This window comes from Cavia porcellus, unplaced genomic scaffold (genome assembly GCF_034190915.1).
Source record: "Cavia porcellus strain 051 isolate PalLab524CR breed Dunkin Hartley unplaced genomic scaffold, mCavPor4.1 scaffold_17, whole genome shotgun sequence".
Lineage (NCBI taxonomy): Eukaryota > Metazoa > Chordata > Mammalia > Rodentia > Caviidae > Cavia > Cavia porcellus.
In genome coordinates, this window is record NW_026947500.1 from 24,514,827 (window position 1) to 25,070,845 (window position 556,019).

General features: G+C 47.0%; 30 protein-coding genes, 4 long non-coding RNA genes, 4 other non-coding genes and 3 pseudogenes across 70 annotated transcripts; 20 read left to right on the top strand and 21 right to left on the bottom strand.

Annotated features, from left to right (window-relative positions):
* Positions 1 to 16,487: 16,487 nt before the first annotated feature.
* On the bottom strand, positions 16,488 to 27,015 carry LOC101787369 (glutamic acid-rich protein). Of its 6 annotated transcripts, XM_063227540.1 has the most exons (4): positions 24,641 to 27,015; positions 20,383 to 20,480; positions 20,199 to 20,300; positions 16,488 to 16,950 (listed from the first exon to the last, which is right to left on the bottom strand). In XM_063227540.1, exon 1 carries the CDS (start codon positions 26,998 to 27,000, stop codon positions 25,120 to 25,122), a length of 1,881 nt encoding a protein of 626 aa, XP_063083610.1. In that variant the 5' UTR covers positions 27,001 to 27,015; the 3' UTR covers positions 16,488 to 16,950; positions 20,199 to 20,300; positions 20,383 to 20,480; positions 24,641 to 25,119. The 6 variants fall into 6 exon arrangements, with proteins under 6 accessions (XP_063083610.1, XP_063083608.1, XP_063083611.1 ...); XM_063227538.1 differs by having other exon boundaries at positions 20,199 to 20,480; XM_063227541.1 differs by lacking the exon at positions 16,488 to 16,950 and having other exon boundaries at positions 19,985 to 20,300; positions 24,653 to 27,015.
* Positions 27,016 to 39,319: 12,304 nt separating this feature from the next.
* Cfl1 (cofilin 1) lies at positions 39,320 to 42,729 on the bottom strand. Its single transcript, XM_003468243.4, has 4 exons — positions 42,586 to 42,729; positions 40,447 to 40,754; positions 40,156 to 40,232; positions 39,320 to 39,966 (listed from the first exon to the last, which is right to left on the bottom strand). The coding sequence occupies exons 1-4, from the start codon at positions 42,586 to 42,588 to the stop codon at positions 39,854 to 39,856; spliced, it is 501 nt and encodes a 166-aa protein (XP_003468291.1). The 5' UTR covers positions 42,589 to 42,729; the 3' UTR covers positions 39,320 to 39,853.
* LOC106027340 (uncharacterized) lies at positions 42,682 to 45,909 on the bottom strand. The gene is made up of 3 exons (XM_013150967.2): positions 45,813 to 45,909; positions 44,800 to 45,435; positions 42,682 to 42,866 (listed from the first exon to the last, which is right to left on the bottom strand). Exons 1-3 carry the CDS (start codon positions 45,907 to 45,909, stop codon positions 42,694 to 42,696), a joined length of 906 nt encoding a protein of 301 aa, XP_013006421.1. The 3' UTR covers positions 42,682 to 42,693.
* Mus81 (MUS81 structure-specific endonuclease subunit) lies at positions 45,030 to 50,325 on the top strand. 5 transcript variants are annotated; one of them, XM_063227542.1, is made up of 16 exons: positions 45,035 to 45,427; positions 45,530 to 45,659; positions 45,902 to 46,017; positions 46,459 to 46,557; positions 46,706 to 46,774; positions 46,928 to 47,013; positions 47,527 to 47,667; positions 47,753 to 47,848; positions 47,932 to 48,053; positions 48,145 to 48,242; positions 48,785 to 48,901; positions 48,991 to 49,086; positions 49,263 to 49,391; positions 49,472 to 49,575; positions 49,930 to 50,063; positions 50,150 to 50,325. In XM_063227542.1, exons 1-15 carry the CDS (start codon positions 45,293 to 45,295, stop codon positions 50,033 to 50,035), a joined length of 1,644 nt encoding a protein of 547 aa, XP_063083612.1. In that variant the 5' UTR covers positions 45,035 to 45,292; the 3' UTR covers positions 50,036 to 50,063; positions 50,150 to 50,325. The 5 variants fall into 5 exon arrangements, 4 of the variants coding, with proteins under 4 accessions (XP_063083612.1, XP_005003046.1, XP_005003048.1 ...); XM_005002989.4 differs by having other exon boundaries at positions 45,044 to 45,427; positions 49,980 to 50,063; XR_010040087.1 differs by lacking the exon at positions 50,150 to 50,325 and having other exon boundaries at positions 45,030 to 45,427; positions 49,247 to 49,391; positions 49,980 to 50,061.
* An 842-nt stretch (positions 50,326 to 51,167) lies between these two features.
* Efemp2 (EGF containing fibulin extracellular matrix protein 2) lies at positions 51,168 to 59,772 on the bottom strand. Of its 3 annotated transcripts, XM_023564403.2 has the most exons (12): positions 59,335 to 59,772; positions 58,896 to 58,938; positions 58,496 to 58,613; positions 58,219 to 58,267; positions 57,417 to 57,623; positions 56,765 to 56,887; positions 55,553 to 55,669; positions 55,297 to 55,416; positions 53,614 to 53,733; positions 53,399 to 53,525; positions 52,995 to 53,190; positions 51,168 to 51,900 (listed from the first exon to the last, which is right to left on the bottom strand). In XM_023564403.2, the coding sequence occupies exons 3-12, from the start codon at positions 58,604 to 58,606 to the stop codon at positions 51,739 to 51,741; spliced, it is 1,332 nt and encodes a 443-aa protein (XP_023420171.1). In that variant the 5' UTR covers positions 58,607 to 58,613; positions 58,896 to 58,938; positions 59,335 to 59,772; the 3' UTR covers positions 51,168 to 51,738. The 3 variants fall into 3 exon arrangements, with proteins under 3 accessions (XP_023420171.1, XP_013006233.1, XP_005003051.1); XM_013150779.3 differs by lacking the exon at positions 58,896 to 58,938; XM_005002994.4 differs by lacking the exon at positions 59,335 to 59,772 and having other exon boundaries at positions 58,896 to 59,051.
* A 9,704-nt stretch (positions 59,773 to 69,476) lies between these two features.
* LOC111756331 (small nucleolar RNA SNORA2/SNORA34 family) lies at positions 69,477 to 69,613 on the top strand. The gene has a single exon (XR_002790822.1). It is a non-coding gene; the product is annotated as a small nucleolar RNA SNORA2/SNORA34 family (small nucleolar RNA).
* An 8,261-nt stretch (positions 69,614 to 77,874) lies between these two features.
* Positions 77,875 to 80,845, top strand: Ctsw (cathepsin W). The gene is made up of 10 exons (XM_003468247.5): positions 77,875 to 78,064; positions 78,305 to 78,389; positions 78,879 to 78,992; positions 79,332 to 79,483; positions 79,587 to 79,683; positions 79,766 to 79,846; positions 79,922 to 80,047; positions 80,186 to 80,250; positions 80,331 to 80,540; positions 80,623 to 80,845. The coding sequence occupies exons 1-10, from the start codon at positions 77,978 to 77,980 to the stop codon at positions 80,731 to 80,733; spliced, it is 1,128 nt and encodes a 375-aa protein (XP_003468295.1). The 5' UTR covers positions 77,875 to 77,977; the 3' UTR covers positions 80,734 to 80,845.
* Positions 80,846 to 80,994: 149 nt separating this feature from the next.
* Fibp (FGF1 intracellular binding protein) lies at positions 80,995 to 85,752 on the bottom strand. 3 transcript variants are annotated; one of them, XM_003468248.5, is made up of 10 exons: positions 85,570 to 85,752; positions 85,173 to 85,371; positions 84,863 to 84,989; positions 83,805 to 83,905; positions 82,888 to 83,021; positions 82,310 to 82,418; positions 82,172 to 82,235; positions 81,814 to 81,900; positions 81,630 to 81,727; positions 80,995 to 81,112 (listed from the first exon to the last, which is right to left on the bottom strand). In XM_003468248.5, the coding sequence occupies exons 1-10, from the start codon at positions 85,652 to 85,654 to the stop codon at positions 81,043 to 81,045; spliced, it is 1,074 nt and encodes a 357-aa protein (XP_003468296.1). In that variant the 5' UTR covers positions 85,655 to 85,752; the 3' UTR covers positions 80,995 to 81,042. The 3 variants fall into 3 exon arrangements, with proteins under 3 accessions (XP_003468296.1, XP_003468297.1, XP_013006236.1); XM_003468249.5 differs by having other exon boundaries at positions 82,867 to 83,021; XM_013150782.2 differs by having other exon boundaries at positions 82,867 to 83,021; positions 85,173 to 85,385; positions 85,570 to 85,719.
* A 2,058-nt stretch (positions 85,753 to 87,810) lies between these two features.
* Ccdc85b (coiled-coil domain containing 85B) lies at positions 87,811 to 88,841 on the top strand. The gene has a single exon (XM_005008610.4). It carries the CDS (start codon positions 87,990 to 87,992, stop codon positions 88,596 to 88,598), a length of 609 nt encoding a protein of 202 aa, XP_005008667.2. The 5' UTR covers positions 87,811 to 87,989; the 3' UTR covers positions 88,599 to 88,841.
* Positions 88,842 to 89,365: 524 nt separating this feature from the next.
* Fosl1 (FOS like 1, AP-1 transcription factor subunit) lies at positions 89,366 to 95,715 on the bottom strand. Its single transcript, XM_013150783.3, has 4 exons — positions 95,216 to 95,715; positions 92,988 to 93,191; positions 90,774 to 90,881; positions 89,366 to 90,425 (listed from the first exon to the last, which is right to left on the bottom strand). The coding sequence occupies exons 1-4, from the start codon at positions 95,309 to 95,311 to the stop codon at positions 90,006 to 90,008; spliced, it is 828 nt and encodes a 275-aa protein (XP_013006237.1). The 5' UTR covers positions 95,312 to 95,715; the 3' UTR covers positions 89,366 to 90,005.
* Positions 95,716 to 110,735: 15,020 nt separating this feature from the next.
* On the bottom strand, positions 110,736 to 112,962 carry CUNH11orf68 (chromosome unknown C11orf68 homolog). Its single transcript, XM_003468251.5, has 2 exons — positions 112,676 to 112,962; positions 110,736 to 112,082 (listed from the first exon to the last, which is right to left on the bottom strand). Exons 1-2 carry the CDS (start codon positions 112,789 to 112,791, stop codon positions 111,326 to 111,328), a joined length of 873 nt encoding a protein of 290 aa, XP_003468299.1. The 5' UTR covers positions 112,792 to 112,962; the 3' UTR covers positions 110,736 to 111,325.
* Positions 112,963 to 113,114: 152 nt separating this feature from the next.
* Drap1 (DR1 associated protein 1) lies at positions 113,115 to 115,281 on the top strand. 2 transcript variants are annotated; one of them, XM_005002995.4, is made up of 7 exons: positions 113,115 to 113,275; positions 113,516 to 113,588; positions 113,676 to 113,769; positions 114,061 to 114,180; positions 114,274 to 114,388; positions 114,621 to 114,709; positions 115,066 to 115,281. In XM_005002995.4, the coding sequence occupies exons 1-7, from the start codon at positions 113,234 to 113,236 to the stop codon at positions 115,169 to 115,171; spliced, it is 639 nt and encodes a 212-aa protein (XP_005003052.1). In that variant the 5' UTR covers positions 113,115 to 113,233; the 3' UTR covers positions 115,172 to 115,281. The 2 variants fall into 2 exon arrangements, with proteins under 2 accessions (XP_005003052.1, XP_003468300.1); XM_003468252.5 differs by having other exon boundaries at positions 114,295 to 114,388.
* Positions 115,282 to 133,030: 17,749 nt separating this feature from the next.
* Tsga10ip (testis specific 10 interacting protein) lies at positions 133,031 to 143,296 on the top strand. Of its 2 annotated transcripts, none has more exons than XM_063227547.1 (8): positions 133,031 to 133,191; positions 134,619 to 134,746; positions 134,826 to 135,481; positions 135,619 to 135,769; positions 138,289 to 138,459; positions 142,405 to 142,504; positions 142,597 to 142,721; positions 142,945 to 143,142. In XM_063227547.1, the coding sequence occupies exons 1-8, from the start codon at positions 133,063 to 133,065 to the stop codon at positions 143,069 to 143,071; spliced, it is 1,587 nt and encodes a 528-aa protein (XP_063083617.1). In that variant the 5' UTR covers positions 133,031 to 133,062; the 3' UTR covers positions 143,072 to 143,142. The 2 variants fall into 2 exon arrangements, with proteins under 2 accessions (XP_063083617.1, XP_063083616.1); XM_063227546.1 differs by lacking the exon at positions 142,945 to 143,142 and adding an exon at positions 143,149 to 143,296 and having other exon boundaries at positions 133,038 to 133,191.
* A 1,371-nt stretch (positions 143,297 to 144,667) lies between these two features.
* Positions 144,668 to 155,050, top strand: Sart1 (spliceosome associated factor 1, recruiter of U4/U6.U5 tri-snRNP). The gene is made up of 19 exons (XM_063227545.1): positions 144,668 to 145,050; positions 147,751 to 147,808; positions 148,191 to 148,246; positions 148,746 to 148,872; positions 148,985 to 149,090; positions 149,292 to 149,369; positions 149,484 to 149,726; positions 149,826 to 150,032; positions 150,665 to 150,789; positions 150,872 to 151,005; positions 151,086 to 151,228; positions 152,714 to 152,887; positions 153,001 to 153,111; positions 153,310 to 153,397; positions 153,791 to 153,881; positions 153,971 to 154,106; positions 154,581 to 154,670; positions 154,771 to 154,892; positions 154,971 to 155,050. The coding sequence occupies exons 1-19, from the start codon at positions 144,738 to 144,740 to the stop codon at positions 154,987 to 154,989; spliced, it is 2,421 nt and encodes an 806-aa protein (XP_063083615.1). The 5' UTR covers positions 144,668 to 144,737; the 3' UTR covers positions 154,990 to 155,050.
* Positions 155,051 to 172,339: 17,289 nt separating this feature from the next.
* Eif1ad (eukaryotic translation initiation factor 1A domain containing) lies at positions 172,340 to 175,737 on the bottom strand. The gene is made up of 6 exons (XM_003468253.4): positions 175,418 to 175,737; positions 174,455 to 174,629; positions 174,204 to 174,312; positions 174,008 to 174,116; positions 173,792 to 173,839; positions 172,340 to 173,206 (listed from the first exon to the last, which is right to left on the bottom strand). Exons 2-6 carry the CDS (start codon positions 174,539 to 174,541, stop codon positions 173,062 to 173,064), a joined length of 498 nt encoding a protein of 165 aa, XP_003468301.1. The 5' UTR covers positions 174,542 to 174,629; positions 175,418 to 175,737; the 3' UTR covers positions 172,340 to 173,061.
* Positions 175,738 to 175,892: 155 nt separating this feature from the next.
* Banf1 (BAF nuclear assembly factor 1) lies at positions 175,893 to 177,938 on the top strand. Of its 2 annotated transcripts, none has more exons than XM_003468256.5 (3): positions 175,893 to 176,082; positions 176,959 to 177,097; positions 177,415 to 177,938. In XM_003468256.5, exons 2-3 carry the CDS (start codon positions 176,975 to 176,977, stop codon positions 177,559 to 177,561), a joined length of 270 nt encoding a protein of 89 aa, XP_003468304.1. In that variant the 5' UTR covers positions 175,893 to 176,082; positions 176,959 to 176,974; the 3' UTR covers positions 177,562 to 177,938. The 2 variants fall into 2 exon arrangements, with proteins under 2 accessions (XP_003468304.1, XP_005003053.1); XM_005002996.4 differs by having other exon boundaries at positions 176,043 to 176,232.
* A 13,452-nt stretch (positions 177,939 to 191,390) lies between these two features.
* Positions 191,391 to 193,091, top strand: Cst6 (cystatin E/M). The gene is made up of 3 exons (XM_003468257.5): positions 191,391 to 191,695; positions 192,389 to 192,514; positions 192,868 to 193,091. Exons 1-3 carry the CDS (start codon positions 191,456 to 191,458, stop codon positions 192,949 to 192,951), a joined length of 450 nt encoding a protein of 149 aa, XP_003468305.1. The 5' UTR covers positions 191,391 to 191,455; the 3' UTR covers positions 192,952 to 193,091.
* Positions 193,092 to 197,117: 4,026 nt separating this feature from the next.
* Catsper1 (cation channel sperm associated 1) lies at positions 197,118 to 206,097 on the bottom strand. Of its 4 annotated transcripts, XM_063227557.1 has the most exons (11): positions 204,393 to 204,490; positions 204,056 to 204,169; positions 203,784 to 203,934; positions 203,384 to 203,475; positions 203,156 to 203,296; positions 202,986 to 203,049; positions 202,793 to 202,865; positions 202,638 to 202,698; positions 200,443 to 200,509; positions 197,403 to 197,526; positions 197,118 to 197,275 (listed from the first exon to the last, which is right to left on the bottom strand). In XM_063227557.1, exons 2-11 carry the CDS (start codon positions 204,156 to 204,158, stop codon positions 197,249 to 197,251), a joined length of 903 nt encoding a protein of 300 aa, XP_063083627.1. In that variant the 5' UTR covers positions 204,159 to 204,169; positions 204,393 to 204,490; the 3' UTR covers positions 197,118 to 197,248. The 4 variants fall into 4 exon arrangements, with proteins under 4 accessions (XP_063083627.1, XP_063083626.1, XP_063083625.1 ...); XM_063227556.1 differs by lacking the exons at positions 204,056 to 204,169; positions 204,393 to 204,490 and adding an exon at positions 204,797 to 205,556; XM_063227555.1 differs by having other exon boundaries at positions 203,156 to 203,475.
* Positions 206,098 to 240,150: 34,053 nt separating this feature from the next.
* On the bottom strand, positions 240,151 to 240,260 carry LOC111756335 (small nucleolar RNA SNORA2/SNORA34 family; annotated as a pseudogene).
* A 3,420-nt stretch (positions 240,261 to 243,680) lies between these two features.
* Gal3st3 (galactose-3-O-sulfotransferase 3) lies at positions 243,681 to 254,327 on the bottom strand. Of its 2 annotated transcripts, none has more exons than XM_063227553.1 (3): positions 251,264 to 254,327; positions 247,596 to 247,902; positions 243,681 to 245,424 (listed from the first exon to the last, which is right to left on the bottom strand). In XM_063227553.1, exons 2-3 carry the CDS (start codon positions 247,718 to 247,720, stop codon positions 244,248 to 244,250), a joined length of 1,302 nt encoding a protein of 433 aa, XP_063083623.1. In that variant the 5' UTR covers positions 247,721 to 247,902; positions 251,264 to 254,327; the 3' UTR covers positions 243,681 to 244,247. The 2 variants fall into 2 exon arrangements, with proteins under 2 accessions (XP_063083623.1, XP_003468306.2); XM_003468258.5 differs by having other exon boundaries at positions 247,596 to 247,832; positions 251,264 to 252,203.
* On the top strand, positions 244,707 to 245,906 carry LOC106027308 (uncharacterized). Its single transcript, XR_001200899.2, has 2 exons — positions 244,707 to 244,880; positions 245,494 to 245,906. It is a non-coding gene; the product is annotated as an uncharacterized LOC106027308 (long non-coding RNA).
* A 110-nt stretch (positions 254,328 to 254,437) lies between the features above and the next one.
* On the top strand, positions 254,438 to 272,970 carry Sf3b2 (splicing factor 3b subunit 2). 3 transcript variants are annotated; one of them, XM_063227550.1, is made up of 22 exons: positions 254,438 to 254,639; positions 254,793 to 254,839; positions 255,134 to 255,211; positions 255,932 to 256,171; positions 256,388 to 256,438; positions 257,451 to 257,568; positions 258,443 to 258,552; positions 258,886 to 258,982; positions 259,191 to 259,282; positions 259,804 to 260,019; positions 260,162 to 260,299; positions 260,478 to 260,558; positions 260,768 to 260,995; positions 262,354 to 262,503; positions 263,319 to 263,408; positions 263,521 to 263,628; positions 264,449 to 264,556; positions 264,825 to 264,967; positions 265,050 to 265,151; positions 271,948 to 272,047; positions 272,153 to 272,338; positions 272,715 to 272,970. In XM_063227550.1, the coding sequence occupies exons 1-22, from the start codon at positions 254,507 to 254,509 to the stop codon at positions 272,784 to 272,786; spliced, it is 2,688 nt and encodes an 895-aa protein (XP_063083620.1). In that variant the 5' UTR covers positions 254,438 to 254,506; the 3' UTR covers positions 272,787 to 272,970. The 3 variants fall into 3 exon arrangements, with proteins under 3 accessions (XP_063083620.1, XP_063083621.1, XP_063083622.1); XM_063227551.1 differs by having other exon boundaries at positions 256,391 to 256,438; XM_063227552.1 differs by lacking the exon at positions 256,388 to 256,438.
* Positions 272,971 to 274,277: 1,307 nt separating this feature from the next.
* Positions 274,278 to 435,689, top strand: Pacs1 (phosphofurin acidic cluster sorting protein 1). Of its 2 annotated transcripts, XM_063227548.1 has the most exons (24): positions 274,279 to 274,838; positions 397,908 to 397,995; positions 407,468 to 407,557; positions 408,219 to 408,344; positions 410,311 to 410,455; positions 410,697 to 410,788; positions 411,056 to 411,136; positions 413,789 to 413,848; positions 414,694 to 414,854; positions 415,206 to 415,299; positions 420,888 to 420,968; positions 423,261 to 423,376; positions 423,495 to 423,630; positions 424,487 to 424,591; positions 425,475 to 425,581; positions 426,371 to 426,525; positions 426,728 to 426,838; positions 427,246 to 427,348; positions 427,858 to 427,900; positions 431,001 to 431,043; positions 431,263 to 431,398; positions 432,883 to 433,109; positions 434,174 to 434,293; positions 434,399 to 435,689. In XM_063227548.1, the coding sequence occupies exons 1-24, from the start codon at positions 274,489 to 274,491 to the stop codon at positions 434,512 to 434,514; spliced, it is 2,886 nt and encodes a 961-aa protein (XP_063083618.1). In that variant the 5' UTR covers positions 274,279 to 274,488; the 3' UTR covers positions 434,515 to 435,689. The 2 variants fall into 2 exon arrangements, with proteins under 2 accessions (XP_063083619.1, XP_063083618.1); XM_063227549.1 differs by lacking the exon at positions 420,888 to 420,968 and having other exon boundaries at positions 274,278 to 274,838.
* Positions 274,847 to 348,789, top strand: LOC134470888 (uncharacterized). Its single transcript, XR_010040093.1, has 2 exons — positions 274,847 to 288,087; positions 337,913 to 348,789. It is a non-coding gene; the product is annotated as an uncharacterized LOC134470888 (long non-coding RNA).
* LOC111756333 (small nucleolar RNA SNORA2/SNORA34 family) lies at positions 324,966 to 325,105 on the bottom strand. Its single transcript, XR_002790823.1, has one exon. It is a non-coding gene; the product is annotated as a small nucleolar RNA SNORA2/SNORA34 family (small nucleolar RNA).
* On the bottom strand, positions 374,085 to 375,847 carry LOC100727383 (glutathione reductase, mitochondrial-like; annotated as a pseudogene).
* Positions 403,354 to 403,490, bottom strand: LOC111756329 (small nucleolar RNA SNORA2/SNORA34 family). Its single transcript, XR_002790820.1, has one exon. It is a non-coding gene; the product is annotated as a small nucleolar RNA SNORA2/SNORA34 family (small nucleolar RNA).
* Positions 435,690 to 443,073: 7,384 nt separating the features above from the next.
* LOC134470887 (uncharacterized) lies at positions 443,074 to 445,436 on the bottom strand. The gene is made up of 2 exons (XR_010040092.1): positions 445,311 to 445,436; positions 443,074 to 445,193 (listed from the first exon to the last, which is right to left on the bottom strand). It is a non-coding gene; the product is annotated as an uncharacterized LOC134470887 (long non-coding RNA).
* On the top strand, positions 445,319 to 454,532 carry Klc2 (kinesin light chain 2). Of its 5 annotated transcripts, none has more exons than XR_010040088.1 (17): positions 445,319 to 445,491; positions 446,150 to 446,424; positions 448,585 to 448,815; positions 448,938 to 449,007; positions 449,636 to 449,858; positions 450,423 to 450,510; positions 450,628 to 450,729; positions 450,817 to 450,990; positions 451,097 to 451,196; positions 451,782 to 451,831; positions 451,913 to 451,980; positions 452,379 to 452,487; positions 452,578 to 452,736; positions 452,815 to 452,939; positions 453,116 to 453,173; positions 453,261 to 453,425; positions 453,554 to 454,532. XR_010040088.1 is itself a non-coding variant. In XM_003468259.5 (16 exons), exons 2-16 carry the CDS (start codon positions 446,197 to 446,199, stop codon positions 453,635 to 453,637), a joined length of 1,869 nt encoding a protein of 622 aa, XP_003468307.1. In that variant the 5' UTR covers positions 445,320 to 445,491; positions 446,150 to 446,196; the 3' UTR covers positions 453,638 to 454,532. The 5 variants fall into 5 exon arrangements, 1 of the variants encoding a protein (XP_003468307.1); XR_010040089.1 differs by having other exon boundaries at positions 445,329 to 445,491; positions 446,186 to 446,424; XR_010040090.1 differs by lacking the exon at positions 445,319 to 445,491 and adding an exon at positions 445,713 to 445,860.
* Positions 454,533 to 455,321: 789 nt separating this feature from the next.
* Rab1b (RAB1B, member RAS oncogene family) lies at positions 455,322 to 462,293 on the top strand. Its single transcript, XM_003468262.5, has 6 exons — positions 455,322 to 455,470; positions 457,038 to 457,110; positions 457,384 to 457,479; positions 457,574 to 457,669; positions 460,719 to 460,850; positions 460,935 to 462,293. Exons 1-6 carry the CDS (start codon positions 455,457 to 455,459, stop codon positions 461,127 to 461,129), a joined length of 606 nt encoding a protein of 201 aa, XP_003468310.1. The 5' UTR covers positions 455,322 to 455,456; the 3' UTR covers positions 461,130 to 462,293.
* A 640-nt stretch (positions 462,294 to 462,933) lies between these two features.
* Positions 462,934 to 468,787, top strand: Cnih2 (cornichon family AMPA receptor auxiliary protein 2). 3 transcript variants are annotated; one of them, XM_063227561.1, is made up of 7 exons: positions 463,242 to 463,351; positions 464,641 to 464,777; positions 466,886 to 466,980; positions 467,364 to 467,411; positions 467,635 to 467,747; positions 467,851 to 467,994; positions 468,154 to 468,787. In XM_063227561.1, the coding sequence occupies exons 3-7, from the start codon at positions 466,966 to 466,968 to the stop codon at positions 468,179 to 468,181; spliced, it is 348 nt and encodes a 115-aa protein (XP_063083631.1). In that variant the 5' UTR covers positions 463,242 to 463,351; positions 464,641 to 464,777; positions 466,886 to 466,965; the 3' UTR covers positions 468,182 to 468,787. The 3 variants fall into 3 exon arrangements, with proteins under 3 accessions (XP_063083630.1, XP_003468309.1, XP_063083631.1); XM_063227560.1 differs by lacking the exon at positions 464,641 to 464,777 and having other exon boundaries at positions 462,934 to 463,347; positions 466,886 to 466,954; XM_003468261.5 differs by lacking the exon at positions 464,641 to 464,777 and having other exon boundaries at positions 463,158 to 463,351; positions 466,886 to 466,954.
* A 329-nt stretch (positions 468,788 to 469,116) lies between these two features.
* On the bottom strand, positions 469,117 to 473,169 carry Yif1a (Yip1 interacting factor homolog A, membrane trafficking protein). The gene is made up of 8 exons (XM_063227559.1): positions 472,961 to 473,169; positions 472,086 to 472,297; positions 471,818 to 471,922; positions 471,617 to 471,695; positions 470,181 to 470,238; positions 469,914 to 470,069; positions 469,413 to 469,506; positions 469,117 to 469,319 (listed from the first exon to the last, which is right to left on the bottom strand). The coding sequence occupies exons 1-8, from the start codon at positions 472,989 to 472,991 to the stop codon at positions 469,173 to 469,175; spliced, it is 882 nt and encodes a 293-aa protein (XP_063083629.1). The 5' UTR covers positions 472,992 to 473,169; the 3' UTR covers positions 469,117 to 469,172.
* Positions 473,170 to 475,586: 2,417 nt separating this feature from the next.
* Tmem151a (transmembrane protein 151A) lies at positions 475,587 to 480,241 on the top strand. Its single transcript, XM_003468263.5, has 2 exons — positions 475,587 to 475,787; positions 477,772 to 480,241. The coding sequence occupies exons 1-2, from the start codon at positions 475,722 to 475,724 to the stop codon at positions 479,101 to 479,103; spliced, it is 1,398 nt and encodes a 465-aa protein (XP_003468311.2). The 5' UTR covers positions 475,587 to 475,721; the 3' UTR covers positions 479,104 to 480,241.
* An 11,777-nt stretch (positions 480,242 to 492,018) lies between these two features.
* Cd248 (CD248 molecule) lies at positions 492,019 to 494,716 on the bottom strand. The gene has a single exon (XM_063227562.1). It carries the CDS (start codon positions 494,682 to 494,684, stop codon positions 492,195 to 492,197), a length of 2,490 nt encoding a protein of 829 aa, XP_063083632.1. The 5' UTR covers positions 494,685 to 494,716; the 3' UTR covers positions 492,019 to 492,194.
* A 9,717-nt stretch (positions 494,717 to 504,433) lies between these two features.
* Positions 504,434 to 510,790, bottom strand: Rin1 (Ras and Rab interactor 1). 2 transcript variants are annotated; one of them, XM_003468088.4, is made up of 11 exons: positions 510,677 to 510,790; positions 510,213 to 510,402; positions 509,877 to 510,057; positions 509,662 to 509,776; positions 509,503 to 509,575; positions 509,299 to 509,390; positions 508,412 to 509,167; positions 507,849 to 508,154; positions 507,456 to 507,587; positions 507,174 to 507,325; positions 504,434 to 506,471 (listed from the first exon to the last, which is right to left on the bottom strand). In XM_003468088.4, exons 2-11 carry the CDS (start codon positions 510,293 to 510,295, stop codon positions 505,998 to 506,000), a joined length of 2,364 nt encoding a protein of 787 aa, XP_003468136.1. In that variant the 5' UTR covers positions 510,296 to 510,402; positions 510,677 to 510,790; the 3' UTR covers positions 504,434 to 505,997. The 2 variants fall into 2 exon arrangements, with proteins under 2 accessions (XP_003468136.1, XP_063083633.1); XM_063227563.1 differs by lacking the exon at positions 510,677 to 510,790 and having other exon boundaries at positions 510,213 to 510,663.
* Positions 510,791 to 511,263: 473 nt separating this feature from the next.
* Positions 511,264 to 518,927, bottom strand: Brms1 (BRMS1 transcriptional repressor and anoikis regulator). Of its 2 annotated transcripts, none has more exons than XM_003468089.5 (10): positions 518,766 to 518,927; positions 515,014 to 515,159; positions 514,856 to 514,946; positions 514,563 to 514,690; positions 514,323 to 514,402; positions 514,140 to 514,236; positions 513,552 to 513,644; positions 512,525 to 512,589; positions 512,080 to 512,119; positions 511,264 to 511,752 (listed from the first exon to the last, which is right to left on the bottom strand). In XM_003468089.5, exons 2-10 carry the CDS (start codon positions 515,150 to 515,152, stop codon positions 511,745 to 511,747), a joined length of 741 nt encoding a protein of 246 aa, XP_003468137.2. In that variant the 5' UTR covers positions 515,153 to 515,159; positions 518,766 to 518,927; the 3' UTR covers positions 511,264 to 511,744. The 2 variants fall into 2 exon arrangements, with proteins under 2 accessions (XP_003468137.2, XP_063083635.1); XM_063227565.1 differs by lacking the exon at positions 518,766 to 518,927 and adding an exon at positions 517,686 to 518,125.
* A 225-nt stretch (positions 518,928 to 519,152) lies between these two features.
* On the bottom strand, positions 519,153 to 521,437 carry B4gat1 (beta-1,4-glucuronyltransferase 1). Its single transcript, XM_003468265.5, has 2 exons — positions 520,223 to 521,437; positions 519,153 to 519,991 (listed from the first exon to the last, which is right to left on the bottom strand). Exons 1-2 carry the CDS (start codon positions 521,276 to 521,278, stop codon positions 519,800 to 519,802), a joined length of 1,248 nt encoding a protein of 415 aa, XP_003468313.1. The 5' UTR covers positions 521,279 to 521,437; the 3' UTR covers positions 519,153 to 519,799.
* A 94-nt stretch (positions 521,438 to 521,531) lies between these two features.
* On the top strand, positions 521,532 to 543,297 carry LOC134470890 (uncharacterized). Its single transcript, XR_010040094.1, has 4 exons — positions 521,532 to 521,831; positions 532,328 to 537,625; positions 539,508 to 539,641; positions 540,911 to 543,297. It is a non-coding gene; the product is annotated as an uncharacterized LOC134470890 (long non-coding RNA).
* Positions 521,904 to 521,985, top strand: Trnas-gcu (transfer RNA serine (anticodon GCU)). Its single transcript has one exon. It is a non-coding gene; the product is annotated as a tRNA-Ser (tRNA).
* Positions 534,138 to 544,136, bottom strand: Slc29a2 (solute carrier family 29 member 2). Of its 2 annotated transcripts, none has more exons than XM_003468266.5 (12): positions 543,960 to 544,136; positions 543,642 to 543,723; positions 541,229 to 541,389; positions 540,946 to 541,085; positions 540,458 to 540,592; positions 539,824 to 539,921; positions 539,522 to 539,606; positions 537,851 to 537,987; positions 537,491 to 537,596; positions 537,304 to 537,389; positions 535,918 to 536,117; positions 534,138 to 535,212 (listed from the first exon to the last, which is right to left on the bottom strand). In XM_003468266.5, exons 1-12 carry the CDS (start codon positions 543,986 to 543,988, stop codon positions 535,101 to 535,103), a joined length of 1,371 nt encoding a protein of 456 aa, XP_003468314.1. In that variant the 5' UTR covers positions 543,989 to 544,136; the 3' UTR covers positions 534,138 to 535,100. The 2 variants fall into 2 exon arrangements, with proteins under 2 accessions (XP_003468314.1, XP_063083634.1); XM_063227564.1 differs by having other exon boundaries at positions 535,918 to 536,183.
* LOC134470889 (intraflagellar transport protein 25 homolog) lies at positions 544,136 to 550,440 on the top strand (annotated as a pseudogene).
* Positions 550,441 to 556,019: the final 5,579 nt, after the last annotated feature.

The window sequence follows — 556,019 nt, forward strand, 5'->3', positions numbered from 1 at the left end:
ACCTCAGGCTACTGAAACTGTGGAAAGTGAAACCAGGGCTAAGGGATCTGATATAAAGTTGGTGAATATTTGGGTCCTATGCCATTCAAGCTTTCATTTTATGATTTATCTATTTGTGGTACTGGAGATCAAGCACCGGGGCGTCACACTAAGATATATGCCCCCTAAGCCTTTTAAAATTCTTTTTGAGACAAGGTCTCACCAAGTTGCCAGGTTTCCCAGGCTGAGTTCAAACTTGCAATCCTCCTGTATCAGCTACCCAGGGAGCTGGGTATTACAGCCTGGGATTACAGCCACTGGCTACCATGCCTGGCTATAACTGAAGTCTTTTTGGGGTGTGGGGGAGGGGAACGGGATCTTGCTATGCAGTTCCGGCTGGCGTTGAACTTACTATGTAGCCCAGATGGCCTACTCATGACGAGTCTCCCACCTCTGAGTACTGGGATTATAGGCTTGCACTGCCATGCCCAGCTCAGGAATTTTTTTAAATGCTCAGAGATGTGAGAGATGGAAAGCCTGGTTACAATGCAACCTGCCTCATTCTCAAAGACTGCAGGCTTCCTTATATTGAGACTTTGCGCCCCACAGCAGATCTGAGGGGCAGCTGAGGGCTCCCTCTGATCTTCACTGTTCCCACCACCACTGCCCTTGGCAGAGGGCAGGAGAGAGCACTTCCTGGCTCCTGGCTGCTAGGCACACTGTTCACTAGTGTTAGAGCAGCACAGCCCCCTCCACAGGCTGGAGGAAACTGAAAAAGGCTCCTGGACACTGAGAGGCCACATGTCACTTACTATGACCTCAATAGCTCTTTGAGTGCTGTTTTTCTTTAGCACATGTGTAAACAGCCCTGTAACCACAGCTAATCACCACTTGCATTTATTGAGCTCCTACTATACACTGAACAGCACTGTGCTGGGCTTCTCTCTGACATCATCTCTAATCCCAAAACAACCCAAGGAGGTATCTATTACTGTGGCTATTTTTAGACAAAGCAATTGAACCTCAGGATGTTGAACCACTTGTTCAAGGTCACATAGCCAAACCGGATGTGGTGGCACATGCCTGTAATCCCAGCCTTCAGGAGGTTGAGGCAGGAGGATGCTGTGTGTTTGAGGCCAGCCTGGGCTACAATAGTGAGTTCATGGGCAGTCTGAACTATGGAGTGACACCTTGTCTCAAAAATAAAAAATAGGGGCTGGGGATTTAGCTCAGCGGCATAAGCATCTGCCTTGCAAGAGGCAGTCGTGAGTTTGACCCCTGGTACCAATAAAAATGAAAAAGACAATAAATAAGGTCACATGGCCAATGAACAATCTGAGGTCTATGGGACACCAGAGTGTGGGCTTCTAAAGCCCTCAAGATTGTGAAGTGGCAGATCCTTTCTATTCCATGCTGCATTTGCCTTCCAGGTATAGAGTACCTACTGTGTGCCAGGGTGGAGGATGCAAGGCTTAGACCATCTCTCTAAAAATTCACTTTGGGGGACGGAAGCAAATAGGGCCCAGCCTGTATCTTGGAAGAGATGTGTGCACAGCAGAGGCAGCAGGGACCAACGCCCAAACTAGGGACTATTACAGAATCTAGCCTTGAGTAGACATCTTTCAGGTTCCCAAACGTTACCCCATGCCAACAAAAAGGGAAAGGAGGAGGAAAGAGCTCCATGGAGCTCCCACCTACTGCTCATGCCATGTGTTCACCTGGAATCCCACCGGACTGTCCAGCAAACCTGAGTCACTGGCACTGCTACTGTCATTTTATAGACAGGGACATTCAGACTGAAAGAAGCTCACACGCTTCCAGGGTGGGAGTGTGGAAATTCGATGAGGACAGCTCTAATTCCAGCTGCAGGGAAAGGCCATGGTACTCTCTGGGAGAACAAGACTGCTGAGGCTGGCTTTTGCCAGCAGACACATGTGTGTCTGTTCCTCTAGGTCACAGCCATGGCTGTCTTTTCAATGTTCCAAACCTAGAGAAAGGTCAGGAGGGAGAGCACAGGGAACCGCTCTGAGTTCTGCCCTGCGAGAACTCTGGGAGAGTTCTGCCCTGAACTCCCAGGACCCACCCCAGCATACCCTGACCTCCTTCCTACAGTCTCAGTTTTCCAAACACTCATCCTGTCCTCACCTCCTCTGTTGGGCCTGTCCAGCCAGCTCCTGCCCATCTCCGCCCCTGGGGACTCCAGGTAACAGGCCCAGGCACCTTTCCCTCTCCAGCAGCGGACTATCTGCCAGCTGCTGAAGGAGACCAGGAGAACTGGAAGGACGTGCGTCCCTTCTGCCAACGGTGCAGACGACCTGCCAGAGGTAATAACAGGGCAAAGGAGCGGACCCGCCTGGACTCAGGGGAGGAGGCCAGGCTGGCAGCTGGCAGCTTGTGCCAGTGACCCTGATTCTCGGGGCACTGCACAGAAGCAGGAGGGCTGCTGTGGACAGAGTTTCTGCTCTTAACCAGGCAACACTACCGCCCACCATCAACGAGAGGATGTCCCCTCAGATACCTCTCCTTTTATCCTCTTCTGCCTCCCAGGAATTTTAAAAGTGTCACGTTCACATCAAGGTTTCCTGAAGCATTATGCAGGGGCCTCTGGGCCTGCACCTGAAGTCCCCAGGCAGCAGCTGGTACGTGTGTGTGCGTGTATGCACACATGGTGAGTTTCTGGAAGTCAGGGGAGAAGGAGCTGCATTCCTGAGGTGTCTCTCACAGAGATTAGTGCCCAGGTGGGGAGACATAGCTTCCTGAAGGAGGACGGTTGTTTCTAGGGTGATCCCTAGAGGAGGACCCCTTCTCCACAGTTTGCTTTGTTTAGGGTTTGGAATTTCAACTAAGATATATGGATCAAGAGGCATTTGTCAGACAAAAAAGGAGTAGAGAAAAAGCCTGGCATCCATAGTCTGGTAGCCCAGAGGGGAGTCAACACGTGGACAATGCAAAGTGGGTCACTAAAATGTGCTGTCAACATGTGATTTGGGCACAAACTTCACCTAAATATAAAGAGTTCTTAGGTGGAGCAAGATGGCAGCTGAGTAAGATCCTCTAGCAGTGAGAGAGGAAGGTTCTTCCATATGCATAAGAGAAAGAAAATATACACTATAGAAATACATAAATTAAACAAACCGAGTGTGGTGGCACACTCCTGTAATCTCAGCACTAAAAAGGAGGATCGTTGCAAGTTGGAGAAAAGCCTGGGCTACAAAGTGAACCCAAGTCCAGCCTGAACTGCACAGTGAGACCCTGTCTCAAAAATACAAAAAGAAAAAGAAAGAAAGAGGGGGCTGGAGATTTAGCTCAGTGGCATAAGCGCCTGCCTTGCAAGCAGGAGGTCGTGAGTTCGATCCCTGGTACCGATAAAAAAAAAAAAGAAAGAAAACAGGCAAATTAGTATGGATGAGCTATACACAAATAACCACAATCACATTTAAAAAATCTTCTTTCAGAATCAAAGAACAACTAAAATACATTTGACCTATCAACAAAATCCTACAATAAAACTGGTTACTCTTGGAAAAGGAGGAGTAGAAAAAAGTACCTTGAAAATCATGATGATTCCTTGCTTAACAATTTATGTTCATGGGCTGGGTATTTAGTTCAGTGGCATAAGTGCCTGCCTCGTAAGCGCATGGTAGTGAGTTCCATACCCGGTACCAAAAGAAAATCTTGAGACCAATTTACGTTCCTGCAATGAGGTCATTAAATGAATGGGTCCCTGCGTGAGAAGCTGTATATCCTATGTACATGACAATATTCAGAACAAAGAAGTGGTCAAAGGAAACTCCAACTTGAGGACTTTGTTTTTATTTGCATAACTCTTGCACATAGTACTATAATGTATAACAGAACATAAAACTATAGTACTACACTAGAGTACTATGAGCAGACATTACAGTACAATAGAATTAAGGTGCACTGTACAAAAAAAGACATTGAGGCTCTATAAACAAAATGCGCAGAACTGTACAAAAAAAAGAAAGTAAGAGAGATGGGTTTTATGTCCAACCAGGAGGCTGCAAATTCAAGGGGTTGCGAAACAGGTCTTTCAACGAGGGCTATCTATATCTGTAGCTGAGCTACAGAGTGAACTCCAGGCTGATGTGGGGTACACAGGGAAGCCCTGTCTCCAAAGGACCCCTCTCAAGATATATGTATTCACTAATGCATGTTATAAAGATATTTCAGGAAAATACTTACAGTACATTAAGTTAAAAAGCATATTCCCAGACAGGATCATGGAACGGGCACACTTGTCACTTTATGAACTTAGCTAACCCCATAGGTATATCATATGAGTTATGGAAGACTGTTGAGTTTGCAAGATTTAAATTATTGCTCAATTATGATTTTTATTTTCTTCTTGTTTTTCCAGATTTTGGACTTTTTCTATAATAATCTCATTATTGCTTTTGTCATGAAAAGAAACACTGGAGATGTTGAAAGGGCCCTTCGCAGAGGAAATGTTAGAGGCCTTTGCTTTAGGTAAAAGTTCTCCTCTAAGAAGGGAGAGTCTTTTTTTTCCACCTGATGGACTAGAAATGCTGCAGGATATGAATGGGCCGTGAGAAAAGGGAACAAGGGGAGTGGATACAGCTCAGCTACGTAAGCGCAGCCATGAATTTGATCCCCTGCACAAAAGAAAAAAAGAAAGAGGGAACAAAATAAAGAAAAATCACCAGGATTCTGACTTTGACATTACTCCGAAATCTAAAGAGGTCCCTAACACTGTAGAGGCAGCACCAAGGATTTGAGTCAGAGGATAACCTGCATTTTGCTTGGTTTTGCTTTGTTTGTAGTACTAGGGATGAAACCCAGGGCTTTTATACCAAGCTACACCCCCAGCTCTCTTTTATTCTTTTATTTTGAGACAGGATTTCATAAATCATTAAATTGTCTAGGCTGGACTCGAACTTGTGATCCTCTTGCTTCACCTTCCCAGAGCACTGGGATTATGGCCACCATGCCTGGTTCAGAGGTGGGGGCTGTTTGAACCCAAGGGGTTTAAACCTTTCTGAGACTCAGTGCCTATAACACAGAATAACAGCAGTGTAAGACTATTATGAAGGTTAAATAAACCGAGTTGCTTAGAAAGTCTAAACCTCTAAACAAATGTTGGAGGCAGCAGTTAATGACATTCACTTCTGGTTTAATTTTGGCAAGAAAGGTGACCAGCTATGGTCAACTTTGCACCGACTGTTGAAAACCTGGACACACTAGAGAGGCAAGGCGATTTTCCCAGATGTTTCAGGCAACCACAAGTTTCCCAGTTCATAATAATACAATACAAAAATAAACTTTGATGGTGGTAGACGCCTGTAATTCCAGCACTTGGGAGGCTGAGGCAGGAAGATCATTGTGCGTTCAAGACCAGCTTGGGGGACTGGGGATTTAGCTCAGCGGCATAAGTGCCTGCCTTGCAAGCAGGCAGTCGTGAGTTCGATCCCTGGTACCGGTAAAAACAAAAAAGACACACACACAAAAAAAAAAAAAAAAAAAAAATTAAAAAAAAAAAGACCAGCTTGCGCTGCAGAGTAAGCTCAAGGCCAGCCTGAACTGCATAAAGAGACTCTGTCTCAAAAAGACAAAATTTGTTTTAAAAAATTAAAAATAAACTTTGAGGGGCTGGGGACTTAGCTCAGAGGCATAAGCGCCTGCCTTGCAAGCAGGCAGTCGTGAGTTCGATCCCCAGTACCAATAAAAAGGAAAAAGACAAAAAAAAAGAAAGAAAGAAAAAAAATAAACTTTGAGCTCAGAGGAATGCACCTGGCAGCCTCTGAAGAAAAAACATAAAGCCCCTGCTGAGAAACTCCTGGCTAGTCTCACGTGGAGCACTAAGAGAAAATGACCCCAAACGGAGAGATCTGTGACCTTCCTCACCTACACTTGTTTACCACCGTTCTGGCAAAATGCTTGAGGGTGAGTTGGGTGGACCAAGGATGTCACAGTTTGTCATCCAAGGAGGCTGGGAGAGGCTGGGTGGTGATTCCAGTTAGATGGGTCCCCACCCTGCACAAGGCAGGTAGGCACACGCGTGAGTCACAAGCCCCTCTTGTTCACAGCCGGCCAGCTAGTTCTTACAGCCCCACTCTTGGTTTTTACGCTGTATGGTCCCGACTTCAAAGAGTGCCGCCTTCATCGAGCCACCTGGATGAAACGGTTTACTCATCATGACAAGCTCTCTAGGCCCTGGACTCATTCCTGACTCTGCCACGCTAAGTCCTTCAAATGAGACATAATCCTCCCTGTTGTCTTCTTTGCCTCTTTGCTCCTTTCAGGATGCTGCTTCTCCTGCCTTTCCTTCTATCTCAGCACCTTTTTTCTTTCTTTCTCTCTCTCTCTCCTTTGGGATCCTTTTTCTCACTCTTCCTCCCCTTCTTCCTCGATTTCCTCCTCCTTCTCTTTCTTCTTCTTCTTTTTTTTTTGAGACAGGGTCTCACTATACCGTTCTGGTTGGCCTTGAACTCACTTTGTAGCCTAGGCTGGTCTAGAACTTGCAAGGATCCTCCTGCCTCAGCCTCCCAGATGCAGAGTTTACAGGTGGCTTCCTTTCTTTCTCAAGTCTGCCTCTGTCTCTAACTGCAGATCCATCCAGCATCTTCCTCTATGTTCTTCACATCCTGGGCACCTGCCACCTCGGAGCCACACAATGCCTAGTGTCCTGAGCCCAAGCTCAGGGAGGATCATGTGATGAGGGAGCACAGATAGCAGAGGCAGGAGCTGCTCCTTCCTACCAGGGCACAAAGGCTGTGGGCTTACAGCCTCGTTCACTAACCCCTTCTCTGCCTCGCCCAACATAATAAGGTATTCCTCCTACCAGTCCTCCTACCAGCCACCACCACTCCTCCCTGCGCTCTCCACTGTGCCTTCTACCCCCAGCTGGTGCCGACATGCCCCAGGTGGAAAGTGCTGTGGCAGGTGTGGTTGCAGCTGGTGAGTGGACAGGCACGGGGCTCCCCGTCAGGGGTGGGGACAGGTGGTCAGGAAACAGCACTCAGAGCTCTGTGTGTCCCCAGAGTGTCAGTGTCAGTGTCGGTGGAGAGATTGTCCTGTCTCCTTCATTCTTTTGAACCCCACCCACCATTCCTTCTAATCCAAATCTCATTTCGAAATCTCCTGCCCAAGGGGTTTCCCAACCCTCCCCAGTTTTGCACCAACCTGCTGATTACAGCACTGGTGGATGAGGAATAGAGACTTTAGGTGGGACCTGGCCTGGCACTGGGCCCTGGAGACACTCCTGTGCCACAACACTCATCCGACTGGTGGCATCTGGACAAACAAACCTGCTCCCTGTCCTGTCTCCTGTGGAGGAAAAAGTCCAGCTGAGAAGAAAGGCCCGCTGAGTGGCAGATAACACGACTGTGTTCTGCCCCATCTGCACGGGGCATCCCGTCCCACACGGCATCTTCCTGGGAGCCGGGCCAGTCTTTGCTAGGGAGCTATTCCACGGGACTGTCTTTCAATTCCCTACCTCTGGCTTAACCAAGTGGAGTCTGGCCACAGGAACTCTGCCCCAGGAGCAGTCTCAAAAGCAAACACAGCAACCGTGGCAAACTAGGTCAGTTTTTCACGTGGTCCACCCCAAGAGGCATAGTTGTCCTCCAGAGGACACTGCGGGCAGGTACAGGGTCAGAAGGCTGAGCAAGGTCCTGATGTCATAGTCTAGCCAATAAAACCTTTTGCCTTGATTTTTACTTTAAAAATCCATTCGAAGTCCCAAGTGTGCATCTAATTTCCAGAGAGCCAATGTCCTCATGCAAAGATGTGGAGCAGAACATGGACTTGGAAGTCAGAAGCTCCAGAAGGGCTGAGGACGAAACCAAGCTTTTCTCTCCGCCTCCCACACACTGAGCTCAAAGAACACCTAATACCACAGCAAGCTCTTGTTCTTGGCACCAGATAGCAGTCTTGCTTCCCTTTGACTCAGCCCAGAGTCCAACTGACTGGCTGATGGCAATCACCACAGAGGACCAGAACTCTCCCCTGCCCACCACCTTGGACAGGTGTGCACATGGCCACGTGCGCACATACACACACTCCCCAAGGCAAGAGCCCAGCTATGGGGGAAAAGAGGGGGGAGGCAAAAGACTGACAGCTGTCTGTGGCCCCAGAGTACTAAAGTGGATGGCAGGGAGGAGGGACCACAGGAAATGGGGAGAGAGGATCCTCACTTTTCTGGGCCAGCCCTGCTGTGGAACCAAGCCTCCCACAATTGTTGGTTGTTGACTTTGCCAGCAGGGTCTTAAGATTTCAAGTGGCTCAAAGGACAGCACCAACACATCGTGAATCAAGAGTCCTGACAAGAGCAAATTCTGGTGGGAGAAACACATTGAGGATAGCCTTTGCTCAGGAAGCTTGCTGTCTTTTCCCCTCCTGAGGCACCACCTACCCCACCTTTGTTGCCCCCCCACCCCATGTGGCAGCTCATTTCAGGTTTTTTTTCCTAAGATCAACTTTTTAAATTTTATTTATTTATTTATTTATAATACTGTACATTGAACTCATGACCTTATGGTTACCAGGCAGGGGCTCTGCCACTGAGCTATATCCTCAGCCCTCTAAGAACAACTTTTGGCAATCAAATTCTCCCTTTCTGTTGGTTTAATTAAATAGCATAATTAAGTTTCTCTTCCCAGCTTCCAGGAACACTGGCTTTTTTTTTTTTTTTTTTTTTTTTTTTTTTTTTGTCTTTTTTGAGACGGGGTCTCGCTAATGCAGTTCAGGTTGGCCTTGTGCTCACTGTGTAGCCCAGGCTGATCATCCCATCTCAGCCTCCCGAGTGCTGGGATTACAGGTGTGAGCCACCAGGCCTGGTGCAGAACACTAGCTTTTGCTGCCACCCTGTCCTTGCTCCAAACAGCCAGGTTCCCCCCACACACACAGATTTCATGAGGCCCCTGACCTCCAACATCTGGGCAGACTCTAGAGTCTCCTGCTGTGTGTCTCTCTTTTTATTTTTTTATTTTTGTCTTTGTCCTTTTTATCGGTACCGGGGATCGAACTCATGACTGCCTGCTTGCAAGGCAGGCGCTTATGCTGCTGAGCTAAATCCCCAGCCCTCTGTATGTCTCTCTTTCCTGACACCTTCCCTAGGAAGACTCTTTGTCCTTGAGGCTCTGCAGTCCCTTCATGGGGATGGTGCTTCCTCTCCAGGGCATGCAGCTAGAATTTTTCTCATACAAATTCAACTCTTTATTACCCACAGCAATAGGTGTTTCAGGGTGAAGGAGACAGCTGATACCCCTAAGCATCCATCACAGGCTTACTGAAGCACATTGTCCAAGCAGAGCTGCTGTGGAAAGGGCTGCTGCCAACAGCTGCCCTTTGGCCACACTTCTGCCTGCAGCTATCAGGCATCATCGCCTGAAAAGCACAGTGACATCTAGGTTACAAGGTTTGAGGCTGCCTTGATGTTCCTGGATCCTCTAACAGCTGGGCTTTCTTGAGCAAGAGCTCCCTGGGAGGGTGGGGCTTCCCTGCTCCCCCTCCCCCCAAGCCTCACTGTACTGGCAGCAGCTTAACCATTTCCCTACCGTCGCCTCTTTGAAAACATCTCATAAAAGTGCATCAGAGGAAACAAGTCTTTTCATTCCACCTATTATTAGATCCCAGAGCAGAGAGGTTGGAGATGCCCAGGAGATGTAAGTGTCTGGACTGGCGCTGAGCCTGTTGCTGGAGGTTAAGATGGCTGATGTCAAGGTCAGGAATGACCAACTCCAACCAACAGGGTTGTGTGTGACTGCATCAAGAACGTTCCTTCTTTGGTCTTGGACACCACCCCAGGCCAGCAGACAAGAACTTGAGACAGCAGGGATTTATGAGCAAGTCCAATAATGAACTGGGTTTACCCTCTTCTTGAGGTAGCTCAAAGGACTTTATGATCACTGTGTCATCCATATGACCAACATGCAAAGAAGGAAGGTGAAGCTTTTTCATTTTGTCAAATTAAAAATGAAAGAGCAGGCTGGTACATACCTGTAATCTCACCTGCTTGGGAGGCTGAGGCAGGAGGATCATAAGTTCAAAGCCAGTCTGGCAAATCAGGGAGAACAGGTCTCAAAAAAAAAAAATAAAAAGAGCTCAGGCTGTGGTTCAATCCCCAAGATCACATGGGGAGTGGGGAGAGAAGCTTTTTTTTTTTTAAATCGGTACCAGGGATGGAACTCAAGTCCACCTACTTGCAAGACAGATGCTTATGCCGCTGAGCTAAATCCCCAGCCCCAGGGGAGAGAAGCTTTTATGCCACTATTCACCTATAAGTTCAGTAAAGAAGCACAAGAAGCTCCCAGCCAGAGCAAATCTGGGAAACCAAGTGCATGTATTTTCCAGGAGGACGGTCCGATCCTCTAGTGGTCTCTGGTAGCCTGGCAGGTTGGACTGATTTCAAAAGATGGGCTGAACTTGACCTCTATGGCCTGCCAGGGATATTGAACCACAGATCCCTTCTGTCCTGCCTTCCCCAAACTGTGTAAATAACAGACGCTCACTCCAGTAATTACATGAGAAACTGACAGCTAAGTGGCTGGAGAGGGCCTAGGTGTGGCTGGAAGCAGTCTGTGTATTTTGTTTAAAGCTCTACATGTAGACAGTCAAAAGTACTTGTTTAATGAGCTAATAAATTTGGAGTGACTCTTCAAATCTCTCAGCAAGGTCTGGAAATCAAAGAGGCTGCTGTGTGGGGCTCACCCCGACCACTTCCTCCAGAGTCACCGGCAGGTTTGTTCCTCACAGTTTATTTTTCTGCCCAGTTAACCAATTCAGACAATTCAAACTCCAGTGCTTTGTGGAGAGGAAATTTACTCTGGGTGTTGGAAGATGTTCTAGATCTTTCCTTCCCTCATAAGTCAGCCCCAAGCTACTGGAAATACCTCTTTCCACAGTGCTGGGATCCTTTACAAACGTATATCATCTCCTAGGAGAGGGGTACTTGTCCTGGTTAATCCTACAAATTCACCAAGATTCCGATGCTCCAGTTTTAAAGCACTCTAATCTCAGTAATCAGGCTTTGTCACAGAGCTTTTCTAGCTTTTTCCTGTCTGTATTTCTAAGCATTCATTTAATTGAACTTAGATTTGCATAATGGACCACAATTTGGCAAACAAAATGCTGTGCAGTGTCTGCCTGACAGGGTGACAAGCGCAGGAAACACCCTGTCAGCAGCCCTGTCCCACATGTGACTGAGTTGGTCACTGCCTCCAGGGCTCCCTGAGAGGCACCTCGGGGTGAGGCAACTCATCCATGGCCTCCTTAGGCCACAGCTGGATCACAAGGCGCTCATTTGTTCTTCCATATCCTTTTGTTTCTCAAAACTAGTATTTGGGCTGCTGCTTCCATTTCCTCCTCCATGCCATCCTGGAGACTAGGACAGAACAAGACTGTCGCTGAACACTTGGTCACCACTTTTTCCAGAGCTCCAGGACAGCGTGGTTTAATAAAACAGGGCTGTGTGTGACCCTGCTGCCCCACACCACAGAAGGATCTGTTAATTAAACACACAGACAGACAACCTTATAATTAGGTCAACTACTTCTATCCTGACTTAAAACCTTTGCTCCACTCATTGCTCTTGGGGATTTAGAGTATTTAGAGGGAATTTTTCAATGACCAGTAGGCAATGTTTCCTTCACACTCTACAGCCAGCTCCAAATATCCCGTGACTTCTGACACCCGTCCCCATAACCCAAGTCTCCTACCTGAGTTTCTGGTTTTCTGACTATTATGCTCCCTGAATTTTCCTGTGCTTTCGAGCATAAAGAGAAGCTCCAGTCCTATGTGTGCCAGGTGAGTGGATCTAGGAAAACCATCGTGACATGCTAAGAACTCATAGTGCACTGGGCATGGTAGTACACCCCTGTAACCTCAGCACTCTGGGAGGCTGAGGCAAGAGGATCACAAATGTAAACCCAGCCTAGACAACTTAGCAAGACCTTGTCTCAAAATAAAAAAATTTAAACAACAAAAGTCTGGGATACAGCCCAATGCAAAGACCCTGAGTTCAAGCCACAGTCCAAGGGTGGGAGTACGGTTGGCGGGCGGCTCATGGTGCAACAGTTCCCAATCCCACAAGCTTGGTGGCTCACTTCTCTAATTCTAGCACTTGGGAGGCTGAGGCAGGAGGACAGCCATGAATTCAAGGCCAACATGGGCTACACGGTGAGCTCAAGGCCAGCCTGAAATGCATAGTGAGACCCTAATTCAAAAAAAAAAAAAAGAAAAAAAAAAACTCCCAATCCCAGTCTGCCATCACCAAACCAGCTGACATACAGATGAGTCCTTCCTTCGGCAGGGTGACTTACATCCACTAGATAGGCATCTACTATCTGTGCTATCTCCCTCCCAGCTGAATGAATGCCCAGCTGTCACCTCCCATTGTTTCCTACTAAGAGCCTAGGGTGACAGCTTCCTTTTGGGAGCCTAGCATCACCCCAAGGGTGCCACCCTGAACCCTGCCCGTGGCAGGTACGTAAGTAGGACCAAGAGAGTAGGGTGTCCTGCAGCACAGCCGCCTGGGTCCAGATGGAGAGACCGCCCCAGGGTGGGGTCAGGAAGAAGCCCCGAGGCAGAAGCTGCCCGAGGCACAGGCACAGGTCTGAGCTGGTAGGCTGAGCTAGAAACCAAGTGACGAAACAGAAACACACTCTTAGTAGGGATCCAACTCCTCAATGAACTTGGCATTCTTCCTTTTTTAAAAAAAATTCATCGCTCCAGTGCTTATTTTCCCTTGGATGTGTGTGAAACTTTTACTTTCTTCTCCTTCAGATCTTTTCCAGAGGTAATAAGTGAGGCGCAGGCTGATTCTGTGCATAGGTCATGAGCGACCAGATCATTCTCCTTAGACACACACACACACACACACCCCTCGTGTGGCAATAAGACACAGATAAGGAGCCACAGGAGTCACATGTTGTGACAGACACAGGACCCGTCTCTCAGAGCTTTGGTGGCACTATGAGGCCCATGTGCATATACCTGCCTTTTTTCCACCTGCCCATTTAAGAATCTACAGATTTGGGGCTGGGGATTTAGCTCGGCATAAGCACCTGCCTTGCAAGCATGTGGTGGAGAGTTTGATCCCTGGTACCGGTAAAAAAAAAAAAAAAGTGTAAAAAAAAAGAATCTACAGATTTTATTTTATTGTTTATTTGAGACAGGGTGTTGCTATGTAGCCATGCTGGCTGCAAACTCCCAGTCCTCCCGGCTCAGTCTCCAGGGTGCTGCGGTTACAGGTGTGCGCCTCACAAGCCTGCAGATTTTATTTAATGGGAGGCTCATCTCCACCTCCTCGTCCTCCTGACCCCTTTCCCCAACTCTTCCATCATGTTTTAACTACCCTAGGGACTAGTCCTCGCTAAACACATGATCTGTCACTGAGCTATACCTTCAGGCCCAAAGGCTGATCTCTTACTGGGAAATCAGATACCTGATTTTCATTTAAGTTTGATTTTCCACTAGTAACTGATGGTTATTCCTTGATTTTTCTATCCTCCCTTCTCCTCAATGCTCCAGAAGAGCATAGAGTATTTATTTAAGTAACCCTAAGCATGAATCTATGGTAAAGACTAGCAGGGCGTGCTGGCACACGCCTATAATCCCACCAATCAGGAGGCTGAGGCCAGAGGATCATTACAAATTCAAGACCAGCCTGGGATAGAAGTGAGCTCAAGGCCAGCCTGAACTGCACAGTGAGACCCTGTCTCTCTCTCTCTCTCTCTCTCTCTCTCTCTCTCTCTCTCTCTCTCTCACACACACACACACACACACACACACACACACACAAAAGCCTCTTTCTTTTTTTACTTTTGGTACCAGGTATCAAACTCACAACCTTATGCTTGCCAGGCAGGAGCTTATGCTGCTGAGCTAAATCCCTGGCCCTCTTTCCTTCTTTTCAACAGGCTCTTTATATGTATTTTGAAATGGCCCTCAACTCACTATGTACCCCAGGCTGGCCTTGACCTTGTGGTGATCCTCCTGCCTCAGCCTCCTGAGTGCTAGAATTATAGTATGCCAGGCAAGTGAAGACTACTTCTATAAAATGAGTAAGTCTTTCCAAAATTGCTTGCCTCAGAGAGGATTGGGATACATATTTTTTCTATAAATGGTCCTCACCACACATCCTATTTTCCTCTCATCTTTAATTTTTTTCATTGTCAAATAAGTTTTGCCACCTACACTACAATAAGGGAGACAATTTCTGCCCTGACAAACCAAAACTTATTTAAGGTTTTACAAATACAAGTATTACCAAAGAATTTGCATTATAAGGGAAGATGGGGATTCACAACAACTGACCAGAGTAGGGGACTCTGAGGACCCCACTCTGCCTGACTGCCTGGGTCAGGTTGCTCCTGAGAAGACAGCTGCTGGCAGCTCAGATGACCATGTTTTCAGAAACAAGAATTGGTGGCAGTAGGACATTTGACAAAGAGCCAGCAATGTCACCTGCAAAATCTCCCAAGAAATGGCCACAGAGTTGCTTGGGGCAGCCACTCCTGCCTTTTCCTCTCCACGACACCCATGGGACACATTAAATTGATTAAAGCAAATGTCCAAACAGCCCCTCAAACGGGTCCCTTCATAAACCCCTATCACCCTCACCTTTTAAAAAGAGACGTGTTAGCAGTAAATGAGCACCGCCCACTGACCACGAGCCAGTTATGGCCCTGTATCAAACTGGTCCTTTCCGGATTAAAAAGCAATTATTCCAAAAGAAGGCTTTATGGTTAAAATTAAACCACAGTCAAAAGCTATTAGGACCCGGACTTTGGACAGATGCCAAAGAGGGCATCTTCCCAAGGGAGCAGAAAGGGGACTTGGTTACAGAAATTTTCAACAAGCCAGCACATAAAAAATGAAGGAAAATGCTGAAACCTGTTCTACCATCCTCCTTCAGTTAGAAGGTACTTTTAACATTAGGAAAGCGAAACCAGCAGAGGGTGGGGTGCAAGCGCTGCCAGGTCACCCTGCCTCTGGAAAGTCACGGTGGCGCCGCCGACCTGCGGACGTGGAGCAGCCTGGCCGCGGGGACCCGCGGGGCGCTAGGACGTGGCGATGGGGCCCGGCACCCATGTGACCTTGGTCACCGGTTCCGCTCTCGAGATGACTTGGTGGCGTGGTCTGATTTGCGATTCCAAAGCTTGATCACGGGACAAGCGAGCAGCAAGGTCAACACTAGCACGCACCAGCGTCTGCGACAAAGCCCCCAGGCCGCTGAGCACAGGCTGCGTGGGGAAGCCCGGGAACGCCGCCCCCGGCCTGGCGGGGCCACCCGAGGCCAGCTCACCGCGCCCTCTGCTGGAGGCTGAGTGCACGCGGGGCCCGTCCGAGCGCGCCTGCAGGTCGTCTCCTCCCAGCCGAGCGTGCGACTGTCCTCTGCTGGACAAAAGGCTTTCCAGCTTGGCTAGCCTAGTGGTTAAACGACATAGGAAATTTCAATAAATTTGGAGGAGGCGCGCTGGTGGCGGCCGCGGTTTCCATATCTATAAAATGGGAGTGATGGGAGCCACGACAACACGACCAGCCGTGGCTTTCCTCGCGGGGTTACTCTCAGGAGCAAATGGCCGGAACCCTACAGCTTTACCTGTGCCTGCCTATCCTCGCCCCAGCCTACTTTAATTCACTTCCTTGAGGCAGGCTTTCTTCCGAGTGTCTTGAATTAGGAGCATAATGATAAAAAGTCATGAAAACAAAATAGCCTGCCATTCTAAGAGTGGCAGCACTTTTCTTGTAGCTTTAGTAACCTCCTTTTTTTTTTTTGGATGGTTTCTTATTTGAGGCTGACCTTAAATTCATTATGTAACTCAGGTTGGCATGGAACTCAGAATGATCCTCCTGCCTCAGCCTCCCAAGTCCTGAAATCATAGGTGTGTGTGCCTCCATGATGCCCGGCCCTCACGAATTTTTTTTCCAGCAATGTTTTAATTTTTTTTTTTGTCTTTTTTTTTTCGTTTTTATCGGTACCAGGGATCGAACTCACGACTGCCTGCTTGCAAGGCAGGCACTTATGCCGCTGAGCTAAATCCCCAGCCCCTCCACCCATTTTTTTAACACAATTTTCAAAACATTTTTTTGTTAAAACCACGTACCATAATCTGTTCAGTGTCTATATTCTCCAGTAGATTATAAGTCCCCTAAATGCAAGGACTCACCTGTTATTGTCACTCTTGTGTCCCCAGGACACCTAGCATGGTGCTTACTGTACAGTAAGTGGTCAATAAATAGCCACTGAATAAACACGGGGATGAATCATAAGAACTGCCACCGCGGTCCACCAGGAACAGAAAGAACAAGGCTGGACATGGAGGAAAACCCTATTCTAGGAACAATACTGCAAAGTAATATGGAAAATGAAAGGGCAGAACTGATGAAAAAGTTTTAAAACTAGAGGTGGTGCTTGCACGACACTGCGAATGCACAGAATGCCACCAAAATATGACCTTAGGGTGGTGAATCATATGCTACGTGAATTTCGCCTCAATAATAAAGAAAAGGAAAGGGCATAATTGCAATATAACAATTATAATCCTTGATGATTGAGACACTCTACAAATATTTGAGGAAATCAACATAAAGACAGTAACTTGTATGCAGTGCGTGATAGTTTACACAAATGCTTTTCACATCAATGCTTTTGTTGGTTCCTCGCCCCAAGCCCTGGGCCATGCACACAGGGAAAGTGGTTTCCCAGCCCCACTGGCCAGGGCCAGGGCAGTCCCCACTCCAGGCTGGGCTCTTGCTCCTCCTCCCTGCCTGCAAACCTCTGCTCCTCAGCAGAAAGGCCATCCCTCCAGGCGCTCACCTTCCTGCTTCCCTCTTTCACCCTTACCCTGCTTGATTTTTCTTCCAAATTCTCAGAATATTTTACACATTGACTCTCTGTGTGAGTTTCTTTCCATGATAATGTAAGCTCCAAGATAACAGGGTCCATTTTGTTCTCTGGTAGGATCCTGGCATCTGGAATGGTTCCTGAGAAAGGATAGGTACTTAATAAATATTTGTTAAGTGAATGAATAAATAGTAGAACTTTGCCATGAATTTGGCCACATCTTCTGGGGGAGGGGGAGCCTATGTTTTATAGGAAACATCCCAAAAAGGAAAGAGTGCCGGGAAAGGAGCAGGCGCTGCCTGGCTTGGCATTGTCCCCACACAGGTTTTCTTGTCCCCAGCTCAGTAGCCTCTCAACAGCCTATGTTAAGCACCTGTACACAACAGCATGAAATTATGCTAGGGGAAGAGAGGAACTGGCACTTCACATGTCCAGGTCTCATCCTAAGTGTGCTTCTAGGGCACAAGGCGTCGCTAAGGTGAGCAAAGGGAAGGTGACAGGCAGGGGTCAGAATCCAGGGAGCGGCTGAGTGTGACCTTGCAAGATCCACATCACCTGGGCAGAAATGGCTCCCAGGACCAAAGTGATCTACAAAGCGATCTGCAGAGTGATTACTTCTCATTCCCAGGAGAAAGCTTTCAAGGCTGGCCTCTCACAAGTGGGGGCGGTGTGCTATGGTCTGACAGGAGGGACAATGAGTGTCTGTGACCCAGTGACCACCCTAGAATTGTGCCCAGTAGACTTTGACAATTTTGTGGCCAGGAGCAGCAGCTCATCTGCCCCCACTTCCTGAATCAGCAGCCAAGCCTGATGGGAAGTTGTTGGTGTGAGACAAAGGACACAGACCTTTGACTTCGAGAGGCAAACGGTCATAGCGCTGGGGTGAGCTGGGTTTCCTGCACCTGTCATCTGAGGGCAGTCTACAGACTGCGAGTAAACTCTCAAAAGCAAAAGGTGGTCATTTGTCCAATCTGATGGTGGCCATGGGGCATCATTGTTGCCTTTTAAAGTATTTTATTATTTTTTGTCTTTTAAAATATTTAATAACAAAAATTTCAAATTTTGAGAAATACCCGTTTACTAGCCTGGGACTTACATTTTAACTTAATGGTACAGAAACGTCGTTTTCTTTTTCTTTTTCTTTTTTTTTTTTTTTTTACCCCTTCCTCCTCTGGTTTTTTGACACAGGGTCTCACCATGCAGTCCAGGCTGGCCTTGATCTCACTAGCCCTGGCTGGCCTGAACTCAGTGACCCACCTGTCCCAGCATCCTAAGTGCTGGGATTACAGGCGTGTGCCACTACGCCCAGCTAAATCATAAAACTAAAATTTTTCTAGAACTAAATATCTGTAGAAAATTGCAAGCTATAGAAGATGTGGTTCATGGGGCTGGGAGTATAGCTCAGCGGTGTAAGCGCCTGCCTGCAAGTGCGAGGTTGTGAGCTCGATCCCCATACAAAAAAAAAAAAAAGATGTGGTTCAGCCCTGCACACAGGTTTTCCCCTGACCCTTCCTTATAACTCATTCAAAACACACAGCTCAAAATCCAAGCAAATGATCCATTACAATAGAAAGTAAAAGGAAAAAATAACCCTCCAGTATAATTTGCATACAAGTGATAGGCCATTACTTCTGCCAGTTGCCACAGTGCTGTTTATATTGTGTTTTAATCTCTGCAGGTTTCAGGAACTAGTATCCTTTACCTTTGTCCTGCAGTAATGGTACATAACCCTTCTCCCCATGGGCACTCAGGCATGGGTGGGTATTGAGTTTTTCTCAATTCCCACACCATGCAGTATTAAAACAAACAAACCAAGACCATGGTTGTTTCTCTCTTATATTCCCTAAGACTTAAAAAAATGGTATTTAGCCATCCATGGAGGCCAAGGCTTGACATGCATTCCAGTACAACCTGGAGTGTAACCAAGCTGAGTGGCACTTTTTCTGTACCATTAAATTAAAACTGAATCCCAGGCTGGCAAACAAGTATTTACAGAACAGCACAATAAAAACCCTGCAGAGGTCAGCAGGGTTCCCAGGCAGGCTGGCTGTGCCCTCCCCAGGGAGCACAGCCCTGCTACAGGAAACTCAGCAGCCCTGCATCTGGTAATAATCTGATAATCCTGTCTCTTGCTGCCCTGAACACCCACCCACAGGAAATCAGCTGCCCCCAGGTGATCCCATTTTTTAGCTTAGTAACTCATCTGCGTGAAACGCAGATCTGATGGTGTCATTCTCCCTGTCACCTACAGAACAAAATCTAACTTCTTCCAGATTTGGGTATTAAGTGCCAGATCTTTTTTTGTTCCCTTTTTGTTTCTGTGTTCTATTTTGTTTTGTTTTGGTTTTTTCTTGAGATGGTCTTGCTGTGCAGTTCAGGTTGGCTTTGAACTCACCATGTAACCTAGGCTGGCCTCTAACTTGCAGTGATCCTCCTGCCTCAGCCTCCCTAGTGTTGGAATTATAGGCGTGCACCACCACACTCAGCTTAATCTATCTTGTTTAATCAAGGCCCTCCTCAGGCTCACATCCTGCCAGTCTCTAACACATCTCTGCAATGTTCTTTGCTCTCCTTGTCTTTTCCTAACAAGCAGTGCAGTTTCCTGTCACTGCACTTTGGCAACACGGTTCTTTCTGCTTTGCACCGTTGTCCTCCACATTCACCTCCCTTTTCTCTTGTCCTTTTGCCGAGGAGGGAACCCAGGGCCCTGTACATGCTCTACCTCCCACCTACATCCCCAGCTCCACATTCACCTGCTGAACTCTTCAATACCTCCCGACTTCGTGCGCAGGATACTTCTCTGCAGTCCTTCCCGTGCAGCCCAGGCTGGCCTCAAAGCCCTGATCCTCCGAGCCTGGCTGCCTGAGTGCTACAGTTATAGGCAGGCTGTGTTACGCCCCACTCCTGTCCTCACCATTTTAAAGTCAGTCTAAACATGCTCATCTCCACCACGAAGCCTTCTCTGGTGTCCCCCTACCCGCCCCCAGGGACTGGCACTGACTTCTGCAGTTTCCACCACGTTTAGTGCGCTGTGCTCTTCTGTCCTGTCTCACAGCGTCTTGGGAGTCCCCTTGCTGAAGTGCCCATCTCACAGGAGAAAGGGGCCAGCCATTTTTTTTGTATTCTCAGCTGACATGCAATAAGCGCTCAGTGTTGAAGGAATGAATAAGGGCATTATAACAAAAAATAATGTCACTTTTAACATATCCCATTCCAAGAAACAGGGGATCTCTGGGAATATACAAAGAAAAGAACAGGATAAAATACATAAAATCACTCAGATTTTCACCTCCCAAATGTGCGCATTTTTGTTAATTTTAGCAGAAGAGGATATGGTTCGTACACATAAACTCCAGCTGCCTACACAGTCTCTAACACCTGCACTTACAAAGTGGCTGGCCTTTGTCATGGTGTCTCTGTCTTCATTTGTCCATCTGTGGCCTGGGTGGAATGTGTCTTGATATCCCAGGTGAAAATGTCATCCAGAAATCTGGTTATTGGGATCATAATTAGTACACTGTACAGTGCAACCCAGGGGACTTTCACATAACGGAAATTCCCCAAGCATTAACCTTGTGCCACGCAGGCCTCTCATATAAGAGCTGATAATTCCGTAGCTTGCAGAGTCACTAGAAGAGGCTGGGTGTGATGGTCTCAGGAAGGCACAGATCTGCAAAAGAACAATCATTGGTTCTTTCTTTTTTTTTTTTTTTTTTTTTTGCATTTAGATTCCTAAAAACTTGCCACAGAAGTGCTTTTTCTGCAGCATACACTGAATGAATGGAAGGGTTGTTCCTCAGCTTCATCCCCACCCCCAGGCAGCACTGAGAGCTTGCTCTGGCAGCCAGGAGACTGAGTTTAGGGAGATCTACAAGAAATAGAAGAGCAGAGTGGCTTTCGGTGGTGTTTGGGGTCAGGCTTTCTGGGCTGGCGCCTGGCACTGGCTGTTTCTAGTTTGGTAGACTTGATAGAGAAGTTGCTCTGGAAAAGCGTTGCAGGAAAGATTACACACGGCAGGGCAGTGCACAGCACTGAGCGTGGTGCCAATTGCATCACCCTCATTGTAACAAGAACTCAGGAAATGTTAGCTCTCGTAATCACTTGTCAAAGCGAGCCTGCTCTCAGTTTGGAGCTTATGTTTACAGCTCTGCCTGTTCCCAAAAGCTCTACCTTGATCTCCCTGGGATCAGAGTCCCCTGGAAATGCAAAAAAAGAGCAAGCTATCAGCTTCTGATCAAAGAAGCAGCAGAAATAGCAAAGACAGGGAAAAGAAAACAGGCCATGTCCACAGAACGCCCGGCTGTGCAAGCAGCTACAGCATAAAAATAGATCTGCCAGTTTAAGGGAGGGAGAAAGGAGGGAAAAGGGATACTGAAAGAACTAAGCTATGCTGTGTTCAGGCACCAGCTCTGCATGATGCAATTGTGGGTTTTTTTTTTTTTTTTTTTTTTTGTCTTTTTCGTTTTTATCGGTACCAGGGATCGAACTCATGGCTGCCTGCTTGCAAGGCAGGCGCTTATGCTGCTGAGCTAAATCCCCAGCCCCTTGCATGATGTAATTGTTATGTGTGGTAAACATATACTAAGGAAAATTAAAAATAGTTTTCCTTTTTTTTTTTGGTACTCACGACTCATGCTTGCCAGGCAAGCACTGAGTTATATCCCCAGCCCTAAAATTTTTAAAAAAGAAAGCCAAGCACACCTTCAAATTGCTAGGGCAAAATATGTGCTGAGACAGACCTCAAGTTTATAAGGGTTTTCTGTTGTTTGTTTGTTTTGGTACCAGGGATCAAACTCACAAACTCATGCTTGCCAGGCAGGTGCTGTGCTGCTGAGCTAAATCCTCCACCCCCAGACCTCAAGTTTAAATACAAGGTACAGATATTCTCAGACTTTTGGGTCTTCAAAAAAAATGTGAGCTATTTGCAGAAACCAGACAAATGATTATAGTGATTTCTCAGTAGATATTAAATGGTCCTGAGGCTGAGAACGCCACTGAAGGTGATAGGTAGATTCGTTTTGTGAACACACACTGAAGGCTCACTCTGTTCTGCATATTCACAGGCCGGCGCAGGTCTCTGCACAAACACAAGGCTCTCTCAGAGCTGACATTCTCTCGGAGACAGACATAACCAACAGCCACCAGAGGACATTCTAAGTCACAGTGTGAAGATACAATAGAGAGAGAAACCAGGGTCTAGGTCCCAAACTCATTTTAAAAACGATAGGAAATTAAGGCAAAAGTGGTGGGGCACACCTGACATCCCAGCACTGGGGAGACTGAGGCAAGGAGGATCATTGGGAGTTTGAGACCAGCCTGGGCTACAAAATGAGCTCAAGGCCAGCCTGAACAGCATAGGGAGCCCCTGTCTCAAACAGATAAAAATAAAAAAATTAAAACTATAGGAATGACAGCGCATAGAAGACAGAATCACATGACCCCCTCAGGATATATCAGATAAATCCAGAAGCTCAGGCATCTATAAGAAACCTAGGCTGAATTCCTAAAAATGTCAAAGTTGTTAAAAACAAAACAAGGAAACTCATAAAGTAAGAAGAATTAACAAAGGCTGGGCGTATAGCTTAGGGATAGATCATGTGCTTAGCATGTGCAAGACCTTGAGTTTCCACCTCCAGCATCAAAAAACCAAAAAAACAAAAACAGTTAACAATCAAGAGCTGGGGGTGAGGCCCTAGAGGGTCTAGACCAAAAACAAAAATTAGTAATTGTATTCAGCAAATAAGCACTGATTAGATCCTAGGCTAGGGGAGAAAGAAATGATAAAAGGTATTTTGAGGATGAGGAAGGATAAATATAAATTGACGCATGCCTGTAAGCCCAGCACTCAGGAACCTGAGGCAGGAGGAACTTGGTGAGTTTGAGGCCAGCCTGAGGTACCTAAGCAAGTTCAAGGCCAGTGTATACTACATAGCAAGACTCTGTCTCAAAAAAAATAATACATATGTGTATATATATGGAATATTTGATATTAGGGGATTATTTTTAATTTTTAAACTTGTTAAATTAAAAACTTTTTTTTTTTTTTTTTTTTTTTACGGTACCAGGGATTTAACTCATGACCACACGCTTGCAAGGCAGGCGCTTATGCTACTGAGCTAAATCTCCAGCCCCTAAACTTTAAGCTTTCGTAGCAAGCCCCTACTACATATCCTACTTCTGGATATGTAGGAAATTTTATTCCTAGGCAATCTGTGCTTAAATGTATAAAAATAAAGGAAATACTGCACACTGTTATCAACTATTGAATCTAGGAAAAGAATATTCGGTTGCTCATGTGCTCTAATGTTTCCCGTTTTCTGTGTAAATTAAAACATTTAAGACAGGCATGCTTACACACACCTGTAATTCTAACACTCTGGAAAGCTGAGGCAGGAGGATCATAAATTTGAGACCTGTCTGTACAATTCAGCAATTTAGTGAGAGTCAGTCTCAAAAATAATATTTTAAAAGGACTGGGGATGTAGCTCAATGCAAAGAAAAGGCCCTGGGTTCGATTTCTAGTACCTCAAAATTAATTAATTAAAAAGAAATTAATTAGGGCTGGGGATTTACCTCAGCAGCATAAACTCCTGCTTGGCAAGTGCAAGGCTGAGTTTGATCCCCAGTACAAAAAATAATAATAATAAAAATTAAAATAAAAAATAAATATAAAAAATTAATTAATTTAAAAACAAAGGATGAGTACAGTGGTGAATACTCGTAATCCCAAAAATCAGGAGGCTAACACAGGAGGATCAAGAGTTCCAGGCCAGCTGGGCATGGTGGCACATGCCTGTAATCCTAGTGCTAGCAGGAGGATTGCCACAAATTTGAGACCAGCCTGGGCTATAAAGTGAGTTTAAGGCCAGTCTGAACTGCATAGTAAGACCCTATCTCAAAAAGCAAAACAAAACAAAACAAAAAGCCAAAGAGTTCTGGGTCAGTTTGAGCTACACATTGAGACCTTATCTCAAAAAAAGAAAAACACCACCAAAAAACGTACACCAAAGAGAAAAAGTGGTAACATATTCCTTTAGTCCTAGTGACTGCTTTAGCCACCCCTGATGACTCTTGTCAAGATACACTTAAGTCTTTCTTTGGCAGGGTTGGGGTGGCATGGGGATTGAACCCAGGGTCTCAAGAATGTTATTCCTGCACTTTACCACTGAGTTATAGCTTGTGCAATACTGAAGTCGTGACAATAGAAACTCAAGGGTCTTCTGTCTTCTTTAGGATGAGGATAACAGGTGGATGACATACAAAGACATACAAGAGACCCCTACGGAGACAGAGAAGCTGTGGAACAGTCCATGTGCTTATTAGGTGAATAATTAAAAGGTCAAAGAGGAAAACAGTATAGGTACTAATAACCAAGGCCGACTGAATCAAGGATGGGCAATATGGAGCCCACTAATTATTCTGGACACAGTTGGCTTGCTGAGAGATCAGAGACATGGGCATGGCCCATATGAAACCCTGCAGGAAGCTGCATGGGAGGGGAGCGTACAGAACTAGTGGGGAGGACGGTGGGTGGGGGCCTTTAAAAATCAGCCAACTAGCCAGATGTGATCAACACCTGTAGTCCCAGCACTCTGGGAGGCTGAAGCAAGAGGATCACAAATTCAAGCCCAGTCTGGACAACACAGTGACTTAGCAAGGTCTCTAGAGTTTAAAAAAATTTTAAAAGGGCTGTGAACATAACTCAGGATGAGGGGTTTAGATTCAATCCCCAGTACCACAAGAACAAAACAAAACATACAAACCAAAAACTAAAACCGAACAAACAAAAAACCCCAGCAAACATAATCATCTTTATGGAATGTGACTTACTTTTCTTCCCACCTCTTAATGTGCTTGGTTCCTCTCCTCGTCACTCTGAAGCCCCTCATTTTTCAGGAGCTGCTTTCAGAAGTATCACTCACTTCCGCCGGCTTCATCTTCTCCGCCCAGTATCTCTCCTTTGCCCTGCTCTCTTCCTGCTGGGTACTCCTGCTGGACATCCTTCTCCACCAGGTACACCCAGTCATGTTCTTCTAGCCCATCTCAAGTTCATTTCTCAGTTTTTCAAGAACTTAGTATCCGATTTTTCTTTACCCATTATCACCCACTCTTGTCTTTTCAAAATGCTCCCATTTCTCTCTCCACCACTCTTCTTGGCCCAGTAACTCTGTCTCGATTCCCACTCTTCTCTCCTAGGACTCTGCTCTCCTCTCTCATTTCTACTCCTCCAGCATCCATAATGTGGTGATTGACTGTAACTCTTCCTCTTTTACTTTCAATACTCTCTCAGCTTCAGTCCTCCAACTGCCTCATTCACTGACCTCTTCTAGTTCCTCTATTTCCTCTATCATACCTTTCTTGCCCACAAAAGCTGATTCACCAGCATCATCTTCTTCTTCCTCTTCAGGCAAGATGTCCTCATCGGATTCCGCCTTTTCTTCAATCTCTTTCAGCTTCTCATTTATCTCTTCCACACTTTCAAAAGGAATTTCCATCTCCTCATTGGTAACTTCAATCACTCTTTCGTCACTAGTAGCCTCTTGTATTTTTTCAATGTTCTCTTCACTTACGCTTTCCATTTTTGAACCTTCCTTCAAATTCTCCCCGCTGGATTCCTGCTCCTCCATAGCTAATGTCATTTGATCACCAGTTCTCAAATTTTCTTTATTGAGCCTTAGTTTCTCTCGCATCTTTGACTTCTCTGCACTGGATTTCCGCCTGTCTCCCCTTAATACCGGCTTATCAAAAGTGGACCCCCGCCTCTCTGTCCTGAATAACGGCGGCTTATCAAAAGTAGATCCTCGCCTCTCTGTCCTGAATATCGGCGGCTTATCAAAAGTGGACCCCCGCCTCTCTGCCCTGAATACTGGCTTCTCTGCAACTGACCCCTGCTTCTCAAAAGTGGACCCCCGCCTCTCTGCCCTGAATATGGGCTTCTCAAAAGTGGACCCCCGTCTCTCAGCCCTGAATATGGGCTTCTCAAGAGTGGACCCTCGCCTCTCTGCCCTGAACATAGGCTTCTCTATGATGGACCTACGCCTCTCTCTAATGGGCCGCTTCTCTCCAGCGGGCTTCCGCTTCTCTCTTCTGGACTCCAGACTTTCTCCACTCGACCTCAGCTCCTCATCCTGATCCCCTCTGGATCTTACATCCTCTCCACTGGCCTCCAACTTGTCTTCTGGAGACCCCAACCTTTCTTCAGATGTGGACTCCCTCCTGGACTCTGCTGTCATCTCCAACCTCTCTTCAGACAAAGACTCCCTCCTAGACTCTGCTGCCACCTCTGACCTCTCTTCAGATGAAGATCCCCTCCTGGACTCTGCTGTCACCTCCAACCTCTCTTCAGATGCGGACCCCCTCCTGGATTCTACTGTCAGGTCCGACTTCTCTTCAGACACAGATTCCCTCTTAGATTCTTCTATCACCTCCCCACCAGCTTCAGCCCCGGTTTCCTCTCTCTCTTCTTGCTTTTCCCCAGTCTCTCTCAGTTGGTCTTTCCCCGTGTCTGCAGAAGTCTGTGATGCACTTGCTATGCTGGGCAGGCCCTTCTCATCCATCTCTTCCTGCCTAAGTTCTGACCTCTCTTCAGACGCAGATCCCCTCCTCACCTCCACTGTCATCCCTGGCCTTTCTTGGGACACGGATTCTCTCCTAGACTCTGCTATCATCTCCGCACTAGGTTCAGCCCCTGTTTTCCCTTCGGCCTCCTCTCCTGGAGCACCTTTCCTGAGGTGTGCCAAAGTCCGTGACAGGCTTGCCAAGCTCTGCGGATCTTTCATGTCCATCTCCTCCAGACTCACTTCTGGTTTCTCTTTGGACACCATCTTTCCCACGTCCTCTGATCTCCAGTACTCAGCCTCAAACCTCGGGTCTCCCATTCTAGGCCTTGGCGTGTTTCTTCCCAGGAGCTCTATCCTCTTCCCAATTACAATGAGCCCATTCCAGGGCATCCATAGTTTCTCCTTCTCTCGCTGAACCTGCGCCCCCTGGCAAGGCGGCTCTGGCGGGCAACGCTTGTGGGGGGCGGTGGCGCGGCCCGGGGAGCCCTGGCCGCGGGCCTTGCTGCGCCCCTTCGGCCCCTTAAACGGCTTACCCCGGAGCTCCCGCGCAGCCCAGACTGGAAACTTCAACGGCACCCCTGCCGCCAAATAAAGTGCCGTCTGCCCTCGCCCCCAACCCGACAAACCCATTCCCGCTCCCCATTCCCCCAACCCCGCCACCCCCCTCCCTCCCACCCTCGACCACCCCCTGCTGGTTGCCACCCCGCCCACCGCTTGGAGGGTGGGAGGCGGTCTTAGTGCGCAAGCGCGCCCGACCGCGCGTGGCCGTTCAGAGGCGGAGTCCTGAGCATCTGCGTCAGTGTACCCACCAGCAGGGAGAGGTCCGGCGAAGCACGACACATGATCTGATGATCCTAAAACCGGGACCACAGACCCCACATCTTCCCGTATCCCTGGTTAGTTTTTGTTGCGCTCTCCTTTATAACCTGGACCTGGACACAGGAACAAACAGGCGTTTCAGCCAATAGTATTACGCAGGGTAGACCTAGTAGCCAATCAGAAGGCGCAGCTGCAGAGGCCTGGGTGGGAACTACCCCAACTCTTGGTGGCTCCCTAGTAGGGAGGGGGAGAGTTGATAAAGATTGTGTGGGTAGTGGCCACTAGCGCGCGACCTTCTGTGCTGTATCACAGAAGCGTGATGGAGGAGCACCAGGAGACTGGGAAGGAGAGTAAGGTAATGCAAGGAAAGGGATGCAAAACCCCTTCCAACCCCCATCTCACTTCAGAATAGTCACTGATTGGGTATAGGTAGCCACTTTGAAGGCAATAAGATTTTACTATGATGCCCATTATGGTTTGACTATTATCTTCTTTTGAAGTCCTGTAAAGTCTCCAGTGTAGGTTTTATTGGTCTTGTTCTGTACTGTTTTTGATCAATTCTATTATACCTGATGATATAGGCAACTCTTTTTAAAAATAGCAAGAGGCACAATAGTAAACCATTTTTGATCACCTGATATTCTGTTTTTGCATCATGTACTATGACCATCCTTCTGTTCTAACCGACTCTGTTTTGTTTAGTCATGTTAGGTTTTAGTCTCTTCAAAAAAAGTAATAAGAACTGTGGGAGTAAAAAAACCCAAAAAGTGTAATTGTTATTGTAAAAAAGAGAGGAAAGGAAGGTGGTCTAAGGGATATAACTGCATGTATGTTTGACTGTATAGGATGGAAAACCATATTACTGAGCTTTTGTTGGATCATTGAATGGAACTGTCTGCAATCTCCCTGTATGAATGTCCACTTTATATGCTTTAATTTTATAATTTGGACAACTGTTTCTAAGATGACAATATGTAAGCTATTAACTAGTGATTTCTTACTGTATATTTTTTTCTTGAAATTCTGTTTTATTTGTACCCTTTTACTGCTTTGTTTTTTATTTCCTTTCTTTTTTCCCTTTAAATAAATAAATAAAAAAAAAGAATAGTCACTGATTGTCTGGTTGGGAAAGAGAGGAAGAGACAGAAAGGGAAGCATGAGACTGGTGAGGATGCCAAGTGAGACAGATGAAAAGGGACTCGTCACCATCACACCTCTCCCCAGCAGGGATTCACTAATTTAATGTGGAGGAAGAGGAAAGCAGGATGTTAGGACTAAGAAGGAGCTGGCCTCCTCTCTTTGCCCACAGTTGGGGAATCCTGTTCAGCGCTTAGAGCTTCACTGAACTTTTAGTTACTTTTCTCATTGCTGGGACAAAATATCTGAACCTCAAAGTTAGAGTGAAAAAGGTTTATTTAGCTCACAGTTTGTGGAGACTTCAATCCATTATTGCCTGGCTGTAAGGCCGGGCAGCATCACAGAGGCACTGTAGAGGAGAAACAATTTATAGCAGGCAGAAAGCAGCAAAGCCAAGCAAGGGACAACCACAACTCTTTCTGTCCCTTACATTTTATCAAGGCTACTTAGGGCAGGCAGCATTCACATTCTTTTTTTTTTTTTTTTAGCATTCACATTTTTAATCCTAGTGCCCTTGATCCTAGCATTGCATCATAAATCAATCCAAGTGTCACACACTTTAGATTCAGCCACCTCTGAAAAAGTCTCAGCTATGACCACATGAGGCTTTGGGAATATCTAGACACAAGCCTCAACAACCAATGTATCTATGTTCATATAATCATAAAATCATTCATTTGTCTTCTTCATTTTTTTCTTTCAACTTCATTCAGCAAATAGTGATTGAACAACTATGTTGTGCCAGGGAGAGGTACACACTTTGGAGGACAGAGGATGAGGTGGAGCAAGTGAGGTTTATCCCAGAGATCCTGGCCCCCACAGGCAGCTTGGGAGCAGTGTAGGTCAGAGCCAGATACCGAGACATCAGGAAGAAGCTGGGATTTTGTTGCAGCAGTGAGGCAGACTGCATGTGTTGTAGGGTGGTGAGAGGTTCTAGAGAACCTGCTCTGGAAGTCTCTGTGAAACCAAAAATGGTGGTGGTACACAGAGAACTTTGGAGGAACTTAAGGGGATGGGAGACACAGAGCACAGAACACCAAGTGATCTACTTTAGTTTGTTGTGGTGGTGGTGGTTGTTTTGTTTTTGAAACAGGATCTTGCTATGAAGCTCAGGCTGGCTTTGAACTCACTTTGTAGTCCAGGTTGGCCTCAAACTCATGGTGATCTTTCTGCTTCAGCCTCCCAAATGCTGGGATTACAGACATGTGCCATCACTGTCAGCTGCTTCAATTTTATCTATGTTTATTCATACTCCTGGTTAAAGTAGATAATACAATCAGCTCGATGTGATGGCCGACACTCATGATTCCAGCTGAGGCAGGAGGATCACTGCAAGTTCCAAGCCAACCTGGACTACCTAGTGAGTTGAAGGCCAGCCTGGACTATACAGAAAACCCTATCTCAAAAGCAAATAATCAAACAAAAAATAGATAATGCATATAAATGACTAGAGCAAATAGGTAGTGTGATCCAAAACTACAATGAATGTTTGAAGTGGCATAAGCACCTGCTTGGCAAACACATGGTCATGAGCTCAGTCCCTGGTACCAGAAAAAAAAATGTATTACAGTAGTCAGGAGTGTTGGTGCCCACTTGCAAGCCCAGCACTCAGGAGACAGAGGCAGGAGGATTGCCAGGAGTTCAAAGCCAATTTGAACTATATAGTAAGACCCTACCCTGTCTAAAAATTATTACAATAAAAGACATATTGCCATTAATCCACCTCTAGATACTCTCCCTCACCTTTAGCATACTATAATGTCTTTTGCAAATGGGACATGGGGTATCTGGTCTGTTATTTTATAAAGAGAAAAATTGTTGAGCTCAAAATAAAAGGAACAGCTGTTCACAGAGTGCACAAACAGACAAACATTGTGAAGGGAGTTCCCTGTTGGTCCGGGGCTGGGAAAGCACCTGCACCTGCCATCTGGTTTCCCGATGATTGACCTTGTTTATTAATAATGTTTTTGTTTTTGTTTTTTGAGACAAGATTTCACCAGATAGTCCAGACTGGCTTGAACTCAAAGTGGTCCTCTTGCCTCAGCCTCCCAAAGTCATACTGTTTTATTTGCCTTAAAGAGACTGAGGATATAGGTTGCTATTAGTGTTCTTGGCTTCAGTCCCTAATATAAAAATGTATTTTTGATCAGTAAGGATTTACAAGATTTGAAGGACATGACTAATCAACTTGATCTAATTGACTTATCTATACTCTATACCTAACATCTACAAAAAACTGCATTTTTTTTGTCTTTTTTATTTTTATCGGTACCAGGGATTGAACTCATGACCACCTGCTTGCAAGGCAGGTGCTTATGCCGCTGAGCTAAATCTCCAGCCCCAAAACTGCATTTTTTCAAGTGCACACAATACATTTACAATTTTTTTTGTCTTTTTCTTTTTTTATCGGTACTGGGGATCGAACTCATGACCACACACTTGCAAGGCAGGTGCTTATGCTGCTAAGCTAAATCCCCAGCCCCCACAAAATTTTGTTATATGTTGGGTTATAAAGAAGGTATTAACAACCAGGTGTGATGGTGTGGGCCAGTAATGTCAGCACTTTGGAAGGTTAAGGGAAGAGAATTGCAAGTTCAAATCTCAACTGGGCAATTTAGCAAGACTCTGTTTCAAAATAAATAAAAAGAGATGAGGATTTAATTCAGTATAGAGTGCTCCTGGGTTTAACCAACATATTTGAAGTCATTGTGTCCTGGGTTCAACTACCAATACCACAAAGAAAAAAAACCAACAAATTTAAAAGTTGGATGTGGTATCATAACCTGCAATCCCAGCACTTGGGAGGCTGAGGCAAGAGGATTCCCTTGAGTTTGAGGCCAGCTTGACTATATACAATAATCAGTTCAAGGCCAGCTTGAGCTACACAGTAAGACCCTGCCTCAAAAACAAACAAACAAGGCCAGCTATGGTACACCCCTATAATCCCAGGAGGCTGAGGCAAGAGGATAGACATGAGTTTGAGGCCAGTCTGAACTATATAGTGAGTTCAAGGCCAGCCTGAGTAGATAGGGAAACCCTGTATAAAAACAAACAAACAACATTTTCTCTGAGATCAGGAAGCGAGCAAGGATTTCCCTTATCACTCTGTCATCAGGTCTGCATTGTACTGGATATCGTAGTAAGGATACTAGGGCAATTAAAGGAAATAAAGGTATGAAGGCTAGAAAATAATTAAACTCATTATATTATATTATAAAATTATATATGTAGGAAAACCACTAGAATCTATAAACTATTGAATTAATAAGTTGCAAATTGGTAAATTTACAAGGTATTTTAATAATTTATGAAACTTATAAGGATGGACTAGGAGCTGCTGTAGGGTAAAGCACTTGCTTGGTATGTGTGAGGCTCTGGGTTCAATCTCCAGCACCAAAAAAAAAAAAAAAAAATACCCACAAGAACTATAAGGTGAAACTTTTTATTTATTTATTTAATTTATTGATTCTGGGACTCAAACTCAGGGCTTTGTACTATGCCGCTGAGCTATGTCCCTGGCTTGACAATGAAACTTTTAAAATACACATTTTATTTATTTATTTATTGGTGCTAGGGATTGAACTCATAACCTCTTGCTTGCCAGGCAGGTGCTTGCACATCTGAGCTAAACCTCCAGCCCCTAAAATACACATTTTAAAAAGATTTTTTTTAGAGCTGGGAGTCGTGGCACACACATGTAAACCCAGCACTCAGGTGGCTGAGGCAGGAGAGTTGCTGCATTCTGAGCTTACATAGTAAGTTCAAGATCAGCCTGAATTACATAGTAAAACTGAATTTCACAGACTAAAAAACCAAAAAAAACACTAAAACAACCAGTAAGAACCAGATATGTTGATATACACCTGTAATCTCAACACTTTGGAAGGCTGAGAAAGAAGGATGCAAGTTTTTTTTTTTTTTTTTGTCTTTTTCGTTTTTATCGGTACCAGGGATCGAACTCACGACTGCCTGCTTGCAAGGCAGGAGCTTATGCCGCTGAGCTAAATCCCCAGCCCCGAAGGATGCAAGTTTGAGCTCAGCCTGGAGAATTTAGCAATTTTGGGGGGGATTCTACCTCAAAATTTAAAAAAATAAATAAAGGAAAGAAAGAAAAACTGAAGAAAAAAAAAAAGAGTTAGGCATGTATTTCAATGTAAAAGCCCTGGGTTCAGCCTCCCAGCACCAGAGATCCTTTGCACTAAGCTATGTCTCTAGTCATTTATTTATTTATTTAGAGACAGGGTCCTGCTGAATTGCCTAGGTTGGGTTTGAACTTTTAATCTTTCTGCCTGAGACTCTCACAGTGCTAGGATTATAGATGTGCACCATATCTGTGTGGGGTAGAAATTAATAAATTGAACTTATGTGGAAATGCAAAGCATTTAAAATAATCAAAATGATTTTGAAAAAAAGACTCAATTCAGAGGCCTTACACTGTCTGATTTCTTGTTTTTTTTTTTTTTCTCATCCAAACCTGTGCCAACACTGTCTGATTTCAAGGCTTGCATACTGGAGTAATCAAGACTGTGAGAGACAATGTCATAAGAACAGACATGAAATTGGGTGTGTTGGTGCACGCCTGTCATCCCAGCACTAGAAGGCTGAAGTAGGAGAACTGCCAACGGTGAGGCCAGCCTGGGCTATAAAATGAGTTCAAGGCCAGCCTGAATTACAGAGTGAGACCCTGTCTCAAAAAAACAAAACCAAACAAAAAAATGCAGATGGATAAAACAGGAAGAGTCCAGGTCTGATCATACTTATGGGATCAATTGATTTTTCTACCACAGTATAAGTAAAGCAGTTTGATAATAAAAAGAAAGTTTTTAAAAATAAATAGTATGGGGCTGGGGATTTAGCTCAGCTGCATAAGTGACTCCCTTGCAAGCAAGCAGTCGTGAGTTCAATCCCTGGTACCGATAAAAACGAAAAAGACAAAAAAAAAAACAAAAAACAAAAAAACCAATAACAACAAAAACCCAAATAGTACTAAAATACCCTGGCTGTTTATGTGGCAAAATAAGTTGCATATAGAATGAATTAAAGATGGATTATAGACCTAAACATGAGAGCTAAAACTTTTATAAAGTTACTGCATGAAAAGCAAATAGAAGAATATATTCATGGCCTTGCCCCAGACAAAGATTTCTTCAACAAGTTGCTGGGCTGGGGGCACAGCTCTTCTACAGAATGGATGCTTAGTAGGTTCCAGGTCCTCGGTTCAATTTGCAGCAGCACAAAAATGAAAGGGTAAGAAGAAAATAGGAGTCAAAAAGTCTTAATTAGCAAAGACAGGTACAATGAACTTGTGATAGTTTGAATCATTAAGAGAATAAACGGGGCCAGGGACATAACTCAGCAGCACAGCGCCTGTCTGGCAAGCTCAAGGTTGAGTTCAATCCCCAGTAACAAAAACAAAAACAAAACATGAGGCAGACACAGAGTAAAAAGGCATAATTGCATAGAGAAGCAGGAGATATTAACAATATATGAAGGGTTTGTCACCAGGGTTTTTACAGTCAATAAGAAAAACAAAAGCAAAAACAACCTAATTTTAAGGAGAGGCAAGCAGAAGAGGACCAAAAGCCTAGCATAGGCACTTTACAGAAGACATCCTGATGACTGATAAGAACAGAAAATGCTACCCAACATCATTCCTCTCCACGTAACACAAGTTAAACCTCCAGTGCGCTTTTACCATGCATACCTCTACACCCTGATGCAAGTAAGAAAAGGACTCACAGGTCTCAGCCATAGCAAGGATGTGGTGTAACTGGACCGTTCGTACAGTGCTGGTGGGAGTGTAAATTGGTTCGATCATCCTGGAAAGTTGACAGTATTGTACTGAGCCATTTTAAACATGCCTGCCTTGTGCCTAGGAAACAGTTCTCACACTCACAGAGAGGACCCGGGGCCCTCAAAAGAAATACACTAGAATGTTACTGGCAGTTTTATTCATACTACCCCAAAATTTGAAGGAATGCAAATGGCCATCCACAGTAGAATGGGTACATACCTGACCATGTAATCACATAATGGAATATGACCCGGCAATAAAAAGGACTTCGGCACTCAGCAGCGTAGGTGGATCTCACTCCACAAGGCCACAGATGGGTGTGGCATGCTGGGAGACAGAGGCAGGAGGGCTGCAAGTTCGAGCCCAGCAATTTTAGTGATTTAGCAAGGCTCTATCTCAATATAAAAAATAAAAAATCCTGGAGATATAGCTCAGTGCAAAGGCCCTGGGTTCAATCCCAGTACTGTCAAAAAAGTAAATAGGTAAAAAGAGAACAGATGAAACTAATCTATGGTGATGGAATTCAGAATCGTGATTAGCTCAGGGTTAGGAGTAACTATCGAGGGTAAGGACAAGAGGGGACCCTGATTGTATATCTTGATTTGAGTAGTGGTGATATAAATATATGGTACCTTACACTTAGGATTTGTTTGTTTTAGTGCAATCTTAAATCAGCCTGGGCCACATAGCAAAACTGTGTCTTAGAAAGGGGAGAAATAAAAGGGCTCAGTGCTCTCTTGGTTCAATCTCTAGTATGTGGGGGAGGGAGCATCAAAGAAACTGGGTTCAAATCTGGCCCTATTGCCTTGCACCTGTTGACCTAGACAAGTTACTTCACCTCTCTGGTGGTCTCACTTTTGCTGTATCATGGGCAACAGGGAAAATGATTCAGTAACTGTAAGGCTCTCAGTGGTGGCTTCTCAGGGGCCCTTGCCAGTGAGTCTGGGGCATTGCAACAGCAGTGCTGCTGAGGCAGGCTGTGCAGGACCACCGGAGGGCTGCACTGAGTGTAGGCAAAGGGCCCTCACTCAGCCATGCCGGAGCCACCTCCAGGCCCACAGCATTCCTCCGTACTCACTGTGGAACTGCAGGGGTTGAGGAGCTCTGATGCAGTGACATGAGGTGACCTGAGGGTAAGATGAGTTCCAGGGAGCTCCCTGGGGCCCAGGGATATGGCTTAGAGTAAGTGGGAGGTGCTGAGTTCGATTCCCAATACCAAAACAAAACAGAAGACAGCTCCTTGCAAGAGGCTTCTCCCAGGGTTGGGAGGAAGATGTCAGCATTGTTTTTGGGTGCTGTTCTTCACCTGGCTGGTACCCTCAGACCCTCCTAGAATGTGAACATCTGTCTGTGTTCCAGTTGCCTTCTCCTGAGACCTCAAGACCTTGCCATCCCTGTCCACCATTCTGAGTGAAATTATGGGCCTGCCCCTGCCTGGGGGTGGGAAGGCTCAAAAGTAGATGTCCAAGAAGCTTGCTGAGGGCAGGCTGGGAAAGAGAAGCTCAAATCCAATTCCCAGCTGCTTCCATAGCTGCCTCCCCCACTTCACCCAGGCCAAGTTTTCAGTGGTGCAGCAGCATGGGGAGTTTATCTGGATACTTGACACCCATTTGTCACCCCTTTGTGAGGAGGGTCAGGCTGGGGTGGGCCAGACACATGGGCAAGGACACACGTCTTCAGTAGCCTCCTTGGCAACTTGTTTCTGAGCAGATCCCCCAACCACATTCAAGCCAGATATTAAGGCTTCGCAGGAAAAGCTGCAGAAATCAGGTGAGGGGGAACAGCTCTTGTCACCTGGGAAGTTTGCCAAAAGGAAGTGTGAGCGCCACCTCCTTTCCTAGCTGGTGGCCACAGCTTGGCCCCACCCCTTCCCAGAGCTCCAGGATTTCTTCCCCAACTTCTTTTGTTTTTTGGAATATGGCCAGGGTGTGCTGTGGGCCAGAGCACTGAGGTTTCTGCTGGCTGGGGGTCTGGGACCAGGGTGAGGACACTGGGCTGGCCATGGGCTCCCAGTGGGCTCAAGTCCCCGTCTCATCAGTCCTGCAGTGTGACTAGAGAGGAGAGGTGCAGGTGCCCAGCCCAGCAGCTCACCCTTTCGGTGAAAACAGGAAGGAGGTCCTCGAAGGGCTTCTGAAGGACAATGTAAAGTCTGGATGAAACCCCTGTCCCCAGCATGTCAGGGCTCTTGATGACCCCAGGGTCCTCTCTGGATTCACACAAGGCCTCAAGTACATAGGAAAGCTGAGGCCCCAACTGGCTGTGGCAGGAAAGCGCCTAGTGGGGCCTGGCCCTGGATGCCTATGCTTCCAGACTCCTAGTTACCCAGATAAAAAGTCCTGCCCTGTCCTTTAGGAAGCAGATGGCTTCTTTGAGGACCTTCCAGCTGGAATACCACACCTGCATCTGAGATGCCTGCCAGCTGGCAGTGTCATATGCTTCCCTAGTGTACTTAGGGTGCAGGGTACAGGGTCAAGGGCCCTGGGCTCCCAGCCCCACTCTCAGTGGTTCTGCTCTCTGGAGGCGAGATAAGAAGGAATGTCTTGGCTGCCCTTTGTGTCCACAGCACCAGGGTGGGGCTTGAGGTGGGGACTGAGGAGCTCTGATGGGAGATTGTTCCCCCAGAGGCCTGGCCATACCAAGCATTCTGGGGCCACGGGTGAATCAACTAAAAAATGGGGAGTATTCCTCCTCACCCCCTTGTCTGGCCTCTCTGCCTGTACAGTGTGGGCTACCAGGGCCCACTCTGTACAAGTCCAGTGTCAGCTCTAGGTGGGAGGTGCAGAAACACCTGCTGAGGGTTAGGAGAGAATGGAGAGGGAGAATCCCAGAGAGGAGCTGAGGACAGGGAAGCTTTGACCTGTCTCCAGCCCCTGCCTTACCTTCTTCCCCCTACCTCTGCGAGCTTCCTCAGATTGATAGGGCTCTTTGACTGAGGGTGAGTACTGGCTTTTTTGCTCAAAGGTTTCCACAGTGAGCCTTCGTGGGGAGGGGCAAGTCCTGGGAGAGGACACAGCCGTGGATCATTTTGGAACGTTTTGTGATAGATGGGCTGGTGGCATTGTGAACACCCGTTCCAAACTAGCTTAATTCAGCCTCAAGTATGTGTTGAGATGCCCCAGTGTACTGAAGGTTATGACATATCACCAAGCTTGCGAAGCATTTGCTTCTATCTGGCTAACTCCTGCTCAAGCCCCAAGGTCCAGGTCAGTGGCTGCTTCCTGGTCTACTCTCCTGGGTCTGACCTTTGGTGATTTCCAAGCAATTTTCTGCTGCCTATTTGGAGAAACAGGGGCTTCCCCTTAGCTCCCCCTTTGGTAAGCTTCCTTCCTAGTTACCCACTTCCTGAAAACAGAAGCTGGAGGGGGCCCACGGTAGCTGTTGGATATGCTGATACTATATTCAAGACTTGCAGGCAGCAAAGATGAGGGGTGGCCCTGGGAAGGCCTGGAGGTGGGTGGGGAGGATAGACAGGCCACGGCCAACTCTGAACCTGAAGGCCTAGAACCTGCTGTATCTGTGGCACTAGACAAGGAGACTCCAGACTCCAAGCAGGGTAAGCCTGCAGCTCACAGTCCTCTTGCTAGGCTGCCCACAGGGCTGTTCCCGTTCTCCTGTCCTCCCCAGAACTCATGGGCCTCAGGTCTTGCTGGGTCTTTTTCCAGGACTGAAGCTCAACATGCCAAGAGGAGCACTGCTGCTTCAGAGGGACCCCACCCCCGCCCCAGGCCAAACCCTGGTACAGACTTTCCCTTCTCTTTGTTACTGAGACGTGGAAAGAGTAGCTCCTGGCCTAGGGAAGAGGAGACTGTGAAGTACCTCTTTTTGAAGACCATTATTACCCTAGTCTTCCAGAATGTTTCTCTAAATTTAGACAACCCATAGAGCAACCAGACTTTGTCTGGGACTTCCAGTGACAAGGGTCCCCCAAACCCTTTCTTACCATAGCAGCTACCAGTAATAGCCTTTGAGGTCCTACAAGGATAGGGTAGCACAGGCAACCCCTTGGGCCACAGGATAAACCGAGTCCTAAGGGACGTGACCTATCCCCAGTAGGTTGAATACCAGTCTCCACCCTACCATTCTTGGAGCTCACTGGACCCCCACCCATGCCTGTCCTTCACAAATAAAGGGCCTGGTTTTAAAGCAAGGAGGCCTTTTTTTTTTCTTTTCATTGTAAGGAACTACTGATCCTCTTGCCTCAGCCTCCTAAATGCTAGTATTATAGTTGTGTACCACACAATCTGACCTATGAGGATCACTTGAGTTCAAGGCCAGCCTGGGCTACATAGCTAGACCCTTTATCAAAAACCAAAACAGGCCTGGAGGAAGTAGCACAGTGCCCTCGGCTCCTTATGCAAAAAACAAAAAAAAAAAAAAACAAAAAACAAAAAAAAAACACAAACCCATGAAGAAAAATTGTGAATTCTCTATTTTCTGACAAGGAAAATAGAATTATTTTCCTCTGCTCAGTGCTCAGGGAGCTAAGAAACCAGATGTAACTTCAAGTGGCCTTTTGCCATAGGGAGGGATGAGGTTTAAACCCCCCATTTCACTTGTCCAACCCATGGGGCAAGACTTCTTGGTTGTCTGTGCCTGTTGGGTAGAGCCCAAAGTGCAGGCTGAAGACAGCCCACAGCAATGCTGGCCAAGTGCTCAGGAACTGGCAACGCCCTCTGGCTACACACTGGGAGGCAGGGTCCAGACACCTGGGTCTGAAGTCCTGGGCTCCACCTGGCAGGCCCCACCTTGAATGGACTGCAGCCACAGCTATAGGAGGTCAAAGGCTCAGTTTGGTCTCTGACTCACAGAACCTGTCCCTCATAAATTTGAGTCATCCACCCATGGAAAGAGACAGAGGAGAGGGCCCAAAGAACCTTAAAAGGGAGAAAGCTCAAGAGGTCTCCTGTGGCCTGCAATACTGCCCTCAGACTTGGGCAGAACACAGCAGGGACTAGGAGTGGATGGGTACAGGTATGAGATCACTTTTGTGAGAGGCCCCAGCAGCTGGGAGCAGACTTGCCCTGGGCTCTGCTACCCCTTCAACAGCTGGTCTGGTGCCAACTGCAGCACCATGGATGTAAGCATGGAGTCTGTCAGAAAGGAGTCTCAGTCACTCACTGGAGCTGGCTGGGGCACAGCAGATACCATTCCTCCCCTCCAAAGCACCAAGTACCAATACTAAAACAAACACTCCATTAATGAGTTTTTTAAATTGTCTTTTCTTTTCTTTTTTTTTTTTAATCGAAGGTCCCTTGCTGGTCCCGCTTCAATGAGTGGCCAAAACCAGGGGACAGGGGGAACCAGCCGTCACAGGGAGGGGTCATCTCCACAACATTCCATTTATACACAGAACTAAATAGACAAGCACAGAGTCACTATTTCGGTTAGAAGTTGGCAGCATGGGAGGAGGGAGGAATGGGTGGGGAGTAGGGATGTCGTTAAAAAAAATACAGGCCCCCCCCAAAGCTGGCTGCCTGAGGGGAACTTGGTCTGCTTCAACCCAATAGGAATCAGAAGATCAAAAGCAGTTTGGGCAGGCCAGAACCATCAGGGATGGAGGCAGGAGGAAGGTCCAGGGGGTAGGGGGGGCTGTTTGGCAACTGGGGTGAAAGGATTGCCCTCCCCCTGCTGGGATCCCCCCAGCCCCTCCGGTCTGGCAGGGAGGGGGCAGCCTGCAACCCCCTGAGGGCAGGTCCAGGGCTGCCAGATGCTCCAGGCAGGGACTGGAGGGGCTCACAAAGGCTTGCCCTCCAGGGAGATGACGGCACTGCCGCCTAACTTCTCTGCCAGTGTGCAGCGGTCCTTGACCTCCTCGTAGCAATTTGCCTGTAATTCGTGCTTGATCCCTGTGGGAAAAAGTAGGGGGGTGAGTAGGAGTCTCAGGTAAGGAATTTCCATGGCTGAGAAAGAGCCATCAGAGCAGATGGAAGGGTACAATATACTGCCCAGTGGGCAGGAAAGACTTGGGGTTGGGGGCTGTCCCAAGTTGTTCACTCTCAGCCAGGGTGGGTGCAGAGGGGCATGATAGCCCTTACCTGTCAGCTTCTTTTTGATGGCATCCTTGGAACTGGCATAGATCATTTTGCTCTTAAGGGGTGCACACTCAGGGGCCCTGGAGACAAAAATTAGGGAACTTGTAGCAATTGCTCTCAGGCACCAACTTCAAGAAACTTTTCTGTCTGATGGGTTTTTGTCAACTTCCCCATTGACATGTATTTTGTTACAACTGCCTCACTTTCAAAACCCCACCTGTAGCTAACCAGGACTTCTGTAAGGCTTCCCTCCTAAGAGGGAAGGTGACAAAAGTGCCTGGATGAGTAGCTCACCAAAAGATAAACACCAGATCCTCCTTCTTGCTCTCCTTGGTCTCGTAGGTTGCATCATAGAGGGCATAGCGACAGTCCTTGTCTGGTAGCATCTTGACAAAGGTGGCGTAGGGGTCGTCCACCGTCTGGCCCACGTCCCCCACCAGGATCTCTTTGCCCTCCTCCAGGATGATGTTCTTCTTGTCCTCACTCAGGCAGAAGAGCACTGCCTTCTTGCGCTTCTTCACTTCCTCTGGTGTTGAGGACTTGCGCACCTTCATGTCATTGAATACCTTGATGACGCCATCAGAGACAGCCACACCAGAGGCCTGAAGGACAAGCCAGACACACCTTGTAAAGAAAGGGATTTGAGAAACTACCTCCTGTAGTCAGTCCCTCTCCATTCTCAGATCTCAATCCACATGTCAAGAACACAACCTCTGTCCCCAAATATCACGAATTCCCTTTCCAAAGCAAATCACCACTTTCCCACCCAAACTGTCAAAGGACCAGGTAGGGTACCACCTCTTGCAGAGCAGCTACAAAAGAAACTTATTATGAATTATGTAGTTCAACATCCCTAGTTTTACAGGCTAGACACAAAGAATTACAAAAATGAAAGCACTGGCCTAACTATGAACGCAGAATTAAAAAGAATTCGAGGACTAGTGATTTGGTTCCGCCTCACAATACTCAACCTCAGCCTTAGGACCAAAAGTACCGATTTAGAATTTCACAGACAGCAAAGGACCAACACCCTTACGGTAGTCTCTCTTCAGGGAAGAGGGAACCAGGACCCACAATCCCAGGTGCAAAACCAAACGGTGCCAATAGGTTCACCAAGTCGGTCAGAACCGCTCAATGTAGATGTTACACAAACAACTCTCTTTCCCTGCTGGGATCTTTGCCAAACAACAGAATAGGACCCTGGACAATTCTCTATCCTCTAAGAGCAGCAGCGTCCCAAAGATCGCTGATAGAAATAATCAGTTCAAACTAATGGCCGAAATCCTTGCGCCCTATTTAAACTTCTACTTGGATCGTACTTGGGGAAGCCCTAGGCAGAAAGACTGTTCAAGGCAAAACCCGCACCCCCAACTGCAGAGGAAGCAGGACACGTGACCCGGCCGCTTCCGGAGTGGGCGGGGAAAGGAGATGTGTTAGGCTCGGCCCCCTCCCCAAGAGAAAAACCCGTATCCTAGGAGGTACCGCATCTCCAGGGCACCCCCAATGCCCAGACGGGCAAATCGTGTCAGCTGCAAGCGATAGCCTAAGCAACTAACACAAGCATCAATTCTCCTAGCCTCTGGGCTCAACACAGCGGGGCGGAGTGGCTTCCAGTGCCTGCCTGGGTCACTTCCCTAAACTCGGCTCCACCCGCAGGCCCTATCCGGCAAAGCCGGAGGCCCAGCTGGTCCCGAGCTATGGCCTTGGTAGCCAAGTTTAAACGTTTGCACGCGGCGCTGGTCGAGATGCGGCTCAGCTGGCCCGGGGTACAGGTAAGAGCCCAGCTCGCTAGCTCCCGAGGGCAGCTACGGCTTCGGAAGGATCTACTCCGTGCCTTGCGGTGCAAATTCCTAACCGCAGGCACTAATGTCCCAAATTGGACCCGGTCGCCGCAGCATCCCTGAAGCCGCATCGCCCCCGCCCCCACCGGGCGCCCGCATCCCTTGCCACCTGCTCTCTAGACAGGCGCGTCCGCCGGGGGAGGGTGACGCGTAGAAATGAACAGCCTCTGGGTGGGGCGCGCGTGCCGAGACCTCTCGCGCGCTTTTCCCTGGCCGCTGCCGGGTCGAGTTTGGAAGCCGCGTGCTCCAGTCAAGCGCGCGCCCTCGTAAAACGTCGCGCGACGCCAGTCGTTTCGCGAGGGGCGCGCGCCCGCATGCCCTGGACCCCTCCCCCACGGTCGGTGTCCGCGCGGGCGCACCAGAGGGGTGGGGGAGGGGAGCCCAGGGGGCGCGCGAGCGACGTCCAGAGCCTGCCCTTCCCCAGGCCCACGGGCGCGCACGCGCGGCCCAGCACCGCCCGCCGTCCGGTACGAGACCCTCATTCCGCCCGGGGCGCTGGGGGAGGGGATGCCGACGTCGCTCCCCCCATGCCCCATAGGTGCAAGCGACAGATCCGCAGCTGACCCCTCTCGTGCCTTAGCAAGCCGCTCACCATGTTTCCGGAAGCGAAAGAGAGTCTGCAAAAAAGATGGAGAAGACAAGAGCCGCCGCAGCTGCTGCCGGGACCCGACTGAACGCGGCCTCTCCCGGCCCCTTCCGTTTAGTAGGAGCCGCACAATGAGGGGCGGGGCGGGTTTCCGCCACTCCCCACAGGGCCGATGGGAAATGGAGTCCGAGGGTCCTGCGCCGTCGTCTGACTAGCAGGGTAACTGTCCGATGTGTCGTCAGCTTCCCGGCTTCGCATTGCATGTTGGGAAATGTAGGCGAGGGCAGCTGTGGGGCGGGACCATAGAGCGCAGAGTAAGCTCATTGGAGGAATTTCTCAGGGATGGTTTTGAGCTGAGCAATCGGCCCTGAGCTCCGTAAAAATAACCCGAAATGGATCTCTGACTAAGAGGTTCTTTATTCTAGGAGAGAAACGATTGTCAGAGGACCTGTGTGGCACTTTCTGGATCCCTTGGTTTGGAATATCTTAGCGGAACTAAGATTTTGCTTCGAAGAAAGTATTCATTAGCCTAGAATCCGATCTTAAAGCAGGGAATTGCAAGTATAAGAGTCTTAAACATTTTACAGTATCTTCCATGTGTGCAAACCATCTTTGATCGCGAGAAAAGATCATAAGCTACAGACAAAATAAGGAGAAAAAAACAGGAGGGAAGGCTCCAAGGGGGTACTTGTAAGAAGAATTTTACTAGGCAGTAAAGGGGGAAGGGTGGGATTTGTACATTCAGAACTTCTTTAATATGCCTTTTACCAGGCAGTGAAAAGAGGAAATAGAGACTAAGCTGAACTTGAATTTAGTTGATAGATTTATGGTTTTTTTTGTTTGTCGAGACAAGTTCTCATGTATTTCAGACTGGCCTGGATTCACTATGTAGTCCAGACAGGCCCCAAATTCACGGTGATCCTCCTGGCTCAGTCTCCTGAGTTCGGGGATGACAGGCCTGAGCCACCACACCCAGCTGGTTTATGGTTATTTAATACAAGTTTTGTGAGAACATAAGCCTAAAAAAATTGGAGTGGGAGGCTCCGGCAGGATTTTGTTGGCCAAGAACAATGACCATGGCCTCACATCGTGCAGGAAGAGAAGGTAAGGTCGCCAACAAGTCAGAAGCAAACGGAACCAGAAGCCTTGATGCCATAAGCAAAATAAAAGATGTAAAATGCAGAGACGCCCTGGAGTGGGGTACCTCACAGAGCATGCCGGGGATTGTAGTCATGGACATCCGCCGCACCGCCCACCAGCAGAACTCTGGGGCCTCCAAGTGAAGGTTGCAGTTTGACCCCCACTTTCCCCGAGCGCCCCTGGCTGAAGAGGCTAGCTCCACCTTTTTCGAGTTTCGCAGTTCCCGGAGCAACAACGGCGGCGGAGGGGGGGAGCTTACAGTTACCGTGGTGACGCGCTCCGCCCGCCCCCGGCCGCATGATGCCCTAGATGTCCTTATTAGGACATGAGACTAGAAGGGGCGGGGCCAGCCCGAACACTGGCTTCAGGCTCCTTATAAGGCCGCGTCGGGAGGGAGGCGGGAACACAGAGCCGGCTGAGGAGGCAATGCTATGCCCTACGTTTAGTGTGAAGGGGCGGGCCTGGCGCTCAGGCACCGGCTCTGTCCTTCAAGACCTAAGATCTGCACCTCTCCAGTATTAACAAAGACCGGCGGAGAGTAGGGTGGGGGATGCTCTAACCCCTGTACCCGTCAACTGTAGGAACCGCCTGCAAAGTTTTCAGTCTCTCAGGGCACTCCTCCACTTACAATTTGCTACAAAAGCAGTGTTTACTTCTACCTCTACCAGCCCGCTGCCTGGGATCATGTCCCGAGCCTATCAGGCTCCCCACCTGGCAGGCTGCCCTGCACCTCTTTCTTCCAAGTTTTTCCTACATAAGCGCTTGCCTCCACACCCATCTAGCTCGGCCCTTCTGTGCGCAGCCCCACTTTGCGCCCCCAGCCTGACCCTCTTCTTTTTTCTCCCTCTCGTGTCCCGCGGGTGAAGATCAGCACGTCCTCGGAGATAATTCAGTTCCAGTCTTACCTTTGTGTCCTCATCCCCTGTAGCCCTTCTTGTATGTCTTTCTCACAAATATACTTGCATTAAGGGGGCTGGGGATTTAGCTCAGCGGCATAAGCACCTGCCTTACAAGCAGGTGGTCGTGAGTTCGATCCCCGGTACCGATTAAAAAAAAAAAAAGGAAGACAAATATACTTGCATTTACTTGTCGTCCTTTCCCTATACCTCAGGCCATCTCTCTCCAGCCTTCTTTGTAAGAATGAGGCTGAAACCGAGTCGTCCATCACCAATTTCAGGTTTTCCGTTAAGTGCCGCCCCAGCCAGGCCTCCCAGGCGCTGGGGGCGCTGTCCGCTTTCCTATAGCCTACCACAGAAATGGATGCATCCGCTTTCGAGTCTGGTATGGGAGAAAAGGGCAGGTCAAGGCTCCAACCCAGATCTAAGAAGCTGATACGGGCCGAGGGGGAACATAGGCCCAGGGGTGTAGAGACCGCGCTTCGGTATCTGTCAGCAGTGAAGAGGACACTAGTCAGGGCCCCTCCGGAAGCACGTGATTGAAAAGGTCCATCCCTCATCTCCCCCCCTGCCCCAGCAAATTGTTGCATTCCTGATCCAGAACTGACGGTGTCCGGGTCACTGACGGTGTCCGGGTCTCGCAGGCGTGAAGTGTCAGCGGATCTGCCCTGGGGTTTATGGCGGCGCCGGTCCGCTTGGGCCGGAAACGCCCGCTGCCGGCTTGCCCCAACCCGCTCTTTGTACGCTGGCTGACCGAGTGGAGGGACGCGGCAGCCAGCAGAGGGCGCCGCACGCGCTTCGTGTTTCAGAAGGTGGGTCCCTTGGGGTCGGATGGGGTCAAGTGTTGGCTAAAGCAGACGATCCGTCCCTTCTCTGCCCTGCCCTGCTCTAACCGAGCTCCCTACCCTTGCCAGGCACTGTGCTCCCTTCGGCGGTATCCGCTGCCCCTGCACAGCGGGAAGGAAGCTAAGATCCTCCAGCACTTTGGAGACGGGCTCTGCCGAATGCTGGACGAGCGATTACAGCAGCACCGAGCATCAGATGGTGAGCGCTTGACGGGTGGGAGTGATCCCCTGCCTCCTCCAGGGACAGCCTCTGTGCTCACCTTAGATACCTCGCCTGTAAACTCCCCACTCCGGTGCTAGCTATTTGATCTGGGGCTGATGGTTGGCACTCTCAGCCTCATCGTTCACATACAGTACGAGCAGACCGCATCCCCGATCCTCGCACCAGCCAGCATCTGCCAGATTCCGTGGAGGTACCGGGCTGACGTTCTGCTCACACAGGTGACCATGCTTCTGGCTCACCATCTGGAGAGAAGAGCCCGACCCTGGAAAAGTCACCTGCCAAAGATCAAGACTCTTCTATGCCAGTGAGGAGAGGAAAGGGGAGTGAAAGCAAAGTGAGAATGCTGAGAATAGCATTTCTTGGTTTGGGGGATTTAGTGGGCTTGGGTCCAGATTTCCATAGTGATTCCTGGCCTAAAACAAATGACTTCTTTTGAGACAGGGTTTTAATTCTGTAAATGGGTACATGGATAACACTTGTAGAGGAAGTTCCATAATTAAGCTACTTAAAAGTCCCAGCCCAGTTAGTGATGGATTGCTGCTATTGCTGATGTTCTGTCCTGCAATGTTAGACAGAGAAGCCCAGCCTGTCTGTGTCCTGCAGGTGTCCACTGTCTCATTCTGGATTTGCATGGACATCCCATCATCTGACTCCTTTTACAGATAAGGAAAGTGGGAAGCAACAAAGCATCCTTCTGAAACTCAGTCATCCCTCCAGGAACTGAGTTGACAATGACTGGCAGCATTTGTATTCAGAACCTTTCTGTCCCTTTCAGGTTCCTGTCCAGTCCCAAACAGGAAGTTCTAGTGGCTACTGGCCAGCTCGAAACTCAGGAGCCCGAGTGGTCCTGCTGCAGCTCTACTGGGAGCACCTGGTCAGTGGCTGGCCATGCCAGGAATGTTGGGAGAGGCAGTGGGGTGATAGTGCCTGGCCCAGGCAAGGTGGACAGAAATCATCCCAGCCACTTGGGTAGCTCCTGCTCTAGCACTGAACCACCTCTGTCATTTGTACCATGGTTTCAGAATCCTGATGGTAACAGCTTTTTAACCAAGGCAGAGCTGCTACAGAGGTGTGCCCAGAAGGACCCCAGGGTGAGCACTGAGGTGGGGGCAAATAGGTGGAGCCCACCAGAATGGTTTTGTGGCAGTGAAAAAAGTGGCATTGGGTCTGGTCTAATCCCATGCCAGAGGTACAGAGAGCCTGGACTTCTAGCACTCTCTGAGAGTTTCCTCTCCTGCCCACAGATAGCCCCTCAGAGTTCTCAGTCCTGGCCAGCCCTTCGTTCTCTCCTGCAGAGGAACCTGGTCCTCAGAACACATCAGCCGGCCAGGTGGGGCCAATTGCAGGGGACACAGTAGCCAGGAATGGGCCATCATGCATGACATCTTAGTGAGCCCCTACAGTCAGATCTGACGCTGTTAAGATAGAAGAAATCTGCTCACCTCTGCAACAGCTTAATGCATTGGAGTACCAGGAGGATGTGAGAAATTGAGGTGGCAGGGGTATGATGGAGGAGTGCCACCTTTAGTAGAAGCAATAAGCCTTTGCCAAGGAGACAACATTTTGCATGACTTAAAATTTGGCTGGTAGAGGTATAAGAAGAGTATTCCAGGGAGGACGGAACCCGCATGAGTAAAGACAGAAGGAAGTCTGAGACATACACATTGCAGACCTTAGACGACACTGGGCTGGTTCTGAGGAAACTGATGTGAGAGGCAGGAAGATGGTGGAGGAGGGAACTTGTTTGTGCGGTGTTGCAGCCTGCCTGGCCGGGGGACAGCAGGAGAGCCTGCCAGGTATGAGTGAAAAAGGGAGAGCTATGTTCATATCCTCTACCTCTCAGGTACTCACTGACCCCAGAGGGCCTGGAGCTGGCCCAGAAGCTGGTTGAGTCTGAAGGCCTGGGCTTGCTGAATGTGGGCACTGGGCCCAAGGAGCTCCCTGGGGAGAAGCCAGCACTGCCAGAAGCAGCCTTGGCTGAGCCGTGAGGAGAAAGGGGAGAGCTGGAGGAGAGGGGACGCCCAGCACTGGGGGGTTCTGGCCTCACACACAGCAATCTCCACCCACAGTGGCGCCAGTGAAGTGGGTGTCCAGCAGCCCCTGCTGGAGCTGGGGCCTGCAGAGTACAGGGTACTGTTGTGTGTGGACATTGGAGAGACCAGGGGGTAAGTGAGGGAGAGGAGCTGAGGATCCCGAAGGGTGAGGGGTATGACCCGCCTTGACCTTGGCCTCATCTGTGCAATTTCAGCGTGGGACACAGGCCAGAGGTACTCCGAGAGCTGCAGCGGCTCCACGTGAACCACATAGTGCGGAAGCTACATGTTGGCGACTTTGTGTGGGTGGCACAGGAGACCAGGCCCAAAGACCCAGGTAAAAGGATGTGGATGAGCAGGCATCAGAGGCCAAGCCTAGCAGGTGAGGACACACACGTCATCACAACCTTTTCTTGACTTCTTGGCAGCAAGACCTGCAGAGTTAGTGCTGGACTACATCGTAGAACGCAAGCGTCTGGATGACCTATGTAGCAGCATCATTGATGGCCGTTTCCGGGAACAGAAGGTCCCTCACTGGCCCACGGCCTGCTCTTTGCCTGCTCTAGGGCTGCCTCTCCAGCCCCAGGAAGCCAAGGCTCTGTGGGGTGGTCTCCTCTGGCAGCGCACCCAACATCTCCAGCCACCCCTCCCTTAGAGCTGCTGCGGGCAGCCCCAGTTCACATCCCCGTAGGCCATCCTAAACACAGTAGGAACACAGGGCAGCTGAGCTGTGCAGAGGAGCTTCCTGAAGACCCCTGCTGTACCCAGCCTCTGGGGGCTTGGATAAATGAGGCCCAAACATGTTGCAGAGGTTTTGCCTCGGTCCCAGCTGCGGGGCTGATTCCAGTCGGTGGGCTATGAGCAGGCCAAGGGAGGCCTGCAGGACAGGCTTCATTCAGAGATGGTGAAGGGCTTTCCTACAGGAGTCACAGCTTAAGGACAGGGATGGGGTCGCCTGAGACAGGTGGATAGGCCAGCAAGGGTGAGGAGGCTAAGTGGTGGGGCCAGGGTCTGATTTGAGAGGGGTGCGTGGGCATTCGGGCCTGACCCTGCCGTCTGCTTCCCCAGTTTCGACTGAAGCGCTGTGGCCTGGGGCACCGGGTATACCTGGTAGAAGAACATGGCTCAGTCCACAACCTCAGCCTCCCGGAGAGCACACTGCTGCAGGCTGTCACCAATACCCAGGTGAGATTGGAAGGCAGGGCCAGATAAGCAGAGTCCAGGAGCTGTGCCCCAGCCAGGAGCCAGCTCCTGCCTTTGGTCCTCCTTCCCAGGTCATTGATGGGTTCTTTGTGAAGCGCACAGCAGACATTAAGGAGTCAGCAGCCTACCTGGCTCTTCTGACCCGGGGCCTGGAGAGACTTTACCAGGTGAGCAATTCTACCTGTTTGGCATTGCCCCTTCCCTGGGTCCTTGCTATCCCAAGGGAGGTAAGGTCGGTGAGACCCCCTATTGTTTAGTCTGGCCAGTGAACCTAGGGCTGAGCTAGAACCCTGGGGGTTGACCCTTAAAGCTTCATCCTGTCCTTAGTCCCCTCTTCCCTCAGGGCCACACCCTTCGCAGCCGTCCCTGGGGAATCCCAGGGGACCCCGAATCAGGAACCAAGCCCTCCCCAAACCCTCTCTGCTCACTTCTCACCTTCGGTGACTTCAACTCTGGAGCCATCAAGAATAAGGTACTGCCTCTGCCCAGACCCCTTAGGTATCCCAGCCCCAACCACCCCTGACGTATGCTTCCCCCAACCCCCAACCCCAGGCCCAGTCTGTGCGAGAGGTGTTTGCCCGGCAGCTGATGCAGGTGGGTGGAGTGAGTGGAGAGAAGGCGGCAGCCCTGGTGGACCGATATAGCACCCCTGCCAGGTAAGCCCCAGGAGGGCCCCTTGGGGTCCTCAGCCCACTTGTCTCTGTCGTTCAGCTTAACCAGAGCTAAACAGAGGGAAAGGTGGGCAGATCCGGCTGAACCCTGAGGAGATTGGTGGGAGGAAGACAGACAGCCAGGCCTGGGGTGGGAGGACAATACTGCACAGAGTGCAGCAGAGAAGATTTCCTGGGGAGGGCTCTGAGCAACGCTGACCAAGGGAGCTTTTGGAGCCGTTAGTGGTCTGCCCCAGAGTTGGCCAGAAGGGAGGGCAGACAGGATGAGACAAGACCTTGAAAGCCAGGCTCGGGAAATGCCTGACTCCTCTGTCCCAAGCTGACCCCCTCCTGCCTCAGCTCCCACGGTGCTGGCCCAGATGGTCAGCTGTTCTATTCCCCACTCCCAGCCTCTTGGCTGCTTATGATGCCTGTGCCACCCCCAAGGAGCAGGAGATGCTGCTGAGTACCATCAAGTGTGGGCATCTGCAGAGGTGAGAAGATGCAGAATCTGAAGGCGGTGGTGGGGGCTGGGCTGCCCTAGGCCCTGGGCCAACCCTCACCTGCCTCTTTCTTGTAGGAATCTGGGGCCAGCTCTAAGTAGGACCCTGTCCCAGCTGTACTGCAGCTATAGCCCCCTGACCTGAGCTATGCTACGAAACAGATCCCAGCCCCCTAAACCTCTCTACCCAGGTTAGCCAGCCTTTTAAACGGAACTTTTTTTTTTGGACTACAATAAAAATGGAAATGTTTTCAGCCTTCTGTGTTGTAGAAGGGATGCCAGGCTTCAAGGGCCTTAAGAAATACGTCTGGGGCTGGGGATTTAGCTCAGCGGCATAAGTGCCTGCCTTGCAAGTAGGGAGTCAAGAGTTTGATCCCTGGTACCGAAAAAAAAGAAAAAGACAAAAAAAAAAAAAAAAAAAAATTAAGAAAGAAAGAAAGAAATATGTCTGTACAGGGAGAAAAGACATGCTCTATAGTATTTTTGTTTGCTTGCAGTGCTCCCAGGGTCTCATGTGTGCTAGACAGATAACTTTTACTGCTAAACTGTACCCCCAGGCTATCCAAGCAGTGTGATGGTACACTCTTGTAATCCCAGCTCTGGAGGCTGAGGCATGTGGCTCTCCACCAGTTCAAGGTGGCCACCCTGGACTATAATGTAAATTCAAGGCCAGCCTGTGAGTGAGACCGTATCTCAAACAAATAAACAAGTACTTTAGGAACTGGGTTCCCTGGTCAGGGAAATAGAGTCAGTGGGGCCTTGGAACCCTGGGTCTGTCTGTTTTTCCCCCAGTAGTACTAGGGGTGAAACCCAAAGCCTTCACTGAGCTGTATCTTCAGCTCATTATTTCACTTATTTATGTTTTTTTGAGGTTTATTTTGTGACAGGGTCTTACTATGTAGTCCAGGCTGGCCTCAAACTTGCCACAATCTTCCTGGCTCAGCCTTCTAAGCGCTGGGATTACAGGTGTACACCACCAGGTCTGGCCCACTTTTTTAAAATTTTAAGATCAGATCTCCCTAAGTTACCCAAGCTTTGTGATCCTCCTGACTCAGCCTTCCAGAGTACTGGAATTACAGGCATGGGCCACCATATCTAGCTTTGAATGTACTTTATTCATATAATCAGATGGTCCCTGATCAAATATGATTTTTATTCTTAAGAGGTTTTATACGGAAAGGAAAACCTGGAGAAACACTCACAGTCCACTTGTCTCATTCTGTATTGGAAATCAGGCTCACAGCTAACTAGGGCTTCTCCAAGTGTCTAGTTTGAGGCAGAGTTAGGACTGGAAGCCTGCGGCTCCTGGCACCATCCCTAGCCGGGTTACTCGGGCCCTCTGCCAACTAGTCACACCCAAAACTCTGCACACCTCGTCACTTCCTGTCTAAAGTCTGTGGTACACAGCTCCCAGCTCCCTTCAGAAGGGCCCTCTAGTCCTGAACACCTCCCCCACCCACCTGTTCAGCAGGACTTAGCCTGCTTCCCACAAGCCCAGCCCTTGCCCAAGCTGAGGACCCATCCACCTCAGCCACCAGGACTCCTTCTTTCTCCCTTTATTGCCTTTCTCTTTCTGCCCTTCACAACATCTTCCCTTTTATCGGAATACACTCATCCCTGGCCTCCAGGCTTCTTCGCTACAGGGACTGTGAGGAGGGGTTCCCCCCTCAGAAAGCGTAGGCCCCCACGAAGATGGTGAGTCTCAGTACAGAGCTGGCCCGGTAGCTCATGAGGGAGTTCAAGGTGACCATCTCCAGGTCCAACACATACTCCCGGGGGCCCGTCACTGGCCGGGCAAGGACCAGCATGGCGCTGACATTGTTGATTTGCTGCAGAATACAGTGGGTAGAAGGACATAGAGATTGTGTTAGCCTACATGCCACAACCCTGCCCCTCCTCCCTACCCTGTGTGTGCCCCAGACCATGATCTGGCTTCTGTTTTTTGTCGGGGTTTTTTTTTTTTTTTTTGGTGTTTTGAGACAGCCTCTCGCTTGGTAGCTCAAGCTGGCCTTGCACTCACTGTGTAGCCCAAGGAAGCATTTTCCCAAGGCACCACTTTACCCAGCTTTTTTTTTTTTTTTTTTGCACTTAGAATTGAACTCATAACCTTGCATTTGCCAAGAAGGCACTTATGCTGCTGTGCTAAATCTGCGGCCACTGCTTCTTATCTAGCTCTTTGGTGATATTCTGGAGATGGTCTCCTCCTATACCTTGAAGATCTCTCACTGGTGTTCTCCCTATTTCCAGCTAGTTTGTGAAATTTTGTCTAACCAGAGCTAACTGATTTTTTTTTTTTTTTTTTTTTTTTTTTTTTTGTCTTTTTCCTTCTTATTGGTACCGGGGATCAAACTCACGACTGCCTGCTTGCAAGGCAGGCACTTATTCTGCTGAGCTAAATCCCCAGTCCTAGAGCTAGCTGATTTAAGGTCAAGTGTGACTTGGGAGTGGTGGAGCTTTTGGTGATACCCTAGCAGGCAGACTCCCCTTCAGAGCAGCTGCTGGACACAGTCCTCCTGCTGAACACAGCAGGGGGACCACACCCTTGAGACTCTGCATGCCTTGCTGTAAGCCACACCAGGTCCCTCCACCAACAGCTTGTCAGCAGAGCTAGCTTCCCTCACAGGGCTCCTGCACTCTACAGCATTCCTTGTTTTATGGATGAAGAAACTGGGGTAAGGCAGAGAAAACCAGTACCAGGCCTCAAATCACAATGATCCAGGGCTTGTTATTTAACATCGTTTATACCCTGGGAACCTGGAGTACTACCTCTCCACCCCACTTCCTGTGGAAACCCCGCCTCTGGGGGCGGGCTTTTGGAATAGAGGCGGGGCCGACTGGCAAGGCCCAGTCTCTCTTAGGGTTCCTGGAATTCCATTTTAGATCTTGCATGTCAGTTGTGGAGGGAAGCAGGTCAGGGTCTTACCCTAATGTAGAAGTCCCCCTGTGAATTTCCGGCACGTATCTGAAAGGCATTGTAGGCGCCAGGGTAGACAGAGGTGGCTTGGATCTGGAACACATCTGCGGGCACACTCCGTTCGGAGGTGATGCTCATATAGCGGTGCACAATGGATGAGGGCTGCTCCCGGCACAGAGGATTGGAGGCTGGGCAGAGGCAGCGGCTAGAGACCCCCAAATGGGAAACAGGAATGAGCACCTGACCCGACCCCCAAAAAGGAGGAATCCCAAGAGCATCCGCTCACTCCTGGTGCAAGAGTACAACTTCTATCATCCCGCAGGGCACATGCCAGCCCATTTAGACACCAGTCTGTCCACATAGCCCTCTGGGAGTTGTAGTTTCATAGAGAAGCATGGTTTGCATCGACTCACTTGTCAGACACCTGAACGTAGGGCTCCACACAGCGGTTGGTATCCATGCAGCGGTAGCCTCCGTGGAAGTTGACACAAGTTTGGGCCTCAGAGCACTGGTGTGCACCCGACTCACATTCATCAATGTCTGTGCCAGGGGAGAGGGGCTGGAATCTGGGGTGTCAGGCCAACAGCCCCTGATATTACCCGGCCTGTCCCATCCAGGCAACTAGTACCTTGGCAGAGACGTGTGGCCAGCAGCTGATAGCCCTGAGGGCACTGGCACGAGAAGCGGCCTGGCTCGTTGACACAGCGATACTGGCAGAGATAACTGGAGTAGCTGCACTCATCGATATCTGAGGGAGGGTGGGGATGAGGAACCTGGGCCATCCTTACAATTGGATCCCACAAACGTTTACTGAGAGCCCAGCCCCATGTAAGGCTGAATATAGGAAGAGAGAAAGGGATGAGACTAGCCCTGAAAAGCTCAGGATGCTCTAAGAAAGGGGTTCTAAGAAAGGTCTAAGGGGTAGGGATGTGGCTCAGTGGCAGAGCATCCCCTGAGCATGCACAAGGCCTTGGGTTCAGTCCCCAGCATCACCCAATAGCTAGACAAAGGTAGGCCTGTCCTAACCTCCCTGCTCATAGATGTCTGTTTTTGTCCCATGACTGTAAGGATAAAAAATTAATTCAATAAATAAAAAGCTGGGTGTTGGGGTACATGCCTGTAATCCCAGCACTTAGGAGGCCAAGGCAGGAGGGCATTGTGAGTTTGAGTCCAGTCAGCTACATAAGTTCAAGGCCAGCTTGAGCTATGTAGCAAGACCTTGTCTCAAAAAACATATTAACTAGAAATATAAACTTGGGAGTGAGTCCTACTGACAGATTTTGGGGAACCTCAATTTCCCTGCCAGTAAAATACGCCAGTTAGATTACATAAGTCCCAAGTTTCAGTGACTTGAGCAGTTTCTGCACCCCACAATCAGCCCCTAGACACCCCTTGCTAACTGTGACTACAGGGAAAGGTATTATTTTTCTATTTTATCCCCCTTATGCTGCCAGTCACCAACAAGGCTATAGTCTACAGCATAGCATCATCACATGAATGGAGTCGTCAGCTGACATGGGGTAAAGTGTAGATTGAGGACTCCAGCCCACTTAGGCAAGTCACTTAACCTCTTGATGGAAGGATGAAAGGCACCATTTACCTAGAGCTTTATGCTTATTTTTTATAATCTTTCTAACAAACCGGGAGATGCCAATGTCTTCATATAACAGAGGAGGGAAAAATGTTATACCTCCCCTCCTAGGATTGTTGCCAGAATTAGCAAGTCCAAGTATATAAGGGAAGTATCCTGCATGGGGTAGGTTCTCAATGAATTTTTCACTTCAGCTACTTCAGACTTGCCAAAGCTTTTCAGTGTCCTGCTTCAGCCTCTAGACAACCCATTTTACAAAACAAACAGCCTCAGAGAAGAACAACTTTGCTAGAGTAGGATTTGAATGCAGGTCAGCCCAACTCCCATAAGAGCATCTTTTTCTGTCTCCCCAATGAGCTTCAGTAGGGGCCCAACTGTGCCTTCCTGCCAGGCTGGGAGTGCTCAGGAATGAGCCCAGAATGGAGTATATAACATGTTCATGAGCTGGGTGTGGTGGCACACGCCTGTAATCCGAGCACTTGTGAGGCTGAGGCAAGAGGATTGTTGCAAGTTTGAGACCAGCCTGGGCTACAAAGTGAAATCAGGGCCAGCCTGAACTGCATAGTGAGACCCTGTCTCAAAAGACTCCCCCCCCCCAAAAAAGTAAGAGGTATACGGGTGTGGAAAGATGTGGGATATGAAGGAAATGAAAGACTGTGTGGCCTGAGGCAGGACTTAAAGAATCAATATAACAGCCCAAGGCAGCAGAGGGGATCTCACCGCTGCAGGAGAAGCCATCCCGGTGCAGCTCATAGCCCTGGTTACAGCGACACAGGAAGGTCCCATAGGAATTGAAGCAGCGCTGCTCACATGGGGCCCCCATGTCACACTCATTCACATCTGGGGGTACCAGGAAAAATGGGAAAGTGGAGGAACACTCCAGAGACCCCACTGCACCTGAAAGGGAGCCGCCTGCCCCCTCCACCACCACCATCTCCCTGCCCAGAACCAGGATCCTGGCCTGGCCCAGCCTCACCCACACAGGACCGGTTGTTGGGCCCCAGCTGGAAGCCTGGCTCGCACTGACAGCGAAAGGAGCCGGGTAGGTTTACACATCGGTGCTGGCAGTAGCGGTAGCGGCACTCGTCTATGTCTGGAAAGAATCGAGGGAAAGAGGACAGAACAGAGGTCAGGTGAGGCTTGAACTGGCTGGAACTCAAGGCACTCCTTGAATGCAGAATAATTACCTCTGCATTAGTGAAACTGGGCCCTGTCTCCATGTATTGATACAGAGATGGCTGAGCTATTTCCTTCTCCCTTCAGTTGGCTCTAAGCAATGTAAATAGGGCTGGCTGAGGTGATGATGTGTGATCTTTAAAGCCAGCTGACAGTTTCCTGTTTCCTCCCATCCTGTCTCCCTATAAACAGTTGAGCACAGCGGGATAACAGAGCCACATAGCTCCAGGAATGTCAATTGAGTTTGAATCTCAAGATGAGAGGCTATGACTTCCCAGGGCACAAAAGTTTACACATCAGAAACTGAAGCAACAGCCTCCTAAACATTTAAATCTACCCCAATTGAGTTATGCACATTGGTGTTTCTGCATACCCTTCTCTCTGCATATGCCTATTCTCCTATGCAGAATGCCTATTCTCCTAGCTAAGCCTAGCTCACAGGCTCATGTAATTCCCACCACTCTCACCTCACTCATCCTGGAGCCACTCTATTCTTCATGAGTTAATAAATTCTGAGTGAGGCCCTGGATCAAGGCCTTTGTTCTGTGAATCCTCACCTGGACCAGACTCAGGACCTCTTGGCTGCCCATAGCTCTGAATATGTCTCAGTGTCTTTATTCTTGCCATGGGTTACACTGGAGGTGGTAGATTGTAATTAACTTGCCAGGATTCCAATAACATTACAATAGGATTACAAATACAAATGTTCCAGACTTTGAGGAGGATGGGAAATGAGATTACAATATTTGGGTTTTTTGGGGGGGGGATTATAATACTTGGATTACAATAAAGGCCTTGGTACTCATGACCCTGTCTTTGACTACGAAGTAGGACAGGGCCAGGACCATGTCCTTCCCCATTGGTCTTCTGAGTCTGATGGTGACAGGAGGGCATAGATAGCAGGGGACTGGGGTGAAGCCCAGAGGTAGGGTGGAACAGAGGTCAGATACTAGGTCAAAAGCCAGGCCAGAGGCACACAGCAAGGCCTGGAGTGGTCACTCCTTGGACTCACCCACACACTCAGGCCCAATCTTGCGGTAGCCATCAGGGCAGGTGCACTGGTAGGAGCCAGGCAGGTTATGGCAGTCCTGGCTGGGGCGACAGTCATGCAAGGCCTGGGCACACTCGTCCACATCTGTGGGAGACATCACTCAGCCCCTGCCTGTAATCCCACACCAGCAAACAGGACAGACACCTCAATTTGAGAGGACAACACAGGCCAGATACCATTCATATAGATGCATAGGTGACTGGCACCCCAAAACAAACATGTAAATTAGATTCCCCCCAATGATACAAATGACGGTCCACCAGCCTGGAAAACAACTGGAAACTACCCCAAACCTACAGCAGCTCATGTCAGGGGAGCAGAGGAAACAAGGTCCTGTCTATGCATCCTACCCCAGCAACACGGACCCGGAACCGTCCCTCCTGGGCAAGGGGCAGGAGCTTGGATGTTTCTGGAAGAAGTGAGGCCAGAGTCCCAGAGGCTGGCTGGGGCGTTGGGACCCACCCCAGGCCTGTAGGAAGTAGGGATCTGAATGAGGGTTGAGGATGTCTCCCTGAGGAGCTACAGGTTTGAGCAAAGAAGGAATATGAGGTCTAAGATTTTAAGATTCTTAGTAAGAGGACAAATTCTGGGTGCCCAAGCAGCTCCCACTCACCCACACAGCTCTCCTGTTGGTCAAGCTCATAGCCTGGTGGGCAGGTGTTGGGGTGTTGAGCGGGAGGTACTGGTGGCGGGGGTCCCTCGCCATGCAGGTCGTTGATGACGGCCGCTGAGCGTGGCAGACACAGGTAGCCGCCATAGTGGTTGATGCATTTCATTTCTCCCTTGCAGGCCTCAGGGATGGTGAGGCACTCGTTGACATCTGCAGAGAGGGGGCTGCTGGGCACAGCCAGTCTCCTGGCCTGGCCCTAGAGGGAGAGGGAGGCAGCAGTCCTGTTTGGCCCTCTTGAAACTGTGGGATTGGCCAAGGTCTAGCTTCTCCACAAGCTAAGGCTGCCCTCTCTGGACCCCTCCTCAGGCTCTGCCAGGGCTGGAGATGGGACAGCTGCTCCCACAGATGCCCGGTTTTCCTGCCTCTGAGTGGGTCTCTCTATCCCTTCCAATGCTCCCAGGCTCTAAAGGAGCCCAGGCAGGACTGGCAGGGCTGCTGACCCAGCCCTGTGGACACTGGCCTCCCACGCTGCCATGGGACAAAGAGCTGAACAGGAGAATGGCTCACATAAAATACAATGTACACAACCCAGCTCATCTGGGCAGTGCTCAGTTGCTTTCTGGCCTAATTCGGGGTAGAGGTGGATTTCCTGGGTTTCTTGGAGGGAGGAGCCACCCCTCAGGGAGCCAGCCCAGGAGAATCAAAGTTGGCCTGGGCCCAGCAGATCTGCAGCTCATAGAGTTGGGGGCATCTTTGGGAAGTAAGAAAACTTCCTGGTTCCTGGGAGTTCCCAAGGCACACTCACCCCGGCAGTGCTGGCTTTCTGGGTCCCACTCATAGCCATCTGTGCATTCCTGGGAGGGAACCAGAGGTGGCCAGTGATCGCCCCAGGTTTCCTCCCACTAGCCAGGCTAAGGCCAGGGCCTGAGCCTGGTCACCCTCTCTCCTGGCCTGCACCCAACAATGGCCCCCAGCTGTTCCACCCACCAGGGGAGGGGAGAACCTTCCCCAGCAGCAGCTCCAGAATCTTGGTCTCCTTCTCTGTTGATCTAGTCCCAGGCCAGTGGCCCCATGGTCCCTACCGTGTAGCTGTCCGGCTCCTCAGAATCCTGGGGATATGCTGCCCCCAAGAGCAACAGCAGCAGCGTCCAGAGCAGTAGAGACCCGGGGAGGCAGGAGGCGAAGGGGAGCATCCTGGGGCTGAGAGATGGTGCGGAGGGCTCAGAGGTCTCTGCCATGGGAACCCCTACTCCCTGTACCAGCCCCAGCGGTCTTCGCTCAGGACTGTATTGGAGCCCGGGAGCCTCCGAAGCTGGGGGCCCAGTCCTCTCGAGGACCAGGGTCCCAGGCCCACTGGCTGGGGCCGCCCCGCCCCCGCCCGGTCCCGCAGCACCGCGGCCGAGGAGCTCAGGCCTCCCGGCTCTGCGCTGTGCGTCCCGGCCCCGACTCGGCCCGCGCCCTTCCCCACGCACGGCCACTCACTTGGGCCGGCGGAGCCCGGCGGCTCGGCTGACTCCGGTAGTGCCTGCGGGCAGACGGACAGGCGGACAGCGCAACTCCCTGGACGCGCGGCCCCAGGAAGCGCCCCCCGCCCGCCCGCCCGCCCGGCGCGGCCCACCCCGGCGCCTCCGCCCGCCCTTCGGCGGATTCCTGAGCCCGCGCCAGGGGGAGGGACCCCGACCCCCGCTTCTCCGCCCCCGGCCGACCGGCCGCAGGCCCCCACCCGGTCCCCCGCGGCGCCTCCAGGAGCCGCCTTCCGGAGCCGGGCCAGGGGCCCCCCGGGCCGGGCCCCGGGGTCATCGACCTGCAGCCAGCAGGCCCCACGGCCACCTAGGGGCCCCAGACTCCGGCGACCACTGGTACCCGGCGCACCTAGACGCCACCTAGTCCGCGCCCGGAATCCCACCCTGCTCACCCACACCTTAATCCGTGAAGCACCCTGGATTGGCGCCTCCCCGAGTATCCTGGGCACCTAGCGCCCCTCTTAAACCTGGGGCTCCAAATCTCCGCTGTGCTCCCTTCAGGATCCGATTCCGTGCTCCCAGATTGTCACCCAGGATGGTCCCAGAACTTCACCCCGGGTCTCCAGACCCTCGCCCCGGCACGAGACGCCGCCGGACACTGAAACATGCAACTGTCTTCCCTCTCCCCTCCACCCCAGGGCCGCCTTCAGCCTGTCGGGCCCCCCGCTTCCGCGCGGCTCCCCCCAAGCCCTTCATCCGCAAGGCTACAGCGGTCTGGGGGCGTGGGCAGCAGTTCCCTTTTGGCCCCAAATGAATGGAAGCCCCTGAGAAAGTGGTCAGGCGTGAATTCGGGAGCACAGGGCCCTTCCCAGCGCTCCTCTCAGCCAGGACTCCTACCCGGTTTCTGACCGCCCCCCCCCCGTTTCTGCCCCCCCTTTCCCCCAAGACCATCCTTGGGGGCGGAGTCTGGGCGGTTCTGGCTCCCAGGAAGGGGCGGGGCTTCCCTTTGCCCACGTCTCAGGGCGGGACCAGACGGGAAAAGGCCGAGTGTCCAGGGATCCCCAGCATGAGGCCAGACTGCTAGCGGGAATAGCCTGGCCCTCTTTTCTCTCTCCCATCTCTTCTTTTCCCAACAGCCGCCCCCGCTGTGGGAGTGTACAGAGAAGGGGAGGGAGTGTACAGAAAAGGGGATGTGCAGGTATGTCCCAAGGTGAGGCCTTGGGGTTCATGGAGATCTGCTCAGCTGGGCCTCTCCTCTTTCCTGTCCCTCAACCTAGTCCTTCACAGACACTGGACAAGTATGTTAAAAATCATAGTCTTTAGCTGGTCATCATGGTGCACATCTGTCATCCTGGCATTTAGGAGGCTGAGTCAGGAGGATAGCCTTGAGATCAAGGCCGGCCTGAATTACATACATAACACGCTGTTTAAAATGCAAAACAAGGGGGCTGGGGATTTAGCTCAGCGGCATAAGTGCCTGCCTTGCAAGCCGGCAGTTGTGAGTTCGATCCCCGGTACCGATAAAAAAGAAAAAGAAAAAAGCAAACAAAATAAACAAACCCTGCTAAATATATGCTAGATAGCCTCATGCAAGAATAGATTAACAGTCAGTGGTTGTGCTTCTCGGCATTGATCTCAAATGATTTGGATTTGTTAGTCTCTTGCCATTACAAATTTCATGTTTTAAAACAACAGAAATTTAATCGCTTACAATCCTGGAAGCCGGAAGTCCCAAATCAGTATCATTGGACTAAAGCCAAGGTGTCAACAGAACCATGCTCCCTCTGGAGGCTCTAGGGGGGAACTATTCCTCTCTCTTCCTGCCTTTAGTGGCTGTCACATGCTTTAGCTTGTGGCCACATCACTCCACTCTTCAAAGGAGGGCATCTTCAGCTCTGTGTGTTCCACCACCTACTCTGTGTGAGTCAAATTTCCTTCTGCCATCTCTTAGAAGAATGTATATGATTACATTTAGGACCCACCAGATAATTCAGGATGATCTCCCCATCAATAGTCACATCTTCAGAAACTTCCCATCGAAGTTTGAAAACTTAGGGGATTCGGATGTGACTGGTTTGGTCCCCTATGTTTGGGGACCAGTCTTAAACCTCCAACATGGAGTGTACCCTCAGCATTTCTAAGTGCCCACCCCTCATCAGCCATTATGTATCTTTCATTTCTGTATTTTTCTTGAACATGTTTCAATTTTTCAACTTGTGCTACTTCTCTGGGTAAATAGGTATGTTTTATATTTTATCTATTTAATCAAGACAGGCAACTACCAAGCATACACTGTAATTCAACAAGTGATAAAAAGTGTTACATGACTGGTAAGTTCACTCTGAGGTGGATATCCAATAGAATTGAAAACACAAACACACACACACACACACACACACACACACACACACACACACACAGAGCTGTAGGAAGAGTTCATAGTAGAACTATATAGGAGCCAAAATAGAAACATCCTAACACCCATCAACTGATAAATTGCCAAACAGGGTATATCCGTATAGTGGAATATCATTCAGTCATGAAAAGGAATGCAATACTGATACATGCTACAGCATGGCTGAATCTTGAAAATAATGTCCCCACAAGCCAGACACAAAGGTCCACAAATTTCACTTATATGCAATATTCAGAACAGGCAAACTACACAAACAGAAACTACATCAATTGTTACCAGGGGAAGGGGGCAACAGGGTGACTGCTAATGGGTATGCCATTTCTTTTGAACTACAAAAATGCCTAAAGTAATAGTGGTGGTTGCACAATTATGTAAATAAACCCTCAATTGCACACTTTTATTCTGGAAGGGATTTGAATCCAGTGTCTTGTACATGTTAAGCAAGTGCTCTAACCCTGAGCAATGCCAACCCTAAATTCCACACTTTAGAGAGCTACATTTTATAGTATGTGGGGGCCCTTTTCAATAATGAAGTTGTTATTTAAACAGTATTTCCTTGGCTGTCATAAAAAATATCAAGTAACCAGGCATGGTGGCACAGGCTTGTAATCCGAGAACTAAGGAGGCTGAGATAGGAAGATTGCCATGAGTTCAAGGCCAGCCTTGTCTACATAGTGAATTCAAGGTCAGCCTGAACTGCATAGTGAAACCCTGTCTCCAAAAGACAAAAAGAGTAACTCTTCTACATTGCTGGTGGGAATGTAAACTAGTACAACCATTATGGAAATCAGTTGGAGATTTCTCAAAAACTAAAACTAGAGATTCCATTTGATCCAGCTATTTCCCTTCTAGACATCGTCCCAAAAGAGTTAAAATCTTCATATTACAGTGATTCATGCATACTCATGTTTATAGCAGCACAGTGTATGCTAGCTAGTCCACATCCACCAACAGATGAATGGATAAGGAAGATGTATTTACTCACAGTGCAGTGCTACTGTGCCATAAAGAAAAAAGGATAAACTGAGGTATTCATAGGCAAATGGATGCAACTTGCTAAGAGAACATGTTAAGTGAGATAAATCATTAAATCAGACCTACAAGCTTAAATGTCACATGGTTGCTTTTATATGAGAATCTCTCGCCATATGTATGGGGGCGTCTGCCTGTGTGTATATGCTAGGTGACTACAATCACAATCCTAAATATACGTATTCTCTGTCTCTCTGTATATATCAGGGACTCCTGCAGTGAGCTGCAATCTCCTGCGAGGTGTTATGGCCACAGGGGGAAAAAAAGAAAAAAAAGAAAGAAAGGTAGAAAGAGTGTTTGTTTTCTTTCTTCTTTTATTATTTTTTTTCTCTTTGCGATAAAATGAATTTGAAAAAAAAGGGGTGTAGGGGGAAAGTAGCTTAGCAGTGGAGTGTCCCAGAGTTCTATTGAAAAAAAAGAAGAAAGAAAAGAAAAATAAAAAAGGAAGAACAACACACAAAGGGGCAGTACAGCAGGGGTCCGAGAGGAACAGTTGTTCATGAGGAACAAAAGGCCACGAGGCAGAGGCAGCCAGAACCTCAGCATTTACTGACTGAGGAGAGGATTATCAGATGACTCTGAGGGCCATCGTGATCTTAAAATAATGAAGAGCTTGCCCTGGCACATCTTTAGTTTTAGCAGTCTTAGTGGGCTTGGGCTTGGGCTTGGTCTTAGGCTTAGTTTTAGTCTTTAATAGGTGGGAGAGGATGACCCACCTCTAACAAGATAATGTGAAATCTCAAAAGGGTGATACCAATAATCCCAAGCCTCTGTTCATTCCTTAGGGAAGTATGTAAAACCAGTCATTGGTAATTTGTGGTCCCCAATATATATATATGCATGCCTGGTACCAATCACTATGGAAATCAGCATAGAGATTCCTCAAAAAGCTACATATTATATGTAGTTTAAAACATACTAAACTGGTGCTGGGGATTTAGCTCAGTGGCATAAGCGCCTGCCTTGCAAGCAGGCAGTCATGAGTTTGATCCCCGGTACCAATAAAAAGGAAAAAGACAAAAAACAAAACAAAACATACTAAACTATATATAAATACTACATATATATGGATAGGTAAATAGGAAATAGAGAAAAATTCAAATAATCCCCAAATTATCTATTCCATTGTTTGAAATGTATTTTAAGATATATGCTAACTTGTTTCATTTATACTGCTAGTTTCTTTTCATTCAGTGAGAAGAAAATTTTGTTCTTTGTTTCTTTTTTGTAAAGGAGAGTCTTTTTTTTTAGACTTGTACTCTGAGTAACATTTTGTCCAGTCTTTTAAGGTCACGATTCATAGTATATGAACTATGGCTATCCTCTAATAATTTTGTTATGAAATTTAAATTTTTCATGGAGAGTATTTTTAATATTTTCTTTATTACAATCCACTTGTATCGCATTAAAATAAACAATAGCGCTTAGCTATTCTGGTCTCACACTTCCAGGCAGTGGCCCCTACCTGGTGCGGTCTTTTTGCCATGCCAGGGAGAGGGCGCCATTGTCCCTGCACTGTACAGATGATGGCATCCGACAGATTTGTCCCCAGCACAGCCAGGCCAGTTGAACAGGGTCAGAACTCAAGTCCTGCTGACTCCCCGGGCTCTGCACCCAGGGCCCACCATGTGCCCCTACATCATTCCACTCCAGGCCCATTCCGACATCCGTGCCTGGGGGTCAGGCAGCGAGGCCAGAGGGGAATGATTACAAACGCATCTGTTTTGGACTGGGACCTCCCAGCTTCATGCTGTGTGCCCATGGGAGCCTGCCACTTGGAGTTGGCCCTCAGAATGCTCCTTTCCATCTCTGCACTGGGTCCCTCCTCGGGCCTTGTCTTGGCTGGTGTCTATCAAGTGGGAAGCTCCTGCTCCCAGGCAGTGAGGTCCTAGGTGCCATCAGGAGCTGCAGGATGGACAACTGGATGAATGAATGATCAAGAGGAGGAAGTTCATTCATTCCTTCATTCACTCAGCAAATGTTTATGGAGTGACCACTGTGGACCAGCCATGTGCTGGGCATCAGGGACACAGAACCAATCAAAACAGGCTAAGACCTTCTGGCCTCCTTGAGCTCACATTCAAGGGAGAAAAGAAAGGAGTCAAAGGGAAAAGCCCCCGGCTCCTGTTCCTTTTGGTCTCCCAAATGCCCCTCACACACCACAAAAGACAGGCTCATGATACCCAATTTGGTGCCTGCGCTGGGGCCAACAGCACACACAAGACTGACCGACGTGTAATGGGGCTCTGGGACCGCAGGAGTCACTGCTCTGTGGATGAATGGTCTGTTTACGACAGATTTGTGACGATAGCTGGTCCAGGTGTGGCAGTGCGTGCCCATAATCCCAGCCCTAAGGACACTGAGGAAGGAAGATCACTGCAAGTTCAAGGTGAACCTGAACTATACAGCAAGACCATGTCTTAAAACAGTGCCACAAGGGGCTGGGGATTTAGCTCAGTGGCATAAGTACCTGCCTTGCGAGCAGGCGTTCATGAGTTCGATCCCCAGTACTGATAAAAAAAAAAAAAAAACATGTAAAACAGTGCCACAAACCAGAACCAAAACCAAAGACAGCTCAGAGCCAGGTGTGGTGGCAAACACCTGTAATCCCTGCACACCAAAAAGGCTGAGGCAGGAGGATTGGAAATTTGAGCTCAGCCTAAGGAATGTAGCAAAACTGGCATCCAAAAGAAATTATCTATCTATCTATCTATCTATCTATCTATCCATCTACCTTCAATACCTTCAAATAGGGTTCTCTTGGCTTACTGCCTGTTGGAGGGGAATAAAATGAACAAAAATGGAAGCCTTATGACTCAGAAGACTCTTAGTGAAGAAATGAGAGAGTAAGCATGTGCACAGATGAATCCTCCCCCCTCTCCCCTTCTCCCCACCTGTATGGAGTCTGAAAGCCAGCTTGGCACTTTTGCACTCTCTCAGGCATTGTTCTCTGCCTGGGAACCCACGGGGAGGTCCCAGCCCAAGGACGCACTTAAAACGGGCAGCAGTAACAGGTGTGCCCAGGCCCTGACCTCACACTTTGGCCTTGCTCTGTGATGCCACCTGTTTGTTTTTTAATTTTTTCTCAGTGTGTGTTTGGAGTGTACAATGATTACATCCATCGTTTGAAACTGGTACGTGCACAGAGCAAATCTTCATTCTATTTATTTCCCCTCTACCCCCTTCCTCCATCTCTTGGTCCTTTTCCTTTTGCAAAATATCTACCTCTCTTTTTTCTATCATGTACCTTTTATTTTGCTCTTTATTTATATTTTGAGTTTTTCACATTAAAGAAACTATGTAGTATTCAAGCCTGACTGTCTGACTTACTTCGTTTAACATTATGGTCTCAAGGTGTATCCATTTTCTACAAATGATACAACTTTATCCTTCTTCGTGGCAGAGTGAGTCCTCTGTTGTGTATAAATCCCATACTTTATTTGTTCATCTGTTAACGGACATGTGGGCAGCTTCCAAGACTTAGCTGCTGCTGTAAACACGGGTATGCACGTATCACTGAGATATGGTGTCTCTGTCTCTTGTGGGAACACAGAAGCGAATATCTAAGTCAAATGGAATTTCTGTTTTTCTCACGAATCTCCACACTGATTTCTATGATGTTTGTACTACATTACATTCCCACCAGTCACATAGAAGGGCTCTTTCCCTCCACAGCCTCGCCACCATTTTTATTATTTGATTTCTTGATGATAGCCATTCTTTCTCAAGTAAGATTTCCATCTCAGTATTGCTTCAATTTCTGTTTTTCTAATGACCAGAAATGTTAAACATATTTTCATGTATTTATTGGTCATTTGAACTTTCTCTTCTGACAAGCATCTATTCATTTCTGTTGCCCATTTTTTTATTAGGTCTTTTATTGGGGGGTCTAATTTTCTTGAGTTCTTTATGTATTCTAGATATTAGCCCTTGGTCTGAAGAATAGCTGGCAAAATTTTTTCCCATTCTTCAGGTTGTCTCTTCGCTCTAGTGGTTGTTTCCTTTGATGTGCAGAAGTTTTCTTAATTTGATATGAACCCATTTGTTGATTCTTGATGTTATTTGTGCAATTGGGGTTCTGTTCAGAAAGTCCTTATCTATGCCAGGTCTTCAAGAGTTTTACCTATTTTATCTTCCAGGTGATTAGGTGCTTTTGTCTTACTATTTAGATGTTCAGTCCATTTTTATTTTAGTGTAGTACATGGTGAAAAATACAGGTCTAGATTCAATCTTCTGCATGTGTGTAGCCAGTTTTACCAGCACTATTTGTCTACAGAGACTATATTTTTTGGCCTTTTTGTTTAAGATCAAATAGCTGAATATGCCTAGAGTTGTTTCACATTATCTGTTCTGGAAACTTTTTTTTGTTTTTGTTTTTCTTTTTCTATTGGTACCAGGGATTGAACTCATGACCGCCTGCTTGCAAGGCAGGTGCTTATGCTGCTGAGCTAAATACCCAGCCCTGAAACTTTTTTTTTTAAAACAGAGTCTTGCTGTGTAGTTCGCTATGTATGAACTCTCAGCAATCCTCCTGCCTCAGCCTCTTGAATGCTGGGATTACAGGTGTGTACTACCACATCCGGCTACCCAGGATTGCTTTCAATAGTCTGAGTCTTCTCTGGTTCCATATGAATATTAGGATTTTTTCTCATGGATTTTTTAAATAACTTTTAGGAAGTTATATATCAGTTATGGAAGTATGACCATTTTGATAATATTGGCTCTGCCTATCTAGGAAGAGAGGATATCTTTCCATCTTCCAGTGTCCTCTTCAAATTGCTTTTGCAGAGTACTACAGCTTCATAATAAAGATCTTTTGTTTCCCCCCTTAATTACTAAGTATTTAATTTTTCTTGATGGTGTTGCAAATGGTATTGTTTTCCTAATTTCGTTCTGAGTTCATCATTGGTGTAGGAGAACAGTATTGATTCTTTGTGTTGATTTTGTATCTTTTTTTAATGGTTGATACCTTGTGTCATCTTGAGAAGTTTAGAAGTTTAACTAAGGGACTCTGCACAGAGCATGGAGAACAGAGCCACAGTCCTCATTTTGTAAACATCCTTAGCCTGTGCAAGACAATGGCACAGAGGTGGTGTGGGTGCTACATCTGCCCTGGGGAGGGTAACTTGTTTACAATATAAGGGAGGAGAAGAGGCTTGTTCTTCCCACTTTTAGCTCTTGCAGCTTTTGCTGTCTTCCACTGCCTTAAATTATTGCCCCTGTGCCAGGCCACCCTGCCTTAGTACCTGCTGATTACAGAACAAACCTCCACAAACTGTGACCTTAATAAACATTTCCTTCCTTAATTTTGGGTGTTGGGTATTTTGTCTCAGCAAAGAGAGAAACAGAATTTGGTACCAGCGGAGTAGAAATCATTGATGTAACTGTACCTGACCATGTGGTTCAAGAGTCTTTGAGAATGGCTTGTTAGAAGAGTTTGGAAAGATTCAAAAATGTCACTTGAAGCCAGACGTGACACATGCTTGTAATCCCAGCACCTGGGAGGCTGAGGCAGGAGGATCATTGTGCATTCAAAACCTGCCTGGGCCACAAAGTGAGCTCAAAGCCAGCCTGAACTGCATAGTGTTGACCCTATCCCAAAAAGACAAAAAAAAAAAAAAAAAAAAAAAAAGTCACCTGAAAGAGAAAAGTTGGGATGCCTTGGGCTGTTCTGTAAGGGAGATTCTGGTCAGAGCTCAGAAAACTAGAAGGCTGATAGAAATCCTGCTGGTATAGTCCAGACTCAGGAGGCTTCTGTGGGAAGACTACAATGGGTGCTGGACTCCAGTTGATGTGTGTTATGGATTAGCAGAAAGTTTCTCTGTGTTTTCTTGTGCCAGGAAACTTTGCCTGAGACTAAGATTAAAGGTGGCAGAGTAATTAATGTGGCAGAAGGAATTTCAAACTGGTCGGAGCCAGGCATAGTGGCTCATGCCTGTAATCCCAACACTCGGGAGGCTGAGGCAGGAGGATCATTGTGAGTTCGAGACCAGCCTGGGCTACAAAGTAAGCTCAAGGCCAGCCTGAACTGCATAGCAAGATTCCGTCTCAAAAAAGGCAAACAAAACAAAACAAAACAAAAAAATTCAAGGTAGTCTAATGTTGAGGCAGTGGCATGGCTACTGTTGGGGGCTTTTAGCTAGATCTATGTTGAAAATCAAGAGCAAAGAGCCCAGCAGGGTGATTTAAAATGTGAGTTTGGCTAGAAAAGAAGCTCCAGTAAAACTGTGGACTGCAAAGATAGAGCTGAAATCTTGATTGCTGAGAGGGAACAGAGAAGATGGCCTGAGGGTTATCACAAGCAGCAGCAAGACTCTACCTTAGCCTCAAAACTGCAGAAGTGAAAGACTGCTTTGAGGGGAAAGCTGCAGAGCATCATGCTCCAGACTGGGGGCAGCATAGAGAATTTGTTTCTCAGAATTGGATTCAGAGTGCCGAGCCATCCAGGCACTCAACCCCTATAGCCAAGAGAGGAAAGGCTGGCTGCTGCTCCAGCTGGCAGCAGACCTTGGCATCATCTTTGTGGTACTGGTTTTAGATACATGCAGAATGCAAGAGTTATGGGGTTAAGGCAACTTCTACCCCGAGTTCAGAAGCCGGGGAGACCAGGCAGTCTGCCTGCCGGAGAGGACAGAGTGTGAAGCCAAAGGTGCAGTGGAGTCCCCAGAAGTTTGGAAAATCCAGGAATATGGGTCCTCTAAGGAAAACTTCAAGGAGGAAGCAAAGCTGGCCTAAGAGAGAAGCTGTGGGAGCTGTAAGCATCAGAAGTGCCATAGGGGTGGAACCACACAGGCTTGGAGCTCACGATTTGCCAGAGACTGCTTCAGAAGCTGGACATGAACTATAGGATTCAATGTTTGCCCTGCTGGATCTTGGACTTGCTTTGGTCCCAATCCTTTGTATCTCCATTTGTAACTTTTGGAATGAAAATGATCATCTTGTGCCATTGAATGTTGGAAATGTTTGTACAGGGGCTTGCAGCTAAATGTTTGCCTTACACTCTGGAGAAGACTTGGATTTGGAATTTTTAGCAATATTGAAATTCTTATAACTGTAGCAAACTTACAGATGGACTAATTTGATTTATTTTCCTATACATATCCCTTTTATTTCTTTCTCTTGTCCAATTGCTCTGTCTAAAGTTTTGAGCACTTGGCCCTGAATCAAGGCCGGCAGCTTCCTGATGCTGTTGGTTTCAAGCAGGAGCCTAAAGAGATGTCTTTCTATGGTCTGTTGGCCATTTCAGAACTTGGACAGTGAAATGGTCAATTCATTAGAAACAGCTTGAAGCAACTCGCAACCCACACCCACCCACCCAGCGGTTGTGAGCGTGGCAGGCTGGAGCGCTGGGAAACCAAGCAACCCCTCCTCCCCTGCCTATTTTGTTTTGTTGAACTTCAATACACGTGAAAGTATGGACAGCTATTTTGAAGAGAACGAGAGACTCTATGACAGCCATTGGTGACTTCCCTATTGCCTGTGTTTGAAGACCTAAATTGCCTTCCTCATTCTATTTGGATCAGTTTTATACTATGTTGTTTTGTATGAATTCTCTGTATGTGAAGATATGGACAACTATTTGGAAGAAAACAAGAGACAATATGATAGACAGTGAAGATCTCAGGTCGTCTAGCTTTGAAATTTATATCTCTTACATTGCTTTTTTTTTTTTTTTAACATTGCTTTCTTATGTCCTATTTTGTTCTGTTTAATTTTACCCCCTTTAAAATAAAAATTTTTTAAAATTAAAAAAATGAAGTTTTGAGTACTAAAAAATAATAAGTAAATGTCTTGAGTACTGTATTGAACAAGAGTGGTGATAGTAGACACTCCTGTATTGTTACTGACTTTTCTTCATTTAATATGTTGGCAGTAAATACGCCATAAATGGGTTTTTGAGATAAAGTCTTCTATATCTACTTTCTTCAGCTTTTCTAAAAAATCAAAACTGGATGTTGGATTTTCTGAGATTACTTTTGTCTCTTGAGATGATCATGTGATTTTTTGTCCTCATTTATGTTTCTGTGATGCATTACACTTACTGATTTGAACACAGTGAACCATCCTTACATTCTTGGGATAAAGCCTACTTGGTCAAGATTGATGAACCTTTTAGTGATTTGTTACATTTTTTTTTGCCAGTGGTTTTGGCTATTATTTGTTTTGTTTTGTTTTTTAGACGCATTCTCACTATGTTGTTCAGGTTGGCCTTGGAACTCACTATGCAGCCTAGGTTGGCCTCAAGCTCATGGACATCTTCCTGCCTCAGCTTCCTGAGTGTTGGGATTACAGGCTTGTGCCACCACACTCGGCTGCCAGTGTCTTGACGAGGATCTTTTTCATCTACATTCATTAAAGAGATTGATCTATATTTTTCCTTTTTTTAGTTTTGCCACTGTCTGGTTTTGGAATTGAGACTGTAAGAATGAGTTTGAAAGTAATCTTTCCTTTTGAATTCCATTAAAGAGTCTTAAGAGAATTAGCAGTAGATCTTCGCTATAGTTATTGTAGAATTCAATGGTGAATATGGTGAGTCCTGGGATTTTCTTAGTTGGTACATTGTTTATTATTACTTTAGTTTCATTGCCTATTACTGGATTATTCAGGATTTTTATATTTTCTTGATGTTTTAGTAATTAACTTTTTGCGGGGAGGTCTTTTTGAGATAGGGTTTCACTATGCAATTCAGGCTGGCCTTGAACTCAGTTTTGTAGCCCGGGCTGGTTTCAAACTCATGGCAATCCTCCTGCCTTAGCCTCAGGAGTATGGGATTACAGGCACGTATTGCCATACCTAGCATCATCTAGGAATCTACCCGTTTTTTTCTAGACTCTCTAATTTACTGGCGTATAGGTTTTCAAAGCAATTAGTAATCTTCTGGATTTTGGTAGTGTCTGTGATTTTTGCCTTTTTCCTTTCTAATTGTATTGATTTGGGTCTTTTCTTTCCATTTGGGGGGGGTAAAACTGCCCAACAATTTGTCTATTTTATTCTTTTGAAGAACCAGCTCTTGTTGGGGATTTAGCTCAGCGGTATAAGTGCCTGCATGGCAAGCACGAGGTTGTGAGTTCAATACCCGGTAAAAAAAATTACCAGCTCTCTCACTCACTGACTCTGTACTTTCATCTCAGTTTCTTTGTGTTCTGATCTTTATAATTTCCTTGCTTGTGCCAGCTTTGGACTTGGATTGTCCTTGTTTTTCTAGGACCTTGAGGTGCATCATTAGATTATTTGGGCTTGCTCTGCGTTTCTGATGTGAGCAGGTACAGCTGTAGACTTCTAAGCCTGCACATCTTCACTGTGTCCCATGGCTGTTAGCATGTTGTACTGGCTTACTACATGATTCTAGAAACTAATTGCTTCCTTGATTTATTCCACGTGCCATTAATTATTCTAATGACTTGCTTAACCTGTGTATTGCTTAATCGCCATGTGTTCCTATAGTCTGTGATTTTTTTTTACCATTTATTTCTAGTTCCATTGTACTATGATCTGGTAATATGTGTGGCATAATTTTGATTTATTTATTTATTCCTGTCTCATGGATCTTATGTGCTGCTCAGAAGAATGTATATTCTGCTGTTGCTAGGTGGAACACTATAGATATCTATTAAATCCATTTGTTGAAGGCGTGGTTGAACTCTGCTATTTGATTTCTTCTCTAGCTGATCTGTTTGTGATACCGAGTTCCCCCCTATAATTGTGTTGATTTTTTTTTTTTTTTGAGACAGGGTCTCACTGTGTAGGCAGGCTGACCTTGAACTATATAGCCCAGACTGGCTCCAAACTCACAGTGATCCTCCTGCCCTAGACTCTCCAGTGTTAGAATTACAGTGAACCACCATGCCCTTTTATCTGATCTTTTATATCTAGTTGTGCTTATGAATCTGAGCCCCTATTCAGTGCGTACGTTTGTAACTGTTATCTTGTTGAACTGAACTGTTCCCTTAACCAATGTAGAGTAACCTTCCACTCTTCAGTTTTGGCTTGAAGTCCTCATTGAAAATGGAATAGCTACTTCCATTTGTTCTCAGGCTCTTGTTGCATGAAACATTGTCCTCCAGCCTCTGATTGTTTGTGAATTTATTTTTTATTAAATGTGTCTTTTATATACAGTACACCATTAACTTTTGTTTTTGGACCCAGTCTGCTATTCTGTCTTTTGATTGGGGAAGAGATCATTCATGGTGAGTTATTACTGAAAGTTACTGACTTATTCCTGTCATTGCATTATTTTTCTGTTGCTCATTTGATTTTTTCACTTTTGTGTTAAGTCCTTGCCCTATCTCATATTTACTCTGCTACAGTTCTTGGCATTGTCACCTTTTTTGTAGGTTATCCTTGAGAATTTTTTTTGGAGTGATTTGGCATCATAAATTTCTTTTTTTTTTTCATGGATTTCTTTTTTCTTTTCAAGGTAGGGTCTCACTGTACAGTTCAGGATGACCTTGAACTCAGTATGTAGTGCATAGTAGCCTTGAACTTGCAGTGATCCTCTGATCTAAGCCTCCACCACCACACCCGACATGAATTTCTTTAGGTGCTCTATCAACTATGAAAGGTAGTTTTGCAGGATACTAGGCTCCGTTTGAAGTTATTTTCTTCTAGGAGTTGAAACACTTCAGTCCAAGCTCTCCTGACCTTTAGGGTTTGTGCTGAGAAGTCTGATGTAACCCTAATAGGTTTACCTTTCTAAGTGTTCACTGCTTTTCTCTAACTGCTTTTAAGATCCTTTCCTTACGGAAAATGATTTAAATGATATCATTCTAAGGTGTTTCTGAGTACGCTTTCACCCTGTCTTCTGGTGCTGACACACTATCCTCATAATGGCCACTTGTTTTCTTTTTTCTTTTTCTTTCTTTTTTTTTTTTTTTTTTTTTTTTTTTTTTTTTTTGAGACAGGGTCTCAGTATGCAGTTTAGGCTGGCCTTGAGCTCACTTTGTAGCACAGGCTGCTCTCAAATTTGCAAGGATCCTCCAGCCCCCCAAGTGCTGGGATTACAGGAGTGCACCACCATGCCCTGCTCACACTGGTCACTTTTTTTTTTTTTTTTTTGTCTTTTTCATTTTTATCGGTACCGGGGATCGAACTCACGACCGCCTGCTTGCAAGGCAGGTGCTTGTGCCGCTGAGCTCCTACACTGGTCACTTCTGATGCCCATACCTTCAACAGAGCTTTTTTTTAAATTTTAAAGTGGATAAAACCAAGGAAAATAAATCAGAATAAAACCAATCAAAATAAAGCAGTATAATGCTGGGGATTTAGGTCAGAGGCATAAACGCCTGCCTGGCAAGTGTGAGGTTTTGAGTTTGATCCCCAGTACCAAACAAAACAAAACATAACAAAACAAACCAGTATAGGTGATACAGGACTTAAAAACCTTACAAAATCAACAATGGTTACCATAATGCCTTTTGCTGTCTTCAAAATAGCCACAGATACCTTTGGACATAGTAAAAATCAAACAGGACAGAATAGAATACAAATAACAGCAAAGCAATGAATGCAACAAAGGACTTCAAAAGAAGCCAATAGTAAATCCAAAATGGATGTCTTGCTATCTTTTAATTAGCTGCTCATGCCATCAGATTTAACATAATCAAACAAAAGAGAATAAAACCCAGCCCAACAAAACAATGAAAGTGATATGGTTTCCAGGCGGGCATTGCTTCCTGGTGAGGCCTTGTTCTCTCCCTCCAGTTCAGGAATGGCACTGTCTCATGAAGAGAGGCTTGGGTCTGGCTGTCCCCACTCTGGCAGTGACCTATGCATAGTGCTAGTTTCCAGGCATGGATCACCTCCTGATGAGGTCTGCTTCTCTACCCCACAGTTAGTGAATCCTTTAACAGAATTTTTTTATTTCCAGGATTTGCTAAGAAGCTTTTCATGCACTTTCTTTGCTAGACTGGTCATTCATATTTTGTATCAGTTTGTTTAGCTCCACTGGTTTTGCATTAGTATCTTCTGTAAACTCAATGAACATTTTAAATCCGTCCTATATGTCACCTTTGAGCTCACTGAGCACCTTTTAGATATTTTTGTTTCTTCTTTTATGACTATGTAATTCAACTGTGTCTTTTTTTTTTTTTTTGTCTTTTTCGGTTTTTACCGGTACCAGGGATCGAACTCACGACTGCCTACTTGCAAGGCAGGCGCTTATGCCGCTGAGCTAAATCCCCAGCCCCCTCAACTGTGGCTTTTGACTTTATCTACATTAATGCCCCTGAATGAACTTTGGGGGTGTTATGGCTTGTATCTAAATGTCCTACCAAAGCCTCATACATTCATAATTGGGGCTTTTTGGAGTTGGTTGGACCTGGGGAGTGTGATACTGGGATTCAGGGTGCACAGCACTAAATTAGTGCACTGATTGGAATTAGCATAGCTCTGGGTAGCACTGCCCAAAAGGCTGGTAGCTTGGATAGGATAAACGAGAAGCGGGTTAACTGCTACTACTTGCTGCCTTTTGCCGGCCCTGCCATGGACTGTTTTCCCCTCTGCCAAGGCACCTGGCCTTGGAGCCAGGTGTCTAAGGACTGGAACCCTAGGAACCCGAACTGAAATACGTCTTTTGTCCTTTAACTTTCAGGTTAACTGTCAGGTATTTTGTCTCAACATTGAGAAAAGTTACTAACTCAGGGGAGTTCAGTTTTGGGAGACATTTTGTTGCCTTTTTTCCATGTGGTGTATGCACAGCTGAGGACTGTGAGTGTATTATAGTGGAAAGAATTGTTGCTAATATGGATAGGTCTCTAGTTAGGTCTATAGTTGGCATGGCCAACTATAAGCCTCTGCCTCTGTCTCAAGATCCGCCACCTTTGATAATCTGGGGAGGGATGCATGCAGTGTAATTGCCCAGCTCCCAGTTTTCCAGACATAAACTGCAGTATTGTTGATGACATAAAGACAAACCAGATATCCTGATTATCAGGATACAGTAAAAAAATTAATAGTGTGGCAAGTGCAAGGTCATGAGTCTAGGAGCTTCAGCTTCAAGAGTTCCATCTCCAGCACAAAAAACAAAAAGCAACAACCAAAAAATCCCCACCAGTTAATACAAACAATTATGCCACCTTGGCCATAGCAACAATAGTTAAGGGCAAACTGGATACTGACATAACATAAAAACCAATAAAATCTACAACTGTATCACCGTTAACAGAAGAAAGGATCTCCAATAGCCAGGAGTGGTGGTGCAGACCTGTAATCCTAGCACATGGGAGGCTGAAGCAGGATGATCTCTGTAAATTCAAGGCCAGCCTAGACTACATAGTGAGCTCAAGGCCAGTCTGAACCACATAGTGAGACCATTTTTAAAAAAAGAAATAGAAGGTCTACAATAATACAAACAAAATATTGATGGCCAGTAAGTATGTACTACATAGAACCATACTCCTATTAACAGAAAAGAATTCAACGATGATAGCATAGTCAACTAAATATCTAGACTAAAAAGCTTAAACAGCAATGCCAATAAAATGGAAAGCATGGGAAGGGGAAAATGAAAGTAAAATTTGAAAAATGAAGAAAAGGAAGGTAAGACAAAAAAAGTGAGAAAGGACCCTATTAGGAAATAACAGAAAATTAATAATTCTATAAATTCTAGATCTAATTCTAGATAAAAGTAAAAAAAATAAGAAAAAATTAAAAGGAAAAAGGAGGGGCTGGGGATTTAGCTCAGCGGCATAAGCACCTGCCTTGCAATCAGGAGTGCGATCCCCAGTACCAATTAAAAAAAAAAAAAAAAAAAAAGGGGAAAAAGGAAATTAAAAAGCTCCAGGAACCCAACGAGATAAAGAAATTCTTGTTTTTGAATGAGTGCTTTCCTTCTGGCACCCATGGGCTACGGGAATCCATGGGCTTTGGCAGAGGGACAGCGAGTTGGGACCAAGTCCTATTTTGTTTCTATGCCCACATTTGTGTGTGCAGATGCTGAGTTCTGCTCTGCCATCCCTACCCAGCAGGGCCACCACCCTGTCTGCCCTAGGACTGCACCTCCTCCCGACACTCCCATTCCTGTGTCCCCGTGTACGTCACAGCTCTTCACCCAGTCTATGTTAGTGGGTTTGCCAGGCGCCCTGCGGCTCTGCAGGGCCTTTGTCTATACACCCCAGGTTGTGGCACCCACCCCGGCCAGGGTGCTTCCCTGATCGCACTGGCAGATGGAAAAAGCGAGGAGGTCTTGAGTTCTGTGCTGGACGTGGGCTGTAGGCTGCCAGCAGTGGGTAGGGATAGGCGGGTTAAGTATTCTGCTGGACTTAGTGTCAGCACCTTCTGACCCAGTTAGCTCTGAAGACCATACATGACCAGCCTGGCTTCTCACCACAGCGGGCAGGAGCCCCATACCCTTCCTGCCTTGAGCTTCCCCTTCTCTGCAGGCCTGTGTCTAGCCCATGCCCTCTCTGTAACTGTCCCGTGTCTGCCTCCCACACAGTCACTGCGGTATGGTGACTCCAGAACCCCTAAGTGTCACCCAGTCTTAAAGCAATTAACCCCTTGCTAAAACTGCTCCCGATAAAACAGCATCAAATACAATCTGCTGTGCACTGCAATTCTTCCACCACCAGCTTGCCACATGGGAGTTATTTTCAGAGTAAAACAGGTGTTGAAGTTGCAGTTTATAATAACCACGGGCTTTCCCGGTGGCCAGTGCTGCTGGCTGGCTCCCTTGTTTCTCCCTGGAGCTACAGACCCCCTCCAGTCTTTTGCTATATTGCTGAAGACGGGTCCCACTCCCTCGGAGCTGGAATTAGTGATGCATCAGACTGCTTTATTCTTTTTTTTTATTGGTACCGGGGATCGAACTCACGACCGCCTGCCTATAAGGCAGGTGCTTATGCCGCTGAGCTAAATCCCCTTGACTGCTTTATTCTTTAAACTGCTTTGTGTTCAGTTTCTATTTTTCCTCATGGCATTTTCTTGCTTCCCAAAGATGCACTTTGTTTTTTTCCTTCACTAAATTGTTGTTTTTCAACTGCCTCAGATCCCAGACATTGTATTTTTTTGCCTGCTTTACTCCACCACTTTTGTCCTCCACCCTACCTGTTCTTTCTTTCCCCTTAGCTTTAGTGAGAGAGCTTACTGCCATCCCCAGAATGTGGCAGGAAAGAGGAACAGGAGGTAAAAGCTGACAATTGTTCGGTCAGTAAATAAACACTTAGCGTGCCCATGAACACCTCTTGTGTCATTGGAAGGCACATCCAAGCAAGCACAGGTACTTTAGGGGCTCACAGGACCATAGACGGTTACACCAGAGACGGTGGGGGGGGGGACACTTTTCAAAGGAAGTAGCGCTTGAGCTAAGCAGGCTTCACAGGAGCAGTAAGAGTGCCCGCTTACAATTTGTCTCCCCATCTCTTTAAGGGCAGATCCATTTCTGAGTACTTACAACTGCCCAGAACAGAGTGGCCTAGAATCAGTGTTGAATAACTAAAAAAGAAGTAGGTTGGTAGAGGGACAAAAAAAAAAAAAAAAAAAAAAAAAAAAAAAGGCAGGCAGGTAGCGCCAAAAGCCTGAAAGCCCAAGGGATCTTGTCTGCTGAGGGTCCACTGAGAACCTGGCTTTCCTTTGTGGTTTCTTCACCTCCGCCCCTCTAGCTTGGTTTACAGGGCTTCCTGCCCCAGCACTTGGCAAGCGGCACTGAGCTCTGAACCATGGCGCTGAATGCCCATCTGCACAGCCTCCTGGTCTTGTTGGTGGCAGGCCTAGCCTCAGGCATGAGGGACTCCTTGGAGGCCCAGGTAAGTGCTCCCAACCTGCTGTTCTCTCCTGCCAGTCCCATGCCTGGGTTCACAGCTTCAGAAACAGCTAGCTTGGGTATCCCATTCCTCAGAGGGAGGAGAGCTGGAGAGCTGGCTGCTGCCCCCAAGCTCACGCTAGGAGCCATAGGCTAACTGGGGGACCCCAGCCAGTCTTCATGAGGCTGGAGTTTAGGTGGGAGTCTGGTGACTTCTCTTCTTTTCTCTCCTCTCCCTTGCCAGGACCCAGGTCCCCGGCCGCTAGAGCTAAAAGAAGTCTTCAAGTTGTTCCAGATCCAGTTCAACAGGAGTTACTCAAACCAAGCAGGTACCACGGGCCACATCCATCCCCAGTCTGCCTTTCTGTCTTCACTTAGTAGATGAAAAATTTGACACTCTGGGTGGAATAGGCTTGGCCAGGGCTACTAACAGGATGGCAGTGTTTGGGGTACTCACTGGGTCTCATCTCCAATACAGAGTTTGGCTGTGGGCACCCATCCCCCAACCCCATTCCGTTCTCCTTCCAGCCCTGCAGTTAGAAGTGTGCGGAAGGCGGTAGAGGTGGGTGAGCAGGAAGCCAATCTCCAACCACTCCACTTGCCCTTCTGAGTCACTGCTTCCCCTCATGGGGGGCAGAGGCTCCCTTGCTGATTCTGGGGGCAACTGTAACCCTAGGTGGGCTGGGTAATTACTTCCTTGGGTCAGCATCTGCAGTGCGTCCTTGGGGACTACAGAGAAGGATCTGCACTCACCTGGGAAGGAGGCTTTGTGCCCCCGGGATTGGACACCAGCTTGAGACAACTCCTTTTTGGTCCAGAGTATGCTCGCCGCCTGGACATCTTTGTCCACAATCTGGCCACAGCTCAGAGGTTACAAGAAGAGGAGTTGGGGACAGCTGAGTTTGGGGTGACTCCATTCAGTGACCTTACAGGTACTGGGACCCTCTTGGTCCATAGATGGAGGGTGGGAAAGCATACCTTCCGCTTGCTTTCGGGACCAGCCTGGCAATCTGCCCCAGATCCCAGAGCACAGGTCAGGAACCGCGCCAGCCTGTGTCCCAGGACCTTTGGGGGGCCAGAGGCAGCAGCCACAGGGCAGTGCATTGGCTGGGAGTTTAGCCTCTTACCAGGCCTCGGCTTTCTTGCCTTGCTGCCTCCAGAGTACTACAGGAAACTGAAAAGGCCAAGGATGTAGAGGCCTGGAGCAGAAGAGGCAGAACATGGAGAGGGATGTCAAAGCTGTAACTTCTCTGGCCCTGTCTGTTCCCCAGAGGAAGAGTTTGGCCAGCTGTATGGGAACAGGAGGGTAGCCAGGAAGGACCTCAGGGTGGCCAGAAAGGTAAGCTTTGACAAGCAGGAGGAGCTGATGTCCCAAAGCTGTGACTGGAGGAAGGCCCATATCATCTCACCAGTCAAGAACCAGGTATCTACCCCGACCTGGCTGACCTCAGTCCAGCCCAAAACGTGGGAAATGAAATGGGCACCCCACCAGATGCCCCACTATGCCCTATTCTGTAACACACCAGGGAAACTGCAGGTGCTGCTGGGCTATCGCAGCAGCAGGCAACATCGAAGCCATGTGGAACATCAGATACAAAGTGTCTGTGACACTCTCTGTGCAAGGTATGACTGGGGGGATAGAAATTGGGATGTGACAAGGGAGGACTAGGGGCATGGTCACCCATGCTGTCCCTTTTTGCCCCAGAGCTGCTCGACTGTGCCCGCTGTGAGGATGGCTGCGCGGGTGGCTACATCTGGGACGCGTTCATTACTGTCCTCAACTACAGTGAGTACTTGGCCTTGCTGGACAACTACAGAGGTGGGGGACATCCAGGAAGTAAGGCTCCTGCCTTGTCTCCAGGTGGCCTGGCCAGTGAAAAGGACTACCCATTCCGGGGGCATGCCAACATCCATAAGTGCCTGGCATCGAACTACAGGAAGGTGGCCTGGATCTACGACTATATCATGCTGCCTCGAGATGAACAGGGTATGGCCAGTGTGGGAGACATGGGTGGAGTTGGGGAGGAGACAATAGGCATGGGACGGGGGGGGGCAGGGGCAGGGAGGAGAGAGGGACTCCTAGATGCCAAGCGCAGTAGCGCCTGATAGCACACTCTGTCTCCAGGGATTGCCAGGTATGTGGCCACGCAGGGCCCCATCACTGTGATCATCAATTCAAAGATATTGCAGGTACGTCGGGTAGGGGATGGGGGAGAGGGGAATGTGGGGGAGGTGCCCCCAACTCATCCCCTTTTCTCCCACCTCTGCAGCATTACAAGAAGGGTATAATCAAGGGCACATCCTCTAAATGTGACCCCTGGTTTGTGGACCATTACGTCCTGCTGGTGGGTTATGGCAGAAGCAAAGCAGAGGAGGAGAAATGGACGGAGACAGACTTGTCCCATTCCAACCGTCCTCCTCGCCATTCCATCCCCTACTGGATCCTGAAGAACTCCTGGGGGGCCAACTGGGGTGAGGAGGTGAGCAGGTTCATTGGCAGAAAGGACAGGGCAGAACAGGCTCTTCCCCCACTTCTGACCCTGATGTCCTCCAATTCCCTAGGGCTACTTCCGATTGCACCGAGGGAGCAACACTTGTGGCATCACCAAGTACCCAATCACAGCCCGTGTAGACAATTCAGCTAAGCAGCAGCCGGTCTCCTGCCCGCCCTGAGCCTCTCCCACACGCCAGCTGCCTCCCCACTGCCCCATCCCCTTCGTTGTTCTCCCAAGATTCTCTAAACCATGTGAATAAATCAAGGCAAGGCTTCTGCTGCCCAAGTGGAGTCAGCTGAAACTTAGAGATGGCAGATGGAGATAGCAGACGGTTTCTCTGACCCACCCTAATTCCCGATGGGCTGCAGTATGCTGTACCTTTGTACACGAACACTGTGGCACTCGGGGACACACATGTGCTCTTCCCCTAGAGCAAGGCTCAATGTCCAATGGCATCTTTATTGTCATGATGAGCGGGATGGGGCTCTTAGTCATGATAGAGGCGGAGGAGGCAGCCACGGAGGGTGCCCATGTAGCGGTCCCAGAGGGCCTGGTGCCTGGAATGGAAATAGCCACAGTGCCGTGCTCTACAGGCCAGACACTGCTGAGTGCTTTCTATAAACTAGCTCAGTCAGTCCTCCTCAGGTCTTTTCCCTGTCGGGTGGTGCTGGGTGCTGAAGTCAGGGCCTTGCACAAGCCAGACAGGTGTTGCACATCCCTAGCCCAATCAGCCCTCATAAATTCTTTTTTTTTTTTTTTTTTGTTTTTTTTTTTTTTGGTCTTTTTCCTTTTTATCGGTACCGGGGATTGAACTCACGACTGCCTGCTTGCAAGGCAGGCACTTATGCCGCTAAGCTAAATCCCCAGCCCAGCCCTCATAAATTCTCACGATTATTCTAATTATTACACCCAGTTTACCAATGAGGAAACAGGCATGGAGAGATCAAGTAACTTGACCAAGGTCACACAGATTCTAAGTGGTTGAAGTTAAAACTTCAACCCCCAGGGGCACACTGGGGAACCTGAGACAAATGGCCAGCTAGGGTCAAGGTCAGGAGAACTGGGGTCTCTTACCGGAAGCCATCCAGGGAATGGACAGATGCTGAATACTGATTCAGGAAGAGCCGCACATCAGCCAGTGGCCAGTGGTCGGAGCGGCAGGGTTCCACAAACTGTGGGCACAAAGGACCATCTAGTGCTACCCGTACACCCGGGGAGGGCCAAGCAAGGATGGGAGGATGGGGGGTGGGCAGCTCACCTTCTCCACAAGGTCCACAAACAGGTCTCTGACGTCCTTATTGTGGGTCAGCTTGGCAGCCACGTTCACCAGCCCCCGTGAGAGGTTCTGTGGGGCAGGGATCCTAGGAGTTCTTCTTTCTGCCCCAGATGCTGGGGGCTGAGCACAGAGGCTGGGGGAGGGGCAGGCCCCTCACCACATCTATCCACCTCCCGCAATTGACCAGATCCCCTGTTTATGGCCTGGTTTTCCCTCACAGGCAGGCAGAGGAGTGCAGTGCTGCCTGCCCATCAATCTCCAGCCAGTGCTGAGCTGCCAGGCAGGAGTGGTACAGGGAGGCTGAAGATGCCCAAGAGAAAGGCTGGATGGGGCCACAGACCTTGAAGTTAGCTTCCATCTCAGAGAAGACAGTGAGTTTTCCCCGGAGGGTGGTGCACACCAGGCTGCAGGAAGAGAGTGTCATGCTTTGAGCTACCGAGCCCTATTCCAGACCCTGCCCCATGGACCCCTAAGTCACCTCTTGTGCAAGTCCAGAAGGTCCTTGTCAGCTACCAGCACCTTGAGCTCCTTCAAGTCCTGGAGAAACTCCTTGTCTAAGTCAACATCCATATCATCCACCTGGGAGTCTGCAGAAGGTCCATGAAGGGAGTTGGGGTGGGTGATAAACATCCTCCATGAGATCCTGAACCCACCTCACCCACCACTCACTGAACCCCATGGGACACATGGAAACTGGGGTCCCAGAGGGGGAGTGACACGCTTCAGGGGACAGAGAAGCAGTGAGCCGTTGGCTTACAGACAAGGTATGCATGGGGAATGTGGGCTATGAGCAGAAGGGACTCAAGGCTGGGGAGAGGCAAGAAGAGGAAAGGAGATAAGCTGGGCATCGTGCATCCCTATACTCCCAGCACTCTGGAGGCTGAGGCAGGATGAAGGGAAGTTCAAGGTCAGCCTGGACATATATTGAGGCCTGGTTTCAGAAAGATGAGAAGAAAGAATGCTGGGAATGGGGACCTGCAGGAGGAACTGCTGGTGGGGAACCAGGCTCTGAGAGGGTGAGGAGCATCCAGGCACCTGGATCAGTGGGGGCCTCACCGACGGCTCCAAGGGTCCAGTTCTGGATCATGAGCTCAGCACAGAAGGCAAAGTCACCAAAGCTCAGATACTGCAATTTCTTCTTCCCTGTCTCAAAGCGGTTATTGGCAAAGAAGACGATAGCTGCATAGTCCCTGCGGGTAGAGGACAATGGGTCCTCTCAAGGCTTCAAAGTCCTTCTCATTGAGCCTATTGTAGTATGCTGAATATTAAGCTTACTCAATAAATATCGTTGAGAAAAAAAAAAAAAACACAACTTCTAGTTGGGTATGGCAATGTATCCCTATAATCCCAGCTCTTGAGAAGAGGATTACAAGAGTTACTGACTTAGTGAGACTTTATCAAGATTTTTAAAATTCTAGAAGGGGTAATGATGTACCTAAGTGTGGAAGCACTGGAATAAATCCCCAGTACTGCAAAAAAAGTTTCTGCCTGTTTTTGTGGCTACTTGGGAGACTGAGGTGGGTAGAAGGCAAGTTTGCAGACAGCCTAGGCAGTCAAATCGTGGCCTCTTTTCTGCCCTGACCCACTGTGTTATGTGTCTCAAGTCACGTCTCTACGGGCCTCCTCAGTTCTGCAGAGATTTCTGCCTAGGCTTCTGAAGGGACACAGCTTGGCAGCCACGTTCAGTGGTGATATCCTTGTGGCTTGGGAGACTACAAGGATATTAGCCACAAGGATATCACCACTGAACACTTCCTAAGAGCTTTACATGTGCCATTCACAACAGCCCAGCTAGAAAATGATCCTGCTGGGATTCAAATCCAGGCCAGTCTGATCTAAAGTACAGACTAAAAGTGGGATAACCACCCTCCCCAGAGCAGCCAGGAGGAGGAGTGAATGTGACTGAGGTGGGGAAAGTGACTACTTTACAGCTGGGAGGATGTGTGCAGGTGCACAGATGGCTGGCCCCTCACCTGGATAAGCGGTCGGAGAGGAGGAAGTGTTGCTGGATGTTATCCACAAGGGAGCCCCGCATTTCCTCCACTACCTTGAAGACTCGCTTAAAGTTGTCAAACTGTAGAGCAGTTCAGGGAGGAAGAGAACTGATTAGAAAGCACTCACCTAATGAAAGCTTACTGAGCCAGGCGTGGTGGTACGCCTGAAATCCCAGCACTGAGAAGGCTGAGACAGGAGATCGTTGTAAGTTTGAGACCAGGGCTACATAGTGAGCTCAAGGCCAGCCTGAACGCATAAAACAATTCTGTTTCAAAAAGACACAAAAGGAAAAAAAACAAAACAATGAAAGCTTACTGAATAACCTTCTCTCTCCTTAACACTTGTTATTCCTTCAACAAACTATCAGTTATTAGTAGTTGTTAAGTCAACACATATTTATCGGCTTCTGTCATGTTGCCTAGGACAAATGTCTACTCAACTCCTAGTTCCAGGCTCAACTCCATTTTAGTGTCATACTTTCCAATTCTTCAGAAGTCTGAGCTAGAACAGACTCTTCTGGTCAAATTCTAGGAGCCTGAAATGGAGTGAATGCTAAGGTATGTATAGGAGCTCACAGGAGACACAGGAAAAAAAGGCATGAAAGGCCCAGAAAGGTTACTTCTCCTTAGCACTTCCAAAAAGTCTTGTGGTCCCCTGCCTTTGTCTTCAAGGAATAGATATAGCCAAGAGCAGTACCCTCCAAGTAGGAGCAAGATGAGCAAAATGTAAGAGAAACATAAACCTGGAGAGGTGTGCAGGAGAGTCTAAAGGTCAAGGACAAGGACTGCAGTTGCCACCCAGGAACTAATGGGAGCCAATCAAAATTGGAGCAGGGGAAAGTCATGGTCAGATCTGGGTCTGAAAAGCCACTCTGGCCGTAATAGAGGGGATGGCTCAACAGAGACAAAAAGGGGGAGAAGAAACACGTAGGAAATTGCTGCCACACTCAGAGAACAGAGCAGGGGCAATGGCCAAGGGATGATGTGAGGAGGTGGATGGTAGGTGGCATGTGCTACATATGTGGTGCAGTGCCCACCTGTCTCCGGCAGCTTTTAAGGGTGATGCCTGTTTTGGTGCTGATGTCATCCAGGTCTTTCTTGGTACCCTTGGACAGCTTCTTGCCCAGGACCTCCCGAACAAAGGCCTCATCAAAAGCATAGTACCTGGTGGAGGCAGGACATCACTGACCCTTCTTCGTAAAGGAGAAGAGTCTGGCGGGACCCCTTCTGCTGTCAGCTTTCTGAGATCCTGAGTAAGTCCCGTCCCTCCCTGGACCTCAGGTTCAGTCTGCAAAGTGGGTATATGGTTATACTGGTTAGCGTCCCCACCATCCACCAAGTGAGCACCTCTCAATGAGCAGCGCCTGCCGGGAGGGCGGGATCTGGAAGATGAGCTGGTGCAGCAGTTTGGGGGGTGCGTGCAGCAGGCGCTCGAGCATGTGGAAGGTACGATAGTGGTCCATGGTGTCGCTCTGCAGCACGGCTGCCGTGGCCCCTGTCTGCTCCAGGATTCCGGAGCGCACTCGCAGAGCTACCGCATCGCTCACTGGAGAGTGGGCACTAATATCAACGCCACTGTGTCAACCCTAGAGACCCCCAAGGATTTCGGCCCCCAACTTCTCTACATCCGTTATTCCCAGGCGCTTGCAGACTTCTCTAAAGAACGCGCAAATCCTGGTTCCGCCCCTGTCCCATACAAAACAATGCTCGGTCCTATGGATTCCCCGGACGGCCGTACACAGACCTGAGTAGCCATCTAGCCAGAGGCGATACACGTCCTCGTCGATAAGAGTCGTATTCCCCACAAAGATGTCTAGCTCACTGGTCATGGCTATGCCCGGGCCCGCAGAGTCCCGAGCAGAAGCTAGCACGGCCCGGGCTGGGCGCGCAGCCGCCAGGCCACTTCCGGGAGCGCACAGATTCTGCTCCGGCTGCCCGGAGCCAGTGAAGGACCATTTCCGGTGGGGGCAGGAGCCACAAGAATAAAAGGCGGAGGCCTGGGCTGCAGAGTAGCAGATCCTTAATTTGGGAGAAAAATTCTAGGTTCCTCTCCCCTCTCTACTCTGACCTTCCCAGCTGTTTTTGAGGAGGGCGTCCAGAGCGCTGCCGCCTAGTGGGGCATGGTGGCACACTCCTATAATCCCAGCACTTGAGAGGGAGGCTAAGGCAGGAGGATCTTTGCAAATTCCAGCCCAGCCTAGGTTACACAGGAAATTCAAGATCATCAGACTGAACTACATAGCGAGGTCTCAAAAAAACTATCCTCATCCTCTTCCCCTCCCCCTCAAACTCTCTTCACTTCCTCCTGGCTTTTTCTCCCACCTTTGCCCTCTGAATCTTCCAACTTTGACCTGTATCCTAAATTTAGAGGTTTCACAGGGCTCTATCCTAAATGTCTTCTCTGCAAAACGAGTGTGGGGCCCTACTTCCCTAGGGATCTTGCTAGGGGCACCTGTGTCCCTCCTGTAGCAGAGCCCCTGTCTTGGGCAATGGGTACCAGCTCCCATACGGTTTTAACCACACACCCCTCCCTACACAAGCTAATGATGTCTCTTATTTTGTCCCTCTGAGTCCTCCTGGAAGCCCCCCACCTGCCTGACTGCCTATGGACCAAGTCTGTCCACATCCACCTGGTTTTCCCATAAACCTTTTGAACTTTCAACACCTTCTAGACAGACCTCTAGTCTCCCTAATTTGCATCCGTATTGCAGTTGCAGCCTCAACATCCACCCAGTTCTCACAGTAGAAACCTGGGCTGTCTCCCAGATTTCTTTTCTCCTGGCTTTTAGTTCTGCTGATTTGCTGCATAAATATCTGTTGTATTTGGTTCATTTTCTCCACTCCCACGATCACAGTCCCAACCTAGTCTTTCTGCATAGCTCTTCTTGCACATTGGACACAGTGTTACTAATCTCACAGTTTACATCCTTTCCTTCCAGGGCCCATCCCACACAGAGCAGCTGAACAATCTTCTTTAAATGCATATTTTAAAATGTTACTCCCATGTTTAAAATCCTTACTGGCCTTTGGAAACACTCCAATCTAGTATTGAAAAACTCTTAAAATTTTTTTCCACCCTCCCTGAAGGCTCCCTCTGTTTTGCCACTTTCTGCACCCATCTGCCTTTGGATAGGGATCAAGCTACTCTCATTGTTTCTAAAGCAGTTAGGCTTTTTCTGGCATCAGTGTTTTTTTCCACCATACTATTCCCTCTCCCTCGCATAGATCTCTCTTCACGTAACAAAGTCCTATGCATCTTTCAGAATCCCTTTGGTGTCACCTCTTTTGGCAAGTATTTTTGAGATCCCTGAGACTGTAATCCTGCTCTCTTCCATTCGTTTTTTCTTTTTAGTGCTGAAAGTCCAGAAGGGCCTTGTTTGTGCTGGGCAAATTCTCTATCACTGATCCACATCCCCTACCCTCCTCCCACATGTGCCTGTTTTCTCTGCCAGATTGTGACTTTATAGGTTAAGCTCAGTATTCTGGTCGAGTGTATTTCTGCATGGGTCTTACACAAAGTTAAAGTTTATTGAACAAATGAGTCCCTTGGATCCCCACTCCTTCCGCGCAGGAAACACTCCCGGGAGTGGGTGGGGGGAGAGAGGAGACTAATAAATGAGCCAGGACTTTTGGATTCCGGATTCTGAGGAGTTAGTTGGGAACGATGGTTAGTGAGCTGAGACTCCAGCTTGATTTAGGCATGACTTGGATAGCAACATGTGGGTTCATTCTTACGGTTGGTTATCAGGAGACAGAGAGGACGCCCGAAACTTTTGAAGTAGTCTAGACTCAAGCTTGAGGAGATTTGGAACTTGTCTCCAAGTCGGATTATAAGACTAGCACAGAGGCGGAGGAAGCCTAAATCCTGCCCAGTGAGCCGCTACCTCACGGTCAGGAGTGGGCGGGGAACTGGCTAGCGGCGCCCAGGCTCCGCCCCTTTCCCAAAAGCTTCCCCGATTGGCTGTCCTTCCTAAACGTCATTCAGCTCCGCCCCGGCGCGCGCCCCGCCGCGTGCCCATCCCCGGGTGGTTGCTGCACCCTACGCTACCTCCGCCACTGTCCGCCGCCCGCTGAGCGGGCCCTTGAGTCCAAGCTGCCCCGGACCGGACGTGGGCTTCTGGACCGCCGCGGCGACCGGGTGATGCTCCAGCGGCCCGAGCAGCCATGGAGGCCGAGGCAGGCGGCCTGGAGGAGCTGACGGACGACGAGATGGCGGCGCTGGGCAAGGAGGAGCTGGTGCGGCGCCTGAGGCGAGAGGAGGCGGCGCGCCTGGCTGCACTGGTGCAGCGAGGCCGCCTCATGCAGGAGGTGAATCGGCAGCTGCAGGGTCACCTAGGCGAGATCCGAGAGCTCAAGCAGCTCAACCGGCGCTTGCAGGCCGAGAACCGAGAGCTGCGCGACCTCTGCTGTTTTCTGGACTCGGAGCGTCAGCGCGGGCGGCGCGCGGCGCGCCAGTGGCAGCTTTTCGGGACCCAAGCATCCAGAGCGGTGCGTGAGGACCTGGGCGGCTGTTGGCAGAAGCTAGCGGAGCTGGAGGGCCGCCAGGAGGAGCTGCTGCGGGAGAACCTGGCGCTTAAGGAGCTCTGCCTGGCGTTGGGCGAGGAGTGGGGTCCTCGCGGCGGCCCCGCAGGCGCGGGAAGCTCTGGCACCGCGCCCACACCCGAGCTTGCCCTGCCCCCCTGCGGACCCCGAGACCTAGGCGACGGGAGCTCCAGCACCGGTAGCGTGGGCAGCCCCGACCAGTTACCACTGGCCTGCTCCCCAGAAGACTGAAGGCTCTGCTTCTACGCCGACGTCCGCCCAGATCGCTCCCTGAGCGCTAGAACTGAGCGCGTGAACCGCGGGACCTGGGCGCTGCCCACGCTGCGCACTAGTGGCCGCTGGCATGGACGGAAAAGCCCTGGTACTAAGGAAGACCCCTTGATCTCGCTGGCGGGGCAGCAGGGGGACTGGAGGCTGGAGTGGAGGGACTTGGTGGGGGTTGGGTGGAGACTAATAAACCAGGACGGAAGCGGAGCCCGAACCTTGGAAGCGTCTATTTGGGATGAGGGCAGAAACGCTGAGACGAGGTAGCACTCATCCAAAGGGACTGCCGAACTAAGGTGGCTGACTCTCCCATTATCTCCAGTCTGGGGTGGGAAGCGGGATGGCGGTAAACCATGGACTTCCCCCGTTCGGTGCCGGGGCATCCCTGAAGTAGCTCCAGCTCCCTCCCTGCCTCCTTCCTGTCCAAGACAATGGGGCAGGAAGCAGGTGTCGGGGGCCCTAGAACCCACTGGCCCTTCTCGGAAGGTGGAAAGGGACATACTGGCGCCCCCCTACGGCACAAGCAAGAGCACTGAGGGACCCCCAGGATGATCTTTGCTTGCACCCCACAGTACTTTTAATCCTATAGATGTGGCAGAGCAGATGTACCCCCCCATTTGTCAGATAAGACAGTTGAAGTCCAAAAAATATTAAAGAATTTGTCCAAGGTCACGCAGTCAAGAACTGAGGGTGGAACCTAGAGCTTTAGGCTACAAATTGCCTCCAAACAGACATCCAGGCCAGAGCATCAAGACTTTTATTCCATTTTGGCAGTACTGTATAAAAATACTCTCTCTAGGAAAATAAATAGCAGCTGCCCTCTCTGTGGGGGCTTGGATTTCCTGGAGCTAGAGGCTTCTCAGAGCTGGGGGCTGCAGGTTAGCGCATCACAGAAGCCTCTGGCACCTCCTGAGCAGTGCCATCAGGAGGGGCTTGCAGAACACCCTAGTCCAATCACCTGGTGCTGCTGACAGTGCGGCTGGGTAAGTTAGTGTTCTAGGCTGATAAAAAGGCACCTTCTGTCAGGGTGAGTGTGGGTGGATCAAAACAACAAGAGGGTGATGGAGTTTGGAGTGGTCTAGAATGGAATAGGCTTAGTCTTTTGGTTTGCCAGCATTGCTTTGGTACATATGGGAAATACTTGTCTCTGATTTAGTGCAAAAATTAGGTGGAGAGGCCAGCTCTAGAGACAGTGATCAGTGTTGGTAGCCCCAAGCTGACTTGACTGAAAAGCAAAATATGCCCAAGTGTCATCAGAAGGGATGCAGGAGAACTACCATCATTGAGTATGGAATGTGATCCAGGCCGGCTGGACCAATGGAGGAAAGGGAAATGTTGGTGAGGGTAGCATCTGCAGGGGTGGAGCTGGGTGTCTCACAAAGCAAGGAGTGTTGGGGAGCCCAGGGGGTCTGAAGATGGGTCCCCACTGCTGCTGCTACTCTTTCGATGAGCTGAGGCACAGGGCTCAGGAGTGCTGGGATAGGTGAAGACCAGACTGGGAGTAAAAGGAGTCAGAGAGGGTGTGGTCATGAGTGTTGGCGTGTGCAATGCCTCAGGTTCAAGCACAGGCCCTGGGGAAAGGGAGATACAAGGTACAGGGCAGCAGGGCGCTGATGGGCTGCTGGTGCCACTGGTACTGCTGGCACCACCTGGATCCCTGTCCTTGTCTGCTTCTGGGATTTTGCAGATGGGGCGGTGGGCTTCTAGCACCAGCTCCAGGCGCTCCTTCTGCTTCTGCAACTCCTCTATCTCTCGCTGCAGCCCGGATTTCTCATCCTCCAGTTTGTCAGTCTCCTACAGAGGACCAGAGGAAAAGGTTGGGAAGATGAAGGCTGAAGACCCAGATGCCTGAGGGGCGGGTTCCTCAGCAGGTCTGGACTGCAACTCCCATGAGTCCATGGGAGAAAATAGGCATGACTCCCATTAGGCCGTGGGCAGATTGGAAGGAGACTGCCAGAAGGCCTTGGCTATGCTCTGCTATTAGTGCATTACAACAAATTTTTAATTCTATTTTCCTCCTTTGCCCAGAAGGACTCCCCTTCAGACACAGAGCTAGGGTGGGTTGTGGGGTACTAATAGGGACTGGGGCCCCAAGGGAGATGAAGCCCCTCCCAGGCCCACTGGGCCAGAACCAGCACTCACTGCCTGCAGGAAGTCAGTCAGTTCCTTCCTCCGGTTCCTGCACTTGGCTGCTGCCAGTTTGTTCCGCTCACGCCTCACTCGGCGGCGCTCCTCTTCCTCCGGGCTGATCTAAGGGTTGTAGATTGGGCCAAGTGAGGCAGACCCCAGGCCACTGGCTCCCAGAGCTTACCAGCCTTGGTGATCCAGGGGTAAGACTGTAGCAGAAGCTTGGCAGCATGGGGTAGAGGTGGGGTCAGCCTGTAATTTAGGGACCATCGCACCCCAACTACTTTTTTGGGGGAAGGGGCTTGGGGGGTACCAGAAATCAAACTCAGGACCTTGCACTTGCCAGGCAAGCACTGCGCTGCTGAGCTGTATCCCTGGCCCCCTCAGGTACTCCTTTGCTTGGTTAAATTTTTCACAGTCTTGGCTTTAGCACCTATTTCTCTCCCATAATGCCCCCGCCCCAAACCCAACTTAGGGTTCAGGTAAGATGCCCCCACCCGCTGGAAGTCTTCTCATTCTCTAACCAGGAGTAGTCTTCCCTCCTCTGAGAACCTGGGCCTGGGTTATCCCTTTTACAGGACTCATCCTTCTATCTCTCTGGAAGACCAAATCTCTTATCCCAGGAACCACAAACTTGAAGAAGGGCTCATGAATGCTGCCAAGTAAGTTGCAACTATTGTGTGCCTACTATGTGCCAGTGAGGCTCTTCACATACATGACTATTTCTATACCTTTTTTCCTGCTGCGCTGACCAATGCTAGGCAAGCACTCTAGTAGTGAACCACATCCCCAGCCCTTACACAGATTCTTGGTCAATTTCCCATGTAAGGAAATGAAGCCCCTGGAGGATGAATACCTCATTCATGGTTCCAGAGTAGGAGTTAATATCGAAGCACTCTTTTTCCACTGAGGGAGAGGCACTTGATGGAGGCCACCTCTCCCAGCAGGACCCCACTGACAGCTCAGTTCCAACCTGGTAATACCCAGGATCAAAGGGTCCTACTCAGAACAAGGCTGAAGGAAGACGTACGGCGTGGAAGGTTTACTCCTGCTCTGCTCCTCACATCCCAGTCCCTTTCTTCAGCTACTCACAAAAGCTAGTCATTCTGTTTCTGGGACATTATCCCTGATAGATCTCGCATCTCTCCCAGTCTCCCCAACTAACTCCCCCATCCTCTGCTCACCCCTAAAAACAAGCTTTTTGTCTTTTTTTTTTTTAAAATAAGGTCTCATGTCTCAAAGTGGCTTCTAATTTGCTAGATAGCTATATGGCTCAGGATGGCCTTGAACTTTTTTTTTTTTTTTATCAGTACCAGGAACTGAACTCACGACTTCAAAGGCAGGTGCTTATGCCGCTAAGCAAAATCCCCAGCCCCAGGCCTTAAACTCTTCAACCTCCTGCCTCAGCCTTCCAAGTGCAAGGATTACAAACTGTACCACCATGTCCAGAACAGGCCAAGCTTTCAATCTGGAGACCTCATCCCACCCTAGTCTCATACCGAACCCCACCCAAGGAGAGGAAAGAGGAACCACAGACTTTCCATCTCTTACTAGTTTACTTGGAGGAGACACGAGTTCCCAGCTCCTTCTGCCAGGAGCCTTTGGTTAGCTCCTGCATACTCAGGATCTGACTTTAGAGATGGGTGAATCCGGAGCCAAGGCCTGTCTTGTGTGATTCTAGGCAAGTGACTATCTCTCTGTGCCTTGGTTTTCTCAGCTGGAAGACGGAAAAGGCCAAAGTATATCCCCTAGAGGGTTTTGTGAGAGCTAAATGAGAAAGGGAAGGAAGGTCTCTGAGACCCAGAGAATAGCTAAATGGAACCCTGGCATTCCTGTTCTTTCTCCAGCTACTGACAGTGAAAGTCCACACCCACCACACACATCAGCAGGGGAGACCCTCTCACTGCTCCACGTGCATACTTTACATTCTCTCCCTTCTACCTTGGTGCTTGCTCCTGCCATTCCTCTCCCTGGAAAGGCCTTTCCTGCAGCTCTGCCTATGCAAATTCCACCTACCTTCTAAGTTACATGCCACCTTCACCAGGAGGCTTCTTGTGATCCAGAAGTGACCTCTCTGCCCTCTGGACCTTCCTTATGACTTTCTGCCTTGTGCAGTGCTCATAATGGTCCCACTTTCCCCCTTGTAACTCTGTATTGTTCAGCAAGAGCTTGGTCAGCACACAGCACCCTGTGGGCAGACAGCACCAGTGCAACACCTCTGTTGCTTACCTGTTCACAAGGCCGTCGCCGCACACCTGGAGGGGGCCCCAGGACCCGAATGACGCCTGGCCGGGGTTGTGGCTGTGGGGAACTGTATTGGGGGTACACCAGAGGTCTGGGGTAGCTGCTCGGTCCCAGGAAATGAGGCTGAACCATCCACTGCAATTCCTGGCTGCCACTCACAGCATTGATGCTTGGCACAAGGTGGAACTTCTAAGGGATACGAAATGAAGAGTGAGGGATGTATACTGAGAGGCTTCCAAATTCTGTCCAATTTCCATGCAGACACAAGCTCAGGGAAACCAGAAAGAAAACTGACTTGGTGGCAGATTATGAGCTATGTAACTTTGGGCAGGTTACATCACCTCTCTGTGTCTGTTTCCCCATCGCAGCTAATTCTTATCAAGGGTAAACTGTCTGGCACTGTTCTAATCACCTTCCAAACAGTGACTCACCTAGCTGGCACAACAGTACCTTCATTTCCAGACAAGAATACTGTCGTCCACAGACAGGGACAGTAAGTAGGAAATGGAATTTGAGCCTGAGTGGCTGTGCTCTCATCCATTTCTTCGACAGCCACCGAAGAGAATAACTACCAATAGCGCCTACCAATAGCTTCCAGTGTGGCTGTGAGAATCGAGTGAGAGAATGCCCGTCTGTCTGGAAAATGACATGCCCAAGGTAAGGGGGCTATGACAGGCAGGAGCTGCTGCTCTGGACTCAGCCTGTCCCACTTGGAATTTCAGCTCAGCCACTGCCTCACCAAGCAAGTTGTTTAACCTCAATGTGTCCCAAATTCCTTATTTTTTAATATTATCATAATTGAAGTTTATAGCATTTTATTGGTCCTAACAAGTAGGGTTTTGTTTTGTTTTTTTGAACTGGGGATGGAACCTATGACCTTGTACTTGTCAGGCAGACACTTAACGCCACTGAGCTAAATCCCCAGCCCTAAGTAGAGCTTTAATAGCTCTGAAATCGTAATTTCATTGGCAACTTAAAAAGAAAACAGTGGTTTAAAAATAATAGTGAGCTTTTAAATGTATAGGATCTTTGATCCTTGAAATATGGCAAGGAAAGAGCCTAGTGGTTTGCCTGGCACTCAGCACCGCCATCATTACCAGGGATCATTTTCTTTCAGCTAGAAATTTGAGCAATGGGTCGGGATGTGGGTTCAGTGTTCTGGGAAGAGATCTGGGTTCAAGCCCTGCGGCTAGGCTCCGGGTGTGTGGCCCAGCTGTCCAGGAAATACCCACCAAGCCCAGGCAAGCCCTAGCTCAATACTGTGATCCCCGCGACGACACAGTGACCCCAGTTCCGGGCCCGAGGCACTGCCGCCAGCCTCTCCCGCGCCCGAAGTTGCCCGGGACTGGGCACTTTGGGCCAGGAAGGGAGGGGCGCCAGGGGTGACTCAGCCGCCGTGACTCGGCCACCGTGACTCTGCGGAACGGACGCCGCTCCTTCCCTCCCCTGCGACACGTGCTCGCAGCCCCTCGACAGGAAATGGGCACCTGCAACAGCAGCCTGGCGGGTCCCCCCAGCCGGCAGTGGGCGCCGTTCGGTGTGGAGAGGCGGGAGCGCAGGGGTGGCGAGGGCTGCGTGACCCCGTGCACCACCTGGCACCTTGAGGTCTCTATTTGTTTTGTCCCTCACTAGGGTCAGGAATCAGTCTCCTGGAACCCATTAAGGTCCACTGCGCGGAGAACGCAATGCCCCGGCGACGGGGCAGAGACGGATGGACGAATAGACAGACACACGGACAGTCACGGACTGCCAAGGATTCCCACTCTGCCCAGGCGGTTCCCGCACAAATCCTTTCTCCCTTCTGTGTCGGGACGTCTCTGCCACAGACCAGGTCCTGGGAATTCAGCCCAGGATGGAGAGCGGGCCGGAGGCAGGTGAGACACAGATCTTGGCGGCGGACAGAAGGAAAAGACAAGACGGTAACGGAGACACAGGGACGGACAGACCGCAGACAGCGAGGGAGAAGGGGACCGAAGGAAGAGGGTGGTCAGTAGACCTTCGGTGCGCTGGCCCGCGCATTTCCCTGGGTGCTGGCGCGGGTGACACGGGTCCCTGGACAATGGAGAATCCGCAGGCCCCCGCCCCCGGCCCCGGCCCCGGCCCCGGCCCCGGTCTCCGCTCCGGGTCCAGGCCCTCGTCCCGAAGCGCACCGCAGCCGACCCGGCGACCCAAGCCCTGTGCACTCCGGGACCCGAGGATCCCGCCCGTCTCACCTGCTGGGCGGCCGCCTGCGCCGCGGAGGAGGGGGGCCCGCCGTACACGCTGCCGGCCCCGGAGCTCGGTCCGGGCTCCCCGAAGTCTCGGTACATGCCCTGGGCTGGCTGCTCGGTGGGGTCCGCGTCGGCGGCTCGCGGCTGGCGGGGTCTGACTCACTCGCGCGTTGCAGGCTTTTCTTTTTATGAATGAAAAATTTACGGGCTGAACCACTGCGACCGCGGGGGGGGGTGGGAGCGTTTCCGAGCCGCGCGGTCCCCTCAGGGCCCCACCTCTCCAGACGCGCCGCCTTTCGCCGGTCCGCACCGAGCTCTTCGATCCCTCCTCCTGCGGGCAGCTGCCTTTTCTTGGGGAGAATGGGCAGGCTCGGCGTCCCCGGCTGCCGTGACGGGCCTGCCCCCTCTGACGTAGCTGCCCATACATGGTGCAATTTCCTTGGCGCGCCCAGGTGGGGCCGAGGATTCCCCTGCGGATCTGCGCACCTGCCCCGAGCCGGCGCCCAGCCCCGGGCGCCGCCCTCTCCCGGGCGGGTCTGGCTTTGGTTCCTGTACTGCAAAAGAGTACAACACAACCCCACAACTACCTTGCCGGCGCGTCAGGGGGCGGGACGAAACATGCAAAAGCTGTCTGAAAGCTACGCAGTGAATTGTAAATGTGATTTTTATTACTATTATATTATTATTATTTACTCTGGTGGTTATTTCCAACTCCAGGAATCATCCCAGCTGCCATTCAGGACTTCGCGGTGAGACCTGAAGCCCCTCCGCGGGCATTGCTTTAAGACTTCGGTTGTACTAGAAAGTGAATAAATGACAAACCAAGGACACAGAAAATTGTAATTTTTAAACTTTTTATTAATACATAGTGTTTATATTCCTTATGTGTGGTTGGTGTCAGTACCTAACACATCTTTTTGTTTTTTTCCTTTTTTGGGTTCCATGAATCGAACTCATGACTTCATGCTTGCCAGGCAATCAGTGTGGCTCTGTCTTTATCCCTGGCCCCATACCTAAAACATCTTAATCCCTTTTTTCGTCCTCTCCCTTAATCTTCCCTCTCTTCCCTCTTCTCTCCCCCTCCATCTCTCGATCTCCCCTTCGCATTTAAGATGACGTCTCTATTTTTTTTTTTTTTTTGAGACAAGGTCTCCCTGTGTAGTTCATGCTGGCCTCCAGCTCACAGTGATCCTCCTGCCTCGGTTTCCCAAGTACTGAGATTAGAGTTGTGTACTATGGCACCTGGCTCTTTACTTCTTATTATGTATCTTATTTTTTCTTTACTTATAATTTGTGTTTCTCATATAAGAGAAACCGCAGAATATTTAAGTTTGTGTGTCTGCATCCATTTTCCTACAAATGACTCATTTATCCTCTTTTGGGACACAGTAGTACTCCATTGTGTGTAAATATTACTTTTTATTTTTGGTACCAGGGATCAAACTCAATACCACATTTTCCTTTATTCACTCCTCTGTTGATGGACATGTAGGCTTCTTCCAAGATTAAGCTTTTTGAATTGTGCTGCTATAAACATGGGCGTGCATCGTGCATGTATCATTATAATACAATGTCTTCAACTCATTCAGAAAGGTACCTAGGAGGGGACTAGCTGGATCAACTGGAATTTATAGTTTTAGTTTTTTGAGGGATCTCCATGCTGATCTCCATTGTGGTTGTACTAGTTTACATTCCCACCAAGAAATGTTAGTATTTTCAAATGCTTACAATAAATGAGGTGAATAAAGCAATAAATAAATAAATGCTTTAAACTGGGCACTGGATTCCAATTCAGTAGTGCTACTCAAGATAATCTGTATTTTCATTCAGAGCCTACAGACAGTGACGGTCTACAGAGACACAGAAGTCCCAAAGTCTGATAAACATCACCTTTCTTGACTTCCAGGACTACGTGACTGTGTGTCACCATCCTTATTTGGAGAGTGTGTCAAAAGTCTGTATGAAAAAAAAGTCTGGGGCTGGGGATTTAGCTCAGCGGCATAAGCACCTGCCTTGCAAGCAGGCGGTCGTGAGTTCAATCCCCGGTACCAATAAAAAAAGAAAAAGACAAAAAAAAAAAAAAGTCTGTACGAATGAAATATGTTAAGAGAGGTGGATACCATTATCCTCCCCATTTTACAGATGGAGAAACTGAGGCTGGGAGCTGCTGAAATGCATTATTCAAGGTCACTAAGTGAATGGCTAAAGTAGTTGAGTCACGCCCCAGAAGTTCCAAACCCTGGCTCAGCCAAGATTTTCCAAATTCCTCATAGCTTCACAGACGGCTCTGCATGTCAGTGTGGAGAGAACTTCCCATACTCTTCTGCTTCCTCCCACTTTATAGAGGAGAAAACTGAAGCCCAGAGAAGGAGTTGCTATGGTCACCTAGCAGGAGGGCTGGACTCTACTGCTCTTCCACCAGCACCTTCAGCTGGTCAGCTCTAGTTCTGCCTTAAAGTGGTGGAGGGGGAAGGTCCTGGGCTGCTTTTTGTAGAAACAGAGGCCGGGGGTCTGTGGGTCCTTTCAGGACTCAGCTCCAGGGCCACAGGGCTCTAATCCCAGAGCTAGCATTTTCCATCTGTGTGGGTCGGGGCTACTCATCTTGCCAGAGCCCCAGCCCCAACTGAGCCTCCTGCTGACGTCTGAAGGCTGCTGGAAGACCAAATGAGATCACAAATGTGAAAGAGCTTTGTAAAGCGTGAAGTTCCATGCATGCAGGAGGTGATTACCAGCCAGTGCCCCTCCCTCACTCTGGTTCTATTCAGTGCTTCCTTTAAAAAGAAAAGAAACTACTGCAGCTTATGAATGAGAAATATAAAGGGTGTGTATGTGTTGAGAAAAAAGGAGAAAGGGAGGAGGAGAGAGGAAACAGAAGGGAGGAGGGAGAGAAAATGAATGTGAGAAGTTTTAAATAAGTCTGGTTCTAGGTTTGAAAAGGGTCCTCTTTTTTTTTTTTGTACTGGGGTTTGAACTCATGACCTGGTGCTTGCCAGGAGAGTGCCTAAATCACTGAGCTATAGGGGGCTGGGGATTTAGCTCAGCGGCATAAGCACCTGCCTTGCAAGCAGGCAGTTGTAAGTTCGACCCCCAATACCGATAAAAAGGAAAAAGGAAAAAGGAAAAAGGCAAAAAAAAAAAAAAAAAAAAAAACCACTGAGCTACATCCGTGGCCCTCTGGTTCTGGGTTTGAATTCTGCTTAAACTACTCACTTCTGAAGCTGTTTGCTCATCAGTAAAATGGAGACACAATGACAAGCATAGAAATAAAATAATATCACATGCTTAGCAGAGTCTGTAGTCAGAATTTGATAGTGACCCAGGCATGATGGCGCATACCTGTAATCCCAGCACTCAGGAAGTTAAGGCAGGAGGATTTCCATGAGTTTGAGGCCAGTCTGCAACAAAGCATGACTACTCTGTCTCATTGTCTAATTTTTTTTGTGTCAGGAATTGAACTCAGGACTTCATGCTTGCCAGCCAGGTGCTGTATCACTGAGCCCCAAGACCCTGTCTTAAAAAAAAAAAAGATTTTGACTGTGAAAATAAAGTGACCATTGAATCAGTTCTGTGTGTGCATGTGCGTGTGTGTGAGTCTGTAACTCTGAAAGTCCCTTCCTGCTCTAACCGTTGGTGGAGCCACAAGAGGCCCTTTCAGAGGCAGCACATTCCAAGCTCCTCAGTCACTAACCCCTGCCCTGCTTAGGCCCACAGACGTTCCTGGTGCCTGACCTCACCAGCTCCTACCCAGGGACCATGGAGCCTGCTGGGATCTGGGGGGCCTGAGGGATCCTGCCACAGTCCCTTAGAAGCTCTGTGAGCCACCTCCCCGGTGTGAGTCCCAGCCATTCCCTACGTATCAGGGCTATGGTGAAACCCAAGAAGATGTCTAGTAGGTTCTCAGGGCCAAACAGGACCTTGGAGGTGATGTTGGTGCTTTTCAGTTTCCCTTCTGTTTCTAAATTGAAGTTTATATTTTAATTCAGGTGAAATTGACAGAACATACAATTAACCACATTTAAGCATACACGGGTGGCATTTAGTGTGTTCACAATGTTGTGCAACCACCACCTCTCTGGTTTTCAAAACTTTCATCACTCCAGATAAATACCACATGACCCAGTAAGTAATCACTCTCAATTTCCCCCTCCTCTAAACCTTGGTAACTAATCTATTTTCTGTCTCTGGGGCTTTGCCTGTTCTGGGCATTTCATGTAAATGGAATCATACAATATGTGAACTTTTGTGTTTGGTCTTTTTAGTTTAGCATGTTTCCAAGGTCCATTCTTGTACTATATGTCAATGTTTTGTTCCTTTTTACAGCTGAATAATATTCCGTGGTGCATATATACTGCAGTTTATCTATGAATAAATCAGTGGCTGTTGTGTTGCTTTGTTTTTCTGTCTAGTAAGAATCATGTTGCAGTGAATATTAGTATACAGTTTCTTTGTGTGTGTGAACACACATTTCATTTCTCTTGGAACTGTGAGTCATTAGAGTGGATGAGTTATGTGATAACCCGCCAGACTGATTTGCAAAGTAATTATTCCATTTTACATTTCCTTCAGCAGTGTGTCAGCTTGATTTCTCCAAATCTTTGCCAGGCCTTGTTAGTTTCTGGTTTTTCTTGTGTGCCTGTGTGTGTGCGTGTGTGCAGGTGTGTTTGCAGCACTGGAGAGTGAGTCCAGCGCTCTAGCACTGACCTATATTATAGCACCATCCCATTTTATTTTTCAGACAGGGCTTCAGTTTCTCAGGCTTTGCTTGAATAGGCAAACTTCCTGCCTCAGTCTCTTGGAGTGCTGGGATTATAGGAATGTGTCACCAGACCCAGCTAGTTCCATTCTTAAAATTAAAAACATCCTAGAGGGTAGGAAGTGATCACTCATGTATTTTGATTTGCATTTCCCTAGTGATCACGAAACATCTCTATGTGCTTCTAAGTCTCCTTATACAGATAGTGTATTTCTGGACAGATGTCTGTTCAAGTCCGTTGCCCACAAATGTTTGTATTTTTGAAGTTGAGTTGCACTTATTCTTTGTATATTCTAGATACTAATCCTTATTGGATATTTGACTTGCAAACATTTTCCTATGTTCTGTAGGTTGTCTCTGTATCCTTGGTGCTGTTCTTTAATGTGTAAATATTTAAATTTTTAAAATAAAACCCAGTTTGTCTTTTTCTTTTGCTATTCACATTTGCATGGTCAAATCTAAAAATCCATTGCCAGACCCAAAGCCATGGAGATTTACATCACTATTTTTATCTCTAAATTTTATATCCAGGCAGGGTGGCAGATGCCTGTAACTCTAGAATTCAGGAGGCTGAGGCAGGAGGATTGCTATGAGTTCAAGGTCAGCATATAATAAGACCCTATCTCATTATATAATGAGACCCTATCTCAAAAAAATTATGGTTTCAGCTATTAAATCCATCATTGATTAAATTAACTTTTTTTTTTTTGTCTTTTTGAGATAGGGTCTCACTATGCAATTCAGGCTGGCCTTGAGCTCACTTTGTAGCCCAGGCTAGTCTCCAACTCACAATGATCCTCCTGCTGGAATTACAGGCATGAGCCACCACGCCTGGCTAAAAATCTTATTTTGGGGGGAACGTGGGATGGAACTCATGACCCTGCACTTGCCAGGCAGGCATTTTTGCTGCTGAGCTAAATCCTCGGCCCCCTAAATTAACATTTAATATATGTACAGAAAGTACACATGCATACAGTAAATGTGCTCAATTAAATGACTGTTTACATATGTGTAAACTCTGTATCCACAAAAGGGTGGGTAGCTGCGTCCCCCAATTCACTACTCCCAGCTCATCACCACAAAGACTTTGTTTGAGACAGAATCTCCCTAGGAATACAGGCTGCCCTTAAACTCACTTATGTAGCCCAGGCTGGCCTCTAACTCACCCGGATCCTCCCACCTCAGACCCCCATGTGCTGGGATTATAGGTATGTGCCACCACGCCCAGCGTCAGTTAATCTATCATTATAGACTTACCTGCTCTTGAACTTCCTGTAAGCGAAGCCATACGGTGTGTGCTGTGGGTCAAGATGTCTGTGACACTGTGCCCCTTGGTGAGCAACCTAGTTGCTTGGTCTTTCCCAGTGTGTGTGTGTGTGTTTTGGTTTTGGTTTTTTTTTTTTTTTTTTTTTTGTCTTTTTCCTTTTTTTATCGGTACCGGGGATTGAACTCACGACTGCCTGCTTGCAAGGCAGGCGCTTATGCCGCTGAGCTTAATCCCCAGCCCCTCCAGTGTGGTCTTTCCACTGCACAAATGCTCCCACAGTCCTCCTCTCCCTTCTCCTGCTGATGACTTGGGGGCCCACTGAGGCTGTTATAAATAAAGCTGCTGAAGCATTCCTGAGAATGCTCCGGGGGGCTCCTAGCTCCCTTTTGTCTTAGAGACCTGGCCAAGGAGGGAATTAGTGGCTGTAGAACAGGTGCGTGTTTGCCTTTCTTTAAATCTCTCCAACAGTTCTCCAGAGTAACTGTACCATTTAACCATTTAACGTCCCACCAACTGTGGTTAGGAGTTCCAGCTGCTCCACCGGAGGTGACCTTTTTTCTTTTGATGCACTGGACACTGAAACCAGGGAGTGCTGAGTTACAGCTTATTCATTATTTGTTCATTCACTTAATTTGAGCAAATCTCATTTCGTTGTCCAGTTTGTCTCAAATTTGCCTCAATCTCCCAAGCACTGGGATTATGCGCATGTACCTCTACACCTGCTGGAGTTGACACTGGAAATTCACATCAACAAACATTTATTTTCCTTGGCCCTTGTCCCAATTCTCTTTCTTCAGAGCGCTCACTGCAGCTTCTAGCTCAGCACTATCCTCTCCAGGAGGGATTTTTTTTTCTTTTTTTGGTCTTAATTTTTAAAGGATTTTTTTAAAATCAAGAAATGGTTCACAAAATAATTTTAAAATTCTGATCATTTCACTCTCAAACCTGGATGTTTCTGAGCTGTGACACCTTTAGAAGGTCTGGGACCGGGAAAGGGGTGAGGTAAGGGATCCCATACTCTTTTAGGGTGCATGCTGACTGGGGCACCTCCTCACTGAGCTCGGATGGACCAGGAACCACTCAAATTAATTTATATAATCTTCACAATACTTATGTGAGGTGGTGATCTGATAATAATGTGCCCACTGCCAGGCATGGTGGCGCATGCCTGTAATCCCCGCACTCAGAAAGCTGAGACAGGAGGATTGCTGCATGTTCAAGGCCAGCCTGAACTACATAGTGAGACCCTGTCTTAAAAAGACAAAAGCAAAATATTGTATCTGCTTTATACTTTTAAAAATAAGCGATTAAGCAGCTTTTTCAGTGAGGCAGTCTGTGATCCTCAGCCTAAGTTAAAACCTGTATGCAAATGCTGTTCCCTGGTACTGCAAGGCATATTCCATTTTTCAGTCTACTTCAACTTTTAACAGTTTTGCATTTTGGAGAGGTATACATCTATACCTGTCAATATTTACCTGTCCTTATCTCCCAATTGGTGATCATAAAAAAGGATAACATAGAAGATACTATTTTAAACCATGGTTTTATTTTTTGTGTTGCTTCATACTTAACTTCCTTAGTTGCACTTCTTTTTGACTAGGTAACACACTGACATACACTAACGTCCAAATGCTTCAAAAGGGTATACAATGAGAAATCTCCCCTTCGTTATAATCTCTTCCTTCCTCCTTCTCCCTCTCTCACTCCCTCTCTGTTTGTGCTGGGGATTGAACTCAGGGACCACTGAACACTGATGGACATTCCAGTCCTTTTTATGTTCTTTTTTTGAGACAGGGTCTCACTAAGTTGTCCAGGCTGGTCTTGAACTTTTGATCCTCTTTCTCAGCCTCTCAAGTATCTGGAATTACAGGTATGCACCATTGTACCCAGGTTGTAACCCGTCTCCTGTGTACTGTTTTACACAAAGGATAGCCTGCTCTATGCCCTGTTTTATTCCTTGGGTTGTGTTTTCTTATGTCTTGGAAAGCCTTCCACTGAGTCTATAGAGGTCTGTCTCATTGAGAAAAAAAAAATAACAGTGACACAAATCTGTAGTTCCAGCTACTTGGGAGGCTGAGGCAGGATAGCTTGAGTCTGAGAGCTGAAGAACAACCTGGGCAACAGTTAAGTAAGACTTCATCTTAAAACAACTTGGTTGAGGTGCATGTTACATTCGCTGAAAATCCTACTTTTTTAGTGTACTGATCACATGATTGGAGTAAACGTCCAAGGAATGACATTCCAATCAAAATAGAAAGCATCTTCATCCCTCAGAAAGGTCTACCCGCCCCCTCTGCAGTTTCCCTTTCATTTCCCCAGGAAATTGCTTGACTCATTCCCATTGACAGATTGACTATTTGTCTCTTCCAGAATTCCACATCCATGGAGTCACAAAACATGTGGTTTTTGTCTGGGTTCTGGCCCTCATCATGCCTGTGAAGCTCCTCTATGTTGTGTATGGCCAACGCTGACTCCTTTTTACGGCTGAATAGTATCCCACTGCCTGGATGTACTGTGCTGTTTTTCTCCATCACCTTGAAATAAATGAGTTAAAAGTTGAACACAGTCAGATATGGAGGAGGAAGGGATGATAAAGACTCAGTCCTGACACCAAAGCACAGACAGCCCAGAGAAGTGGTCCGACACTAAGGAACTCAGGCCTGGGACTAGGCAGATGGTACTAGGGCAAGGAACAGAGAGTGCCTCAGACATTCCCCGGACCCCCAGGAAGGCAAGGCCTCCAGGCAGGAAAGGTCCTTTCCAACTGGGGTGGGAGCAAGTGGGAGAAGCCTTCTTGGTAGAAGAGGACTTGAGGTAAAGACATTCCTAGAGCTGGTGACAGTGGGCACAAAGCCTGTGAGTGGGCAGTGGAGGGAGGTCGGGGTGGCTGATGTCCAGGGCATGCACAGAATGTGTGCAGGGCAATGAGCCGGAGGTGGGCAGGCTGGTGAGGCCTAAGCCCAGGCCCCTGAGTAGCAGGCTGAGGAGCCTGCATTGGTCTAGAAGATGAGGGAGTTGGGGGGTGCTTTAAACAGCAATAATACTGCAGTCTGGGGAGGAAGGGGTAGAGTCTTTTGCTGAACTTAAGTCTTTCTGGCCAAGTCATCCAGGTTCTCAGTGGCCTTCTACTGAAATGCCACCTGACCCATGAGTACCTGACCCTTTGTTGTCCCTTGAGCTTCATGCCACCGTCCTGTGAGGGACCTCAAGTCTCCAAAAGGGAAAGGGACTGAATTAAGTGCTACATTCCTCCTTTGGGGCAGCACCATCCACTCTCCAGCCCAGGGCAGAGGAGGCAGGCATCAGAGAGGAGCCCCAGTCCTGGCCGGGTCTCCAGTAGTTGTACATCTTCCTGCTGCTCTCTTCTTTGGGAGCCTCTGCTTTTTTCTTTTTTTCACATTAGGGTCTCACATACTGTGATCCCTCAAACCAGAGGTTTCCACGGAGAGCAACAGGGTCCGAGTGACTACTGGGCCCTCTATACTGCTCCAGGCAACACAGCTCCACAGGCAGGAGGGGTTAACAGCATGACATATCCTGGCAGGGTTTCAGGGCTTTGGGGGTGACTTCCCAGGGGCTACACCTGGGTGAGGGGTGGGCAGGGAGCATCTCAAAGTGTCCTTTCTCTCCCATTTTATGGAAGACCGAGATTCAGATAAAAGGAGTACACGTGTACAGAGACCTGCTATGAGTCAGGCAGTTTCTAAGCAGTTACATGCATTAAGTCAGTTCATTTCTCACAGCCCTCTTTTTATTAATGAGGAAACTTCTTTCCCTTAGCTTCTCCATGCCTCGGTTTCCTCACTGGTAAGGCTATGATAATACTTGTATGTGCTTCTCCAGGTGGCTGGGGGAGTAAACAAGGGAAGGTGCTAGAACTCAGCAGGGACCTAGCGGTGAGGGAGCAACAAATGTCTTCAGGAATTGTCCTGCTGCTGTTTGCGCTGCATACACACTTCTGGGAGACCTCTGCCATCAGTGTCCAGGGTGACTGTGTCACTCAGCCTGCTCCCTAAGGTTTCTTGGAGTGGGTCCCTGTTCCTGGCTGACCTAGGCCCAGGCCAGTTGGAGCCTGTCACTCAATTTTCCCTGGAGAGCAACCCAAAGACCTGAAACTGCCTTGCCCCACTTCCTGTCCCAGGCTCCCAGGGGTCCAGCCTGCTGTTCTGGAGGTGATAGCTCCTGCTCTGGGACAGGAGTGAGCTGAAATGCACATCCTGGGATGAAAGGCTGGCGGCTCTGGGCTGAGCCAATAAACGGCCCCACCCATGCTGGGAGGACCCCTGGGCACCGGTGTAAACTGAGTCATGGTGGGGGGGCAAGGGGTTGAGTCATGTGGCCTGTGAGCAGGAGCTAAATGGGGCAGAGCTTGCCTGTGTGGGGTTCCTGTCCACACCTCGTCAAGCCCAACCTTCAGGCCCCTTAGGCATCCAGCAGGGCCCTGACTCAGGGCTGAGGGGAGCAGGGCCAGCCCAGCTCCCTGGGAGGCAGGAGCCTGAAGGCTCCCAGAAGTGCACCCGTGTGTGTGGTGTGCATGTGGGCACGCTCACACTGTGAAGGGGGAAGTGGGTGGCAAACAGGAAAGGGAGGCTCTGTCTGGAGAAGAGACTGGGGTTTGGAAAGATGTCAAAGCCCCTGAGGGATTCTGGAAGAACTCTCCACTGCCCTCTCCCGGCTTCTGAGGAGTTGGCTGGCTTTCCTGCAGGAGCCGGCTCTCCTGTAACAGGGTAGAGAGAGGATGAGCCAGGGCTAGTGCTAGATGTGGCCGGCTCTAGGGACTGTAGGAGGCAGAGTTGGGACCAAGGCTTAAAGTCCCCAGAGGCCAATTCTGACTTTGCCTTAGGGTAGCCTCTGCCCCATGGGCCCAGAGCTGCTCAGGGTTGAGAGACAGAGCCCCCCTTTACCTAGGTGTGTAAAACATTCTTGGGAGTTGTGGAGGCTGCCAGACCATCCTTAGTCTTGACTTTGACCAAGTTACTTAACATCTTTTGGCCTCAGTTTCCCCATCAGTAAAAGGAGGACTGTGAGGAATGAAATGAGTTAATGCATATGGATTCTTAGAGAATGCCCAGGACTGAGAAGTTCTGTGTAAAAGCGCATTCTTATATGTGCCTCAGTTTTCTCATCTGTAAAGTGGGTGAGAAGGTGAGAAGGAACATGTAAAAGGTTCCTGTTTCCAGCCCCCATTCTGCTCTTCTTCTCCAATGAACAGAATGGGAAGCCCTGTCACTTTGTGTGGCTGTCCTGTAAGCCTTGGGTTTATTACGTGCTGCCAGATGGCAAGTAACCAAGGATAGATGGGGTTGGTGGGTTTCTTGGCCTTGCATGCTCAGGTTTGTTAGTGCCTGGGGGATGCGTCAGAGCAGTAGGGAGTTTTCCTCCTGGGATGAATCAGCTGTGTGACCCAATCCTGGTCCCTGCCAGGGCCCCTCCCACCTGGCAGGAGTGGGGCACAGCTGCCCTGCAGGAAAAACTCCCCAAATCCTACCAAACCTCTGGCTGAAGTGTCTCCCTTTTCAGTGACCATTTCCTGTCCTAAATCCTCATCCTCTTTCCCCAGCCCCCCCAGGCAAGAGTTGGGGATCAGACAGAGTTCCCCCTCCCTGGTCAACTGCTCTGGCGTTCCCTCACTGGTCTGGTGTGGATAGTGTGCATAGCACAAGGGGAGGCTCTTCTGATTTTCTGGCCTTAGTCATCCTCCCTTTCATTTTACAAAAGGAGCAGAGGAGGGCTGAGGCGACAGCTCAGTGGCACAGCAAGTATGAGGTTGAGTTTGATTCCTGGCACCCAAAATAAAAAACCAAAAACCAACCAAACAAAAAACAAAAGGACAAAGGCTTTTCCAAGTTTAGCCAATCTACCCCAGGTCCAGGGTAAGTCTCGATGTCAGATAACCAGGAGTCAGGCAGACAGAGCAGAGCCCTCTGCCAGCCAGAGGGTGGGCTTTGGGGGCCCTTGGCCCTGCATGGTGGGCTCCCTGCACTGCATGCTCTTCTTCCTCAGCAGGCCTACTGGCTGCATAGTCCCAGTGGGTCTCTATTTGTTCTCAGCATCAAAGGGGAACTGTTTTGGCCCAACCTGGCATCCTGGCCTGCATGCTTTGCAATTTAATTCTAATTCCTCACTGGGTCTCATTTTTTCCAGTAGTGTCCACCCTGCAGATACTGGGGCTTAATCACATGCTACGCATGGACTTGGATGACCCAGGTTCAAGTCTTGGTTCTGCCACCTACTAGCTCTGTAACCTTGAGCCACTACTGACCTTCTCTGGGCCTCTGTTTCCTCTTCTGCAAAATGGCAATAATAGATCCAAATGAAGCCTAGGTGAGACATTGCAGGTAAAACTTTTAATATAGGGTGTGGCTCTTATTGACAAAATGAAGAAACTGAGGCCAAGAGACAGAGAGGGTCCTGAATTCAATTACCCATTTGTTGAAGAATGTTTATTCAGCAACTGCACTGGCCTAGCCTCTGTGCTAGATGCTGAGGTTACCCTGGGAGATACACCACAGCTGCCGCCCTTGGGAGCCCCAGGCATACTGATGAGAGCCATAGGTGGGGAGGAGCGGTGTGGACACATGGGAGATGTGTAGTTGGGTCAAAGGTGGATGGGCAGGGTCCAGGAGGCAGACTCTGTGCCAGTGCATCTGAGATATGCAGACGCCCAGGAAAGTGGGTAGGGGCAGCCAGCATGCATGGTGGTGCATGCCTATAATCCCAGCACTCCGGGAGGCTGAGGCAAGAGGATCATAAATTTGAGCCCAACCTGCACTGGTCAACAATTTAACAAAACCATGTCTCAAAAAACAAACAAAACGCCCCAAATTTAAAAATGGCTGGGGATGTAGCTCAGTGTGAAAGCCCCATGTTCAAACTTCAGTACTGAAAAAAAGAAAGAAAGAAAAAAAGCTAGAAAGAAAGCCAGGCACACACCTGTAATCCCTGCACTGGGAAAGCTGAGGCAGATCGCTATGAGTTTGAAGCCAGTGTGGGCTACATACATAGTGAGACCCTGTCTCAAAACCAAAATAAACCAAACCAAACCAGACCAAAACCCAGGAAAGAAAGGTAGAGGTTGGACCTGTCAAGCAGAGGCTACAACATGAGCAAAGGCCAGAGAAAGGCCACACACGGCTCATGATCCTGGAACCAGGATGAGCAGGCAGCAGAGACGAAGTGGGAAGGGAGAACAGGGGCTGGGTCTGCACTAATTACTTCCTCCATACGTTTAATAATTTATAGAGGGGGCTAGGGATTTAGCTCAGCAGCATAAACACCTGCCTTGCAAGCAGGCGGTCGTGAGTTCAATCCCCAGTAGCGGAAAAAAGAAAAAAAAAAAATTTATAGAGGACTTGCTCTGGGGTCAGGGCTGAAATTCGGACACTGTTCCTGCCTGTGTGGATATACCTGGGTGTGAGGCTCAAAGACCAGTGGGGAGATATTGAAGAGGTGTTTTCCAGGCAGGGGGGATGGTAGTGCACAGCAGGGTGCAAGGGAAGTGCTAGCTGGCTTCAGTGGGTGAGCAGAAAGACAGTTCCTCAGGGAAGCTGGGTGGGCAGTGGGGGCCAGGCGAGTGTGGACCCTTGAGAGTGGACTGTCCTGCAGGTTGTGGGGACCCAAGAGGGATTTTGATCAGAGGAGGGGCATGGGCAGCTCTGTAGGGAGATCTGCGGCTCAACTGTGGGGGAAGAGAGAGGGGATGGGGGATGGAGAAGACAAATGAGGGGCTATTGCCATGGTTTAGGTGGACAGGGAGGGGTGGGCCAAGGCAGGGCCATTAAAAAAGAGAGGAGGGATGAGTGTGACTTGCTTAGCTATAGAACCCAAGAGGGCTTTCCTGAGACCCTTCACCCCAAAGCCTTGGCTTCCTCTGCTTAAGTGCAAGGGCAGGCAGAACACTAGGTTCCAACTCACAGCCCACTACCTCTGGGGACTTCCCAAGGATGGGCTGAAGGGGACATGCTCCCGAGCCCAATTCAGGGTGGGGAGGAAGCTGGAGAAGGCAGCCAAGCCAACATCTTATGACTCAGCCACTTCCACCCAGTTAGCCCAGTGGCATCTCCACTCCCCTGCTCCAAATTCCAGCTTGATGAGGCTGCTAGAGGCTGAGTCAGCCCTGGCAAGGCAGTTTGAGCAGCATCACAGGGGCTCCCTGCCAGTCTCCCCTGGCCCACCACCAAGGCAGGAGCGAGGCTCCCATAGACAGCAAACTCTGAGGGGCTGTAGCTGCCTAACAGGAGGAGGGCGCCCTTGAGCAGATGTGCACAGTGGGCTGTGCCTGTGCAAACAGCTAACTGCAGGTGCAGGTGACACTTTCCTAAGGTTAGGGGCAGTCAGGGGCCACACTCTGCCCGAGGCAGGGACTGGGATAAAAGTCCCAGGTCTGCCCAACTCCCTGAATTACCCTGAGGAAACCTTTCCTCTCCTGACCTCAATTTCTTTGATTATAGGGCAGGACCAGAATCTTCTTAAAAAAGTCACAAGAGTTCAGTGATACAAGTGGAACTGCTTTGCAAACTGTCTGGTAGCCCCAGCTATAGCCTGTCAGAAGTGAGCACAAATGACAGAGTTTTAGAGATACCCCTTAATGGTTATGCAGCTCCCCTGAAGTGTGAGGATGTCCTGTCAGGATGCTGAAACCCAGTCCATCCTCTGTTTAACCTGTGTCCCCGCTGAGGGACTACTAGGACCAAGAGAGCAACTTTCTCCAATATGTATGAACAAACACACCTTGAGCCTTCTAGGTCAACCTCTAGATCTATAGGGAACCATGGAGAAAGTGACTCATTTTTTGGATGCAGGCTGGCTTTGCAGAGGTTCTCCTGAGTGGGAGAACATCTTTAGCCTGAACAGTAATTTCCTACTGGGGGAGGGGAGGGAGGAATCTCTCCTGGCCCTACCTCTCTCCTCAGCAACCACCAAGACAGTATCTTATTTTATACTAAGGATACAACCAAAGGCCTTCTTTTTGAGCTACATCCCCAGACCTTTTGCCTGCTTGTTTTTTTTGAACCAGGATCTTGCTATGTAGTACAGGCTGGACTTGAACTCATCATGCAGCCCACATATTGAACTTGCATCGATCCTCTTGCCTTAGCTTCCTGAGTGCTGAGATTATAAATGTACACCACTATACCTGGCTAGGGTTTCACTAATGTAGGATCTCAAATTCTTGGTGATCCTCCTGCCTTAGCCTCCTAAGTGCCACCATGCCTGACAAACTTTTTCTAAATTTCGAGACAGGAACTTGCTAAGTTGCTAAACTGTTGGGTCAAATTCTATATTTCTGCCTCTGCACCTAGCTCAAGGCAGCATTACAAAAAAGCACTCAAACCAGGTGTGGCAATCCTAGTACTTGGGAGGCTGCGACAGAAAAATCAACCACAGGTAGAGGCCAGCTTGAGTTGCAAGTTCAAGGTCAGACTGAACTACCTAGTGAGATCCTGTCTCAAAAAGTCAAAGCCAAAACCAAATGAACAAAAAAATCCCAAAACAATACAAAATAGTGAAGACATAGACCCAAACTGGGTTTTATTGAAATGCCAAGAACAGGCACATGTCAAGGCAGCCAGGGAAGGGAAAAAGGTGATGCAGAACTGAGTTGGAAGGGAGGTCCCACTTCTACAACTCTGCATCCTCTCTCTACTAGGGAAGCAGTAAGCACAACTACCCCCAGAAAATGGCATGCTCAGTCCTGCAGGGTCCCTGCCCCCTGGGTTATGATGCCTTCAAGGAGAGGGATGGAAGCACTAAGTTTTCCCCTTTACGAGGGAAGAAAGCAGGAGAGGTATAGTTGGAGGTGAGGGTGACCAAGGAAGGCTCTCTTCTTGAATATCTGCACCCAACCTATGGTCCTGGGCAGTGGAAGGGAGCAGCACTGAAGAGGCTGAGGTCCTAATCAGGGCACCCAGGCTCTGGGAGCTGGAGTCAGTCCTGAAAAGAAGGCAAAGCTCAAGGGACTGAAGACAGCACTGCCTGAGTGATCTCATCCTTACTGCTGGGGGGCTTGGCCTTCTTGGGACAAGGAGAAGGAAGACAGTTGGAACCATCCCCAGCAACAGGAGCAGAGAATGGTCTTTCCCACCTGGCCCCCCTAAGTCAGTTCCACATTGTTGGCACGGTCCAGCACTCGAGAGCCACGGGCATTGCCTCCAAGCTGGAAACGGCTCTCATAGAGAGTAGGGCAGAGGTGCCAGCGGTTAGCACGGTAGATGCCCAGGTAGGTGTAGACATCAGGCTTGTAGGTGAGCAGGCACTTAATACCTGCTGCACGGATGGCTGAATCTGCCTCCAGTACACCCAAGCGGTCCGTGAAATCATCGGTGTAAACACAGATGACCTGGCGCCCACCCTCCTTGGCCCGAGGGCTCACCTTAGCTACCTGAAGCCGGCCCTCAACCACGGCTCGGGCAATGCCAGCCCAAGCATGGTCCAGCTTGAAGCCAGGTGCCAAGTGAATCAGCCACTTGCCTGAGAGCACGTGGTGGGTGATGGCCAGCTGGCGCAGGGTACCTGGTGTAATGGGCCGCCCACTGGTCTGCAGAGCCTCCCAGGCTGCCTGCAGGCCCTGCACATCACCTGAGTTGGGGTTGTAGCCTTGCCCATAAGCTGCAATCCAGCCTACAGGTTCAGAATTGGGTGAGCCAGGGTCCCCATAGCGGGTAACTTGTGATGGTGGGTACTTGGCCAGCCAGGCGTCCAGCTCAGCAGCAGGTGTGGTGCGAGCATCGAACACCAGCCAAGGGTCCATGTCGGCGGCCATGGCCTCCGCGGCCAGGTGTTCTGCGGTGAAGCCATCCTCACGACCGCCTGGAGAGTCGTCTTCTTCCAGCTCCTCACCTGGCTCCATTCTGCAAGAAAGGAACTAAGTCAGGGCACTTTCTTGGCAATAACTACCGTCTGCTTGGCACTCTTCAGCTGTCAGGTCCCCAAGGTACACTGTGTGGCTTTGGGCAAGACTTAAGGTTGCTATCTCTCAGTTGCTCCTCTACAGTGAGGTCACAAGATCTGTTGTGAATCTCAGATGCGCAAGGTGGCGTGAGGGCTGCTTAAGCACTGTGCCACCATCATGACTGTCCCCGCTGCAAGCAAGTTAAGCGGCGCTCAGAGAAATGATCATGCCCATGGTCGCATCAGGAGTGCTCAGCACACACGGAGTGGGAATGCAAGGGTGGCGCAGCCAGCCGCAGCCACACCTCCTGGCCCGAGGCCGGCAGGTGTCTGGGAGCAGCGATCTTGTGGTCAGAGGGTTCCAGGGACGTGGAGGCGATGAGAGGGCAGTGCCAGGCCTGAGGCCAGTGAGCGGTGCCCGGACTCGAACTCGAACGAGTCGGAGCCTGCGCGAGGGCCAAGCTCCAGGTCTGCCGCGCCCGCCGCCATTAGCGCCCACGGCCTGCGCGCTGCTCCCGCCCTGGCCCTGCCCCTCCTGCCGCCCCTCAGTCACCTCCGGCCTTCGTTGCGTTCGGCGACAGCCCAACTCCGTGCCCGGCTCCGCTCCTGCTGGGGCTCCGCACCATCGCCGCGCCCCGCCCCCGCCACGGCCGCTGCTGCCGCCGCCATCTTAACGCCGCGCCGCCTCAACAACAACTTTATAGACAAGCGCAGCCGCGGGGCGGGGCGCCGGGCTGGACCAGCGGGCCGCGGGGCGGGGTCCGTAGGGGAAAGGGGAGAAGCGGGGGCGGGGCTGGCCCGGGGGCGGTACCATTGCTGGGACCCCAGCGAGAGGCGGGCTCACAGAAGGCCGGGCTAACGTTCGCTCTTCTGGCTGGCGGGCGGGCGGGAGTGACGGCCCGCAGCTGTACTGACGCGCCACGCCCGGCAGGCTCTAGGGGAGCGGCGTCCTGACGGGCGGCGCTAGGACCCCGACGGCCGCGGCGGGGGCGGAGCGGGCGGCACCAGGACCCGGGGGAACGGCGACGGGTGGGCGGGCGGCGAGCAGGCCCCGGGGCCGGGAGGCTTCGGGCGGCGGCGCTGGGCCCGGCGCGGCGAGAGAGGCCCTGAGATGCCGAGCAAAAAGAAGAAGTACAATGCCCGATTCCCGCCGGTGAGCACGTGGCCGGGCCGGGCTGGGGCGGGCCGGGCTCCCGAGACTTCGGGGTCCGGGCCCCGCCGGGGGGCGGGCGCATCTCGGTGTCGGGGGCCCACATGCCCCGCCCCTTCCGTGCCCTCCCGGCGCCCGCGCCCCCCGCACCTCCCTCCCGGGGGACCCCTTGGTTGCCCCCCCAGTACCCTTTCGGGGTCGGGGCCGTAGGAGATAGCGTCCGAACTCGGCCCCTTTCCGCAGGCTCGGATCAAGAAGATTATGCAGACGGACGAGGAGATCGGGAAGGTGGCGGCGGCCGTACCTGTCATCATCTGTATCCCGTCGGGGGCAGGCCGGGCTGGGGGCACAGGGAGGGCAGGGCACCCCTCCCCCTTCCTGTGTTCTCCTTGACGCCCCACAGCCCGGGCGCTCGAGCTCTTTCTGGAGTCGCTGTTGAAGAAGGCCTGCCAAGTGACCCAGTCCCGCAACGCCAAAACCATGACCACGTCCCACCTGTGAGTGGCCGCAGAGCTGGGAGGGGCCACGGGGAGGCGGAGTCCTGACCACGGGGAGGCGGGGAGGAGGTTGCGGGGGTCGACGACGCCTCAGGCATCCATTCTGAGGGGTTTAGGAGCCCCAGGCAAGGGTGCAACCTGAGCTGAGCCCGTGAAAGGGCAGGGGTGGGAATGGGAAGGGAGTTTTCCAGCTTCATTCTGCTGACTTCCAGGGTTGGTCGCCCTATGTCTTTCGCGGAGGGCCTCAGTGGCCTGACTGCACGTGAGTGCCTCCCTCCCCACCTCTTTCAGGAAGCAATGCATTGAACTGGAGCAGCAGTTTGACTTTTTGAAGGACTTGGTGGCGTCGGTGCCTGATATGCAGGGGGATGGGGAAGACAACCACATGGATGGGGACAAGGGACCTCGCAGGTAGGGGTTCTGGGTATACAGGTGGGGAAGGCCAAGGCCACAGGGGTTGGGGGTGGTGGGGGGTAGTCAAGGAATGGGGAGACCCTTGGGCAGATGGACTGTACCTTCCCGAAGGGGACGGAAGCCAGGCAGCAGTGGCCGGAAGAATGGTGGGATGGGAAGCAAAGGCAAGGACAAGAAGCTGTCCGGGACAGACTCTGAGCAGGAGGTGAGTGAGGTCCTCTGCACTCTTGTCCTGCCTTGGGGGAGAAAGGGCAGCTATGCAGCAGGTTGAGCTGGCAGGAGGCTAATCACGTCTCTGTCTATGACCACTTGTGCTTTGGGCTGTGCATCTAAGTTGGGAGCCCTAAGAGTTGGCGATTCCTGGCCCTGCCACTCCCAGGGTCTGTGCTTCCAGTGGTGGGTTTGTGTCATTTGTCAACTCAAACCCTGCCTCACAGGATGAGTCTGAGGACACAGATACTGATGGGGAAGAAGAGGTACCCCAGCCGCCAGCCCCAGCCAGCCACCCTCCTGCTCCCTTTCAGAGGTAAGCAGCCCCAGCACCTCTTGATGGCCACTTGGTTTGCTGGTTGGTTTCCCTGTCATCTGACTGACCACCTAGATTTTTGATTGTAGCAGACTTGGGTGATGGGAAGGGTGTAACTGGAGGAGGCAAGGAGCAGGAGACTTGCTGAGGTTTTGTCCCCACTTGGGTTGGGGCAGTGGGTGGAGTGAATGGGGGCTATGTGATCCACTTTGGATTCTTCCTTTATTTGAGGCTTGGCTGCCCTGTTGCAGATGGTGGTGGGCTTGACGCCTGCCTCTATAGAGGGCAGGCTAGGGCCCCAGGCAGGGATGGGCGGCAAACATGGCCTGAGTTTCCTCCTGCTTTCTGCTCTGCAGCCCTTCAGCCCCCTTCATGCCCTTTGCCTCTACTCTGCCTTTGCCCCCGGCACCCCCGGCTCCCTCAGCACCTGATGCAGAGGATGAAGAGGACTATGACTCCTAGCGCCCTCTGCCCCCCAGGCCACACCCCCTTTTAGTTGGTTTTAGTTGCTCTGGGGGGAGGAGAGAATATGGAAGTGTTCTTAAGTTTATTAATAAAATAATAAAAAAGAATCTTAGTGTCTTCCCAGTTAGTCTACGTTCAGACGTTTGTGGCTACTTTCCCGATCACCTCCTGTGAGGAGCTGGGGCCAGTGACAGTGGTGGCCTGGCCATGGCTGAGTGAAGGGGAAGTGAGCTGGGAAACTGGATGCCATGGGTGTTGATGGGAAGAAGGGACCTGGGGCCTGAGCCAGCAGGTGTTGGATGGGCTCAGAGACAGTGGCTCATTGTGCTGTGTGACCTGGACAGCACTCTCCCTTCCTCTGGGTTGTGGAGGGAGTGACAGGTGGTGGGATTGGACCTTGCAGATGTCGGGCTCTGGTCCAGAGAGGGGCGGTGGGAAGGAGCAGCTCAGATGTGTGAGACGATAGAGGCAGTTTTGGAACCCAGCAGTGCCGCTTGTCCCCCAAGAAGGTGGCCTGTGGGAGCAGTGGCTTGGTGAGGCCAGGGAGAAAGCTGGCAATAAACACGGTAATCTTGATGTTGAGGGGGATCATGAGAACATCTGATTTTGACAAGATTACCAGCCTCCTCCTGATGGACAGAAACATCTAGGGCTCTGGTGGCTCCTTGGGTAGCCGGATGAGGACGACATTTGAAGCAGGAAGAAGCATGGGGCACAGAGGGTGGCAATGAGTCTGTTTTGATCTTAGACATAAGAGGAGGTGAGGGAGGAAACCCTTAACAACTATACCCTAGTTTCTCTCTGTAGCATCTTTGGCAGGGGCAGAGGCCCCTCTCCAACTGGGGGATACAGGAGGAAGAACAGGATTTGGCTGTGATCACAAGTTTGGTTGTGATGGATTGGGGTGCCCATGAAGGCACACAGGGGAGTTGGTGAGTGAGCATTTAGGTGGAGAGGCCTAGAGAACCCATCCTGGGGCGATCACCAAAGGAGAAAGGAACAGCTAGACCCCAGGCCACCCAGATGCCTGGGAGAGCAGGGTCAGTTGGCAAATGCTGGGGACAAGCAGATGGTGCGCTAGAGGTACCTGGCATTGGGGGAATCATTGCTAGAGCTGTTTCAGTGTCCTGCTGGTTGTTGATGAGGGAGGGGCCACTGAGGTGGGAAACAGGCTGTGAGGAGGCTGAAGAAGTGGGGCATGGTTTTATTTTGTGTTTTTGTAGCATGGCAGAATATGTGGCTAGCATGCAGAGGCCCTGGGCACCATTCCTAGCACACTTCATCCTCAGCACTGCAAGAAAAAAGTGATGGCAGAGCCCAAGTTCAGGTCAGGGGGACTGAAGACGTGGGAGAGGGAAACGTAGAATTCACAGACTGAGGTGGAGGGGCTTGAGACAGACCCCAACCTGAGGGTTTTTTTTGTTTTTGTTTTTGTTTTTTTTTTGAGATAGAGTCTCACTATGTAGTTCAGGTTGGCCTTGAGCTCACTGTGTAGCCCAGAGTGGACTCAAACTCACAGCAATCATCCTGCCTTGGCATCCCAAGTGCTGGAGCTGCAGGAGTGCCACTACAAGTGGGATAGGTTTAAAGGGAGTGTTGAGGTGCTGACAGGTTTTACCCAGTGCTGAATCCTCTGTGAACCAGAAGGCAGGGTCACCTACCCTGCATGAGGGGAGGTGGCTGAAACGGTGTCCAGGAGAGTGGCAGGGGTGGCGACTTGCACAGAATGAGGTGGCTGGGTAGACATGTAGAGAGCTGAAGATCGGATCTGTGTTGGCCCTGTCTGCTCCCCATCTGCTCCTGCCTTAGTCACAGAGCTGCTGTTTCCTGTTGAAGAACTCTGCCCCAGCTGGAGTACACACAGCTGAGGGGTGGGTATGGGGCAGCAGCTTGGCTCGTCACATCACTTGTGCTCCTGACACCAGGACTTCAGGCTTACAATAAGGTCAGTGGTGGAGCCACCCTGGCATGGCCAGGAGCTGTGGAAGCCACTGGCCACGCTGTGGGGCTGTCCCTGCTGAGAGAGAAAGGGCAAAGGTGACATCTCAGGGAATCTGAACACCTCTCCAGTCTCTGTAGATGCCCAGATTTCTTACCCGAGCCAATAAATATTTCTCTTGCTACACCATTGGGTTTCTGTTTGTTATAACCAAAAGGGCTTTGCTTGACACAAGCAGCAGGTTGTATGGGGCAGAGCCAGGGAATAGAGATGCTCAGGGTCATCAGGATGGAAGCCATGCCAAGCAGGGCAGAGGAGTGGAGGTGGAAAAGGAGAGCCTGTTGCTGGGGTACATCCAAAATGTGGATTCTCAGCTGAGAGGGCCACAGGATGGCAAGAAGGTAGGCGTGGAGGCTGGAGTGCAGGGGGCAGCCTCCCTTTATGTAGACAAAAGGACTTGGAGGCCCAAGTGGGTGTGAGGATGCCCCTTGAGCAGGTGGCCTGGCCCTCTGTGTTTTTTTCTTTTTTTGAGGGGGGTGGGTTTGAACTCAGAATCTCATGTTTACCAAGCAGATGCTTGTGACGGTGAGCTACACCCACGGCCTGCTTTTCCTTCTTTAGATTTTGTTTTTTATTAGTATGCATTCATAGTACATAATGATCACATTCCTCATGGGCAGTTGATTCACACACGCAACATGGCCTAATTCTTGTTCCTTGTTGCTGTCTCCTCCCTTCTTCCTCTGTGTTCTTGGGCTGTTGGTTTAGCTTTGAGGCAGCTCTGGAGCCAGGCCCTGGGTTGAAATTCTGTTTCTTTACTAACTAACCTCAGAAAAGCTCTGCAGTTTCTCAGGGTCTCAGCTTTCTTCCCTGAAGGTGGAATTAGTTACTTGCTGTGTTACTTTGCTATTCTCTGCCATACATGGTTAGTTATCCCTGTATTGGAGCAGGCTTGCTGATGTAACAAACCCAAACACACAGGCTCAAATGCAGTGGAGGTTTGTGTATAACACAAGGTTCCTAATGGGATTTATCTGATCACAGGGAGCTCTTCTCCAAGGACTTTAGGGCCTAGACTGTTGTGACTCCTCCACCGTCAGCCTTGAATTTCAAGTCACTAGGGAAGAGGAAAGCTCAGAGCTCATGGAGGGTTTTGTGGGTTAGGGCTGGGTGTGGCTCAGTACCTCTGCTCTCTTCCCACTGGCTGACAGTGGTCATAAGGTCCCACCTGAGCCAACCTGGGTGACCAACCAACCATATGGTCCTTCCAGGCCAGTGAAAAGGCCTAGCCAAGCCTTCACCAGGTGTTGGAAGTGCAGTCTTTTGACTCAGAGGACAGGGACCAAAAGAGATGCGCTAATGAGCCGGCCCCCTGGGTGCCTTCTGGGAGTGGCTCTGGCCCTGCTGTTGCCACTAAAACATCAAGGAGAGACAGTCTGTCAACCCTGCCTGTGGAGCTCTGCTGAGAGCTCTGCTCTCCAGCCATCAGGAGCTTGGGAGCAAGTCCCGCCTTAACCATTTCCACCTGGTTTTGTCTGTGCTCTGAGGTATGGGTGTGAAATGGGGAGCAGCTTCAAAGGCCAGTGTGGCAGCGGGATTATGATCCTCCCTGCCAAGTAGTAGGTCCCTAATCCAGTGCAAGATCCACTCAGGAGGGTTATTGAGCACCTACCATCACTACCAGGGAGATGCTAGTCACCTTCTGGGAGCCAAAAATGAGAAAGTCTGATCTCGCCAAGTGCTGGAGAGGAAGCAGTGATGCAATTAATATTGGGTCGAGGAGGGCAGCCACTTCTGAAGAGACTTCCTTATTAAGTCCATTGGCACACACATTTTCCCTATGCCCAGCAATTCTAGTCATAGGTCTCAACCAAGAGAAACAAGGGCACATGCCACCAGAAGGTATGTGGGAGTGCTCGTAGCCCCTGCTAGTACAGCCCCAGTGCCTCCAGCCAGGGCATGGGCATGAGGAATATATGGGAGCATGTGTGTACCTGAGCAGTGGTAAAAAGGAAGAGTGGACAGATGACAGTTTGACACAGCTCGCCCAGGTCTTGTAGATGTTCTGTTGAACAAAGAAAGCCAAGCGAAAAAACATACTTGATGTTGTCATTTATTTAAAAGAAATTCAGGGAGCTGGGCTTGGTGGTACATGCCTGTAATCCCAGCACTTGAGAGGCTGAGGTAGGAGAACGGTTGTGAGTTTGAAACCTGCCTGGTTACAAACTAAGCTCAAGTCCAGCCTGCACTGCATTAAAAGTCTTAAAAAGACACAAACGAACAAAACAAAAAAGAAGTACAGGGGCAGGCAAAACTAATCACTGCTGAGGAAGTAAGTGTAACTGTTTGGAGGTACAGGGCATCTTCTGGACATATTCTATAGCTGGAACTGGGCAGTGGTTGTAAAGAAATCTATATTCAAGAAAAAAAAAAAAAAGCCAGGGACAATAGTGCATACCTGTAATCCCAGCCTTTGGGAGCTGAAACAGAAGGATTGTCATGAGTTTGAAGCCATCCTGGGGTATATAGTGAGTTCAAGGCCAACCCAACCTACATAATGTGATGCTGTTCGAAAAACAAAAACAAATACAAGAGTGTTTCTTTTTTTGTACCAGGGATCAAACTCATGACCTTGTGCTTGCTAGGTGAGCACTTATCCACTGAGCTAAATCCCTGGTTCAAATTATGTACTTTTTTTTTTTTTTTTTGGTCTTTTTTCGTTTTTATCGGTACTGGAGATCGAACTCACGACTGCCTACTTGCAAGACAGGCGCTTATGCCGCTGAGCTAAATCCTCAGCCCCTAAATTATGTACTTTTACGAAGCATTTATAAAACGTTCATGTGTCTTTATGTATGTACCTGTGGAGACTCTGTCGCACCCCAAGAAGGGGTTTAGGTAGTGTGATTATAAGAATGAAATGTTCTTGGAGTTAATTTCCGCAGGGTAGAAACAGTCCATAGTGACCATAAACAGCATGTCAGCTAGTGCTGAGTGCTGTGAGGAAAGTGACACCTCCTAAGGGAGGAGTGGGGACTGAGGGGAGGCAGGACAGCCCCGCATTCTGTGCCAGGTACAGGGGAGACTCAGGTCAGGTAGGATTTGAGGAGAAAATGCCAGGATACAGGAGTGAGCCTGCCTCTTCACCGTCTGTGGTGACAGGGCTCCAGGCAGAAGGACCAAGGGCGCAGGCCAGGATGGGGTAGTCACTGTCAAGTTCCCTGGGGTCTCAACTGTTTCTCAGCTACCACCCGGACCTGACTCAGATCCTCCTTGGCTGAGGGGTGTCCTTGTGGCCCTGACTGCCCCCCAAGCTCCAATGCTCCATGGAGTTGGGGGAGAGTGTGGCGAGGTGGGGCTCCCACTCAGTGCCTGTCTGGGGTGCTGCCTGACCTGGATGCCAGAGGCAGAAAGGGGACAGCAGGAAGAGAGTTTAGGGCCTGGGCACCTGGCCACCCTCCTCCCCAGCCTCTCTCCTGGCCTAGAATCTACCACCTTGCTTCAGCTCTCCGAGCTTTACCTTCTAGAATGTAAATGAGGCCATCGGCATCTCTGCCCGTGGAATCCATTGCTAGGTTTCTCTCCTCCAGGGGAGGCATCTTCACAGCGCACTGGACAGCTGCAGAACTAAGGTGGTTCACTTGCCCACTGGCAGAGACACGGACTGGGGCCTTAACCAGCATGTGGGCAGGCGCTGGTGACAACTTCTTCCCCACCCTCAACCAAGTGCCGCTCCTCTACGCTGTGTGTGCTATGGCAGGGAGCAGCAACATGATCCAGGTGCTGCATGCGGGGTGCAAGACCTTTACTCACAGGGCAGCTGGACTCTCTCAGGGGGCTCCTGTAGCTGTGGGGCTTCTGGCTCCCATTGCCAGAGTGAGCTGTCTTTACTCTGCAATCATGGCCTTCCTGGTGTGTGTGCATGCGTGCATGTGTGTGTGTGTGTGTGTGTGTGTGTGTGTGTGTGTGCTCAAATGTCATTTGTTTTAAATGGAAAAAGGACTAAGACTTCTGCACCTTTGTTAGTAATTGAGAGCTGCAAAGGAAATAAGATCCCACATCTGATGCCACCCATCAGACTGGCAAGAACAGAAAGAGAAACCAGCTGCAGGTGAGGATGTGGGTTACAGGAAGTCTGCCGCCACTGTGGGAGTGTAAACTCGTGGAATGTTTCAAAGGCAGTTTGGCAGTGAAATGCTCACTGGTGCATCCCCTCCTGGTAAAGCCTCTCTCAAGTAGATATAAGTTAGGCATGGTGGTGTACACCTATGATTCCAGGACTAGGAGGCTGAGGCCAGAGGATCACCACAAATTAGAGGCCAGCATGGGCTATGTAGTGTGTTAAAGTTCAGCCTGAATTATGTAGAGACTCTGCCTCCGAAACAGAAGAAAACAACAAAACAAAACATTTCCTAGGCATGGACAGAGATGCTGCTTGAGTAGTCAACTCTGTAGAATTGTACAAGCAGAGAACAATAGGGAGAAGGCTTGGATACTGGTGTTGTTTTTTTTTTTTTAAAGTCAAATATGGATCACAGTCTGCTGCACAGTACTGTTTTTGGAAACAAAATCCATAGCAACACAGAATACAGCCATCCTGTATATTTTTAGTGCTTACTTTATGACACTGGTTCACCAATTTAACTTTTGTTACCTCAGTTTCCTCACCTGTAAAATGGGGACAGTTTTATAGTTCAGTGTCTTTCTGGGACACGTGGCAATTAAGATGAGATATGATACCTAAAGATGCCTAGCACAGTGCCTGGCAACTGCTAAGCACCCAAGAAATGGTGCCCCTGTGCCTTAGTTACTTTTCCTGTTGCTGAGACAAAATATCCAACATCCAGAGGTAAAGGAAGAAATGTTTACTGCAGCTCACAGTTTGCAGAGGTTTCAGTCCAGAGTTGGTTGGTTCCAAAGCATGGCAGGATGGCAGAGGAGCATTGCAGAGGAGAAACCGTCCAGGATGTGGCAGACAGGGAGGCAGTAAACAACCAGAGAGCGAGCAGCCGCAGCAGCCTGCCTTCCTCCGCTCTCCATTCTGTTCTATCCAGGCTACAAGCCTCTGTGTGTGTGTTCAAATGTTTTTTTTAATGGGATAAGGACTAGGACTTCTGTACCTATGCCAGTAACCAAAAGCTACAAAGGAAATAAGATTGATGCCACGCACACCCAGAGTACAGCTCCCGTTATCCACACCCTTAACTCCAGTGTCACCTCTTAATCCACCTTCACACACCCTAATCCAGCCACCTTTGAAACTTGCAAACTATGCTGCATGAGGCTTCGGGGGTACAGCTAGATACCAGCTATAGCACCCTCTTTCCCACAAGTATGGAAATCAGTGCCTGGAAGGCAGGTTGGGAGAAAGAGAAACAGAGGAAAAGGGCAAGGGAGAGGGAGAGACATTGCCTGTTGTCTTCCAGAGTGAACTAAACTGATTTATTCTCTGGACAATGTCCCACAAGGGTAGGGTAAATGGCAAAGCCCTGCAGGGTTCATAGATGTCAAATGTGTTTTCTTCATTAAGTCATTCAGCAAATATTTGTAGGGCACCTGTCTAGGCTCTGGAGAAAGCAGGCACTGGGACAGACGCGGCCATGACCAGCTAGCTAGCTGGTGCAGGAGTTGAGAGGAAGACACTAAGCCAATCACAACAGGCAATGCCAAGGATGTAAGTGTCAAGCAGGGAAATGAGAGAGAGGGACCCAGGCTGCCTACCAGTTTGCTCTCAGAATCTGAGAGGCCACTGTGGTGGCCAGTGACACACAAGGCCAGTCCTTGGGACTCTGTTTCCAGCCTCAGAGTTGCTCCTCCCCTGTGTTTCAATCCTGTCTGTTGGTTTTGTGTCACCTCCTCTGGTTTGTTTTGCTTTGAGACAAGGTCTCACTGTGTAGTTCAGGCTGGCCTTGAACTTGCAGCAATCCTCCTGCCTCAGCCTCCCAAGTGCTGGGATTACAATCATGTGTCAAATATGCACCACCACACTGGGTTTCCTGTGTTTTGGCTTTTTTTTTTTTTTAGAGGTTTTTCTTCTGCCTTCTGGGTTCCCACCTCTCCTCCCTAGTCTGCTGTCACATCTGGCCTTGCAGGGCAGCTGACCAATATCAGAATCTCCCTTCTGACTGCCTCCCCACAGCCTACTGCGAGTTTGCCCTCTGGTAATGCTCCTTGTATTGTAATCCGAGCTCTACTCTTATTAGTGCCAGTCTCTGAGTAGATACCTTAGATGCCCTTGAGTAGTTTCCTTAGCATAAAATGGGATTCATAATTTTCCCCACCTCCTAGTATTGTCAAAAAGAGTAAATGACATTTATAAAGCTCTGTTGGCCAAATACTGCATGGGAGGCTTTATTCTGGGTACCGTCCCTGAACTCTGAACAAACCCAGTCCCTGTAGTGTTTACACCATTTACATTTTTTCTTTCTCTTTGCAGTACTGGGGATTGAACCCAGGCCCCACACATGTCAGGCAAGTACCCTAGCACTGAGCTATGTTCCCAAACCTTAAAATATAATACTTTGGAGCTGGGGATTTAGCTCAGCGGCATAAGCGCCTGCCTTGTAAGTGCACGGTCATGAGTTTGATCCCCAGTACCGATAAAAAAATAAAAAAATAAATAAAATAAAATATTTTGAAGGGCAGAGGATTTAGCTCAGCGGCATAAGGGCTGCCCGGCAAGCGTGAGGTCTTGAGTTAGATTTTCTGTACAAAAAAAAAAAAAAAAACTACACAAAATAAAGTAGTTTGAGAGATGATCTTGCTAAATTGCCCAGGGTGGCTTGAAATTTGCAACTGTTCTGCCTCAGCCACCAGTAGCAGGGATTATGGGCATGTACCGCTATACCAGGATTTATCTTTCTTTTTATTTATCAGTTTATTTCTTTTTTGGCTGCTGAGGATGGAACACAGGGCCTTGTGCATATTAGGCAAGTGCTTTACCCCTCAGCTACACCTTCAGCCACTTGTTTGCCATTTATATCAATTTTTAAAATTGTTTAAAAAGAGTTTCCCTGGGAAGTATAGGCTGACCTTAAACTACATTCTCCTGCCTCAGCCTCCTGAATGCTGGGATTATAAGCATGTTCCATCACACCTTGGCCATTTTAATCATTTTTAAGTATGCCATTCACTGGCATTGAAGTACATTTACTTTGTTGTGCAACCATTGCCACTAACCATCTCTAAAATTTTTTTATTATCCTAAACTGAAATTCTACATCCATTCAACAATGATTTCCTGTTTTATTTTTCTCTTGTTGCTGAGCCAAAATACTTAACCCCCAAAATTAAGGAAGGAAAGGTTTATTTAGCTCACAGTTTGTAGAGATTTCAGTCCATAATCAGCTGGCTCCAAAATAGGGTGGTACATGGTAGAGGGCCAGAGTCGATGGCTTTGGAAGACAATGAAAGCAACAAGGGCAAAAGTGGGGAGAGCAAGCCTCTTTTCCTCCCTTATATTGTATACAGGCTACCTGCCCTAGGGCATCTGTAGTATTCACACCATCTGTGTGCCCTCCTCCTGCCCAGGCTCAGTATGTTTACAAAGTAAGGACCCTGGCCCCCTCTGAGTCACTTAGTTAAAATTCTAAACTTCTAAAATTGACACAATTAATCAACTATCATAACACCCTGGAGCATAAACAGCCTGTCCACTAGGGCATGTCCTCTACACCTTAAGATGCAGAACTGCTGAGTTGCTTAGTTAAGCTTGTAAACTTCTGGAGCTGACACAATGTATCAACTGTTACATTCCATTCCTTCCTCTCCATAGCTCCTGTAACCCTAATCTTCACTTACTTACTTACTTTTTTTTTTCTTTGTCTGCCACAGCATCTCACTATGTAGCCCAGGCTGGCCTTAACCTTGCAGCAGTCCTCCTGCCTCAACCTCCTGAGTGCAGGGATTACAGGTGTATGCTGACTGTGTGTCTTTTACCCAATTGCATTGTGACCATCTCCAGGCCAGGGGAACTGTTTCGTGTCTGTGCCTGTACGGTGTGGCATCAGGCTGCCACATGGAAGGCCTATGATGCATAGGGTGTTGTGGTTTGGTCTGCGCTGCTTCTCTTCTAGGCCAGCCCCAATTACATTTCTGTGTTGCTACTGTGGTGGCCATGGCTGTAATCCTAGCACTTGGGAGGCTGAGGTGGGAGGATCAAGTGTTCAAGGCCAGCCTGGGCTACAACATAGGGAAACTTTATCTCAAAAAAAAAAAAAAAAAAAGTTATCCCTATGCTTAGAGCACTGTGGTCTGGAGGTGGCCTTGAGACTCAGGGAAATGGATGTCAGAGTCTATCCAGGTTTTTTTCTTCCTGGGCATGTGAGAGAGTCCCCCCTCCATTTTGATGGCAAAGGTTACACTTGTACCCTGGAGCTGCCTGCAGCCTGCATTTACACTGGAGAGAATTAAGTCAACAGAGATACATAAATGGAAACAAAATCACACCCACGTACATGCACACACACAAGTTCTTTGACTCACATGAAATTAAGGTCAGAATCACCCTTGCCCTTTTTATGATTTGGTAAAATAAACTAACAATTTAAAAAACCTTTTTGGGCTTAATTTATTTCTGTCAGTTGTGTACCAAAAGGACTTGATTACTACAAAGTCTGGGCCATTTGTCTGTGTATTTGCTAAATTAATGCAGTAAGTTGGCATATCTGCCTCATTCCCAGTACATCTGAAGTAGTGTCTGATAAGAATAAAGAAGATAACATTAAAAAATAGAAATACAGAATCAAGAATGTGACAATAGGGCCAGGGGTATAGCTTAGTGCATAGCTCCTCCCTGCCAAGCACGAGGTCATGAGTGCAATTCTCAGTACCAAAAAAGAAAGAAAGAAAGAAAGAAAGAAAGAAAGAAAGAAAGAAAGAAAGAGAATGTGAAAATATAATTAGAAACAGAAAAGTGGGCCAGATGTGGCGGTGCATGCCTGTAATCCCAGCACTTGGGAGGCTGAGGCAGGAAGATTACTGTGAATTCAAGGCCAGCCTGAACTACATAATGAGACCTTGTCTCAAACAAAACAAAACAAAACGAAATGCAAAGCTCAGGCATAAGAACATAAATATGCATAAGTATGCAAGGTACTTTCATGACATGTATCAAATTTGTCTCTGAGCCTCCTGGCAGCCAAAATAAAAAGAGACATGGAGTAACTGCTTTTTGTTCCAGACCAGATTGAACAAACACAGTCCTCCGTGGAAAGAAACTATTTTCTAGGCTTGGGTCCCAAAGGGAGACTTTTCCATGAGGCTAAGTGAGCCGGTGCCAAGTGACATGCAGAGAACGCCAGTCCCTTCTAGCAGCCAAAGTCTGTAACAAGCCTCCTTTCTACGGTGAGTCCTTGGAGAATGGACCTACAGAACCAGTCAGTTTGTACGATATAGTTGCTCATTGTCAGCTGGCCCTGCCTTGACCTCCCAGTGGCTCCTGTCACAGTTGGTCATGGCCCTCCTGTTTGAAATGCTGTCTTGACTGGGAACCCTCACATTCTCACACGTCTTCTTTCTCACTGGCCACTCTGCTGTGGTCTCCACAGCCACAGCTCCCTAACCTCTTTACCCTCTTCCCCTGCCCTGGCTTCCCTCAACAACTCTCTCTTAAAATACCTGGCGTTAGTCCGGCATGCCTATAATCCCAGTACTCTGAAGGCTGAGGCAGGAAGACTGCCAAAAGTTTGAGACCACCATGAGCTACATTGTACATTCAAGATCAGCCTGGACTACATGGAGACACCCTGTCTCAAACAAACAAATAAGAAACAAACCAAACCAAAAGCACACCGAAAAAAACCCCAAAAGTCCAGTTTTATGGAGCGGTCATATCTCTAAACTTCACTTGGGCTATCACAGTCTCCACTTTCCTGGCCATTCCTGCCTATGGATGAGGAAGGAAACTGGGTTGGGGCCTTTTCTCCTCCTCCCCACTCCCAGAACACGTGCTGCTTTAACCACAGCTGCTGGGCACAGGGTGGAAGGAAGGAAAGAAAGAGGAAGTGTTTCTTTGATTGGTGTCAACGCAATGTGGCACCCCTTCTTCTGGAGGGCAGTGTTGTAAGCTGACTCTTGCTTGTGGATATTTTTAGAGGGGAAGCAGGGCAGACTCCTGTTCCAGCTGGTGTGGTTCTCTCCTGCCAGGCACACACAGTCTCACCCACTGTATTAGGCACCCTGTGCTGGAAAACACAGTCCCGGAAAGGACAGGTTTCCCATTACCAGCAGTACCACAGCTGGTTCCTACTGTGGTAGGCCAGCTGCACTGCTGACCTGTGGGGCTGTGACCACTGCAGCGAGCTGCTCTCTGGCTGGTGGGGGACCTCCTTGAAGCGCACTAGATCCAAGCTTAGAAGGCAGCTCCCTAGCTCCAGCCCTGGGTGTTAGCAGGACAGCGGCCCTATCCAAATCAAAGTTACTACCTACTTCCTCCCTCAAAGCCACCTTTGGTGGATCTGGGTTTCAAAGTGGATGAGGCCCAGCACTTGGGAGGCTGAGACAGGAGGATTGCCAAGAGTTGAAGGCCAGCCTGTGCTCCACGGTGAGTTCAAGGTCAGTCTGAAACTGCATAGTGAGACCCTGTCTCAAAAAGACAAACCAAACAAACAAAAAAGAATATAGAGTGGAGAGGGTTTCAAAAGTGGCAAACTGGGTCCTGTGATGCTTAATTTCGGCTGCCAGCGTCACTGGATTGAGGAACACACACAGCGAGGGTGTTTCTAAGGAGATGAGTGTATGAGGCCGGTTTCTTTGGGGAGTGGGAGGAAGCTCTGCCCTCCGAGTGGGTGGATACCAGCTGGCTGGAATCCTAGAGAACAAATACACAAGGCCGGCTGACCTTGCTCAGAGCCCAGGCAGAGACTGCTGCTGCTGCCTTGGGCCTCAGAGCTCCAGCTGCGCATCTACCCCAGTGGCCCTGGGCTTTCAGGATTCAGCCCTGGCCAGAGTCACAACATTGGCCTCTGCAAGTTGGTCTGAGCCACCTACTAGCATCTCAGGTCCAGACTGCACACCTGTGACTGGTAAGGGACTTCTCAGCCACCACCGTAATTGCGTGAGCCAGTTTGCCTCTTATACACCTAGATACATATCCAATTGGTTCTGTCTCTCTGGAGAATACCAATAGAGGTGTTTTCTTTCTGTCTGTCTGTCTTTCTTTCTTTCCTTCCTTTTTTTTTTTTAATTTTGAGACAGGGTCTCATTATGTAGTTCAGGCTGGCCTCGAACTCATAGCAATTCTGCCTCAGTTTCCCAAATGCTGGGATTACAGGCGTGCATACAGTATTATGACCACAGCAACTCCACATTCATTCTATCCTGCAGCCTCGCAGGCAACTTCCAATCCCTTGTTACTCTTTCCCACATTTTAAGATAAATTCAGAAGGCTGAGGATATGGTCGGGGGTAGAGCTTTTCTCTGCATGCACAAGGCCCTAGGTTCAATCCCCAGTACCACAAGAAGAAGAAAAAAAAGGCCAGAATCCTTCCTATGGCCACCAGATCCCACAGGACCTGATCACAGTGAAGCAGAAGTTTAAAGCAACAAAATGCCAAAGAATATTTGTATGGGAGATAACATAAACGTTTTAAGCAAAGTGAACTGTGCAGGGCACACTGCCACATGCCTGTAACCCAGCTGCTTGGACGACTGAGGCAGGAAGATCTCAAGGTCTAGCCTACCCCTGGAAAGATAGTAAGACCCTGTCTCAAAATAAAATAATAGGGCTGGCTTTAGCCCAGTGGTTCCTTCGAGTCTAGCTTCCCAACTACCTGGGCCGATTGGTCCAGTGGTTTGAGACCTGCGGGCGCTCTCCAGTCCTTTTAAAATAAATAAATAAATAAATAAATAAATAAATAAAATAAGGTGGGCATGGTAGCACACACCTGTAATCCCAGCATTCAGGAGGCTAAGACAAAAAGATTGTCACAAGTTTGAGGCCAGCCTGGGCTACACAGTGAGTTGAAGTCCAGCCTGTGCTACCAAGTGAGACAGTGTCTCAGAAATAAAAACAAAAAGAGATCAGATACTTCATAAGGACCCATTCATTTTTCAGTAGCATAGGAGTGAGGAGCAAAGAAAAAGAAGAAAAAAACTTAAACCAAAACAAGAGGGTGGCTTTATCCAGTGATGCTGCTTGTATGATGTGAGATAAGAAATACAATAAACTCAGCTCTGTGCTCCTGAGGACCAATAAAGAATGTGCAGAGGACACGAACAGGCAACTTACAAGGAAACACAATGGTCCATCAAGAAGGAGGTTTAGGCAGGAAAATCTTGTGTTTAAGACCAGCCTGGGGGCCAGGGATTTAGCTCAGTGGCACAAGCACCTGCCTGGCAAGCACAAGGTCATAAGTTCAATCCCTGGTACAAATAAAAAAGACCAGCCTGGGCTACACAGTAAGACCCTCTCTCAAACATGCCAAAAAGGAAAAAAGAAAATGCAAACTGGGTGTGGTGGTGCCTCATGCCTGTAATTCCAGCTACTCTGGAGCCTGCTGCAGGAGGATCACGAGTTCCAGGCCAGCCTGGGAAATTTAGCAAGATTGTCTCAAAATCAAAAATAAAAAACTGAGGATATAGCTTGCTTAATATGCTAAAGCCCTCTCCAGTACTGTGAAAAGAAAGAGAGGAGACAGAGAAACAGAGACAGAGACAGAGTGAGACAGAGAGACAGAGACAAAAAGAGAGAGAGAAAGGAAAAACACAAATCTCACAAGTAGCACCAGGGAAGTCAACTTTTAGTAGCAATGAGAATATTTGTCACGTTGTGTCAGACTAGCAAAGATTTCATTTATTTAGGTTTTTTTGAGACAACTCTATGTAGTTTAGGTTGGCCTTGAACTCACAGTGATCCTTTTGCTTCAGCCTACCGAGCGGTGGGATTACAGGCATGTGCTGCTTTGCCTGACTAGCAAAGATTTTTGAAAATTATACTACACTTTTGCTGGTGAAGGGGTAAATACTGGATGGGAATGTACCTTGATGGAGCATTCAGGGGAAGTAATTGGGCACTACTAAAATGTAAATTGCTTACATCCAGCAAGCCTGCTTAAAAGTACCTACCATGCAGAAAGGCCCATTTATAGTGATGTCCAGGGCTGGAATGTCTCTAAAAAGGAACAAGGGGCAGGGGACACTGTGACCTTCTGACAGAATGAAAAGGTCAAGTTATGCCATTATACCAGTAAGGATGGTAAAGACTGAGGTGGCTCTGTACATACTGACATGGAAAGAAGAACACACTATACCAGGGAGGGAAAAGAAATTATCCCATTTTTACGGAAAAAAAATGGGAGTTTATACACATAGCTATGCATAAAACCACGAGATGGCTGGGCATGGCAGTCCACACCTGTAACCCTTGCACTTTAGGGAGCTGGAGTAGGACATTGCAAGTTCGAATACAGCCCAGGCAGCAGAGGGAGCCCATCTCAAAAGCAAAGCAAAACAAGCAAACATAAAACCTGCGGGGATATAGCTCAGTGGTAGAGCACCCCAAGGTCACAACCCCCCCAAATACACATACATCTAAGGTTTTTTTTTTTTTTTTTGTCTTTTTACTTTTTATCGGTACCAGGGATCGAACTCACGACTCCCTGCTTGCAAGGCAGGCGCTTATGCTGCTGAGCTAAATCCCCAGCCCCTCATCTAAGTTATTAATTAGCTCAATGCTCACAAGTCAGATACAGTTGTAACCAACCCCTTAGTGCCTCTGGGGAAACAGAGGCACAAGAGGGACAGACGTGTAGGACCTGGGATTCAAACTTAAGTGCTTCTCTCACACTTCAAGCATGATCCTCTGTGGCCTCTAAATCAATCAGTTATTAGCAATCATCTAACAAATATTTATCTATTACATCGCTTTTGCTATTTCATTTACTCCATGAAATAAATGTACCTCACTCCAGAATAAAGTGGCTATTATCAAGAAATCAACCAATAACAAATGCAAGCAGGATTGTGGGTAAAATGGGGCTTTTCTCTACTGTAGGTGGGAGTATAGTGGAAGTGCAACCACTGTGGAAATCAGTGTGGAGATTCCTCAGAAAACTAGGACTAAATCAGGTATGGTGACACACACCTGTAATCCCAGCAGGAGGCTGAGGCAGGAGGATCACTGAGAGTTTGAGATCAGCCTGACCTACAACATGAGTTTAAGGCCCGCCTCAACTATGTAATGAAACCCTGTCTCAACAAACAAACAAACAAACAAACAAACAAAAAACTAGGATTGGAGGTACTGTTTGACCCAGCTGTTCCTCTTCTTGGTATCTTCCTGAAAGAATTAAAAGCATCATAACACAGCAGTATACTTACCCATATGTATAGTAGCACAGTATGCTAAATCTTGGAAACAACCCAGATGTCTATCAACCGGTAAATGGATAAAGAAGTTTTTTTTTTTTTTTTTTAATGTAATGGGATACTACTTTGCCTTAAGAAAGAAGGTTGAGACATTTCTAGGTTAACAGATACATCATAAGATCATACTCCTCAATGAAATAAATTGGACACATTGTGTAAATTCTGCATTGTTTCTCTGTGTGAGAAGCTGTAAATAATCACCAATATGTATACTAAGTATTGTAAAATAGGAAGAAAACGTTCAAATGAAGAGGCTGACAAGAGAGCAGGGAGGAAAGAAAGGAAAAGTTTAAAAAATGTGAAGGAAAACAGAAACAAAGCTTTTGTAAATGAGGAGGAGGGAAAGTCAAGGGAGGGGAGGGGAATGGGAAAAAAAAGAAACAAGTTATATCACCTACGGATACAAATTCCCTATAATGAATGCGTTCATTATGTGTATCTAAAAGGTACCAACAAAATCTGATTTAAAAAAACAATTACACCCTGAACCTAGGACCTGAAAAGAAACCACAGAGCTGGTAAGCAGCCAGCGTGCACTGTCTATCCTAGTGGACAGCTCCGGTGACCTTCAGGGTTAGCACCCAAGTCTCTTGGCAAGGCTGAGAAGCGTGGATGATATGAACATGCTGTGTTCCCTCCAGAGCTCCTGCTGTGCTTTTCGTCTCTCCTGCACAAGTGCTCATCTTCTTAGGCTTTCCTATGCCATCAGGGGCTGGCGGACAGGGGAACTGAAGATCTCAAGAGAGCTCTGTTTCCTTTCCATAGGGCCTCAGGTGGGGCTGGGGAAGGTACAAGGGACAGGGCCTCCAGCAGGCTCCAGCCGAGCACCTTTGTAAGATCTGAGGACCCTTCAAGAGGGCTGAATCCCACTGTCTCTTTCAAAAGAGAGATGGGGAAGCCAGGCGTGGTGGCATACTCCTGTAATCCCAGCACTCAGGAGGCTGAGGCAGGAGGATCGTTGCAAGTTCGACACCAGCCTGGGATTCAAAGTGAACCCAAGGCCAGCCTTAACTATATAGTGAGACCCTGTCTTAAAAAGATAGATAGAGAGATAGATAGATAGATAGATAGATAGATAGATAGATGAAACACAGGCCAAGTGGAGGTGGGCCTGTATCAAGTCATACAGGGTTCAGCAGCACAGCCAGGGCTGTAAATGTAATGGGGTACTACTTTGCCTTAAGAAAGAAGGTTGAGACATTTCTAGGTTAACAGATACATCTTGAGATCATACTCCTAATGAAATAAATTGGACACATTGTGTAAATTCTGCATTGTTTCTCTGTGTGAGAAGCTGTAAATAATCACCAATATGTATACTAAGTATTGTAAAATAGGAAGAAAACGTTCAAATGAAGAGGCTGGCCTGGATCTCTAGACTGCCAGGCCTGACTTGATTCTCGAATCACTCTGAACTCTCATCTCCAAAAAGAAGTTAACCTTCCTTACCTAGCTGACCCTCACCTGTGCTGCTTTCTGCCAAATGTCTTGGGACTGGCTGGGTACCAGTTGCCATAGCAATGGCCCACAGGACAGTTCTGTGGCTGGCAGGTGGGGGTAGGGGGTGGGGCAGGACGCCGATATGCTGAACGCCCAGCAGCAGTTGGTCAGGATCACATCAAGAAGAACCAAGCCGGACCTAAGGCCTCAGGCTCCAGGGACATCAGTGGAGCTGCTCAAGCTTCTGTCAAGGATCCCTCGGGCAGAGCAAGTATGGGTGGGGGCCAAGGAGGTCCAACTGCCCATAGGCAAGAGGGCCCGGGGAAGCAGGGGTGAGAAGCTACAAGGTTGGCTCAGATGACAGTCAGGGAGGCTGTGTGGGACAGAGATGGTAGGGAAGCCTAAAAGATGGAGTGTCTGAAAGATGAGGACTGATAGAGTGATTTAGGAAACACATCAGGGCGGGAAGGGTTTCCAGAGGAAAATTAGGACCTTCCACCTTGGTTGTAGCAAGTCCAGAGCCTGTAGGACATTTGGAAGGACCGTCTAATTTTTTTTTAGCATAAATTTTTTTTCTTGGCTGATTTTCTTTTTCTTTTTTTTCCTTGACTGTGGTTTTCATTTTAAAAACTTATCTAGACAGGCATGGTGGTGCTTACCTGTAATTCCGGCACTTGGAAGGCCAAGGGAGGAGGATTTCTGTGAATTCAAGGCCAGCATGAGCACATATTAAGATCAGCCCAGACTAGACAGAGAGGCTGTGTCTTCAAAACAAAACAAAACAAAACAAAAACACTTTAAATAAATAAGTAAAAAGAAGTAAAATAAAATTAAGTACCTTTTTAAAAATCAGTACCAGGGATTGAACTCATGACCGCCTGCTTACAAGGCAGGTGCTTATGCTGCTGAGCTAAATCCTCAGCCCTAAGATTAACTACTTTTGACATAGGGTCTTACTAAATTGCCCTGGTTGGTTCCTGACTCAGCCTCCCAGAGTGCTGGGATTACAAACCTGGCCCATCATAACCAACTACATTTTAAAATTTTAAATTGACACAATAATTGTACATATTATGGCACACAGTATAATAATTTGATACATATATTTAGTGCAATGATAGAAGATCAGGTTACTTAGCATATCTGTCTTTTTATACATTTAACATCTCTGTGTTCACAACCTTCAAACTTCTTGGTGGCAGCCTAGGGTGATGGTGTGAATCTAAGCTGTGAAGACCAGCACCAACATGTACAGGTTGCTACCAACTGTGTGACCTCAGGTCTTAGATTTTTTGTTGTTGGTGGTGGTGTTTTTGTTTTTGGAGACAGGGTCTAGTTACTAGTTCAGGCTGACCTTGAACTCACTGTGTAGCCCAAACTGGCCTTGAACCCAAGGTGAACCTCCTGGCTCAGCTTATAGCCAAGCACTACCACACTTGGCTTCTTGGACCTCTCTGAGCCTCAGCTTTCAGATGTGTATGATGGGAGTGATAGTGACAGTCTCCTTCTCTGTTGGGCTGGTCTTTGGGAAGATTTGAGGTGTTAGCTCCTGAAAGTCTGGAGCACAGGAGAGTGGTCAGTTGGGGCAGCTTTGCTATGAGGAGTAGAGGCAGTAACTGATGATAAGTCTTGGTGATAAGAGGGTTCTGGGGAGGGGCAGAGCAGTCCAGGAGGCCACTCACACCTGTCCTTCCCTAGGGTGCCCTGGCTAGCGGTGATGTTGGACCAAGTCAGGCCCAGCCAAGGCGGTCTCAGAGCACAGGGCAGAGGTCAAAGAAGGACTGCAAGCCCCGAGGGCGGACCAAGAAAGGAAGCTCCGCAGAAAAGTGGGCGGCCGGGAAGGGGCGGGAGGGAAGCTGGGGCCAGGAGGCCCCTGCCCCTGAGCCCCTGCCTCTTCCTCTTCAGGCCCTTTCCCGGCGCTCCTCGGGAACCCTCCTTCCCGTTCCAGTGGGCCTGGGAGAGCCTCATCACGGAGGGCCGGGCTCTGCTTCAGCCCAGCTCGCTCGCGGCCCCGGGCCCTGAGGCCCAGGCCCCGAGCCCTGCCGTCCCGCAGCTCAAGTCCAGGAGCAAGTGCGCAGCCAGCCTCCCAGGGCCGCTAGGGACCTGCGGCGGCGGCGCCCCGCTCTTTCCCAGCAAAGGGGAGAACCAAGGGCCGGAGCCGTCGGGCCAGTACAGCCCCCAGCTGCCAGGCAGGGGCTCGGGCTCGGGCTCGGAGACCAGCGAGGCTCCCGAGCCGGACGGCGGCAGCGCTGAAGAGACGGGGCGGGCTGTGAGCCCCGGGGAGCGGCCTCCGCGGGCCCCCGGCCGCCGGCTCCTGCAGGAGGAGCGCGCCTCCGAGGCCTCTGCGGGAGCCGAGGAGCGGGAGCACAGCGCCCCTCTCAGGAGGAAGAGCGGTGCTCGGAGGAAGGGGCCGATTTCGGGCGAGGAGGCCTTGGGAGAGGAGGAGCTGCAGGGCTCCCACAGCGCCAGAGCGCCGCAGAGGGCCAGGTCCAGGACCCGGGAGCTGGAGGAGCCGTGGGCCCAGGAGAAGCTGCACCGGCAGTTACGGCCAGAGAGCTGTGGTGAGCGCGCCGCGGGCCGGCTCCCCCGGCAGGGCGCTCGCTCTGGGCTGGGCTGAGCTGGGCTCCGCGGTGCTGGGGGGAGACTCTCCAGCGGCCCGGGTGGGAGGGTTTCCTTGACTTGTTCTCTCTGTGGACAGACCCGCAAAAGCAAACCTGGAAGACATTGCGGCAGGGTGCCGTCCAGACCTCCAACAGGAGAGGGAAGGCCCGTGCCAGGGGAGATGATGAAACCTCCATGTCTGCCAACTTTCCTAACCGCACATTCCACAAACGACAGGAGGCTACTAGGTAAGAGGGGAAAACGGGAGAGCAGGAGCCAAGGATGAGGAGTAGAGATTGTGCCAGTTCACCAAAAGATAGTCATGTGTATATTCATTCACTCCTTTCTTGATCTGTGCATCAACTTTTCCACCCACCCATCCAACCATTACACACCTCCCCATCCATCTCCACACCATCCATTCATCCACCCATTCACCCATCTCTCTTTTGATAGCTTCCATTCAACAAACCATCTGTCTCTGCCTACTTGACCAACTATCTATGAACACAAACTACTTCCCATTTATTTCCTATCTTTTTTCTGTTTATCCATTCATCTATTCTCATTGTATTCTTGACAAAAATCACTTAACCAAACCGGACAGGGTGGCACACGCCTGTAATCCCAACACTCAGGAGGCTGAGGCAGGAGGATTGTTGTTAGTTCGAGGCCAGCATGGCTACAAAGTGAGTTCAAGGCCAGTTTGACACGTATGAGACCTGTGAGAGACCCTGTCTCAAAAAAGACAAAAAAACACAAAGTCACTTAGCCATAAATGCATTAAATTATTTCTGTATTCTGTTCCACTGCTCCATATGTCTATTTTTATCCCAGTGCCATTTTGTTTTAATTATTATAGCTTTGTAGTATATTTTAAAATCAGATAGTGTGATACTCGCAGAGTACCTTGCCCCCTTAAGATTGGTTTGGTTCAGTTGGGCAAGGTGCCCAATTGTAATCCCAGTTTTCTTGGAGGTTGAGGCAGGAAGATCATAAATTCAACTGTTGACCTTAGTAAGACCCCGTGTCAAATTAAAAAATTTTAGGGGTGGACTGGACATGTGGCTCAGTGCAAAGTCCTTGAGAACAATCCACCATGCCTAGTGCAGAGAGAGAGAAAAGAGAAAGGAGACAGAAAGCATGCTAATCTTTGGTCTCTTTCATGGTTCCATATAAATGTCAGAATTATCTTTCTATAAAAATGTTATTGGAATTTTGATAAATTACACAAAATCTGATTGGAAGCAGCATGGACCACTTTACTCCCTGTAGTAGTAGGAATTGAACCCAGGGCCTTTGCACTAATCTACATCCCTAGTTCTTTTTATCTTGCAATAGAATTTCTTAAATTGCTAAATTGCCCATCCTGGGCTTGAACTTGAAATTGTCCTGCCTCAACCTACTGGAAGTACAGTCACTTGCCATCATACCTGACTTGTGGGCTATCTTTTATTTGTTGTTTTAATATCTTTTTTTTTTTTTTTTTTTTTTTGAGCTAGGGTCTCACTAAGTCACTAATTCGTCCAAGTTGGGCTTGAATTTAGCAGTATGCCTGCCTCAGCCTCCAAGAGTGCCGGAATTATACTGTATGCCACCATATTCACCTGGACTTTTTTTTTTTTTTTTTTTTTTTGGTACTAGGAATCATTAAACTCAGGGCCTTGCACTTCACATAGCACTCTGAACTTCTTACCCTGTCACCTTTTACAGGAAGTCCTCTCGTATTTCTTAGTGCTCCATAAATGTACACACAACAGTGATTGTGTTTGTTCCCTCCACCTTTCCTGAAGTGCTGGGGGCTGAGCTTAAACCTTCACTCATGCTAAGCAAGCTCTTACGCTGAGCTACCTCCCTAGGCCTTTAAACGTTATTTTTTATTTTAAAGGAGGGTTCCAAGTTGCCCAGACTGGCCTTGAATTTGTAATCCTCCTGCTTTAGCCTCCTGAATACCCAGGATTACAGACATGCACCACCACACCTGGCTTTTCTTTCTTTGTATATTTGGCCATCTTTCTGTTGGGTTGTGATTCAATTATAAATTCATCAAATATTGAGTTTATGTGTATTAAAGGTACAGTTTTAGGTGCTGGAGATTCCATGGTCATGCACAGGGTAAGGGACCCTCGTTTCATGAGGATTACATTCTACTTGGGAAGAAGGTTAATTAATAAAGAAATGATGCTTGGTGTGATGGTACATGCCTATGATCCCATCACTAGGGAGGCTGAGGCAAGAGTATTGCTGTGAGTCCTAGGCCAGCTTAATCTGTATAGTGAGACTTTGTCTCCAAAAAGAAAAGAACAATATGTGTAAATGTGTGGCTAGAGGTGGGAGATAGCTAGGAGGTAGCTGGGGTGGTCAGGGAAAGTCTGTCTAGAAGAGAGATATTTAATACACACTTGATTGATAAGCAACTGGCTTTGAGATCTAGAGAAGAGCTTTCCAGGTCAGCCTAGTTGTTCTAGCTGCTCAGCCATCCTTGCCTTTCATCCATCTATCCTTCCATTCATTGATCTCTTTAGTACTGTCTTGTTACCATCCATTCCATCAATTTGACTATCAGTTTGTCCATCCAGTTGTGCCTCAAACTGTTAGGCCTTAACCCCGCTCCTACCAGATAAGAGGCTCAAAGAGAAGAGGAAAATCTGCCCCCATCCTCAGGGAGAGTTGCTTCTTAAGGGAATTTCCCCAAGAGCCCTCTGGGCTCCTGCTCCCCTGCCTGATAGCTTGCCCTCCTCTGGGCTCCTGTTCTTCTCCCCACCAGGAGCCTGCTTCAGGCCTGGGAGCGGCAGCAGCAGGAGGACCTGCAGCAGGCTGAGCTGCGCAGGGCCCGGGAGCAGCGCATTCAGCAGCAGGTGGCCCGCTGCCTGGCTGCCTACATGCCCCGCAGGAGCCAGGGGTCCTGGGCCATGCAACGCAAGCTGGAGGAACTGAGGTAGGAACGCTGGGCTGTAGAGGGCATAGTGGGCAGAGTCAGAGAAGCTGGGCTGGGCATCGGGCCGCAGGACCCTAAGGCAAGCCAGCCAGGCCACTCAGTCCCATTTACAAACGAAGATGCCCAGGGAGAAGGGCTGAGCGGAGGTCCGCCTGTGAATAACAACAACCCCTTCTGCTGATGAAGTGCAAGGTCAAAACATTCTGCAAACACTGTCACTCTTTCAGATCTTGCTTTTCTGATTTCCAATGCCAGCCATATTTATTATAGAATTTGAATATTACAGAAATAGATAATATAAATTGGGGATGGTAGTACATGCCTGTCATTACAGTACTCTGGGAGGCTGAAGCGCGGGGAGCACAAGTTCAAGCCCAGCCTGGCAGCTTAGTGACTTAGAGACACTTTGTCTCAAAATGGAAAAAAAAAGCTGGACCTGTAGTTCTGTGTGAAGGCCCTGGATTCAACCTCCAACACCACCAAACCAAAACCCAAACAACAAAAATAGAATACTTAATGTAGAACATGAACAGCCACGATGGCCCTTTTTCTAGAGATAAATGTTGTGCACAGTCAGGTGGCCTGGTCTATTTCATTGTCTTATATCTTGACAACTTTTCTAGAAAGTAAATGTGTAAGGTATTTATTTACTTATGTATCTGTTAGTACTGGGATTGAACCTAAGAGTGCTGAGCTACATCCCCAGCCACCACCATCCTTTTTGGCTTGAGACACAGTTGCATGTAGTTCAGGTTTAGGCTGGCCTTGAACTCATGGTGATCCTCCTGTCTCAGGCTCCCAAATCCTGGAATTATGGGCATGCACTGCCATGTTCAGCTCCCCAGGGCTTTTGAAAATTTTATTTTGAGACAATTTTTTGCTAAATTGCCCAGTTGGCTTCAAACTTGGAATCTTTTTTCCTTAGCTGCTCAACTACCTGGAATTATAGCATAAGCCACCATTTCTGGCACAGGGAAATTTTTTAGAAGTTTCCATTCCTAACAGGTATCCAGACATGGTGGAGCATACTTGTAATCCTAGCAACAAGGAAGGTGAGGCAGGAGGATCACTGTGAGTTCCAGGTTAGCTTGGGCTACCCTGAAATACATAGCAAAAGTCTATCTTAAAAAGCAGAAAAATAAAAGAAATCTTTTCCTTCCAGTCCCTTGAAGTAGGTAGAATCATTGCCCCTCTTGTCTAATGGATGTGGAAACAAGAGGCCCAGAGAATGTAAATGATGGGCAAACCGCAGAGCTGGGGTTCCAGCCTCCCAGCCTCAGTACATGTTCAGCCATCTTGCCATGCCATCCATGTATTTGAGCACCCAATCCTTAGGGAAATGGCTTCAGATGGTCTCCCAAGAGCCCAGCCTTATGAAACAGCATGAATACATGTGATCACCCATGTCGTCGGCCTGAGCACCTACTGGGTGCAGCATGGCCCTTTCCACACCCTCTCTCCTTTCACCCATGGAGAGTAGATGGCTCAGAGGGAGAAGAAGTTTTCTACACTGCAGTGGGGCACCTGCTCTTTGAGTCTCAGTTGTTGTACCCCAACTTTATTTTTTTATTTTTGTTTGATTTTTTGAGACAGGGTCTCACTGTGTAGTCAGGCTGGTCTTGAACTCGTTAGGTGTCCAGGCTGGCCTCAAACTTGTAGCAGTCCTCCTGCTTCAGCCTCCTGAGTGCTCGAATATAGGCATGTGCCACCACAACCAGCCAGGCTCCCCAACTTTAGAGATGAAATATTTTAGTATATGTGCTGCAGAAGTGAGCACCCAATGAGGAAATACAAGCTCTGTGGTCAAGTGTGTTTTAGGGGGCTCCTTGGCCGAAGACTGGGGAGATAACTTCCCTTGCCAGGACTCAAGTTACTCAATCCGTTTTGGGTAAAGATGCAACACCAGGGGTCAACACTTCTATTGGAGGTGCAGGAGGAGCATTTTGAGATTGCCCCTTTCTTTCTTGAGATTTTATAGCATAAGCACATTTTTGCAGCATGGTGTCCCAGTCCTTATAGCCCTTGAACTTTATTGTCTGAACCAAATGGGAGGCTTCACCCTCCCAGAGGAACAGGCTCAAGGAGAGGTGACCCTGTAGCAGGGAGATATGTTTTCCTGTCATTTTGAGATAACAAAAGGACTGATTATCAACTGGGACTCTAAGATAGGGGTTTCCTTTCATTCCTAACAGAAATAGCATAAAGTATCCAGCAAGAAGCTGCATCCCTGTAGTTCATACCCGTTGTCCCAGCTACTTGGGAGGCTGAGACAGGAGAATGGCTGAGAGACGTAGAGAGAATATGTCTCAAAAATGAAACAACAAAACCAAAACTCAACCTGTATTTTAATTATTGTGTTTTTGTTTTTGAGGCAGGTTCTCGCTGTGTAGTTCAGGATGACTTGAAGTCACTATGTAGCTTAAGTGGGCCTCAAACTTGCAGGAATAATCTTACCTTAGTTTCCTGAATGCTGGAATTATAGGAATTTGCCACTATGCCCAGCAATTTTTTTTTTCACTAGGAATTGAACTCATGACCTTGTACTTGCCAGGCAGGGACTATGCCACTGAGTTATTTGCCTGGACCTGTATGTGTATTTTAAAAATGTGTACAGAAAAAAAAAAAAGCACATCCCAAGTGTGATAGCATATGCCTGTAACCTCAGGACTGGGGAGGCTGAGGCAGGAGGATTGCTGGAAGTGAGAGGCCAGACTGGGTTACCCTGTAAGTTCAAGACTGTCTCAAAATCTCAAACAACAACAAAAGCACACCCCAAAAAAGAAAGAAATATGCATGTGACATCATAGGGATGTATTAATAGCTGCTTGTGACACCACCCCCACCTCCACTATGACATGTATAACACCTGTGAGTACACTCAGGTGGTGAAGACCTTTTTTAAAGGAACTGTGTTCCTGCAATGGGTTCTCACATCCCCACCTTTTTCCCCATGGGAGAAAGTTACTACCCAGCACCTGGCCACAGGGCCCAACATAAATAATCCAGGTCTCACTGACTGCCCCTCTGCCTGTTGGGGGCACCACACCATAGCCTGTGGCCTGTCTTTTACACTTTACTGAAGGACCTCTGGTGTGGTATAGGGTGTGGCCAAACCAGTCCTTTGATCTCTTTATTAAAGCAGTCACTCAGCTAATTGGACAGTTCTGTTTCTTTCCCTTTCTCCTCCTTCTAAGACAAGGTCTTGCTATGTCATCCAGGCTGGACTTGAATTCACTCTGTATCCCAGGTTGGCCTGAAATTCTCAACAATCCTCTTGCCTCAGCCTCCTGAGTGCTGGCATTGCAGGTGTGCAGAATGTCCCCTGTTCAGCGGTCACATTTCTGATAAGCCCACAAACTGGACTTTTGGAAATGGAAATTGTGCTTTCCCAGTGCAGCCCAGGCCCTCCCAGGTTGTGTTCTTTATCTGCAACACATTTATTTGGTTACTCTGTCCCATTTCCTAAGCTCCATGCTTGTAAGAAGCCAAGAGACTGGCAAGCTTGTGTGGTCCATGCCAGAGCACAGCAAAGAAAACAGCTGAGAGCCCAGAAAGAGGCCTTCTCAAAGTCACAGCCAGCATCCATCCACAGTGTCCTCCTCAGCTGCAGCATGAAGGGGAGCAGGGGCTGACTGCGGGCTGTGGGGGGGCAGGCTGTATAAGCAGTGCCGGAATCGTCCTCTGGGGGTGGTTACACAGCCTAGGCTGCGCCTCTGCTTCCCAGCCACACAACCTTGGACAAATCCCTCTGCATCCCTGAGCCCCCAGTAAAACAGGCCAAATTACTCCAACCCTGGCAGACCTTGAAAAGAATCCATGGCAGGGATGGCTTTGTAAAGGTCAGAGCCAGGGCTTTCATAAACTGCCTAGTGAGGACAGGCCTGATCTGGATGTGGGACGGGTTGTGTCCAAGCTCAGCTGCCCAGAGGCCCATCTTGCCTGCAGGCGCCAGGAGCGACAGCGCTTAGCTGAGTACCAGGCAGAGTTGCAGGGCATCCAGCACCGGGTGCAGGCCCGGCCTTTCCTGTTTCAGCAGGCCATGCAGGTGAGGCTGCAGCACTCCCTGAGACCCTTTCTGAAATCACAGCCTTTGATGGCCCCAGTGCACAGCAGGAAGCCACTCATCTGTCTCCTCAGGCCAATGCCCGGCTCAGTGTGACCCGGCGCTTTGCCCAGGTGCTGTCAGCACTGGGAGTGGATGAAGAGAAGCTTCTGGCTGAGGCAGGAAAAGGAGACACAGAGGGCACCGTGAGGAAACACAGGTGAGATTGGTTGACTGGCTAAGGACTGGCCCTGTTGAACTGCCACGGAAAGGGGCATAAACACCAGTCTCACTTCCCAACAGGGAAACTGAAGACCTGAGGGCAGGGCTTTTTTTTAGAGTAAATAAGCAGCTGAGCCAGGCTAGGGGTCTGTTGCCATATGAGTGGCTGTACACTGAACCATTAGTACCATGCTGGTCACCTCACACACACTGTCCCTTAGACTGCAGAATAACCTGGTACAGAGCAGGAATAACGAAGCCTACTTTGCAAGAAGGAAAATGAAGCTCAAGGAAGGGACATCACTTGCCCAGGGCCACACAGTGAGCCAGCATGGGAGCTGGATTTGAAACTGAAGAGTCCGTGGTTCCCTTAGTCACTGGGTGGGGAGCTGTGGAGCCCACTGGTCTCTGTCTATGTCTTTAAGGAGCCACAGATCAATGGGGGTGAAAAAGGAGCCCTCTTCTCAGAGCCCTCCAAGGACTGAACCCATCAGCAGCCAGCCTGACAGGCGCTCCTCCCCCAGCCTGGACCCAGAGAAAAATCAAGATAAAAATTAAAGGCTTTGTGGCAAATACCGTGTGAGCTCTCTGAGGTGTGGAGGAAAGGTTGTGGGTTGGGAATAGGTGTCAAGTGAGTGGCAGCGGCTTGGCTCTGTCCCCAGCTCCCAAGAGCTCTGGCTCTCCAGCTGCCCCTCACCTAGCAACATGGCTTGGTCTCTGCTCCTTAGGAGCAGTGCATTTCTTTTTTTTCTTTTTGTTTTCTTTCTTTCTTTTTTTTGAAACAAGGTCTGGCTAGGTAGCCCAGGCTGGCCTTGAATCTGAGGTAATCCCATTCCTCCAGAATGGTGGAGTTACCACCACACCCAGCAAGTTTTTTTTTTTTTTTTTTTTTTTAAAGCCAGTCAAATTTAGCAGTGTGTGTGGGGGGGTGGTATACCACCTTTAGTGACACTAATGTTAGTAAGTTCTGATAACCCACTGCCATCGGACCAGCCACCCAGCAAGTTTTTTGAAAAGCAACAACTCAGACAACTCTGTCCTGTCTCCAATATATATGATGGAATCTAGACACTCAAGAGTGACCATGACGGACTGATCTCCGTCTTTGAGGACTTCCAGTCTGGTGGGGGACGAGGACTTTAAAGGGTGCACACAATACATCCTAACATGCTGAGATTGTCTCACAGGGAGCCCACAGATGGAGCAGATGTTGGGTGGGGATGTCAGATTTTGAGCCGGGTTTGTTAATTTTAAGTTAAAACTCTTAAAAATTAAAGCCCTTCTCTGAGTGAATGAGTGACGCGAGAGAGAGGGCGGGCAGGAGGGAATGCAGCCCAAGGGAGCAAAGAAAACACACTCGGGTGTGTCGAATTTTGCATTCCACTTAATGGTTTCACAGACTACTGAAGCTCATCTGGACCTCCTTAGCAGCTTCCAGGTTAAATAAACCCAATTCAGGGAACGTGGGAGGTCAACATTCTAGCCATGGCAGGGCTTCGAAACTGGGCAGGGCAGCTATGGGGGTGGAGGGTTCTCGAGATAGAGGAAAACACCCCACCATATTCGACACCTGGGAAGAGCTACGACCCCAGGAGTCCTACTTGAGGGGCACCCTTTGGAAAATGGGGAGCCAGCCTTGGGAAAAAAAACAGGAGGCACTGAACACCCCGCGGTGTGTCGGGGAGGGTGCTCTCAACTTATAGGACGATGACTTAAAAGTCCTCTAGGTCCTGGGACCTTCAAAATTCACGATTGCCATCTACCGCACGTGCGAAAAGACCAACTGCGTGCAGCACAGCGATCTCAAAGACCGACGCTTGACTAGACGGCTACGCTTGCGCAGTCGGGCTCCAATTCTGGCTTTCCCATAAGTCCTTGGGGCACGGAACTAACCACGGACGTAGCCGCTCTTGACTTCCGGCAACAGGGTTGCGGCTGCCGTGTGACCCGGAAGTGGTTCCATTTTGCGTCGTCGGCGCTCCGCGGCGGCCCGGCTCAAGGCGGAGGTACTACAATGGGGTCGTCAAAAAAGCATCGCGGAGAAAAAGAGGCGGCCGGAACTACTGCTACGGCCGGCACTGGGAGCTCCGTTGAGCAGGCGCCGCGGCATCGGGAGCACAAAAAACACAAGCACCGGAGTGGCGGCGGCGGGAGCGGCGGCGGTGAACGACGGAAGCGGAGTCGGGAGCGTGGGAGCGAGCGCGGGAGTGGGCGGCGCGGGGCAGAAGCTGAAGCCCGTAGCGGCGCGCACGGGCGGGAGCGCGGCCAGACAGAGCCCTCCGAGCGGCGAGTGAAGCGGGAGAAACGCGATGATGGCTACGAGGCCGGTAGGGCCCGTGTCTGTGCGGGGGGGGGGGGGGGCGGGGCGGGAGTTTGGGGCGCTTGGCCCCTGGTGTGCGGACAGGTCCCTGGGACTCTCCAGGCTCAGGCTCCTCCAGCGCTTAACGGGTCGTGCCCTAATTGTTTTGGTTAGAGGTTGACAGCAATTGTCTGGCATCTTACAGCCCCTTAGCAAATGTTGGGTGAGGGCTAGGGAATATAACTCAGCGGCATATGCGCCTGCCTGACAAGCGCAAGGTCCTGAGTTCAATTCCTGGTGCAAAAACCAAAAACAAAGCAGTAAGTGTTGGGTGAGTGAAGAAGTGTCAGTATATGCAGAGGCGAGAGAACACCTGACGTGATGGTACAGGGCAGTAATTCCAGCCCTTCGGGAGACCGAAGCAAGAAGATTGCATATTTGGTCAGCCTGGGCAATTTAGTAACATAGTGAGAACGTGTCTCAAAAGAAAAAAAAAAAAAAAAGATTAAAGGTTTTAGCCAAGGATTTAGCTCAGCTGCATAAATGCAAGGTTGAGTTAGATCCCCGGTGCCAAAGAAAAAAGGGCTGAAGATACAGGTGTGTGAAGGCTTTGTGTTCAAACTGCAGTACCAAAAAATAAGTTGTGTACCACGTCTTATTTGAGGTGGTAAGATAGGCTGGAGCCTGAATTCGAAGGACCCTGTGCTGTATTGTAGGCCCTGTTAAATTTGGGCTTTAAGGGTGGTAGAGAGTTACGGGTTTTTTGGTTTTTTTTTTTTTTTTTTTTTTTTGTTTTTTTTTTTTTGAGACAGGGTTTCATCATACAGTTCAGACTGGTCTTGAGCTCACTTTGTAGCCCAGGTTGCTCTCAAACTCACGACGACCCTCCTTCCCCAGCCTCCAAGTGCTGGGATTACAGTTATGTGCCACCACAACCAGCTGGAGTTACATATTTGAGTTGGGGAGTGAGTTGATTAGATTGAAGTTTTGTGAGAAGTCACTGCGTATAAATATGTGATCAAAAGTAGGACTGCTGGGGATTTAGCTCAGCGGCATAAGCGCCTTCCTTGCAAGTGTGCGGTCGTGAGTTCGATCCCTGCTACCGATAAAAATGAAAAAGAAAAAAAAAAAAAGTAGGACCGGAGACCCAGAAGTCAGGAGAGCTGTAAAGCCACCAGGTCAGGGTTGATGGTGACCTGCACCAAGGCAGCAGTAGTGGGTTGGAGAAGGAAGACGTGTTTTGGAGGAGTGTTTTAGTGTAATGTAGTGTAGTGTTTGGATCAGAGTGGAAAGAAGAAAAGAGTCTAATACCTTGTATTTGGGGGTGAGCATTTAGATGAATGATGGTGATATCTGTTGAAACTGAGGACTTTGGAAGAGAAGATTTGACGCAAGAGAAAGGAAGTCAGGTTTGGAGAGTACTGAGGTGGTTGTGCACGGAGCAATTCAGGATTGGGGCGGGATAGAGTGATTTTTGGGCTTGTGAATGTTTAGGTGGCCAATGAAGCCTTCTGAGAGTGTAGAGTGAAAAGACAGGGTAAGTGATACAACCTGAGAGATGCTAGTAGTGTAACAGTGGCAGATGAAGATGCTACAAAGAAGGAGAGTAGTCAGAAAGGAAAAGCAGAAGCTCACTGGTGATGGGGGTCTGTGGGTATTACTAGGAGGGCATGATCAATAGTGTCCACCATCAGAGATTGACAGACCAGAACTGAAAGGAATCTGTTGGATTTGGAACTAAAGAGGCAGGTGACCTTGTAGAGGGCCTAGGTGGAGCCAGGGACCCTGGGGATTAAACAGAAGTGGGCTGAGGTTACAGGAAAGGAAGTGCTCATCAGTAGGTGCTGGCGGAGGGAGCCTCCCTGATGGTGTCAGACCTCCTCTGTGGTGCTCTGTGAAGTTGCTCACTGTGTGTGAGACGGCTGGAGCAGGTCCCAATGCTTGTCTGTGCCTCCTAACATCCAGCACAGCACAGTTTCTTTACTTCACAATGCACAGAGAACACAGAATTGCTGCTGATACAGTCCCAGAGCAGGGGAGGAAAAGACCTGGGATGACCGCTGCTGGGAAATTCAGGGCAGATACTTCTGGTTAGTAGTTGAACAGGACTTCCTCAAGGTCCTGATAGGGTTTTATCGATCAGAGGGGGGACCAGAGAGGACAACTGAGGTTGAAAACAATACCATGTACAAAAGTGGGTAGAAGCTGAGCCTGGTGGCATATGCCTGTAATCCTAGCATTCTGGAGGCTGAAGCAGGAGGATTGTTATAAGTCGACACCAGCTTGGGCTACAAAGGGAGCTCAAGGCTAGCCTGAACTGCATGAGACCCTGTCTCAAAAACAAAACAAAAAAGGAGATGGAGCTGATCATGGTGGCACATATCTGGAATCCCAGCACTTGGAGAGGCCAAGGCAAGAGGATCACTGTGACTATCAAGGCCAGCCCCAATTGTGTAGTGAAAACCTGTCTTAGAATGAAAACAAAACAAAACCAAGAACAAAGGGGCTGGGGATTTAGCTCAGCGGCATAAGCTCCTGCCTTGCAAGCAGGCAGTCGTGAGTTTGATCCCCAGTACCAATAAAAAGGAAAAAGACAAAAAAAATAAAAAGCCAAGAACAAAAAAAAAAAAGAACAGTGGGTCATCTTTGACCCTATAGGTAGAGCCAAAGGTGCTGGGCTTAGGGGGTGTTGTGTTTAGCTCCTGAGCTGTGCTTTTTGTTTTTGCAGCTGCCAGCTCCAAAGCTGGCTCAGGAGATGCCTCATCACTCAGCATCGAGGAGACCAAGTAAGTACCATTTCCCTGTCTTTGGCTTTTTTCTTCTGTAGCAGGCAGTTTGTGGGGCAGCCTCCTGGGGAGGCTTTGTCCATTATGGTGCCAGCTGGATTTGGGAAGGATCTTATATGTTATCCTAGCTGCTTTTGAGTCACAGGGAAAGAAACTAAGAGCCAAGCAGGAGGTCTTTGGCTAGTTATTGGCAGGCCAGGCCAAGCACCTGCGCTCCCCGGCCTGAGGGGTGCGCCTTTCCCAGTGTCCTGGGCTGCCCAGGTCAGGGCTGTACTTTGGACCCTTAAGACCACTTATTCCACAATTTTTGCTTCCTGTCCAGAAATGTACTCAACACCCTATTTCTTTGATAGTTCCTAATGCTTGTGTTTCTTGTTCTCAGTAAACTCCGGGCAAAGTTGGGGCTGAAACCCTTAGAAGTCAGTGCTGTCAAGAAAGGTGAGCAACAGGGCTGAGGATGTGATCTTGGGTTGGCATTTGGGGTGGGTCAGAGAAGCCATCTGCAGAGGTCTTTGAAGAAAGTGGCCAGAGTGTGCAGGGGCAGTACAGGTCCTTCACCTACCTGGCCCTATTTGCCCATTGTATATGCATTTGCCATTGACACAGTGGGGATCTGGGGTGTGCTGGTATTCCCCCGACCTGGAGGTGCAGGGGTGTGGGCTGGGAGGTGTGTACAGATGCTGTTCACTGTCTGGGCTGTGCAGAAATTGGTTTGCTTTATTAAAAAACAACTGGAGGAACTCTGGAGCGTTTGAAGGCCTGTCGTACAGGGGTGACACAGGAGTGTGGGGGTGATGTGGGGCCAGGTGGGTGAAGGACTTTTTCCCTCTCCTGGCCCCTTCTGACGCCCTGAGCTAGAAGGGGGCAGGGTGAGTGGCTCCCTCCTCTCCCCCCAGCCATGGGCAGACATAGCCTCACGTCTGGGCCCCCCTTCCAGAGGCGGGCACCAAGGAGGAGCCGGTGACCGCCGATGTCATCAACCCCATGGCCTTGAGACAGCGAGAGGAGCTCCGGGAGAAACTGGCAGCTGCCAAGGAAAAGCGGCTATTGAACCAGAAGCTGGGGTGAGCAAGTCCTGTCCACGGCGGCTGATGGGAAACTGCTGTCCTCTGCCTTTGTGGGTTGGGATGGGGGTGCAGGCACTGAGTTCTTCTGAGCATTCTCTCCCTTCTTTAGGAAGATAAAGACCTTGGGGGAGGATGACCCCTGGCTTGACGACACTGCAGCCTGGATCGAGAGGAGCCGGCAGCTGCAGAAGGAGAAGGACTTGGCAGAGAAGAGGGTGAGCATCGGAGCTGGCGAGGCCAGTGCCTGACCTTCCGAGGCGGACGGCTTGGATGGGAGCCCATACTCTGTTCTTTGCTCCAGGCTCTGCACTTGCCTGCAGGCCCTATCCTCTCACACCCACCCCTGGTAGAACAGTGATATTTTCTGGTAATGCAAAATATCTTGAGGTCACAGGTTGTCCTTTTATGTCCCACAGGCCAAGCTGCTGGAAGAGATGGACCAAGAGTTTGGTGTCAGCACTCTGGTGGAGGAGGAGTTTGGGCAGAGGCGGCAGGTGAGGCAGTAGCACCTGGGGACAGGGGGCAGGAGTAGGACTTTGGCCTCAGTGATGCCATCCCAGTGTTGGGGCACACGTGGCCCCTGACTTGACTGGTCCTTTCCCCCTTAGGACTTGTACAGTGCCCGGGACCTACAGGGCCTCACTGTGGAACATGCCATCGAGTCCTTCCGAGAGGGGGAGACGGTGATCCTCACCCTGAAGGACAAAGGCGTGCTACAGGAGGAGGAGGATGTGCTTGTGAACGTGAACCTGGTGGATAAGGAACGGGCAGAGAAGAACGTGGAGCTGCGGAAGAAGAAGCCCGACTACCTGCCCTATGCAGAGGATGAGAGTGTGGACGACCTGGCACAGGCATGTGGGCAGGATATGTGGCTGGGGTGGAGTGTATGGGCACGTGCTGCCTGAGGTTTTGGCCAACCTAGGTCCCAGCCCTTGCCTTTTACCTTGCAGCAAAAGCCTCGCTCTATCCTGGCCAAGTATGATGAGGAGCTGGAGGGCGAGCGGCCACAGTCCTTCCGCCTGGAGCAGGGTGGCACAGCCGATGGCCTGCGGGAACGAGAGCTGGAGGAGATCCGGACCAAGCTGCGGTTGCAGGCACAATCTCTGAGCTCGGTGGGACCCCGGCTGGCCTCTGAGTACCTGACGCCTGAGGAGATGGTGAGCTGAGCTGTGGGTGAGGTGGCCATCGTCCTGCCCCTTGGGAGTTTCCAGCGGGCCCTGGAGGGAGGTTGAGTGTTGGGACTGTGCTTGGCTCTTGGGTGAGTGGTAAACAGCAGACTGGGGAGGTACCAGGTATTGACAGGCACAGACTGCTGAGCCAGGGGAGCCCAGGTGTGTGTTCCCTCTGCCACGTATCTAGCACGAGTCTCGGGTGAGTCACTGAACAGTCTGCAGCAGCTCTGGGAGCTGGTGTGGTGTAAGGAGCTCCAGTTTCGTAGCTGCACATGGGCCTGGCATGTGAAGAAACTGGAAATGGGGAATCAGCTCTGCCCTTGGCATCATGGCTGCATAAGAAAGGGTCCTGGAGCCAGAGTGCTGAGGGTTGTGAGCGGTCCTGCACGGGATCCTACACGGGAGCAGGGCACCCTCAGGAAGGCTACCTAACCCCTCTGGACCTCAGTTCCCGTCTTGCGGTAGAGTGATAGGCTCCCATTTCCCATGTTGCACATGTTGGAAGTGCTGGGGACGGTGACAGGCGGAGTGCCACCAAAAGAACTCTTGTTACTGGCTTCTGATGGCCTGAGGTCATGGGTTCTTTCCTCCTCACAGCTCTCCTTTTTCCCCCTCAGGTAACATTTAAAAAGACCAAGCGGAGGGTGAAGAAAATCCGTAAGAAGGAAAAGGAGGTGGTCATGCGGGCAGATGATTTGCTGCCCCTTGGGGACCAGACTCAAGATGGGGACTTTGGTTCAAGGTGGGATTAAACACAATGGTAGGTGAGGGGCTGTGCTGGCCTTGGCCAGGGGCTGACACTCAGTACGACCTCTTCCTCCTAGGCTGCGGGGCCGAGGTCGACGCCGTGTGCCAGAGACAGAGGAGGTCATCCTGGAGGAAGCTGAGAAGGAGCCTGTGCCCGAGCCCCTGCCATCGGATGACACCCGTGTGGAGAACATGGACATTAGTGACGAGGGTGAGGAGCTGGCTGGCAGGGCTGGGAACAGGGCCCTGGGAGCCCAGGAGCCAGTGTGAGCGGTATCCTTGTTCTGGCAGAGGATGGGGGAGCTGTGCCGTCAGGGTCCCCAGAGGCGCTGGAGGAGGACGAGGCAGAACTAGAACTGCAAAAGCAGCTGGAGAAGGGGCGGCGGCTGCGGCAGCTGCAGCAGTTACAGCAGCTGCGGGACAGCGGCGAGAAGGTGAGGCTGGCTGCAGTGACCAGAGCATGTGTGGCTTCTGTCCCCAGCAGCGTGAGCACCTTCCCCTGGAAGGCCCTTTTTGTGAAGTGTCATGTGACAACAGATCTCCAGATCTAGTGGGCAGCTCCTGGCCTTTTTGTGGGGGTACATGTATGTTGGATGCCTGCTGTGAGGGAGGCCCCATTCTCAGGGCTGTCACTGAGGAGCATGAAACGGCTGACTCTAGTATGGGTGAGGGGCAGCAGGGACCTCTTGAACACAGGGCCAGCAGTGGTTTCTGATAGTGGCAGTCACTGGGTCAAGAGTAAAACAAGGTGATGTGAGAGCAGCAGCGTGGAGAGGGCTTTGGGTGACCTTTGAGCCGACTGAGATGTGGGGTAGAAGAAGCAGTGGTGGATTGTCTCCAGGTGACCCCTGTAGCACTCAGGGACCAAGAATCTGGAGCAGGGAGTCAGTGGTGCCATAGGCATCCCAGACCTTTCCAGGGTACCTGCATGAGCTATTCACAAGAGGACATATTGACTGGAGCTGCTCTGGGAACTTGGCTGTCTGGAGGTGACAGGATTGGTGGGGTTGTTTTGTCTTTTTGAGACAGTCTCACTATGTAGTTCAGGCTGGCCTTGAACCTGTGTCCATCCTTCTGCCTCTGTCTCCAGGTGCTGGGATCACAGGTGTGTGTCACCACACCTGACTGGGGGAGGGCTTCTTAAGAGAGGAGTTACTGAGTGTCTGTGTGTACAAGGCTGGGAGTCTGCACAGCAGGGGCTGGGAAGGCAAGAGGTGCGAGGGTTGCTGCCCTCAGTGCTGGGAGCACAGGGAAGCTCTTCTCAAGACGCCCCCTTGCTCGCTGAGAAGGCTGGGAAATGCCAGCTGGAAGTCAGGAGTGTGGGCTGTCTGCCGGCATGTGTGTTGGGAGAGGCACAGCTGAGGTTGGAAATGCACCATGTACAAAAGTGGGTGGAAGCCAGGCGTGGTGGCACATGCCTGTGATCCCAGCACTCGGGAGGGTGAGGCAGGAGGATTGTTGCAAGTTGGAGGCCAGTCTGGGTTACAAAGTGAGCTCAAGGCCAGCCTGAACTGTATAGTGAGACCCTGTCTCAAAAAAAAAAAAAAAAAATCCCCAAGCCACAAGTCGTGGAAAGGGGAGTTTCTGGATGGAGAGCAGTGGGGAGGGGAGGCCCTGGCCTCTGAGGCACAGCAATGGCCATAGGCTTGGTCAGGAGAGGCTATGTAGGATTTTAGCTGTTATTCCAAAGACCGGCAGAGCCATTGATGGGTTGGAGCAGAGAAGTGGCCCACTGAGGCAGAGAGGGATTGGGAACTGGACAGAGGAAGGTCAGAGAGAAAAGGAAGCCAGTCAGACTGGTCTGTGTGCGCTGTTGGATGGCTTGTGTACCTGACCCAGGGAGGATCCTTGGGTTCCCGGGTCTTAGTGGCATCACCCCAGAAACTTCTGGGTCTGCCCACAGCTGCTCCCTCCCCCAGGTGGTGGAGATTGTGAAGAAGTTGGAGTCTCGACAGCGGGGCTGGGAGGAGGAGGAGGATCCTGAGCGGAAGGGGGCCATCGTGTTCAATGCCACCTCGGAGTTCTGCCGCACTTTGGGCGAGATCCCCACCTACGGCCTGGCCGGCAACCGTGAGGAGCAGGAGGAGCTCATGGTGTGTCCCGCAGCCCTCTGCTCTCCAGCCTGCTCTGCTCTTGGTGGGGGGAGCGGGTTCCTTGGAGGCAGCAGGCTAGTGTGACCCGGGGTGACCTTGGCTTCCCACCCCAGGACTTTGAGCAGGATGAGGAGCGCTCAGCCAATGGTGGCTCTGAGTCGGACGGGGAGGAGAACATTGGCTGGAGCACTGTCAACCTGGATGAGGAGAAGCAGCAGCAGGATGTGAGCATGCGCAGGGATCGTGGGCTGGACTGGGGTCCCAGGTTTCCACTCAGCCCAGTCCCGGTCTCCATGAGGGACCTGGGCCCTCATCTCCTTACCTGTAGAATGGTCTCCCAAGCCCCGGGACTGGTGGGTGAGGAGGTGAGAAGACCCCACTTCCATGCCCCCCCCCCCCACCATGTACTGTACTATCCACAGTTCTCTGCCTCCTCTACCACCATCCTGGATGAGGAGCCCATCGTGAATAGAGGCCTGGCTGCTGCCCTGCTCCTGTGTCAGAACAAAGGTGCGGGCAAGTGTGTGATGAGTGGTGTGGGTCTGGGTGGCCCCTTTGGTCCTCTCTGCTTCAGTCCTTATGCTGTGAGCAACCCTCTGGGGTGCCTGTGCCACTCTTTCCCCTTGTGGCTGACCGGGTGATCACAGTGGCAGCTGTCCCTCTGCCGTGCATTCAAGGCTCTGAGTCAGCTCCAGGCGGGTGTGGGGTGAGTATGAACAAAGACTTTGATGTTAGGGTCCTAGTTCTCCCTGTCCTTGGTGAGGGGCCGATTTCTGTTTCCGTTGTACAACAGCCTAGTAGCCTTGCTCCCTGGCAGGGCTGGGAGGGTTTCCTATTGCTCACATATAGCTGCCCTGTCTGTGGGGGTGGGCAGCCTGGACCTCACAGCCCCTGTATCCCCAGGTTTGCTGGAGACCACAGTGCAAAAGGTCGCCCGGGTGAAGGCCCCCAACAAGTCGCTGCCCTCAGCTGTGTACTGCATTGAGGACAAGATGTGAGTGTGGCAGTGGGGCTGGTGACAGTACAGAGCTACCAGGGATGCTGTAGGCGGCTGGTGTGTGACAGACCTCTGTTTTGGTCCAGGGCCATCGACGACAAGTATAGCAGGAGAGAAGAGTACCGTGGCTTCACCCAGGACTTCAAGGAGAAGGATGGCTACAAGCCTGACGTCAAGATCGAGTATGTGGATGAGACAGGCCGGAAGCTCACACCCAAGGAGGTGAGTGAGCCTTGACAGATGGGGCTGGGCCCAGGGAGGCCTGCAGGACCCTTTCTGGCCTGATACAGTGGCAGAACTTCCGAGCCTCAGCTTCCATCTCCAGTGTAGCAGGCTCCTTGAAGGTAGGCACCCTTTTACTTCTGCCCACCCACTCTAGCAGAGGCCTCCTGCCTTCTGTGCCATCCTTGGCAGTGGGATGCAGGACCAACATTCACGCCCCGTCCAGCCCCAGCTGCCACGTGGCAGGTCTCACTCCAGACCCCCAGTGCCCCGGGCATGGAACATCTGTTCAAGTGTCTTGCCACCTCTGCTGGGGTCCCCATGTCCTTCTCCTATCCCCTTCCCTCCCACCTGGTCCCCTGTATTCAGTTGGGTATGTTAGCTCCCTCTACCCTGGTGGGGTGCTGCTTAGGCACAGGTGGCCTGGCCTCACCCAGGGTCCCCCCAGGTCCCATTCCCGCCCTGTGTTTGCAGGCCTTCCGACAGCTGTCTCACCGCTTCCATGGCAAGGGCTCGGGCAAGATGAAGACGGAGCGGCGGATGAAGAAGCTGGACGAGGAGGCGGTGGGTACTCAGGGCCCAAGGCGCCCCTGTGTTGGTGGGGGCCGAGGTGGTGAGTGCCGGGCCTGCCCCTGCCCCTGTGCTGACTGGCCCCGACCCACAGCTCCTGAAGAAGATGAGCTCTAGCGACACACCCCTGGGCACGGTGGCGCTGCTCCAGGAGAAGCAGAAGGCTCAGAAGACTCCATACATCGTGCTCAGCGGCAGTGGCAAGAGCATGAATGCGTGAGTAGGAGATGCTTGGGACCAGGGGGCTGGGGGTCTGCGCCCTGCCCCGGCCTCACACCTCTCCTCTCCCCACAGGAACACCATCACCAAGTGATCGTCAGCCTTTAATCCCCTCCCCACCTTAATGTGAAATAAACCTCCCTCCTTATTTTTTCCTTCCTGGTAGTGGTGCAGACTCCAGGGCGGACCTGGGAGGAGGAGGCCGCCCTGCCTTCTGGCAGCTGTGTTGCCTCGGGCCGTTTCTGGGCATCTGCTCTGCCTTTTGTGCAGTCCCCGCACCCCAGCCTGGTAGGGTGGGGTTGAGGATTCAGTGAGTGCCCCTTGTTCAGTCATTCACCTAGAATTCAGAGCCGGGCAAGATGGGACAGGTCCCAAAACACGTGCTGCTTAGAGTGGCCTCTGCCAGGAGATCCCTGGCCATCAGTCAGGTGGCAGAGATGAAGAAAGAGTGCTCGAGATGCGGGTTTCTGCCACTTCCACCCAGGGCCATAGCATAGGGCCATCTTCCTGATGTGAAGAGCAGGGCGTCGTGGGAGACTTGGTCCCCAGGTATCCAAGCCACATGGGACACTGCCCCACAGTGTCTCCAGTTAGACATCCCAGTTCACGAGACTGGGACGACCAGCCTGGCGTGATGGGGACTGGGTACTGTCTTGCCTCTCAAGCCCTGCCTGGGCCTGTGGCGGTGCCAGCGTGCTCATCTGCTTTCTACCCCGACTGGGCTGGGCATCCTCACTTGAGTCTCCTCGGAGGACAGAGTCTGCCAACCTGGCCACATAGCCCTCACGCAGCTGCCACAGCCAGGAAGGAATCCGTCCTTGGAGCTCAGAGAAATCCGGCCGTCACGGGGCCCACAGAAAGCTGACGGGCAGCTTCCTGGGGGAGTCGGAAGATAGGAGCCTGCCCCTGCGAGTGTGCCCCCAGGTATGTTCTAGATGGGCCACAAACTTTAAGATAAAAAAATGGGTCCAAGAAATATGTTGAAAAAAATTTTTTTGATAGTATTGGCAGTTGAACCTTTACACTGAGCTTCATCTCGGCTGTCTTTATTATTTTATTTATTAAAAAAACCTTCTAAGCTGAGGATTTAGCCTGCCTGGCAAGCATGAGGTCATGAGTTCAGTGCTTGGTACCAAAAAAATAAAAGTTTTAGTAGTACATGTTTGCAGTACAGAATGGTTACATTCATTGTGGCAAAAAATACAAGTACATAACTGGTCTCAGTTCTTCTTTTCTCCCCAGCCCTCTCCGTCCCCCTCAATTTCTTTTTTTGGGGGTGGGGTCTTGCCAAGTGGTCTAGGCTGGGCTCTAGTGTGCAGTCCTTTTGCCTCAGCCTCCCAGAGTGCTGGGGTTATAGGTATGTGCTATCATACCTGACTGAAAACGGTACATTTTAAAAAATAAACACGGAGTGAGACAAATGTAAGCAAATGACAAAACCCATTGCCTTAGAATAAACGGTTGATATTGGACGGTGTGATTTCTGTGTGGCTAAAATTCTGAAGTGGTCAGCTTACTGATTTATTTCTCTTTGGCTCCCCTACTTTCAAATGTGATTTCAGTTCACTTTTTCGCTTTGGTGGTTCTATCAGGAAGGGAAGGTGGGGTGCATGTGGTGAGCCAAGAAACGGGGAACCAGTTGTTTCTGTCAGAAGCCTGTGAGGTGCTCCCAGTGTTGAGCACGGACAGTCTGGCGTCAGTGTTGGAGCTCACGCCTCACTCACAGGAAACTTCCTGTTAGGTTGTTACAGCCACTGTGGTGACCAAGATCCACAGAGGTCTTGAGCCGAGGTGGCCGCCAGGTAGGATTGATGGATTTGGTCCAGGTGACTTCCTAACTTTTGGGCCCTGGTCACTGGGTAGATTAAATGGAATTAAAGAGCTCCTAGAGACAACTGAAGGGCCTTGGGCAGCACCCTTGTGATTGATGCTGTCTGGTGTCTTTGCATCCTGTAGCACTGGGCACTGGCCTGGGACCTGCCCCTCTGAGATACTCTAGCCTGCTTCCTGTGCGTGTACTGCCCAGTGGTTGAGAGGCTATGGGCCATCAAGTCCCCTGGAGGCTGAGTCTAGAACAAACAGGAGCCAAGGGGGACAGGTCCCAGCCATTGGGCAAGGCCATAGGACTTCCCTGACCCTCAGGTTCCTGAGCACAGTGATGCTCAGGGGTCAGAGAAGGCATGGGCTCTTACCACACAGCCTCCGGTGCCTCCCATCTCAGCCCTTGGGTTGGCCTTCTGGGAATAGTGCTGTGCAGCGCTGGTGTGGCAGTGCACTGAACTAGCTCAGGCCTGGCTCTTGGCTCTGGCCTCATGCTCTCTAGTCTATGTGTGCATCTTGCCCTGGTCCCTAGATCTTTCTTGAAGCCCAGCTTGGGGCTCTGCCTCTTGTAGACCCTTTGTGTTCTGTTTTGCTGTTAAGAAACACTGTAAACCAGCATTGGTGGCATATGCCTATAATTCCAGTGCTACAGGAGGACAAGGCAAGAGGATTGCAAATTCAAGCCTAACCTGGACAATTTAGTGACTGTCTCAAAATAAGGGTTGAGAGAGAGAGAGAGAGAGAGAGAGAGAGAGAGAGAGAGAGAGAGTGAGTGTGTGTGTGTTGTGTGTGTGTGTGTGTGTGATGTAGTTTAGTGTGAAGGTGCCGAGTTCGGTTCCCAGTACTGGAGGAAAAAAGCCTTCAGACCGACTGTTCTCTTGGGGCCATCTTGTCATGTAGAAGTTCCATCTGTCAGTGATAGGCTTCGTCTGCCCTTGGTCTAGATGGGGCAGGTGTCCTGGCCCAAGGGCTGTGGTGAGAACCAAAGCTCCTTCCCCACAGGCTTGCGGGAGAGTGCTTCATGGGGTCTCAGCTCCAGCCAGGCTCAGCCCCGCTTCGGCCCTGATCCCCTGGCCCTGGTGTGCTGTCCTGTGAAGCAGGCTCCTGCTGGCGTGAACAGGTTTTCCCACTGCCCCCACTGCGCCAGTGCCCAGCAGCCATGCTGCCTGACACAGAGATCCCTTCCTGTCTTCTTCAAGCCCAGGAAGTTTAAATCTGTAATTCCATGGAAGCGTTACTGGAATTCTAGCAAGTTACTCCGAGTCTACCACTTCCAGTGCAGTCCACGGGGAAAACAAAGACACCAACACACAGTTATAATTATGGGGAGCCAGTGAATCCAGAAGAAACTACAATGGGATAAAGGCTTCAACCCAAGGCCTGACCTGGATTTTATTAATTTGTGCCAAAGGGAGTGACCTGAGGATGAGTGAGAGAGAATGGCAGGAGATCCGTGAGTCCTGAGCTGGGCTGGGTAGGAGACCTGAGAGCACTCTCAGTGTGCACAGGGAAGGGTGTGCAGAAAGAGCAGTCTGCATGACACAGCTGAGCTGGCATTTAATGTTTAGGGGGCAGCACTTCAGTTAGGATGTGCAAACTTTTCTGCTCTGGGCAGTTGGCCTGTTACAGAGAGAGCGCCAGGTTTAGTCAAAATGGAGATAATTGCTCTTTATTCAAGGAGAGTCCTCCTGGTGGTCCTCCACACCCTTAGGTGGGCTTTCTGTCTGCTGGGGGACAAGCATAACCTTTTGGTACCAATATGTGCTCCACCCTGAAGGAGAAGACAGAGCTCCAAAATGGGCTTTTGTCATCTCTGGTCACAAAAGGGGAACCAAGAAAGGTGGACCAGGTCAGTTTCTCTGACAGCCTTCCCTGCAAGACACGTGTGGGCAGAGAGATGGTAAATTGTCATATGCCAGTCCAGGCAGGCATAGGTGACTGGGGACCCATATGAGAGAGAAATACTCCTCGAAGTGCCAAAGGAGAGAAAAGGAAAGGCAGAGGAGTCTGGAAGATTGCCAGTCACCAGAAGGAGGACCGTTTAAACTGATGAGCCCAGAAGAAGGAAGACCCTTTCAAGGGTGTCAGTTCTAGCCAGGGGTGGTCATGCATGCCTGTAATCCCAACATTGGGAGGCTGAAGCAGGGGGATTGAAAATCTAAGCTCAGTCTAGTCAGTGTAGCAAAACAAAAGGCTGAGCAAGCCCATGCACACAGCACAGAGATGGTAGTTCGTAGGTGTCACTCTTGTCCGTGGCCCCCTGAATGCTCAGGATGACTTGCTGTTGTCTGTCTGGTGCAGTTTCCATAGGGAACACAGAGCTGCAGGTGCCATGAGTCACCCGCACACCAAATTCAAGATCAGGTCTCCCTTGCCCTCCACATGCCCCCAGCCCATGCCCTCCAGTTTGTAAATGCTCAAGGGTCTGGAGAGAAGATCCTGCATTTGCCATAACGCCTCAGGAAGTGAGTTCCTTTCTGGGTCATAGAACTTGATTCCTTACTGGTTGTACAACACAGTTGTCCCCAGTTTTCTGTGTCCCAACCACGGATTGCTGTGCCTTCCTTGTCTGCATCACTTTCCCCAGCAGGCATAAGCCTCGGCTGGGTCACCAGACACTGATAAAAGTGTCCAGTTTGCTCAAAATGAAGGGAAACTGGCCCTGCCCTAAAGCCAAATCCCCTAAGCCCTTCCACACACTGTCCCCTGTGACATACCTGGCAGGACACTCCTTCGCCTTTCCTGAACGCTGAGGACATGGCTGTGCTGTGTGCACGTTCCCCTAATCAGTGCTGGGAGTGCTACCCCGTCAACAGGGCTGGTCTTGGAAACCCATCTGGCCAATCTGGAAGGCTTGGGGACTTACTGGTGGGAGCTTCCCTGCCACAATTTTTGGGGCAAATTAACTGAGCATTTAGTGGAGTGAATTGCCATTGCTGTGGTCTACCAGAGGCCCAGCTGCCTTGGGGGCGTTTGGACTCTGATTAGCTGGTGGTTGACCTTACTGTGTAATCTGTTTGGATGTGACCAGGTGGATGGGTGTGCTTATTGTGCCCCCTGCTGGTAGCCTGTGTATATAGCAAAGCTTATACCTCCTTCCTGGGGTCTAATTCATACAGCCGCATCTTTATGCAGCCAGGAGGAATGAGGAGCGCTGGTCTCACAGCGGAGCTGCTAGGACAGAGAAATGCAGTGCTGACCACCAGGACTGGTTAGTTATTAAGGTACTTGTCCACTCATGGTGAACTAGCTCAGGTTAAATAACGAGAAGAGTCAGCATCAGAACTTTTTTTTTCTTCCATACTGGGAATCAAACTCAGGACCTGGCACTTGGCAGGCAAATGATGTGCTGCTGAGCTGTATCCCTAACAGAACCTACCATTGCTCAGACTTGTTTCCTGATTAGAAATGAGAGTGTTAAAAAACTGTTGTAAAAATAAATGAAGAACTGGAACCAGGGGGGAGGGATGTGGCTCAGTGGTAGAACTCTTACCTCGCATGTATAATGCCTTGAGTTCAATTCCCTGTAACACACACACACACACGCCTCATGCCAGGAGTGGACAATAAAAAGAAAACAACTGGTACCAGAGTCAGAATCATGAAATTTTTACAATCAAACAAAGATTTAAGAGAGTTTATGGTTTGGATCTTGAATGTCCCCAGCTGATGGGAGGTAGGGTCCAGTGCAAGGAATTAGGTCACTGTGGGGTGCCCTTGAAGAGGTTGCTGGTCTCTTCCTCTGTTTCCTGGCTACCAAGAATTGAGCCGCTTCCTTCACCTTGGTGATCCTGCTATGATGTGCTGTGCTGCTTCAGGCCCAAGTGATCATGGACTTCAGAAACTGTAGGCCTAAATAAATCTTTCCTTTTTAGGCTCTCATCGATGTTTGTCATGTGTCAGAAAGCTAACCATCACACAGGATTTAAGGGAAATTAAGCTGTATGTGGCGGCTCACAGCTGTATCCCAGAACTAGGGAAAGCTGAGGCAGATCACAAATTCAAGTCCCACCTGAGGGACTTAGTGAGAATTTATCTCAAAAAATAAAAAAGGCCTGGGGATGTGGTTCAGTGACAAAGCATCCCTGGGTTTGATCCCCAGTATCACACTAAAGGGAAATTAAAAATAGGTGGCAATAGGTTGGGGATTTAGCTCAGCGGCATGAGCGCCTGCCTGGCAAGCATGAGGTCATGAGTTTGATCCCCGGTACCACCAAAAAAAGAAAAAAAAAATAGGTGGTGAGGAAAGCAAATGGGAAGGAGGGGGACAGAAGGAGAAAATTGTTGCCATTAGTGGCATGTGGTACCAGCTTTGGACACCACTTCTGCTTTGATCCCTAGTGTTTCCAGGCAGACATGCAAATTGCCTTTAGAGCTTCCATATGGACATTTGAACTCCTTTGCAGTATGCCACCAATGGATCAAATGACATGGCACAAGCCATGGTGCCACCCTGACTTGTCACCACTCTCCTGATCTGTGACAGTGCTTCCCCCTGAGGAGACTCTTGATGTGGCTTTGCACACTCCTTGGATATAGGTTAGGATAGCCAGGCATGGGGATGCACACCTGTAATCCCAGCACTTGGGAGGTTGAGGAGGATTGTTATGAGTTCAAAACCAGTCTGCACTGCATAATGAGTGCAGGGCCAGTCTACACAGTAAGACCCTATCTCAAGAAAAAAAAAAAAAAAAACAAAAACAAAACAAAACAAAAAAAAAACAAAACCGGTTAAATACAGACAGCTTGGGCTCACGACAAATCCAGGATCTTGTAAGCTAAGTAATTGTCCTGGGGGACACCTCAGCAAACTCAAAGGGTACAGTGCTGAATATATGCCTGCAACTATAAAGAAAGGCACTGCTGATACCCATTCTGTTTCTCCAGTACTCACTGGCCTGGAGCTTTGGAACCTAAGGACTTCCTCTGCAGCCAAGAAGTATACACACACTTTGTGGATGAATCCCACGCGTTTCCCCTGCCTTCTAAAAGACACACCGCCATGGATACTCTTTATAACACATTCCTTGCTGTGAACACTGTTTTTTGCCACCTTCTGAAGGCGTTCTGGATGTCTTCTTTTGTGAGAGCTGCACTGTCATGGCTGCTTCAATGTCCTGGTTTTGAAATGAATTCAAAACCAGGTGATTCTGCTTTCTTGTTACTGAGAGAAAATATCAGGCACCCTAGGTTAAAGGTAAAAAGGTCTCTTGAGCTCACAGTTTGTAGAGGTTCCAGCTCATAGTTGTCTATCTTCAAGGCAGGGTGGCATGGCACAGGAAAAACAATTTATGGTAGGCAGGAGACAGCAAAGCAGTAAGGCAGAAGCCCCTTTCTATCCCTTCTAGGTTATCCGTCTTTCAGATGGCACCACCCACACCCAGGGAAGGCCTTCCTATTACACTCAGAACTGTGTTTGACCAGTCAGTGGATGAGTTTAATAATCACAGGTTTTTTGTTCTTTGTTCTTTTTTTGGGGGGGGGGTAATCGGGGATTGAACTCACGACCACGTGCTTGCAAGGTGGGTGCTTATACCGCTGAGCTAAATCCTAAAATAATCACACTCTCAATCCCAGTATCACATGCGCTACACCCAGCCACCTCTGAAAAACCCTACATGTGAGCACATGACACTTTGGGGGCACATCTAGATACAAGTTATAATAGTTGTGTTTTTTGTTTTTTGTTTTTTTTTTTTTTTTTTTACTTTTTGAGACAGGGTCTCACTATGCAGTTCAGGCTGGCCTTGAGTTCCCTTTTGTAGCCCAGGCTGGTCTCAAATTCACAATAATCCCCCTGCCTCAGCCTCCCAAGTGCTGGCATTTCTGGCATGTGCCACCATACTAATTTTTTCCTTCTCCTGCTTTTGCTTCTCCTTTTTCTCCTTTTCTTTTTCTTCATCTTCATCTTTCTCTTCTTTTTTCTAGACAGGGTCTTTCTTTGTAGCTCAGGCTGGCCTTGAACTCACTGTGTGGCCCATGCTGGCCTCAAATGCAAACCGGCATCAGTTGTTGTGTCCTGTCCTCCTAAATGCTGAGGTTACCACATGCATGACCACACCTGGAAAAACATGTACTTTTCATGGTCATTCTGACTTTGGGGAGGATCCAGAAGTCAGTCGATGCCAGATGCTGTGAATACAGTGAAGACACACCATAACATTTTGGTGACTGTGCCTCTGTTGAATGGCACTCATCGGCAGTGGTCACCATACGTTTTATCATACAACTTAGACAAAACAGGTCTTCCAGAACTGCTTCAGAAAGAGATGAGAACAATGGGATAGCATTTGAAATGAGAGATCGTGTTTTGGGGAGGGGGATTAATGACAGTATGTCTCTTCCTGTAATTCTTAAAATTTTAAACATTCACCATATTTTGATCATACTTCATATACACCTATAATTAAAACCCCAAATCAAACAAAAATGAAAGACAGAAAATAACAAATGTGGAATAATTAAAACCTGTGCATTGCTGGTTGGAATGTAAATGGTGCAGCAGATATTATGAGATTCCAAAAGTATTTAAAACGGGGAAGCAGGGCCCTGGGCTATAGCTTTAGTGGCAAAGTGCCTTCCCAGCAAGTGCAAGATTGTGAGTTGATCCCTGATACAAAAAAAAAAAAAAAAAAAGGAAGTGACTCTGGCCAAAGAACACAGAGTCCACTGGACCTTCCAGGCACTTACTGCTCTCTTCAGCTCAGTCACCCGTAATGGCTTCAAGAGCTCACTGACTGAGGACAGTCACTTGTACATGTGTGCAGGGACCTCTGGGTGCACCTGAAGTGTGTCAGGGCAGCATCATCTTATCCCAAATGTGGCGCAAATTCTCCATGGCACCGTCTACAGCTTGTACTGCCTTGGATGAGCCTCCCTCCGGGAAGTCAAACCAAGAAGGACCTGGGAGACTTGGGCAGACTTAAAATGTAAAGTGGCATTACTGTGTTACCCAGCAACCTCACTTCTGGGTGTGAATACAGAGGAATTGAAAGCAGCATCTCAGAGCTGCCTGTGTACACGTTCCCTGGAGCATTGACAGTAGTTCCAGGGGAAGCTGCCCAAGTCCCCAACAGTGGTGAATAGGGGAACAAAAGATGGTCACACACCACAGTGGAATATTACTCAGCCTTAGACATTGTGCACGTGGCACAGCATGGGTGAACCTTAAGGGCATGATGTTAAGTGAAATAAGCTAGTCAGAAAAAGGCATGCTCTGTGATGCTACCTATAGGCACCATCTGGTATAGTTGAATTCAGAAACAGGCAGAATGGTGGAGATTAGGGCAGTGGTGGTGAACATGTGGCATGTGTGCCACAGTTGGGCTGTTTGTTGTCACAGAGCTCTAACGGTTCACCATCACTGGAGCAGAGATGCTGAGGAGGAGCAAATGAGCAGCTATTGTTAGTGGATCTAAGGAAATTCCGGAGTTTGGCTACCCCACAATGCAAAGATGAGCCTGGGTGTGGTGGTGCATGCTTTTAATCCCAGCACTTGGGAGATAGAATTACCGAAAGTTCAAGGCCAGTTTGGGCTATATAGTGAGCTGAAGACCAGCCTGAACTTCATAGTGAGATCCTGACTCAAAACCAAAAATAAGCACAGGCGCCTGCCTGGCAAGTGTGAGGTCAGGGGTTCAATTCCCAGAACCACCCCCACCCCAAAGTGTCACTTTCTTGTAATCTCAGCACCCAAGAGGCTGAGACAGGAGCATCACTGCAAGTCTGAGCCCAGCCTAGAATACATAGCAATCCCTGGTCTCAAAAACAAAATATAACAAACAGTGCAAAGATTCTCAGCAAACAACAAAGATGGTACATATTGTTATGTGTATATTGCCACAAAACACCAGAAACACACACAAATGGAACAAGAAAATGTACCATTATGAACTAACAACTGCACTGAGGAAATTTTTAGCTTAAAATGGCAAGAGACCTGGATTACTTAGTAAATAGAGGGAAAACCGCTTTATAGGTGTGGCAGTTAACCAGGACTGCCATCCTCACTGGCTTGTGACCCCTTAGGGAGTTTGCAAAGCATACTTCCTGTCATGTCTGGGTGATCATGGGGTGTGACCTCATCTGGTCCCCAGCCCCTCCCTTTCCAAATGCTCTCTCCAACCTGCTCTGGCTCCCAGTCACCGTGGAATGAGCTGCTTTGCTCCACTGTGGCCTTTCACCAAGATACTCTAACCTTGGAACCAGGCACCTATTGATCAACCTCTCTGAAACTATTAACTGAATAAATCTCTCCTCCTTTATGTTGTAGATACCAGGTATTTTGTTTCAGTAATGGGAAAACCAGTGAACACAATAGTCTTGCCTTCCTATTACTGAAGAAGTCACCCCGTTACTGGGGTGATCACCACTAGCATCCTGAACCAGTGGACATGCTAGCATCACCGATTTCCTGATGTGCAGTGAGAACTCAGTACCTTGATGCCTGGAGATGCAAGAACATATCACCTGCATGCTGCTTGGCTAAAATCTTTTACCCAGGAACCATCATACAAATCCAAAGTGAGACACTTTGATAATGTAACTGACCTGAACCCTCCAAGAAAAATAAATTGGAGAAAAAAATAAGCTAAGAGGCCTGCCTTAAATTGAAAGCTACTAAAGAGTTGTAACAATTAAATGTATGCATTGCATGTTTGTAAAAATAGAATGTGGCCAGATGGTATGTGGTAAGTTGCTGTTAGGCAATTTGCTGTTTCTGTGACAAAATACTTAAAAGAGGAAAAGTGAAAAGGCAGTGTCCATTCTGGCTCACAGTATCAGTGATGCAGTCCATGGTCAGCTGACTGCACTGCTTTTAGATCTGTGGTGAGGGAGATTGCCACATTTTGTGGCAATATAGGGAAGGAAGGGTGCAGTGGAGGAAGGGAGCTCAGCTCCTGGCTGCCAGGAAACAGCCAGAGGAAAGGAGCAGGGGAGGCAGGAGGTGGGGGAGTGCAGTGCTAGAAGGCAGGTGCCATGACCCACTCCCCTCACCTAAGCCCTGCCTCCGGTTTCTACACCTCCCAATGTCATCCAATATGAATTCATCCCAGACTTAATCAAATACGATGAAGATGGAGCTCTGAAGAGCCAGTCACCTTTGAAAATCCCTAATTCTGAACACATGAGCCTCCTTGAGGACATTTTAGATTTAAACCGTAACAGTGGCCCTGATGAAAGGTACACAGATACTTTTTTTAAAATTGTATTATTTGATACAAAAGGGACACAATTTTTAACCAGATGCTGCAGTGCATGCATGTAATTGCAGCAATTGGGAGGGTAAGGCAGGAGGATCATCAGGAGTTTGACGCTGGCCTGGGGTATATAGTGAGCTCAAGGCTAGTCTGAACTATGTGGTGAGATCTTGTCTCTAAAAAAATTTTTTTGCTGATGCAGTTGATTGCAAACAAAGCAGTTCTGTAAATAACTGTGCCAGATATTTGAAGCCACAGTTAAAATGAGAGAGTATGAAAGCAGTTTTTCTTGAAAATATGACTCTCGGGCTGGAGAACTAGCTCAACGGCATAAGCGCCTGCCTGGCAAGTGTGAGGTTGTGAGCTCGATCCCCAGTACCACACACACACACAAGAAAATATGACTCTAGGGTTTGGGGATTTAGCTCAGTGGAAGTTCAATCCCTGGTACTAAAAAAAAAAGAAATATGACTAGAACAGGAAACCTGAGTAATTTTAATTTATCACCATAAAACATTGAATTCAAAACATACTTGGTCCCTAAAACAATTCCAGTCATAGCTGGTTTTATAGTAAAATTTTCCAAAAATTTTAAACCTTTTGGAGTTTTTTCCTACCAACACTGCTATACACTACTCCTGTTTTTTTTTTTTTTTTTTTTTTTTTGGTACAAGGGATCAAACTCATGACCTTGAGCTTGGCAGGGAGGCACTTAATCCCCGCTGAGCTAAATCCCTGGCCCTTTCCAAAAATTTTAGAAATGAAGACTTTCAATCTTAGTAAACTCTTGAAATGATAATAAAGAGCATAATCTCAGTTGATTTTATGAGGTTCATGTAACCTTAATACAAAAACAAGACAAGAAAGTACAAAAGAGGAAAGGAATAAACCGTCTTGCTTATGAACCTGGGCACTAAAATCCCCCCAAATATCAGAACACCAAATCCAGCGATGGAATAAAAAATACATCATAACTCTCTTTATTCCAGGAATGCAGATTATTTTCTTCTGTTTTTTTTTTTTTCTTTTTTTGGTCCCAGGGAAAGGGTGCTGTGGTGGAAGAAAATGTCAACAATATTTTACCACCTTCATAGGTTAAACAAGAGACCACATGGGGCGCTTCACCTGCAGTTCCTGCTCAGTGGTGCATGTATGCTGGGGCGGTGATGAGGCAAGAATGCAGGTTGGCTGTAAATGTTGCTCCAAAAATGACTGAGATGCAGACTAGAGGGCCCCAAAGACTCAAGGGTAACGGGAGGAGGGACCAATACTATTAGGCCTGGCCATGTCACAGGGATAAAGGACTGGGAAGATTCAGCTTATTTTGGGAGATCTGTCACCTCCATGAAGCTGGAACAGGGGAACACAGCAGGCAGCATGCAAGGCACCCACTCTGCCAGAACCCTTAGCTGTGGTCCCTGCTAATAAGATTCAGAGAAGTAGACATGAAAAGGTTTTGTTTTGGATGGGGTGCTGTGTTTATATCTCTGTAGTAAAGGCTGCCTACAAGGCCTGGGGCTGGTTTCCAGCAGTGGGAGGAGGGGGTGGTCTCCAGGGCTGAGGAAGAGGCTACGGGTAGATGACAGACTCATTCAGTGACCTGGAGAAACACATTAGGTCAGAGTTGTCAGGGACAAGAATCTGTAATAAAGGTGGCTCAGAGGCCTGAGACTGAAGCATGTTTTGCCCTGTGGGTTGGAAGGTATGCGGAAGCTCGGCTTGACCAGTCATGGTCATGGTCACGGTGGGAAGACTCACTGAACTGTGATGCTCATAGAGCAAGATAACACCTGTTAAGGGCTGTGCTGTGACTCTGAAACAATGCAGCAGATACAAAAGCAGTTTCTCTATTAACCTGCTCCTTATTCTTTGAGTATGCTTTGTTTCTCTGTTACTAATTTGCTTTGACCACTGCTGCTGTATACACACACACACACACACACACACACACACACACACACACACACACAGAGGCCTAAAACCTAACTAAAAATGGGCTAAGAGGAGAGGTCTTTGTCTTTGCTCAACTGAGGCACTGACCTCCTGTTCCCCCTGAACCTGCAGAATTCTTTGTCTTTTTTTGTTCCTTGCTGTACTCCTGAGCAGGCAGCTGAGGATCTGGTCAGCCTCCAGTACAGGGTCACACATCCAAGGCCAAACACACACACATCAAGTGGAGGACAGTTAAAGCATTACTTATGCAATGTTTTTATATTAACAAATTGAGATTGACTACACATGTAACTCGAAATGCTAAAAACCAGCAGACAAATGCAAGAAAAAAAGAATGGAAAATTCAACAGAGAAGACAGACTTCTTGCAAAGCTAGGAAAAGCGAAGAAAATACACACAATTAAAGACACAATTTGTTGGTCATGTCTGCCCCCAGGCTACCAAGCCCTGCCTGGATTACATGAGATCCTGTTTTTAAAAAAAGCTAAACAACATAGGAAATTTCCGTAAACAGTATGTCACAAGGGTAACTAAAAAGCAAGTATTTCTCTAAAAAAGGCCCAAACACAGACCACTCCAGTACTATGGTTTGAACGTAGGGTCTTTGCCTAAGTACCCTGTCCCTTTATGTATGTATGTATGTATTTATTTATTGAGACAAGGTCTCACTGTATAGTTCAGGCTGACTCTGAACTCACTGTGTAGCCCAGGTTGGCCTGGAACTCATGGTGACCTCCTGCTAAGCCTCTCAAGTGCTGGGATTATAAGTGTATCCTACTGCACTTGGCTTCCGGTCTAAATTTTAAAATAAAATTTGACAGCGACTAAATTCCTACATTGCCTAGGCTGGGCTTGAATTTGGGCTCTTCCTGCCTCAGCCTCCCAGAGTCCTTAAATGACAGGCCTGTGCCACCACACTTAGCTGCAGATGTTTTTATGAATAAGGCAAACTGAAGAAACAAACTCCTGTTAAATAAGCTATTTAAACCTGAAGACTAAACATCACCAAACTCTGTTGTTCCTGTGACTGGGATTGGTTCCATATAAAGTAGGATTTTCTTGGTACTGGAAATTGAATCCAAGGCTTTCATACTGAGCTACATCCCTATCCTTTTTATTTTTCATTTTGAATTAGGACCTTGCTAAGTTAATAAGTTGCCCAGGCTGGCCTCAAAACTTGTGATTTTCAACATTAGACTAGAAGTCCTGAGCTCTGTGATTCAGGAGAAAAACAAGTGAATGTAAAGGATGGAACAGGATAAGATAAAGAACGCCAGTAGTGGGGTATGATTTGATTACATAGAAACCCAAGAAAATCAACTGAAGAATTTAGAGCATCAGAGTTTAAGCAGATTGATGGTATCAGCAACATATGTGTTCTATGCCAGTGATAGAAGCATCATGTCAGCAGACTGCATTCATAGCACAGTAATGAGGACTCTGTAGTAAGGAACAAAGTATTTTATAGAATTCCTAAAACTAAATCAAATTACACCTGTGAAAATCCTATATGAAGACAGCTACCCCCCAACCACTTCTGTCCTGGATAGGAAGATCCAAAACTGTGCAGACATCACTTCCCAAATCAAGTGGTCTGCCAAGGAAAGTCCCAGCTGGACTTTTTAAGTGAAAACAGGTAAGCTTGGGCAGAGGTTGTAGCTCAGCAGCACAGCACCTGCCTGGTAAGCACAAGGTCTTGAGTTAAATCCCTGGTACCAAAAAACAAAACAAAACAAACCAGACCCCAAAAGACAGAACAACAATGAAATAACAGTGGGTAAGCTCATCCCAAAATTGTTCCAAGAGAAAATATGAAATGGCCAGGGGATGCAGGGATGAGGATGGGATGATCATCTACCAGGTATCCAGCGTAGTCCTGTGGGCAGATTAAAATTCCAAAAGAGCTAGGAATGGTGACACGTGCCTGTAATCCCAGCACTCAGGTTGACATGAAAACTGCCCTGAGCTGAAGGACACCCTAGGCTACACAAGTGAGTTCAAGGCCAGCCTACACTCCATAGTGACAACCTATTTTGAAATAAATTTTTTTAAAGTGAAATTTCAAAAAGAGGACCACATATATGCATTTTAATTTTTAATTTTTTTTGTCTTTTTTAGACAGTTTCACTATGCTTTGAGGCTGGCCTCGAACTACCAGTTGCCTCTCCCTCCCCCAAGTGCTGGGATTAGAGGCATGTACCACCACATCCATCGGTTTTAGATTCTGTTCTGTTCTTTGCTCTACTCTACTGTACCTATTCTGTTGTGTTCTATTCTATTTGTTTTCTTCTCCATCCCTGAGTTACAGGCCATCTTAAGTTATGTAAGAAATTCAAGGCCAGCTTGAATTCCTGTCAGGTTTGGAGGATGAGGATAAAGAGCCAGACCCTGTCTTACAAATACAAAAAACAAACACACTTTGGATGACTTGTACATTCACACAGAAATGTATCTTTAACTCATCTGCTTTATTTTCTGCATACACACTGTTATGGATTAAAATTAGTGGTCAACTTAACACCAGCTGAACTAAATCAGCATGGTGCTGAGTGTAGATGGCCCACCTGAGGAAAGCTGCCAGCATAAGAGACATGGAGGCTAGGGATTTAGCTCAGTGGTGTAAGTGCCTGCCTGGCAAGTGTGCGATTGTGAGTTCAATCTGGTACAAAAACAAAACAAACAAAAAGAGACATGGAAAGGAAAACAAGGCATTGTGGGTTTTCCTAAGTGTTGCTGTTTCAAGTTTTGGTTCTCTTGAAGGAGCTTATCATGCTGGCTTCCTCAATGTGAATTCAGCTATTATCATCCGAGGAGCTCGGGACCTTGTTGCTGAGAATGGCTCGGTTCACATTTGGGCAGCTTTTCTCCTTACATTGAGCATCACTTTTGGCTCCAGAGGGGAAGATGTGTGCTGTTTAATATCCAGAAGCTTGTCACACTGGCTTCCTGGCATGCATTAGACTGTTGTCATCATTGGAGGAGCTCAGGACTTCATTGTCACTGAGGATGGCTGTGGTATTTCTGGGAAGCCCTGGTTCTTCAGTGTGACTACATGGCTCCAGTGTAGAACCCTCAACCTATTGGCATAGCTCCTTCACCCCAGTGGCATAGACTTTCTAGTTCTACTTTTGGGCATTCCCAGTGCAGACCCATAAAACAGACTGGCATGAGTCCTTGCTGTAGGCTCTAGACCTCCAGTTGGACTCATGGGAGGCACTGTCATGGGCTCTAGGTCTTCAGCTGAATCCTGCAGCACACTACTGTGGGACCCAGGCCCTTGGCTTAATATTCTGGGTCTTTATTGTTGTGGTCAGATTTTTGGCACTTTTAACTCCAGGAGACCTGCCAAAGAGACCCGCTGGGGGTGGTGTCCACCTGAGGGTTAGAGTAAAGAATTAACGTACAAATGCTGGCTGCTGTCTCTCCTCCTGATCATGCTGTGGCGCTGGATGAACACAATGCAAGGAGACAGGGTGACACAGCACAGGATGGAAGTGAGGACAGAAGGCTAATGGTGAAAATGTCAAGGTTTGGAGGATGAGGATAAATAATTGTTAAGGCAGGTATATATGGTGGTGCATGCAGTAATCCCTGCTACTCGAGGTTGAGGCCAGCCTGGGTACCTTACCACAACCTTGTCTCAAAAAACAGATTTTTTTGCACAGAGGGTAAATAAGAAAGCCAGGTGGTGGTAAATGTACAGGTACCCAAATTCAAAAGGTACCACAATTCTAGTAATGTCAGGGAACCAGGGAGTAAGTAGGGGTGTGGGCAACAGGCTGGACAAGAAGGGATGTGAACATCCTGGGGATCTCGAGGGACCAGGGGCCAGTGTTGTCAGCTCCACTGTGGGTTGTAGAAAACCCAGTAGAGAAGAACGTGGAGCCATGCGGTAAACTCACCAATCACAGGTCAGTGACTAGGTCAATGCTAGTGATGGCAAGGACAGTGCAGATCTAGGGAAAAACTTTCAGGAAGTGGGATGACATGATTTTCAGGAGGGTCCGAGGGAGTACTTGTGAGGCTGAGGCACGGACAGCTTGAGTTCAGACATCTGAAGCCAAAAGCCAACTACAGAGGGCAGTGGACAGTGATGAGCAGACAGCTACAAGGAGGCCACCTGTCCTACTACTCTGTGCTCAGATACAAAGGGTGAGGGTGAAACAGCAGCTTCCATTTACTTTTTTTCGTTTCCAAAACAGGGTTTTGTTATGTAGTTCAGGCTAGCCTCAAACTCTTGGCAATCCTCCTGCCTTAGCCTCTTCAGCACTGGGAATACAGCTGTGTGCTACCATAACCAGCAGCAGCCTCAATTTAAAAGGTTATGGGGGGCTGGGGATTTAGCTCAGCAGTATAAGTGCCTGCCTTGCAAATGTGTGGTTATGAGTTCAATCCCCAGCACTGATTAAAAAAAAAAAAAAGGTTATAGGATGTCAGTGTTCTCACGAAATAATCCAGTTCCAAATAAAATCAGGTATAGGTATCGGTTTATAGACCACAAAGCACACAATCCGAAGGTGACAGATGGTAAAGGGTAAGAGAGACATAGGGTCTAGTCAGTGGACATAAGGCAGCAAGTGCTGGGCATGTGTGGTACGGAAGACTAGAGGCCAGGGAAGTGGCTCAGGAGGCACCAAGAGATTTGTCCTGAGCAGCTTACTGGCAGCTCCTAGTCTACATCCCTGAATGCTTGAATCGGAATTAAGTTCGAACAGGCAACAAAGTGGGTGGCTCCCCGCTGCTACACACATTGCAAGAATAGCACGAAGCCTGCACTGAGCACCCAATGAGAGCATGTGTGGGCCAACCACTTGCCCATCCCCATTTCCTTCCCATTCTGCCCACTGGACCCTAAGCGCCCAAGGATGAGGTTTTTTTTTTTTTTTTTTTGTGCCAGGGATCGAACTCACAACCTTGCGCTTGCCAGGCAGGCGCTTAGGCCACTGAGCTAAATCCCCAGCCAAGGAGCAGGTTTTTACATCACAAGCCTCCCTCTCCCCGAGAGTTACTCAGACACCAACCAAGTCACCACCCACCAGGGGTTTAATTCACCAAAGTCAGAAAGACAGTTCACAGAGGGACCCTGCCTTGTCCCCATCCAGGGGCAAAGATCTGCAGGGCTCCCTGGGAATGTCCAAGCCTGGGGAGCCTGGGACCAGTCCCTGAGCAAGTGGAGAAGAGCAACCCAGGTCTCAAGCAGCCTCTTCCTCTTCACTTTCCTCCTCACTCTCAAAATACTGCCTGCGGTTGGTGTTAACGAAGAGGTCAGAGTCATCTTCAGAGCCAGACTCCTCTCCCGATGACTGCGGCTCCGCAGGGAGTTCTGGCTGAGCTTGTCTGCAAGGGGAGGGGAAAAGAGTTAGCCCAACACCTCCTGAGATGGGAAAACGAGATATGCTACCCAGAAGACTAAGAAAAGCACGGTCATGTTTCCAGGCCGCCAGGGAGCCATGGGCGTTCAGAGAAACTGCAGCCCTTTAAGGTGAAAGAGAGAGAGACACCAAGCAAACACTGAGAAAACCTGGCCTTAGAAAATAAGCCAGACTGCCTCCCACCCAACATTTGTTCCAGCCTTTGGCTTCACCTAGGAATTGTAACAATTCTCTACCACTAACCAACATGATGGGTCAATATTCTACAGGCAGTGTTCTAAACATTAGTTTCTTTATTCCTCACAGGGTTCCCATTTTACAGATGAGGAAAGAAAGCCTTAAGCTATTGAGTAACTTGCTTAAAGTCACTCAGCTGAAAGTGGCAAAGCCAGGACTTTAACTAGGGACATCTTCATCTTATTCTACCATGGACTTAGCAGCTGTCATGAGGTATCCTACAAAGGGACAGAGGAAGGTTCAATTTTCCCCTCAAAACACCAGGACATGGACCCCTATTTTCTGTCTTTGCTGACTGGGTTTTGTCCCTCACCTGTTCCTGTTGTTGTCCTTCTCAGCCACTTCAGAGAAGGCCTCAGGCCTGTGTGACAACAAGAGCCAGGTCAGAGTGAACAGAGAACCTCTCAGCAAAACAACTGTTTCCAGCTATTCCTGCCTTGAGATGCCATGATTTTCCCTCCCGTAGTTCCCTAGCTAAGAAGTCAGACCTCCCAGAAGCCAGAGTCAAAAATAAAGGGAACCACTCTACCAGAACCCCTCCTTCTGCAGAGCGCGCACGTGGTCCTTGCAAAGCACAAAGGAGATCTCAGCCTTCACCTTCTCTCCTTCTTCAATGGGGTCAACAATCAGAAAGTCCCCTGTAGGTGACAAAAGGCAAAGCCAGTGATGGGGAAAGCCATGGCAACAGGAAATGGTTATGGTCCCTACAGGGCTGTTGCTCTCACCTCTCTTGATCCAGATGTTTTTGCGGTATTTGGAAGGCATGCTCACCAGGAAGCGCTGCCCTTGGGCCGTCTCCACCTCATGCAGATTGTTCCCTGGGGTCCTGAGCACCTAGTCCAGGACAGACCAAGATTCAGTCAGCCTCATCAGTCAGACCCTTCACCCCTGAGCTGCGCTGCACCCTGCTCCCACCCTAAGGATCCAACAGCAGTGCAGGGCTGGTGGGGAGCAGTTTGTGCCCAACGCCACTCACCCTCACTATCTGCTGTCGGTCAGAGGGTACTATGTGCTCCCCTAGCACCTCTTTCACCACATGCTTCCTCTTGGTGGCCTGTGACATGTTGGCTCCAGCCACAGGGTGATTAGGAACACAGAAATGGTCAGCTCCTCCTCCTGAGTTTCTCGGATGGCAGTCTCAGAAGCCAGGACTATTTTGAAGACAGGGGATGGTCTAAGAAATAATACAGCACCCTACCTAGTTTAAAATCACAGACTCTTAAGATCTCTCTGTCTGGATTAAAAACCTGCCTCAATTATTACCTTTTTGTAGTTCGGAAAATTGCTCCCAAGGCCTTTGAACTGAGGATCCTTCCCCAGTCCTTTTATTTTAATTAGTTAATTTTGACCTTTTAAAATTTTGAGACAGGGTATTGGTAAGATCCCAGGCTGGGCCTGGGCTTGTGATCTTCAGCCTTCCACAGTGCTGGGATGTCAGGCGTGGGCTACCAAACCCAGATCATTTCCTAACTCTTTAACTTCTCTGGACCCCAGAAAAGACAATGCCTAACTCAGCACAGCCATAAAATGAGAAAAAATTGCCTCATGTGTCATATGAGGCTAAATCCTGTGTTTGATGGTGACCATCAAACTATACACATGTCCCACAGAACTCATTCTGGCTGACTCTCTGGAGTTTGAAAACTACCGTCTCAACATACCTGTACACCCCACATCTAGCAAAGTTACACAACCTTCAATCTTCAATTACGCCACAACACGACGGTCCAAACTAGAAATGACTTAAGGATCGAGGTAGGCGATCTCAATCTGCAGCACATGCCATTATACGGGTCCCTCGAAGACAAGAGCCGGTACCACACTAATACGGAATGTTTCCAAACCATTCGCCGATATATCATCTCTAACTGTTATTGTTCCCCGTCTCCGTCTCCCTCTACTCCAGAGGAAAGAGCTTCAGAGAAAGACCCCCACTTACTCTCTCTGGCTGTCGGGTCCACAGGCACTGCCTGAACAACCACCTCGTTTTCCAAGCTGGACGCAGAGAGCGACTCGTCCACGGCTCACTTCAAGGCAAGCCAACGAAAGCACAGAAATGGAACCCGCTGGTGGCTACAATGGCAGCGTTAGTTTGGCCTCGGGTATCTGGCGTTTTGGGTTTTCGCCTGCCGGATAGCGAGGACTCTAGCCCCAGTTGGACTTTGCCGACACCTGTACTTCCGGCGCACTCTCGGAAGTCTTCCGCGGCACTTCCCCTCTGGTCTCCGTCCCTCTAACTCTTCCCACTGCCAGATCTGTCAGGCCTATTTCCTTGAGTTCCGGGCGCCGGAACAGAGAAAGCAAGTATTCTTGGAGGTTTCTTTTCCTCAGACTGTAAGTGCTGCCAAAGATGAGAGAATACACAAGACAGCCTCGCTTTCCGAGGAGGACTGAAAAGGAACCGCTAATAAGAATACCACGTAGCCCATGAGCCTCGTCTCTATGGCTTTCAGTGGCTAGAAGTACCCAATTTGGAGGTTTTTAAGGCGGGGCTTGAGGCGACCCGGAAGCGGAAATTGAAGAAAGTTCTAGTGACTTGAGGCCTCAGCGGGAGCTGTCGGGTAGCGGGAGGAACCGTTAGCGGGGCTAAAGCTGCCGGCGAGCGTGAGTCGGGGAGCCGGGTCCTGGGTAGAAGCGGGAGGAGGAGCGGGGACAAGGCGAAGAAGGACGCCTTGTCGCTGCTGCGAACCAGAGGAAGCGCCTTTGCCGAGGGCTCCGCTGTGCCGAGAGGAGGAACTGCGCGTAGGAGCCGAGGCGCGTGGAGGAGGCGGGGCGCAGTGTGTCGGGGGCGGGGCGCCGTGTGCTGGGACAAGGGCTGGACTCCCGGGGCTGCCGCGGCGGGACGGCGGTGGCGGGTGTGTTGCTGGCAGTCTGCGCGGGTGAATAGTCTCCGGGGACCAGTCCGGTCCAGGCCTTTGGTTGATTTATCGCACCCCGTGGCTGTTATGGGCCGTGTCATTTTTTTCTTTCTCCAGCCAGTGTCATCGAGGGATTGACAGCCGTGGGGCGGGTTCTGGCTGCTGACCTTGGAAGTCTTCCCACTGCCTTGCTTGCGCCACCTGTTAGAGCAAGATAGTATTTCCCTGGGGAGTATAAGAAACCTAGTCACCGGGTCATGGAAGAGATTTTTCTTTCCAGTAGTGGGGAAGACTCTCCCAGGCTGTTTTCTTATCTGTGAAACGAGGAAAATGAACAGCCATAGCGGCGACGTATCTTTCTTCTTCTTCTTCTTCTTTTTTTTTTTTTTTTTTTTTTTTTTTTTTTTGAGACAGGGTCTCACTATACAGTTCAGGGTGGCCTTGAACACACTTTGTAGCCTAGGCTGGTCTCTAATTTGCAACAACCCTGCCTCAGCCTCCCAAGTTCTGGGATTATAGGCGTGCACCACCACACCCTGCTCCGTATCTTCCTCTTAATATGAGATTGTTTTTAGGAGTTTCTGGTTCTCAGTCCTAACCTGCTTTGTCTTGGGATTCCCAGGTTAATCCTGATCAAGATGACTACGTCCCAAAAGCACCGAGACTTCGTGGCAGAGCCCATGGGGGAAAAGCCAGTGGGGAGCCTGGCTGGGATTGGTGAAGTCCTGGGCAAGAAGTTGGAGGAAAGAGGCTTTGACAAGGTGTGGGGTGGCTGTGGGTTCCTGGGGAGACTGCATTATTTCAGGACAGATTGAGAATGAGGAAGGCAAGTATATATGAGGGGTGGGGTTGACAGTAGTAGATAATCTGAGGTGGCTGTGCCCACTCGATGGTGATGGGGTGGGGCAAAATCTGCCCTTGACAGAAAGTTCTGTGTTTAGAATGCCACGGAAATACTTGCTCTTCCATCCTAGTACTAATCTGGCGAGAACCTTAGAAGGTCTGGCACAGTCAGGGTAGCATGGCTGAAGACCACATTGTATTTAGCAGCAGTACCTTTCCTTTACCTGTTTTCCAGGCCTATGTGGTTCTTGGCCAATTTCTGGTGCTAAAGAAAGATGAAGACCTCTTCCGGGAATGGCTGAAGGACACGTGTGGTGCCAACGCCAAGCAGTCCCGGGACTGCTTTGGGTGCCTCCGGGAGTGGTGTGATGCCTTCTTGTGATGCTGTCTGGGGAGCCGTCAATCCCCAGCCGCAGAGTCCGAGTCTCTAGAGTTCGCAGCTGAGTGGGGGCACCTCACTCTCTTCTACAATGGAAAAGATTGCTGTTGTCGTACTCACCTCTGATGTATTCAAGAGTCTTTTGGGAGTTTTCTCCCCGACACTATTTCAACTTTTTTGGAAATTTCACTCTTGCATGCATTTTCCCTTCCTCATTCTTCCCTTGCCAGTTCTTTGGCGACAGTTCCCAGCTTTCTTGAGTGGATTCCCAGCCCCTTTCCCTCACTTCCACCTCTTCTCTGGTCTGTATGATGCCATTTGGCTCCCTTTTTTTGGCAGAACAGTCACTGTTTTTAGATCAATAAAGTCAGCGGCCTTCATGTGTAGGTGGTGTGTTTTGAAAAATAAGTGGAATGGTAGTCATTCTTCCTCAGGGAGCGACCATGTCTGCTGTACTTCTTATCAGTGCAGACTGAAACTGGCAGCTTCCCACTCCCAGAGGGTAGCCGCCCTAGGCTTGTGGGCCTTGGGCAGGTGCCTCGGAGTGACCCAGTCCCTAAATAATGTGAGAGAACGTGGGTTGATCTCTTCCGGGGAACCAGGTAGGCTGTAATGTTCCAGATGTCATTTGAATCAACAGCTAGGCTAGGCAGCACCTGATGGAAAAATCAGTGGGAGTCAGAGATACCAGGAAAAGGGTGGATTGGATGTGGGTAAGAGTTCACCTGTCATTCATCATGTTGACTGCTTTCCTGCCCTCTGAAAGTTGTCATAGGGATCAGGAGTCACAGGTATTACAGGTAGGAGGGCTTGAGAGAGTTACACTTGAATTTAGCACATTTTAGTCCTGTTTTGTTTTGTTTTTGTCTTTTTCGTTTTTATCGGTACCAGGGATCGAACTCACGACTGCCTGCTTGCAAGGCAGGCACTTATGCCGCTGAGCTAAATCCCCAGCCCCTTGTTTTGTTTTTTGAGACAAGGTTTCACTATATAGTTCAGGCTGGCCTTGAACTCATGGCAGTCCTCCTGAGTGCTGGGATTATAGGTATGTACCACCATGCTGGGCCAAGCCCTTGTGGGTTTTTTGTGTGCCCCCTCCTGGAAATTTAGGATTTACAGAGGCTAATTTTTCCGTGGACTTGCTGGGAAATAGCCAGACTAGAATCTGTAAACCCTTGTATCTAGAAGACTATATTCCTTGATCATGTGTATCAGCCTCTCTGAACCTCAGTTTACCCTCTTGGAAATTGAAGTTGCTATGTGGAAAGCATACTAGTTGTATACTTCCTACCTGTACTTGATCCCAAATTCATCCCAAATTTAACAGCATCATTGAGCAGTGATTTGCTTATAGTATAAATAAAACAATTTTCAACATAATGATTACTGTCTGGGGAGGCAACAGTGATATTAAAACACAAGTACAAAAATTGGGGAAGTATGAGAAATATTTAGTGATCTCAAGGTAGGAAAAATTAAGAGAAAATTGGCAGATTTAACTCTTAGAAATTTTGTGTAAACCACAGAAGACTGGAAAAGGGTATTTACACAGTATTAGTATCTGAAGCATGGGAAGACCTGCAACCAAGAAAAAAGTAGACAACACAATGGGAAAATTGATAAAAATACTTGAAAGAGGCATTTGAGCCAGGCATGGTGGTGCACACCAGTAATCCCAGCACTCAGGAGGCTGAGGCAGGTAAATTTTTTTTTTTTTTTGTCTTTTTCGTTTTTATCAGTACCAGGGATCGAACTCACGACTGCCTGCTTCCAAGGCAGGTGCTTATGCTGCTGAGCTAAACCTCCAGCCCCTGTGGCAGGTAAATTGTTGCAAGTTCCAAGACCATCCTGAACTGGATAGGAAGCCTCTGTCCAAAAAAAAAAAAAAAAAAAAAAAAGTATGTGAAAAGGCTCAGGAAAACAAATGCCATCAATACCTGCCCAGTTGGCAAAAATGTTATGAGTTGGACAACAGCAAGTGTTGAGCAAATGCAGCAACAGGAACTGATACCCAGGTGGTGAGGGTGTAAATTGCTTTGAGCACTCTGGAAAAACAGTTGGGTGTTATTTTGCAAAACTGACACACCTTGTGAGCCAGTAGTTCCATTCTCTGCCTCTGAGAAACTCCTGAACACCTGTGGCAGGACCTACACAAAACGTGCACAGTTGTGTCGTTTTAAGAGCCTAGGCTGGGCACAGCTCTCATGGTTCTGAGTACTACAATAGACAAAGTACGTAGAACTGGTGGACATGGTGGTACACACTTGTAATCCTAGCACTCAGGAGGCTGAGGCAGGAGGGTTGCTGTAGGTTGGAGACCAGTCAGGGGTACGTAGTCCAAGGCCAGCCTGAACATAGCAAGACCCTTCTTCAATAAAAGCAAAGCAAAACAAAACAGTCAAAGTCAAATGATGTATCTCAATACTGAGCAAATGAAGCAAAACCCAAAGGTTATGTTAAATAAATTCACACACAGAAATATGTGCACAGACGGTAAAACTAGAAAGAAAAGGAAGTACGTACTTAAAGGTTTGTAAAAAGTCAACATGCATAGTGGTGCACACCTAGAACCCTAGTACTTAGGAGGCTGACACAGGAGGATCCACCATGCATGTGAAGCCAGCCTGGGTTACAAAGCAAGCCCTATCAAAAAATCAAAATGTTAGCAGTAGGTGCTAGGGCTGTAGCTAAGTGGCAGTGCACTGGTTATCAGGTGAAAGCACTGGACTTAGCCAGGACCAAAAGCTACCGTAAGGAAAAAAGTGTCAGTAGTGATTTTCTTGGGGGAAGGGAAGAGTCTGATAATGGAAGGGCTTGGACTGACTTCCCATTTTTGTTTTTCTCATATCTTTGAGTACTGGGGATCAAACTCAGAACCCCAAGCTCCCCAGGCAGGTGCTGTGTCATCAACCTAAATCTCTAGCTCTTGCTTTCCCATTTTTTCCCTTTTCCAGTCCTAAGGTTTGAACCCAGGGCATGCTTCCACTGAGCTACATAGCCAGCTCTTTAGTTTTATTTTAAGGCAGGGTCTTGCTAAATCATCTAGGCTGATCTCAAGCTCATAATCCTGCCTCACACTGTAGTTGGGGGTTAGAGGAGTGTGCCACCATGCCTAGCTGTGTTTCCTTTTCCTGGCCTGTGGAATGGTAATGTAGGCATTGATTTTTTTCTTTTTTTTTTTGTACAGAGGATGGAACTCATGACCTGGTGCTTACCAGGCGATCGCTTGAGCCACTGAACTAAATCCTTAGCCCTGGCACTGATTTATTTTTATTAAATTGAATCAAACAGGGCCGGACATGAGACTCAGTTTGAGCACTTGCCTAGCACGTGTGACATACTGGACCCAACCCCTAGCACTAAAAGAGAAAAAAAAAAAAAAAAATTAACGTTTATATTCTGAGTCCTTTCCTGTGTGTTAGCTAGATTTCCAAATTAATAGGTGGTGTGGCTTGGCATAACTGACACCATCTTGAGTCCTTCATTTAACTAGTGCCTTGTATTTGACCCAGAAGAGTGAAAAATTACTCAGGGTGCAAGTCCCATGAGAAAAGCAAAATGAGCTGCACCCACAAGAGAAAAATTAACCTGCTCAACAAAGAAGCAAGATATAGGTGTCAACCAAAAATCAATGTAAGATTCTAGCTAAATTGTTTCTTTTTTTTTTTTTTAAGCTAAATTGTTTCTAACAGGATGTCTTTTGGTGGTTTTCTGTTTTAAAAAGCTCTGTAACTTTCCAGTTCAGGGCCACTCGTTTTAACTCTGAAACAGGTCTACAGGTGGTTGCTGAGCTCAGCTAATAAAATTCCAAATTTATCAATTAGGCTGTTTGGATTCTTATATGGTTCATGAACCCACTTCAGTAGGGTAAAAGGAAAACTGAAAGGACTTGAGGGTAGAACGGTGATACAAATGGGGCACTGTCTTGTCATCAGTAGGGATGGGAATTTAGTCAAGGGTGGGTCTGCATAGTGTCTGTGGCCCACCAGGAGCAGGTGCTAAATGAACACAGCAGGCGGCCTCTGCAAGCCCACTCCAGAGGCAAAAGCAGCTTCTGCTCCACCCTCAAAAGCAGGAGGTCCACCCTCAAGATGTAAAAAGGACTGGCAGGCCAGGCCAGAGAGAGGCTGCCTAAGTGCCTGGTGACTGCCAAAGACTCAGCAGTACTTTTATACAGGAATTTTTATTTTTCGTCTTTTTAAGACAGTCTCACTACATAGCCAAGGCCGGCCTCAAATTTGCAGTGATCCTCTTGCCTCAGTCTCCCAAGTGTTGGAATTATACTCTGGTTTCTCTTCAGATCACATAAATCTTTTACCTTTTACTAAGTGCTGGGATTACAGACCTGTGCCACTATGCCTGCCTCATAGAGGAATTTAAAAAATCTGATGAAGACCAAACTCCAGGGGCCAGGGATTTAGCTCAGTGGTATAAGTACCTGCCTGGCAAGTGTGAGGTGGTAAGTTCAATCCCTGGTACAAAATAAAAATTTACTGTGAACTTGTCACAAAAGTGACTATTGAAGAGACACGACCCAACCACAAAATAACTTGATTTTTTTTGTACCAGGGACTGAACTCACAATCTTGCCCTTGGCAGGCAGGTGCTTAGGCCACTGAGCTAAATCCCCAGCCTCCAAAATAACTAATTTTTTTAAAAAAGTGATCTTACCTAGTGTCTCAGAACTAATTCACTTGCTTCCCCTTGATCCTGGCCATGTGGGATAGCGGGGAGACAGAGGGGACCTCCCTTGTGACTGCCCTGGCCTCATGCTGGGAAATGAACTCATGCATAGACGGTAAGGGCTCTAAGCTACACTCCCAGCTGCCCAGACTTCAGTGTGCAGACCCCAGTAGGAACCAGGCCTCTGACTCACATCCCTGGGTGCCTGGTCAGGACCCTGCACGAGCCCCAGGGCAGTGGGAGAGGCTCCAGGGAGGAGAGGGTTCCCCAACCCTCAATTCGCTGCCATTGTCCCCAGCTGGTGGCTGGCATCAAGTACTGCCTGACCATGGACTTGGAGAGCACAGCATGCAGGAAGACAGAGGTCTCTGGAGACCACGTGGACCTCACCACCTGTTCCCTGGCCATACAGGTGGAGCAGAAGGAACAGTGATGCCCCCTATCTGGGCCCCATGCAGAGCCTGAGGCCCTCAGCTTGGCCACCCTGAGCTGGTCTGGCCACTGTGGACCTGCAGGTGCAGATGTGCCAGGCTAAACCTGCCCAGCCTTGGTGACTCAACATCCAGGCCAGTGTGGCATGCAGGAAGGGGAGGCTGGGCTTCTCCAGACTGAGGAGTTGGTTGGAAAGCCCTGGGAGCTGGATCTAGCCTCAGCCATCTGCCTCCAGATCTGTATTCCTCAGGCCAAGGAGTACCCATCTCTGCCCCAGAGTGTGGTGGTGGCAGAGGGCTGGGTGCCAGCAAGAGGCTGAGCCTGGCTCAGCCCTCCTGGTCCCCTGTGCTGTCTCCACAGAAGTTGCGCTGTGACTTTGAGATCCTTGAGGTGCCCTGGAAGAATTCCACCGAGCTCCTCAAGCACAATTGCATGCAGCAGTAGCTGACCATGGGGCCAGCACCGCGGGAGTGGACACAGGGTGGGGCCTACAGGCCACATCTGCTGCAATAAATGACCAGCGCTGCTGCTTGCATTGATGTCTCCTGTGTGCTTCGTTGCTTTCTCTCATGGCCCCCGCTCCTGCTCCTAGTGGCTCCCAGGACCCCTGTTACCCCCAGAGCAGCTTCTGCTGTCTCTTCCCAGAAAACCAAACAGCCCAGTGTCACATACAGAGACACATATACCTCCAGGACCCCAAATAGGATGGGAGACTAAGTGACAGAAGGATGGTGTCCTGACCTTGGCTAAGCTAGTGCCTGTGAGCCCTCTGAGGGGAGCCTGTGCTCTGCTGCTCTCAGCGCCCCGGAGCAGCTCTGGGGTGCACTGTGGGGTTCAGCTCATCCTACCCAACCCCAAGGACTATGAGCTCCCAGCCCCCGAACATTCCCGCATGTGCATGTGGCCTGCAGCTGACCGCCTGTTCTGTGGGGCCCTGTAGCCTGGGGACCAGGGCAGTTCTTCTTGTGTCCTCTCTGTGGCCCATGCCCCAGAGGGCCTCTCCCAGGTCTTGTGTTGGGCACAGCCCTGGCAGGTGCTTTCCCAAGTGAGCAAGCTCAGATCTGCTGCCCACAGGAGAGAGGATTCTCACAGCAGGGATAGGTTTGCTTTAGCATCATTTAAGGAAAACACAGTTGCAACATTCTTTGCCACTGGCATTTGTGACTGCAACCATACTCTCACATGTGCACACAGTCACAGGTAGATCCCAGACACCATAGAAGTGCTCCCCACACACTGCTTCCCACCAGCTCGCGACCCAGAAGCCGGGGCACCCAGAGCAGAGTCCACCCCAGAGACAGGAGCTGGGGGCACGCAGCAGCCCCCAAGCACAAGCCAGCGCCCCACGCTGAGAGGCCTTCCTCAGAGGCACTGGTGTGCACCCATGCCCAGGACAGGGCACAGTGGCTGGGTGACTTGGAGGCCCTCGGTGTTAACAGATTTGAGCAGCACAGTGTGAAATGCAGAACACCTTGGGAGCCATGTACAACCAGTGAATCTCAATGTTGTTCAAATTAAGCAAAACATAAAATGATGTGTTTCCACTTTCGTAATGTTAAGAAGGAATTCTCGTGCTGGGGCTATAGCTCTGGGCAGAGCTGTGGCAGTCAGTGCCTGCATAGCAAACACTGAGGCCCTGGCTTCGGTCCCCTTCTGGGAAACAAGTTCTTGCTTTGCTATCCCTACACAGATGATAAACTACAGAGATCATGAAAACGCTTGTTGCAAAAATCAGTAGTAAAGAAAATAGCAGTCGTGGCCATCTTTGGGCAGGGGACAAGGGTACAGTTACACAAGGGCTTGGAAGTGGAAGTGACATTTCTCTTTCTTGACCTGTGGGGTAGAAATGTAGGCACTGATTCTGAAATCACCTGATAAACAGAACATGTGTTTTCTGTCCCATTTTCTGTGTATCAGCACAGGGACAATAGGAGGATAAGCAAAGGGCCAGGATGGGACAAAGGTGGGTTAAAGATTCTGGGCAATATATGTCCCCCCTTGCCCCCAGAGATTTCCTGGTGGCCACAGCAGGCCCACTTGTGGCTCCTGTCTCTTCCCAGGAAGCTGCCCCTGGGTTTGCAGCCTGGCCTGAGAGGGAGGGTTTCCCTGGGGTTCCAGTCCATACTCTGTCTGATGCTTTCCTGATGGGTCCAGGCATACTCACCCTGGCTCCTGATACTGTGATGGCATCACACAGGTCTGGTGTGCTTAGGTGGGGGCTAGGTTGTGCCCCAGGGTCCCCACACCTCAGTCTTCGCACTGCTGGATTGTTGCCTGTTCTCTGCAGGGTAAGGAAGACTCCCTCTTCCTCTTTGAAGCTGTGGCTCCAGCGCCCACTGGTTCCTGGGCTTGTCTCCTGCTTCTGGCATGGGTCCCTAGTGGGCCTGATTTCCCATCTGCTGTATGTCTTTCCCTGTCTCACCCATGGCCTTTGTTTCTAAAGAGACTGAAGTCTCCTTTCTCCCCTCTCCTTTGGAACCTGGGCAGTGCCTGTGAGGGACTACAGACCACAAACTCTGATCTGGCTTCCCAGCCGCATCCTATACATGTTCCTGGAAAGTCCCAGGACAGCAGGAGACAGAGTCTTCAAGAATGTATCTTATGATAGAGTGGCCTCTCAGAGGCCCAGACCTGGCCTAATCTGCAGACCAGAGGAACCAAGGCCTGGCATGCTGGAGCAGAAAGCAAACTTGGTGTGGCAGGGTAGGAACCAGGGCATCAATGGGCCTGGTCACCCATTGCCTAGGGACATGGATGGGCCTAAAAGTCAGCAGGAATTCACACAGTGCAACCCAGCCCATCCAGCGTGAGCTTGACTCCTCAGCCACTCTGGTCAGGCATGCTCAGATCCAGCCTAGAACTTGGGGTGAATCCAATTCACTTACCTGGAGTCCTCAGGCTTTCTTCCTGCCTCCCTGGAGAGGAAGTAGATGACAGACACCACCAAGATACTTTCCTGCCTGGTAACCGCCCAGATGCTATGGAAGGCACACAAAGGGTACCTTTGGCTGATGGCCTCCTCCAGGTTACCCCTTCCCTTTGGGGACCAGGACTGTCTTTGCCATCTCCCTGGGCCCTGACCAATGGCAGCCTTGGAGGGTTGGCATGGCCTCACAAAGCAATCTGTATAGAGCGAGTTTCTTCCCTGCTCCAAGCTTCTGTCTCAAGTCACCCACTATGAGGCTGTGAAGCTTCAACCAGCTGCCAAACAAAAAGTCTCTGGCACTTAGGAGGGCTGGGGATTTAGCTCAGCGGCATAAGCACCTGCCTTGTAAGCAGGCAGTCGTGAGTTCGATCCCTGGTACCGATAAAAACGAAAAAGACAAAAAAAAAAAAAAAAGTCTTTGGCACTTAGGAGAGTGTCCTTGCAGGGAGGAGGTGTCCTCTGGCTAGAGGCTCAAGAGGGTTCTGGGCAGCAAGAAGGGCCTGTAGGGCTTGAGCCCTGCAGGGGGAAGGGATGTTGAGGGCCCATCCAGGTCGTGACGACTCATTTTTTTTTCTTTTTTTTAAAATTTATTTAAGGAGAAAAGAAAAAAAAAAACAGTGAAAGGGTACAAGTTATACAGATTTACAGAAGAAAAAAATGAACAGTAGGAAATCACTAGTTAATGGATTACATATTGCCATCTTAGAAATAATTGTTCAAGTCACAAAATTAAAGCTTGTAGAGTGGACATTCCAACAATGATACTGCAAACAGTTCTGTTCAATGATCCAATAAAACTCTGTGATATCATTTTCTATCTTATACACTTAAATATACATGCAGTTATATAGTTTAGAGCACTTTCTTTTCCTCTCTTTTGTACAATGACTATTACACATTTTGGGTTTCATTGCTCCCACGGTTCTTATTGCTTTTTTGGAAGAGAGTAAAACCAAATGAGACATAACAGAACAGAATCGGTCAAGTCAAAAGGGTGGACATAATAGATAATATAAAAACATAATACAAGGTGATCAACAATGGTTACCATAATGCCTCCCGCTATCTCTAATAGAATTGCCTATATCATTAGTTTTAATACAATTGAACAAAACAGTAAAGAACAAAACCGACAAAACCAAAGCATTGGAGACATTGTAGGTCTTCAAAAGTAGATAAAAGTCAACGAGAATGGGCGTTATAATGAATCTCATTATCTTCTCAGCTGATGCCTAAACTTTCGAACCTGATACTATCCAGCAAAACAGAATAGGGGAACATCAGTCAAAAACAAGATGGTGAGAGTAATACAGGGCTTCAAATCGAGATAATAGAAAGTCAAAGTGGGTTACTATATTATATCCTGCTATTTTTTTTCCTTTAATTAAACGGATAAAAATAAAAAAGTAAATAATGGAGTGGAGATTGAGAAAAAAGAGGGCATAACAGCGAAACAGCGCAGATCAAAACATAACCATTTAAGCAGAATAGTGTTTCACCACCAGATAATCCTGACCTAAAAGTAGTTACCATATTGACTCTTTCCTTGAAGTCCTTGAGTACAACTTCGTATACTGTAGCATTAAGTATATCAAAACAATGTAAAACCATTTAAGAGAATGACAGCAATACAGAGTATTTAGAATCGACTAACAGAAAATGAACAATGGTTTCTGTATAATCTCCTTGTCTTTAAAAGGTTTTTGCTTATACTATCATACATAATAAAATCCAATAAGATACAACCTGTTTAAACCATTGGAGACAGAAGAACAAAAGCTAGATGAGACTTCAAAACAAGATGATACTAAATCAGTATTACCTATTAAGATGTCATTTTCTCCAAAATAGCTGTTCCTATCATCCAATCTTCTCTGTCTCATTTCTGTTGAGCTCTTTTTCTGTCAGTAGCTGTCAGTTTGTCTTCTTCATTTTGTTCTCTGCTCCATTCATTGTGGCCTCCCCGCCACTATTTCTGGGTTCTTTGTATTTTTCTTTTTTTAGAATATCCTGTAATACTTTCTGTAGGGTTGAATTGGTGGTTGCAAATTCCCCCAGTTCCTCTTTATCCTGGAAGCACCTTGTTTTTCCATCAATTTCCAGGGACAGTTGTGCAGGATATCTCAATCTTGGCTGGAGATTATTATCTTTCAAAGCTTGAATTATTTCCCCCCATGCTCTTCGTGATTTGATGGTTTGTGAAGAGAAATCTGCTGTAATTCTGATGGGTGTTCCCTTGTAAGTGGTCTGTTTCTTGTCTCTTACAGCTTTTAATATTCTGTTCTTGTATTGAATTTCTGGAATTTTTATTATTATATGCCTAATATTATAATTTTTATCATTATATGCCTGTTAGGGTTGTAGGTAGCTGGGGTCCTGTATGCCTCATACATCTGAGTATCTTTACCTTTTGCTAAATTAGGAAAATTCTCCTGGATTATTTCTGTGAGTAGCTTTTGTAGTTCACTTGTTTGTGTCCCTACTTCTTCTTTTATGTTCTTAATCCTTAAGTTATGGCTCCTCTTATCATCTTCTTGTCTTTGTATTATTGCTGTTTGTTTCTTTGTTATTTTTAAGAAGTTTTTCATTTCATTCTCCCATATTACAAGTCTGCCCTCCAGTTCAGATAGTCTGTCCTTAGTTTCTTTCAAGCTGTTATGCCAGTCTTGGATAGACTTCTTAATTTCTTGATAGTCCCTTTGAACCTGCTTCACGTACTCTATGCTTTCTCTGTTTTCTCCATCAAGCAATTCTCCCCTCTTTTTCTGTTCTTCCATTCCACCATCTGTTTTTTCCTGGGTGGTGCTTAGCATTTCTCTAACTATTCTGCATACTTCTAGCTTCAGGTCGTTGATAACTTCATTCCTGAATTGGTCTATGAGGCTCTCTATATGGCGCTTAATGTCTATTGGTGCAGTGTCTGCTATTGCCTGTTTCTCAGAATTGGGGGCCGAGGAGCCTTTCTTGTTGCTTCCCTTCCCCATATTCTCTGTTCCTTATATATATGCAAGATTACATAGGAGGCCCAGCTTCCCTGCCTGTCAGCCACAGCCTGATCAAATTGCGCTGGCTAGGTGTTCCCGCCCACCGCTGCGCACCAGGGAGTTACGGACTAGGCAGCCTACGCGGGAGTCAGTCGCCCTTCCGGGCCACTGATGACCCATTTTTGCCAGGGACAAGAGAGAGACTGCAGGCAATCTGGGTTTCGTGTTGGGTCACAGCAAAACTGGAAGCTGTGCCCTGTGGCCTGTAAGGATGGCCATTCACAAGCCCATGCTTGGCCCAGTGCTTTTTCTAGAAGCCAGAGCGGTCCAGACAGGATGGAGTCCCAGCTGCACCAGATGAGACCCATCTGGAGGAAGTCCATCCCTCAGGCAGCCCACTACAGGGAACTCCCCTCTATGCAGCAGACCTTGGGTATGTGTGGGGCAACTGGGGCTCACACTCAGGGCACTGCTGTCACGTGGACACCACTCCAGGCCGCTTTCTGGGAGAGCAGATCACTACTGCTCTGCAGCTCACTATGAGGATGAGAGGACAGTGTGAACCCCTGCCCCAAGGCCTGGCACAACCGCCCCTGACTCTCACTTTCCCTTGCCACTCCCCTGCTTTCCTAGCCTGTATCAAGACTCTTCAGTGAAAGGTTCTTGCCTTAGTATAAATTGCTGTACGGTTATAGTGGGAGTCTAATGCGGTGGAAGGCCAAGGTGGGAATGCCTACCACTTCCTGCTTCTTCCTCAGCCTTAATTGCAACTTCCCTTCCTGTTTGCACGCGAAGAAAACTCCAATCAGCTCCTCGCCCCTCATCAATGCCCGCCCTAAGCACTACTCCGGTCAGAAGTTATATGTATGCCCCATGCCCCACATTCTGATAGAGAAAGCTAGGCCCTGGGTAACGGAGTTCTCTCCACGTCCTTGGCATAAAGGTATATTTTTACTTTATATTCTCTCTTTCATGGTGCCGAAAACTTTCATTCAGAGCTGTGAACCCCAAGATGCTTGTGAGAAGGGACTAGTGGGTGTCAAGTCTTTGCAAACTGCTAGACTATGGTGCCAAAGACTTAGCAGCATCAGCACCAAGTTGTGACAAGCAGGATAGGTGACAGTGACCTGGAGATATGTTGGTGGGTGAAATCTGGGACTCTGGCTAGTTGTTGAGAGAGTGAGGCAGTGACTGGGCTCCATAACAGAACAGCAGAGCTGGGGGAGCCAGAAGAGATCCCCTGACTGCTTGGGGTTGTGTCTGCCACCTCTCCCCTGAGGCCATCAGGTGCCATTTACTGTACCCCCACCCAGGCTTCTTTAACTCATGGTTCCTGCCAGGCCACAGCCTACTCATCAAGCCAAGCCTGGGCCTGCTGGCCCACAGACTGGAGCCTGTTCCTTTAAGACAGACACCTGAGCCTGAAACAACTTGTAACCAGCCTTTGGAATTGGGGAGGAGGCAGTTTGTTTTTCATAGCTGGGTGAAAGGGTGGAGAAGCAGGCTGGTTGGTGCTAGACTGGGGAACAACCATGCTGTGGTCTGAGAAGTCACTTCCTCATGGACCTGGGATTCTGAGAGGTCTACAGCTGGGGACAGGGATATGCTGGATGCCTACTTATAATAATCATCATAATAAAAGCTGCCATTTATTATGCACCAACTGTGTGCCAGGTGCTGTAAGTGACTGCCTCTTCCAAGCTGCCTTTAGGACTCAGGGACGGCTGCCCCACCCTGCTAACAATGTGTAATTATATATGCAGAAGTGTAAAACACAAAACATTCCAACAAAATCCAGGCTTTTCCTGTGTTAGCTACTTTAGTGATGTTTATTTCTTTCAAAGAAAGAAAATTGTTTATTGGATTCTTTAAAAAAGTGTACCTAAAGGTGACTTGGTCCAGAGCCATCACTATCGGGACTATCTTTTTCTAAGACCTGTCCTCTCCCAGGTCCCTGGGTTAGTAAGGTGGCAACTGGTAGGACAAGCTGTCCTTCCTGCCAGTTACCATCTTTAGGCACAGATTTGACTTAGATTGCCAAGGCTCAAAAGATAAGCTCACCACTGACTAGTTACCAGTTCCTGTCCTTGGAAAATCATTTCTGTCCTCTTTCCTGGTAAGGAAGAACTCAAGATCCTCTTTCCTCAGGTTCTGGAGAGATGGGATTACAGGCACGAGCCCCCGCTCCCGCTACCTCACTTGTTTTTAGGAAGCATTATATAGCTAGCTGATGCATTATATAACTCAGCGGCAGAGTAGCTGCCTAGCATGCTGGACTCCAGCACTACCACATAAATAAATAACCATAAAATAAAAGCACCGTATGGGAATTTTGGCTACCCCAACCCCATAGGGAGGAAACATTACTAATTCTCAAATTTGCTGGTCGTGAGTTTAAAAGAGTTTGATTCAGTAACATTGTCTCCTTATCTGCTGCTTACATAGCACCCGGCCTCTTCTAAGCCCTCTGCCTGAGTTAGGTCATGAATCCTCACAATATCCATGTTTTAGAAGACACTGTGGCAGTGAGAGGTTAAGTAACTTTGAAATCACACAGCCAGGAAATGAAGAGCTCACCCACAGCTGCTGGCCATAGTCCACGCTACACAAATGTCCCAGGGGACTATTCCTATGGTGGACTTGTTGCTTGCCGGGGGGGGGGGGGGGTGAGGGGGGTCGCTATCCTCTCCCTCCGAGGACAGGGTGGCATCTGGTCACAGGTGTCCTTGGGCCGGGTCACCACCAGCGGGCTCCGCCTCGCTGGCTCTGGGGGCGGGGCCGGCGCGGAAGCAGGCGCACTGTGGGTGGCGGGCGGTGCTATGGAGCCCGTAAAAGCTGCTCGGGCAACTGCTCGGCACCGACAGTGGCGACCATGGTGCGTCCTCAACTCTCGCTGGCGATGGGCCTGAGCCTGCTTGCGATCTACCTCCTGGCGATGTTACCTGACGGCCGCACCGAGCCGCTGGAACACAGGACCGGGGAACGCAAGAACCTGGCCATCACCGACCCACAGGTGCTGAGGGTGGCGCAGACGGCAGTGAACACCTTCAACATGGGCAGCAACAGCGTCTACTACTACCGCGACACCAACATCATCAAGGCGCAGAGACAGGTGCGGCACACTGGGGAGTCGGAGTGAGGGGCTGCGACAAGTGGACTCCAGAGCTCAGAGAGGGGAAGGAAGGCAAGGGGGCGCCAAAAGAGCACCCTATATTTTCATAGTGCCCTTTTTTTGGAGGGGGTTATTGCTGGAATTGAAGCTCAGGTCTTGCGCATGCTAGGCAAGTGCTCTGTCACTGAGCAACATACTCAGTCCGTCTATACAGTGCTTTGCAAAAAGCCACGTGAATATAGCCAGTTGTCTTGGCAAAGCCTTGAAATCTCAGCGCTAGGGAGGCAGAGGCAGAAGGCCCCTGAGTATGAGGCCAGCTTAAGCGGAGGCACTGTCTCAAAGAGCCAAAAGCAAAGGACAGCAAACCCCAAGTGAATACCAAAGATCTATGAAAAATCAACTTGCTAAATTTCAAAGAAACAGAGGCTCCCTGTCTGCACAACTTGCCTCATGTTGCCAGGTCTTTGGAGGATGCCATCTAGGTGGGAGGGAGAGGGCCCAGTGATATCTCCCTTGGGTTTGCCTGAGCTTCAGTGAAGTGGTCCCAGGTGGGTCCCAGCTCATTGCAGGAACCATGCCTCTGCTCCACATCCCTGGTGCCATGTTAGGACCCTGCACGAGCCCCAGGGCAGTGGGAGAGGCTCCAGGGAGGAGAGGGTTCCCCAACCCTCACTTGGCTGCTATTGTCCCCAGCTGGTGGCTGGCATCAAGTACTACCTGACCATGGATTTGGAGAGCACAGCATGCAGGAAGACCAGGGTCTCTGGAAGCCACGTGGACCTCACCACCTGCCCCCTGGCCACAGGGGTGGAGCAGGAGGTAAGAGTAATGTGTACAAAGCCTGAGGCCCTCAGCTTGGCCACCCTGAGCTGGTCTGGCCACTGTAGACCTGCAGGTGCAGATGTGCCAGGCTAAACCTGCCCAGCCTTGGTGACTCAACATCCAGGCCAGTGTGGCATGCAGGAAGGGGAGGCTGGGCTTCTCCAGACTGGGGAGTTGGTTGGAAAGCCCTGGGAGCTGGATCTAGCCTCAGTCATCTGCCTCCAGGTCTGTATCCCTCAGGCCAAGGAGTACCCATCTCTGCCCCGAAGTGTGGTGGTGGCAGAGGGCTGGGTGCCAGCAAGAGGCTGAGCCTGGCTCAGCCCTCCTGGTCCCCTGTGCTGTCTCCACAGAAGTTGCGCTGTGACTTTGAGATCCTTGAGGTGCCCTGGAAGAATTCCACCGAGCTCCTCAAGCACAATTGCATGCAGCAGTAGCTGACCATGGGGCCAGCACCGCGGGAGTGGACACAGGGTGGGGCCTACATCTGCTGCAATAAATGACCAGCCACATCTGCTGCAATAAATGACCAGCCACATCTGCTGCAATAAATGACCAGCGCTGCTGCTTGCATTGATGTCTCCTGTGTGCTTCGTTGCTTTCTCTCATGGCCCCCGCTCCTGCTCCTAGTGGCTCCCAGGACCCCTGTTACCCCCAGAGCAGCTTCTGCTGTCTCTTCCCAGAAAACCAAACAGCCCAGTGTCACATACAGAGACACATATACCTCCAGGACCCCAAATAGGATGGGAGACTAAGTGACAGAAGGATGGTGTCCTGACCTTGGCTAAGCTAGTGCCTGTGAGCCCTCTGAGGGGAGCCTGTGCTCTGCTGCTCTCAGCGCCCCGGAGCAGCTCTGGGGTGCACTGTGGGGTTCAGCTCATCCTACCCAACCCCAAGGACTATGAGCTCCCAGCCCCCGAACATTCCCGCATGTGCATGTGGCCTGCAGCTGACCGCCTGTTCTGTGGGGCCCTGTAGCCTGGGGACCAGGGCAGTTCTTCTTGTGTCCTCTCTGTGGCCCATGCCCCAGAGGGCCTCTCCCAGGTCTTGTGTTGGGCACAGCCCTGGCAGGTGCTTTCCCAAGTGAGCAAACTCAGATCTGCTGCCCACAGGAGAGAGGATTCTCACAGCAGGGATAGGTTTGCGTTAGCATCATTTAAGGAAAACACAGTTGCAACATTCTTTGCCACTGGCATTTGTGACTGCAACCATACTCTCACATGTGCACACAGTCACAGGTAGATCCCAGACACCATAGAAGTGCTCCCCACACACTGCTTCCCACCAGCTCGCGACCCAGAAGCCGGGGCACCTAGAGCAGAGTCCACCCCAAAGACAGGAGCTGGGGGCACGCAGCAGCCCCCAAGCACAAGCCAGCGCCCCACGCTGAGAGACCTTCCTCAGAGGCACTGGTGTGCACCATGCCAGAGACAGGACACAGTAGGGGGGTACCTCGGGGACCCTGAGTATTGGTAGAGTCAGGCTAGGTTCAGCAGCACAGGGGTGGCAGCGGAGCACCCCTTTTGCCCGTTCCTGCTGTCTTGCACTTCCCTTCCAAAGGAGCCCTTGCATCCTGCTGTGCCTACCAGCCTCCTGCCCAATGCTGCCCTCTGCAAGACCACATCTGGGTAGCAATGAGAAGTGACACAGCATCTTGTAAGTGCAGGTATCTGAGAGCTTGTCTTTCACAGAGATATGGGGGCATTTCCAGCCTTGCTTCTGTTGGTGCCTATTAGTTGTGGCAGTTCAGACAGCCCAGAGTGTTTGCTGCTGCCTTGGTGTCACCAAATAGGAGGTTCCAGCCTGAGGCTAGCAAGGGTAGGTGGCAGGAAATGCTGCTTGAATGAATATGTGAAGTCCTGGGGTGAGGCGTGGCCCAGGGATGTCTGCCTAGTAACTCCTTCCTCTCTAGAATCTGTGCCCAAATCCCTGGTGGCATTTCCTCTGCACAGTCTATTCCTGGGCCTTGAGCCAGTTAGCCCTCGGCCAGGCCAGAGAGGAGAGAAGCCGTGAAAGTCCTCGGCTTTCACCTGAGGGCTGGCTGGACTTCATTGAGGTGCAGCTCAGGAGTAAGTGTGTGTGTGTGTTTGTGTGGTGGTAAAACCATCACACCTGGATTGGTCTCCACGAATGGTGAGATAGTTACAGATGGGAGACCCCTAGCCTTGAATGGGGCACTCTGTGCTGGGCTTGACCCTGGCCCAGTGCTAAGTCTGTTGTGCCTGCATGGGCCAGCCTCCCAGCACAGCCTGGTGTGGACATGGGGCTCAAGGTATCCTCCCTGGCTTCAGGCTGTAAAGCAGGGACTCCGGAAGCCTTGGACCTGAAGGCTGGGCTCAGCCTTCAGCCCCATTCCCTGCAGCCCTTTCCCATCTGCAGCAGCAGGTTCAAGCCACAAGTCCCTGTCCTCGCCACCCTGAGGTCAGAAGGACTTGAATATCTTCCCCAACCCCTTGAGCTTCATTAGTCTTCAAGCAGGGCGGGGTGGGCAATGACTTGTGATCTCTGGGCTCTTGTTTTGTTTTCAGACAGAGTCTCTCGGTGAGGTGTTGTAATTTAGCATAACTGACGCCATCTTATGCCGTATATTTAACTCATGCCTGTGTAAGTCCCATGAGAAAAGCAGAATGAGCTGCACCCACGAGAGAGAGAAATTAACGTGCTCAACAAAGAAGCAGGACACAGGTGTCAACCAAAAATTAAAGATTCTAGCTAAATTATTCCCAACAGGATGTCTTGCTTTGTAGTTTTTTGCTTTAGAGGCCCTGTGACTCTTCAGTTTAGCACCACTAGTTTGGACTCTGAAACAGGTCCATGGGTGGTCGCTGAGCTCAGCTAATAAAATTCCAAATTTATTAATTTAGCTGCTCGGATTCCTATGTTTACAAACACTCTTCATAGTCCAAACTGGCCTTGAACTTACTGTGTAGCCCACACTGGTCTTGAGTTTGAGACAATCCTCCTGCCTCAGCTTCCCAAGTGCTGAGATTACCAGCATGTGCCACTATATCTTTTCTTGACTTCTGGATTCTTGATATCCACACTGGATTGGACAGATGAGGAGGCTGTTGTAGTCAAGGGATTGCAAGGAAAATGATTATATATAGGACACATAATTTATATTATTATTATTTGTTGGTACTGGGGATTGAACTCATGACCTCGCACTCACCAGGCAAGTGCTTGTGCCCAGCCCTATAGTATTATTTATAATGGTCACCCAAGGAGTTGAATACAAAGAAAATGTAGGAAATCTGTCCACATACTAAAGACCTAGAGAATCCAGCTGAGGGCCTGGATCCCACAGCCATGTCCTGCATGAGTTCAGCTGAAGACCTAGAGCCCATGACAATGACTCATGCAAATCTATTTCATGACTCTATGCTTGGAAGGCCCAAGGGTCAGTGATGGAAGCTAAAAAGTCTGTGCCAGTGGGATGAAGGATCTGTTCCAGTAGGTTGAGGGTTCTGCAAGGGAACCAAGAAGTGACACTCAAAATAAGGACCAGGGCTGCCCTGGAAAGTATCACAGCTGTCGTGACAGTGAGGTCCTGAGTGCTTCCAACAACAACAGCTGAGTACATATCAGGAAGCCAGCATGACAAACTTCTCTTGGAGATTAAATAACACACACGTTTCCCTCCGGAACTAGGATGCGATGCTCAAAGTAAGGACCAGAACTCCCTTAAGGTGACCCATAGCCATCCTTAATGACAAGTTCCCGAGCTCCTCTGATGATAACAGCTGAGTTCATATCAGGGGAGCCAGCAGGACAAGCTCCTCCAGGAGAACCAGCAGCTCCAAACACCACCACCACTAGGAGAAACTACAGTGCTTCCTTTTGTTCTCCAGGTCTCCTTTTTATGCTGGCAACAGCCTCAGGGGGGCCATCCACGCTTGGCGCCACGCTGATTCAGTTCAGTGTGCTTAAGTTGCCTACCGGTTCCCACCAGTTCCCAGTCCGTCACAGAGCTTGAGCCCCATTCTTGGAACTTTTCCACCTGATCCCTGGAGCAGACGGGGCTTCCTCCCCAAAGTAGGGTACTGCCAACTGCCCTCCCCCCAGCACCACTACTTCTTTTTTTTTTTTTTTTTTTTTTTTTTTGTCTTTTTCATTTTTTATCGGTACCAGGGATTGAACTCACGACCGCCTGCTTGCAAGGCAGGTACTTATGCCGCTGAGCTAAATCCCCAGCCCCCAGCACCACCACTTCTTGAGGCTGGCACACTTCTGTGTTACGTCTCTGGGTGCTACTAATGTGCTGCTGGGTCTTGGTAAGGCCAGCAGGGATCCAAGAATAGTGCCTTTGCCTAAAGCCCTGTGTGTGCATGTGTGTTGCTCGCAGCCAGTGAGGACATGTGGCTACTTGGTTTACTTATTTTTTTTATTTTTTAAATTTTGAGGGGCTAGGGAATTAGCTTAGCAGCTCTCATGCTTGGCTGGTAAGTGTAAAGTTGTGAGTTCGATTTCTAATACCAAATAAAAATTTTTTTTGAGATGGGGTCATGTAAGTTACTAAATTGCCCAGGCTGGGCTTGAACTTGCAATCCTTCTGCCTCCCAGAATGTTGGGGTTACAGCATGGACCACCATAACAGGCTTCATCTAGAGTCGTAAGACTTTATTGGGACCCCAGACCTGCAAGGGCCCAAACAATCCAATAGAACTGGGGGGTCTTCTCCGAACCCACCATTGGGGGGCAGCTTGGTGGAGGTCACATCTGTATGTGATGCTGCTATCTGGACTCCTTTCTTGAAGTCCTCTGTGGGGGAGAGGAGTATGAATAGGGCAGTCCTAGCCCATGGCAATGCCCTTGTGACTGTCACTCACGGTGACTTCCAGGCAAGAGCCCCCGAGCTCTTTTCTCCTTTCTCCTCCTCTCATCCTACCTGGTTCACTGCAAATGTGATGTCCACAACCTCATCAATGACACGCGCTCCGGAGGAGAACTTCTGCTGGTGGTGCTCCAGCCGGGCCACCAGCTTCAGGAACTTGGACTGCAACTCCCACTGCCTGTGGGGTGTGAGGTGTGTGGGGCGGGGTGGGGCGGGGCTGGCCAGCTAGTACCACTTCTGGGTCCCCCAGAGCCCTCTACATGGTTCTTCTTGCCAGTTTTCCACTGAAACTTACATTATCCTAGACCTCCATTTCTAGAGTCTCCTTTCCAAGACCTCAAAAAAAAAAAAAAAAAAAAAAAAAAAAAACCAGAAAAAAAACAACCCCATATCTGCCTGAATCATGGGGGCTATTGGCATTCATTTACCCTCTCCTGCCCATCCTTCTACTTACCCATTTATGGCTCCTCTGCTTGTCCCTCCCTCTGGCCCAAGCCTCTTCATTGGCCCATTCACCCATCTCCCCACCATCCACCTCCCCACCCATCCATCTCCCTATCCATCCATCTCTCCACCATCCATCTCTCCACCATCCACCTCCCACCATCCACCTCCCACCATCCATCTCTCCACCATCCATCTCTCCACCATCCACCTCCCACCATCCACCTCCCACCATCCATCTCTCCACCATCCATCTCTCCACCATCCATCTCCCAACCCATCTACCCCCCTACCCATCCATCTCCCTATCCATCCATCTCTCCACCATCCATCTCCCCCTCCATCCTTCTCGCCACTCATCCACTCCCTACCCACCCATCTCCCCACCCATCTCTCTCCTCACCATCCCATCACCCATGCACCCTCTCTACGTCTCTACCCACCTGCCTTCCCTTCCATCCACCACCCAGGGTCTATGCCTTGACCAGGCTGCACAGTCATCCTCTAAACCCCCCTCACCCACACCTTTGTTGAACTTGGCTCCTATTAATCACCACCCTGCCCCCAACAGGCTAGAAAAGAAAAACAAAGTGCTCTGTTTCTAGGATGGAGAGATGGACAAGCAACAGGCTTAAAAAGCCCTTGGAACCAGACAACCGCCAGCACCTTGTGGTGCATACAAACATGGGGTGCCCCTTCCTGTGGGAGGGCAACCTCACCCAGTGCTTCCAGAGGGAGCATTGTTGAGCTGACTCAGAACACAGGAGGTTTTGCCAGGCCTGGGCACAGCTTCTGGTGCTCCCAAGGGCAAGAACCACAGAGTGCATAGCTGTGGGCCCAGGGCAGCTTGGGGAGGCATCCAGGGAATGTAGGGGAGGACGGAAAAGCCAAAACTACCCTGAAGGACCACTCTTAGCAGGGGACCAGTGGCGATGACATTTCCAAGGAAAGTATGGCAGATGTGCTAAGAGCCGGACAACAGTGGTGACCCAGGTCCTGGAGGATGGACAGTATAGTGCTCTGGGAGGTGACATGAGTTGGGACGGAATTGACTCGTCCAGGTTCCCTGAGCCTGGGGCATCAGCGCCGGGCAGAGAGTGCAAAGCAGGCAAAGGCCTGGAAGGTGGAGATGTTTGTGCTGTGCTTGGGAAAAGAGTGGCCAAAGAAAGGGTGGCAGTGGCCGGAATGATGTGAGGGGGCTGGCGCAGGCCTGGCCATGCAGGCTCCCAAGGCTGGACCCCAGAGCCAGGACTGTTGTGATCAGAGCCCAGAGGATGGCAGCCCATTGGCCTGCCATGGATGCTGGTCTGGAGCAGGCCGGAGGGGGTTGGGCGGGGACAGCTTCCAGAGAGGAGGGGCCCCGGGGGTCCCGGCCTGAGAGCCAGGAAACTGGAGCTGGTACAAGGACCCACTCCCGAAGTGAGTCCCTTGGTGGTTGGCCATCTGACCACCAGACCTTTACCCAATCTGTATCCCTACTGGTAGGGGTCTTCTCAGTCCCCATGGCTCAGGATGGGTCTTTAAATGTAGGACCCTGAGGGGCAGGGATGCAGTCTCTGTCCTCTTTGAGTTCCTGGGGTCCTCTCTGGGTGTGACCCTGACAAGGGTCAAAATGCTGCTTGAGTCCCTGTCACTGGGATGGTCTGTGTGGTGCAGCACCTAAGGCAGGCAGGGGTCGCTCACGGTCTCCATGTTCCCCGTGTAACAGGTGCGTGGAAGGTCGGCCTGCAGGTGCGGCTGGGCAGTGCAGACAGCAGGAGGTGCGCGTCGATGCCTGCCCTCAGAGCCATCTCCCTGATTACCTTACACCTCTGGGTCAGGTCTCTGTTCATCTCTGCCTGTGGGCACCTCAGTCACAACCCACATTGTGCCTGCCTAAACAGCTCAGTAAGAGAGGCTCGGTTCTCCTAAACCTACCTGGCCAATCCCATCACCCTCCAAGACCAAGAGCACCAGGCTGAGAGCAACTAATTCTTAGAATTTATAGGTGCATCCTGCTGCCAATTTTCACAATGTCTGGCCCCTAACCCCCTGCCCCAGAGCAATGCCTAGAGGTCTGCAGTCATTGTCCTAAGCCTGCAGTCACCTGGGTTTCAGGAAAAGCAGAGCCTTATAGGTCACCACATGATAAGGTCACCTCCCCAAAAAGCAACAATTATCCCAGGCCAGGGACCCAGCCTCCCCCCCCCCCCCCACCGGCCAAACGATGATAGCTGCCCCAGAACCAATCCCGAGAGAATGACCAGCCAGACCGTGACTTAACTAGGGTTACCCACACAACTGGCACCGTGAACCCCAGCACTGCAGCCCGCTCCCCTTTGCCTTTTCTCCACTTTCTATACAACCCCGACCTGGCTGCCGGCCCCTGCAAGCCAGATCCTGAAGCTCTCTCTCTGTCTTCTCAGCACAGTCATGCTGATTAAAATTCCTTTTCTGCCCTTGGTCACCTCTTCCCGTGGCATTTTGGGGCAGGCAGCCAGGTGAGCTGGCTCTGTTGGGACCACAGGAAGACCTGAGGCTTTCTCCTGAAGCTCCAGTGGTAGATTCACTGGCTTAGAAGCAAACCTCATCCCCCCACCCATCCCTTCCAGTCACCCACGGCTCCGGACCCCCCACCTCAGACCCGGCCTCCCTTTCCTCCTCTCCTCACTTGTCAGTCATTGTCTCGAACTTCTTCACGAACTGCATGGTGTCCTCACTCGTCACCTCCTCGGGCTCTGCATGGAGAGAAAGGGGGTGAGCTGCCTGGATCTGGAGGGAGCAGGGGAGCCCCTTGTCACAGAGGCACACAGCGAGGGCTTAAGGGGTCTCCTTTCATCCAGGATGTCTCAGGGAGGGTGCTTCCTCAGGCATGGAGCATGTAGTGGTTTTTGTTTATTTTTCTGTCTGGCCTTCATCTCTTTATTTATTGAACACAATTGTTTTATTTGATGAGGTGCTGTGGATGGAACCCAATAATTTCCACATACTAGACAGTGATCACCACTGAGCCATTTCCCCATGCTCATTCCGTCTTCTAGAAAAAATACCAGTTTGCTGGGTGTACAGGCCTAGGCCTTTAATCCCAGCACTGAGGGAGGCTGAAGCAGGAGGATCGTAAGTTCAAGTCCTGCCTGGCCAATTTAGCAAGACCCTGTCTAGCAAGAAAGAAAGAAAGGATGGGCAGACTGGAGATGTAGGTCAGTAGGTCTAATCCTAGTACCAAAAACAAAATAAACCAATGACAGCAGAAAAAAAAAACCCACAAAAATGTGTCTTAGTGTGGTCATAGATTAACTTAAACTAGTTTAACCTTAGGTTACCCAGGGACTTTGTGCTCTACTAAGCCATATGATTATGTTTTGGAGGAAGTCTTACAAATGCATTGTGTTAAAGGAAATCAAGGAAGGACCTTGCGTCTCAGTGCAAGGCTGCTGGAACAACACAAGGTACTTTTCCTAAAAAGTGTCCAAGTGGCACACTCCTGCAATCCCAGCACTCGGGAGGCTGAGGCAGGAGGATTGTTGTTAGAGACCAGCCTGGGCTACACAGGGAGCCGAAGACCAGCCTGAACTGCATAGCAAGACCCTGTCTCAAAAAAAACAAACCCTAAACATGAAAGGAACGTACAGTCCAATTGGTCACCGGGACAGACAAATGGTTAAGCTTTTGCCTCTTTCACTTTGCCCTTAAAACATCCTCACTTCTGTGCTTTGTAAAGACAAGACTCATAAAAACTCAGAGAAAACTGTCATCAGGGCTTCAGCCCTACAGACTGTAGGCCCTCCAGCCCATAACTTTGTCTCTGTTCATTTCTTGGCCTCTGTTGTACCTCATTTTTGGGACCTGTTTCCTCAGAGAAACCAATGACCTAGTTTTCCTGGGGAACTGACCCCACCCGTGTTCCATTCTTGCTGCTTAGTTGGGGTCATTTATCCTTTCTCAGGACCCCAGAAACGTGACTGTGGACCAGCCAGTCACAGCCTCCAGGGATTTATTCAAAAAGAAGCAAGCAATCTCATCAGAACAAAGAGGGCTTATCTCTGGGTGTTTGTTGGAATTGCTGGGAGAAGAGAACACTTTCTTCTGGGAGGGCTACAGATGACTGAACTGTAAGGGACTGGGACTAGAGGTGCAGGTGACCTCTCTGGCTTACAAGGGAGAATTACTTTAGAAACAAAACCACTCAGAGGACTACAGAGCAGAGACACAGAGGAGACCAAATCCTGATCAGTGCTTGAGTCCTGGATCCAGCCATTCCTGAAAGCCCATATACCTCTAATTTGCTGAGTAATTGAAAGGCCAGTGAATTTCTTCTTTTGCTTAAGCTATTTTGCACTGTTTCTGATGGAAAGTGTCCATGAGGGCCTCCTGCTGATGATCTTAGGAGCAGGATTCTGGAACTCAGATTCTAAGGTCCTGGGAATCTTTAGATCAAAAGCAAACCATTTGACTCAAAATCAGTGCATCCAGAAAGTCACGGGTGTGAAAATAACCACATCTCCAGGAAAATTCATTCTTGTAGACTTAGTCTGTGTCAAGTAACTATGTATAGGTGTGTGTAACCTTCACAAAACCAAAAGGCAGTCATAACCATGCCATGGAGATAAGCCATAAATAATAAGTAACTGACAGAAATGGTTTAATGAATCACAATTTGGCTAACAGGTTGTTTTGCAATGGGCCTGTTGAGAATTAATGATCAATTTTAATCGGCTTTGAGGGAATTGTTTGAATGCTTTTGAACCAAAGTTCTAAACTCTGAAAGTCCTCCACCACCCTAGATTCCAGAGCTCTAAGAGTGGGCCTGGGGGCCTGTGTTTGGCCAGGAAGGGGTGGGTGGGAGATGGTGGGCAGGCCCAGGACCTGTTTGGTCGAGCTCTGTCATCGAGTCATCCAGCAGCTTCTCATGGATCCAGGCAGTCATCTGCAGAGAAGAGGCCTCAGTTCCGCCCGAGACTCCTGCTCCCCTTGCTGGAGTGCCAGTGTCCCTCCTGTTTCCTGGGCACCCCACTTGATACCTGCTGTTTCACTTTCTCTTCGTCTCTGAGCAGGGCCATTTGGAAGTTATCTACCAGGACGGCGGTCAACAGGCTGGGCGAGGGGACAGCACAGTGCCCTTGAGGAGGATGCAGGAGGAGAGGCCCCAGCACCCTTTGGAGTTCAGTGTGGCAGGACAGGGGTCCCCCAAGGGGGTGGATGGGGGAACCTCACTTGAGGAAGATGATGTTTTGGATGAAGATGTAAATCATGAGAATGGGGATGATGTACCAGGCACCTGGGGAGAGGGCAGAGGGGTGGTCAGCCCGGCGGCTCCCTCCCACCCCCTCACCCCTGACCCCACGTCACATTCGGGGTCTCTGAGACCCTGGCCCCTGGCCCACCCTGGGCACGGTTGTCCATATAGATGAGGGACCAGTCATCCAGGGTGAGCACGGTGAAGAGGGTGAACATGGTGGTGAAGAAGTTCTCGAAGCGCCAGGGATCCGATGTTCGGAAAAGCGTCAGGATCATAGAGAAGAACACTGGCTGCTCAGGAACAAACCAGGCTCCGGGCCCCTGGCCCCGTGCCCCCTGCCCCAGCCCTGTCCCAGCCCCGTGGCACAGGATACAAAGGCAGGAAAATATGAGGATGAAGATAGTTATGATGGACAGCAAGGACCCCACCAGGGTCCCCGTCACTTCTTTGAGGCTGGTCAAGATTCTGTGGGCAGAGGGAGGGGGAAACCGAGTCAGGGTGTGCTGGCTGAGGCTTGGTGCCCAGGTGGCAGGAGATATGGAGTCTTTGATTTGCTGGGTGGCCTATTGAGCCAGTGTTTCAGCACTTCTCTGAAACATAAAGAGGGATCCCAGCCAGAGAGCCCAGAGGAGCACTTTCCGAAGCGGGCTGCAGCCACCTCTCCCCTGCCCCTGGAGCAGGTCACAGTGCTCTATTTCCTTGGGAGCCCAGGGCTCTGTTCTCTCTTCCTCTGGCCGCCCCACACCAGAGCCAGCAGCCAGGACCACACGGACCTGAGCCTCCGCACGATCCGGATGGCCCTCAGAGCCCGCATGATCTTCAGGACCTTGAGAATCCGAAAGAGGCTGTGGTTGTAGAAGGAGAACAGGGAGTTGATTTGCATGAGCACGAAGTCCAGCATGGCCATGATCATGACGAAGAAGTCTGAGGGGACAGGGTGACTGAGCGGGGATGGGACTGCTGGGCCCAGACCCACCAGCTCAGACACCCAGTCCCTGCCCCCTTCTGCCCACAGTTTCCCTCAGACAACCCCATTTCCACCCACCCAGATTATTCCAGGCATCATAAAAATACTGCAGGCCCATGGAAATGATCTTGAGCAGCGCTTCTATTATGTAGATGCTCAGGAAAATGCAGTCGAAAGCCATGAAGTACCACTCTGCGGGGATAGTAGGGGTGCACTCAGGACCTTGCCAGCCTCCCAGCCCTTCCCTCTGCCCCTCACACAAGCCCAAATACCTATCTTCTCCCTGGTTCGGCCCCAAATCGATAGCTGTGACTCAACTGCTCTGATCTCAGTTTTCTTGTCCATGAAATGGGTATAATAACTGTCCAGTTGATAAGAATTTTAAACATATGGAAACATATTTAAAGCCTATTACCTGGGGGCTCCTGGTTTAGCGCAGAGGGACAAGTACGTGGCGAATTCTTTCCTTCATTCTTACCCAGTGTATTTCAGTGCCCATTTTCTCCATTGTCTCCCCTACCTGGCCTCCTGCCCTGGGCTCCCTGACCCTTGTCACCAACCAAGAGTTCTTGGTCTCCCGCCCCACTCTCAGCAGCATATTTAGAGCTGATGCGCCACCTAGTGGCTGTGGTTGTGAACTGCACAGCCGCCAGTCCAGACGGTCTCTGGCTGACCTAGAGACCAATCGCTAGTGACACTGGTGGCAGGGCATCGACTTCCAAAAGTGAAGATCAAGTGAAACAAGTTATATAAATCTCCTGGCAGGGGATCGGGACATAGGAGCCCTGGATCGACATCAGGGCCCCTGACTCTTACCACCTCTGATCTTGACTTCTGCAAAGGTCTGGGCCATAAGCATGATGATGTTGAGAAAGATGATGAAGAAGATGAAGGTTTCAAAGACCCAGGATTGTGTCAGGTTCCTGATAATCATCCAGGGGCCCCAAAGGAAGGTTCTCAGTCTTTCACACAACCGTTGGAAGATGTTCACCACAAACTTCTTTTGGATCCGCTGGCCTCGGCTCCCTGTGAGGTGGTCAGAAAGTCACATCTGTGCAGCGGAAAAGTGGGGGACTGGGGCTCATTGTCATCCCTGCCTGCTGTCCATTCTCTACTGTGCCTCTGTGCTAGTGCTGGTCTTGGGGCCAGGCCTGACCTCTTCAGAGATCAATCCGCTGAAGATTCGGAGTTGGCTTCAGTGGACCCTTTACAGCTCTCTGTCCATTTTGCTCACGTGTCAGCTTATTTATGGAGAGTCCACCTCTCTTCACTGCTCCAGCCTCATGGTGACCCTCACTTTCCATGTAAGACCCTGCTCAAACTTCCCTCCTCCTGGCTCTTTCTGTGCCATCCTATGAGACATTCACTCCTCTCTGCTTGTGCGTGAGCTGGTTGCCATGTTTACTGCACTCCTAAGAGCGCCAACTCTGGGAGATTATTGGCTAATAGCTGAGGTCCCCTCCGCTCTCAGATAAGGCCCTCATCTCTGTCCTCACGTTTTAGTGGGGGGAATGCGGACACAGAATCCACAAAGACAAACATTCTGATGTGAAAGATGACAGGCTCCATCACTGGGTGGCTCATGATTGGTTAAGTGCCCCCTCCCTGATTTGGAGCCCTTTGAGAAAAAGAATGGTGCTTTTTTCCCTTTGTCTTTTTGAGACAGGGTCTTGCTATGTAGTTCAGGCTGGACTTGAGCTCACTCTGTAGCCCAAGCTGGTCTCAAATTTACAAAGATCCTCCTGTCTCAGCCTCCCAAGTGCTAGAATTTCAGGCGTGTACCACCACACCCAGCTTTGTGCTGGGTTTTTGCCTATACTGTCAAAGCTCAGGCACCCATGTTTGACAAGAACTTCAATGTTTGAGAAACGAATATAAGTGTGAAGAAAGAGGTGGCTGCATGAGGAAAGGTCTCATGGTGCGTGGAGGTACACAGTTCAGGGAATAAAGGATGGCGTGAGGGACAGTGAGGGGGTGGAGCTAACAGAATATACTCATGGCAGTTGGGCCAGGCCTCCAGATCAGCAGGAACCTGTGCAGAGCTCAGACTGCATCTACATGAATGTGGGCTGGGCAGTGGGAGTTGGGTTTTGGGGACCCAGAAAAGACTCACTTTTTTGCCTTTGATACTGCTCATCTTCTGACCAGTACTCTGAGTCTATGGTGGAGATATCCTGAGGGTGGACTTTGTTGGAGACCTGAGAGCCATGTGAGTGGACTGCAGTGAGGGACCGAATCCTGCTGCCGTGGGGCAAGCCCTTGGTGAGCTCCTGATGAATACCAGAGCCAACTGCACTGTGGGGCTTGTGTGGAACAAAGAGCTGAGAGGTGCTCCTGTGGGAATCCTTATAGGAATCTCTGTGATCGTAGCGGTATGCGCTGCTGTGGTGAAGCTCCGGGTGGTGGTGCTCCCTGTGGTGGTGCTCACCATGGCGGTGCTCCCTGTGGTGGTGGTGCTCACTGTGATGTGGCTCTGCATGGTGCTGCTCACCGTGGTGGTGATCTCTGTGGTGGTGATGCTCACCACGGTGGTCCTCACTGGGGTGGTGGCTGCCATGATAACTTTCTCTGAGGACGTGAGGTGCGCCCCGGTGGTAGGACTCTTGAGAGGGTTGGTTGATAACGCTCTCTCTATGATGCCTTCTGTGAGGGTGGGTGTCATGAGGATGGAGCTTGTTGGACTCGTGGGCTTCGTGATGCTGGGACCCCTTGCGGCGGTACTCCTCACTGTGATGGTAGGAATATTCGTGTTGGTGAGAGGGACTTTTGTGATGGAGTCCACCATGGTGGCCATACTCGCTGTGGTGTGGTGACACACTAGGTAAACAGTGTCTGCTAGAGCTGGACATCTCGCTGGGTTGGTGGGTCACAACAGAGGGTTGGTGCCCACCATGATAGTGGTGCCTGCCTTGGTGGTGGGGCCCATCATGGTGAGGCTCAGTGTGGTGGACAGTGGCCGGGGAGGGACCCCAACCAAGGGATGTACGATGGTGGGCTCTGTCATGAGGCTGAGCCTTGCTGTGGTGGGACTGGGAGAGCGCACTGTCCTGGAAGTCCTGGCGGATGTCTCTGCGCTGGTGGGACTCACTGTGATGACGGCCTCCTCCGGGGAGATGATGGGATTCGTGTTGGCGGGGTCTGTCCTGCTCCGGCCTGCGGTGTGGGGATGATGAGTGGGGGTGGGGGAGGGTATCCAAGTTGCTGGTGCTGTGCTCATTTTGAGCCTTTTCAGTCATCAAGAATTCGCTCTGTGGCTATGCCCGGAATCCTTGGAGTGAAGAGAGCTTAAGAACCAGAAGCTGTAGGCCCCTTTCCCAGCTTCCCTTCTCTCCTAATCTGGTTCAAAGCCAAGGGTGTGAGTTCTTTCCTCGGAATTCTCCTCTCTGTGATGTCGCCAGCAAGTGGACAGATACAATCATTCCATTTTACAGATGGCAGGGTGTGTGACTCAGAGAAAAAAGGAGTTGCTCTAGAAATAAAACTTACAATCAGTACCAGCTCCTTTTATTTTATTTTATTTTTTGGGTACTGGGGATCAAACTCACGACCTTATGCTTGCCATAATCAGTACCAGCTCCAAAGTCTCTGCTTGCAACCATGTGCTGGCTTGTCTTCCTCCTGAAATCCGCTGCAGAGTTTATCCTACACACACAGCTCACTTGTGCACAGCACAGTTCTTCTGGAAATGTCCAGATCTCTCCCTTGACTCTAGCTGCTTCCTGAGTGCTTGGTCATAGCCAAGCCCATAGTGACACAGGGCACCGAGTTCCCAGGAATAGAGGAGCACACTCCTTCTCAAAGAGCTTCCTCTCTGGTGCCAGCAGCAGATAGACAGTTTGTGACATACTTATTGTCCCACATACTTTTCTTCCTTTTCTACTTTTCTTCCTGGAGATGGAGACTCCCACCTATAGTGTATCTTTTTTCTTTTTTATAGTGCTAGGCATGGAACCTAGGACCTTGTGCATGCTAGGCAAGCACTCTTTGCAACTTTGCACTGAGCTATATCTCCCATTCTTTTTAATTTTGATATTACTATGGACCTTGGACAAAAGGCCAAGAAAAGATGATTATTTTATTTACTTAGCCTTTTTTTGAGACAGGGTCTCTCTATGCAGTTCAGGCTGGTCTCACTTGAGCTCACTTTGTAGCCCAGGCTGGTCTCAAATTTGCAACGACCCTCCTGCCTCAGCCTTTTGAGTGCTGGGATTAAAGGTGTCTGCCACCACACCAGGCTCAATTATTTTTCATTTTGAGATTTGGTCTTGCTAAATTGCCCCAGCTGGGCTCAAAGTCGTGATCCTTCTACCTCAGCTTCCCATAGTGCTAGCATTGTGGGAAAAACTGAATTAACAGTAACTAGGAGCTCAGGAGAAGAAAGGAAATTTTATTGATGCTAACAGACCTCATAGGAGAAATCTCCAAAGTCTGAGGTCCTGACAGAGAGCTTGTCTTATTTATAGGGTGGTGACTAGAAGTTACAAGAACGAGAAAAGCTTTAGCTGAAGCCATGGTATAATAGGTATCTTGTGGTGAGCATTGTTGTATGTGGCAAAGTTCTTTGAGCACAGAAGTTTCAGTTAGATGACAAGCTATGGTTTATATGAGTTTGGTGGCACAGAGCCCAGTGCCTGCAGCTTTATTGAACCCAATGGCTGCAGGTCGATCAGGATGGGAATACAGGTGTGAGTACCATGCCCTCCTGTGTGTAGCTGTAACTAAACCACACGAGCAGCCTGTGGGGCTTGGGTTTTCATCTCTAGGCCTGTAAACATCCAACTATTCTTCCTGCCACTTGGCACACGGATGCTACCAGGAGACAGGATCAATACAGCTGGGCAGGGGCTTTGTCTGGGCAGAAGCACAGAGTTCCTGGAGACATTTTTAGGCCGGGGTTCTATACCACAATCGAAAACAAAAGCGTGATGTTTGAACTTCGTGGGCCATGAGATGCAGTGTCCTCAGTGACAGACAGTCATCCAGCGGCCTCTGAAACCATACACCAGCCTGTGGCCCTGTGTGGCAGTGAACAGCGGCACTGTGCCCTGTCTGGTGAGTCCTTCCTCAGTGTTAATATGAACTCAGAAAGTCTGTGGATCAACTGTGAATGTGTGGAGAAGAAGCGTTGCCACCTCCTGAGGACCTTCCCTCCCTCTATGCACCCACCACTGACTTACAGGAAGAAGCTAGATCTCCTGGTGTGATAGATCAGAGAACAATGATTTCCTTCTAAAGAAACTGGTTTTACATGTTGTGACTCAGTCTCTGCCCTGCGGCTTTGCTGTTGATATCACTACAAATTGCATTGTGAAGGTTTCACAAATTATTATCTCTTTTTATTTTGTTTGAGACAGGGTCTTGCTGTCTAGTGAGCTGGCCTTGAGCTCACTATATAGCCCTGGCTGGCCTTAAACTCTCAGAGATCTTCTCCCTTAGTCTCTTGAGTGCTGGGATTACATGTGTGAGCCATGGCGCCTAGCTCTGTGTTTTTGTTTTTTGTTTTTTGAGGCAGAGTCTCAGGATGTAGTTCAGGCTGACCTCAAACCCAAAGCAACCCTCCTGCCTCAGCCTCCCATGTCCATGCATATCATGCCAGGCTTAGAAGATTTCACAATTTTTGCAAGTTTTTTTGTTTAGTCATCTACATGCCCTTCTTTTTAAATATTTTATTAGCATTTGTGTTTCACAAATGGCCCAAAGTAGGGGATTTTAAATGTAAAGTGTGAAATGAAATAGTTGGACTGTAGGCCTAGACAAATCTGGTCAGGTTAGTTAGTGATAAAGAATTAGAATTTGCAGATGGAGCAATGATACCTGCAAAACTGAAAAGAACCTAGTGGCAAATTATAACCATTTCATAAGTAAACATGCTAATTTTTAAAATGTCTACTGGTATTTCAAAGTAGATTATGCCTTTTATTTTAAAACTCATACAATATTCAGTAACAAGTCATACAGATTTCAAAAAACAAGTTATTTGGCCTATTATCTGGCAAAGGAAATGTTCTATAGTTAATATCAGCGTCCTATAATTACATCAAAATAGCCATAATAACTGACTTATAATGAGATGAGATTTTGACTCACAGATTTGGAAGTCCCAGTCCACGGTCAGTTGGCCGTTTTGTTTTGAACTTGTGACATCATGATGGGTGGATGTGGCAGAGCAAAATCTTTCACATCAGGAGCCAGCGAACAAAGAGAAAGAGAAGGGAGTATGACAGTCCTTTTTAATGGCACAGTACCAAGAACATACGGACCTCCTGCAGGGCCCCACCACTTCCCAAAAGTGCCACCCTGGGAACCAGCCTTCCACACATCCACCTCTGCAAACTTCAGGACCCAAATTATTGCAGTTGGTGAGAACCAAACAATTAGCCAGTATATAAATTTTTTTTTGTCTTTTTCCTTTTTATCGGTACTAAGGATCGAACTCACGACCACCTGCTTGCAAGGCAGGTGCTTATGCCACTGAGCTAAATCCCCAGCCAGCCAGTATATAAAATTTAAACAAGTGAAATTCCAGTGTAAGATGCAGTACAAAGAATGAAAAGTTTCTATTCTTAGAATAACAGCTTACTTGACATATTGGTGACATATTATGTGTTGCACCAGGGTTTTGTTTTGGTAATAAACTTACAAAACAGCAGTTTCTTTATTAGGCTATTGGGTCATGAGATTTGTGAACGATCAAGAAAATTTTTCAGCTTTCCGATGTCAACAAACAAGGAATCAAAATAGATTTAATTTTTCTGGTATTATAGTCAAAAATCCTATCTTAGCATTTCTCTTGATGGTTGCTGTCAACAGTAGGCTGTGTCAGTTTTTATGGTTCTTGTAAAAACAAAACAACAAGCACACCAGAAAACCCAGCAAACGAGAAAGCTGATGTTGTCATAAAAACACACCATTTTCTTCATAGAAGAGGTGCAGGTATAAAAACTAGAGGTGAAAAGAAGAATGCTGCACCAAGGTTAACCTTATTAAACAAAGCCTAGCTTACCTGGTAAGATCAGTCATTCCACTGCTGGATAAACGTCCTGAACGGGTGTAAAGTATGGAAACAAACAGGTATTTGTGCACCAGATTCATGGCAGCATCAGTCACAATAGCCAAAGGTGGAAAGAACACAAATGTTCCTTGATGGATGTGTACATGCATGCAGTGGGAATTCAGCCTTTCAAAAGCACTTTCTTTGGGTCAGTTTCAGATATATATATTTACTTATTTTATAAATCTTTATCAAGTTAATTATTATAAACGCATTAACAGCCAGACTAACAGGGCAAAAATATATAGAACACATGAAACAATGATACTAACTCCAGGTACGCTTTTAGATACATTAGCCACCATGGACTATAATTACTTTTCCATCTGTCTGTCTCTCTTTTTTGCAAGAAAGACATTTTAACACATGCTACATCGATGATCCCTGAAGACATTATGTAAAATGAATAAGCCAGATACAAAAGAAGAAATACTGTGTGGATCTATTTAAATGAGGTATCTGGAATAGGCCATTTCATAGAGATAGTGGTGGTGCTATAGGCTGGGGGAAAGAGAAAACGGGGACTAACAGTCTAACGGGGTCAGAATCTCAGAAGGGGGGCCTGAGAAGTGCTAGGAGTGGGTGACGTATGCACCACACTAGGGGTGCATTTAAGCCACGGTACAGGTGACTGTGACTGTATTTAATTTAATTTATTTTTGTGACTGTGTTTTAAAATAGTTAAAATTATATATAATGTACATATAAACACACACACACACACACACACACACACACACACACACACACATATATGCACCAGCGGGGATTGAACATAGGGCCTCACCCTTGCCATCCTCAGCCCTTTTAAAAAATTTTATTTAGACGGCGGAGGGAGAACATGGCGGACAGACAACAGCAACTACTGAAGTCTCTCTGAAAGGCTTGGCTCAGAGACCAGGAATGATGCAGACTAAGGAGATACGAACCAGTAGAGATATGCTCTGCTGACTCAGGAACGAACTGGGCTGAGAGAATCCAACTTAGAATACAGTCCTGGCGCTAAAATAGGAACAGAAAAGTCTCGGTGTGGAGGCTCGACCCCGCGCCATTGGAAACCGCGATTTGGGTTTCCCGCCGCCCGGCGGCTGGCTGCCTCCACAGCGGCTCGGCAAGGAGAGACACGCCGAGCTCTGGGAACGGGAGTCTGCGAACGGAGTCGGAAACAGGACGGACAAGGAGGCGTACACGAAAACTGATTGGTGGCGAGGTGAGCGAGAAACTGACTCCCTACCACAGTTTGACTCCAGCAGAGGACTTTCTGGGCTTGGGCAGTCCTGTAAGAGCAGGGCGCGGTGGCAACTTCAGCCACACATTCCCCTCTCGGACGGGATTGGTGAAAAGTGCCTGGCCTGCGTGACGCTGCGGGCAGACTCAGTAGGCTGGCCTAACCCAGATCCCAGAGCCTGACGGTGGCCCGGAGGAGCGACCGACTCCCGTGTAGGCTGCCTCCTCCGCAACTCCCTGGGGCGCAACGGTGGGCGGGAACAACTAGCCAGCGCAATTTGATCAGGCTGTGGCTGACAGGCAGGGAAGCCGGGCCTCCATGTAAGCTTGCATTTTATAAGGAACAGAAAATATGGGGAAGGGAAGCAACAAAAAAGGCTCCTCGGCCCCCAATCCTGAGAAACAGGCAATAGTGGACACCGCACCAATATACATTAAGCGCCATATAGAGAGCCTCATAGACCAATTCAGGAATGAAGTTATCAACGACCTGAAGCTAGAAGTATGCAGAATAGTTAAAGAAATGCTAAGCACCACCCAGGAAAAAGCAGATGGTGGAATGGAAGAACAGAAAAAGAGGGGAGAATTGCTTGATAGAGAAAAGAGAGAAAGCATTGAGTATGTGAAGCAGGTTCAAAGGGACTATCAAGAAATTAAGAAGTCTATCCAAGACTGGCATAACAGCTTGAAAGAAACTAAGGACAGACTATCTGAATTGGAGGGCAGACTTGAAACATGGGAGAATGAAATGAAAAACTTCTTAAAAATAACAAAGAAACACACAGCAATAATACAAAGACAAGAAGATGATAAGAGGAGCCATAACTTAAGGATTAAGAACATAAAAGAAGAAGTAGGGACACAAACAAGTGAACTACAAAAGCTACTCACAGAAATAATCCAGGAGAATTTTTCTAATTTAGCAAAAGGTAAAGATACTCAGATGTATGAGGCATACAGGACCCCAGCTACCTACAACCCTAACAGAGAAACACCCAGGCATATAATAATAAAAATTCCAGAAATTCAATACAAGTACAGAATATTAAAAGCTGTCAGAGACAAGAAACAGACCACTTACAAGGGAACACCCATCAGAATTACAGCAGATTTCTCTTCACAAACCATCAAATCACGAAGAGCATGGGGGGAAATAATTCAAGCTTTGAAAGATAATAATCTCCAGCCAAGATTGAGATATCCTGCACAACTGTCCCTGGAAATTGATGGAAAAACGAGGTGCTTCCAGGATAAAGAGGAACTGGGGGAATTTGCAACCACCAATTCAACCCTACAGAAAGTATTGCAGGATATTCTAAAAAAAGAAAAATACAAAGAACCCAGAAATAGTGGCGGGGAGGCCACAACGAATGGAGCAGAGAACAAAATGAAGAAGACAAACTGACAGCTACTGACAGAAAAAGAGCTCAACAGAAATGAGACAGAGAAGATTGGATGATAGGAACAGCTATTTTGGAGAAAATGACATCTTAATAGGTAATGCTGATTTAGTACCATCTTGTTTTGAAGTCTCATCTAGCTTTTGTTCTTCTGTCTCCAATGGTCTAAACAGGTTGTATCTTATTGGATTTTGTTATGTACGATAGTATAAGCAAAAACCTTTTAAAGACAAGGAGATTATACAGAGACCATTGTTCATTTTCTGTTAGTCGATTCTAAATACTCTATAATGCTGTCATTCTCTTAAATGGTTTTACATTGTTTTGATATACTTAATGCTACAGTATATGAAGTTGTACTCAAGGACTTCAGGGAGGGAGTCAATATGGTAACTATTTTTGGGTCAGGATTATCTGGTGGTGAAACACTATTCTGCTTAAATGGTTATGTTTTGATCTGCCCTGTTTCGCTGTTAAGCCCTCTTTTTTCTCAATCTCCACTCCATTATTTACTTTTTTATTTTTATCCATTTAATTAAAGGGAAAAATATAGCAGGATATAATATAGTAACCCACTTTGACTTTCTATTATCTCGATTTGAAGCCCTGTATTACTCTCACCATCTTGTTTTTGACTGAGGTTCCTCTATTCTGTTTTGCTGGATAGTATCAGGTTCGAAAGTTTAGGCATCAGCTGAGAAGATAATGAGATTCATTATAACGCCCATTCTCGTTGACTTTTATCTACTTTTGAAGACCTACAATGTCTCCAATGCTTTGGTTTTGTCGGTTTTGTTCTTTACTGTTTTGTTCAATTGTATTACAACTAATGATATAGGCAATTCTATTAGAAATAGTGGGAGGCATTATGGTAACCATTGTTGATCACCTTGTATTATGTTTTTATATTATCTATTATGTCCACCCTTTTGACTTGACCGATTCTGTTCTGTTATGTCACATTTGGTTTTACTCTCTTCCAAAAAAGCAATAAGAACCGTGGGAGCAATGAAACCCAAAATGTGTAATAGTCACTGTACAAAAGAGAGGAAAAGAAAGTGCTCTAAACTATATAACTGCATGTATATTTAAGTGTATAAGATAGAAAATGATATCACAGAGTTTTATTGGATCATTGAACAGAACTGTTTGCAGTATCATTGTTGGAATGTCCACTCTACAAGCTTTAATTTTGTGACTTGAACAATTATTTCTAAGATGGCAATATGTAATCCATTAACTAGTGATTTCCTACTGCGCATTTTTTTCTTCTGTAAATCTGTATAACTTGTACCCCTTCACTGTTTTTTTTTTCTTTCTTTTCTTTTCTCCTTAAATAAAAAAAAAATTTTATTTAGAGCCGGAGTTGCGCTAAATTGCCCAGCTTGACCTTAGACTTTCCATTCTTTTGACTCAGCCTCCTGAGCAGCTGGAATCACAGGAATGTGCCACCACACCCAACTAAAATGAGAATTTTTGCCTTATCTATATTTTACCACAATCCATTTCTTTTTAATATAAACAAACTGAAGGAAAACAGAGAGCAAGGGAATCTCCCAGCACATGCAGGTCCCTGACTTAGTCTTCCTGGCCGTGGCAGGTATAGTCCAGGCTCTCGGGTAGGACAAGCAAATGTCTGCCCCGGGCACAGCCAACAGCGAGTGGTAAGCAGCTGCGGATACCAACAGTCACAGGAAGTGGTGCTCAGGGCAGGTCTGTGCCAGCAAAGCCACGGCACAGACAGACAGGTGGTGCCAGGGAGACGGAGGAGCAAAAGCACCGCACATGAGTCATAGCGCACAGAAGCCGCCGCAGCGACAGCCCTGAAAGTCAGGCTTTTAGAATTTAAAGGTTCTGTTTGTCTGTCCAAGTGTCTCCCTAGGAATCTCTAGGTATGATTTACAGGAAAGATGAGGACAGGATGCTGGGCCATCTCAGAGGCTCTCAAATCGCATGTTTTCCCAGAATTCACTCTGATCTTAATTACATGCATGAAAGGTAATTCATGTTTATGACCCTTACTGAGGTGCGAGCAGGGTGAAGGAGACAGAAGGTCAGGCTGGGAGACATCACACATGTGTTCACACCTAGGGCATCTAAGATCTCCTGAGATTTTGTAATTTTGTGGTTCTCCTAGGACAATGGAAGTGTAGGGAAAGGCAGCTTCCAGGCAGGGAAAAGATAGGCTTTATTAAAAATTAATAGGGAGCCAAGTTTGGTGACACACCTGTTTAATCCAGCACTTGGGAGGCTGAGGCAGGAGTTTCGCTGTGAGTTTGAAGCCAGCCCCGGCTACATAGTAAGACTCTGTCTCAAAAATAAACAGACAACAAACATTAACAGGGAATCTTACCAAAAGTAGCTTCTGTCTCTCGTTCTTTTTAACATAATACAGTACTAGTCAGCCATAAAAAGGATAAACCTGAGACATTTCTAGGTAAATGGATGCACCCTGAGACCATAGTGTTAAGTGAAATAAATGGAGCACACATGTGTAGATATTGCATTGTTTCGCTGGTGTGAGACACCAAAAGTGTAAATAAAGAACAAAATGTGTAATTAAAAAAAAAAAAGAAGTGCTCAGCTTAGTATCAAAGACACCCAGAGAGCCACTCAGATGGCAGTAATTTTCAGGTGCCCACATGATGGTGGGAAAAATCACTAGTCCTAAATTAAAAGGAGCTGAGGACAAAAATCCACAAAAACTTAGCGCTCCTAGTCTTCCAGAGCATTTGTTTTTCTCTTCCTACTCTTTTGCATTTTTCAGTTACCTTTTTTTTTTGATACAAGGGTCTCACTTTGCAATTCAGATTGTGTGTGTCTGTGCATGTGTGAATGTGTGCACATGTGTGTCTTTGTGCACATGTCTGTGTCTCTGTGCATATGCATGTGTCTCTGTGTGTACCTGCATGCATTTATGTGTGTATGTGTGTATACATGTATATGTCTTTTTGCATCTGTGTGCATCTGCATGTGTCTGTGTGTCTCTGTGCATGTGTTCATGTGAGTGTGTGCATGTTCCTGCGCGTATATGTGCCTCTGTGTGTCTGTGCATGTGTGTTCATCTCTGTGTGGCTGTGTGTGCCTGTACATGTGTTCATGTGTGTGCGTGCACATGTGTGTCACTGTATTTATGCATGCTTGTGCCTCTATACATGGGTGTGTCTGTGCATGTGTGCATGTGTGTCTCTCTCTGTGTGCATCTCTGTGTGTGTCTGCATGTGTGCATATGTGCATGCACATATGTGTGTCTCTGGGTGTCTGAGTGTCTTTGTGTGTCTGTGCATGTCTGTATCTGTGCATATGTACATGTGTGTGACTATGTGCATGTGTGTCTCTCTTTGTGCCTGTGTGTGTTCTTGTGTGTGCACATGTATGTCTATGTGTATCTGTATCTCTGTGCATGTGTGTGCATGTATGTATGTGCATGCACACATGTGTATGTATGGGTCTCTGTGTGCATATCAGTATGTTGGTGCATGTGTTAAGCATGTTCATGTTAGCATGTGTACATGTGTACATCTGTGTGTCTGTGTATCTCTGTGTATGTCTCTGTGTGTGCATGTGTGTGACTGTGTGCGTGTGTGTGATTGTGTGCATGTGTTTGCACATTTGTGTGTCTCTGTGTCTGGCTTGGAACGCAGGGCACTCCTCCTGCCTCAGCCTCCTGAGTGCTAAAATGACAGAGGTGTACCACCATGCCTAGAAAACTGTCTCACTTTATTATTAACTCTGCCTTGTTGCTGAGTTTATGATCCCAATATGTCATAGTTATTTTCTTTTGTTGCTGAGACAAAATATTCAACCTCCAAAGTTAAAGGACGAAAGGTTTATTCAGCTCATAGTTTGTAGAGATTTCAGTCTGTTATGGTTGATTATTGTGTCAACTTTAAAAGCTTAACTAAGAAATTCAGGAGGGATCCTTACTTTGTAAATATCCTCATCCTGTGCAAGAGGAGGACACAGAGATCTTGTGAGTTAGCCATAGGGGTGAGGGGTCGTCTGCATGCAATATAAGGGAGGAGAAGAGATTTGCTATTCCCCTCTTTTGGTCTGGCTGCTTTTGCTGGATGCTGCCTTGAAGTGTTGCTTTGGTGCCAGGCCACCCTGCCGTGGAGCCAGCTGGCGGTCGTGAGTTCGATCCCTGGTACCGGTAAAATGAAAAAGATTTTGGACTGAAACTTCCACACAGTGAGCTAAAGAAACCTTCCTTTCTTAATTTTGGGTGTTGAGTATTTTGTCCCAGCAATGAGAGAAAAGTAACTGAGATACAGTCCATTATTTTTTTTTTGTCTTTTTCATTTTTATCAGTCCCGGGGATCGAACTCACAACCGCCTGCCTGCAAGGCAGGTGCTTATGCCGCTGAGCTAAACCCCCAGCCCCTAGTCCATTATTGACTGACTCCATGGCAAGGTGGATGGCAGGTAGGCATTGCAGAGGAGAAACTGTCATGGTGGGCAGAAAGTAGTAAAGCAAGCAAGGGAACCAATAAATGACCGTAACAGCTTTTTTCTGCCACTTTTTGTATTCTCTCTAGGCTACTGGGACTAGTGCAGTGGCAAACCAATCAGTGGGCTTATTTAGCAATCACACACCCTTAATTCCAGCATCACACACTCTAAATTCAGCCACCTCTGAAAAAGCCCTATGACCGCATGAAGATTTGGGGGAACATCTAGACACAAGCCACAACATGGTAGGATCCTGGTAGCTGCATTTTTCACCAGAGCTGTGGTATGGCACGGTGTAATGTACACCCCTTCCTTAGACTTGACAGAAAGAGTAGAGTGTTACTTAAAATTCAGTGGATGGAAGGGAGTGACTCTCTCTGTTCCACTGTTTCTAATTGTAGTATTAGAACTTCATTGATGAGCCCATTAAGAGAGTACCAGTTTGTCCAGGACAAGAGCCTGGGTCAGGGATCGTTTTATCTAACCATGAGGTTCCTCTGCTCAAAGAGGAAAAAACCCCAAAATTTCAAAACCCAACAATCAGCAGATAACAATGGTAGATATTGTGTATTGCTATCCCCAAATCAGGCACACGGTACACAAGGTATCTCATTCAATTTTGAGACCATGTGATGCTTACACACGTGTGTCTGATTCATTTCCCTCATGAGTATAGCCTGAAGTTACATCCATTTACCTAAAAAAATTCTCAAGTTTGTCCTTCTTTATGGCTGAACTTTTGTACTCCATTGTATAAAAACACTACTTTTTTATGCATTCCTCATTTGATGGGCATTTAGGTTGCTTCTAAGATGTAGTTATTACAAATTGTGCTTCTTTAAACATGGGTGCACATATATTGCTATGGTGTGATGTTTTTAATTCTTCTGGGAAGATACCCAGAAGAAGAATAACTGGATCAAATGCGACCTCTCGTCCTAGTTTTTTGAGGAATCTCCACACTGATTTCCAGAGTGGTTGCACTAGTCTATACTCCCACCAACCGTGGAAAAGGATTCCTTTTTCCCTGCAGCCCCTCCAGCATTTGTTATTGGTTGATTTCTTGATAATAGCCATTCTTTCTGGGGTGAGATGGAATCTCAGTGTTGTTTGAATTTGCATCTCTCAAATGACCAGTGATGTTGAACATTTTTTCATATTTATTTGCCATTTGTATTTCTTCATCTGAGGAGTATGTATTCTTCTCATATTCTCATATTTGGATTGGGTTTTTCAATCTGGGAGAACTAAGTTTCTTAAGTTCTTTATATGTTTTTGATAGTAATCCTTTGTTGAAGAACAGCCGACAAAAATTTTCTACCACACTGTGGATTGTCTCTTCACTTTGTTGGTTGTGTCTCTTGCTATGTAAAAGCTTTTTAGTAGGATGAGATCCCAATTGATTCCTTGTGACAGTTTCTGTGCAATTGAGGTTTTGTTCATGGAGTCTTAGCCTATACCAGTGTCATCAGGAGTTCTACCTACTGTATCTTCCAGCAAATTTAATGTTTGTGTTTTAATATTTAGATATTTGACCCATTTCAAATTTAGCTTCGTGCATGGTGAGATATATGGGCCCAACTTTAATCTTCTGCATATGCAGATCCAATTATTAAAGAGGCTATCTCTCTTCCACTGGACGTGTTTGGCACCTTTGTCAAAGATAAAGTGGCTTAATGTGTCTGGAGTTGTTTCTGCATCTTCTAATCTGTACCATTGATCTTTGGGTCTGTTTTTTGTTTTTTGCCAATACCACACTTTTTTTAAAATCACAGCTTTATAGTATAATTTCAAGTCATAGATTTTGATGCCCCCTGTCTTGCCTTTGTTGCCCAAGATTGCTTTTGCTATTCTAGGTCTCTTTTGGTTCCAAATAAATTTCAGGATTCTCTTCTTGTTCTGTGAGATATGCTATTGGAATTTTGATTGAGATTGCATTGAATCTGTATAACAGTTTTGGAATTATGACTATTTTCACTATGTTGGTTCTTCCTACGCAAGAGCATGGGATATCTTTCCATTTTCCACTATCCTCCTCAATTTCCTTTTTCAGAGTACTGTAGTTTTCAGTGTAAAGGTCTTTTAAATCCTTTGTTAGACTGATGAATAGGTATTTTATTTTTTTGGATGCTATTGTGAAAGGCATTGTTTCTCCAATTTCTCTCTCAATGTATTATTCATATACAGGAAGGCTATTGATTTTTGAGTAATGACTTTGTAACCAGCTACCTTACTGAATTTGCTTATTAAATCTACCCATTTTTAGGGGAGCTTTTGGAGCCTTCTATGTAGAGTATCATGTCATCTGCAAATAACGATAGTTAAACTTATTCCTTTCCTATTTTTCTTTCTTTTGTTGCTTATACTTGGCTAATTTCTCCAGCTAAAGTTTCCAGGACTATGTTGAATAATAGTGGAGACAGTGGACATTCTTATCTTGTTCCCAATTTAAAGAGGTCGTTTTCAATTTTTGTAGATTTAGCATGATGTTGGCTGATGGTTTGTCATAGATAGCTTTTATTAGATTGAGATAAAGAGCATCTATGCCAATTTTTTGTAGAGTTTTTATTATGAATGGGTGCTAGACTTTGTCAAAAGATTTTTCTACATCTATTGAGACAATCGTATGATTTTTGTCTTTGGCTCTGTTAATATGATGTATTACATTTCTAGATTTACGTGTATTGAACCATCCCTGCATCCTTGGGATGAATTGCACTTGATCATTGTTGTAGTCAGGGGTTGTGAGGAGAATAATTAGAATCAGGATGCAGAATTTATATTACTTTATGATGGTCACCCAAAGTTAACACAAGAAAGTGCAAGTAATCTATCCACAACGCTAAAGACATAGAATGTTCAGCCAAGGGCCTTGAATCCCCCAGCAATGTCCTGTATGAGTCCAGATGAAGACCCAGAGCTCATGACAATGCCTCTTACAAGTCCAACTGGAGGTCCAGAGCCCACAAGAAGAACTCATGCTAGTCTGTTCTATGGATCTGTGCTGGAAAGGCCCAAAGGTCAGCGGTGGAAGCTAGAAAGTTTACACTAGCAGGGTGAAGGAGCTGTGCTGGTAGGTTGAGGGTTGTATGCTGGAGCCGAGAAGTCACGCTCAAAATAAGAACCAGAGCTGCCCTGAAAAACACCACAGCCATCCTCAGCGACATGCACGTCCTGAGATCTTCCAATGATAAGCAGAGTCGAGTATATGCCAAGAAGGCAGTGTGACAAATTTGTTCTGGAGAGTAAATGGCACATGTGTTCCCCTCCAGAGCCAGGAAGCGATGCTCAAGTAAGGACCAGAGCTCCTCCAAAGTGAACCACAGCCACTCTCACCAACAAGGCCTCGGGCTCCTCAAATGACAATGGTCGAATTGTATTGGGAGATCTCAATACCCTACTGTCACAGAAGCTAGTCTGTGACACTGGGGAAGCTAGTCATGATGAGTTTCTCAGGCAACCAATGGCTCAAACAGCGACACTTAAAGAAACCCACAACACCTTGCTTCTCCTTCTCCATGTCTCTATTTATGCTGGCAATTTTCCTCAGGTGGAACGTGTATGCTCAGCACCATGCTTACTTAATTCAGCTGGCGTTAAGCTGGCCATCAGTTTTTAATCCATAACAATCATGGTGTATAATCTTTTTGATGATTTGCTGCATTCTGTTTGTCAGTATCTTATTAAGAATTTCTGCATCTACATACATTAGAGAGATTGGCGTATAATTTTTTCTTAGTTGGGTCCTTCTCTGGTTTTGGTATGAGGGTAATACTTGCTTCCAGGAATGAATTTGTGAGTATTACTTCCCTTTCAATTTCATTAAGGAGTTTGCAAAGTAGTGGTATTAGATCATCTTTAAATTTCTTGTAGAATTCTTGTAGAATTTGGCCTGGGCTTTTCTTTGTTGAAGGTTTTAAATTATATCTTGGATTTCATTTACTGATGTTGTGTTATTTAGGATTTTATATCTTCTTGATTCAGCTTTGGTAATTCATATGTATCTAGGAATCAACTCTTCAATTCATTGAAACATCTACTAGGTCCATTTGTTCAAAAGTTTGATTTAGTTCTAATATTTCATCATTGATTTTTTTTTTTTTTGTCTAGTCGATCTGTCTTTCTGTGACAGTAGGGTATTGAGATCTCCCAATACAACTGCATAGGGCTTTTTTGATTTTTCATGTCCATTAGTAATTGTTTTATATAGTTGGGTGCACTGGTATATGTTGCTTTTATATTTGCGATTGTTCTCTCTTCCTCTTGGATTATTCTCTTTACAAGGATACAGTGATCTTCTTTATCTCTCTTAATCCGTCTTGGCTTGAAATTTACTTTGTCTGAAAATAGAATCACTACCCCTGCTTTTTTCTGGGTTTCTGAGACATGGATTATTGTTTTCCATCCTTTGACTTTCAGTGTATGAATTTCTTTTTGAATTAAATGTGTTTGTTGTATGCAGAATGTTATTGGATCTTGCTTCTTGATCCAATCTGCCACCCTGTGTCTTTTGACTGGTGAACTGAGACCTTTAACATTGATGGTAATAACTGATACGTACTGACTTATTCTTGTCATGTTATTTTTCTGTTGTTGGCTCCCCCTCCCTCCTCCTTAGTTGTTTGCCTTTCCTGGTGGATTCTTTCTGTTGGAGAGCTGTAGTCTTTATTATGTTTCTAGAATGTCCTTCAGAACATTTTGGAATGCTGGCTTGATGGTTATAAATTTCCTTATATGTTCTTTGTCATGAAAATATTTCTCTATCACTTTTGAAAGACAGTTTTGTGGAGTACAACAATCTGAGTTGAAAGTTGTTTTCTTTTAAGGCTTGGATTACTTCACTCCAAGATCTCTGTGACCTGTGAATTTGTGTGATTCTGATGAGCTTTTCTTTATAGATGATTTGTTTCTTTTCCATAAAAGATTTTAAGATTCTATTCTTGGGTTGAGTTTCTGAAATCTTGACTATGATATGCCTGGTTGTAGAGTTTTTGATCATTGTTAGTTGGAGTCTATATTCCTTGCTTATCTATATGCCAAATTCTTTTTCTCTACCAGGAAATGACATCTGTGAACATATTTTAATATCATTTGTGGTATCTCCTGCTTTTTCATTGACTCCAATCAATCTTAAGTTCTTTTTCTCATCTAGAAGCTGCTGGGTTGATTTCTCATAGTCCCTTGCTATTTTTAAGAAATCTTTCTTTTCCTGATTGCCTGTCAGTATCTGAGATCCTGTCCTCACATTGGCTTAACCTGTTTTGAATATTTTTAATGGAGTTTTTATTCTCCTGGATATATGCTTGAATCTACTTATTGGATTTCATTTCTTTCATATACTCAGCTTCCATAATTTTCTTAAGTTCATCTGTTTTTTTTTTTTTTTTTTGTCTTTTTCCTTTCTATTGGTACCGGGGATTGAACTCATGACTGCCTGCTTGCAAGGCAGGCGCTTATGCCGCTGAGCTAAATCCCCAGCCCCAAGCTCATCTGTTTTTATGTCTGTCTCTGTTTTAGTGTCACTAAGCATGGGCTTTATCTGAGAGATTATTTCTGATTTCATTTTTCCAGCACCTCATTCAACCGTTTTGTTGTCACTGCTTCAGGGAGGCCAGGTGGGGGGCTTTTGGGTTTTCTTCCCTTATGCCCCATGAATTTGCCTTTGGTGAACTTGATGTCTGGAGTTGCATTTTGCCGAAGTGTCTTCTTATTTTTTCTTCCTTTTCTAAGTTTAATTCCTGTGGTGATGCCTGTAAATTGCCTATGGTGGGTTGCTTTATTGCTAGCATTTAGAATCCCTAGATGATGACTACTTGTCGGAGGTATCTTCAGGTGTAACTGGTTTTTGGGTTTGAGTCTGTTGGAAGGTTTTATCTTCAGTTTGTTGGAAATGAGAAATTGTTGCTTGTTTGGGCCAGTCCCACAGTTCTTGGCACTGCGCCACAGTATTTTCTGTGACCCTTAGTTGATCTCAGTCATGGAATACCAGAACCAACAGCTGTTTAGAGTAATTATGTCAATTTTGGCTATAGTGGTACCAGTGACATCAAACACATCCTAGAAAATTACAAACTGAGTGAACCCTTAATTTGCCACTTTTAACCCTATGAACTAGATTTGTGATTATATAGCAAAATCTAAAACAAATCAGAAAATTATATGCAAAATACAAGTAAATTTTTCCCTCAGGGATTAAAATTTAAGATGGATTAAGGACAAAATAGAGAAGTGGAAGAAGAGGAAGAGATTAGAAGTAAGGTCAGAGGACAAAGGGGGATCATGCCAACTTTAGGAAACTGGTGCACAAGACTGAAGGAAAAGAGAGATGGAAGAGATAAAAGGAAGAACAGAACAGAAGAGAACCACATCCACAAAGAGGCTGGGAGCCACTTCACACTCATACAAAAGGAAGATCCAACAATGAAGAAAAAAGAGGAAAAAAAGTAAAGCAAAGAAAAAAGAAAGAAAGAAAATATTCACTTCCAGGCTTCTCTGGTTTCACTAGTAGACAACCTGTGGGGACAGAGTCCTGATTTGTGAAGATCTCTCCCAGCAAGCTGGCAGTAGCTGTTTGACAGGGTAGTGGATAAATCTCAGCAGGCCTGCCTCAAGAACAGACTCATTGGGTTTGCTGTTGTCTGTTGTACCCCAAAAAACAAGGCCCCAACATGTTATTCAAGAAAAAGAAAAAAACCGGGGCAAGACGTCTTTTTTTTTTTTTTTTTTTTTAAGAGCGCTTTTATTTAGGCTGGCACCAGCGACACAGTGCAGATGGTAGTTTGCAAAGCTGTGCAACTGGGTTAGAATTTTGACATGCTTTTATAGCAATGAAACTGCTGATGTGATGAGAGCAAGAATGGGAAGGCCTTCAGAGACGTTTTGCAGTTAGTGATTAGCCCTTTTTTTCCCCCTTAATTTACAGCCCTTGGTCTACTAATTCCAGGAACATTTGTCTCTCACAAAGTGAATAAAGATTGACACAGCAAACAGGTTACTAAGGTGATGATGCAAACAGAACTGTATAACGATGCCTCAGTTAATCTATAACTGTGTGCTCCAGTCAATGTTTTTAACTTTGCTTTTTAGTTTTTTAGCATTTAGTACAACATTGTCTTAAGAAATTTCTGAGGGTCTGAGCCCAGTTCTGGGTTCTGAGCTCAGCCAGCCCATCTCCAAGGTGGCTCCTGGCTAATTGGTCTCTGCACAGGAGGACTAAGTCCTCTGTATTCACTGCCAGACCATGCAGTTCCCCATGTCTGCTGTTCTCCTCCACTACTGTGTCTCTTTGCAGAGGTCTCCAGGGTCACCAGCCAAAACCATCATTCTGGGTCTGCAGGTCTGAACTTCTCTTCTTGTGCAGTGAGTCCCATCTCAGGGAAAAGACACCCTCTTCACTGGAGTTTCTCTCTTCATTCACTCATGGGCTTCAATTTGTACTTCAGATTCTCCCTGGATCCAGTGGCCCATTTCCCTCCTTCTTGTCTTCCTCAAAATGCTATATCCTAGAGTCTGGATGGCAACTCTCAGAGAGGCCATTGTCTCTATTGTTTACTGCTCTGACATCTTGGTCTCCTTCTCATTTAATCTATTTGTGACACAGCAGTCAAAGTGAATTTTTCCTCCTAGGTTATCTTGACATCACATCACCAACTGTGTTTGTCCCAAACTTTTGCAGCTTGCCAGTCAATGAGATATTGCCCAAGAGCCCACACACATTTGTGCCTTAATCACCTCCCACTTTACACAATGTATCCACAGATGTATTGTCCTAAAATTCTACCTATTGGAGGATTTTTCTTTACCCTTTCTTTCAAGGTCTTAGGTACTTTGTCATTGCTGGAACAAATACCTGACACCCATGAATCAAAGGAGAAAAGGCTTGTACTGGCTCACAGTTTGTAGAGGTTTCAGTCTATAGCTGGCTGGGCAGGCATGAGGTAGCCAACCTTCCTTTTTTTCCTTTCTGTACCATCCAGGCTATTAGCCTATTGTTTGGCCACCCGTAACCAGAGTAGGTTTTTCCACTTCAGTAAGTCTATCATCCATATCCAGAACTATACAAAAGCAATCAATGGACTAATTTAGTATCACACACCCATGATGCAGTGACTCCCCAAAGTCCCACCCATGAGTCCATGAAGCTTTTGGGGGATATTTAGATATAAACTGTAACAAGAAACATATCTGAATGGGGATGTTGTGCCCAGATGTCTACTTCTGACACTCACTCCTCTGTATATAAATCCTTCCATAAATCAGGCTCACATTTTCTCTCTTTTCCTTGAATTTGTGAATCTAGGCTAAGGGAGATGAGGTGGAGAAGCAGAAAGGAGTCTAGACCACCTATCACTGTAGTTTATTTGTGCCTTCTGGGTCTGCTCATACCACATCTACATTTCAGTACAAGTGGGTCATAGCTGTGAAAATCCAGTTCTGTGATTCTGAGTGTCAGTTCATGATGAATACTTGGGTCCAGTGATCCTTTAGTTTTCTATCAATCAGGTGCTCAGTCTTTACAGAGGCTTAGTAACCAACCCAAAGTTGCTTCTACTTAAACAACACACAGTACAGTAATTGTATATATTTATGGGATATAGTGTGACAGGGTAAATGGCATGTCTGTCATTTCAGAACTATTTCATATCTTTGTGTTGGAAACATAAAAATTATCCCTATTTGCTATTTTGAAATATGTACTTAGTTGTTGTCAGTCATAGTTACCACACTGTGCTATAGAGTAGAAATTATTCCTTTATGTACCTGCAATCTTGCACCCATTATCCATCTTCCCTCCATCCCTAGACCTTCCCCAGGCTCTGGTACTACTATTCTATTTTCTACTTTGAGATAAAATTTTTGCCTTCCATATCTAAATGGGAACATGATATTTTTCTTTCTGTGGCTGACTTATTTTACTTAACACAATGTCCTCTAGTTCTACCTACATTGCTACAAATAACAGAATTTTGGGTTTTTTTTCCATTTTAAAATTATTTTGAAGGTAGTAAAATACAACAGAACAAGACAGAACAAAGCCAATTGAGACAATGCAGTGAAATTGGTACAGAACTTCATAGCAGGATACTGGGGATAACAGTAATAGGTACCATAGTATATTTCATTATCTTCACAATAGTTGTCCTTTCAAGCTGGTATAGCAGAATCAAACCAAATACAAAACATCATAGAACTTATCAAAACAGAGTATTGAATAAAGCAATACAATTAATCAGAACAAAGCAAAACAGTGGTAACAATATTTGCTTTCAAAGAGATGGTAGAAGGAAATCCTCCATATTTGCTATATTGCCATGGCTGCTTACCAAGGAGGCATAGAATTTTCTTTTTTATGGATGAATAATACTCTGTTACATTCACTTGCAACCAGAATTGTTTATTTTATTTTATTTTTTGTCTTTTTTTTGAGAAGTGTCTCACTATGCAGTTCAGGCTGGCCTGGAGCTCACTTTGTAGCCCAGGCTGGTCTTGAACTCACAATGATCCTCCTGCCTCAGCCTCCTGAGTGCTGGGATTACAGGTGTGAGCCACCATGCCCACCTTGCAACCAGAATTGTAAAAAGAATTAAGCTCATGAACTGAGGTACCACTGGATATTTTCTCCATTTATCTATTGATGGATAACTAGGTTGATTCTATATTTTGGCTATAGTAACTAGTACTGAAATAAATGCGTGAAGGCAGATGTCTCTTTGACAAAGTGACTTCAATTCCTTTGGACATATACTCAGTATTGGGATTGCTGGATCATATGATTCTATTTCTTGTTTTTTAAAGGAAATTTCATACCATGTACTATTTTCCATAATGGCTGTACTAATTTACATTACTGCAGTGCCAAGGGTGCAGTCCCTGATCCTGGCACCAAAGAGTGCTCAGTATCTGATGGGAGGTGGCCCTGCAACAGAGGGTGGGCACAGGGAGTGTGGGCATAGAGACAGCCAGGGTATCACTTTCCTGTTGGGGCACAAAAGAGCAGATGGGAGAGTAAACATCAGCACAGAAAGTTTAGAAGGGACTGAGAAAGATGAAATATTGTTGTCTTCAAAAATGTTTGCAGGAGGGAGACTTCTGGGAAGATGGCAGTACAGTAAGAGGTAGGAAAAAACTGCCTCTTTAAGAGGCACTGGAATATAGCATTGTAAAGAAGACATAAAGATATACAGGAAAAATCTGAAGTGCAAATTGAAGCCCACATAGAGAGTAAAAAGAACAATTTCAATGACGAAGAAGGTGGTAGCTGGTGGTGCCTTCTTCCCTGAGCCCAACTCACTGCACGAGAGGAGCTGTTGGAATATGGGGACACATGGTCATGGAGGCAGTGATGGCTGGTGATCCCAGAGGCCTCTGCAGAGAGATGTGGCAGTGAGGGAGAACAGTGGACCTGGAGGACTGTACTGACTGGCGATTCCCACTTCCTGAAACCAAGGCTGCTTATGAGAAACAGTACATTTCAAGCAGGTTTTCGCAGAATCAACTATTTTCAGAGTCAAATTTGCCGGCCTGAGAGTTTTTCATCTTCTTCAAGATAAAAGAGTCTATGGGATGGACAGATCTAAAAATGAGAATATTGAGGTTCTGGTAAAGATGGCAGATAGATAACAGCAGGCTACAGAGGCTCCCTGAGATAGTCAACTTAGATTCCAAAAATAATACAGTGTGAGGAGTCCCGAACAGAGGGAGCTAGATCTTCCCGACCCAGGAACAAACTAAGCTGAGAGAAATCAATTAAACATACAGTCCCAGAGCTACTATTGGAACAGCTAAAGGCTCAGTGCTTCTGCTGCAGCACTTGAACTCGCACAGCTGAGATTTACCAAGCTACCTGAAAGCCCGCTGCTTCAACTTACTGGAGATGCACTCACACTGAGGTTGGGCGTTGGCGAGCTGAATGGAGAGATGAGCTGGCGGGGAGCCTGCATCGACCTGTGGTGAGTGACGGGAATAAAACCAATCCACAGAAAAAGGGGCTCCAACAGACAACAGTCTGGGGCCGGGCAGACTGGTGAGAACAAGGAACAGCGGTGACTTCAGTCAGCTGCTCCCTTCTCAAGCGGGATTGGTGGGCTGTGCTTGGCCTGGGTCACGCCCTGAGCTGAGATCCAATAGGTTATCCCAAACCAAGTCCCTATGCCTGGCAGCACACCCTAATGCAGTGAAGCCCTCAGCAGGTTGACTGACCTGGAGAAGAGGGCCCGCATATGCTGCCCCTGTTTGTATCTCCTTAGGACACTGCAGTGGGCAGGAGCACCTAGTCAGTGCACTTCAGACAAACTGTAACCAACAAAGAAAGAAACTGGGGCCTCCTATTTACACCTGTATGGAAGGAACAAAAAATATGAGAAGAGGAAGAAACAAGAAAGGGTCCTCAGTCCCCAACCCTGAGAACACTGATCCAGGAAAGGTAAATGCAAAGGAGATTGAGGATGGCAAACACACAATATGAGACACACCACCAGTGGACATAAAGCAATATCTTCGGGATCTCATAGAGCAGTTCAAAAGTGAAATATTTAACCAAGTAAAGCAAGATATAAATAGATTAGTAATAAAAGAAATGCTAAGCACCTCTCAAGAAGATACAAATGGAAGAATGTAGTAAACAAAAACAGGGATGAAGAATATAAACAAAACATTGGGGTTGGGGATTTAGCTCAATGGCTTAAGCGCCTGCCTGACAAGGGCAAGATCATGAGTTTGATCTCCGGCACAAAAAAACAAAACAAAACAAAAAACCCAAAAAAACACAGAATACATGAAACAGGTTCAAAGAGATTGTCAGAAAATTAAAAACTTCATTGGAAGGGGCTGGGGATTTAGCTCAGCGGCATAAGCGCCTGCCTTGAAAGCAGGCAGTCGTGAGTTCGATCCCTGGTACCGATAAAAAGGAAAAAGACAAAAAAAAAAAAAAAAAAAAAAAAAAAACTTCATTGAAAGCTGGCAAAGAAACTAAAGATAGATTACCCAAACTGGAGGACAGGATTGCAATGTGGGATCATGAAAGGAAAAATTCTTAAAAATAAGGAAACAAGCAGTAACAATACAAAGGCTAGAAGATGACAAGAGGATCTATAACTTAAGAATAAAGAATGTGAATGAAGAAGCAGGGGTACAAACAAAGGAACTACAAAGGCTATTCACAGAAATAATTAAGGAAAACTTCCCAAACATAGGAAAAGGAAATGATATTCAGATGTATGAGACATACAGAACCCCAGCCACCTACAACCAAAACAGAACTATACCCAGGCATATACTAATCAAGATCCCAAAAATCCAATATAAGAACAGAATATTAAAAGCTTTCAGAGACTAGAAACAGATTACTTACAAGGGAAAGCCCATCAGAATTATGGCAGACTTCTCAGCACAAATCAAGAAGAATGTAGAGCGAAGTATTTCAAGCTCTGAAAGAAAATAACCTCCAGTCCAGACTGATGTACCCTACAAAACTATCACTAGAAATTAATGGAGAAACAAGATGCTTCCAAGATAAAGAGGAACTGGGGGAATTTGCCACCACCAATCCAAGTCTAAAGAGAAAGAAAAGTACCAGGATTTCAGGAACAGTGGCAAAGAAGCCTCAATAAATGGAGCAGAAAGCGAAATGAAGAAGACAAACAAATAACTGATGACAAAAATAGAGCACAACAGAAATGAGGCAAAGAAGGTTGGATATAATTTCTAATATAGATGGCCTAGATACACTAACTTAAGGAAAAAAAGAGAGAATCGCAGGCAGAGTGGATCAAGAGGTACACTCCACTGAGATGCTCTTTATAGGAAATATAATTAACTTGAAGGAGGGTATATGGACCAAAAATCAAATATGAGAAAACAGTACTTTATGTGATAGGGAACCAGAGAGTAAATAGGGGCAACTGGACTAGTATTTAGGGATAGGTTGGAAAGACAGGCTTTAATAGGTAAAGAAATACAACTAGAGATCAAGTCCAGCAGTGAGAAGGTTTGGAAACACTTAGGTAAATAGCAGGTTGTCCCCCCAATATAAAACTGAGGGTGTTGGGGAGATTCAAAAATGCACAGTACACCCTGGGGGAGTGAAAGGGGAGGAATAGTTTTATTAAAAAAGACAGCAGAAGATATTGCTAATAGTGTGTCAGGAATTAAAACCCATATTACTTGCACCTCTCTGCTTAGATAGAACTTATTCTGTCCCAGTTTATATACAAGCACTAGATCTGAGGGCACAGACAGCTATCCCAAAAATATCAGGATATAGCATGGTAATCATCTTTAATTTCCTATTAACTTAATCTGGATTCCTATATAACTTATACTGTTATATCATGACTGATCTTAGTTAAATCTGATTTGTTTGATTGCTGTTTGTTATGGACAGATCTTATTCAAAACTGTTAAGGTTGATAGTATCAAGTCTGAGAGTACAGACAACTATACTGAAAATGACAATGATTCACTATGATATCCATTCTGGTTTGATTACTACCTGTTTGTATAGTTCTACACTATCTACAAATTTGTATTTCTATTAATACTGTTATATACTGATATATTCAATTACACTATATCTGATGATATAGCCAATTCTATGGAAGATAACAAGAGAAAACACAGTAACCATGGTAGAACTCCTAGTACAGCAGTTTTATATGTGTTTTTAGTTTTATGTGTCTATGGGAATATGTTTTGTTCTGTCCTGCTTTGTTCTGTTTCTCCCTCTAATATAGAAAGGATAAAAATATATGTTAAGACTCATGCTTGCATAATACCTACAAACAGTCTACAAGAACTGATCTAATGACCCATGATGAAATGAACAAATACTTTGAAGGAAAAAAAGACACTGCAGTCCCCAGTGCTGATTCTGGAGTGTCATGATGTGAAATCCAGCAATACTATTACTCTTTGTTTAGAGTGAATTTAGTCTGCTTTGATTTGTTTAATCTCAACATAAATGAAGATATGGATTAATGCATGTATGTTTTAGTGTATAGGATTGATAGCCATATTACTAAATTTTTATTAGATGATTGAAGAGAACTATTTGCAGTCTCGCTGTTTGAATTCCCATTTATATGTTCCACTTTTGTATCTTGAACAATTATTTGTAAGAGGACAATATGTAAACAATAAATAGTGATTTATTACTGTTTATTTTTTTCTTTGAAAGTGTGTATTATTTTTACCTGTTTTCTGTTTTGTCTTTTTAAAAATAAAATTAAAAAAAATTTACATTACTACCCACAGTGTATGAGAGGTGCCCTTTCTCTGTATCTTCACTAGCATTTGTTAGTGTGTGGGTGGGTGGGGAATTAACCCAAGGAGCATTGAGCTATATCTGTAGCCCTTTTCTATTTTATGTTTGAGACAGTGTCTTGCTAAGTTTCCCAAGCTGACCTCAAATTTGTGATCCTCCTGCCTCAGTCTCCTGGGTAGCTGGGATTGTAGGCATATGCCTCCACACCTAGGTTATATTTTATCTTTTTGATGATATCCATTCTAACTGGGGTAAAATGATTTCTCAATGTGGCTTTGATTTTCATTTTCCTGCTAATTAATGATTTTGAAAAAATTTTATATACTTGTTGGTTATTTGTACATCTTCTGGGAAATATATATCCCAGTCATTTGCCTATTTTATTTATTTATTTATTTTAAGTCCTGGGGATCAAACTAATGACCTTGTGCTTGCCTGGCAGGCACTTACGCCACTAAGCTAAATCCCTGGCAATTTGCCTATTTTAAGTAAGTTTTTTTTTTTTTTTTTTTTTTTTTTTGCTATTTAGTAGAGTTCCTTCTATATTCTGGAAATTAATTGCATTTCTACTTAACAATTTGCAAGAATGTTCTCCCTTCTTTACATTGTCTCTCCAATATTTTTTCCTTTCCATATAGCCTTTTCAGGCTATATAAATTCATTTGTCAATTTTTGCTTTTGTTGTCTATCCTCCTGAAATGTTTCTCTTATGTTTTTTCTAGTAGTTGCAGAATTTAAGGTCTTTGATTTCTTTTTGATTTTTTTTGTATATGGAGAGAGACAGAGATCTAGTTTCTTCTGCATTTTGGATAACTAGTTTTCCCAGCACAATTTATTGAAGAGGTACATATTCTTGGTGCCTTTGTCAAAAACCAGTTGGCTGTAAATATATAGGCTCGTTTCTAGGTTTTTTATTTTGTTGCATTTGTCTATATGTCTGCTTTTATGCCAGTACTATGCTGTTTTTGCTACTATCACTTTGTAGAGACACCCCTCCCCCCCAGTACTGGAGATTAAACTCATCAGGGTCTTCACACTGAGCTATATCCCTGGCCATTTTCTTTTTTGAAAAAATTTCTTGGGGCTGGAGGTTTAGCTCAGCGGCATAAGCACCTGCCTTGGAAGCAGGCAGTCGTGAGTTCGATCCCTGGTACCGATAAAAAGGAAAAAGACAAAAAAAATTTCTTAATTTTGAGACAGGATCTCAGCCTGGCAGTACAACCTGGGATTGAATTTGAGATCTCCCTGCCTCATCCTACCAGAGTGCTGGAATTTACAGGCATGTGCCTCCACCCTAGTGTACAGCACGTTTTAAAGTCAGATATTATAATGCCTCCAACTTTGTTCTTTTTGTTCAGGATAGCATTGGCTATTCAGGGCCTTTGTGGTTCTATACTTTCCTCACACAGTCCTAGAGATCGAACCAAAGGCCTTTGCTCTGAGCTACATCGGCAGTTTTTTATTTTTTATTATTGTTATTTTTTAGACAGGGTCTTGCTAAGCTGCCAACCAAAAGTGGGCTTGGACTTGCGATACTTCCTCCCTCAGCCTCCCAGACTGCTCAGATTATAGACATGCTCTTCCACACTGTTCCATACAAGTTTTAGGAGTGTGTTCTCTATTTCTATAGGAATGCCATTGGTATTTCCATAGGAATTGCATTGAACTTGACCATTTTGCTCTCTGACCCTCCAAGAAGTCCAACAGTTCATTGTTCAGAGCTTTTAGTTGGCTGTGTATTTCCACGAAGTCTCATTGATAATTGTTCATCATTGTGATGTGCAACTGCACCCCTTGCTTCCTCCTCATTTAGTGGCTTTGGGTTACCTACTCCATACATCCGGTCAACCACAAAATTCTCCTAGCCCAAGGAAAAATTATTCAAAAATTGTTTTCTTTTTTCAAAGACTTAGAGTTTTTTTCCTATTAAAATTAGCAAAGAAAATGCTAACATTGATGGCTTGCTTGCGTTAAAAAGCGTAAGAAAGCAAACAACATATACTCATGAAATTCCCGGGAACTATGAAGTTAAAAGAGGGAGCCTGGGTCTAGAGGAGTCAGTTGGCGGTAGAGCTTAGCTAGCATGCGTGAGGTCCTGGATTTGATCTCTACTACAAAAACAAAACAAAACAAAACAAAACAAAACAGACTTTCAGATGAATACTAAATCTGTGGAAAGCTAGATTTGCTACCCTCCAAAGAGTGACGTCTTATATAACACACAGAAAGAATTTAGCGCCTTTCCCAGGAATAGAACTTAACTTTGCTAAGCTATCCCTACTCCACGACGACGTCTACAGCAGCAGCCATGGGAAGGGTGCTTGCTTCTTCAAATCCACGACGCAGTAGTTCTTGGGTTTCTAGCCAGCTGTCGCAGATGAAAGCCAAGGCGTCATTCCTCTACTCCAGGAGGTCTCTGAAGGATGGCGGCGCTTCAGTAGCCGGGCCTTCCCCACCATAGTGTCCTGGGAGCGGGGTCTGCAGGGCAGCGGCTTCCTCGACCTGGAGCTCTGTCTCCCTCTGCAGGGGCGGACTGTTCAATTCAGCCTGAGCCACTGTGGTCTCCGCAGCCTCCATTTCTTCCTCCCCGAGGTCCACAGGCACCTGCCTGTCTGCCTTTATTTTTTTGGTTGTGGGGGCTGGGTATTGAGCCCTAGAACTTGCTAAATCTCTAAGTTGCCTTGGCTGGGCTTGAATTTTCAATTTCCTGCCTCGGTGTCCCAAAGTCCTGCAGGTGCCTGCTTCTTAGTCTGCAGCTGATCTCTTGTGTCTACTGACCATGTCTGTGGCTATGACCCTCTTTGTTTAGTTTGTCTTTCTTTCTTTCTTCCTTTCTTTCTTTCTTTCTTTCTTTCTTTCTTCCTCCTCCTCCTCCTCTTTCTTCTTCTTCTTCTTCTTCTTCTTCTTCTTCTTCTTCTTCTTCTTCTTCTTCTCTACCTTTTTTTTGGAAACAGGCCCTCATTTTTTAGTTTAGGCTGGCCTTGAACTCACTGTCTGGCCCAGACTGGCCTCAGATTCTTGGCAATCTGCCTATCTCAGCCTTCCAAATGCCAGGATTACAGGCTTGCACCACCATGGCTGGGCTTTGTTCTTAATATAATTTATTTTATTGCCAGTTTATATAGTTTAATTTTAAGTAATAGTTATGTTCAACAACAGGCTTACAAAAAGTAGCTTTCAAGAGCCAGTGGAAGCTGCACTTGGCATACCGCTGTATTCAGGGAATGGTGCGCAATCCAGTGGAATATAATACAATGTGATGGAAAACACAGATGAAAGATCTCTGTGGAGGGCTCAGGCTAGGTGGCCCTGGCAGACCTGATGAGGAGGGTGTTGCTAGTCATGGAGATCTCAGACTGGGATGGGAGAAGATCAGACTACTTAAAGAGGATCACTCTGATCACAATGGAAATTGTACTTCCTTTGAGGAGCTTAGAGAGAAGTAGGCTGGTTAGGAGCTGTTGATGTAGCCAGAAGTGAAAACCTACTGGACCAAGGCAGGTGTTGTCATGAAAAGAGGTAGACCGATGCCAGAGTGATTCAGGAGTCAGAACCTGTAGATAGGTGGCACTGGGGGTCTTGGGGGTCAAGGATCTGCTTGAGTGGAGTATTGGTCACTAAAACTGAGAGCACTAGAGAGACTTTTTTGGGTAAAAGATGAGGTTTTTTTTATTGTGAACATGTTGGATTCTTATGCTATCATGCTATATATATTTTGATTTTCATTCACATTCCCTGGCTTATTACACCCTCCTTCCCCAAGCAGCCATAGAAAGTAGAATTTCTCTTCATAGCATGTCATGGGAAAGCTGATCTTCTCTCTCTGTTATGGTTTAGATGTACAAAGTCCACCCAGAAGTTTTATGTGTTCAGAGGTGGCACTTTAAGACAGAGACAGGAGAACAGGGGCACTAACCTCATTAATGGATTGATCCGCTGATGAATTCATAGCTGTGTGTATTGTGAGGAGGTGGATATGACTACAATAAGGAGGTCATGGTGGGATGACTTAGAAGGGTGTATTCTGCCCCTAGTGCTTTCTTCTTTCTTGCTCTTTTCCTGTCTCTTTGCTTCCCATCTGCTACAGCTTGAGTAGCTTTCCTTCACCTCCTGTCATCACATTTCTATCTTGGAGCTAAAACCTCTGAAACTCTGAGCCAAAATATACCTTTTCTCTCCAAGTGGTTCACATCAGGTATTTTGTTACAGCAATGGAAAGCTGACAAATTCACTCACCTTTTTTTTCTTTTATGTTTCTTTTTTGCAGTACAGCTCAGGGACTTGCAAGCTGGAGCCACATCTCCAGCGCCCACTAACACTTTCTATTTTTTTTTTTTGTACTGGGACTCAAACTCATGACCTCACACTTGTCAGGCAGGTGCTATGCTGCTGAGCTATATCCCCAGACTCCTCCAGCCACTTTCTGTCTTAGAGCTGGCCACAATAGACCAGAAGACCCCATATCATGGAGAAAAGAGTGCTGCTCAGGGAGAGTAAGAAGAATCTGAATGGAGAAGCATTGCTGGGTGTCCCCATCTGATCACTTAACATCAGATCAGATCCTTCATGTCCAATCACATTTATAGACACTTGTCCATACTTCTGTCATGCCCATGCAGTGGAGTCTCTGTAGATCCCCAGAAGGACAGGGTTTGGGAACTCTGGAGAGCTGAACATGAGGGAATTCCCAGGAAGGTGACTAACTTAACAAGTGTCAGGGGGCAGCTAAATCCAGCTCCATGGGGACAGAGACAGAAATTCCTATGCTCAGAGTCCTTCCAGATTTCACCCACAGTAGCTCTTCATCTGGCTGTTTATTTATATCCTTTACAATGTTCTCTATAAGAAATCAGTAATTCCATTTTCTGTGAGCTGCTTTAGTAAATGAAGTAAGCCTGAAGACTGACATGGGAACCCCAAATTTTAGGCAGTTGGTCAGAAGTTCCAGAGGCCTAAGCTTGCCTCTGGTATCTGAAAGGGGTGGATTTGTGGGACTGAGCTCTCAGCCAGTGGGGTCTGACCACATCTCCAGAACTGAATGCAAGAACATCCAGCTGATGTGTGCTGCGGAATTGATCCCTGGCTTGATGGTGGGGAGAAATCACCATAACTTTTAGGGTCACAAGGTGATCTGTTCCGCTCTCCACAGTCACAAAAGTGAGCAGGTAGTAGAAAAACTGAGTAAATGGGTTTGTTTTTCCTACTCACCGGGAACCAGTCAGGAATGAAGCTCTGAGATGGAGATGAAATTGAGACAGAGGATCAGGACCCTGCTCCTCTGGCCTCTTAGAGGTGTGCTGCAGCTCTGGGCCCCTCTGGAGGCTGCATCTCTCTCTGGGACTCAGTCTCCCCATTTGTAATGGGTTGTTAGAGTCTGACTCCTTCACCACTATTGTGTGGGGTGCTGTTAAATCCCATGAGATTGGGATGGGGTAGAGGATGAGGATAGGGGGAGCCTGCCCTGTCCTTTGTCCCTGAAGGTATCAGCAGGATCCCTGGGAAGAAGAAGGATGGTGGTCAGGGTTCTCAGATTCTGGCAGCCCTGCTGGGCCACAGAGGTCAATCCAGGGACTGTGAAGGTGAGAAGGGGACAGCTGTGCTCCCCTTCCCTCCTCCCCTTGTCCCCTCTCTCCAGACAGGACTGAGCATTGCCCCTTTCTCCAGCACCCTGTCCCAGGCCTGCAGTCCTCCCTCTGTCTCTCTGAACCTTTCTGGAAAGTGGCCCAGTTGTGTTGGCAGATCACCAGCTTCTCTCTCGGGTGCCCTGCCTTACCCCAAGCTGCCCAGGCCCGGGCTCCCTGCCCGTTCCTCCCACTTGAGAGCACTCTTAGGAGGCCTTTATAAGACTGCTCTTTAATAAGGAGGCTGCTGGGCTGGCTGGGTGCGGGAGGGGCCGTGCATGGTATTCCCATGGTAGACACTGGGTTTGGGTGGCTGAGCACTCTGGTTCCTGTCCTAGCTGAGCGTTTCCCTGCTGAGTGAGCTAGGGCACTTTCACCTTTTGTACCTCATTTTCCTGTTCTGGAAAGAGGTGGGTAAGAATAACACTTAACTCATAGGTTGTAGGATTCAAATGTGTTAAAATACATTTAGTAAACTGAGCGTGGTAGCACATGCCTGTAATCCCAGCACTGAGAGGCTGAGACAGGAGGATTACAAGTTCATGCCCTATTTGGGCAAGTTGGTGACTTAGCAAAATCGTGTCTCATATTAATAATAAAAAGGACTGGGGGCCAGGGATATAGCTCAGCAGCATGGTACCTGCCTGGCAAGCACTAGGTCCTGAGTTCAATTCCTGGCTTCAAAAATAAATAAATAAATAAATAGGGTTCAGAATGCAGTTCTGTGCAAAGGTTCAGTCCCCAGTATCAGAAACAAAACAAAAACAAAAACACATTTCATACAAAGACCGTCTAGTATACACAGTAAATGCTCAATAAATGGTAACTAAATCCAGGCATGGTGGCACATGCCTGTAATCTCAGCACTGGGGAGGATCACTGCAAATTCAAGGCCAGCCTGGACTATATAGTGAAACCCTGTCTAAAACAAACAAAACCATTTGCTAACCTACCTTAATGACTGTCTATTGCCTGCATAAGAGGCCTCCACCTGGGTGCCACTGTGCAGTGCCTGCCAGGAAGGGGCCCTATGGGGCTGGGACAGGACTCAAGCCTGCAAGCACCCCAGCATTGTCCCCTGCAGAATAATCTCCACTCCTCCATCTCTTCTCCCTTTCATTCTTTTCCTCTCTCCCTTTTATACTCCCCCCTCTTTCCCTCTTTATTTCTGCTTTCTTTTTCTTCCCTCTTTTCCTCCACTTCTTTCTTTTTTCTTTCCTTTCCTCTGTCTCTCTGCCTCTGTCTGTCTCTGTCTCTCTCTGGCAGTGCCCAGATTGAGCCCAAGGCTTCACACGGGGTACACAGGTGCCCTGTGTACTGAGGTGACTGAGCTGTCTTCTCAGCCTCTCCTTTCATTTTTGGTCAGACTGATGAAGTTGAGTGACAGGATAGCTCTTTGGTTATTTTCAGAGGAATTGAAAATTCCTGGGGTTGGGTACCTCTGGGACGAAGAGGTAACTAGATGAGGGAAATTGGATTAGTGTTTTCTGGAAGAAGAGACAACATTTTAGGCAAGAGCCTATGCCAAAGTAAAAGATATTTAAAATGTTTACAGTTCCTTTTTTGGCCTTAAAATGTGACATTTACTCAATTTTTAAATTTTTATTTTGAAGAGGGTAAAATTAGCTCAGCAGCATGGTACCTGCCTGGCAAGCACAAGGTCTTGAGTTCGATTCCTGGCTCCAAAAATAAATAAATAAATAAATAAACAAACAAATAAATAAATAAATAGGGTTCAGAACAAAATAGGATATGAGATATAAATTTCAAGCTAAACGACCTGAGATCTTCACTATCTATCATATTGTCTCTTGTTTTCTTTCAAATAGTTGTCCATGTCTTCGCATACAGAGAATTTACACAAAACAACATAGTATAAAACTGATCTGAACAGAATGAGGAAGGCGTTTTAGGTCTTCAAAACCAGACAATAGGGAAGTCACTAATGGCTGTCGTAGAGCCTCTTGTTCTCTTCAAAATAGCTGTCCATACTTTCATGTATACTGAAGTTCAATAAAACAAAACAGGCAGTGGGGGAGGGGTTGCTTGGTTTCCCATTGCTCCAGGCCCCAGCATGGTGTGGGTCCCAGTAAACGCTGGTGGCTCCTATCCTGGACCGCCACAGCCTGCCATGCTCACAGCCACTCACAGGTGTTGCTTCAAGCTGTTTCTTTCTAATGAGTTGACCATTTCACTGCCCAAGTTCTGAAATGACCAACAGACCATAGAAAGACAACTCTTTAGGAAGCTGCCAGCCTTGATTCAGGGCCAGTCAAAGAATTTTTTTCAAAAAAGTTTTAAAACGGGGCTGGGGATTTAGCTCAGTGGTATAAGCGCCTGCCTTGCAAGCAGGCAGTTGTGAGTTCGATCCCTGGTACTGATAAAAACAAAAAAGATAAAAAAAAAGTTTTAAAACGATAAACAATGACAAGGTGTCCATTCCTGGGTTCTCCTTCCTTTCCTGCTGCTCCTCAGACCCCAGCATTGAACCCTGGACTAGGGAGCAAGGGGGTTCTCATCATCGAGGTCAGCAACACAGAGGGGCATCTCCTCAATGGAGGTGTAGAAGGTCTCAATAGGGGTGGGGGATTTAGCTCAACAGTGTAAGTGCCTGCCTGGAAAGTGCGAGGTCGTGAGTTCGATCCCTGGTACCAAAAAGAAAAAACAATAAAAAAAGAAAATCTCAATGTCTCCAGCATCCTCCTGCCTGCAGTACCCTTGTGGCCAAATTGTCCACCATGGTGACTCTGTGGATACAATATTCCCTGTTGGTGAGAAAGTCATGGTTGATGACTAAAGAAATCTGCTGTGCATTGGTGCTTTTGACCAGTGGTAGTCAAGGCTCTGCTTTCGTCAGAGCAGAACTCTCTCAGTCATGGCTCTTTCATTTTGGCCTTTATCTCCATGCATGGCAAATAGTGGGATCTTGGGCATGCATTTTCTCAGAGTTAGTCAACCTTGCTTCCCGTGTCCACAAAGAAGATTGTCTGGAAGGTGGCCAGGGTTGCTTACAACCTACATGATATCCAGCTCTTTCACCTCTCATTCTTCACTTATGTGGAATTGGTGGGACTCTCCAGGGTCAACTCTTCCTTCTTGACAAGAATCCACATGGAGCCCTCCATGAACTGCTTGATTGCCTCAAGCATACTGAAAGGCACCATGGCTGATGGCAAAACCACTTGGGCATTGCTAAGGTTTTGAAATACGTCATAGATCTGGTCCTTGGGTTCATGGCTTCACATATTATTAAGTTCATCCAACCCAAACATCTTGGGAGACAACTATCTCCATTTAAGCCTATCAAATACACTGTTAAGGGAATGTACAATGATACAAAAGCTTCCCTCTGCAGCCTTTGCACCTCAAAGCACAATGCAGACGTGGTAGGTGGCACTGGGTAATCTCCTGTATATCAAGGACTATGCTAGATGTCTTATCTCAAATCCACTCTCAAAGCCTCAGCAGGAAACTTCCACTGAGGAGGAAAGTGAGACTCAAAGGCCAACTTCAAATATAGGTAGTAGGCCCTGCATTTGAACTTCAGAACACGGGTGGTTAACCACTGGATAAAACTTCTCCATTGAGTCTTTGACATCCAGCAGTTGCTTCTATATCTGCTCCAGCCCTTAGGGAAAGCTCCTTGAGGTAGGAGCTGCATTTCACCACTACCAAAGCTCTAGAACTATGTAGACAAAGCAGAGAGAGCAGCACCAAGTGCATGTTGATGGAAGACTTGTTGCAGGACACTCAGATCCCAGAGGATGGGCTTGTCTCTTGGGTTGTGGCTGACGTTGGAAGTGTTTGTGGCAGGGAGTCCCATAGCTCCTGTTCACCTCAGGGTCTGCCCTGGCCCCCAGGTCAGCCAGGCAGAGAACCCCTCCTTTACTGCCTGATGATTCTGTTAGTTCCTGAATGCAAGTGTTTCTGAATCTAGAGCTGTGCTCTCTGTTGAGGTAGGGCAGAATACAGGACTGACCTGCCTAGGGACCTGGGAAGGGAGGAGAGGCCTAGAAACACACATCATAATGGCATGTCAGGGACAGGGCAGGGTAAAGGATGTTGCTGGCAGAGTATCCAGAGGCTAGTACCAGAGGAAGGGGTGAGAGTTGGAGTAGCAGACACTTTTTAGGCCTGAAAGCCAAGGGATAGACTGTGAGTCTAGTAAAATTTTCTACCATTGTTTAGTGCCAGAAACCAAATAATGACTTTGAATAACTCTAATTCTTGCCTTTTCCGGTTCCAGTAGTGAAAAGTGGGGTGCCATACAAACAGCCCCTTTTGAGCACAGTGAGCGTGTATTTAGCTATGCTTTAAATGTGGCTTGTTCCTTCCAGACCTATGTTGAAATTTGGTCCTTAAGGTAACAGTGTTGAGAGCAGGTAGAGCTTTTCACAGGTGATTAAATTGTTGAGAAATTGATGCCTTTCTCATGGGGTGCATCCTTGCTCTTGGGGACAGGATTCCTTCTCACAAGTATGTTGTGGTAAGCAAGGCCACCTTCATCTTTTGTCTCTTCCTCTGCCAGTGCCACTTGGCCTTCCATCATGAGGCCCTCACCAGAAGCCAATCAGATGCTGGTGCCATGCTCCCAGCCTCCAGAACCCTAAGCCAAAATAAACCTTCCTTATAAATCAGGTATTGTTATAGCACAAAAATGGATTAAGACAGAGTGTTACACAATCTACCAACAAATGATTGCAATCTTCATTGCACAAACAGGTCAATCATTGTCTCTGAAATAGGATAACAGTCGATAGCATCTTGGATCTTCATTTTATATCCTTTTGGGAGAAGGTCCAATGGGCCTTCCTATCCTGTGGCATGTGACCTCCTTTTTTTGAATGCAACTATGCCTGGAACTTAGGAACACAGACTCGAAAACTACACTGTTTGGGTGGAAATCCTCATGACTACTTTCTAGTTGTGTAACCTTGTCATCACTTGACCTCTGTTAAGTTACAGTTCCCTAACTTACCTGTCTCATTGGTTCATACATGCAAACCCCTTAAACAGTGATTGGCACATAGTAGATCACATAAGCTATTATTTTTATTATTTGTCCAGATATGTCAAGGTAGTTCTAAAGAAAGTAACAGAAGTCCTAATTCTCTGCTAGTATTAAGGAGGTTTCATTTCAAAGTGCTGGATTTCTTGCAGTGCTAAAGGAAACTGGGGGAAGGGATTAATTCTCATTTGTCCGAGCTGGGTAAGACAGCTCTCTGTGGGTTAGGCAGGCCAGTGGTGAGGTTGGGGACTCAGGAAGAAGTAAAATTGGAGTTAAGCACCTCCTTACCTGAAAATGATCCTCCATTTAGCCTCTGCACTGCCCAATGCTGTGCTATAGGCACTACAGTTCTGCTTCCACAAGTCTACTTTTCTCAGTATCCTGAGCTTAAAGCCCTGACTTGTTTACTTGCATCCCCAAATTATAGCAATGATGTTCAATGAATGTTGCTAAATAGAATGAAAGGAATTATTTGGAAAATGACTGGGGCTGAGATGGCACAGACTGTATAAACAAGTCTAGTTTACCAAGGGCTTGAAGAGGCTTGTGGGCCTTTGGAAGAGGCATCTGGGAGCTTGGAGTCCGGGTCTCCATCTTCTCAGCAACAGCCACAGCACTTCCTGAACAGCTGTATCATTCTCAAGTCAGAAGGAATCTGGCTTTCAATGACTAACATACAGCCTGCACATTTCAAAGATGTTTTATTAAAAAAAAAAAAAAAAAACGAAAACCAAACAAAAAGTCCAACCCCAGAATTCTTGGTTCTGGGAGTGTGGGAGCAGCTTAAGTCTGTGGGGAGGCTAGAACCTGGAAGACAGACAGTATGGGCTTCTACAGCCCTGGGAAGAGTGAGAGCCCCACAACTGTCAGGAAGTACCCCTTTTCCCAGGGCTCCTTTTCTGGCTCTTGCACTCAACTACTTGGAAAAGACTGTGGGGTGGACTGGGGGGCTCAGCCCCCAGAAAAAGGCAGGGTGGTCAGTCTTAGAAGGTCCTTAACCTCTTGTTAAAGTTACCAACTAGCTGGGAAGGACAGGGTGGCCTCCCAGGCCTCAATCAGGCATATCAATGCTATTCCTGAAGGTGGCACTCGGCCAGGCTGGAGAGGTGGGCTCAGATGGAGAGACACACTCCCAATTTCGGTGTAGGGCTCAAGGCCCTGGGAAAAAAGGGTCCTGAAGAGGCAGGACCTGGAGAAAGCCTCCTCCTGGGAGGACAAGGCAGGAGCCGTTATCTGGCAGGCATGTAGTGCTCAGGGGCCCTGGGGGCCGCGGGGCAGTGCCCTGATGGGTCTTGGGGGTGGATTGTCCAGGACAGGTTCAGGGCGAGCCCGCACGCTGACGCGGCGCTTCTGCTTCCGCAGCAGGTAGTTTGAATACTGCACCTCAGGCATGGCCAGCTTGATGCAGGCCTCAGTGGCGGGGCCAGCGCCACCTGCACCACCTGGCAGGTCATAGCCCATGATGTCCACCTTGCGGCTGGGCTGCCACGGCTGAAGCTGTTTGGTGCGGATCTGCGCAGCCGGCCTCAGAACCGGCTTGTCGCCGAAGCAGCGGCGGAGAAGGCGCTGGCGAGCCTCGCGCAGCTCCTGCGCCTCACGCTCCACGCATGCGCGACCAGCGCGCGCCACGCGGCGCCAGAAGGTGGCGTTGAAGTGGTCGTAGAGGCCAGCGTCTAGCGCGTTCCAGGCGCGCGCCGCCTGCGCCAACGCTGCAGGGATGGCGGCCAGGCGCGAGCTAGCGGCGCGCGCGTTGAGCTTGGCGTAGAGCACGTCGTCCAGATCCCAGGCCAGTAGACGCCGCAACAGTACTAGCGACTCATCGAAGTACTCGGCGATCATCACGAGTGAGAAGACCTCCTCCACCTGGCGGATGAGACCCTCCAGGTAGGCCGCGTCGTTCCGTGGGCTGCGCTCGTTGTCACCGCCCAGATCATAGGCCAAAGTGTTGTGCGCGAACATGGCGAAGTGCTCACCCGCGCGATAGTAGGCTTCCGGCGCGTGCAGGAAGGCTTCCAGTGACGCGTTAGGCACGCGCCGGAAGGCCGGGCAGTACTGGTTGTAGTAGCTGAAGAGCGACTCAAACATGGCAGCTGGCTCACGCAGGATGGTGACGTAGATGGTACCCGGCGGCATAAGGCGCTCAAGCTCCGCGCGGTCGAAGCGCAGGTGGCTGGCCAACACTTGTGGCGGTCGGGTGGCCGGATGCACGAAGTGCGCTGAGAAGTTACGTGGGTAGCAGAACTGGTGTTCGCAGCTAGGGTGCGGCAGGGCCACCGTCAGATTGTGGCGCTCGGCGAAGCGGAACAGGATATTCTGCACCGTAGTGCCTGCTGTCTTGTGCGTCTTAAGAAAGGCCACTGTCATGTGCTTGGGACGCGGCGGAGACTCCCGCAGAGGAGGGCAGCTCAGGGGGAACAGCTTGGGGTACCTGCAGGACCCAGGGGTGTGCCAGAGGAGTGTGTGAGAGAGTGCAGCGTGACTCTCCCTCCTCTCCCAGGACAGCGGACATGTCCCGGAATAGCCCAGCCAGAGCTTCACCAATGGAATAGAGGCGTCATGAAGACGCTAAAATGAGCCTTTTAATCACCGCTAGCCTCCTGAGCATCCCTGTATGGGAGATACCACGTGGGAACAGCCTCTAGTTAAAGTGTGAGTAGGTTCCATTAACCTCCTGCAAGAACTGAAGACTGCCAGAAACATGACTGAGGTTGGAAGGGAAACTCAGTCCAGACTTACACTGTGGGGGCTGGGGTTTTAACTCAGTGGTGCAGCGTCTACTTGGAAGCATGAAGTCAAGTCCGATTCCTGGCAGACTGCAAGAGCAAGACCCTGAACCAGAGCTACCTAGGAAACTACTCCTGGATTCCTGACCCACAGAATCTGAGAGAAAATAAATACTTCTTGTATTCATCTGCTATAGTTTTAAATTAATTTATTTGGGACTGGGGATATAGTTCAGCGGCACAGTGCCTGCCTGGCAAGTGTGAAGTCGTGAGTTTGATTCCTAGTGTGGGGAGGCCACAGTAAATCAGTTTATTAATGCGGAAATAAATAAGCAACCAAGGTCCTTGGAGATCCTTGAGGATTCCCATCTTACAAATATGGAACCTAAAGATCAGAAATCATGATGGTAAATTCCTGTTATATCCTAGATATTCAGGAGGCTGAAGTAAGAGTGCAAGTTTGAGACCAACTTAATGAGACCGTCTCACAAAATAAAAAGGATTGGGGCTAGAGGGTAAGGCAAGAAGATCGCTGCAAGTTCGAGGCTGACCTGGGCTACATAGCAAGACCCTGTCCCAGAAACAAGGAAAAGACTGGGGTTGTAATTCTAGTGGTTCCCTTGAGTTCCCTTGAGTTTGATCCCCGACTCCCTCCCTCCACACATTCACAAAGATAAGAGAATGAAGATAAGTCATCATCCTCATGCTTTCTGTCTTTCTGAGCTTCTCACATTAACTGGTTCCTCACTTTTCAGGTGGCTGCACTAAGCTTTGCAGCAAAACACCATTAGCGAGGTTTCTGTAAAGGTATCTGGGACTGTACTCATTTATTCAGCAAACATTTTTTTGAGCATCTACCATGTGTCAGGCACTGTTCAAAACTCAAAAAATATAGTAGTGTACAAAGATAATCTAGCTCTCATAAAGTTTTCATTTCTATTCCTCCTTCCTGAAACGAGTTTAGGATTATTAGTGACTTGTAAGGTCTTTGCAGGCTTTGATTCACTCTTCTGTTTCTTCTCTCCCATCCTAAGCATCACATAATAAGGGCAACTCTAAGCAGCTTTGAGAACACAATTGAGATTTCCTCTCTGTGGGTGGTTTGGGCTGAGGATGACTACACAATCACTTATAAAACCAGAAAGTTATTTGTAAAAGGACATTGGACCCATTCACACCATTCTTGAGTTGGAGTGGTGGTGCATGCCCAACACTCAGGAGGCAGGAAGACTGCCATGATTTCAAACCCAGCCTGGGCTACATGATGGGTTCAAGGCCAGCCTGAACAGCACAGCAAATCCTCCCTACCCCCCCCCCCAAAAAAAACCCACCTCCAACAAGTCAAAACAAACATCATTCTCCAGGGGAAGATCATGTAGAAAATGGAGAATTTGAGGCCTTGAGAGGTACAGTGTCTTGTTGGATTCACAGAATCAGGAGCAGAGACAAGGTTCACATGGTACCCTGTATCAGGGTGACTGGCAAGTCACACATATCATTCTTACTTTATAGATGAAACCAGGGCTCAGAGAAGTGGACAACACAGCACAAATGAAGTATCAACAAATTGCTTGCAGTCCACTAGGGAGACGCTTAGCCAAATCCTGTGAAAAGGATTCAGGCTAGATGTGAGTCCCAGCTAACTTTTGGATTTATAGTAAGTCAGTCCTTTCAGTGAAGGACAGTACCTGGGTTGCTCAAGATTATATATGGAAAGTGCGTCCAGTATAGAGGGAAAGAACAAAGCCCAGTAGAGCCTTCTTACAGGTGGAAGAATGGGAAGGGGACCAGCCACCTCTTGATAGCTCAAGGTGGCTTGGGACAAACTCATTTCCCCTTGCTGGGCCCTGCCCTCCCTGTGGCCCTGACTACTTACCAGCTGAGCTGTGCCCCCTGGTGGATGAGAAGGCTTACAGTGCTGCACCCCAGCACCAACAGCAGGATTTTCCTGCGGGTCATCATCTTGGTGGCCTGCTGCAGGCGCTGGAGAATGGGTGGCATGGTGGAGTGCCTACCTCTGGTCCACCCAGGGCCTTGCTATCCAGGACTCCCTCCACCAGCACTCATGGGGGGTCCTGGGGCTCTGGTAGCAGGGCCAGGGTTCCCGAGAAGCCTGGCAAGAGAAGGAGGCAGACAGGTTTGCAGGAGGCAGAGAAGATGGGCTCCAGGTCCTAGCAGGACTGCTGCAAAGGAGAACTCCAGTGAGTGGGGTGAGCAGAGTGGCCAGAGCAGATCAGATTCATACCTCCTGTTACCAAGGCCCTATATTCTCACTGTTCCAGATAGCCTAGTCTTGGGTGGAATTACAGGGCCTGGGGCGTGGCCAGCCCTTCAGACTGTAGCCACTCTGTCCCTTGGCCCCGTCTCTGCCTTTCTGTCCCTAACTAGTCTTTGTCTCATGGCCATTTGTATCTGTCCCCATAGCAGGCTGGCCTTAGCACTTGCATGCGGCTTAGAGTACTGAAGTCTCAGCCCAAGGTTTCCCTTGCTTCCAGACTTCTTGGCTGGTTGCCTCTACCAAGGAGGTGGCCCTGATTCCCCAAAGACATAGCTCCTCAGAAACATGGGCCAGACTTTCACTTTCTCGAGTCCCAGATGGGTTTTTCAGGCTTACTGTAGGTTCCATGCTATTACATACCTAACCCATTTAATCCTCCCTACCACACTAATATAGGTAGCACTCCTACTTTATAGATGAGGAAAATGAGCCTCTGAGAGGCAATGTCACTTTTCCATGGTTACACAGCTGGGACAGCAGAACCATACCTCAGACCTGCTCTTTCTGGCTTCAGAGTTCATGCCCTTGGATATATACTATTTCCATAGAAGACTGATTTCCCCATCTGTCTGGACTCTGCTAGTTCTGCATGCATCTCAGCACTGAGCATTCCTGGCTGGCCTCCTGCCTAGAGGGCCTAGGATCCATAAATGCAGGGGGAAAAGAAGGACTTGAAATCCTGGGATTCTATCTGGAACCTGAAACCTAGGCAGCTCCATCAGCTGTCTCTGTGGTGGAGGTGACTGGCTAAGGCACAATGGCAGCCTTGAGGGACAGGGAAGGAGTGTGGGGAATACAGAGGTGGTGCCTGTTGTGGCGCTGGCAACAATCTCTAGCAAGAAGTGAGCCTCCATCTCAGGTGTGTGGCAGCAGAGAGAGGTGGGAGAAGGTTTCTGGTCAGTCTCCTCTTCCTATGTCGATGCCATGGCTCAAAAACAGCCATGGGCTGGGTGTAGTGGTGCATGCCTGTAATCCCAGTACTTGGGCGGCTAAGGCAGGAGGATCACTGTAAAATCGAGGGCATCCTGGGCTAAAGTGTGTTCAAGGCCAGTCTGAACTGCATAGTAATACCCTGTCTCAAAAAAAGAAAAAAAGACAACCCAAACCCTTGGCAGCCTGGGTAGAAAGTCATCTTCAGCAGCCATACCTGTCCCTGGGAGACAGTTGGTCTCTGTCTTGCCCCATGGGCATGTGTCTGTGTCTAGATTCAGGCTCAGGTTTAACTGTTTCATACATACCTCCTCTCCAAAGGGGAGAGGGCTTGGAACCTTATGGACACATGTATGTGGAATTAGGACATCTGGGTCCCGGAGAGGTGAGATAATGTGACCACCACCTACTCTTGGCTTCCAATCCCTCTTTACCCCCATTCCCCATTAATCCTGGATTACATGTAAACCTGTTTAGGTAAAAAGATGTCCTAGTTATGCTTCCCCTTCTCTCCAGGCCCCATCACCTGGTTTCTTCCACCAGCCTTCAGACAAACTAATCTTCCTAGAGCCAAGGGGCTGAACAGCCAAGATGACAACCAAGTGCACAGCAGAGCCAGCGTTGGGGCCCTGCCTTTTCAGGGATGGCTATAGCAGAGTAGGGTTGGCTCAGCCTGGGTAGAGTGACCAGCAAGAGGAAGTCAGAGTTCTTGGTCCTCCCATGATGAATTCCTTCTCTTTGTCATGCATCCTGCCTAGAGGATTTGGGGACCAGGTGGGAGTTTTCCAAGGGGCAAAGTGAAGAGCAAATTTATTGCCACCTTTGCTAAACTTGTTGAAACCTCATTATTTCCCAGAAGAATTGGGGCCAGCTGAGGAGGTCACAAGTATGGGAAACCACAGCAGGCCCTTCCCTGGCCATACAGAGGGCGATGGGGTGGCCTGATAACACCTCAACCCCAGTTGGATGTCTGCCAGGGCATGAATATCAGGGGGTGTAGGAATTCTGTGCATACCCGGCCCTCAGGGTCAGTGAAGACTGCTCATCACTTCTGGATTTATCTTGGTCCATTACTGAGCAGCCTCCAAGTTACAGAGTTTCTTGGGACAGTGGGCTCACCCTGGTGGCTGTAGCCTCCCCATTCTCTTCTGGGCTGTGAAGCTCCTGCTGTCTTCCCAGAGTACGTAGCACATTTTCTCCATGACAAACCTTCAGGTATTTGAAAGCAGGAACCCTGGCTCCTGCGGGTAGGCACCCAGCCAGACAAAAAATTCCAGGTCCAGAGAGAGGGTTCTGCTCGGATACTGGACGAGGCCTGCCCACTTCAGCCAGGTCAATGTAAGATTTTCTTTTTGGAGATGAACTTAGAGCAGGGGAGATGGAGGGTCATCTCAGCTGGCTTTCCCTGTGGTCTCAAGGCTGATGCGGGTGGGTGGCAGCAATGTTTGGCCAGGCTTTAGAGCTACTGCTTGCAAGAGTCTCCAGACTACTCCCCAGTGTGTTCTTCCCAGAGAGAGAGGTTCCCACTGCCATTCCAGGCAGGTCAGGGCGCCAGCCTCATCAGAATATCAGAGCTAATTTTAGGCAGAACAATCTACCTCAGGCTGCTGCCCAGTTTTGCAAATTGCATTCTTTTCTCCAGGGAACCAAAGAAGAAATGGTATAAATGGCAAGCGCTTTGAAAACTGGCCTGCATGTCCTCCCCAACCCACTGAACCCCTTCTCTGTGCCCTCTCTGCTCCATAGCTGACACCAGGGCACTAAAAGGAGGGGGCGCCCTGGCCTGAACCACTGGGACTGACCTCCTGATGACCTGGAAACTCCATTCTGACCTGCAGGATGGCACAGACTGTGGAGGAGAGAAAGTGACCCAGGGCCCCAGAGAAAAAAGCAGCCAGGGTAGAGGGGGTAGCACATTCATGGCCTAGGAGATCGAATATCTTTCCACCTCCCACTTTTCCTCCCTACCCCCAGCCTGTACCAGGTCCCCCATGCCTCCTGTCCCTGTCATACACCCCCGCTCCATCGCTGCCTCTGAATTCCTTCTTCCTCCGTTCTCCATCACAATCCTCTCCTTAATCCCCCCAATTCCCTCAATTTCACTCCGGCTTTTTCCAGGGATCCTTGCACCGGTATCTGGTCACCACAGGAGACAGGCCAGAATCACCCTCTTACCCAGTCCGTCCCTCTCTCCCTGGAGGCAGCAGAGAGCCCCTTCCTCATGGTCTCCGGGAACTAGGCCCCCACAGCACTCTCCCTTCCCGCCTCTTGCTTGTTCCCCATCCCCGTGCGGTCCAGCCCCTGTCCAGCCCCAGAGTAACCACTGCAGTACTCACGCCGCACGCGCGGGCTCGATCTCTGATCCGGGTGAGGAGGGGCTCCCAGTTCCCTCTGGCCCTTGTTCCGAAATCCCCAGGGGTCCGAGGACTCCGGGGCCCTGAGCGCAGAGTGCTGGGTCGATAGCCTCTTTGCGCTTGGAGGGGATCAGGTGGCGTCGGCGCTCGCTCGGCTGCTCTCGGCTCTGCGCGCCACCCGCCCCCAATCTCACACCGGAGGCGGGGCGGGGGCGGGGGCCGACTGCGCAGGGGAGGGGGAGAGGAGTGGGAAGGGGAGGCAGGTTCCCTGGCTTGTGAGCTGTCTGTGAACACTCTCTGGGTGGCATCTTTAGATGTGAGAACCTTTTTCCTGCAACCTTGCAGAGCTGTGCCAGCTCCCTGCTTTCACTCACCAGAAGGAAACTAAGTCAGGAACGTGTCTGCCTACTCTGGCATTACTGAACGTTCTGGGGCCCCACTGATCATCCTTGGGTTGGTGGAGCCATTTTCCAGGATGTTCGGGCTGCAGCTACACTCAAAGGCTCACTTGCGCTTTCCTCCCCTTCTCTTCCTCCCTCTAGCAGAGAAAGCTGCAGCTGTGTCAGATTTGGTGTGCCCTTGCCGCCCCTTCCCTTCCAGCGTGTTCCCCTGCTGCTCACACACTCTGTTCACTCTTGACCAGAGCTTTCTTCTCACTGGAACCTCTGCCCAGATATCTTGCACCAGGAATCGAGACTCTGAGTCCAACTCTGGTTTGTTTGTAGGTCCCAGAAGTGAGAGGCAACTCCCTGAGCTCTGCTGCTTCCAGCTCTACACATGAAGGCTCTGTACAGACTCCTTAGCCCATAGGGGTTTTTTTTTCCGTACCGAGGATCAAACTCACAACCTAGCACTTGCCAGGTAGACACTTATGTTGCTGAACTAAATCCCCGGCCTCGGGGACTGGGGATTTAGCTCAGTGGCATAAGCGCCTGCCTTGCAGGCAGGTGGTCATGAGTTTGATCCCCGGTACTGATAAAAAGAAAAAAGACAAAATCAATCAATCAATCAATCAATCCCCGGCCTCTAGTCCTTAGCTCTTGGAAGCTGGGCAGCAGCTCCTCTCAAAGCCATGCCAGACACCAGAAGCCTCATCTTTGGTCCTGTGACTGGCAAGGATCCCTACTTCTTCTTTACTCTGGACTCCATCAGGCAAGGATCCTATTGGGACAGGAGGGGGCTGAATGTTCCCTTCTAGGGGAACAATGCAGACAATAAGTAGGTTTTATGTAAACATCCATGCTAAGGAAGAGGTAGGAGTGGGAAAGCTGCTTATTGCACCAGTTTTGCCCCTTGAGAGCATGTCAGCTCTTTGGCCTTCAGTCTTTCCTTCTGCATAAATAGGTAGTATTGCTATTTTTTTTTTTTTTTTTTTTTTTTTGGTATGGGGGTTCAAACTCATGATCTCGCGCTTGCAAGGCAGGCACTTATGCCACTGAGCTAAATTCCCAGCCTTCCAAATAGGGAGTAGTGGTGGTATTATATGTGTGTGGAGGGGAGTACCTTGTCTGCATCCTAGGATTACTGTGATAAAATGAGGTCCCAGTTGGAGTGTCCCTTTCTGGCCCTAGCTACATTAACTTCTCACCCATGAACTCTTAGCTTATTTTGTTTTAGAGACCCCTCCCTCTGCCCCAGCACAATCTGGCTGTGTGGGGCCTCCAGCCTCAAATGACCTGCCCTAGACTCTCCAGTTACTAGTAGTAGAAAGAACTTGCCTTTGAGTTAGAAATGGTTCTGTCTGAGTGGGCTGACAAACAGAAGGAAAATACCACTGTTCTTTCTCCTGTGCCTGTGCTGTCATTTCTGGTTTTGGCGTCCTCTCTGGGAGTGGTAGGAGGAACCTGGGGGTAGTGAATGTGATGGCAGAAGGAAAGGTCAAGGTTTGTGTAGAATCAAAGAGAATCCAGGGATAGGAAGGCAGCTAACTTGTCTTGGCCCAGTCCTTTTCCTCTCTTTTTCTCAAACCTTTCCTTCCCTACCTCATTCTTGTTTCTCTACTCCCATCTATGCTCCATTGGGGATAGCAAGTGAAATGCAGCCAACTAGACAGAAGATCTGAAGGGCACCTGGAAGGAAAATGAGAAAATGTCACTTGTTTTTCCCTTATTTGCTCAACACATACACAGAAACTCAAACAGGTTGTCCTTGAGAGGGCAGAGCTAGAGGCAGGGGTGGGAAGAGAAACAAGATTGAAGGACAGTTAGAATTGGAAGCTGGACAGGGAAGGTTCACTTGTGAATTCCCACCTCTGGCCCCAAGACAGGTCTTGAGATTATTATCTTTTTGAGACAAAATCTCATTATGTAGTTCAGGCTAGCCTTGAAATCATTGTGTAGCCCAGGATGTCTGTCCTCAAACTTGCAGGATTCTTGTGCCTCAGTCTTTTGAGTGCTGGGATTACAGGCATGCTGGATACCTAGTCTGAGTTTATTTCTAAGACTAAAAAAAGGTACAAAATATATTTCTTCCCCCATATTAGTTGGCACTTGAACACCAGGTTAGTTGCTCACGCTCTTTTGGGGGGACGCTGGGTGTGGGGTGACTTGGAATGAGGTAGGGAGAAAAGGCAAAATTTAAAAACGAATGGTGGAAATGCAAGCTCCAAGTAAGTAAAAGAAAGCAGGGGAAGGCTAGATGGAGAAGACATCTGAGCCAGTCTGAAAGGTGGAAAAGGGGGGCGTTAGTGTCACCCTTCCCCCCAGGTGGCAGCTGGAGTTCAGCCCGGGCGCCCGTTCCTCTTACGGCTCCGATTGCCTTTCAGCCCATTCATCTATGCCTGGGTCGGGGGCGGGCGGGCAGACAATCAGACACTGTTTTATCGCAGGCGTCGGCTCCAACCTCCCTCTTGGTAGCGGGGAAATGTGTTTCTCCGTCCTCCCTGGGGATTTAAGCGTCTGGGCTTGTGACGCCTGGGTAGGGAGTCGGGCCGGAAGGCTGTGGGCGGTCGGGCAGGTGAGATGCAGAAAATATCCCCTCAGGGCAGGGCCTGTGTCCTGGCCGCTGCGTTACTAAGGGTGTATGCGAGCTCGGTCTTCCAGACACTAGACCTATGAGGCCGCCACCCGCGTACTACAACTCCCATCAGGCTTTACATGAGGCCGCTCGCAGGCGCGTCTGAGGCGAAGCGCACCACTCGGCGTGCGGCGGTGCCGGAAGTTCCGGGAAGTGGACCCCAGGCCGGCCTGAGCTTCCGGGTTGGTCGCGCGCCTTCCCTCGGCTAAGATGGCGACTGACCATTCCGAGCCTCCCAAAGGAGAACTGCAGTTGCCTCCACCGCCTCCTCCAGGCCACTATGGTGCCTGGGCTTCCCAGGAACTTCAGGCCAAGCTGGCAGAGATTGGAGCTCCGATCCAGGGTGAGGAGCATGGGAGGTCAGGAGAGAACCGCGTAGTCTGAGAAGCGGAGCGTGGTTTTCCGGGAGACCCGGGAGGACGGGTCGGAGGCGAGCCGCCAGGGTCTGCCGTGGCTCTGCTGGCCTGCCCCACTGATCCTCTGATTTACCCCGTAGGGAGTCGCGAGGAGCTGGTGGAGCGCCTACAGACTTACACCCGCCAGGTAAGTGTTGGCGGCGGTACTTGAATATAGGCGGAGCTTCTGGAGGCCTTCACGCCCCCTCACTGCTAAGTCTTTATTCTTTATGCACTTGGGGATGCTTGGCCTTTTCGCCTGTTCTTGGCATTGCCTGCTTTGTTGTAATGTGTTTCTATCCATATTGCTTCGATTGGGTACCCAGCTCAAACTCAGACAGATAGCTGCTTGGTAAATATTGTTGAACGAATGGGAGAGAACTTCGTTTAGTGGAACAACTCCTCTTGAACTGACCTAGAGCACTTCTTTATTTTTCTGCAGACTGGCATCGTACTCAGTCGGCCGGTTTTGAGGGGGGAGGATGGGGACAAAGCTGCTCCCCCTCCCATGTCTGCCCAGGTAAGAAAGTTGTTTCCTGTCCTAGAATCTCTCTTGCACCAGCTAGGCCCATCTTTCACATAGATTGTACTGAGGATGCAGTTAACAGATTGAGTAGGAAAGTCCTGCGATTACATAATTGGGAACTTTTCTCTTGTGCAGACACTTATCACTTCTTTTGAGGCCTGCATCTCTAAATTCTACCTGTCATTCAAGTTTAAACTTGGGTAGCTGGAATCTTAACTTAATTCTCTTTGAGCTGAAAATAGGTACATTCTTTGCTCCCTCAGGGTAGCTCCCATATTGGTGAGACACTAGGGCTGACTTTTTTGATTATGTACTCCTTGCATTGGGGTTTGCAGTGGCCTGGCACAGTGGTTCCTGTTTATTTAAGTCTTCTCAATTTTCATGTCCCTTCTGATTCAGGATTTGATACTTTTTCTACAAAGATGTGGCTCTGACCTGAAATTTATTGATTCTCAATGTGGAGTGTGGAGTCCTTAGATGGTTTTTAGAGGTGTCCCTGAGCCTCCTGAAGTTGAATGAAAAACGTGTGTTTATGATTCTTTTCTGGGAAGAGTCAATACATTACTTTGGTTGATGTCCCAGAGTTAGCATTCTCTTGTGGAGTCATGTATAGTTTGGCTTTGAATCTTAGCACCTGGTTCATGATAGAACCTCTGCAAATGTTTGAATAGGTAAATGGTTCTTAATTTATTGTCGTATTATTTTTTTCTGCAGCTTTCTGGGATTCCCATGCCACCACCCCCCATGGGACTTCCTCCTCTGCAGCCTCCTCCGCCACCCCCGCCACCTCCACCAGGCCTTGGGCTTGGCTTTCCTATGGCTCACCCACCCAATTTGGGGCCCCCGCCTCCTCTTCGTGTGGGTGAGCCTGTGGCACTGTCTGAAGAGGAGCGGTTGAAGCTGGTGCAGCAGCAAGCAGCATTGCTGATGCAGCAAGAGGAACGTGCCAAACAGGTAGGCAGGCGGATGCTTACACCTGGGTCTCATTAGGTCCCTAAAGGGGGAGTGGAGCCTCAGAAAGCTGGATGATACTGGGGCCACATTTGGGAAGATCTCGACCAAAGATTGGAGGACAGGTCTTAGGCTGGAATAGGATCCCAGGTAGCAAGAATTGTGGCAGATTGGCCTGGGGGATATTGGTGCTGGTATGAGCTTGTTTTCTCTTTTAAGCAGGGAGATCATTCATTGAAGGAACATGAGCTCTTGGAGCAGCAGAAGCGGGTAATACCCCTCTCCCTAACCTTTGACCTCATGGTCCAGTCCAAAGACTGTCACTTATGGTCCTTGGTGTCCAAAATAAGATGCATCATTCAGGTTTTCCTTGGAGGCTACCTAATTCCTAACTAAGTTCCAGTATCTTCCAAGGGATTCCATTTTACCTATAGTCCAGATATTGGCAAACTACAACCTGTGACCTACTTTTGTATAGCTTGTGAATGAAAAATGATGTGTATACTTTTAAAAGATTGTTTATAAAAACAAACTCACATTAAGAATATGTGAAAGGATCCATGTAATAGCACATAAAACCTAAAAATTACCTTTTGGCCCATTATGGAAAAACTGCCTTAGAGAGAAGGCGCCTTGGAGAGAATGGCGGCAAATTTAGTCATTAGAGAATGCTTAGTATTAGTTGTTACCCAGTGGGTTACTCAGAAATATTAGAAAATAAGGATTAAAAGCCTAAGTTTTACATATATATATGAAGTAGAGGCTTTGCACAGATTTTGGCAATTTTTTAAGAAAAACTAAGTAAAGGATCTATAGTTCTAAATTACTTACTGCTTGGGTATGCTGGTGTACATCTGTAATCCCAGCGCTTGAGAGGTCAAGGCAGGAGGATCGACATGAGTTCCAAGCCAGCCTACATAGTGAGTTTAAGGATAGCCTAAACTGCACAGAAAGACCTTATCTCAGGAAAAAAAAAAGTATTGGGGAAGAAAATTCTCACTGAAAAGCTAGAAGACCATGTTTAGCTAAACAGTAAGTCCTTTTAAAAACTAGAAATTTCCTGGGGTTTTCCTTGGTGTTATTTCCATGGATTTTCTGTTGTGATGACAGGGCTTCTCTAATTGTGATCATAGCCTGAAAGTTGGGGGTGGAAGGGAGGTCAGAACAGGAGTGGTTCCTGATCTCCTCAGGTCTGTTACCCAGCTGAAAGAATGGATTTGCCAGGGGCTGCCTGCCAAACATGTTTTCAAGCTGTGTTTCCACTCCCCCTTCCCTCCTGCAGGCCGCTGTGTTACTGGAGCAGGAGCGGCAGCAGGAGATTGCCAAGATGGGCACCCCAGTCCCTCGGCCCCCACAAGACATGGGGCAGATTGGCGTTCGAACTCCCCTGGGGCCTCGAGGTAGGGCCCTGGGATGATAGGAAAGAACAGGGAAGACAATTTAAATGTTTTAAAAACATTTTTTTCCTCCTGGTACTGGGGAACCTAGGGCCTTGTGCAGGCTAAATATGCAGTCTGCCACTAAGCTTTACCCCAGGCCCCCAAAGGATGTTTAGGTATGGTGATCCTTCCCTGTCTACTGACAGCACCCAAGCGTTCAACTATGGGTTGACAGTACAACAGATTTTGCATCTAGTTGGTGTGGTGCTGTGTGCCTGTAATCCCTGTACTTGGGAAGTAGAAGCAGGAGAGTTGCCATGAGTTCTAGGGCAGCCTGGGTTATACAGTGAGTTTAAGGCCAGCTTAAACTACATGATGACACTTTGTCTCAAAAAGCAAAACAAAAAGTTTGCATCTGTACTGAACTTGTACAGGCTTTATTTCTCGTCATGCTTACATAAACAATGAAGTGACTCCATAGTATTTACATTTTATTAGGTGTTGTGTGTAAGCTAGAAATGATGTGAAGTGTGAAGGTTTGGGTAGGTTTTAGGCAAATACTATGCTACTTGATATATGAAATTTGAACATTCTCGGATTTTGGTATTCATGTGGTGTCCTGAGACAGATTCCCTATAGATAACAAGGAACAACTGAGTGGATCACATTTAAAAAGTGCACATATGGGAAATGTGTAGTGAATTTGCACAAACCGAATAACTCAACAGCCAGCATGGGGATCAAAAACCAAGACATTCTCAGCACCCCAAAAGCACTCCTGCCCTGAGGGGTAAACATAACCATCTCTCTTGATTTTTAGCAAAGGGAGTGTTTTTTTTTTAAAGGAGTATTTTGTTTCTTCTGGCATTGGACTTCTTTTTCTTTCTTTTTGCAGTAGCGGCTCCAGTAGGTCCTGTGGGGCCCACTCCCACTGTATTGCCCATGGGGGCCCCTGTTCCCCGGCCTCGTGGTCCCCCACCGCCCCCTGGAGATGAGAATAGAGAGGTGAAACTGATGATTTCTTCCTAGGGATAGAAGAGTGGTGGTTTGGAAGGGATCTATGTCAAGATTTTATAGAAGGGTTCTGTGAAAAGATTGGGAGGGTTTAGATCTTTTGGGGGGGGTGGCACACTTAGTTAAAATGTTTAGGTTTGTCAGATTTGGGAGTATTTCTGGGGCAGAGTTGGGATTCCCTTTAGGGGATGCTGCACCTTGTTGAGTTTAGTTGGTGTTGCTTACTATCTGTCTGTTGTTGACAGCCTTGATAGGAGAAGAGGGGAGGAAGTGAGAGGAGAAAGGGCACTGTGTCAGGCCCTCTGACTTGGTTGTGTCTGGCAGATCGATGATCCCTCTGTGGGCCCCAAGATCCCCCAGGCTTTGGAGAAGATCTTGCAACTGAAGGAGAGCCGCCAGGAAGAGATGAACTCACAGCAGGGTGAGTATTGGTGTGCCCTAAACCTTCAGGCCCAGAAGCTGAAGAGGCAAGGCTGCATCCTCTTCTTGTTTCCCTCCTTCCTCATTCCCCTCCCTCCTCTTTTCTGTCCCTTTCGTAAGAAGGGTCCAGAGAGTGGTTAGCTCTTGGCAAAGAGAAGTTACTGTGGAGTACTCTGAGGAGACTTGACTTCTACCTTCTTCCCTGGCAGAGGAAGAGGAAATGGAAACAGACACTCGCTCCTCCCTGGGCCAGTCAGCGTCAGAGACTGAGGAGGACACAGTGTCCATATCTAAAAAGGAGGTATGGAGGTGGTCTGGAAGGATTGTTGGTCTGGGTACTAATGTGACTAATTTGAAGTGTTCAGTAGAGACTAGCTGTTGTGGTGGTAATTTGTGTGCTAAGCATCTTTTTTTTTTTTTCTTTTTGAGACAGGGTCTTGCTATGCAGTTTAGGCTGGCTTGAGCTCACTTTGTAGCCCAGGCTGGTCTCGAACTCGTAACAATCCTCCTGCCTCAGCTTCCCAAGTGCTGGGATTACAGGCATGAGCCACCATGCCCGGCTTGTGTGCTAAGCATCTTGCACATATTTTTTATTTAATTTTCCCAAATCCCTTCAAGTTCTGAGTATTGTACTTGCCTGCGTTTTATAGCTAGAAACACAAGTTTTAGAGGTGCAGTAACTTATCCAAAGGTACATAGTTTGAGAGAGACAGGACTTTTGGAGTCTGTCTCCAGGGCAGTGCTGAGCCTTGAACTATTGTTAGGAGCAGGAGCTGGCGTGGAGCTTGCATCTGACCTAGTTGATTGTCCTCGTCTTGACAGAAAAACCGGAAGCGTCGTAACCGGAAGAAGAAGAAAAAGACCCAGAGGGTTCGGGTAGCTTCTTTGGAGAGCTCTGGAGACCGAGAGAAAGATGCAGCCCGGTCCCGAGGCTCTGAGTCCCCTGCTGCCGATGTTGAGATTGAATATGTGACCGAAGAACCTGAAATCTATGAGCCCAACTTCATCTTCTTTAAGAGGATTTTTGAGGCTTTCAAGGTAGCAGATGCACTCACTCTGAGGGGGCCAAGCTCAACAGGGAATGGTAGACCAGGCTGGGGACAGGGGTTTTGATTCAGGGCAGGGCTCAGAAACTGGGGAGCTAGGAGGGCTGGGACTCCCATGTGGTCTGCTTTCTTAGCTCACAGATGATGTGAAGAAGGAGAAAGAAAAAGAGCCAGAGAAACTTGACAAAACGGAGAACTCTGCAGCCCCCAAGAAGAAGGGCTTTGAGGAGGAACACAAGGACAGCGATGATGACAGCAGTGATGACGAGCAGGTCAGGGCCATCTCTCCCTGGTAGGAAATGGGATATTGGGTGCAGGTGGCTGGGATGGCTCCCTTGAGGAACCACGGTGACTTCTTACAGGGCTCTCATGACTTAAGGTTTGGGGTGGCCAGACAGTTTGAGGACCACCCAGGAGTCCTGCTCAAAGGAAGGGACCATTCTGTTCTAGGAAAAGAAGCCAGAAGCTCCCAAGCTGTCCAAGAAGAAGTTGCGCCGAATGAATCGCTTCACTGTGGCTGAACTCAAGCAGGTGAGACTCAGGATGCCTCAGCAAGTCCTGGATGCTAGCTAGAGACCACTAGAGGAGTCCTTCGCTCGCTGATGGGGTTTTCTAGAGGTTTTGCAGGCTTCGAAGGAAGTGTGGCTGACTTGGAGAAGGAGTCCTTTGAGGAAAAAGAAAGAAGGCTTCAGACCAGAGTGGTGGGGCTTCATAGAGACATATTGTTGTGTGTTTTCCAGCTGGTGGCTCGGCCCGATGTTGTGGAGATGCATGATGTGACAGCTCAGGACCCTAAGCTCTTGGTTCACCTCAAGGCCACCCGGAACTCTGTGCCTGTGCCACGTCACTGGTGTTTTAAACGCAAGTACCTGCAAGGCAAACGGGGCATTGAGAAGCCCCCCTTTGAGCTGCCTGATTTCATCAAACGCACAGGCATCCAGGAGATGCGTGAAGCCCTGCAGGAGAAGGTGAGGCTGGCTGGGCACAGATGTGTTACTGGGCACGCAAGTCTGCTTCAAAACTGGATTAGGGCTCCCCAGACCCATCTATTTGTTACTAGTATGGTTATCTTTCTGCAGTCTGGAAGTCAGCACTTTGTAGATCACCTTGGAGGCAGCAAGAGGGGAAGGACACAGGAATTAAGGGAAGGCAGACCTTAAGTCTTTTCCCATGTCTCGCCACACTCTGCCAGGCCTCTGTTCTCCTGTTTCCCTTTTCCCCTAACTCTCCTTGCTCACCTTGTGACTCCCTTCCCTTGTTCATTTTGTTGTTGGAGTCTCAGTAGTTGTATAACTTAAATTTAAAGGTTTTTTTGTGCTATCTGGAATCAAACTTACAACCTTGTGCTTGTCAAGCAGGCACTTAGGCTGCTAAGCTAAATCCTCGACCCAAGTTTAAAGGTTAATATTTTTTTCTTCCTTTTTTTTTTGTTTTTGTTTTTGTTTTTGTTTCCCCTTTTGATACCAGGGATTGAACTCATGACCTCGTGCTTGGCAGACAGGTGCTTGTGCCATGAGCTGTGTCTGCAGCCCTAGGTTAATATTTTGAATAAGTACTCATAGTCTGTGGTGCCACAATTTAGGAGCTGTAAAAGTACACATTGATAGCACCTGCCTGGGACCAAAAAACAAAAAGTGCACATTGATATCTGGCAAGTGTGAGGTTCTGAGTATAATTCCTGATACCAAAAAAGAAGTACATATTGAAAATTCTGCCTTCTAGTTGACCTCTTACCCAGTTGTTTTTAAAGGCAACTAACAAAATCTGGCTTTGATGAAGTCAGGCTGTCTAGAACTGTGTGCCCATGTCATGCCACTGGTGTTTTATTTAAATTTTTATTAGTACATCCACTGGTGTCTTTAGTGTACCATTGGGCACTGGTACCAGTGTTCAGAGGGTTTAAAAAATATAGTTATTGACACAGTAATCTGAGGCTGATTTCATATACTAAAAGTACTGTGTTCAGCATGGGTTGTATAACTTGGTTTTCGTTCTGGGGATTCAACTCCGTCTTGCACATGCCAAGTGTATGCTCTACCACTGAGCAACGCCTCTAGCCTATTGGATTACATAATTTTGAGCAATTTGAACTCGAATTTTGGTGACTCTGAAGAGTAAGATAAATGCTTCTTTTGATCTCTTTTGGGATTAGGGAGCCAGAACCTCTTTTACTAAGAGTTGAAGTTGGTGAATACCTTTTCCCCCCAACTCTGCTGCAGTGCTAAGGATCAAATCTTGGGCTTTACATATGCTAGCCACTGGGCTCCACCTCCAGCCCAAAGTTGATGAATACCTACTAATTTATGTCTACCTAAATTCTCCACAGGAAGAGCAGAAGACCATGAAGTCTAAAATGCGAGAGAAAGTGCGGCCCAAGATGGGAAAGATTGATATTGATTACCAAAAACTTCATGACGCCTTCTTCAAGTGGCAAACCAAGCCGAAGCTGACGATTCACGGGGACCTGTACTATGAGGTCTGGAAAGTGAGCAGGGGAAGGGAGGCTTGAGTTGTGGGATCCCAACTATGTAAGCATTGGCTGGGACACATCTCAAAGCTGGTAGAGGGGTTCTTAGTCCTAGAATTGTCCATTAACTTCCCTAAAACAAGATGGAGTGTGAAATTTTATTTAATTAAAAAAATTTTTTTTTTGTCTTTTTGAGACAGGGTCTCTCTGTGCAGTTCAGGCTGTCCTTGAAATCACTTTGTAGTCCAGGCTGGTCTTGTACTTGCAATGATCCTCCTGCTTTAGACTCCTAAATGTTGGGATTACAGGTGTGAGCCACCATACCTGGCTGGAGTGTCAAATTTTAAAATGAGGTTCTTTTTTGGAGGAGAGATGTAGACTGTGTCTTTGAAGCAGTATTGGTTTGTCATTGTTGGTGTAAGAGGATGGGGGCCAAATGACAGATGGCCTTTCAGAAACATTTAATATTGGGAATGGAGAAAAAGTTTCATTTTTTCCTGATCTTTGAAATATTAATCATATGACATGAGCTGTTTGAGGGAGAAGGACTTTGGCGATCATCCTGTCCTGTGCCCTCATTTCACAAAGGGGAAAGCAGGTCCGGAAGTCAGTCCTGCTCTCCTCACAGTGGCTTAATGACAGCACTGAGAATCTGGTCTTTATTGCTGCCCTCACTCTAGTTGGCATCTGAGTGGGAGCCAGGCAGCCCTCGTGGGGTTTTGTATTTGATGTGATTAGGGCACTTCTCAACCGTGCTCTCATGCCACTGAGCTCTCAGTGTGTGTCTGGCATTCCCAATATAGCCCACTGTGCTTTATTCTCAGGGGAAAGAGTTTGAGACGAGACTGAAGGAGAAGAAGCCTGGAGATCTGTCTGATGAGCTGAGGATTTCCTTGGGGATGCCAGTGGGACCAGTGAGTGTTGGTTAGCTGACTGGAGAGCTAGGAGAGAGGGTGGAAGTTGGAGTAGAAGGGAGAGACAAGGATAGGGAAAGGTGAGAGGTATCCTGTTCTCTTCCTCCTGCAGAATGCCCACAAGGTCCCTCCCCCATGGCTGATTGCCATGCAGCGATATGGACCACCCCCATCGTACCCCAACCTGAAAATCCCTGGGCTCAACTCACCTATCCCTGAGGTGAGTGTTATGCTTCCCAGAATACTGGGATTACAGATGTGGGGTAACATGCCCAGCTGTGCCTCTGCTTTTTCTCTAGAGAAGTTACTTTATTTTCCTTCTCTGTTTCTACCTGTCAGGAAAAAATAATTGGTTTTATCATTCAGAAATAACTAAATGTAATAATATTTGTGACTGTGTTTCTGGTTAGTTCTTTGGTAGTTATAAGGACAGAGAGAAATAATTTCATTGGAAATGGGGATGTACACCTGTAGTCCCAGCTGCTTGGGAGGTTGAGGCAGGAGTACTACAAGTTCCAGGCCAGCCTGGGGCAACATAGCAAGATGTCTCTAAATTAAAAAAAATAAAAAAGGTCTAGGTATATAGCTCAGTAATAGAGTGCCATTGGGTTCCATTAGTACTACTGTGGGAGGAAAAAAGAATGTCATAAAATTTACTATTTTTAAATAAAAAATATTAGATAAAGTATTAACAGACCACAGAATCACTAAATTGGAAAAGTGGTATTAAAGCACTTCAAGCACAAATTTATGTTCCTTAAGTGAAATAGATGTTAGCCAGGCCAGCTTTCTAAATGTAGGGAAAATCAGGCAGAAAAAAGATGAAGTGCTGGTTTTTAGGCTATTAGCATACCCCACCTTCTCTCCTCCCATCCTGTTGACTCCGCAGTTATGCTTTCCAGTGGTTAAGTCTGTTTTGCACTAGTAATTTTCAGAGTTCCCAGGTGTGAGTTCTCTACTTCGGAGCTTGGCTTTTCTGACGTACTTACTGCTCCTCTGGAGCTTAGGGTTGGAACTCATTAGTGCTCCCTCTCCTGCAGAGCTGTTCCTTTGGCTACCATGCTGGTGGTTGGGGCAAACCCCCAGTAGATGAGACCGGAAAACCGCTCTATGGGGACGTGTTTGGAACCAATGCTGCTGAATTTCAGGTATGGGCCATGATCTGGTGGCCTTGGTTTTACTTAATGAAGTAAGACTAGGTAGTTGTGGTGTACCTTCACTATCAGTGAATGAGACTGTGAAGTTTTAGTCTGAAAGAAAGCAATGCATTTTCTTTTGGTGTTAAGCAGCTCTCCACAGGACTTGTTTGTAAGCAGAATTATTGTCTGTTAGTCTTACAGCTCTTCAGCTTAATCAGCTTGGGAGAATTGTAGGTACTGAATAAACCTTTCTGAACAAATGAGTGATCTGTTTCAGACCAAGACCGAAGAAGAAGAGATAGATCGGACCCCTTGGGGGGAACTAGAACCGTCAGATGAAGAATCCTCAGAAGAGGAGGAAGAGGAAGAAAGTGATGAAGACAAACCAGATGAGACAGGCTTTATTACACCAGCGGACAGGTGGGGAAATGGAATCTGCTTTCCAGAGTGGTTTTTGCTTGGCAGCCTTCTTTCTACTCCATAGCTTTTCTTCTCTTCACAGTGGCCTCATCACTCCTGGAGGATTCTCGTCTGTGCCAGCTGGAATGGAGACCCCAGAACTCATTGAATTGAGAAAGAAGAAGATTGAAGAGGCGATGGACGGGTGAGGGAACCGGGCAGGCATTGTGGGGAGAACTCACTTCTTTCTGGCCTTTGGGTTGACTGGCTGACTCATGAAATGACCTCTTAGTACATTCTGTTCTTTATTTCCCTTTTCCTGTCTTTTGCATTCATTGAGCATTTTTCTTTTTCTTTTTCTTTTTTTTTTTTTTTTTAATTTTATTTAAGGAGAAAAAGAAAAAAAAAACAGAAAAAGGGTACAAGTTATACAGAATTTCAGAAAGAATAAACAATAGGGAATCACTAGTTAATAGATTACATATTGTTATCTTAGAAATAGTTGTTCAGGTTACAGAATTAAAGCATATAAAGTGGACTTTCAAACAGTGAGACTGCAAACAGTTTTGTTCAATGATACAACAAAACTCAGTAATATGGTTATCTATCTTATACACTTAAATATATATGCAGTTATATCCTTTAGAGCACTTTCTTTTCCTCTCTTTTGTACATTGACAATTACACATTTTGGGTTTTATTATTCCCACAGTTCTTATTACTTTTTGTTGAAGAGAGTAAAACCAAATGTGACATAACAGAACAGAGTCAGTCAAATCAAAAGGATGGACATAATAGATAATGTAAAAACAAAATACCAGGTGATCAACAATGATTACCATACTGCCTCTTGCTATCTTAAAAAGAATTGCCTATATCATCAGTTATAATAAAATTGAACAAAACAGTAAAGAATAAAACCAAAACATTGGAGACGTTACAGGACTTTAAAAGAAGATAATAGTCAACCAGATTGGGCGTCATAATGAATCTTATTGTCTTCACAGTTGTTGCCTATACTTTCAAACTTGGTACTATCAAGCAAAGCAGAATAGGGGAAAATCAGTCAAAACAGGATGGTGGGGCAATACAGGGTTTCAAATCAAGTTAATAGGAAATCAAAGTGAGTTACTATAATGTATCCTGCTACTTTTTATTTTTCCCTTAATTAAAAAGATAAAAAATTTAAAAAAAAAAGGAGATTGAGAGAAAAGAGGGCATAACAACAAAACAGCGCAAGTCAAAGCATAACCATTTAAGCAAAATAGTGTTTCACCACAAGATATCCTGACATAAAAGTAGTTACCATATTGTCTCTTTCCTTGAAATCTTTGAGTATAACTTCGTATACTGTAACACCAAACATACCAAGACAATGTAAAACCATTCAAGAGAATGACAGTATTACAGGGTATTTAGAACCAACTATCAGAAAATGAACTATGGTTTTTGTATAATCTCCTTGTCTATAAAAGTTTTTGCTTATATTATCACATAATAAAATCCAGTAAGATACAACCTGTTAAGACCGATGGAGACAGAAGAATAAAAGCTTGATGGGACTTCAAAAACAAGATGATATTAAATCAGCACTAGCTATTATGATGTCTTGTTTTCTCCAAAGTAGCTGTTCCTACCATCCAATCTCTGCCTCATTTCTGTTGAGTTCTTTTTTTGTCGTTTGTTGTCAGTTTGTCTTCTTCATTTCACTTTCTGCTCCATTCATTGTGGCCTCTCTGCCACTGTTTCTGGGATCTTGGTATTTTCCTTTTTTAGAATATCCTGCAGTAGGGGCTGGGGATTTAGCTCAGTGGCATAAGCGCCTGCCTTGCAAGCAGACAGTCGTGAGTTCGACCCCTGGTACCGATAAAAAAAAAAAAAAGAAAAAAAAAAAAAAGAATATCCTACAGTATTCTCTGTAGAGTTGAATTGGCGGTTGCAAATTCCCCTAGTTCCTCTTTATCCTGGAAGCACCTTGTTTTTCCATCAATTTCTAGGAACAGGATATATCAATCTTGGCTGGAGGTTATTATCTTTCAAAGCTTAAATTATTTCCCCCCACGCTCTTTGTGATTTGATGGTTTGTGCTGAGAAATCTGCTGTAATTCTGATGGGTGTTCCCTTGTAAGTGATCTGTTTGTTGTCTCTGATGGCTTTTAATATTCTGTTCTTATATTGGATTTCTGGAATTTTGATTATTATATGCCTGGGTGTAGCTCTGTTTGGGTTGTAGGTGGCTGGGGTTTTGTATGCCTCAGACATCTGAGTATCTTTACCTTTTGCTAAATTAGGGAAATTCTCTTGGATTATTTCTGTGAATAGTTTTGTAGTCCATTTGTTTGTGTCTCTACTTCTTTTATGTTCTTAATTCTTAAGTTATAGATCCTCTTATCATCTTTTAGCCTTTGTATTATTGCTGTTTTCTTGTTAGTTTTAAGAAGTTTTTCATTTCATGCTCCCACATTACAAATCTGCCCTCCAGTTCAGATAATCTATCCTTAGTTTCTTTCAAGCTGTTATGCCAGTTTTCGATAGAGTTTTTAGTTTCCTGGTAATCTCTTTGAACCTGCTTCATGTATTCTATGTTTTCTCTATTTTCTCCATCAAACAATTCTCCCCTTTTTTTCTGTTCTTCCATTCCACCATCTGTTTTTTCTTGGGCGGTGCTTAGCATTTCTCTAGCTGTTCTACTTATATCTTGCTTTATTTCATTAAATACTTTGCTTTTGAACTTGTCTAAGAGGCTCTGGAGATAGTGCTTTATGTCTGTTGGTGCCATGTTGGATATTGCATGTTTTCTTTCCTCATTCTCCTTTGCATTCACCTTTCCTGGATTAGTGTTCTCAGGATTGGGAACAGAGGACCCTTTCTTGTTGCTTTCTCTTCCTATACTTTTTGTTCCTTCCATACAAGAGAGTATAGGAGGCCCAGTTTTTTTTCTCTTTGTCTGTTACAGTTTGTTTGAATTGCACTGGCTAGGTGTTCCCGCCCACTGCAGTGTACTAGGGAGACATAGACCTGGGCAGCCTCTGCTGGGCCCGCCCCTCCAGGTCAACCTACGGAAGGCTTCACTGCTAGGGTACACCTCCAGGCGCTGGGACCTGGTTTGGGCTATCATACTGGGACTTAGTGGCGTCATCCAGGCCAGGCACTCCCCACCAATCCCACTTGAGAGGGGAATATGCAATGTCCTGTTCCAGCAAGTCTGCCTGGTCCCAGTATGTCCTTTGCTGAAGCCTCCTACTCTGTGGAAGGGTCCCCGTTCCACTCACTCACCGCAGGTTGATGCAGGGCTTCCTGCCAGTCCAGCTCTCAACTCTGTTCCCTGGTTCCCACTCTCAGAGTTTTCACACGTCTCTCTCCCTGCTGTGCCGATTCAGACACAGCAGCGGCAGCAGGAAATTCAAATCACGGTTTCCAGCGGCGCAGGCTCCAGCTTCCACGCTGAGATCTTACCTGTTCCTGTTATAGCACCAGGATTGTGTTTCCAGTTGGTTTCTCTTAGCTTAGTTTGTTCGTGGGTCAGCAGGGTACATCTCCCCCTGCTTAGGACTCCTCGCACCGCACCATTCCTGGACTCTAAGCGGGGTATCTCTCAGAGCCTCCATAGCTGCTGCTATCTATCCGCCATGTTCTCCCAGAAGTTCCATATACTGTTCGAGTATTTTTCATATAATTCTGTTTTATCTTATTTGTTGGCTTAGTAACTGTCTTTGTTAGAGGTCGCTTTACAGTTACAGTATCTTTCACTTTGAAGTGATACTGTACTCCTGGTAGTATTTAGAGAGCCTTGGTACTTGGCCTGCCATCTTTTCCACTCTTGTGGTCATTTTACTTTTACTTACGTTATAAATCGCACATTGTGTAATTATTATTAGATAGTTATCTTTTAGAGAGATTAAATAATTATATCTGAGCCCATGTAGTTACCATTTCAGTCTTCTTTAATTTCTATGTGTCTACCCAGTTTTTTTCTGGTATAATTTTCCTTTTGCCTGACAGGTGTTCCTTTAAAATTTCTTATGTGGGTCAGCTGGTTACAAATTCTTGCAGCTGTTGTGATTGTAAAAGGTTCTCTTATTTGACTTGTTTGGAAACAGGAATTTTTGTTGCATATTGAATTCTAGGTTGACAGGGTGTGTTTTCCCCTTTCAGTACTTCTAAAATTGCTTCAGCATCTTCTTTCTTGCAGTGTTTCTCAGGAGAAATCGGCTTTCATTCTTACCTTTGTTCTTTTGTACATAATGTGTCATTTTTCTATGATTACTTTTGAGGTTTTTTGTTTATTTTTGGTTCTAAACAATTTGAACATGATGTTCCTTGGTGTGATTTTTCTTCATGTCTCTTGGGATTTGTAGAGTATCTTGCTGTGGGTTTATAGTTTTTATTTTAGAAAAGATGGCCATTATTTCTCTGAAAATACCTCCTCTTTCTATTTTTACTTTTTATTTCATTATTCAGGGTTGAGCCCAGGACCTTCATACTGAGTATACCCATAGCTCTTTTTTCATTTTTTATTTTTTATTTAATTTTTTTATCGGTCCTGGGGATTGAACTCACAGCTGCCTGCTTGCAAGGCAGGCACTTATGCCACTGAGCTAAATCCCCAGTCCTTATTTTTTATTTTGAGACAGTCTCACTAAGTTGCCTGGGTAGGACTTAAATTGCAATCCTGCAATCCTCTCAGAGTGCTGGAATTGCAGTGTGCACCACATGCCTTGCTTCTCCTGTCCTTCAGGAACTGATTGAACAATCTGTTGAGTCTCTTGAAGTTCTCTATTCATTAATCTCTGTGTTTTCTTTTTTTCATTTTTTTGTTTTTTGGAATAGTCTCACTGTGTTGTTCAGGCTGTCTGTGAACTCACTGTGTAATCCAGCTGGCCTCAACTCAAAATAATCTTTCTACCTCAGTCTCCCCAGTGCTGGGATTACAGGCATGCACCATCATGCCTGGCTTCTGTTCATTTTAAAGAAATTTCTCTTAACTGTTTATTTCAGAAAATTTTATTGCTATTTTTTCAAGTTTGCTCATATTTCCTTCTACAGTTACTATTCTGACATTAATCTATTTAAAGTGATTTTCATTTCTAAAAGTTTGAAATACATTATTTTGAAAATCTATTATTTGCCTCTTTATCTTTTTGGATATGAGGAATACAGTTATAATAACAGTTTAATGCCAGGTATGGCAGTGCACATCTGTAATCCCAGCACATGGGAGGCTGAAGGAAGAGAATTGCTGCAAATTTGAAGTCAGCCTGTAGTATATAGTGAGTTCAAGGCCAGCCTGAACTACTGTAGTATGACACTGTCTCAAAAAGACAAACACCAGCAAACAAAAATCAACTATAGTAACATTTTAGTATGACACTGTCTCAAAAAGACAAACACAAGCAAAAATCAACTATAGTAACATTTTAACCTAGTTGTCTCTTTTGGGGGCAGGTCCCCCCCCCCCCCCTTTTGGTCTTTTGAGACAGAGTCTCATTCTGTAGTTTAGACTGGTCTTGAGCCTTCTTTGTAGCCCAGGCTGGCCTTGAACTCCTAAGGATCCTCCTGTGTCAGCCTCCCCAGTGCTGGGGTTATAGGTGTGTACCATCTCACCCTATGGGGCCAGCTTTTTTGAGGCAGAATATCCATGTAATCCAGGAAGGCTTTGAACTGTGTAGCCTACGTTGACCTCAAGCTCACAACAGTGCAATTGCCTCAGCCTTCCAAATGCTGAGATTATAGAGGTGTACCACTATGCCTGGCATTTACTTACTAATTCTAACATGGGTACCAGTTTTGGGTTGATTTCACTTAATTAATATTCTTGTTATGAATGCATTGTTTTGGTTTGCATACTTGCCAATTTCCGATTGGCTGCTAGACTTTGTGTAATTTACCTTGTTGGGCTCAGAATATTTTCATACTCCTGTGTATCATTTTCAGCTTTGATCAAGGGTATAGTTATTGTAAACAGCTTGACAAAGATCTTGCTTTTTGGGTTCGGTAGCAGGACTAAAGCAGTGCTCAGTTCTCCCCATCAGGAGGCACAAGGCTTTTCTGTGTACATTGCCCAGTGCTCTGTGAATCCAGAGGTTTTTCCATCTGACTAGTGGAAATCCACACCGTTCACCACCCTGACTGAGAAGCAGGCACTGTTACCACCCAGTCCTTTCAGTTGGTTCTTTCACTGGTTTTGGTAGCATTCTGCAAGCATATATTCCTCATTTCTCCTCTCAATTGCTGAGGAAGACCTTTTTTGCAGATATCTGGTGATTTTCTGAAATCCCTGGCCACCTTGGTCTTCCTGGAATTTTATCATCATCCCCTCAATTCATGGCACTGTCCTGGCTCCACACAGGCCCTCTGTGTCCTGTGGCTTGGAAACACTCAATGCAGCATGATGAAGCAATTGAATGGTTCACCTCATTTGTCTTCTGCCTGGTGGAAAGCATTAACTTTCCTTGATCTATAGAAACTATTTTCATGTTTTTTGCCCATGTTTTATTATTTCAGGCAAGAAGATAAGTCTGGTATCTGCTTTTCTTTGTCAGGAAGCAAATTTTTAAGCTTTACATATTCAAGGAAGAAAAACAAAGTAGGGTACAATAGACAGAGTATAGTGAGGGGGTTTGGTAAGGTACCAGTGTATGAACACTTTAGGTCTTAGTAAGGAGTTTGGATTCAGCTGAGGAGTAGATACCTTGGACGGTTTTGAGTGAAGAAGTCTTAGGATCTGAATTGTTTTAAATCTCCTAACTTGTTGAACATTCATTTAGCTCATTCTAAGCCATGTCCCCTGAAATCAGCACTGTGCCCTGCCCCTCATCTAGTCCTCTTATGGGTCTCTATGAATGAATGGCAGAGGCTGCAATCCTAGGTATCGCAAAGTTCCCTTAAAGAATCTGGGTGGAGGTGCCACCTATGGTTTTTGTTTGTTTTGTTTTGTTTTTGCTTCTCTTTCTGGAGGCCCTTTTTTTCCCTTTTGGGCTTGACTACTTTGTCCTTTGTAGAAGCGAGACACCTCAGCTATTTACTGTGTTGCCAGAGAAGAGAACAGCCACTGTTGGGGGAGCCATGATGGGATCGACCCACATTTATGACATGTCCACGGTGAGCACTTGAAGGATATGGCTTTGGGGGACTCCAAGGATGGGGTACAGCTAAGACTTCTGAGACATCTCTTTGGAGGTGACAAGATCTTGATCTTTATTTTAGGTTATGAGCCGGAAGGGTCCAGCCCCAGAGCTGCAAGGTGTGGAAGTGGCCCTAGCTCCCGAGGAGCTGGAATTGGATCCAATGGCCATGACCCAGAAGTATGAAGAGCATGTACGGGAGCAGCAGGCACAAGTGGAGAAGGAAGACTTCAGCGACATGGTGGCTGAGCATGCTGCCAAACAGAAGGTGGGCACTTCTCCGCCTGGGAAAAGAACTGGGAGCAGAGGCTGCCTTTTCCAGTGCAGTTTTGCCCTCTAGTGGTGAGAGTAAAGGTATAGTCAATGCCTTGGCCTTAAGTGGCTTCACAGAGGCACCAGAAAGAACTTACTCCAGTCTGAGAGGAAGGTGGGAACAGAATCTAGACTGAGTGCTTTTCTGTGACTTCTATGTTTGTGCCAGACTGCTCCCTTTGTTTTGGGAGTTGGGGTTAACTTATTTGGGGGAAGGGGGTACCAGGGACTGAACTCACGACCGTTGGCTTGCCAGGGAGGCGCTTAAGCTACTGAGCTAAATCCCTGGCCCCGGATTAATTTATAACCTGTGTTTTTTCTGTCTCCTACAGCAAAAGAAACGGAAAGCACAGCCCCAGGATAGCCGAGGGGGCAGCAAGAAATACAAGGAGTTCAAGTTTTAGGTTCTCTCTCTCCTCCTCCACCCTGACCTTCCTTTAGGCCCTTTTTCCGGATGCCTGGACTTTCATATATGGGCCCCCAAGAGCGAGCTCTTCTGTAGCTCCCAAGGACTTGTCATTTCATGTTCTTATTTTAGACTTGTTTTGTAAATAAAGCTGCTTCCCAAGGAAAGAGATGAATATGTAACACTCTGGATCTTCCCTCATCTCTTTTTAGCCCCTTCTACAATCTTAGAATGCTTAGAAGTAGCATCTTCTTGCAACCATTGGGCTGCCTGCCCCAGTGACCCAGGCAGGTAGTTGATCAGATGTTACAGTTGAAACTTCATGAAGCCAAAGCCAAAGGTGAAACTGGATGATTTATCACCCCTCCTCTGTAGGAAGGCTCTGGGGAAGTACCCCCAGGTCTGATTTGACCTTACTACTTTGTTCTTGGGGAATAAAAATAGCTAGTTTAGTGCCTAGCTGGGCCGGGGAAGTAACAGTGGGGTTGGGAAGTATAGGCCAGGTCAGGCCTTCCTAATTGACCTTGTAGCAGAAATTTTGAGTCCTTAACTATGAGAACATAGCTCAAAATCTTAATTGTCTTGGGTTCCTGTGAACCCTTGGTGTGTATATGTTTTGTGTTGTAGTGTAGGGGAACATACTTTCTGCAGCTTCCCCTCATTCTAAAAGTCTGATAAGCTAGACTGGCTGGGCCCACTGGGTCCAGTGGGGATTTGCCAGGTGTGTGTATGTGGGGAAATTACACCATTGTTGCACTACTAGGGTCTGTTAGTACACTAAGAGGGATGTCAAGAGGGCTAGAGGTTCAAGATAGTCGGAATGGGGAGAGGAGGGTCCAACAGAGGATGCGGAAACTGGTAGGCCTGGGGAAGATAGATAGAATTCCAGAAATTTAGAAAACACTGAAGCACTCGGGATCTGGCCAGGGCTTAGCTTACTTCTCCCTTGTTAGGGACTTTTGGTCCTTGGGTTCCTGAGTCCCTGCCTGCTCTTGGAACTCCCAGGCCATCACGCTCCCGGGGCCTGCCACTCAGAGATTGGGTTCCTACCAACTGGCTATTCTCTTTGGTAGTCAACGGAAAAGTCTCCAGGGCACAAAGCTGGGTCTGGGGGCGGTGGACAAGAGACATCCACGTCGTGCGGAGCCAGTGGCAGGTTTGGCTTTCACAGTCCTTCAGCAGTCCACTTTTCAAATGGGGCCGCACCCCGGAAAAGCGGGGTTTCCGCTGGCGGGATTGGCTGCGGCGAGGGGGGCCGAGGGGGGGATGAAGAGAGAAGTGGGGGTGGGGGGTAGATAGGCCGGCTGCGGCTCGTGTTGCAGGCTGGAACGTGGGAAGGACAAGCAGGCGCGCGCCAGCTGCAGACCCTCTCTGGGGCCGCGTGCCCAAGACGCCCGGCGCGCGCGCGCCGGGCCCCGCCCCTAGACGCCGGGCGGGGCCGCAGCCGGCGCTCCCCGCCCCTCCCCGGACACGCCCACCCAGTGTCTCGGCCGCGCGGGCCGCAACAGGCGGCGGCGGGCGGGCGCGAGGATTGCGCGCCGGAGGCCCCGCGCTTGCGTGCACACTCGCTGGCTGCTCGCGCTCGGCTGGGCGGGCTGAGACGCTCCGGGCCCTCGCCGCCGCAGCCGCGGGGGAAGCCGAGGAGCCGCGCTGCGTCGCTTCGGTCCGAGCTCGGCGCCCCCTCACCCCCTGGCTGGGCCATGGCTGAACGCGGAGGGCCGGGCGGTGGTCCTGGAGGGCCCGGGGGCAGCGGCGCTCAGCGGGTCTCTGGGGCCGCCCAGTCCCCGCAGCAGCCGCCTTCGTCTCAGCAGCCGACGCCGCAGCAGCCGACGCCCCCCAAGCTGGCCCAGGCCACCTCGTCGTCCTCGTCCACCTCGGCGGCGGTTGCTTCCTCTTCGTCCTCGTCCACCTCCACCTCCATGGCCGTCGCGGTGGCCTCGGGCTCCGCTCCTCCCGGCGCCCCGGGGCCAGGCCGCACCCCCGCCCCGGTGCAGATGAACCTGTACGCCACCTGGGAGGTGGACCGGAGCTCGTCCAGCTGCGTCCCCAGGTGAGTGTGCGGGGAGGGGCGCCGGGCTTTGGTCTGTGACAAGCACCCGCCTCTTTCCCCTCCCTCTGGGTCCTCTCGCACAGGGGGACGACCCCACCCCCTGAGTCCCCTGGCCAGGCCTGGCTTCAGCCGGGGCTCTTAGTGTTACTGCTGCGAGGACCTGCCCTCTCCCGGCAGCCCCACCTGCCTGGCTCGGGACCATCTCTTCCCTTCGCTGGAGCGGACCGGGCCTTCTGGACCCTGCCCAGGGCCTTCCCTTTGCTGGGTCTGACCGAATCCGGCCTTCCTGACTGGTCACTTTCCCCGAATAACTCACTCTTTTTCCTGCTTTGTTGGCGCCCGTGGGCTGTACATATGTTATACAGATGTGGTGGATGGCTTTTGATATTACTACCCAGTGTGCTCAGCATGTGCCAAACTCGGTTATCACTTCTAGGTAAAGCCTAAATAGAGTAACCATTGGGGCTTTTAGTAAACCTTCAGTAACACACGTTCTTCTACGCTTTAAATCACACACATTCTGCCAGGACTATGCTTAGTTTTGGGGTCCTATTGAGTGGGTCCTCAAGTGAATTTTTCACTCCCTTCTTTCCTCTAGGAACTGATCACCAGCTCTCAACCCTGCTGGGCTCCATAAAATGACTGCCTTGTTCCTAAATTCAATCCATTCCTCTGTGTGGTTGGAACCATCTGGAAACTTTCCTTGTGTCGGCAAAATATGCCTGGGTCTGGGGATATTTTCTGTTTCTCTACTGGCAAGGCTTTCTCCAACTCTTGGGGACAGTGTTCAGTGACACACATCCTATCCTGTGAACAGACAGCTTGTGAAGCTGGTTCCACCCAGTAAGCTCAGATAAGTGCCTGGAGGTGTTCTTTTTGTCACCTCTAAACTGAGTTGATCCTATTGCCTTGAAGACTTGAACTTTCTCCTTAAGTCAGCTAGCCTAGTTGTTGGGCAGGTGGATAGGTAAGCCAGAGTTAGGGGGCATTGTGGATTTCCACCCTCAACTCTAGTTTTTTTTCTTCTCTTATTTTGGATACTATTGTCATACACAGATAGGATATGAAATATGATGACAAGAACATATTTATTGTCACTCAGCCTAAGAAATAGAACATTATCTCTTATGTGGAAGCCTACAGGGTGCCCCTTTCTTAGCCCACATCCTGTCTTCCCCCAACAAAGGTAAACACTCTCTTGAATTGTGTTTGTCATTTTCCTTGTTGTCTTGTCTTTTTGATTGTAGTTTTGCTACATATTTGCATCTCTAAGACAATATCATCTTAGTATATGTGCTGCTGAATCAAGTGCTAAACAATACATTTTTTAATTATGAATACTTTAAAGTTTGTTTTTTTGTGAGACTCATCAATGTTGTATCATGGCTCTGGTTTTTAAATACTATCCATTCGTGAAAGTATTATATTGTATGAAAGAATGCATTGAATTCTCTTCTTGGTGAACATTTAGGTTGATGCCTATTTCTTAACATAAGTAGTAACGCTTAAATATTTTTTCCAGGACTCCTAATATTCTTTGCAGCTTTATGTTGTATTTATGTAAGGGCCGAATTGCTGTTCACAGGGTGTAGATCTGGAGCTTCACTAGATAATGCTGGACTTTTTACCCACTTACCCCTCCACTCTTAATGCTCTTTGTGTTCAGCTTTCACTGCACAAATAAACACTTTCTTTTTTCATTGTCTTTTTTTTTTTTTCCAAGCAAATTAGGAGGTATGGTAGTCTAGTTTGTTTTGGCCAGTGCCCTAGCACAACACCAAACTCAAGTGAGAGCTTTGTGCAATGCTGTTCCTCTTGGTCCTGCACATGCCTCTTTTTCTCTTTTTATATTGGCTTAGCTGTTGCTGAAGTAGACTGATCCACTGATTCCAGACATAAAAGCTCTGTGCCCCTTCCTGCATGAGTTCATTGTTAGTAAAACATGCTGGCCCATTCTTTCTTCACGAGTCTATTGCTGATTGGGACGTTTGGGTAGCTACCTTCTCTAGCTTGGATTGAAAAGGCGTGAGCTGACTGGCAGGAAGACTACCACAGAGAGGAATGAAGTAAAATCACTGATTGCTGTTGATTTTTGATCTGATCCTGTATCTCTTGATTATCGAAAAGTCTTGTGTAATAAATGATTAGCCTAAGAAGCAGCCAGCATCCTGATAAAATGGTAATTATTATGCTAACTTGGTGTGAGAGGCATAAGCCAGCTTGGTTTCCTGTTCAGGGTACATGAAGTTGTGTTGTGTTTACTAGTCAGTTCTTGCTTGGCTGTCTTCCGACTTTGTTTTCCAGCCTTTACCCTTGTGCCTCCCAGCTCCTTGAGAAACACTTGTGCTTCTTGGAGCAGGCTGCTGTATCTTCAGGATGGAAAACAACACCCTGTGGGGAGAAAATGACCTGCTATTGGCTCTTCCAAGTATTGAGTCAGCCAGTAAATTTGAGGTCTCCTGGGTGTACTTGTTCATGTTGTTTTGAATATATTAACAACATGTAGTTCTGGATAGCATGTAAGATATACTTTTCTTGTTTTGTGTAATTCCAGTGAGACACAGGTGTAAAAGCTGTAGCACATAAGTAAGCCTGATGGTGAATCTGAAGTTAGGTGCACATGAGAACAGAAGAGTCTGTCTTTATCTACTGCAGAGAAGTGGGGGTTGAGCAAGCAGTCAAGCATTAGGAAGGTCATGCTTCCTTTCTTGATGCCTGTGGAAATATAATTTGCTTTTGATAAAAATACCATTTCCTTTATTAGCTATTTAAGATTAACATTTCATTTATATCTCAGGTATGTCTGCTTTTCTTTAACATCTAAATTCGCTCAGAATCCATAGTATTTTTAAGCTGTTTTGTAGACTAGCATACTCACCCTTGGCTTTAAAAAGACTTAATTGTTCAGTTCATTGCATTGTCATTTTTACTCCCTAACCTCTCTGTACTGGGGTTGGAATCCAGGGTTTTCATATAGAGTTTTATTCCTAGCTCTTTAAAAAATTTTATTTATTTATTTTTTAATTTTGAGGAAAACAAAGTCTTCTAAGCAGCCCAGGCTGGATTTAACTTGTGATTCTCTTGCCTCATCCTTCCAGAGTGCTGAGATTACAGATGTGAATTACCATGCCCAGTTTGTAACAACATTTTTTTTATTAGCATTTTTTAAACAAGGAAGTTATTACATGTCTGTGGTTAAAAATTCAAACATTATAGAGAGATGAAAAGTATAAAAGTCTCATCCATGTTGTCATTCATTCTAGGTGATCACTGTGAAATATAGTTGCTTTTTAATACTTCATTACATGAAGGCAGTTCTGCTATTTCTGCTTTATGAAATTTATAGCTTTAGACAGACCTGGTGTGGTAAGAACAGTGGTGTGCTGGTGTGGAGACCAGATAGCATGTTGTTTGAAGGGTTTCAGTGTCATTCTTTTTTTTTGTCTTTTTCGTTTTTATCAGTACCAGGGATCGAACTCACGACTGCCTGCTTCCAAGGCAGGTGCTTATGCCGCTGAGCTAAATCCCCAGCCCCCCAGAGTGCCATTCTTGATCCCTTTTGTTGATAATATTTGATGAGATTTGCCATAATATTCTTTTCTCTCTTTGAATTGCTTTAGATAGGAAAGGCAGAAAAATTATTAAATCTTGCAAGTACACAATTTCTGCCAGGTGTGGTAGTACATGCCTGTAATCCCTGTATTTGGGAGACTGAGCTAGGAGGATCACTGTGAGTTGAGGCCAGCCTGAACTGCATAGCAAAACCCTGTCTCAAAAAAAATTTCCCCAGTGGCATAAAAGTGATTATTAGGAGGCTCCTGTATCATTAACAAGTCACATTGCATTTGTCTTTCTGTACAAGGCACATTTCCATATCCTTGTCTTTATGTACTGGGGAAGGAGTTTAGTGTCAGTTCCATTTCTCCTTAGACCACTTTTTTTAAGTGGGTACTAAAGTCAACCTGTATTGGATAAAAATGTTAGTGCTAAAAGGGAGGTGGCCACAGCTGAGCTGCTATGACCGGACTGCAGCAAGAGTATCACTTACATGAAAGCACTTGGGAACAGTTTTCCCTCTGAGCACTAGGCAAGCTGGGAGCTATTTTTCTGTGCTTTTTACTGTATAGTAAGACAGACAGTCCCATGCCTTAGTTTTTTCAGTATTGATTGGGAATACTATACTTACCATCTGTTCTAAGATACAGATCAAATGAATATAAAATAGGACTTATAGAGCCACAGGAATGAGTACCTTTTAAATGGTAGATATAAAATAAATATAATTGATCAAATAAGAGAGAACTGGTGAAATGTCTGTTATTTCTCAGCGGTTTGTGTGTGTGTGTGTGTGTATGTGTGTGTGTTTCGTTTTTATGGGTACCAGGGATCGAACGCACGACTGCCTGCTTACAAGGCAGGCGCTTATGCCGCTGAGCTAAATCCCCAGCCCCTAAATGTCTGTTATTTCTCTACCATTAAAAGTTTTAAAAGTATGTTTATGCCCTAGGAGATTTGAGTTTCACGTTGTAAGTGTTGTAATAGAATATCTTTCCTATCAAGGTAATATTATCCATTGTCCCTGTGGAAGCTCAGATTCCTCAAGTCAGAAAAAGAATGACTTTCACGGAGTGTATTTTACATGTATTGATTTACAGATCTATGGGACACATTAGTAGTTATGTGATTTCTTTTTAAACCAGTTTTCAATTTCTTAGCCAAGCCACAGAGTTGCTGCTATTATTGTCAGTGCTTGCAGGAGGCTGAGCAAGTGAGAATGTTTGAGCTGTGTCTTTTCACTCCCTGTCCTTACAAGCCTGTCCTGCTTAGGTCTGGACTTGAAGGTGTTGGTGTAATCTCAGGCAGGCCCACTGGGTCCTATGCCAGGCTGCATCTGCATATACATATTCTGGAAGTACTTTGGGAAACTAGGGTAGCTGTGGGGTGATTTGCAAGTGTCAGTCTTTTCCCAGTTGAGAAAAGACAATTTAAACTCTTTTAGAGGACGCCTCTGAGCATGGTGGTTGACTTCCAAATTGACAAGCACTTGACAGAATCCTTCCTTCTCCAGGCCTTCACCCGAGAGTAGACAGCACAGTGTGAAGGTTATAGAGAATTCTCATGTGTGTGCACCAGTGCCTCCTCTCTTCTAGATGCTCATAGGGCATTTGCTGGCAGATTGACTAGAACATCAGAGAATGACATAGTCCCAGGGAATCCCCAATGGGCCAACCTGTAATGGCCCCTTTACCTTGGAAGATAAATAAATGAGGATGCATTGTAGCTTATCTTATATAACTTCTGGAAAATAGTTCCCTAAGACATTCCATTGGGCATTCAATTATACCTTAAGACTCTGAGCTGCTTTTTAAAAAGATGTGCTGTCTAGTACAATAGCCAGTTGTTAATTTCAGTCCAGCTGCTCACACTCACTTTCTAGCTGGGCTCTGTAGGGTGTGCATGTAATCTTAAATAGGTGCGAGGTTGAGTGTGATTTCTAGTGATCCAATACAGATTCAAGATATATATTTCATTTAATTAAGTAGAAGACTTTTGTCCTCTTCCAAATTATTTTAAAATGTCCCTTTTCTTTCCCATAAGTTTTCATTTTGTTAATTTTTTTCCTTAGACATTGTTATCTTCTGTTTTACTGTACTTCATGACTGTTTGCTTTGTGATGCCTCCCTGCCATTTATAACCCCACAGTTTTAGGTCTTGTATCCGATGAAAACAGACTAGATGCATTGACTCCAAAATGTTTTTAGATGTGTGTGATTTTAATTTTTGTCATTATTATTATTTTGGTGATTTCTAAAATTTCTACAGTAAACACGTATTATGGGAAGGGTAGTAAGTAAACATTCAAAAAATATATTTCATTTTTGTGAATACTGCATACTAAACACTACCAAATCGAATACTTTAGAGGGATGAACTTTATCAATTTTATTACATTAAAGTTGTAAGAAAATATTTTATTATATATATATTTTAAAAGATCATATATTGAATGAGCATTAAGTGAGAAAAGAAATAGAGTACTGAAATTTCACCCCACTCATTATGTTCCTTTCTTGGTTCTGGAGTTGCTCTTCATTTTTATTGATAGCAAAAGTGACAACTGGTAATGACCATTATTACCTTCCTTGCAATTAGATAGATGAGCCACAGGTGATATATTATTGTTGATGTGACAGTCTGATGTATTTCATCTTTGTGCAGATATTTTTAGATTAAGTTTTAAAGATGCACCAGAAGTTAGAATATTTGAGCTTAGCTCTGGCTTCATCAGTTTTTCTGAACCTTGAACATTGTACTTCTTTTTGTTTTTGTGGGAAATGAGACTTAGGAGCTCGAAGGTAAGCCTCGGTTTTACTTGTCCTTTCAGAACTTTCAGTACTTTTAGTTCTGTAAACATAGAACCACACCAGGTAACAACCACAAGTTATTTTGGCCAAAATATTTTTTATATTATGTGCATTTCAGGAACTGTACTGTAGGTAATTTACTCTGTGGTTTTTAGTGGGCCTGATACAGATTTGAAAGACATGAAAGGGATGACTTAAACAAATTTAAAACTTGTTTTCTGCTATGCTGTGTCTTCCTTTCTTTGTAGATTGTACAGTGTCTCCATGGCTGTCCCTCCTCAGAACCATACTGTGAGCAGGACTTCCTGCTGGTGGCATCTCTGGTGACATCAGCATATTAACCATACCTGAGAAGTTTCAGATTGGATATTGTGCTTATATATGGGACTGTGCTTTTTCCTTTGTATTACTGTATTTTCTTTCTTTTTTTTTTTTTTTTTTTTTTGGTCTTTTTCGTTTTTATCGGTACCAGGGATCGAACTCATGACTGCCTGCTTGGAAGGCAGGCGCTTATGCCGCTGAGCTAAATCCCCAGCCCCCTTGTTTCTCTTTTTGAAGATGAGACACTTTCATTCTTTGCAGCAGTTTTTTTCTCAGAATAGTTTAGAAGATACAAAAGGCTTAGGATATCACTTGTCACCTATTTGATCCCTCCTTACTAACCTTTTGTTCAAAAACACCAAATAGCTGCATGGTCTAGGAAGCAGCTTTTCCTGCTCATTTCTGTTTTATGACACTGCACAAACACATGGCATTGTGCTAATTCCTCTCATCCTCTGTTACACCAGTCTCTCCCAGAAGCTAACTACTGGTAGTTGAGAGCAATACTTTTTGGATTGTTTTTGTTTTTGTGGCATGCAAAATTAAACCTAGAGTCTCACACATACTCAAATAATATACTAAAAGTGAAAATTAGCCAGGCTTGGTAGTGCATGCCTGTAATCCCAGAACTTGAGAGACTGAGGCAGGAGGATTGCTGAGAGTTTGATGCCAGCCTGGGCTTTATATAGTAGGCTCAAAGCTACCCTGAACTACATAGTGAGACCTTATCTCAAAAAAAAAAAAAAAAAAATTAGATCCTGTCATGCCCTCTCCACAGTCTTCCTTCCATGTACTCATTCAGCAAGACCAGCTGGTGTGTGCTGCAAACAGAATCCTGTACATTCATGAGAGAAGGCATTATCAACCAGGCAGGAGGATCACAAGTTCAAGTCTTATCTGAATAACAGTGAGACCCTCTTTCAAAATTAAAAACAAGAAAAGTTGAAAAGGCCATGATTGTAGTTCAGTGGTAGAGCACTCCTGGCTTCAGTCTCTCATACTACAAGAGAAAAAAGACTATGAAATATTTTGTTGTACTTAGAATAAAATCCCTTGATATGGTGGAAGACATACTTGGTTTCTGGCTGCTGCTTGTGACTCAGGCCTCATCTGCTATTCTGCCCATTGCTCATGTGGCTCTGGGTAAGGTAGCCTGGCATGGTTACCCTGCCTCAGAGCTTCATCCCCTGCTGTTCTGTTTACCTGAGATGCCCATCCCCAGATCATGCTGTGCCCGGCTCCTGGGTATCATTCAGATTTCAGTTGCCCTTCACCTTAGAAGGCTGTGCTCACCTGTCTAGTCCATGCTGGAGTTTATTTTATTTTATTTATTTTTGTCTTTTTGAGACGGTGTTTCACTATGCAGTTCAGGCTAGCCTTGCACTCTTTTATGTAGCCCGGGCCAGTCTCAAACTCACAGTGATCCTCCTGTCTCAGCCCTTCCACCTCAACATTTTAAGTGCTGGAATTACAGACATGTGCCACCACACCCAGCCTGTGCTGGAGTTATAAAGCTTCTTTGCAAATACTTATTGTCTGAAATAATCTTCTTCATTGATTTAGTTACTATATAGATGCACAATAAATACATTTGCCAAATTAATTACACTAATTTTCCCTCTTTTATTTGTAATGTTTATTGAATGAATATTACTCACAATTCATCCATTCACTGAATGTTTACTGAGTATTTCTGTGTGCCATACGCTGTTCTAAGTGTTGGAGAAGTGGCAACAAAAGGTTGACAGAATTCATGCTCTCTTAGAGTGTGTGTTTCAGTTCAAGGCGACACATATAATGAACCATCAGGTAATCAGATCTGTAAGAAATGGTCAGATAATTGAATTGTGTCACCATGAAATAGAACAATAATTGACAGACCTTGGGCTGGGGATTTAGCTCAGCAGCATAAGCACCTCCCTGGCAAGTGCAAGATCCTGAGTTCGATCCCGTCTCCCTTACCCCCAAAATAATAATTGACAGAGCTTGGGGAAGGGCTCTCCTGGATGGGGTGGCCAGGAAGACCTCTGGTGTGGTGCTGTCTGAACTGCTGGAGTGAAGTAAATCTGATAAATTGAGCTCTTTCTGTGTGTCACAGTAATGACTAGAGACAGACACTGGGATTCTTTTTCTCAGCAGGAGAAATTGAGTCCCTGTGAGGGGAAGGCATATTTGTAAGGTTACCCAGTTTAGAGGTAGGGTAGGTGGACTGGGCTTTGTCTCTTGACTATGATTGTCTGACATCAGAGCTATTTCTCATTTAAACTTGGGTCCTTGAGCCCCATCTCACTCTCATAGTTGACAGATAACTGTAGATTGTCTTTTATGTTGCTGGCTGAAGTTACAGAATGCTGCTTCATTAGCAATACAGGCAGTAAGAGGCCATGTAACATAGTGGTTGGGAACATGGATTTTGCAATCAGTGAATCTGGATTTGAATTCTGAGTGACATTGGGCAAGTTACTTAACTTCTCTAATGCTTCAGTGTTCTCATCTGTAAAATGGGCATAAAATGCAATTAAATACATGGTAATTGCATGTGTGGCACATAGAAATACTTAATAGATAGTAACTAGCATTGTTGTTGTTGCTTTTTTGTCAATCCAGTTCTGTATCCTCTCCAAAAAGAACCAAAACAAACTTGCTTTCCTTCTGGAATCAGGGTGAGAGTCTAATTTCCTCAGTGGAGCCATCACAAGGTTTTGGGTTTACCTGAGGTACAGGTCTTGCCAAATCCCAGGCTTATTAGACTAGAAAGCCAAAGCAGGGTTTTAGTCTGAAGCGGGCCTTGGGTCAGGATCCTGTTTCGACATTCTGCCCACTTATATGAACGGAAGAGATGGTGTAGATTCCGCCTGTAAACCGCAACTTTGTTTTGAGCCAGCTTGACTTGATAGCTTCCTTATTCTACCTGCTGACTTTTTTAGCTCTGGTTTGGCAGCCAGAAGAACAACTAAACCGGTTTATAGCGCTTCATTTACTGCCAGTGAAAGCTCAGCAATTCCTGGGAAAGTGAGCAATTTAAGAGGACTTGATATTTGTCTCTTAAGTTTTCCTTTTAATGTTTCAAAAATATATATATGTATATATATGTGAACCTTATTCTTTTACAGGAGGGACTTTCAGGGCTGTCCTGAAATATTTGGGTCTATGTATGTATGTTAATTTCCCCTTTAATAGGAGCAAGACTTTACTTTTGTATTTTGTTTAGAAATCTACAAGTATATTTGCTCGTTGCTGGTTCTTTCTTTCTTTCCTTCTTTCTTTCTTTTCTTATGGTTATTTATTTTGGAAACAGGCTCACTATGCATTTCAGGCTATCTTCAAACTCATTATGTAGTCCAGGCTGGCCTTAAACATGCAGTGATCTTCCTGTCTCAGCCTCCCGAGTACTGGGACTACAGATATGTACCACCACAGCCAGCCTGCTGCTTCTTTCTTGAGAATATATAAAACATAGACTAACCTTTTCTTGAGTCTGGATCATCATTCGAACATGATCCTTCTGTAGACATCATTGTGTAATGAATGTTAACTATTACAAAATTTGTGTATCTGCTTTTTTTTTTAAGTTTTGTTTTTATTTTTCCTTATGCTGTCAGTGTGCCCTCTTTGCCCTTTGTTGCTTCTAAAAACCATAGGCTGAAGAATCAAATAATTGGAAATGTTAGGAACGAGAGCTGAAGTTGAGTGGGAGGGCACTTATTTAGTGTGTGCACACAAGTGCCTGGGTTCACTTCTGATCAGCTCCAGCTCCATGTGAATGGCCTCTGAATACAAGGCAAAGGTAATTGGTATTATTAACTCTGAGAATATGAGGGTATGCATGTTTTATGGGTAAGTAATAATTTTGGCTACCTCCTGGTCTGGGTTTTGCTCCAGAGAAGTAGAATATTTTTTTATGGTCAATGTTTTTTTTTTTTTTTTGTCTTTTTGAGACAGGGTCTCTATGCAGTTCAGGCTGGCCTTGAGCTCACTTTGTAGCCCAGACTGGTCTCGAACTTGCAACGATCCTCCCACCTCAGCCTCCCGAGTGCTGGGATTATAGGCGTGAGCCACCATGCCCGGCCTTATGGTCAATGTTTATAGTCTTCTGAAATCTTATAACATTAAAAATCCTAATGAAGCCAGGTATAGTAGTGATGTTGGCCTGTGAATCCTAGCAGTCCGGGAGGCTGAGGCAGACTGAGGCAGGAGAATTGCAAGTTCAGCCTGGACTACTTAGTGATTTAAAGTCTTATTTCAAAATGTGTGTGAGAGCGAGGATATTGGGAAGGTAAATTAGTGTGAAGGGCCTGGGTTCAGTCCCCAGTATTGCAGAACGAGAGATAGCAAAACCAAAAAGGTCAGCTTTTACATTGGGATTGGAGTGCTGTGGTAAATAACGGACTATATGCTTGGTTAAATTGGTCTTTTTGATGGTTTTTTGGTATTGGGAATCGAACTCAGGACCTTACGCTTGCCAGGCAAGTGCTTATGCCACTGAGCTATATCCCTGGCTTTTTTTCTTTTCTTTTCTTTTCTTTTTTTGTTTTTGGTACCGGGGATCAAACTCATGATCTCACACTTACCAGACAAGCGCTTGACCTGCTGAGCTAAATCCATTGTCCCTAAATTGGTTTTGATTACCACTGAACAAGTTATTTTTTCCCTAATATTTTAAAGTGAGGATACTTCCCTCTTCTGCCCCCATCACTGATTTTTCCCCCCTTTTTTGTTTCATGAAAAGATAAAATTGTGTAACAGAATAATGAGAATAATAATTGCTAATATACTGTGCATCGTTATCTTCTAAGTAGTAATTTAGAGTACAAATATAAATGAGAAATTCTTAAACAGGATAACAAATTTTTCTTTAATTTTCTTTTCAGTGAACTAAGATAAACTATAATTGAAACAAATTAACATTGAAATATTTTTAAAATATTGGAATATGTAAGTTAAAGAAGTATATGAACTTCTCCCCCCTTATGTATCTTTTATTTTGCTCTTTACTAATTATATAGTGTTTCTCATGTAAGAGAAACCATGAGATATTTGAACTTTTAGTCTGACTTATTTCACTTAATATTTTGTTCTTAAACTGCATCGATTTACTTATGTTTATCTTTCTCTCTGGCAGTGTAGTGCTCTGTTGTATATAAATACCACATTTTTCTTTTCCATTTATCTTTTGATGGATAGATACGCTATTTCTAAGATCTAGCTATTATAAACTGTGCTGCTGTAAACATGGGTATTCACAGATCCCTGTAATGGATGATTTTAACTGTTTTTGGGAAGATACCTAGGAGGGGGATAGCAGGGTCAAATACAACTTCTGTTTTTAGTTTTTTGAGGAATCTCCACACTGGTCCCTATAGTGCTTTTACTAGTTTCCATTCCCACCAACAATGCCATGAAGTTCCTTTCCCCCCATTCTTGCCAGCATTTGTTATTGGATTTTTTGATGATAGCCATCATTTTTGGGTAAGAGGGTATCTCAGTGTAGCTTTAATTTGAATTTCTCTGACGGCCAGTGATAATCAGCATTTTATATATTTGTTGGCCATTTGTACTTCTTTTTTTTTTTTTGTCTTTTTCGTTTTTATCGGTACCAGGAATCGAACTCACGACTGCCTGCTTGCAAGGCAGGTGCTTATGCCACTGAGCTAAATCCCCAGCCCCGCCATTTGTACTTCTGAAAAGTGTCTCTTCATTTTGATTGCCCTTGTTTTGATTGGGTCTTTTATTTTGGAGAGGGCTCTGATTTTTGTGTGTGTGTTTGTATACTGTATTTTTGATGTTAGTCCTCTGTCCTTGCAATAGCTGGCAAAAAATTTTTTTTCCCATTTAGTAGATGTCTCTTCACTCTTCTGGTTGTTTCCTTTGCGCTGCAGCTTTTTAATTGGGTATGATACTGTTTGTTGATGCTTGGTATTGCTGGGTATGGTGACGCACGCCTGTAATCCCAGCACTTGGGAGGCTGAGGCAAGAGGGTTATTACAAGTTCGACACCAGCCTGGGTTACAAAGTGAGCTCAACACCAGCTTGAACTGTATAGCAAGACCCTGTCTCAAACAAACAATAACCTCCCACCAAAAAAAAGATTGATTCTTGGTATTATTTCTTGTGGCATGGGACTGTTCAGAAAATCCTTCCATACGCCTGTGTCTGAAGAGTTTACCTATTTTATCTTCCAGCAGTTTGTTTCTGTTTTAACATTTAGATCTTTGACCCATTTTGGTTTTAGTTTAGTAGCGGGTAAGATGAATGGATCTAAACTCAGTCTTCTGAATGTGGATATCTAATTTTCTCAATATCATTTATTAAGAGGCTATCTTTCATCCCAGGTATTTGTTTGGCTCTTCTGTGAAGGATCAAATAACCATATGTGCCTGAGGTGATTTCCATTTCTTCTGTCTCATTGATCCACATAGCCTGTTTTTGTGCCAGTACCATGCTGTTTTAAGAATCACTGATTTGTAATGAAAAAAATACATATGTAAAATGTTTGGACATTGATACCCAGAGAAATTATTGCCTTCACATCTTTCAGTAACATCGGTGAAACTACGAATATGGTAAGTATATTTGTCCTCTGATTTCTATTAGTCATCATTTGCATTATCTTTACAAGTAGATTTTCTTTTAATCTTTGAAGCTTGTATATGGTGACATGTGATGATGAAATATATCTTAAATCTAACGACTTCATTAAAAGTCATCTCTTCACAATTAAAATCCACAGCATTTTATATATTCTCACCACGTATCACTTTTGCTGTGCATGAAAATGAATATGCAACTCTGGAAGCCAAGGTCCTCTGGGAGCATAAAAACTCTTGTGGCTATTAATGGGCTTAATTGTATTTCCCTTCTGTCACTAAAATGTGCAATAAATTTGTTTATGTCCTTGCCTTAATTTAATGGGGAGAATTGGTCATTAAATCTGTATTGATACTATTATCACTTTGTTTTTATTGCTGATAGAGTCCTCTCTAGCTTTCCTTTAAAAAGAAAAGTTATTTTTATTTTTATTTATTTATTTTTGGTACCAGGGATCGAACTCATGACCTCACGCTTGCCAGGCAGATGCTTACACCACTGAGCTAAATCCTTGGCCCTTAATTTTATTTTTAAAATTTATTTTTGTTAATACATGTTTGTAGTACATAGTGATCACGTTCCTTATGGGAAGTTGGTACATGTATGTAACCATTTTAATTATTTTTTAACTCCTTCCTGTCCTCTTTTGTTCCATCCTTCCATCTCTTGGTCTCTTCTGTATGCAATGATCTGTCTCCCTACTTTCTGTCATCTAACTTTTATTTTGCTCAATATTTATATTGTGGGTTTTTCATGTAAGAGAAGCCATATAATATTTAAGCTGTGTGTGTTACTTATTTCCCTTACCATTGTAGTCTCAAGATGCATCCATTTTCCTATGAAAGACTTAAATTTATCCTTTATGGCAGAGTAGTACTCCACTGTGTATAAGTACCACATTTTCTTTATCTGTTCATCTGTTGATGGACATGTAGGCGGGTTCCAAAATTTAGCTATTATGAGTGGTATTGCTGTAAACATAGGTGTGCATGTATCACTGTGATATATCTTTAGCTTCTTTGGAAAGAAATCTAGAATGGGAAAAGTGGATCCAGTGGAATTTCTGGTTTTAGTTTTTTGAGGAGTCTCTGTACCTATTTCCATAATAGTTATACTAGTTTACATTCCCACCAACAATTAGAAGGGTTCTTTTCTCTCTGCTGCCTCCACAGTTTTTGTTGTTATCTGAATTCTTTTTTGTTTGTTTTGTTTTGCCTTTTTGAGATAGAGTTTCACTATGCAGGTCAAACTGGCCTTAAACTTACTTTGTAGCCCAGGCTGGCCTTAAACTCTCAGCAATTGTCCTGCCTCAGCTTCCCAAATGCTGGAATTACAGGCGTGCACCACCACGCTTGGCTTTTCTGAGTTCTTGATGATAACTCTTCTTTCTAGGGTAAGACAGAATCTCAGTGTTGTTTGAATTTGCATTTCTCAAATGGCCGGAGATGTCAAACATTGTTTTCATGTATTTATTAGTCATGTATTTCTTCTGAGAAGTTTGTGTTCATTTCAGTTGTCTGTTTAAGAACATTTGTAATAAGGAATAAGTGTAATATTATTAAACATTATTCATTTATCCTGTTGGTTGACTTCTAAAGGGTCATCTCATTTGAGGAGTAAGTGTGGTGTGAAAATGGGAGATGGTCTCCTAAATCTAAGATGAGGCATAAGGTTGGTAGGACTAGGACTGAGGCAGGCAGTGTGTATATGTTTACTTGCATTCTGAAGGAGCTAGTTCTAAGGCAGCCTCACTGATAAATGAATGCCAGTCTTAGTGTGGTGAAGCTTCACATTTTTAAATCCATCTAAGAGAACATTTGTGGGAGAATGACTATTAAGGATTATGGTTCTCTTTGTTTTTTTGTCAGTCAGGCATCTTCTACTATTTTTATAATGTATCTGGAGAAAAATCAGAAATTACATCTTTAAAACTATGTCAGAAATGCTGTGACTTTAAAATATTTTTGAAATATTTTAAAATTTATGAACTCTTTGTTGAATATAATACACATTAATAAATGTGCACAAAAAAGAATATAGCTCAGTACATTTTTACAAAATAAACTTAACTATGTAACCAACATTCAAATCAAGAAAGGAGATACTGCAAGTGGCCCCAGAGCCTCCATGAAGTGCCTCCAGTTTCAACCCATTTCACCCAGAAACCATCATTCTGACCTCCGGTACCACAAAGTAGTTTGCCTGTCTTTGGAGTTTTACAGAAATGGTATCATAGAGTATGTATTCTTCTGTGTCTAGCTTCCTGTTCTGAACATTATGTTTGTAAAGGAAGTTGAAGTTTTTGCATATGGTTACACGTTATTTCTATTACTATGTAGTATTGTGTTGCATAAATGCATTATAATTCAGTTATTATATTGTTGAGTGATTGGGTGTCCAGGTTTTTTAAAAAACATTCATGCTTTTTTTTTTTTTTCGAATTGTACACGACCTCATGCTTGCCAGGCAGGTGCTGTGCCTGCTGAACCATGTCCCCGGCTTTTGAGACAGAATTTCACTATGAAGTTATGTAGTTCAGTCTGGTCTTCAAAGCTCAAGCCTGCCTTGAACTCATGGTGATCCTCCTGCCTCAGCCTCCTGAGTCCTAGAATTGATTACTGGCATGTACTGCCATGCCTGGCTTTTTAAAATTTAAAAAAAAAATTTTTATTGGTACATGTTTGCAATATATAATTTTTACATTCCTTGTAAGGTGATGGTACAAGTGTGTAACACATCTTAATTCTTCTTTTTTTTTTTAGTTGTTTTAACCCCTTCTGCCCTCTGTATCCCTCTTGATCCCCTTCCCATTTGAGAAAGGTATGTCTTTTCCTGCTTATTATTTAACTTATTTTGTGCTTTATTCATATTTTCCATTTCTTATATAATAGAAACCATGTGATACTTAAGCATGTATGTCTGCTTTAACATTATGGTCTCAAGGTAGATCCATTTCCCCACAAGAGACTTGGTTTATCTTTTTGTGTGTGTGCCAAGTTGATCAAATTTATTGAATAATTTTTTTCTGTGTATGGTATATCTTTAAATAGTCAGTACATTACAGTGTTGCAATCTGGATATTAGTATCTAGTCTTTTTCTGAATTTTTTTGCATTACTGTCTTTTCTAATTGTTCATTTTATTTTATATGCATATACAGATATATATATATGTACACACACAATGGTGGTATATTTTACATGTTTCCAAATATAATATAAAATTTTAAATTTTAAAAACAAAAGAATAAAATGATGATACAGAATTTCAAAATAAAATAATAGGCTATTAAGACTGGTTAATATATTGCATATTGTTATCTTCAAATTAGTTGTTCAGATTATAAGCAACAGCCATAAAAATGATCAATTGAACAATGAAAGCACAAATCAGATTTTTTGATGAACTAATATGTAGTTATCTATCTTGTACAAGTATAAATGTGTATAAAATTAATATGTATACATCCATACATACAATCTTTTCCCTTCTTTTCTTTTCTCTGTTCCCCATCCCAGTTGTTCTTTGTGTGTTCTTGTTATTGAGATTTTTATTTTGGTTTTTTTTGGTACTGGGAAGCCAATTCAAGACCTTGTGCTTGCCAGGCAGGCATTGTGCCACTAAACTATATTCTAGGCCCTATCCTTTATGTCAGTGGCTTTAAAATTTGGTTTCTCATTTGACTGTACCTTGCCATCTGTGTTTGGATAAGTCTCTGTAACTCTTCCCTACCTACTGCTACTTAGTTTCTTTGTTTACTCATTGAATACAGTTCTGTGGAGGTTACTGGTGCAGATTCTGAGAGAACACTGAACAAAAGAAAAATTCCAGCTCTCGTGGTTACTTTCTAGGGGCAGAGTAGGCAACAGACAGCAAACAGATGAGGTAGCCATAACAAGGGTATCAGGTGGGAAAACAAAGTAAGAAGGGGGAGGGTGTAAGAGGGCAGGAGGCAGGAGAATATTATGTTAAGCCATGTGGTCCCAAGCCTCAGAGAAGGCGAGACAGCCTGGTGGAGCACATGTGAATTCAAGCCAAGTGAATCCTATGAGAGGAGCCTTCCTGGCAGAGAGAATAGACAGTGCTCCAGGACCATCAGGGAGGCCACTGTGGCTGGAGCTAAGTGACAGAGACAGAGGGCGAGGGAAAGGGAGAGGGAGAGTGTAATAGAAGACAAAATCAGAGATGTGCAGGGGCTAGACTTTTTGGCAATGCTAGAGATTGAGCTTGTAGGTGGTAGGTGTGGAATCTGCCTCTGGCACACTGCAGATCTCATAGACCATTGTTGGACTTTGGCTTTGATCTTGAATGAGCTGGGAAGCCACTGTGGTAGAAAAGAGACACAATGATGACTTCCACTTGAGAGGAACCGCTGGCTTCATGTACAGAAGGGTTGGGTTGGAAGGCAGAAGTGATGGCCTAAGTGGGGGCTGATACTGGCCTGGGTGGCAGTGGTGTATGTAAGGAGCTAGTCAGATCCTGGGTATATTTTCAACCCAGGATTTGCTTGTCATTTGGATTCATGGTATGACAGCGAAAGGATTCAAGGACAACTACGTTTCACTTAATTTCTCTGTGTCCTTTTTCTGTTTTCTTTTTAAGTCATTATTATTGTCATCTCTTTTTTTTAGTGATGTTATGAGACTAGGTCTTTGTAACTGCTTTCTCCTTAGGGCTCTCTGGGAGCTTGTTTCCACTTTTCCTCTTTGTAATGAATTAAAAATAAATTTTCTTGAAAATTCACTGGCTGATAAAACAATCTATAGGTGAGCACCCAGTGTATTAAAAATCTAAGTAAATTTTTATTTTAATGCTTTATGCCATGATGTAGCCATTGGAGCAGCTGAGTCTCACCTTTCCTAATTGTTCTGCTGTCATATTTGCTCTGTATGCTCTCTTCTGAGGTCTGTTTATTTAATGGTTTCTGAAGAGATAATCTGTTGCAGAAGCAACTAATCACTGTAGCTTACATCATTTGTCACTAACCCAGTGAAATTTAAAAGTCAAAAACATTGTTGGTTTTTTTAAAAAAAAAAAAAAAAGGTTGACTTGCTAAGGCAGCCTGTCTGTGCTTCCTTCTAGTGTCTCTGTAATGAAAAATCCTGCTGCTGAATGATCTAATTTGTGTAATCTTGAAGGTGGAGCTATTTTTGAAAGTGAACAGAAAAATAATGTAGCCCTTTGCCTGTGAATGCCAAACTGGATCTTACTGATTTAAAAGGAAAAAGACTCAGATCTTATAGTTTAAACTGCAATGTCCTTCTTGTTCTGTTCATCATTTCCAGATTAAGTTTAAGAAAGATGTACTTAAATAATTAATCTTGAAAATATCAGCCAGTTTTTTTGTTTTGTTTTGTTTTTAAGACAAGGTCTCGTTACATAGTTCAGGCTAGCTTTGAATTCACTTTGTAGCCCATGTTGTCTACTCACTGTAGTCCTCTTGGCTTAGCCTCCTGAGTGCTAGGACTACAGGCATGCACCACCATACCTAGCTTTTTTTAGAAAAAAAAAATTTTTTTAACATTTTGGGTAAGTGTATTTCTATATTTGTGATTTGGATGATATGAATTGCATAAAAGAACAGTTATGACTGTGTTCAGAAGTTAGCGTTCTCTTTACAGTTCTTAAGATAGACTGAGGGTTTGTAACTGATTCTCAACCCTATCTGATTCTATAACTTTTTTTTAATCCTTAAATGAAATTCCCAGGTAATAAAACCTACTGACATATCTGTAGCGTCTAACTGCAATATAAAGGAAAAAACCAAAAGGAGCATTAATTGTAGTGAAGTATGCATTTCTGTATGTAAATTCTTAGAAGACAAATGTGATTCTTCCCAGCACATTGGAAACCATCCCATCCATCAGGTGCTTATATGTAGACCAGCTTTGTCTTTGTGACTGTGAGGCTGTAGAGGCTGAATAGATTCATTACATTGGTGACTCAGACGATTCATGGAAGCCATTGGTGATAGTTTCCTGAAATGGCAAATAAAGTCTTCTTGAAGTTTTAAACAAAACAGAATAGCATTTCCCCCCTATTTACATGATAGTTTTATTCCTGGAAAATTCTTTATGTTAAATAGTGACAGAATATTTAGTTTCTCTATAAAGTCTCTTGAAGTCTAAGTTTAGACAATTGTAAGCTGCTTTTTACTTTCATATATGTTTTGTGGGAACCAAAGGCAGACTTGGTATGAAGGTGAGGAACCTTAAAATTTAGGACCTTCCTTTTCATAAAAGGCCACTTCCACAGCCCCTATACCTAACTAAAAAAGCACATGCCTGGAATCCCAGTACTCAGGAGGCTGAGGCAGGAGGATTGCTGTGAGTTCAACGTGAGCCTGGGCTACTTAGTATGTTCAAGCCCACCCTCAAAACACACACACACATGCACACACAAACTTGTAAGTACAACTTGGTGAGTTTTTACAAACTGTACGTCCTGTTATGTTCAGCACACACATCAAGAAATTATCACTAATACCCCAGGACATTACCAGGTCCTTTTCTAACTGAAACCCTTGCCACTTGCACTGAAGATAACTAGTACCCTCACTTCTAACAGCATAGTTTTCAATATATACATTTGCCTCTAACTGCTTTTGCTTAACATTACATTTGTGTGATTCATACACACTGTTGAATGTAATTCCAGTTATGTTGTTGCGAATAGTGTGCCATGTTGTGAATATAGTGCATTTCTTTAACCATCCTGCTGCGATGGCCATTTAGGAGATTCCCAGTTTGGGACTATGTGAATAGGGACACTTAACGCATGTCTTACACTTGTCCTCAATACTCATTTCTCTGGAGTATATGACCCAGAGTAGAATCGCTGGATCATAGGATTCATATATACGCAGCTTAGCAATATGTGAGCAGTATGTGAAAGTTCCTGTTGCTGTATCTCTCCATCAGTATTTCAGTTATTTCCTTTTTCATTTTAGTCATTCTGGCACAAAGTAAAATGGTTTCTCTTGTGGTTTTAATTTGCATTTCTCTGATTTTTTTTTGTTTTTTTTTGTTTTTGAATACCCGGAATCATACTCAGAACCTTGCACTTGCCAGGCAGGCGCTTATGGCACTGCGCTAGTTCCCCAGCCCCTTCCCTGACAGTTTTGAGTGGCTTTTTCATATGTTTATCAGCCATCTGGACATCTTTTGTGAATTGTCTGTTCAGATTGGTTGCCCATTTTCCTATTAGATTGGGTCTGTGTTCCTTTTAGAATCTCCTTTGTTCATGCTAAGTTGCCCTATTACTCTCTTAGTGGTGTCTTGAAAACATTATTTTTTGGTACCGGAGATCGAACTCACAACCTTGTGCTTGCTTGCCAGGCAGGTGCTTACGCCACTGAGCTAAATCCTCAACTCTTGAAAAACGTTCTTAATGTAGTCCAGTTTATCAGTTTTCTCCTTTATTTTTAGTTTCATTTGTGTCCCATTTAAGAAAACTTTGCCATTTTGAAGACCATGAAAATATCGTGTAATACTTTCTTCTAAAAGTTTTATTGTTTGCTTTTCACATTTGGAGTTACAGTGTATCTGCAGTTGACATTTACGTGTAGTATGAGAGAAGATAAGATGCATTTCTCCTAATAAGGATATTCAGTTAACTCGGTACCATTTATATTTTATTTTCCAAATCCATTTTATTTCAAGGAGAAAAAGAAAGAAATGGTACATACACTGGCCACTGTCATCTCCAGATCATTCACACAGAGCATAAGACATCTACATTTAATTGTCCAAACAATTCTGCACAAATTTTTCTCTTCAGTGAACTCAGAGAAATCAGTACTATAACTATCTTAACTATTTTTATATACATATACGTATGTTGTTACTTTCAGCTTCTCACACTAATGCTACAATATGATGTTTACACATGTGTGTCTTATTTCACTAAAGAGTATGGTCTCAGGTTGCATCCATTTACCTATAAAAGTCTCCAGTTTATCATTTTTTTTTTTTGCTACTGGGGATCAAACTCGCGACCTTGTGCTTGCCAGGCAGGCGCTTAGAGCGCAGAGCTGAATCCCCGGCCCTAAATTTATCCTTCTTTATGGTTGAGCAGTAAGTACTCCATTGTATAAAAATGCTGCATCTTTCTTATCCATTCCTCAGTCGATGGGCATTTGTTTCCTAGATCTGGCTATTACAAATCTGTACCACTTGTTTAAAAGATTATTTTCAGCTGAGCATGAAGGTGTGTGCCTATAATTCCACCACTCAGAGAGCCTGAGACAGGAGGATTGAGAATTTAAGCCCACCAGGCTGGGCAACTTAATGAGACCCTGTCTCAAGAAAATAAAGGATAAAAAAAAAAAAAATAACCTGGGATGTACCTTAGTGCAGAGGCTCTGGGTTCGGTCCCCAGTGCTGGGGGTGGAGGGAGCATCCATTTTCTTCTATACCACATTGTCATCTTTCATCATAAATCCAGTGACATTTGCATGTGGTTCTAGTTTTGTATTTTCTTTTCTGTTTTCTTTTCTTTGTTTGTTCTTGGTTTTTTTGAGACAGGGTCTCAGTATGTCATTTAGGATGTCCTTGAACTCACTGTAGCCCAGATTGGCCTTGAATTCACAGTGATCCTTTTACCTGTGTCTCTCAAGTGTTGGGGTTATAGACATGTACTTTTTCTTTTTTTGGTATAGGAAATTGAACCCAGAGCCTTGCACTTGTGAGGCAAGTGCTGTACCACTGAGCTACATTGGTAGCCCTGTTTTACTTTGAGACAGTTTCGTTAAGTTACCTAGGCTGACATCAAACTAATCTTCTTGCTTTGGCCTTCTGAGTAGCTGGGATTACAGTGTCCACCACTATGCCTGGCATAATTTTAGGTTTTCCATTCTACACCATTGGTCAGTTTGTCTATTCTTGCACAAATCTTTCCCTGTTGCAGTTATTTATTTATTTATTTTTTGAGACAGGGTGTCACTATGTAGTAGTGACTATAGTAGTAGACTGGCCTTTAACTCGTAGCAGTCCTCCTGCCTCAGCCTCCCAAAGTACGGGGATTACAGGTATGCACTACCATGCCTGGCTTCAACTATTATTTTATAAGACCTATTATCTGGTGGTGTACATCTTCTAGCTTTTTGCATCTTTGAAATTGTCCTAACTAGTCTTTATCCTTTACATTTTCCTTTTTTCTTTTTGAGACAGTGTTTTGCTGTGTAGTTTAGGCTGGCCTCAAACTCGCAGAAATGGTTCTGCCTCAGTCTCCTGAATGCAGGGGCTTGTGCCACCACGCCCTTTTTTGTTGTTAAAGAATAGACATACTGTATGTATTTCTTCAGGTGTATTCTCTAGCATTTGATATTTTTAAATATTAAAGGCAATGTAGTTAACTGTAATTTTGTATTCTTTTTCTTACAGCAAAGCCTGTAACTTTTGTCTAACTTTTAAGTTATACAAAACCTGATTTCATCTTTGGGTAGAATATTTTCTCTTACATGAGTGCAGGAAGTCATGTGCAAAGCTAGTCATTTTTTAGTGTAAGTTTTGTACATGTGTGGGTTGTAGGATGTCCAGTATGTTTTTTTTCTGCCACTGAGTGTTCATAAAGTTCATACTCTTGTGACAATCCAGAAAGCATCTTCCGGGCATCACCCTACCATGACTCTATTGAGACTTACTATTCTTCCTTATAATATTTTTTATAGACCATAATGTCATTGTGCTTGACTGTTGTTCAGTGTGTTTGACTTCTGCTTGTTTTAGGAACAAAAGTAAAGTAAGGCAACAGTTTGAGCTATTGATGTATGGTATTTCTAGACTTTAAAAATTAACAAGTGATCAATTGCTATAGATTCCTGTCTGTAGGCCTCATGGTAGAGTAGATTGAGCAGCGGACTCGGAGCCAGAAGAATTAAGTATTTCCTTTAACAATTAAAGATCGTGATTTGGAGTCGTTTACTTTTTGAGCTTCAATCTCATAAGATGGAAAAATAAATAATTAGCTGTCTGGTTGGTTACTTAGTTGTTGAGAAGAATAGATGATACAATGTATGCGTGACTTAAGTCTTAGAATACTGTGTTTTCTACCTATTCTTTGCTGGACTGTAGGCATAATCACATGAGCTGCATGAAGCCTACTAAATAGTGTGGATCTGCTCAGTTTTTGTTCTTTGAGCATGGTCTCTATGGGCATAACTTATTCATGGAAAGGGCTTCTATTTTCCAGAAGTGTGTATGCATTTATAGTAAGGTAATAAGAGCACAGGTCTGTGGGGATTCCTATGTTTTAATTTTGGTTTTGCAAATGAAAAGTATGTAAACCACTTGCTTTCCATTTCCTTAATTGCCTTGAATGCTTTGATGATTAAGATAAAGTCACTAAGCACTTTCATGTTCCTCAGGGAAAAGTATCCTACAAATGGAGGTGATACGTTATAATAAATAAATTACTGGGCTGGGGATGTAGCTCAGTTACAGACAGAGCACGTGTTCAGCATGCACGAAGCCTGGCTTGATCCCCTCACACCACAAGCCAGAAGAAAACAGAAAAGTAAATTCTCATGTTTATGCGTTCACTATAAACCTGGCCTTCCAGCTAAGAGATTGAGACATCACTAGCCCTAGAGCTTTCAGTGATACGAACAGCCTACACTGGCCTTAAACGCGAAAGGATCCTCTACCGTAGCCTCCTGAGTGCTACTGTGCCGACTTCTGGATAGCTTTTTGAAGTATCTGTTGAAATGTTTTTCCATTTTTAAAGTTGGTATGTTTGTTTATTTCTAATTTATTTGCAGAAATTCTTCATATATGGGCTGGGGATTCAGTTCAGCGGCGTTTTAAGTGCCTGACTTGCAAGGGTGCAGTCATGAGTTTGATTCCTGGTACCAAAAAAAAAAAAGACTCTTCAATATTACAGAGCAAGTCCTTTATGAGATTAGTGTATATGTGTGTGTTGTATCTCTGATACAGGGGTGATTGAAAAATATGATGAAAGGGGGCTGGGGATTTAGCTCAGCAGCATAAGCCCCTGCCTTCAGGTAGGCAGTCTTGAGTTTGATCCCTGGTACCGATAAAAACGAAAAAGACAAAAAAAAAAAAAAAATGATGAAAATATAAAGTTAAAAAACTCATTACAATGAAAGACGCATTGTAATTAACCTCCTTCACAGTGCTTCCCCTCACTTCAAGTTTGTTTGTCCCATCATTGTTGTCACTTTCCGAAGTGGTTCTAGAAGTTGGCTTGTGAGTGAGTGTGTTTATGAGGTGTGGTTTAGGAAAAAAGCAAAACAGTAAATGCTGCTTCCCAGAGCCATCCAGAATAGTATAGTGTACATTGATTCTACCTTATTCACTGGAATTATCACCAGACAACTTTTGACTGTTCTCCCAAAATTGAAATGGCCGTGAAGGGTGAAGGATGAATGTTTTGAATCGATTCAGGACATCAAGGCAGCCGTGATTACATCTCCCCCCCCCACACACACACACCGGTACCAGGGATCGAATTCACCACCACAGGCTTGCAAGGCAGGCGCTTATGCCGCTGAGCTAAATCCCCAGCCCCCGTGATTACATCTTTTGGTTACATATCTTTTGATTACATCTGGTATATATTTTTTTCAGTCTGTTACCTGGAGGAACAGTCACATCCCTCTTCCCTCATTAGCTTTCCAAACTGTTAACATTCTATTGTATTTACTATGTTATACTACTAAGGCATTCAAAACCAACTTATGTCAACTGCCTCTGGGTGTCTTTTTCTCTTCAGTTCCAAGATTGCATCCAGGAACATGCATTACACTTAGTTATGTCTCTTAATCCTCAGAGCTAGCTAATACTTTAATTTTTTCCGTCATTCATGTTCTCAACAGTTTTATGTTCAGGAGGATGATCTTAAAGCTAAATCTCTTAATATGCCTCATGACCAGGCTTAGGTCATGATTTCTCTCTCCTCTCCCCTCCCATCCTTTCCCCTCCCCTCCCCTCCCCTCAGGTTCTCACTATGAAATTCAGGCTGGTCTTGAGCTCACTTTGTAGCTCAGTCTGGACTTGAATTTGCAGTGATCCTTCTGCCTCAGCCTCCTGAGTGCTGGAATTATAGGTGTGCGCAAGTCATGATTTCTTGACAAAAACAAAAGAAGTCACAAAAAAGGATGCTACGGTATTCTTAAAACACTACATAAAGAGGTACATGATATTAACCAGCTCCGTTACTGCTGAGTTAACCGTGATCACCAGATTGTGTTGGTGTCTGCCAGGTGTCTGTGCTTTTCTCTGCTGTAATACCATTGTTTTCCCCTTCATAATTAATGAGTATTTTGTGCAGAGACGATTTAAGATTGTGCCAGTATCCTTTTCCTTGTCAAACTTCAGGTTGCTGGCATTATTGTCCTGCCTAAATCAGTTATTACAGTATGGTTGCCAAATGATGATATTTTTGTTCCCATTATTTTTTCTATATTTATAATTTTGACTTTGTAAGGATGAGCTTTTCTTTCTACTGTGGACCCATGGTTTTATATTTTATTCATTGGGCTGTACTTTGTTAACATCACTATGTTGATGCTCAAATTACTGCAGATCAGATCAATGGGAGCCCTTCATACTGTTCACTTACACCTGTTGGAGAAATCTTTCATTTTCCTCCATATGTTTGTTTTTTCATTATACCTGACCTTCCATTTGCTGCTTCTGCACCTATACACCTTCAAGGGAAGGGATGCCAGGAGTGAGGCAGAGAGCGGAGTATGAGATATTCCTGAGGTCTTAAACCTGATGTGCCATCAAGGAAATGTGGAAGTTGGGGAAATGGTGAAAGGATGGTCTGTTGGTTGGTTTTAGCAGAGAAATGAAACTTTTTGCACTTGTTAAAATTATTTATCATGCTATTGAAGACACAGGCCCAGAACACAGGACTGGAGCTGGTGGACAATGCTAGAGAGAGAGGGTCCCTTGAGAGAGAGAGCTGTGTTGTGTTCAGCATCAGGAACTATTCACAGTGGACTAGAGATGACTGGAATTTTTTCTTTCAGATCAGGGTCTGATTTATTTATGCTTGATGCATTAAATTCTGTCCTTTGAAAAGCTATCCATTTTCAGAAGCAGGTTTTATTTTCATTTTATATAATGTGGGCTGAGAGAATCTTGTGCTAAGTATAGCATCTCGAGTTTGCTAGGCTTTCTGAAAAACTTAAAGTATTTTAAAATTTGAAACCAAAGCTACAAGATGACACTTCTGTGATCTCTTTTCCAAATTAAAGCAACCAAGGCAGCAGTGATAATTGGCCTCACTGGTGAGCTGAAGCAGGATTTTTTTTTTTCCTTTTGTGTTAGACAATTTGTAGTGGAGCTAAGTAATGGATTAATGGTTGCCTCATAAGTAGATCAGACACAAGATTGTATGTGTGTGTGTGTGTGTGTGTGTGTGTGTGTGTGTGTGTGTGTAAAACTGAACCTGGGGCTTGCCTTGTGCACACGAGGCAGACACTGTACTGCTGAGCTACGGCTCCAACCCCAGACACTGGTGATGCTGATGGAACTCTGAGCCTCTAGCCCTGATGACCACTGGAATTCCAGTGTACTGATAAATAAAATAATGGTTGTATTAAAACACTGATTGCCTTGGAATCTGTGGTGAAGAATATTAACGCAGTCTCCCTCTTGTGTGCATGTGTGATACTGAAGGGAGAATCCATGACCTTCATGCTGAGCCACAACCTCACATTATTTTTTTTTTCCTCAAACTGTTTTAAAATTTTTCTTATTTTGAGACAAGGTCTTGCCAAGTTGCCCAGGCTGGGCTCAAACTTGCTGATCTTCCTGCCTCAGCCTCCCGGAATGTTGGAATTACCTGTAATCACTGTTTTAGGAACCCAAATCTTGTTTTCCCCATATCCTACTGGCTTCTGGAAAATGAGAGGTAATTGTTATTTTTTTTTTTTTTAGCTCAGAGCCAGAGATCACCCATGAGCTGTGTATAAATGGTACAGTCTCAAGGAAAAAAATACTTAAAAATTTCATTTTGGTGAATGATTTGGGGATGATGATGTGCAATGTGTGTACCATTGTTGCCCCCTTGATACTCTTGATACTCTTTGAAATTTTGTTGTAGTTTTTTTTCTTGCTTTTTAATCTTGAATAAAATGGATTTGAAAAAAAAATTCATTTTAACGGAAGGGGGTGGAGGAATAGAAGTTGCTTCTGTTGCTGTTTTTCCTTCTGGTCTGTTTGGTTTTGTCATTTTCAGATAATTGCAGCAGAGCATGGAATGTCCGTTGCATGTGAACCATGAGAGAGCTGCGGAGCTGAAGGTGGCCCAGCCGTCTTTAAGGAGCTCAGCCTCTTAGTGTAAACAGTGGCCCGCAGCGCGGAGCGGATTGGCGTTGAGCTTTACCAGTCAGTCGCATGTGCCAAGGTGGTGTAGGGAGAAGGCACTAATTGCTCCGTAGAATCTACCATTGAACTGAAATGTTTGTTTTCAACTTTTTGTTGTAGAAAACGTTTTAAATACGCAAAAATTGAAAAAATATGTAATGAACCCCTGTGTACTCATCCTCTGGCTTCATCATTACTGTCATTGTTTATTTTACCAGCATTCCTGTTCCTTTGCTCCCACTTTGACCCCCACCCCGTCCCCAGATTATTTTGAAGCAAATTCCAGACATCATAGCATTTCTTCTATAACAGTTTCAATATATATCTCCAAAAGATGGGAACACCTTAAAAAAAAATATATATATATATATATATATCCACAGTATCAATTACTCTCTGAAAATAAGTAATAGTTCTTAATTTTCTAGTATGCTGGGCTTAGAGTCCGTTGAACTGAGCTTTATAAAGAATATTTTAATAGGGGATTGGGAGAAAGGGAATTCAGGCTGAGAGAATAGCATATGCAAAGTTGAGGAAAGTGTACCAATGAAAGGTAATAAAATCTGATTTAAGGCTATGGCACTGGATGTGGAAATAAAATTACAACTGAGTCATGGCAGAGGTAAATTTAGTGGGATTTGCCAACTGAGGCTAACACTTCTTCTGTTGCTAGTTAGCAGTATTTGAGTGGTCATTTTGAATCATATAGAACAAAATCAGCAAACCATGCATGTAGGCTAAATCCTGCTCTCAGTCAGTATTTGTTAATAAAGTTTTGTTAGAATATAGTCATCCCCACTCATTTTTGTGTTGTTTGACTCTTTTCACTCTACATTGGCAGAACTGAGTAATTAAAACAGAGACCCTATTATCAGAGAAAGCCCCAAATCTATTATTTGCTACCGTATTAAAGAAAAAGTTTAACAGCATCCGATGAACAAGAAACCAGGCCCTGGTTTAGTGCTGTCCCAGGAGCTGTGTTGAATATGTTGCCAAGCAGCCTCCATGGTTTTGTGATGTATATGAAGTCAGAAGTTTTGGATTTTGTTTTGCTCTTTTTTTTATTATTCACTCTAATTTTCTTTGCCAGTTTGTTATTTGATTTCATTTTGCATATTATCCTTCTTCAATGCTAGAAGGCTAGCTCAACAAAATCAGGTTTTTCTTCTTTTGTTCACCGACTATATTGTCAGGATTTAGATCAGTGCCAGGTAGTTGGTGAATACCTAGTAATAGTTGTTGTGTAAGTGACTACTTTAACCTTTTTTGTTTTTCTTCTACATTAGACATATTTGGAGCATCTTAAGAGATAATAAAGATGATATATTTGTAGGTGGCAGGGATGCTGTTATATATAAATCTGTTGTAATTTCACCCTAACAAGCTTTAGAAAATTGTTTCATCAATACAATGAGTCTCTCTCTCTGTATATTTTTTTCTTGTTTTTCTTTTGAGACAGAGTCTCGCTTTATAGTTCAGATGGACCTTAAACTCAGTATGTAGCCCAGGCTGGCCTTAAACTCTTGGAGATCCTCCTGCCTCAGCCTCTTAAGTGCTAGAATTGTACCTAGCAATACAATGAGTATTAAGCTAGTAATTATGACTATAGAAATACATAATAATGCTTATGATATGTCACAGTCTTATGCACGCTCTTGCAAAAATATGAGCATGGACAAAGTCTGGAAGATAATGCAGAAATGAAATCATTGTACAAGAATGGAAATCATTGTACAAGACAGTAGAAATTTTGGTGTTATTTTCCTCTCCAGAATTTGCTTTACTACTAATATCCAGCCTTTCAGTAATAATTTTAAAACATAGATTTTTCCCTACTTCTTACCCTGTCTGCACCACGTCTAGATATATAGCACAAACATCAGAAGTTACAGCTTATATTAAACCTCTAACAACATTGGAAAGATAGATAACCATTATAGGTAAACTTTACTTCCTCCTGTAAACCTTCGGAGTCTGGTTTGGATTTGTAAGCTTGCATTTAGGTGCAGGCCCTGAATGTTCATTCTGGTTGGCTTTCCAGGTGCCCTGTGAAGGTAGTGTGTTCTAGTGGGTAGGGTCATTTTACATTTAAAATGTATTGTCTTTTCTTTGTATCTCAGGTTCTCCATGTGCAAACTCATGGTTATTCGTGTATCTCCCAAGACTGTGGTGAGTTTGCAGTTCTTTTAGTTAAATATTAAGTAGGTCTTTGTGGGGGTTTTTTTCCCCTACCAAACTACATTTCTAGAATACATTAAGCCCTTACTGCTGGACTTCATGTAAGCATTCTTGCCAAGGGCTGGATTTCTGCAGCACAAAACAGAATTCAGCTTTTGCAGTTTCAGAAGCCAGAAAACCAGCCAGCTAGTCAGCCAGCCTGCCAGCCTGTCTGCCTTCATTCCTTCCTTTATTTATTTAGTGGGCCTAGGGATTGGACCTACAGCCTTTGCACTGTGCTGCATCCCTAGTCCTTTAAAATTAAAATTTCTTAAATGTTTTGCCAGGTATATGCCTGTAAAGACTAACGTAGACTCTTGATCTGCTCTCATGTTTTGCAGGTCATATCCTGATCTACCCATTTATCACAGAACTCTTATTTCTAAATTCAAAGAACTAGCACTGACCTTGCCTTGTGATCCATCTCATAATCTGCCACTAAGCAGCTCCCTTTCATACATCTTGACAGCTATCAGTGGGACCAAGAGAAAGTCTGTTTTCTAGCTTGAGTGTGATATTAGTCTGCTTGGGCTGCCATAACAAAAGGCTACAGACAAGGTTAAACAACAGATACTTATTTTCTTATAGCCCTGGAGCCTAGAAGCCCAAGACCAGGGTGTCAGCAGGAATATGTATGCCCCTTGTTGACTTGACTTACAGACAGCTGCCTTCTTGCTGCATCCTCACACGGCCTCTCCTCTGCATGCAGAAGACGAGGGGAACCACACTTGACCATTTCACTTCATCTTAATGCCTGCTTAGTATTTGCACCCCCATCTCCAAATACAGTCACACATAGGTTAGGGTTTATATGAATTTGCATGGGGATGTAGCCCAATTCCTCACAGACACTTTTTTTGCGGGTGGGACACCGGGGACGAACTCAACAACCTTGTGCTTGCCAAGCAGGCGCTCATGTTGCTGAGCTAGATCCCCAGCCCCCAACAGACATTTCTTATTTGACTGGAACAATTAACTCTACATTGCAGGTGAGATAACCCACATAGTGAGATGCCCTTCATTCACTTTTCAACTTCCTGAAATCCAGCCATGTTCCAAACTCTCAGCCAGACACAGGGCTGGTTCTGTACTTGCCATCGTGGTGCTCAGAGACCAGTGGAGGAGGCAGAGGTAGACAGTTTGCGAGATGGGGATGACTAGGAGGCGTGTGTCTGTGGCAGGCATGGTTTCTTCGAGAAGGTCACATTATGTTCTCACAGCAAGTCTGTCGGTAAGGATGTCCCTACTCGGTCACATTGGCAGATGAGTCACCATCCTGCTCGTCATCACTGTCGTCACCCTCCGCATGTACGGTAGAGAGAAGTCAGGGCTTCTGACTCTCACCTGCGCTGTCTCCCATGGGCTTCCCTGGGCCACAGTTCTTCAGCTGTGGGCACTCAGCCTCTTTCCTAGACATTTGCCTCCCTAACTTTTTACTGTGTAGTTGCAACCACCAGTAACTTTTGTCTTCATATCTGATTAAATGTTATTGATTTTTTTTCTTTAATAAGTTTAGTGGAATCTTTCATCTTTCCTCATCTCCTGGCTGTCTGCTAAGACAATTCCAGTGTTAAGTGAAAGCCGTTCCTGTCAGAGCCTGCTGTTTTCCATTAATAAATGATAAAGAAGGTTGTCAGCCAGCAGTAATACTCTGGTTATGAAATTGCAATTACTGATGCAGTATTTTGTGAAGTTCTTACAATATAAATGGCACAAGTGATTTGATAAATTATGGCTCCAGAGAATATCTCATGTAATAAAGCCAACATTTTTTTTTTCTATCTCAAGAGGATACCAGAAACTTAACTTCATCTTGGGTGCCACATTCACTTTGAACTGCTCTGGTTTTCCTGCCTGTGTTCTCACGTTTGTGAGAGTACAGATAATTGATCTCACTGCCAGCATGGAGGGAGGGAATAGCCCTTTCCTACTTTAATTTTACTGGTCTTGAAATGAAGAGGTGCATCTTATGTGCATTATTGATCCGTCACCCCTTTGATAAACCACCGGCACTTTTACCAAGTGCCTCTGGATTTTAATGGCATGCTTTACTTCATAGCACAGTATGCAGAAAGACCCAGTTGCACAGATATTGTCTGTGATCCCTTCATTTCTGTAGTCTTCCCTAAGCATTTGTCTGTGAAATGTCTTGCCCTTGTGTTGTAAGTTTCCTAGACAGCTGACCTGTTGTGTAAGTTGGACATACTTTTAATAACTTTAATAATTGTATAGGAGGAGATTTTGCTACTATGGTGACAAAATTCCATGTTTATCAAATGTAGGAAAAATAGAAGGGTAAAGGAAGAGCAAGCTCTGCAGAGTGAGTTTGGGTTGAGTAAAAAGAGAGGGAAAATTGAAAATAAATATATCTTCTATAGCATAGGTTATTGTGAAGAGGCCCAGTGGCCTAAAAATATTTTAAATGTCTTTTTTTTCTCCTTTATTTTCCTTGCTTTTATCTTTCTGTTCCAAATTTACTTGTTCTTTTCTCCATCCATCATCCTTCCTTTCATCTCGTATCTATTATATTACTTACTGAGATGTTAGTTTTTGTGTAACTTTCTTGGTCCTTTTGAGGGTAGCCCTAGCCTTAACAGATTGAGGGGGAGGTGCTGTGGGTGTCTCCCTTACTCAGTTTTTCTTTTTCTTTTGGGTACAGGAATCAAACTCATGAGTTTACACTTGCCAGGCAGGTGCTTATGCTGCTGAGCTAAATCCCTAGCCCCAGCTTTTCTTTTTCATCCTCACATGAAATATCTTCTCATAGTCTGAGAGATGAATTAAAGTGTGTGACATTTATTTTTCCAGTAGGTTCTTTCTGATTAACTTCACAATTTCATCTGCTTTGTTTTGTAAATAGGCATATCACAAAGTCCATTATTTAGCGTATAGTTGAGAATAATGTTTAGCATACAGTTGAGAATAATAATTCATGATGCAGTGAATTAGAATAATTTATTTTCTTTTTGGAGATCATTTCTTTTTGTCAATTTGATATCAAAATTGTCAGTGTATTTTTCTATTTACAAGCCCATGAAAAGTTGAGTGTATCAGCAGAGAATCTTGTGCCAATAAAGCTATAATTAAAAAAATACTGGAGGCCATCATAGAAATAGGAAATAAATACGGTTTTCCCTCTTTTACCTTCCGTTTTTCTCTATTATTGTAACTGACTGTCTTGGTTACTTTTGTTCTGTTGCTGGGACAAAATACCTGACACCCAAAATGAAGGGAGGAAAGATTTATTTATTTCACTGTTTGTGGAGGTTTCAGTTGACTCCAAGGCAGGGTGGCATGGCAGCAGGGCAACACTTAAAGCAGCAGCTAGCAAAAGCAGCAAGAGCAAAAGGAGGGAAGAGCAAGCCTCTTTCCCTCCATTATATTGTGCACAGGCCACTCCACCTACCTCCATGACAGGTAAAGCACTCAACAAAATTTAAGTTCTCCCTTGAGCAGGATGAGAATATTCACAAGAACCCTGGCTCCCTGCTGAGTCTCTTAAACTTCTAAACTTCTCAAGTTGACAAAGGGTATTAACCATAACACGGACTCATTGTAACTTTAGAAATAGGGAAACCCTCTAACAATGCTGTCAAATAGAAATAAATGTGAGCCACAAGCTTTTTAAAAGACGGCTTTATTAAGATGTGACTTTTTACAATTTACCCACTAAAAGTGAAATTCCATGGTTTTTATATATGTATAAGCAGACTTCTGTACCTTTTTTTTTTTTTAAATGGGGCTTTTTGAGACTAGGTCTCCCTATGTGGGTTCAGGCTGGTCTTGGGCTCACTTCATAGTCCAGGCTGGTTTTGGAATTTGCAACAATCTTCCTACCTCAGCCTCCCATGGGCTGGAATTACAGGTGTGCGCAACCACACCCACTACTGGTTTTTTAAAAACAGCTTTGCGAAGTATTCAGGGATTGAGTTTGAATTTACTGTGTAACCCAGACTGGCCTTGAACTTGAGGTGATATCCTTGCCTCTGCCTGCTATTATAGGTGTGTACCACCATGCCTGGGTATACTTTTAATTATTATTATTTTTTGGTGATACTAAGGGTAGAACTCAGGGTTGTTCTTCCACTGAGCTACATCCCCTGCTGTTTTTTTATTTTTTATTTTGACATAGGGTCTCATTAAATTATCCAGACTGGTCTTGAATTTGCATTCCTCAGAATAGTTGGGATTACATGAGAGTGCCACCATGCCCAGCAAGAAAGAAACTACATTTTTAAATAACCATACTGACAAAGGAAAAAAAAATAGATGAAGTTAATTTTAATGCAGTATTTTATATCTAAAAATATTATATATATATATTTTATGTCTAAAATATTATTTCAAAGTCCAATCAGTAGAATTTTCTAATGCTTAAATTTAAGTTGTTAAGCTTACGTTCATTAAAATTTTAAAAAATTATAAATGAAATTTCTCAGTAATACTACATACATTTTTTAGTGCTCAGTCACTGCATGTAGCCAGAGGCAGCCCTGTTGGGTCTCTGAGCAGGGTGATCTTGTTGCAAGATAACTGCATTGTGAGTAATGTACTCTAATTGAAAATGCAGATTTTCTATTTGATGATGATGCTTTCTGACTTTCTCTTCTGGAACACAAATCAAAATTATTTGGCCAACAAAGTTAAGAGACAAATGTGATTTCTTCTACATTGGACAAGGACAGGGGATGTAGGATGCAAAAGTCTTCCAGAATTACAAGGATAACATATAAAAGAGTTGGAATTTTAACTCCCCCATGCTTGAACATTCACCCTTATTACACCAATGTATGTAGCCGATAATAAGCACCTTTTTTCTCATTTCATTTGAGTACTTTATTTTTGGCTTTGTATCTGTTTCAGTTCTTCCAAGGCACAAATAAAAGAATGATGTTCTCTTTTTCTGGTTTTTAATTTGATCTCTGTTTTCTACAGACCTACCTCTTTCTCCAGACTCTACCACAGATTTAAGAATCATTACACAACTGGAAAAAATGAGAAATGGTGGCAAATTTGGTTACCCAGAGATACACTTCCTTGGAGCTATTGGGAGTAACAGGAACACTAAGATACTCAGGACTGATAGGGATGATGATCCAGAGTCTGCAGGAAAGGTTTCATACAGTTTGCCTCTGACACTAAGGCTTTTTTGCTGGTCTCTGCTGCATTTAACTGGCAAGGATGTTCCTGAGGTGAACAGCAAGTATTTTTACTGTTTAATCAGTTAAAAACTAACTATTGAATATGTTTAGGGTATTTGGCCTCAGAACAACTATGAACTTGAGTGGGAAATTGGTGTTTAACTAGACTTCAAAAATCATTTGAGAGCTGGGGATGTAGCTCAGGGGCACAGCACCTGCCTCCTGGTAAAACCCCCCCCCCCCACCAAAATCATTTGACAAGCCAGACTTAGTGGTGCATCCGTATAATCGCAGGTCTTTTAGCAACGGAGGCAGAAGGATTGCAAGTCCAATCCCAGCCAGGACAATTTAGTAAAACCCTGTCTCAAAAAAGTAAAGCAAACCAACCAACCACCCAACAAAAAACCAAAATTAAAGGAGCTGAGGATGTAGCTCAGCATGAAGAATCTGAAAGAAATCATTTGACTAAAATAGATATTGAGAGCTTGTGACCTTCAACTGCTGCCGGGCTTCAGTTCACGCCAGGTTCCCTTTGCCCATCAGCGCTATCGCCAGAAGTTTCCTGTGCAGACCTGTAGGCTTCCCTGCCTCTGCCACCAGGCTCAGTAGAACCCAGTGTAAAGGATATGGACCTTAGTGGACTTCCGGGAGAACATGGCGGACAGATAATAGCAACTACCGGAGGCTCTCTGAAAGACTCGGCTCAGAAACCAGGAATGGTGCGGACTAAGGAGACATAAGTCGGTGGAGATATGCTCTGCTGACTCAGGAATGAACTGGGCTGAGAGAAGCCAACTTGGAATGCAGTCCTGGTGCTAAAACAGGAACAGAAAAGACTCGGTGTGGAGGCTGGAACCGTGCCATTGTAAGCCGCGATTTGGGTTTCCCGCTGCGCGGCGGCTGGCTGCCTCTACAGTGGCTCGGCAAGGAGAGAGACGCGCAGAAGCTCTGGGAATGGGAGTCTGCGAACGGCAGGGAGGCGTGCACTGACCTGTGGTGAGGTGAGTGAGAGAAACTGACACTCTACCACAGTTTGACTCCAGCAGAGGACTTTCTGGGCCCAGGCAGTCCTGCGGGAGCAGGGCGCGGTGGCGACTCCAGCCACATATCCCCCTCTCGGGCGGGATTGGTGAAAAGTGCCTGGCCTGCGTGATGCTGCCGGCGGACCTGGTAGGCTGTCCCAACCCAGATCCCAGAGCCTGATGGTGGCCGGGAGGGGAGACGCGTAGGCTGCCCGGTCCGTAACTCCCTGGTGCGCAGTGGTGAGCGGGAACACCTAACTGGCGCAATTAGATCAGGCTGTGGCTGACTGGGAGAGAAGCTGGGCCTCTTATATAAGCTTGCATATATAAGGAACAGAGAAGAAGAGGCAGCATGGGAAGAGGCAGCAACAAGAAAGGCTCCTTGGCCCCCAATTCTGAGAAACAGGCAATAGCAGACACCACACCAATACACATAAGGCACCATATAGAGAGCCTCATAGACCAATTCAGGAATGAAGTTATCAATGACCTGAAGCTAGAAGTATGCAGAATAGTTAGAGAAATGCTAAGTACCACCCAAGAAAAAACAGGTGGTGGAATGGAAGAACAGAAAAAAAGGGGAGAATTGTTTGATGGAGAAAACAGAGAAAGCATAGAATACGTGAAGCAGGTCCAAAGGGACTACCAAGATACTAAGAAGTCTATAGAAGACTGGCATAACAGCTTGAAAGAAACTAAGGACAGACTATCTGAACTGGAGGGCAGACTTGTAATATGGGAGAATGAAATGAAAAACTTCTTAAAAATAACAAAGAAACAAACAGCAATAATACAAAGACAAGAAGATGATAAGAGGATCCATAACTTAAGGATTAAGAACATAAAAGAAGAAGTAGGGACACAAACAAGTGAACTACAAAAGCTACTCACAGAAATAATCCAGGAGAATTTTCCTAATTTAGCAAAAGGTAAAGATACTCAGATGTATGAGGCATACAGGACCCCAGCTACCTACAACCCAAACAGAGCAACACCCAGGCATATAATAATAAAAATTCCAGAAATTCAATACAAAAACAGAATATTAAAAGCTGTAAGAGACAAGAAACAGACCACTTACAAGGGAACACCCATCAGAATTACAGCAGATTTCTCTGCACAAACCATCAAATCACGAAGAGCGTGGGGGGAAATAATTCAAGCTTTGAAAGATAATAATCTCCAGCCAAGATTGAGATATCCTGCACAACTGTCCCTGGAAATTGATGGAAAAACAAGGTGCTTCCAGGATAAAGAGGAACTGGGGGAATTTGCAACCACCAATTCAACTCTACAGAGAGTATTGCAGGATATTCTAAAAAAAGAAAAATACAAAGAATCCAGAAATAATGGCAGAGAGGCCACAACGAATGGAGCAGAGAACAAAATGAAGAAGACAAACTGACCTCTACGGACAGAAAAAGAGCTTAACAGAAATGAGGCAGAGAAGATTGGATGATAGGAACAGCTATTTTGGAGAAAATGACATCTTAATAGGTAATACTGATTTAGTATCATCTTGTTTTGAAGTCTCATCTAGCTTTTGTCCTTCTGTCTCCAATGGTCTAAATAGGCTGTATCTTATTGGATTTTATTATGTACGATAGTATAAGCAAAAACCTTTTAAAGACAAGGAGATTATACAGAAACCATTGTTCATTTTGTTAGTCAATTCTAAATACTCTGTAATGCTGTCATTCTCTTGAATGGTCTTACATTGTTTTGATATACTTAATGCTACAGTATACGAAGTTGTACTCAAGGATTTCAAAGAAAGAAACAATATGGTAACTACTTTTAGGTTAGGATTATCTGGTGGTGAAACACTATTCTGCTTAAATGGTTATGTTTTGATCTGCGCTGTTTCGCTGTTATGCCCTCTTTTATCTCAATCTCCACTCCATTATTTACTTTTTTATCTTTATCCTTTTAATTAAAGGAAAAAAAATAGCAGGATATATTATAGTAACCCACTTTGACTTTTCATTACCTTGATTTAAAGCCCTGTATTACTCTCACCATCTGGTTTTTAACTGATGTTCCCCTATTCTGTTTTGCTGGATAGTATCAGGTTCGAAAGTTTAGGCATCAGCTGTGAAGATAATGAGATTCATTATGACGCCCATTCTTGTTGACTTTTATCTACTTTTGAAGACCTACAATGTCTCCAATGTTTTGGTTTTGTCGGTTTTATTCTTTACTGTTTTGTTCAATTGTATTATAACTAATGATATAGGCAATTCTATTAGAGATAGCGGGAGGCATTATGGTAACCATTGTTGATCACCTTGTATTATGTTTTTACATTATCTATTATGTCCACCCTTTTGACTTGACCGATTCTGTTCTGTTATGTCACATTTGGTTTTACTCTCTTCCAAAAAAGTAATAAGAACCGTGGGAGCAATGAAACCCAAAATGTGTAATAGTCATGGTACAAAAGAGAGGAAAAGAAAGTGCTCCAAACTATATAACTGCATGTATATTTAAGTGTATAAGATAGAAAATGATATCACAGAGTTTTATTGGATCAATGAACAGAACTGTTTGCAGTATCATTGATGGAATGTCCACTTTACAAGCTTTAATTTTGTGACTTGAACAATTATTTCTAAGATGACAATATGTAATCCATTAACTAGTGATTTCCTACTGTTCATTTTTTTTCTGTAAATCTGTATAACTTGTACCCTTTCCCTGCTTTTCTTTTCTTTTCTCCTTAAATAAAATTAAAAAAAAAAAAAAAAAAAAAAAAAAAAAAAAAAAAAAAAAAAAAGAATATGGACCTTAGAGATGCCCAGGCCTGCCACTTCTGTGACTCTCCATCTTTGTCATCTCTATCAAGGTATATGGTGTCTCTGTCTCCTTATCTGTAAAATTGAGACAGTAGTTTATACATCACAGTGCTGTGATGAGCAGATAAAATGAGAAGTAGCCAAGGTAAGCAGCAGTGTGATGCAAGTACCTGTTATTAACATCTATAAACTGATAACTATGAATGAACATTCCTCCAAAGAATTCTTAGGCATTTAAGGCCATGAAAGCTGAGCATAGTGGCTCACTCCTGTAATACTGTACTTTAGGAAGCTGAAGCAGGAGGATTATAAATTCAAGTTGTGACTGTCATTTAGTGAAACCGTTTCAAAATAAAAATAAGAGCTGTGGGTGTATCTCAGTGCAGAGGCCCTGTGTTCAGTCCCTAATACTGGGGCGGGATTGGGGGAAGCACGTGAAGATACCATCAGCATCATTAGAAAAGTGCAAATGGGAAAGCAGAATGAGAACCTACCTCACGCCCACTAGTCTAGCTATAATCAAAGTACATAATCCGCTGTGTTGCATTTGATTTGATTTGATGGAGGAAGTTTATTGGGAATATAAAGTGGGGCAGCTACTTTGGAAAAGTCTGGTAATTTCTCAAAAAATTTATCAGAGTTTAACTCTGAGACCTAGTAATTCCATTCCTAGGTGTGTACCTAAGAGTGGTAAAAACATATGACCCCTAAAACCTTCTGTGTGAATGCTGAGAGCAGCTTTATTCACCATAGCTAAAAGGTGAAAACTACCCAAATATCCATCAGCTGATGAGTGGGTAAGATGAGATACATCCACATGGTAGAATATTATCAGGCAATAAAAGGGAATGAAGGTCTAACGCATGATACAGCATAGATGAACCTGGAAAATTTTGTGCTGAGTAAGAGGAACCAGACATGTATCATATGATCTTACTTGTATGAAATGTCCAGAGTAGGCAAATCCAGTGACAGAAAGCAGATTAGTGGTTGTCAGTGGCTGGTAGTGTTGAGGGGGAAAAGGTGTGACTGACTGCTAGCTAATGGAGTTTCTCTGGGATGATGAAAACATTCTGAAGTGTATTGTGATGATAGTTGTACAACTCTTATGTGCACTAAAAATGATTGTGTTGTACATTCCAAGTGGTTCCATCAAATGGCATGTGAATTATCTCAGTGTTGTTTTTAAAAAAGAATGGTGGCATACACCTATAACCCAGCACTCAGGAGGCTGAGGCAGGATGGTTGCCATGAGTTCAAGGCCAGCCTGGGCTACATAGTGAGTTTAAGGCCAGTCTGAACTACATAGCAAGACCCTTGGGAATTAGCTCAGCGGCATAAGCACCTGCCTTGCAAGCAGGCGGTCGTGAGTTCGATCCCCGGTACCGATAAAATAGAAAAAGACAAAAAAAAACCCAAAAAACAAAATGAATGAATGGGCAAGAATTCTCAGGAAGTAAGTTGTCAGTTAATCTTGGTTCTCTTCTTTACATTTTACCTTCTTTGCTTCCCTTCATTACTCTCCCTCAAAAAACAAAGCACAAGTTAAAAGCTTTCTTGTTTCATTATACCAATCTTCAGTTTAGTTATTTTCCTGATATACCAATCTCTTAATATTTGTATTATGCAAGTTCTAGTATCATTTTACAGAGATAGGTCTTGAAATTCTCACTGGCCAGCAAGAGCCCCAAGAGAGAAAACATTAAGAGACATGGTTGAATCAGGGAGCATGCTTCAGTGGATCGCATGTTCTTTCAGTTATTCCTCACAGGAATTCCGGAAGGGTTGTTGCCTCCAAAGCTAGCTAATAAGTCACTGGGCCCAACTTGTAGTCTACTTCTTGTGGTCTACAAGATTCTGTTTGTCCAGCTTCATTCTTATCTCTCTGACCTTGTTCACTGCATCTCTGTCCTATACATAGCCTGCTTTGTGTTCCTTGCACAGGAGAAGCTCAGTCTCTCTGCAGGCCCACTGTACTTGAGGTTGTACTTGACTTTTCTTGGAAAGTTGCATAGTGGTCTGTTTCATGTAGTTCAGATCTCAGCTCATATAGGTCTTCTCTGATTGTGGAGTCTAGTTAGGCATGTGCCACAAGTCATTTTATTGTTATTTCATTTTGAAATGTTTTTTTCCTGTCACATACTTGCATTTATTTTTTGTTTGCCACCCTCCAAAAAAAACCCCAGAGAATGTCAGTGTATAGGAGACAGATTATATCTGCCTGAACAGGCCCTGCACACAGTAGGCCCTCACTGTTTGTTGAATAGGTGATTGCTTTTCCATTGTGCCTGGGGCCATGTAAGGGTTGGCTTTGTGATGAGCTGAGAGCAGTCATGTGTCACTTTAACCACAGGGTTAGCTAAGTGCTTAGCAATGTGTGATTGCTCAATTCCATTATTACATGAGCATCACAGATTATGCTTATGTAGACTAAGATGTATGATGTCACTAGGCAGCACTGTCATAGGTCTGGTCCATCCTTGACCAAAGCATTATTGTGCTGCTTGTAAGTCTCTGTGGGCAGTGTGCCGCATCAGGAAAAAGAAATACAAAGAGCCTCTGGTGTCCTGCTTGTGCACAACAAATTTATTCATAATAACTAAAAACTAGAAACTACCTAAAGCCCCTTAACTCATGAATAGACAGCTGGTGTCTATGCGATGGAATATTATTTGGTCATAGAAGAAAGGAAGATTGGTTCATGGCACACCATAGATGAGCCTTGAAACATGTGCTGCGTGAAGGGAAGCCTACAGAAGCGTGCATGCTGTATTTGTGGTTCCATTTATGTGTAGTTGGAGGGAGCACATTTACTTTGTGGTGACAGAAAAGGGGTCAACTGGAGCTTGGGTTAGGACTGGAGTGATTGGTATGGGACACAAGGAAATTTAAGGATATGGATATATTCTGTTGAAAATGTCCGTGATTTGCCAGGGTCCATACTTACTAAAATGTATAATTACAGTGCATCTATTTTAGGTATGTAAGTTATATGTCAATGAAATTGAAAAAATCCTTTAGTCCCTACATTCAGCGGCCCTGCTTCATTTTGTCCTGCCTACCCAGTCCTTGGGCAGGTGACTCCCATGTTATTTTAAGATTTCCCAGCCACCTACTGACTCATCACGTGCATTCCTGGTTCAAAGTCAATGTCAACATCCTCTTGGACTCTTGTCCTTTGTCCCTTGTTGGCAAACTGTCTTTCTCATCAAAGCATATTGTTTACCTCCAGGTATACTATTAGACAGTGCCATCCACCATGATGGGATTTCAGTATCAAAGAATAAGCACTTCAAACCCAAGCGTGGCAGCTTCACAATATGCCAAGAAAAGCTTCACTTGACACGAAAATATAAGACATGTACTTTCTAAATCCTCAGTTCTTTTAGATATGATTTATGTGCTTTGATCATACTTGCCACATTAGAAATCTTACTCTTTATGCTTATGATTTATCCCATTACTGTCAATAACTATTGTAGGGGTAATCCAAAAACTGTCTGGGGATAAGCTCAGCAGCATAGCCCCTGCTTGGCAAGTGCAAGGTCCTGAGTTCAATTCCCATACCAGGAAAATAAAATACTGTATGGAGAAGTGGTGGATAGGTGTGGTCAGGCTGCCTCATGAACATACACTTGCTCTGACATGAATGTACTTTATTAAATATCAAACGTTTTAGCTACTTTTCTCACTGCTGAGGCAAAACACTTGACACCCAAAGTTAGAGAAGGAAAGGTTTATTGTATTTCACTATTTATAGAGGATTCAGTTCATAGTTGACAGTGTGTAAGGCAGGGTGGCATGGCAGAGGGATATCGCAGAGGAGAAACAGCATAGGACAGCAGCCCTCTTTTTGTTCCTTATATTGTATGCAGTTACCCACCCTAGGGCTGGTAGCACTCACACCTGGTGTGGGGCACCATTGCACCATGAATCAGTCTCCGTGTCACATCCCGATCCCAGCATCACACATTCTAGATCCAGCCACTTCTGTAAAGTCCCAGCTGTGACTGCATGAGCCTTGGGAGACACATCCAGATGTACACCATAATATCAAGTCTAGTTTTTATCTTTTGGTTTTCCTCCTTGTTTTTAGTTTATAGAATCATCTAGTCCTTTCTTCCTTTATAAGACTTTATTTTAAGAGAAGTGAAATATGCATTGAGTCTCATAAAATACTCGAATAAGGTATGGTGCCTCACTGTTGGGCAGGTATTCTCTCAGATCTTTGCCTAAGATCAATGCGTATACCCCATATGCAAGTATATTTTGCATAATCAGAATCACTACAAACTGTTCAGCTGCCCTTTTCACAAAACTACATGTCTCAGGGGCTAGGGATTTAACTCAGCGGCATAAGCGCCTGCTTTGGAAGTACACAGTCATGATTTCTATCCCTGCTACCAAAAAAAAAAAAAAAACAAAACAAAACCAAAACAAACAAACAAAAAAACCCTGCATGTCTCAGGGACTTTTGCATTAGTTTTTATAGGTTCTGTCTTATACTTGTTAATAACTATACAGTCTTCTGCAGAATTGTAAGGCAGTTTATTTAACCCCACTAAATGGACATTTCACTTATTTCCGGTTTTCACTGTTAGTCAAATATGAAGTTAAATTAATGCAAATAGTTTTATGTTTTTAGTTTTACATTTCTTACTTATTAAGTTATCTAATTACTTATACCTCATTTTTAAAAAAAAGCTTCTGGGTGGGACATGTCCTGTACTTTGTAATGTAATGTTGAAATAACTGAAAAGCTTTGTTTTAGAAGAAAAGGTGGACTATAAGTTCTTCACAGTTGTAGGCATTATCAGCATTATGTTTTTCTTTAGATATAATTATAAATCAGCAGCACTATCAGTAGTTACAGAGTTGTTTTACAGTGTTCTCTTCATTACTTCAAAAGGTGGGTACCTGTTGGAGGATTAGAACTGATCTCTGCTTACAATAAATGTAATTACAGTTGTCATCAGTGCTGTAGTTCAACCTTTTCCTGGTTAAAGCCAAACAAATATGAATTCCCGTTTTCAGTTTTAAATCCTGTTGTGCCAGCCTCTGTTGATGTCCAGCTGTTGCTAGTTAATTAGCACTCAAAAGCAGCCTGGAATGGTAGCACACACATGCAATTTCAGCATTCAGGAGAGGCAGGAGGATTGCAAGTTTGAGATCAGCCTAAACAACGTAGAGAAACTCTGTCTCAAAAAAGTTAGGAGTGCACAAAACCCCTATTTCTTTATATCTTGCCCTATATATGTGCCGTTACACAGATGGGAAAGATTCAGATGTTTAAGCAGAATTAGAAAGTTACATTGCAGGCACATGGGTTGGAGTCTTCTTAGAAGCCTGTGTGACATTAGAGCATTTCCTCAGCCTTGCGTCTCACAAATACAAGGGGAGCAGGCTGACATTTGTTGTAGCAACCTAAAAAGTGGCCTTCCTGTTAGGTTTTGACTTCTTGCTTAGTTATGAAACATTGTGAGACCCAGTTTGCTTTCATTCTAACTGACCTCAGTGTTAACCTCACCTTCCTTCCTCTTCTTTCTTTTTTTGGCTTGGTTTGCCTTTCCAAATGGTGTGTATACCTTGGTGTGAAAGCACTGCAGGTGGTAGAAATTATTACATGCGCTGGTGGTTTTAGTTGTCTTGCCTTTAAACTTCCTCTTACATGGTATAGGCATCCTGTCACGTCTGAGTATTTAAATTATTGCTAACCTTTTCATTTGGTGTGATTAAAATGAATTTTAAAAGCAGAATATCTCCTTTATTTAAGAATCACCTTGATTGGAAGTTGGAAATCCTAGAACCTTGTTGCAGAGGAGTTTATAGTTGTTTGTTATGGATCTACTCAAATCCAGTGACCATGTCTCTTACTGTTAGTGTACAGTGAGCTGTCTTCATGGAGGAGAGGAGAGACTGGGTTTAAGGGCGTGCAGCAAAAGTGTTGGGGCAAAGAGTGAAGCGAGGGTTTAGAGTTGATAAATAGGGGTCTGATTCATTGATTTTTGTTCTTTGATTCATTGATTTCTGTTCTAACCTTGAAGCAATTCATGTTGTTTCTTTGTCCTCAGATAATTTTCTGCAGATTGTGTTTTCAAAAGGTTCCATTTTGAAACCAAGGAATTTGTAAATACGAAGTGTTGCATGTTATTTTTCTTAACAATGACAGCCTACAAAACTGCTTCTGATTACAATTCTTAGGAGATGGAAAGTTCATCTAATCATTCAGCATGTATTTATTGGATATGTCACATCCAGGCATTTCCTAGGTTTTGTGAGTGATGAACAAAACACTTGAGTGTCTGCCCTGGTGGAACTGATACACGGAGCTGGGGAGACACATGCTGAGGCAATACAGCGTATATAGGATGGGGCACATCAGTGACAAAGGCTAGGCAGCAAAAATAAAGCAGGAAAGAAGACAGGAAGTGTGGAGTGTGGTCAAGGGGCTTTACTGTAACTACTTTCCTTTTTTTTTTTTTTTAGTTGCATTTTATTTTATGCATTACAAAATATTGTTCTGAGAAGAGATCCAGAATACCAAAAGGACCCTGCTATATAGTAAAGCTTAAGGATCTGTGAGGTCATCTTTTCACCCTGCTCCATGCAGTTGCTTGCTTTTTAGTTTTAGTTGTGTGGTTCTGTTGTGGTTTTGGAGTACTGGGAGTGAATCCAGGGCCTCAAGCTTGCTAGACAAATGCTCTGCCATTGAGCAAATCCTTTGTCCCCATATGATTAAAAGATGTTTATTTTCTGTCTTATGCTTATGTGATAATGATGTGGTAGACTTTTCCATGTACATGTTCATATTGTGTCTAGTAATTGTAGCTTCCTGGGTTTTCTTTATTTTAAGCCATCATTTCATTTTGATGCATTATAGGTCGGATTTTGCCTTTGTGTTCTGCAGAATCCCAGGGTACATCTCTAGGCAGGTTTCAGGTCAGTAGAGACAGCAGGGAAAGAGTGGTCTATGTGTGAATTCTGGCTCTCTTGTTTTTTATTCTGGTAATCTTGAACAGTTTATTTAAACTCCTGGAACCTTTTGGGGGACTCTATGGTTATTTTAAATTTATGTTATGTTGTTCTCATTCAGGTTAATCTAAGCAAGTCAGATGTCTTGTCTTAAAGGAGGAAAAAGTAAGACTAGATCAGAGAGTTGCTGCATGTTTCTGGGACAGAAACAACGTAGATTAACAGATGGAAAAAAAATGAGTGAGCCACTGATTAAACCCGTCAAGTGCATGTTCCCGAACCACTTTAAAGATCGTAAGCCAAGACCTAGTGTCTGTATAAACATAAGAATTTCTGAACTGATTCCCCTTTAATTTTTCTTCCCTGTTTTCCCAGGTATTTTTTGGAGTGTCCATTTCAGCTTGCTTTTGTTAACTGGGAAGATGTGGATGATTGGACGGTCAGTCCTCATACCTTGTAGCTAACACTAGGAAACAGACAGGCTCCAGGGTCAGTGAGTCCACAAAAGGAGAGCACCTGAATCCGACAGCAGGGATGACTTAAGAGAGCTGGCTGCACCAGTGCTATAGACTGGGTGCTCTCACTGCTTTTCCTTTGCTTTCTCATAGCCCATGGTTCTTTATTTATTTATTTATTTATTTATTTTTTATGCAGGATAAACAGACTTGACAGCTCATAATGTGCTTTTATGGTCTCCAAGAGCTACCTTTCTAAGTAGTTGAAACAAACCCAAAGAATAATATTTTTTGATGTGTGAAAATTCTATGAAATTTGAGATTTCTACCCGGGCATGGTGCCACATTGCCTGTAATCCCAGCACTCAGGAGGCTGAGGCAGAAGGATCATTGTGAGTTTGAGACCATCCTAGGTTACAGAGTGAGCTCAAGGCCATCCTGAACCGCATAGTGAGACCCTGTCTCAAAAAAACAATAAATATAAATAAATAAAGAGATTCAGGTTTCTGTGTCCATAAGTTATTGGAACACAGCCATGCTCATTCCTTTGTGGATGGTCTGGGATCACTTTCTTCTTATTCTAGCAGTACAGTTGAGCCGCTAACATCAAAGACATTAATGGCCCACAAAGCCTAAAATACTCAGCGTTTTAGAGAAAAAGCCTGCTATTGCTTAATGCTTTTTAATGCCCTACTGAAATCCAGAAGGCTGAAATGATGATATCAAAAGGGATTCGTGAAACATAGAAGGCTAAAATGTTGGTATCAAAAGCAATGCATGAAATCCCATTATCTTATTAACTGCTTACAAGTAGTACACAGGAAATGTTTGAGAGTTCTCTTCTGTCTTCCACCAAAGCACAGGGTGTACTTACTTTTGTGCACAGTAATAGGCATTTACTTTATTCTTGCTTTCTGTTTTGAATTTAGTCACAGGGAACATTTTTGTACTTCCCAGCAAAAGGGTATCTAATGTGAGTCAAAACTACTCCAGAATAGGAAATACAGGTCCATACTTGGGTGTGCTGTAAAGTAGCTAAAGGGCATCAGGCCTGTCCTTTAATCTCTCTGCAAGTCTCAGTAGAAAGTGTGGTTGATTCATGAGTTTACCAGATCATCTCTAGGCCAGTTTCAGGTCAGTAGAGACAGCAGGTAAAGAGTGGCCTATGTGTGAATTCTGGCTTTTTTGTTTTTCACTCTGGTAATCTTGAACAGTTTATTTAAACTCTGTGCCTGTCTTAGCTTATCTGAAAACCTATCACAGTGACCTTATAAGAGTGAAATGAGATCATGTTTTACAATTGCTAGCACTGAACTAGGAATATAGCTCAGTGGCCCAGTGCCTGCTTGGCAAGTGCAGAGTCCTGAGTTCAGTTCCTGCTACCAAAAAACAAAACAAAACCTGCTAGCACTAATAGGCATTTGTTTGTTTTGTGGTGCTGATGATGGAACTCAGGACCTTGTGCATGCTAGGCAGGTGCTCTACCACTGAGCTATACTGTTATCCTACTAGTAGATGTTTAGTCTAGTATAACCATGAGAATTATGATTATGAACTCTTAGTGAGGTTTTTTTTTTTTTTAAAAGGAAAGATCTCCTACTAGTTTGTCTTAATGAGTGATTTATAGCCCAGCAGTGTGCATGCATATGTAGGCTGTTTGGAAGCCATAGTGAGTATTTAAAATTTTTTAAAAATATATTACAGTAAAATATTACCATTAACCTCCCTCAGTAGGCCTCCTCACACTTATCCCATCATTTTTGCTGCTTTCTGAAACAGTTCTGGAAGTCCTCTTTCATGAGGTCTTTAGTTGTACTGCTGGATGTTCTGAATTGATTCAAAATATTTACCTTCCTTTGTTGTTTAACCAGAATTTATACAATGCTAGATCCAGCAAATAAGGTGGATGAGGATACATTGTAATGTTTTTATTTGATAGAAGTTTCCATAAACATTTGATCAGCAAATGTGATGAAAAAACATGATGCAGGCTGGGGATTTAGATCAGCAGCATAAGTGCCTGCCTGGCAAACGGAGGTTGTGGATTTGATCCCTGGTCCTGGAAAAAAAAAATATGATGCATGTTTAAATATTAAAAAATGTATTATAGTGAAAGACACTGCCATTAATGCCTGTCAGGACACTACTCCCATTTACTTTGAACATACTTCCTTGGCAATCTGTCTTTTACGGCAATAAGTTTATACATTTAAATGTTCCCTATATTTTTTGATCACTCCTTGTACATTTGCATTTTTGCTGATAAATGGCTTTCTAAACACTCTTGAGTATTTTGAAGATTTCCCTTAGTTGAAAATTCTTTTCATTAATTAAGTTTATTGGTATATTATAGGTATACATAATAATCGCATTCATATAGGGAATTTGTACATGTACATGATATTAACTTGATTCTTTTTTCCCATTTCTCTACCCTTCAAACTCTGTTCCTCTCCTTTACAAAAGCTTTGTTTCTATTTGTTTTTCTTTTCTCATCATTTTTTCTTTTCCCTTACTTCCTTTCCCCCTCCCTCTTTCCCCTTCCCACTTGAACATTTTCTTTCTATTTCAAAATAATCATTATACATTTTGGTCCTTATTTACACTTTAGTTTTCTCACACCAGAGAAACAGATGGAAATTTATTTCTCTTAAGAGTGTGGTCTCAAGGTGCATTTGTTTATTAGCTGTGAAATTCTTGCCCATATTTTTACTTCTCATTGGCATGATGTGGAAAGATTTCATTTGTCTGTCATTTCTTCAGTTTCTTCCCTTTCTGTTTTCAATAATTGGTTGAATTGTTTAATGAATAATTTTAATTCTATTGGAAGATTAATTTTGATGAGACAGAGAATGTCTGACTTTTTTTTTTTTTTGTACTGGGAATCGAATTCTGGATCTTGTGCTTTCCGGGCAGGTATTTGTGCCTCTGAGTTTTATCCCTGGTGCAAGAGCGTTTAATATTTGATTAGCATAATTTTTGATAGGTTAAAGGAAACAGTTCCAGGGACAATAGGACAATGTGTATTTTATATACAACAAACTAGCCTGCTTCCTTTCATTGGGGTAGATGTCTTAGATCTATTCAAGGAGGATCACTTGGTCCAACTCAGTGAAGCCTATATCCTTTGCATAATGGCAGAAACCCTGGTGGCACATGCCGAGGCTGTGTTTCTGGATCTGACCACACCAGTTGGAGCAGATGAACAGGAATGAGAAAGAAGCCTGGCTGTTTTCTCTGGTGGTGACCCCTTCTTGCCTTCAGTGTGCAACAAGTCAAAATTTTTTTAAGTTTTAATTTTAAAGGGGGTAAAATTAAACACAACAAAACAGAACAAAATAGGACATAACAAAGCAATGTAAGAGATATAAATTTCAAAGCTAGATGACCTGAGATCTTCACTATCTATCTTATTGTCTCTTGTTTTCTTCCAAATAGTTGTCCATGTCTTCGCATACAGTGAATTCACACAAAACAACATAGTATAAAACTGATCTGAACAGAATGAGGAAGGCATTTTAAGTCTTTAAACATAGGCAATAGGAAAGTCATCAATGGCTGTCATAGAGTCTCTCCTTCTCTTCAAAATAGCTGTCCATACTTTCATGTATATTGAAGTTCAACAAAACAAAATAGGCAATGGGGGAGGGGTTGCTTGGTTTCCTGGTGCACCAGGTCCCAGCATGGTGTGGGTCCCAGTGAATGCTGGTGGCTCCAGTCCCCGGCCACCACAGCCTGCCACACTCACAGCTGCTCACCAGGTGGGGGAGGGGTTGCTTGAAGCTCTTTCTTCCTTTCTTTCTTTCTTTCTTTCTTTCTTTCTTTCTTTTTTTCAATCAGTACCAAGGATCGAACTCACGACCACCTGCTTGCAAGGCAGGTGCTTATGCCACTGAGCTAAATCCCCAGCCCAAGCTGTTTCTTTCTAATGAATTGACCATTTCATTGCCCAAGTTCTGAAATGGCCAATAATAGACCATAGAAAGACATCTCTTTAGGCTCCAGCTTGAAACCAACAGCATCAGGAAGCTGCCAGCCTTGATTCAAGGCCAGAATCACAATTATTTTCAGTAATTTTCCTTTTATTGTCACTTATAAAAATCTGTTGATCCACATCATGAGAGAAAAATGTTTGCCAGCTCTACCTCAAAGGATTACTGTTAAGAACATATAAAGAATAAAAAAATCAGTCCTCCCAGATTTGAAGACCCAATCCAAAAATGGGCATCTGAGATGAATACACACTCCTCAAATTAAGAATACAAACAGCAAATAAATATGTGGAAAATGTTCAACATCACTGGTCATTTGAGAGATGCAAGTTAAAACAACACTGAGATTGTACCCTACCCCAGAAAGAATGGCTGTTATCAAGAAAGCAAACAATAACAAATGCTGGAGGAGCTGTGGGTAAGAAGCAACCCTTCTCCATTGGTGGTGGGAGTATAAACTGGTGCAACCACAGGAAATCAGTGTGGCAGTTCCTCAAAAAGCTAGGTTCCCCATTCAACCCAGCTATTCCCCTTTTGGGTATCTTTCCAAAAGAATTAAAAACATCAGGGGCTGGGGATTTAGCTCAGCGGCCTAAGCGCCTGCCTTGCAAGCCTGTGGTCATGAGTTCGATCCCTGATACCAGTAAAAATACAAAATACAAAAAAAAAAAAAAAAGAATTAAAAACATCATACCACAGCAATCTGTGTGCACCCATGTTTATAGCAGCACAATTTGTAATAGCTAGACTTTAGGAAACAACTAAATGCCCATCAGCTGAGGAATGGATAAGAAAGATACAGTGTTTTTACACAATGGAGTGCTATTCAGCCATAAAGAAGGATAAACTGGAGACTTTTATGGGTAAATGGATGCAGCTAGAGACTCTACTCATTAGTGAAATAAATCAGACACATGTGTAAGCATCCCACTAGAGTGAGGAACTGAAAGAAGCAACATATGTATATGTGTGTATATGTATATAAAAATAGTTAAGATAGTTATACTACTGAGTTCTCTGAGGTCACTGAAGAGAAAGATTTGTGCTGGTATTGTTCGGACAATTGAATGCAGATATCCTGTGCTCTGGGTGAATGATTTGGGGATGACAGTGTGCGAAGTGTGTACCATTGTTGCCCCCTAATTGATGTGTTTTGAAATTTTGTTTTCTTTTTTTCTCTTTGAAATAAAAAAGACTTGAAAAAAAGCTTATTGAATACTAGTTATGTAGTTCAATTAAGCAAACTCAGTTTATGAAATTATCTGTTATGACTTGCTCGATGAAAAAATGGGCATTCCTTTCAATAGCCAGTTTCCCTAGTAGAATGAACATAATTTGAATTATATTCAACTATATAACCATATCGGTGTACAGTGAACTGGACATGTGCTAGATTGGTGACACAAATCTTTTAGAGCTTTTTAGTGATACAAACAGCTCACTATGGCATGTGTGCTGTGGGCTCACCTGCACTGTATTAGATCATAGTTAAGAGCATAAGTATTAGTAGGCTGAGCATGATGGCACACACCTGTAACCTCAGCACTCAGGAGGCTGCAGCAGGAGCGTTACTATGAGTTCAAGACCATCCTGGGCCACATAGTAAGTTCAAGGCCAGCCTGAATTACAGAGCAACCCTGTCTCAAAAAAATAAGTAAAAAGAGAGCCTAGGCACTGGAGTCACACAGCACAGCTGTGGTTCAAAACCTGGGTTTACTATTTACTCACTGTCTAGTGTCTTGGCCTTCCAGTTCCTCAGGGAAGAAGTAATAATGAGGAATACTGTGAAGATAACTTGAAGTTATCCATGTGAGGAACTTAATAATCATGGTGTCTGACTTACTGTCAGGGTTTCCATTGAGTAGGTTATTTTAGAGGCCTGTACAGCATATTGCTTTCTTTGGATATAAAACTAAGTCTTCCTGTTTCCCAAGCTTCATTTTTTGCTATCTGATATCAAACTCCACCCTTAGTGAATCTAAAGTTTCCCTAGAGGTGTGTGGTCTCCTTCTGTCTACACACATCTGAGTTCTGTCTACGTACCCTTCCTCCTTACCTGCTTTTCACCTAACTTAACAAACTTCAGAGTCCAGCTAGTACATTTCTAGAAAACTTTAATCATGTCAGACCATGTACTGCCATAGGATTACGTAAACTTCCTGCTTCCCACCTAGAATCATGAGGAACTCCCAGCCTGGCTTTGTTTGTTTGTTTGTTTGTTTGTTTGTTTGTTTGAGACAGGGTCTTGCTATGCCACTCAGGCTGGGCTTGAGCTCACTTTATAGCTCAGGCTGGTCTCAAACTTGGAACCATCCTTCTGCCTCAGCCTCCTGAGTGCTGGGATTACAGGTGTGTGTCACCATGCCCAGCTGCAGTTTTGGAAATACTGACTAGTGGTGGACAAGGGACAGCCCTTCACAGGGCAGGTGCCATCTTATGGGGAAGACAAGTGGTTACATAACGATAGGTATGCAAAATCTACCATGGAACAAAAAGCAGGCCTAGGCCTTGTCAGGACACATGAAGGAAGTATCTTTCTAAATAAGTGATGTTTGTTTAGGTTGCAACCTGAAGGATGTGTAGGAGTTAGTCAAGAGAGGAAAGCATTCCAGCTGGAGAAAACTGCTCTAAAAGGGCCATTTTAGGGAATGACTCAGCTTCTCTGTGCTTCATGTGTCTCATTTATAGAGTGAGAATAACATAACCACCTCACATGGTGGTTGTAAGCATAAAGATTGTATTTAAAGTCAACATCTTCTCATTAGTTCAGTAATGCATAACTGATGCAGGGTTGTTTCTGGGCCCAGGTTTATTGAGGTGCTAAATGTTCACCCCACTCTTTTCCTGTAACCTGGTGCTTTACCTGTTCTAAAAGCCTTTTCTTGTTTTAATGATAAGAGGGCAATTTGATTTAGGTTTTCATCTGTTCATTTTAATTAGATAAAATTCACCTTTCATTGCTGTGTAAGTCTCATGGTGTGTACAGCTTCTTAGGTCAGTGTTACTGACTATAATACTTTTACCTTCAAGAAGCAGAGCCATCAGCCCCCTAACCCACGAGACACTGGTTACTTCAGTTATGTTTAGGTGTAGGTGACGCCTGTTGGTTGACTGAGCAGCTCAGCATTGAGGACCCCAGTTCTTTCCTCCCTGCTCTCCATCCTCTCTGCAGACTTGTCCTGGCCAGCTCCTCACGGTCTCAGGTGGTCTTCTGCATTTTCAGGTGCCACAGGTAGACAGCAGAACATCTTGCCAGCGAAGAGGAACTGTTTATTTCCATATCCATCTCTCTATTGGTGAATGTTAGCATGGTTTCCATCTTTTGCCCAATGGAATGATGCTGCTGATAAACATTAGTATATGATAAATCACTATTTTGGAGGCTGAGGGTTTAGCTCAGTGGCATAAATGCCTGCTTGGAAAATGCAAAGTCATGAGTTTGATCTCTGGTACAAAAAAAAAAAATTATTTTGGTTCTGGGAGTTGAATGTCACATTTAATGAGATTTAATTCTATAGTAAATAAAATATAAAATAAGTAAAAATGACCTTAGAAGTTAAGATCTCTCTTTTGAGATGTTCTGGATTCCAAGTGATTTTCCAGGATCAGAGAGCTAAGTTGCATTAAATAATTCAAGTGAAAGAAAATGTACATTAATCATAAATTAAAGTTACCATGGGTATCTTTTGCCTAATGTCTAACTATACTCATATAGGCAAAGTGAAGTGGAAAACTAGGCCCTTTTAAGTATCCACGTCATTGAAATATCTAGGCAAGTTTTAATACTTATTTTCCAGGTATGTGTACACTGGTCCCCCTGATGTTGATGTGTCAATGTTCAGGCTTGCCAGTCGGATTTGCACCTCATCTTTTGTTTGCTGGTTTCTCCCAACACTATTTTTGTAGCTGTCCACAAGTTATCACTGGTTAGAGGCAGAGGCAGTGACTTGCTGGAGAATACTCAAGACTGGTGAGAGCGTCTTGTTTTGGGCTTTGCATCACCCTTGGCTCCCAGTAGTTGGGTGTTTCCTGAAATGTACCTGTGTTAGTCACAAGAGATTCATAACTGGCAGACAGGTTAGTCCTGGACAAGTAAATCCCAGTGGAGCCAGAAAGCTGGGTCTTGCTTTCCTTAATTGGATCCTGACTTGAGTCACATATTGAACTGAAGAGAAAGCATCAGCCATTATTAAAAGGGTTTAAATTACTGATCTATCCATATTTAGAATTTCTTGCAATCATTTCCACTGTATGTAACACTGAAGTCCTTTGTGGTTGTCTGCTACAAAAATGAATCTTTGACCTACCAACTTTAAATGCTTTTGACACCATTGGGAATTTTGAGAATTCTTAATTTAATCTGTGCTTGTCCTGGGTGTGGCAGGAATGAGGGAAAAGCTATCTCCTTTGCATTGTTTTTAAGTAAGAAAGGCCTGTGCTTTGCAATTCATGTTTAGCAGGTAATGATTATTGGCATAATAAGTATTGTGTTTTGTTATTTCTGGAGGCAGTGAAAAACTAGCCAAGCAGAGAGATGAGTGGGAGGCGACTGGCAGCCCAGGGCCTGTAGCTGTTACTGCAGCTCAGTGCTGCAGGTGCTTCATCAGAGGGGGAAGGAAGAAGGACCTGATGTATTCTACTAATGACTCTGACTTCCTCTGCACATTTGGTTATAGTACACGCACCTCTCCTCTTTACCAGCTCGTGGCAAAGCAGAGATGCCAACTACTTTTCTCTTCTATGCTACCTAAACTTCATGAGCAATCTCTCTTCTTATCTGGTTCTTGTTTTCTTAGCAGTTACTTAGCTTTAGTCAAGCAGGCACATGTCCTGCCAAAGAGAACGGAAGGTCACCTTACCACACCCTCTGGATCTCCAGAATAGCCCTTTCTCTCCACACTCATTGTGTTTAGAAGCACATACCTCCCTTAAGGGAAGGAAGAAACGTTAGAGTAGAGAGGCGCTTAACTCAGTAGGTTTTCTGTTGAACTTTCCACTGATTCACTGTTCATGTTTCTTCCAGTTGTGATTCCAGAGGAGGGTAACAAAGAGGTAATGAAAGAGGTTCGCTGCATCAAGGATGGAGCAGGCTGCTTCTCAGCTGGGTTTACGTTGCTTGCTTCATTTACCAAGGTTTGTGTGCAGGGCATATGCATGAAGGTTTCAGTAGAAGCGTCAGGCTGAATTTCCTCCCAGTGACCTGCAGATATGATAAAGGAACTGTGATAGGCCAGAAATGAATGTGTCAATCTAACTTCACAGAAGAGATTAATAATATGATTAATAGAGCAAGCAAAGTATAGTCATCCTGTAGTAAGTAGGGGACTGGTTGCAGGCCACCCTGTAGATAGCAAAATCCGTAACACTCAAGTCCCTTAAATAAAATAGCAGCATAGCATTTACATGTACTATGAGTTACACACATACTCCTGTTCACTTTAAGTCGTCTAAATTATCTGAACACCTGTTGCAGTGGAAACACTGAATATTAATTATGTTCTTCAGAGAATAATGACAAGAAAAAGGTCTGTACGTGTTTAGTACAGATATAATTTTGTTATTTTGAGACAGAGCCTTACTGTGTTGCCCATCTGGTCCTGAACTCCTGGACTCAAGCCATCCCCCTGTCTTCTCCTCCTGAGTAGCTGCAGTTCCAGGTGCACATCCCCATATGCATTGGCCAAATATTTTTTTTCCAAATATTTTCAGTTCAAAGTTGATCAAGCCCTTGAATGCAGAACCCATGGGTACAGAGGGCCAGTTGTATTTCAGACTGAATCAAGGCATACTTGTCCCTTTGTAAGTAGGGGCACTGTCACCAGAATCACCAGTCTTAGTAAATGGGGATTGGTCCCCTGTTTTATTCTCCAGATTAAGTGGTCTTAATATAATGTAATATAATACTTTTATTTTCAGTTAATTGAGGAGAAAGATGCTGTTTTTCAAAAAATTGAGTCTGAAAAGAACAGTGCACAGTGCGTATGTCCTTAAGGTGTACACTGTATCACCTGTCAGGTTGCACTACCAACTAACACATCCCCTGCGTTTGAGAGAAACCTATGCATCTTACTACAGATTTATAGGAAATACAAGAGACAAACACAGTAAATGATTTTTTTTGTAGGATGCAGTCAGTAAATTTCAAACTGTTTGAAACTTGGGTAACTTCGTTTGTTAGGATCAGGAAAAACCAATTTCTTCAACAAAAAAAGAGGAAATTCGTTAAAGAGAGAAAAAAGACTTTAATAGATAAATGGACCAGTAATTGAATATGAATCTGATTCAAAGTGAAAGAAGGTATCAGAGGCAGAGGCCTTGGTGTATTTAGCACAGTGGTAGAGCACACACTTAATGTGTGCAAAGCTCTGGGTTTGAGTCCCAGCCCTGAAAAACAAACAAACACTCAGACAAAAACAGTGAGGCATTCTGGGAAATGTGGACGCTGACTATTTGGTGGCACTAAGACTTGCACGTTATTTAAATGTGCCCCTGGTAAGTTTTTGAAAAATTTCTTTTAGAGATACATATTAAAATATTTACATAGGAAGAAAAATGGTGTCTGGGATTCACGTTATAATAATCTGGCAGGGATGGGGTGTATGTCAGTGGTAAAACATGTGCTTAACACAGGTCATGGATTCCAGTGCCAGCACCACAAAAAACAAAACAATAAAGGGGGTTGGGGGAGTATAGGTGAGACAGAGATGGTCACGGATTGGCCTGTTAAAAAACTGTTGATGACCAGATGTGGTGGTGCACTCCTGTAATCCAGCCCTTGGGAGGCTGAGGTAGGAGAATCATTGTAAGTTTGAGACCAGCTTGGGCTATAAAGTAAGCTCAAAGGCCAGCCTAAACCACATAGCGAGACCTTGTCTCTCTCTTTTTTTTTTAATCAGTACCAGGGATCGAACTCATGACTGCCTGCTTGCAAGGCAGGCACTTATGCCGCTGAGCTAAATCCCGAGCCCCTGAGACCTTGTCTCAAAAAGACAAAGACAAAACAAAACAAAAACCCCCAGAAAACTGTTAATAAAGTAGGTTCATTATTGCTGGTCTTCTGTGTGTATATTTGAAAATTTTCAGTTATAATTTTTTTTAATTTAAAAAATGAGTAAGAATTTAGCTGAGAGTTTAGCTTAGAGTAGAGCATGCACGAGACCCTGGGTTCAATCCCCAGGACCAAAAGAAAGAAAGAAAAGAAAAGAGAAAAAAGAAAAACTGAGACACCTTGAAAGAAGAATAGTTCCCTGGAGCAGGGGTAGAGGGGCAGCCTGGCTGCACAGAGCAAGATAGAAATACTCCGTGTCTTGACATGGTAAAACATGTGTCGAAATTCATTAAACTGCTCATTTAAAATGAGTGCATTTATTTATTTATTCCTTCCTTTCTTACTCTTTTTTATTTTTTTCTTATCTTGGCTGTTGACCCAGGGCATTAGCAAGCACTCTACCACTATACCAACCTAGGTACATTTTATTGTATGTAAATTTTACTGTAATAAGGTTGATTTCGGGCCAGGCATGGTGGCACATGCCTGTAATTCCAGCATGTAGGAGGCAGAGGCACAAGGATTGCTGAGTTGGAGACCAACCTTATACACGAATATCAAATCAGTAATTTCAGAGGCTTTTTTGAAAGGGCTTTGCAGCTCTAACCTGGGAGGTTTGGCATCTAGCAGTTTTCCTGGCTGGCTCTGTTTTGCAATTCTCTGCATTGATGTTTCACACACATACTCCCTGTAGCCTTCCCTAAACCTCAGGGTTGGTCTGAGTCGGTTTTACAGAGTCCTTAGTACTTGCTGGTACTGTTATTTGTGTTTTGGATTCATTCGTTGTGTTGTCCCCTCTCACCAGTTTTGAATCCAGCTTTGCGGAGAGTAGGGCATTGGGTCTGCCTCATTCATGGTTGTGTTAGTGTTGTGACTGCTCTAGCAGGTGACAGCAGCTAGTGACTATATTTTAAATACATGAATGGACTTCAGAGGCAATGTCCCTGCAGCAGAGTGACCCATATGCTGCTGAATGGAGAAGTTGCTGCTTGTTTTCAGTGAGAAGACAGCTGTCGTTTAAAAGAGTTTTATGTTGAATCTGGCTCGGCTGCTTTTGAAACCTTGAGACACAGTTACTTATCTATGCTGGGAGCATCTTTTGATTACAGGATGGAGATAACTACACATATCATATGTTTTGTGATGAATACGTGAGGTAACTAAGAAAGATACCCCTCAAACAGCTGACACTCTGGGTGCATGAGGATGCATCTCCCTAGATTCTGGAAGCGTTGTCTATGTGGGGCCAACTGAACACCAGGTTTCTGTGCTAACAGCAGTATTTCTAACAGTAGTTCTTTTTACTGGTTTGGTTATGTTAAGTAAGTTTTCAAGTCACTGTTACTGAAACTGCACAGGTGAATAAGCACCTCCTAAGCGGGCAGTTGAAAGCAGCTAGCAGCTTTTGTCACTTAATGACAGTGAGAGATGCTCTGTGGTATCCTCAGTCAGCTTTTCTCCCTTCCTGCTCTTCTGCTCTTCTTTCTCTTTCTGTTCCATGTCTCTTAGCCTTCCCTGTCTCCCACTCCTTGGCTTCACTTGCAGCCACTGGAGGCATTACGGCCACCTGATGCTGAGGGGTCAAGATCTTGCTTGCCCTGAGGGGTCAAGTCAATGAGCTGCCCATAATGCTCATGGTTTGTAAGGTAGCATAGGTCAGATGTCATGAAAAGAATTTTTTCAGCAAGTCTGCACCAGAGTGACACACAAAGTAGCCTTGGAAGAAGCAGGTTGGCTTCTATGTTCTGCCTTTGTAATCTCAAGATTCAATAGAGCTTTTTGTGAAATGGCTCTTATAAATGAAGCTGTCTTTTAAAAAAAAATCATAAATCTAATGATTTGTAAAAAATGTTTAGTGGAAAAATTGAGGGCTGGGGATTTATCTCAGCAGCATAAGCACCTGCCTTGCAAGCTGGCGGTCATGAGTTTGATCCATGGTACTGACAAAAAAAAAATATTTAATGGAAAAATGCAAATGTTTAATGGAAAAAACTGGACTAATGAGCGATGGATACTTGTCCTTGATGAAGTGTGAAACTGAGCAAGATGCTTAGCTTCTTTTTCAGATATCGGATATATATCCTGCATTTATTCTTTTTTCTCAGAAATATAAAAATTACTTTTAACATATCCATAAAAATATTTATTCCTGGGACCGAGGATTTAGTTCAGTGGCACAAGTACCTGCATGGCATGCACAAGGTTGTGAGTTCGATTCCTGGTACAAAAAAAATAAAATTTATTCCTGAAATATATATCAGATTGTCATTGCTCCAAGATTCTCTCCCCCTTAGCCTGAAATCCCTGTGCTTGAGGAACACAGCCACACTGTGCTGATGCCTAGGACCCTCCCGACGGGCCTGAGTTTCAGCAGCAGAAATGTCACAATGTGATTTATTCAGCCTTCATTCTCTGCTCTTGGTATTTCTGGATGCCAGATGACACAGTATTTATCATTACTAAAGTAGATGAACAAATGTAGGGACAGAGAGCAGATAACTAATTGTGTCTGTGCGTTGGTTTATTTGGGAAATATTTTTTTCTGTTAACCTGGATGGAAAAACATAATAGTTTAGTTTTATATTTCCAATTTGGATTTACCTTGTAAATATGGAGGTAAGTCCAGTGGGATGCTTCTCCACATACCCTGGTACCAGCTGAGGCGCCCTGGTGGGTGGTGCCCCCTGATGCACCATCCATGGGAATCAGTGTCGAGGTGTTACTGCCTTCTGGTCTTCACCTTCCTGGAGGTTCACTTCCCTCCCCTTTTCTCACTCTTTAGTCTCTCTTACCTGCTAGGTAGCTTCTTACTTCCTCCTACCTCAGATCTCCTTGCTTTGTCTCCACAGTCATTCTTCTCATTATACTTCTGATCTAAAACCTCCCCAGTCAGAGCTAAACAGTATCAATTGCCATGTCCATAGCTGGGAGGGAGGAAGCAGTAGTCTGTTTGTTCGTTCTTTGTGAAACGGGTTCCCACTGTCTATTCAGACTAGTCTTGAACTGTAGTTCAGGCTGGCCTCCAATTCACGACAATTCCTAAGCTTCTGGGGCGCAGGGATTGCAGGCATGTGCCACCACACCCAATGGAAGCACCATATTTTAAAAAGAAACTAAAGACTCGGTGTTACTAACTCCTAGAGCAGTGGCGGTGAACCTATGGCATGTGTGCCACTGTTTATGTCATGGGAAGCTCTGAAAGGTTCTCCATCCCTGCTCTAAAGCATTTTGAGATTTGTAAGACGTTCTCCAGCATCATTATGATTGTTAAATCTCCCCAGCCTTCTCTAGCTAGAGTTGCTTTGTCTTAAGCTTTTGATTACAAAGTAGATAAAATAAAATAAAATAAAATTCTTCAAGTTTTATCTTACTTTCTGAATGACTAGTACAGTTCAGGGGTCTTTTTTCAGAAAACATGTTGATGCTGAGCTCCTTGGCCCATGACTGGCAAAGTGTGCCCCCTGGCAGGAGGGGACCAGTGTATTCTCTCTGTGTCTGGGTTCAAACACTGCCTTACACTCTAGCTTCTGGAACACATCTGTTTATAGGTTGAATTCTTGTATTGTTATTTTTCTGTGCTTTTTAACTCATTTTGAACGGTAGTGAAAGTGACATAAACATGAAAGTTTCTCATGGGTCACTCGGCCTTACATCAAAGAAGCATACTGAGATCTCATACATTTTTTAATCCTCAGACCCTGACTCATGGTCTTTAATAAGTGCACTTCTGCTTTTAGTGGCTGACGGGCTTAGGCAGGGAATGTGAATGAAACAAGAATGCTCCTAAAGTATAACAGTCTCAATTCAGTAAATCATTCCTACCTTCCTTTTTTCTTCTGCAGAGGACACTGTATCTAAAATAAAAGGTTAAGAGTGATGAACAGCATAACCTATAATTCCTCAGTTTTATTTTCCTAACTCTTCCAAAGTTGATACACTCTCTGGGCTAGAATTGCATGTAGAGTTTGAAGCAACCTCAGTGATCTTGTAGTTGTTTCCTCTGTAGTGTAGATCTCCCTTCCTACAGGTCCTTCATCTGGGCCTGGCCTGAATGCTTGCATGGAGTAAGAATTTTAAGGAGATCCATTCCATTTATGGACTATCCTAGTTCTTAGTTCAATGTGTTCAGCTGAAATTTAACTCGAGTTTCTACCATCAATTCTGATTCAACCATTTGTAACAACAAACTACTGTCTTTTCCACTGTTGCAGAATGCCCTTCAGCCTTTCGAAGACAATGCTTGTTAGGCTTCCCAAGGGCTGAGTTTGGTATGTGTGGGGCCTTTTTCTTCCTGACATTGGGGACTTTTGAAAGTAGCACTAGTGGGGCCAGGGATTTAGCTCAGTAACACAAGCATGCGAAAGTCGTGAGTTCAATCCTCAGTACCAAACAAACAAACAAAATATATATATATTTTACTAGGTCTTGGATGTGAGTTACATTTGCCCTCCAGTTTGTTATTTGTCTTAAGGCTTTGTTTACAGTGTTATATATCATGCAGAATTGTTTTCTTTTTAAATTATTATTTATTTGTGAGGAATTTTTTTCCATTTTTAAATTTAAATTTTTGTAATTTTAATTTTAGATATACATAATGGTAATATCCATTATACAGATTTTGTACCTGTATGTGAAATATCTTCTTTATTTTCTTCTTCTTTATTCCTTTCCTTTTTCCTCAACCCTTCTTCACCTCCTTACTTACAAAACTTTGTTTCCTTTTTTCTCTTTTTTCCTTGTCTCTTTCTTCCTTTCCTTCACCCCCAAGATATTTTCTTGGTATAGTAAAATTTATTATTTAAAAAAATTGGTCTCGGGGGCTGGGGATTTAGCTCAGCAGCATAAGCGCCTGCCTTGCAAACAGGCAGTCGTGAGTTCGATCCCTGGTACCGATAAAAAGGAGAAAGACCAAAAAAAAAAAAAAAAAAAAACGGTCTCAGGATTTTATTCATACTTAGGCCTTGTCTTCTTTAAAGCTATTTTAAAAGTATATTCATCTTCTAGAAGTTAAATGGATTTGTTTTTTTGGGGTTTTGTTTTTTGAGACAGGTCTCTATATGTTCAGGCTGGCCATGAGCTCACTAGGTAGCCAAGCTGGTCGTAACACAGTGATCTTCCTGTATCATCTCTCAAGTGCTGGGACTACAGGCATGCACCACCATGTTTAGTGAATTTGTTTTTGTGTGTTTAAATCTTTGATTCATCCAAAATTTATTTTGATATAAGATATGAGGTAGAGGTTTTTTCTTGCTTTTTTGTTTTTGAGTCACCTACTCATTTGTTACAACACCTTTATTTCATTTTGCTGATGCAAAATGTTGTTATATTAACCTTCAACATTATGGTAGCCATTGTTGATTTCCTGTTATCTTGTTTTGAAATCCTGTATCACTTTCACTGTTTTGTTTTGATTGGTTTTCTTGTTTTATTTTAATATGTCTGATGATATGGACAGCTGTTTTGAAGATAACAAGAGGTGTTATGGCAAAAAAAAAAAAGAAAAGAAAAGAAAATTAACCCTCAAGGCATAAGCCTGGGTCCAGCAGATCTATCCCTTGCTTTTCTACTGTAAATTTGTATTTTAGCATTTTGATAGCTAGCTGTACACCTCAGTGTCTTTCCCTGAGGGATGCAGGAAGCAATCTATGTATCTATCCACTTAGTGTGCACAAATTCAAGAGTGGCAAAATGAAATTTACACCCATCTTTCTGCTCGATGAAATAGTTTTTGTATATGTCTCCCTGAGCATCATGGAGGTAAATTCACACCACTCCAAGATTTGCTTTTTTAAAAAAAGTTTCTTTTGATTTTTCTGGTAGAAGTAACCCAGTTCAATACCATGGCACATAAAAAGCCTGATTTGAAAGTTTGGGAGGAGATCAAAAGTGAATCATCAGACTACTCGTGCATGGATGATGAATATGATCCACTGTGATAAAATGCATGCTTTTATAGCAGAAGAGTGGTGTGGTGGATGATGATGATGATGATGATGATGATGATGATGATGATGATGACGATGACGACAACTTTAATGTTGGCCATCTGAGGCAAAAGTCCTATGACAGTGAAGTGGAGCAAGAATCAACTGAAACAGGTACACGAAGTGCAGACCTCTTTTATTCAGGTGGCGGAGAAAGCAGCAATGTGACTATATATTTGGTTAGTCAGTGTTGCAAAATGGCCATGCAGTGTGACCAAATGCAATAACCCAGTGTTAGAAGTAGATTGGAAAATAGAGAAGGTCTTGGCAGGGATAAAGTATTTTGGAAAGATTGCCAGCACTGCCATTCAGTGTTGGAAATTGTTACAGAGGAAATATTCCAAGGTGCTATGAAATGCATAAAGGCTGAAATGCAAGTAAAACATTTTGTATGCACCAGTAGCTATATTTAAAAATGCTTTTATTATGATACCTCACTAGCTGAACTGAGAGCATTCACAGATCTGTTGTAATTAGCACAGATTTCTTACAGTCATCACAGGAATGTAAAAGACTTACAGACAAGCAATGGGTCAAGGGCCGGGGATTTAGCTCAGCAGCATAAGTGCCTGCCTGGCAAGCATGAGGGCGTCAGTTTGATTCCTGGTATCAAAAAAAAAAAAAAAAAAAAAAAAAAAACAATGGGTCAAAATATGGCATCAAAATTTATGCCTTTGTAGATGTGAAGAGTTATTATGCTTTCAATTTAGACATTTATCTTGGAACTCAGCCACCAGGTCCTTCTTCATATAGTAATAAACTGATATTGTGAACAGACTTGTTCCTCGTATCTCTCAAACTATTTGGAATGTGACATTTGACAGTTGGCTTACTAGTTCCCAGTGGATGTTACATTTGCTGACAGAGCACAAGTTGACCAGCACAAGAACAAAGCAGAAATTCCAAATGAAATGTTGCAATTTCAAAACAGAATCATATTTTGGAACTGGGGATTTAGCTCAGTGGCATAAGCGCCTGCCTGGCAAGCGTGAGGTCATGAGTTCGATCCCTGGTACCACCAAAAAAACAGAATCACATTCGAATTTCAGAAAGATGTAACATTGGCCTCACATATGACAAAGAAAAGCAAACTGGAACTGATAATGTCAACATATCACCATGACGGGAATATTCATAAGGAAACTTTGACAAAACAGAAGGCTGAGATGGAAACTTTCAACAACAAAACCAAATGTGGAGTAGATGTTGATAAGTTATGCAACAACTATGATGTTACTTGAAACACAAAGCATTAGCCAATGGTTGTGTTTTTCTCAGTCCTAAACATGTGTGACATAAATAATTTGATAGTTTACAAAGAAAATAACACATGCAAAATGCCATGTAGAAATTTCTTAGAGGATTGGGCCTGGAGCTCATAAGAGATCATTTACAGCAGTTGAGAAACAAAATGTTTCTGCCCAGAGAACTACACAAAAAAATTGTGGAGCACACTGGTGAGCTGACAGGTGAACAAGCAGACACAGCATCTCCATCTACTACAACAGCAGGAAAGCAATAAAGATCCCAGCTGTGCCCTATAAGTACTGGGAAACATAACACATACCGGTGTGATACTTCTGTACAGAACTTACATTTGTCGTGTTGAAGACTTACTTTGGGTGTGACAGTTGAAACAAAGCTTATTTCTGTGGTAGACTTTAGTTTGTGTTTACACTGTAGCTCACTGTAGTTTTTATTTTTGATGTTATCTTCTAGGTTTTGTAAGCAGGTAACAGCTAATGTGAAAATGTTGATGTCTATTCAAAGTGCTCATTACATATTTAATAATTGTATTGTATTGAAATCTTATTTCCCTACTAAGTGCTTGTTGTACAGTATAGTAGGAAGCTCCTAATGAAACAGGAAGAGAGGTGACAAGACCGCCACATAGGAAAGGAAAGCTCAGCACACGTGCTGGCCGTGTAAGCAAGACATGTGCATGGAACATGCAGTTGTTATGTGTGAAGACTGCCTGTGGTGTGACAGTTGAAGCAAAGCTTGTTTTTATAGTAGAGTTCTATTGCTGTTTTCATTGTAGTTCATATAGGAATTTATTTCTGATGTTATCTTTTAGGTTTTGTAAGGATGTACACAGCTGATATGAAATGTTGATGTCTATTCTAAAAGCACAATACAGGAGCCGAGAGTATAACTCAGCAGCTTAAGCACCTGCTTGGCAAACACAGGGTGTTGAGTTCAATTCCTGGTACCAAAAAATAAATAAATAGGGCCGGGGATTAGCACAAGGTTGTAAGTTTGTCCCCGGTACAAATAAATAAATAATAGCACAATACATAGTAAGAATTTAATTATTTATTAATATTTTATATTCCTGTTAGCTTCAAGTTGTATAATATAATAAGAATCTCCTGATAAAATAGCAAGACCACTATGATGTCAAGTATATCCTACAAAAAGGCCAGGAAAACAGAAGATGTGCAGTCAGTGTAAATATATGAACATGCTGTTGTCATTGTGCAGACTGTGATAATTGCAGTAAAGATTTTTTTTCTTCATAGCATGCTGTTGATATTTTCATTGTAGTTTATAGTGGTATTTTATCTTTGATGTTCTTTTTTAGACTGTACACCAAAAACCAGTTGATGTTGAAGATTTTTATGCTTATTTTTAATAATAAATATTAAAAACTCAATACTTTTTGTGATTGTTTTCCTGTTAAGAACTCATTGTTAAATATAACAAAACTCATAAAATTAAAATTAATAATTATTAATAGAAACACTCTAAAAATTAGGGCCAGAGATTTTGTGCAGAGGCACAAACACCTACCTGGTAAGTGCGAGGTCATGAGTTCAATCCCTGGTACATCCCCTCCCCCAAGTAGGTCAGACCACTTGCCTAGCATGCCTGAGGCCCTGGGTTTAATTCTCAGAACCATCAAAAAAAAAAAAAAATCTAAAGAATAAAGGTAAGACCCATGATGTTTATGCCCAAATTTAGTTTTACACTCCAAAGCCTGTAACCATAACATACTTGAATCTATCCCCAGGATTTTTCATATATTTTGCTGTCAAGGAAACCATTACGCATCTTTGTGGGGGTTTTTTTTTTTCATTTGTTTGCTTTTTTGAGACAGGGTCTTACTTTGTAGTGCAGGTTGGCCTTGAACTCACTGTGTACCCCAAGCTGGTCTTGAACTTGCAGTGATCCTCATCCCTTAGCTTCCCAAGCTGGGATTACAGGTGTGCATCACCGTGCCTGGCCCATTTTATAACTTTGATTTTGAAAGTTTTGACCTAAATGTAAAACTGTTCAGTGTACTGTCTAGTCTGTCAAGGTGACCTGTGTCGTCTTCTAGCCTTCTCATTTGAGCTATCATAGGTTATTGGCGTCCATTAAGACCTTATCTATGCACTGATGAAGAGTGACCAAACATTGGCCATTATGGGACTCTTCTTTGGGCTCCAGTAGGGAGCCATCGCTCCATCTGTCCTGTTTTAGAAATGTCGCATTCACATTAATGAGAAAGGAATAACCTGAAAATCTTACTGCAGTGCAGGATTTGATTCAGTAGGACTGGTGTTGGACAAGATTCTGTATTTCTAATGAGTCCCTAGGCCATGCTGATTCCGCCAGGCCATGGACCACCCTAAATCTTTCTGGACTAAGACCAGGGCAAGTCCAGCAGAAGCTCTGGATACAGCTTACAAGAAGGCACTGACTCTTGAGTTTGTGCACAGACCAGCTCACCTCATTCTAATCCCAGCCCTGTTACTGTGCCTTATAGCAGTAATCAGGAAGGGCTGTGGTTGTAGCTCAGTGGTAGAGCTCCCATACCTTTGATCCCCAGTCCCATAAAAAAGGAAAAGAGAACTTTTTCCTAAAGATTGAGAGTTTTGATAAGGAGGGTTTGCAGAAGTTCTTGGGTGCACATCAGCACAGAGGGAAGGAGCCAGCCTACTGACCAGAGGGTTCCTAGGCTGGGGAGCTGCCATGCTCTGCAGCTACTGTACATGGCTGAATAGACAGTAAATCTCCATGGCCCAAATAAAGATATCAAGATCCCCAGTGATTAATATCTTCGTCTTAATTCCCTGTCAACTCACTTCTCCGTTTTGTCCCCCCCCCCCATATCACTACAGTACTTAATTAGTGTCTTGTGTATCTTTTCAGTTTTGGGGAGGTTTTTTGTACTGAGCATGGAACTCATAACCTCGTGCTTGCCAGGCAAGCACATATGCCATTGAGCTAAATCCCCAGCCCTCTTTCCAGTTATTTTTATGCGTATATCAGAAAATATAAAGATTGTATAATTATCTCAATGTCACTGTTTAAAAATAATGTTAACAATCTATGGATGTTGTTCTGCACTTCAACTTTTTTTTATTCAACAATTAGTCTTCTACATGTCCACGTAAAAAACTGAATTTTCTTTCAGCAGCTTCATAATGTCTTATTAAATGAATATACTATGATTTAGCTACTTATTTATGAACTTTGGATTGTTTCCAGATTCTTACGTTATAGTCCTACAAAGAGTATATTCACTTTTATATCTTATGTATGTTATATATTTTATTGTGTTTATTCACATTATTCAATATTCAATGCCATATTTTTATGTATTTATATTAACACTAAACAGACCACACACACACACACACACACACACACACAGGGTGATCCCTCATTATCCCTGGATGATAATATTTCCAGGACCACACTCAGATACCAAATCCATGCATGTTCCAACACCTCATATGAAACAGCATAATATTGGCGTATAACCTGGCTGTAGATGACTTATGATACCTAATACCATGTAAATGCTATGTAAAGATTAAATATAGTAAACTGCTTTATTTTTTGGAGAATGACAAGGAAAAAGGAGCTATACACGTTTAGTTACAGAAACCATTTTATTCCCAACTTTGTTTTATTTATATCTATGTTGGTGGTACTGAGGATTGAACCGAGATTCTTCCCACTGAGCTACATCCCCGTGTCATTGTTTTTCTTTTTCTTAAATTTTATTTTAAAGAGGGTAAAATTAAACACAACAAAACAGAACATAAGAAAACAATGTAAGAGATACAGATTTCAAAACCAGACAACCAGAGATCTTCACTATCCATCATAATATCTCCTGTTTTCTTCCAGTTAGTTCTCTTTATCTTCACATATAGTGAATTCATACAAAACAACATAGTATAAAACTGATCGGAACAGAATGATGAAGGCATTTAGGTCTTCAAGACCAGACAATAAGGAAGTCAACAATGGCTGTCATAGTGTCTCTCATTCTCTTCAAAATAGCTGTCCATACCTTCACGTATGTTGAAATTAATCAAAACAAAACAGACTAAAATTACTCTGAACAAAGAATAATAGTATCACTGGATTTCACATCATGATGCTACGGAATCAGCACTGGGTAGCTTAGTGTCTCTTTTTCTTCAAAGTAGTTGTTCATTTCATTGTGCATTATATAATCAGTTCTCAAATTATTTAGAAGTTCAGTGCATGCATGAGTCTCTACATGTATGTTTATCTTTTCTATATTAGAGGGAAAAGCAAAACAAGGCAAAACAAAACAATTCCTAGAAAAACACTAAACGGGGGGCTGGAGATTTAGCTCAGCAGCATAAGTGCCTGCCTTGCAAGCAGGCAGTCGTGAGTTCGATCCCCGGTACCGATAAAAAGGAAAAAGACAAAAAAAAAAAAAAGAAAGAAAGAAAAGAAAAACACTAAACGAAAAAGTCATAAAATCACAATACAAGGTGATCTACAAGAGTTACTATGATGCCTTTTGTTATCTTCAATAGATTGTCTATATCATCAGGCATAGTATAATTGAACATATTATATAACAGTATTAATAAAAACAACATTGGAGACATTATAAGAGTTGGAAAGCAGGTAATAGTCAAGTCAGAGTGGGTATCCTGGTGAATCTTGTCTTCAGAGTATTTACCTATACTCTCAGACAATACTAGCAATCATAACAGATTCAAATAAAATCATTCAAGACAAAACAGCGATCTAATAAACCAGATTCAAATAAGATCAGTCATAATAAGATAGTGTAAATAATACAGGGCTTCAGATTAAGTTAATAGGAAATTCAGGATGGTTATCACAATAAAACTAACTGTTTTTGGAACAGCTGTCTGTGCCCTCAAGTCTAGTACAAGTAGACAGACTGGAAAAGAATATAACCAAGGGGCTGGAGGTTTAGCTCAGCGGCATAAGCACCTGCCTTGCAAGCAGGTGGTCGTGAGTTCGATCCCCGGTACAGATAAAAATGAAAAAGACCAAAAAAAAAAAAAAAACAAAAAGAATATAACCAAACTAGGGGCTGGGGATTTAGCTCAGCAGCATAAGCGCCTGCTTTGCAAGAGGCAGTCGTGAGTTCGATCCCTGGTACCAATAAAAGAGTATAACCAAACTAAACAGAGCGATAACAACAATGTGGATTTTAAATCCTGATACACTATTAACAGTGTCATCTGCCTGCCTTTTTTAGACAATTCTTCCCCTTTCACTTTCACAAGGTGCATTGTATATTTTGGGTCCCACCAACTCTTTAGTTTTTAGGTTAGGGGTGCAACCCACCATTTACCTAAGTGGTTCTAAACCTTTTTACCCCTGGGCTTGACATTAAGTTGTATTCCTTTACCTACAAAAGCCTCAAGGTTTTCCTTCATTATAGCTGAGTAGTTCTCCACTGCACAAAAGTGTCATGTCTTTCCACCCTATCTGCAGGTGCTGGATGAGCTGCCCCTATTTCTCTCTGGTTCCCTGTCACACAGAGCATTATTGTCTCATATTTGACTTTCAGTCCATAAACCCTCTTTCAGGTTAATTATATTTCCTATAAAGAGCATCTCAATGGGCCCTATCTCCTCATCTACTCTACCTGTGTTTCTTTTTGTTAGTGCATGAAGACATGTATGTTAGAGATTATAGCCAACCTTCTCTGCCTCATTTCTGCTACGCTGTTTTTCTGCCATTGGTTGTCTACTTTTCACCTTCATTCCACTGTCTGCCCCATTCAGATCCTGATGCTTTTTTTTTCCCTTTCTAGAATGTCCTTCAGTAGTTTTTGTAGGGTTGAATTGGTGGTTATGAACTCCACTCATTCCTCTTTGTCATAGAAGCATCTTGTTTCTGCATTAATTTTGAGAGAGAGTTTTTCAGGGTACATCAATCTAGGTTGGAGGTTATTTTCTTTCAGGGCTTGGAATACTTTGCTCCAAGCTCTTCTTGATTTGATGGTTTGTGTAGAGAAGTCTGTCATGATTTTGATGGGTTTTCCTTTATAGGGATCCATTTCTTTTCTCTGATGGCTTTTAATATTCTTGTGATGAATTTCTGGGATCTTGATTATTATATGTCTGGGTGTAGCTCTGTTTTGGTTGTAAGTGGCTGGAGTTCTGTATGCCTCATTCTGAATATCATCTGCTTTTCCTATGCTTGAGTACTTTTCCTTAATTATTTCTGTGAATAGCCTTTCTGTTTCCTTTGTGTTTACCCCTGCTTCTTCACTCACATTTTTTATTCTTAAGTTATAGATCCTCTTGTCATCCTCTAGCCTTTGTATTGTTACTGCCTGTTTTCTTGTTATTTTTAAGAGATCTTTCCTTTCACATTCACACATTGCAAACCCATCAAGTTTTGTTAATCTTTCTCTAGTTTCTTTCAGGCAATTTTGCCAGCTTTCAATGGAGTTTTTAATTTCCTGGTAATCTTTTGTTGTTATTGTTGTGGTTGTTGTTGTCTTTTTGAGACAGAGTCTCTATGCAGTTCAGGCTGGCCTTGAGCTCACTTTGTAGCCTAGGCTGGTCTTGAACTCGCAACAATCCTCCTGCCTCAGCCTCCCAAATACTGGGATTATAGGCATGAGCCACCACACCTGGCTTCCTGGTAATCGCTTTGAATCTGTTTCATGTATTCTAGGGTTTTTTTTTTTTAATATTCTTCATCGAAGGTTTCTCTCCTTTTTTTGTGTTCCTCCATCTTCCATCTGTGTCTTTCTTAGAGTGCTTAGCATTTCTTTTATTAATTTTCTTATATCTTGCTTTATTTCAATTAATATTTCAGTTTTGAGTTTGTCTGTGATGTCATGAAGATATTTCTTTATGTCAGCTGATGCTGTGTCCAATGTTGAATGTTTGTTGCCCTCGATCTCTTCTGTATTTACCTTTCCTGGACCCATCTTCCCTGGGTTGGCTGGAGGCTTTTTCTTGTTTCTTTGTCTTGTCATGTTTCTTGTTTCTTCCATACTTTGGCTAGGGGTTGTTGCTGTCTCCACTTTGCTGTTGGTCACTGAGGTGCAAGCAGGGGCAGTGTAGGGTGGCCCCTCCCCTCTGAGCCAGTCAACCAGTGGGGCCCTTCACCACATTAGTATATGCCACATGGACAGAACTGGTTAGGGACAACTTTGAGAACAATTTGGTCCCTGGCTATTGGATCCCGGCCGGGGGCATGACCCACCCCAATCAGATCCCACCAATCTGCTCTGGGCAGGGAGCAGCCAACTGAAGTCACTGCCATTCCTTATTCAGGCCGGTCTTCCCAATACCAATATGTCCTCTGGTCAGTCACCCCCCTCGCACAGGGTGGGGGGCAAATTCCGAGCACTCACTGCAGGTTGGTGCAGGTCTCCACACCGCCTCTGTTCTCTGTTGGGCTCACCAACCCCGACTTCAGTGCAACTGCGGCACTCTGGCTCTGATGAGAGTACTGCGACCGTGAGTCTGACCGGCTCCAATGACAACACTGTGACTGCGTGTTGGGCTGGCTCCGGTGAGAGCGCATCTGGCTCCAGACTCCTGTCCATGTTTTTCTTTTCCTTTCCTTTCCCTTTCCCTTTCCCTTTCCTTTCCTCTCTCTCTCTCTCTTTCTTTCTCTCTCTCTTTCTTTCTTCCTTCCTTCCTTCCTTCCTTCCTTCCTTCCTTTCTTTTGTTCATTCTTTCTTTCTTTTTTTTCCTTTTTCCTAGTTTCTTCCTGGGTCCTGAGAATCCCTCTCCTTTTGTCTGGTCTTCTCTCTGCTGGTAACTTCTGGTGTCTGAGCTGTTTCTCTCAGAGAGGTTCTGTACCTTGTTACTTACTGATCCACCATCTTCCTCCGACCCTTTTCTTTCTTTCTTTCTTTCTTTTTTTTTTTTTTGTTATTTTTTTAGACAGGATCTGGCTAAGTTTCCCAGGCTAGGTTCAAACTTGCAGTTCTCCTGCCTCAGCCTTCTACAGTGCAGGGATTATAGACACGTGCTACCACACTTAACTTTTCTGAATATTTCTGATGATGGTTGTTGGAATCCAAGGATGCAAAACCTGTGAATATGACGGTTAGCTGTGTGTGTGTGCACAATATTTTCCTATTATCTTGGAGTAATGTGTTCCTTTGTTAAGAATCGTCCTCTTATTTTTTAAAAGGAAGGCAGTAATTACTGTCTGTGTAAACCTGATGCTTCCACTAATTCAGAGTTGTTAGTTTAAATCAAAGGGGAACATGACTGTTGGGAAACAAAGTAGGGCCCATCAGATAGATTGCCATTTTACAGTGTGTCTCCTTGTGAGCAGCCCTAGGGGATCGTGTCCCGGGCATTTACATTCTGTCCCCTTACATGTTACCTACGTTCACTGGAGAAAACCTAAATCCATTAATGTTTGTGTCTGGCATGTCATCAATGAGAAATGAAATGAGTCACAAGCTCAAGTTTAGCCTGCATCGACTCCAGCTATCTAGCTTGAATAGCACTTCCATTATTTACAGATAGGTCAGATTAATCTATCCAGAAGGGATAGTTAAAGAGGCTATTTTTCTCTGATGCAGCGTTTTAAAGCTACAATCAGGTATTGCTATTAATGAAACCACCAAACAAAAAGAATGATTTCCCTCCCAAAGAGTATTATAGTGTTGTCAGGAGTCTTGCAATTGGATTACCTTCTTGTAATCAATCCCACCTTATCAGTCAACGTTGCTTGTAATGGACTGATGCCTACAACAGACTGGGTTATTTAAAACTTCTTTCAGTCTGGAAGAGACATGTTCTTTGGCATTTTCACCTTCCTATGGTGGGAAGCATCCGTATCCAATAGAGCACTACTGAAGCTATGGTGGTGTTGGTCTTATTTGTGCCAGGAAGTCTTGTGGAGTTAACACTGAGAGAGAAGATGTGTGATGTATTTAGTTAGTTACTTTGCAGCCAGTGCCCTGAGCTTGCTTAACCAGGTTGGATCTGTTTGTTTCTGAGTCCTTAGTTCAGTTCTTACTCTTCCGTTTTGCACGTGCGTATCTTAATCTTTTTTTTTCTTTCTTTCTTTTTTATTGGTACCGGGGATCGAACTCACGACTGCCTGCTTTCAAGGCAGGCGCTTATGCCGCTGAGCTAAATCCCCAGCCCCAACACGTGCGTATCTTAATGGATCACCAAGGGAAGAATTGGGTAGGGAAATGCAGCTTGCCATGATTTTTGCTCTAACTTGATGTATAATATTTTGAGAAGCTACTGAAGACCTTTGTGATCAGGAAAAAAAAAAAAAAAAAAAACATTTTAGGAAGCCAGACACAGTGACCCCTGCTTCTGACCACTGCTACTCTGAGGCTGAGGCAATAGGATTACAAATTCAATCTCAACACTTAGCCAGACCCTGTCTCAAAATTACAGTGCTGGAGATTGGAGATGTATCTCAGTTGTAGACATGTGCTAGGCCTTGGGATTAAGCACTAATAATGAAAGAAAAGTTCCTTAAGGGGCTGGGGATTTAGCTCAGCGGCATAAGCGCCTGCCTTGCAAGCAGGCAGTCGTGAGTTTGATTCCTGGTACTGATAAAAAGGAAAAAGACAAAAAAATAAAAAAGTTCCTTAAGTAATACTGCAATTAATTTAGGGTTGGTTATGTGCAATGAATGCCAGCAGTATTGATGCTTTTAGCTTTGTTATTGATGCTTATAACTATAGAGCTAAGAGTGAGAAATTCTTGAACTTTGCTTTTTATTGAGAACATATTTAAATTTTTTCTTGGGTTAGGTCCTTATCAAAAAATGAGAAGATTAAAATAGCATTTGTTTGCTGAATGACAAGAGGCAGTTGGGTGGTATTTTGCACTTTTTTTTTTTAATAGATTAAGATACAGTAGTATGGGTTTGTTTGTTTGTTGAGTCAGGGTCTCACTAGGTAGCCCAGGCTGGCCTTGAATTCATGGTAACCTCATGCCTCAGTTTCCCAAGCAGTGGGATTACAGGTACCACCACATCCATCTGAGCAGTTTCTATAACAAAAAGAAACTATGTGTCATGTTCAGAGAGAGCACATAGTTTTTTATAGTAGGGAAAAATGAATCTCAGGTTTGATATTTGTACCAATAAATATAGAAGTCTATCAGGACAGCTTTCTTGGGGAGCCAGCTTTCAGTAGCTTAGGAGTGACTTCAGATGTGAGCCAATAGAGAAAATCTATGACTTAAAGAAAAAGAAAAAATAGCCAAGCAGTTCTTTTTTGTTTGTTGAGGTAGTCAGGTGTGGTAGTGCACACCTTTAATCCCAGCACTCAGGAGGGAGGCAGGAGGAGTGTTGAGGCCAGCCTGGCGTACAAAGTGAGTGCAAGGCCAGCCTGAACTGCACAGTGAGACCATTGTCTCAAAAAACAAAACAAAACAAAAACAGTGAACTGAATACAATGTGCAACCTGAATATAATATGCAACCTGTAATCTTAGTTGGCTCTAAAGGCTGAAGAAGGAGGCTAGACTGGGCAATTTGGCAAGACTCTGGCACAAAGTAGGTAAGTAGGCAGGAAGGCAGGGAGATAGAAAGATAGGACTGAACCCACAGCTCAGTGGCAGCCTGTTTGTCTAGCAGACTGGAGGAGGCCCTGAGTTCGGTCTCCAGTAGAGACCGGGGGGCGGAGCGGGGTGGGGGGTGGGGGGATGAATCATAGTGAAACCTGCTCCAAGATTTGAAGGAAACAAATTGTTATTATTTTTAGACCAGGTAAATTTGTATAATCATCTTTAAAAAGTTATGTTTTACTTTCTGAAAACCTGGAACTATATGTTACAATAGCTTTTGAATGTGAAAAGTGTTAATTTTTGTTTCAGATCTCACAGTTGACTTAGTGTCATATGATGACTTACAGTGTCATCGTGTGTGATATCCTTGAAGCTGAAAGTGAGATTCAAAGGTAGCGGAGGCTAAAATTAGGACTACAGCAGTTAGAGTGAGGAAGTCAACAAATCCACCCTCAGAAATCAACAGTAATATAAGGCACAGCTGTCAAAAATAACCATTTCATGGTTCTAGAAATAAATAAAGTTGCTGAACTTCAGGGAGAAACAGTGGGAAGCTTTGTAATTCTTGCCTGAAGTTCCCGCTTCTCCTTCCTGTTTCTCGATTGGTGTGGGCCAGGCCATGAACACTAGTGGCTTGGCTGCTCTAGTGAGCTCACTGGACTTGGAACAGAAAGTGAAGCACTCTGACCAGGTATTGTAGTAAAGGTAATGATCTCAGTGGTGGGTCAAAAAGGAAGGCTAGCTGTTCTGGTAGCCTGAGAGCGCAATCCCAAGTAGGTCAAGCTAGATTGGCAGACTAGGCAAAAGCAGAATCTCTGGAAACGAGCCAGCAATAGAAGAATTTGAAAAGCTGCCTGCTTACCTCTGGCTGACCTAAAAGCCTGTGCATACATACAAATTATATTGGAGAGTTCTGTCATGTGTCCCTGGTTGCTGAGAAGCTGCCTGTGGGTGGGGAAGAGAAGCAGAAGGGCTTCGTCAGAAAGTAAAAGTTGGGAGACCTGAAAACTGCCTGAACTTGACAGACCTTATTTCCTGCACAGCTCCATAAACTTAGGTTGAAAGCCTGGACGTGTAAACAGACATTGGTTGTGTAGACACGGGAACAACCTGAGTGAGTGAGGCATAGAAACAAGATTTTGAAAGGAAGATAAAGAAACTTTGTAGTGACATCAAGTGGCCATATACTAGGAGAGAACAGACTTTTAAGAGGTCTGGTTGACATCCCACTTTTCTTTCTTTCTTTTTGATGTTGGGAATCGAACTCAGGGCCTCACACTTGCCTGGCAGTAGGCTTTTAGATCTGATCTGGCCAATTTACCAAAAAACAAACAAAAAAACCACAATCTGTGTGGGAAATTACAATCCAAAGTCACTAAAGCAACCTAGTATTTTCTAAGATATCCTATTTTTAACAAAAAATTATGGAACAAGAAACAATGATTCATATTCAGAGGAAAATAGTAGAAACTAAGTAAGTGAACCTTGGTGCTGAACTTGGCAAAGAAAAGCTTTAAAACAGCCATTTTAAACATGTTCAAAGAATAAGGGAAACTAATAATTTTTTTCAAAAATATGGTGACAACAAGCTGTAATATGTACATGTAACCACTCCCCAAGATGACTGTAAACTGCATGAATTCAAATGTGTACTAATAATTAAAAAAAAGAAAAACAACTGACAATAAATAAATCTCAATGAAGCATAGAAAACGAAAAAAAGAACCAGATGCAATAATGAAAACTAAAAATTCACCATAGGGATTCAACAGCAAATTTGCAGAATCAGTGAACTTAAAATATAGAACAATAGAAAAGTATCAGAATAAAAAAATTGAACCAAAAAAGAAAAAGGAAAAGGAAAATGAACAGAGCCTTAGAAATTGGTGGGCCAGTATCAAGCATACAGCACACATGTAGTCGAAAAGGAATGTCATCAGCTCTATGGGTTCTTGTGTCCTGCATCAGAAGAACTAGACAGAGGCGTAACATACAGGAACAAGACCATTCCATTTTTGATGTCTGAATGCAAGGGAACAGCACATGGGGGACAGGAACATCAACCTAACTCTAGCAGGGCAGAAAGTGTCGTCGTCACACATAAAGGCAGAGCCCATGTATGTCTACATGTGCACTCTTTCTCGTACTGCTTCTTCTTGTGACAAGCGTGTCCTCTTGGGTCTCCACCTGGGACTGTGACTTTTACTACGCTAATAAAGTCATGGTAACGGTAGTGCCCATACTTAGAGCTGAAACAAAGAGTTCTACTTTCCCACCCCTTCCAATTAACTGTAGAACTGACTTGAATTCTGCTGATTTCTCAGCAGGAAAAAGACTTTCTAGGAATAGAATTTCTGCTTCTTAACCGGGCTGTTCTTTTTCTTGAGTGTGGTTTGTTTTCCATTTGATTGGGGGCAGGGGGTCCCAGTGCTTTTATGGCATGACCTTATTATATGTAGCATTTGAAATGTTTGACCTAATAAATTTCTACAGGTCAGACTTTGCTGTTGACATTTTCCTTCCTTCCTTCCTTCCTTCCTTCCTTCCTTCTTGGTTTTGGCAGTATTGGGGATTGAACCCAGGGTGTTGTGCATGCATCTGCTCTACCACTGAGGTCCATCTCCAACCCTATTGTTTTAAAATGTTTTATATATAGTATCATGCTTGGGGATTTTGGTGTTTTTTGTTGGTTTTTCTTTTTGGTTGTTTTGAGATGACCTCACTGTGTAGTCCAGACTGGCCTCCGCCTCTCAGGATTCTTTTTTCTGAGCCTCTCTATTGTACCCACCTATAATCCCAGCACTCAGGAGGCTGAGTCAAGAGGGTCCTGAGTTGGAGATCAGCCTGAACTGAATAGTGAGACCCTGTCTGTCTGTCTGTCTGTCTGTGTCTCTGTCTGTCTCTGTCTCTGTTTGTCTCTCTCTGTCTCTTTCTCTTTCTCTCTCTCTCTCTCTCTCACATGCACACGCACACCCAGGATAATAGTAGCTGGGTATTGTGACACATATCTATAATCCAGGATTTGAGAAGCTGAGGCAGGAGGATCCCCAAGAGTTCACTGGGCTATATAGTAAGTTCAAGGCCAGCCTGAACTACCTAGAGAGACCATGTCTCAAAAAATAATAACACCAAAAAGGTGGGGGGGGGGGGACTGGGATACAACTCAATGGTATAGCACTTGCCTGGCAAGCATGAGGTTCTGAGTTCAGTTCCTCATACCGAACAAAAACAAAAACATCAATTAGTAGTAATAATAAAATTAAAGGTTTTTTTCTTGCAGTACTGGGGATCAAACCCAGGAGTACTATACCACTAAGCTACATCCCCAGCCCTTTTTTAATTTTAATTTTTTATTTTGAGGTAGTATCATTACAATCCTAAAATACAGCTCAGATTTTTTTTTGAGACAGGGTCTCACTATGTAGCCCAAGTTGGCCTTGAACTTACAGTGATCCTCCTGTGTTAGCCTCCCCAGTGCTGGAATCACAGGCATGCATCACCATGCCTGGCAGGACTCAGGTCTGCCATCTTCCTAACTCAGCCTCTCTCAGTGCTAAGATTAATGGGATGTACCACTGTGCCTAAGGTGTTACTTTTAAAATCCAAAAAGTAAATTTACTTGTAAATTATTTTTAACTGGTTTAGAAGAAATTTTCAGTAAGGGAGATGGAATGAAGTGTTTGTTCAAACCCTCCCACAGATAATGAAAAGGTCCAGACAAAATACAAGAAACAACATAAGGTACCCAAAAGCTCCTGGTAAAACCTGGAAGAGCAAGAATTGCAAGTTTTGTGTGACTTTCTGCTAATTGTGCTCCAAGTTCTGTGTTGCTGACATGAAATGAAATGACAAGCAGAAAACTGCAGGGGTACAGGCGGGAGGTGCCAGAGAAGAGACTTTAGGGATGGACGCACAACAGGAAAATGTGGGCGTGAATCCTGGAAGCAAAGAGGCCTGTGGAGGCCTGATGTTAACATTGAATTCAGTTCACTCACGTATGTGTGGGAGACCCCAGGAAACCTGAAAAATAAAAATAAAAACCAATCAGCCAACCAAAGCCTCCCACTCCAAAAAGAGTGGGCCCTTGAAGGACAGACTTATACAAGAAGATCTACATTTGATGGCTTGTTTGTTTTTTAACAGCATACTGAATTTCGTAAACTGCACAGTTCAGATAATAGAAAGCTGAAAGCTGACTCGCTTAGGCTGTCCGAGGACAACCCCTAAAACTGGCAGCACAGCTGGAAAGTTAGGGGAAAATCACAGAGAAAATTAGGGGAAAATCACAGAGAAACACAAAAATCACAGAGTTGAGACCCTAAATTCTCAGTATAAGCGGCCCAGGTCTTTGGCTATCTGCCAAACTACACAGGTGCAGGGAGTCCTCAGGGTGCCAGACTAAAAAGTCAGCAGCTAGAAGCTGCAAGAGCTAAGCAGAGACCCCAGCTGCTGCTTACCACAGGACACACAGGTTTGAAGTTTGAATTTAGGTAACTGTCTACCAGGAAAAATAAAATCCTCATATGGACACAGCAGGATCCAGAATGCTACAGTATTTTATCTACAATACCTAGTTTTCTATTTACAGTTACTGGCATAGAAGGAAGTAGAAAAATGTAATTTATTCTAGGGAAAGACTACAACTGTGAGTACCTAAGGAGGGTGCAGATGCTGAATTTTACAGACCACTTTCAAATAATTCACTGTGATACACATAGGACTGAAGAATTATGACAGGTAAAATGAATGGAGAAATTCTGACAGACTTGAGAACTGGAAACGTGGTATAGAGCTGAAATACTTTAGTCATTGACATTTAGAAACTCATGGATATGCTCAGAAGTTTTGAAATGACAGAAAAGAAGACTCTGAGCTTGTAGATCAGTGGAAATTACCCTATTCAAAGAAGGGGGAAAGTGAATAAACTCTAGGAAATCTATGTAAGGCAATACCAAGTAAATCAGTGTGGCTGTAATTGGTCCTAGAAGGAGATGAAAATCGGGGGGAAATCCCAAAATTTGAAGAAGTAATAGCCCCAAACTTTTCAAGTGTGGTATAAAACATTAATTTACAGATTCATTGGAAAAAGACATATCATAGCCATTTTGATGAAACCAAAGATAAAACAAAAAATTTGGAAGCAGAGAAAAATGACAAAGGGACCAGTGTTACAAATATGACTGGTTTCTTGTCAGAAACCATGAGACTCGAAGATGCCAGAACAGTGTAGTCAAATAGTGAGTCAAAACAAAACAAAACAAAACCCTGTTAACCAAGAATTCAAGACCCAGAAAAACTTTTTACATAATGAAGGGTCAGTAAAGACACCTTTAAATAAAAACAAATAATTCATCACCAGAAGACTTATACTAAAAGTTGTTTTGGGGTGACTGGAAGTGACCCCAGACAGTAACCCACATCTACAGGAAGATATGAAGGGCATTGAAAATGGTGAGTACGTAATTATAAGATCATTTATGAGGGGCTCAGGGTCAGTGGGAGAGCACTTGCTGTCATGCACAAGGTCTTGAGTTTGAGCCCTAGCAACACAAAATCTGAAGGGAAGAGTTTTTTTTTCTTGTTTCATTTCTTAAAGAGACATGATTTTAGAGCAAATGCTAGTTTTGAGTGTGCGTGCATGTGTGTGTGTGTGTGTTAACAGTAGCACTGTGTTGGGGCAGGGTAGAGGGCAGTTTGTTACTATAAGGCTGATACAACCCTGTCACTCCTAGAGACACACTTTAAATGCATAGTTAGTTTGAAAGTAAAAGAATGGAAGGAGGTAGACCATGAAAACAGTAAAGAAAAGAAAGCTGAAGTGGCTGTATTAGTATCAGACAAAAGTAAAGTTCAAGGTGAATATTACTACAGATAAAGACACATTTTATAGAGAAAAGGGTCAGTACCTCAAGGAGATATATTGTCAATGTGTATGATCCTAATAACAAAGTCAAAATCTGACATAAAATTGATGTAAATGGAGAGACATACAAATGTACAATCGTGATTAAAGATTGTAACATTCCTTTCTTAGTTTGATAAAAAAAATAGATAAGGATATAAAAGACTTCAGCAGCAGTATGAATTACCCTAAGCATTGTGACTCAGCCTAATTGTTGTTTATAAATCACCTTAGAGAACACATTTCAGTTTTACAGGTGTGTGAAGCAGTAACTGAGATGCTAGTAACCATATGCTAGTAACCACGATGTTAGTGGTACAAGTAGTTCTGCTTACCATATCATCCATTCTTAGCAATAAAGTTAACAAAAGGTATGTAGAAACCTACATAGTGAAAACTACAAATGAGAAAAAAGACCTAAACAGGCCTCATGGATTGAAAACCTCAGTATCACTAAAATAGAAGTTTTCTACAAATTAATCTGTAAATCAGTACAATCTCAGTAAAAATTTCTGCAGTGTTTTTGTTGTAAATATTGGTATGCAGGTTCTAAAATGTATATAGAATGGAAGAATACCTAGAATAGGCAAAAGAGAAATAGACATTATTTATTCATCTACTTACTAGTGTTTTTAAGACAAGGTCTCACTATGTAGTTCAGGCTGGCCTGAACGAGTCTTTGGGAGGCCAGAGGCAGAATGTTATGGTTTGTGTCCAGATGTCTCCACAAGCCTCCATGCATAGGGGGCTTCTAAAGTTGGTTCTTGATTAATGGTCCAATACTGAGGTTAAGAATGTGAGTGCTATACCCACCTTAGAGCAGGTAGCCTGCTTACAATATAAGGGACAGAAAAAGGCTTGTTCCTGCTGTCTCTTGCATCTTCCTTTTGCTGTTTTCTACTGCCATGAATTGGTGCCTCCCTGCCATGTGCCACTCTGCCTTGAAGCCAGCTGATAATGTACTGAAACCTCTACAAACTATGAGCTAAATAAACCTTTTCTCCCTTTGCTTATGGACATTTGGTATTTTGTCTCAGCAATAAGAAAAAAGTAACTAAGATACTTCATAAAGTTGATTTTCAAAAACTCTTTCTACTGTTTAAAGAAGGCAGTTGTCCATTCATTCACTAGATTGATTCTAAAACTTTTAGAACTTTCAGTGATAAAAACAGCCCACAGCAGCACACATGCTATAGGTTCACCACCATTAATTCTCTTTGTTTGTTGTTTGGTGTGTGTGTGTGTGTGTGTGTGTTTGTGTGCTTGCATGCATGTGTATATATCTGTTTCACATAGGATTTCACTCTGCAGTTCAGGGTGGAACCCTGTCTTGAACTCATTTTGTAGCCCAGGTTGGCTGCAAACTCTCTGCAGTCCTTCTGCCTCAGCCTCCTGAGTACTAGGATTATAGGTATATGTCACCACGCCTGGCTGTACATTTTTTTGTCTTGTTTTGTTTTCCAGATCAACACAGTAAAACTGAAATTTAATCATTGGAATTCTAGTGTAAACATTAATCCATGTATGATAGTTAATTTTGATTGTCAACTTGATTGGATTAAGAAATACCTCAGTTCTGGGGGTATTTGTGAGAGTGTTTCCAGAGACGATTGTAGGACGGTACTGTTTTGTGTTTTTTGGTTTTTGAGACAGGGCTTCACTGTGTAGTTTAGGCTGGCTTGAACTCAGGGTACAGCCTGGCTGGCTTAAACTCTCCGCAGCCCTCCTGCCTTAGCCTTCTTAATGTTGAGATTACAGGCCTGGGTAATGCCTGCCCATGTCCAGCTTATTCGCTTTTACATAACCTCCTACTTTGTTGAATTTCCTCTTTGTGATCCTGTTCTTTGAAGAATGTTCCCATCCCACATTCTGGTGATCAATCTTTGTGGACACTTTTGCTTCCTCTCATTATCTCAGGATGGTGCATATTACCCCTTTATGACCAATGGCAGAAGTCTTCTGGAGGAGCTTTTAGAAAGAGAAATGTGATGATGGGGCTGGGGATTTAGCTCAGTGGCATAGGTACCTGCCTTGCAAGCAGGCAGTTGTGAGTTCGATCCCCAGTACCGATAAAAAGATAAAAAAAGTAAAATATGATTATCAAAGCAAATTACAAGAGGAAAAAAAAAAAAAAAAGAAAGAGAAATGTGATGGGCTGTATTTGCTGCCTGCCTCACATTACAAAAATGACAGTGAAGGAATTTTTTTTTAAAAGGACCAGATCTCTAAAGAGTTAGAGAATGAGAGAGGAGATAGCAGCGGGCCAGAATTTTACCTACAAAATTCTCAAAAGCTGAGATGTAGGTGCACATATAAGTAACTTTAGTTTCAACTCTCTCTGTTCTACCAAGTATATAAATAGAGGAAACTAATTGAAACAAGCTGCTTCTCAGTCACAGGTAGGCCATGTTTTGGGCTACATTTTGGGTACTTTAGAATGTGGGGCTAAAGCAGAAATATCAATTAGGAGCCTGAATGTGGAAGAGGTAGCACCTGACCCTGCCCCTGCTGCATACCTCTATCAGGTTACCGTCCCTTCCCCATTCCTGCCAAAAATGGGAGGTTTCATATCTGTAAAAATCAAAAGGAGGAAAAAATTCTGGGCTAGAGCAGCCTTATTATTCCTCTGTAGGGTGGGTAGGGATCAGATTTCTTACCTCACCATAGTGAGAATAAGTACAAGTCTCCAATAGTCGATAAAACTTTTCAAAAAAAAAAGTTCCCATCTGGTCATCCACAGTCCTAGTTGTTGGGCTCAGTATCATGTCACCATTTTTGCCTTCCAATAAATCGGAAGATTTATCTTGAAGAACTGACCTCTAACAGGGGTTTAAAAGCCCCCAGCCAGAAGAATATAACATCCTTCTCTGAGGAAATTGACCAACCTATGGAAAAATCCAGTTTCTAGCATCCCTTTCCAGTTGCATTCTGGGATAGCCCAACAGTAAACAAACTGCTCATTCACACAATTTCTAGTTAGTTCTTTAACACTCTTTGCTTTGTGTATGAGCATAATGTAAGGATCTCCGGACATTTAAAGAAAGCCTGTGCTCTCTAAGTTCCTGGGGGGAGGAACAAGAGGTTGAAAATAGAGACAGAAAGCTGGGGTCAGGTGGAGCCCTTCCTCCAGATCAGAGGAGGAGGGGCTGGGGATTTAGCTCAGCGGCATAAGCACCTGCCTTGCAAGCAGGTGGTCATGAGTTTGATCCCCGGTACCAATAAAAAAGAAAAAGACAAAAAAAAAAAGATAACAACAGATCAGAGGAGGAGACTGCTCATCCACTGCAGGGCATTCATTTATGGTTTGTCTGTCACACCGTTAGCTTAACTAGCGTCTTCTGGGACTCCAGTTCACCTCCACATTCCATGCCCTCAGGTTGTTTCTCTGGCACTCTATGCCCTTGGGGCACTCTTGTTTGGGCACCTGGGCTTTCCGCTCTGTACATGTGAACACTAGCTTAGCTACTTCCAATAGGTAATACTTTAGGAAATCTAGGAAGTAAAGCAGAATGTACAGAAAGGAACTATCAGAAATGTACTTGAGAACTGAAAACACGCCTAAGTAAAAACTGCCATTAAGAAGTTGAAAGATAACCTTGTAGAAATCTGGAAAATAAAGGAATAAACAACAACAACAAAAATCAAGGCTATCTAGGAGGTCCTCTGACTAGACTTTGAGAAAGAAAAACTGAAACTGAAGGGCAAGATATTATTAAAGAAACAAACACAAGATACTTTCCCAGTTATTAAAATTCTTAGAGCATACCTAATATCCACAATGAAAAAAAAAGTGAATGAAAAGGAACCTCGACAACATACATTATCAGCCGTAAAGAAGGATAAATTTAGAGGCTTTTATAGGTAAATGGATGCAACTTGAGACAATACTCAGTGAAGTAAGACACATGTGTAAACATTGTATTGTCTAATTAGTGTGAGAAGCTGAAAGAAACATACATATATGTATGTATATATATAAAAATAATTAAGATAGTTATACTACTGATTTCTCTGAAGTCATTGAAAAGAAAGATTTATGTTGGTACTGTATGGGCAGTTGAATGCATATGTCTTTTTTTTGTTATACCAGGGATCAAACTCAGGATCACATGCATGCAAGGGCAGGTACTTATGCCACAGAGCTAAACCCCCGGCCTGAATGCAGATGTCTTGTGCTCTGGGTGAATGATTTGGGGATGGCATTGTGCAAGTATGTACTATTTTTGCCCCTGATTGATGTATTTTGAAATTTTTAGGGTTTTTTCTTCTTTTTTTTTTTCCTTTTTGTCCTTGAAATAAAATGGATTAGAGGGGGAGTACATTATTATGAAGTAAAAACAATCTAAAATAAGTGATTTTAGGCTACCAACAACACTGATATCTGAAAGATACAGACTAATGCCTTCTAAAGTCTGATGGAAACTTTTTCTAAGCTATAATTCTGTGCCCAGCCAAAACAAGTGTGGAAATAAAAGTGTTTTCAGAAAAACTACCATTTCTGTTACTACTTTTTGTCAACCACAATCATAAAACATTAAATAGAAAATTCCAGATATAAACAATTCATAGTTTTTAAACTACATGCTGTTCTTCTGAGTAGTATGCTGTGTCTCACACTGTCCTGTTCCACCCTGTTCAGGATGTGTATCCTCCCTCTGGCATTCCCACAGTGTACATACTGCCTATTTGTTATTCACAGAGTAGTTGTCCTGGTTGTCAGATTAGCTGTGATGGTATCTCAGTGTTTGTCTCCAAGTAACGCTTACTTAATGCAAGAATAGCGGCACTTTGGATATACCAAAGAAAAGCTTTATTGTGCTTCCTTTGAAAAGATAATAGTATATTTATTTTGAGAAAGAGAAAGATATTTGCATAATTTATTAGAGTTTATTCTTATAATTGCTCAATTTTGTTTTTGTTCTTACTAATCTCTTACTTGGTTTATAAATTAAACTTCAAGTTAGGTGTGTATGTGTAGTAAAAATCATAGTACAGTGTTTATTTAGGGTTCTGTGGATACATAGTTGCAGTCATTCCTGGGGTTCTTGGAGCATAGCCTATGAATAAGAGGAGATTACTGTAATAGATACCTACTATTTTGATACAAATAAAAATTACATTTTAAAAAAGAACTTGGAGTAGTGCTGCATGCCTCAATCCTAGCACTGGGAAGACTGACCTTGAGGCAGTAGGATCACAAGTTTGAGGCTAGTCTGGGAAATTTAGCATATTGTGTCTCAAAATTTAAAAATATTTTTTACAGGACTAATAATGTAGCTCAGTGGTAGAATGTTTGTCTAGCATGTGTAGTCCTCTGGATTCAATCCCAAGGACTTCATACAGAAATAAAAATAAAAGGCCAACTTTAGGAATAGAGTATTTTTTTTACTCCTGCATGTTGTGTGGTGGCCATTAAGGCTGCAGCAGCTGTTTGTTACATGACCATGAGTAGAATGTGCCAGCATGCTGCAGATGAAAAAGACCTGGACTGTCTCCTTTCATTTTTTTCCTTTTCTTTCTTTCTTTTTTTTTTTCCTCCCAATTTTCTTGGGCCCACGGCCTCATGCATACTAGGGAAACACTTTACCACTGAGCTCATCCTAAGTCCTTTTATTTTGAGGTGGAGCTATAAAACAAAACTAAGTTGTCAGCAGTGCAGGTAGAAGAGATGTTTATTGCTCCTGAGATGGTCATTTTTTGCAAGCTTTTTCAGTGATGAGAACAAGGGATTTTTTTTTTTTTTAAAAGCCTTGGCTGATCATGATAAACTGATACCTGTTGTTTTCTTTTAAAAATCCATATGCTGATCATGATTAAGTTTGCAGTGTTTTTAACTTATTTTTTGTTTACATTTCTTTTATGCTTGAAAACTTAGTTAAGTGGCTTTATTATTTTCTTTATTCTATATTACATAGGACATTTTGAAAATAACACCATATGTAAATCAGACATGGTAGTCCATGCTTGTAATCCCAGCACTCTGAAAGGCTGAGGCAGGAGAATCACAGATTCAGCCTGGGCAATTTAATGACTTAGTGAGACCTATCTCAAAATAAAAAATGAGGGACTGGGGATTTAGCTCAGCGGCATAAGCACCTGCCTTGCAAGCAGGTGGTCGTGAGTTCGATCCTTGGTACCAATAAAAAATGAAAAAAGACCCAAAAAAAAAATGAACCAGTATAATGGAACACACCTGTAATCCCAGCACTCAGGAAGCTGAGCCAGGAGGATCACTCAAGTTCAAGGCTCCCTGAACTACATAGTGAGTTCAAGGCCAACCTGAACTGCATAATGAAACCCTGTCTCAAAAAAAAAAAAAAAAAAAAAAGAATCAAAGAAAAGGGCTGAAGGTGTGGCTCAGTATGAAGATCCTGATTTCCATTCGTAGTACTACAAAAAACAGAATACCGTGTGATAGGTGGGCATGGTGGGTATGTGCTTCTAATTGCAGCTACTAACTGAGGCAAGAGGAACACAAGTTCAAGTCCTGCCTGAGCAATTTAGTGAGACTCTGTCTCAAAATTTTACAGAATACACAAGGATGCAGCTTAGTGAGAGACCCTAGGTTCAATCCCCAGTACTAAATATGTGATTCTTTATAGTACAAGTTAGATTATCTGCAGATCCTTTTTATTTTTAGAATATATCCTATTTGGAATAAAGTACCATAGTCAAGAGTCCAGGCATGGTGGTACACACTTATAATGCCAGCACTCTGGAAAACTGAGGCAGGAAGATCTCAAATTCAAGCCCAGCCTGGCTAGCTTAGTGACTTAGTGAGACCCTGTCTCAACATTTAAAAAATGATCTTGGTGTGTAGCTCAGTATGAAGACCTTGAATTTAATCGCTAGTACCTTAAATAAACAACAAAGAAGACGACCATGGTCAGCTAAGGCCAGCCAGGAACCCTGTCCTCCTTCCCCATACACACTAGCTAGGGAGGAGCTCTGCCCCTGGAACACAATAGTACGTTTTTTACCTTGTTTGTAGAGTTATGATCTGTTGACTTTCTCATGTGAAAGGTGAAAATTTAATGCACAGAACTGCATTTTCTTCCTTCCCTTTCCTATATGTTCACAGATTTTTGTTGTTGTCATTGGTAATTTTTGAAACTTTAATGTTTTAAAATTCCATTTCTGGTTCCACTGATGCCATGACCGGTATTTTTTTCTTTCTTGCTAAAAGTTTAAAAACAATATGTAATATTTATCACTATATAACTATTTTGACAACCCTATAAATCTAATACTTCTAATACTGAAACTGTATTTTTCTTTATTCAAAGGAGAATGCTCCATGGGTAAAGATAAAATGACTTTATTTCATAACTGTAATCAGTTACTGGCTGTGCATGGAGGTACACACTTGTAATCCCAGCACTCAGGAGGCTGAGGCAGGAAGATCAAGACACTAAGGCAGGAGAATTGCAGTGAGTTCAAGGGCAGCCTGGGCTATAGTGAATCCAAGGCCAACCTGAACTACATAGCGAGACCATGTCTCCAAAAAAAATGATCAATTACTTTGACTCATGTCGTATTTTACTTTGTCTCATGTTTGGATCATTTCCTTTATGGCTTTTTTTTCAACCCAGGATTTTTAACTGCTTTTTTTTTCTCATTGGCAGAAGAAAAACAGGTCTTTTTGATATTCTTGAAGATTTTTAATCATTTATCTTTGGCTCCTCTTTTTATCCAGAAGTTTCCTTCCAGGAATTTCCTGCTTCCTCCTCATCTGGACCATTTGGGGTGTTAGCCTGCAAGACAGCTGTGGCTGTGGGGTTTAAACTCCCATGCCTGTTATTTCCCGGCCTCATCCCTACTCTGTTCTAGTGAGGTGAGGGGACCAGTGGCTTATGGTGGGGAATCAGAGGAGATAGGTTTGGGCTGACCAGATATAGTAAGTTCATTGGCACAGAGAGCTAGAGGCAAGGGAAGGTGTTCTAATTGTCTTTTTATCTGGTTTATCTGGTTGTAATTGTCTTTTTATCTTGGGCTGCGAACCATGTACTTTCTTGGCATTAGCGCACTCTAGCGGAGAATCAGACTAGTGTTGACACAGCATTTCATATCTGATTGAGGCAGCCCAGCCTAATTAAAAACACAGACTCCCACTGTCCTGGCTGCCACCCACTAGCTGCAAGAGCTTAGGCAAGCTCATGAACTTCTGTGTCTCAGTTTTTCTCCATAAAATAAGAATCACAATTATTTTGAGGTTTAAGTTAGTGTACGCAAAGCACACATTGTAAGGTCTGATTCATACTGCTGTGCATTTCCCATTATTACTCACGAACTTGTTTTCTATTTAAAAGCATATTTTTCTCTGATTACAAAAATTAATGCATGTGCAGGTCATGGTGGCACACACCTATAATTCTAGCTATGCAGGAGGATGTGCTGGGCAGCTTAGTGAAAAGAACATTTCTTAGAACTCACCTGTAACCTCAGCTCTAACAGCACAGTGTTAGCACGTTATCTCTGCTGCAGTCTTGTTTACATAGTAGTAGCCAAGTACAGGGACTCGGAGCCCACTTCCTTCAAACTGTGTCTCAGTCTGTGTATCTGTAAGATGCAGGTAGTAATGCCCCTCACAAATAGGGAAAAAGTAAGGTGAGATAGGTCACGCATCTGTAAGAATGCAAGGCAGTGAAGCTCCTGGTACTCTCCTGCCTCTATGTGTATGTCTAACATGGAAGAATACTTTGTTAGTCTCCAAATAGAGGAAACACATAGTTTGAACTGGCAAGAGATGCAGTTAAGACATGCTCCAGGGAATAAGCCCAGAAATACATGGGTGATTTGCGTGACCCATCAGGAAGGGTGGTTTCAAAAAGAGCAATCAAGTGGAGAAAGGGAACCAGAAATGGTTATAACTAGCCAAAAGGAGGTTATTGCCAGATTAGATGAAATCTTAGTTTTCTCTAATTAATTGGAAAATAGTTTTTTCCTAGACAGTTGAGGAGAAAGTGAATAATTATTGTTTAAAACTCAGATAGACAATAAGAATGTCAATATTATGGTAATTGAAATAATAAAATGATCCTATTAATCTAATTCTATTGGGACAATGAATGAATTCCTGCTTAAAATTTTAGCAAGATAAGGGGCTGGGGATTTAGCTCAGCGGCATAAGCGCCTGCCTTGCAAGCAGGCAGTCGTGAGTTCGATCCCCGGTACCGATAAAAAATGAAAAAGACAAAAAAAAATTTTTTTAGCAAGATAATGTAGTGATTCTATTGCTGCATTTCCTTCTTTAGGAAAGGCCTTTGTTCTAATTTGCAAAATAGATAAGTGAGGAAGTCAATAGTCATTGTATCAGAGAATCCTTTTTTTGTTTTTTTTTGTTGTTGTTGTTGTTTTTTTCAGACGGGGACTCACTGTGTAACTCAGGCTAGCTTTGAACTCACAATGTGGTCTAGGTGGGCCTTGATCTCACAGGATCCTCCTGCCTCGGCCTCTCAAATGCTGGGATTACAGGTGTGTGCCACCATGCCCAGTTGGAATTCACTATTGATATCCTATAAATAAGAGCTTTTCTCAAGCTCTTGGATTGGATTCCAAGAAGAATATGATAAATGTCATGGGAAAGGTACTCAGTTAAGGAGCCCAGCCAAATGGATAGTACTCAGTACAGTGGGGTGAATACTGTTCCCCAGAAAGAACATTCCAGTTCTGATTCCTGGACTTTATGTACTAGACTCTTTGCAGGTAAGATTAAGTCCAGTGATCTGTATCCTCATAGGAGAAAATTAGGGGGTGGTGTGGAGAGAAACATGGAACTTTTAGGACATAGAAAAGTTGCTGGGAATGGTGGTGCATGCTTGTAATCCCAGAATTCTGGAGACTGAGGCAAGAAGATTATAAATTTGAGTTCAGCATACACAATTTAGTGATTTAGTAAGACCTTGTCTCAAAACAAAAGATAAAACAGATTGGAGATGTAGCTAGGTGTGAAGATGTTGAGTTCAATAAAAGTAAAAATACAAAATACAGTGTAAAAAATTAAAAAGAAAGGAGGAGGAGAGATACAAGGAAAGGGCTCTGTAAAGAGGGGATGGATTGGAATGATAATGAGCAGCCCCAGAAGGCAAGAGAAGCAGGGAGGACTCTGGAGCCTTCAGAGGGAGCACAGCTTCAGCGACACCTTGATTTGGAGTCTGAAGAAATGAGCAAAGCATACTGCTTTATACATTTTGTACAAATAACTGTTTAAAAAAAATAAGTGATATCAAGAGTAGGGCAGGAAATTCTAGAGGTGTCATTATGAGATATGTTGGCAGGAGGCAACTAGTGGAAGATAAAGGATTCATTGCAGCCCCAGAAGAATCCTTATGGTGGCCAGGGTTTAGCTCAGCGGCCTAAGTACCTGCCTAGCAAGCGTAAGGTTGTGAGTTTGATCCTTGGTACCAAAAAAAAAAAAAAAGAATCCTTATGGCTTGCTGCATGCATGGAAACATGGCCAATTGGCCCTTTACAAGTTCCACTTCCTCAAATTATTTCAGTTTGAAATAACCATTATAGCAGTTTGGCATGTTTTGAGATGGCACCTTCTTAACTTCTTCAAGACATCTTCATTTGAATCCCCAGTGGGATGTACATGTGTAATCTCAGCACTCAGGTCAGGAGCCTGAAGCACTGAGTTCAAGTCAGCCTAAACTACATAGTGAGATGCTGTCTTAAAAAAGAAAGGAACTGCCGGGGATTTAGCTCAGCTGCATAAGCACCTGCCTGGCGATACAAGGTTGTGAGTTCAATCCCCAGTACCAAAAAAAAAAAAAAGAAAAAAGAAAGGAACTGCAGTGGTAGGATACTACACTTCCTCTTGGTAAAGCCCTTTATCAGGCATGTCAAAGACTGTTCTGTTCCTTGAAAGAGCAATTCATTTCTGTTGGGACCAGGCCAAGGACTACCAGTCTGCTCAGGGATACGATGAAGGAATAAAACACAGACAGGATACATATTTTAGTTACAAGGAAAACCAGGACGGTCAAAGCCCAGTGAAGGACTAAGACCACAAGGTACAGTATGCTAGGCCTTCATTAGGTGCACAGATTGGAGGGGGTGTATGTGCTGGTGGGCTGCAGGAAGTGACGGGGTGAACAGTGGACGCAGGCAAGGCTCGAGGATTCGAAGAACAAACCATTTTTGGGAAAGCACATAGGACCAACAGACTATGGTTAACTAGTAACCTTGATATAAGAGAAATTCAAGGCATCCAATACTCTGAGCTCCTGTTCCCCAAAGTCAAAGAATAGATTCTGAGGAACAGTGGCGGTTAAGAGTAGGAAAATTTATTGGAGAAAAAAAGGAAGGGGGAATAGGGATAACTCCTGAGAGACAGGAGGGGACCCGAATAGGTTGCTAATGAACGTACCTCTTCTCAAAAAGGAAGTTTTATAGAGCAAAATCATGATGTGGGTACAAAATGGGTCAAAATTAAGATCAACCAATAGGATTACAAGTATAGTGGTTTAGGTAATATTGATCTAGTTGGTAGTAAGAGTGCATGAATGACGTCATTAACCTTGGTTGATAATCTATAGTCCTCCTCTTGTCTTTAGTCTTAGTAGTCTCAGTCTTAGTGGTTTTTAGTCTTAGTATTAGGAGGGAGAGAATGGCCAACTCCTAAGAATATAATGGAAATCGCAAAAAAAGTGATACAATAAGCCCAAGCCTACATTTATCCCAGACACCGTGATTTTAATCTTTTGATGCAGCTCCAGCAACAGTCCTGATGGAATCTCTTTTTTTGTGCTGATTCCCTTAAGGGCCCAGCCCTGGCTGACTGCCTACTATATTTCTACCTAATTTAGCTGTCTGTAATAACCTGATTATCTGCTAACTGAGACTACTCAGCTAGAAGAAATTTGAGCAAGTCACAGTCCTCAACTATAGTGTATCTCTTGCTTCAAGGTACCAAGACTTTACAGACCATTTGCTAGTTTTGGCTTGGCCTTGGCCTTGGCCTTGGCCTGGGAATTGATTTCAACCCCATGCCAGCCATGCACCTCACCACAAGTCACTTAGGCCTAGGACCAACTCTCAATTCAGTTTGTTTTTATGTCACTTTGTTAACATAAAGCTGGTCCTCAGCAGTTTCTCTAAGGAAAGATGGATCTTACCTTGGGGTAGGGTGGGTAAGGAGATGAGAGGAAGTTGTAATTATCTCTGCACAAACAGAAAACCCACTGGTTATACACTACTTTTATATGTGCCATGTAAAATGGCAATTTATTTCAGCCCCAGCATGACCTACTTTTTATGATGTTAATTGTCTTTGTAGAGAAAACATCTCAACTCCATATTATTCTGTTTTCTGTTTCATTCGTTTAAACATAGTAAAAATTTGTCAGCAGCTGAATATAGGCAGGAAGGGAATAAAGAAAGAAGGGAAGGCAAGCAAAAAAGGGAAGGGAGCTGACATAACAGCACAGTGTTTGCCTTTATGCTGGCTCTTTAGTTCCTTTGAAGTGGCAGTGTGACTCCGGAACTGGAAGACCGGGAAGATATTTGTATCTAGCCTCGTACTCTTGCTGTGTTCTATTTGCACTTCATGGAATTGAAAATTTCTTCTTGCATGGTGCAGTTGATTGTTCAACTCTCATTACAGAGGAAATACAGATCAATTCCTCACCTATACAGTTTCAGAAATAATTCTGTTGTGACATCTGGGGAGGGTTGTACACTGCGCCATGCTGGGCCACACTGCTATGTCCTGGGTTGCAGAGGAAGCCACTGCTCTGCCTCACCATACCACTGCTGTGCTGCAACACGCAGCTCCCAGCCATCTGAAACCCAGCATCAGTAAAAAATTAAAGAAGCAGTTGAAAATAAAAGAAGACAATTTATTTGATGATAGGGAGGGAGAAAAAGAGATGACAAAACACGACTCTGGACAAGTAGGGAGAATTTAAAGGTGAATTGCTCATGGAACATCTGTCTGCAGCTCTTTTTCAAATTAATTTATTGATGGTTTTGTGGGGTTTTTTTGTTTTTGTTTTGTTGTACTTGAAATCAAACTCACGACTTTGTGTTTGCCAGATGGATGCAGTATCACTGAGCTAGATCCCCGGCACTGCAGTTTTTTATTGAGATCTTTATCCCACTAAGCTCTTGGAATCTGATCGCTTCTCTGGCTTGTCTTTCATCCTAACCTTGGCTTTTTTCTGGCCATGCAACCTTTTCATGTCATTAGGTAGAAGGTAAGAATATGATGGGGCCTTAAGGACTGGTAGTTTAATCTAAAGGAGTAAATAAAACAGTTTGTGATTCTTATGTTAATTGCCTAGGAACTTTCCAGTTGATTGTTTGTTTGTTTGTTTTTAGTAGCAGAAATTAAACTCTCAACCTCATGCTTGTCAGGCAGGCATTATGCTACTGAGCTATATCTGTGGCCCAACTTTCCAGCCTTAAGTTCTTCATCTTTGTCTTCCTAATTGCTTGAGTGTAGCTGTCTTTCTCTTTTTAATTCTGCAGTCTAGCTGCCTTTGCCCACCCCACACTCTAGCCTTTTATAACCTTTGCTCTTGGAATTGCTGGAGTCTGTCTGTAGAGGTTGAAACTGCCTTTGTTAATTTTTAATAAAGCTCAATTAGGCCTTTATCCTATCTTTCCTATCTACAGTGCCCCATGTCCCTACATCTTGATCCTGGGATAGGGATACTTGTTTATTGAGATAGTGTCTCTCTACCTTGCCCAGGCTGATGAATAGCTGGCCTGCAGACATATGCCATTGTGCCTAGGAGCCAGAGCTATTTTGTGTGTGTTTGATGGGGCATTACAGTACTGAGGACTAAACACAGAAAATAATGTAACTACCAACCTACTAGATGTCGCTTACACTGAGTTTGTATTCCCAAAATTTGAAGAATGAATCCTAAGGAACAACAGAGCTTGAGAGGAGGAAGTTTTATTGAGGGAGAGATAGCTCCTGGGAAAGGAGACAGGAGGGACAGAAAGCTTGTTACCATGGACTCCACTTTATAGAGTGATTTCATAGAGCAAAATCATGAAGTGGGTTTAATATGGAATAAAACTATGATCAACTAATAAGATTACAAAATGGTAACTTAGATAATATTGATCCAGTGGGGAAGTCATGTAGCAAGTGTACATGGAAAAAACAAGGACCTTTTTTGAAAGAGATGACTCCTGAGGTTCTGGTCACCCACTTGGGCTACTGATTCCAATTTAGAATATCATTATTGTTTGTCCCTCAGAGGTATGTAATTGTAGTTACTCCATCTTCATCCTGAGCCCCGGCTTTCAATGAGTATACCTCCCCCACAGTTAAAATGGACTCATCTTCTGCACTGACTCTGAGGACCTAGCCCTGTCTGACTGCCCATAATATTTCTGGTAGAGTTTTCTGGCTCAGTAGAGAAGCAAAAAGTACAAAAAAGAAAAGAGCAGATTTATTGAGGACGTGGAAAGGAGTACACAACCCATGCAGTTGGTCTGTCTCCTTTGACTGGATACAGAGAGGCAGAGGGTTATATGACCTCTGATCAGAAGTGGCGCATGGGGTGGATGCTGATAATGTGTGAAGAATCAATTGGAATTCTCTTTGCATGCAGTCAGGAAAGGGAGTTGCAATTAGGGCTAAAGGAGGAAGTGGTAAGCGTTCCCACTTTGGTCTTCCACTGTGTTAGACCACCGCCATTATTGTGCAGTAATTTATACTAGGGCAAGAATCTTTCAATTTCTACCTAATTTAGCTGTGTATAATAGCAAGTCACATAGCAAGTATTCATGGAAAAAACGAGGATCTTTTTAGGAAGGGATGCATCAGGAGGTCCTGGTCACCCACCTGCATGACTGGTGTCTAACTAGATTTTATTGGGCCAGGTGATATCAGTTATAGTATAATCTTCAATTTATTGCCTATTCTTTGGGGAAGGATGTAGCCCCGATCATTCTGTCTTTATCTCGAGGCCTGGCCTTTGACAGATGTACCTCCAGCCACAGCTGTAATGTGTTCTCACCTTTTGTATTGACCTCTCAGAGCTTAGCCCTGTCTGATTTCCTATAATATTTCTACCTAACTTCGCTGTCTACAGTACTAGTACTAAGCTACATCCCTAGCCCTCTTTTTATTTTATTTTACTTTTTAATTTTGAGATAGTCTGGCTAAGTCTTTGAGTTTCCCAGGCTGGGCTCAGACTTGCAGTCCTCTTGCCTCAGCCTCTGAAAGTAGTAGGATTACAGGTATATACCACTCTGCCTGGCCCAGAGCTACTTTTTAAAACCCTGACTCATTACATTTAGATTTCCAATCATCCCTCTTCCCTCTGTTCTCAGATGAAGCTTCATATCTCCCTTAATAGGGAAACCTTGAGACTGTGAGGAAAGTTGTACCATTTGGTTCAACACCCTAACAAGCACCCCAGTGCTGGAAACAGGTGGGTAAACTCACATGCTAGTTCTTATGTAGACTAGAGGGCAAATTCCAGTTTCTTCCCCTGCACCAATTTGCTTTTTTTTTTTTTTTTTTTTTTTTTGGTACTGAGAACCAAACTCACTCATGACCTCGCGCTTGCCAGGCAAGCACTATGCTGCTGGGCTGTATCCCCGGCCTGACCAATTTGCTCTTTTGTCCAGCTTGAAATCTTGTTGTGTCTTCTCACCTTCATCTGTAACTGTTTGTATTTCTGAAGAGGAAGGATCCTTCAGTCAAGCTTTTTGTGTTTTCTATTCCACAAAAATACCCAGGATGGTGACCACTATCATTCTCTTTTTGTCAGATCCAATGATTGGTTTTCTATCATCTTGTTCTACTTTTCATCTGCATTTGACACAGTTTCTACTCTTAATTTCAGGAAGGTGCATCATTTTGATTTTCCAGCCTTACAGGCAGCTCCTGGCTTGCTTTGCTGGGCTTTTCTCCTCTGCCGTACTGCTAATCTCACATCTTCGTCTTGTCTCTTCTAATAGTGTTTCTCCCGCCTCAGCCTCCAGAGTGCGGAGATCACAGGTGTGTGCCACCATGCCCACCTTCTCTGTTTTATTTCAACTGCCCTCTGGAAGATCTCAGCAGGTCACATTGACTTACATATCTGCTCTCTGCCTTGATTCCTGAATCCCTATCTCTAGCCTGATCTTTTCCCCTAAGATCAGGAGTTTTCCACTTGGATAGTCAAGGTAACTCTTAGCCAGGCATGGTGGTGCACTTGTGTAATACCAGAACTCTAGGAGGCTACAGCAGTAGAATGTTCAGTTTGAGTCAACCTGGAAATCCTAATAACTTAGCAAGACCCTATCTTGAATAAAACAAAACTCTCAAACATAATAAACTGACCTTTCTGCCTTATCTACCCTAAAGTTTCTCCTCTTTCCTTCATCTTATTAAACAGTGTCACCCTCTGTCCACCCTGTAGCTCAAGGCAAAAGCACAGAAGCATGTTAGAGGTCCCCCCACCATTCACTCCATCAGCAAGACCTTTCAGGTTTACCAGAATTTTCCTGAAGTCCATCCTCCATCCTTCTCACTACTTCCGACCAGACTTACCTCCTGTGTACCATTTTACACCCACAAAATTGGCAAAATGAAGTGAGTGAAGAGGCAGCACAGTGGGAGCTCACATGCTGCATGTGGGAGCACTGACTAGTACAGTCGCTTTAGAAAACCAGTCAGCATCCTCTTAGGAAGCTGAACATATGTGAAGTCCACGGCCCGGCAATGCCATTCATCGGCTGGAGGATGCTGAGTAAGATAATTCGCATCTTTGGCTGCAGCCTCCTAACCGATCTTCCTGCTTCCCACCCTCCAGTCCCTGAGCTCCTTTATGTGCTGAGCTTGTTTATAATGTTTCAGTAGCTTCTCTCATCAGCGAAACCAAGGAGCCTGCTGTAGAGTCCAGCCTCACTCGCCTCACCACCGTCTTACATCTGTGGCTCTGTACATTTCTCAGCCTCCAAGCAAACTCATCCGTTTTGTTTCAGTCAACATCCCAACCTCCCAACACAATTATGTTTCTGCCCCTACACAATTAGAACATTATTTTTGCTTGATTTTTGAATTTGATATAGTACAACTATATATATTCATGTACACTGCATTCATATACATACACATTACATCTGTCTCTGCTCTCTCTGTCTCTGTCTCTCTCTGTCTCTCTCTGTCTCTCTCTGTCTCTCCCTGTCTCTCTCTCTCTCTCTCTCTCTCTCTCTCTCTCTCTCTCTCTCTCTCTCACTTTGGTACTAGGGGTCGAACTCACAACCTCCTGCTTGCCAGGCAAGTGCTGTGCCACAAAGCTATATCCATGATTTGCTATGTAGTCTACACTGGCCGTGAACTCACTGTGTAGCCCAGGCTGGCCTTGAACTCACGGGGACCCTCCAGCCTCAGTCTCCTCTAAGTGCTGGGATTACAAGCATGTACCATCAAGCCTGCCTCATACATATTTTTTCCTCACTCAATATTATGGTTAGAGATGAATTCATATTGAAATATAAGTTTTTTTAAATTCATAACAAATTTTATAAGAAAAGGCTGAGGTTTGCAAATATTTGGAATATCTGTCAGAAGAAAACAAAACAACACAGACAAATATTGAAGTTATTGACTGAACAGTGAGCAAGAGAGGAAGGAACTTTCAAAGGATTCGAATCCACCTTCTGAAAGCATGGGCCATTCCTAGATCTCCTATGATATGACCATTCCTCAGATATTTAATCAGCCTCCTCAAATATTTCTAGGGGTTACGGGCTCCATCTCAAGGAAAGAACATAAACCCATTTTTACTCATTGCAAACAAGCAAACAAAAATAATAAATAGGTTAGAGAAAGATCACATCCTTGAAGCAGCTTTGCAATATGCAGAGCATGGTTTTGGCTTCAGAAAGGGAAAAGATTCTTGTACTTGTGTTATTTAAATATAAAGAGGTGTCCCTAACTTCCTCTATAAAAACTAGCAAGCTATGGGTTGGGGATATAGCTCAGTGGCATAAGTGTCTGCTTGGCAAGTGCAAGGTCCTGAGTTTGAGTTAGTACCAAAAACAAAACAAAACAAAAACTAGTAAACTGTGTTCATTCTGGTACATGAACTTTCATTGCACTTCATCTAGTTTCATATTTCGGATGAGGCTAAAACAGCAACAAAAAATCAACTAGCAGAGAGCTGTAAATGAAAACTTTAAAACATTAATCATCATGAGAGCTGATAAAATGAAAATCAATCCAGGATTAAAACAACACATTTCTGATTACATAAATAAGTTCTGTTCTTTATGAAAAATTTCTACTGTGGGAAGATCCTGATTAAGGAAACACATAAAACGAGAATAGCATGTAAGCGCAGTAGTCTCATTCATTTTGGTGTCCTGGTCCAAACACCAGCTGCAGGAGTCTCAAGTGAACAGGACCAGTTCTTCTGAAGAGGTGGGGTGAATGGCAGTGGTGTTGTCAAAGTCGGCCTTTGTTGGTCCCATTTTTACCGCAGTGGCAAAACTCTGCAGCATTCCTCACAGCCAGTTCCCTGCACTTGGGTCCCAACACCTTGTCCCCTTTGTTGGCACAAATCATTTGCATCACACATTTGTTTTCCTTGTGGTCATTGCATGGTACATTGAGGCGAGGGTGGTTAATTAGACCTTGTCATTGGCTTTTCCATATTTATGAATACCTTCATCTTCCATGAGCCTTACTGTCCCAATAGAGGGTGACTGAAGACCACAGTGCAGGTGTTGTCATAGTCTAATTTGAAATTTTATTTGCACTTGAAAAGTCCACAGGCAAGTTTTCAGCCAGCAGCTGTTGGAACTGGAGTCGGAAGTGCTTTTCTGCACATGTCCCCAAATGTGTAGGTGCCTTTGACACTGATGTTCTGGAATTCATCTACTATGATATGACCTTTCTCATCAGTTTGAATTCCCAGCTTGTCTAAATTCAAGCCCTTGGAAATTGGGTCCCACTCAATGGCCCCTAGCAGGCAGTGAGCATCTGAAATGGTCATCAAGGTGGGTCCCTACCAGGAACTGCAGTGACCACATTGAGTTCCAAGCCCATGGAAGTTTTTTTTTAACTTCCTTGACCTGTGAGTACTTCAGCACCTCCATACCAGCATTCTCTAGCCCTTCAGTGCAATTGGAACTGAGCAGTGAATCAAAATTTCTTAAATACCTTATCATGCTGTATCATGAACGCTGTCTTAGAGCCTAGGGTGGAGAGGATAGTGGCTATCTCCACAGCGATGTAGCTGACGCCCACGATGACTGTGCCTTGGCAGTTCTTCCAGCTGAAAAAACCTTCGCTGGTTATACCTAGGCTTGCACCAGCGATCTGGCTCTCATGAGGGAGCGAGGTCACACCACCTGTAGTGATTAGGCTGTGAGGGCAGTGTTCTTTTCCCCGCTGACCTCTGCCGTAGGCTGGGGATCATTTGTGAATGATGCGTAGCCATGGTACTTGGCGAGGTTGTTCTGATAGATGGTGAACAGGCGGCTCATGTAGGTGTCCTGCTTCTCCTTTATCACGTACCAATTGAATTTACTCTCACAGCTTTGAAAGCCATAATCAACATGATCATGCACAAACTTGGAGTGGATGGCTGTGTTCCACACTACCCTTTTGGGTATACATCGTGCATTCACACAAGTGCCACTCAGCTTATGGCTGTCCACCACTGGGGCTCCGGTGCCCAGCTCAGCCGCCTGTCGGTTGCTGGCCAGCCCACCTGAGCCAACCTTGATCACCAGGTAGTTGTAGGCTCCTGCGTGACATGGAGCAAAACAAGTTTAGTTCATTGCTGGGTAGGTTTACTTACATGAATGTATCACAGTTTATTAGCTGCTCTTTTTTTTTTTTTTTTTTTTGGTACTAGGAATCAAATTCAGGGCTTCACGTTTGCTAGGCAAGCAGCACTGAGCTAACCCCAGACCTATTGGCTGTTCTTCTGGCAGTGCATTTGGGTTCTAATAAGTATAATGCAAATAATGTATAGTACAGAAAGCATGTGCTGTGGACCCAGTGGTGTTCTTGGTGCTTTTGTATGCCTGTATCCCTGGCAGTCCTGGGACCTGGTGTCATTACAATGCGTACTTTACAGATGAGGAAGTGGAATTAGGGGGAGGCGAATTACCTTACTCAGCATCCTCCAGCCGATGAATGGCATTACTGGCCGTGGACTTCACATATGTTCAGCTTCCTAAGATGACGCCGACCGGTTTTCTAAAGTGACTGTACTAGTCAGTGCTCCCACACGCAGCATGTGAGCTCCCACTGTGCTGCCTCTTCACCATTCATTTTGCCAATTTTGTGGGTGTAAAATGATATTTTGATTTCAATTTGCATTTCCCTGATTCCTAATGAGGTTGAGCATATTTTTGTATATTTATTAGTCATTAGTGTTTCCTCTTCTAAAAACATAAAACGTCTGTTTGTGTCTTTTGCCCACTTGTCTATTGATTTGTCAGGATTTTCCTGTACAAATTACAGTTCTATATATTTTGTCAGTCTTATGAGTTTCAGATATCTTCTCGAAGTTCATAGCTTATCTTTTGACTCTTTATACAGTGTCTCCTAAAGAACAGAAATTCCTAATTTTCATATAGTTAAATTTCTCATTAGTTTTAGAAATTTAGGGGCGGGGAGTTAGCTGAGTGGCACAGCACCTGCCTGGCCATCACAAGATTCTGAGTTTGATTCCCAGTACTAAAAAAGAAAAGAAATGTATTATTATCTTAGAGTCACAGGAATATTTCCCTGAAAAAAATTAATATTGCCCTCTATTTCTCCTAAAATTTGCTTTCCATATGTAAGTGTTTAATGCACCTAGAGAGTATTGTTATGTGTGAGGAGCAGGTCCAGATTGCTTCACTCCCATTCATAGTTTATTCATTTCCTACTTATTGAATAATACCTTTTACTTATGTTAAGTGTCTGTGTAATTGTGGAGTCATTTCTGGGCACTCTGCTCTATCCCAATAATACTTTGTTTTGTTACTTCACTGCTGCTTCACAGTAAGCCACTCTATTGTTTGATAGTTAATGTTCTCTGTATTACTCTTCTTTCAAGAGTATTTTGGTTTTTCTTAGCACTTTTGTTTATAAATTTTAGAATTAGGATCTAAAAAAAATCCTGTTGGAATTTCTGTTAATGCTGTATTAATTTTTATATTGCTGTGGAAAGAATTGAGATCTCATTGCTTAAGAGTTTCCTTTATTCATGAATATTATATCTATTTGTTTACTGTCCTGCAGTGGCTCATGTTTATATTGTTGTTGTTACTTTGTTGTTTTGAGACAGGATCTCACTGTATAGTGCAGGCTAACCTTGAACTCACTATGTAGCTAGACCAGGCTGACCTCAAACGCAAAATGATCCTCCTGCCTCAGCCTTCCAAATGCTAGGTATATAGCTGTGTGGTACCATATAGAGCTATCCTGCAATAATACTTGTATATGCATGACATACAGGTTTATAGAGCAAAATTACAAGGCGGGTACAACGTGGCCTAAAGCTATGATCAACCAATCAGGTTATAAGGATAGCCATTTAGGTAATATTGAACCAATGAAGAAGCAAGTCACATAATCAAGTGTATATGGAAGAACAAAGAACTTTTCAGGAAGGGATGGATGTGAAGGTCTTGGTTTCCCATGAAGGTGAATGATGTCTTGCTAGACTTTATTGGACCACGTGTTAACCACTTATCCTTTGGGAAGGCATAGAGGCCTGGTCATTCTGTCTTTATTTTGAGGCCTGGCCTCCAGTCCACCCATAATTGTAAGATGTTCTCATCTTTTGTTTTGACTCTTTCTCCCTGTCTGACTGCTTATAATTTCTACCTAACTCAACTACCTGTAATACAATGTTGTTTTTATCACTGTAGCTTTGTAATATGACTTGAATCCAAGATCCATGAAATCCTTCCTGCTCTGTTCTTGTTGCCCAGGATAGTTTTTTGCCATTCTGGGTCTCTTCTATATAAATTTTGTGGTTTATTTTTCTAGTTTTGTGAGGAATGCTGTTGGTATTTTGATTGGGATTGTTCCTCTTGCACAATGAGTCGCAACTTGGGGAGAAGGTGCTGCTAGCTATCTCCTTCTTCTTTGTTGAAGTTTCTCTCTTCACTTTCTCCTTGGGCTTCAATTCATGCTTCAAATTCTTCCTGGGTCCCTATGACCTTCAGTCCTTCTTGTCTTCCTTATGTTGCTGTATTCCAGCATCTGGATGGCGACTTCTCAGAGAGGCTCTTTGTTGCTCACCACTCTCTTGGTCACCCTCCTCTATTCTGCCTATGTAGGAATAGGATATCTTTCCATTTTCTAATGGTTTTTTTTTTTGGGCTCCTTTTACATAGTACTGTAGTTTTTATAGTTTTTATTACAGTCTTTCATTTTCTTTGTTAATTCCTAATGATTTCATTTTTCTTGAGGCTATTGTGAATAGTGATTTTTCCTAATTTCTTTTTCACTGGTTTCATTATTTATGTAGAAGAATACTATTGATTTTTGTATCCTGCTACACTGTTGAATGTGACTGTTAGTTTTAGGGATCTTTGGATATAGTTTTTTGAGTCAGCTTCACAGGAGTGCCTCTGTTATACACAGCTAAATCAGTTATAAATATTATAGTCAGTTAGACAGGACTCAGCATAGAGACAGTGGTGACTGGAAGTGGTTTCACTGAAGGTCAGGCTTTAAGAAAAAGAGGACCCACTATACTCGCATACTTCCCCTAGGGGTGAACAGCCATGGTTGATACTGTAAAATAGGCATCATTAACCTTGGGTGGGGGACCAAAACCTCCTTAACCTACCCCTTCCAGGAAAATCCTTATTTGTTCCTTGTACACATGATACATTATTTTCTTCCCCATTTGATCCTGATTTAATATATATTACCTAAATGACTACACTTCCTGTAATCTTGATTGATCGTAGTTTTGTCCCATGCTACACTCACTTTATGATTTCCCATTGGATTAGTATTACCTAAGCGATTCTACTTGTAATCTTATTAACTATAGTTTTGTCCCACCCTGAGCCCTCCTCATCTCATGGCTTTCCTCAATAAAACACACTTGACAAGTTCATGGACAACCCACTTTCTGGGTCTCCTTATGTCTCTTTTTTCCCTTCTGTGTCTTTTAGACAAAAGCTACTTTCTCTCAATAAACTTCCTACTCTTAACCTTCATTGTCCCTAGAATTTATTCCTTGGTTTTAGAGAACACAAACAGCATTTTGGACATCTAGCAGGTTGGGAGTTATATATTTCCCTTACATATATTTGGAGGTCCACATGTCATCCTTATATCATATGCCTTGTATCATTTGGAGGTTCCAGCAAGATAATTGGGCATAGTTAAGGGTTTGCTTTTGTTTTATAGGTTCTGCTTTGTGACTCATTTAGGTAATCAAAATTTTTATGCTTTAAATTTTATATCTTTAGTCTTTATCAGTTGCTTATTTTATTAAAATGATGATGAATTTAAGTTGAGAACATAGGAAAGTGATAAGGTTCTGATGCTTCTTTAATGGTACATTTTATTCCAGGTTTGTATATGTTGCAATTGGACTTAGTTGCTGAATTTACTAGTGTTTCTTGTTTGACCTGTTGTAGTTTTAGACAACAGCATTAGAGCGCCCCCTAGTGGATCTTGATATGAAATGCTGTAAAATGGTCTTTTTATGAAATCTAATCTATACTTAGATCAGGCTTTTCTATCCCTGTGGAATTTTCAAACAGTGGTTACTCTCCAGCTAGATAAGATCTCTTAGAGAAGCTTCCACACTCTTAAAAGCAAAGAACAACTTTTTAGCACCTTTTGGTAACTCCTCACTGAAACCGGTGGCCAATCGAACATTGACCAGACAGACATCTGGATTTCTTTCTCTGGTTTCATGGACTAGTGGAGACTGAGAGGACAACTGTTGGGTCATGGTTTCTCAGTGGAAGCTGACAACCCGACCTGGTAACAAGCAGAAAATCTCTACTTACCTGTATTGTCCCCACCTGCACTCCTCAGTGAAGTGAGAGGTAACTCTTTCAGTGACCTTCTGGTATCTGCTGTCCCAGACCAGAGACAGTGCTGTTAGAGACCTTTCTTAAAGCTTCTGTTGAGAGTTGAGCTACAGGTTCAAACTTTTCTCTCTGCTTGTAAATTACAAACCCCAGTTTTTCTCCAACTCACTGAGAGTTCACTTGAGAACCACCTTGTGTTAGACCACCTCTCCCTCTAGACACCAGGCTGGGGCAGTTTGCGATAACTGTTTGCCTTTCATAGAGAAAAGTACTATCAGGAGAATGTATGTGCCTTGAGTAAGAGAAAGAGATTGTAGTCAGCCTTTCTTTTTCCTTTCATGTGCATGTAGAAGACTGATAAATGTACCTAATAAGTGAATTGTGATTGCTAGGTGATCGATATAAATTTAACCTGTGAGCTTCAGAGATGTAAAAATTTTTAAATGCACTTATAAAGAAGTATAGCCTTAGCTTGCTGCTAGAAAAGGTTGCCTTGGTGATTAGGTAGATAACAGGAATGTCTTAGAGATTTCTTTACCCTGGGGCCCGTAGAGGGATTTTTCTTTGAGTCATTTTTATCTGACTCTATCTCTAAAGGTGATTGCCTTTGCAGGCCAAGACATGCCCCCAACTATTTCCAATTCACTGTTTGGTATTTGCCTTCTCTTTCAAAGAACTAGAAAACAGTGGTTTAGTGCTAATCAGTACTTTCTTCTTTAAACATGACTGTTACAGCTGAGATCCATTGTAACTTGTACTTATAAAGAACACCTACAGGAGTTAATACACAAGTTCTCTGGCAAGATAAATTACATACCAGTGTGAGAGGGTGGATAGTCTGATCAAATTTTATCTTATGATCTCGCTCTCTGGTATCTACCTATCCCGAAGTGGAATGGACTCAAGGGATGCCTTGAATGTGTAATAATCAAATATAAATTAAAAAGATGCTGGTATTTTCTTTTTGCATTTTTTGCTAAGGAGCTCAGTATTAAAATTATTTACTCCTTTGGAGTGTATTTTTAACCACTGTTCAAGCTTTACATGATGAAAAAGCAAGTTTACTATTCTTTTGCACCTGTGTACAACCTGCCTATCCCCTAGAGCCATTATGATGATATTTCACAACTAGAACTGTAAGAAACGGGAAAAAATGCTCCAAATTACCCTATGTTTAGACTTTACTTTCAGAAATAATCCTTTCCTTTTTTTCAAAATGTAAATGTAAACCTTGGGAAAACCAGATGCCACTGGCCGGTAAGGCACCCACTATCACTGAGCCTGAGGCTACACTTCCTCTCCTTTGGGACCTGAAGATGAGGTTTCCAAGGTAATTTTAATCAGTGCCTTATCCACTGTTACTCAGTCTGAAGCTCCCGTATTTGTCCCTTGGGTCATGAAGGTGGAGCTTCTGGACCAACCATCTTTAAAACCTTCATGAGACTATATGCATCCTTTGCTCAAGGACAGCATCCCTGCCAGAACGTAAATGGGCAATTTGGAACCACTTGTGTTCGTGTGACCTTTTCTCTCAGGGACCTGAAACAGACCAGGCAAAACCTAGGAAAACTTTCAGATGACCCTGATAAGAACATTGAGACCTTTAAAGAATTTACTCAGATCTGTGAACTAGACTGGAAAGTTACAGTGTTACACTTAAATCAAACATTGGCTTGTGGGCCTCAGAAATAGCTCCAGGGGCACAGGGCCTGCCTCCTAAGCACAAAATTCTGAATTCAATTCCTGGTGTCAAAAAAAACACCTGATTTATAATTGTAGTTTAATCTGAATTTCTGAAGTGTGTTACATGTATTCAGAGTGGGTTTAAATAGAGCCTAACCAGCATTCTATAGAGAGAAATTACCTAGGTGACTGGATAGAGAACCTAAAATGTCTCAAAAGACGGCTTTGTTCTAGGGCTGAGATTTCTTCTGTTACTTGTCTGTGTCTGTCCCTGGAGGTGAAAGATTTCTTCAGTTTTACTTTTGATTCATAGTCATTTATTAGAAAGTAAGCCCTAAGCAATGTAATTGAAACACTTTCAATTTCTCTTTTCCTTTAAACATTTTCAAAAGATTAAAAAGCATGCATTCAGATTCTTTGAGTATCAGTTTAATTTCCTGATTGGCAGTGCAGAAGGAGTTAATCATGGCTTTTGTCTCTGGAGACATGTTTTACTAAGGATTAGAGATCCACCTTTGGGAAAGCTCCTGCTCTTAATTGTCTTTCTGCACCTAGTTGGTTAAGATTTAGTTCTTGTGCCATACTTGGAGTCACTCTTCTGTCTCTTCTCCACTGCCCTGCCCCTGAGAAATAACATGGTTTACAACAACCGTGTTTTGGTCCAAGGCAGTTCTCTCCTCTGTGGCTGCTGAATTTTAGGACCAAGATGGTGAGTTTCCCTTCCTGGGAATCCTTCCAGAGAGAAGCTTACCTTTACTTATCTCTGGTTCCTTTTCGAAAACTGGAAGCTTTCATTAATCTCTCAAAAATAAATGTACAAGTTTTTAGTCCAAGTTAATGTGCCTTAACCTTTGGGCATAACTGGAGATCAGCTCCTCTTCTCCTCCCCTCAAGAAAGATGGTGACTGTTTTTTTTTTTTGTTTTGTTTTTGTCTTTTTCCTTTTTATCGGTACCAGGGATCGAACTCATGACTGCCTGCTTGCAAGGCAGGCGCTTATGCCGCTGAGCTAAATCCCCAGCCCCAATGGTGACTGGTTTTTATGGCGTAGGACAGACTGACTGATTTTTTTTATAACATGGATAAGCTCATTGATAGAACAGAACATTCCTAGAGAACCTTATGGAGTTAGTATCAGTTTTAAACAAGAACAAATATTAAAATACAGGCACAGCCCCAGTCACCAGAGGACTGCCTCTTGTGTCATGATTTCGCTCCAAATGATTTTGCTGGGCAGCCAGTCTTTTTGGAGAGCCACTATTTGAGGCTCTAAAAAGTAAGGCCTATAGCTAAATGGGATCCAAAAGTCATGGGCAAAATGGGAAAAACTGTCATAGGTAGACTGCTGTAGAAGGACGGTTTGGAGCCTTGGCTAACCTTCTTTTTTGATTGAATTCATGCTTAGCTCCAAGAGTGCCACAAAGTCTCTTTCTACAACCAGTCCTGGCCTGTATACACCGCCCCCCTCACCAATGGTTAAAATTATCTTTAACAGCCTGTCCTTTCAGAGGAAGCAGTTACGTGTGGCTATCAAAGTAGCAATTTTGGCTGTCAGGTGTAAGTATCTAACAAGTATGGCTATCAAAACAACGAGAAGCCTGTATTAGAATGATATTCCAGTCAGATAAATCAGCAGCCTACGACCATTTTAAAAGCTGTCTTTACCTTCACAGGTGTAAACAGTTTTGGTTGTTTCTGATTCTTATTACAAGAGATCTCTGTTAACTAGCATACAAAAAGTCCTGACTACTAAGTTAGAGTAACAAACTTAAAAAAACTGTAAGGGAATTATTATAATTCAACTTGGCCAAATACATCTGAGTGCACTCTGGCCTGTTAACAGTTGTCTCATGTCTGTCCACTTTGTGACTGGTTACAGTCCTTAGAGCTGTGTTTGTTTGAGCTCAACAATTTTTTTTTTTTTGCCTTTTTGGATTTTTAAAACATTTGTCTATAACTTAAGTGAGCTTATAGATGTTTTCAGAGTTAAGGGCATGTTTCCACCCAGGCTGTCAAGATTATGTCAAGACTGGTGATACAAATGCAATGCATATTGTTGTCTATGTACAATAACCTGAGAGTCTTTTGTTAATCAAGAATAATGTGTTCATTGTTATGATCTGTTTCTCCTATGTCATCAAAATATTTGTCTAGATGATTAAATGGGGACTTCCTTGGCTTAGAAAAACTGTTAGACAACACTCTCCTTGGTGAATAAAGGAGCAGCTGCCTGGAAATATTTTCTTCCAGTCTTTGTTCATTACTGGACTCCCAGTAATTTCCTTTTGGGAGACACATCCCAGTAAACATTGCCACATATTATTGTGGTATACTTACATTGGCCATTATCAAAGGCTTATATCTTCTGTGGGTAAAACAAAAGTGTTCTTATTAAAAGATGCTCTTGGGGGGCCCAGGGATGTAGCTCAGTGGCACAGCACCTGCCTGGCAAGTGCAAGGTCCTGAGTTTGATTCCCAAAAAAGAAATAAAAAATAAAAGATGCTTTTGGTACAAAATTAAACTAAGAGACAAAAGTTTCCAAGTAGCTTTTGACATTCATTATTGTTAATCTCATGGTGTACTATATGTATTCATTCCTTCCAGGTGTACAGGTTTTCCAAGATGTAAAACTGGAATTGTTTATGGTGATAACATTTGTATAGACTCAGATATCTGCTTTTCTTTTATACTCCAGCTACTTATGATAAGAGGTATATCAAACCAACATATTCATTTTATTTTATTTATATTATTTATTTTATTTTCATTTTACTTTACTGTAAGAGGAATAAAAGAATAAAATAATAAAATAGAACAGAACAAAACAATGAGAATAATACTATATTACAAAAACAAGACAATAGGAAATCCCCAGTAATTACTATATTGTATATTGTTATCCTCTAAATAGATGATCAGACTACCAGCTTAGGCCTGCAAAGTCGATCAAACAATACAAGCATTAAGTTGTTTCTTTACCTCAGTTGCTACCATCTCAGCCTAGATAGTTTTTTTTTAAAACTTATATATGATGTGTGTGTTATAAACACATCACTATACTTTGAAATAGTCAGACACCAAATAGTCCAAACAACTCAAACACCAAAAAATAAGGCTAGCTAGGCATGGTGGTGCACTCAGAAGGCTGAGGCAGGAGGATCACTGAGAAATTTTAACAACAGAAGTAAAAAAAAAAAGTGGAAAAGGCAAAAAGGTACAAAAAGAAATGATGCTTAAAAGAAGACACAAGTAAAACAATAGATGAATTTAGAAAAAGTTGAAAACAAAAAATGTCCAACATAGGAGAAAAATGGAATCCATGAAAGAGATCCAAACAGAAATCCAGGAGATTAAAACCTCCATTGAAAATATATGCAACAGATTGAACAAAGGAAAGGATAGAATTTCAGATCTTGAAGACAGAATTGCAGCCAGTAATCATGAAAAGAAAAGATACTTTAAAATAGGAGACCACGAGAAACCAATCCAGCAGCTACAAGACAAAGCAAAGCAGAATAACACAGGAATGATTGGGATCAGTGAGAAAGCTGGAGACAGCACAAATTCCTTAACAGTCACAAATATATATTTTATATGTACCTAATACAGGAGCACCCAACTTTATAAGACAGTTTTTGGTAGACATGGAAAATCAAATAAGCAATAACACAGTTGTAACAGGAGACCTGAATACTCCATTGACACAGAGAGGTCAACTAGGCAGAAAATCAGCAAAGAAATATCAGAGCTGGGCCAAACATGTAAACAAATTGACTTAATGGGAAGAAGTCACACCCCGAGGCTACGCGCCAGCAGCTAGAGAAAGCTCAGTGCTGGCCCAAGAGAAGAAACCACACCCTGAGGCAGTGCATCAGCACCCAGGAAAGATCTGGCAAGCTCAGTGCAGGCCCCGAGAAGTAGCGATACCCTGAGACCCCACTGCCATGGGGGAAGCATCAGTGAACCACCAACCACCCTGTGCCTCTCCACCACTCCAGGAACCCTGGCTGGGAGGAACCCAGTACCTAGTCCACTACACTGAGAGACTGGCAGCCAATGCAGGAAGCACCCGAGATATAGCAGTGAGTGGATTCAGAAAACAAGAAAATGTCAAGAGGATAGAGCAAAATACAATCTCAGACCTCCAGCGCACACAGAACAAGTTCAGGAGACACAGACATAGTAAAAATTAGAAGTCACACATCTGGAATTCTGAACCGATTACAACTGAAGTAAAAAAGCAACTTAGTTTTTGTATTGTTCAGTTAATTTTACATGCCTATGTTTGATGGTCTAGACAGCTATTTTGAAGATAATGAGGTCTTATGATAGCCATTGTTAATTTTCTGTTATCTTGAAGTCCTGTATCATTTTTATTTTGTTTGTTTTGGTTTTATTATGTTTTGTTTGATTTTACTGTGTCTACTGGTATGGGCAGCTCTATTTTGGTTTGTTTGTTTGTTTTGTTATGGGCTGTAGGCCGGTGCTTATGCCACTGAGCTAAATCCTGGGCCTTGGGCAGCTATTTTGAAGAAAACAAGATACATTCTGGTACTGTTGACTTCCTGTTATAATATTTTAAAGTCCTGTATTGCTTTCATTGTTTTGTTGATTGACTACTCTGGTTTTTTAAAATTTTATTTTGAAAGTAGTAAAAATGCAATAGCACAAGACAGAACAAAGCCAATGGAGATAATGCAGTGAAATTGGTACAGAATTTCACAATAGGATACTGGGATGGTAGTAATAGGTACTATGGTATATCTCGCTAACTTCACAATAGCTGTCCAATCAATTAGGTATAGCAAAATCGAACCAAAAACAGAACATTATAAAACCAATTGACAGTATTGAATAGAGCAAAAAATAATAATAATAACAAAACAAAACAGTGAAAACAACCTTTGCCTTCAAACAGAAGATAGAAGGAAATCCCCCATATTTGCTATGCTGCATATGGTCACCCTCCCAAGAGATGCTCAGACACCTATCCCCTGTAGCTGGGGGGTGGGGTGTGGAAAGGGGAGGGTGCTTGATTTTCAGTCCGCATGCTGGTGGGCTCATAGAAGCCACTGGTTCTCCTCCTGGCCCTTGTGGCGGCACTTACCAAGAGGGTGGAAGAATAAGCTGCCTGGGGGGGCTGAAGATTTAGCTCAGCGGCATAAGCGCCTGCTTTGCAAGCACACAATCGTGGGTTTGATCCCTGGTACCGATAAAAACGAAAAAGACCAAAAGAGAGAGAGGAAAAAAAAAAAACGGAGTAAGCTGCCTGAGTCCCACCATGGCCAGATCTTGGGAGTGCTGGTTCTCCTCCTGGCCTGACTACTCTGTTTTATTTTGTTTGGTTTTATTCTCTTTAAAATAAAAAATAATAAGGCTGGACATTACAGACTTCTAGGCTTGTCAAACGTCTAGTGGGTTAGCAGTTATGTTTCCCTTACATTATCTGGAGGTCCATGCATCATCCTGTATCATATGCCCTCCAAGGTATCCCCAGTAATTCTGTCACTCAGGGTTTTGCACTGTTGTTATTCTTTCTCACACTAAATGAGTTTTTCTGTATAGCCTTTAGAACATGGAGGAACTGATGAAAGCCTGACTTCCATAAAATAAAATACGGGTCATAAAATATGTTGTACTTTTGCCTTCCTCTTTCTTGGACCATTCCCCATGGGGAAGCTACCTTCCGTGTCACAAGTTAACAGGAAGCCCTGGGAAATGTTTGTGTGGAGAGGAAGTGAGGCTGTCAGCCTTGTGAATTAGGAACAGAGATCCCACATCCTGCTCAGGGTGACTGCACCCCTGGCCAAACTTTGACTGTGACCTCACAAGAGTTCCTGAGCCAGGACCACCCAATTTCATTGCTTCTAAATTTCTTGACACACAGAAACTGGGTTATAATAAATATGTTTCAGTAGTAGTAGTAATATTGTTACATAGCAATAATAAATACACATTAATGAATATCTTTTGGTATTAAACTCTTGTTTTAATCTGAAAATGTTTTAATATTCCTAAAATATAATTTTTATCTATGTCTGAAATTATTACAATTGGTTCCTCTCAGCACATTGAAGATATTTTTTCATTTTTTCCCCATTTTTTTCCTGAGTTCATTTTTTTGCTATTTGCCCGTTGTCGGGATATAAAACTTGTATCCAGGAGTGACTTTGGACTCGAAAGTTTTTGTATCTGACTTTAAAGATCAAGTCTCACTGCACATCTGAGGCCTGTTACCAAAAAGTTCTCATCAAAGAGATTGTAAAGAACAAAGAGATGTTAAAAATTTCATGTTCTCTGCAAATAATTAGTATTCATACCTCCAAATTATCACATCCTGAGAATAGTTGAAAATTAGGGGTTACTTAAAACCTTATGTCCCTCTGCTTCGCAGAAAGTCACATGCCAGGGAGGAAAATATGCAGCAGAGTACAGTGGCATATTCCTGTAAACCCAGCTTTTGGGGGACTGAGTCAGAAGGATTGCTATGAGTGTGAGGCCAGCTTGGGCTACATGGTAGGTTTAAGACAGGCCTAGACTGCATAATGATACTATGTCTTTAAAATTTTTTAAATTTCAAAGAAAATCACAAGTGGAAAAAATAAATAAATAAAATAAAATTTTTAAATAAAAATCTGTGGGGTTGAGTGGCTGGGGGTGTAACTCAGTGACAAGAGTACTTGCCTAGCATGTGTGAGGTCAAGAATTCCATTCCTAACAGCAGAAGGAAGGAAAACAGGAAAGGAAAGGGAGAGGAGGGAAGCAGAGAGAAGGGAAGGGAAGAAGGGTGAGGGCAGGAAGGAAGGACAAAAGAAAACATTCATCGGCTTTAGGTTTACTGACATAAAAATAATAATGCTAAGTGTCAGAATTCAAGTCATACTATTTCATGTAGAATACTAGGTTCAGTGTCTGCATGTATTCTGGTTTCTCAGGCAGTAAAGCACACTGCTCAGACATTTACTTGTTTGTCTATTGTTATAAGGCATATAGGGGCCAGCACTTGGGACGCTGAGGCAGGAAAATTGCCATGAGTTCGAAGTCAGACTGGGCTACATAGCAAGTTCAAGGCCAGCCTGAACAATATAGTAAGATCCTGCCTCAGAAAACAAAACAAAAGGCTTATAGAGGAGGAAGATAAGGGAAAGAGAAAAAGGATTAAGATGCAGTATATATATGTAACTGCCTCATGATGAATATATTTATTATATACTACAAGCATGTCATAAAAAAGATAATAAAAAAAATTAAAGCCTTGTCTGACTTCAAAAGGTGTGTTAAAATAGAAACAGTTTTGTTTTGTTTTGTTTTGTTGTCTTTTTCCTTTTTATCGGTACCAGTGATTGAACTCACGACTGCCTGCTTACAAGGCAAGTGCTTATGCCATTGAGCTAAATCCCTAGCCCCCAAAATAGAAACAGTTTTAAGCACTTACCATTCCAATTATTTAAATATAATATGACAAAAAATTGCATTTTTAATTTTTACAACAAGCAATATAAAAATGAGTTTTATATTTTTATAATAATTTCCTGTGTATGGTATATCTTAAAACATTCATTTAGTCTCTGAATTCTTTTTGCATTATTGTCTTTGTTGAACTGTTGTGTTCTTGGCCTTTTCTTCTTTTCTGTGGTGGTATAGTTTCAGTAATTTGGTCTGTTAGACCTAATCTAAATTGGAAGTAAGTTTTTGAACCCCCCTTTTTTTTTAATAAATAACAAATGAGTTCCATATTATTTGGTCCAAAAGGTGCATAAATATTTTATTATAATATTATTTTCCTTGCTTTTTGATTATAAGGTAGGTTGTTAGATATTTGTCAACTCTGTCAACACCCCCCATAAAATTATAATAACTGATCACTCGGAATTTTTTAGTTTCATTTCTTCCTTGAAGTGGTATCATTTCTATATTATCCTAACACAGACGTTTCTTCTCTGATATACTAACGTTTCTCCTTTTTTAAGTTTTTTTCTTTGACAGATCTTGTGGTACTTCCTTCTCAGTGTTGTAAAAGAACATCACTGAGTTCTAGAGAACTATAAAAATTATATCTAATATACTTACAATAAGTTTTTATAGTTTATAGAACAGAATTATAGATTATGTTTCACAAATAAAACATACATTAGTAAAAAAAAGGTAATCAGAATTATTAGATTTTACTGGAAATAAATATCAAAGGTGAGTACAACATTCTAAATTAAGTATGCAGAAAATAGAGTTGGGTGTGGTGGCTCATGCCTGTAATCCCAGCATTTGGGAGGCTGAGGCAGGAGGATCCTTGCGAGTTCTAGACCAACCTACGTTACAAGGTGAGCTCAAGGCCTGCCTGAACTGCATAGAGAGACCCTGCCTCAAAAAGACAAAAAAAAAAAAAACCTTAGAAAAGTATTTTTACTTGCAGGTATTTATTTTACATGCAATTTTAGCAATATAAAACAGAATGTATCTCATTGATAACAAGAATCAACGGGTTGAAATGATGACTGATGCTCAGATAGTGTGTAGGTAAATGCGCTGCCCAAGTGACACTCAGGGTAAACTTGTTTTGTTTTGTTTTGTTTTGTTCTGTTGACAGGGTCTCACTATGTAGTCAAGGCTGGCCTGGGTCTCACAGCAGTCCTCCTGCCTCAGCCTCCTGACGGCTGGGATTACAGGCATGCGCCACCACACCTGGCAGAGTAAACTGTTAAGTGGTTAAAAATGAAGAGTTTCTCTCTCACAAGGCAAGAGTCTTTTTATAATTTACATTTTATGTTGAGAAGTGCTGTCTAGGGAAAAGGCAGAGCTTATTCTGTCCATTATGATGAAATATCTGAAGCAGAAAGAAAAGTGGTTTGCTTTTATGGCAACCACTTCTTGGTAAGATAAGTGAATACTCCAGGTTACTTGCCTTCTATTCCTGTGTTTTCTGCCCCTAGTCCCAAAGAGGCCCTCATTTTGACTCAAAGACTGTTTCTGTTTTGTCTCCTCTCCTCTCCTGTCATCTTATCTTGTTCTGTTTTGTGACAGGGTGGTCTCACTATGTAACTTAGGCTGGCCTCAACCTCGGCAATCCTCCTGTCTCAGCCTCCAGAGTGCCTTTACCACACATGGCTTCATTTTTTGAACTCCATATAGATCTTTTTCCTTTCTTCTCCCTTTTCTGTCCAAAACATGGCTGCTTTGCTGTTTGCTGATATCCTATTAGAAAGGAGATGGGGAGGTGGAATCTGACCATTTTTTTCTTGTAGAGCCAGTCTGTTACGATTTGCATGCAGATAGATTTGAAACAGTGGTGAGTTTAGGGTGAGGATCATTTCTAGGTGTCATTTAAGACTGTTTGTCCTGGGGCTGGGGATTTAGCTCAGCGGCAGAAGTACCTGCCTTGCAAGTGTGTGGTCATAATGAGAGTTCGGTCCCCGGTACCGATAAAAAAAAAAGAAAGACAAGAAAAAAAGAAAAAGAGTGTTTGTTCTTTATCTATGGGCAACCACAAACTAGGATAATTTAGAAAATTGCAAGAAATTCTTACTATATTTTTGTTCTGGTCTCTAGTGGGTTATCAAACACACACCCTAATTCCATCAGACTTAGTCTAATGAGACCTAAAGAAATAATTCTGTAAGGTAATCTGCTTGTGCTCAAATGCTGTGTCCTCAGTAAAGCCTCAGCCCAGGTCCTCAGTGATGTCCTTTATGTAATTTATTACTTCATTGTGCATTGCCCTTGGCTAATTATCTGATAGCCTTAAATCCTGTCCTCTTAACTAGGTTATGGACTGCTCAAAAGCAGAGAATAAGCCTCAGGTGTTTCCCCTCTGTACCTCAAGGCTCTGAGCATACAGCTCAAAGAGAATGGTGCTGTTAGCTGAGTGCCCATAAAGTAGAAGAGAGAAGCCTCGGTACAGGGAGTGAGGGAACAGGCCACCACTTTGTCCTGCCTGTTTAGGGTAGCAGTGGCCTCACTGTTCTTACTGAAGGGAAATTGACCCCAAAGCAAAACAAGCCAAGGAAGGCTAAAGCGTAAGCAACAAAGCTCACAGTGATGGTTCTGAACACAGCATTTAGGCATCTTGCCTTTTACCAGGCCCTGTAACACCTTGCATTCTATCACATAGAAACTTGTTTTCTTGTTTTTTCATGTGTGTTTGCTTGTTTTTGAGACAGGGTTTCGCTGTGTGATTCAGTGTGGCCCTGCATTTACCATGTAGCCCAGGCTGGCCTCGAATTTGTAGCAATCTGCCTCCACCTTGCAGTTGCTGAGATTACAGGTGTGCACCACCACACCTGGCTGGAACTGTTATTTTCTTTATTTCACCAGAAAAAAGCAGACATGGAGATCACAGTAGAATGCCCAACAGTGAAAGCAAGAACAGAGTCGGAAAACAAACAAAGCACAGAAAGCAGAAATACGCAGGGTACGCAAGGACCATGACTTGATGTTCTGGGGTATTTTAAAAATATGTTTGTTTATTTATTTATGTTTATTTAGGAATAGCAGATGAACTCAGGAACTTTGCACTGAGTTACATCTCTAGCCTGCCTCCATTTGAGACAGGACCTTGCTCAGTTACCCATTGGTTCATCCTACCTCAGCCGCTCGGAGTGCTGAGGTTTCAGGCACATGTCACCACACCCAGCTTTTTGGGATTGTCTCATTGGTGATGAATTGACTGAAATTTCTAAGTAGAGTTTCAAAAGAAAACAGTAATAACTGGTTATCAGTATACTTTCAAAATACTTTAAAAGAAAGGAAGATTTTTTTTGAGCTAAATAACCTGGAAATCTCTATGTGAATTCTTTAGACTCCTACTGCCTTCTTTAGTTTGGATCTTATAACTGTTCTAAACTCATTCTTCTTTGGAAATTCTGTCAGATTTCCTACTACATGGATCATATTGTTTGAAAATAAAGACAGTTTTACTTCTTTCATTCCATCTGAAAGCCATTCATCTGTTTTTCTTGTGTTCTGGCATTAGTTAGAAATCTCAATTAGAAACAAAGCTTTTAAGCCAGGCATGGTGGCCCGCTCTTGTAATCCCAGCTCTTGAGAGGCTGAGGCAGAAGGATTGTTGCAAGTTGAAGAGCAACCTGTGCTACCCCAAGGCCAGGCTGCACTACATAAGAAACTCTGTCTCAAAAAGACAAAAAAAGAAAAGAAAAGAAGAAACAAAGCTTTTGTAAGTAAGGAGAGGAAGAGGGGTTGAAGGGACAGTAAAAAAATGGGGAGGGGGAATGAAGTTATATCATGTACATGTACAAATTCCTTATAATGAATATGGCCACTACATATACTTAAAATGTATCAATAAACTATTTATTTATTTATTTGCCTTTTTGAGACTGGGCTTCTCTGTGTAGTTCAGGTGAGCCTCAAACTCAGTGGTCCTCCTCCTACCTCAGCTTCCTGCCTCAGCCTCCTGAGTGCTGGAATTACAGTGCTCCTTTGGCCTCACTCAGCCTCTCAAGTGTTTGGTTTCCTCTGTGGTGTCCCCCCTTCCCCTCCTGAAGTGTCCTGGGCTCAATCCTTGGTTCTCTTCTCTTTGTGGACTCTCTCTCTCACTGATTTCATCCAGCTTCTTGGTTTTAAAGCCCATCTTTATGCCACAGTTCCACACTGTCATCTGTACCCAGAAACAGGCCTATGTACCTTGCTATCTATTCAACCGCTCCATTCATCTAAAATACTCAAACCTAACTGTTGATCTAGACTCCCCAATGCTGCTCCACCCTGGGTCTTCCCAGTCTCGGTGATCCTTTTCAGCGGCCCAGGCCCAGGAGTTCATCTGTATCTTCATAGTATATCCAGAATTCACCTTGCATACCCTCCACTGCCATTTCTCAGAACTCTGCAGTCTGTTCCTTGAATTACTATAGTTGCATCTAATTCTCGGCTTTCTCCCTTCCACTTTGCTTCCCTTCATGCTATCCTAGTAGCCCAGCTGGAGTCATACAATTAATGTAAAATATATCAGGTGTCTCACCTAAAGCCAATGAATCCCCACTGTGGCAGAGTGGAAGTCAAATTGTCACTCTGACTAACATAATCCTGGTGGGTGGCGTGCCCCTGTGTTCTGCACTCTCTCACCTCCGGTTCCTCAGGGAGCCATCCCACAATCTCCTTGCTGCCTGGGCCTCATACAAACAAACCCCTTCCTGGCTGTTTTTGCACTGTTTTGCACATCATTTAATTGTTAATGCAATTCATTGTTGATGCTCCTTTCACTAGAATGTAAATTCTGTAATAAGAATTTTCGTTTCTTTTGTTTATTGATGTTTCAAAACTAACCAGAATAGCACCTGGCTCCTTGTAAGGCTGACAGACAGAGCTGTAGTTCAAAGCAGAGTATGTCTTGCCAAGCTTGGTGGCATATACCTGTGATCACAGCACTTAGGAGGCTGGGGCGAGCGGAAGACCAACTTGGGCTACCTACATAGTTCAAGACAAACCTAAACTATATAGTGAAACCCTGTCTCAAAACACAAAACAAACAATTCCATTTGACCCAGGTATTCCCCGGCTAGGTTATTTCCCCTGATGACATCATATTGCAGTGATTCATGCATGCCTGTGGTTATAGTAGTATAATTCATAATAGTTAAATCTTATAGGCAGCCTATATATCTATCAGATGAATGGATAAATGAAATGTAGTCTTACATACAATAGAGTATTGCCCTGCCATAAAGAAGGATAAACTTGAGGCATTTATAGGAAAATGGATGCACCTTAAGGCCATAATAATTTCTTGTGTGTGTATGTGTGTGATTTTTTTTGAAACAGGATCTCAGTAGATAACCGAGGATCTCAGTAGATAACTCAGGCTGGCCTTGAATTGATTATGTAGCCCTGGCTGGCCTTGAACCTACAGCAATCCTGCCTCAGTGTCCCGCATGCTGGGATTACAGGTGTGCACCACCATGTCTAGCCTAATTTTCTAATAAAATGCTTTGTTATACCAATTGAAATTGCTCTGTGGACCAAGAAAGGTCTAAGTTTGCATCTTGGCTTGACCATAATTTCTGTTGTGAGTTGCATAGCTCAGGCTTTCCCTTCTCCCCTTTCCTCTCTCCCTTCTTTCTCTGTCATCTCAGTACCTCTCTCTCTCTCTTTCCCTCTCTCTCTCTCTGTCTCTCTCTCTCTGTCTCTCTGTCTCTGTCTCTCTCTCTCTCTCTCTCTCTCTCTCTCTCTCTCTGTCTCTCTCTGTCTGTCTGTCTCTCTCTCTCTTTCTCACTCTCTCTGTCTCTTGTGCTGGGAGATTACACCCAAGGCCTTCAGACTGAGCACTGAGCTACATCCCCAGTACTTTTTATTTTTTTATTTTGAGGCAGAGTCTTGCAGAATCATGAAGTTACCCAGCTTGTGCTCAAACTCACGGTATTCCTCCCTCAGCCTACCAGAGTGCTGGGATTATAGTGTTGTGCCGCCATGCCCAGCCAGACAGATTTTCTTAATTCTAACCAAAATCCTTACCTGTAAAATGGGCGTAATATCCCCCTTTAGAATTATTATGAAACTTAAGTCAATGAAATGTAAGTAACTGACATGAGATGGATGTTAAAGAATTAGAATCCATTTAAGTCCTCAAGTCCCCTTTAGCCATACCACTAAACACACACACACAACTGTGCAGTGCAGGTACAGGGTACATCCATATAATTCTAACTACCCAGAAAGTTGAGGCAGGAGGACCACAAATTTGAAGCCAGCCTGGACAACTTAGGAAGACTGTCTCAAAATAAAAAGGATTGGGGGTGCGAGTCCATAGTAGAACACTTGGCTACCATATGAGACTCCAGGTTCGGTCCCCGATACCACAAAAGCAAAGCAAAGCAAAGCAAAGGAAAAAAAATTGAACTGATGCCATTAAAGTCACTGCGTAATGTTTCATTTCTAAGAAAACACTAAACCTATCCAATCTTCTTATTGCTTTACCTAAGGAACTACATTATTCTTGGTTTTCTTATAAATTAGTGCTGTGACATACAGGGGATTTTTTTTTCTGGGTCTGTGGTTTTTTTCCCTTCTAACATAGTTCTGCCACATTGTCCTATAATACTTGTATGTCATATGAGAGGAAAGGTGGTCCAGAGCCTCATGTGAAATGAACGCAGAGGATGGGAGTGTGGGGCGATGGTTCCTCTTTCCCCCTGACTGTGTGAGCTCCATGAAGCAAGGGCCATGTCGTTCAGCATCTCCAGCAGCTGGCTTAGATCTGGCCTGGAGTAGATGTTTTCCTGTGGTGGACTGTGTGTGAAAGAGTGGAGAATCTTAACTGGAGAAGAAACACACGGGTCTCGGATTTACTCCTGCAGGTCTCTGGTCTTTGCAGTGAGTTTATTCAACACTAGTCGATCACCCTAAAGGTATAAAATGTATGCTTTGGAAACGAAGAAAAACCTGAGCCCTTAGAAGCATTCATAATAAGCAGCCAAAAGCGAGGCAGAGCCCTGAACACAGCCAATCCTCTCTACACACCAGTCCTCAAGCCACTGAGGCCCAAAAACCAGTTAAGCAGTGTACTCAGCTACAGTCACACAGTGAGACTGGACTGCTTCGAAACTTGTCAAGATTGGGTACATTTTGACATGAAAATTTTGTCGTGTAAGCTAGAACTTGTCTGTGTTGATTGCCTTTTCAGGCAAAACAGTTTGTCTGGTACTCATCCTTTTTGGTACCTGTTACACCTCTTAGAACCAGTTAATGAAGACCAAGGTACAACTGTATGTTTCTTGGTTTCCAGCAATGAACTGTAATGATTCTTCTGGTGTTAGCAGAGGCAGAGAAGGGGGAGGGGACAGGACATCTCTGCTTAAAGGAAAGAGAAAGACCTACAGTGCTACAAACAGGCGGGGCAGATTCAAGAAGCAAGAATGGGGGACCCAGGCAGCTCTGGCTGAAAGCATGTGACCGGGCTTTGCAGGAGCCCCCGAGAAGGAACTCTAACCCTGGCTGAGGAGGCATTAGCTGGTTGGCTGACAGCAGTAGGAAATGGTGGCTTGCTGAAGAGACAATAAAACACTGTCCAGAGGCTCGGAACAGGGAGTTTGGTGCCTTTAGTGCGGCCGAGCTTCAAGGGTGTGGATGACAGATCAGGTGGAACCAAGAAAGCTACAGTGCTGAAAAAAAATAAACATGAAGAGTCTGACTTTCAGGCCTCATCATGACTCTAGTCAGCAGCATTTCTCAGATGTCTTCCCATCTCCTGAACCTCACAAAGATTTTTTTTTTTTTTTTTTTTTTTTTTGAGGCAGGATCTCGCTCTGCAGTTTAAGCTGGCCTTGAACTCACTTTGTCGCCCACACCGACCTCAAAGTGATCCTCCTGCCACAGCTTCCTGAGTGCTGGGATCATGGCATGCACTACCGCATGTGGCTAAAGGAGATGTTTGCAAGACCTTAACCACCCAGACAAGAAGTATAGGCAGATCCCAGATTCAGCCTCCCGGCCTCTGTAAGCAGCCAGGGCAACCCTGTGAAAGGTGGCCACAGTTAAGGCAGATGGACTGAAAGGTTTGGCCCAGACAGGACACTGTAGCCAGGAAAGCCACAGCCGGAAGCAGGAAGCCCCATCTTGCCCTGCCCCTAGGAAGTTACCTGTGACGCCATCTTCCCGCCCCTGGGAATTTACATATGGCGCCAAACCTAGGACCAATGGGCTACCTGTGTATCCCTAATGCCCGCCTTAGGTTCCACCCCAAACCGAGGTTATTTACAGGCCCCCACGCCACGTGTCCGCCGGAGAGATCGCCGGACGCCAGCGGTGGGGTGCCGGTCATCTCTCTCCGTGTTCTCAGAATAAAGGCCGCTTTTTATTTTATATTTCTCATCTTTTGTTAATATTTTTCATCTTTTGGAAATAACTCTATCATGGACTTCTCTAAGACTCCAAAGAGAAGACAGTCCTATCACCTCTATTTAAGGGCAGTTTCTTGATTTGTAGCGCTGAAGGTTTTCTGGAGCAAAATTCAACAGAAATCAAATCTGTAACCGTTTTAATCTTATCCTGCCAGAGTATTTTCTGTGTGTGCATTTTTTCAAGAGTGCTAAAATATATTTGTATAAATGTTTCAGGTGCACATAGGTGGCAGATAGAGAAAGAACTAGTTGAGGAAATAACCATGTTGATCCCTCTTCTTGATTCCTACCCCCACCCCCGAAACTGCCCTCATGTTAGGAGGGAACAAATCTGTTGGTTTTAAGCTTTGTTTTTGAGACTTTATAGCCTTGAACTCACTATGTAGCCAGGCTGGCCTCAAACTGACAGTCCTGCCTCAGCCTCCCCATTCTCTGCTTGTGTATTGGTTTGGCCAGCAGTAGATGTGTATCCACAGAAATTCATGGACTGATAACCCTTTTTGACACCAAGTATAAACATTGAAAGGAACATTCTTTTACTGAAGCGGAGACCATTAGCTGGGAGTGCCCTTCTTTCTCACAGTCTTATTTCAGGTAGAACAAGCTCCTTCAGAAGACTCATTTTCTCACAGGTTGCTTCTATTTGACAGGTTCTTCTTTCTCTCTGTTTTTCTAGGCTGTTCAGCTTGACCCTGAAGAAGCTCGTTATGCTGAAAGAAATGGATAAAGATCTTAACTCTGTGGTCATTGCCGTGAAGCTGCAGGTGAGCTGAGCAGTGCGTTCAGGGCCTGGGAAGCTGGATAGCCGTTTCTCCGCTCTTGGGGCTCTCTCCTCACTGCACACGCACAGAGCCATCTTGGAGCAATAATTGAGCTCTCAAAACGTGCAGGCTCCCAGTTCTGCCTCTTAGTTACGGCACTTGGTTTCTTTACATTTCACTTGCTTTGTCAGAACAGAAATGGTTCTTCCTTCCCTGATTCCACAGCAGGATCAGTGAGATACATGCTAAAGTGTGTTTTAACTGCTCAACAGTTTCTATTGGTGGCCAGTATCAGTTTCAGTCTTAATGGTAGGAAATACTTTTTTTTTTTAAGAGAATAAAACCAAACAAAATAAAACAATACAGTTAATCAAAACAAAACAATGAATGTGGTATAGGACTTCAAAACAAGATACGAGGAAATCTACAATGGCTATCATAATGTCCCATTATCTTCCAAATAAGTACCCATACCTTTAGGTACAACAAAACCAAAGAAAACAGAACAGAATAAAACCAATCAAAACAAAACAATGAAAGCAATTCAGGACCTCAAAACAAAACAATAGGGAGACATCAGGGGCTACCATTATGCCTCTTATTGTCTTCAAAGTAGCTTCCCTTACCATCAGACACTATATAGTTAAACAAAACAAAATAGAATAAAATCAATCAAAATAAAGCAATTCAGGGCTTTGAGACCAGATACTAGGAAATCAATAATGGCAACCATAATATGTTTTGTTATCTTTGAAATAACTGTTTATGCCATCAAATATAATAAACATAACAGAGCAAATTAAAACCAGACTAATCAGAATAAGTAAAACAATGCAGGGTTTCAAAACATAGTGATAGATTAATAATGGTCACTGCCTTCCCTTTTAGACATTTCTGCCCTTTTCACTTTCATGATATTTATTGTACATTTTAAATCCCACTAACTCCTTTAGTTGTTTATACTAGGGAAACACAGAATGTTCACCTATGTGATTCTGAACTGTTCCACCCATGAGCATGATCTCAAGTTGTATCCATTCACATACAAGAGCCTCAAGGTTATCTTTCTTCTTAGCTGAGTAGCTTTCTATTGTATAAAAATGCCACCTCTTATATACTATGCAGCTGACAGGCAAGCCACCCTCACTTCTTTCTGGTTCCCTGTCACATAGAGCATTATTCTCTCTTCTTTGGCTTTCAGTATGTGAATCCTCTTTTGAGTTAAATGTGCTTCTTGTATAAAGCATATTGATAGATCTTGTATCCTGACCCACTCTGCCTGTGTTTCTTTTTATTGGTGAATTGAGGCCATCTATATTAATAGTTATGGCCAATATGCATTGGCTCATCTCTGCCATGCTATTTTCCTGCTGTTGGCTGCCTGTTTTCCCCCTCATTCAGTTGTCTTCTCTGCTCTGTGATCCCCCTCTGCAACTGTTCCTAGAACCATGGTCTTTTTTTTAATCTCTCTAGAATGTCCTTCAGCATTCTTTGTAGGGTTGGTTTGATGATCATAAATTCCTTCAGTTGTTCTTTGTCATGGAAGTAGCTTGTTTCTCCCATTAATTTTGAAAGATAGTTTTGCAGGGTACATTAATCGGGGTTGGAAGTTGTTTTCTTTCAGGACTTGAAATAATACTTCACTCCAAGCTCTTTTTAACTTGATGGCTTGTGTTGAGAAATCTGTTGTGATTCTGATGAGTTTTCCTTTATAAGTGATCTGTTCCTTTTCTCTTAACAGCTTTTAATATTCTGATATTGTGTTGAATTTTTGAAATCTTGATTGTTATATTTCTGGGTGCTGATTTATTTTGATTTTGACTAGCTGGAGTTCTATATGCCTCACTTACCTGAATATCATGTCCTTTTCCCAAGTTTGGGAAGTTTTCTGCTATTCCTTCTGTAAATAGAATTTTAATGTCACTTGTGTTGACCCCTGCTTTTTCTTTTTTTTTTTTTTTTTTGTCTTTTTCGGTACCAGGGATCGAACTCAGGACTGCCTGCTTGCAAGGCAGGCGCTTATGCCGCTGAGCCAAATCCCCAGCCCCGACCCCTGCTTTTTCATTAACACCTATTATTCTCAAGTTATTTTGCTTTGTGTCATCTTTGCAGTCATTGAATTGTTATCATTGAATTGTTATTTCCTGGTTCCTTGTTATTTTTAAGCGACCTCGCCATTCACAATCACAAGCAGCAAACCTGTCTTCAAGGTCTGAAAGTCTACAGTTTCTTCCAAGTGGTTTTGCCAGCTTTCAATGGAGTTTTTAATTTTCTGGATATCCCTTTGAATCTGTTTCATGCATTCTGAATCTTTTTATATTGTTCATTCACGATTTCCCTCATTTTCCTATGCTCTATTTTTTTTAATCTATGTCTTCTTTAGAGGTGCTTAGCAGTTCTTTTATTATGTTTTTCATTTCGTCTTTTACCTGAGATAGTATTTCTGTTCGAATTTCTTTTAAAGCCTCATGAAGTAGTTTCTTTACTTCAGTTGCCATCACTTCAGAAACTTCAGACTCCGGATCACTTTCCCGTTTACATCTCCTGGACTTGCTCTGCTTGGGTTGGAGGCCAGAGACTTCCTTTTGCTTCTTCATCTTGACATACTCGTGGGTTCTTCCGAACAAGTGGGTAGTGAGGTCCCAGGCATTTCCTGCATTGGCTATAATTTCTCTGAAGCGTGACTGGTTCTCCTGGACAGTGCTGGCTATGGGTAGCTGATGGTGGCCATTGGGTACACTGGTTGCAGGGCTGGCTGCTGCTTTTGCCTGCCTGTGCTGGCTACCGGCGGTAGGAAGCCTCCATGATAGTTGAAGTGCGCACGGGGCCAGGACTCTGTGGTAGGAAGTACTTTATAGGCTTTTCATAGGATGGAAAAAATGGGTTATTATTTTAGACTTGGCAATGTTAAAATATACTGAGATATTTTAACTTCTGAGTAATCCTCGAATTTAACCTCTTACACTTGAGTTTAAGAAAATCAAAATGTTTCATAAATGTTTATATTCTTAATTACTCCTGAATTCAGAAAAGGAGAAGGTAAAAAGTAACCTACAGAAGCATTCCGAGTTGGGCATGGTGGCATATGCCTGTAATCCCAGCTCTTGGAAGGCTGAGGCAAGAAGATCACCATGAGTTTGAGGACAGCCTTGGATTACAGAATAAGAGCCTGTCTCAAACAAACAGAACATTCAGGATTTTATCTATTGCCAGCCAGCTACTAAGTGTGTCAGAGCTAGGACTAAGACCAAAGATGTGTAGTTTATGTACTGTTAAACTCTATTCCCTGCCCTTCCTTAACTGATAATCCTTCCTAATGATGACTCCCTGGAATTTGGTGAGATTCCAAATTGCCTCTGTAGGTGTTAAATACTGACTGAATTCTTCATCTTGAGGATGGTATGTTTACTGAACTTTATTCACTAACAACAATAACTGCATGATAACACCATACTAGCCTGAATACTTATTGGCTGCCTCACCTTTATGCAGCAGTTTATTGTTGGCTCAATTAAAATCCGTATCTGTAACAGACATACTATGTAATCATAAAATGAGGTCCTTGAGTCCCTTTCTGGTATAAATCCATCATTTAACATGGTCCTCAAAACTTACAGTGCTTTCAATACTTATGAATTTTGCATGTTCCACCTTACATTCAGTTGCCCTGTTCATTTTGTGCATAATTCCTCTCTGTGAAATGTTCCCAGACACTCTGGGTTGGAAAAACAAGTGTGGGAAATGATGGGAAATGGCATCTTTTATATTCTGTCCTCCTTTCCTGGTGTTGCCCATATCTAGGTCGCAGGGAGTGTTCTAGTTTTCAGGGAGTGTTTCCTTCGCTAGAGGCCATTGCTTTCCATGCACATACTGTTGGGATAGTTTTCAGTATTCCCTGCTGCTTTTCCCACTCTTGCAATTAAATATTTTTTCACAAAGAAATAATTTCTTTTATTTCCTGATTAAATATTTAGCATTCTATGAAGTTTTAAATTATACCAAAACTATAAATAACTTGAATTCTTTTTATTGTTTTACTTCCAAGGAGCAGAAAGTGATTACAGACATCATCACATTCACTTATGCAATCAACTAGTTATTCACTCATTTAATAGTTTTTGTTTTGTTTTGTTTTGTTTTAATAGTCTATGTGGTTCAGGCTGGCTTTGAACTTAGGGGAGTCCCCCTGCATAGCCTTCTAAGTGCTAGGATTATGGGTGTGTGTCACCATGCCTGCCTTCATTTAATAATATTTATTGAACATCTGTTATGTGCCAGACATTGGCCTAGGCAAAGGAGATACAGCAGTGAACAAAACAGACAAAAACTCCCTGCCTTTAAGGTGCTTTGGGGCTGGGGTGTGGCCCAGTGCTAGAGCACTCACCGGACATGCATAAGTTCTGGGTTCAGTCACCAGCACCACTTAAAAAAAAACAAAACAGTGCTCAACATAAGATCAATAGACCTGAGACCCTAAGATATTTTTCAGAAGGTACAGGAGCCCAGAAGTATTTTTACAGTAATGTTGTGGTATTATTTGCCTTTTTCCCTGTGTTCACATTTGTTTTAAAGGTACACAAGCAACAGAAGGTAAGGCTCCAGGCACCAAAGCCCAAATGCCCCAGAACATACCAGCGGTCATTACACTGTCAACCACCTGTGCTGGTCAGCTTTCTATCATTATGACAAAATAACTGAGGCAGTGGGGCCAGAGGTATAGTTCAGCAGTGTGGCACCTGCCTGGCAAGCGCGAGGTCCTGAGTTCAATTCCCAGTTCTGGGGGAAAAAAAAGAATAACTGAGACAACCAAATTAAAAGTAGGAAAGGTTGATTTCAGCTCATGAGTCCAGCTTTTCTCTTTTTTTCTCTATTTTTTTTTTATTTTAAAGGGGGTAAAATTAAACACAACAAAACAGAACAAAATAGGGCATAAGAAAGCAAGGTTAAGAGATACAAATTTCAAAGCTAGGCGACCTGAGATCTTCACTATCTATCATTGTCTCTTGTTTTCTTCCAAATAGTTGTCCATGTCTTCGCCTACAGAGAATTCATACAAAACAACATAGTATAAAACTGATCCGAACAGAATGAAGAAAGGGTTTTAGGTCTTCAAAACCAGACAACAGGGAAGTCACCAATGGCTGTCGTAGCGTCTTGTTCTCTTCAAAATAGCTGTCCATACTTTCATGTATATTGAAGTTCAACAAAACAAAACAGTCAGTGGGGGAGGGGTTGCTTGGTTTCCCAGCACTCCAGGTCCCAGCATGGCGCGGGTCCCAGTAAACACTGGTGGCTCCAGTCCCAGGCGACCGCAGCCTGCCATGCTCACAGCCACTCACCAGCAAGGGAGGGGTTGCTTCAAGCTGTTTCTTTCTAATGAATTGACCATTTCACTGCCCAAGTTCTGAAATGGCCAACAGACCATAGAAAGACATCTCTTTAGGTTCCTGCTTGAAACCAACAGCATCAGGAAGCTGCTGGCCTTGATTCAGGGCCAGATTACAGCTTTTCTCAATGCTTTGTTTACCATGCTATGTTTATCAAAACTTAGAAATGATCATTAGTACTTCCTACTCTTCATTGATGACCTTTTTTTTTCTGTTAACTGATTCAATTTTTATATATAAATGCAAAAGCCTTGGTTTTATGGCTTAGAATTCTACTTTGCAATTAACTTTTAAGGTGCTATCACTGTTACAGTTTTAGTGTTATGTTGAAGAAGAATAATCTGGAATTATTTTAAAAGGCATTAAAATACTTCTCCTTTCTTCAGCTATGTATCTCCTCAATCTAGTGTTTTTCATACTCAACAAAAATAGGATTTTACAACAAAATGAGTAGAGAAGCAGATATGAGACCCACTTGTCTTCTATTAAGCCACACATTAAAAAGATTTATAAAAATGTAAAACCATGTCATCTTCAGACACCACCATTGGAAATGTTAAATAGCGTAGCCATTTACAAACACAGTCTGTCAGTTCCTGAAAAGGATAAACACAGGCCAGTCATGATGACACACACCTGTAATCTCAGCACTTTGAGAGGCTGAGGCACAAGGATTGTTCAAGCCCAGCCTGGGCAACTTAGTGACAGTGAAATCTTAAAAAATAAAAATCTAAAGAAGGGGAGTGGTAGCTGGGTATATAGTTCAGTGTGAAGACCCTGAATTCACAGTGCTTAGAAGGCTGAGGCAGGAGAATTACTGTGAGTTTGAGTTTAGACTGGGCTACAAAGTGAGTTCAAAGCAAAAGGAAACCCTGTCTCAAAAAAGACAAAAAAAGGGGGGGTGGGCGGGATTCAATTTCCAGTATGGAAAAGGTTTGTTGGGCGGGGGTAGTTACAGAGTTACCTTATAACCTGTAATTCTGTTCCTAGGTATACACCTAAGAGAAACAGAAACACGAAGTCTGGCATACAAATGTTTACAGCAGCATTATTCACAACAGTCTGTATTAGTCACTTTTTTATTGCTGGGACATAATACCTGACACTTGAAACTTGAAGAGAGGTTTATTTTGGTTCATGTTTTTTAGAGAGTTTAGTCCATGAGTGATTGTTTCCAAGGAAAAAACAGCATGGCAGAGGGACAGGGCAGAAGAAAACCGCCTAACCCATAGCAGAGAGAGAAGAGCTAGGGATGAGAATACAGCCTTCCAGGTTATGCTCCAGTGACCCACCTCTAACCGGGCCCCACCTCCTACAAACATGTCAGCTGTAAACTTATCAGTGGACTAATCCATAATGAACATGATGCCCCTGTGATTCAATCACCTTCTAAATACGTAAGACTTTGGGGGGACAGTTCAGAGCTAAACCATAATTTCACACCAGCCCTCAAAAGACTCATGTCGATCTCATTAGGCAGAATGCATTTAGTCCATCTCTTAAGAGTCACCATAGTCCTAACAGGTATAGCATTGCTGAAAAGTTTAAGTCCCAAGGTGGTCTCTGAGATACAAGATAAACTTTTAGTTGTGTGCCCCTATAAAAATAAAGAATAGGGGCTGGGGATTTAGCTCAGCGGCATAAGCACCTGCCTTGCAAGCAGGCAGTCGTGAGTTCGATCCCCGGTACCAAAGAAAAAAGAAGAAAAAAAAATTTGCAAAAAATAAAGAATAAGTACTTCCAACAGACAATGGCACAGGGTTAACATTCCCATTCCAAAAGAAGGGATGGAAAAGAATTGGACCAAAGTAAAACCAAAATCCAGCAGGGTATACATTAAATCCTGTAGCTCCATGCCCAGTACATGGAGCAGATGTGCACTCCAGAGGGCTCAAGCAGCCCCACTCATTAGGCCTTGTTGGTTGCAACCCACATACATGACCTCTCTCATGGGCTGGCTCTACTTCCTGCCTATGGCTGTTTTCGGCAAATGTTCCATGTTGTTGACATCTCTAAGTTCCTGTGGCCTCCACTAGACTTTTGGCTTCATTCTCATAATTTCACACCTTTCCTTCTTGAGGTCACATTGCCTGACCTCTCAGATCTTCCTCTGAAATCTAATGTAGAAGCTACTCTGACCTCATCACTCTTGCCTTCTGCATGCCTATAACACCAGCACCAAATGGATGGTAGCAAGGTGCTGCTAAGGGATCGATGGGCTTCCTTGAACTATGCTTTCAGTGGCCTCTAAATACCTAAATGGATGGACATGGTGAAATAAATCCTGAGGAACCAGTTTTGTTGCAGTCCTTTCTCGAGCAGGAAGTCCAGGGAACTTTCTCTTCAAATGAAAATTTATACTTTTGTATTTTTGAACCTGAAATAAGTGGGGTCTTGCTGATTCCTGACATGCCTTCAAGCCATTCTGGTTGTCCTGATGCAGAGTCCTCAGCTTCTTTTAATACTGATCTTTTTAACAACTATGCTTTCTTGCCGGGCATGGTGACTCATGCCTGTAATCCCAGCACTCAGGAGGCTGAGGCAGGAGGATCATTGCGAGTTCAAGACCAGCCTGGGCTTTGCAGGTACTTCCTTTCTGGTAAAACTTCTGATTTTTTTCTCCTGATTCTCACTATAGATTTGGCTAAAAGCCAGCAGTCCTGTGCCATAGCCTGAACATTTGGCTGCTCTGAAATTTCCTTCATCAGATCAGTTATTTCATCCTGCTTAAATTTGGTCTCACACAAAGTCTTGGGATATGGACAAAAGGTAGACAAATCCTTTGCCAGAATGAAACATGTGTAACCTCTAGTCCAGTTTCCCATAGGTCCTCATTTTCTCCTGAGCGTGGCCTTTACTCTCTACATTCCTGTCAGCATTCTGGTCTTCTAAGCTCTGACCAGTAATACCCATCAAGCACTGCTCACAGCTTGCTAAAACTTTTAGTTTGGATCTCCTAACATTTCCAAAGTCCTCCCTAAATCCAATTCCAGAGGCTTCTGAACTGCAGTGATCAGGTATAGTGACAACAGTACTCTGGTACCACATTTCTGTATTACTTACTTTTGGGGCACACTACATGGTACCCACAACTTTAAGGAGGAGAGGTTTATTTCAGCTCATGGCTTTTAAAGGACTCAGTCCATGGTTGATTGACAGAGGGACAGGGCAGAGGAAAATTGCTTAACTCATGGCACCCAGGAAGCAAAGTAAGAAAGGAGGAACACCCTCTAACCAGGTCCTGTCTCCTAATAGCATATCAGCTATAAATTCTTCAGTGGACTAACCCACTAATGAGTATAGCACCCCATGAACTATTCTTCATCCAAATACGTGAGACTTTTGGGGGACACTTTAGATCTAAACCACAGCACAACCAAAGCCTATCAACTGATGAGTCAATAAATGAAATACGTTATATTCATGAAAAGGTGAAGTACATCCGTGCCACAGCATAGATGAACCTTCAAAACCTTCACATATGTCACAGCTAAAAGGCTGGTGGTGTATTTCAGTGGTGGAGTGTTTACCTAGCATGCACAAGACGCTGTATCAGCCCCCAACAATTAAAATTGTGCATGCGCACACCTTATGCATTTAATAAGTGAAGTGAAAGAAGCCAGTCACAAAAGACCACACAGTATGGTTCGATTTGCGTGAAATGTTCAGAACAGGCAAATCTTAAGAGTATGCAGGTATATTAATGGTTGCCTAGGGCAAGAGGTAAAGGGGGTAGGCGGGCTTGGAAAAGTGATAGCTGAAAAATGTGGAGCTTCTGTGTGGGATGAGGAGAATGTTTTGATGCTGAGGTGATGGTTGAACAACTCTAGAATACACTAGAAGCCATTGAGCAGTTCACTCAGTGGGTGAATTGAGTGGCACTTGAATTATACCTCGCTGGAGATGCCACCATCTCACAGCACAGTGCATGTAACTAACATCTTACCTGTATCTTGATTCAGGTAACTACAACCAAGACCAGTGAAATATTTGGGCCCATAAGAATGTTTGTAAGGTTTAGAAGTTCATGGTTCTTTTGGTCTGATTTTTCATGGCACAGCTTTAATAGCTGTTTTTCTTAATTTCAGGGGTCAAAAAGAATTCTTCGGTCCAACGAGATCATCCTTCCAGCTAGTGGCCTGGTGGAAACAGAGCTCCAATTAACTTTTTCCCTTCAGGTGAGAATCTTCTAAGTCTTAGGACTCTAATGTCACTCCCAATCTAATCCCCAAACAACCCTTAAACTCGGACACTGTTTTCTCCAAGAACAGCCAAACTCAACTATAGCGTCCAGATCTGTGGATAGCCTAGAGGGCCAGCACAGTGCCTTACCAGTTATGGTAGGGTGCTGACAGCAGGTAGGCTGCTGAGACCTGTGGCATAGCTCAGTCTTCCTTTCTCTTACCTAAGGACATTGCAGCCACCTACTGTTCCCCCTACCCTACCATGCTCAGGCCCATCTCTTCTCCTTAGTGATCTGCAGCAGCTACTTCAGGTAGCTGCACCACCTCCAGTCTCCTCTTGCCCCACATGGTAATCTTCATCCCTCTCTTCTCATCCCTCCTAGCATGTGTCTCATTGTCATTTCCGTAGCCCACATCAAGACTCACAGAGCAAAACACCTGACCACATAGCAAAGAAAGTTTGTGGACCCTGAAGCTATCGGAAAAGCAGGCATTGAGCAGAACTAGCTCTCGGGTGCTTCTTTCTCATCCTGACTGCCCTGGTTTACAAACAAAAGAAACCAAAGCATGAAAGGGTAGTTGGTCTTCTGGCAGCACCCAAACCCCCAAGGTCCTAGTTGCTTAGTAATTGTTGGGATCTGCTTTTGCTCCTTAGTACCCTCATTTCCTTAAGCGAGATGCCAACAAGCTGCAGATCATGTTGCAAAGGAGGAAGCGATACAAGAACCGGACCATCTTGGGCTATAAGACCTTGGCTGTGGGACTTATCAACATGGCAGAGGTGAGCAAAACACAATCTCAAGCTGCTGCCCTGTAACTTGGAGAGCCAAGAGCAGCACTGGGCCTCCTGTTTCCACACTGCAAATGATTTCCCCAAGCTGCTGGCAGGTTTAATTTTACTTTTTGGGGGTGGGGCCAAGTGGGGGAGTACTGAGTATTAAACCCAGGAGTACTTTACTATCTTCTTGCCTCAGCCTCCCATCCTGGGTTTAAGGGTGCCCAGTGACCTTGTAAGGGCCCAGGATTTAATCTGGATATTGAAGTCCCATTTTGTTGCCATGTCTCTAGTGTTCAGTCTGCAGCAGTGCCCAGATTTTCCTATCTTTTGTGACCTTGATGTTTTTAAAGAGTATAGGCTTTATTGAATGTTCCTCAATGTGGTTCATTTAGTATTGTACCAAGGTTAGGTTCAATTTGTGTATTTCTGGCAGAGTTATCACCCAAATAGTACTGTTCTTCCCAGTGTAGCCTCAGTGCAGGTGATGTCAATTTGTGTCTTTATTAGCAATTACAACTTTTATCATTTGGTTAATACTAAGACAATGTCTACCAGAATTTCCTACTATAAGCTTAATAGGCATTTTGTACTTATTTACAAAAAATATTTTGTGTGGAATTTTGTTTTCGCTTTGAGACAAGGTTTCGCTCTGTAGCCTAGGCTGGTTTCAAATTCAAAGCAATCCTCCTGCCTCAGCATCCCAAGTGCTGGGATTATAGGAATGCACCACCACACCGGGCACAAGCCAGATTTAAAAGTCATTTCTAGCCAGACATGGTGCACACAGCTAAAATCCCAGCTACTGAGGCTGATACAATTACTGGCCGTATGTAGCCAGCCTGGGCAACTTAATGAGACCCAGACTCAGAATGTAAACAAAGGAACTGGTGACGTAGCTCAGTGGCTTCAATTCCCAGAAACACAAACACATATTTTTATAGCTATCATACACACACACTTTTATAGTTATAGTTATAGTGTGTACTTTGTTAAATAGGAAAAATTCTGATCTCACAATGAAGGACTAGTAGAAGTGAATTAATATCAACAACCATTTCTCTGGCTATGTTAAGCCCTACTGTTTCCCCATGATCTATAGCTGTTTTTCCTTATTGCCAGAGACAGCCGCCCATTGCTTGTAGGCCTAGCTAGCTTCACCCAGTCTTGAGAACTAGTTTCTTTGTGAAGGATCTAAGCCAACATGTGGTCCTAGAGATTAGCTGGTACTTTGGATTGGTTTGGGTTTTTTTAGTTTTTTGTTTCTTGTGGTTGGTTGGTTTATATATTGGAGATTGGACCTAGGGGCTTCATGCTGAGCTGCGTCCCCAGCCCTCTCTTATTTTTTATTTTACTTTGAGTAAATCTTAGTAAGTCACTAAATTACCCATCTTGGGTTGGGCTTAAATTTGCAGCCCTCCTGCCTCAGGCTCCCAAAGTACTGGGATCACAGCTGTGAACCACCATTCCCACCTAGCAATCACTGTCAGTCTCAGGGCTAGATTGTTATCTTTAAGCACACAGTGGTCCCTGACCAGCACTGAGACTTCCACAGACTGGTCTTCTTTTGTGTTGTTTTGTTTTGTTTTCAGTACTGGGGATTAAGCCCAGGGTTGCGGTCCCCCTGCCTCAGCTTCTCTAGTAGCTGGAGTTCGAAGGTGTGTGTCACCATGCCCACCATTTTTTGTTTGTGTTTTGAGACAAGGTCTTGCTGCATAGCCCAGGCTGGCCTGTGATCTAACTGATCCTCTTTCTTTACCACCTGAGTAGCTGAGACTGCCGGTTTAGAGACAGTTTTAAAGTTAAACTCTCGAAGGAAGTAGGAGGATAATGGGCCCTGATCTAGAAATGAGAAGGAAAATGTATCTGTAGAATGCCATTGCCATGGACTTGCACATTCCTTGGGTTTATAGAAATGACAGCCCTGTAGCTGGATGTGGCAAGGTGTTTCTAGCGCATTCTTTGCTGGCAGGTGATGCAGCACCCTAACGAGGGTGCCCTGGTGCTTGGCCTGCACAGCAATGTAAAGGACGTGTCTGTGCCTGTGGCAGAAATAAAGATCTACTCCCTGTCCAGCCAACCCATTGACCATGAAGGAATCAAGTCCAAGCTGTCTGGTAAGATGTGTACAGTGTTTAGAGACTTTGTAGAATATAAGGGAGCCCATGCCCTGATCGCCACCTTGGAAGAGCTGAGTAAGACATACCTGCAAACAGACAAGAGAAGCTTGCCGATCCCCAAAACGGAATCATAGCCATGGCCCTCCCCTCCAGTCCAGTTGTATTGATCCCCAGCTATCAAAGTATCTCAGGCTAGCTCTCCCCAGGGCAAAGCTACCTTACTGTGGTGTCGTTCCAGATCGCTCTCCTGATATTGACAACTATTCTGAGGAAGAGGAGGAGAGCTTTTCATCAGAGCAAGAAGGCAGTGATGATCCTTTGCACGGGCAGGTACTTCCCACAACTCTCCTCTGGAACATCCTGAAGCTCGTGAGCTCGTGAGATTTCCAAGCCTCATTCTTTTTTGTTTCATTTTGTTTTTGTTTTTGTTGGGTTTTTTTGTTTCTTGAGACAAACAAAAACTCTCTATGTAATTCAGGCTGACCTCGTGCTCACTATGTAGTCCAGGCTAGGTGATCTCCTGCCACAGCCTTCCAAGAGCTGGGATTATAGGCATGAACCCTCCTCCAGGCCTCATTCTATTCCCTTCCTACTTAGGACCTGTTCTATGAAGATGAGGATCTACGGAAAGTAAAGAAGACCCGGAGGAAACTCACCTCAACTTCAGCCATCACGAGGGTGAGCTTTAGGTTGAGGGAGTAACACAGCTGAGATTCTCAGCCTAGGGCAGGAGAAGAGGAGTCCATTCAGACCTAGTGTGGCTAGAGATGTACTCAGTGACAGAGTGCTTGCCCAGCAGGCATGAGGCCCTGGGTTTTGCTCTGCAAAAAATGAAAAAGAATTGGTGTGATAGGGAGCTCCATTACAGCTCTGGGTTATACAGATAGAAGAAAGGCTGAGAACCCTTGTTCCAGAATTTGGCACAGTACTTTGTCAGGGAACAGAACACCTCAGACACCCTGTCCTTCCCCTTTTAAGGTGATTGCTTCAAATGCAGTACCATCCATTATAGAAAGGAAGATGGCTCTCACTAGTATTGCTGGTTTTACTCATTTGTAGAACTTTCCCAGAAATAATAGGCCAGTCCTGGGTTTGATAAGGTTTAATTATATTAGATGTAGCTCCTACTATAATGGACTCATAACCCTGGAGCACAGAGGCCTTTGGGTTACTTTTCCTCAGGAGTCTCTGTGAAGAGAGCTTTGGACCAAGAAGCTAAAACCTGAACTTCTTGGTGTCCTCTTACTGACCCTGGAGATCTGTGCAAAGGGTGGCAAGGGTGAGAAGTGCCAGGAGCTTTTAGGAAAGACATTCCCAGTTTCCTTTTCTCCAGAGACATTCTGGTTTTCTTGGGTGCAGAGCCCACCTGGGGGCTGGCACCCTGAGAGCAAGGTTTCTGTCCTCTTTGAGGTGAAACATAGATCAGCCTTTCCAAAGATGTGTCTGAGCCTGGTGTCCCACCATAGAACAGCATTGTCACTTCTGCAGTCAGCCTCGGGTCACAGGGCCTCCTTACGAACTCTGCACACCATGGCTTTGATTGCCCTTCACATCGGTGACTGGAGAGATGAGAACTACTCCTTTGTCCCAGGTAGCTGAGCCTCCTGGATGGCACTTCTCCCGAGCCTCTCTCTCCATATCACTTTGAGAAGGAAGGATGGCCTAAGGTCCTCCCTGTTACGACTCCTGTGTAGTTCACAGAACTTGTCTCTTTTCTTCTGTAGTTGTAGGAGGCCCTGATTTCTGCCTAAAGGATGCTGCTTGGCTAAGCCACCCCTTCCTGTGGCCTTTCACAGTGTCACCCGGTGTCCCCATCAGCATCCACTCCTCCAGAGGTAGTTCTGAAGCTGCCAGGCTTTTCCAGTCTGTTTCTGGATGCTTCATGATTGTCTTTTACTTTCTCCTGTCTGTACGCAGTCTTCTTTCCATACCAAGAGCTTGGTACCCTAAACACTTAACCTGCTTCCTTCTCTTTCACTATACACTGAAGTGTTTTTCTTCTGTTGCACATGCCCTTCCCACCCTCTCTTAGAGGCTTTCGATATTACATGCAAGTCAGTTGTTCCTATTCCTAGATGTGAATCTGACATTTAAGTAGAACTTCTTATGGCCACAAGCTACATGTTAAGTCCAGAGCAGGAGACAGATCCGTGAAGCTGGTCTGTGCCATCTAGGAGCTCAAACGTCTAATGACACTGACTTATCTTACCAAGAAGCTACAGCACAGTTGGATGGGTGTTTCACAGAAGGAACAGTGCTGACCTAGTGGGAAAGAGGCCGCCTCCAATAGTATCTTGAATGAGATGCTGAGAAAAGAGGCTTGTTTCAAAGCCAGAGATGGTGTTGCATGCTTGTAATTCCAGTACTCAGGAGGCTGAGGCAGGAGGATTGCTGCAAGTTCAAGGCCAACTTGGGCTATATATAATGAGTTCAAAATGAGCCTAAACCACAAAGTGAGACTCTTGAAAAAAAAAATTGAACTTCACTAAGTGGATTTGGGAGAAACTTTTATTGAAAGCAGTCCGGACAGGCCCTCAGACTTTAACAGGTCCAACATCCACAAAGGGGCAGCTCACACAGACAAATCAGGGAAATGTGGTCAGATTTGCCTCTGGAAAGACCACAGGGGACGGGGCTGGAGATTTAGCTCAGCGGCATAAGCACCTGCCTTGCAAGCAGGCAGTTGTGAGTTCAGTTCCCCGTACCGATAAAAAGGAAAAAGACCAAAAAAAACCAGGGGACTCTAGAAGAAATGAGGCTAGACACTGGCCAGTGGTGGGGAAGGAGCCTTGCAGTGGTCCCAGACAAATGTGAGGAGAAAGAAAGCATGGCGTCTAGACATTAGCAACAGTGGTGATGCTGAGGGAGAAAAGACAAGATTGGGAGTTAACCAGCATGAGCCAGAGGCCGAGAGGGGAAGCTCCAGGTCTGGACTCAGTGATGCACGGGCGAGTGGTGCTGCTGCCTGGGGTCGCAGTGAGGCAGAAAGAGGACAAATGCAATTCTGAAATGTGTGTGTGTGAACAGAGCACTCACTAATGTCCCCCAGATCTGAAGAAGAAGTCCAAGGGATGGGCTGGAGGTGCACATCTGGGAGTTACTGGGCTGTGGATGAGCAGCTAGGGACAGATGGGATCGTCTCCTGCCCCCAGCACCCAGGTCCTGGGAACTGCACTGGAATTCATCGTGCACAGGCCTGTCCTCCGAGGTTTTCAGTTGGGGCAGAAACTGTATCCCCTACTTTTTGTCCTTTCATGGATTTGAGGCTGTGTCTTTTGAATTGACCACAAGTAGCTGTTTGAGAACTAGTTATGCAATTTGTCCCCACAGCAACCCAACATCAAACAGAAGTTTGTGGCCCTCCTGAAACGGTTCAAAGTTTCTGACGAGGTATGACCCCTTAGTTCCAAGGGTAATGGTAAGTAGAATCCTTGGAGTTTCATGCCTTTCCTGTGCAGCCTCCAGAAGTCAGGGTTCTAGCATCACCGTTCCTGCCCCACTGGGATGTGTAGCAGAGCCCTAAGGAGAGGCAGCTAAGGAAGAGCTCAACCTAAAGAAAGAGGAGGGGTTCCACATGAAGCGCAGGAAGTGTCACAGTGTTCAGAGCCAGGTAGCCAGTTACACTCAGCCACTGGTTGACAGGAGATGTTAGTGACAAATCCAGCTGCCCTTGTTTAATTTCCCCTCATATCCTTCCAGTGAACCAAGCATGAGTAGATGTCCATCAGTGGTCAGCCCTTGAGTTGCCAGCAGTAAACATTGATAGGAAAGCCATCTCCTCCTGGACTTTGGAGATCTTGGTTCCAGTTTCCACAGGCTTCTCAGGGACTGAAAAGGGGGTGGAGATAAAGAATGTTGAGAAAGAGGGTCCTTGCCATTTTTCTGGGCTACAGAAGAGGGAAGAACAGGCCACACAAGCCTAGCTCCTGGTCCCCTTTTAGCCTATTCTTGGGAGGGGCACAGAAGACCCCACCCTTTCCTCCCTGAGCAGGACCTGGAGTGCGTAGCAGGAGGAGCTGAGAAGGTGAGGTGGCCTCCCACATCCCTGCTCTCAGGATTAGATCACAGGAAGGACATCGTTAGTCTGTCCATCAAATGTGATGGGGAGCCACGTCCCTTTGGAGGTAGCATCAGGGAGGCCTGCTGACATGTAGCCCAGGAGAAAGGACTTGATCAGTGTCCATCACTGTTAATAGGCAGAACTCCAGATTTAAAGATCATTTTTCTGTCTGTAGGTGGGCTTCGGGTTAGAGCATGTGTCCCGGGAGCAGATTCGGGAGGTGGAAGAAGACCTGGATGAACTGTACGACAGTCTGGAGATGTACAACCCCAGCGACAGTGGTCCCGAAATGGAGGAGACAGAGAGCATCCTGAGCACCCCGAAGCCCAAGCTCAAGTGAGGCCCAGAGCTTCTCTGCAGGCCGCCCTCTGATGCTGTTCCTCCCTAGGCCACTGTGTCCCTTCTCCCATCACTCCCCTGCTCCAGGGAACCATGGTCCTTCTTGCTTCCCGAGACTCCTGCTCCCTGGGCAGTGATCACTGATTTTGCCTTTAACTGAGAAAATCCCTATAGGACCTGCCACAAGTCCCTCGGTCCAGGCCTGCTTTTGGCCCCATAGCATCCTTCCTCACCAGGGGCTGGAAGCCCAAGGCTGTTGATCTGCCTTGAGCAACAGGTGCTCTCAGCTCTTGAGAGCTGCTGTTAGGCACAGCGGCCACTGACCCCAGCTGTGCTTCTTCGCTGCAGGCCCTTCTTTGAGGGGATGTCACAGTCCAGCTCACAGACGGAGATTGGCAGCCTCAACAGCAAGGGCAGCCTCGGAAAGGACACCACCAGCCCTGTGAGCAGACTAATGGCAATAAGGGGTGGGGACAGGCACCTGGCATGTTGACTTCACTCTCTGGGCCCTCTGCTTCTCCAAGCATGGCTCTTGGGATCTCGAAAGAACAGCCTCAGTTTCCTCCTCTTGGCCTGGCTCCAAGGACATTGCTGTACTGGCAAGGTCTTCCTCTGTGTCTGTTCGCACCATGGCATGGAGCCCCCCCACTTCATGTCCATTACATGGTAGCTGAGTGTGTAGTTTCCATCCAGGAAAGTGATTGTCTGCCTAAAGGCCCTGCTGGGAAGGAAACAGGTATAAAGGGCTCCAGGGCCCCACAAGGACTGTCTAGAGAGTCCAGAGAAAGTGAGTCAGCTCTGCTAGGGAGAATTCAGAGGGAATGGACTCTTGGAGATGGTAGAATTTAGTGGGCAGTTTCCCAATTGCTTTGTGAGCAGGAAGAAAAAGCTGACTGCTGTGATTCCCAGCACCCAGTGGCAGATCACAGGTAGGAGCTCAGGGTGATGCCAAGTCCACTAGACCTGGAGGAGCAGCTCTTCCTTAATTCACAGCTCAGGACAGGCAGCTGTGGTGTACTGTTCCAGAACAGAGTTGAGGGATTGCTGTGGAGAGCTGTAAGTCTTCTTCAGTGAGAGAAACTAAATCTTTGAGACCTAGTTCTTGCTGCTTTGGTAGCGAATGAGGGGTATAATCATTTATTCACCAGAAGAAATATACAGGTAATACTGCCAGTATGTTTTAACTGCAAGGAGATGACCTGAAGCTGCAAGGCCTGCAATCCCCTGTAGATCAATGGTCGTGGCACAGGGCTGGTGCCTATCCTGAGCCTGCAAGCCACCACCATTTCCTTGGGCACCTATGGCTGCTGTGCTTGATGCCACCAGGTGGCGCTGTCTGTCAGGTTATCCTTCCTTGTTAAAGTGTTTTTGGCTCGGTCTGGTCCACAAGGCAGGGCTTTGTGGGTGTTAGGAAATGTTGGAAGGAGAATCATAGCTCACAAGGAAAATCCTCCCCACAGAGACCTTCAAGTCTGCCACCTGCAGATTAACATCCCCTGCACTTTCCTAACCTGGTTCATGGGTTTCTGGAGCTGAAGAAACCTTGGCTTTGTATACTACTGGGGTTAGGATTTAAGTGGGAGCTGCTTTTCTTCACAGGGGGCTGCCAGATGGCCCTGTTGAATCCTACTGAATGTCACTGCCCCTGTAGAGAAACCACTAGCCTCAAGAGCCAGATTCACCCTAAGGTTGTTTGTCTGTTTGTTTGTTTGTTTGTTTGGTACTAGGGATCGAATGCAGTACTACACACTTGCAAGGCAGGTGCTAAAGATGCTGAGCTAAATCCCCAGCCCTAAGAGTCTTTTTTTTTTGAGGAGAAGTTTATGGGGTGAGACCGTTTCTAGACATGTAGCCCAGATTGGCCTTGAGCACAGGTTGACCCTCCTGCCTCAGGTGTGCACCACCCCACCTGGCTAAGATTCTTCTGGAAGGAAGGCCAGCACCAGTAGCTAAGGAAGGGCTGCTCCCCAGGTTCTAGGAATGCTAAACAAGTATGCTGCAGAGAGGAAGTGTGAGCGAGGCAGTTTAGGCAGTGCCCAGCAGACACTAATCATAGCAGCTTACCACACTGAGTGACTGATCAGTGCTAGTGATCATTGTTGCCAAGTCACCAAGAACTGTTTCATATTAACAAAGGTGGTTCTAGGCTAGTGGAATTTGGCTGTAGGTTCTGCTTTAGCCTTAGTTATATGGTTTACAGCATTAACAGAAAAATCACCTTGGGGCTGGGGATTTAGCTCAGTGGCATAAGTGCCTGCCTTGCAAGTGTGTGGTTGTAAGTTCGATCCCTGGTACCGATAAAAAAAGAAAAATCACCTTGTTTTTTTTTTTTTTTTAATATATATTGGGGATTGAATCTAGGGTCTTTACACTGAGCCACAGCTCCAGTCCTATTTTTTTTTTTTTTTTTTGAGAGAGAGTCTTTAAATTTCTGAGTTGCCTAGAATGGGTTCAAACTTGGGATTCTATTGCCTCACCCTCTCAGAGTAGTGGGATTATACCTTGGCTTTTTGAGCCTCAAATGCTTTTTTTTTTTTTTTTTTTTTTTCTTTTTTATAGCAGTGATCTAACTCACGACCTTGTGCTTACCAGTAATGCACTTGTGCTGCTGAGCTATATCCCCCAGCCCAGATGACTTTTTTGTAAGGTGGAGGTGTCAGCATAGGAACCTAGTTAACACAAAAGTCAATCAAAAATGGGTTTACTACCACACACCTATAATCTCAGCACTGGAGAGGCTGAGGTAGGAGGATTGCAGGTTCCAAGTCAGTTTGAGCTCCATAGAGACTGTGTCTCAAAAAACAGGTCAGTGGAGGCTACACATGATGGCACATGTCTGCAATCCTAGCACTCAGGTATCTGAGGTGAAAAATTATGAGTTCAAGGCTATCCTGGGCTACTTATCAAATTCAAGTTGGCTTGGGCTATATAGCAAAAACAAACCAAAGAAGTCAATAGAGGATCCGTGTGTATAATATGATAACCGAAGGCCCCTCTTTCAGCAAAAACTACATCTGTGCAGGGTGGAACTTCTGAGTTTGAATCTTGACTCCATCATTCCACTGGCTGTCTTCAGCCAAGTTCCCAAGACTTCATTTCATCAGCTACAAAGTAAACTTTGTAGAGAGTAACTTGCCTCCAAGGCCAGTGGAGGTGCAGCGAGATCACGTGATCAGGCGTAGTGGGTGTATGCTGTGTGTATTGATTGTTCTGCTGCATAGGACCTGCAGGAAGTATGGGCTACTGTTGCCTTTGTTATAATTCCTTAGAGCCACTTAAGTTTTGGGCTCCTAAAATTGATAGACTCTAGAAGTATTTTATATGAGTACTGAAATTCTGTTTCTCTTAGCCAGGCCTTAAACCGGCTTTTTGCTTCCCTGCTGAGATTTCTATTTGGAAAGCTCCCATATGTCTTGATGTGGGTGTGAACTGTGGAATCCTTCAGTAGAAAAGCACTTTGAGAATAGCAGAATAAAGTTGTGTTCTTACGTGGACAACTTCCTGATGGATCAGGGAAGACATGAAATCATGTGTGTTTAGAGGCTGTACACCCACTGCCTCACCTTGATGGCCTTTGGTCCCTAAAGAGGACTTTTCCTCTCTTTTTTTTCCCCAGTGCAAAAGAATCAAACCCTGGGCCTTGTACATGCTAAGCAAGTGACATCTCCAGCTCTGTTTATGTATTTTTCATAATTTTTTTTTTGTTCTCCAAATTTTCAGATGATTCATTTTATCACAACAACCAGAAGGAATTTCTGCTGATGCAAATTATTGTAGTTGTTGAACTTTCTCAAGACTTGAGCAGTAAGCATAGCAGCATAATTTGGTTCTCCTAGCTGATAACTGTAGACCTCGGCAGTGCTTCAGGAGGCCTCCTTCGATGCAGACTTTCCGCCAAGGTTGCCTGCTGCTGGAAGTTGCAATTTCCATAGCATTGTGGATAAAGGTGTTAAAGACTAGTCAGTCAGTCAGTCAGTCTCTCTCTCTCTCTCTCTCTTTCTCTCTCTCTCTGTCCCTCTCCCCCCTCCCTCTCTGTGTCTCTCTCTCTCTCACACACACACACACAGCGAGCACGCACACTGCTCAGTAGCTACCATTGCCCATGGGCACATGCTACAGACCACTGCACTTCAGGAAGCACCTCCAGTGCCACACAGGTAGATATACTGGGTGCTATCAGAGCTCCAGAGTCCTGGATGAGAAAAACCTTTCAAATTCATAGGAACAGAAGAAGGCTGGAGAAGCTGAGTATATTATAATTTTTATTTGTCACATCTTAAGAATTTAACTGGTGAGGGCTGGGGATTTAGCTCAGTGGCATAAGCGCCTGCCTTGCAAGTGCGTGGTCATGAGTTTGATCCCTGGTACCGATAAAAAAAATTTTTTTAATTAAAAAAAAATTTAACTGGTGGAAGGGTTGGTGTTATCAAATGTTGACACTTTACTGTAGAAACAGTGTCAGAGGGCTGGACAGCAAGCCATTTCTACCACCCAGTGGGACTTCCTTCTCACCCCAGTTCCTGATGAGATTCCCCCCTCCCTGTAATGAGTTTATTTGAGTAGGGATTTTCTAGGGTTCTAGCCTCAGTTATTAATGTTGATCAGTCATGTAGACAATGTGCGAATGAAACAGCAGTGCAAGCCCGAGGCAACCTGAGCTACCACACAAGTCCTGGGGCACCAGACTGGCTGAAGTGTGTCGGGCTCATCTTGGAAATGGCTTTGGGTCTTAGTTTCCACTGGGGATGGTTTTAGCTCCCAGGAGACATTTGCCGATGATGGGAGACATTTTTGGTTATCAGCAGTGGAGAAGATGACCACTGGCATCTAATGGAGATGCTATTGAACATCCCAAGTGCGCAGGACAGCTGCCCCCGCAGACACTGACCCAGCCCCATGGTCAGTAGGCCAAGGTGGGGCACCTAGGTTTAAAACAGGATGCAGGACTCCTCCACTGAGCTGCCTTTGTGGTCCTTGTTCATTTCATTGCCCCAGGCTACCTCCCTTACTAACCTGATGCTCCCAGTTTTATATAATTTACTCAGAGAAAACACTGTAAGCAGTTGATGAAGTTAGGATTTCCTTTGTATTTTCTGCCCCCATTAGTTCCCTCAAATAAAAGAGATTGAAGCCAGTGCCTTCCTGACATCGAAGACCACAGCCCATCTGACTCATGATTGGGGCTTTGGTGTTCACCCACATAGAAGAGATATTAGCAAATACAAAATAGGTGGTTACATATCTGTAAAGTGAACTTTTTTTTAACAGTACTGAGGATTGAACCCAAGATCTTGCAGATGCTAGGCAGGACTCCACCATTGAACAGCACCCCTAGCTCAAAATAAACACTTTGTATTTATTAGAAATATTAATAAAATTTGGGGACAATTGGAGAATTAATTCACAGCTAAGTGAAGTCACTTTGGACATGTTCTTACTTAGTATAGGATTTCCAGATGCTACCAAGCAAAAAGCATTCAGTTATCATGGATAGCTTCAGTCTCAAAATTAAAGACCTGAACTTGTCCAATCAAAGGAGGCACCCATATATCTCTTTTAGGCAAGAATGTGCCCAGAATCTGAAAGCAAAGACTGTATGGTTCTGGTAGCAAAACCATCTAACGAAGCCTTCTGCCTGCTTGTAAGGCAGGCGCTTATGCCGCTGAGCTAAATCCCCAGCCCCTTGTCATAATTTTTTTAAAGTGACTCCTCTGTTCTCACAAAAATATGCCCCCTAATAAGATGAAAATCCTAAAGGTTTTAGGAGGTTGAAACTTAAGTAAAAGTAGCCAGGCGTGGTGGTGCAGGCTTGTTATCCCAGCACTTGGGATGCTGAAGTAGGATAACAGCTGAGTTTTTGAGGCCAACCTGAGCTACATGGTGAGCTCAGGCCAGCCTGAACTATATACCAAGACCCTGTCTCAAAACAACCAAAAAAATTTTAAAATTAAGCACCCTAAAGATCTAGTAAAACAAGTTAGAGTGATGGTTATTTGGGTCAGGGATAACTGATAGTTAAAATTTTTGCAGATGGAATTGGCTGCACTAGAAAAAGTCAAATCTACTTGGATTAAAAACCAAGATGACAGTCTGACCGAAACGGACACCCTGGTATGTATGGCTCAGTTTTCCATTGTCGCCACTTCAGGATGAACTCTTTAAATAAAGACAGAAGCACTCTCGGGACTACCCTGGAAATGTGGCCTAAGTCCATGGGGCTTGTACATATCCTGTGTCCTCTTTCTCTTGAATTCTTACCCATGGAATGGAACCTACCCTAGAGACCAGGCTCAATCAATAAACTAGACATGTTCCCATTCTGCCCTTTTATTAGAGCTGATCAAATGCTAGCTTAGATAATTTCTGACTGTCATCATGTACTTCTGAAAGTTGATGACCAGTGTTTTCCCTCAGGAGCCATCTCCTCCCCCTGGGATGTTGCTCTGTCAGTGGCCAGGCAGCCCACAACACTGAGCCTCTGTGTGGTTACTGTGAAGCTCCCTCCTGCCAAAGCCAGATGAATGGAGTTGAATTGGCTAGGATTCCCAGTTGAACAGAATAGCAAATTGCACATGTGTGTACCCTGTTCCTGCTGATGCTGAGTGAGCGCAGAGGATGCAGAGATGGCTGAACCATGATCTCTCCCCTCTCGGCCCTATCACCAGGAAGCCACTTGTGCACACCTGGGGCAAGGACCTGTGAGACCCAGAGAGCCACAGAGGGGTGCAGATAGGGAAAGGTTGCCTGAGCTTTCCTTTCAGGAAAGCTGTGCAGGTCATCCTGTGGGACAGGAGGCAGGACACTGGATGGGAGAAGCAAGGGACTTTCCAGAATGCCATCTGGGGATGTGTTGCATGTGGGCCTCACGGCAAGACCTTCTGGTGGTTGAACAGAGTCCAAGAAGAAGTTATTCCAGGCTTATGTTTCCCATAGTAAATAATACCATGTTGCACATTTTACGTATGATAAAAACAGACTTGGTTCAAGATTAATTTAAAATGTAGTATACCAGCCTATACTTTACAGCTCGCCAGTAGTCTGAATAACCCAGCTCCCACTCTTGCTTTGTTGCAGTCCGTATCATATGTAACACTACCACTATGTCCCTAGCTTACAAACTTTCACAGGTGTACTATGTAATACTCACTTTGTCAGTTTAGAAATGAGTCAGACCAAACAGTTCTCCATTCATAAGTTGGGGATTTACTGTACAGTAATGTTTTCAGAAGAAGTCCTCAATGACTGACCAAATCTTAGTGTTGAGAAAAGAAAGCCAGGCACCAAAATGTACATGCCATAGGGTCCCGTTTATGAAATCCACAAATTAGTAGAACTCATCAATAATGGCAGAAGTCAAGACCCTTGTTATCTGTGGGAGTGGGAAAGGGAAGGACACATTCATCTTGATCTTGTTAGTGATCCCTGAGTCTGTCCTTACAAATTCAAACTGAGGGTGTTGCTCATGGGTGCCAAGCATGTGCAAGCCTCTGGGTTCCAGCCCCTGCTTGAGGCAGGGGTGGAGTGGATCAGCCAGTTAGAGGCTAGCCTGGGTATATAGAGAGACTCAAAAAAGAATCTAGTTCATATTTTATTTTATTTTTTTTTCTGTCTTTTTCCTTTTATATCAGTACCAGGGATCGAACTCACAACTGCCTGCTTGCAAGGCAGGCGCTTATGCCGCTGAGCTAAATTGCCAGCCCCTAGTTCATATTTTAGATTTGAGCACTTGACCTCATGGAAGTTATTTCTAGTAAACATTTTAAAATATAAAAGATGGGCAGGTGCAGATACATGGCACATGTGGGGAGCAGCCTTAGGGAAATGGTGGTCCTAGGGGTCCCTACAGGGGATTAACTTAAAACAATGGACTGGAACCAAGTTAGGAAAGGCCTCCAAAGGCCCACTGAAGCAATGCAGAATTCTTTGTGCTATCTGAATAGTTCCGATAGGATGACCTGGACTCAGGGTGGGGCAGGGGTGTGAAAGGAAGGTGGATGATGGGAGTTGGCATCTGAATTGGAAGGAAGTGGTCATGCCAAAGCAGAGGCAGAATGGGTCTGGAATGCCACTGTAAACCTCACCAGATCCCTAGGCCTCAGCCCTGCCTGCCCTGCCCTAATGAGATAGTGCTTCTCCATCAGAGAGCTAGGGAAATGTGCATACGATCCCTCCCCACCCCCAGAAGCCCTCTCACCAGCCATCACTTTGCGTGCTGACAGATCATTTATAAAGGGGCAGGGGACAGAGCTGGGCGGGAACATTAGATGCCCAGCACAGTGGAAATCCAGGAAGAAAGGGAACAGGCAGCTTCCACATGGTGCTGCTGGGCCTGGCAGGGCTCTGTGAAGGATCCCAGTGGTCACTGCTTGGGAAGTAACCTCTGCTTCCCTTCCTCCATGGCAGGAAATCACTGACCAGGATATGTTTGGAGACATGAGCACAAGTCTGGTTGTGCCTGAGAAAGTCAAAACTCCCATGAAGTCCAGCAAAACAGATCTACAGGGCTCTGCCTCCCCCAGGTACACTGGATTGGAGGGAAAGGGTGGCACAGACCTTTGCCCCTCCTTCACAGCTCTCCAAGCTCCTCTGCCTGGGGTTGGAGGGCCTGTTTAACCCCTTCCCTCCCTGCCTGGTCAGCAAAGTGGAAGGGACTCACACACCCCGGCAGAAGAGGAGCACACCCCTGAAGGAGCGACAGCTCTCCAAGCCACTGAGTGAGAGGACCAACAGCTCCGACAGCGAGCGCTCGCCTGACCTGGGCCACAGCACACAGGTCTGCATGGGTCCCCTGGCAAGACCAGGGCTCTCTGAGGTTGCCTGGACTTAAGTTTCTCTTTTGTCATCCTCCTTGGACAGCCAAGGGAAAAGGAGAAATACTGTAAATAAAAAGTCCAGTGAAGAGCTAAACAGAGACGTTTACCAGCTTCACTGCTGGTATGGAGCTGGACTTAGTGTTGATTGGCAGGGATCAGAGGTCAGCAGAAATGCTGCCTTGATCCTTCTTAATGGACCACAGGATCATTCCAACCCAATTCTAGGCCCCTTCCAAGCCCAAGAGTCAGCAGGCCCAGCCGCAGGAAGACACAGGACACCAGGAGTGTGTTCTCCGAGTAGCCAGCATGTAGTAGCATGTAGTAGCATGAGAGGTGGGAAGGAATCCCCCCTGTCTTCCTAGCATTAAGCAGCTAGTCTGTTCCCCCATAGTACTGGAGGGGGTGGGTCAGTGTAGCTTCCTGAGTTTGACATTATTACCTAGCTGCAAATCAAAGTGAGACTAGAATAGCCAGTGCATGGGGTGAAGTATTGTCCTGGTTAATCACTGTTCCTGAAATACCTTTCCACCCCAGGCTCTCATCATTTCTCTCCCCACTGCCCTCATTGTTCTCTCTCAGCACCTGCTTGCTCTTCACACTCCCCCACTCCTGCCATCCTCCCCTCTGCCTCGAGCCTGAAGTTCCTCAGTCCCCCCACAGGGCTCCTGTGGAGTCACACCTGGTGTGTCCAAGGATTCTCTGACTGACTGAGACTCCACATCCCTACCGTGTCTGCTCCTTGCCCCTGAGCTGGTAGTTCCAGTCCCTGCCGCCAGCCCTCCCTCCAGGAGAGTGCCTAACACAACTGTTTCACAGATTCCAAGGAAGGTGGTATATGACCAGCTGAATCAGATCCTGGTGTCTGATGCTGCCCTCCCAGAAAATGTCATCCTGGTGAACACCACTGACTGGCAGGGTCAGGTAAAAGAATGGAGGACTCCAGTGGGGTGTGCGTGGATGCTTGGGCTGTGCTACCCAAAACAGCATGCAGAGAAGCCAGAGGGTGACCCCATGATTCAGACCTCATGCCCTAGACCCCACCCAGGGCTTTGGGCTCTAATTCTACTTCTGTCCTTGCCCAACCCATGGGATATTTTGTAGTTTATATTTCTCAGCTTCCTCATCTATAAAAAAAGAGCAAACAGCATTGCTTGCAGGCTTCCTCCCAGGGCACTGTGTGCACCAGGTGGACGTGCAGGGGAGGTGCTTGAGAAGCACTAAGTGCTGCCAGGTGTAGTAGCACACACCTGGAATACCAGCACTTGGGAGGCTGAAGTAGGAGAATCGCCGAGTTCAAAGCCAGCCTGGGCTACCTAGGGAATTCCAGGAGTTCCTGTCTCAAAAAAGAAAAAGGAAGGGGCTGGGAATATGATTCAGAAACACAGTGCCTGCCTAACAAGTATGAAGTCATGAATTCAATCCCCAACATGAAAAAAAAAGAAAAGCAGCAGCACTGAGTGCTGTAAGACATCAAGGCTGCACCTAGTTTCTGGAAGAGCCACTGGGCAGGCGCAGAGCAATCTGCACGCTCCCTCCCCACTGTCTACTCTGTGAGACACAGTGCCAGGAATGTCTGCCAGGAGGGCTGCATCTGAAGCCCGCCATGTCCCCCCCACTTCCACAGTCAGTGTTTCCTCAGGGCTGCCCCATCGTCTTCTTCGGGACAGCCAGGAACCCTCACCACCTTTCGAGTGAACCACTGAGGAGAGAGCCTAAAAGCCTGGTTAGGGCTTTGCCGCACTTCTTAGTGCCTGTCAGGAGACGTGGCCTCACCTGTGTCCCTGCCCCTTTCCTCCCCTGCCAGTATGTGGCGGAGCTGCTCCAGGACCAGCGGAAGCCCGTCGTGTGTACCTGTTCCACTGTGGAAGTCCAGGCCGTGCTGTCTGCTCTGCTCACCCGGATTCAGCGCTAGTAAGGGCTCCATTGTACCCTCCTCCATCTCATTCTCCCTCCCTGACTTCCAAGAAGCAGTAGGGCCTCCTGCCCCTGTCAGATCGAGAACCTGCAGCTTGAGATATATGGTTAGGGATAGAGCAGCGGGCCTGCTAGCACTGAACCCCTGCCTACCTGCCCAGACACCTGCAACACCTTGATTTGTCTCACTTTCTTCCTAAGCCCATGATAGAGAGAGAACCTGGGGCTTTAGAAAGACCTTTTAAGCCAGGCGTGGTGACATACACCTGTAATCCTAGCACTTGGAAGACCGAGGCAGGAGGATCATTGCAAGTTTGAGACCAGCCTGGGTTACACAGTGAGCTCAAGGCCAGCCTGAACTGCATAATGAGACCCTGACTCAGAAAGACAAAAAAGGAAAAAAAATTTAAAACACCTTTTATTCTGTCCTCTGGCTATTATGTGCTGCTTAGTGATTGGGAATCAGTGCTTTCTTTCTCCAGAACCTTCTTAGAAAGGCCTGGTGTGTCTACCATGTGACAGAGTAAGATCCAAGACCTCTGAGCCAGGCCCTCATCAGGCAGCACTGTTGGCTCATTCTTAGCCTCAGCTCTTCTGTTTCCTTCACGGACAGCCATCTGCCCTCTTGAAAGTGCTCTGGTTTCTTGAGCCCCTGCATTGCTTTATTTATCAGTTTGCTTTTCTGCTGTGGCTGCTGAGATGCTATGCCGTGAGAACTTGGGGCTGCCCTAAGCAGGATCCTGGTGAGCCCCAAGCGCAGTGTATGCAAATCCTCTTTTTCCCCAGCTGCAACTGCAACTCCTCCATGCCAAGACCAGTCAAAGTGGCAGCTGTGGGAGGCCAGAGTTACCTGAGTTCCATCCTTCGGTTCTTTGTCAAGTCCTTGGCCATCAAGACCTCCGATTGGCTGAGCTACATGCGCTTCCTCATCATTCCCCTTGGTAAAGTCAGAAAGTTGCACAGCACCCAGGGGTGTGACTCACACACCTGCTTCTACAGGTGGATCCCACTCCTGCCCCAGGATGGGGATTGGTCCTAGGATGAGACCATCTAAGAGTGGAAGAGCAGGACCATGGCGGGGGCCAGCTGCTCCCACCATCCATTTACTAGTCCATCCCCTCCTTCTGGCTCTCTGCCTGCCAGGTTCTCACCCTGTGGCCAAATACTTGGGCTCAGTTGACAGTAGATACAGCAGCGCCTTCCTCGATTCTGCCTGGAGAGACCTGTTCAGTCGCTCGGAGCCCCCAGTGTCAGGTAATGGTCCTGGTACAGCCGAGGAAGGGTAGGAGTGTCGGGCACAGCCCTCCTTCCTGTGTGGGCCCTCTCCTGCCTGACCCAGGGCCTGTTCCCTTTCCCAGAACGGTGACCCATTCTGTGTAGCCCTTCCCTTTGGACATTCCTCCAGCTGTCAGTCCGACTCCCCGCTCATCCTGAAGTAAGGCCCCAGCCCAGGTCTCCTGTGGAGATGAAATGTCAGAAACTCAGTGTTCCTGAGTGTCATTTGGTGCATGGCTCTGCCAGTTCACAACTGAGTGTCTCTGAAAGTTCTTTCTCCACCTCAGCTCACAGGCCTCTGCCTGGGTCTCTGGAGAGGCTCTGACCAGGGGTCACAGGTTCCGCTGCTGAGCTGAACAGATGTTCCCCTCCTGGCTTCTCTGCAGAGCAACTAGATGTGGTGGGCCGCGTGATGCAGTATGTCAACGGGGCGGCTGTGACGCACCAGCTGCCTGTGGCTGAAGCCATGCTGACCTGCCGGCATAAGTTGTAAGTCTGCTCTGGAGGGTTTGTTTTTTTGTTTTTTTTTGTTTTTTTTTTTTGGTACCAGGGATTGAACTCGCAACCTTGTGCTTGCCAGGCAGGCGCTCGCACTGCTGAGCTAAATCCTGAAAAACAGGTCGGGTAAGTTCAGGAAATCTCCCGTCCTTGCATCCTTCCCTTCCCTTTTCGATGTTCTTCACACCCCATTTCCGGTCATTGGAACCCAAAAAGATACATGTTTCTTTATCCCTTTTCATCTAGACACTTCTCTTGACCCTCAGCCTCCCCACCTACATGAGCTCCAGTTAGTTATTTCCTCTCCCACCCCTGAGTACCCAAGCAGCCTGTCCTGGTGACAGCTATAAGGGGCATGTCCTCCTGCCACCCTGAGATGTGACAGGAAGTTGTAAAAAGGCCCTGGGCTCCTCTGAGTGACAGTGAAAAATGGACAGCTATTTCCCCATTGCTCTGCCCAGTCAAACCCACTAACCGCAAAGCTTTTCTGTCTCCCACAGCCCTGATGAAGACTCCCATCAGAAGTTCATTCCCTTCATTGGTGTAAGTACTGGCTCCCGCTTCATGTCCCCGTCTGTCCTTCTGGCCCTCCTGCCTTCCTAATACACAAAAGTTAAATATTCACCTAGAACAGTAGTTCTTTGGAGAAAGCTCCTTCCCCCACAGACTGTCCGGCTATGTCAGGAGACATTTCTGGTTACTACAGCTGAGCTGCGGTGCTCTTGGCACCTCATGGGTAGAGGCCAGGAGGCTGCTGGACACCCCGCAGCACACACAAAGCCCCACACTGGAGAGCGAAGCGGAGAAGCTTCAGGGTCAGACACTTACTGGGCTGTGCCTTTTAGGGTCCCCCTTTCTTGAATCACTAACTCTCCCCTGTTTGTCACCGGTGTCTCCTGTTCATTGCACCAGGCGCTGGACTTGGAGCCTGTGGACCTCTGGAGTGATACCAGAGGGTGGCTTCTAAGGAAAAGGAAATGCCCTCAGAAATAATGAATCATGGTATTCTGGGGAAGGGTTTGAAAACACTTTTGTTTTGTTGTTTTCAGTGCTGGTGCTCAAACTCAGGGCCTCGCACATGCTAGATGCATACTCTACCAACAAGCTACATCCTCAACTCCTTTTTTTTTTTTTTTGGCCTTTTTTGAGACAGGGTCTCTATACAGTTCAGACTGGCCTCAGGCTCACTTTGTATCCCAGGTTGGTCTCAAACTCACAATGATCCTCCTGCCTTAGCCTCCTGAGTGCTGGGATTACAGGCATGAGCCACCATGCCTGCTAGCTCTTTTGTTTTGAGACAGGATCTCACTAAATTGCCCAGCCTGGTGTTGAATTTGCAATCCTCCTGCCAGCTATATATCACCATGCCTGAGGAAAATCAGGTATTTGCATTTAGGGTTAGATACCACTGAGAGTAATGGGTACTTCCTTTCTGTTTAATCAAGGAAAAGTCTCTACTAGTAAATTCTGACATAAAAAAAAAATCTCTTATATGTCTTTGGTGTCAGGGACACTAACCCCTGATCAGTCTGTTTCCAGCTGCCGCTGGACCTCAGGCACAGAGTGACCTAGACAGCCGCCCAGATGAGACTGAGCCTGCCAAGAGGACTGAAAACTTCCCTGCCCACTTACAAGACAGAGATTTCCTTCCACGTCAGCTTATATCTCTTTCTGTAATCTGGAAGATCCCTCATAGCTTTTAGAGGTGTAGCATAGGGTAGGGATACTTAGCTCACTACTATTCTTGGTTGCTAAGCAACCAAGACTGTGGGTGACCTGAGTGATCCTAGCTGGTGAAGTGAGCAGCTCCTAGGGCTGTACCCCTTGTCTATCTGACAGTGCAGTGACTCCCTGCCTGGGTGGCTCCTATAGCCACCCCAGAGTCCCTGGGACCTTGGCCACTGCCTGTGCTGGTAGCTTTTGTTTTTTTGCTTTATTTTGTGGTATTGGGATTGAACGTTATGCTCTACCACTAAGTTATATCTCCAGCCCCTCCTTTCTCTCTCTCTCTGTCTCTTTCTCTCTGTCTCTCTCTTTATCTCTTTGAAACAGGGTTTCACATGCAGTTCAGCTAGCTTTGAACTTACTTTCTAGCCCAGGTTTGCCTCAAACTCACAGGGATCCTCCTGCCTCAGCCTCCCAAATGCTGGGATTATAGGCATGTACTATTACGCTGGGCTTCTTTTTTCTTTAAGCTTATTTTAGGTCTTGCTAAGTTGCTGCCCTTGATTTTGAAATCTTCTGGCCTTAGCCTCTAGAGTAGCTGGAATTACAGATGTATACCACTGTGTCTAGCTCTACACTGGCTGTTTGATTCATGCCTTCATAGAACTAAGGGTTGCTGCTTCCTCTGACCCCAAAGTCAAGAAATGAAAAAATTTTTTAAATGTCTTAGGGAGCACGGCTCAGCGGTAGAGCATTTTCCTACTATGTACAAAGTACTTTCCTAGTATTTCTGATCTCCCGTCCCACAAAAAAATTTTTTAAAAGCTAAAGGAGTTAGTGGCCTCACAAACTCCGAGGGGAGCAAAGGGACAGGGCATCTACATCCAAGAAGCCCAGAGTGTTAAGTCTGCATGGCAGCACTGCTCCAGCTGCTCCTCTGCCCAGGGCTGACTCTTGCCCCTGAGCACAGGACCCACCTGATATTCCAGCCACAGGGGACTTTCACCAAGTCTGTTTCTAGCTACATCTTTTTTCAGGCACTGAAGGGCCTCTTTGTTCTTTTTAGAATTCACTATGGGGAATCTGAAATTCCTAGGGGACCTTGTCAGAGGTATTCCTAGTTGGGGGTGGGGTGCAGAAAGGAGAAGAAGGCTGGAGTCAGCACTGCAGCCTGCTGGGTCAGGGTCACCTGACTACACTGTGCCATCAGACATGCCCATTTTGACAGAGATGATTCTACCTCCCGTCCCCCCACTCCCCCGAGATTGTAGAAGAAATGAGACAGGACACCAACCTGTTTCCTGCCTTCAGGCTAGGCTTCCCCTTACCCTTACTAATCCTTGAAAAGAACCACAAAGTTGGGGCTGGGGAATTAGCTCAGCGGCATAAGCGCCTGCCTTGCAAGCAGGCAGTCGTGAGTTCGATCCCTGGTACCGATAAAAACGAAAAAAGACCCAAAAAAAAAGAACCACAAAGTCTCTTGTGGCATCTTGTCTTTTCTCTCTCTCTTTTTTTTTTTTTTTTTTTTTTTTTTTTTTTTTTGTTTGTTTGGTGTGTGTGTATGTACCTAGTCATAGAATCCAGGGCCTCATGCCGGCCAAACATGTACTCTACCACTGAGCTGCACCCTGCTCCTGGACTGAAGTTTTTTATTTCTTTTATCTGTTAACCTCTTGTCTGCTCCAGATACATGACCATTTTAAGAGCCTGTGATAAAATGTAGTACAGTAAGCCAGGTATGGTGGCCCATATCTGTAGTTGCAGTACTTAAGAGCCTGAGGCAGGAGGATTGCTGTGAATTTGAGGCCAGTTTGAGCTGCACAGTGAGTTCAAGGCCAGTCTGAACTATATAGTGTGACCTTGTCTCCAAGAAAAAAAAAATGTCGTGTGGTAAAGGCTGTGTTGCTGGCCATCTGTTTGCAGTTGGATCTGCTCACCTGTCTCCATAGAGGATCTAACGTGTCCTTCCTTCCTGCAGGTGGTGAAGGTAGGCCTGGTTGAAGACTCACCCTCCACTACAGGTATGCCAGGCTCCTTTGCTTCTCTGGGGTGAGGTTGTTCCCTGAACCAGCTGGCTAAAGGCCTGGGCTGTGCTGAGAAGCAGCTTGAGCAGGAAGATGGGGCCTCACCCTGGGGAAGAAAAATGGAGAAACCTGGAGCCCAGCAGGAAAGCACCTGGCTCCCTGCCACCAACAGACCAGGGGTGGCTGCCTCTGGCTGACAAGGTTTGTTCTCAACAGGTGACGGGGATGATTCACCTGTTGTCAGCCTTACCGTGCCCTCTACATCACCGCCCTCCAGCTCCGGCCTCAGCCGAGATGCCACAGCCACGCCACCCTCCTCCCCTTCCATGAGCAGCACCCTTGCCGTCATGGGGTAAGGCTCTTGTCCAGACCCGTCCATCTTGCATGTCCCCCCATCAGGCTCCAGCAGCCTTGGCTCACTTTCCTGGCATAGCAGCCTGGTTTTGAAAAGTCAGACTGGATAAGGGAGCAGAGGCCGGTCAGCAGGGGCCAGGCGCTGGACAGAGGAAGTGGGGGAACAGTCTCTGCCTGCCAACCTCAGAGAGATGCAGGTGGAATGGGAGGGTGTGGGCAGCGGGGGCCCTTGGCAGGCTGCACAGCTCAGTGCTCATCTGCTCTAGACAGATGGGGCTGCAAAGAGGCCACTTCCGTCCACTCAGTGTACGTGCAGGCTGGACCCATTTCACAAAAGGAGCCGACCTCGGCCCTGAGTGCAGAGAGTTATGATGGGGAGCCTTAGGATTTCTGGGGTCTAAGGTTTAGGTGGAAAGCTAGGAGGCTGCTTTTGTACCAGGCCTGGGGGGAGAAGGATTCTAGACAGAAAAGAGCAGCCCATGGTCAGGAGCAGAGGACAGCATCTTTTTGTCACTTTCCTGTGCCTTTGTCCCTTTCCTTTTCATGTAGCACTGGGGAAGCACACGGTAGAGGCTTTCAGGGCACTAATGACAGTGTTGTATCCCCTGAAGACTGGAGTCACAGTCCCAGCCTGTGTCCTTCACTCTCCTTCTTCTTCACACTGGCCTTCATGGCCTTCTCCTGACTGGTCTGGAAGGGGTAGTGTGGGAACACAGCCATGCTCTGCCCCGGGGCCCTGGCAGGTCTAAGCCTCCAGCAGCGTTTTCCCTGTGTTCTCCTATGTGAAGGATTTCTGTTCAGCCTGGATTTAGGAGACTCTAGATCAACCCTTTCCTCAGCCTCCTTTCCCATCCAATTTAAGCTTTTTTTTTTTTTTTTTTTTTTTTAATGTAACCACTGAAACAAGGCAGAAAGAAAAGTCAGATGACTTTCAGAGCCCTGGTACCTATTGTGTCTGACGCCTGCTTTCAAGAAAGCATCAGCCCTTTTCTCCTAGGAGCTAAAATTACCACTGAGCTAAAGGTGCCATACATAAGCAGAAGCTCAGGTCAGGTCCCTGACTTCCCAGGCTGCACTGGGACTGCGGGACAGAGCTTCTGGCCCTGCCTGCCACCCCTCTCCTGCCTGCTGGCTCATGTGGCTCTAGCCTTGCTTCCTGAGTGTGTGCGTGGGTGCGCACATGTGTGCATGTGTATGTGTGAGCAATTCGCAGAACTTCTTTCTCTACCTCCCTCACCAGGTGACATTTTTGTTTGGTTCTCTTACCATGATGAGGGCCTTCCTGGCTTTGTTCTCAGAACAGCCTGATTCTCCTCCCGACATGAGATGATGCTGGGTGACCGGAGGGAATGTAGAGCCGCATAGCCAGCTTCTTCCCCTTCTCCTGTTCCCAGGGCTGGCAGCCTGCTGCTGGCCTCCTACCTGGCCCATGTAGGGGCCCAAAGGCAAAGCTGACCTCTTATTTCTGTCCCCCTTTTGCAGGAGCCCCAATAGTCCATATGGGGATGTGATTGGTCTCCAGGTGGATTACTGGCTAGGCCACCCCGGGGAGCGGAGGAGGGAAGGTGACAAGAGGGATGCCAGCTCAAAAAACACCCTCAAGAGCGTCTTCCGCTCGGTGCAGGTATCCCGCCTGCCCCATGGTGGGGAAGCTCAGCTTTCTGGCACCATGGCAATGACTGTGGTCACCAAAGAGAAGAACAAGAAAGGTGAGTGCTACCCGAGTCCAAGGGAATCCAAGGACCCACAGGCAGACTTTCCCGTCATCTCTCAGGGCCTGGTACAGAATCTGCTTCCTGTATTAGTAGTGGTACCACATGTCAGCCCTGGGGCCAGCTAGGCTGTCACCTGGAGGGCAAGGCCATTGCTTCTGCAGTGCAGGAAGTTCAGTCACTGCTACAATGTGACGGAACCTTTTTGGATGCTGCCCTCAGGAAAGGACTATATAGCTCAGGGAGGACTGTCTGTGTGCCCAGCCCCAGGGCCACCGTGATTGTGGAGCAGAGTGCTCACACCCAGCACTGAAGACTGCCCCAGAGAGGCTCCAGGAGCAGGGCTTGGCTGTCTCTAGAATTAAGGAAATATAGTCCCTCTGCACAAGAAAGGTGACTTCAGCCGCTGCAGGCAAGAGTAGAAAGTGGCCCTGGGTCCTGATGGGGGTCAGGCAGGAATCGTCACACCCAGATTGCTGCTCAGGCCCCTTGCTGCCATCCTAGCCCGTTGGGAGCCACAGCCCTGAATGCACTTCAGTGGCTGTGTCACTCTGGACTGTCTCCTGCAGGTGTGGCAGAGCAACTGTACACAGTCCCCTAGGAGCTCGGCTAGTGCAGTGCAGTGGACTGCAGTGAAGGGACTTGCTGGAGAGCCATCAGTTCCGTGGCGCCTCCCTGCCCTTGCCTCCTCCTGGAGTAGGAGCATGCAGGGAGCACTCCCGCCTCCATGGGGTAGGGTTCCTGCAAACCCGCCCCCCGCCCCCCAGCATCTCTTCCTCAGGCATGGCTCAGCTCACCCAGGCAGGGAGATAGGCCCAACCAGGCGAGGCCTCGAACATTCCAGCTGGAGGGACTGCAGAGACCATTTGGCCCTGGACCCTCACTGTACAGATGTAGATACTGAGGCCAAGAGAAATGTTCAGGATCTTTGCCCAAGTACTTGGAGATCCTGGCTTAGGCCAGAGCTCCAAAGCACAACAGAGGAGGGCAGGGTTCTCAAGAAGGGGGATGGTACCCTCCCAGGCTGTGACAGACAGCAGTGGTTCCTGCTGACTTTGTAGTTCCCACCATCTTCCTGAGCAAGAAACCCCGGGAAAAGGAGGTGGATTCAAAGAGCCAGGTCATCGAGGGCATCAGCCGCCTCATCTGCTCCGCCAAGCAGCAGCAGACCATGCTGAGAGGTGCGGTGACAGTGATGGCGGGTGAGGAGGGGACGTGGCACTCCTGAGGGATGTGAGGAGATGGCTTCACTGCACCATCACCTCTTCTTTCTCTGCTGCCTCCAGTGTCCATCGATGGAGTCGAGTGGAGTGACATCAAATTCTTCCAGCTAGCAGCCCAGTGGCCCACACATGTCAAGCACTTTCCAGTGGGACTCTTCAGTGGCAGCAAAACCACCTGAAGCCCTGCCTCTCGGCCACTCTCCCTTCTGGCACTGCCACCCAGCCTCACCGCCTGCGGGCAGGGGGAGGCCAGCAGGCCCAGCTCCCCTTCCTGGCACTGGAGCCTGCCTCTCACATGCCCAGCCCTGAAGGACACTGCCACTGGGGACGCTGCCACCCCCCACCCACTGCCTAGGCCTAGCCCGGGACTGCCATCCCCCTTCCCTCCTCCGTTCTCCCTCGTGTTCCAGGCCTAGGGCAGGTAGTTCTGCCTTCCGGTGCCCGTCACCCCTGGAGTTGAGTCCTCCGGGGCTTCCTTCACCCAGCTCTCCCTGTCTTGCTCCTGGAGTACCAATTCTTTTTCTAGAAATAGGAAACCAGGAATCTTGGTCTGCAGAGGGAGAGGCCAGCCTCCCCAACCCCACCCTGACTCATTTTCTAAGGCCCTGCTGCCAGACACCACTCGCACTGTTTATAGCCAGCAGAGTCAGGCACCCCTCACCCCATCCCGTGTCTCTGTTCACTCCACAGCTCCCAGCAGAGGGTGAGGGGGCACCCAAGTGACAGAGCATGTTTTTAGAATGGAGGGGCCTTCCATTCTCCTCCACACACAACTCCCTGCCATCACAGGTCCCTGTCGGTATTGGGTCCTGAGTGTTTCTTTGCACCATCGGGCCCTTGGCCATTCGTGTGACTTGCCAGGTGTACAGGTCCTATCCTTCCTCCCCTGTTGGTGACGTTCCTCTTTCTTCCTCCCAGCCTCAAGGCGGGAGGCAGATTCCCAGCACCTGTCGGTGAGCCCCTGCCACCAGCTATGTGTCTCCTTTCCCATGTGTGCTGCCTCCCCTTTGCTGGTGCCCCTTAATGTCCACAGCTCTCTGTGGACAGATCCGGGCCCCTCCCCAGCCTCATTGGCATCAGCAGCTGAAGACTTCATCAGTGCAGAGCTGCCCCACCGCCATACCTTCCGCCACCCCCAGAGCTTCTCCACCACCCTCTCACTGCTCCCCAGAAGCTGTGGCACAGGGCTTTAGTTTGAAAGTATTCTGCCCATTCTCCATGCCACCCCAGACCCTCCAGCCCTTCTTCGCGGCCGGCCCCGCTGTCAGGGCATCTCTGGGGCCCAAGCGAAGAGGGAGGTGGGAGGACAGGTATGTTGAATTTTTCATTCAATAAACTGGTGGTTTCTTACCAACTGCCTGGGCTTCTGCACCTCTCACTGTCACCAGAATTATCAGCCTCCTGTCTCCACTCAAAATCAACTAGGAACAAGTGAAAAAGTGAAATCCTGTTCTGTTACACAACAGAGGCATGAAAATATCTCGGCCTGTATGTGGTGGGCAGAGGGCAGAAACGAATAGTGCTCTTCCCACACCAGAGGCTCATTTCCCTCCAGGATCCACCATCCCCAGACTCAACTCCCAGGGAGAGGCAGGTAGAGCACTTAGAGCTGTCTGGGGTCCACCTTTTCAGCTCACTTTCTTGCCAGGCCTTGACTCAGGACGGAAAGCCATTGCAGTTCGTTTGCTGGGTGCTGGGTGTCCCCTACTTCCAGGGCAGAGGCTTGCTAAAAGAAGTGCTAGTGGGGTCTGGTGACTGGTGTGCTTGCCCAGAAAGGTACGGCTGCAGGGAGCCTCAGATAGCATCTCTAATACCTGTGGTCACGTATCCTAATGTCCCTGTGACCCACCTGTGTAGCCCCACAAAACTTCAGAGCCTAGAAGATAGAAGTGCCACCTGTCTCCTGAAAATGAGAAGCCAATGAGCAAGAAGTGTCCCAGAAGTGTGCCCGCGGCCTGTAAGTAACTGAATGAAGATGCCACCACCCCCACCCCAGGAAGCACAAAATAACCTGTTCTGCTTTCCGAGCTGACAGCCCACGAATTGAGACTTCAAGTGAGCAATCTGTACCCCCCCCAAACCCATGCTTTTTCCCTCATGGTCCCTATAAAAATTCCCTTGCCAGAGTCCCTAGTGACTGCATTTGCCAAGTCCAAGGGATACTTCTGCCCTTGGCTTGCAGCCTAGGACACACATGCTAAGACCCCTCTCCAGCCAGCCTGTGGATCACACTCCTCCCGCCTCCCCACTGGCTGCTCCCTCTGAGCCTCCCCTCCTGCATCCCACTTACCTCCCAGCTTAGGAACCCTGGAAAACTTGGGGCTCTGCCTCTGGTCAATTGTCTCCACAACTTTCTGTCTCAGAATTCCCTGTGCCTCATAGTGTGAAATATGCCCCCTTGTGGAGACCCTTCCCTATAAAATTTTGAATTTTTTTATCTGTATTTTTGATGATCTCAATGGGTTTGGTTTGGTTTTTGTGTTGTTTACATCAGTGGCTGAACCCATATATAGTAGGCAAGAGAGTTCAACCACTGAACCGCAACCCTAGTCTTCCTCCTGACAGCCTTGACAAGTCCAAGGCAGGAGCGTCACAGCACACACCTGGGACTTTGTGCAGAGGACTTCAGGATATTTTAAAGGATTTCTTTCAGCACCCCACTGCTGGGTCCAGGGACAGGTACCATTGATAGCACTTGTCTTTGATCTAGGCCTTTGTTTCTGTGATCAAGTCACCTCAGTGGCTGCCGCTCCCTCCTCACAGGGTCAGAGCCTCCCAGCCCAGCTCCAGAATGGTGCCCGCTACTTACTTGGTGATGTGAATGTTCACCAACATCTCAACTCACATAACCAAAGCTGGGCCCCAGCCTCCCCATGCTTGATATGGTTGAGATTTTTGTTTTGGTGGGGGGACGGGGTATTTTTTGGTTTTGTTTTGGGGCAGTTTGGTTTGGTTTTATTGTTTGGTATATTTGAGACAGGCTCTCACTTTGCAGTGCAGGCTGGCCTTGAACTCACTCTGTATTCCAGGTTGGCCTCAAACTCATCAAGATCCTCCTGCCTCAGCCTCTGGAGTGCTGGAACTACAGGTGAGCTGCCACAACCGGCCTCCCTATGCTTGATAAATGGCACCAGCACCCATCCTATTACTAGAAACCAAAGTGTCATCTTCCAGGGACCCTGCTCCACACCCACCTGCAATCCCTGTCAATTCTGTTCTCCATATCTGTTCCCAGGAGGCCGCAGCTTGCCCAGCCCTCCCAGGTCAGCCGAGGAGCCCAGATCCTTCCTTCCTTTTCCACCCTTCCTTGCTATTTTGCCCAGGCTGGTCTCAAAATCCTGGGTTAGAGCAATCCTCCCACCCACCCTCCCAAGTGCTAGACCCACAAGTGCAACCCAGATGCCTGGCAAGGAACCAGATTTCAAACCCAGGGCCTCCAACTCCATGCACAGAGTCTCAACCCACCACGTGCATAAACAGTCATTAGGTTCCTGGATCAGTCCCTGTCTCAGCCATACTGACACAAAGACACATAACGTGGTTGGGTCCTCACACAGAAACTAAGGCAAGTATGGGCAACAAGAAGACAATTGCCACACCAGGTGACAGATTGCATAGAAGCACTCAGGAAGGGCACCTAACCCAGCCCAGAGGGAGAGGTATCCAAGAAGATGTCACAAGAGAAATGACACCCACATGGCATCTTCAAGGCAGCTAATAAGATAGATGTCCTGGACACAGAGAACCAGTGACAAGAGGGAGCATAACTTATTCCGAGTCCCACCCGTGGCTCAGTGCTGCTGGCAGAGATGGTGGGGACAGGGCAGGAGGACCTTGTGGCTATTATTCTGCCAGAGTGAGGATTGCGCCCTTGATCCTAAGATAATAGGGAGCTGACAAAGGGTTTCAGGCAGAGTAGCTTACCTAGCTGCAGCACCCAGGAAGACAGGATCTGATCCAAGCTGGGCAACAAGTTCAAAGCTGCTACAACAATTTAGGAGCAATGGACAAGGACACAGACTAAAGAAAAGGCAGGAGGTTTGCAGCGAAACAGAACTGAAAGCATTTTAAGAATCAACAGGTTTGGGAGGCTGGCTACAAAATAGGGCTGAGAGAGAGATAGGCAAGGACAGCAGGACTGGCCATGTGCCACGCACAGTGAGCAGCTAGTGAGACATCCCTGCAAAGATCTGGACAGGAGATCCCTGCGAAGATCTGGAAGGAGATGGCTAGCGTGGTCCAGAGCAGGGCCACATGCCCAATTCAAAGCATAGGTTGAATATGTGAGCCGGGGTCAGCTGAGGGGGGCATTCTGCTGGACTTCCTCGGCACACTGGCAGTCATCCCTGCCAGCTGGTGCTCTTCCATCCTGACCTCATAGGTTTCTCCTGTCAGTGTCGCCTTCTGCTCCCTTGTCTGTCATGTGCTTTCCTTCTTGGAGTGGCTGCTCCCCAGCATCACTGAGCAGGGACTGCCCTGTAGTTTACATTTTCTGCTCCATACTCGTGCCCATTCCCCAGTACAGGATCCATCATGGAGTCAGCTCATTGGTGATGATAATAAGTAGCTATGAGGAATACTGTCTGTTACTTACAAGGCCTATTGTGAAAATGGTGCCATTTTATTCAGTTTTCTGCATGACTCAACAAGGTAGGTATTAGGAACCCATTTTATAAATGAGGAAGTAGATGAAATACAGGATGCCACAAAAGCCACACAGCTGACAAATGAAGATACAGCTTTGTTCTTGGCTGAGTCTGATTCCCATGTTTCCACCTAAGTAGTACACGAATCTTCTAGCTGGCTGGGAGTCTGCAAAGAAAGAGGGTACAGATCTGCCTTGTGGCTGCCGGGCTAAGAACCAGGGCCTCTCCGATCACTAAGCAGACTTATTTTGGCCCAGTAGCAGAAAGAACTGACAAACAGCAGTGTCCACAGTGGAACATGGTCCTCAGCAAAGAGGGGTGTGTTTTTATTTGGAGCCACCGTCTTATTAAGTTGCCCAGGCTGGGCTGGACGTGCCAGTTGTAAGTACAGATGGGTCAATCCATTGAGGTTTCAAATGGGAGGTTGATCCTAGGGACAAGTGCCTTCCATCACTTCAAAAGAAAGGCAAGAGGGGCTGGGGATACAGCTCAGGGCACAGTGCCTGCCTGGCAAGCATGAAGTCATGAGTTTGATCCCCAGTACCAAAAAAAAAGAAAGAAAGAAAGAAAGAAAGAAAGAAAAAGAATGAAAAGAAAAGCAAGACAAAGAAAGAAAGGCATGGGCCAGGATTTAGCTCAGTGTCATAAGCACCTGCATTGCAAGCACGTGGTCATGAGTTTGATCCCAATACCAAAAAAAAAACAAAACCAAACAAGGCATGAAGCACCAGAGGAAAAAGAAGAATGTAAGAAAGTATATTTTAGCCAGGTCTGGTGGTGTATGTCTATAATACCAGTATTCTGGGAAGCTTAGGCAATAAAATTAAGGTTTGAGTTCTGCCTGGGCTATTTGCAAGACTTGGTCTCCGCAACATTTTTTTGATTTTTTTTGGAGATAGGGTCTGCTAATGGAGATAGGCCTGGCCTTGAATTCACTGTGTAGCCCCGGGCTGGGGATTTAGCTCAGTGGCATAAGTGCCTGCCTACCAAGCTTGAGGTTGTGAATTTGATCCCTGGTACCACAGGGGGAGGAGGGGGACCTCACTGTGTAGCTCAGGCTGGCCTCAAACTTGTGGTGATTCTCTTGCCTTAGCCTTCCCAGAGTGCTGTGATTACAGGTATGGGCCACCATGCCCTCCCAGTCCCAGAATTTTAAAAAAGGGCTATCACTCAGTGCAAAAGCCTTGGCTTAAATTCCAATAAGAAAAAAAATTTTTAATGGGATGGACACTTCTAAGAATACAATGATAATACACTGCAGGAACAACTTCCCAAGTATGGACAAGGGCCCGGGGCTGCTGAGTGCTGCAGAAAATGGCAGAAGGAGCTGAATCACCATCAGGCACTGATTTCTTCCTTTATTCCCCATTTATTGAGCACCCTTCAGCAGCCTGGCAGGAGACCAGCAGCTGCTGGGCAGCACCCGTGGGACAGACAGAGAGGATGTAGTAACTGTTCCTTCTCTCTAGAGACAGGATATGCACAGAGACAAGATAAAAAGCCAGGGGCTGAAAAGGGTGAACACGAGCAAGGTTAAGAACTGAAAGCAAGGCAGGAGTGTGAGAAGGGAAAGGGCCAGCCCTCCTCCCCCAACATGTGGGGAGGCTGAGCAGCAGCCTAAGAAGCACAAAGGGAAATGCCAGGAATTAGCAGAAAGGCCAGAGCAAAGCACCAGCAAAAGCCTTCAAGGGAGACTAGAAAACTGTTCTTTCAAAGGAAAACTGAAACTTTGTTCTCTGCCTAAGAAAAGGTAATACAAAGGCAGGGCCATTGATGTGAGTTTGAGGCCAGCCTGGGCTACAGTAAAGAGGGTTCAAGGCCAGCTTGAACTGCATAGTGAAATCCTGTCTCAAAAATAAGAACTAGGGTTTTAGCTGTCCACAAATCTCACCTATGGTAGCTGTCAAAGTTAGCCTGACTTTCAGCTTTACTGGAAAGGTGGAATGGCTTGGTGGAAAGGTGCCATGTTTTTCTATTGTTTCTGTAGTGCTGGGAGTCAAACCCAGGGTCTCCTGTGTTCTAGGCCAATGTTGTGCCACTGATTTTCAGCCCCGTGCTCATTGAAGGGCATTGTCCCTCTGCAGCCTATGCAACTGACACCTTGTCTATGGATTTTTCACGGGGGCCTGGGCTGAGCACATTCTGAGCAGGGCCAGCACTGACAGGAAAAATCAGAACAGGGAAGAGCCAGGAGACTGAGGCGGGCCTGGGTGAAGAGGTGTGGCCAGATCAGGCAGAGATGACAGACTGTCACTGTTCCACGCATCTTAACTGGCTGGAGGGAGCAGATGCCTTCTGAAGACAAGCCATGCAGCAAGGCACTTTGCTCCCTGCCATTGCGTACACTCAAGTGAAGAGTAGCAGGCTACCAAGATGGTACAGAAGTCGCTTCCGGTGTCCCTGAAGATGCCGAACCTAACTCTTGAGTCTGAGCCCTTCCCTGATCATAAGAAATACCCCAGGTTCCCAGAATATACCAGGCCTCACTGTGCAGGTGCTATCCCTCAGAGATACCTACCTGGCGCTACCAACCTGGAAGTGGTGATGACAGCTTGGAGAAGAGGGGGAGACACCAAGCCAGGGTTGCAGAGAAATGGACGAGAACCCAGGTTAGAGGTGCTGGCAGGGCCAACAAGTGCACCCTTCTGCCCTTTCTTTTTTTTTTTTTTTTTTTTTTTCTGATCCTAGAAATCCAACTCAGGACCTTGTGCTTGCCAGGCAGGTACTGTGTACCACTGAGTTATATCACTGCCCTCTTTTTTTTTTTTTTTTTTTTAATTGGTACTGGGGATCGAACTCATGACCTTGCACTTACGAGGCAAGCACTTATGCCACTGAGCTAAAGCCCCAGCTTTTTTTTGTCTTTTCAAAACAGGGTCTCACTATGCAATTCAGGCTGGCCTTGAGCTCACTTTGTAGCATAGGCTGGTCTTGAACTTGCAACAATCCTCCTGCCTCAGCCTCCCAAGTGCCGGGATTACAGGTGTCTAACACCACGCTCAGGTCCTTCTTTTTCTTAAATCAACATTTATTGAGTGCTGCTGTGTCTCCCACCATTCTTGGGGTGACCAAGATAAACAAATCCTGGCCAGCATTCTGGTGTTTTGTTTTGTTTTGTACTAGGGATTGAACTCATGACCTCATGCTTACCAGGCAGGAGCTTAGGCTGCTTAGCTAAATCCCTGGCTTCTGGCCTGCATACTGGAAGAGAGAACGCAAACCAATAAGAAAAATATGAAGAAAGCTAATATTACAGAGAAAGTGAAGAGGGTGATGGCAGGGACCAGAGGACTGTTGTACCAGAGAGGCCAAAAATCAAGGGAGGCCTCTGTGAGGTATCATCTAAGCTGGGCCCCAAATGGCATCACCACAGACCAAAGATGGTCACTGTGTATTGATCATCCAGTCAGCAGCATTTGCTGGGGTGCTTGCATAGGGGAACACCATCTAGAGCTCTCTATCCCTTCCCTCAAGAAGCACTGTCAATGGTCCACTACATAGAAGACTCCTAAAACTCCACCAAAAGACTCCTGCAAATTAAAAACCAAATTTGGAAGCCAGGCATGGTGACACATGCCTGTAACCCCAGGACTCGGAGACTGAGGCAGGAGGATTGTTGCAAGTTCAAAACCATCCTGGACTACAAAGTGAACTCAAGACCAGTCTGAATTGCATAGTGAGACCCTGTCTCAAGAAAAAAAAAAAAGAAAGAAAGCTATCTCCTGTTCTTGGATAGGCAGAAACAAAATCATGAAAATGGCCATAGTTCCAAAACTGTTGACAGATTTAATGCAATCCCACTCAGAATACCAACAGCATTCCTCACAGATCTTGAGAAAAGAAACCTAAAATTCATATAGAACCAGAAGAGACCTAAAATAGCAAAAGCAATTCTAGACAACAAGGGCAATAGGGGGCATCACAATCCCTGACTTCAAGTTATATAGTACTACCAAGCTACAGTGATAAAAACATGGTACTGGCAAAAAACAAACAAACAAAAACAGACCTGAGGATTGGCAGAACAGATTGGAAGATGCAGAAACAACTCCAAGCACACTTATTTTTGACAAAGGGACCAAATACCTTCACTAAAAGAAAGCAAGCCTCTTTAATAAATGGCTCTGGGAAAACTGTTTTTTTTACATGCTGCAGATTGAAATAAGACCATGCACTAAACTAAAACTGAAATGAATCAAAGATTAAATATTAAAACAGAAATGTTTCATCTCCTGAAAGACAAGGTAAAACTCTGGAAGACACAGGTGGAGGCAAAGATTTTTTGAACAAAACCCCAGTTGCATATGAAATTTTACCAAAATATCAACAAATGGGATGACATCAAATTTACAAGCTACAGGGCTGGGGATTTAGCTCAGTGGCATAAGCGCCTGCCTTGCAAGCAGGCAGTCGTGAGTTAGATCCCCGATACCGATAAAAACGAAAAAGACAAAAAAAAAAAAAAATCAATAACAAATGCCAGGGAGGCTTCAGGGGGAAAAAGGTACCCCCCCCCATTGTTGGTGGGAGAATAAACTGGTACAACCACTACGTAAAACAGTATGGGACTCTCCAAAAAACTAAAACTAGAGATTCTATTGACTCTGCTATTTGCCTTGTAGGTATCTTCCTGAAAGAGTCAAAGTCATCATACCATAGCAATACATGCAGATCCATGTTTATAGCAGCACAATGTATAATAGCGAAATCCTGGAAACAGCCCATATGCCATCAACAGATGAATGGACAATAAAAGTGATATTTTTTATAGGTACATTTCAAAATACATAACGATAACATTCATCATAGGGAATTTGTACGTGTACATGACATATCTTGCTTTTTTCCCATTCCCCTCCTCACCCTTCAATCCTACCCCGCCCCGTCTTTTTTTTTTTTTTTTTTTTTTTAATCTTTTTTTCCTTTTTATTGGTACCGGGGATCGAACTCACGACTGCCTGCTTGCAAGGCAGGCGCTTATGCCGCTGAGCTAAATTCCCAACCCCCGCCCCGTCTTATTTACAAAAGCTTTTTCTTCTCCTATTCTTTTTTTTTTCCTTGTCCCTTCTTTCTTTCCCTCTCCCTCTCCCTCGTTCCCCTTCTTATCTGAACACTTAACAATGTGCTACTTACATACAGTGGAGTACTATTCTGCCATAAAGGATAAACTTGAGACATTTTTATGTAAATGGATATACCTCAAGACCATACTCATAAGTGAAATAAATCAGACACACAATTTAAATATCACATTGTTTCTGTTGTGTGAGAAATCCAAAGTATTAATAAGGAGCAAAATGGAGGTCACATACTAGGAAGCAGGAAGAACATGGGAAGAGGAACAAGAAATGGGGGAGGAGAAAAGGAAGGGAAAGCGGACTTAAAGGGAAAAAGAACTTTAGGGGAAAGAATGGAAATAGAGCTTTTGTAAATGGGGAGGGGAAGGGGAACAAAAAAAGAATTTAGATATGTATGTGTACAAATCCACCATGATGAATTATGTACTGCAAACATACACTACTAATAATAAAAATTTTTCAAAAACTTTAAAAAGCTGGGCACGGTGGCACATTTCTGTAATGTCAGCACTGAAGAGGCTGAAGCAGGAGGATAGCAGTGAGTTCCAGGCCAGCCTGGGCTATACAGTGAGTGGGTTCAGGGTCACCCTGAATCACACAGTGAGACCCTGTCTCTAAATAAATACATAAATAAAAGAGGAAGAAGAAAACCGCTGTAGGTTTTCTACAGGGTCTTGGGCGGCTGAGAAGAAGCGGTGCTCACGTCTGCAGGCCAAATGTGCCTGGGTTGGCTGGGTGAGGTGAAGATAACCCAGCACACACTTCAAGGAGTCCTTGTGAACATTAACATAAAATGCATGTAAATTGGCACCTCAGGAAGCGCTCAGTGGGCCAGGCATGGTGGTGCACGCCTGTAATCCCAGCACTTGGGAGGCCGAGGCAGGATTGTTTTGAGTTCCAGGCCAGCCTGCGCTACCTAGTGAGTTCAAAGCCAGCCTAAACTACATAGGGAGACCCTGACTCAAAAGAAAATAGATGGTAACTATCTCAATAAACGAACTGTCTCTCGCTTTGGTCGGGCCGTTTCCCTGCGCCTCATCTTCTACTATCTTCCTCTTTGGCCGCTGCACTGGGTGCTTTACGATTCGCCATCTCCGGAGCGACTCCAGAAAGGTAGCCGGGGTCGATTTCCCGCTGTAGGGTGCAAGGTATGAGGAGCATGCAACAGCCTCCCCGCATCCGTACCGGAGGCGCCCAGGCCCCGCCCGCCGTTGGCCCCGCCCTCTCCCGCCCGGGGCCAGCAAGGCTCACGCGCTCCTTTAAGGCAGCCAGCCCGCCGACGGCGCAGAGGTAGCGGCTTCACCTTTAAGGCGGCGCGGGGACTGCTGGGAAGGCCGGCGGGATGGAGACAGTGAGAGCGTCTCCCGGCTGCCGGTCCGGGTGAAGCGGGGCGGGAGCCAGAGTTGAAGCCGGGGCAGATCAAAAAGCGCAGGTTGGCGCGGGGGATCGGGTCGGGAGACAGGGGTCAGACTGAGAGGGAAGGACTGTGGGCTGCCTAATGGAGGGGTCGTCATGGGCGCGGCCTGCACAAGGACCCGGCCGCTGGTGGGAGGGGGCGCGGTCCCGTAGAGCCAGGGGAAGGAGCTTGCACCGGCCTATGGGAAGGGGCGTCCTGGGCGCGGCCCCGAGAAACCCGGTCGCGAAACCTTAGAGCTCAGCCCTTTTAGGGGAGGGTCTGCACGGGCGCGGCCTGTCCTTGGGGAGGGGCTTTGTGGGTCGGGCCTGCCGGCGGGGGAGACAAATATCGCCGGGGCTAGGGCAGATCGTCGGTTCCCCACGCCGGAGTGAACCGTGCGACCTGGTATGGACCCCTGGTGCTCCGCGTCCTGACCTGAGGAGTTCTGGAGAAGCCTTAGGACCCAGCCGCCTAAGGCGGTCTGAGCCGGTGGTCTGGGGCGAGATCCGGGTCCAGCCTCACAGACCTCACCGCATTGCGTCTTCGTGGCCGAGACGGGGCTGGCGCGCCCTCTGTAGGCCGAGTGCGGGCACCGTATGGCTGTGGGCTGGGGGACCTGGGCACCCTTGGGGATGCAGGCATCCGGGGACCACCAGTGTTTACCTAATCGGGATGGACGGCGGTGTCGCTCTAGGCCCGGCGGCCGCCTGCCTGCCCCTCTTCTTCACAGGTGGCACGACCATGGCTACGATGGTGCTTCCGAGGGAGGAGAAACACACCCAGGATGAGATCGTGCTGGGCACCAAGGCTGTCATCCAGGGACTAGAGACCCTGCGCGGGGAGCATCGTGCCTTGTTAGCTCCCCTGACCTCGCATGAGGCCAGTGAGGCCGAGCCTGGTTCCCAGGAGCGGTGCCTCCTGCTTCGACGTTCCCTGGAGGCCATAGAGCTGGGACTAGGGGAGGCCCAGGTAGGTCAGTCAGGAAGCCTAGGTGGGAGGTCACAGACGTATATGAGCCTTTCAGAGATAACGTGGAAACAGAGTCTGAAACCACCAGTCCCCTGGAACTTCATTCACATTCGGGCTGCAATAAAAAATATTAATGCACTTAGAAGACCCCAGCCCTGCCCCAGGAGACCCTGAGCACTCACATCCTCACATACAGCCCTGTTTCTGCTTCCATTATGCTTAACAGAGTCGCATAGGACAACAGAAAGGAAGTCCTTGAGGAAAGCCCTGCCCCCTTCATTTTTAAGTTAATTTGTTAAATTTCTAATTTATTACGGTGCTGTTGTGTGACTGGCAGTATGTTAATGCCAGGTGTACAGTGTCCAAAAAGGCAGACAAGATCCCTGACCTAGTCCAGACAAGATCCCTGACCTAGTCCAGTAGGAAGGGAGAAATGCATGCACAAATAATTGTAACAAATTGTCTCAGTTGTCCAAAGTAAAGAATAAGATCTTGTGATAGTTTATAACAAGGAGTCTGGTCTATTGGTCAGGCAATACTTCTCTGAAGAAGTAACATTTAAACTAAGAGTTTGAAGGCAGAAATGGACCAGCTGACACAAAGTAGAAAGAGAAGTTACATGGGCAAAGGTCCTAAGGCCGGATCTTGTACGGGAAGTAAAAGAACTGTATGACTATAGTAAACAAAAACAGCTCCCTATAGTAAACAAAAAGATAGAAGAAGCCTTTGGAGAAAACAGGAACCAGAACTAGCTCATTAGTTTGGGTTTTATTCCTAGGAAACCAGGACACCCTTGGAGGCTCTAAGCAGGGAGGGGACATAGTCTGACTTAGGTTTTAGAAGCTTTCTGAATCAGAGACTAAACCTCCTTCAAGGATGGGAACAGGTGGCAAGTGGTTAGCTAGAACTCAAATGAGAGATGACAATTTGGATGCAAAGGGTAGAGAGAAGAGGACCAGTTCTAGATGTTCTGGAGGTGGCCCCTACAGGACCTGGAAGTGAAGTCAGAGGAAGGGGCATTGTAAGACCCAGCTTTATAATCTTAGGTTCAGGGATGCAAGGACCTGGGTGTGTCAGAGTTGGATTTTGGTCACCTAAATTAGGCTGCCAAGACTAGATAAAGACAGAGATGTCTAGGAGACATTTGGACAGAAGTTGGATTCTATGGGAAAGGATTTTGTTCCCCTCAGATCTTGGCCAAGCCACTATCTGCAGCCTTGAATCCTGGGAAAGTTGTAATCATCTTGATTTCCTTGTCTTTAAAATAGGGATCATACCATCTGTTGTACATACATCCAGGCTGTTGAAGGAATTTTTTTTTAAAAAGCTTATGCTTATGAAAACACCTGTCATTTAGATGTTTGCTAACCAGCTAGAAAGAGCAGGGACTTCCCAGCCTTGTGAAAGAGCAACATCTTGCTTTCCTTGGTCAGTTGGCTGTCAGATGCAGAGATGGCCACGCTAGGACCCTTCTCCTGGTGGCATGCACAGATGGGGAATGGGATGGCAGAGAACATGGGCAACAAGGCATGAGGAGCTGGAACAGGTGTGATTATGGTAAAAATGATGTTGCCGGGCCTACAGGATAGACGGAGAGTGGAGGCCATGCTAAGGCCCCAGGGAACCTTAGTAACTCAGAAAGGGAGTCAGAGGTCAGGGAAAGAATTTAGAGCTAAGGCTTCTATCCCATTGCTTAACTCTGGTGGCTTGTAACATCTGTCCTTCCATACCTGGGAGCTGCAGAAGGCAGGGTGTGGTGTGGACCCTGAGCAGAAGCCAAAATGAGATCTTTCAGTGGCCTTTTAGCCCCGTCAGGGTTCTTTGAGGGAGCATCAGCCTTGGGACAAGTGGCAGTTATATAGTAGCTACGGCTGTGACAGGCAGAAAACATCTACCATAAGAAACAAAAGAAGAGTATGGTAGCTCAGGGGTCCCAAGGGGAAGCAGCTTGGGACCCCCAAACTCGAATGTGCTGGGTTTGAGCTTCAGGGTACAGGGGCTAAGGGGGACCACCTTTGAGGAAGGGGGAACTCCTAGGCCCAAGGCCTTGCAACTGCTCACAAGCAGGGCTAGGTAGGTCTGGCTCTTCACTGACCCTGTAGTTCCAGGCGGTCCAGGTAAGAGGGGTGCCAGGGCTCTGATGCTCATCTGGCCACACAGGTGATCCTGGCACTGTCGAGCCATCTGGGTGCTGTGGAGTCGGAGAAGCAGAAGTTACGGGCGCAGGTGCGGCGCCTGGTACAGGAGAATCAGTGGCTCCGTGAGGAGCTGGCAGGGACACAGCAGAAGCTGCAGCACAGCGAGCAGGCAGTAGCCCAGCTGGAAGAGGAGAAGCAGCACCTGCTGTTCATGAGCCAGATCCGCAAGCTGGACGAGGACACCTCCCCTAATGTGAGCCCCACCTAGGCAGGGGCCTGGGCCAATCAGGGCATGAGCAGGCAACTTCTACCCAACCCCCTGACACTTAGCCACCTGTGCTGTCCTCCCTGACATCTGTCCTATCTTCTCTCCAGGAAGAGAAAGGAGATGTCCCCAAAGATTCTCTAGATGACCTGTTCCCCAATGAGGATGAGCAGAACCCAGGTGCAGATGGGCAGTTGGCTCTGGGTGTGGGGGGAGGAAGGATTGCGCAGATTCCTGGGGTTCGGGACCCAGAGGTCACAGGAAATGGGAGTCATGTTCCTTCTTGCCTTATTCCCGTTCCCAGCATCTCAGCACATGAGAAGGTAAAGCGCAAGTCTTCTGTTGCATCATATACCTGTGAGCTTTGCAAGGGACAGACACCACAAGAGCTCTGGAACAGCCAGGCCTGGCTCCAATTCTGCTCTGCCTCTGGCTTGTGTGAGGCCACTAGGACAGTTCCTTTCCTCCAGGGCTGGTCTGAGGATCAGAGGAGACACATGGACGGACAGGGACTAGCCAGGGCCACATTTGCCTCACAATGTTAAGTACACATCAGAGCCCAGTCTGCGAATGTGAAAACCACGGCTCGGGTTAGAGGTCTTGTTCTAGGAAGTGTGGCTTGCTACACTAGAGCTGAGACTCCACCTACTTGTTCTGTTGGATAACTGAACCTCTAAAAATGGGGAAGCTGAGGCAGAGTAGTGATTTGTCCACTGCCATTTATCAAGTAGGTGAAAGGCATAGCTGGCATGTGCCAGTCTAGCCCAGTGGGAATAGGGCACGTCTGATCTTCTGTCTTTCCCTGTAGCCCCCAGCCCTGGAGGAGGGGACGTGGCTGCCCAGCATGGGGGCTATGAAATCCCTGCACGACTTCGAACCCTGCACAACCTGGTGATCCAGTATGCCTCTCAGGGCCGCTATGAAGTGGCTGTGCCACTCTGCAAGCAGGCACTGGAGGACTTAGAGAAGACATCGGGCCATGACCACCCTGACGTGGCCACCATGCTGAACATCCTGGCACTGGTCTATCGGTGAGAGCCCCTCTGGTCAGTTGTCTGTAGGGACACTCCAATTCTGAGTCACTAACCCATGGTTACTGCTAGGGTCAGCTCCAGAGGGGAGGTAGGCAGCAGAGAGAGGAGCTTCATGAGGCTGAACTCCAGATGTGAACAGGTCTCAGTCTAATGGAAGAGAAAGGTTTGACATGAGCAGGGAAGGTGACACACAAGGATGCCAGGGTTGCAGGGAGTTAGCAGTTTCTCCAGCACCAGCCTTAAGCAGGGGCTGTGTGGAAAGTGAGTTGACCTAGAACACAGGAGGATGGGAAAAGGTTTCTGTGACAGAAAGTTACATTAGCCAAGTCACTGTGAACTAGAACAGGGTGCACTTGAAGATTGTATACAGCTTGAGGGTCCTCAGCATACAGCAGGGCGCTTGTGGGTTGAGTGTGAACTGCCCTGAGCTCCTGGGGCTGCCCAGGCTTCTGCTTCCTCATTCTCATTAGTCCCCACACCAGTGACCATAGGAATCATGGGCGCCTAGGGGCAGGCCTTGGGCTGGAGGACAACCCTGAGCATGCGCCTCTCTGCTCCTAGGGACCAGAATAAGTACAAGGAGGCTGCCCACCTGCTCAATGATGCCCTGGCCATCCGGGAGAAGACACTGGGCAAGGACCACCCAGCTGTGAGTGAGGGCTGAATAGTGGTGGGCAAGCCACCTATACTCAACTCTCCGCCAGGTCCCAGAGTCACTGCTCAGCAGGAGCCTGGGTCACAGTGCCTCTGTTCTGTCACCCGCCAGGTAGCTGCAACACTAAACAATCTGGCAGTTCTCTACGGCAAGCGGGGCAAGTACAAGGAGGCTGAGCCACTGTGCAAGCGGGCACTGGAGATCCGGGAAAAGGTAGGGACAAGGCAGGGTTTAGTGGCTGCACAGGTAAGGTCCTCAGGTAGCTCTGAGCTCAGCCTCTGACTCCTTTTCCTGTCCTAGGTCCTGGGCAAGTTTCACCCAGATGTAGCCAAGCAGCTCAGCAACCTGGCCTTGCTGTGCCAGAATCAGGGCAAAGCGGAGGAGGTGGAATACTACTACCGGCGGGCGCTGGAGATCTATGCCACGCGGCTTGGGCCTGATGACCCCAATGTGGCCAAAACCAAGAATAACCTGGTGCTGAGGGGCTGGGAGGAGGCAGGGAGGTCTGAGGTTGGGGAAGAAAGAGATGGACGGCTCAGATCCTGGGTCCTGCTCACCCTGTGGGTCTCTACCCTACCAGGCTTCCTGCTACCTGAAACAGGGCAAATACCAGGACGCTGAGACCTTGTACAAGGAGATCCTTACCAGGGCTCACGAGAAGGAGTTTGGTTCTGTCAATGGTAAGTCTGTGGCCACCATGTCAGGTTCAGCTGTGAACACCAAGGGCCGGATCTCAACTAAACTGGCCCTTATTCTGGGGTTTGGCTAGTGGCCCAGCCTCACCTGTGGATGGTGTCCATGGGAGCACACACACCTGGCTTACTGCCAAGCAGTGTCCAGCTTGGCAAACCCCACACTCTTGGCCCAGTCTTTTCCTTGTCTGCTGAGCAACTGCTCCCTTCGAGGGCCTGGCCCAAGTGTCTTTGGTTCTAGGAACCTATCTTCTAGCTCCTGATGTTCAGTCGTCCCCTGCCCCCAGATCCCTTGGAGTCGCGCCCATGTTTCAGCCTACGAGAGCGGGAGCAAGACTGGGAAGGCTTTGTCCTCACCCCAGTCACAAGCCCCTCAATATAGGCCTGTGACCTACTCATTCTCTGATTAGGGGAGGGTTTGTGATGTTATGAGTCCATTTCTTAATAATTCAACAAAGCCCAACTCTGGTCCTTCCTAAGTGTCCCTTGTTCCCTCTCCAAACCCTAATCCTGTATTCAGCCCAAACTGGAGAGGCCTCTGGCAGGCTGGTAATATCACCTTTCTGCCTGCAGGAGATAACAAACCTATCTGGATGCATGCAGAAGAACGAGAAGAGAGCAAGGTAGCTGTGCAGAGTGAGAGACTGAGATATATGGAAGGGAGGGCCTTCTTCCACCTCCCCTGATGATTCTTGCCCCCTCAGGATAAGCGCCGGGACAGCGCCCCCTATGGGGAATATGGCAGCTGGTACAAGGCTTGTAAGGTTGACAGGTGAGAGCAGCAGGAGCTGCTATGGGGTTAGGGTGGACAGCAGGGAAATCACATCCTGGGTGGGGCAAAGGTACAGGTTCCATACTCCATCCTGTCAGCCCCAGGACACATATCTCTTTTGCCAGCTCCTTTCAAGGCCCATTTTACAAAAGGATTTTCTGTACCAGGAGTGTGATTTTCTCACTCCTTGGTCTGTCACATTTTGTTCTTGGTAGCAACATGGAATAAGGACCAGGCCCAAGTCCTGGGTTGATTCTCTCAGGTCAGGAGAGACAAGCGGGCTTGGCACAGGGCTGGACACATGGGTGGTTCCTCAGAGCCAGTGTGGGCTGGGTGTCAGACAGGCCCTGGGTCCAGTGGAGCACAGCGTTTGAGACTGTCCTGTTGTCCATCCACAGCCCCACAGTTAACACCACCCTGCGCAGCCTGGGTGCCCTGTACCGACGCCAGGGCAAGCTAGAAGCTGCACACACACTGGAGGACTGTGCCAGCCGCAGCCGAAAGCAGGTGGGACTCCATGCAGGAGGTGGGTGGAGAAGGACCTCTGAGGCCCTTGTGTGTTGCAGTTAGCCCTGATGCTCCCTGCTTCTCTCGCAGGGCCTGGACCCTGCGAGCCAGACCAAGGTGGTAGAGCTGCTGAAAGATGGCAGTGGTGGGCGGGGAGGCTGCCGTGCCATTCGAGACACGACTGGAGGTGCTGGGCCTCGGTCTGAGTCTGACCTGGAAGAGGCAGGACCTGCAGCTGAGTGGAGTGGAGTGAGTGTGGGGGCTGGGATGGGTCAGGAGTGAGACTGTATAGCCAGTGTGACCTAAGGTCAAGCCTATCACCCAAAGGATGGCAGTGGCTCCTTGCGGCGCAGTGGCTCTTTTGGGAAGCTCCGGGATGCTCTGAGGCGCAGCAGTGAGATGCTGGTAAAGAAGCTGCAGGGGGGCAGCCCGCAGGAGCCCCCTAACTCCAGGTGAGCCCTCACCTTAGTGATCTTAAATGAGCTCCTGATCTGAGTATATTCTGATGGCCCAGGGTCATTTACCCATCCCTCTTGTCACCACTACCAAGTATACTGTCACGTCAACCCCAACTTTCATAACTTCCTCATGTCTATGTGGGTAAATCTCAGCTGGCCTTTTCCCTCAGGATGAAGCGAGCCAGTTCCCTCAACTTCCTCAACAAGAGCGTGGAAGAGCCAGTCCAGGTAGGGGCAGTGGGTGTCTGGCGCTGGGCAGCTGAAGCCAGGCCCCTGCCCCAGGGCCTCTGGGACCCAGATCTGCATGTCTTCCAGCCCAGCTTCTCCTGGAGCATGTCACTTCATCCAGCAACAATTCTGTCCCCATCCCAGTCCTGCTTTCAGCTTGACAGCAGAGGGCACAGATGAAAAGGGGGATGCAGACCCCCCTTCTGCAGTGGACCTGTGAACCATCAGTGCCAACACAGTAATGGGCAACAAGTGTGTCAGGCCCCAGGGCGGCTTTGGGCCAGACCTGGCCAACTGGGAGAGTCAGGCTGTCTGCTCCATGGGGCCCAGAAGCCTGATAGCAACAGCCTGAGGCTGATGGGCTGTCCTTCTGCCCACAGCCTGGAGGCACAGGTCTTTGTGACAGCCGCACACTCAGCTCCAGCTCCATGGACCTCTCCAGACGAAGCTCCCTTGTGGGCTAATCCTGAAGGGGCAGCCAGTCACCAGAGCCTCCATCCAGCACATCCTCTTCCCCCAGCCCTGCGCATGGACCTGCTGCTTGTCCTGCCTGTCTTTCCCACAGACCCCTATTTTTTCTGTTCAATCTCAGGGTAACTTCCTCCCATTTCATCTCAGCCTGAGCCCTGGAGGCTGGGCCTGCCCGCTCCTGCTCTACCCTGTATTTATTCCTTCTAGCAGGGCCCCTCTTCCCTAGGTTCCAGCCAGCTGGAGGGGCTGGCCACAGCCTCCAAGAGGAGACAGCCACCCACCCTGCCCAGACTCCAGAGCCAAGAACACTAAGCACCTGCTAGCCCCACCACTACCACTACCCTCCCCCATCCGGCCGTTGCTTCTGTATATAAAGAAATAAGTTATTGGCCGCGCCTCTCCCCTGAGTCCAAGGCACTCCTTGGGCCTCCCCTCGCCCCGCCCTTTTCCAGTGGTACCGCCCAGGCCTTAATCACCCACATTCCTCGCGGTGGTACCTCCCAGGCTCCCAGTTCTCCGGAGTAGCGCCTCCCGAAATGGTTACTTGGACAGTTTTTGTCCTCCTGGCCTTCCAGGGATGTGTCCCACCTCACCTTGCCCCTTGCCCCGGGACAGCAGGCCGAGTTGCTGTCACCCAGAGCCGGGCGCTGCCCTGCATCCCGGCCTTATGCACTGCCCCTCCCGCCCGGCCCCGCCCAGGCACGGCCTGACCCCACCCCGGGCGCCGCCCCTGGAGCCATCCTGCCACGCTGCCTCCCAGTCCCGCAGCTTCTCGGGGGGGCTAGTCACGGTCCTCCGTGGCAGGGGAAACTGCCCCACCTGTGGTTCGAAAGCGGTCGCTCTTTATTTTCAGATGTTGCTGTAGAAATAAAGACGGTTTGAATCTGAGCCGGGCTTGTTCTGAGGTAGAGGCCCAGGGTCCTCCAGCAAGTCCAGAATGGGGTGGGATCCGGTGAGACTTAAAGAGTGTGTGTGTGTGTGTGTGTGTGTGCGCGCGCGCGTGCCTTGTATAGCTCCCATGAGTGCGACGAATCCAGGTGGTCTCCCATCCCAAAACCACTCAGGGGTGCCACAACTGTGCGATTTCTTCTAAAGCCTTCAGTTCTGGGATTTTAGAATCCTTTAACTTGCTGATTGAATTTGAGCGAGTTTTTCGAGGGGATTTTTCTGTATAAAATAGGATGGTACTGGACGTGGTGGGGTACTTCTGTAATTCCATTCAGGAGGGTCGCTGTGAGTTCGGGGCCACCTTGGCCTACCTAGTGAGTTAAAGGACAGCCCGAACTACATAGATGCTGTCGGGGGGGGGGGGGAGGGCGGGGAGGCGTAACGACAGCTTCCTGGGACTATAGCTGTGTTAGAATTGTACAGTACACAACCCAAGATCAGTGAACTTTTACTGGTGCAGCTACTGTCAAAAGCGAGAGGGCGAAAATGACTGCCTCAGTTAGACAGAAGCAACCTGTACCAGTTCCAGCCCTAAACTGATCTTGTACCCACCGAGTTGGTGCCGAGCTCCGAAGTTTGGTCCCTTAGCCAAGTCCGTCCAGTAAGAAGACTACGAGCCCCAGAAAGCATTGCGCAGGCGGCGCTGGAATGCTCGGCGGACCTGGCAGGACACGCCTGCGCAGCAAGGGTGAGTCAGATACCAGGGAGACTACAGATCCCAGGAAGCAGCGCGGCGCGGCCGAACTCGAGAATTTGTGCGCTTGCGCGTTGCGGGCGGGGCCAGTGGGGCGGAGCGGCCACCATCTTGGGACGGAGGCGGAGCAGAGCCGACTAGGAGCGACCGAGCGGGCCTCCGCCGCCGCCATGAACCCCGAATAGTGAGTGAGCCCCGCCCGCGCCGTTCGGCGCAGCCTCGATCCCGAGGACGGGGCCGTACGCTTACTGGGGTTGTCTGGCCCGGGTCAGGACTGCGCGGCGCCCCCACATCCGGGTCCCTCTTCCGCTGACTTCCCCTCACATCCGGGTTCTGCCCCTCCCCCCGGGGGTACTCAGGACCCCAGCTTGACGCCTTGAGTCCTAGCACTTGGGGCCCAGAGGCGTTGACCCCCCAGGGCCAGCACTTGGAGCCCGAGGCAACAGTGCTACCAGGCCTTTTTGGTTAGATGGCCCCGCAGACCCGTTCTTCGCAGGTCTCAGTTTCCCCATTTGCTGTTTGAAGATGGTCCTCGCGGTTTGGAGCCCGACACAGTAGTTTCTGGTTTTTGATAGTTCAGATTCGAGCTCTTTAGGTTGAACCGTAAATCCCTCTGCCCTTTTCCTTTTTCTGGAGTCTTCTGTAGTCAGCTTCCCGGGGCTGATCTAGAGAATGACCAGATGCGGGCAGCCCCAAAGCGCTGCTCATCCCTTTGAGGTCAACCCCTCCGGGCTGCGCCTGCCCTGGCCTGCCCAGGTCATGCTGTCGCGAGCTCCAGGTGATTTACTCCGAGACCTCCATGACCACTGTTGCACCCCTTCCCTCCGCTGTTACACTGCCAGAGAAGTTTAGGTGGATATGGAATTTGCTTTTCCCCTGTTTTCCCCTTAGAATGGGATTCACTAGTCCTGAAATTATACTGACTTCTTGGTCATTCCCCTGCGGGTAGATGACCCACATTTCGTGCCCTGCACTTCTAGTTTTCCCCCAAGTATCAGCTGTCATCTTCCTCTTCTGCCACTTCCTTTTTCTCCTGTAGCGCCAGACCTCGGATTTCCTTGGGAAGGGTGCCTCTCGACACTAAAGTCTGACAGACCTGAAGTCTTAGAATTATCTGCTGTGTAATTTAGGATAAGACATTTCCCTTGTTTTAGTCTGATTTCCTCAGTAGTTGGAAATAAAACACTCCCTTGGTGGGAGTTTAATGAGATGATGCCAGTAACATCTCTTTAAGTATTAAGTGCTGTTACCATTTCTACTTGTTGACTACCTCTTCTTGGAGACTATATCAGGAATTTTACTTTTTGTTTGTTTGTTTGTTTCTGGATTGGTTCCTGGCTTCCATTTTGAGGGCCTGTCTCCCCTGTCTAGTAACACACATCACAGGACATGCTAAGGGTTCCCTAAATATTGTGTACCAGACAGAACTGTGGAGTCTGTCAGGAATCAGAATAAGTACCCAGCTCTGACACTTAATTGATTGTGAGTCTTAGGACATCAAGTGCCTCTCTGTGCCTCACTTTCTTTTCCTATAAAAGTGAAAATTCAGACTCAGGAAGTTGAGAAACCTGTGGACTAGCTTGTGGGGGTAAAGTTCAGTCTTCCTTCCCCCAAGGTCTGGTGGGAAGATCTGGTGAGTACTATAGTATACCGAATCAAGACATGCCTCACAGTGTGGAGAGGCCGTAATGGTGATGGTAGGTGGACTTCTTGCTTTTCTTCATACCTTCCTTCCTGTCTTCCCTCTCCAGTGACTACCTGTTTAAGCTGCTTTTGATTGGTGACTCCGGTGTGGGCAAGTCATGCCTGCTTCTGCGGTTCGCTGTGAGTAAGAAACCTATAACATCCATCTCGCTGGTGGCTTGGAAGGAGGAAAGGAACAACCAGAGCACAGTGGTTGCAAGACCTGGGGAATCAAGGATGAGGTTTTACAAGACCTGCCAGCAGTGCATCTGACTGAATTGGGGCCTGGGCTGTTAAGATGGGGTACTCAGAAGTGGGGCTTAGCTGGGGAACTGGCTGGGGAGAAAGTTGGAGGGAGGTTTTCCAAATGGGCCTTAGACTCATTCAGTCATTGCATTGGCCCCAACCTTCCAGGATGATACGTACACAGAGAGCTACATCAGCACCATTGGGGTGGACTTCAAAATCCGAACCATTGAGCTGGATGGTAAAACCATCAAACTTCAGATTGTGAGTGTGGCTTTTCCCCAACCCCAGGGACAGGCACAAATCCTGCCTGGGGAGGGGCTCAACCAGGCTGACCTTTCTCCCTACTATGTTGTAGTGGGACACAGCTGGCCAGGAACGGTTTCGGACCATCACTTCCAGCTACTACCGGGGGGCTCATGGCATCATTGTGGTGTACGATGTCACTGACCAGGTATTGCTGCACTTAACCGGCCCAACTTTGCCTCCGTGGCCTTAGGTTTTGTTGTTTGTTTCTTTTTCTCTTCCTATCTTTTCCCTGATGCTTCCTAGGGAGGAGACTACTCATTTCACAGGGAGGGAAACAACCATAGGGGATCCTCTCAAGGGCCTGCTGCAGGGTCTCAGCAGAACCAGTCTTCACACCTTCCTTCCGCCTTGTTCCTGGCACCTGTGTTTTGCATGGGTTTAGTTTCTTAGTTGGCTGTTGTACTGGGCCCATAGCTTCCTGTGTGAAGATACTGGGGGAAACAATTGGAGGGCCTTAGTTAAGGCAGTGAGATCCCTGAACACTGCCTTGTGGAACAGAGGTCTAGGAGCCCTGTGTGTGCTGTGGTGGCTTAGTCACATATCACTGGTATCAGTGGTTGTGAGAACAGCTAGAAACAGTCCAGTTTTATTGCTGTAAATCACAGCTTTCAAATTCCTCTTCTTATTTTTTTGTTTGTTTTTTTTTGTTGTTGTTGTTTTTCAGGTTTTTTTTTTTTTTTTTTTTTTTTTTTTTTTTTTTTTTTTTTTGAGATGGGACTTCACTGGGTTGGTCAGGCTGGCCCCAAACTCCTGGGCTCATATGATCCTTCTACTTCAGCCTTCCAAGTAGCTGGCACTGCAGGCATGTACCAAACCACACGCCTGCAGCTTCATATTGTCTTTTGGTGTTTGTATAGTCTACGTCACGTTCCCATCTTACAGATGAAGACTTGGTTTCAGGGTGGTGAGGAGGCCACCAGGTGAACCGCCCCAGCTTGTTCAGCTGCAGAGATAGAAAGCTTACTCTCCAGATCCCACCTACTTTGTTTTTTCTACCAAACCTTGTTGCTCAACAGGAGCCAGGCCTTGGGGATATGGGAGATGACATCAGCCCTGGGGTGGGAGTAGTCCCTGTGTATTAGGGCTCTTTGGCTCTCTACCACTCATGATCCTCTGCCTCTGCCTCCCCAGCTCTGGACAGCAGGTTGGGTTGAGCTGTGTTCCACTCAGAAGTCACCAAGACCTTTCTACTGACCACCAAATCCAGTGACCTCAAGTTAATTCTTGCCTTGATTGACTTCTTGTGACTTTTAACTTTCTTCTCTCTCCTTGAAAAGTCCCTTCTCTGCACTCTGTCATTTGCTGAGCATGCACTCTACCTCTAAGCTACATCTCCAGCCCCTTCAAGGTGTTTTTATTGGTTCATCCTGTGTTCCCTCATCTCACCCCATATTTTTCTCCTTCCTGACTTGAACCCTCTCCATAGTTCTGGCTGCTTTGGTTGTTTGGCTTATATCTTGTTTACTGTGGTTCTTGCATCTAAAGAACTGTCAACAAAGACCCCCTTTTTCTCTATGCCTGTGCTGACACTTGGGTCTCTATGAATTCACATCTCCATGATCTTAATCAGTGCGCTGCATGGGGAAGTCTGTATTTCCAGGTGAGACTACCTGGAGAAATGTTAATTTGGCCCTAGTGTAGTCTCCTAGTCATGAAGGACAAAGTGAGGGCTATAACTCAAGTCTTGCTGACATGGCACACACACTTTTCTGTCCTGGGGTGCCTTTCCAGGCTCCAGACCAGCTGCAAAACTCAAGATGCCCAGGGCTGGCCCAACCGTGTTCCCCACACCCACTCTTGCATCCTCGTGTCTGTAACATAATCCCTGTTGGCCTGACCAAAAAGCTCTTCCTTCCTCATCTAGTCAGTCTCAAGGCTCCTCCATTCTCTCCCCATCATCTCTCTCAAATCTTCCCTATCATAATAATAGCAGTGATGAGGATAATAGCAGCTCTTGCTAATTAAGCACTTGTTATGAGATGGGTCTGTATTCATTCTCTCCTGCACACAACAACCCTGCTGGGAGGTACTGTTTTATACAAAAGAAGAAACTGAGGCTCACAGAGGTCGGTGACAAATCCAATGTCACACAGTAAGCAGCTGAGCCAGGGCTTCACCCAGAATGGCCTGACTAAACCTGTGTACTTCCTTGTACTCCTTGGCTCAGGGTACATCTCTCCTCTGGATTATCTCTACCACCTACCCTCCCAGTGTGTCTCCTTTTAGTACTGGTCTTCTCTGGCTTCCATACTCCTCTGTGGACCATCTGTCCAGCACTTAGATGTGATCCCACTGTCTCTTGTCTGAGAAGACGACCCTCCTGATTGTCCCAGACTTAGCTGAATAAAAACCCTTTGAGCTCTGACCTGCAAGCCCTTGTTCCCTCAAAGACAGTGTGCCCTCCCGCTGTGACCTGGCATAGGCTGTTTGCTCAGCAGCCACCTCTCCTGCATAAGCCCAGTTCATCGGCTGTAGCTTCCTAGGCAGAGATGATCCTGGGGCTCCCTAACTCCTGCCCCCATTTCATTTTGCCATTGTATGTATCCTGGTCAACTTTTTCATTGCCCCCCTGAATCCCTCAGGGTGGGCTCTAATACCCTCTGTACACAGCATTAGGCACACTTAGAACATGATAGGTTATCAGGCCTCTGACTTCTAAGAACGAAAAGCTTCAGCCAAGCACTTGACTAGAAATTGTCCTTTGTAGCAAAATTGAGTGTTGGGCTGCTGGGAATGTCTGAGGCCCAGCAATGCTGTGTTGGTTTCAGAAGTAGGACAGGACACCTGTCTCCCTTATGGCCAGAACCTGTCCTGCAAGGACCCTCCATCCCCCATTGGCACAAGGCTGCAAACCTGCTCTGGCATAAAGAGATTTACAAGCCACTTTGGGGAGTTGTTGATTCTCACTGGCCCATTCCTCTCTGTCCCTCTCTTCCCTCAGACCACCTCTCTTCTGCCATCACATGTTACACCTGGGAGTGTCTTGGAGGGCAGCAGCTATGACAATCAGCAGGCTGGCCCACAGGTCCTGGCGAGTGCTGGGACTGCTGGCAGGCAGCTGTGTTGTGCTCTGGTGAAGAGGGGACAGTTTCGTTAGCCCAGGGCATCTGCCTCTTTCTCAGGAGCTTGTATATAGGCTGGGGTGGGGGCCGCAGAGTTGGGAGTTTAATAACTTTGGACCCTGGACCCTGTAGGAATCCTATGCCAACGTGAAGCAGTGGCTGCAGGAGATTGACCGCTATGCCAGTGAGAATGTCAATAAGCTCCTGGTGGGCAACAAGAGTGACCTCACTACCAAGAAGGTGGTGGACAACACCACAGCCAAGGTGAGCAAGGCTGGGCCAGGCGGTGTCTATAGCTGGGGCCCGCTGCCCTTCAACCCTGTCTTTTCTCTTGTCTCCCCTTGGCAGGAGTTTGCAGACTCTCTGGGCATCCCCTTTCTAGAGACAAGTGCCAAGAATGCCACGAATGTTGAGCAGGCTTTCATGACTATGGCTGCTGAGATCAAAAAGCGGATGGGGCCCGGGGCAGCCTCAGGAGGAGAACGGCCCAACCTCAAGATCGACAGCACCCCTGTGAAGCCAGCTGGTGGCGGCTGTTGCTAGGAGGGGCACTTGGGATGGGACAGGAGGGGATACCGCCAGATGATGCCTCTGGAGCAGGCAGGAGGTGCCTCCTTCCTCTCCTGGGCATTTGAGTCTGTGGCTTTGAGGTATCCTGGGCTCCCCGTCTCCCTCTGGCCCATCTGCCTGCTGTCCTGAGCCCTGGTTCTGTCAGGGTCCCCAAGGGAGGACACACAGGACCTGTGGCAAGAGCAGGGACAGGGGCTGCTCTGCTGCTGCCTTTAGGTACCTTGGAAAGATGCCCCACTGTGCGCCTTCCTTTGGAACGAGGGCTCCTCTGTCTCCTTTTCCCCATGTATGCTGCACTGGGTTTCTCTTCTTTCTCTCCCCTTTCCCAAGAGCTGAGGCCTCCTGGCCTCTGCTGCCTCTGCCTGCAGTCAGAGCTTCAGTTAAGGACTGTAATCAGGGGATCCAAGGCCTGAGATCTAGGGCTCTGGGCTGGACCTCAGAATGGGTATGGGGGCACAGGAGCCCAGCAGCCTACTTTCTTCTGCCTCCCTCCACCCCTTACACTCACAGCTCAAGCCGTCCAGCTGCAGTGGGGTCCAAGCAGGGCTAGGGCAGGTGGGCGGGAGGCTGTGCTGGGCCTGTGTGTTGAGCCCAGAGGGATCCTGTTCCTGCTGCCCTCTACCCTGCCAGAGCCAGGCCCATGTGCTGCCTGCCCACCATGCCCCTTTGTGCCCAAGGCAGGCGGAGGTGGAAGGCCCACCTGCCAGAGGCCAGGCACAGCCTTAACCCTCACTCTGCCAGCACCCCTTCTCTGCCTGAGGCAGCACATTCGGTTTATTCTTCCATTGCGCAGACCCATCCCTTCCTCTATCTTGGGGAATGTGGGTGCAGCCCAGGGTCAGGGGCGTCTCTGTTCACTCGCTCAACCAGGCTCCTTGCCCTCTGCACAGCTTCTTCCTGCAGAAGACAAACCTCGGGTCTCTGCCTGAGAAGCCATGTCCCACCCACACCCCCACCTTCCCGTCCAGCTTGTATTTAAATCCCTGGGCACCCCTTTGGGCCCTGACTCCCAAGTTCCCCTCTGGTGTTATGTCAGGCATTTTGCAAGGAAAAGCCACTTGGGGAAAGATGGAAAAGGACAACAAAACCAATAAATTTCCACTGGCCCTTGGGTGAGCCGAGGGTTTTTGCAAGGAAGTTGTGGCTGAGTGTGGTCTGTGATCTTAGCATTCATTCCTGGGGGTGTGGGGGGGGGTGCGATTAGATCCCTGAGCATGGTAGGTTGCCCTGGGGTCCTGGCTTGGACTCACTTTCTTGGGGTTGCTGGCAAAAGCCCTTGACCCACATAGTGGGATCAGGAGAGCTGCCAGTGTTGCTGTGGGTTGTCCCTAAGGGCCCAGCACCAATCTGTCGAAGGAGGTAGGCATGCGACCGGTAGCGAGTAGCCAGGGAAGCACCACTAGCACAGGCACATATCCAAGACGGAGTTGGGTAGCAGCCCTGGAGTCAGGGCCTGGGGGCCTGCAGTGGTCCACAGATGTGTCCGGGGCACCTGGACTGCACCTCTTTAAGCTCCCTCCTGCGACTTCTGTCTTCTGGCCAGATTCCCCTGTTCCCCCAGACAATGGCAGGTGCTTCACACTTAGGACTCTCCAAATGAGCACGGGGAACATGCAGGTCAGAGGCTGTGGTGGGTTGCTTGGGTGACGGAGTGACAGGGAGGAATGTGCGTCTAGAGCTATGTACCCCTGAGGGTGCAGGGCAGTGGGCTCCTCTGTCCTCGGGTAGCGTGGGGCTAGCATGCGGTGGGCAGAGGGGTGCACGAAGCCTCAGCCCCGCCCGCGGCCCCTGCATGGTGGCCCCGCCCCCGGCTCCGCCCCATCGGCTTCGCGGGCTGGAGAGTGAGGGAGCCGCGGGCGAGGGATCGCAGGATGTGCGATCGGGGCCCGGGCAGCCGGCAGCGGACGCGCCCCCCGAGCCCACTGGCCCCACCGGCCCGCACCCCGCGTCCCCCACGGCCTCGCGGCCCCGGTCCCGGCCGCGCCGCCCGCATTCCCAGAGCCCTGTGGGCCATGCCCGGCCGGCCCTAAGCGCGGGCCGGGGGGGCGGGGGGCGTCCCCTTGCGCCCGGACCCCGCGCTGGCGCCCCCCGGGCTGCCGCCCGGCGCTGGGGCCATGGCGTTCACCTTCGCGGCGTTCTGCTACATGCTCACCCTGGTGCTGTGCGCCTCCCTCATCTTCTTTGTCATCTGGCACGTAAGGCTGGGCTGGGGCTGGGGCTGGGGCTGGGGCTGGGGGCGGGCTGGGGAGGCAGGGGGCGAATGGAGCCGGAGGGCCCCGGGTAGCTGGTCTCAGAGCCCCGGGGAAACTTGGAGCTTCCTCTTTGCTAGCCCCCATCCTTCGGTTTCTCTTCGCCTCCATTAACACCCCCTATTGTCGGCTTCCTTCCCGGGATGGGGGGGCCTTTCTCTGACGCCTCCGCCGTCTAAGGGTATGTCACTCAGTCCCTGACCCCCCTTCCCCCATCCAAATGGGGTGGAGGGGGAAGTCTAGAATTCCTGCTCCTTCTCCTACCCTCTCAATCAGTTCATCTCCATTTGTCCATGGGGCAGTTTGTCTGTCTGCCCCCCCCCCCACAACCGTGGGTTTTTCCAGCCAGAGTGATGAAGCCGGTTGCTATGGCAACTGCATCTGTTTACAGGACCCACTTATCTCAGAGTCCTTTAACCCTTTCCCTTCCCAGCCCCCTCCCTGGCCAAGCAGCCATGGACACTAAGCAGTGCCAGAAATCTAGCCCCCACTGCAGCTCACTTTGGGGACTCCTCCATTCCCTCTCCACTTTCCATCCTCCCTCGTATTCCTGTCCCCACATCCCCTTTGTCTTGTGCACCCTTAGTCTCCCCTTCACCCTGTCTTAGGCTCACACCTGGTTCTTCAGAATGTTACGGTCTCATCCTGATGACCTACTCCTAGAAAGGATCTTTCTCTTCAAAGGCCTCCTCTACCTGGCTGCCTTCTCTTCTCTACAGAACTATCAGTCAGCTCCCAGCTCACTGCTGGAGGCCGTGGTCCTCCCTCTTCCACTGCACCCTGAGGTTTCTGTCCCACCTAGGGCCCCTCCAGGCCTGCTTGCTGCAACCCTCTGCTCAGCTCATCTCATCATCATTCCCTTCTGGTCCTCTTACCCCTCTCCAGCCTCTCTTCTGCACCTCTTACTTCCTCCCTTCCCTGCCCCACCTGCCTCTTCCTGTGCTCCCCACTTCCTCTCCTTTCTTTTCATGGGACTTGCTATCTGCTCCATGGTTCCCCCACATTCTCCCCATCTTTCTTTGCCATCTCCACTGCCTTTCTTTTTTACATTGGGATTTCACTGACTCTGCTGTACCCCTAATCTATGAGGAGTGAGCCCCCACAGACCCTCCATACAGCACAACCCCATCTCCACCCTCTGGCTCCCTGCCTTTGTACCACTAAGTCTCTGAGTGCCTTGACTGCTGTTTTTTTCCTCTCCTCCTTGTTCTCTCTCCCTCCTTCCATTCCCCTAGGTCCATCTTGATCTCTCCAAGCTTTCTGTTCCATGCCCAGTCCTGTGGGTGGTGGCAGGAAAGCTTGAGTCCTAAGGACAAAACCAACTGGGGACCACAGGCTGGGAAACATAGAGCTAATTCCCAAGGAATTCCAGGTAGTCTTGGGATTCTGAGATGCAGGCTGTCAGTGGGTTTAAGGGAATAAAGGATGCATAAGAACCAGACTTTGTCCTTGTGGATTGCCCAGCCTAAGAGGCAGGTCCCAACTTTTGAAGTAATACCTTTATTCATTCAATAGACACATTCACAGGGCACATACTATGTATAAGACACAGTGTTTGCTCAGTCATTACCTGAGTGATCTTAGCAAGTCTTTCATCCTGAAAGTTTGTTTTCTCATCAGTAAACTTATAGACATCAGTGCCCAGAGTGAGGTCTATTAAGAGGACAGGGGAGAGGAAGTATGGTCTCCAATCTAAAACAGGTGTGAACTAGAACCTTCCAGTGCAAGATCCCAGATCCCACCCTATGCCCTGAGAACAGGCCTCACTGGTCGCTAGGCAACCCTGGTCGTGAGTGATGCATGTCAGCTGTCATCATGGGGGATTGTTTGTTCCGGGGGGCTGAGTCAGCGCCAGGCAGCCTAGGGGGTGGGAGGTGTAACACCCGCTGCCTGCTGGTGGTGCCAGCTCAGGGGCAGACAGATGGCACCCTTCCGCTCCCTCCTGGACCCTGTTGCTGTGCCTGTCAAGTGGGGCGCCTGCCCAGAGTCAATGAGGAGTTGGGGGAAGGTGCCCAGATGGCTCCAGCTCCCTCCAGGAAGCCCATGTTCTTTCCCTCTGAGCCGTCTGGAATCTGGGATGCTTGGGGGTGGTGGGCCTGCTGGTGCTCCTAGGGCTGGAGCTGAGGGGAGGGGGCCACAGCAGGTTCCCCTGTCAATCCACCTCCCCCAGGTCACCTGCCAGCTCCTCTCCTTTAACACCTGCTCCTCCATTAGTTTCCCACTGCTGAGGGTACTGGCATGTCGGACAGCCCCACAGAAAAAACCTAGACCCTTCTACCTTACTTCACCACTGCAGAAACCCTTTGGAGTCAGCTTCTAGAGCGCTCTAGAATTTTTGTTTGTTTGTTTTTCATTTTTATCAGTACCAGGGATCAAACTCTGCCTGCTTGCAAGGCAGGCGCTTATGCCGCTGAGCTAAATCCCTAGCCCCAAGACCACTCTAGAATTAACCCACACCTCTCCACCTCCACTGCCACTCTGTCCACTCAGACCACCACTCGCCCTTCCTGGACACTGCAACAGCCCCCTTGCTAGTCTAGCCTGAGTATAACAAAACAGTATTTCAACTCTATAGTCAGACTGAGTTAGAAGCCTGACTTACCACTATGTGGCTTGGACAAAACACTCAGCTTCCTCCTCTACAAAACAGAAATGAAAATAATACTAGCATTTAAGACATTAGATCATTACAAGTGTTCAGTGAATAAACATAAATTCAGTTCAGTGTCTTGACTATGACTGTAAGCCGGCTTTTACCCCCTCCCACCCTCACACACCAATCTGACAGCCCCATTCTGCCTCTGTAGCCCTCATGGCTCCCATTACTCTTTCGTTGATGCCTAACCTGGTCTGGCCAGGAGTTCCTATGTCTGGCTGGCTGTGCTGACCTCTCCAGCCTCTTTTTGCACCATCCCCTCCTTCCCACACTCCTCAATTTTACCCCAGGCCCACGAATCTGCAGCTGTTTCCTGAATGTTCTTTCAATCCTCTATGCTTTTGTATCTGCTATTCCTGCTGCTTAGACTGCTTGTCTCCCATTTGTTCACCAGACGCCTACTCAGAGTCAGCCTGAACCCCCATTCTCTCCCCCCACAGGGTCCTGCTGATACCCCACAGCTCTGATCACTTTCAGTGTAGTTCTGAGTTCTCCCCCAGTCCTGGAGCTCCTCCCGGGAAAGAGCTGCAGCCCAGACCTGGGGCTCTGGTGCTCAGCACAGGACCAGCAGAAAAGGGACTGTATTTGGGGATGTTCAGGAAGACAGTGTAGTGGAAATGAGCCAAAACTAAACATTAAGACAGGATTCCGTTCTGCACAGTTGTGTGACCTTGAACCAGGTCATGTCCCTCCTGGGCCTCAGTTTTTCCACATTGCCACAAGCTGTTGGACCTGGTCTTGTGTATAAATCCCTATTGCGTGGAAGGAGGGAGGCAGGCCTTAGCTGCTGCCTCAACCCTGACGGGCACACACCCTTCCCTCAGATCATAGCCTTTGATGAGCTGCGGACTGACTTCAAGAACCCCATCGATCAGGGGAACCCAGCGCGGGCTGTAAGTGATACATGTGCTGTGCCGAGGTGTGTCCGTCCGTCTGTCTTTCCATCTGTCTTGGGTGGCGGGTGGGAATAGAGGTTGGGTAGGTGAGGGTGCAACGTGGGGGACCAGCGGCCTTTACCCCTTCTTTGTTCCCACCTCAGCAAACACCTGGTACGGGTTCTGGGCTCGGGTTCCTCCTAGCAGGGTGGCAGTTGCCAGGCTCTCGGCCGTTGTCTTGGAGACGCGGGTGAAGGGCCCTCCATGGTGACGGTCGCCATGGGGACGGCGCGGCTGCTTGTCTGCCGTACTGTCAAGGATGCAGAGGGCTCTAGTGCCCCCTGGCGGCCATGTGTGGGGTGGTAGGGGAGCGCCTGAGAGAGGGCTCCTCTGCTTCCCCCATCACAGCCTTTTCCTTCCCCTACAGCGCGAGCGTTTAAAAAACATTGAACGCATCTGCTGCCTGCTAAGAAAGGTCAGTGTCAGGGCTGGGGGCAGGAAGCTCCTAGCCATGTGCTTCCTCCACGTTCTCTGGGCTGCTTTGATCCACGCTGTCTCCTGGGAGCGGGTAGTAGGCCAGAGGCATTTTGGCCTTGGGCTCATGGTGGGTTGCTCCAGTCCCCTGCTCCTCTCTGTGCACTTGAAACTTGGGTCTGCCCTGTTACAGGGCCACTCACCTCTCATTCTCACTCCCCCAGCTGGTGGTTCCGGAGTACTCTATCCATGGCCTCTTCTGTCTGATGTTTCTGTGTGCAGCAGAGTGGGTAACCCTGGGCCTCAACATCCCCCTCCTCTTCTACCACCTCTGGAGGTGAGGGCACGAGCCACCAGTGGGGAGGCTAGGCTGGGGCGCTCAGCAGCATGAGGTGGTAGCCTCAGTGGCTCATGGGCACTCAGACCTCTCCCCGCCCCAGGTACTTCCACCGTCCTGCAGATGGCTCTGAGGTCATGTATGATGCGGTCTCCATCATGAATGCTGACATCCTCAACTACTGCCAGAAGGAGTCCTGGTGCAAACTTGCCTTCTACCTGCTCTCCTTCTTCTATTACCTGTACAGGTGAGGCCTTGCCCTCTGCAGGCGGGACGCAGGGAAGGGATGTCCAGGCAAGCCCAAGTTCTTGCCCTTTGCCCCTGGGGACTGAGGGCAACCCAAGGTGTACCAGGTGGGTGGCCATGCTTGCTCAGGACTTGGGCTCACTGCCTCATTTTCCCACAGTATGGTTTATACGTTGGTGAGTTTCTAAGGGGGAAGCCGGCCAGGGAGCGAGCCCAGAACGGACCGGACGCCTGTGCACCCCTAGCCCTGCCCCTCGGCCGCAGAGGCCTCAGCCCTGGGGAGGGAGGGGGCACTGGTGCCCCCAGCCTCTCTACCCCCCAAACTGCTGCTGCGGGGACCCCCCCCCCCGCCTTCAGAGCCCTCCCCCTTGGACTAGGGCCAGGCAGAGCTCTAATTAGGGGCAGGGCTCCTCTGCCAACCTGCAATTAGGCATGGCAGTCAGTCCAGGAAGGGGTGGGACTTCTGGCCTGGTCCATTTTGGAGTAGGGGGAGGACTTGGGCTCTGCCAGCAGCAGAGCTTGATCCTGGAAATTCTGGGCCACCCCCCCTTACCTTCACCCCGAGGCTCCCCCTGCAGGTGGGGGGCACCCACACCGGGAATGAGCAGGCTCAGCAGGGGGTATCCCCACCCCTAGTCTGCCCTCTCCCCTCCCCAGGCTCTCTCTCCAGCCCCATCTCTTGTCCCATCCCCAGCTCACCCTGTCTCTTGGACCTATTTTCTATGTTGCCTGGAGGAGTCCGGCACCCTCTCCCCGGCCATTTGTGACAAAATATGAATAAACTACTGCAAACACGTGGGCCCCCATTCTGCTCCAGAAAGGGGTGAAGAGATGGGGATGGGATGAAGGACTGGGGCTAAGTCCTCAGCACAGCCTGTCTTACCTCATGAGCCACAGGCCCTTCTGAGAGCCCCTCAGATGGATCAGAGGCCTTCCACATCTCCTTGGCAGCTATCCTGTCATCTTCTCTCTCTTAGTTGTCTGCTAAAGCCTTTTCTTTGCCCTTCAAAGTCAAAACCTCTAGGAAACCCTCCCCAGTTCACCCTCCTAGACAGCCCCAAATGAGGTCTTCTGGAGCAATGCAGCTCTTCCAGCAGGCCCCAGGATCAAGGGTCAAAACAAGTGAAAGAAATCAAAACTTCAATGTATGAAAAAGCAGTGCCATTCGGGGCCAGGGTGTCACCGGACCAGGTGGAAGGTCAGCCAGTATATGATGAGGGGCTGAAAGACTGCAGCTCCCAGAGTCAGGTAGAGCTGGACCCGCTGTTGGGAGCCAGGACCACCAATGCTGTCAGGGCTCAAGGTTGCTGTCCGAAAAGAACGCACCTGGAAGAAAGATGTGCTAAGGCTGGGCCCACAGTGGGGGGCTGGGCCCCACTTCCACCCAGGTGGGCAGGCAGGGGGAAGCTCAGGACTCACAATGAAGTACATAAGCGCAGAAGAGGTCCAGGCCAGGGCCACATAGTAGCCATCACTGCCGAACAGCATCCCGGTGAGCACGCTGAGGATCATCCTGGGAGAATAGGAGAGGCCGATGACTCCAAGGTCCAGGGCCGAGATTGGCTCTGCCCACCAGAGGCCCAGAGCCCAGTTAGATTCTATCTAATCACAGCCCTCCATTCTGAAGCTGTTTGCACAGGGACCCAGATTCCAAACAGATCTGCAAAGCTCAGGGTTCAGCCCCAGGACCAAGATCTGAGGCCTGCTTCACTCCCCTGTGGTTTCCTAAATCCCCTATCTCAAGTCACTCAATTCCCAGAGAGACTGCTGGAAACAGTGGTCTCGCTAGCAGTGTAAAGCTGGAGGTTGAAATAGAGGAGCAGATGTCACACTTCGAGGCTACTCAGGACCAGAACCCACAACTCCACATCCCCACCACAAGCCCTCTACTCCCAGCTTGCCCCACAGATTTGTGCTCACCCCACGTATTTGTAGCCGCTATAGGCCAGCAGGTGGAAGGTGCTTAGCTCACTGCGCACTGTAGCCAGGTAGAGGCCTAGGAGCAGGGCCAGCACCTCTATCACCATCCAAACCAGTGCTGTGCTCGCACATAGGCCGAGCACCTCTGGGGAGAACCTGTGGCCATGGGAAGGAGCAGGTCAGAACCACCATATCGTGACGGGTCAGGGTGAGAGGCTGGGACATGGCACAGGTCCCCCTGGGAGATGGGAGGGGACTAGAACCAACCTTTTCTGAATGCCCAGTGCCATCCCAGCCAGTAGCACATAGGTGATGAAGGCCATCGCTGCCGAGAGTCAGAGGGAAGCCGTTAGCCTAGCTTCCTCAAAAGAACACTATGCGTTCAAAATCTTGATGCCACAGCTGTCCCCCATTCTTCCCTCCCTACATGGCCCGATCTGTATGACCCCTACATTCAGCTTCCCAGTATCCAGTCTGGGGTGCCTTTCCTTAACCAGTGCCCTCCCTGAGTAAACACCACCAGAGTAAGTGTTTACCCTACTGGAGGAAGCTCATCAGTTTCCTGCTGTGTCTCAGAAACTACTTCAAGGGTCAAGGCAATTGCTCCTCCTAGACAGGGAGCAGCCCTGGCAAGACTACAGAAACAAAATGCAGATTTGGTGGACAAGAGTCCAAGCCCGTGGGAATGACCACATCTCTGCCAGCAACTCTGCCTTTTGGCACTGGCCCATCTCTGGCTGCACTAATCACACAAAGAACTCTAAGCCAACTATGAGGAGTTCTAAGAGCTTGGAGCCAGTGGAAACCAGGCTTCAGCAGCCGCTTAAACTCACTAGTCCTCTGCTCACTAAGGCACTAGGCTGACATGCCTACCAGAGGGCACAGGAAATCAGCCCTGCCACCTATAAGCTGTGGGCCTCAGACATACTAAAGTTCCATTGGGCCTTGGCTTTAACATACAAGGTGGGGATGTAATACCAGCCTTTTACAGTGGCTATGAGAAGCTCATGGGGTGAAAGATGAAAGGACTTCTGTCCTTCTTGGGCCACCTGGACAGGTTAATGTCCTGGCAGCTCTTCTGGGGGCTGCCCCTGGAACACTCCTCTAAGGCCTGGCCCTGTGCAACCAGCAGGACAGAGAAGAGTGAGCTGCAAAGTCGGCCAGCTCACAGTGTGGGCAGACTTGTGCCAAGCAGACAGGCAGTGGTGGGGACCCAGGAGGGGGTGATCCCTTGCTTGGAGGTCAGGGCAGGCTTCCTGGAAGTAGAGAGGTTGGAGGGCTTGGGAAGACAGGAGTAGTAGTCTTGCATGCCAGGTGCAGTGCTGAACACACCTGACCTCCCTGAATCTCCATAACGATCCTCTGAGATAGGGGCTGTTATTCTGGTTTTACTGAAGAGTGTGAAAACCAGCCTGAAGACCCACAGCTGCAAGTGGCAGGGCCAAGTGCAAACCCAGGGCTCCAGGCAGAAAAGAGACACAATTCAAATTCACAGGCAGTCAGGTTGCAAAGGGGCACTGTGGGGACACAAACACATTCAGGAAGTACCTTACCAGTCACCCAACCTAGTCTACCTGTACCTTGCATCCACCATGAAAAGCATCAGGGGCAGATGCCAGACCAACACTTGACCTCTCTCTTTCCCCTCACGCCTCAAGGCACAAGTGGTCCCCTTGTGGCCCCTGCCCTGGTCAGAGACTCACTGGGGATATAGAGGTCAGGGGCGTTGAGGTCTTGCCGTGGGGGCAGAGGCACGTCTCGACTGTACTGTACTTCCCAGTTCTGTCAGTGGCAGCGGCAGCCAGGTCAGGAGGAACAGAGGAGAAAAGAGAGAAGGTTGAGGTCTAGGGGATAGACCACAGGGGATGAGGGAGGCCTACTAATTCACCTTATAGGTGGCTCACCTGGTGTGTGTAGGGGAAGACCAGGAGCACTAGCTTCTTGGCCACATAGGCTGTGTCCACAGCGAAAAAGTACTTGAGTTTGTTCACAGACACAAAACGGTGCAGCTGGGAGGGGAGAGAGGAGGCTGTGGATGAGCCATGCCACAGCCCCAGGGTGCTCCTTCTGTGTGCCCTTTCCCTGAGGGCAGCTGTGATGATCATATGGGATCCCAGATGCCCCAGCCCTAACCAGAAATCCTGCCACCCTTCCCCTGGGAGCAGGCCACACCTCCTTGTTCACCATGTCCTTTCCATGGGATGCAATGGAGCTGCCATAGGCCATAGCTGCATTGGCCATTGGGTCGCTAAGCAAATGGTTGACACTGAAGGCCACATCAGTTCCTGGGGCTGGGTATCCCCCGGGTTGGCTGGAATAACCACCACTTGTGTCATCGAAGAGAGGAGGAGGATCTGGAGCTGCTCGGGCCCTGTGCTTGGAACCTGTGGACATGGAGGTACCAGTGCAGGTGATGAGAATAGCAAACAAGAGTTTAAACTGTCTTTTACCCTGACTGAGCAGCCGAGTAGGTTCTCAGGGGACCAAGCAATAGTAACAGTGAGGGAAAACCAGGCTGGGTTAGGAATAGCTAATTCAGAAAGCCCTTTGATGAGATCCTTTCCGTGAAATCCTTTGCTATATGCAGGCAGAGGAGAGCTGTTCATTTAGGATTTCTCAAGGGGAGCGGGGCCCTCTCAGGGGGAGTGATCTCTGAACAAAGCTTTGGATAGTACGGGTGATGATAATGACAAGGGTATCCCCTGCGTGAACAAAGGTAGGAAAGGTGACAGCTGGCTACCCACAGGCTCTAGGAAGCGGTCAGGGACCCTGCCGGGATCCTGACAGGGAAAGGAAGCTCTGGAGGCAACTCAATTCGTGCCTGGATCAGACGCGGGGATCCTGGCTGCATGATCACCACCCCATCTCAAGATTGGGCAGAAAGAAATGGCAGCACGTGTTGCAGCCTGGAAGGGTAGGAACCAGAGTGACACCCCCGCCCTGGGCAGCGGTGACGGCCACCCTTCTCCCTCAGGGTGAGCGGGCCGCGCCGCCGATTTTCTTCCAGTCGGCCAGAACGTGCCCCGCCCGCCCCACACCGCACGCACCGTGGGCTCCGTAGCCCGAGTGATAAGCCATGGTCGCAACGCTTGTTCTCCCTGAGGGCCGGCTGCGCTGCCTCGCGAGGACGAATACTAATAAGACAGCTGCTTCTCTTCTTGGGCCCGGACAGAGGTTACCTGGCAGCCTGACACGTACCGGAGCAGGCCGATTGCGGCCGCCATATCGATAGCGTCATCTTTCGCCACCCTTCATTGGCTCTTCGGCAGCCCCGGTTCGCCACACCCTTTTTTATAATTGGCTACTGGGGAACTCTCACCAAAGTGGATTCGGCAGTAGTCAACTTCCGGGGAAGGAATAGGCGGAACAAATAGGACCGCTTTATGATTGAATAGTGCGATTGCCAGTTTGAGATGGGTGTAGCCAATAGATAGGAGAGCATTGCAAATTATTTCCGTGTCTGCGCAATGAGGCACTTGACGCCTGCCACGACTACACCAGAAACGCTTTCCAGGAGATCTCGAGTTTGAATTCCGGAACTGTTTCAGTACTAGGATCTACACCAGGAGACAATGGAGCGATCGGCTTCCGATCACTCCCTGCCTCTCCGTGCCTTCATCCCTTGCTCTCCGTGCTCTCTTTTCTCCCCATTCCCCATATTTCACCCATTTCTGGAGCGGAGCCCTAGACGACCTGAAGGTGTAGGTAGGAGGCTGGGCCAGGCCGGAACGAATGGTGGCTCCTCCTCTTTGCTACCACTTCTTCTCGCGTGAGTGCTGTCCATACTCTGGTGCTGAAAATGACCTTGTGCCTTTACTACCATTCTGCAGATCCGCGGAGACCTCCATTGCGAGAGTTTGAGATCTTGATTCACACGTTGCGTGAAAGAGAGCACATACACATGCACAATGAAAAACTGAAATGTAGGCGATCTGACGTCCTGAAGATTTGGGTGTGATTAGATGGGCAGGATCCTGCACGAGGCCTTTCCCACCCACTATGGTGATCTAGTCGACTTTGGGGCCTAGGTGTACTGATTTCCTGAGACTGCATCCGAAACTCCTGAGTCATCACCAGTCCTGTGACCATCTCAAAGTGAGACTCCCAAGCCTTCCTCAGGGTGCCAGGCTCCTTTGTTTTCACTCAATTTCTGACCACTCCCAACCACCCCTTTGGAGACTATCTTCAAGGGCCTCCCTCCCTCTCAGAGGCCTTCAGCATTGCGTTCTAGAGAGCACAATCAGGCCCTCTGACACCTGCCTCTAATTAGTTATCTAGTGTTCAGTTACAGCAGGTCACCTTTCCGCTCTCCAAACTCAGCCCACATGGTCCAACAACAACTATGCATTTGCCCAAAGGTCCCCTCCACCTAGGATGTCCTTCCTTCTCTCATGCACTTGACCAAAGCCTAGTCCAAAGCCTTTAAAACTGAGCTCAGTCGGGGGTGGTGACTCACACTTGTAATCTCAGCATTCAGGAGGCTGATGCAGGAGGAAGATCATTGTAAGTTTAAGCCAGCCTGGGCTACAAAGTGAGTTGAAGGCCAGCTTGAACTGCATAGGGAGACCCTGTCTCAAAAAGATAGATAAATAAATAAATAAATAAATAAATAAATAAAAGTTAGCTCAACTCTTACCTCTCAGAGAAACAAAGGCAGTGGAGGCCTGATCTATTCTGGGGTGGAGGCACAGCATGGGAACTAGGACCCCTTTGGATGCACCGTTTCCCCTGGATGTAGATTCTGTGAGAACAGGGTCTGTCATTCTCTACTCCTACTTTCTCTTCCCAGTGGGAAACACAGTAGTTGCATACAAAAGTCACCTAATAAATATTTGTGTCAAATAAGTAAATAACAAATAAAACCCTGCTCCACTACCTTCTTCTCCCTACATCTCAGCTACACCATCTTTAAATGAATAAGGGGTGTTTAACCAAATACTATTCAAGTTGCCCTTTGTACAAACACACACCCGCAAAATAACCCAGCTAGCATTGCAGCTTCCACCCGCTAAGCATTTAGTTGGGGTCCAAAACCCACACAACTTGAGGATGAAGGAGCTGAGGCCCCAGAGGCAGGAGCAACACAACCTTGGGTCTCAGGTACCTGGTGCAGACCAGGTACAGAGCAGACCACACTCACCTAATACAGCCAAATGAGTGCTTGAACTGAACCCAACATCTTTCCATAGCCAGCTCTCAGATGAAAAAACAGCTTCGGAACGGAGCATGCTGGCCTAAGGCCATGTGGCCGAGGGATCCTGGTGTCCTAGCACCCACAGCGCCTACCCTAAGGGGAGCCCAGTATCCCATCCAGCCGAATGAGGCTCCTTATGCCTTTCTGGGATGTAAGTGTTCCCTCCCCCAAGGAGTGAGGTGTCCAGGTTGGGTTTTGGGTGGGCTTCCTTCTAGACCAAGGCTTCAGACTTTGAACGAGGTCGGCGCCCGCGCGTCCACCCTCGAGATTCACGTTTCCCAACTTACAGCCGGCCAACCTCAGGCGCCATAGAGCAAGGACTCGCCCAAGGTCGCAGGCGCAAGCGCTGCGGGCGCAGAACCCGGGGGTCCGGCTGCCCAGCCTGGGCTCCTCGGGGGCGGGGGCAGTGCCCGCCGTGCCAGGCGCTGCCGGCGGCGCCACTGGTGCCGCGGGGGCGGGGCCAGCAGAGGGCGGGGCGCTGGGGCTGGGGCTGGGCGCAGTGCTCCGCGGCGGCGGAGCCGAGCGGACGCCCCTCGGGGCCGCGCTGCAGCTTCCGCGCCCCTCCCTATCATGCCCCGGGCCCGGGCTGGGGCCGCCCAAGCAGCCAGGACACCATGCCCGAGGGCGACGGCGGGGAGGTGCCCGCGCTTATCCCGGACGGCGAGCCGCTGCGGGAGGAGGTACCGGGGAGGAGGACAGGGCAGCGAGCAGTCCCCGGGAGGGCACGGGGGCAGAAAGTCCTCGAGCCCCTGTGGCCGGTGACGTCATTGGGGAGCCCACGTCCGGCCTGGGGTCCCGCACCTAGAAGCCCAAGAGGGGCAGGGGTGGAGCGGCTGGGCAGGAAATGTGGGGGTCGACTCCCGCTCCGGTGCCCCTTCAGTCCTCCTCGCTCGTCCTGTGACGTCAGCACCTAGTCCCCACGCGTCCCCACCCGGCTACCACCCCCTCACCGCCAGAGCCGCGGGGTGAGGCCCCCCAGCCCGACCCAGGCACTCACGAGGTGCCGGGCGGCGTCTGCAGTGCAGCCGCAGTGGCCGGGGCTGGGGGAGGGGAAAAGGAAGGGAGGTGGCCTCTAGAATCCAGTGCCTTCCCCCCCAGGTGAGGGCTGAGGGTTCAGTCTGCGGTTTGGGACCCCCAAGACGACCCTTCCTCAGTCCTGGCCAGGAAAATCTGCAAGGGCCGGAGCCTTGTGTGTGATGGGAGTCATGAGTGGGTGGGGATGTCTTTGAGCGTGTGGAATGCCTGTGTGGTCCTGTGTGTGTGTGTGTGTGCAGGTGTGTGTATGCAGGTGTGTGGTCCCTATTTCTTCGATGGAATAGATATGCCTTGTGGTCAGGTGAGGGTCATCTGGGTCCTTTGGCGTGGGTCTTCACCCAGTGTTGTGTATGTATCTCTCGGGTGTGTGGGTGTGAGGTTGCTGCAGGGGTGGGAGATGAGCACTGTGGTCTGCTGTGTGTCTGGACTTCAGACAGTGTGAAACGTGTACATCTGCAGTGGATGGGTCTATGGTGTGTGTGTCTATGTGCCTCTTGCTGTGGTTATAGGGATTTGCACTCAGGGGACAGGCAAGGGTCTGTTGTTGACAGGTTAAGTTACCCGGGGGTTGGGGAGTCTGTGATAACCTTGTGTGGGGGGTGTAGGGAAGTGGATGTGTGGACCTGTAGTGTGGTGGGTGAGGAGGGACAGGTAGCCCTGAGGCTTGGGGGGCTGTTTCCTCTCTTTCCTCAAAGCCTAGTACAGCTGGGTAGCTGGGTGGCAAGGTGGCGTGTTTGTGGTTTCTTCTCTCCCTCCCTACTCATCTCTTCCCTTACACCCTCTTCGCTCACTTAGGCACCTGGGGGTGAGGTGGCCATGCTGACAGCTCTGACAGGAAGCAGGGACAAGCCCTCTGGCCTAGGGAGTGGCCTCTGCGGCCCAGCAGTGGTGTATCCTGCCCCCTCGCTCTGCACAGATGGGGAGTGGAAGAGAACCCTCCATCTGCTCCCCCCAAGGCTCGCACCTCCTCCACTTCTAGCTCTCCTTCTTTCTCACTGACTTAAAAGCCCCTCCCAAGTCTCCTGCCACCCCTAGAGGAGCAAAGGACTAGGCAAGAGTAACAGTCGTATGGCTTGTTCCCACCGCCAGATCTAAAATCTTCACACACACACAATCTTCTTAAATCTTCATAACAACCCCAGGTTATAGATGAGGAGTTAGAGGTCCAGTGGGGATGAGGGACCTCCCCAAGTCATACCTGTAAGGGTGGAGCCAGCACCAGATCCCAGCCTGTAAGGGATGCTGTCAACTCTTGGGCCCCTGCCACTCTGGCCTCCATACCACCAGGACCAGAAATTAAATCTCAGAGAAGACAGGAATATGCCAGGTCCTCACAGTAAATCAGGCAGAATTCAGACCATTTTAGTGTTATAAAGGAGGGGTGATGGCTCTGTTGTGTCTTAGGTACTGAGAGTCAGCAGGGTAGAGTGGAAGGCAGCCTCAGGGCAGATGGGCCCAGGTTCCAGTCCTGCAGGCAGCACCACTGTGAGCTGGCTAGGAGTAAGGCTGGGAGCAGACAGCTAGTCCCTCGGAGCCTCAGTTTCCCCTCCTGCACAAGGTTAAGCAGAGTGCTAGTGCAGCAGAGGCCGCTGTCCTGACACCTGTCCCCTCTCTCTGCCTACCCTGCAGCAGCGGCCCCTGAAGCAGTCCCTGGGAAGCTCCCTGTGCCGAGAGTCGCACTGGAAGTGCCTGCTCCTCACACTCCTCATCCATGCCTGTGGTGCAGTGGTGGCCTGGTGTCGCCTCGCCACTGTGCCGCGGCTGGTCCTGGGGCCTGAGGCAGCCCTGGCTCGTGGGGCAGGGGGCCCGCCACCCACCTACCCGGCCAGCCCCTGCTCCGATGGCTACCTGTACATCCCACTGGCCTTTGTCTCCCTCCTCTACCTCCTCTACCTGGCCGAATGCTGGCACTGCCACGTGCGGTCATGCCAGGCGCCTCGCACCGATGCCAACACCGTGCTTGCCCTGATCCGCCGCCTGCAGCAGGCGCCGCCCTGTGTCTGGTGGAAGGCCACCAGCTACCACTACGTGCGCCGCACGCGCCAGATCACCCGCTACCGCAATGGCGATGCCTACACCACCACGCAGGTCTACCACGAGCGGGCTGACAGCCGCACAGCCAGGGGTGAATTTGACTACTCAGCCCACGGTGTCCGCGATGTCTCCAAGGAGCTGGTGGGCCTGGCTGACCACGCAGCCACGCGGCTGCGCTTCACTAAGTGCTTCAGCTTCGGCAGCGCCGAGGCCGAGGCCTCGTACCTCACGCAGCGAGCCCGGTTCTTCAGTGCCAACGAGGGCCTGGACGACTACCTAGAGGCCCGCGAGGGGATGCACCTGAAGGACGTGGACTTCCGTGAGTCTCTCATGGTCTTCGCCGACCCCCGCAGCCCACCCTGGTACGCCCGTGCCTGGGTCTTCTGGCTCGTGTCGGCAGCCACACTGTCCTGGCCCCTGCGGGTCGTGGCGGCCTGTGGCACCGCCCATGTCCACTACCAAGTGGAGAAGCTCTTTGGCGCCAGCTCACCTCCTCCAGGGGCCATGCCCAGCGGGCCGCCACTGTCCCGAGTGGCCACGGTGGACTTCACCGAGCTGGAGTGGCACATCTGCTCCAACCGGCAGCTGGTGCCCAGCTACTCGGAGGCTGTGGTCATGGGCGCCGGCTCAGGTGCCTACCTTCGGGGCTGCCAGCGCTGCCGCCGCTCCGTCAGCAGCAACTCGCTGCCCCCTGCCCAGCCCAGTGGTCCCCGCCTGCCCTTCAGTCGAAGCCGCCTCTCACTAGGCGCCGGGGGCCGGGCTACCCCAGGGGTTTTCCGCAGCCTGAGTGGGGGGCCGTTGGGGCGCCGCAGAGAGGACACGGAACCCTTGGAAAGTCCGCCGTGCTACGAGGATGCCCTTTATTTCCCGGTGCTCATTGTCCATGGGGACAGTGGCTGTCGGGGAGACGGGCAAGGTGCACTCTGAGACCCCATGTGACCCTGGTGTGTCTGCCTCCTCACTAGCCAGCCACAGTGGGCTTGGATACCTGATACTTGTCCAAACCAGGAGGGCAAAGAGACCAGCCACACAGGGGTCGGGGGGCGTGGGGGGTCCTTCAACTAAAATGCAGTGACCTGTGGTCATTCTTGGGGGAGGGTGCCTCCTGAGTTGAGCCTGTGATCCATCCCTAGCATGGCTCCCCCGCCTCCCACCCCATGGGAGGATCCCACCTCATGGTGGATGAGCTGCTGGGGAGCCTCCCACACTGGGCAGGGGAGGAAGCTTCCAGAAAGGCTGGGATCGGGAGGAGCCCTGGGGACAGCTGTTACCCACAGCAAAGGGTTGCCTATGGGGTTCCTCCCCGCCATAGCCGAGGCCACACTGGGGACCCTCAAGCAACCCAGAAGCACAATTGGGCAGTTTGGGGCCGTGCCCAGTAGGGAGGTCTCCTGAAGTTGAAAAGCTGGCAGTGATGGCCCCGCTACGTGCCTAGAGTTCCCATAGTCCCCTGCTAGTCCCTTCCTGCCTGTCCCCTCACCTCTGCTCAGGCATAATCCCTGATGTGACCCTGTGGTGTGGCTCCTTTCCCCGGGAGCCTGGTTCTTGGAACACAGCTTTTTCCCTGGTACAACTGCACCTGCCCCCACATGCAGCTCCCCTTAGGACCAGGGGTCCCAGTCAGGACCCCACCGCGATCCCACATTCCCTGGTCTCCACTGCTGCCTCCCACTTCTGTGTTCACCTCTGTCAGCCACATGCATACACACACACACACACACACACACACACACACACACACACACACACCCTGTCTTCAATGCTTCTGCAGGCTTCTCTGCTCTTCACCCTCCTGATGCTCTGCAGGATGCAGGGCCACAGGGCATCCGAGGGGCCCTGGCCTGGCCACAGCCTCTTGGACGATGCCCTTGCCTTGCTCTGGAAGCCCCTGCTTCTCCCACCACGGTGGAGCCTGGCCCAGGGGACATCATCCCTCCCCCAGGGAGGAGAGAGGAGTCCCTTCCCTTCCAAATGGGGCTGCCACCCCTCTCAGGGGCTGGCAGGGGATAGGTGGGGAGAGAAGACAGAGCAAGTACAGAGTGAATAAAGATATGAACTGAAAGCACTTTTGAGTGTTCCTGAGGGTTGAGTCCAAGGCCATCGCTGAAGTGTGACGGGCCATCTGGTGGGGGGCAAGTTGAACCTCTGCATTTTCCTGAACAGGGTAGGCAGGGGGCCCTTGTCTGTCCAGCCTGGAGCCTTGGAGACTCAGCTCTTTTCTTGTCCTAGGGATGGAACCAGGAAAGCCCACCCTCTAACCCTGAGCCACACTCAGCCTGAGACCCACTTGTGAGTTGCTGTAAGCAGCTGACGGCACTGACCGCTGTATCTAGGCGTGGATCACTTGAAAAGTATTGTCAAGGCTGGGCCCTCTTCCAGCCCCATTGAAGATCCCATTCAGCTGCTGGGCATCGCTAGGACAAAGGGATGGGGACTGTGCCTGTGACTCTGATCCGTCCCTCCTCCCTGGCTGTTGGTGTTTACTGGTTGGGGGGGCATTGGATGCAGAACAGGGTGGGGGACTGGAAGCTAGAAAGCCTGAATCAGAACAGGCTTGCACAGAATCCAAAGAAAAAACAAGCAGCCAAGGAAGGGCCTCGTTCACCAAGAGAGGTCTAGGTGCTTTTGGAAAAGGCCTCTGCATGTACAGTTGCTCAGCGTGTTTACAAGGATGCTGGGCTGAGGTCAGGCACGAGTGGAATGCACACCCAAACCATTTGAGGAAAGGGCACCCATTTCTGGTTTACCCACAGGTGCCGTAAGGCCTAGTGGGTGCCTTTTCCATAAGTAGTATTGGAACAAAGCCCTGGAAGCAGATGATGAGGCAAAGAAATGGAGGCAGGGCGCCCTGGCAGAAGTAGCCAAGGCGCCCATGCCACACCCAAGCACTTGTCTTGCAATGGGGCCAGACGGGAGCCATGCAGGGTGCTGGGAAGGGAGAAATAAGATTAGGGCTGCATGTTAGAGTAATTAGCAAGAGTCCAGCGGCCTGCTGGCCACATGGGAATGGCAGGGAAGCCAGAGCTTTCCCCCTTCCAGCGCTTCCCTTCTGGGGCAGAGGAGGGGAGATCAGCAGTTTGGACAGAACCTCAGTGGAAAACCCATGATGGTGCCCAAATATTCAAGGAGGTATGGCAGGCAGAGAGGCCAATGTGCGATTTCTGACTTCTGTGCAATGAAAGGTCCTCCTTTTTCAGCCTTCTGCTCCAACACCATAGCCACCACCTGCCCACTGGCCACTGGCCATTCTCCCTTCCTCAATAATGGAACTTCAGATGATCCAGTTAAAAAGACACTTCCTCCCTTGTGCCCATGTTATAACTGTGACAATTCTAAGACGTGAAGAGAAATTTTCAACAATGCTCCTTGAATTAGAAAAAATATTGTCTGCTTCATCCTCCTTTCAGCTTGGAATGTGAATGTGATAGCTGGAACTCCAACAGCTATTTTGTATCAGAAGGTGACCTTGAAAATTCTAACCATGCACTGAGGATAGCAGAGCAACAAAACAAAACATCTTGGGTTTCTGATGACCAAAGGGAGTTTCCTTATCGTCCCTGGGTTGCTAACTTCCAAACTCTAATGATAAAGACAAGTAAAATTTTAGATTAAGTGAGCTTTTTTTCTTGTTTGTGTTACTAGCAGTCTTCATTAATTTTCTTCTGCTCCATATTAAATCCTAAAGACAGTGGCTTCAACGAACAAAAGACATCATGCTCTCTCGCATGTGGGTCAAGGTACAGTGAGGATTGCTTATCTCTGCTCCACAAGGCCTAGGGCCTCAGCTGGGGCAGGATCATCCGAGGCCTCCTTCCCTTGAATCTCTGTTGAAAGCCTAGCCTGGGTTACTAGCTGGGACAGCCTTTCCTGGCTTCTCTGGGGCACCAGCATCCTCACAGCAGGGCGGCAAGTTTCCATGGACAAGTGTAGCAGAAGGGTGGCAACTCTACCGCCCTCTGGATCTCAGGATCTCAGAAGTCACACGACATTGTCCCTGCCCGGTTTCATTGGTCAAAATTACCAGTACCGCCCAGTTACCACCCAGCTTCGAGGCAGAGGGCATATAAGATCCCACCTCTTCATAGAGACCAGTCAGTGTCATATGAAGACCAACACGCCTGGCATGGTGACATACGCCTGTGACCCTAGCACTAGGAAGGCTGAGGCAGAAGGATCACCATAAATTCAAGGCCAGCCTGGGCTACATAATGAGTTCAAAGCCAGCCTGACTACTTAGGAAGACTCTATCTCAAAAAACAAACAGTATATGAGCTGGATGTGGTGGCATATGCCTGTAATCTTAGCACTCTGGGAGGCTGAGGCAGAGAGAAGGCAAGTTTGAGTCCACTCTGAGCATTTTAGTGACATAGTGAAAACTTGTCTCAAAATAAAGCTTAAAAACTGAAAAGCAAATTTTAAAAAGGTGGGGTAGGGGTTGTTGGGATATAGCTCAGTGTGAAGGCTCTGGCTTCAACTTGGGGAAAAAACAAAGGAATAGCACATGGGCCAGGGATTTAGCTCAGTGGCATACGTACTTGCCTGGCAAGTGTGAGGTTGTGAGTTAGATCTCTGGTACCAAAAAAATTTGCACATTGGATGGGAGGTACATTAATGACTGTCATTAAAAATACAGTCACCAGGTATAATGCCTATAAGTCCACTGCTTGGGAGGCTGAGGCAGGAGGATCACCACGAGTTCAAGGCCAGCCTAGGACACATAAATGAGTTCAAGGCCCGCCCACGCTACATAGCAAGACTGTGTCTCAAAAACAACAACAACAACAAAAACAAAAACAATTACTGAGCCAGATGCCATTCCTCAGTGACTGACACCTAGAGTGGCCGGCAAAAGGACGCCTAACATTTCTATGATGCTGGTTTGAGGGAGAGGCAGTGGCATGGCAGATGTGGGTCTCCTGGGGGCACAGTGGCCTGTTCAGGTCCTTTATTGAGGTCTTCAGAGGGTAGATTAAATATGACACAAATTATTTGTGACTCCTAGCCCTAAAAGATGCAGTCTGTGCCCTTGCTCTTTAAATCTGAGCTGAGTTGACTTTCTGACTGGCTTTGACCTATGGAGCGTGGACATTGGACAATTTCTGAGACAAGGTCTCAAGAGGCCTTGCAATGTCCACCTTCGCTATTTGGAGTCAGATGTAAATCCAGGTCCCTGCAGATGTGAAGCCAGGTGGAGATGAGGCCCAGGCACGAGCCAGAAAGACTCTGTATTGAAAAAGACAGAGTTTACCTCAGACCTTCCAGCCCCGTGGAGCCGCAGATAAGTGGGGCCTCAGGAGTGGCACCAGGTGACAGCAGCAGATGCGCCACAAGGGGGCTCCAGTCCAACGGTTGACCTCCAGCATTGCTTCACAAAGCCACTGTGCTACTCCAAGTGGATCACTGATACCCTGGGCCCGTGTCCACCTCAGGAGCGAGGGAGAGAACAGAGCTGACCCTGGTGTGTCATGCACACTCCCCATCTCAGGTCTCTCATTCTGGGCTCAGCCTGTCTTAAAGCAAATGAGGAGCTGGGATGATCCACTCCAAACCATTCTCAAGAGGGGGCTCAAGGCCTGAGGAGGGCTGCAGGAGCTTGTTCCAGACCCCAGAGCCTCCATCTCTCCTCTCTGCCTGACCCTGCCGATGCAATGAGGTAGCAAATCCCCAGCACCCAGCACTACGGCCACCCTTCACCTGTGATCTCTGGCTTTATCCGTGCTCAGCCCCTTGGCCAGCTTGATTGGAGGATTTGGAGGAGAAGCTCAAGGTTGTAGCCTTTCAGCTGTGAACCCCTCACTCCCCAGGGCTCTGCCCACAACACATTGCTGTCCACCATGCCCACCTCTCCACCCCAGTCCCCAGCTTGCTCCAGGACCCTGATGAGACCCCCACGAGCCTGGGGGCTTCCACAGGCCTCCCAGGTGCATTCTGCCATTAACCATAGCAAGTAAACCAAGCCACCTCTGGACAACCCAGCGAGTTTCTAACATGTCACCTCCCACAAACTCCACCCTGGCTCTTTCCTCTGCGCTCTCTTTTGTTCTTTTAATTCATCATCATAATTCAAAATTATTTTTATTTGCATATGCATGAGTTAATTCACTATTTGTTCCTTTTCCTAGAATTCAATCTGTGGGAGGCAAATATCCACAAATACAGCCCATTAAGCCAGACAGAATCCAGACTCTGCCACCATAATCCCTGGGGAAGTCACTTAACTTCTCTCTGCCCCAGTATTTTCACCTGCAGAATAGGAAGTAGCAATAGAATTACACAAGATACATACAAAGAAGCCAGGCATGACTATAATCCTAGATACTTAGGAGGCTGAGGCAGGAGATTTCCAAATCGGAGGCCAGCCTAAGAAATTTAGCAAGGCCCTGTCTCAAAGTAACATAAAAGGGCTGAATAGCTGAGGATGTCATACAGTGACAGAGCACCAGCCTAGAATGCACCAGGCTCTGGGTTCAGTCTCCAGTGCTGCAAAACAAAACACAACTATGCTATTGTGCTTAAATCAGGATCTGAAACATAGGGAAATCTCAATAAATTTAGCTATTGTCGTCATGTCATTTGTATCATCTTTACAGATTTAGAACCTCTTATCCAGAACACTTTGGGTGGTCTGCGGGTGTAGCTTAGTGGTAGTGCATTTGCCTAGCATGCACAAGGTCCTGGATTCAATCCCTAGCACCACTAAAAAAATCATGGGACCAAACTGAGTAATGGCACACACCTGTGATCCTGGCCTTTGGGAGGCTGAGGCAGGAGGATTACCACATAGTGGAGGCCAGACTGAGCTGCATGGTGAATTCAAAGACAGCCTACACTACACAGCAAGATCCTGTCTCAAAAAAAAAAAAAAAAAAAGCTTGGAACTATTATAGACTTTGATTTTTTTCAGATTTTGGAATATTTGCTATACATAATATTTTAGGACTAGAACCCAAGGCTAACTATGAAATTCATTTATGGGTCTGGGGATTTAGCTCAGCAGCATAATCCCCTGCCTTGTAAGCAGGCAGTCGTGAGTTCAATCCCGATCATACCGATAAAAAGGAAAAAGACAAAAAAAAGAAAGAAATTCATTGATGTGTCATCTGTACCTTACACACATAGCCTAGAGGGAATTTTTTGTTTTGTAGTAATACTACTGAACCCAGGGCATTCTTACTGAGCTACTTCTCAGCTCCTCCATCCTCTTTTCAATTACTTACTTTGAGCCAGGGTCTCTTTAAATTATTAAATTCCAAGGGGCTGGGGATTTAGCTCAGAGGCATGAGCACTGCCTTGCAAGCAGGCAGTCATGAGTTTGATCCTTGGTACCGATAAAAAGAGAAAAAGGAAAAAAATATTAAATTCCCCAGGCTGGGCCTGAATTTGTATTCCTCCTGCCTCGGCCTCCCAGAGTCCTAGAATTAAGGACAGGTAATTCTTGGTTTTTGTTTTTGGTCCTGGGGATGGAACTCACAACCTAGCACTTGCCAGGCAGGCACTTATGCCACTGTTCTAAATCCCCGGGCCCCTACAGACAGGTAATTCTGTACAGTATTTTTAGTGTACTTTCAGAATGCCTATGAACCATCCGAAGAGATGAGGTATGGAACCACATTGGCACTCATAATGGTTTGGATTTTGAAACATTTTGGATTTTAGATTTTTGGATTAGGAATATGCAACCTGGAATTACAAATGGATCTATTCTCTCTGTCTCCTTGTCTGTGTCTGTGTCTTTATGTCTCTGTTTCTCTTACACACACACACACACACACACACACACACACACACACACACACAGAGCTTCAGCAGCAGCCAGCACAGTGGCTGACACATAATAGGTGCCCGGTCAATATGTGTTAAACGAATGAGTCCTGAGCTCCTACCAATGCCCCTCCAGTACCCTTGAGTTGGCTGACTCCAGTCGCTGAGGAGCGGAGCTGCTCATCCTGAGTCCTAGACCAGCCCAAGGGGCTGTCACTGCATAGCCACGCTTGAATTGCAGCTCTCCTGCTCCCTGGTCCACGGGTCCAAGAAGGAATCACAGGGAAACATCTGCTGCCTCTCTGGCCTCGCAAACCGTGACGCCCTATGGCTCATCCTTGGATCCAGGTCTGAGGGCGCTGGGTGCCTGGAGCTTCTCCTGCATTTTTTGTGGATTTCATCTTCCCTCTTATGTCACACTGGCTCCCTGCTGTTCTTCAGGCTCATCAGTACGATGTCATTGCTAAGAGATCTGAGTGTATCAGGAAAGGGCAGGAGGACGAGGTATCAAGCTGAGAATTGGCAGCACTGGACAGAGGGCAGGACAGGCGCACCGCAGTTCTAAGGGGTGGAGCTCGAGAGCTCCTGGGAGTCAGATTCCACCGGAACCCAGGGAAACAGACCAGACAGGTAGAGGTAACCACATGCACTACAGCTGCTCCCCGAGCAGTTTCTGTCCCTGGAGACCAAAGTCAGCTAGTTTTGAGCAACGCAAGGTCACACTCCAAAAGGCAGGTAGGTTTTTCTTCTCTTCCTGCTTAAAAAATAAACCAAACAGGGCTGGGGATTTAGCTCAGTGGCATAAGCACCTGCCTGGCAAGCGTGAGGTCATGAGTTCGGTCCCCGGTACCAAAAAAAAAAAAAACCTGTCTCAAAATAAAAAAATAAATAAAGGGCTAGAGGCAAAAGTTCAATTCCAAATACCACCAAAAATAAAAACAATAATAATTAATTATTAAATGTAACAAAATAAAAGTTCTTAAAACAGTTCCACCTTATGAACACCATAACATGTTATTAGAAACGATAATATTGGGTCATAAAAGACTACACAAAAATTAAATATTTTAATAAGGATCAAGTTCAAACCTTTTCAAACTTTTGAAATAAATGTGTTGATCATTTGGAAATTCAGTGTGGGGATGTATGAAGTTAGGGTAGGAATTCTCTGCTTCCCTTGGGCTGTGCTACGCTGATAATGTCCCCTCCAAAGCCAGGGGCAGTGGCGCACATCTGTAATCCCAGTGCTAAGGAGGCTGAGGCAAGAGGATTGACATCAGTTTGAAGCCAGCCTGGGCTACATAGTAAGTTCAAGGCCAGGCTAAAAGACATCACAAGATCCTGTCTCAGAAAAGTAAAAAATAAATGTGCTTATGAGTCCATGTGTTGGGAAGAATCTGGAAATTCACGTTGGTGGTATTTGGAGATACAGCCTTTGGAAGGTAATTACGGTTAGACAGTTAGGGTCGTGAGGGTGGGGCCCTATGATTGGATTAGCGTCTTTATAAGCAGACAGACCCAAACTTGCATTTTGCCCTGTTCTGTTGTGTGGTGCCTGCCACTGTTATGAGAGCAAGAGGACAGCATCACATGCCAGCACCTTGTTATTTAATGTCCAGAACCACGAGGGAATGTTGTAGACACTGTTCATGAGGAAAACAATTATATATAGGACACATAATTTATAGTATTATTTTATAATGGTCACCCAAAAGTCAAATATAAAAGATAGTGCAGGAAATCTGTCCACACACCAAGACCCAAAGAATCCAGCTGAGGGCCTGGATCCCACAGCAATGTCCTGCATGAGTCCAGCTGAAGACTTACAGTCCATAACAATAGTCCCCATGAGTTCACCTGGAGATCTAGAGCCCACGACAGTATGTCATGCCAGTCTGTTTCACGGATCTTCACTGGGTAGCCCCAAAGGTCAGAGGCAGAAGCTAGAAATTCTGTGCCAGCAGGGTGAAGGAGCTGTGCCAGAAGCTTGAGAGTTCTACATTGGAGCCAGGATGCAATGCTTAACATAAGGACCAGGCTTCCCAAAAAAGCACCACACCCATGCTCAGTGACAAGGTCCCGAGCTCCTCCGATGTTGAAAACAACCAAGTTCATATCAGGAAAGCCAGCGTGACAAGCTTCTCCAGGAGACGGAACCACACACATCATCTCCGCTGGAGCCAGGAAGCAATGCTCAAAGTAAGGACCAGAGCTCCCCCAGAGTGAACCATAGCCACTCTCAGTGACAACAAGACCCTGAGCTCCTCCGATGATAACAGCCAAGTTCAGATCAGGAAAGAAGCTTGACAAGGTCCTCCAGGAGACCCAACAGCATCAGGAGAACCAACAACATCACTTCTTCCTCTCCAGGTCTTCTTTTTATGTTGGCAACAATCCTCACATGGGCCACCCACATCCAGCACTACGCTAATTCAGTTCATCTGGTTGTTATGAATTGCCCACCAGATAGCGGGGCATGGTTATGCACCCCTGTAATCCCAGCTCTCAAAAGGCCGAGGCAGGAGGATCCTTGGGAGTTCAAAACCAGCCTGGGCTACAAAGTGAGCCCAAGGCCAGCCTGAACTGCATAGTGAGACCCTGTCTCAAAAAGAAAAAAAAATTGCCCACCAGTTGTTAATCCACCACAGTAAACAAACTTCTAGTGTCTATAAATTACTTAGGTCTTGTTATAGCAACAGCAAAGACTATTTATTAGTATCAGCCACCTTAACCATGCATAACTGTTTCCTGGGGAGGAAGCCTCCTCTTCTCTGCTCAGTCTTAGTGCCATCAATGGCCCTGAGCTCAATCCTGCAGTCTAACCCCTAAATACCAGGTGAATATCAGATGTGGCCTGGCACAAAGAGAGGGTTTTGCCCAGTGATGGCACCTGATAGCACCCATCCCTAAAAACTGTGATTTCTGGCTGGGAAGCCGACCCTGAGCCTTCTGAGCCAACCCTGTACTCCAAGGGAAGTGCCTAGGAGTGCTGACTGCGAGAGAACAGAGCCCTGGACCTCCAGGCAAGAAGCTGTATTTTCACCCAGGTTTTGAGGGAGCAGGTAAACCAGTCACTTTTTTTTTGTCTTCTTTGAGACAAGGTCTCGCTATGTAATTCAGACTGCCCTCGAACTCCTAGTTCAGCAGTGGTTTTAAAGACTGTCAGTTTCCAAGCACAGAGTAGTTTGAAGGCCTATGTGAACCTCTCTTTGGGGCAAGCTTCCATTTTTTTTTTTTTTTTTTTTTTTTTTTTTTTTTTTTTTTGGTGCGGGAGATCAAACTGATGACTTTGCGCTTGCCAGGCAGGCGCTTATGCCACTGAGCTAAATCCCCGGCCCCAACAATCTCCCAAATTTGACAAAGGGCATCTACCCTGCGGGCCTACGAGTCTCCCGATGTGTAAGTAACACGAACATTTAACTATTTTAGCAACTAATTACAGAGCAATTAATATGCTCTGGGAGAAGAGCTCCACAGAAGCCTCCTGGTGGCAGTAAGTCTGCGGCGCCACAGCCAGGTGGCGATGAAGGCCTGTTCACGGACACCCTCTCCCCGGCTCGCCTTGGTCCAGAGAACCGGGGATCGGAACGAGCAGACACTGTGGGCAAAGAAAGGAGAGGGTACTAGGGCTGGGTTCAGAGCATCCTGATCAGAGAAAAGGGATTGGAGGCATAGCGGACCTGGGTGCACGCTGAAGGCTGTAAAGGACGCAGGACTGGAGTGGGTGGGGCTTGAAACCCAAAAGAGAGGAATTTAAATATGGGCGGGGTTATTCACTAGCAGGAGGCGGGGCCTGGTGGAGGGGTTGGGTTTTGTCCCTGCGTAGGCGCCGCTTGCTGGCAAGGTCGGGACTAGGGACTTCTCTAGGGGAGCAGGATTTAAAGCCTATCGGGGCGGGGCTTGCGGGCATCTTCTGCGGGCGGGCCCAGGAGGAGCGGCCCCGGTGGGAGGCAGCTTCCGCCGTCGGGTGTTACCGCGTGTGGGCGGGGCTGTTCCCAGGGTGAGCTGTGCGGAGCAGCAGGATTTGTAGCTGGGGCCGAAACTGCAGAAGAGTTTGAGAGGGACTTTGCTCGTCTGCTGGGGGGCGGAGTTTGTGTCTCTCCTGGACAGAGTTACTGACTCTGCAAACTGCTGGGCTCCTGGAAGAGTCAAAGGCCCTGTGAAGGGGCGGAGTGTGCAGTTGTATTAGGCGGGGCACATAACTCCGGGTGAATGTGTAAACTCTGGGCGGAGCTCTTACCTCGGGGAGGCCGAGGCCGAGGCTCCTCACTGCCTTCGGTGCGAGCCCAGGGGAGGGGCGGGCGTATGAGGCTGGGCGGGGGCCTGGGCAGAACAGAGAGGACAGACGGACAGGGCATTATCTCTAGGAATCCGAGTTGGCAGGGGGTGAAGCTTGTGGCTTTAGCGGGCGGGCTTCCCGAGCGCTCCCTAGGGGACTTTGGGCCGCTGCGGGTGGGCGTGGCTCGAAGCTCCAGGCCGCCGGGCAGGTAGGGCTCGGGTCCCGGGCCGCCTTTGGGTGGGGGGGCCTGGGAATCAGTGGGCAGGGCCTGAGACAGCTCTCTGCTTGGGCGGAGACGGGCCTCGACGCAGGCTGGGGCTGTGCCCTGGGAGGCCGTCTGTTTAGGCCCGCACGCAGCTCCGCATCTGGTGCTCATTACCGGATGACAAAGAGCCGGCTCTGGGCCCCCTTCCCCACTCCCATCCCCCTTCGACTGCAGTGCATTTAACTCCTTCCTGCCCTCGCGGTGCTCTGGATGCTCCACGCGGGTGTCCTAGGAAGGAGCTTCAGAGCTTTCCGTCCAGCTGACCTTCTCATTCCCTATGCTGAGCCTGCATCTCCTTCCCAGACTGAGGGAGGCATCAGGGCACCTCGCGATCCCCACCTCCATTTAGCAAACCTCCCTCTCCGAGGTTTTTGGAGGTTAAAGCTCAGCAGCATCTGGCGGGGGCGTCTGGTTTGAGTTAGGGGAACGTGAGAGCGGCGGCCGTGGGCGGTGCGTAGCGTTCCCCCGCCCCCTCCGCGACCTCCGGGTTCGTCCCCAGCTCCGGCCCCGCCTCTCCTGCTCCCCTGGGGCTCAGCCTCTAGGCCAAAGTGTCCTAGGGCTCCAGGTAGGAAAACAGCGTTGAGCCACCACTCCTCGCCTGCCCGGCTAGTGGCGGCGTCTCTGTCCCGTCTTAATTAAAGGTCTCGAGAGGCTGAAACCGAAAAATTATAGAGGCTGTGGGTACCGGCGCCTCCCTGGTCCAGGGTCCGCCTCCTCCCCCCAGCCGAGACGCCCTGGATGAGGGGGTTTACTCCACACGCTGCAATCTTCCTGCTGTGATTTCTAACCGGGCCTCTAACCAGATCCTGGGACTCCTCAGCCTTGAGCAGCCCTCGACCTCGCTGGAGTGTGTTTTCTGTGACCCCGCACGGAGAAGTGTGCAGTTCGCTCCTGAGACAGTAGCTCTGCTAGGGAGGCTGCCCGAGGTGATGGACCTGGCTCGCTTGACTTCACGCTTTCTTCACCTCAGCCTCCTGGGCTCTGATTTCTGCCTTCTCCCTAGAGCAAGAGGGAGTAGTGCCTCCCAGAGCACCTAAAATCCAGAGAGGGTGGCAGCATCCTTAGGTGACCTGAGTCCCAGCTCCCAACTTCTGGGCAGCCTGCCAGGATGGGAAAAGATGTTCCAAGGAAAGTTCAGAGAAACTCACCCATTAGATGCCCCCTTCGTTCCCACAGACCAACAGCCCCAGAGCCTATCTGACCCCTAAACCCCAATTTTACAGCAGGTCAGCAGAAACCCTAATCCCTAAATCCTCCCCTAATTTCAGCCCCACTTTATTAGCATTTTGATTAAAAAAAAAAAAAAAAAAGAAGAAGCACAGATATGCTAAATCTCAGATTCCTGGGCTTGCTGTGTGACCATGCCCTAGGCTCTGCCCTCTCTGGTTTCCTGCTTTCCTCAGAATCCCCGGAGTCTTACCCTCCTTTAGGGAAGGGTCTTACCTTACCTAGAAAAACCGAAAGAAGATCCATTCCGTTTTTCTTGAGTCTTCCCAGACCCTCCCCTCTGGCATCAATGAGGGTCAGGCACTTTGGCTGAGGTTGGCACCCCATTTATTTGAGAAGACCCCAGCACCCACCCCCTGAGGTCCTGGGGGGGGGCTTGGTGTGTCCTCTGTCCAGCTGGGCAGCCCCCATGGGTCCCTGGTGCAGCCTCAGCCATGTGTCCAGTCACGTCCCTTCCCCCTACCCGCAGGGGGCATCTATGCCCTGTCACACACTGGTTCTGCAGGTCTGTACCCCTGTGAAGCTGCCCCTGGGGGGCATGGGTTCTGTTTGGCCTTTACTCCCAGCATGGATGACCCAGCGATAGCAGTCAGTAATGCGCTTGTTGGGCGCATGGGGGCCACAGCGGGTGCAGTACACGATGCCCAGTGCAAGCAGGACCACCAGGAAGACACATGTTGGCACCAGGAGTGCCACCAGCAACCACCGATCATCCCTCTGACTTTGACCTGCAAGACCAGCTTCTGCCAGAGCTGTTGGAACTGCTGTGGGGACCAACTTAGAAGTGGGGCCATCTTCCCTCGGGAGTTGGGGAGCTATGAAATGGGGATGTGTAGGGCTGATGCGTGAAGTCTGGTTAACTGGGCTTTGAGGGGGCAAAGGAGTAGGGAGGGCTGGGAGCTGGGTGGCAGCAGGCACAGGGGTCTGGTGGGCAGGGGTCCCAGGTGACCCAGAGGTAGTGGGCAGAGTGGGCTGGACAGTTGGGGTAAAAGACTGCTGGGAGGCTTGGGCCCTGACACCTGTGACATCTATGAACAGAGGGGCTTGATGGGCACTTGGGGTGGTGTCCAGGGGGGCAGGGTTAGCTGGAATTTCAGACAGGTGAGTGGTAAGCTGGGTGTCAGCCCCCTGAGGATCTGGAAACCTGTGAGATAGGTGGGTAGGAAAGAACTGGGGATATTTGGCTGAGGTAATAGGGGGCTGGTGGGCAGGGGGCTGTGCTGGAGGGGCGACAGAGATAAGTTGGGGCTGGTGGGCAGAAGGCAGATGTGGATAGTTGTTTGAGATCATGGGGGGCTGGTAGTCAGGAAGCGCAGCAGGGTACATGGCAGGGATCATGGGGTGCCGATGGGCAGGGCCCAGGGATGGGTGTGTAGCAGAAATAATAGGGATCTGGTGGTCAGGAGACAGAGCAGGGTGCATGGCAGAGATCACAGGAGGTCTATGGGCAGGGCTCAGGGGTGGATGTGGGGGGATCTGGTGAGCAGAAGGCAGTGTGGGACGCAGTGCAGAGATCACAGGGACTCTGTGGGCAGGGTTCAGGGGTGGGTGTGTAGCAGAGATAACAGGAGTCTGGCGGACAGAAAGCAGTGTGGGGCGCGTGGCCGAGACTACCACAGGCTGAGTGTTGGAGATCACTGAAGAGTGGTAGGGGACCCTGGGGGCATTGGGCTGGGCTGGCCAGGTGGGCTTCAGATGGGGTCTTCTCAGCTCTCGCTCTCCTGGGAAGCTGGGTCTATAAGAAAGGCCAAAGTCTCGTGACAAGACCCCAGTGTCCTCTGTCAAGCCACCTTCAGGGCCCTCTGCTGCCTCCACATCTTCCACCACCTCCTCCACCTCCTCTGCCTTCTCTTCCTCTTCCTCCCCTTTGTCCGACTCATCTCCAAGGTCCCGGGAAGCCGGGGCACCCATAGCACCTGTGGGGATACAGTTGCTGCCATCTTCCTGGAGCTCAAGCCCCTCACTGCAATAGCACTCAAAGCCACCAGCGTAGTTGACACACATCTGCTGGCACACACCGGCAATCTGGCACTCATCTATGTCCACGCAGCGGTGTGGCTCTTCCTCTGCTGGCCGGAAGCCCAGGAGACAGTGGCAGCTGTACCCTTGTGGCCCGCCAGGCTCACAGTGATGTTCACATGGGGCCTGGGCACACGGGTCCTCACAGCTGTGCCCATCTGCTGCCAACCGGAAACCCTCAGTGCAGTGGCAAGACACCTGACCATTCATGTCCTCCATGCACTCGTGTTCACAGCCCCCGTTGTCCGGGCCACAGCTCATCCCCGGGCACAAGGGCCCCGCCTGGGACCAGCCCACACCTCCTTCAGGCTGCTTCACGCAGAGCAGAGAGGCTCCCCTGCCAAACTGGCACTGCACAGCAGCCACAGAGCCGAAGGGCAGCCACTCGAATTCTGTAGAGACCAGGTGAAAGGGCGTGGTGTAGACGGTAGGGCTGGCCTGGCCGGCCTCATCCGGCAGCGCTGGGCAGGCGCCCTCGAAGCCAAACTGGCACAGGTAACCGTCGATAGGCAGTGTGCAGGAGCCTTCATGCCAGCGGTGGGCATAACTGGCCTCCAGGGCTGCACAGCGCTGGGCCATGCAGGACCCTCCCATGGCTTGCTGGGCCCAATTGGTGAAAGCTGTGTCCTGGTCTCCCGTGGTCCATGTAAAGCCACGAAGTGGGCGCTGCAGCTGGCATTGCCGTGCCTGTCGCTGCAGTCCGATCCACAGCAGCTTGTCTTTTGGGCCGGCGCCCAGCAGGCTGTCCACACGCCGGGCCTCCTCGGGTGTTCTTGGTGTGGCCAGGTTGCCCCCCAGTTCACGGCAGGCCCGCCAGGCTTCTAGGAAGGTTCGGGATTCGGGGTAGAGAACGTAGCAGCTGTTGGGGCCACAGGTAGCATGGGGCTCAGTGGGCCAGGAGGCCTGGCCCAGTGTGGGCACTGCGGCCGCCCAGGCCAGCAGCAGGCGCAGCAGCATCACGACGCCCCCTGACTGGTCTGGCCCGGGCTTGCGGCTGCTCTTGACAGGGGGAGGGACGGGGCCTCCAGCAGGCGGGCTGGGGGCGGGCCTAGGCAGGCAGGGCTCAGGCCTTGTAAGGAGTGGGCTGGGGCCACCGCCAGCTTCTTGCTCCTGCTCCCCCAGGGCCACAGGAGCAGGAAGCAGTGGGGTTGGGGGTGCTAGGGTTGTTGGGGAGGGAGGAGGCGAAGTACTTGGGCTGCCCCAGGCCGCACAGGGCTGGAAGTCAAGGGGGCAGAAAGTGCTGCTTGCTGAGACAGGGCCCTCTGAACCCCAGCGCACTGCAATGGTGGGAGTAGGGAGCCTGGTCCTTCCAGCCAAGCTTGCAGACAGACATGTGCATGCTCCTCTCCCCACCCCTGGGCAGGGGCACACGCATGGGCCCCCTGTGTGCCTGGCTCAGTCCTCCCAGTCTAGTCCTTCCCCTCACCTGGGCCAGGTGAGCCTGCCCTGGTGCACTGCTGCCTGCCACTACACCCCTGTGGTACTCCTTCCAAGATGGTGTGGGGGTCCACAAAGCTGAACTTGGGAAGTCCCTCACATTCCTGTACAGGCCCTAAGTGGCCAGTGACCCAGGGGTGGTCACTCTTAACCCAACTGTGTTCTCTGTTCCCTAAGTCCTTTCCTCAGTCACCCCATTCCCCAGAGTGGGGCCAGCCCAAAGGGGCAGGGGGGGCAGGGGCGGAACAGGGCTGCCTTTTCTTCACCCCTGCTCAGCTGGGGACCCTGGGAACCTGGGATTAGAAGGGGAGGAGGAGCCCCCAAACAGGAAATGCCTCTCTGGGCTCCTGCTGGAGGAGGGCAGGGTCTGTGGGTTAGGGGGTTGGGCTGCTCTCAGGGGGCAGAGCTGGCTGTGAGGGCTCTGGTGCAAGGCCATGTATGGGCCCTGGACACACAGTGACACATTCACATGTGTGTGACAGGGGCTTCATGCTGTGGAGCCATCCCTACCCCCACCTCCTTCCAGCCTCACCCCAGGCCTCTGGAGAGGCAGCACACTGAGCCTGTCACCCAGAAGGTCTCAGAGAGGTGGCTGAAGGTTAGTTAACTCATGTTCACAGTTGTTTCATTTTTTTTTTTTTTTTTATGTCTGATGGATTGATTGAGATGGGGTTTTGCTGTGTGGCCCAGCTTGGCCCCAGACTCTTTGGGTCAACCAATCCTCCTGCCTCAGCCTTGCAAGTAGCTGGAACCCTAGGCATGGGACATTCTTAGTAGACATTTGAGCCAGGGCTGAGGAGGTAGAGGAGAGGTTCTCCTACTCAGGGTGCTGCCGGGGTACAGCCTCCTGTCTGCCTCTGATCTGCTATGGTCAGTAACCCTCTGTAAGCCTCCATTTTTCTTTTTTTTTTTTAGCCTCAATGTTTTGTGTATACAACATGGGGACGCTGTGTCCAGGTCTTTTAGCTCAGTTGGGCCAGTGCATCTCAACACAGAGGACTTTGCTGGCTGTGGAGTGCTAGGCAAATGTTCCTCGGTCTTCTGAATAGATGGGCGGGGGCAGGTTGGCCTTTACTTATCACCTTTCAGTACCCAGCTAGCACCTTGGAACCAGGGTTTGTGGAAGGCCTGCTCTGTGCCTGCAAGTTCAGGGTCTCTGTCTGGCAGCAGCACATGGATTCACTGCCCTCAGGAGAGGAAAGCTAGCAGGCACAGTCGCCCCTTGAGTTCACCCTTGACTCCCCTCTCCCGCAACCAAGTCCAACCTCTCAGCAAGTCCTCTTCATTCTCAGAGTCCACCCACTCCTGAGTGCTTCTCACCACCCGCTTTGCTGCTCACCCTTTTGTCCACGCCACTAGCACTTGGAAAATATGCACAGACACACACAGACAGATACACGCCATCTCTCTCACCTTCTCCACCCTGCTTGCTTTTTGTCTTTTCTTTTTAATTTTTTGAGACAGGCTTCCCCTATGTAGGTCAGGCTGGCTTTCAGCTCACTATGGAGCCCAGGCTAGCTGGCTCCTAACTCTTGAACTCAAACTTGTAATGTCCCCCTGCCTCAGCCTCCCAGAATGCCAGAATTATAGGCATGGGCCACCATGTCTGGCAGGGGGATGCTCTTAAAACCTAGGTCAGTTCTGTCCTTCTTTTGCTCTACGGAAAAGTCAGAGCCCTGCCCATGTGACCTGGCTCCAAACCACCATCCCGCCCCACCCCTCTCCCTCTGCTCCAGCCACTCTGGCCTCCTTGCCATCCCGACCGCTGGGCACTCTGCCTCCAGACTTTCACCTGCAGTGTCCTGCCTGAGCACGCTTCCTGCAATCTCCAAATGTTCTGCTTCTTCCGTTGCTTTCTTCTAGTTGGTCTCAGTTACCTGTCGGTGCCCAGACCCTGCCCCACATCTTGCTCCATTTCTCCTCAGCACGATGACTCTCTGACACGGTATAGACAGGTTCATTTGTTGTTTCTTTGTGGCCTGAATCCTCCTGGCCAGTTTCTCAGCCTTGATCTTAGTGCTGGACAGTGTTGGGAGGCCTGTGTTCTACCTGGGGGTGCTTACCAGTATCTCTGGCTTCTGTCTAGATGTTGGTAGTTGTTTGGGACAATCAAAAATGTCCTCAGACATTGCTAAATGTCAAATGCAGCATCATGCCTGGTGGAGAACCTCTTCCCTTGGAGACTGTGAGCTTCTTGGTAGCTCCTGTTCCCTACTGTATCCCCAGAGCCTAGAAAGCTCAAGGACCATAAATCCTGCTCATTAAAGGTTTGTTGAATGACTGAATGAGACTCAGGTGAGTAAGTGTTTAAGGAGCTGCAGGGAGAGCTGGGGTTCTCTCTGAAGTAAAGCCCACTTGTTCCCCATACTCTTTGTTCACCCCTTGAAGTCAGCCCTCCTAGACCCGAGAGGTCTCTTGAAATCAGCAAGTCATTTCCCAGTTGGGGACACCGAGGCCCAGAGCAAGTCAGTAGCAGGGCTCAGACTAGAAGCCAGGTTTCCTGACTCTTATTCCGGCTCTCTTTCTGCTGCGGTCCTCTGGGCATCCTTCAAGCGGGGAGTAAGACATGCTGTTGAGAAATAATGATGAGAGGAAGCTGGAGAAAGGTCCTGAGGATGAGATGGTCCTGGAAGGGTGGAGAGGATGGAAGACAAAAGGGCAGAAAAGGAGAAGCAGCCTGCTTCGCTGCCCCTGAGAGCCCAGGCTCCACTGTGGCAGCTGGGGGAAGAGCTGTGGTGGGCGAGCTCCCAGGCTGGCTGTCAGTGGGTGGAGGGGACCCGAGGCCAGGGACCCGTTAGGAGGCTGTTGCAATTGTCTGGGAAAGAGGAGGGAGCTGGCTGCAGAGCAGGGGAGCAGGGCGGGCCGGCTGGGGGAGGCAGCCTCTGGAGGCTCTTACAGGCGGTCCTGAGCCTGGTCCAAGGGTGTGGTGAGCCCAGTCATGATTCGGGCAATGGCCAGTGCTGGGGCAGCTCAGAGCAAGGCTGCAGGCTGTCTGGCGAGTGGGTGGGTCAGATCAGAGGTCAGGACCCCAGCTTCAGCGGTGGTGAGGCTTTGGGGAGTAGGTAGGGGACCAGGAGGAGGATGAGGGTCAGAGGCCAGATTCCAGATGTGCTGGGGGGGGGTCTCCTTGCATATGGGGGGAGAGCTGAGCGGGACAGTGGTGGGGGCAAAGAGGGAATCTCTGCTCCGCACAAGGCCAAGTGGATCAAGAATGAGTCTTGGAGGTGCCCAGTTCAGGAGTGCAACTGGTGCTTATCTGCGGCTCCAAGTAGGGGCAAGGCTATCTCAGAGCTTCCTGCCCTGGCTGGGATGATGGAGGACACAGTGACACAGTGAGAACAACCTCAGGGATCTGGGCGTGAGGAGCGAAAAGGGGCTGGTTGGGAGCCTCCATTCCCAGCTGGTCTGGTTGAGTATGATTTATCTTTAGTTATCTAAAGCACAAAGACATGCTCATTGAGGCAATAAATGTTTGGAGGATGAGTGAGTGGATATATTTTTTTCCTGGTGTTTTGTTTTGTTGTCTTTTTTTTTTTTTTTTTTTTTTTGTCTTTTTCCTTTTTATCGGTACCAGGGATCGAACTCACGACTACCTGCTTATAAGGCAGGCGCTTATGCCGCTGAGCTAAATCCCCAGCCCGTCTTTTTCTTTTTTATTGGTACCAGGGATCGAACTCACAACTGCAGGCTTGCAAGGTAGGAGCTTATGCCGCTGAGCTAAATCCCCAGCCCCTGTTATGTTGTCTTTTTGAGATCATGAGTTCAGGCTGGACTTGAACTCACTTTTTAACCTAGGCTGGACTCAAACTCACATCAATCCTCCTGCCTCAGCCTCCTGAGTGCTGGGATTACAGGCGTGCATCGGCACACCCGAGTGATATGTAGATGGTTGTTTAGGCTCATGAGAGATACATGAATGGGTAGATGGATGCATGGGTGCTGGGACCAGCACATGGATAGATGGATGAGTGGGTGGATGAAAGACCTGTTAGGAGGAAGGGGGTGTGCTAGATAGCCAGGGGCACAGATGGCTGGGTGGATGTAGGAGTGTGTCAGCGAGCAGCTGTAGGTAAGGTGTTTAGAGGCCTGGTTGGATACAGGGTACAGGCTGGGGTGGCAGACCCTGATTCATGACTGGCAGCCACCAAGACAAGTGCCATGCTCAGAATGGACCTCCGTGTCCCTGCAGAGGTACAATCCAAGGTGATGGGACAGCTTGGGCTGCCACCTCCCCATGGGGATCAGTGTGATGCTTCCCATTACCACAAAGGGTGTCCTCTTCTGGGGCCTCCCTGTCTGGGGAGGTGGGGTTGCACTGAAGCTACTAAGCTGGGCCAGGCTCAGCTCATGTTGGGAGTCAGAGCTGAGGCTCCTTGCTCTGATTCTGGCCCACATGGGCACAACTCACCTCAGGAGGGGCATGATAACAGAAGCCCGCAGCCCCAGGGGAGTCTCCTCTGGCAGCTACCTGGACAAGCAAGAGGCAAATGTGTTTCTGGGTACAGCGTGTCGGCCTCTGGGGGAGTGGAAAGCGGCCTGCAGCAGGGCTGGGCCTGAGCAGGCCCCGTGAAACAGGGGGGGGGGTCTGTGTGATTGGGGGGCGCCCCCCGGGCGGGCCGGCATCCTGGAGAGCCTTGGCACTCACCAGGCTGCTGAGCCAGCGCATTGCTTGGTGTACAAATCACCTCCTTTCTCTATGTTCCCATCCCCCACTGCCCTCGATGTCTAAATTCTTCCCAAACCAGCCCAGCCCCAGGCTGTCCAAGGACAGGACAGCTGACTTGGTGGAGGGGGAGGCCCGGATCAGGGAGGTGGGCGGAGGAAGGGGTGGGAAGGAAGCCCTCCTTGCAGCCCCCAGCCCAGTGTTCTACATTCCCTGTGTACATCTGGCTGGGGAGCCCCGCATCGAGGGGCCATCGTGGGGACACAATGGGTGGGAGAGGCAGGCTTGGGAAGGCAGCTGGGAAAGGGGTGCTGGCTAACCCCTTCGCTGCCCCCCAAAGTGAAGGATTCTGCCTGCTGGAGGCGCTAAGGGCTGAGTGGTGCCTTTGCCCAGGAGCGAGACCCTGTGTGTGTTTGTGGGGACACGGCAGCAGTGTTTGTGCCTGTGCTTGTGCAGGCCCACTGTCAGCGAGGCTATACACAGCTAAGTGGTCCCTGCGTGTCCCAGTAAGGCCGCACCTGCATCCACAGCTGTGAAATGAAGCAGATGACTACCCCCAATTGCCCAATTTAGGCCCAGCTGGAAGACCAGTTCCTTTTCCTGGCTGACGCCTGATCTGAACATCTGGACACATTTGCCCTTGAGAAAGGGAATCTTAGCCATGTAGAGTGACACATGCCAGTACTCTGGGAGACTGAGGCAGGAGGGTTGCTAGTTTGAGCCCAGGCTGGGCAATTTATCAATTTATTTCAAAATTTATAAATAAATAAAAGGACAGGGGGTGTGGTTCAGAGAACATGCTCTGGATTCAGTTTCCAATATCAGAGGGAGGGGAAGGGGAAGAGGATGAAGATGAGCACAAGGATGAGAACAAAGATGAGGGTGGGGAGAAGAGAAAGAAAAGAACAAAGGTAGAAAATCTATCTTGTGCCAGCAGTTGGGAGGCTGAGGCAGGAGGATCTGGAGTTCAAGGTCAGCCAAGGCTATTTAATGAGACTGTGTTTTTAAGAAAAAGCAAAAGGGAATTCTGGAAAGGCCTAGACTCACCCCTCAGTATGCAGATAGCCCTTCCCAAGGATGAGGTGTCCTTAGTTGTGCAAGGGGACCCTGTAGGAGCAGACCCTGTACCCAAGGCCCACCACTTAGGGGACCAATTTATCCCAGTTTGCCAAGGGCTAGAATTCTGGTTTCAGCACTGCAAGTGCCACATCCTGGGAAACCCTCAGGCCTGGGAAAAGGAGATAGATGGTTGTCGGGGCCACAGGGAAGACTCTTTCCACCGCACCCTTCTTCAGCTACCTCAGTCCCAGCCTCCCCTCCCTCCCCACTTCCCTCTAGAACTTTCTAGAAGCTCTTACTTTCTCTTCCTGCTGTTTCTGTCACAGCCTCTTCCTCCTGCCCTCAGCGTCCCCAGGGATCTCTGCATCTCCCTGCTTTTCCTGCTGCCTGGAAAGCCTTTCTCCTGGTCCCCTCTCTCTTGCTTTCTGTGTCTGGTCCTGGCTTTTCTGTTGGTCTCGGGGACCTGTCCTCTTTCCAGGCAGCAACATGGACCCCTTGGCTGGGGTCTCTGTTCTCTGCCTCCTTCTGTCTCCTCCCTCCATCTCCAGTGTTTCCAGTCTCTGTCACAGTCTCTGGCTTGTCATTGTCCCTGGGTGGTCCACCCTCCTCCTCTCTCCTGGCACCGCACCTCTGGGGCGGATTGGGGTGGGAGCCAGGTCTTGGGGGTTGTGACCAGGCCCGGAAGGAGAACCCAAGCAGACATGATATTTATGTTGGGACTTCAAAGTACAGCACAGGCCATGGGGTGGGGGGTGGGGAGGGGCCTGGGGAGCAAAAGCCAGACTGAGATTGGTTTAGACTCCTCCCTGGAGAGGGTCTCCTTGGTGACACACATCTCTCCGTGGGACACGAGACCCAGAGTAGAGAAGGAATGGGCTATTTTGGTGCAGAGTTCCAAGAAAGTCGCTTCCTGTGCCCTGGTCCTGGCCTCAGCCTCATCCTTTCTTCCTGTCACTCTGGGCCCCCAGCCCCCACCTCCTCTCAGCATCTGCCGGAGAGACAGGGGGTTTGGGGGGTGGCAGGAGCAGAGGGCTCGATCTCAGCGGGAAAACATCCCTGGCGCTGGGACAGCCTTGTGTTCTGTCTGGCAGAGGCCTTGCCCGGCAGGGCCATGTGGGTCTGTAACCCTGTCAGCCCCAAAGGATCAGGCCAGGCAGGCCCAGCCCCTCACGGCCCCTGGAGTGCACTTTTGGGCTGCCTGCCTGAGGGATAGAGGGGCCATCTCAAAGTTCACCCCACCCCTGACCTCCGCCCTTGGCCTAACCCCTACTAAAGACACCCAGCTGTTGGGTGAGGCGGGGCGGGTAGGCAGGGCTGATCATCTCATCCAGCTCTCTAGGCTCTGGGGCCTGAGCTCCTCCCAGGAGCCCTACCCACCAGGCACTCCTTCAGGCTGGCCACCCCTCAGGAACTACCCCCCCCCCCCACACACACACCTGGGTCTGGAGCCTCATTCTGGGCCCAGGACACTCAGGACCTAAGCCCACCCAGGCCCACAGAGCACCAGCCTCGCCTGCCTCGGGGCCAATACCTCCTCCCAGGCCCTCCCCAACCCTTCCTGTGAATCAGGCCTGCTGGAATCTGATGAGCTCAGGCCTCCCCACCCAGTGCTGCCTGCCTCTGCCTCCTGCCTGGCCAGGGGGGTCATCACACCCCTCATAGGGGTCTTCTCAGCAACTCACAGCCCACTCCCTGGCCCCCAGGGGCTGGAGTGGGAGTAAAGCAGGGCAGGCCAGGGCTTGGAGGGAGATTAGGTAGGAGAGAGACCCGGCCCTCTGGTGCATGCTCCAGTATGCAAAACACGAGTGTCTCTGTGTCTGTTTTGTGTGTCTCTGCTGCATGTGTGTCTCTGTGTGTGGTGTTTGCATACTCAGGGCAGGGACAGGGTGGAAAGAGGAGCTGAGTGCTATGTTTCCTGTGTGTGTGTCACCAGGTCTGAGTGACGATGTGGTGTGGTTGGAGCTCAGCTCGAGTGGGTCTGAGTTTGTCAGGAGGTCCCCGTGGAGCTGATCACCACAAGTCTCTGGGTTGACAGTCCCCATGTGTCATATCGGTGCCCATTAACCTTGGGGGTGATTAGCTGCTATGGCTGGGAGGGTGTCACACACCCTTGTGTTGGAATGTGGATGGGAATGTCGCTGTGTGTTAAGTGGTGGATGTGAATAGGGGTCACAGGGCCATGGCAGGGTGTTAGATGTCATATTGAGGGCAGGTCAGTGGCAGGGGTCTCAATGCCTGCTGTCCATTGTACCCAGTTTAGGCCATCTCATGGCCCTGGCTCCTGGGCTAGGCTGGCTACAAAGCCTGGGACAGGTGGCTCCTCTGTCACCCCCTGCCCGTGCCCTCTTTGTAGAATCCCTGCTTCCCTTGGAGCACCAGGCTGGGCACGGGTTCTCTGGGTCCTCTGAGTCCCCTCGGTGGGAGCCACCAAAAGCACCTGGCATGGGGCTGGAGATGAAACGTGCACACCCCCTGGTGGCAGTGGTGGAGAAGGTGCCACAGGAGCACAGGACCGCTTCCCTCAGAGCCGTCCGGAAGCCATCGCTCCCGCTCCGTATCATTCCATATATATTTACTTACTAAGTGCCCGTTCTGGCTCAGGCATTGCCCTAGGCCCCTGAGGTCTGGCTGGGAATGAGGTCAACTTGGCTGTGGCCCACCAGTGGGAGAGATGGACAATCAGCAGACGCACATGCGCAGCGAGGGTGACTTGAGAAGCTCTAGGAGCAAAGTTTCAAAGCAAGGAAATGACTTGGCTGCTCTCAACTGACCGACAGCAGGGCGGGTCCCAGGCCTGACTTGTGGCAGTGAGAGTAGAAATGGCACGTCCCCTCTTACAGCTGTGGTCTCCTCTTCCACAAGAACAAAGCGTTTTCGGGAGTGCAAAGCCCCTACATCCCAGTGGGGTCTCAGAACCAGGTCAGCGTGAGGGTGATGATGGACCCCTTGCTTCCTTGTGGCTAGGGCTGTGGGTACTTGGTCCATACCAGGCACTGGATAGGCTATGGCAGAGTGGACAAGCTAGTGAGCCTTTCTATCTGGGGAGATTACAGAAGCTGGGGTTGGAATCTTGTTCCCTGAACAAGCCATATACCCCGAGGAAGTCTGCTTCCTCATCTGTAAAATGAGGCTGACATCAGTCAACAGACTGGTCTGTTATCCTGCGAGCTCCTGCCCCTGAATCAATACCGTTGGTCCTGTAGCTTTGAACAGTCACACACACACCAAAGCCCCAGGCAGTGGGCAGGAAGACCTGGGAGTATTCTCATGAGCCATTGCAAGGGGCACGTGAAACTCCAGAAGCAGAAGCTGGGACTGAGTGTGGGAAGGAAGGGAAGAGCTTCAAGAGGTCCCAGAAGCCTGGTTCCAATTCCCAGATCCCTCAGTCTGAGCTCCACATCCAGTTCCTGGGGTTCCTTGAACATCCTCTGCAGACATTCTAGGTCCTTCCTCTAGGGCTAAGCTGGACACATCCTGTGTTAGATTCCCAGAAGCAGCCCTCCCTTTTCCTCCCTAGGGTGGTTCAGTCCTAGTTATTACACTCCAGTCCATGGACAGGTTTTATTGAGCACCTACTGTGTGCTCACACTGAACAAGGCACTGGGGATGGGGACTCGCTGGGAGGACACACAAAAGAGTAAATGGGAGACTTCCTACCAGCAAGGAGATGGGGAGAGGGGTACAGGGTTGGGGGGAATTCGGGGGTCTAGTGAGAAATTTGGGAGCCCTGTAGCTGGGCTATGGGTTGTGTGAAAGCCTCCGTCCACCATTTCTTCCTCCTGGCTGTAATGTCACATGTGTGTTGATGCCTCTTTGTACCTAGCACATGAAAAGAATGTCATGCAGACTGGCTGGGGTCCACCTCCATCTCAGGACAATTTTCCTGAGGAAAGGTCCCTGAGAGACTGGTCTGACCTAGACCCCTAACTCCAAGCGACCTGAGGGCCAGTAATCCCGGGTTTCGCTGTTCCCAGGCTGCCTTAAGGCCACAGATGAGCGAAGACTGCGACCCATGATTGATGCCCATGCTCTGTGGCCCTGAGCCCCCTCCCTGCAGCTTCCTGGCCTGCGCGCGCCCCCTTGTGGTCAGTGGTTGGCATTTTCATTTGTTCAGATTTGCCTCCTGAGTTCCCTTTGGAGCTGTCCTGGCCTTGAGGGCTGTTTTGCTGGGTGGTATCTTCCTGGGAGTCGCTCTCTTGTACCTCAATGGGGCCAACAAGCCTTGCCTTGTATCCTCATAAAGCTTTTATGAGTACTAGAAGTTTAGTTAGAGAAAATGGTTTCAGAACCTCTTTCTCCATTTCTGCTCAGCTCCTGAGGGGGGCCATTATCCACCTTGAGTATCTAGGAGGACTTCCAATCCTGGGAGAAGGCTTCAACACAAATGCTTTAGCCCCTAGAACGTGGCCTCCAGCCAGTAAGACAGATGGAGTGAGAAACCGCAGGTAAGAGCCTGCTGGGCAGGGCAAGGGCTCATGGGAGAGAGCAGACAGCTGCTAACACCCGGCTTCTCCCTCCCTTCTCCCTTCTTCTCCCTTCTCCCTTGCAGCAGCAAGGTCATCCACTGAGCCCTTCCAGGAGGCGGGCAGCGCAGTGCTAGTATCCCCTTTGCTGGGAGGATGCTGAGCCTGGGAGGAGCTGGTCCTTCTGGGGACCTTTGCTGGCACTGTGCTACCTCCCTGAGTCTTCCAGACACCAGCAGTGACTAGAGCCTTTCAGGACCTTGAAGGCCTTGTAACCCCACCTGTGCTCAAGGGGGGGAGATGAAAAAGGAGCTGGGCCCACACACCCCCACCATGCCAGAGGCTGGGCCTCAGTGGGACTTTTCCTCTGCTGGACACACTCACCCCTGCAGGCTGCAGAAGAACAAGAGGCAGAAGACATAGAAGTCTCCCAAGCCCCTCAACTTCACCCTAGTGCCTCAGCTGTGGCCCGGCCCCAGCCTTTAGTAGCTGTGCTCATGGACGTTAAGTATCAGAGGTGGTAGCAGACACAGGAGAGGGCTGGGGTGGTGGTGGCTAAGGAAGCTGTGGCCTTGCTGAGTGGGGCTGGTGGCTCTGCCGGCCTTCTCTGCAGGCTCCTGCCCCAGATGACCTTCTGGTCCTTTCCAGCTACTCCTCTGTGACCAGGTTTTGCTCAGCTTCTGGCTCCCCTTGATGCACGTGGCCTTCTTCAGCTTGACACCTGTCCCCCTCAGCAGCCTTGTACTGTCCCCCACTGTCCTTGGGACTGGCTTTGACCCCCACACTCCCCTGTCCCTGGGCATCTTTCTCCTCTTCCTGGCTGCTGGCCTCTGGCCGCCCACTACCCATCTCCTGTCTTGTGTCCTCCTGGATCTCAGGCCGCTCTGCCCGGCGGTAGACGAGGTAGCCAGCTGTGGGAAGCCTGTGGGCCAGGGCTCCTGGGTGCAGGCGGTGATAGCTCTGTTCCTTGTACAGGAAGAGGCCAAAAGCATCAGGTTGAGTCACTCGGAATTTGGTGGCACAGAGCTGGTTCAGGGTGGCAATGGAGACTCCTGGGGGCACAGCCAAGGTCTTGGAGGTACACCCACTGCTGGGGTCCTGGTAAGCCACTCTGAGGAGGTGCTGTACAGGAGAAATAAAACCAAGGCTCAGTCCTGCCTGTGTCTAGTGCCAGAGACCAGTGAAGGCTGTGGAGGAACAGGGCCCGGTGTTACATATCCAAAGGTGGAACCAATTGGCAAAATATCACACAAAGAGGTCACTCATTGTACACCAAATGACTTAATCCTCGTAGCCATCCTAGGTACCCATTTTATAGATGGGAAAATTGAAGCACAAAGAAAAGTTATTTGCCCAAGTCCCCACAATCAAGAAGTGGTAGAGCTAGGATGAACCCAGAACCTGGTTGCAAGAGGCAGGATTTACAAGCAAGGTAGAGAACAGCAAGGGCAGGGTGTGGGTGTCTCTGAGGACACGTGGGCCAGAGGCCAGACAGAAGGACAGGCTGGAGCCAGAGGACAGTGAAGGCAGAGCCGTGGCTAAGGCTGGAAGCCAGGATTTGGAGCCCAAGCCTACTACCTATGTCCTCTCCATGTTGCTGGCAGTGCCCTATCTGCAAAACAGGGATAATTACTTCTCAGGTTCTGTGGATCCTGGGGAAGGCTTCCCCTGGAGCGTCAGTCCCATGCAGGGCGACTGGAGCACCCTTCATAGGAGGACACTGCTTCCACTGCAGGGATGGGGCAGGTGGGGACCATGCAGGAGAATGACAGGTCTCTCTGGGCCTGGCTGGTTGGGGTTTACGGGGTGGTGGGGCCATGTTACCTGGAAGCTGTGGGTAGCAGGCAGGCACCGCTGCTCCCAGAGCCTCAGGGAACGCTGCAGCTCCTGTGCAGGGCTCAGGGGGAGGGTGTGAGATTGGCTTAGGCTGCTCAGCAGGGCCAAGCTGGCTGATAGGCTGGTCAGGTAGTAGCCACCTGGACACAAGGGGCCAGAATGTAGCTCACACAGGGCTGGGATGACCCCTTCCCCTCCCTGCTTACTCAAGGCCCATATATCAGCTGAGGTCCCCCAGCTCCACCCAGACAGGGAGGTGGCAACCCTCACCCTCTCCAGTGAGCAGAGAAGGTTCCAGAAGCTCCGACATATACTCGGCTTCCAGCAGGAGGTCAGGAAGGTCACATTGGGCCAAGACGAGGCTCAGCAGTGGCAGGAACTCATCAGCACCTGCACTCTCCCCTTAGGGACACAGGAAGAGGCGTTTCAGATGCCTCTGGGGTCAGAGTCTAATCCTTGACTGAGACATTGACCCCTTCCCTCTGCCTGACGGCTCCTAGGCCATGGGGTCATCCAGTAATCACAGGAGTGGCTGTGGAGAAGCCTCAGTTTTACCATCTGAGACAGGAATGTGGGACCATTCTTCTCAGCTGTGCCATTCCAGGGTCCCAGGAGTGTCCCCCTTTGGGGGGGTTGCCTCTAAGTTAGGGGGCTGGGCCATACCTGCCTGGCTCTTCAGGCTTGTATACAGCAGCTTGCAGGCCTGCAGGAGTCGCTTAACCTGGGCGCTGGGTGAGTAGGTACGGAGCAGCTGCAGTAGCTTCTGGCGCACCTGCTCCATCTCCACCAGGGAGGGTGGGCTCAGGTGAGAGCTGAAGGCTCCAGGGCCCTGGGTTCGGGCCAGGCGGAGGCCCTCAGCCAGGCGGCCAAGGGAGCCATCAGCAGAAAGTCGGCGCCGAAGGCGGGCTGCCAGAATGGGCCGGAGAGGCTTGAGTACGGAGCGATGCAATGACTTCTCCAGGACGTGTTCTGCCAGAAGGAGGGCAGGCGGGGTCAGAGAGAAGGGGCAGAAGCTCCCCCAAGCAGGAGGCCCTGAGGAAGACCAGAGCGAGGAAGAGGCAGAGGCAGCAGCCACTTGAACAGTGGTGAGACGAGGGGAGTTTGTAAAGCAGTAGCATAGCATTGGCAAAGCGGGCAATAGCATGGGTGAGTAGAGAGAGGTGCTGGGGGTGGTGGAGCTGGAGATAGCCAGGGACTAAACTGCAGAGATCCAAGCTGGCCCTTACCCAACCTCTCAGCAGGCAACAGCTTCTCAGGCCCCAGCTCTGCACTCAGCATGGCCCGGGCCCGGCTCAGTGCCTGGCGGATGCTTTGCAGCTCCTGGGGCTCGTGGCCAGCCCGCACCTGCGTCAGGAGGTCCTGCACCAGCTGGCCCACGCCTGTGTGCCTGTCCTGTACCAGCGCGGCAGCGGCACGGGTCACCTGCCGCTCGGGAGCCAGCAGGGAGCAGAAGGCAGCGCTCATGGACCTAAGCAGTGGCCGCCTGTGCCACCTGCGGCTCAGACTGGGGGAGACTGAGGGGTTGCCCCGGGACCCTGGCGGGCCCTCCTCCTCGGAACTGCTAGGGGAGCCGCATTCCACCTCCTGGAGGGAGGGCAGGGGTGGTAGACTGGGGCTGGTGCCCCCTGGCACACGGTACCCTACTGAGCTCTCCCTCCGCAGCAGCTGACGAGGGGGGAGCCTCTCGGGGTGGCTGGGGGGTGCCCCAGGCAGCATGGGGACTGGGGGAGGTGGCACAGCAGGTGGAGACAGGGGGCTGGAGGTCTCTGTGGACACGCGCACTTTGAAGCTCGTCTTGAATTTTTCACGCTTGGTGGGGCCGAGGTCCCCTGGGAAGAGGGGGTTGAAGAAGCAGAGCACGGCACCGGTGCCCTGGTCCAGCTCATGGGGGGAGCGGGCCTTCAGCCGGGGTGGCAGTGGGCCTGGTGGGCCTTCGGACAGACCCCGCTGAGCCTTGGTGTTGAGGGAAGAGCTCCAGAACTCTAGGGACCAGAAAGCATGGGGCCTCAGGGTGACTGGGAGGGGGCCCACCAAGGAGAGGAGAGGCATGGTGCCCTCCCTTTCCCTCCTGGCCTCAGCTTCTTTTGTGTTATGGGTGGCAGGGGACCCTTACCAATGCCAAGATGGGAGATGGCCTCCAGCTCCTTGTGGGTGACTGCCTGTTGGATGGCTCTGGGGAGTTGGAGTGGGAGAACAAGGATGTCCCTGAACGCAGAGAGAGGAGCAGACAGGAGTGAGGGATGCTCAGGTTGGGGGGCCAAGGGGCCCAAAGGCCATAGAGGGCAGGAGACACATGGCACCCTGCAGGCTGCCTCACCGGCTATGACAGTAGGCACAGATGAGCTGAACTAGGTCTGGGAACAGAAGCTCAGAGCTCTCCAAAGAGACACCTGAGAGACACAGAGAGTAAGGTGATTCTCAGCCTCTCCCCCAACCCCCATTTCTAGCCCCTTCCACCCAGGCTGGCCCCTCTCACCACCAGGATGTTCCTGGATGTAGTGGCTGGAGACGAAGGAGGGGCCACTGGCCTCTGGCAGCCGCACACACAGGGCCTGGCACTGGCGAGTGTTAGATTTCCGCACCAGGAATGTCTGCAAGTGGCTGAGGTCAGGAGGCTTAGGGCCGTGCCATCTAACCCCTGTCCCTCCCACCCTCTGCTGACTGGTCCCCTGGGGTCAGCACCAGACTCACCCCCGGGGGCTCAGTCCTCAGCACGTGCAGAGCTGCAGCTGCGTTGGCCCGCAGCTGTAGCCACACGGGTCGCGTGATCAGCAGGCGCTCCCGGAGGCTCACGGTGCGTGTGGGTCGCTGGGGCCCACCTGCCTGACCCCCGCTGGCATCAGGTATGTCGTAGAGTGGGTCCTGGAGTGGCCTGGACCCGGGTTCCCAGAATTGAGCAGGAGCCAGGGCCAGAGACCCCTGTCCAGCAGTTTCCAGGCTGCAGAGTGCCCTCCTCCCGTCCCCAGATGGACTCTCCCCACGCAGTCCCTTCCCTCCCCACCTGGCTGCCCTTCCAACTTCACTAACTTCTCTCTCTCCAGGTGTCCATGGGTGACGCTTGGGCTGGGGACGCTAGAATGGTCTGCTTCTGGCTCTCCCAGGTCTCCCATGGTCAGGAGCTCCTCTTTTTTCCTTCTGTTAGGCTTCTCCCAGGACTCAGGAAGAGAATTCAGCCCCCAGGCACAGGCGCACACATTCCCAGGGTGAGTAACACTTCCTGAGGGCGGGTTCGCCTGTCACACCCTCAGTTAACTCTTCTGTGTCCATTCTGCCTGGCCAGTACCCTAATTACTGTCTGTTCTGGGTCTTGCCTGGAGGGTCCAGGATTGCCTCCATGCTAGTGCCATGCTGGGAGCCCCAGCAAGAGGGTGCCACCTCCACACAGTTCTTCCTGCAGCCTAGGCAGCCTCCTCCCACCAGGCAGCTGGGCTGGGGAGGGGTTAAGCAGGGCCCACTCCATCCCCAAAGGCCAGGCCACACCCTTGGATTACCTGAAGTCCTGGTCAGTTGCTCATCTTTCCCTGTCTTGGGGGAGGTGGGGGTGGGTCAACCTTGCAGAAGAGCACCCCCTACTGGTCACAGATGACTCATTCCTGAACCTAACTTGGGTTTTGGGATTTTAGGTTGCCAAGGAAAAAGGATGCTGGGTCTCCATGGAAACCAACCCCTTTGCTTAACTGAGGTTCTGGGGGTGGTTCTGACACACAGCTAACCAGGGGGAGTGTGGTGGTGAGGCCGTCAGCACATGGTGCCACAGCTGGCTGCCACCCACACACAGGCCTTGCTAGCCCGCCTGCTGATCCCCCAGGCAACTGGGGCAGGTGCAGACTTGACCGGCTCTCCAAGCACATGCGCCAGGCCCTTCCCCACCCCAGGCCACGTGCTTCATGTGTGTGCTCTGCCTGTGCCACATGTAGCTTCCAACTCCAGGCCCAGCCAATGTTTCTCCAGCCTACACCCCAACTCAGAGCATCCCAAAGTGCAAGGACTCCATAAGAGTCTGCCTGCCTCAGGCACTCCCCAACTGAAGACTTGATTCCCTGCTGGGTAAATCAGACACACTTTGCTCATGCCAGAATTCCAGAAAAGGTTTTAATTCCAGTTCTTACAATCAGGGAGCAGATTCCAGGAATGGCCCTGAGAAAAGCTGGGGACCCTGGCTACCACCTCTGGCTGCAGACAGGCCCTTGAGATAGCATTTCCGGTTTAGAGTTCTTGTGCTGGAGGGCCCAGCTCCTGGGCTAGTGGCTGGAGTCCGAATATCTGAGGTCACCAGGAGGAATGTTGCTTTGGCTTAGGACAAGGCCCCTCTCCTTTGTCACTGACACTGCGGGGTGGGCTGGGTAAGGGACAGAGACAACAGTCTTGCCGGGGGCCAGGTCAGCTCCAGAGCTACAGCTGTGCAGGCTGAGGCAGGGTCCAGATGAGTGGTCCCTGCAGCAGCACTGGAGAGTTGGCTGGGCGGCCCCTGGGTGTGCCAATCTGCCTTCTGCAGGAAGATTCGAGTCCTGGGTATAGTGCCAGCTGTTCCAAGGGAACCCCCCCGGGTGTGAACAGCATCATGGTCCTGCAAGTCATTGAGAAGAAGTTAAACCTAGAAGAAGGCAGCCACTTCCGAAGGGGACCTAGAAGGTGCCTCTGGAAGCCCTTATCCCTGGGGCTCAGCATTCCAGCCAGCCCTCACCCGTCCCAGCTGGGGGCTCTGTTTCACCTTTACATCATCTAGCTCCATCAACCCAGAGCTTCCTGTGCCCAAACTCCCACAACCCTTCAGACCTAAGTGAGCTCACTGATTGTCACAGCCTATCTCTCTCTGGGCTCCTTCCCTGGAGGCCAGAAGCGGGGATGGTAGTGGCAAAGGGGAGGGGAGGCAGGACGGCCCCATGGTTCTTACCATCTGCTTTTCTCTTCTGAGGGGACACTGCTGCTCTGGCCTGTATAGTAAGAAAAGGCGCCTGTGAGAGCCCAGCTTGGCAATCCCACACCCTGCTGCCTCTGATGGGAGAGCAGAAGTTGGAGCCGCAGGGATCCGAGGCAGCATGAGACCCCTTCTAGGCAAAGCTCTGGGGTGCTGCTTGTCCAAGGCCCAGCCAGCTCTGTTATCTTCCCCCCTTCTTGCCCTGCAGCAAGGCCTCTGGGATGCGGGCACCTGAGGGTAGGGCACAGCATGTAGAGAAACCACAGGCACTGGGGGAGACAGAAAAGGCAGCCCATGTGACACACAGGGGGACCATGAGCTGCTGGAGTGCCAGCACACCTGGGCTGAGGCAGGGGAGCAGGGAACACCCAGGTACTCGGACATCAGAACTAATGTCAAGGTAGGGAACACGTGGACTCACCTTTTTGATAGCCGTCCAGTCCTCTAGGATGTCTATCTCCTGCAGCATGTACACGATATAAGGGCCTACGACATGGGTCAAGGAAATGGAGCAGCCACTGGGGGTGGGGGGACAGGTAGCAGGCGCTCAGCCCAGGAAGCCAAGGTGGCTCAGGAGAAGCAGCAGAGAAGGTGCTGAGAGCCTGCGGGCTCCGCCTTTTACCTCTGGGCCTCCTGGCTCAGGAGAGTATTAAGCCTATTTCAAGGAGGCCAAGAGGGCACCAATCCCCTTCCTGCTTTCTCCAGCACCTACAGGGCTCTGCTGTCAGGCTTTCCGTCACTAACTGGCCCCAGGTTGAGCCACGTCTTCCATTTGAAGGCAGAATCCAGTCTCTTCCACCTGAAAACCACACTCCCCCATGCCCATCTGAGGTCTCCATACGCTCGCCCACCACTCTTTCCACCACTGCCTCCCAGGGCCTGCCCTCCTGGCCTCCATCAGCTCATCTCTGTGCTACGCTTGCGGAACTGCTGGAGAGACAGGAAGCCATAGGCTGAGGGGCTCTCTTGAGGTGGAGCAGAAGCAGCAAAGACCCTCTGGGGTGTGGGCACCCCAGGGTAGGGCACAGGGTATAGGGAAGCCACAGGCAATCGGGGACAAAGAAAGGCAGCCTGTGAGATGAGCAGCAGGGGCAGGGAGGGATGGGCTGGAGCATGGAGGAGAGGGAGTGGCGAGGCCCAGGGCAGGGAAGTCTGAGACTTCCTGGAGCTCAGACCTGGGGACGCAGAGGAAAAGCTGGGGGAAGAGGGTCCTCAAAGACTGATGCCCACTTAGGAAGTTATGGGGAGTCATTAGGCTGAATTTTCTATTTTTCTAGGATCCATATATGTTCCTGACAGCTGGACTGGCTTGGACAGTCATGTGATATTAAATGGCCATAAATGTGTGTTACCCGACTCTGTTCTCATGTTCCCTCCAAGCCCCTCCTGAGGCTGTAGTCTGTCCTGACTTCCTGGCCAGTGCTGTGCCACCCTGGGTGGAAGGATACCAGAAACCAGAGGTGCCTTCTTCCTCTTGCTCGGTGGCAGTGAGTCCCAGGTCCTGGAGCTGCCTCTGGCATGCAGTTTCTCATCCCACCACTCTGCGGCCCCACACCCACAGTCAGGATCAGGGCACTGGCACACACGCTATTCCCTCCCGTGTGGCCTATGCCTCTGCTCACTCCCCCGCCCCCCATCGCCACTCAGGGCAGTGGCCTGACACTACCCTGAGCTTGGGACTGAAAACCCTTTAGGACTGCCCAGGTCCTGGCCGAACCAGCAGTCCCAGAGAAGGGTAGAGGCCACCACCCTCCTGTGAGCCTCGGTTTCTCCATTTGTTGAGAAGACAGTGAGAAAAAAATCAATTTCTGCCTGCCCTAGACCACACATGACACAGTTGTAACGGGTACGGAGGGGACTATGTCTATTGTATGGTGGGGGAGTCAGACAGAGACCCCTCTTCTGGAAAGTATGGAAGGGGGCAGGTGACCCTGCTGTATGCCAGATCCTTTCCAGGCCTATGTCCTCACAGGGACCCCAGGAAGCAAAGGCCCACAGAGGGAAGGGCATTGGCAGAGCCTGGCCCCTGCCCTCACCCGAGCTGATGTCCAGGCTCTGGCGATCCTCCTCCAGCCTCTGGATCCGCTCCTGCAGCTCCCCCTGGAGCGTGTCATAGAGCAGCAGCTTCTCACTCTGGAAGGGGCGAAGCCGCTTAGCCTGGCACCACCTGGACGCTCAGCCTCGCCCACCCTGCATGGCTGCCCGGGAGCTCAGCTCACCTCCAGGTGCTGCTTGGCCCCTTGCAGCTCACACTCGTACTTATTCCTAATCACATCCAGACAGAAGCCCTTGTAGATTCCTGCAAGGGGGGGGGGGGCGCACTGCTCTGCTGGGGGCCTGTGCCCAGAAGGGAGGGTAACACATCCGAGAGGACAGCCCGAGGCTGGGCAGGGACAAAAGTGGAAGGGGCTGGAGCTGCAGGTTCTGGGAGGGTAAGAGGGCACAGGCCAGCCACGGACCTGCTACCTGGATGCGAATCTTGAGGCTCCGCTGCAGTCCCCCGAGAGGCTCTGTGTACTCGGGGGCTCTCTCAGCCCCCACTTCCTCTAGCCGCAAGCGCAGCTGACTCAGCCGCTCCCTGAACAACCTGGGGGGTGAGCAACTGTCAGGCAACCCTGAGAGTCCCTTATGGCTGTTAGGCAAGCATTGCCACGAGGGTCCGAGTTTGGCACTCGTCACCCTGGGCATCGGTACCGGCCTGCTCTCCTCACCCCAGCTGCCCGCAGATCCCGCCCGAGCTGCCCAGGCTCACTTCTCCTTCAGCTCTGAGAACTGCTTCTCCAGGTCGAGCATTTCACTGACGCACTCACTGCGGCGCCGCTCATAGTCCTCGTCGTCCATCTCTGGGAAGAGAGGCTGGTGAGCGAGGCTCACAGCGGCGGGCGGCTGTGCCCGGGGGTGGGGGATTACCTGAGCTCTCCTCTTCTGACTCGGTCTGGCTGCCGCTCCGTTCCTCCTCACTTTCTTCCTCTTCCCCATTCATCTCGGCAGCTGAGTCGCCCTCTGCTTCCATCTCTTCCGCGTCTTTGCTCGGAGGTTGGATGGGCATTTGGGCTCTGGGGGAGGGGGTGCAGGTGTCACTCACATCTGGCCAGGCTCAGAGCAAGACAGCAGCCAGTCAGGAATCCAAGGAAACCTGACCCTCAGCGGGGTGTGTGTGGGGAGGTAACTGGCCTCACCCCTCATTCTTGTGGAAGCCAGGGTACCATGGATATACTCATCCCTTGGATGTCGCTGGTGATCCCAATTCTGGGAATACTGGCTGAAGTTATGATCCACTGATGAGGAGGGCTGAGGGTGGATTCCCCAGTGGCGATGGAACTGGGCCTAACTTCTGACCAGGGCTTCAAGGCCCTCCACCCCATCTTACAGCCAGCCCTCCTACTTCCATCACCCTTCCTTTGCCCAAGTAGTTTTTTTGAATTAAAATGCTCCCTGTCCCCCTTCCCAATACTCCACAGTCCTCTTGCTTTTTGCTGGGCTCTGGGGCCCCAGGCCCTCAGTGCTCCGCCAACTCTGTCTTCTCTTGGCAGGCACCATGGTCTCAATGTGTCCCAGAGTTCATGTGTTGAAAACTTTTTTTTTTTCCATCGGTACCAGGGATCAAACTCCTGACTGCACAGTTGCAAGGCAGACACTTATGCTGCTGACCTAAATCCCCAGGGCCATGTGTTGAAAACTTAATCTCTAGTCCGGGTGTTCAGAGATGTGCCCTTTGAAAGGTGACTAGGTCTGTCCTCAGGGGCCGACTAATACCACTGTCACAAGAGTGGGTTACTGTGGCAGGGGGTTCCTGATAAAAGATGAGTCTGGCCTTGTCCTCTCTCTCACCCTGTCACCCACTGCCATGGAATAGAGCAGCAAGAAAGCCCTCGAAGACATCTGGGCCCCTGAGCTTTGGATTCCCTGCCCCTAGGACCCTTAAGAATGAAATCTCTGTTCTTTATACATGGTATTACCCAGTCTGGCTTTTTTTTTTTTTTTTGTACATATGTGTGTGTGGTATGGTGACTTGAACCCAGGACCTCACACATGTTAAGCACAAGTTCTACCGCTGAGCTACTCTCCAAGCCCTCAGGTATTGTTTATTTTTGTTTTTTGAGATGGGGCCTTGCTGTGTACTTAGTTTTGTCTGGTCTTGAACTCACTGTGTAGCCTAAGTTGAGTTTGAACTCACAGTGGTTCTCCTGCTTCAGCCTCTCTAGTGCTGGGATTACAGGCATAGAACTCCACACCCAGTTATAGCAACATGAAATGAACTAAAACAGCAGTCTCCTTCCTAGATTAGAGGTACTCAGGTATGCTCTATCATTAAGAAAAAAGACCTGGATTCAATCCATCCCCAGCACTATTAAAAAAAAAAAAAAGGGCAGAAATACTGAACTTCACCCATTTCACTTGGCCATTCTGTTTTTTTTTTTTAATTTTTATTTTATTTTTATTGTCTTTTTCCTTTGATCGAACTCACGACTGCCTGCTTGCAAGGCAGGCACTTATGCCGCTGAGCTAAATCTCCAGCCCCGATCATTCTGTTTTTACAGCTACTCTTTTCCAGATCTTTTGTACACTTGCTGCTTCTTTTATCTCCTACTTTTTGGATCTATTTCTGTACCTCTTGCTCTTACTGAAACTGATCCTACAGTCAAGGACTTCCTTGTGGCTAATGTCATATTACCTCGGGGCTTTTCACTGAGCTACATGAAAAGGCCTTATATAAACTTTTTTATTTGGAGAGTAGGTCTTGCTAAGTTGCTAAATTGCCTAGGCTGGGCTTGAACTTGCCATCCTTCTGCATTAGTGTCATCATGCCTGACTTCAGTGCTTATCTGAATTGGCCTTTCAGAAACATTGAATACTCCTAAGCACTTCTTTTATCCATTCGTCTGACAGTTACCGAGCACCTAATATAAGTACCATCAGCTATTGTGATACAACTGTGACAGACTTTGATCTCAGAGAGCTTACAAATTCTGGGTGAGGAAAAAAAAAACCCGACACTGAAACCAAAACAAACAAACACAAACAAAAAGTCAGTTACTAGGATATAGGGAGAATTAAGTCAGAGGTAAGGGTCTAAACAGGACCTGGGTGAAGTAGTGAGGGCTTCCAGAGGAAGATGGACCCAATGGGGGCCCTGAGTTCACTGAAGGAGGGAACATTCTTGGCAGCGTGAGCAGCAAATGCCAAGGCCCAGAAATGAGAACAGGAGAGGCTGGGGGCACAAGGGTCTGACTTTCAACAAGCTCTGGGCTGCAGATTAGTCATCAGCAGCAGATTTTCCAAGCCATCAGAAGGTATGGCCAACAAGGAGGAATGTGGAGTGAGAAGGGATCCATGATGGAACTTTCAGAGTCAGCAAACGGGCAGATTAGGAAACAAAAGAGGGAAAACTCAAAATCACAGAGAAACAGAACTGCAAAAAGAAAGAATAGTGGTAGTGCCCAAGGCCACCAACAGATCACTATAGAGGAAGACTTAAGTAGTTCGCTTCCTGGATCATTTCTCTGTCATCTGGGGGGCTGTTTCACTGTGTCTGTTTGTCTCTCTTGTTGAAACAGGATCTCACTATAGTTCAGGCTGACCTTAAATTCACAGTGCCAGCAGTGGTCCTCCTGCCTCAGCATCCTGGGTGCCAGCATCACTGCTCTTCTTTCAACTTCTCTATCTACTGCAGTTAGGATAGTGTAGACACCGTTCCCTCCAGGAAGCATTGTCTGTTTGCATTTCCTGCCTTCCATTCTCATGTCTGTTCTCCCCATGTGTGTGGCAGCCTTACTTGAGCAGGGGCTGCACATGCTCCTTGTTCACATAATGCCTGGAAGATTTGCAAATACAGATTACACAAGACAAATTTCCAGTGCAGGGATTGGCTTTTATGTCTTGATAGACCCAGGCGCCTTGAGGTGACCAATATTCCTTGACACCCATTCAAGCAGCATGCTGTCCCTGGCCTATGGAATTTAGCCACAGTTTTGAATGGTTTCACTAATGATCTGAGCCTGAACTGGAAACCAACCTCATCTTTTTTTTTTTTTGGTACCGAGGATCGAACTCACGACCGCAAGGCCGGCGCGTTTATGCCGCTAAGCTAAATCCCCAGCCCGCCAACCTCATTTTTCCTATTCTCAAATCTCATTGGCAATAGCTCCTCATTGTTAAGTGTATGCACCTTGTAAGATGCAATCTTAAGTCCTATTTCTTTCAGAAAGCTTGTTTTTCTTGCAGGTGACTCTGATTTTGACTCTTAATTAGGCACAACCTCTTCTCTTTAAGCCGGGTGCAAAAACGGGATAACCATTCCCGATCCCTCGAAAAGACTGTAAGATTTAAGGGTGGAAAATCTCACTGTAAGTGCTGTGCACATACAATTTGTTTCTCTAAAGCACCTTGAGGGCAGGCTTCTACGGAAGGCAGACCCCTCCCCACAATCACAGAGGCTAATTTAGATTTTCTGAGGCCCTCCGCGAGGCTCCCACCTCGCTTTACCCTCAGATATACCGGCGCGGACTAGAGAACAGAGGGCTGTTCCCGGGTCTGCTGCGGCCCTGCGGCCCCGCGCGCATCACGCCAGTTAAGTCTCCGCTGCGGCTCGGGAGGAGATTGTGTTGGCTCCGACCGGCTGACCAGAGGCCAACCCAGGCGGCAGGCGTGGTGATACGCACCCCGGGATGTGTGGCCTCCGGCTTCACGTCCAACTCCCTTAGAGATGACCGAGTCCACCGGTATTGGCCACCGCCACCGGGCTCCCGGAAGCTTTGTGCAGGTCCCTCTTCCCCACGGGGGGCGGGCCTATCGGCGCTTCCTTGTGCATCATCAACAGGCGCCCACCCACGAAGCTCACGATTGGCCAACTGGGGAAAGGCATGCTGGGATACCGCGGGTCGGTCTCCATAGCAACCGGGCGACATTCACAGAGGCCTTCGGTCTGCTGGGAAGACCCTGGTGATTTCTTCGCTTTACTGCCAAGTGGCCCTTGGTCCTTGGCCACCTCCCCACAGCGCGGAAGGGGAAAACCCGGGGCCCCAGCGCAGAAGAGTAACAAAAGCAGCTGTGGATGTGAACACTCGTTTATTTACACTTTGTCATTCGAGGCAACCATCCCAGGCCATCGGAGGGTACAGGTCTCAGATTGTCCCTCATAGAGCCTGCAGACCCTTCCCTCCTCCAGAGCGCCCGAGGGCAGAGGCTTGGCAGAAGCACAAAGTTGAGGTTTCCGTCCAAAAGTTAAGAATTAAGTTCCAAAAGGCCTGTTTCATTAAGTACTAAGACTTCTTAGCTCTGTCCCATTCATTCGTTTTGCTCTCACTACCCATTCACCCAAGATTGTTAATAACAACAACAATAATAATAATACTGTAATAATATTAATACTTCACATTTGTACGAAGCTTACAGAATATTTTCACATACAGCATCTCATCTGAGCCCCCCAAAAGTTCTGTGAGGTAGGCATTCTTACCTCCCTTTTTACAGACAGGGTAACCGAGGCTCAGAGAGGTAATAGGATTTGCTCAAGGCCACACAGCTAGTTAGTGGTAAAGCTAGGACTTGCTCCCAGCACCCCATATTCAAGTCCAGTGTTTCAACTCCACAGCTACCTCTGTAAAGTGGAGTGACATGTCTTACCCCAGTCAGGCCTGAGGTGTGGCCTGAGGAGCCAGAGGCTGAGACTTCTCAGACTAGGGAAGGGAAGGACTCAGCAGCGTCGGGGAGAGTTGAGGTACTTGGTCTTCAACTCCTGTTTGAACTGGCGGTAAAGGATCTTATTGTGCTGATTTTCAGCCTCCTTTTGGGGATGGAACTTCAAGGCTTCTTTGAAGCCCTTATGAACCAGGAAACCTTCATTCAGCACCTCAAAGTCAAACCCTGCCACGTGCAATTCACAGGCCTGTAAAAGAAGACACAGATCAGCAAAGTTTGATGACATTTCCCGATCCCAAACAGGCAGCTCAAAAGCCACACAGTAACTTCCACATCTCTCTGGAGGCATCTTGGAACTTCTACCCAACCACTCCCCAAACTATGATCCCTCCTGCATCTCTGCTTCTTTTCCATCATCCCATCCCTAATCTCATCCCCCCTCTTGCCCATTTCCGCCCACCCTTTCCCGTTTAGGCACCTGGCTGATGCGATTGAAGCCATATTGCCGAAAGCGCTCGTCAAAAGCAGGCACCTTGCCTCCAGCCACATAGAAAGGCTCCCAGGGATCCTGCCAAGGCACCACATAGGCAGGCCTCAGCAAGCTTTCTTCTGGCAGGTTGACCCAGCGAGAGTAGTTGGTGGGTGCCTGGCAGGGTGTGCAGAGCCCATAATAGAAGGGCCGCACCTCCCCCACCTGGTAGAGCTGCAGCAGCTCTGCCTTATTCGTGGGCATGCGGCGGGCTCGGCGGATCTCGAAAGCTGGCACCACTAGGGCCGTTCCTCCCCACTGGTTGCTCTGATCCAACATTTCTCGCAGGCCTCTCCACAGCCCCTCACTGGGCACCATGTCTGCATCGATCACCAGGGCATAGTTGGCTCCCTCTCGAGCCAGATTCCTCAACAGGTTGTTAGGGTAGGAGACATTGGTGCCCAGTGCATAATTGATCCCGGGCTGGGCCACCTTGGCTAGCTTGTCAAAGACTTCTTGGCAGGAGCGAAGTAGTGCAAACTCTCCCGGCTCCCGGGGGTCGGGCACTGAGGCCTCATAACGTGAGGGGCACACAAGGTGCATGGCAACCCTGGCGCGCATGTCGGGGCAGTGGCTGCTCAGCGCGTAGGCCAGCACCGTGGCCAGCTGCACCTCCTCCTTGGTAGCCGCAAACACTGAGATGGACAGCGGGCCCTCCCACCGCTCCAGCAGGCCCGATAGATGCAGCAGGTTGTCCACGCTGGCATGCGTGGCCAGGATCACATCGCTGGGGTCCATAGTGGTCTTCAGGAGGCCCCGATAGACGCGGTAATCGCCGCTAGAGTCCAGGACGCCTCCAGAGGCCAGCGCGGTGCGGAGCTGCGCCTTGACTTGGTCTACGGATCGCGGGGACGGCGGGAAGAACTCGAAATATTGGTCTTGCTCTTCCTGCCCGTGTAGTCCGGACAGTAGCGACAGGTAGAGCAGCTGAAGCATCGCCACGAGCATAAGGGCGGCCAAAAGCAGCTGATAGAAGGCGCATCGAATGGCGTAGGACATCTGCATGGTTCCTGGGGCTCGGGGCGCACAGCAGGGACCACCGAGTTGCGCAGCAGGGACCACAGGGCCTCAACGTCTACCCGCGTCTACCAGCGGCCGCAAGCCCGGCTTTACCGCAGCCTGCCGAGCGTACCCGAAGCTCCCCGAAACCAACCGAGCCCGGCACACTGCCCCGCCCGCTGTCCGCCCGCGTCGGTTTCTGAGCGCTCGAGCTCGCCCTCTGCGAGAGAGGAGGAGCTACTGCACCCGCCGCGCGCTTTGCGAACGCCGATGCCGCCGCGATCCTGCGGCCCCTCTGCCACTGCTACTGCTACTGTGCCCGCGTGCTCTGGGACACGCGCCCCTTCCTCTTGGTCAGTGTGCAACCCCCTGGACCCAGCGTGTCCCGCAACCCTGGCGCGCACGCCAGGACTCAGAGGGGAAATTGTGCCAGAGCTCCGCAGCTGCTTAGTGAAGGATGGCGCGGTTCCCGGCAGAAGCGCGCTGAAAGAAGACAAAACAGCTCCTTTCTTTCCATTGTTACTTCCCCTCCTGAGTCCTACCAGACGGGTGGTAAGAGGTAAGTGATGGGAACCCGAAGATTCAGAGACGATGAGAGATAAGGAAATGTGGAAAGAAGAACAAAGCGTGGGACGAGGTGGCCGAGTGGTTAAGGCGATGGACTGCTAATCCATTGTGCTTTGCACGCGTGGGTTCGAATCCCATCCTCGTCGGTCATATTTTACAAAGGGGAAAGTTTCTTAATTTTCCACATGTGGTCCATCCGGATGTAGCGAGCTGAAGAAAACTGAATTGGGCATAACAGTGAGATTCTGTCCAAAACCTTGCCCTATGTTATATTGTGCACAACGTATCCCCTGGCGTTCATTCTTCAGGTATAAAAACCTTACGGGCAGAAAGTAGATGGATGTGATTTTCTTTCTCCTTAGAAAGAGGACCCAGGAGTTGGTGGTATTTATGACCGGTACTGGGATTCTGGCTAGTGGCAAGTCGGGGGTCAATATGTCATCTGCAGGAAATACAGACCCCCCACCTCCTCCTCCTCAGGTAGTTAGTAGTCTTTGAATTAGGCCTACTGATTCCTCCCCTCTTCCCAGCACTTCTCCTAACAACATTCTTTCTTCCCAATGTGTGCATGTACACACACACACACACACACACACACACACATGCAGAACATTGCAACGCCAGCTACTATACACTGAAAGCACTTAAGCACTTGTGGACAACCTTCTGACCCACTGACTGTAACAATGAGATGTTGCATCCATGCTATCTTTTTGGCCAAATCAGAGTGCTCTATAGGGCACAGCACTATGTGTGTATCTTGCTTGAAAAGAGGCATTGGGACAGACGGTGAAAGACATCCAATGCCAGGATAGGATATGTACTCACCCTGTTCCACAGGAAGCAGGGAGGAAGAGCGATCAAAAGATTCATATTTGCAGTTTGGTGCATTAACACCTACCTGCTCCCTGCCAGTCTGGTTAGGCACAGGGGCCCTGGACATGCAGGTAGTGTCCTTGAAGGTTTTCACAGGGGACAAGTGCCAGGAGAAAGGGGGCAGGCAAGTGCAGGTCTCTTCAACTCAGGCCTTATAAACAAGTGGTTCAGAAGCCAGGTTTGGTGCCATATATATTATTTTATTTTATTTTTTTGCCTTGGTCAGTGTATAAAAACAATAGTTTGAAGCTGGGCCTGTAAGCTTAGCACTCTGAGAGGCTGAGGCAGGAGGATTGCAAGTTCAAGCCCAGCCTAGGCAATTTAGCAACTTACCTAGACCTGTCTAAACAAAGTGGGTGGAATGGGGGCTAGGGTTGTGGCTCAGTGCAAAAGCCCTGGGTTCAGTCCACAGTGGAACAACTGCAGAACATTGAGTCACATTAACAGTTTGTGTGAACCAGGAGAGGTTATGTAGAATCCACATTTCTAATTTCCAATTTCCAACTTGGATTCTGAGAGCCAGCACTGCCAGGCCTACATTCTCACCGGATGATAGCTGGTCAGAGCACCAGAGTGTCTTCTCTGCCAAACAAAGTCTTTGCCAAAGGTGTCAAATCATACCCCCTCCAACCCTTTGAGCATTTGAGTTTCACATGATATCCAATTATTGCTTCAACCATAAAGTTTACCTGGTCATCTGTCCCCCACACTCCATACTGGGCACCTAGCAGGCATTAGTATGTTTGTTGAATGATTAGGTAAGATTCTTGTGACATAACGTCAAGGTGCCTAGTGTAAGGGGAGACTATAAAGTGGTGACTAGGTCTTGATAAAGTGACTTGATCGAGGGTAGCCACACAGAAGGTTCAGACAGCAGCCCAGAGTTTGCTGCTGTGACTAGAGACACCTGGCTGGAAGAGATTGTGGTTGTGGCAGAAAAGAATGTCAGTGGTAGAATGGAACTGCTGGTGGCTTCCCTATAGATCACCCTCTGACTCTCCCCAGGGATTGAGTTTGGGTTGCGATTCTCTAGAGAACAGGAACCAACGGTGTGCATGTGACACCAAGTGAGTGGTTGAATTGGCTCCTGTGATTGCTAGGGCTGGCAAGTCGGAACTGTACAGAGCAAGCTAGCAGGCTCGGTTCAGGTCAGGTCTGAGGGTGAAGTGTGAGGACCGTCTGGAGCCAGAATTACTTTTTCTTTCTTTTTTTGGTGCCGGGGATGGAACTCACAACTTTGCATTTGTCAAGCAGGCACTTAACATCACTGCTGCTGAGCTAAACCCTCAGCCCCAAGAATTTACCTTTTTTTTAAGGTCTTCCACTGATAGGACGAGGCCTGTTTGTATTATAGAAAATAGTGAGATATAATAAGAAATATGTATTTGGTTTTTGTCTCTGGTTCATTTTTTTCTTTTCAAATCCATTTTATTTCTTGAAGAAAAATAAAGAAGAAAAATCTAAAACAAAATTTCAAAACGTGTCAATCAGAGGGTAACAATGTTACACACGTGTGTTGTCATCCCCAAATCATTCACCCAGAGCACAAAACATCTGCACGCAATACCATGGGTGCACATATGTCACTGTGGTATAATGTTTTTAATTCTTTTTGAAAGGTACCCAAAAGGGGAATAGCTGGGTCAAATGGGACCTCTAGTCCTGGTTTTTTGAGTAATTTCCACACTTTGACACAATGATTACATCAGTCTGCATTCCCACCAACAGTGGAGAAGGGCTCCTCTTTCCCCAGCCCCTCCAGCATTTGTTATTGGTTGATTTCTTGATAGTAGCCATTCTTTTTTTTTTTTTTTAAATTTTATTTAAGGAGAAAAAAGAAAAAAAAACAGAAAAAGGGTACAAGTTATACAGAATTTCAGAAAAAATAAACAGTAGGAAATCACTAGTTAATTACATATTGTCATCTTAGAAATAGTTGTTGAAGTTACAAAATTAAAGCATATAGAGGGAATTTCAAACAGTGAGACTGCAAACAGTTTTGTTCAATAATCCAACAAAACTCAGTAATATGGTTATCTATCGTATACACTTAAATATATATGCAGTTATATCTTTTAGAGAACTTTCTTTTCCTTTCTTTTGTACAATGACAATTACACATTTTGGGTTTTATTACTCCTACAGTTCTTATTACTTTTTTTTTGAAGAAAGTAAAACCAAATGTGACATACCAGGACAGAGTCAGTCAAATCAAAAGGATGGACATAATACATAATGTAAAAACAAAATACAAGGTGATCAACAATGGTTACCATAATGCCTCATTATCTTAAAAAGAATTGCCTATATCATCAGTTATAATAAAATTGAACAAAACAGTAAAGAATAAGACCAATAAAACCAAAACATTGGAGACATTAGAGGACTTCAAAAGAAGATAATAGTCAACCAGAATGGGTGTCACAATGTATCTTATTGTCTTCATAGTTGTTGCCTAGACTTACAAACTTGGTACTATCTAGCATAACAGAATAGAGTAAAATCAGTCAAAACAAGATGGTGAGAGCAATACAGAGTTTCAAATCAAGTTAATAGGAAATCAAAGTGGGTTACTATAATATATCCTGTTATTTTTTATTTATTTTTCCCTTAATTAAAAGGATAAAAATGAAAAGGTAGATAATAAAAAGGACATTGAGATAAAAAAGAGGGCATAATGACAAAACAGTGCAGGTCAAAACATAACATTAAACAAAATAGTGTTTCACCACAAGATAATCTCGACATAATAGCAGTTACCATAGTGTCTCTTCCCTTAAAATCTTTGGGTATAACTTTGTATACTGTAGCATCAAACATATCAAGACAATGTAAAACCGTTCAAGAGAATGACAGTATTACAGGGTATTTAGAATCAACTAACAGAAAATGAACAATGGTTTCTGTATAATCTCCTTGTCTATAGAAGTTTTTGTTTATATTATCACATATAATAAAATCCAATAAGATACAACACGTTAAAACTGATAGAGACAGAAGAACAAAAGCTTGATGGGACTTCAAAACAAGAGGATAATAAATCAGCACTACCTATTATGATGTCTTGTTTTCTCCAAAATAGCTGTTCCTACCATCCAACCTTCTCTGCCTCATTTCTGTTGAGCTTTTTTTCTGTCACTAGTTGTCAGTTTGTCCTTTTCATTTCGCTTTCTGCTCCATTCATTGTGGCCGCTCTGCCACTGTTTCTGGAATCTTGGTATTTTTCATTTTTAGAATATCCTGCAGTATTCTCTGTAGAGTTGAATTGGTGGTTGCATATTCTCTTAGTTCCTCTTTATCCTGGAAGCACCTTGTTTTTCCATCAATTTCCAGAGATAGTTGTGCAGGATATATCAATCTTGGCTGGATATTATTATCTTTCAGAGCTTGAATTATTTCCCTCCACGCTCTTCGTGATTTGATGGTTTGTGCCAAGAAGTCTGCTGTAATTCTGATGGGTGTTCCCTTGTAAGTGGTCTGTTTCTTGTCTCTGACGGCTTTTAATATTCTGTTCTTATATTGGATTTCTGGAATTTTGATTATTATATGCCTGGGTGTAGCTCTGTTTGGATTGTAGGTAGCTGGGGTCCTGTATCCTTATACATCTGAGTATCTTTACCTTTTGCTAAATTAGGGAAATTCTCCTGGATTATTTCTGTGAATAGCTTTTGTAGTTCATTTGTTTGAGTCCCTACTTCTTTTATGTTCTTAATTCTTAAGTTATAGATCCTCTTGTCATCTTCTAGTCTTTGTATTATTGCTGTTTGTTTTCTTTAAGAAGTTATTCTTAAAGAATTCTTTAAGAAGTTATTTCTTTAAGAATTCTTTAAAAAGTTATTTTTAAGAAGTTTTTCATTTCAAAAAAAAAAGAAGTTTTTCATTTCATGCTCCCACCTTACAAATCTGTCCTCCAGTTCTGATAATCTATCCTTAGTTTCTTTCAAGCTGTTATGCCAGTTTTCAATAGAGTTTTTAGTTTCCTGGTAATCTCTGTGAACCTACTTCATGTATTCTATGTTTTCTCTATCAAACAATTCTCCCCTTTTTTTCTGTTCTTCCATTCCACCATCTGGTTTTTCTTGGGTAGTACTTAGCATTTCTCTAACTATTCTACTTATTTCTTGCTTTATTTCATTAAATACTTCATTTTTGAACTTGTCTATGAGGCTCCAGAGATACCATTTTATATTTATACGTGCTGTGTCTGATATTGCATGTTTTCTGTCTTCATTCTCTTTTGCTTTTACCTTTCCTGGATCAGTGTTCTCAGGATTGGGGACTGAGGACCCTTTCTTGTTGCTCCCTTTTCCCATACTTTTTGTTCCTTCCATACAAGCATATGTAGGAGGCTCAGGTTTTTTTTTCTCTTTGTCTGTTGCAGTTTGTTTGAATCCGCCTGCTAGGTGTTCCCGCCCACTGCAGTGTACTAGGGAGACACAGACCTGGGCAGCCTCTGCTGGTCCCTCCCCTTCAGGTTAACCTACTGAATGTTTCACTGATAGTAGCCATTCTTTCTGGGGTGGAGTGGAATCTCAGTGTTGGTTTAATTTGTATTTCTCGAATGACCAGTGATGTCGAACATTTTTCACGTACTTATTTGCTGTTCGTATTTTTTCATCTGAGAAGTGTGTATTCATTTTTGGACTGGGTCTTTAAATCTGGGAGGATTGATTTTTTGACTTCTTTATATGTTCTTGATAGTAATCCTTTGAGGAACAACTGGCAAACATTTTCTCCCACATTGTGGGTTGTCTTTTCACTCTGTTGGTAGTTTCTCTTGCTGTGTAAAGGCTTTTCAGCAAGGTGAGATCCCAGCTGTTGATTCTTTGCGATCCTTCCTGTTCATAAAGTCTTTGCCTACTCCAATGTCTTTAAGAGCTTTACCTACTCTATCTTCCAGCAGATTTAACGTTTCTGTTTTAATATTAAGATCTCTGATCCATTCTGATTTTAGCTTGGTATGTGGTAAAATATATGGGTTAACTTTTAATCTTCTGCATGTGCAGAGCCAATTTTTCCAGTGCTATTTGTTAAAGAGGCTATCTTTCTTCCAGTGAATGTGTTTGGCACCCTTGTGAAAGATAAAGTGGCTAAGTATGTGTGGAGTTGTTTCTACATCTTGTAATCTGTTTCATTGATCTTGAGGTCTATTTTTTTTGTCCTTTTTTTTTTTTATCACAGTAGCTTTATAGTATAATTTCAAATCAGGAATTGTGGTGCCCCCTGTCTTGTCTTTGTTATCTAGGATTGCCTTTGCTATTCTAGGTCTCTTTCTGGTTCCAAGTGAATTTTCGGATTGTTTTCTCTAATTCTGTGAGATACGCTATTGGGCTTCAAATCACTGTAATTCTCCTGTCTCACCTACCCAAGGGCTGGAATTACAGGTGTGCATTACCACACCTGGCTGGTATTTGTCTTCTATGTGTCTTACATATTTTTCTTCATTTCCTTAGTTACTACTTTCTATTTAGTGGGGCTTTTCTTTTTGTTTTATAGTATATGTTTTGATGTCTTTCCTATTAGCTTTTCTGTATATTTTCTTAGTGTTTACATTTGAGATTAGATTAATGCTTAAGTTAATAACATATTCTGAATTAATATCGCCTTCGCTTCAATAATGTATAAAACTGTACTCCTGTACAGCTCCATCCCTCCCACTCTAAAATTTCATCTTCATTCATAGTGTGCCCATTAATATATTTCTAATTGTTGTATGGATGTCTTTTATAAGAAAGAAGAGAGAAGTTACACACCAAAAATACAGTAAGAATGGATTTTAAGGGCCAGGGATTTAACTCAGTGGCATAAGTGCCTGCTTTGCAAGCGTGCAGTTGTGAGTTCCATCCTGGTACCAAAAAAAAAGAATGGATTTTATACACACCTGTGATTTGTGGTATTCTTTATTTCTTCATGTGACTTTCTGTTACTGTCTGAGATCCTTTTTATTTTTTCCTTTAGCATTTTTTTGTACGAAAGGGCCATTAGTAACCAAAACTCCCCATTTTGTTGACCTGAGAATATCTTAATTTCTCCTTTTCTTGGTTTGATTTGGACCCCCCTAAAAAAGGGACTCACTGTGTAGTCCAGGCTGACCTGGAGCTAACCACAGTCTTTCTGCCTGGTTTCAAAAGTGCTGAGATTAGAAGTGTGTGCCACCACACCAGGCTTCTCCTTCGTTTCTGAGAGGTGGTTTGCCCGGATGTAGCATTCTTGGCTGACAGCTCTTCCTGGAACTTTGCTATGCTATTCCACTGCCTTCTGATCACCATTGTTTCTATGGAGCAGTCAGCTGTTTATTGTATTGATAAACAAAATATTGGGGAGACTTCCGGGAGAACATGGCGGACAGATAACAGCAACTACCGGAGGCTCTCTGAAAGACTCGGCTCAGAAGCCAGGAATGGTGCAGACTAAGGAGACATAAGCAGGTGGAGATATGCTCTGCTGACTCAGGAACGAACTGGGCTGAGAGAAACCAACTTGGAATGCAGTCCTGGTGCTAAAACAGGAACAGAAAAGCCTTGGTGTGGAGGCTGGACCCCGCGCCATTGTAAGCCGCGATTGGGTTTCCCGCCGCACGGCGGCTGGCTGCCTCTACAGTGGCTCGGCAAGGAGAGAGACGCGCAGAAGCTCTGGGAATGGGAGTCTGCGAACGGCAGGGAGGCGTGCACTGACTTGTGGTGAGGTGAGTGAGAGAAACTGACACTCTACCACAGTTTGACTCCAGCAGAGGACTTTCTGGGCCCGAGCAGTCCTGCGGGAGCAGGGCGTGGTGGCGACTCCAGCCACACATCCCCCTCTCGGGCGGGATTGGTGAAAAGTGCCTGGCCTGCGTGACGCTGCCGGCAGACCTGGTAGGCTGTCCCAACCCAGATCCCAGAGCCTGATGGTGGCCGGGAGGGGAGACGCGTAGGCTGCCCGGTCCGTAACTCCCTGGTGCGCAGTGGTGAGCGGGAACACCTAACTGGCGCAATTCGATCAGGCTGTGGCTGACTGGGAGAGAAGCTGGGCCTCTTATATAAGCTTGCATATATAAGGAACAGAGAAGAAGAGGCAGCATGGGAAGAGGCAGCAACAAGAAGGGCTCCTTGGCCCCCAATTCTGAGAAACAGGCAATAGCAGACACCACACCAATACACATAAGGCACCATATAGAGAGCCTCATAGACCAATTCAGGAATGAAGTTATCAATGACCTGAAGCTAGAAGTATGCAGAATAGTTAGAGAAATGCTAAGTACCACCCAAGAAAAAACAGGTGGTGGAATGGAAGAACAGAAAAAAAGGGGAGAATTGTTTGATGGAGAAAACAGAGAAAAGCATAGAATACGTGAAGCAGGTCCAAAGGGACTACCAAGATACTAAGAAGTCTATAGAAGACTGGCATAACAGCTTGAAAGAAACTAAGGATAGACTATCTGAACTGGAGGGCAGACTTGTAATATGGGAGAATGACTTTCTAAATTTCCTGAAAATTTCTTTGAGAGAGGGTCTCCTTAATGCAGTTCAGGTTGATCTTAAACTACGTAGCCCAAGATGATCTCAAATTCACAGCAATCTTCCTGCCTCAGCTTCCTCAGTGCTAGAATCATAGGTGTGTGCCACCATGCCCAGCTCCCTGAAATTTGAGGGAACTTCTGGTTTCCCTACCAGCTTTTCTCCCAGACTTTTCAGCATGTCTGTTTGTCTTATCTATAATATTTTCTCCAGACAGCATGAGTTGTTAATTTGCCTTTCACTGTTTTGCAGAGGCTCTGGGTAGAAGCTTTCTGTCCTGAGATTGATTGATTTTGTTGTGGTATGGAGGATTAAATCCAGGGCTTTTGTGCTACTACATCCCCAGCCTTTTTATTTTTTGAGAAAAGGTCTTGTTAAGTCACGAACTTGCTCAGGCTGGGCTTGAACCGAACTTGCAACTTTTTGTCTCAGCCTCAAAGAATGCTGGGATTATAGGGATGCAGTACTATGCCAGGCTCTACCCTGAGACTTTTGAGTTTGGCGAAACAAACCTGAGTGCCTGGTACCAGCCTTTCATGCAGCCCCTGGACAGGCCTGAACAGCTAAGTTCCATTCTTCTTCTTCTTCTTCTTCTTCTTTTTTTTTTTTGTCTTTTTCCTTTTTATTGAACCAGGGATTGAACTCACGACTGCCTGCTTGCAAGACAGGCACTTATGCTGCTGAGCTAAATCCCCAGCCCCCTAAGTTCCATTCTTTTAGAACAAGGTTTGCTCTGCTCCCTCTGGAATTAAAGACCAGGGTCCTCCCCTGAGAATCCCATCTTCACAGCCACCACCAGCATGACAAGGGGAAATAAAATGCTGTAAAACTCTCCTCTCATTTTTAGTTGCCTCTTTCCTGATCCAGGATTCACTTGCTGTGGTAAGCTTGGACTATTTTCTAGCTAAGTTCCAATGAAGTTGGTTCTAACAGTTCTTACTCATCTTCTCAGTGTCTTTGAAGGGGTGAGCCCTTGGAACTTTCTATGTCACTGCTTATAGCCTGTGGAACCTGGAACCTTTACTCATCTGTAAAATGGGGATGTTAGTGCCCAGGGCTTCTGCTTCACGAAGTCTTTAGGTATGTGAGGAAAAGCCAAGGTTCAGCCAGGTAATCTTAGCTAAATATGTTTTGGTCAAGAAGCCCTGAGAAGGTAAAGTAAGAAAGCAAATAGGTATGCTACTTGGCTCCATCTCCATTTAGAATAGTATGACAATTCCAGTGACCACAAAGCAATGTCCCATTTTGTCATGCCAGTGACCCTCCCCCACCAAGACCTGTTCCTTTTAATGTACCAGGGTGTATGGGTCGGGAAGCAGAAGATCATGTCAAATGCCCAAATGCTTCTTCTTCTTTTTTTTTGTGACAAGGTCTTGCTGTGTCGCCCAGGCTGGCCTCAAACTTGCAGCAATCCTCCTGCTTAGTCAAGTGCTAGGATTACAGGTGTACACCAGCACACCTGGCTCAAATGCTTCTTACATAGAACTGTAACCAGCTGGGACAGATGCCTGTAATCCCAACACTATAGGAAGGCGAGGCAGGAAGACTGCAAGTTCTAGTTCAGTGAGGTAATTCAATGACTTCGTGAGACACTGTCTCAAATTTTTAAAAAATATAAAAGGCCTGGAGATATAGCTCAGGGCAAAGGCCCTGAGTTCCCTCCCCCATGCCCCTTCCAAAGTGCTAACTAGTTTTCTTGTCATAAAATGGTCAGTAGCTTGGACATAAGGCTTCAGATTTCTGACCCTCCACAGAGCCTCCTCCAAGGGTTTACTGGCTGAAACTGACTGTGTTTAAGAGTCTGGGCCTGTTGGTAGAAATGTGTCTGAACTAGGGAGGTGGCACTAGCTGGAAATGGGCATCGGAAAGGGATGACAGATGTAGCACATTAGTCCAAGTTTTCTTTTCTTTTTTTTTTTTTTTTTTGATACTTTTTTGAGACCGAGTCTTGCTATTTGGTCAGACTGGCCTTGAGCTTACTTTGTAGCCCAGGCTGGTCTCTAACTTGCAACAATTGGCTCCTTCAGCCTCCTGAGTGCTGGGATTACAGGAATGTGCCACCACGCCTAGAAGTTCATGTATTTGTTCCCATAACAAAAGTCAACTTTTGTTGCAGGCGAGCCTGGAAGAGAACCTATAGTCAGCATCTCCTGAGATCCAGCCACGTTGGAACTTAGGGTACTGAGCAAGAAAGTAACACGCCTCCTTTCCTAGTAAGTGGCCGAGGCAAGAACGAGCAGCAGGCGAGCCCGGAAGAGAACCAGTCAGTGTCTCCTGTGGGCCTACAGCTTGGGTTGATAATCAGACATCCCATTCCCCCCCTCACCCATTAGCAACTAGGAGCCAGAGGTCTGAGCATCTCTTGGGAGGATAACAGTATGCAATATAGCAAACATGGGGGGATTTCCTTCTATCTTCTCTTTGAAGGCAAATATAGTTTTCACTGTTTTGCTTTGTTCTGCTTGTTTTGCACTATTCAATATTCTTTTTGATAGGTTTTATAGTGTTCTGTTCTTGGTTTGATTTTGCTATACCTGATTGAATGGACAACTATTGTGAAGCTAATGAGATACACTAGGGTACCAATTACTGTTATCCTGGTAACCTGCTGTGAAGTTCTGTACCAATCTCATTGCATTGTCTTGACTGGCTTTGTTCTGTCTTGTTCTGTTGTATTTTACTACCTTCAAAAACAAACAAACAAAAAACCCCAAAAAACAAAAGCCAGCTGCTTCTTGACCTAATAGGAAGGTTGGGCTGGGTCTTCAGATGGCAAGATGGAATTCCAGGTTGTAACCTCAGAAGGACACCTTTGGGTGAATGTCCTCTTCCTGGGTCCCATCCTTCACTGCTCAGCTCACTCTGAGATTTACCCAGGCAACAAGTGAGCCCAGTTGGCTTCCTCAGGCTGCCAGTTCTACCCTCCTAGCCCCAAGTTGGTCTGGAAGGTCTAGGGGGTTTTGGGGGTGCAATAAACAATTGTCTCTAAAGGCAGAGAAGGAGAAGGGGACCTACCAAGTATTGGCCCTGTCCCCCGAGTCCCAGTCAGAAGGTCCAGCCAAGTCTGGAAGCCTTCCGAGAGTCCCGGGACTCCAGCTCTGGTTTTGCCCAGGATCTCAAGTCTGAACTCCAGTGCCTCATGCTTAGGCAGGTCCCAGGTCCCCAGGGCTAGAAAGTAAAGATCTGGAGCCTGGGACGCTGTGCCAGCCTCTGACCTTAACCACAGGACTACATGGACTCCTATTTCTTGGACCCGCCTCTCTCTGTCTGCTGGAAATCACCCAGCCATGGTCTCTCTGCTCTTGCCCCATGCAACCTGTGACTCCCTGTAAAGTACAAAGCTGACTCTGTCCTCCATTGCTGCAGGATGAAGCCAGGCCCCTTACTGCTGCACGTAAGACCCTCTATCACCTGACCCCAACCTGCACTCATCCTTCCCTATCCTTCTCTCCTCCCCTAGGAACCCTTGTAGCAGTCCTCACTGGACAGTCCATGTTTACGCCTTCCATTGTCTGGCACCTCTGATGAGAGTGTCTCTCCAACTCAACCAAGAACTCAATTTCATCCCTCCAGGCCCAGCTGGGGAGTCTCCTCCAGATTGCCTGGCCTGTCCCGTAGGTAGTGTTAGCAGCGCAGTCTTCTGGGCTCCTATCTTAATAAGCTTCTGGAGGCCCTCACATGTCCCAGCACAGGCTACTCTGTCTCCTGTGGCTTTGGAAGCAGGGCAGCTCCCCTTTTCAGCCAGCCAGCCAAGGCCTGGCCCAGGGCAGGTATCTGTGAACAGTGATCCAAGGAATGAACCCACCTGAGGGTCTGCCCTGTGGATTATTTCAACTACCATGGTGATTATCTTGCTATAGCCCATGCCACCCAGCTTGCTGAAGCCAAATGAGCCAGCACTTTGGAAAGAAAAACTGAATGCATCATACAAATGAATGGGCTGTAATTAGACCTGGGAACAGGGTCAGAGGGAGAACTGGGGTGACAAGGTGGAGTATGTGCTTAGGGCTCCCATCCAAAGCCCCTTAAGGAAAAGAAGCAGGTGACAGGCAGGAGGAATAGCACCTGCAGGGTGTGGGCGATGGGGCCTGTGTCTCTGCTCTACCCCAGACCATTCACTCCTCCTGGGACTCACTTTCCCTACCTGTGCAGTTGGGAGACACAATCTCTGCTCGACTTCTTCCAAGGGTCTCAGTAAGGATTAGGGAGGTAGGGTGGGGATCCTTTGCAAACTGTAAGGTGCAGTCAGCACATGCAGACTGTCATTCTGGAAGCCAGGCCCAGCTGGGCTCGAGTGAGGACAGGAGTGCTAGCCATGAAAACACTGTTTTGAGGGTCAGAACCTGGTCCTTTAAGCACCTTCAGATCTTCAATACTCCCTCCCCAACTTCCTCAGCATCCTTTGCTCTGGCTGGGAATGATACCCAGGGTTGCTGGGCTTTGGGTGGGTGTAGCTCCTGCCCGGGCTCCACTTCTCTCTCACAGTGGAGGTAGAGGCCATATCAGCCGCACCCTCAGCATGGCAGAAACTGTAGGTAGGCAGCTCTGCTCCCAAGCTCAGCAAGTGGCTTCTTGATGAACAGGTGCAGGAAGGGCCCTAGCCCCGTGCCATCTTCCCGGATCACCTGCTTCCATGAAGTCTGTCCCTCTGCAGCCTAGCTCATCCCTGGTGAGGGGAAGGATGCCCTGTGGTGGATTGTTTCTTGCAGAACACAAGTGGTCACCAGCTGGGGATAGAGAGCAGCTTCTGCCCATTCTGGCCACCTGCAGGTGAAGGGCCCAGGTTCAGAGGAGGCCTGAGTTCAGCTCATCCTTTCTCTTGGGTCTGGTTCCATCTCAGATCCAGAAGGGCACTGAGGCGAGGGCTGCCCAGAGTTCTGATGGTCCCTTCAGAGCAGCGCCTTGAGGAGGAAGGAGAGGGAGGCTCCACAGGAGAGTCCCAGGGCCAGGAAGAAAGTCATAAGGGCGCCAGCCACCTCTCTCTCATGAGGCAGCACCTGCCTGGAACACACAGAAGTAGGAGCTATTAGAAAACACTGGGCCCAGATCTGGAGCAGCTCCAAGGCCCTCACCTCATCCCTGTGTCACTGTAATCTGGCCTGTCTGAGCTCATTTTACCCACTTGTAAAACGAGGCCATAGGACAAGGCCATCACTTAGCCTTTGCTGCCTGTGCAGGATTTTATTTTTTGGTACCAGGAATTGAACTCAGGACCTTACACTTGCCAGGAAGGTGCTTATGCCACTGAGCTATATTCCTGGCCTGTCTATAGCATTTTAGATTCCACTGCCTTACTTGTTGACAGAGTGTCCCTAAACTGGCCGTTACCTTTCCTCTCCCGAGATTCTCGACTCTTTGCTTCTGGAGGAAAAAAAAATCTCCAAATTTTGCTTTTGACCAAAACCAGTTCTCCTTCAACAGAGAATTCTGGAGCGAGATGGGCTATGAGAGATAACAGTCCAATTCACTGTCTTACTGATGGAGAAACTGAGGCCCAAGGAGGCAGCCCCAGAACCAGTGCCAGGGCTACGTAGGTAGGTATATCTGTAGCTCCAGGTGTGGGGCCAGTTCAGACCCAGCAAGGCCTCGGCACAGCCAGCTGGGCTGGCCAGGGCAGAAGGGCCAGCTTCCCCGCATTATGGCTGTTCCTTTTCCAACAGCTAGCCCCCTCCCTAGCCCAGCATGCGCCCCAATGCTCCCCCAGACCTGGGTGCCAGGCACATGGTGAGGGACACCAGGTAGCCATTGGAGATGGCAAACAGCAGCATGAATGTGATGAAGTAGGCATCCTGCCGGAAGAGGATGGGCAGCCGTGCCCGCTCAGGCACGTGGCACAGCATGAAGAGTGGCACGAACAGGAATCGCAGGCATACCAGCAGGGGCAGCAGTCGGCTGTCCTCATCTGGCTGTGGCAGAGGCTCAGGTAAGCGTAGTCCCCGGGCTAGGTCTCTGTTCCAGGGGCACTTTGGACACTTACAGGACAGACCCATCAGTCACCCCCATCCTCTTCTGCCCTATCCATGAGCCAGTGGGGATCTAGTACTGGGGCCTCTGGGAATAAGAGCCGAGGCCATTCAGCAAGCAGGGACAGCCTGGAGCTAGCCTTGGCTTCTCCCAGTATCTACCTTGTGCGCTCTGCATTGCAAAACTGGACAAGGGCGTGGACAGAGTTCATGGTTTTCAAACTTGGCTTCCCAGGGGAGCCTTAGGGGGTTCCACAGAACCCTTTGGAATAGCTGGAATTCCTTTAATGATAATTTTTGATAAAGCTGCACACACTTGTGTGATACCATATGATATTCTGATGCATGCATACATTGTGTAATGTTCAAGTCAGAACAATTACCTCCAGCTCCTCCAGCAGGTATCATTTGTTTGTGGTAAAAATATGCCAAATCTTGTCTGCTGGCTTTTAGGAAACATACACTGCAGTATTGTTATCTATGGTCACCCTACTGTGCTACTGCACAAAACTACTGCACAGTACGCCAAGTGTATTTATTTATTGTCTTTTTGAGATAGGGTCTCACTATGCAGTTCAGGCTGGCCCTGAGCTCACTTAGTAGTCCAGGCTGGTCTTGAACTTGCAAGAATCCTGCCTCAGCCTCCTGAGTGCTGGGATTACAGGTGTGGGCCACCACGCCTGGTGCGTATCTCTTCTGTCCAGCTGTAACTTAGTGCTTGACTGAGCAGGGTGGGCAGCTGGACAGCTAGCACCCTCCTCTCTGGTCTGCTGCATGTACTGTGTCTTCTCGGGAAGTTTCACTTAAAGAAACAACCTTTTGACTAGAAGCAATACAAAAACCAGGAATCCTGTCCAACCTGTCCCTGGGTGCAGGAACCACTTTGTGACAATCTTGGAACATGACAGCTGGGCCCTGGGTTGGATGCTGGGGCCACAGAGCTCAGCTGGACATGGCCCCTGCTGTTGAGGAACTCAGTACAAGTGCCGACCTGCGCGGTCCAGGGCCACTTGGGGTGCTCTACTGCCAGACCAACTGGAGTGTTACAGTCATCTCTGTCTGTGCTTTCATGTCCTCCGCTCTTCAACTGCTTCCTAAAACCATGGCTCACCCAGCCCGGTGTGCTCACCCAGAGGAAGTAGGAAGTCAGGCTGCGGCCCAGCCAGTCCATGATGTTGAAGAGCAGAAAACAGCAAATGGGGTTGAAGAACTGACCTGGGGGAAAGACAGGGCTGGCGATTCACCTAGTCCCTAACTCCCCAGTTCCCTCTACCTACTTTGCCCCCCCCCATCCTTTTCAGTACCCCAACACTCACTCCACTTCCCAGGGCCAGTGGAGCTGGTCACCATGGCTGTGATGGCAGGGAAGACGGACAGGGTGACTGTGAAGACCAACACAAGGCACAGCGCCGTCAGCCAGATCTGGGAGCCGGAGGCAGGGGTGTGAGCAGGTGGGGCAGCCCTGGGCCCCGCACACAGCCTGGCCCTCCCCCAGCCCTGCCCAGCAGCAGGACACCTGGGCCTGGTCAGCTGTGTTCCTGACCTGCCATGTACCCTTGGGGTGGACAAAAGACTACTAAGGCTTCATTCTGGTCTAAGAGTCTCTGGGGAGGGCTGGGGAGGGTATCTGTGCCTCTTCCCAGGGACATTGTTTGATTACTGTCTCTCAGCCAAACCTTCTGGAAGACAATGAAGACTGAAGGGATTTCTGGCTTCAGAGGCTCGTCTGGCTCAGGCTCTGGCTCCTTCTCAAGGCCAAGATCCAGAGTCAGGGCTGCTTTCTGGGGGCTGTTGGGAATCCCGTTCTTCTCATCTGGGGAAAGAGGGAAGGGTGCGACCATGCCTGTGACCCAGGTTTCTTGAGAGCTAGGCCCAAAAAAGGGCAAACTCCCAGCAGTTAAAACAAGTGACCGTTCTCTAGCACAAGTGCACGGGAATTTATGGTGGCAATGTACCATCGAATGATTAAGCACATACAAGTGCCAGGCAACAGGATAAGCATTTTTACTGTGCTCTCTTATTGCCATTGCTTTGCAAGTGAAAAAACTGAGACTAGCTGGGGTGGTGGCATACATCTGTAATCCCACTTAGGAGGCTAAGGCAGGAGGACTGCCATGAGTTTGACACCAGCCTGGGTTACACAGTGAGTCAAAGCCAGCTTGAACTACACACCAAGACCCCATCTCAAAACAGTAACAACAAAAAGATTTTTACAAAATTTAAAAATTAGGAACTGAGGCTACAGGTGTTAAGGCCACATAAGGTGGATTCAAATTCAGTTGCATTTGGATCCAGAGTTTGCATGCATGAAGTTCTACTGCCTCTCCTTTTTTCTTTTAACACCAAGTACATTTATTAAAAAAGAATAAAGTTATGAAATAGCCTCATATCTTTTCTTAAGAAATTAAAAGACAGAATAAAATAAAAGCAAACAAGAAAATAATAAAGATCAGAAGTCACAATCCCTTATCAAAATGCCAGCATTATTTTTCATAAAGATTAACATTTTGATTCTTACATTTCTGTGAAAATACAAAAGACTCAGAATAGTCCAACTTTGATAAAAGAACAAAATTAGAGCTTCAACCCTCCCCAATCCCAAGATTTGTCATAAAGTTACAGCAATCATGACAAAATGGCATTGATATCAAGATAGACAGACTACCAAAGTACCAATATGAAGTGTCAAAATAGATATCACATAACAGAATTGATTAGGGGCCAGAGATTTAGCTCAGTGGCATAAGTGTCTGCCTGGCAAGTGCGAGGTCGTGAGTTCAATCCCCAGTACCAAAACAAACAAACAAACAAACCCAGACAATTGATTTCTGGCAAAGATGCAAAAGCAATTAAGTGGAGAAATGCCTCTCCTTTGTATAAAAGAAACAACTCTCCTGGCTTCATGGAGAGGCTTGTAAGGGAGACTACTACTTCTAGATATTCTCCAGGTTCTTTCTGAACAACACAACAGTAGTTCTGGGGGGACAAACCTGGGCTTGGATTGCATTCTAGCACTGAAACCGGGACCAGGGCCCGGGATGTAGCTCAGCGGTAGAGTGCTTACCTAACATGCACAAGGCCCTGAATTCAATCTCCAGTGCCATCAAAAACAAAATAAAATTAAAAAAAAAGAGAATCAGTGAAACAGTGACAACATACCAGCAGGGGACTACTGGCAAATCAGAGACCAAAAGGGCATCAGGGATGACTTGTGTGATATTCTTCCTCTGCTCACACAAGGCTGCTAAGGAGGGTGTTTTAGTAAGGACAAAGGACAATCCTTCCCAGAGAAGCTGGCTCACACTGCCTCTGTGTCTGCCACCTCCCTTGCAGGTCCCAGGACTTACCAGACTGTAGGAGCTCAGCTTTGGTCTCCAGTTCCTGAGCTGGCACCTGTGAGGGCTTCTTGGTGAGATGGTAGCGGGCAAACTCCTGTACAAGGATCAGAAGTGTCAGCTGTGCCTGAGGTGAGATTCTCTGGATCTCTCCCCACACTACTGGCTTGGAGGCTGGGGTTCCATGATTGCTAACCCTTTAGGGAAATCAAGGCCCAGTACAAATGTCCTCTACCTCCCCTCACAGGGCCTCAGACTCAGAGCTCCATCTGAGATGCCCTGTTGTGAGTCCTCCAGCCCAGTATCAGGCTCACCAGGTGGGGCAGGCTCAGGTAACACACGATGGACATGAGGATGCCCACGCAGGGTGTGATGAAGTACCCCAGGGCAGAGGTCTGGGCATCCACACCACCTGTAACAGAAACTTCAGCTGCAGAGAGGCGGCTGGTCCCACGGGGTTCTCTAACTCCTGCCCATCTCCCAGCTTCTCCTTCTTCCTTCACAGACAAACTCAGGAGCACCCTTTCCACCTGTGACTTTCTCTTACTATGTGCCACACGCTTTCTCTTACCTTAGGCAGGCTGCTAAACCCGAGCAGAAGCCTATCACCATTTACATAGGGCAACGATGGTACAGAGGGTAAATGTCTTGTCCAATGACCCCAGTCAGTGAAGGGTGAGACAGATTCAAATTCATCTGTCTGAATCTCAGTACTACCGCCCTCTTCTTCATCCTGCTGGCACGTACCGGTGTCATCCCTAGGAATCCTACCGCAGCCCCAAGTTAACCCAGCCCTCACCTGTTCATTCTCCCTCACTGGAGAGCCTCCCTAAGAGCCTCACTCCCCAGCCCCAGCCCCAGTCTTCTCTCCACACAGGCAGCTTCCTCTTAGACACCTGCTCAGTTCCTCCAACTCCAGAGGCCACCCCGCCCTCCATGTCTACTCACTGGCCATAGACAGGAGCATGGCAAGAGCAGCAAAGATCCCAGCCAGGCCCTGGCCGCTGAGGAAGACAGTGCTGTAGGTAGATGGCATGGTGCCCAGCTGCCCGAAGAGGCTTCCCTGCAGCACTGCGCAGAATGCTGTGGAGGGCATGCATGGGGCCACCACTCAAGCTGGTGGCCTCAAGGACATTCTGGAGGAGGCACTGGCAGGCAAATGTGGACTCAGTGAGCAGAGGTGAACTTTCCTGGGGACCCCGGGTATTCTGATGCAACACCCCACATTCCTTCCTTCTGAGACTCAGCCCCTGGTTTATAGGAGTAGGGCCTGTGGGCTGGTCCTAGGTCACTATGGGGTCTGGAGCAGGTGACTTTTCCAGTCCCTCTGGGTCTCAGTTTGTTCTTCATGGATCTGGGTGATAATGCTGGTCTTCCCTTTCTGGGCCCTGTATGTTCCAGGGAAAAGCTGGGGAAACGAGGAAAGAAGTGCTCACAGTTGATGAACCAGACGGAGGCCATGGTGATGGAAAAGAAGGGCCCAGGGCTCACGTCCACCTTGACCAACGCTGCTGTCAGGGCAAAGAGCAGTAGTATGGCCAGCAGGCTGCCCAGAATGCGCACCGCCTCAGGGATGCTGCTTGGAAAGGGCAGAGGGCATCTGAGGCTGAGGCCCAGCAGGGGCAGGCAAGCAAGAGGTTCTACCAAGGGCAGGGCAGTGGGGTTAGGGCAGTACAGAGCAAGTTGGGGAAGGGTGGGTGGCCTGGGGCAGGGTCTCACCACTGGTACAGGAAGGAGTTGAGGAGAGTGAAGAGCAGCAGGGGCAGCTGGGACAGCAGTGTCACCCAGTTGTTGAAGCTGAAAGCGTCTGTGGGGCCCGTGTGGTTGGAACTCAAGGTCCCGACTGTGCTGTTGACCCCTGCCAGTCGCGCCTGGAAATACTGGGGCGGGGGGGGGGTGTAGCATCAGGAATCCCCCACGGTACCATCCCAGCCACACTAGCAATTGCTTGGCTATGGGTGCCTTGTCCTTGCACTGTCCCCAGTCCTTGGCAGGGTCAGAGCTCCCTGGATGTGCAATGATTTGATTGGCTGAAGTCTGGGACAGAGCCCAAGCCTTAGGAACCTCCCTGTGTTGGCCTTGCTAAACTGCCACCCTCATCCCTGCAGCAGCCTCCAGATTTATGCATACTCACCCTGAGCCAGGTTCTGCTTTCCTTACTGGCCCACTGCTTTCTTTTTGGAACACATCCTGTCATTTCCTGCTTAACCCCTTTCCCACCTTCTGCCTGCAGGGCAGAGGCCCAAGACATTTTGTTTTGTTGTATAGTAGGGACTGGACCCCAGGCTAGGTGTATGCTAGCTACACAAGTGCTCTGCCACTAAGCAGCACCCAGAGCACTAGGCAGCACCCCCAGCTCTTCTGCCTGTTTTGTTTTGTATTGAGACAGGCCTTTGGTAAGTTGTGGAGGTTGGCCTGGAAACTGCAGTCCTGTGTCAGTAGCTGGGATTACAAGTGTGCATCACTGGACTCCACTAAGTCCCAAGGTTTTAGAACAGCATTTGAGAGCCTTCAGAATCAGATCCCAGCCTCTCTTTTATGCCCTGTTCCTTGTTCTGTTCTGCTAAACTTTAGGACCCCAAGCTTTGGGTCTTTTTTGAATAATCTTTTGCCTTCACCTGGAATGCCCTTTCCTCTTCTACTATCCTCCCAGGCCCACATATACTTTGCCCACTCTGCTCTCAGTTTATGAGTCTCTTCTACAAAGTTAGGAGTAATCCCAGTATTAGGGAAGCTAAGGCAGGAGGACTGCAAGTTTGAGGGCAACCCGGGCTACCCAGTGAGTTCAAGGCCAGCCTGGACAACACAGTAGGTCTTATCTTAAAAAACCAAAACCGGGGGCTAGGGATTTAGCTCAGTGGCATAAGTACCTGCCTTGCAAGTGTATGGTTGTGAGTTCGATCCCTGGTACAGATAAAAACAAAAAATGAAAAAAAAAAAAAAAAAACCCAAACCAACAGCAAAAAACACATCCCCAACCCCAAACCTCTCTTACAAAGCAGAAGGAATATTTTCCTGCAGACCCAAAACACTCTACTGTAAGTCAGGGATGGCAGGTGTCATGTTTCCCCAAATCCTGGCACTGGAGAAATGAACTCAGGGCACTCGTATTGATAAATTTTTTTTTTTTTGTCTTTTTGAGACAGGGTCTCGCTATGCATTCAGGCTGGCCTTGAGCTTACTTTGTAGCCCAGGCTGGTCTCGAATGCGCAACAATCCTCCTGCCTCAGTCTCCCGAGTGCTGGGATTACACACTTGAGCCACCATGCCTGGCTCTCGATAATTTTTTTAAAAGCCCTAAAAATTATTTATTTTTAAAGTTCTGAGACAAGGTTTCACTAAGTTAGGCAACTTTTTTGGTACTGGGGATCAAACTCACGACCTGGCCTCGTCAGGCAGGCACTTGTGCAACTGAGCCAAAGCCCTGGACCCTGGGCTTAAACTTTCAATCCTTCTACCTCAGCTTCTGCAGGCTCAGGCCACCACACCCTGGTGGCATGCTACATTATTAATAACTTTGGTCCCATATTGTTTTCAAGAGCAGAGGCTGATTCATCTTATGGTTTCCAGGACCCAAAAGGGAGCCAGGCATTCCAGAGAAATTTATCACACTGCATATATAAGAATAACCAGATCTCAAAGATAACGCACATTCCACACTTCTGCTTTTTCATAGCCCTTGTGAATAAGGTTCCTAAGGTGGGTTTCTAACATCCCTCTGTTATGAATTCACTATATCTTTACTGCCTGGTCCAAAGCAATTGCACATTAAATGTTTGTTGAATAAATGAATGCAATTAATTCTATTGCAAAGAAAACCAAAGGAGTGCATAAACCACTTTTGGGGTGACTGGCCTAGAAATAACAAACTGAGGAGGTGGGTGGTAGATCCTTTGCAGGTCACAGACTCCCCCAAAGGGTCTGGCCTTGGCCCTGAGATGCGGGTTTTCCTGGCCAGGAGAAAGGCATTTCCTCTCTCTGAGACTCCGTGCTTCAGCCAACAAACGGGCATGCAGAGGAGTCAAAGGCGGCGCGGTGGGGAGCGCGCCTGGTGAGCCTCGGTCCAGGGCAGACAGACGGAGGAACAGAGGGTGGCTGTGGCCTGAGGCTGGCAGTCCGCGGCAAGCCTCACCGGGATGGCGGTGATGAAGAAGTTCCAGGGAAGGAGGGTGCCCAGTCCCAGGATGAAGAAGCTGATCCCGACTAAGTGGTAGCTGTGGGATCAGTGAGAAGGTCACCCCGAGGACGCACGGCTGGGCCGCCCCTCCCGCCTCGCAAGCCGCCCTCCGGGAGCGCGAACTACAACCTCCACCGCCAGGGCTCGGTAGCCCAGGGAGCCAGCTGATGGGAATTGTAGTGCGTGGATCCCGGCGCCTTGGGGCAGTAGCGGCAGCCGGGTAGCGCCGCCCATGGCTCTCGAGCCCGCACGCACCGCGCCGGCCCGACTCACCTGTCCCGCGGGGCGTCTCCCCGCGCCATGGTGGCCACCGCCAAAACCCCCCGGGTAGGAATGGGATGCGGAGGCCGCCCCCCGCGCCCCCGCGGAGCGAGAGGCCGACCTCAATCCCGGGAGGGAGGAGACAGCCCCGGCAGATCTCCGCGGGTCTCGCAAGCTGCGGGCCGGAGCCTCGGCTCCGCCCCCGGGGCGGAGACCGCCCCTCACCCGCCCACCCCCCATTCTGCTGGCGCTCTTGTTCAGGGCTCCGACCTGGCCTAATTTAAGGTCTCCGGACCCGGTCCGCTGCGGGTTGGAGCGGCCCAGTGGGTCTCCCCGCTGTCCCTCTCCGCAACCCCGTGCCCGCTCTGTGGCCGCGCCGGTGCAGATCGGCGGGCGGGGAGAGCGCCCCGCCCCCACCTTCCCGCGCAGCGCCGGGCCGCGGACCTGGCCTCGGCGTCTCCAGCATCGCCAGCTCCTAGGCGCTGGCAGAGCCGCGCTCGCGCCCCCTAACGTCGGTGCCCATCGAGGGCGCCTCTGCAGAGCTCCCCGCGCCCGGCTTAAAGTGAGCCGCGCCACGCGCGCCGGAAAAGCAGGTGCCACGGCCCGTCGCCCGCAGTGTTGGTGGGCTGCGTAGAGCTGGATCCCTGAGAGGCTGAGGACAGAGACAGGTGCTGATGCTTGGGGGAGCCCTCGCGCTGGTCTGCAAGACAAGCGGACCGGCGGATTCTTGAGAAAGCGCCCGGACTTTGATTGAGGCCAACAGAGAAGGCGCTGGCGCGCCGGATGAGCTCCCGGCGGCTGCGAGGCAGAGCAGCGCCAGGAGCCGCGAGGGGTGAATTAGGCAAAATGGCAGGAACGTCCTGGAGATGAACCCGGGCTCCAGCCACGCCACGCTGCTCGCGCTCCCCTGGCTCCTGGGGCTTAAAAAAACTCACTTCAGCAGTCCCACGGCACAGCTCATCAGATATATGCAAAAGCACGCACATCCTATTGTTCTTTCTGTCAAAACTGAAACGATCACGAACCATCACAATTTAAAAATTAATTTGGTCCTGACTGTCTCACGGTTTACGAATGGGTATGGTTTCTCGGATGCTGGGGACGCAAGAGGCTCAGACCCACAACTGGTATTCATAAATGATGGCGTTTAAGAGCCCTTCGCAGGTTCCTGTGTTTTTCCTTCTGCCCACTGTGGATCTGTAGGGCAGACTGCGCGCACTCGTCCGCTTCACTCTTTCCTTGCGCGCGTTGAGCACCGCTGCCTGCGCCATCCAGGCTGCTTGATGAATGTGGGCGACAAATGGATTGGCTGGCAGTGTCGAGCAGATGACTAGGAAGAACGAGGACAGCATTCAGTGACACCGAAAGAGAAAGTTACTCTCCTGCTTTCAAATCTAGAAATATGTCGAGGAGAAAAACTCCAATTCGTGCTAACACGTTTCGACACCTCTTGTAATTCCGCCTCCACCCACAGGTGGCTTTGGCGTCTGTTGACGATTTTATCTAAATGCAAGATAATAACGTTCTTTCCCTTGTATTCGTTTTTTATGGTTGCTTTTATTTTTACAGCTATTCAGACTGGTTTCCTATTTATAATAGTGATACAAACTTTTCCTGGAAAAGATCAATTTATGAGAAATGAGTCATTCGAAGGAAAGAACTGTGAGTGGGGCTGCACGTGGAGGTAAAGCATGGAGGTTTGAGGAGCCGTGGTTTGTCGAGTGCTGGAGGAAGAAAGTGAAGGCATTGCCGGCAGAGGACAGCCTGTCCTAAGCCTGGCTCGGAGAGACTGCTGCCTTCGAATTCTGGGCCGGCTTCGCTTTGGAGTGGGAGGAGGGGGTGAGCCTTCAACTTCAGGGCTGCTCAGTAGGGACTCCAGGGCTGAGCAAGGGGTTGGATTGCATTTCTCAGGAAAGGGTCTCGGCGCAGTCTGACGCAGTTATCCTTGTAATCACACATTATCGTGTAATGCAATTCAGACATTTCAAAAACTATATATGGAAAACGTTAATGTCAATAACTATCCCAAGTGTACTACAGAAGATAAAGGAAAGCATTTGTGATACAATAATTTGTGAATACGTTGTAACAGACACCCAAAACCCCAGCTGCTTGGCTTCTCTTTATAAAACCACAGTGACAAAAATATACATATCACCGGGCATGCACTGAAACTGGATGCTCACAGACCACGAGGGACGTGAAGATCTGAAATGTTGATCATCTTGGCGAAGTTCCAAACGACACAAAGCGAAGCTGTCCCTCTACATCGATGGCTAGTTAGCTGAGTTCCTGAGAGGTGCTGGATATATTTAAACCTTATACGTAGCACATTGTGCCTCTGGGTTTATGTACATACACTTTAGGCTCAGAAAATTGGGGGCAGCATCCATTTTATAAATAGATAGTGTTTTATTTTTAGTACAGTTTTAGACTTATGGAATTCTCCTATGAATAGTTGAGTTCCACATATGTAACCTGTGATAGCTTGGACCCCGGAATAAAATCCAAGGAAGCAAGAAGTTAAGAAATTTGGAGTGAGGCTGGGAATTTAGCTCAGCGGCATAAGCACCTGCCTTGCAAGCAGGAAGTTGTGAGTTCGATCCCCAGTACTGATAAAAAAGAAAAAAGACAAAAAAGAGAAAGAAAGAAATTCGGAGCAAAGGCTTTATTTTAGGCCAGGCCTGGCTACTGCAGCCTCCGGTAGCCAATATGGAGGTGGGCCCTTAACAGCTAAAGGGCAGGATTTTTATCTTGTAAAACCACAAACAGCTGCTGGTTTCACAATGCAAGGAGGGGGGTGGCCCACTTTAGAACAGGAACACAGCGATTACATTTCTTGGGAAGAGCAAGGTTCAGGTGGGCTAACAAGCAAGTTTCGATTAGGCAAACATCCTCTGGGGGAAGGCACATCCTGCAGACAAGCAAATTACCTTGCAAACAAGCAAATTTAGATTAGGAAGACATCCTGTTCTGCTCTTAGAGTTACCTTTGATCTTTTTCTTGCCTCAGAGGAGACTTATGAGGGGTTTTTTATATATAGGTTATAACAAACCCAACCCAGTTTCCTGGATTATTAACATCTTGAATTAAGGGGATACACTGGTTATAATCAATCAACCAAGACTGACCCATCATTACTAACTAAAATCCATCGTTTATAGACATGTATGGTAGTATACACCCGTAATCCCAGCACTCTGGGAGGCTGAGGCAGGAGGATTGCAATTTCAAGCTCAGACTGGGGAACCTAGTGACTAGCAAGATCCTGTGTCCAAATTTAAAGATGGGGGGAGGCTGGGGATGTAGCTCAGCATGATGGTCCTGGGTTCAACTCCCAGTACTACTGCAAAAAAACAAAAACCAAAAAACTCCACAGTGTACATTGCTTTGCTTTTTGTTTATGTTCTACGGATTTTTTTTTTCATTTCTATGGATTTTGACAAATGCATATTATTACAGATTCACTATTACAGTGTTAACATACTTCCTAAATTTCACTTTCCTAAAAGTTGCTTGGTAAAAAATAGAAAGGAGATAAGGAAAATCATAATTAAAAACTGTACTTTCTGGGAGATTGTCACTCCTGAGACCCAGCCAAAGTCACCCGAAGCAATCGCTGTGGGCACTGCCTTGGTTAATTCATGCTCCTTTCCTTTCAGACCCGTCATACCCTGAATTCCTCAAGAATACTGGCAGTCCATATTTGGCTTAGTTTAAAAAAGTAAAGAGCAGGAACCTGATCCTAAGATAAAGGAGCAAGTCGAGACAATTCAGAGAATAATTAAATTATTCATTTTTTAAAAAAATACTGGAGCCTCACCCGAGGCTGCAGGCAGGCCAAGCTGGCTCTGGAGCAGCTCTGAGGCCCGGGTGAGTGGGTTAAACCCCAGGATGGAAAAAGGCTGATCTCTGTTTGAGCTCTGAAAGGGCTGATACGATTTTAGCCACATCAAGTCATAAAAAATATCCACCTGAAAATATTGTCGATGGGACTGCAGAAACATTTTGGACCAGTACAGACATGTTTCCGCAGGAATTCGTTAGTTGTTTTCATAAACATATAAAAATCACAAAGCTCATAATCCAGAGTTACTTAGGGTTGGACAGAGCACATCTAAGGAGCCCATTGGGTTCAACAGTGGGTTGAAAAAGCTTTAGTGTACACAGAGAGACAGCTTCAAAATGAGGAAAGTATGGCACATGATGGCCATGTGACTCACTTGAGGGTCATTATTCTATCTGCCTTTGGTCATTTTGCATCTGAGCATAGCAGTTCTGCAGAAGAGACAGTAGTCTTAGTAATTACAAAAAGATGCTCCTTCATGATTTTTTTTTTCTTTTCTTTGGTACTGGGGCTCAAACTCATGACCTTGCACTTTGCCAGGCCGGCACTTGTACCACTGAGCTATATCCCCAGCCCCTCTCTTGCATGACTTTTTTAAGCAATGTATTTATTGAAAAACAAAGTTGCCACTAATATACTTTATTAAAAGGATTTGTCAACTGAATAAAATAACCTAGGGTCATATCTGTAAAATGGGCCAGTATCCTTCTGGGGCATGGGTCTTTCCTGAGATTTCCACCCCGTCAAGGGGAGCATAAATACTCTTAGCTCCAGTAACAATGTGCCCCCTGAAAGGCTGTGCTTTGCTTCTGTGTGCACTTTTAAATTCTTGCCTAATGAATCCTGTAGGCCTCTTGCTGTCTGTCCTGAAAATTCATTTTTGGAAATACGAGTTAGCAACCTGCAGTTCCTCCCACAGGGAAGGCGGGGTTAGGGTCCTTGTCTGGATGTCAACTTCCCAGGAGCTGTTGGTGACTCTTCACCACTGATCTCTGCCCTGTTTTTGTTTGTTTGTTTTGTTTTGTTTTTTGTCTTTTTTGTTTTTATCGGTACCAGGAATCGAACTCACGACTGCCTGCTTGCAAGGCAGGCACTTATGCCGCTGAGCTAAATCCCCAGCCCCTTATCTCTGCCCTGTTTACCGTTTCGCCTCTCCAGTGTCCTGAGGTGAACTCACATGGTATGCGCCCTTCAGATTGGTGTTTCTCATCCTGTGTAGGCACTATACTTTCCACCATGTCTTCTTGTTGCTGACACATTTCTCTTTATTGCTAAATATTTCCTCATATGGCTCATCATACTTTGTTGATCCGATTGCTATTTCAGGGCATCTTGGTTGCTTTCAGCTCCTAGTGATCATATATAGAACTGCTTTACGCATTCGTATGCAGATTTTTATGCGTACATAAGTTTTCAGCTCTTTGGGCAAATACCCAGGGCCATCTGTACTAGATTATATAGTAAAATTGCTTCATCTTACACAAAACTGCTGATAGCTGCTTGAGGAGGTGCATGCCTGTCATCCCAGCACTCAGAAGGCTGAGGTAGGAGGATTGCTGTGAGTTTGAGGCCAGTGTGAGCTAAATAGTGAAACCCTGTCTCAAAAACAAAAACAGATCATCTTCCAAAGTGACTGCACCATTTTGTATCACCACCAGCAACAAAACTGACCCATGTCTTCACTTCAACTTCGGTGTTGTTTATGTTTTAGGTTTAAGCCGTTCTAACAGTCTGTGGTAGTGTCTCATTTTAAATAGTAATTTCCTATCAGAGTGTCCATAATCCCAGAGCCCTGGAAAGCTGTGGGAGTAAGATTGCAAGTTTAAACCCCACTGAGCAAACAACTAAGACCTTGTCTAAAAAATAAAAAAATCCTGGGATATGGCTCAGTCCAAAGGCCTTGGGTTCAATCCCTGGCACCACACACACACACACACACACACACACACACAAAACACACACACACACACACACACACACACACACACACAAACACGCACAATTTCCTAATGACATAATGAGTGTCTCTGTTCATGTGCTTGCTTCACACCTATAGATATTGTTTGATAAGGTGTTGATTTAAATCTTTGCCCTTCTAAAAATTTTTATTCATCTATTTTAGTACACATGCTGCTGAAGTGAGCACTAGTTTCTGGTTTTTATTAGTACATGTCTGCAGCCATAATGATTACAATCCTTGTGGGAAGTTGCTACATGTACATAACACATCTCTGTTCTCTTTTCACCTCTTTTCCAATATTCTTTTTTTTTTTCTTTTAAGAAATGAGGTTTATTATGTTGCTTGTAATGGCCTCAAACTCCTGGGCTTTCAAATAACCCTCCTGCCTTAGCCTCTGGAATACTTGGGACAGAAGGCATACATCACCACGCTGGTTCTCTTTTGCTCATTTTAAAATCAAGTTGCCCATTTGTTTGTTTGTTGTCTCACTTGTACTTAGGCCTGGGCTTCAACTCAGGGCAATCCTCCTGCCTTAGCTCAAGGATTGTAAGTGTGTGGCACCACACCAGACTAGGTTGTTCATTTCTTAAGCCAATACATAAAAAAAATGTGCGTATTTATGGCCCTGATGGGATGTTCTGATGCATGCATTGTGCAATGCTTAAATAAGCATCTATTTCCTTGAATATTTATCATTTCTTCACAGTGAAAACATTGAAAATCCTTTCTTCTTACCTTGAAAAATATAGAGGACAAAAAAGCATACAGGGGGGCTGGGGATTTAGCTCAGCGGCATAAGCGCCTGCCTTGCAAGCAGGCAGTCGTGAGTTCGATCCCTGGTACCGATAAAAACGAAAAAGACCAAAAAAAAAAAAAAAAAAAAAAAAAGAAGCATATAGGACATTATTGTTATCTATAATGTCTTATTGTTATGTTTCAGAGGTTCTTTGTATATGTTGCCCACATATCCTTTATTAGTTTTTTGAATATCTTCTCCTGGGCTGTGACTTGTCCAAGAAGTGTGAGCAGAGCACTTAAGCCCTCAGCTGGGTAGGGGGAGGTGAGGAAGGGGGACAGGGTGCTCAGAGTGCCAGGTCACCCCTTCTAGATACATGGCTTCTCCCTGGCTGAGCTCCACCTCTCCAGACTATGGCAGATCTCCCCTGAGCATGATGAGATTGCCCTTGACTGGGAACTGCTCTGAAGCATTTCTCATTGTGTGTCTGGCAACGCCCTCTTTTTAGAGCATATTTTGGCAGTTATTATGCATTGCAAGCATGCACTTGTAAAAGAGAAACCAAGAAAATGAAAAGAGGTTGAACCAGGGCTGGAGATTTAGCTCAGCAGCATAAGCACCTGCCTGGCAAGTGTGAGGTTGTGAGTATGATCCCCTGGTACTGGGAGGGGTGGAGGAATGTACACTGGAGAAGGACGCTGACTAAGCCCAAGAATATGGCAACATATTCATTATTTATACTGACCCAGCAAACTGCAGACTCAAACTGAGTCAATCTAGTAAATTCTAAAGAGATGATATTGTGGTTCACCACAATCCCAGCACTTGAGAGGCTGAGACAGGAGGATCACCATGAGTTCAAGGTGACCCTGGGCTACATAGTGAGTTCAAGACCAGCCTAGAAGACATAATAAGACCCTGTTTCAACAAATCAACAAACAAATAAACAAAAATTATCTGACACATTTTATTTATTGATTGATTTTTGAGATGAGATCTCACTTTGTAGTTCACTTACTTCTTTTCAAGGAAATAGAGATGAAAATCTTAACCTTTTCAAAATAGTTTGATTAAATGGTATTCAAACAGTTTCTTTAACTCTCTTAACTGTCTTGGTTCCAGAGCCAGTTCTGAAAAACTGGACTTGAGCAATCCTCCTGTCTCAGCCTCCAGAGTAGCTGGAACTGTAGGCAAGTACAGGACTTAACTGTCCTTGCCAAAGTTATTTAACATTCTCTGTCCTGTTCAGACAGATTCATTACCCAAACCAGTACTACAAATTCATTCTCTTCCTTAAATCTGGTGTGTCTTCTTTTGTTTGTTTTAGTACTGGGTGTTGAGACCTAGGGCCTTCATATATCTTTTTAAGCAGTATCTAAAATAGACACTTCTTTTTTACTTTAAAGGGAAAAAACAAAACAACAAAATGAAACCAAACAAAACAGTGAGAACAATACTGGATTTCAACAAGACAGAAGGAAATCCCCCAAATTTGCTACATTGCATATTGCTATCCTCTAAATAGATGCTAAGACTACTGGTTTTAGGCCTGCAAATCAAACAATGCAAGCATTAAGTTATTTTTACTTCAGTTACTGGCATCTCAGCCTGTGATCCTCTGAATCAGCTGGTTGCTTATGGGGGAGTGGGGTGGTGGGGAATGGGGGTTTGGTTCTTCTTGTCTCTCAGCCCATACATGAGCTGGAAATGCCTTTTCAGGCTGACCTCTTCCACTTAGTGATAAGTGTTCTCCTTCATGTCTTTTTTTATTCCTTTTCCTTTTTTTTTGAATAGGAGGTCACTTGCTTCCTGTAACATAGCAACTACTGGGTCTTCAATAAATGCCAGCTGAGAAGTTCAGGACTCAAATGGAACTAAGGTCCAAAACAAAATGACAAGCACCTGACGTGGAGGTCAAACCTGCAGACTTGAGAAGGAGAGTCTCATGCTCTACTGGCTGTGCCGGCCAGGTGTCCCTCCGTGTCCCCCCATGTCTTTTGGTGGCTTGGCAGCACACTGCTTCTCTGTGCTGACTAATGTCCAATGTACAGACGAATCACAATTTGGTTATCCATTCGTCTATCAAGAGACCTCTGGATTGACATAAGCTTTGGCAATTCTGAATAAGGCAGCTGTAAACATCTGTGTGCAGCATTTTGAGGGGACACTTTTTTTTTTTTTTTTGTCTTTTTCCTTTTTATCGGTACCGGAGATCAAACTCATGACTGCCTGCTTGCAAGGCAGGCGCTTATGCCACTGAGCTAAATCCCCAGCCCCTGAGGACACATGTTTTTCATACCTTGGGTAAATACCTGAGAGGGTGGCTGTTGGGTTATATGGTAAGAGTAGGTTTAGTACACAATTATGGTGTCATACGGTCCATTTGAGTTAATTTTTATGAAAGATGTAAGGTTTGTGTCTAGATTCTTTTAAAAAATATTTTATTTACTTATTTATTTACTTTTTGGTACTGGGGATCAAATTCATGACCTTGTGGTTACCAGGCAGGCATCATGCCATTAAGCTAAATCCCCAACCCTTTTTATTTTGTTTTTATTTTACCAGAAATCAAACTCAGGACCTTGCACTTGCCAGGGAGGTGCTTGTCTGTTTATTTTATTTTATTATTTTTAAAGAGGGTAAAATTAAACAGAGCAAAACAGAACAAACCAGATCATAAGATAATAATGTAAGAGACACTGATTTCAAAGTAAGACAACTGGAGATCTTCACTATCTATCATATTGTCTCCTGTTTTCTTCCAAACAGTTGTCCGTATCTTTGCAAACAGTGAATTCATATAAAACAACGTAGTGTAGAACTGATCAGAACGAGATGATGAAGGCATTTTAGATTTTCAAGACAATAAGGAAGTCAACAATGGCTGTCATAGTGTCTCTTATTCTCTTCAAAATAGCTGTCCATTCCTTCATGTATGTTGAAATTAAACAAAGCGAAACAGACTAAAATCACTCTAATCAAAGAATAATAGTATCGCTGGATTTCACATCATGACGCTACAAAATCAGCAGAGTACCTTGGTGTTTCTTTCTCTTCAAAGTAGCTGTTCATTTCATCATGCATTATATTATCGATTCTCATAAACTGTTTAGAAGTTCTATGCATACATGAGTCTCTACATGTATACCTATCCTTTCTGTATTAGAGAAAAACAAAACAAGACAAGAAAACAAATTCCTAAAAAAATGCAAAATGAAAAAGACACATAAACAACAATAGCAAAGAGCTGAGAACACTGACAACATCAAAACAAGGGGGTATGAGCGTAACTAGGGTCGTTATTTTACATAGTGATCTTCAAGCTTTCCTCAGATCACCATTCAATAATATGCACAATTGTTCCAATCCTATGAATGTTAACTATTTTGTTCCAAACTTTGCTACAGAGTTTGTAGCGCAATCATCTTAGCTGTCCTAAGTGTGTTTATGTAATTTTAGACATTTTGTCTTTTCCCTTTCTTTTTCTTTTTCCTCATTTTCCGAGATATTATTTTTTCCCCTTTAAGCAGATTCTTATCCTTTCATTGTATTTACTGAGTTTTTTATATCTTATGTACTCTTACCATTTCTTACACTAGGGAGACTACAGTATTTGCACAGGTGAGTTTGATATATTTCACGTGTGAGTGTGGTCTCAAGTTGCATCCATTTTTTTTTATAAATATCTCCATGTGATCATTCTTTATAGCAGAGTAGTAGTCCATTGTATAAAAATGCCACATCTTTTTAATCCATTCCTCAGTTGATGGGAATTTAGCTTGTCTGTTTAGATCCTTTTTTCTTTTCTTTTTGAAATTTTCTTCACCAATGTTCAATTGTTCTAGAACCATTTGTTGAAAAGATGATCTTTATTCCATTGTATTTTCATTGTCCCTTTATTTTATTTTGTTTTGTTTTGAGACAGGGTCTCACTATGCAGCTTAGGCTGGCCTTGAGCTCACTTTGTAGCCCAGGCTGATCTCAAACTCGCAATGATCCTCCTGCCTCAGGCTCCCAAATGCTGAGATTACAGGCACGCACTGCTACACCCAGCTCTAGTTATTTATTTAAATCACCATGAACTCACATACACACATGCATGCACATGTGCACATGATTCATATGGAAGATCAAATTCTGTGTTATTTATTTTGTTGCTCAAATTGTTCCAGAACTGGCTGTTGGGAGTTCTTTCTTTTTTTAATTAATTTTTTATTTTAAAGGGGATAAAATTAAACACAACAAAACAGAACAAAATAGGCCATAAGAAAGCAATGTAAGAGATATAAATTTCAAAGCTAGATGATCTGAGATCTTCACTATCTATCATATTGTCTCTTGTTTTCCTCCAAATAGTCGTCCACATCTCTGCATACCAAGAATTCATACAAAACAACATAGTATAAAACTGATCTGAACAGAATGAAGAAGGCGATTTAGGTCTTCAAAACCAGACAACAGGGAAGTCACTAATGGCTGTGTCAGTCTCTCATTCTCTTCAAAATGGCTGTCCATACTTTCATGTATATTAAAGTTCAACAAAACAAACAGGCAGGGGGATGGGTTACTCCGTTTCCTGGTGCTCCAGGTTTCAGTATGGCCTGGGTCCCAGTAAACACTGGAGGCTCCTGTCCTGGGCCACTGGAGCCTGCCACCCTCACAGCTGCTCACCCGGGTGCTCCAGGTCCCAGCATGGCAAAGATCCCAGTAAGCACTGGCGGCTCTCGTCCTGGGCACCCTGGGGAGTTCTTTCAAGCTGCCTCTCCTGATCCCGTCACATGCTTTAGTGCTTTGGGATATTCCTCTGCTCTCTGGCCCTATGGAATGTTCTGGGCTCATTTTATGTTTCCTCCACCCAGCCCTGATTAGCCAGCTCCCCAGGAGTTTGCTGCCTTTCTTTGCAGAACATGTAGGAACCACGACCCGACCCGGGCAACTGGACAACTGAGTGAACTTTTAAAGACGGAAATTGGATTATATCAATTTCCTGCTTACTTTGAATGGCTGCCCACCATGTGCAGAGAGTTACATCTGTTCACAGCTGGAAGATCCTGTGGACGGGCTCCTGCTCAGCTTTCCAGCCCCGAGACCAGCGCTCCGCCCTCTGGCCCACCAAGCCACAGTACACCATCTCTTAGTTCCTAAGACACACTAGAATTTCCCTTGTTGGGGTCAATATGAGTGTTTTTGGCTCGGGGCAACTCTAACCCTCTCTGAAATGTTCCTTCCTGAGAAAGTTCTTTTCAAATAAACTGCCAATCCCCAAATCTCATTAGATCTGCCAGGGTGATAATAAGAGAGATGAGTAAAAACTTAGGAGAAACTTTTATTGTGGAAGTGATGATTCTGGCACATGTCTTTTAAAGTCCATGCAGCCTGTGGCTCAAGAGGCTGAGACTCTGCATTAAGCCTGGGAAACATCTCTTTTAGTCCTTTTTATGTTGCTGTAATAAAATACCTGAGGCTAGATAATCTGTAATGAACAAAGGTTTATTTAGTTCACAGTTCTGGAGGCTGAGAAATCCAAGA

Excerpts from the sequence above, each read along its gene's own strand:
- LOC101787369 (XM_063227540.1), bottom strand. The coding sequence starts at position 27,000 with ATGGGTTTGTCGGGTTGGGGGCGAGGGCAGACGGCACTTTATTTGGCG.
- Cfl1 (XM_003468243.4), bottom strand. Across the intron at positions 40,233-40,446 it reads GATCTGGTGTTTATCTTTTG|GGCCCCTGAGTGTGCACCCC; the intron begins GTGAGCTACTCA and ends TTTTGTCTCCAG. Across the intron at positions 39,967-40,155 it reads CATCAAAAAGAAGCTGACAG|GGATCAAGCACGAATTACAG; the intron begins GTAAGGGCTATC and ends TTTTTCCCACAG.
- Mus81 (XM_005002989.4), top strand. The coding sequence starts at position 45,293 with ATGGCGGCGCCGGTCCGCTTGGGCCGGAAACGCCCGCTGCCGGCTTGC. Across the intron at positions 45,428-45,529 it reads CGCGCTTCGTGTTTCAGAAG|GCACTGTGCTCCCTTCGGCG; the intron begins GTGGGTCCCTTG and ends TACCCTTGCCAG. Across the intron at positions 49,576-49,979 it reads CGATATAGCACCCCTGCCAG|CCTCTTGGCTGCTTATGATG; the intron begins GTAAGCCCCAGG and ends CCCCACTCCCAG.
- LOC106027340 (XM_013150967.2), bottom strand. The coding sequence starts at position 45,909 with ATGGTCACCTGTGTGAGCAGAACGTCAGCCCGGTACCTCCACGGAATC. Across the intron at positions 45,436-45,812 it reads GGATGCGGTCTGCTCGTACT|GGACCCACCTTCTGAAACAC; the intron begins GTATGTGAACGA and ends TCCGACCCCAAG. Across the intron at positions 42,867-44,799 it reads GGAAAGGACGACAAGTAAAT|CTGCCCTCGCCTACATTTCC; the intron begins GCAAGTATATTT and ends CCCGCCCCACAG.
- Efemp2 (XM_013150779.3), bottom strand. The coding sequence starts at position 58,606 with ATGCTCCCCTTCGCCTCCTGCCTCCCCGGGTCTCTACTGCTCTGGACG. Across the intron at positions 58,268-58,495 it reads AGGAGCCGGACAGCTACACG|GAATGCACAGATGGCTATGA; the intron begins GTAGGGACCATG and ends GTTCCCTCCCAG. Across the intron at positions 55,670-56,764 it reads GATTGGGCCTGAGTGTGTGG|ACATAGACGAGTGCCGCTAC; the intron begins GTGAGTCCAAGG and ends GATTCTTTCCAG.
- Ctsw (XM_003468247.5), top strand. The coding sequence starts at position 77,978 with ATGGCGCTGAATGCCCATCTGCACAGCCTCCTGGTCTTGTTGGTGGCA. Across the intron at positions 78,993-79,331 it reads TCCATTCAGTGACCTTACAG|AGGAAGAGTTTGGCCAGCTG; the intron begins GTACTGGGACCC and ends TCTGTTCCCCAG. Across the intron at positions 80,048-80,185 it reads GCTGCCTCGAGATGAACAGG|GGATTGCCAGGTATGTGGCC; the intron begins GTATGGCCAGTG and ends CTCTGTCTCCAG.
- Fibp (XM_003468249.5), bottom strand. The coding sequence starts at position 85,654 with ATGACCAGTGAGCTAGACATCTTTGTGGGGAATACGACTCTTATCGAC. Across the intron at positions 85,372-85,569 it reads CTGGCTAGATGGCTACTCAG|TGAGCGATGCGGTAGCTCTG; the intron begins GTCTGTGTACGG and ends CCCACTCTCCAG. Across the intron at positions 82,236-82,309 it reads CTTCTGGACTTGCACAAGAG|CCTGGTGTGCACCACCCTCC; the intron begins GTGACTTAGGGG and ends CTCTTCCTGCAG.
- Ccdc85b (XM_005008610.4), top strand. The coding sequence starts at position 87,990 with ATGGAGGCCGAGGCAGGCGGCCTGGAGGAGCTGACGGACGACGAGATG.
- Fosl1 (XM_013150783.3), bottom strand. The coding sequence starts at position 95,311 with ATGTACCGAGACTTCGGGGAGCCCGGACCGAGCTCCGGGGCCGGCAGC. Across the intron at positions 93,192-95,215 it reads CGCAGGCGGCCGCCCAGCAG|AAGTTCCACCTTGTGCCAAG; the intron begins GTGAGACGGGCG and ends CGTATCCCTTAG. Across the intron at positions 90,882-92,987 it reads GGCGACGGCCTTGTGAACAG|ATCAGCCCGGAGGAAGAGGA; the intron begins GTAAGCAACAGA and ends TACAACCCTTAG.
- CUNH11orf68 (XM_003468251.5), bottom strand. The coding sequence starts at position 112,791 with ATGGCGGCGGCAGCAGCGGCCGTGGCGGGGGCGGGGCGCGGCGATGGT. Across the intron at positions 112,083-112,675 it reads GAACGCAACGAAGGCCGGAG|AATGGAGCCAGGTGAGGAGC; the intron begins GTGACTGAGGGG and ends CCTTTCTTGCAG.
- Drap1 (XM_005002995.4), top strand. The coding sequence starts at position 113,234 with ATGCCGAGCAAAAAGAAGAAGTACAATGCCCGATTCCCGCCG. Across the intron at positions 113,589-113,675 it reads GGCCGTACCTGTCATCATCT|CCCGGGCGCTCGAGCTCTTT; the intron begins GTATCCCGTCGG and ends GACGCCCCACAG. Across the intron at positions 114,710-115,065 it reads CCTCCTGCTCCCTTTCAGAG|CCCTTCAGCCCCCTTCATGC; the intron begins GTAAGCAGCCCC and ends TCTGCTCTGCAG.
- Tsga10ip (XM_063227546.1), top strand. The coding sequence starts at position 133,063 with ATGCTGAACGCCCAGCAGCAGTTGGTCAGGATCACATCAAGAAGAACC. Across the intron at positions 133,192-134,618 it reads GGATCCCTCGGGCAGAGCAA|GGTGCCCTGGCTAGCGGTGA; the intron begins GTATGGGTGGGG and ends GTCCTTCCCTAG. Across the intron at positions 135,770-138,288 it reads AAACGACAGGAGGCTACTAG|GAGCCTGCTTCAGGCCTGGG; the intron begins GTAAGAGGGGAA and ends TCTCCCCACCAG.
- Sart1 (XM_063227545.1), top strand. The coding sequence starts at position 144,738 with ATGGGGTCGTCAAAAAAGCATCGCGGAGAAAAAGAGGCGGCCGGAACT. Across the intron at positions 151,229-152,713 it reads TGCGGGACAGCGGCGAGAAG|GTGGTGGAGATTGTGAAGAA; the intron begins GTGAGGCTGGCT and ends TCCCTCCCCCAG. Across the intron at positions 153,882-153,970 it reads TACTGCATTGAGGACAAGAT|GGCCATCGACGACAAGTATA; the intron begins GTGAGTGTGGCA and ends GTTTTGGTCCAG.
- Eif1ad (XM_003468253.4), bottom strand. The coding sequence starts at position 174,541 with ATGTCACAGGCCACCAAGAGGAAGCATGTGGTGAAAGAGGTGCTAGGG. Across the intron at positions 174,117-174,203 it reads AAACATCTGGATCAAGAGAG|GGGACTTTCTGATTGTTGAC; the intron begins GTGAGAGCAACA and ends TGTCACCTACAG. Across the intron at positions 173,840-174,007 it reads CTGCAGAAGGAGGGGTTCTG|GCCTGAGGCCTTCTCTGAAG; the intron begins GTAGAGTGGTTC and ends GTTGTCACACAG.
- Banf1 (XM_003468256.5), top strand. The coding sequence starts at position 176,975 with ATGACTACGTCCCAAAAGCACCGAGACTTCGTGGCAGAGCCCATGGGG. Across the intron at positions 177,098-177,414 it reads AGGAAAGAGGCTTTGACAAG|GCCTATGTGGTTCTTGGCCA; the intron begins GTGTGGGGTGGC and ends CCTGTTTTCCAG.
- Cst6 (XM_003468257.5), top strand. The coding sequence starts at position 191,456 with ATGGTGCGTCCTCAACTCTCGCTGGCGATGGGCCTGAGCCTGCTTGCG. Across the intron at positions 191,696-192,388 it reads TCATCAAGGCGCAGAGACAG|CTGGTGGCTGGCATCAAGTA; the intron begins GTGCGGCACACT and ends TATTGTCCCCAG. Across the intron at positions 192,515-192,867 it reads CCACAGGGGTGGAGCAGGAG|AAGTTGCGCTGTGACTTTGA; the intron begins GTAAGAGTAATG and ends CTGTCTCCACAG.
- Catsper1 (XM_063227554.1), bottom strand. The coding sequence starts at position 204,911 with ATGATTATCAGGAACCTGACACAATCCTGGGTCTTTGAAACCTTCATC. Across the intron at positions 202,866-202,985 it reads CAAAACATCATCTTCCTCAA|CCTGTTGACCGCCGTCCTGG; the intron begins GTGAGGTTCCCC and ends CCCCTCGCCCAG. Across the intron at positions 202,699-202,792 it reads AAGAGAAAGTGAAACAGCAG|ATGACTGCCTGGATCCATGA; the intron begins GTATCAAGTGGG and ends TCTTCTCTGCAG.
- Gal3st3 (XM_063227553.1), bottom strand. The coding sequence starts at position 247,720 with ATGCCACCCATTCTCCAGCGCCTGCAGCAGGCCACCAAGATGATGACC. Across the intron at positions 245,425-247,595 it reads CAGGGGGCACAGCTCAGCTG|GTACCCCAAGCTGTTCCCCC; the intron begins GTAAGTAGTCAG and ends TGGGTCCTGCAG.
- Sf3b2 (XM_063227550.1), top strand. The coding sequence starts at position 254,507 with ATGGCGACTGACCATTCCGAGCCTCCCAAAGGAGAACTGCAGTTGCCT. Across the intron at positions 262,504-263,318 it reads ACGGGGACCTGTACTATGAG|GGGAAAGAGTTTGAGACGAG; the intron begins GTCTGGAAAGTG and ends CTTTATTCTCAG. Across the intron at positions 263,409-263,520 it reads TGGGGATGCCAGTGGGACCA|AATGCCCACAAGGTCCCTCC; the intron begins GTGAGTGTTGGT and ends TTCCTCCTGCAG.
- Pacs1 (XM_063227548.1), top strand. The coding sequence starts at position 274,489 with ATGGCTGAACGCGGAGGGCCGGGCGGTGGTCCTGGAGGGCCCGGGGGC. Across the intron at positions 426,526-426,727 it reads CTTCCTCATCATTCCCCTTG|GTTCTCACCCTGTGGCCAAA; the intron begins GTAAAGTCAGAA and ends TCTGCCTGCCAG. Across the intron at positions 431,399-432,882 it reads AGCACCCTTGCCGTCATGGG|GAGCCCCAATAGTCCATATG; the intron begins GTAAGGCTCTTG and ends CCCCTTTTGCAG.
- Klc2 (XM_003468259.5), top strand. The coding sequence starts at position 446,197 with ATGGCTACGATGGTGCTTCCGAGGGAGGAGAAACACACCCAGGATGAG. Across the intron at positions 451,832-451,912 it reads AAGAACGAGAAGAGAGCAAG|GATAAGCGCCGGGACAGCGC; the intron begins GTAGCTGTGCAG and ends TTGCCCCCTCAG. Across the intron at positions 453,174-453,553 it reads GCGTGGAAGAGCCAGTCCAG|CCTGGAGGCACAGGTCTTTG; the intron begins GTAGGGGCAGTG and ends TTCTGCCCACAG.
- Rab1b (XM_003468262.5), top strand. Across the intron at positions 457,670-460,718 it reads TGTACGATGTCACTGACCAG|GAATCCTATGCCAACGTGAA; the intron begins GTATTGCTGCAC and ends TGGACCCTGTAG. Across the intron at positions 460,851-460,934 it reads TGGACAACACCACAGCCAAG|GAGTTTGCAGACTCTCTGGG; the intron begins GTGAGCAAGGCT and ends TCCCCTTGGCAG.
- Cnih2 (XM_063227560.1), top strand. The coding sequence starts at position 462,949 with ATGGTGGCCCCGCCCCCGGCTCCGCCCCATCGGCTTCGCGGGCTGGAG. Across the intron at positions 463,348-466,885 it reads CTCATCTTCTTTGTCATCTG|ATCATAGCCTTTGATGAGCT; the intron begins GCACGTAAGGCT and ends CCCTTCCCTCAG. Across the intron at positions 467,748-467,850 it reads CTCTTCTACCACCTCTGGAG|GTACTTCCACCGTCCTGCAG; the intron begins GTGAGGGCACGA and ends TCCCCGCCCCAG.
- Yif1a (XM_063227559.1), bottom strand. The coding sequence starts at position 472,991 with ATGGCTTATCACTCGGGCTACGGAGCCCACG. Across the intron at positions 472,298-472,960 it reads CTCGGGCTACGGAGCCCACG|GTTCCAAGCACAGGGCCCGA; the intron begins GTGCGTGCGGTG and ends CCATGTCCACAG. Across the intron at positions 469,320-469,412 it reads CTGCGCTTATGTACTTCATT|GTGCGTTCTTTTCGGACAGC; the intron begins GTGAGTCCTGAG and ends TCTTTCTTCCAG.
- Tmem151a (XM_003468263.5), top strand. The coding sequence starts at position 475,722 with ATGCCCGAGGGCGACGGCGGGGAGGTGCCCGCGCTTATCCCGGACGGC. Across the intron at positions 475,788-477,771 it reads GCGAGCCGCTGCGGGAGGAG|CAGCGGCCCCTGAAGCAGTC; the intron begins GTACCGGGGAGG and ends CCTACCCTGCAG.
- Cd248 (XM_063227562.1), bottom strand. The coding sequence starts at position 494,684 with ATGCTGCTGCGCCTGCTGCTGGCCTGGGCGGCCGCAGTGCCCACACTG.
- Rin1 (XM_003468088.4), bottom strand. The coding sequence starts at position 510,295 with ATGGGAGACCTGGGAGAGCCAGAAGCAGACCATTCTAGCGTCCCCAGC. Across the intron at positions 510,058-510,212 it reads GGACACCTGGAGAGAGAGAA|GCCACTCCAGGACCCACTCT; the intron begins GTTAGTGAAGTT and ends ACCCGGGTCCAG. Across the intron at positions 509,576-509,661 it reads CATCCAGGAACATCCTGGTG|GTGTCTCTTTGGAGAGCTCT; the intron begins GTGAGAGGGGCC and ends TGTGTCTCTCAG.
- Brms1 (XM_003468089.5), bottom strand. The coding sequence starts at position 515,152 with ATGCCCATCCAACCTCCGAGCAAAGACGCGGAAGAGATGGAAGCAGAG. Across the intron at positions 514,947-515,013 it reads GTCAGAAGAGGAGAGCTCAG|AGATGGACGACGAGGACTAT; the intron begins GTAATCCCCCAC and ends CTCTCTTCCCAG. Across the intron at positions 512,120-512,524 it reads ACTGGACGGCTATCAAAAAG|GCCAGAGCAGCAGTGTCCCC; the intron begins GTGAGTCCACGT and ends CTTACTATACAG.
- B4gat1 (XM_003468265.5), bottom strand. The coding sequence starts at position 521,278 with ATGCAGATGTCCTACGCCATTCGATGCGCCTTCTATCAGCTGCTTTTG. Across the intron at positions 519,992-520,222 it reads GCTTCAATCGCATCAGCCAG|GCCTGTGAATTGCACGTGGC; the intron begins GTGCCTAAACGG and ends CTTCTTTTACAG.
- Slc29a2 (XM_063227564.1), bottom strand. The coding sequence starts at position 543,988 with ATGGCGCGGGGAGACGCCCCGCGGGACAG. Across the intron at positions 541,086-541,228 it reads AACTCCTTCCTGTACCAGTG|CATCCCTGAGGCGGTGCGCA; the intron begins GTGAGACCCTGC and ends CTTTCCAAGCAG. Across the intron at positions 539,607-539,823 it reads ACCTGAGCCTGCCCCACCTG|GAGTTTGCCCGCTACCATCT; the intron begins GTGAGCCTGATA and ends ATCCTTGTACAG.